General features: G+C 40.5%; 25 protein-coding genes, 2 long non-coding RNA genes, 3 other non-coding genes and 1 pseudogene across 68 annotated transcripts; 14 read left to right on the top strand and 17 right to left on the bottom strand.

Annotated features, from left to right (window-relative positions):
* The first annotated feature begins 6,428 nt into the window (after positions 1–6,428).
* LOC147330177 (uncharacterized) lies at positions 6,429–7,088 on the top strand. Its single transcript, XR_015129230.1, has 3 exons — positions 6,429–6,601; positions 6,675–6,881; positions 6,961–7,088. It is a non-coding gene; the product is annotated as an uncharacterized LOC147330177 (long non-coding RNA).
* Positions 7,089–14,382: 7,294 nt separating this feature from the next.
* On the bottom strand, positions 14,383–16,614 carry LOC147330176 (uncharacterized). Its single transcript, XM_086291938.1, has 2 exons — positions 15,280–16,614; positions 14,383–15,111 (listed from the first exon to the last, which is right to left on the bottom strand). The coding sequence occupies exons 1-2, from the start codon at positions 16,612–16,614 to the stop codon at positions 14,383–14,385; spliced, it is 2,064 nt and encodes a 687-aa protein (XP_086148064.1).
* Positions 16,615–26,598: 9,984 nt separating this feature from the next.
* LOC147330173 (retinol dehydrogenase 12) lies at positions 26,599–49,462 on the top strand. The gene is made up of 6 exons (XM_086291774.1): positions 26,599–26,823; positions 32,601–32,840; positions 46,922–47,011; positions 47,183–47,371; positions 48,069–48,178; positions 49,099–49,462. Exons 1-6 carry the CDS (start codon positions 26,667–26,669, stop codon positions 49,276–49,278), a joined length of 966 nt encoding a protein of 321 aa, XP_086147900.1. The 5' UTR covers positions 26,599–26,666; the 3' UTR covers positions 49,279–49,462.
* Positions 32,853–37,107, top strand: LOC147330175 (uncharacterized; annotated as a pseudogene). Its single transcript, XR_015129071.1, has 5 exons — positions 32,853–35,056; positions 35,391–35,482; positions 35,861–36,055; positions 36,144–36,220; positions 36,477–37,107. The product of XR_015129071.1 is annotated as an uncharacterized LOC147330175 (transcript).
* LOC147330174 (uncharacterized) lies at positions 36,428–39,069 on the bottom strand. Its single transcript, XM_086291773.1, has one exon. It carries the CDS (start codon positions 39,028–39,030, stop codon positions 38,059–38,061), a length of 972 nt encoding a protein of 323 aa, XP_086147899.1. The 5' UTR covers positions 39,031–39,069; the 3' UTR covers positions 36,428–38,058.
* Positions 49,463–49,467: 5 nt separating the features above from the next.
* mlnl (motilin-like) lies at positions 49,468–56,805 on the bottom strand. 3 transcript variants are annotated; one of them, XM_086291775.1, is made up of 6 exons: positions 56,658–56,805; positions 52,813–52,990; positions 52,267–52,398; positions 50,297–50,398; positions 49,971–50,076; positions 49,697–49,833 (listed from the first exon to the last, which is right to left on the bottom strand). In XM_086291775.1, exons 3-6 carry the CDS (start codon positions 52,378–52,380, stop codon positions 49,826–49,828), a joined length of 330 nt encoding a protein of 109 aa, XP_086147901.1. In that variant the 5' UTR covers positions 52,381–52,398; positions 52,813–52,990; positions 56,658–56,805; the 3' UTR covers positions 49,697–49,825. The 3 variants fall into 3 exon arrangements, with proteins under 3 accessions (XP_086147903.1, XP_086147901.1, XP_086147902.1); XM_086291776.1 differs by having other exon boundaries at positions 52,267–52,392; XM_086291777.1 differs by lacking the exon at positions 56,658–56,805 and having other exon boundaries at positions 49,468–49,833; positions 52,813–52,823.
* On the top strand, positions 55,884–61,820 carry nop56 (NOP56 ribonucleoprotein homolog). The gene is made up of 12 exons (XM_086291771.1): positions 55,884–56,037; positions 56,707–56,796; positions 56,881–56,995; positions 57,331–57,495; positions 57,701–57,899; positions 58,588–58,775; positions 59,133–59,284; positions 59,481–59,581; positions 60,140–60,288; positions 60,498–60,619; positions 60,906–61,025; positions 61,274–61,820. Exons 1-12 carry the CDS (start codon positions 56,035–56,037, stop codon positions 61,586–61,588), a joined length of 1,719 nt encoding a protein of 572 aa, XP_086147897.1. The 5' UTR covers positions 55,884–56,034; the 3' UTR covers positions 61,589–61,820.
* Positions 58,096–58,231, top strand: LOC147330171 (small nucleolar RNA SNORA51). The gene has a single exon (XR_015129317.1). It is a non-coding gene; the product is annotated as a small nucleolar RNA SNORA51 (small nucleolar RNA).
* On the top strand, positions 58,924–59,042 carry LOC147330170 (small nucleolar RNA SNORA26). Its single transcript, XR_015129318.1, has one exon. It is a non-coding gene; the product is annotated as a small nucleolar RNA SNORA26 (small nucleolar RNA).
* Positions 60,739–60,806, top strand: LOC147330169 (small nucleolar RNA SNORD57). The gene has a single exon (XR_015129316.1). It is a non-coding gene; the product is annotated as a small nucleolar RNA SNORD57 (small nucleolar RNA).
* Positions 61,821–62,604: 784 nt separating the features above from the next.
* ubap2a (ubiquitin associated protein 2a) lies at positions 62,605–75,042 on the bottom strand. 2 transcript variants are annotated; one of them, XM_086291769.1, is made up of 27 exons: positions 74,901–75,042; positions 72,960–73,097; positions 72,576–72,653; positions 72,300–72,410; positions 70,029–70,191; positions 69,861–69,941; positions 69,714–69,777; positions 69,264–69,361; positions 69,036–69,094; positions 68,870–68,940; positions 68,558–68,717; positions 68,173–68,443; positions 67,746–68,050; positions 67,314–67,540; positions 66,824–67,109; positions 66,395–66,434; positions 66,097–66,271; positions 65,775–65,826; positions 65,169–65,487; positions 64,955–65,046; positions 64,789–64,839; positions 64,582–64,675; positions 64,087–64,503; positions 63,880–63,984; positions 63,739–63,806; positions 63,460–63,651; positions 62,605–63,357 (listed from the first exon to the last, which is right to left on the bottom strand). In XM_086291769.1, the coding sequence occupies exons 2-27, from the start codon at positions 73,053–73,055 to the stop codon at positions 63,262–63,264; spliced, it is 3,771 nt and encodes a 1,256-aa protein (XP_086147895.1). In that variant the 5' UTR covers positions 73,056–73,097; positions 74,901–75,042; the 3' UTR covers positions 62,605–63,261. The 2 variants fall into 2 exon arrangements, with proteins under 2 accessions (XP_086147895.1, XP_086147896.1); XM_086291770.1 differs by lacking the exon at positions 74,901–75,042 and adding an exon at positions 74,363–74,786.
* Positions 75,043–80,018: 4,976 nt separating this feature from the next.
* Positions 80,019–92,291, bottom strand: dcaf12 (DDB1 and CUL4 associated factor 12). The gene is made up of 9 exons (XM_086291768.1): positions 91,885–92,291; positions 89,914–90,204; positions 89,381–89,659; positions 86,852–86,912; positions 85,157–85,350; positions 84,544–84,609; positions 84,212–84,374; positions 81,121–81,299; positions 80,019–81,002 (listed from the first exon to the last, which is right to left on the bottom strand). The coding sequence occupies exons 1-9, from the start codon at positions 91,942–91,944 to the stop codon at positions 80,844–80,846; spliced, it is 1,452 nt and encodes a 483-aa protein (XP_086147894.1). The 5' UTR covers positions 91,945–92,291; the 3' UTR covers positions 80,019–80,843.
* A 1,429-nt stretch (positions 92,292–93,720) lies between these two features.
* On the bottom strand, positions 93,721–100,322 carry ubap1 (ubiquitin associated protein 1). Of its 2 annotated transcripts, none has more exons than XM_086291766.1 (7): positions 100,153–100,322; positions 98,359–98,405; positions 98,118–98,242; positions 97,086–97,928; positions 96,371–96,529; positions 95,746–95,847; positions 93,721–95,614 (listed from the first exon to the last, which is right to left on the bottom strand). In XM_086291766.1, the coding sequence occupies exons 2-7, from the start codon at positions 98,396–98,398 to the stop codon at positions 95,474–95,476; spliced, it is 1,410 nt and encodes a 469-aa protein (XP_086147892.1). In that variant the 5' UTR covers positions 98,399–98,405; positions 100,153–100,322; the 3' UTR covers positions 93,721–95,473. The 2 variants fall into 2 exon arrangements, with proteins under 2 accessions (XP_086147892.1, XP_086147893.1); XM_086291767.1 differs by lacking the exon at positions 100,153–100,322 and adding an exon at positions 99,853–99,977.
* A 2,385-nt stretch (positions 100,323–102,707) lies between these two features.
* Positions 102,708–112,339, top strand: ube2r2 (ubiquitin-conjugating enzyme E2R 2). 2 transcript variants are annotated; one of them, XM_086291765.1, is made up of 6 exons: positions 102,708–103,307; positions 103,699–103,888; positions 107,120–107,206; positions 107,342–107,439; positions 108,230–108,364; positions 108,474–112,339. In XM_086291765.1, exons 2-6 carry the CDS (start codon positions 103,712–103,714, stop codon positions 108,757–108,759), a joined length of 783 nt encoding a protein of 260 aa, XP_086147891.1. In that variant the 5' UTR covers positions 102,708–103,307; positions 103,699–103,711; the 3' UTR covers positions 108,760–112,339. The 2 variants fall into 2 exon arrangements, with proteins under 2 accessions (XP_086147891.1, XP_086147890.1); XM_086291764.1 differs by having other exon boundaries at positions 103,696–103,888.
* Positions 112,340–115,155: 2,816 nt separating this feature from the next.
* Positions 115,156–117,917, bottom strand: nudt2 (nudix (nucleoside diphosphate linked moiety X)-type motif 2). Its single transcript, XM_086294179.1, has 3 exons — positions 117,835–117,917; positions 115,942–116,084; positions 115,156–115,848 (listed from the first exon to the last, which is right to left on the bottom strand). Exons 2-3 carry the CDS (start codon positions 116,066–116,068, stop codon positions 115,526–115,528), a joined length of 450 nt encoding a protein of 149 aa, XP_086150305.1. The 5' UTR covers positions 116,069–116,084; positions 117,835–117,917; the 3' UTR covers positions 115,156–115,525.
* A 601-nt stretch (positions 117,918–118,518) lies between these two features.
* On the top strand, positions 118,519–121,029 carry rfesd (Rieske (Fe-S) domain containing). Of its 2 annotated transcripts, none has more exons than XM_086291762.1 (4): positions 118,519–118,658; positions 119,494–119,664; positions 119,867–119,901; positions 120,442–121,029. In XM_086291762.1, the coding sequence occupies exons 2-4, from the start codon at positions 119,508–119,510 to the stop codon at positions 120,727–120,729; spliced, it is 480 nt and encodes a 159-aa protein (XP_086147888.1). In that variant the 5' UTR covers positions 118,519–118,658; positions 119,494–119,507; the 3' UTR covers positions 120,730–121,029. The 2 variants fall into 2 exon arrangements, with proteins under 2 accessions (XP_086147888.1, XP_086147887.1); XM_086291761.1 differs by having other exon boundaries at positions 118,523–118,658; positions 119,491–119,664.
* A 1,842-nt stretch (positions 121,030–122,871) lies between these two features.
* On the top strand, positions 122,872–151,183 carry rhobtb3 (Rho related BTB domain containing 3). The gene is made up of 13 exons (XM_086291759.1): positions 122,872–123,467; positions 123,854–124,085; positions 124,916–125,108; positions 127,290–127,447; positions 127,728–127,836; positions 130,766–130,961; positions 131,101–131,297; positions 141,475–141,584; positions 142,871–142,976; positions 143,652–143,825; positions 148,302–148,468; positions 148,623–148,719; positions 150,900–151,183. Coding segments are annotated over exons 1-13 (1,860 nt in total). The 5' UTR covers positions 122,872–123,465; the 3' UTR covers positions 151,019–151,183.
* On the bottom strand, positions 150,665–156,719 carry glrx (glutaredoxin (thioltransferase)). Its single transcript, XM_086291763.1, has 3 exons — positions 156,380–156,719; positions 154,957–155,089; positions 150,665–151,041 (listed from the first exon to the last, which is right to left on the bottom strand). The coding sequence occupies exons 1-2, from the start codon at positions 156,584–156,586 to the stop codon at positions 154,976–154,978; spliced, it is 321 nt and encodes a 106-aa protein (XP_086147889.1). The 5' UTR covers positions 156,587–156,719; the 3' UTR covers positions 150,665–151,041; positions 154,957–154,975.
* A 3,998-nt stretch (positions 156,720–160,717) lies between these two features.
* Positions 160,718–175,903, bottom strand: ell2 (elongation factor for RNA polymerase II 2). Its single transcript, XM_086291755.1, has 12 exons — positions 175,632–175,903; positions 172,638–172,685; positions 172,015–172,139; positions 171,737–171,900; positions 168,067–168,326; positions 167,680–167,804; positions 166,918–166,996; positions 166,156–166,819; positions 165,606–165,678; positions 164,918–165,089; positions 164,317–164,361; positions 160,718–163,215 (listed from the first exon to the last, which is right to left on the bottom strand). Exons 1-12 carry the CDS (start codon positions 175,761–175,763, stop codon positions 163,099–163,101), a joined length of 2,004 nt encoding a protein of 667 aa, XP_086147881.1. The 5' UTR covers positions 175,764–175,903; the 3' UTR covers positions 160,718–163,098.
* LOC147330157 (uncharacterized) lies at positions 175,369–188,874 on the top strand. Its single transcript, XR_015129070.1, has 4 exons — positions 175,369–175,880; positions 178,599–178,714; positions 187,787–187,947; positions 188,060–188,874. It is a non-coding gene; the product is annotated as an uncharacterized LOC147330157 (long non-coding RNA).
* On the bottom strand, positions 179,531–182,124 carry LOC147330158 (globoside alpha-1,3-N-acetylgalactosaminyltransferase 1-like). 3 transcript variants are annotated; one of them, XM_086291758.1, is made up of 4 exons: positions 181,743–182,124; positions 181,403–181,468; positions 180,204–181,118; positions 179,531–179,992 (listed from the first exon to the last, which is right to left on the bottom strand). In XM_086291758.1, exons 1-4 carry the CDS (start codon positions 181,774–181,776, stop codon positions 179,985–179,987), a joined length of 1,023 nt encoding a protein of 340 aa, XP_086147884.1. In that variant the 5' UTR covers positions 181,777–182,124; the 3' UTR covers positions 179,531–179,984. The 3 variants fall into 3 exon arrangements, with proteins under 3 accessions (XP_086147884.1, XP_086147882.1, XP_086147883.1); XM_086291756.1 differs by having other exon boundaries at positions 179,531–181,118; positions 181,743–182,122; XM_086291757.1 differs by having other exon boundaries at positions 179,531–181,118; positions 181,403–181,465; positions 181,743–182,122.
* Positions 182,982–196,687, bottom strand: pcsk1 (proprotein convertase subtilisin/kexin type 1). Its single transcript, XM_086291754.1, has 14 exons — positions 196,263–196,687; positions 195,178–195,282; positions 194,969–195,091; positions 191,978–192,124; positions 190,818–190,894; positions 189,944–190,032; positions 188,880–189,052; positions 188,241–188,453; positions 188,049–188,149; positions 187,726–187,959; positions 186,405–186,562; positions 186,186–186,319; positions 185,872–186,033; positions 182,982–185,090 (listed from the first exon to the last, which is right to left on the bottom strand). The coding sequence occupies exons 1-14, from the start codon at positions 196,443–196,445 to the stop codon at positions 184,680–184,682; spliced, it is 2,310 nt and encodes a 769-aa protein (XP_086147880.1). The 5' UTR covers positions 196,446–196,687; the 3' UTR covers positions 182,982–184,679.
* Positions 196,688–203,328: 6,641 nt separating this feature from the next.
* Positions 203,329–234,418, top strand: cast (calpastatin). 24 transcript variants are annotated; one of them, XM_086291750.1, is made up of 37 exons: positions 203,329–203,662; positions 205,100–205,189; positions 220,064–220,132; positions 222,481–222,594; positions 222,958–223,038; positions 223,436–223,546; positions 224,134–224,280; positions 224,642–224,686; positions 224,770–224,871; positions 225,045–225,125; positions 225,763–225,801; positions 226,457–226,540; positions 226,719–226,790; positions 226,887–227,006; positions 227,195–227,317; positions 227,391–227,495; positions 227,614–227,730; positions 227,949–228,059; positions 228,138–228,206; positions 228,356–228,472; positions 228,590–228,694; positions 228,791–228,907; positions 229,033–229,143; positions 229,305–229,418; positions 229,597–229,671; positions 229,797–229,901; positions 230,114–230,230; positions 230,362–230,472; positions 230,559–230,666; positions 230,765–230,869; positions 230,969–231,061; positions 231,495–231,539; positions 231,634–231,771; positions 232,124–232,210; positions 232,481–232,510; positions 232,780–232,880; positions 232,985–234,418. In XM_086291750.1, the coding sequence occupies exons 1-36, from the start codon at positions 203,603–203,605 to the stop codon at positions 232,870–232,872; spliced, it is 3,411 nt and encodes a 1,136-aa protein (XP_086147876.1). In that variant the 5' UTR covers positions 203,329–203,602; the 3' UTR covers positions 232,873–232,880; positions 232,985–234,418. The 24 variants fall into 24 exon arrangements, with proteins under 24 accessions (XP_086147876.1, XP_086147855.1, XP_086147869.1 ...); XM_086291727.1 differs by lacking the exon at positions 203,329–203,662 and adding an exon at positions 204,100–204,442; XM_086291729.1 differs by lacking the exon at positions 205,100–205,189 and having other exon boundaries at positions 203,331–203,662.
* cd8a (CD8a molecule) lies at positions 232,962–237,602 on the bottom strand. Its single transcript, XM_086291752.1, has 6 exons — positions 236,704–237,602; positions 236,270–236,587; positions 236,063–236,176; positions 235,851–235,961; positions 235,650–235,689; positions 232,962–235,222 (listed from the first exon to the last, which is right to left on the bottom strand). The coding sequence occupies exons 1-6, from the start codon at positions 236,750–236,752 to the stop codon at positions 235,171–235,173; spliced, it is 684 nt and encodes a 227-aa protein (XP_086147878.1). The 5' UTR covers positions 236,753–237,602; the 3' UTR covers positions 232,962–235,170.
* Positions 237,603–242,251: 4,649 nt separating this feature from the next.
* cd8b (cd8 beta) lies at positions 242,252–247,207 on the bottom strand. The gene is made up of 7 exons (XM_086294178.1): positions 246,653–247,207; positions 245,266–245,622; positions 243,541–243,624; positions 243,291–243,380; positions 243,070–243,103; positions 242,860–242,906; positions 242,252–242,779 (listed from the first exon to the last, which is right to left on the bottom strand). The coding sequence occupies exons 1-6, from the start codon at positions 246,705–246,707 to the stop codon at positions 242,888–242,890; spliced, it is 639 nt and encodes a 212-aa protein (XP_086150304.1). The 5' UTR covers positions 246,708–247,207; the 3' UTR covers positions 242,252–242,779; positions 242,860–242,887.
* A 2,242-nt stretch (positions 247,208–249,449) lies between these two features.
* On the bottom strand, positions 249,450–255,604 carry zmat1 (zinc finger matrin-type 1). The gene is made up of 7 exons (XM_086291724.1): positions 255,461–255,604; positions 253,008–253,114; positions 252,827–252,898; positions 252,464–252,599; positions 252,068–252,355; positions 251,403–251,493; positions 249,450–251,029 (listed from the first exon to the last, which is right to left on the bottom strand). Exons 1-7 carry the CDS (start codon positions 255,597–255,599, stop codon positions 250,063–250,065), a joined length of 1,800 nt encoding a protein of 599 aa, XP_086147850.1. The 5' UTR covers positions 255,600–255,604; the 3' UTR covers positions 249,450–250,062.
* Positions 255,605–255,615: 11 nt separating this feature from the next.
* Positions 255,616–257,497, bottom strand: gnrh2 (gonadotropin-releasing hormone 2). Of its 2 annotated transcripts, XM_086291726.1 has the most exons (4): positions 257,368–257,497; positions 256,642–256,787; positions 256,453–256,536; positions 255,616–256,191 (listed from the first exon to the last, which is right to left on the bottom strand). In XM_086291726.1, exons 2-4 carry the CDS (start codon positions 256,774–256,776, stop codon positions 256,153–256,155), a joined length of 258 nt encoding a protein of 85 aa, XP_086147852.1. In that variant the 5' UTR covers positions 256,777–256,787; positions 257,368–257,497; the 3' UTR covers positions 255,616–256,152. The 2 variants fall into 2 exon arrangements, with proteins under 2 accessions (XP_086147852.1, XP_086147851.1); XM_086291725.1 differs by lacking the exon at positions 257,368–257,497 and having other exon boundaries at positions 256,642–256,836.
* Positions 257,498–259,002: 1,505 nt separating this feature from the next.
* On the bottom strand, positions 259,003–290,031 carry ptpra (protein tyrosine phosphatase receptor type A). Of its 2 annotated transcripts, none has more exons than XM_086291721.1 (22): positions 289,594–290,031; positions 276,744–276,789; positions 276,416–276,497; positions 275,930–276,331; positions 269,695–269,794; positions 269,429–269,502; positions 268,802–268,938; positions 267,901–267,991; positions 267,698–267,774; positions 267,558–267,594; positions 267,356–267,453; positions 266,908–267,027; positions 266,559–266,725; positions 266,328–266,463; positions 266,010–266,159; positions 265,770–265,863; positions 265,531–265,607; positions 265,219–265,353; positions 264,037–264,162; positions 263,775–263,926; positions 263,270–263,405; positions 259,003–262,696 (listed from the first exon to the last, which is right to left on the bottom strand). In XM_086291721.1, the coding sequence occupies exons 2-22, from the start codon at positions 276,762–276,764 to the stop codon at positions 262,622–262,624; spliced, it is 2,487 nt and encodes an 828-aa protein (XP_086147847.1). In that variant the 5' UTR covers positions 276,765–276,789; positions 289,594–290,031; the 3' UTR covers positions 259,003–262,621. The 2 variants fall into 2 exon arrangements, with proteins under 2 accessions (XP_086147847.1, XP_086147848.1); XM_086291722.1 differs by having other exon boundaries at positions 276,416–276,492.
* Positions 290,032–293,285: 3,254 nt separating this feature from the next.
* Positions 293,286–303,154, bottom strand: idh3b (isocitrate dehydrogenase (NAD(+)) 3 non-catalytic subunit beta). Of its 2 annotated transcripts, none has more exons than XM_086291720.1 (11): positions 303,024–303,154; positions 300,192–300,365; positions 299,687–299,807; positions 299,478–299,538; positions 299,263–299,395; positions 298,743–298,876; positions 298,514–298,616; positions 298,112–298,258; positions 296,837–296,931; positions 296,596–296,656; positions 293,286–293,834 (listed from the first exon to the last, which is right to left on the bottom strand). In XM_086291720.1, exons 1-11 carry the CDS (start codon positions 303,063–303,065, stop codon positions 293,757–293,759), a joined length of 1,149 nt encoding a protein of 382 aa, XP_086147846.1. In that variant the 5' UTR covers positions 303,066–303,154; the 3' UTR covers positions 293,286–293,756. The 2 variants fall into 2 exon arrangements, with proteins under 2 accessions (XP_086147846.1, XP_086147845.1); XM_086291719.1 differs by lacking the exon at positions 293,286–293,834 and adding an exon at positions 294,247–295,715.
* Positions 303,155–305,709: 2,555 nt separating this feature from the next.
* wdr1 (WD repeat domain 1) lies at positions 305,710–316,921 on the top strand. Its single transcript, XM_086291718.1, has 15 exons — positions 305,710–305,852; positions 307,355–307,476; positions 307,991–308,081; positions 310,541–310,688; positions 311,041–311,221; positions 312,227–312,304; positions 312,391–312,471; positions 312,893–313,126; positions 313,758–313,847; positions 314,402–314,556; positions 314,809–314,896; positions 315,022–315,132; positions 315,265–315,438; positions 315,558–315,702; positions 316,034–316,921. Exons 1-15 carry the CDS (start codon positions 305,837–305,839, stop codon positions 316,138–316,140), a joined length of 1,821 nt encoding a protein of 606 aa, XP_086147844.1. The 5' UTR covers positions 305,710–305,836; the 3' UTR covers positions 316,141–316,921.
* Positions 316,922–318,883: 1,962 nt separating this feature from the next.
* Positions 318,884–427,296, top strand: slc2a9l2 (solute carrier family 2 member 9, like 2). 4 transcript variants are annotated; one of them, XM_086291715.1, is made up of 13 exons: positions 318,884–319,024; positions 327,200–327,279; positions 331,133–331,234; positions 340,753–340,913; positions 343,446–343,570; positions 353,733–353,878; positions 366,037–366,169; positions 376,493–376,680; positions 378,796–378,906; positions 392,381–392,482; positions 392,818–392,893; positions 410,938–411,065; positions 426,887–427,296. In XM_086291715.1, exons 2-13 carry the CDS (start codon positions 327,217–327,219, stop codon positions 427,127–427,129), a joined length of 1,578 nt encoding a protein of 525 aa, XP_086147841.1. In that variant the 5' UTR covers positions 318,884–319,024; positions 327,200–327,216; the 3' UTR covers positions 427,130–427,296. The 4 variants fall into 4 exon arrangements, with proteins under 4 accessions (XP_086147841.1, XP_086147842.1, XP_086147843.1 ...); XM_086291716.1 differs by lacking the exon at positions 318,884–319,024 and adding an exon at positions 323,814–323,832; XM_086291717.1 differs by lacking the exon at positions 318,884–319,024 and adding an exon at positions 325,418–325,520 and having other exon boundaries at positions 331,136–331,234.
* The last annotated feature ends 47,102 nt before the right edge of the window (positions 427,297–474,398 follow it).

The following is a 474,398-nucleotide window of genomic DNA, read 5'->3' as shown; positions in this document are numbered from 1 at the left end:
TCTTTTGAATATTTATTATTACACATTAATAAAACAAAAGCATTTTCTTATCAGATTCCTCGATTAATCAATGGAATAATTGCTAGAATACTCGATTACTAAAATAATTAATGGCTACAGCCTTCAAAATAAGACAAAGTTCATCCTTATAATGGCTCTGGATTGGTACACTTTATTGTAGAATATCTTAGTTAGCTAATGTTTAAATATTTAATAGCTCTTGGGGTTTTTTCACAGTGGCACTGAGAGGCCAAACAGACTGCAACTTAAGAAAACATCAGCATATATTTTGAGGTAAGTTGATTTATAGTGTTATATCATATTTTATAAGGATTTTATGTGTTTGTATCATCTCTGTTCACTCCTGTCAGACTCATTTAGCAAAAATCATCCTGTTTAAGGTTCAGTTTTCCTCTGTTCTATATGAATTAAGACAGTTATGATATGGCATGATTATACTCACAAATTAAAGGAATATTTAATATACCAGTCTACTTATTTTATCAGAAACATGCAATTTACAGCTTTGTTAATCGGATGGTTGCCGGTTCGAGCCCCGGCTCCGACAGTCTCGGTCGGTGTGCTCTTGGACAAAACACTTCACCCATTGCCAAACTGGTGGTGGTCAGAGGGCCCGGTGGCGCCAGTGTCCGGCAGCCTCGCCTCTGTCAGTGCACCTCAGGGCTGTGGCTACAATGTAGCTTGCCATCACCAGTGTGTGAATGTGTGTGTGAATGGGTGGATGACTGAATGTAGTATAAAGTGCTTTGGGGTCCTTAGGGACTAAGTAAAGCGCTATACAAATACAGGCCATTTACCATTTACTTGGCATGTGTGTTAAACTAAAGCATCACACAGTATCAAGGGAAGTAGGGAGTAAATTTAAAAGAAAAGGCTGTTTTTGCTATTATCTATTGTTTGCTGTTGTTCCTAGGGTAATTTACTCTTGGCATCCTGAGGGAGTTTATGCAGTTGGTAGTCTATGGCTGTTAAATATTTCAGTAGGATGAGGGTTAAATTGTAACTTTAGTTACTTTGTGTTCTGTTGTATTGTGTGTGCTTTTGCGCTGTTTTTCTATTTGCTTATGTTTTCTTAGGTTGCAGTCTGTTTGGCCTCTCAGGGCCACAGTATTTTTCCTCCAAGCTTGACTCTCGACTCATGCCTGCGAAGTTTGGGAGAGATTGGACATTGTGTTTTCGAGTGACAGCAGATTACTGCTTTTTGGCGAGTGATTGAAACTCCACATGCTAACTCCCTAAACGTAAAATGCTTCACAATTTAACATCACAAAGGTGTTTAGATTCCATGCTTCCACTGGAGATCGTGTCGCTCTGATGAAATCCCTTGGAGGAGTTCGTCAAAGTATGAGGCCTGAAAAGAGGGGAAAATGTCGCCAAAATTACACATTAATTTTAAAATGCCTGACTTCCTGTTGGATTTGGGATATTGCTCCAAGAGACTTTTTTGTACATCTTGGTACCCTACATAAGCTTACCAGGTTTCAGACTCATAGATGAAACCTGCAGGGGCTGATGTTTTTAAATTTTGCAGGGGGCGCTGTGGAGCCATTTTGCAATATTCCATGAAAATGACTAGAAAACCCTCATCACATTGGAGGTGTGGGCCAAATGTCAAGAGTTTTTAAACTTTCCAAGCCCCTCAACAGCCACTTCATCTTTCATGGTGAACCGCCTTGCCACCAGGGTGTGCTGTTCAGTTTAAACTCACAATTTTTGTCACTGAAGCATCATGAGGGACTGTTAATATTCCCCGCTTTTGAGGTGGACCTGATGAACCTGTGAAAATCAGTATATCAAAGTGAAAGACATGACATCTCCTGTTCCCACTAGGTGGTGCTCTGCGTATTCCTGACAATGGGCATATCAATCTGTTCAGGATGGCTACGTAATCATGTCTGTAAAATTTGGTAATGATCAGACTGGATTTCTTTAAGTTATGGCGTTTTCGTTCTTCACGGCGAGACATCAATGTTCGCCATCCTGCTGGGGTCATGCCAGTTCGCAAAAACTCACAGTTTTCCATGTATTGCCAAGACCAACTCCTTAATGCTTTCCTGGACAAATTTGAGGCTACATGGTTCACCGACATCTATACTGTACCTCAAAGTGTAAAACATGACATTTCCTGTTCCCACTAGGTGGCGCTATTGCCGTTGTCAAATATGGCAAGTGAAATATGTTCAGGGGCAGAGTCTTATCATATGTCGGAAGTTTGGTCCAGATGGGACACTTTATATGGAAATGAGAGCAAATAAGATTTTCATGGCAAATTATCAAAATTTACCGTGGCGCCACGACCACACCCTTGTCCGAAAACTCAAAAGCTCTACAATTTAATATGGCCCAGGTGTGTAGTTGACACTGACCAAATATGAAGCGTATACGATCAAATCCCAAGGAGGAGTTCGCAAAAGTACAAGGCCTGGAAATGGCAAAATCAGATACAAAATGTCACCTTCAATCCAAAATGGCGGACTTCCTGTTGGGTGTGCATCAATGGTCCCAATGACTTTTTTGTCCGTCTCAGCATGATACACGTGTGGGCCCAATTTCATTCATGTAGCTCAAACTATGTGTTCCTAGGGTTGCATTTAACAACACATAGGTGGCGCTCCAGAGCCATTTTCCAATGCTCATATATAAAACCTTTAAAATACGAAATTTTTCACCAGACCTGACATGTGTGCAAAATTTCATGAGTTTTTGAGCATGTTAAAGCCCTCAAAAAGGCACTTGTTTTACCTGAATAATAAGAAGAAGAAACGGAGCAGATACAATAGGGCCTTCGCACTCTCGGTGCTCAGGCCCTAATAAAACCCATAGGTTAGACAAAAAGAGGCAAAAAAGCACCCCTGGACAAACCCCACCAGACATACTGGACTGCCGGAGGATTCTTTATTCCTCCCACCGTCCAAAGACATGCAGCTTGTGGGGATAGGTTAATTGATTAATCCAAATTGCCCATAGGTGTGAATACGCGAGTGAATGTGAGCACGAATGGTTGTCTGTCTCTGTGTGTTAGCCCTGCGACAGACTGGCGACCTGTCAAGGGTGTACCCTGCCTCTCGCCCTATGACAGCTGGGATAGGCTCCAGCATCCACCGCGACCCTGAAAAGGATAAGCGGAAGCGAATGGATGGATGGATGGATGGATGTTTGGATAGTTTCATCAGTTATCCAGCACTAAACTAAGAATTTTTACAAATGTTGATCCTATGAAAATAGTGTTTACCTCTGAAGCTCCCTCACGCTAAAAATAAAAATAAAATATTATTCACTTCTTAACATGAACTATTAATTTTGATTCAAATGAAACTGAAACATATCTAATCAAAGGTTTATTTATTCAAATCATTAATTGTTAGGGAAAATGTACTTGCTATTAACAATCAAGTAACCTTCATTACACCAGATTCCATTAAATGTTGCACTTTTGTAACAAAATTACATAACATTGAATTAGCTAAAATCAGCAGTTTGGGCAGTGAAACATTTGATCTGCCATGGTAATCAAACTGCATATCCCACTTCCTCCAAACCAGGAATGTCAAACACAAGGCCTTGGGGCCAGGATCAGCTGGGAAAAGACCCCAGTGTAAAGGAATGCACTGATTTTGGAGTTTTAACTGTATTTTCATAGGTTTTTGAGTGTTTGCTACTAATAAAGAGAAAATAGTTTTTGCACTATCTTCTACATACTGAGTCATTCTGCTCATGGTAGTCTAAGGAGCTTGGTTTCACAAAACGTAAAGAAGTCCAGTCACTTTCCTTCCAAGCTCCTTAGAGTAAATGTGTATTTGCACTGACAGAAATTGGCTGCTGATTGGGAAAACTGTGTTTGTTACTCTTAGCAATCCAACAAACATCACAAAAAGAACTTAACATCCAAAAGATTGGTTAAGACTTGTATCTTCACAAAGAAGTTCTGCTTCATTTTGTGTGAGTATTTCCACAAACTTTGAAGTTTAGGGTCCCTTTTTTCATCACGTGCTCTACAAGTAACACCTGGCTTATTGGATTACCTGGAGCCTGGAATTCATTTTGTCTTCTAAGAATTTAAATTGGTGATCAAGAAACATGACAACTAAGAGGCTAACAGAAGATATTGAAGAAGTTAAGAAGTCTCTTAACTTCATGTCAGAGGAATTGAGTAAGGTGGTGAAACAGCAAGCAGGACTGCTGGACTTAATTGAAGAAGTAAGACAACTGAAGATTGTGATTAAGGAAAAAGACAAGAAGATTGAAGAGCTGGAAAAAAAGAGTTGAAGATTTGGAGCAGTATACAAGAATGGAAGATGTGATTATTTCTGGACTGAAGACAAATCACTACACCTATGCACGGAGTACAGCAGGTGACAAGGAGGGGGAAGATGCACCAAGAGCTGAAAAGGATTTGCTTGAGCAGCAAGTTATTCAGTTTTTCAAAGACAAAGACATTCTTTTGGATAGCAAAAACATAGCTGCATGTCATACTATTCCACAAAAACATACCAAGATGCCAACTATCATACTACGATTTGTGAACAGGAAATATAAAGTTGAACTGTTAAAGATGGGAAAGAAGTTAAAGGGAACCAGCGTATATGTGAATGAGCATCTCACCAAGAGAAATGCTGAAATTGCACGACAGGCAAGACTATTGAAGAAGTAAAGGCACATCCAAGATACCTGGACTAGGAACTGTAAGGTATTCATAAGACTTAATGGGACACCAGAACAAGCTAAAGTAATTGTTGTCAGAGACATTGCAGATCTTGAGAGATTTAAACAAAAGAAATAGAGTTCAGTGTAGAAAAGAATTGTGTTGCTGACTGTGATATGAACAATATCTGATAAGTGTGAGAAAAATAACTATGCATGTGAATGTGAACAAAATAAAAGGCAAAAAAATGGAATATTTTGGATCTCATGATTATAAATTTTATGAGTTGGACAATAGTATTGATCCAGATATCCACCTCTATCAGAATGTTGATATGACATGTGAATATTATAATGGGGAAGAGTTGGATCCCAAGATAAAAGGTTTTTCATTAATCCACTTTAACAGTCGGAGTCTTTACAGTAATTTTTCTAAAATCAAAGCGTTTCTTGATCAATTCCAAAATAAGTTTGCAGTGGTAGCAATTTCAGAAACATGGTTGAATGATGACAAAGAATTGCAAGATGGACTAGAGGGATATGAAATGTTTTGGCAAAATAGGAAGAATAGAAGAGGAGGGGGTGTTGCTATGTTTGTTTTTTCATATCTTAAATGTAAAGTTGTTAACAATATGACTGCTGTGATTGATAGATAACTTGATGGAATGTTTAACCATTGAAATTCAGGTTGAAAGATCGAAAAACATATTAGTTAGCTGCATTTATCGTACATCTGCATCCTGTATAGATCAGTTTACTAAAGAAATTTCTGTAATATTAAAAAAACACAAGGAGAAGGTGACTTTTTTTTGTGGTGATTTTAACATTGATCTATTGAAGGCAAACGACCATAATAAGACGTTTAGTTTTGGATTCCATCCGTTGATTCTAAAGCCGAGCAGATTAATGATGGATAGCGCCACTTTGATCGACAATATTTTTGTCAATAAGATAGACGGCAAGCTACATAGTGGACTGTTAGTCACAGATGTAAGTGATCACTTGCCTGTCTTTTCAGTGTTTGAAATGAACAATCAACTTCATTTTCAAGAGGAAAAGCAAATTTATTTCAGTGGTAGAATAAAAACACCAGAACAAATTGCGGCTTTTAAAACAGACTTAGAAAATTATGACTGGCAAAAAGTTTATATCGAAGACACTAATGATGCATACAATGCGTTTTTGGATATATTTTTGTCAATCTATGACAGCCATTGTCCAATTAAAAAGTTTTCTGAAAATTATAAAAAGAAAAAAACCATGGTTTACACAAGGTCTGGAAAGAGCCTGTAAAAAGAAAAATAGGATATACAAGATTTTTTTGACACATAGAACAAAGGAAAATGAAGACAAATATAAGAAATATCGAAATAAATTAACATCTATTATACGATATGAAAAGAAAAGATATTATGAACAGCTGCTTCAAAAACATAAAAGTAATATTAAGGCTACCTGGAGTGTATTAAATAGGATAATAAAAAATCAACATAATATATGTTCTCCAACACGTATTGTAAAAAGAGGTAATGTAGTGATTGATAATACTGAGAGCATAGTTAATGAATTTAATGATTACTTTGTTAATGTAGGTCCCAACTTGGCAAAAGAGATTTCTGTACCAGGAGGAAATGATGAAGTAGATTCTACTTCTTGTAAATGTAGCTGAATGTTTCTTGGTGGAGTCTGTGAGAGTGACATTGTAGAAGTGGTGAGTAAATTCAAGAGTAAAAAATCCATGGATTGTGACGACCTTGACTGTCATGGTCTACGGTGGGTGGCTGGAGTTTCCATTAGGCTCCTGAACTGACCTGGGATCCGCCCCTGGGCAGGGCCAACTCCAGCTCCTGCACACCTGGAGCCTATTGCAGGCTATCAAGCCAGAGGGATTTAAACCACACATCGATGTTCACTCACTGCCAGTTCGTCATCAACCCATGTTGGTAACAGGTCTTGTGTCTCAAGTTCTCGCTGTGATTCATCTTACTAACTAAGACTCTTTTGTGCTACAGTCGCTGTACCCACCCTGGCTCACTCCACCTCCGGACTCGGAATATCTAGTGATCATTTTGGAAATCCCTCTGTGCCTCACCTGCCTGCCCTCCTGCCATCACACTCCATCTGGAGCCCCGGATCTCAGGTCAGCCTTTCCACGCCACTCAGCCTCCCCTGGATCTTCATCATCCCCCTCTCAAACACTCCAGGTCCCTAACTGCAAAGTAAGAATTGCTGCTCTTATACTGGCCACTTCTGAGCTGCCTTCACTACCTGCCTAACTTCTATATCCTCTCCCCTCAGTGTGACTGTTCCCCACTCAGCTCCGTTCCACTTCTCAGGCCTCGTTCCCTCGCCCTAGCCACGTTCCCCTGGGCACGCCACACCAAGGCTCCACGTCTCGTCATTTTCTGTCTTTGCCACGTTTCCCTTTGTTTTGTTCCCCTTGCACTTAACCGTAATAAACTATTAAATCATCTACCGTCTCCGCTCTGGGTTCCTGCACCTGGGTCCTATTCAGTACCGGCCATCCGTCGCCGTGACAGTACGAACTGGCCAACAAATGGACTCAGCAGACCCAGTACGTGCAGCAGTCTCCAAGCAGGGAGCCATTTTAGGGGCTCATTAGCAAGCGTTGCAGGTTCTCGACACCCGGTGTCAAGCCATAGGCGAGACCCAGGCTAGGATCTTAGCTTCCCTGCAGGAGATTCAGTCGGCTCTTTCCCCTCCTCCAGGCCCATCCTCCGCGTCCCCTGCGCCCGTGGCAGAACCTCCCCAGTCCTCCCCAGCTCCGACCCCTTCGGGCTCCGTGTTTCGCGATGCTGCATTCCCAGAACCCGAACCGTACTCTGGGGAGCGGGGCCGCTGTACGGCCTTTCTACTGAAATGTTCTCTCGCGTTCACGCATTCACCCCGTTCATTTACTAGCGAATCAGCTCGGGTAGCATATCTGGTGGCTAAACTACAGGGCAAGGCGCTGTTATGGGCCGAGGCGTACCTGTCGGCTCACCCGCTCCCAACCTGCTCGTTTGATGATTTTCTGTGCGAGTTTAAAAAGACCTTTACTCACCCAGTATCGGAGGGTAGTTCTGATGAAAGGTTGCTCGGGCTGCAACAGGGGAGCCGGAGTGTCGCGGAGTTCATTATCGACTTCCGTACTGCAGCCGCCGAGGCCAATTGGCCCGATCATGCCCTTCGTGGAGTGTTCCGTCGCGCCTTAAACGACGAGCTCAAAGACCAGCTCGCTTCCCGCGATGAGCCCAAATCCTTTGAAGACTTGGTCTCCCTTTCCCTTCGGATAGATAATCGCCTGAGGGAAAGGGAGGCAGAAAAGAACCAGAAACATCGTAAACCTGCGCCTCGTACGTTTTCACTTCCTCCACCGTCACGTCCGGTGTCAACATCCGCTCCCGTTTCCGTGGAAACGGACGCCGCTCCAGAGCCTATGTTAATCGGCCGCTCTCGTCTCACACCAGAGGAGCGAGAACGACGGCTTCGGTCGGGCGCGTGTTTTTACTGTGGCTCAGTGGAGCATAGGTTAGCGCAGTGTTCGGTTCGGCCAAAAGGCTACGCCCGCCGGTAATTTCGGGGATACAGGTGGGCGGATCCTCTTTCAGTTCCAAACCCCGGTTAATTCTACCAGTCACCCTGTGTCTAAATAAGGTTTCTCACCCCCTCCATGCTCTCGTTGATTCCGGAGCAGAGCAAAATTTAATAGATCTAGCTCTCGCTAGACGCCTTCATTTGCCACTCAAGACTCTCGATCCTCCCATCCCTGTTACCGCATTAAACGATCAAATATTCTCTCAGATAACCCATCAGGCTGGCCCCGTAACCCTCGTCACCTCTGGAAACCACCATGAAGCCATTACCTTATTCACCTTCTCTTCTCCTGATTCACCACTCATCCTAGGCTACCCCTGGCTACAGAAACATAACCCTCATATAGACTGGTCTGGAAGTAAAATCGCTAGTTGGAGCCCCTTTTGTCTAGCCCACTGCCTCAAGTCTGCCCTACCGCCGGGGGCCCCTGACACTAACACCTCGGGCGTTGATCCGGTTGACCTCACACTCGTCCCACCTGAGTACCATGACCTCCAGGAAGTTTTCAGTAAAGACAGAGCGTCGTCCTTACCACCCCACAGGCCTTATGACTGCGCTATCGACCTTCTACCTGGTGCTCCGCTTCCCTCTAGCCGGCTATTCAACATCTCCAGACCAGAAAGAGAGTCCATGGAAAAGTACATCCACGAGTCATTAGCTGCAGGTATCATCCGCCCATCCTCCTCTCCAGTGGCCGCCGGCTTCTTTTTTGTGGAAAAGAAGGATAAATCACTCCGTCCATGCATAGACTACAGAGGGTTAAACGACATCACCATTAAAAACAAATATCCTTTACCCCTTATCAGCTCAGCCTTCGAACCCCTCCATGAAGTCACCGTATTCACCAAACTGGATCTCCGCAATGCCTACCACCTTGTCCGCATCAGGGAAGGGGACGAATGGAAAACGGCTTTTAATACGCCCCTAGGTCATTTTGAGTATTTGGTCATGCCGTTTGGGTTAACCAATGCCCCCGCTGTCTTTCAGAACCTGGTCAACGACGTGCTCCGTGATTTCCTGAACCAGTTTGTCTTTGTTTATCTTGATGACATACTCATTTTCTCCAAGACCCCCCAGGAACACCATGTCCACGTCCGAGCAGTCCTCCAACGCCTCCTGGAAAACCGACTTTACGTCAAAGCCGAGAAATGTGAGTTTCATGCACAATCTGTCACTTTTCTTGGCTATATACTCGCAGGAGGGCAGGTGAAGACTGATCCAGCCAAGATCCGCACGATCCTAGAGTGGCCCACGCCCACGTCACGCAAGCACTTACAACGTTTCCTCGGCTTTGCCAATTTCTACCGGAGGTTTATTCGCAACTACAGCCAGGTAGCCACTCCTCTCACTACACTCACATCCACCAAAAGACAGTTCATCTGGACACCTGAAGCTGAGGTAGCATTCAGTAGGCTCAAGCGCCTATTTACTTCAGCTCCAGTATTGTGTCACCCAGATCACTCCAAGCCATTTGTTCTAGAGGTAGACGCGTCCGACGTCAGCGTCGGAGCGGTCCTTTCACAGCATTCAGGTTCCAAGGCCAAGTTACACCCATGTGCCTTTTTTTCACGTCGACTCTCGTCAGCTGAACGCAACTATGATGTAGGAGACAGAGAGTTGCTGGCTATTAAGTTAGCCCTGGAAGAGTGGCGTCACCTATTGGAAGGAGCTGAACACCCATTCACCATCTTCACAGATCATAAAAACCTTACTTACCTCAAAACAGCTAAGCGTCTAAACGCCCGCCAGGCCCGTTGGTCTCTGTTCTTTGATCGCTTCAAGTTTGCCATCTCTTTCCGTCCAGGTTCCAAGAACGCCAAGGCTGATGCCCTGTCTCGTCTTTACGACCCAGACACTGAACCCACCGAACCAGCTCCTGTGCTTCCTGCCTCCTGCCGCGTAGCGTTTTTATCCTGGGACATAGAGGAATCCATCCAGCGTGCTTTACTGGATGAACCAGACCCTGGCACAGGTCCTCCGGGCCGCCGCTTCGTTCCCACAGCAACCCGTTCGGCTGTAATTAAGTGGGCTCATACCTCCCGGTTTTCCTGCCATCCTGGAATCGGCCGCACCATCGCACTACTACGTCGTCACTTCTGGTGGGCAACTCTGGAACATGATGTGCGGGACTACGTCTCTGCCTGTGACGTGTGCGCCAGGAACAAGACCCGAAATCAGCGACCATCCGGTCTTCTGCAACCTCTAGCCGTACCTTCTCGTCCTTGGTCCCACATTTCCCTGGACTTTGTCACTGGACTGCCTAGGTCAGCAGGTAAAACAGTGATACTCTCCGTGATCGACAGGTTTTCAAAAGCAGCTCACTTCGTTGCCCTGGAGAAACTACCCACTGCCACGGAAACTGCAAGACTGATGGTTGACCACGTCTTCAAACTCCACGGGATTCCTGCCGAGGTCACTTCTGACAGGGGACCTCAGTTTACATCCCAGGTTTGGAAATCTTTCTGCTCTGCCCTGGGTGCTCGAGCCAACCTCAGTTCTGGTTACCACCCTCAAACCAACGGGCAGACTGAGAGGCTCAACCAAGAGCTGGAGTCCATGCTCCGCTGCATGGTTTCCCATAACCCGGCTACCTGGTCAGCACATCTCCCATGGGTGGAGTATGCGCACAATTCTCATGTTTCCGCATCCACTGGTCTCTCTCCATTTGAAGCGTCCCTGGGCTATCAGCCTCCCCTCTTCCCTGAGGAAGAGGCTGATTTGGCTGTGCCTTCCGTCCAGCACCATCTCCAGCGCTGCCGCCGCGTCTGGACTCGGACCCAGGAGGCACTGAAGAAAGCTGCTGCCCGCCACTGCCGCTATGCAGATCGTCTACGGTCGCCAGCTCCTCGGTACGCTCCAGGGCAGAAGGTGTGGCTGTCGGCTAAGGATGTTCCCCTTAAAGTTTCCTCCCGCAAGCTGGCTCCTCGGTTTATTGGGCCGTATGTCATCCACTCCGTCGTCTCGCCCTCTGCTGTGAAGCTCGAGCTTCCTCCCAGTCTGCGGATTCACCCGGTTTTTCATGTTTCCCAAGTCAGGCCTGTGCTGTCCAGCGTGCTGTGCCCGCCTTCCGACCCCCCTCCGCCCGCCCGGCTCATCGATGGTCATCCGGCCTATACGGTTCGGCGGATCGTTGACGTCCGTCGCCGTGGTCGGGGTCGCCAGTTTTTGGTGGACTGGGAGGGGTATGGGCCTGAGGAACGTGCCTGGGTTCCTCGCTCGTTTATCCTTGATCCTGCTCTTGTCTCTGATTTTTTCAGGTCACGTCGCGGGCTGGGGACCGGTCGGCCGCCGGGTGGCGTCCCTTGAGGGGGGGGTACTGTCATGGTCTACGGTGGGTGGCTGGAGTTTCCATTAGGCTCCTGAACTGACCTGGGATCCGCCCCTGGGCAGGGCCAACTCCAGCTCCTGCACACCTGGAGCCTATTGCAGGCTATCAAGCCAGAGGGATTTAAACCACACATCGATGTTCACTCACTGCCAGTTCGTCATCAACCCATGTTGGTAACAGGTCTTGTGTCTCAAGTTCTCGCTGTGATTCATCTTACTAACTAAGACTCTTTTGTGCTACAGTCGCTGTACCCACCCTGGCTCACTCCACCTCCGGACTCGGAATATCTAGTGATCATTTTGGAAATCCCTCTGTGCCTCACCTGCCTGCCCTCCTGCCATCACACTCCATCTGGAGCCCCGGATCTCAGGTCAGCCTTTCCACACCACTCAGCCTCCCCTGGATCTTCATCATCCCCCTCTCAAACACTCCAGGTCCCTAACTGCAAAGTAAGAATTGCTGCTCTTATACTGGCCACTTCTGAGCTGCCTTCACTACCTGCCTAACTTCTATATCCTCTCCCCTCAGTGTGACTGTTCCCCACTCAGCTCCGTTCCACTTCTCAGGCCTCGTTCCCTCGCCCTAGCCACGTTCCCCTGGGCACGCCACACCAAGGCTCCACGTCTCGTCATTTTCTGTCTTTGCCACGTTTCCCTTTGTTTTGTTCCCCTTGCACTTAACCGTAATAAACTATTAAATCATCTACCGTCTCCGCTCTGGGTTCCTGCACCTGGGTCCTATTCAGTACCGGCCATCCGTCGCCGTGACATTGACATGTCGTTCTTCATAGTGTCCTTCAACCGTTAACATATATTTGTAACAAATCATTTCAAACTGGAATTTTTCCAGATAAAATGAAAATTGCCAAAGTGATCCCACTATATAAAACTGGTGATAAACAGATTGTGTCAAACTATAGACCGGTATCTTTACTGCCTCAGTTTTCAAAGATTCTTGAAAAACTATTTGCAAACAAACTAGATTCCTTTATTGATAAATATGATTTATTGAATGATCATCAGTATGGGTTCAGAAGAAATCGCTCAACATCTCTAGCTGTGATGGAATTTATTGAAAATATTGCAATGGCTGTGGATGAAAAATAGTTTGGAATAGGTGTGTTTATTGATTTACGTAAAGCCTTTGATACGATAGATAATTCTTTACTTTTACAGAAGTTTGAAAGGTATGGTTTAAGAGGTGTTGTAGAATTTTGGTTAAATAGTTACTTGAATAATAGGTTCCAATATGTGAGTATTAATAACATGAAATCTAAACTTAGAAAAGTAACTTGTGGAGTTCCGCAAGGATCTGTTTTGGGACCTAAGTTATTTTTACTTTATATAAATGATATTTGTACAGCCAGTGATACTTTAAAATATGTGATGTTTGCTGATGATACAAACTTATTTTGCTCTGGAAAAGACATAAAGAAATTACTGAAAACAGTGGAAACAGAACTCATGAAGTTTTCAATGATAGTTTATTAAATACAAACCAGATGGTTTGTATTTAATAAACTATCATTGAATGAAAGTAAAACAAAATTTATGTTATTTGGAGGTAATAAAAGTAATATTAAAGTAAAATTGAATTTAAATAAGGTTGAAATTGAAAGGGTATATGAGACAAAATTTTTAGGAGTAATTATTGATGATAAACTTTGTTTGAAGCCCCACATAGAACATGTGAAAAGGAAATTATCCAAGTCTATTTCTATTCTTTATAAAACAAGAGATTTTTTTGAATGAGATATAGGATAGGATTGGATATAGGGAGTCCACCAACCAGTTTTTTGTAGGATCATCTATGTTAAAATTCATGGACATATTCTAAAACTTTAGAAATGATATATCGTGTGATGAAAAAGAATGTTCCAATTTGTATTTTAAGTATGTTTCAACTAAGAGATGGAAAATATGATTTGAGGGGGTCTTATAAGTTTGAAATGTCACGGGCTGCGATGGCAGACCGTGGAGTGGCAATGAAAGTAGGGCCCAAAACGCGAGACTCTTAGCGAAGGACAGTGGATTTATTTACAGGAGGTGAAAAACACACAACTATATACAAAATCCCAGCACTGTGGTCCCGTGGTGATTCTCCCTGAATCCCACACAGTGCAGATGTCCGTAAAAGAGAAAGGTGGCGACTCCAAAAAAACTCCAATTCCCACACCGTGACTTAGAAACACACTCCGCTCCAGATTCGAGTTCTGACTCAAGGATCCAGCGTCGGCCTCAGCTCAGCTGCAGTCTTAAATGCCGTTCCCTTGACGAGCGTAATCTGCTGCAGCTGGCAGAGGACGACAAGCGGCAGGTGTGGCTGTCTCTGGAGCAGAAACACTTCCAGGTTCGCAGTCTCCTCAGCGAACCCACACCTCCGGAAGCTCACACGGAGACACATGGAGAAACGGAGAGCAAACCAAAACAACACACGGAAAACATAAACATATACTGAAAATACATGAGCCCTGGGTCCCTAGACCCAGGCCATGACAGTACCCCCCCTCTAAGGGTCGGCTCCCGACGACCCAAAACAAAACAAAAACCACAACCCAACCACCCCAGGGCGGGCGGCGGGGGGGATAACAGGACGGAGGGCCGGAACCAACCCCCAAATGACCAAATAGTTCATCTCAAAAGTCCCAGAGGCTCAACCGCGACTCCAGCGGAGGCACAAAACAGTTCAATAACCCCCCAAAACCGTGGCGTGAGAAAACCAGTTCAGGCGGCCAGTAACTATAACACAAGAGTTCAGGTGGCCTACCTCGGGTCCCGTGATAGCAACGGAATACTTCAGGCGCCCTGCAGTGTCGCAACAGCTCCGGCGGGCGGCCACGGGTCCGGTGGCAGCAATGTGACAGCTCCGGCGGCCGACCGCGGGTCCGGCGGCCGACCGCGGGTCCGGTGGCGGCGGCGTTGCAACAGCTCCGGCGGACGGCCACAGGTCCGGTGGCGGCGGCGTTGCAACAGCTCCGGCGGGTGGTGGAGTAGAACGGCCCATAATCCCCGACGTGCTGGACGTGGACGGCATGGAGGGCGTGGATGCGGATCCTGCACACTGACCCCCTGCTCAGGCTGAGCGGGTCCCTCCGGCACGCCGATCTCCGGCTGTGGCTGAGCGGGTCCCTCCGGCACGCCGAGCCGCTCTCTTGATGGTGGGCGCTCCTCCCGCACGCCGGGCTCCCGCTCGCTGAGCTCTTGCTCGGGCCGCGCGAGCTCCTCCTGCGGCTCCCGCTCGCTGAGCTCTTGCTCGGGCCGCGCGAGCTCCTCCTGCGGCTCCCGCTCGCTGAGCTCTTGCTCGGGCCGCGCGAGCTCCTCCTGCGGCTCCCGCTCGCTGAGCTCCTGCTCGGGCCGCGCGAGCTCCTCCTGCGGCTCCCGCTCGCTGAGCTCCTGCTCGGGCAGCGCGAGCTCCTCCTGCGGCTCCCGCTCGCTGAGCTCCTGCTCGGGCAGCGCGAGCTCCTCCTGCGGCTCCCGCTTGCTGAGCTCCTGCTCCGGCAACGCGAGCTCCTCCTGCGGCTCCCGCTCGCTGAGCACCCGCTCCGGCAGCGCGAGCTCCTCCCGCTCGCCGTGCTCCTCTGCAGGCTCCTCTGCAGGCTCCTCTGCAGGCTCCTCTGCAGGCTCCTCTGCAGGCTCCTCTGCAGGCTCCTCTGCAGGCGGCGCGGGCTCCTCCCGCTCGCCGAGCTCCTCTGCAGGCTCCTCTGCAGGCGGCGCGGGCTCCTCCCGCTCGCCGAGCTCCTCTGCAGGCAACGCCGGTCCCTCCGGCTCGTTGAGGTTCTCCAGCAGCGGTGCGGGCTCCTCAGTGGGTGGCTCGCTGAGCTGCTCCGGCTCACAGAGCTCCACAGCTGGCGACGCGGGCTCTCCCCGCTCGCTGAGCCCCTGCTCGGGCTTGCTGAGCTCCTCCGGGTCGCTGAGCCGCTCCTCCGGCTGCGACGCGGGTATAGATGGTTGTTGATCCGGAGGTGAAAATGGCGATGCGGAAGCTGCAGGTGGTGAAGATGACGGTCGAGCGGGTGATGTGGATGGTGAAGCCGAGAGTTCTGCGGTCGCTGCAGTCTGATGGGACGCTGGTGGAGAAGTAGCTGCAAAGGGCGGAGGTGATAATGGTGTGGCAGCTACTCGTGGTAGACTGGACAGCGATGTAGAAACAACAGGCGGGTGACATAATGGCAGGGTAGTTCCAGCAGGCATATTAGCCTCCAACTGAGGATGAAGACGAGAGGCTGACTGGACTGAAGACTGAATTACTAGCTGGGTGACTGGCTGTGTTACAGCTACAAGCTGGGCAGCTGGCTGTGCTACGGCTACAGGCTGGGCAGCTGGCTGTGCTACGGCTACAGGCTGGGCAGCTGGCTGTGCTACGAGGTTAGCTTTCACACAGTCCAGTGAATAAACAGATGAGGTGAGTGAAGATGAATTGTCCATATGACTCACCACAGCCGGCTGTTGGAAAGTTTTAGAGTCTGGCTGCGGTGAGGCACGCCGGCGGCGCAAGCGTCGCTTCTTTAACGATGCCGGGGCCAGCGTATCAGGCTGAGGTTCCACCAGCCGGCCGGACAGGAGAGCAGCTGTGTGATTTTGAGCTGCCGGTCCTTGGTCCGCTGACTCAGCAGGTGCCGCAGAGGCGAGTGGAGATGTGGTGAGGTGCAGAGGGCGTGTGAAACGTTTCCCCCGCAATGGAGGGTCCAACGAGAGAGCTGCAAGCGACGGCGGGGAGGCTATCTGCCTATGAAAAAAGAAATAGGCAGCAAGGGCTCCCAGGGAGGTTGCCACATCCTCCTCGCCCGGACAGCCCACACCAAACAGCTCAAAACAGGAACTTTCCCTCAGCGTGGTTATAATCGAAATTAGTCTCTTAATGTCCAAAAAGCTCACAGATAAGGTGATTGATGATAGGAAGTAATCAAAAAATACGACCTGTAAGTGTCTCTGATGAGTATCTGCCCTCTGGAGCATGCTCCGACAGTAACTCCAGAGCTGGGCAAGCAACTCCTCCTGTGAGACGGTCCCTGTGTCCGCTGGGCCCATGATGGCTGGATCCTTCTGTCACGGGCTGCGATGGCAGACCGTGGAGTGGCAATGAAAGTAGGGCCCAAAACGCGAGACTCTTAGCGAAGGACAGTGGATTTATTTACAGGAGGTGAAAAACACACAACTATATACAAAATTCCAGCACTGTGGTCCCGTGGTGATTCTCCCTGAATCCCACACAGTGCAGATGTCAGGTAAAAAAGAAAGGTGGCGACTCCAAAAAAACTCCAATTCCCACACCGTGACTTAGAAACACACTCCGCTCCAGATTCGAGTTCTAACTCAAGGATCCAGCGTCAGCCTCAGCTCAGCTGCAGTCTTAAATGCCGTTCCCTTGACGAGCGTAATCTGCTGCAGCTGGCAGAGGACGACGAGCGGCAGGTGTGGCTGTCTCTGGAGCAGAAACACTTCCAGGTTCGCAGTCTCCTCAGCGAACCCACACCTCCGGAAGCTCACACGGAGACACATGGAGAAACGGAGAGCAAACCAAAACAACACACGGAAAACATAAACATATACTGAAAATACATGAGCCCTGGGTCCCTAGACCCAGGCCATGACATGAAATGCCTAAAGTGAGAACCAATGTTAAGTATAGATGTGTGTCAGTTTTGGGAGTGAAATTATGGAATGGACTTAATGATGAACTGAAGATGTGTTTTTCTTTGTCATTCTTCAGGAAGATTTTAAAAATTTGTATTATAATTTTTATGGTGTCAGACTGAGCGGAGGTCTTTCCTGAGCTCCCGCCGCCACTGAGCATATCCTGCTTTATTATCGATACGTTCTGTACAACCTTGAGGGATAAAAACTTTAAACAAGAGTCTGTTAAAATGCCTCCTACAAGAGCTGCAAAATCTGCATCCAACAAATCTCCTGAAGAATCAGAAGCGAAAGAGGGTATGTCGACAAGCACAGCTACCACTCCAAGTACACCGGACACCGACGCGCTCGCTGCGGAAATATCAAAGACAGTCGTGGACAAAATATCTACTATGATGGAGAATAAATTCGACGAGCTCTCATTATCACTAAAAAGTATATCGGCACAACTGGAATTAAATTCTCAACGGATCTCTGACACGGAGAATCGCATTTCAACTGCAGAAGACTCGCTGTCAGGTATGGAAACTAGACTGGCTGATATGGAGACTAAAGTGAATACTCTTATGGAAAAATGTCTAGACTTGGAGGGCCGGAGCCGAAGAGACAACATTGTAATTCTGAATTTAAAGGAAGGCACTGAAGGTCGTGAACCGGTGAAATTCCTCGAAGGCTGGCTACCGACTTTGTTGAGTATTCAAACTAAACAGGGGAAAATCAAAATCGACAGAGCCCATCGGTCCATTGGATTATCAAGACCTAATCACCCTCGTGCAATGATTATTAAGGTGCATAATCCGGTAGACAAGATTAGGATCCTCACTGCAGCTAAAGATAATGGCCCCCTGACTTATGATGGACAGATCATTCATATTCGACAAGATTTGGCAACCGGAGTAAAAGAGATGCGACGTGCGTTTAACGGAGTGTGCCAAAAACGTATCCAGAAAAATATGCGCTTTTATATGCGTTATCCTGCTACACTTAACTTTTCTCACGGAGGAAACAATTACTTCTTCCGTAAATCTGAAGATGCTCTTGCTTTTTTGAACAATTTGAGTTAAATTGAACACCGACAGCAATTGATTGAATATGATTAGCTCTATTACGGCACTTAAATATTATACATACTCTTAATTTAAGGATACCCAGTCCATGTTAAGGTATATTGGAACTGGAAGTTGTACACTTATTAAGGAATGATTTAACTGTCCCGTCCCTTCTTATTTGTTTTTTCTTACAAACTTTATAAAGTAAAACATGTTTAACTCAGAAATATAAATGAGGTTCTCTCGGTGGCATGCGGGAGTTTGGACAGGAAGTTTTGTTTCTTTTCTTTTTTTTCCCTTTTTGCCTCTCTGTCAGTGACTTTTGCTCGGTTTCACGAGACCAAGTTTTCTTTTTTGATGGATCGTAGGATCGTTTTTTGGGGGGGAGGGAAGGGGGATTTTAGGGGTTGTTTTTTTTCCCTTTTTTTATCATTAATATGCGTGGTTATTGTTTCTGTTGTTTGTTTATTTATTTTTTCATGTTTGTGTCTATATAATGTATCTAAAATTACCCGCATTCCCTTCTATGGAAACATCTGTTTGCTTAATTGCAGTAGCGCACTCCGAGAAATGGTTTCCCACACATCATGTTATAATAGAGGGGGGAAAGAAACTATAACAAAAGAGATTGAGCTGATATGACTGACCTTAAAATAATTTCTTTAAATGTTAAAGGGCTGAATAATGTTGTTAAAAGACAAAAACTTCTTTCATTCTTGAAAAAGGAAAAAACACAAATTGCCTTACTTTCAGAAACTCATTTAAATGATTTGGAACACTCAAAACTAAAATGAAATTGGGTTGGCCAAGTTTTTTACTCATCATATAACACAAAAGGCAGAGGAGTAGTCATCCTTATCCATAGCAAGTTGCCTCTAACCATAGAAAAAGTCATAAAAGATAAGGAAGGATGCTACATTCTTATATCTGGTTTCCTATTTAGAGAATCTGTTTCTATAGGATGTGTTTATGGTCCAAATTCAGAAGATGTCTCTTTTTTTCCCCCCCAATCTCTTAACCCATGTTTCAGCCATAGCTTCCCCATATTTGGTGTTGGGAGGTGATTTTAATTGTGTTCCTGATCTTAGGGTTGATAAATCTCCACCAGGGAGTGAATTGTCGCCAAGAAGCATTAGACTGAAAGAGTTCTGTTCTGATCTAGAAATTTTTGATTCCTGGCGAGTAGCTCACCCCACAGATAGGGACTTCACCTTTTTTTCTTGCCCCCACCAGAGTTTCTCAAGAATAGATTTGTTCCCGTCATCCAGGACGGTATTGGATAGGATGGAAGAGTGCTCAATAAGGTCTTGTCCATTATCTGATCATTCAGTAGTAAGTATAAATGTTCACCCACCTTATTTTGAGCCAAATTCCCGCCGATGGAGGATGAATCCTCATTTATTGAGTAACCCCTTATTTATTGAGTATATCACTAAAGAGTTGAATGTTTTTATGACCACTAATAAAACGGAAGATGTAAGCCCATCTTTATTGTGGGAAACTGCTAAAGCCTATCTTAGGGGTAGTATTATCTCATACACTATAGCGCAGAAAAAGGCGTCAATGAAAGAACAACTCGATTTAGAGCACATAATACAAAAACTAGAAGTGCAGTTTAAAATCTCCAGGTCCAAAACTATACTTAAGAAGTTAGAAGCAGCCCGCTCAGCTTTAAATCAATTACTGACTAAAAGAGCAAAGGCAGCAATTTTCTTTGCTAAGCATAAATTATATGAATCTGGGAATAAACCTGGCTGTCTCTTAGCAAAAATAGCCAAAGGCAGGACAGATACAAACGTTATACAATCACTGTTTGATAATAAACATGTTAAGCATTATAAAACAACGGATATTAATCAAATTATGAAGCAGTTTTATATACACTTATACTCATCAGAGTGTAGTAATACAGATGGGAAGATGCGGGAATTTCTAGAGAAGGTGCCTGTTGTATCGTTATCAGAAAGTCACAGGAAAGAGTTAAATAACCCTGTGACACAGGAGGAAGTGCGACTTGCTATTAACTCCCTTAAAGGAGGAAAAGTACCAGGGCCTGATGGTTTCTGCCCAGAGTTTTATAAAAAACTAAGTCACCTTCTTGCAGGACCATTGACTGATATGTTTTAAGACTCTTTTAAGAATGAACAGTTGCCCCCAACACTCAGACAGGCTAATATTTTGTTAATTCTAAAGAAAAATAAATGTCCAGATAGGTGTGAATCATACAGACCGATCAGTCTCATTAATGTCGATGCTAAATTACTCTCCAAGCTATTAGTAAGGAGGCTTGAGGGCATTCTCCCACTGCTCATAAACCTTGATCAAACAGGCTTTATCCAAAATCGTTTCTCATCTACAAATATTAGACGACTATTAAATACTAGAAAAATTTGCATTTCCTGCGAAAATGCTGTGTGGATGCCTTAACGCTGAAGATGTCGGCTGAAAAAAGCTGAAAAAGTTGAAAAAACAAAAAACATTGCCCTGAGCAGGATTTGAACCTGGCCCTTCTGGTCTAACGGCAGCGACTCACCTCACTGCACCAAACTCATTCTCACAAAGATGAGGTGGAGAGACTGACAATTCTGGTGAAATTAGCAGAAGCTGCTTAGAGTTGTGCTAATAAGAGGTGAAAAGGCTAAAAATTTTGCAGAAAAGAGGTTAATCAGAAGAATTTCTGCTGAAAAGAGTTTTTTCTGAAAACAGCAGAAAAAACTGAAAATTTTGCTGAAAAGAGTTCAATCAGCAGAATTTCTGCTCAAAAGAGTTTTTTCTGAAAACAGCTGAGATTTGTGCTGATAAGAGGTGAAAAGGCTGAAAACTTTGCAGAAAAGAGATGAATCAGCAGAATTTCTGCTGAAAAGAGTTCAATTAGCAGAATTTCTGCTCAAAAGAGTTCAATCAGCAGAATTTCTGCTGAAAAGCTTAAAATTCTAAGGAAAACAGCAGAAGAGGCTCAGATTTGTGGTGATAAGAGGTGAAAATGCTGAACCAATCAGAGGTACTGGTTCTGTCTGCTTCATCAGGCTGTGTACTTGTATGTATTTCTGCCATGGACTGTTAACAAGAATCTGAGGTCCATATTAGAAAAGCTTGTAAAATCATAAAACTTTGCAGAATTGAAATAAATTATCAATATGAATTACAGGTCTGTCAGGGTGTATCAATTTGTAGTGAAAAAAACATGTGGGAACACGAGAAGCTGGAGAAATACCAAGGGCTCAGAGAAGAGCTCGAGAGGATGTGGAGGGTGAAGGTAACGGTGGTCCCCATGGTAATCGGAGCACTAGGTGCGGTGACTCCCAAGCTAGGCGAGTGGCTCCAGCAGATCCCGGGAACAACATCGGAGATCTCTGTCCAGAAGAGCGCAGTCCTGGGAACAGCTAAGATACTACGCAGGACCCTCAAGCTCCCAGGCCTCTGGTAGAGGACCCGAGCTTGAAGGATAAACCGCCCACAGGGGCGTGCTGGGTGGTTTTTTTTTATATCTCATAGTAATCTGACAATACTATAATATTGGCCATATTATATTTACATTGCCACAGTGAGTTGACTTTAGTCTCATAAACAACATTAACTAATTGTTATTTACTAACTAATCTTAAATGACTGTTCAGCACAGAAATGAAGCCCAACAATCATGTTTTACAGTCCCGTGGTCTCAGCCTCAGATACTCAACTAATCAAAGTGATGTCATGACAAAAATGAATGACCAACAGAACATTTTTCTCCTTCATTTCTGTCAAACAAAGCTGTGTGTAACGTGTCTCGCGGTTAGTATCATGGTTGCTAGGCAACCTGAACAGCGCGACTATGCGTATACCGTCCCATTTCACAAGCCTCTCACTTCCGCACTTACTACCCTCAAAAGAAGTAACATTGAATCACTTGCAGCGCAAATTATGTGACAAACTATTGCTGGTAGCTAGGAAATGTATTCTCATTAATTGGGTTAAAGATAAACCTCCCTCTGTGACGTTGTGGTACAGAGAATTATTTAAAGTTATTCCTCATGAAAGAACTGCTGCTAATTTAGGAGGAAATGAGGGTCTCTTTCTCAATGTTTGGTCCCCTTTGCTTTCTTATTTGCCAAATGATTTGTCCCAACTGTTGAGGGGGGGTGGTTGCGATTAAGATGCTCTCAGTTAAATAGGAAGTAAGTGTAAAGGACAATTCATTCTTGGAGTTTATCTTTTTCTCTTTCCATATCTGTGGGTAATTGAGTGAAAATATGTTTGTGTGTGTGTGTGTGTGTGTGTGTGTGTGTGTGTGTGTGTGTGTGTGTGTGTGTGTGTGTGTGTGTGTGTGTGTGTGTGTGTGTGTGTGTGTGTGGATGTGGGTTTTTTGGGGGTTTTTTCTTTTCTGTTTGGTTGTTATGTTTTATGCTATTCTTGATAATGAATAAAAATTGTATATCTAAAAAAAAATTAGTATTATACAAGGTTATAGAAATTTGGTTTGTTAAAAAAAATTTGTGTTGCTTTAATTTCTTGATTTATCATTGATTTCTTTTCAAACTGTTATACAACTTATTTATCAATGCTATTTATTTTCTTGGTTAAAGATTTGATTATTTCTATGGGGGTAAGGGATAGGAGAAGTATAAGCCACTGTGTGTTATACTATAACACACAGTGTCAGGCTACATTTCACTGTGTGTTATACTTGTATAACCAGTGTTGGGAAGGTTACTTTTAAAATGTATTCCATTACAGAATACAGAATACATGCCCCAAAATGTATTCTGTAACGTATTCCGTTACGTTACTCAATGACAGTAACGTATTCTGAATACTTTGGATTACTTAATATATTATCATTCTTTTTACAACAACGTGAATGTACTATTGCTGTGTGATTTATTACTATTACTCAAGGTCCGCGACTCCGAACTGTAGTAAAGGGACCTCTGACTAATACGGCGGGGTCCCTGTCGGCTCGTAGCCGAAAAATAGCTTTACTTTGTTGTGTGGGTCAACTTTTCTTGCGAGAGACAGAGAGAGGCGTTGAAAGGCTGCTCCAACAGAACTTATTGTTTTCGGAGGAAAACACGAACACAGTGTACAGCCTCGATAGTAGGCAAATCCTTTACTTCTGTGGTGTATTCGGACATTTTCAAAGAATACGGATCACGTCCGATATATTTTTTAACTATCTGTTTATATCTCTCCCGAGAAACGGGGTCTAAAGTTGCACAATAGCTGCTCTCCTGACTCTCCACAGTGTCCTCCATGTTTACTTCCGCCCTCCACTCAAAAATCGCGCTGCCTCCGCACGTCATCAGAACCACGTGACCGCAACCTAACTATTGTGGCCTGTGGAATGTTGGTCCACTCCACTTCAATGGCTGTGCGAGGTTGTTGGATAATCGTGGGAACTGGTACACGCTGTCGTATACGCCGGTCAAGCACATCCCGAACATGCTCAATGGGTGACATGTCCGGTGAGTATGCTGGCCATGCAAGAACTGGGACATTCTCAGCTGCCATCTGCCCTGAACAATGTGAACCATGATTCATCCGTGAAGCGCACACCTCTCCAACGTGCCAGACGCCATCGAATGTGAGCATTTGCCCACACAAGTCTGTTACGGCGACGAGCTGGAGTCAGGTCAAGACCCCGATGAGGACGACGGGCATGCAGTTGAGCGTCCCTGAGACGGTTTCTGACAGTTTGTGCAGAAATTGTTTGGTTGTGCAAACCAATTGTTCCAGCAGCTGTCTGGGTGGCTGGTCTCAGACGATCTTGGAGGTGAACCTGCTGGATGTGGAGGTCCTGGGCTGGTGTGGTTACACGAGGTCTGCGGTTGTGAGGCCGGTTGGATGTGCTGCCATATTCTCTGAAACGCCTGTGGAGACGGCTTATGGTTGAGAAATGAACATTCAATGCACGGGCGACAGATCTGGTTGACATTCCTGCTGTCAGCATGCCAATTTCACGCTCCCTCATTGCTTGTGGCATCTGTGGCATTTTGCTGTGAGACAAAACTGCACATTCCAGGGTGGCCTTTTGTTGTGGGCAGTCTGAGGTACACCTGTGCACTACTCATGATGTCAGATCAGCATCCTGATGTGGCACACCTGTGAGGTGGGATGGATTATCTCAATATAGCAGATGTGCCCACTACCACACATTTGGACTGATTTGTGACCACTGTTTGGGAGGGATGGTTATATTGTGTATCTGGAATGAATTTTAGGTCTCTACGTCCATCCCATGGGGAATGGGAGCAAAAACAAAAGTGTTGCGTTTATATTTTTGTTCAGTGTATAAGATAACATATGACAAGAGAATAATCTCACACTACCTAATGCCAAACAGGGACGTGCAGAGGGGGGGGGCTAGAGGGGCTTGAGCACCCGCCCCTTTCCTGATGAGTGCCCAAAGTGCCCTTTTGTTGAGGCAACTTTTAAATTTTTTTTATTTATTTATTATTATTTTTATGTGTGTGTGCGTGCGGAGTCCTGTCTGTGCCCCTCAACAATAATATTTAACTATTAATCATAGTTTTGCTAAATAAAAGGATCTGGCTTGCATCAGTCACATGATCACATTTAACCAATGATCGCCCTCGACGGCAGAACGCGCTGGTTACGAGCCGGGAACGAGCTCACAAAGAGCACGCGCATTTTTTGCGGTCCGGAGCTGTAGGAGAAACACAAGTTAACTCAGAGACACAGACTGATGCGACAAACCCAGTAAGTAGGTGTACAGCGCACACTGTAGTGTGTAGCACACAGGAGTATTAGCTTATTACGTACACGTTGGTAAGCTGTCTTGTTGCAACTGCTGGCTACCTGTGTAAGGCTGTCATGGGTCTGTAGCTCTGTCACCGTTTTAGGGAACATATTTAGTTTTAAAGTAAGTTTCTGGGCATTTCCTGCCTTTCTGGAGGGATTATATTTCACTAAAAAACGATCTAATATGCATGTCCACATAATAATAATTATAATATATTAAAAAACACACGCTGTATTTTAAAGAACATACATTAAGAAGCAGATTATATTAGATTTATATTTTAAATAAGACAAAAGATTGTATCTCTACAGTTTAAAAATGTAATAAGCTTTGCCCTGCACAGAGTGGATAGTGAAACAAATGGAATCATCATAAATACATTATTTCATATTTATTACTTCCCCCTCCTCATTGCTTTATTATTGTAGCTCTAGTAATAAATAATAATGTAAGGATGCCCATAGTATATACAGTATTCTGAAGAAGGTCTAAAATGTCACTGTGCGTGCATGTGTGTGTTTTATGTATATAGATTTTTTTAAATTATTACTCATGATATAACATTGTGCAGACATGGCTGGTAAGGACATGAGGAGGAAACAGTAGGAGCTGTATGAGGCTACTAAAGGCAGGGCTATAACATTTTTCTGTCATCATTTTATTATAGATTAAGTGCAAGAGTTGTTAGGTGTGGATAATTAGATTATAGTTTATTGCAATAGCAAGTTGTGCCTTGTTCTCAGATAGACAGCAAGTGGAGAGTGATATATGAAATGATGGGAAGGAAGGAAGAAGAGAAGCAAAGAGTGATTCACAGGCAGAGCCGAGTTTATGTCACAGTTTTTCGTTGCCTTATGGTTCCAAGCGCTGTCACCAATCTTTGCATTTTGTTATTATCTCATGACACTTGTTTAATCAGCTACCATCTCTCCTGTGGACTTTTTAATGTCTACAGTCTCAGATCAACACAGCCCTGCCCTTCCCATATTAGATTCTTGATGAATGTGTGTTGTTGTTATTCAGCATGGTTCAATGTGCCCCTTTTAAACTTTGAGCACCCGCCCCTTTAAACCTCTCTGCACGTCCCTGATGCCAAATGTGTATGATTTAAAGTGGGTCATGTATTTGTTCTCACTGATGTGAGCTCATGGAACATATGGAAGAGCTATGGATAGGACCATGTGTTCAGCTTGAATGTGTTCCATTAAAACTGCATCTGGTAGAGCAATTACATCCATATGCTTGAACTTTTGCTTACTTGTCTCTTATTCTGCAAACTGGTGAGATCCCCACTCCATGTCGATCAGGGCTCCAAAAAATCAAGCTTAATTTGAATAAATGAACACTTCCATTGTTCACCAGCCCAGATGGTTTGAATATGGATAAAGAGGTTGTCTGTTTAAATGTAATTTCCGAGCTAGCTCTGCAGACTAAACCTGACGGCTTTTTCTCCTCTTACAAATCTCCAAAGTTTATAGAGAGACGATAACAAAAGCTATACAGTGCAAGGAAGAAAAAACAAAACAACTCCTCTTCCGATATAAGATTAAACCACGTGCTTGGATAGTTGAATCATAACACGCCTACTTAAAGCGGTGAGAGGAGGGAAAGCAGTCTATTTCTTTCCCGCGGACGTTAGACTCATCGGCAGGATTATGGCTTGGCTGGGTTTCTTCTATCACCCATTCTGGGCTGTTTCGACGGCGCTACTGGCTGCTGTTGTGCGCCTGCAGATGCGAAACCGCTGGAATCCACAAGCCTGCGCCGTGCGGCTGACAGGGAAGACTGCCATAGTGACGGGAGCCAATACTGGTTGGTTGAATATTAAGAGCCACTAACACAGAGCTGCAGGCGAATTTTGCTGTTAAAATTCTGAATTCTTGAGGTCTTTTTGTTGTTTGTTTGTTTGTTTGGGGGGCTTGGGGGTTATTTTATTCTTATTTTTTTATTTATTTTGTGTGTGTGTGTGTGTGTGTGGGGGGGGGGGGGGGGGGGGGCTTCACGTTCCATGGCTATGAAGGGTTATCCACCAATTGTGATCCCAGGGTGTGTCATCACTAAATTGAGGGTCTCATTTGCAGGAATTACAGGAAATAACAAGGTAGCAGCAAGAACATGAAGAGAGGCTGTATTTGTTGCACTTCAAAAAAAAAGTATTACACTGAAAAGCGGCCGACATGCTTTGATGCTTTGATAAGATCGTGTAAAAATCTGTCAAAGATTCTGCATGACCGCAACGTAAATCGAGGCAAAACTCTGTGGTAAAATGGAGTGGTTCTAACTCCAGCTTTCATTCCTCTCAGCTCTCAGACACTTACATGTGTGCATTCAGTATCCCTGCTGTTTAAAGTTATTAGGAGGTTTTTGTGGTCTTAGAATATAGTTCCCATTGCTGTTCATCATGACCAGTACCATGATCTATGCATCTATCTATATGCATCTATTTTAAAGTCATTCTAAACCTAAAATGCTAAATCTCATTCTTCGGGAGTTGCAGTGCTGCACTAATATAGATAAGGTGACCTTGAAGCATGTTAATTGTTTACTTGGAAGTTAAAAAAAAAATCAAAAAATTCCTTTTATTACTCCAGATCAAAGGGTGTTCAACAAAGTGTCATCAAAAATTTCACCTACATTAAACATTTATTCAAGGACTAACAATCTAACCTATGAGTTCTTGCGCCTTTATTAAATCTAAAGGTAACAGAGTTGTTTAGAGAATAGGAGAAGCACTAAAACCAGTATAGTAAAAATGTAGGAGGTAGAGGCAACAATGATTAGGAAGGAGACATTCAATGTTAGCTACACACCTTTTATGTGCCGTCAAAATGTTTGATGCTTTGGATTTTCATGCCCAGCACATCACCTAATATTTGAGATGATGATGAGATGAGATCTTTTGCCCACAACCGAGATGACAGACCTTGCCGACCGTACATACAATACAAACATCACATTGGGGAGACAGGTCAGGCCAGGTAGTGAGGAAAAAAAAATTGGAATGTGCATTGAAATGTACCGAAGGGGTAGCCGCATTATGATGGTAATTGAGAATTTCAAACTGTTTTTAACACTCCGACACTGGTCTCTCAATCTCCCGTTAATAGCTGCGAGCTTCTCCGTGATGTTATTAGCCGTCGATTCTGTGGTCTTGTCACTCTTTTTTGCTCACATAGCAGATTCTGAGACCTCACGACCGCAGCCAACTGATCCGAGGTGTAATCCAGCTTCCGCCCAGAGATGTTGTTCTGAGTTGATTCTTTCCTGATGTAATCCAACATACATACGCTCAAAGGTGTTATTCTGAGCATTCACTGCAGTCGTAAGCGCCTCCAAGCTCTTAACCATGCTGCCTTCAGTGAGCCCTTTCTGAGAAGTCGCACCTGTCGTTCCAATCCCAGCGGGCAGCCTTGTGGGGATTTGAACAGCCGGTTCCGCTCTCTTAATTCTCCGATAAGCCAGGGCCAAGCCAGCTCCGATCAGCAAGAACCCTGTTATCATGGTTCCAAATAGGTAGATATCTTCAGTGTCCTCGATCGACAGTCCCGCCAGGCACACGATCCTCTGCCACCCGTCCATCGTGTATCCGGCAGGGAAAGTCCATCCAGGGCACTCGGGTTCTCCCGAGCCCAGACTTCTCGTTAAAGGGTGTCAATAGCATTCAGAGACCAGTTGATCAAATCCATAATTCTCTTTTAGGTTTTAGACACAGACTGTGAGAGAGTGTTCCAGGGAAAGTAATACAAAAAAAGACACGAGACTAGACAAGGACATAAGAACTAGCAGGGAAGATAAGGGAGAGGAGAAAAAGTGCGTCCGCCTCCTCCGAGAGCCAAAGATTTGAGTAAGCACCCTGAACATTCATGGTGAGCATGGTTGCTTACTCTTTGGTTCTGCAATTGTTTGTACAAATGTCAAAAAGACCCTTTCAGTTTCTTTGGTTTTTCTTTCTGTTTTGTTTTGTTTTTTGTTGGGGTTTTTTTGTCATTATATCACAGTTGTTTTTCCTGTCATTCTAGGGCTTGATGTATAGCCTTGTGGCAAGAGTAGGACCCTAACACAGAATTTGGAAACACGAGGGAATAAAAACACAATGCCCTGGGTCATTGCCCCAGGGCATTGTGTTTTGAGTTCAAAATCCTGGATCAGTAACCCAGAGGCCATGACACGTCCAAATGTTTTATGACTTTGTCAGTCTGGAGTGATCACATCACTGTTTCCTGTGTTTTTAAAAAAAAATACAAATATCATGGGGTCCCTGAGGACCTCAGTCAAAAGTATCCATATCCCTACGCAGTCTTAAGATGGATTTCTTCACTTAATGTTTGGCATGGATGTTAAACTAAAGCATCACACAGTATCAAGGGGAGTACAGTCATTTTAAAAGAAAACACTATTATATATTATTTGCTATTGTTCTTAAGGTAATTTATTCTGATGTCCCAAGGAAGTTTATGCAGTTGGTAGTCTATGCCTGTTAAATATTTCAGTAGGATGAGGGTTAAATTGTAACTTTATCCACTTTGTTACTAGGAGCCATATAATCTGTTACCATTTCTTTGGTTAAATGGATGCAAAAAAATGCCAAATTCAGCACAGTCTGTCAGGCATAAATGTGTATGTGTGCAACAACAAGATTATTCCACAAAGAGCTAAAAAATTCTGGGAAATGTCTGATTATCAACAGCCTCATTTTTTACCATTACCCAAATATGTTTTGGGTTTTTTTTAGAATACAGTCAAAGAAACACAATAGAACACTTTCAAAGTAGAAAGAGAGTAGAAACACAGAAAAGACTGCAACCATTTCAGTCTAACACACTGGATTATCTCTGTGTATATAAATATACAAATATGTGTATACTTAAACACCCATCTTCCAGCTTCTGAGGAATTAAAACACATTTTCCAGTTATGCGGGAATAAGAGCGTGGGAATAAGTGAAAGCACTGAAAACAGTAATACTCGCTTTGTGAACTGGGAGATGTGTTATAAATAACCTGCTTATTGAGTCTGTCCAACAGTTTTACTCTGAATTTGCACTTACAAAGTGACCCAAAGACAACGCCACTGTTAAAGGTGCTTTCGTAGCTCTTTGGAATGCTCGAATGCTACTGTGACCACAATAAAAGACTGAGGTAGAATATTTAGTTCAGTGCAGTGAAGGTACTAACACCGGACTGTCAGATAAACAATCAGACACAGTGGGAAAGACTCACTGTATTATTTGTGGTTTTTGTAATTTTGGTCATTATAGGAGTCTCTAAATCAAAGTTACTGATGACAATTATTACCTGATGTAGCGTTGCTTATGACTTATTTAATAAAAAAACTTAGCAACATATTTCTGACTAAAGTGTGTTTAATTAAATTTAAACAAACTGATTCCACACAACGTAACTATGGAGCTAGCAAAGAAGTCTCTCCCGTGTGTGTGTGTGTGTGTGTGTGTGTGTGTGTGTGTGTGTGTGTGTGTGTGTGTGTGTGTGTGTGTGTGTGTGTCTGCTACGCTGATACACTCTCTATGATGGATAATTGAAAGCAAATGACAATTAGTGGAAATGTGGAAGTGTTTGTGGTTTAGATTTGTCTTTCTGAAGTTTTCCTTGCTGCTAATTTAAATGACTTCAAAGGAAGATATCTCACTGAGTGTGTACCTTTTTAAAAATCCTCTCAGCACACGTGTTCAGCATATGTGGTGTCGAAATTGAGGCCCGTTTGTAAATTATCCCAGATGATAACATGTGCATGAAGATGACAAAAAAATGTTGCTTAATAAAACAAGTTTGCCCATAAGCTGCAGTGGATCATCCAGCAAAAGAAGAGATAATTCAGCTCCACAGTTCCTGACCGGAACATCAAAGTCATCCACCAACCAGACGTTCGTGGAAAGTGGGAGTTGTGGGAAACCGTAAGAATTGGGACTTGATTAAAACGTGATTTAGAGTGTGTAAAGCGAAGACCCAAAATGCAGAATGCAAAGACCAAATCTAAAACAAAACGCAAGCCACATATCTCAGTTGAAGATCGTCTGAACAAAAACCCAGAATAGAAACTAAAATGTCCCATTTACATAGTAACATTATCCAGGCAATATAGTGAAACACATGTGGCACTGTTTATACGAAGACACATTGAGGGTAGTCATGGGAAACAGGTGGGGAATGTGAAACAGCTTGAATTAATTATGTATAAAAAGACAAAGAGCACAACCAGTTACCAAAATAAAATAGGACGCCATCACTGAAATAGACAGATGTGACACTAAGACATGACATAGAATGACATGGGGGGAAGAAAGCTGGGCGGGGGGGGGGGGGGGGGGGGGAATCACATAAGCAACTACACTAAAACGACGCTAACAAGAATTCAAATGGAAATGAACAGAAGCTACAAACTAAAAAATCCAAATGCATGAAAATCAAATATAACAATAAATGACCCAACAAAGTCCACAAAACTCTGGGTCTATGATCCAGGATCGTGACAGGATTAGCATTAGTGTTAGAAGCCTAGTTTCTTTTATGCTGATTTACACTAATTGGGAATTCTAAACTGTGAAATGTAATTGTCCTGTAATGTTCTCTTAATAAAGAGTAGAATTTGTGTAGTAATGTAGAATTACTACATCAATTTGTGTAGAATTACACAAATTGATAATGGATGCAAATTGCAGGTCTTAAAGACCTCTACTGTGAAACCAATTGCAAGTTTGCATTTGAGAAAGTTTATCGTTAGGGCTTGATCAGGCGACCTTGAACTCTATAACCTCCTCTTCCATGGTTTACCTTTTAGCTATTTCTCTCTGCTCTCTCCTCTTTCCTTTCACCCTCAACGTGATGCAGCAGCTAGCTCTCAGAACCTGGTTAATAATAAAACAAGGTTTTTCCTTCCCACTGTTGCCAACTTCTTGCTCGGAGGTGGTTGTGTTATTGTTGGGGATTCTTTCGACACTCCAGGATCAGTTCAAATTGCCTTGAGATGACTGTTGTTGTGAAATGGCACTATAGAAATAATAAAGTTGAATTTAGTTGCAACAAAAACCTGACATGATGCTCTCAAATAAAACTGTTTCCCTCTAAGGTTTAGGAGAGGAAATATTTTCCTTTCAGTTCTAAATGTTAAAGGGGTTTGGTTGTAATGGAGAACCGTTTAAAGATTGCATCATTTCATGATATCAGTTAACCTTCCCTCAGTGAGTGAGATAAGAACAACTATCTTTTAGTAGTTTGTCCTCACGTTCATCCTCGCTTTTTTTTTTTTTTTTTTAGAAAGATTCGGGTCTTCGCCTATTTGGGTATATGTTTTAAAACCACTAATATGCGATATACATACATATATGTGTGTATAAAACATGTCACAGTTTCTGAGCAATAAAGATCTGCTTCACTCTGCTTAAGCTGCATATCTGCAAGCAAATGCAAGAAAACACAGAACAAATGCCCAGATAATGTGAAAACTGCTTAAACTTAGAATAAAATCATAACGTTTGTTTTAGGTTTTAGACCTTATGTAAATCTGTCTTTTGATTAATCTGTTATTTAAGCATATTTCAACAAGTAATGTTTTGTTTTGTTCCACTCTGCTAGGGATTGGAAAGTTCATTGCCCTGGACTTTGCACGTCGTGGGGCTCGTGTTATCTTGGCTTGTCGGAGCGAGGCAAGGGGCACAGCAGCACTTAACGAAATTAGGGAAAAAACAGGAAACTTGGATGTACATCTGCGTCTGGTGGACCTTTCCAGTATGGACTCTGTCCGAGCATTTGCTGAGAGGATTCTTAAAGAGGAGAAGGCGCTGCACATCCTCGTCAACAATGCTGGAGTATCAGGTGATACAAGCAGAGCCGGTCCGAGGATTTCAACACAACCACCAAATCACGCTCACTGCTCATAACTAAATGAAGATGACCACATACACACAAACTAGAAATAGGCAAATGAATTACATTTCTTATTTTATTTGAAACTGTTTGGGGAAAATATATTCAAATATGGAAAAAAAATCTAAATTCTAAAGATTAATGGCAACATTTTTACAAGATAAAAGCAACACTTTTTGTTAGGGAAAATATTCTAAAACACTTCTTCAGTAAAGACTCAGAGAAGAGAAACACACAGAACTTCTTGCTAGCAAGGGCAGCCTCCAGACTGAGACTCGCACTAAGAAACTGCCCCAATCTTTATTTATACTTCAGTAGGTGTGTGTGTGTGTGTGTGTGTGTGTGTGTGTGTGTGTGTGTGTGTGTGTGTGTGTGTGTGTGTGTGTGTGTGTGTGTGTCCTGCTGATCAAAGGGTCATGAGAGCACAAAAGGTACATCCTTGGTCAGGAAAGGGGGTAGTCTCCCCCACCCTAGATAACATGGTGAGGAAGTCCAGCAGTTCATCTATATGTAAAGAAGCACTTAAACTAAAACAGACATAGCTACATTAATCCTGCCGTAAAACAATAAAACAAGGTATGAGCTCTCATGCTCCCAGACGTGGGGGTGCATTCCTGGGATGCACCCCAAGCCTGCAGCCTGTTAGAGATCACACACAATTAATTATATGCCTCTAAGTATACATGGTTGAATATTTTCTAATACAAATAACTACATGCAGTATTCTACCATATGCAAACTTATATCACTAAAAGATTATACTGACTACTAAATACAATTTTCCATTGACACTGTTGTACATCACAAGGTCAAACCTGGAAGAATTTGAGACAATTTGAGCGTTTCATTTGGACATTTTGTGTTAAAATAGTAATCTAACACACAATGTTGTGAGATGTAGCAAAAAAAGCTAGCTATTATAAATTATCAATGAAAATGCAGTTCTACTAAAGTTGGCGAGCAAACAGCAAGCAAGGCTTGTTCTAATGTAAAACACATCAGCTGGCCAGGGACTATATTCAATTTAATTTGTCGAAAATTAAAAGCCAGCTCTAATATGCATAACAACAAAAACAAAAACACACAAAAACATGTCTGTTTGGGTTTTTTTGTTTAGTGAGTGAATCATTGAACAACAGTTTCATCTAGCATGACAGCAGGGATTGAGGAGATGCACACAGAAATCAGGGGCCTAAACAAATGGATCATTGTCGTGACTGGATACAGAAAGCAACGCTTCGCAATAGCTAAACAATCTAGAACAGGGTGCCAAACATAAGGCCCGGAAGCCAAAATCAGCCTAATAAAGACTCCAACCAGGTCTGCTGGACGTCTTTGGAAAATTTGAAGGATGGCATATATTTTGCACCTAAACTGTATTTTCATCAATTTGACACATTTATACAGATCTCATCCACAGCCATTCATACCACACCAAAGTAATAAAGTAATAGATAAACAATAAACCACAGAAAAGCTCCTGTTTCTTTTTCACAGCTATACAATTTTGTGTGTCCGCAGTAAAATAGATAAATAGATAAATAAAATATGACAAATGTCTGTGAATTAACAAAAACTTTCTGCTTTATAATTACTGGACAGTTTAGACAATGGGCTACCAGAACTTTTTCTGTAATTTTACACATTACTTTACATTACAACTCTACAGATTTCTTTCTTTTACTACAGTAGGATTTCTTTTTTTTATGTAAAGCAAACTGAGACACGCTGTTTAATTAGCACATCTTTATCTTATATTGCCATATTTCAGAGATTAAATGTGCAGTTGAACTACTTTACACTGACATAAAGGGGAGTTTTGATGGTCCCTTACGATTAAAGTGGCACATATGTGTCCCACGATCTAAAATCAATTTGACATCTCCGATCTCGAATTTGTATGGCAGACTTTGCAGGGCAGCAACGCAAATATTTACAAGTACAATGGACTACTTGCACTAACACTTCCGCGTTCTATGTAGTCCTGCTCCAGTGCTTCCGGTGCGGTTAAACCATGGCGACGTTCTACACTCGATGCCTACAAGAGCTCCCAAAATTGAACATCACCGATGTTCATCGGATTTGCAGAGTGACGACTACCCCCGCCAGCAAATTAGATAAAGGATTTAAGTTATATGCTGCATCTTATATACACAACTACGAAGGTAAGAAAACGTAAATTAACCGACAAAGAAACGCTAGCTAACGTCAAATGCAAACACTACGTTACTCCGCTATGTCCTTCATTTGATGTCAGTTCTCTACATTACATGTTTTCTTAAACGGTGTTTTATGTCGTCCTAAACTATAGTTGAGGTTTTCTTAACTAATGTCACTTTTGTAGTTAGACACTGTTATAATGGCGTTAGGTAGTTGGCTAACTATGGAGGTAGTTAACTACCTAATGCTACTCTTGCTAAGTGTAAAATATATATGTTTAAGACATGCTGAAATGAGTAATACAGAAATAATGCTAATGGTACTTGTATCTTTATTCAGTGTCCAATAAAGACAGGTTGTCAGGGGAGGTCGGTGTGAGAGCCCTGTGCTACAGGTCGATGAGGAAGAGTGAGGCACCACACAGACTAAGTGTAGGCAGGAAGCTGTGTAAAGTTGTTAATCCCCGTTCAGTGGGGTTCAGTTCATTTAAGCATTAGTTAAGTTCATTCCTAAAGGCCCATCAACTTGAATGTTTTCCTTGTCTCCCTGCTTTATCACTCCTAATTTGACTAGTCAGATAGTTAAATCAACGTGTGTTTGGGTGATCAGAAACATTTGACAACAAGTTAATACTGCAAATATACACAATCTAAGTTATTACAGTTATCAAGCATGGTTAAGTTGTTTTAATAGGGAGAGAAGGAAACACTAAGCATTCAGGAGGGTACGTAACCATAACACTGAACTATGTTCCTGTTCAGCTCTTCCATGAAGATGTTACATTTTTAATTTTCGTTCTTTCTTCTTAGATTAAGCTTCTGGATTCATCGCCGGTGATACTGACACATAGCCAGTGCTCCTGTGTGGCAGGCGCTGTTATGTGCAATCACACAGTGGCACTGCTCTTCCAAACAGCACACTACTCACAACTCAGAGTGCCGGTTGTCCCCCCTGTGCATAGCTGCACGGAATCTGAACAGCAATGGCACAAGCCACGGACAGTGGTAATTTAAATGAGGTTAAAGTTTTTGAATTAGTCCATGTTTACATATGAACAGCAACACCATCCATAGTAAATGTGTCTTCTGTTAGGGTGTGAGGCCAGGACCCATCAACTCCATGATCTTCACTAAGCCAGTACCAAATAGGATGGCCCAGACTGGAGTACGGTAATTACATTTGTAAAATTTGGTTTCACGTGTTACAAATGTATGTTGCTATTTTTTTCATACATACATGTGTCAGAATAGGTATTAATTTACATACAACATTACACTTTCTGAAGACGGCTAACTCAGTCATGTACATATACATCCCAGTCTCTAACTTATGCACCACTGTTTTACACCTTTTAGTTTTTAGTTTAGTTGTTGTTCAGTATAACAACCTTCTTCCTTACATTATTGTCATTGATGTTTTCTTTAGGAGTGGCTTCTACAGAGGCATGGTGGGTCCGTTACCAGATCCCTGCTTGTTCAGAATAACGGAGGCATATGCAAAATTTAATATTGAGGACAGGCCACTTGTGACCACAATGAACATGAGACCTGACAAGCCCCTTGTGGAAAGTGCCTTTGGGCTGGTGCAGGAGGGCAGTGTTCTGTCATATCAGCAGCCGGTTTTGACAACCCGGTACATCACACTACACCGCGATGCACCACCAACACCGCACTTGCCTCTGGAGGGGTATGACATCTTGCCATCAGATTGTGTGTTTGTGTGCTCAGAAGAAGAGCTTCTGCATCTGAAAAGCTTGTCTGTAACTCTGGAAATGGCTCACAAAATAGAGGAAGCTACACGTGAGCAAAGCTCTTCGTCTGAGTGGCATCAGCTCCGCAGGCCCAGAGTGACTGCCTCTAGGTTTCGGGAGGTGTGTCACGTCAGAGGCCAGAGCTCGGCCGAGTCACTAGCAGAGCGTATATTGAAGGGAACAAGGCAGACAGCAGACATGAGGAGAGGAACTGAGATGGAGCCTGCAATAGCAGCAGAGTATAGTAGGCTAATGAATGTTAACTACTCACCCTGTGGTCTGGTCATTCACCCCATTGCCCCCTGGCTTGCTGCATCTCCTGATGGTGTTGTTTTTGACCCCAATGAATACCCCCAGTTTGGCTTCGTCGAATTCAAATGTCCCAATGTACAAAACTTTATTGACTGCAAATATGTGCAGATGGAATGTGGTACCCCTAAACTAAAAAAGAGCCACGCATATTACTGGCAAGTGCAAGGACAACTGCTCATCAGTGGGATGCAGTGGTGTGACTTTGTTGTGTGGGCACAAGAGGACTACCTAGTGCAAAGAATATACATGGATACAGATGTGCACAATGCAATCAGAGAAAAGGCAGACTATTTCTTTTTTTACATATATATGCCAAGATACCTGTGTTTGAAAAAATGAACAGTGAAAACATAGCAAAAAGAAAAACAGATCCTTCAGGCTGGCTGGAACAAAATAACTGATGTTTTATTTTCAATATATTTCATGAATTCTTTTGTTGTTACATGTTACTTTTATGTGACATCAATAAACAGTTATTTAAGCAATGGCATCAATTAAATTTTTAAAAACACACATTAAAACGTTGAATTTGTACAGAACTTATTTACATGGTAAGTATTTAAAACTCCATGCCTAGCATACTGATATACATTTAGACAATAACTGAACTGTAGAAAATGACAAATGGTATTTTTGATGTTACAAAAGCTCAATGTCACTTATGGTTTTAAAACGATTTAGTGATTTACTTTATAATTTTGATAAACAGTTTTGTTGAATCTGAATAGTAATATAGTATTATAATTAAACAGTATTATTAACATTAAACATTTGCAATGAATTTGAATTATCAATAACTGAAACTCAACTATCGGCACTCAAGTACCAGTTCTGTAATCAAGTATTGTCAGCTGAGAAGGAAGAAATTCAACTGTAGTGGCCTCAGCTGCAGGTCATTTTCCATAAGTTACTGGCACTGGTGTCTTGGGAAAAATCCATCTTGTCTCACTTAACCCATTTTTTAACTAATGCTGTGTTCTGGTAATTTGACAGCATACATGCCACTACAAACAGTTGGTTGATATTATAAACATGTGACATGGTAATGATGCTATCAAAAAGTTTGATCCTCCTAATGACTCGCTCCACATGTACCCTGAGTCTGGCTATGGCCTGCGTCTCCTTAACCTGGTATGCTGGCATCTGCTTCTGCTTAGATAGAAAAGGTGGGCAGTACACTTTGCATTTACAACAATCAGTGATTAGGAAGCCCTTATCTACCATCACTGCCATGTCTTCAGTCAACTTCTCAGCAATGCCTGATTGTTTGAATAGTTCCTTGTCACTAACCGAACCAGCATACAGATTAGAGATGAATGTCACTGGACCATGTGGAGCTATGCCAACCAGGGCTTTCATCGTACAGTGGGATTTGTACGAAGAGTACATTTCACTTTGGAGAAGTGGTGAGGATGGTGTCTGACACCTCAGCTCTGTACAGTCAAGGATCATCTGGGTGTCTGAGAAATCTTTGAATTCCTCAGGGAGGTAAGCTTGCACTTCTTCACGTGTAAGCCAGATGCACTGAGACCCCAGTGCAGTGGCAAGAAAATTTGTCCATGTTGCAATAATGCGGCTCACTGTGGACTGGTGTATGTTAAATCGGTGTGCCAGGTCCCTCTCCTTCAAACCAACTGACAGGAAAACCAGGAAAAGAAAAAACTCGTCAATTGGCTGTAGCAGCTGCCTCTGGAAGGTGAAAACAAAAGGGAAAATGTTACTCCTTAAGCTATGAACTAGTAAAATTATTCTTTTCTTGGCTAAATGTTTTGTAATGGTTAGGCATACCATACTGTACCATGGGGTAAACAATGAGGTGCTGTAGTGCACAGGTGTATGTATGTAAAGGATACTGAGTCTAGCATACATACACCTGTGTATGTATGCTACTGTACATAAAGTAATGTTATTGTACATAAATACAATAACATTACACCTCTAGTTCTAACTACCAACAAACCCATAACCTACTGTTGATGTGCGTGCAGGTGTCAACACTTCTTCGTTCCGATTGGCAGCTGACTTGGCTCTTGAAACCCGGATCATTTTATAGATGCAAGGCTCAATCAAAACCCAGAATGCCATCAAATGATCATAGCTTGGAAATCTATTCACGAGAGAGACATACATCGTGTCAATCATTAATTAACATTACACACTGACATAAAAATAATGTGAACTGTGACAAATATGCTAATGGAATGCTGTATAAAATAGTCTGATTAAGAGTATTTGGTGTTGTATTTTACCTGTAGCATTAGGATATTGTTTAAATACTAAAGCATCTACATAAAACATACAATCAGCAGAGAAAAAGTACATTTCTATTTTGTTTTCATTAAGACTGGAAAAACTTTCGAAATTTAACTGATGGTGACCTTGGTATATTTTAAACAGTTAGCTTGAATAGAACTTAGATGTACCTGGTATAGAATCGGATGTCAGTGTCGGAGCCAGCAAAACGCTGTAACCCAAATTCTCGCTGGACACGTAACTCCTGTATTTCCTTCCTCAGAGTCTCCACGTCTTCGGACAGGTCTTCTGCAGCTGATGCAGATATGTCCAATGCAGATGGCTCAGGGACTGAGCAGTAGTCATGATCTCTTGTAAGACTGTGCTCTTCTTGATCGTCAGGAGGAACTAGTTCAGGGCGTCGCTCCGTTCTCTCCCAAACACTACGCCGCGGTGGTTCAACTTTATAGCCATTCCACTCAAAAAGTGTTGGTACAGCACCTTTAATAAGCCGCCTTCGACCATCGAGGGTTGTTGGCTCTATGAGTTGATCACTGGCAAAGTGTCTGCAGCAGACCCTGGTGTGAGAGGTAATCGTGAAATGATCCCGGCGTATATTTACTAGTGATGGGACGTTCTGTATCGAGGCTTCGGAGCGTGTGTCGAGTAATGGAGGGGGCGTTTCCGCGAAGCGCGTATCGAGGCTTGCTTCATTTATGGGAGGAGCTGAAAATGATGACGTCCGAAGCCTCGCTGCCCGGCTGTACCACGTGACTGGTTCATGAAGCGGTTCGAACTTTGCCGCAAATAATCATTTTCCATACTGCCAGCATAAATATACACAGTATACTGCCATCACTACACTATAGGTGTTTTACACACTCCTTTTGTTGTTGACATTTACAGGCTGTGTGCAAAATGCCACACTCTTCAAATTCATGCCAGCTATTATTTTTACGTCCAGTAGGTGTCCTGCTAGAGCAAATGAAGCTTCATGAAGCTTCGCGTTGGGGTGAACCAATTGGATGAAAAGCTTCAGTGCTTCATGGGGCTTCATCTGCCCATCACTAATATTTACCAGCCATTGTCTTCTCAAGTCGGAATGGGTCGGAAAGGCATGAAAACTTAGTATGCCGTTAAATTTGGCTGAAGCTGAACAAAGTGGGACACAGCAATGCTCGGAGTATTTCTTCTCCTGTTTTTGAAAATGTTCTGTTTTAAATACTTTCCTTTTTATACTCATTCTGAAGCGACATTAGCATAGCTACCGATAGATAAGCAAACGTACCGGAAACGCACAAGCGGTACTATTTGGAAACGGAAATACGTCACATGCCCTAGTGCAAGTAGTCTATTCTGAAAAAGTTGGAATGCTGCGTAAAATGTAAATAAAACAGAGTGCAATGATTTGCAAATCTCATAAACCAATATTTTATTTTAGAAGATAGAACACGTAAACATTTAAAGTATGGGGGGGGGGGGGGTGTTACCATCCACTCTTCTTTTAACAACAGTCTGTAGGGGTCACGTGACGTCAATGGCGGAGTAGCTGTGTTTCTCGCCCGCTCCCGCAGCTTGGCATTTGTTTAGGCCTTTATATGTCTTGTTTGGTTAAAGTCTCTGTTTATTTCGACTTTTAAACGTCGTACGATGCCAAGCACCCAGAAGAAGCTCAACCTTGGGTCGAAACCGGGCAAATCCGGAGAAAATCACCCTCTGCTCAGCGATCATGCTGTAGCGGTTATGGCGGAGGCCCAGTCGCCCCCACTTCTCGACCGAATGGACGTCGACAAATTGGTGGAGAGGATATCGGCGGAGGTGCTGAGGGCGGTGGAGGCCTCCTTTGAGAAGAAGATTGATCCAGTTCTGAAAAGACTGGAAACATGCGCAGCTAACATCTCTGCATTGGATGTTAAAATGAAGGAGGCAGAGGCACGTATATCAACGCAGGAAGATGTTACAGCGGGATATGGCGCCAAGATTTCTGAAGTGGAGCTTAAGCTGGAGGCCGCTTTGGATAAGATTGATGACTTGGAGAACAGGAGCCGACGGTGTAACATACGTGTTATTGGGCTACCCGAAGGCAGTGAAGGTACCAACCCTGTGTCTTTTTTCAAAACGTGGTTACCGGAGTTGGTGGCTGTGAGTTTCAAGGGCGGCGCTGTTAAAATCGATCGCTGCCACCGGGTGCTTGCACGCCTCCCTTCCAGTGCCCAGCGGCCCCGCGCGGTCATCATAAAGCTCCACAACTTCCAGGATAAAGCACGGATCATGCAAGCGGCTAGGAGGAAGCAGTCCTTATTTCATAATGGCATTCCTATTATGATATTCGAGGACTTCTCCGCCGCTGTTCTGAAGAAACGCCAGGGATTCTACCACGTCAAACAACGCCTTAGGGAGATGGGTGTCCCCTTCGCTATGATGTACCCGGCTGTCCTTAGGATCAAGATCGATGGCCAGGAGAAATCTTTTAGATCTCCAGAAGCAGTCTCAGCTTACCTGGATAACGTACCTCAAGGGGCGGGGCCGCGCTCATCCTCGGTGGCTCCAGTGGACTGTTGATCTGTGCTCCTGTCCCATACCTGAGGCATTCGCCAATCCCTCGTCTCCTCCTCCTCCTTTTTTTTTTTTTTTTTTTTTTTTTTTCTTTTCCTTCCCTGTTTATTATTATTGTTATTTTTTCTGTTTGGTTCCTTTTTTTTTTCCTTTTCGGGTCTGTGCGGAGATAATAACCCCATACACATAGACTATTTTATTTAGCCATTTATAATCCGAATTCTTGTTTTAGCTGCGGGCGGGCAACTGTTTCACGTTACTGATTAAGAAAAGACTCGTACTCTGGTCCAGCATCTTTCTATGTCCAAGTTGGAAAGTTTGCTTGCGCCCCCTGCTGGGCGTTGAAGACCTTTGTCTGACCTCCATACTCACTGGTTTCTTGACGGTTCTGTTTCTTATAAATAGTTTTCTGTTAATTGTTAGCAGAGCAGGACGTTTGTTTTTCTATGTGTATTTTACTTGCCACTGGTGTTGTAGAGCAGTGTTTGGGAGCCCTACATATCAGCTATGCTTTGGTCACCTGAGCGTGGTTCCATGCTTATTTAAAATGTTGTATGATAAGTGATAATTCAATGTTGAATGTTTGTTCCTGGAATGTAGGAGGTATACATAACCCTGTTAAACGGAAAAAAAATATTGAGCTTTCTTAAGAGGGAGAATGTACATGTTGCCTTGTTGCAAGAAACTCACCTGTCTCCTCAGGAGCATCTAAAACTGAAACGTGATTGGGTCGGTCAAGTTTTTAGTTCCTCCTTTACGAGTAAGAGCCGCGGTGTAGCCGTTTTAATACATAAACACCTACCGCTGACAGTTGACCAAACAATTTGTGATAAGTCTGGTAGATATGTTTCCTTAAAAGGCACCCTAGGTGGTCAGGCGGTGTCATTTCTGAATATTTACTTTCCGCCAGTACAGTCTAACGACTTTATTGCTCATACTTTCTCTTCCTTTTCTGATTGGGTTTGTGATAATTCTGTGATAGCCGGTGATTTTAACTGTTATTTTTCTACAACTAAGGACAGATCCCCTCCTAAACAAATTCAAATGTCTACAAGGGCCAAAGCACTTTTAGATACTTGTAACGAACTTGATCTGGTTGATACCTGGCGGACTCTTCATCCTAACGATAAAGAATTTACTTTTTTTTCCGGTGTTCATAGAACAAGTAGTAGGATCGATCTCGTTTTCACCCCCAAGCGATCACTGGGAAACATTTTGAGATGTACAATAGGCGATATTATTATATCAGATCATGCGCCGGTTTTTGTTCAGCTAAGTGATCTAAATCCTGTCCCTCGGTCTCATACCTGGAGATTTAACAATTTTTTGATTCACGACCCAAAATTCGAAATATTTTTAAATGATCAGCTTGAACATTTTTTAAAGGTCAATGCAACCCCTGAAGTTTCTCCAGGCCTGCTTTGGGACACCCTGAAGGCTTACACCCGTGGACTGATTATATCATATTCAGCAGGCCTGAAGCGGAAAAATCAGATGGAACAACGGAAATTAGAACTGGAATTGCACGAACTGCAAGCTAAACATAATGAATCACCTTCAGAGCAATTAAGGAATGAAATTCAGGTGGTTAAAACAGCTTTGGAGGCACTATTGACAAGAAAGGCTGAGAAATCTCTTTTCTTCATGAGGCAGAGGTTATATGAGTTTGCTAATAAACCTAACCGCTATCTGGCCAATCTTCTTCATAATAAGGGTGCTGGTTGTAATATCCCATGTGTTAGAGACTCATCTGGTTTACCTAAATATGACAATTTAATTATTAATGATACTTTTAAAACTTTTTATAAGCAGTTATATACCTCCCAGTTTAAACCAACATTGGAACAAGGTATGCATCACTTCTTCTTAGGACTAAATTTACCTAAAGTTACTGAAATCCAAAGGGATGATTTATGTAAACCTATAACGCAAAGTGAAATTTTGAAAGTTATTCAGATGCTTCCAAATAACAAAGCCCCGGGTCCAGACGGGTTCACGGGGGAATTCTTTAAGAAATTTAGTAAGATTCTGACTTCCCCACTGTATAAGATGCTTCTGTCCTCTTTTGAGGCAGGCACTCTCCCCCCCTCCTTAATGGAGGCTAATATTTCGCTAATTCTGAAGAAGGGGAAACCTCCAGAAGAATGCGCCTCCTATAGGCCTATATCTGTTTTAAATCTTGATTTGAAGATACTTGCTAAGGTCCTGGCTGTACGTCTTGAGCCAGTACTACCTTCGATCGTTGAGAATGATCAAACTGGTTTTATACGAGGGCGGTATTCCACACATAGCGTGAGGCGCCTACTTAACATTATTCAGCACTCATCTTTGTTTAACCCTGAGGCTCTAGTCATCTCACTTGACGCTGAAAAGGCCTTTGACCGTCTGGAATGGCCGTTTCTTCTTTTCACACTTCAAGAATTTGGTTTAGGTGACAACTTCGTTAAATGGATCCAGATCCTTTATACTTCCCCTCTTTCGGCAGTGATTACCAATGGTTATAGGTCAGACAATTTCAGTATTGAACGTGGCAGTCGACAGGGCTGTCCGCTGAGCCCTTTGTTATTCGCCCTGGCTATGGAACCCCTTGCCACAGCCATTAGGAAGGATGCTGCTATTGAAGGACTCTGTTTGAACAATTCTCAACATAAGATTTCACTTTATGCAGATGACGTCTTAATTTTTCTAAATTCTCCTGCTCACTCAATTCCTAGATTAGTTGCGTTAATTTCCCAATACGGCTCCTTCTCAGGCTACAAGATCAATTTTTCTAAAAGTGAGGCTATGCCCCTCTCTGTTCTAAATGAGGTTGATCCAAACATTTCTCAGCCTTTTCGTTGGTCTCCCTCCGGTTTCACTTATTTAGGGGTAAAGATTTCACCGAATCTAAAAGAAATGTATAGTCTGAACTACACCCCTTTAATTCAGACCATCAATCGCGATTTGGGTAGGTGGTGCAGCCTCCCTCTGTCTCTCTTAGGTCGTATTCATCTGGTCAAGATGAATATCCTCCCTCGCCTCTTGTATTTATTCCAGATGTTACCGCTTGCTCTGTCCAAAAAGGTTTTGTCAAAATTAAATGGTTCAATTATTTCTTTTATATGGCGTAAGAAAAGACCTAGGCTGAGATACAGTTTTCTGTGTTTGCCTGTTCAGAAAGGCGGTCTTGCCGCTCCCTCCTTCCCACAATACCTCTTGGCTGCACAGTTTAAATTTCTTACAGAATGGTTTATGGACGATCCGGATTCCATTTACCTCAGCGCTGAGTCCGCTTCTTTAAAGGGCATTCCGTTGCGGAACCTGCTATATATTTCCTCAGGTAAAGCCACAGTTCTAACACAAGATAATATGGTGCTAAAGAATATGCTCGTTATTTGGCGCAAAGTCAGGCGCCTGGAAGGATATTATAATTGTTTCTCCCTTCTTACTCCTATTCATGAAAACCCTGACTTCTTACCTGGTCTTCAGGCTGGTTTTGCGGACTGGTCTCAAAAAGGGATTAATACAGTGGGTGATCTTGTTCATGAGAACTCTCTTCTTACTTTTAATCAACTGAAAAGCAAGTTTGGTCTGACCAATAAGGATTTTTTGAAGTACTTTCAGGTAAAGCACTATATTACTTCTAAATTGAAGGATTTGAATGGAGGGTTTGGTCTTTCTCCTATAGAATCACTCATGGTAAAAACTACCCAACTAAAATGTATCACTAAAAAGATTTATAACATTCTCTCTGATCTTAGAATGGATAACTCTAACAAAATCAAGGGCCAATGGGAATCAGACGTAGGCGCTATAGATGCTGAAGCTTGGGATGAGTTGTGTTGTCGTCCTTTTAAAGCCTTGGCATCTAATTCTATTTGGGAAAGGCAGTTTAAACTTATAAATAGGCTTTATATTACACCCGAGAAGAGACACATAATGTATCCAGCTTTGCCTAATCTCTGTAACAAATGTCAGTCTGCTGTTGGTTCCTTTTTTCATTGTCTGTGGAGCTGCCCTGTTATTCTACAGTTTTGGAGATCACTTATAGACAAGCTATGTACTATATTTAATTGCCGACTGCATCTGGGTCCAAGGACTTGCCTGTTAGGACTGAACGATGAGCTACCTGCCGGCTTTCGCAGCAAAGATCTCCTTCACATACTGCTGCACTACGCTCGAAAGTGCATTATGGTACTGTGGATTTCTGATAAGGCCCCATCTGTCAACCAGTGGCTACAGTCTGTGATATGTATCATGCCAATGGAAGCCTTCTCTACAGCACTTAAGGACAAACCTTTCCTTTTCTATCGCATATGGGACCCTTTTTTGGCCCACCTGAACACTCCTTCTGCTCAGAGGTTGAAATCGGGCTTACGGGATTTAGCCTGGCAACAAAGGGACGATTGTTAACCTTTTTCATTGTTTATTAATATTGCTGTTGGCTTTCTCTTTCTGCCTCCCACGTCCTGCTATACATGTAGATGCATCTTTGTCCTGTGTATGTATATGCTGGTGACTGCTGTTTTCCTGCTCTGCAATTAAAAGTTCAAAAAAAAAAAAAAAAACAGTCTGTAAATGTCTGGGGACATCGAATGCATCAAACTGCGGAGCTGCTAGACTTTTTGGCAAGGATTGTTGTCCCATTCTTGTCTGATAAAGTATTCTAGCTGCTAATTTCATGATATGCCAAATATTTTCAACACTTCCCATCTTTACTTCTGAGAACCTCTGCCTCTTTAAGATGCTATTTTTATTCCCGTTCATGTTATCATGTTCCTTCATCTGTTTCTTTTTAGCACCACTATGTTCTATGTTCCATTGCCAAACAAAGCGGAGGTTTGTAAATCATTGCATTATGTAAGCAGTGTTCCAACTTTCTGAAGTTGTCTTGTACTAAAACACCACACAGAGTACCAGAGAGTGGTACACGGTGTGCTAGCCTTGTGTTAAACATCAACCTTAGAAAACCTAGTCTGATTTATGACATCAACTTTTAGATCAACTTTTAATTCTAGGGATTTAACTTTTTATCAATCAGGTTTACCAAGGAACATAACCAAAGATGGATTTGAGGAATCTTTTGCTACTAACCACCTGGGACCTTTTCTTCTCACCAACCTGCTGCTGGGTAAGACTGTGGGGTCTATTTAACACAGGGGATGTACTGTGTTGAGAAAACGAAATGCATAATACACTACTGCCTGCAATTGTCAGGTCATCCTAAATATCTGCCATTTTTTTGGTGTCTCCCCTTCTCATCGTATCCTTGCTGCCACAACGTGTTTCATATTCTTTCCAGACCTGATGAAGAGTTCGTCTCCATCCCGTATCGTCAGCGTCAGCTCAGTCAACCACAAGAGGGGTAAAGTGGACTTTTCTCATTTTCACGGCAAGAACCTGAGCTATTGCATGGATCAAGTCTACAACAACACTAAGCTGCACAATATCATCTGTACCAACGAGCTAGCACGCAGACTAAAAGGCACAGGTAGGCTACAGGAAAGCAAATATTATGAATGTACAGGAGGGATCTCTGCCATTGGAAGAGCACTGAAAGAAAATAAATGACAAAATAAGAAGCAGTAACAAAAGATGGATGATGATCACATTCAGATTTAAAAATACACATAAGCCATGGCTTTATGTGATTTAAATAATAATGCACTCTGATGATGATCAGTCTTTAAAAGTTATTCTCATAGGACCCTTGTTTGTTGGGCTTCCTGCTCCTCTCTGTATTTGTATTGTTTGCCCCATACATTATACAGTAGTTTGTCTGTTTTTCTAAGAAATCTGAAAGATGAAACTGGCCTTGAATATTCATAAAATATGCTGGTAAAATACTGAGAGATTCTAGATTCTAGAAAGTATTAAACTTTCATTTTCAGTTTTTGCATCATGCTGAAAGTCAATCTCTAGCAATCATTAGAGGCTGAACGGTGGCTTGTTGGATGATGTTATTTCATTACAGAATGTTACATCCTGTGAGGCTGTGGGAGTGTGTGGACAAACTGTGAACTTCAGTTTGTACCATCAAAAACAGGCCAGCTCCATCTGCTTCACCCACTCCAGCCTCTAATACTTAGGATAAAATTAATTTCTCAACATCCTATCAAACCCTCAGTGCTTACCTTTTCAGTGACCGTCTCAGTGTTGTTTTTTGTTGTACTTTTATCATTACATAGATGTAACTGCAAACTCCGTCCACCCCGGTATTGTGATGACAGAAGTAATGAGACACTATTCGTTTTGGGTCCGTTGGATTTTCAACCTTATTGGGTTTTTCTTTTTCAAGGTAAGTTGAAACAGGCAACCAAACTAAAATAAGATACCAAATCCAGACTGTTTCAATGATGGCACAAACCAAACTGCTAAAACTAGAATAACAAGTTCAAGCGCTAAAACATTTCACATATCTGTGGTTAAGTATAAAATGAAGCTTTCCTGCTGTAGGAATCTTAGGAATCCTTTGTTCTTATTCTTTGCTTTTTCCCCCTTGTGGTTGTATCCTCATCTCTTTCATTTTTAGCCTTGTCTCTCAGATGTATACATCTGTTCTCGCATTTATATTGACATTTTAAACATGGGATAATCTGCTGCAAAGTGGGAAAAGAAAACTACAGTTTGGTCCACAACTTTTTGAACAGTGACACCAATTTTGTAACTTTACCTCTCTCAATCGCCAAAATAGATTTCATATTAAACAACTGAAGTGATTGAAGTGCAGACTTTTACATTTTCCTATCATTGTCAAAGTCTACAATCAAGAGACACCTGGAATGGAAATACAGAACGTTTACAGCACAATACAAACCACTGGTAGCTTTTAGCAAGGCCAAATGCGGCTTTGCCAGAAAACTTCTAAAGAGCCTACCCAGTGCAGTATTTGGTGCATTTGGTAATGTCCAAGGATTTTCACCCCCTTGAATTAATACTTCAGTCGGACATTGACTTAGCATTCACCGTGGTGGTGTGTAGAGGCAGAATTATTATATACTTGCACCCCCTAACATTACCTTACAATATATTGTAAGGGAAAGTTATTCATCTGTGACTTGTATCTGTGGTGTCATCCAGTGCTCAACAACTGGCTCTAACTAGGCACAAAACAGGGCTGGGATTACATGTTTTCCAGCTGCATATTTGTAGCTCTAAGGATGTTTGTTGATCTTAATTTTCATGTTTCCTCTCCACCTTTCCTAATCTCCCTTTCAGTCACCAGAAGCAGGGGCAGTGAGCACAATCTATTGTGCTGTAGCAGAGGAGCTGGAGGGTGTAACCGGAAAGTATGTTGATAGCGACTGTTCCCTGACTCTGCCTATCCCTTTAGCTCGGGATGCTGCCCTCGCGGTCAAGGACTTTGAATTCTGCGAAAGACTGACATCAAAGCTCTGAAACCACTAGCTGGGAGGGTTTGATAACAAGAGGGGTCAAATTCCAAAGTCATTCACACTGCACCTACTGCCTATGCAATTCTGCCACCACAATGTCTGATTTTTACTATTTTGCCTTAAGTAATTTGCATGCACATTTTCTTTAAATAACTGTATTTTTATTAATAAAGTTTACCCAACAGTGACCACTCAGTGCAATTCTTTCTTTTTAAAGGAACATTTAGTGAAATCTTACAAGTTGTGTCTGTGTCCCTTGGGATCATTGCTAAATAGCTTGAATGATTTTTCAGAATATGCATTACGTCTGTATAACCATCATGCTATAAAGGGTTATGAATTTCCTTGAGGTCTGAGAGAAATCAGTTTCTCCTGGGAAAGAGGCTGACACCCTGTGGCCAACAAGCCAAAATGCTTTCACAGAAATTACAGCGCAAACTAGAATGAGTGACACAATCACTTCCCTTTATTGATTAATTCAGTAAGACACAATCATTCTGTGCTTTTCGAAGAATTTATACAGCGTTCATTCCCTCATGCTATCAGCCTTGTTACTTTGCTGCAGAGACAGACAGTGAGAGAACATTATGATTAACAAAGATTTGCATGCATGTATTAAGGTTCTTTAGATAAGATCATATTGTGGCTTTTTCAAAAATGTGACTTATCACCAATTATCTTGCACCAATCAAATACCTTTCTGACGCCCCTGGGTTATTTCATGGATGATCTCTTCGAGCACTGGAGTCACGTGATCCAGCTGTTTTGGTGAAAGACGGACAGAAATCTCCACGGTCTTCTCCTGGGCAGAATATGCACACATAAGTGTTAATGTCTGAAACAGGTCTCGCTTATAAATGAGACACTGAGTCTCAATTGGACTACCCGTATAAATAAAGGTTAAATAAAACATAAAAATAATGCCTTATGTTGAATTTAAAAAGTGTTTTAACTGTGACTGGATTGAAAATATTACACTAGTTGTGAAGGCAATTTGTTTGTCTGTGTGCGCAAGCACTCACAGGATTTCCACCACGTTCTGTCTGAGGAACCTGTTGGACGGTGACTTCTTCAAACTGGCCATCCTCTGATCGAGGCTCCATGTCCTTTCTCCCTTCTCGCTCCTGCAGCACGGACACATGCACGCATAGATGAACAAAATGAGACAAGCTGCTTTTTTTAATTTCTTAAGAAGCTTTGTCTTCTGTCTTTAAGTCACAGTTTAAAATAACCTTTATTCATCTTGTGAAACAAATCGCAGTTCATTTCAATCTAAATTTTGTTTTATATCTTTCCTGAGGGTCAAGAACTACAAAACTGAAAAATTCTAGAAAAGAGTGAAAAATGACAGTCAAAATGCAGTAAAGTGATGCCATAAACTATACATAAGCTCAGTGAGTGAGCAAATTCTCCACTTGGACTGTTTCTCTACCGTGTGAGATTCCACAAGGTGCAATTCTGGATCCATGATTATTTTCCTTTTCCATCCTTCCTTTAGCATGCATCGATCTTTGATTCAATTTTTTTCTGGAATTTGTATCATTTCTATGCTAATGATATTCAGATGTCCACTGTAGCTGACTGTTCATCACAGATTAGTCAGTGGCTTCGGTAATTGCCTTGTTTTAAACTAACAAGACTGAGGCCATGATTATGGCTCTTCTTGAAATACATTCAAGAATCAGTCAAGTGATTGCTTCCTTTCGCTCATCTGCGTAGACCAGTGTTCGTTATCATGGTGTAACATTTGACTCCTCAGACTTTGAGTCACACATAAAATCTATCTCACATTCCTGTTACTTTCACTTAAGGAGCATTTCTAAATCGCAAAGTATGGTCCACACCTTTGAACTAGAGAAAATTGTTCATGCATTTGTGTCACCACACCTAGATTATTGTAACACCTTATTTACCGGGTTAGATAAATCATCGCTTTCACATCTGCAAGCGAATTTGCATTACCCGAATTTTATTCTCTTTATGTTGGCTTCCAGTTGAGTCGAGAATTTGTTTTAAAATTCCCACACTTACATGCAACTTCTTGTTAAACACCCTTCTGCTTGCTGTTTTCACTCACAAGCTCTACCAGTTGGTCCCCATACTAGACTAAAGACTAGGAAGAGACACAGCCTTTCAGCCTGTGGCACTAAAGCTCTTGAAGAGTTTACCACTCCAGCTCTGTTTATCCAACTCTGTGGAGTCCTTTAAAAACAGGTAAAACCTTTTCTGTTTAGTGAGGCCTTTTGTTGACATTCTTTAGTTATTTATGCTTTTATCTATTTTTATTCTGTTTTAATATGCTTCTCCATTGATTTTAATTTTAACTTTTAAATGTTGTTCATCCTTTGTGACTCTTGTCACTAAAAAGCATTACATAAATATGTCTGTGAAGGTTCTCAGTCATCCAGGTCATCGTAGTCAAAGGAGCTTGCAAAGAAAAGCGTCTGGACTTCTTTAAGTTACTTGAAGACGTTTCACCTCTCATCCGAGAAGCTTCTTCAGTTCTAAGGTCAAATGGTGGAGAGTCCCAGATATAAACCTAGTGGGAGTGACCCCCCACAGAGGGATAAAAGGACCCCCTGATGATCCTCTAATCGCCTGGCGTCTTCAAGTAACTTAAAGAAGTCCAGACGCTTTTCTTTGCAAGCTCATTACATAAATAGACTGTACTTACTGTGTTATTTGCTAGGGAAAAAAACAACAACAAAAACTTAATAGGCCAATTCTTTATTTGCTACATTAAAAAGTCTGTAGGCAATATTCCACAATATTTTCAGTTATTTCACAGAGCCTTTTGGTTTTTCAGGAACAGTAGTAATCAGTTTACCAGTATGTAAAAGGAACTAATCCTAACCTTCAGAAAAGTTTGGGATCATACACCAATGAGCTAAACAGCTGATTCATGACTGAAAATCATGACTGATTTTGTGGTCTGGATTGACCAATTCTTTCAGCTCTAATTTAGCCCTAGCTGTGCACACATGCTGCTTACCTTCATCAGCATCAACTCTTTTGGGCTAAAGAACGTGATGTGTCCCTCCGTCCTCTGAACCAGCAGCGCCATCAGGCACACCAGCACCACACAACCAGCAACTGCTCCACGCATGCTCAATTTTCTCTGTCCCTTAGAAACATACACATTGGTATATACAGAGCAGAAAGTTCACACACAATACAGTCTGAAGGTGGCCAAGGGGCTCTATTTTGCTGTGGTCGACATCTGACATGACATGCAGCACGTAACCAAGAGCGGACAAAGAAACACAAGGAATCTCATGCTTATGTAATACAGAATTTGGGAAATACATTAGAGATAGGGAGGGAGAAGACTGGGGGGGGGGGGGGGGTAGAACAACAAACTCCTCCAGGAGCAAGATAGATAAGAGATAGATAAGAGGTTGGAGTCATATTTACAACCAGCAAGACAGGTCTGTGCACAAATGTGAGTAGATGAAAACAGAACATCAAAGAGAAAGACAAACGAGAAAGACCTAGAGGCAGAGAGAGACAGGAGCACAAGAAGCCAGGAGTTACTCACGTGCTGTGTCAGCGTTGGTTAGTTGCTTGAGGAAGTGTGCTTTAAAATGAGCAGAGCTCCAGTGGTCTGAGTGTCAGCTTGTCGCTGTCAGCCTTTATATCAAGCCCTGTCCTGATCCCTAAGCTTTTCACTGTCCTCCCTCACATCCGCTCCTCAACAAGCTCCTTCAAGCATAGTCCTGGAAACACAAATATTGCTCAGGAACGGTTGGCTCATTTTTTTTTTATTAGGTTAGTATGCTCACCTAATCTTCACTGGTATGTATAAATTATAAGATGAATGTATACTGTGCAGAGTTTTTAAAATATCTAAGTAGTCATTTAATCATTTATTTTTACTCATTTCAGGAAGTAGAATTAACTCATGTATGTATATAACACATCCTACAAAAGACAAACTGCAAACTGAGAAGTAAATCTCAATTTTTATGTGACTTTCGTTTGAGGCACTGAGTTAAATATAGAAACAATTTCGACAGTCTATTCAAAGAAGTCAGTCATATATCCTTGGCTCCAAGTAATTATCTAACACATTCTGACATTTATGACCTGCTACTAATTTGTGTTTGTGCACATACAGAACCACATGCATCTGTGCCTTGGAAACCTCATGACTTATTTCCTGCACGATGGCGAAATGTTACTGCAATTTATTTTTATTTTGTTGTCAGAATACTCAGCAAGAGGGTTTATTACAGGCATTGCTATTGTTCTATGTGGTTTATTACATTTTAAATGCATAGATGAAGCTCTGTATGCCTTCTCTAGCACTTTATATAACACCAGCACTATGACACACACTATGACTCTTACATTTTTCTAACACCTAGAGTATGTATTTTAAAGTAACATTTAGAGATTTAGAGTCTTTGGGATAAATTATGGAAATTGTATAACCTTTATATTATAATACTAGTAAAGAATATGTATAAACAGTTTAAAATAAACCATGCTGTATATTTTCAAATCTACATTTTAAACTTTGGCGTACAGAATCAAAAACCACAGCAAATGTTTCAAGACATCACTCACTGGGTACTGAATTTGGGATTTTCCCTTTAAAGGGGGAAAATCTCACTTCCAATGCCATGTTTTTACTCTTGGACTCTTGATTGATTGATTGATTTATTGATTCCAACCATAACTAATGATTCTCAGCAGAGCTGAGCAGAAGCAGCTTAAGACTCACTCTCCCAGAATTGAGGTGGGGGGACACTGTGGGGGGACCAGCAAATTCAGGGGGTGCATTGCATTAACTTTTTAGGAATTACAGTCATTGATATCTAAAGTCCCCCATTTTCAAAGGATCAAAGGTAACTGGACAGGTCCCTAACAAGCAATTTTCTGCTCCCTTGTTTCATGACAAATAAAGCAGCTGGAAACATTTGGCGTTAATTCAAGTGCTTTTGACAGTTAATCTCAATGAGAGGTCCAAAGAAATGTTGATGCAACTGAAGGAGTTAAAAAACATTCACAAAAACACTTGACTTGGTTAGATTTGGTAACCATGTCATTGTAACAAGTCTACAATCAAGAGAGCTGTTCATGGATAAAAATAAGGTGCAAACCACTAGGTACACTCAAGAACAATGCCATTAAACATATAAAGAACCTGCAAAGTTGAGTAAGTGTTGTAAATGTTGACTAATTATACCACAATGACAAGAAGAGAAAAATATGGAGAGAAATACCTAATGATTATTAAAGACGTAATTCTGAAGTGCACAGGGTGGTATTCTGTTCATATTCAGCCAAATACTGCAAAACTGATTAGTCAACACTTCACAGTGCAAATATATAATGACCCAAGGGATAATGCAAAAGCAACTGGTGAGCCATGGCAATGAAATGGGATATTCTTCAATTGCCTATTTATCTGATCCCAACCTAATATAGCATTTTTAAGTAATTAAACACAAATCTGAATCCAGAAAGACCCACACACAAGCAGCAACCAAAGTGGCAAAAGTGCCAGCATAACAGAGCATCTCAAGGAAGAAAAAAGAATTTGGTGATATTTATGGTTTACAGACTTCAGGATAGGATTTTCCTTCAATTAAAAATAAATAAATCTTATTTAAAATGATGCTACTTTGTACAGTTAGTTTTTAACCCGGGGGGACACTGTATAAAAAATTGCTGTAACTCCTAAACAGCTAATGTAATGCTTTTGTTAAGCGCCTTTAATTAAAACTGAACTGGACTTCAAAATCGCATATTAATTGTAAGATTTGGAATCAATTGTGGTAGTCTGCCGATGTGGTAGTCTGTATTTTTTAAACTACAGTCCCTGGCTATAGATTACTACGGAAGCATAGAGCTGCCACCCAGGCAAAAGAAAAATACAAGTGTATCACGTTATAACGTGAAAGGTTTATTGTTCTAACAAGATACTTTTCCTGTTTGTACAATATACTATCATGTTTGTACAATATACTTTTCACGTTTGAACAACATAATATCACGTTATTACAATATACATAATTATCACGTTCGTACAATATAGGATCACGTTCGTACAATATAGGATCACGTTCGTACAATATAGGATCACGTTCGTACAATATAAATATTATATTGTACGAACGTGATAATTATGTATATTGTAATAACGTGATATTATGTTGTTCAAACGTGAAAAGTATATTGTACAAACAGGAAAAGTATCTTGTTAGAACAATAAACCTTTCACCTTATAACGTGATACACTTGTATTTTTCTTTTGCCTGGGTGGCAGCTCTACGCTTCCGTAGATTACGGAAGCGTAGAGCTGCCACCCAGGCACGACCCAGGTACAATATACTATCATGTTTGTACAATATACTTTTCACGTTTGAACAACATAATATCACGTTATTACAATATACATAATTATCACGTTCGTACAATGTATATTGTACAAACAGGAAAAGTATCTTGTTAGAACAATAAACTTTTCACGTTATAACGTACGTGATACACTTGTATTTTTCTTTGGCCTGGGTGGCAGCTCTACGCTTCCGTAATAGAACCTTATATTTTAATATTTTTTTTCTTCAGCATAGGAAATTGGGGAAAGGAAGCAAATTGAAGCTTTCTCGGTCGGGTCTCGCGATGTCAAAGCTGCTACCGCGGGATTTGGGGCGGCGCTGCAGTTTGCTGAAACGCTTGGACGCAGTCTTTTTGCTGAGGTGAAGCAGCATAGCAGACACGAACTGCGTGCTGCCGCGGAGATTTTCCAATCATGGTAAGCTGAGCGGGGTTGGATATTTTGGCATGACTGCAAATTGTTCATTAAACTATGCACTTTAAGTTTCTTTGTAGTTAGTTGGGTTTTAAGAGTACAAATGTCTAGTTAGATTTAGTTCATTTCTGTCGAGCTAAAGGCCCTCCGACATTTGGGGAGCAGTTCCGCTAGTGCTGACATTAGCTGGAAAAATATCTTACTTTAAAGACTTAAAGTGACTAATGATGTGTCCAGCTGTGTTAGTCGCAGTCGTACCAGAAGCACTGTTATATTGACAGTGCTGTAGCAGGTATTGTACTTTTCTAGGGGCCGTGTTAGCACAAGCTAGCTCTTAGCAAGCACGTTATTCGCGGGCCTAGGTCGACACGTGGGTTCATCGAGACTGCAACGTGGTTACGTGTGAAAGTTACGACAAAGCAATGGTAACTAAACCTGAAGTAGAAAAACACTTTTGAAAAAGCTACTGCACATTTATGCCTAAAATTGCAATCTTAGCTTAGGAATTAGTCGAAAGTGAAGTTAGCTTGTGTCTCGCTGGTCAGCACGTGGGGACTAATAAACACTTGATCTGAACGTAGTTTTAGAAACACCTTCCTGTTTTTGCTGGCTGCAAGTGTTACCTGTTGACATCTGTCGTCTAACTCGATTGTGCACGATCACCTTCCCCAGGTGTTGCTGCACGTGTTGTTCGAGCACGCGGCGGGCTATGCGCTATTCGCCGTCAAAGAAGTGGAGGAGATCGGCATGCTGCTGCCCCAGGTGCGTCCCCTTCCCTAACTCCTGTGTACTATCTGTTTTGTGTGCTCTTTCAGCAGAGCACTGATAATTGTGCTTTTGTGTCAGGTGGAGGCGAGCGTGCTGAGCCTCGGAAAGTTTAATAGCATGGTGAGCTTAGCCGCCTTCTTCCCCTTTAAGTCGGCCCAGGCTGCCCTGGAGAACATGAACGCCATCTCTGAAGGTATGTATGATTATCATTTTTCTCTTTAAAAATCTTGTGTGGAAAAGTTCTCAGCTGTAATGATGTTTTTATAATCTGTCAATCCACTGAGTTATTGTGCTGACAGTTTCATATCAACCCTGAACACCTGAGGAAAGACATGGACAGATTTTGATTTGTTCTTTTATCTGTAATAATTGTTAATGAGACTACTTTAATTATATATCCAATTTGTTCTGAGATGGCAAATTATCGGGCTTTAATATAATAATATCACAATAGTCCATGTTGCAGTTTATAGATGGCTTTCCATCTCAACCACATGTCTACAGATATAACTCTTCCATCCCTTGCAGGTGTAGTTCATGCTGACCTGAAGCTGTTCCTAGAGACCAATCTGCCCCAGTCTGGGAAGAAAAAATCAGTGTTGGGGGTTTCTGATGGCAAGATTGGAGCAGCGTTACAAGAAGAACTTAGCAGTTCAATCCAAACTGGAGGGGTGGTGGCTGAGATCACGCGAGGTGAGAATTTTTACCTGAGAGTTATTTCGAAATATGCAAAACGATACTGTTTATAAAATAATGTGGACTGTTGTGATGTGAGCTTGTGATCCTGAAACTCGTGAAGGTTCATACTGAAAATCTGAACAGCCGTTGGACCTGCACTTTTCTGTTGGTGTTCTTCTTAACACTCAGCAAACCTTCTCAATCTGTCCTGTCCCGTCAGGTTTGCGTCTGCACTTCCACTCTCTGGTGAAAGGTCTGACTGCCCTGGCTGCCTCCAAGGCACAGTTGGGTCTTGGCCACAGCTACTCCAGAGCTAAAGTCAAGTTTAATGTCAACAGGGTAGATAACATGATCATCCAGTCCATTGCTCTGTTGGATCAGCTGGACAAAGACATCAACACCTTCTCCATGCGTGTTCGGTAGGAAATTTTCATCACACAGTAAAAGGACTGGTTAACTGGTTTTTGCATAAAATTAAACAGTTTAGGGAACATGTTAAACTTTCATGCTGTTAATCTTTCACTCTTTTTAATGTCAACCTCTAGTTTTGTGGCTTTTCTGTTGACAGATTTGCATCAGGCTTTTTGTAGTTCGGGGTATCGCACATTTTGGGGCGTCCTCCTAATGCTTACCACAGACAGCACACCTCAGAGTGCTGACTGTATAGAAACAGGAGGTACATCAGTTACTCCCAACACTTCTGTTCTGCCAGCTGTTATCTGGTGAGGCAACACTGTTGGGTGGAACATTGTGTATATTTACTAGCTCAGCATCTTGTAGCTGTTTGGGGTGTTGTGGCGCATGCATTCATTTTGGTGTGAAATATCCTGGTGCAAACTGTCAGAGTGCAAGATCATCTAGAACATTTAGGCATCAGTTATTGTCAGTTTTAGCATTCAAGTCTTAAAAGCTCCAGGCTTTTCCTACCGATACAGGACTCTGTGAATAGAATTGGATATCTAAAGAGAAGGAGAAGCTGTAATTTTGAAAGGGATATTTTTCCAGCAGTCTTGAACTTTGTGCCATCTTAATGGGTAGTTCAGCATTTAAATGTTTAGTCCAAAAATCCTGCACTCAAAGTTTTAACACCCTCTTGTTTATCTACAGTGAATGGTATGGCTACCACTTTCCGGAGCTCATCAAAATTGTGTCCGACAACTCGATGTACTGCCGCCTGGCTCAGCTCATTGGAAACAGGAAGGAGTTGTCAGAGGAGAACCTAGAAAGTTTAGAGGAGGTGGTGATGGACAGTGCCAAGGCTCAGGCCATCCTGGATGCATCACGCTCCTCTATGGGTGAGTACACCACACATTCAGAGTATGTGCTGCATAATTTCACAAATACACATCCCGCTTGGGTCAAAGTTAATTTCATCCATATCCAAAGTTAATTTATGCCAGCTTGACTCTGGCTCATCCACATACTCCACATTGTGCCCCTTTTTTGCCCACTCTGGACTACAAGTGTCCTTGGTGTCTAACACAGGGGGGTAGAGTAGTTCTCTCATAAACCTGTAGTGAAGGCATGCATCCTCACTGCGGATCCTGTCGGGAGAAACAATCTCACGTTTCATGCCATGTACTGGTTTAAATGTCACAAATGCAGCACCTGCTAAAAATATAATGCTGATCATCCTCTGGTTTGGTCTTCAGGTATGGATATATCTCCCATTGACCTGATTAACATCGAGAGGTTTTCGAGTCGTGTCGTGTCTCTGGCTGCCTACCGGCTGGAGCTGCAGGAGTATCTGCGGTCTAAGATGAGCCAAGTGGCTCCAAACCTGGCAGCCTTGATTGGAGAAGTGGTGAGTCGAAGTTTTATTTTTAACCCCGACACACGGACCAATGATGTTATACCAAAATCTGTCAATCCACTGAGCCAGTGTGATGAAAAATGTATTCGGTGCTGATGGTCCTCATACTGTGTTGTGCATCCAGTGTCAAAATTGTGATTTATTTTTTTTTGCTTAAGGGGGCCATAACAGATTGTCTTATCTCCAGGTTGGAGCACGTCTGATCTCCCACGCCGGCAGTCTGACCAACCTCGCCAAGTATCCAGCATCCACGGTTCAGATCTTGGGAGCAGAGAAGGCCCTGTTCAGGTACTGGGGCACCCCCTCCCTGCTGGGGAAAAAAGTGGCTGCAGTGATGGCAGGGCTGGGCTGGAGCAGAGCTGGGTGACTGGAGAAGACCCAGTCTCCTCTGGAGTGATCCTGCTCGCCCAAATGCACACCCACAGTCTGAGCACCCACTCACAGCACAGAGGTAGAAATTTGGCTAACAGTACAGAATGTTTGAAGTTACCATCAACAGTGTCTAAAACTAAATTCTAGCGATAGCGTCCACGTAGCTGCAAAGTTAAGTCGTATGAAACGTGTTCTTTTAAGTGCCTTCCAATGCGCATATTTTAATGTTGTCCACAAGAGGGAGCTGTTAAGTTGCTGGCATATTAGTTCTATATGTTAATGTGTGTACTGCCATTTGGATGTGGCTGAACCTCATGTCACTGGTAGTTGTCCTTCCTGATAAACTGCATGTTAAACCTGCGTATTTCAAGTCCGGTTAACTGCTGTGTATAGACTTTGACCAATAGACTGTGAAAAGGTAACATTTCACACCTGCCGTTCATCCTGATTATGAAAGCAGCTGTATTTTCACAGAGCCCTGAAAACGCGTGGAAACACCCCCAAGTACGGCCTCATTTTCCACTCGACTTTCATCGGCCGTGCCGCTGCCAAAAACAAAGGCCGCATCTCCAGATATTTGGCAAACAAGTGCACGATCGCCTCACGTATCGACTGCTTCTCAGGTGAGTGACCCACCACACGCCTGCATCGGCTTACATACATGTGGCATCATTGCAGTGATGCTCATATTTTTCGTCAACAGTATTCAGCCTTAGGGTTGGTGTTGAGAAGCTTTCTCCTGAGCAGAGCCACATGTCTTTTAGGGACGCTGATTAGTCAAGTATAATCCGCTGCTTGTTGATTAAGCTGAAGTTTTCTCGCTCTCTTACAGAGTTGCCCACAAGCGTGTTTGGTGACAAGCTGCGTGAACAGGTAGAAGAGCGGTTGTCTTTCTATGAGACCGGCGATGTACCACGGAAAAATGTGGATGTCATGAAAGAGGCTCTCAAAGAGGTTAGCTTGAGATTTTTATTATTGATTTTTAAATGTCTTGTCAAAGGCCTAACAAATGGAGAATCAAGTTCCTGTAAGACATTTCAAAAGTATCTTTGATTCTTTCAATCTCTGTATGCTGTAAGTGATGAGACATCTTTCCCTGACGTCTCAGTGAGGGTAAAAGCTGATTTAATGAGCCTGATGCAGCCCCTGGACCTCTGGGGAAAATCTCATTGTTTTACCCTGATTTAACTGAATTTGTCGTGGGGTTTTTTTTTTTTTTTTTTTTCCTCTCTCATCTTAGGCTACTGATGTTGCAGCTGAGATCAAACGCAAACTAGAGAAGAAGGAAAAGAAACGTAAGAAGCGTGAAAAGAAGTTACAAGAACTTGGAGAAAATGGAGACGCTAACGGTGACGCAGAGGTAAGTGTTGTTTTTCTGTGGCCTTGGCATGTTATGATTTGAGATGGGACCCAAACATGGTCTCTTCTCAGTGTACGGCATGCCATATAAGAAGACTCCGAACCATTGGCTGGTCCTAATCAATGGGCTTGATCACTGAAGAGAGTCGTACATTAAAGCTGTATCACAGCCATTGGGCTTTCAGGCTTCCAAGCATTGAAAAGAGTGTTTCTGATATTTAAATTTATTTATTTATTTATTGTCTGAAGGTGGAGAATGGAGAAGAGGACAACACTCTTAAGAAGAAGAAAAAGAAGAAACAAGCAGCTGAGGAGATGGAGGCACAGGCAGAGGAGGCCCCCTCTGGAGAAAATGGAGAAGAGACTTCAGCCAAGAAGAAAAAGAAACGAAAAGCAGAGTCGGAGGAAGCTCCAGATGCCGAGGATGGAGCTGAGGAAACTGAGACTCCTGCAAAGAAAAAGAAGCGAAAAACTGATGCTATGGACACACAGCCAGAGGAAACCCCAGAAACACCCGTGACTGAAAAGAAAAAGAAAAAGAAGAAAAAAGATGCTGCAGAGTAAAGAATGGATGTGTGGACAATAAAATTCTTATTTTTGTGTACAGTTTTTGCTTTAATTCAGATAACCCCTACATAAGGGCGTTAACTGTATGTCTAGTATATCAGTAGCTTTGTTGTACTGTCTCTTATTTTTGTATGAATGCAGGTTATTTTGCTAATGAATGCTCATAACTGTGCCTTGGAGTCGGTAGAATTTACCTGCACTTCTGAAAATAAATTGCCTCTCAAGATTTTTTGTTTTTGTTAAAAACATTTTTTTTGGGGGGGGGGGAGCAGCATCACTGTTAACAGGTAATATTTCCTGAAAACCATCATTGGGAAGCTTTCCAAAAAAAAGTCATGTACTACTGTAACATACCCCGTCCAGTCGGTTCACCTGGCACACATGACCTTGATTATATAAGTTGGCATTTAAAAGTCACTGTACTGAATGTCCTCATCGGTATGGAGAGGAGGCAGGCACATTTCAATACACCACTGCTCATCGAGGCTAGTCCACATATTTTCGTGTGGACTGTTGACATAACTAAAATAGTCATGCCTGCACAGACTTTCTGAAAGGCTAGTTTTTGGCAATTATGTGCAGAGGCTAACTGAAGCTTAATCATAACTTAATGCAAGAAGAAAATCTGATGTACTCTTGTCTATAGATCTTCAGCATATTAAATTTTTAGGTCTGAAACAACTGCAGTGTGTATTTATACAGGGTGCACTTTTGTAAGCGCAGGTCTGGACAGTGGCAAAACCGTTGTGGACTTTCAAAGTTGCTGAAAGTCAAAACAGAGTGTGGCCACTGTGTTGTAAGATCAGTAATCTATTTAACAAGGAACAAAAATGCTTAGTTTCTGCTGAACTGCTTCAAACGGTGCCGATACCCATACTTCCTGTTAAATGTTAGCCCTGAGCAACATTGTTTGATTACACATCAACAGTCCTTTGTTGTCATACTTTCCAAGTATCAGTCTGAATTCATAACCTCCAAGTGTAGTAAGCAAATACTGATGCCAGATCGATAGAAACTGTTCATTAATTTTAATTTGGACAACAAGGATTAAACCAATGTTAAAATGACATCAAATCCAAGGCCTGGCTGGTCAAGCCAACCAACTAGTAAGAGTCAGGGAATGAGAGACAAATGGAAGGAAACGGGGTAAAAGAAAAGTAGCTATCAACTCAAGTCACCCTCAATATAAGGATTCACAGATGCGGGAGACCAAAGTTACAAAAAAAATATTTCTTCTAAAATTAAAAAAAGGCTTTTGCCATGAAAATGATGGGTATAATCTATGTACATCATTCTCAGTTCATGTATGCATACAAAAAAAAATCCACATCACAAGATGCTTGTGTTCAAGTATATTCACCATCTTCATCTCCATGATTTAGCATTCTCATCTTTCCATTATTTTGAAATAAAATGTCCTTCAAAATAAAAAAAATGCAGAAAACCACATTTTATGTCCTACCAATACATATATACTGTATAAATACATACATAAATATATTTTACATACAACAGCCATAAATTTGAAAAGGGGATATACAGAGCAAAGGGGAGGGGGGTGGTGGTAGTGTGTGTGTTTTAGCTTGTGTTGTAAATCGTTTGTCCCTCTATGATCTTGTCAGTCAGATATACTGGTGTGGTGCACGCACACATCACAGGTGTAGTCGTTCTCAGTTGGCCCAGTAAGGGGAGCTGCCGTAGCCCGACTTGTTGACTTGGCTCTTCTGCTGCAGGCTACTGGACTGGCCGCGCTGGCTCGGACCACCCTGAACATCAAACATAAATAAACAGGTAAACATCCCAAAACAGATAAACATGTATGAAGTGACAAAGATGAAACCCAGGAGACTGCTGGGAAGTATCTGTACCTGTCCATCCTGAGCAAGATGGTGGTGCAGCAGCTGTGAGTGTGGTTGCTGGTGAGGCAAGATGTGGAGGAATGGGGCAGGTGCATAGCCTCCAGGAGCTGCTCCAGGGTTCAGAGGCCCTGGACCCCCCAGCGCTGATGGCAGAGTGAAGGGAGGAGGGGTTCCTGCATGGAAACCCTGCTTATCAAAAGACTGCAGATAGAGAAGAGATGATTTATTAGTAAAGGCACAAACAGCACAGCAACACAACAGGGTGGGTGTGCAGCTGACATTTGTCACCTGGGTCTTATTGTAAACACTTCCACTGATGTCTGGCACACCGGAGTTACTGGATGTCACTGAGACCCCTGGTAGAAAAACAGTACAATTAAAACTTGGACTTTAAAAATTCAAATTAGCAACAGTGTCTTTTCTTTGTACCTTTCCCGGGGCCAGTAGCAGCAGATTTGGCTTGTGCCTGTGAAGAGGAGTTGTACCCTTTACTGTATTCCACTCCCGCCGGCCCTGCTGTCAGCTCTTCGTACCCTGGAAAAGAAAACATCTTGTCTCATCTTGTCAAACAAATCACAGTAACAACCCTGCTCGACTTGCCAGTGCTGACAGGCATTGGCATCGGTTTTTAGGAACCTGAGCTGAAGGTGTGCTGGCCATAGCCGCTGGGCTGCTGCTGTGTCTGCTGCTGGAAGGGGCTAGCCGAAGGGTTTCCCAGGCCGAGGCCCATGCTGTGCTGCTTGGCCGAAGCTGGTCCTGGCCCTCCAGGAGGAACAAACATGGTGGGGCCATATTGGAAGGTAGCAGCACTAGGTACGGCACCGGGCACTCCAGGGTAGTAAGGCAGGCCTGTGTAGCTGTAGCCTGGCGGCAGAAAGGCCTGCTGACTGCTGTGGTGCTGTGGCTGGCCCTGGGGCTGAGGCTGGGCCTGAGGAGGCTGAGGCTGCGCCTGGTTCTGTCCTTGGCTCTGAGCCTGGGGAGGCTGCGGCGCCGCAAGGCTTGTGGGGGGAGCTGGGGAGGTGGAGTCATTCCTGCCAAACTTTGTGACTTCACCTAGCAAAAACAGGAGAGAAGTCAAGTGAGAATAAACACCGGATTTTAGGATTTCAGCCAAGAGTTAAGGTGCTTTACCTGAGTAAGGGTTGTTGGCAAGGCTCCCGTCTCTGCCGGAAAGAGTTGCTGCGGGGCCAGGGAATGTTATTCCATAGTAATCCTGCAAAGAGGGCTAAAGGAAGAGAAGAGGATCAGGAGAGGATCCACGACAACCTAAAAATCTGAACAAGCACTAAAGAGATGACAAACAAAGAGTTGTCCCACAAGCGTAACAATTCATCTCACCATTGGCAGTCTCGACTGGAGCATATGCAGGTCCTCATAGCCATAGATCTGCTGTGAGGCACAAAAAACAAGAAGGCTCAGTCACACATCCTACAGAATACTGCATGTGTAAATACAAAAGCCCAAGCACACAAAAGTGACTCTGGATCTTAGAAGGTCTACTTACTGGGTAAGCAGGCAGCAGCCCCCCCGGGCCCATAATGTACTGGTTGGGCAGTAGAGGAGGCACACCCTGGGACAGGTTAGGAGGAGCTTTACCTGTCAATACAATAACACACATTTACTTTAATGTACATCTAAGGGCTCCAATTAGAGCCACTTAAAAAGGTGGTATCATGGAGCCAGTGGTATAGGTGAAAACAATGCCCTTAATGCATTACCAGTGGAGGAGGAGAGCAGGGGTGTAGTCCTTGGAGCAGAGAGGTTGGATGTGGCAGTAGCTCCATTGGAGCCAAGTCCCAGTACTGTACTGCTGGTGGCGGTAGCAGCTGAGTGAAGTCCGCTCGTACCAGCAATACCGCCAACTGTGCTGCTCATGTTGTTGCCCATGCTGGGCATGTTGGACAGGTGGCTGATGCTGCTGCTACTGTTGCTGCTGTTGTGGGCTGAGTGGAGTGCTGAGGCTGTGGGTTGGGATGACGTGTAAGAGCCAGATGAGGGAGCCAGAGAGCTCACATTGCTGCTGTCAACACTGGTGTACTGTAGACAAAGAAACAAAAGAAGTGGCTTGAATTGAAGTAGTTCTATTCGATTTATTCTGCAGATTTCATTTCTTAAGGCATGCTGCCTATACTGGTTATTAAACTGGAGACACCCAGATGGCAGGGGGTCCTTTACCTAGGATTCCCTCCCCAAATAATCAAGACATTTATGCTTTTAAGCCTACTTTGGCTTTATTTTTATTAGGACTTTGGCACATCAGCCTGTTATAATTCCATGTTATTAAGCTGCAGAGGAAATCACACAGAGAACAAACAGGTACTTACAGTGTGAGAGCTGGAGCCCAGAGCTGAAACTGAGGAATGACTGCTGACATGACTGCAGAGGGAAGGCACAGTGGAATGTGTGATCATTAGCAAGTGTACAAGGAGGCACTACAAGTCAAGAGGTTGGTTTTTTGTTCGTTTGTTTTGTTGTTGTTTTTTTAAAGATGACACACTGAGAAAAAAAAAAATCTTTCAACCATTTGGAAGAAACAGCAGGCAGATGGTAACGGGTACCCAAACAGTATGTATTCTCTTTCGGAGTAGGGAACACAAATGTCTAAATTAAAGCTATACTAAGTTACTGTGTGTGTAAGTGTGTCACCTGTTGAGTGAGTTGAGTTGGCTGACTGAGGGCAGGTCCGCTGCCAGGCCGGAGAGCGTGGTGGAGCTGTGTGGAGGCATGGTAGACGGTAAATGGGAGGAAGGAGCTGAGGCGCCGTTGGTGCTGATGTTCATAGACGGTGACTCTGGTTTTGGTGTAGAAGAAGCTGATGAAGCTGAGATTGGGAGTACATAATCGTGTAAATAACCTGAATGAGCTTAGCCAAATGAAGAATGTTGACATTTGTAAAGAGCAACAAATATGCATTCAACTGACCAATTAATCAAAAGTAACTCACTGTCCAGAGCAGCAGAAGTCCTCACACCATTCAAACCGTTCTGGTGGTAAGAAAATATAGAGCAGCTGTGTTTTCATTCACTGATAACAGATAAGAACGTTTACAGCATCTACAAACACACTGTATCAACAAAACTTGAATTCAATTCAGAGTTGACATTATTTGGCAAGACAGTGGAAATCAACCCTAAACAAATTTATCATGTTTGACAGGAAGTTAGTATGAGACTGAGCAAATGACTCATGACCTGTAATTTCTGAGTGACACTGTTTTTACAACAGGAAGTAATACTGTCTGGTTGCGTTGATGACCAATGACCTCAAAGATAGAAAATGGTCAAAGATTAATTTATCCCCCCTCTCCATTCAAAGATTACCACCTTTGAGGACAGATTTTGTGAACTACTGCTCATTAGTCCCTTTTACTCACCATCACTGGCCCCGTGGCCTCTTTGTTCTGAGAAAATGCCAGTCTTGTGTGAGGGGGCATGGTCCCATCATAGCTCCCCCCCACCGTGGAGAAGGGAGATGAGGAAGGTACAGAGGCGGAGGTGGTTGAGGTTGTTGAAGAGGAGGAAGGAGTGTTGGTTGAGCTTGCGGTCCCTAACGATGAGGAGGTGAGACTCGGCAAAGCCACTGTGGAGGAGTGATAAACTGGCTCTGATGAGGAGAGGGGCAAAGACAGGGCCACCGAGAGAGGGCTGCCCAGTGACTCACTGCAAGGCACCAAAATGAAAAGTACAGATAGGTTGACAGTTTAAAACTTTATGTACCATTTTCCATTCTGAGTCATCTATGATTAAATCCATCTTTTACACAGTATCTGACATACACAGTGTTCTGGGGATACATCTTGTTAAATGCGTCGCTCTTGCATTGTTTTAGAAAGATTTAATAAGTGATCAGAGGCGACACAGTACCTGAGCGGTTTAGAGTACAGGCTCGTCTGGCTCTGTGCCCCCGGTCCTGTTGCAGGTGGTGCTGAGGCAGGGGCCGACGCGGACTCCCTCGAAGCTGCACTCACGCAATTATCCACGACTCCAAATTCTGGCAACGCCGATTCCGAGCCAAAGTCTAGCGCTCCAAACTGGAGGTTCAGTCCAGGAACATCTGCTGAGCCTGGCATCTCTACTGCAGTGGATGGGATCTTTCAGAAAGAAAGTGAAACAAGTTTTAGCACCTGGATATAAAGTGTGTAAAACTGATGACTTTGGTTTGACTCAAAATTAAAATTCTAATAATAACAGCACACTTAAGGATAAAAGAATAAAAATAAAACCCCATGCGGGCCATAAGGTTCGTGAGTAACTAAGTATTTATCTGAGAGCTTAAGGCCATTGCTATCTGTTTACCTTTGACGTGGGAGGTATCCTTCGTTTCTGGCCTTTGAGCTGTACCCGTTGCTGCTGTGTCGTGCTGTTGCCCTGAGGGTCCAGCCCTGCATTCGGGGCAAGAAGTTTAGCACCAGCAGGAGCCATCACCGGGCCTGCCTGTGCTGGAGTGCTGGTGTGTTGGGGAGCAGGCGAGGCTGAAGCAGATGGTGCTTGCTGTTGCGATTGTGGACTCGTCTGACGCGCCAAAGGCAAGGAGGGGCCCGTGTGCCTCTGAACCAGCTGACTCAGCACAAGAGAAGGCTCTGGCTGCAGACCAAACTCACCTGCGGATTCACAACAACCAGAAGGAGCCGGGAACAGATTTGAAATAAGTGAATATAAATGCTTATGTAATAAACAAAAAAGAAAAAAAAAGTGAGCACCACTTTTCCATTTGTACACCTACGGCTGTACTGTGAGGACAGTGAGGTGGTGTTGGATTCTGAAGTCTTCATGTCCCAGCTAGAGGAGGAGGGTGGAGGTACAGGTGCTCCCAGGCCTGGCAGTCGACCAATAGAAGTGTTGCTTCCTTGGCTACTGACAGGAGGGGTTGCCTGGGATGAGGAAAGCTGACCCAAGCCAGGACCCTTCAGCTGTTCCAGTATCTGAGCTCCAGGGCTGGCCTGAGTCCTTTTAGCCTGGCCCAAGTCCCCAAAACCAGCTCCCAGCACTGATGACTGGCACAGAAGAGGAGAAAACAGAGTCATCAATCTTTGTTTCTGGATCTCTGTACAACACATGGCAGATCAAAGACCATGTGACATGAGAAGGAGTGTAGAGTGTATTTTTACCAGAGCAGCATGTGCGTAGCTTGTGCTACTGGTGGCACTGCGGCTGTGGGGCTGCTGCTGGTGATGATGGGAGTTGGTAAAGACCAGACTCTGAGAGGAAGAAGAAGGTGGTTCTCTTGCTCCAACCACAGGCTTCTGCAGCAGAGAAGCGAGGTCCAGACTAACAGACAGAGTCCATTCAGCCAATTAGAAAATATATTACAGCAAAAAAAGAAGAAGAAGAAGAAGAAGCAAAAATTTAATATAACATCTCTTAACAGGAAATTCTTGACCCCCCCGCCCAAGAAAAGTGTAAAATATAAAGTTACGCACCTTTGCCCAGGGGTGATGTGGTTCTCAGCAGCAGGTGCACATGAGGAGGTGAACACTTTGGTCTCTGAGAGCTGCAGAAGGACACAAAGACAGACACACAATTGTTACACCATCAAAACATACCTGCTACTACCAGTCTGTAATGTGTGACACTGTGTCAACTCACACTAACATCCTCACTCCAATCCTCAGCTGCCCAGTCTTCCAAAGTATTCCTCCAGGCAACTAGAGGACAACCAGTAATAAGTGAGAAGTGCAGACAGAATAAGCAGGTGTACAAGAAGCAGTATGCAAACTCTGATAGGGATAACGGTCCTGTCTGCTCTGTGGGCACACACCTGGATATATAAGCCATGAGCTGTTTGTATGTGAATGTGTGTTCTCCTGAGCTCACCTGTTCCATCTGTGCTGTTGTTGGTCGTTGTGTCCCAAACCTCTGTTTGTGTGGTCCCTGTCCGAGCCTCTGAGGTATAGTCAGCAGGATTGAAAGTCCTGGAGAAGATTTAAGGAGACAAATACTGAGACAGACACACAAACACACACACACACACACACAAAAAGTGGTTTTCTAGTAATAGAAGTAATAGAAAATACTGCCAGATGAGAATGTGCATAGTTACAGGGTTTTAAAAAACCTTAACAACAGGCTTTTTTCCCCCTCCTGGCTGCTTGGCCTTCAGATTTCTGTCAGAATGCATTTATCCTGTTAGTTTCTAAATGAAACATCTTCATTCTCATTGAAAACGTATTAATTTTCACCTAAAACTCTTAGAAGAATGAAACTGTGTGTGTGTGTGTGTGTGTGTGTGTGTGTGTGTGTGTGCGCGCACGTGTTCGAGCATACCCCATCCCCTGGGCTGAAAACCTGCTTCCTGTTGGTGCTCTCCCTCGACCTCGAACTCCAGATCCTGTGTGATAGTCACACAAAGGTTAACAACTTACCCTCAAGTGTTCGCTATATTGACAGTGCTGTGTTGGTGCATCTGCTCACCTCTTCCACCTTTGACCCTCCGACCTCGATCCGAGCCTTTGTCCACTGGTGTCACCTCAACACCGTTCTCCTCTGGACGTGCTATGTATGTAGAAACAAAAAAGAAAAGTGACTAACATGAACAGTAGGACAAACAATACTGAAAATTGAAAAACTGAAGTTCCTTACCCTGTCGGCTCCGACTGGCCCCCTTGCCTTTGCGGTTGCCAGTGGCACGACCCTTGCTAGCCTCCCTTTCGCCCTTCTTCTCCCGGTTCTCCTTGTTCTCCTTGCTTTCTGATGGGCCTTCTTTCACCAAGGGCTTCTTCTTTCCCACTGTTTCCCATGAGGTCTGAACACAGAAAAGGATTTTTTTAATTAAACAATGACACCTTAAATAAACAGTACTGGATTAATAACATAATAATAATAATACATTTTATTTCAAAACACCCAAGCAAATAAGAGCAAATAAGACAAGCATAAAAACAGGAAATGAACACAATAACAAAACAAAGTTTAAGAGCATGGAGAAGTTATACAGAGTAGGCTATCTTGAACAGGTGAGTTTTGAGGGTGGACTTAAAACGGGGGAAAGAAGTGATGTTTCTGAGGTCAGGGGGTAAGGAATTCCAAAGTTGAGAGGCAGAGCAACTAAAAGCCCTGCCCCCCATGGTAGTAATAAGACAAAAGGAAGGAACAGGAAGAAGAAGAGAAGAGGAGGATCTGAGGCACCGGGATGGGATGGAGACCTGTACCATATCAAAGAGATATGGTGGGGTAAAACAAGATACCAGCACTGAAGCATTCAAAAGCAGCTTTAATTTAAAAGGAAAAAGGAAAAAAACAAAACAAAAGATACTGAATAACATTTTATCTGTGATTGCAGCTGCAGACAGCAGCAATTATTATTGTGAATAAAATGAAGGGTATTTTACATCCTTTTCCAATGAGCTACTGATGGCAGACTGCCCAATTTAAAAGGTAACTCCTAGGTAGTGTTTTCAATTGAGGTTTTAGGTATTTTAACCAGCTCTTTAATCAGCTGCTTACAGCCCTCCTTCACCACCACTTAACTGAATTAGTAATCGCAATCCCCTCTTGTTCTTCCCGTCAAATGGAGTGCAGTTAGCGAGTGCTCCGGCTATGCCTGGTTAAACTGTTTGTTTAGTTTTGAGTCACACATGCCTTCTTAGGTTGATTCTACTCAATGGTATGTTTTTGCTTCAAGTGGTGAAACAAGTTTGTTGTTCCCACCTTTAGCAGGAACAGTTTTTTTCTTGAGTATTTTGCCAGAGCATTGTGCTTTGTTGGAAGTTACCAAAGTAGTTCCCTTTCTTACTAAAAGCCTCTCACTGTCAGACATGTTTGAGCTTGTCTGCTTGTCCATGCTGGGAAACCTAAGTCACGGCGTCCTCATATCACTGGTACCGTGATATGGCACTTTTGTCGTATTATAGCAGATGATATGATATGCCACAGGCCTAATGGTAACCCAACATGAACTTGTGTATTTTGCTCCAAGACATGCCATGCCAGATATTAGAGGGCACTGAAAAACATGAAAAAGAAAGCTGCGATGTTGACGATTTTTGACCACCCCTATGCAGTGACGTGTAAATAAATACAATAAATACCAGAACAATTTTCCTTATTGTGAAACTACTCCTACAGCATAAGAAAAATGTTTCAGAAGCATCTCTTTCTTTATGACATAGTGAACAGTACAGGTTTCAGATTACGTAACAATGATAGCATTACAGTAGAGACTTCCAGGTAAGATGGAAAACCAGCTATTTGCTATTTTTGGGCTTCCATGAAAGCAAAAACAATACTGATAGTCGAGCCTGACAGTCTTTCCTCAACATCTGAGCCAGCTGGTATTTTTCAAATCTGCTGAGACGTTCAGACACAACACCCAAGTGCTTGCCAGGCATTTAGTGGCCTGTTTGACCTTGCGCTCGGAACAGAAGACCAAGAAAAATTTTGTACAACAGTTCATGATTTTAAAAAAAAAAAGTCACACAAGTATTCACAGGGACACAGCGCAGCTTAGAGACTGATGTTAGTGGATATGTGCATATCTGACAGAGCTCAGATGACACTACTTAAATTCTATTTTAACCAATAAGGTTCTCTTCAAATCCAGAGCAATGGCTCACACTCCACTTTAAGAGTACATGAAAATTTGAAAGTGACAGTACTGAACATTTCACTATACAGCCTGAGTATACACAATGATAGCAGCTAGCAAACCCTGATGATGCCATTAAATGACACCAAAATGTTCATGTTTCATTTGTTTTAAAGTTTCAGCAACTTTTTCTCAATAAAAGAAAAAAAATATACATCTCAAAAACCATCAAACAGAGGCTGTTATGAACAGTCAAAAGCAGATTAAAGGCTCTATATGTGTACTTTGCATTTATTCAGTTTATTTCACCTAAAGTTGTCATTTACCATGTCTGTGTTGCTCTCCAGGAGGAAGTTGATGGCTCTGCTGACATCCTCATTGCAATCATGGAGCGCAACCATGCACTCATCCTGGTTTTTCCCCGTCACTTCCATCAGCTTGGTTAAAAAAGAAAACATTAGAAAACAAGATTAGTAATGTCAAATGATAAAAACAAATTGCACAATGTAGATTAACGGAAGAACATGAAAACATAGCCTGATTCTCCCTAAGAGTCTGACATAAGCCCCACACAGTCTGACAACTACTTAAGGGTCACTAACCTGGTTAACTTTGCCCTCAAAGTCAGCATCATTCTTGTCATAGATCATCTGAGCAAGCCGGATCTGCTCAGCAGTAGCCTGTAACACAGAAACAATTGGACAGCTTTTACCAAGAGAAAAATGAGGAATAAAGTATGTGAAATATAAAGAGAATGAATTCAAATGTTTGTTTTGTTTTGAATTGTCTGAAATCACTTTATATTGTCACAATATAAAGTGCATGATTGTGAAGCTGCAATCAAAACAAAAGAAAATACTTTTCAGTACTGATCATCAGATAAATTGCTTGTCATGGTTGTGTTGGGGTTTGGTTTTTTTTGCTTTTTTTCCTCTTAAAATGTCAGCATTTCAAAGAACTGTGGTTTTAGGTATGCAGTGGCTCACCTGTATTTGTTTCTGTGGTTGTGATGTGTGAGCGGAAGCTGGCAGCGCTTTTTCCCGAGGGCTCCGGGCCTTGTCGCCGCCCAGCGAGCTCATCATATACAGTATATACAAAACTCTGTATGTACAAAATAGAAAAATCTGCAGAAGGAAAACACAACATGTGTTGATGAGTGAACGGAAAGGAAAATAACACTGCAGTTACTGTGTTGCTAGAATAGAGCGTCAGTGTTTGTTTTTATTTTTCTTGAATAAGTCCGAATGCCAAAAGTATGTGCTGTGGGTATACCTAAGCCTTATTGGACAAATATGAATACTCCCCTTATGGAGGCTGTAAGCCCCACAGTTGGCCTGGTGACGCAACAGCTTTGCTGAAAATCTGGGTCAAGGAGGGAAAGCAACCCAGTGTCCTCTTACAAACAGCACAGAACTCTGTGTGTGCGAGGCAGAACAAACACTACACACCCTGACCCCACACCCCTTGCTTTTCTAGACAGTTTAAAGCAAATTTGTTGTACACACTCCAAGCACCAAACTTCTGCAGTGAAATACTGAATTCTTCTCTATACTTCTATAGTCCTGTGCAATATAGATCTTGTTTTACATTGGCACCAGCTAACATGTTTTTAAAAGCACATAGTAAACAGTATCAGAATCACTTCCACAAGGAGGGCTTTATTTACCCATAAGCATACGGCCAATGTGACTTCTCAGTACTCTGTACTGCAACGTTTACCAGTGAATTTTCACTAGTGTCCATCATAAGGACGACTACAGATGTTCCCACTCTCCCACTTTGTTTTATGTCAGAGAACAATAGCAAGTGCCTGAATGACGTTTGCAAATACAAAGCTGCCATTGGCTACTGGACTGAACAAAGCTTAACGCACAAGGACGACCAAGCTTCAAAAGGAATTTTAGCTTTTAAAAAAGCAAGAAAAAATAAATATATTTCTGACTTTGGGAATATATGAAGTATATATAATAAAAATATTTAATAAAAAAACTATATGATAAAAATATTACTACATCGCAATTACGGTTATCGACAGTCATGGCCACAAACGATAACAAAACAATAATCCACTAACAGTATTTCGCAATTCCTACTATATTTATGTTGGTAACCAGAAATATCAAATCAGAGACAAGTTCCACGAAGCCCCGTGTTTATACACATTAACTTATATCTGTTTACAAATGTCTAAATTATATTTATCTACAGGTTATTATTCCAGTAACGAAGGAAGCGGAGGGTTGTTTTGAACCAATGCTAACATTAGCCCGCTGCTGTTACTTATATTTCGAGTTTAACAATGAGACACTTTGGTAACGGCTAACATCCCATATCGCTCTTTGAAAAATAAATCAGATTCACGTAGCATCGTTTTAGATTGAATACTGACCGACTTTGTGCCTTTGGTGTTATGGTCCCCTTTGTCCTCGCTAGCAAGAACTGAAGTTAGCTACCAGCTTGCTAACGCTGAGACCGTAGCGTCGATAGTGAGCAAACGATGGAGTGGGATCGCGGATAGCTAACGATGCTATCTAAATCTGGTCCAAGTTGATAGCCAACGGCGGTCTAACTGGCTTCTTTAAGCTTTATAGGCATTTAAAGGTCCACACCGCCATGTTATGACAGTTGCCTTTAAACCAGACGTGCCGCAAACATGTAAACTAGACGCTAACCAAGCTAACAACAAAGGTACACGAAATCTAAAGCAAAGGCCTCGTAGCGAAGCACAATCCCATCCCGACATTGCTCGCCGGGAAACAAGACAACAGAAAAATTGCGAAAAAAACATCCTTCACAACCTCGAGAAAACGAAACAGAAAAGCCAGCGACCCGGTGCGTCACCAAAAAAAGACAACAAGCACGTAATTAAAATACCCGAAAACACACAAACCTGAGTTGAAAATCGCAAGAAAATATGTTTTTATTACCTGCTAACACGCTTCACTCGGCCAGCAGCAGACAGGATGATCACGTGACGCGTGGTGCCGCGGTGGATGCTCATCTCTCGTCTCCAGGTCACAACTAAACTTCTCAGGTTTTACCATCAGCGATGTCCAGCAAAAACGCAGATTTACTGGATTTTTAATCGTGGTGTGCTTTTTGAAGACGCACACAGTTACGTATATCAGATAATGCTATGATAATGTACATAAGTGCAATGATATTTGCCAATCGCCTACACGTTTGACATATTTGTTTATAAGGCATTAATCTCGCCAGAGTGTCAAGTTTACATTATTAAGCTATAACTGAGCGAAAGTGATCAAATGTAAGGCTGGATTTAAGGGCATAAAGCGTCTGCACTTTCACATTGCTTACATCTCTTGCCTGTGTTTCTTTGATTTTGATTTCTCTCCCTCACTTATTATCTGGAGAATTTTCAATTTGCCATTTTTCACAGAGTTAACGTCATCTCTCATCTTTCAGCTAATGTGGAGGCAGAATTCATCCATATGCGCATTTACGCACTGTGCCATGTACGCAAACTGTTCCTCTTTGCAATGCTGTCTTTTAAAGTTAGATTCAGACATCAATCTAGACATACTGTAGATCTTTTTGAGCTCCATTAATTACAGCATTTTGACAGACATTTCACTGCTGAATATTAGAAGAAGAAAGCAAACTACACGAGTGTGGTGTTTTGTACTGAGCTGTATGACTTCACTTATGTTCAATATGGAACGATTTTTGACTGAAAATCTTAAACAGTGCAAATCTTACAAATACACATGAACTGTAAAAATAACTATTACTGGCACAGCAGGTATTTTGGTGGTTGGCCTTATTGTATGTGTAATTGTAAGAGTTTCCCTTTAACGGCACAGAAATTTGAGAGGAAAATATTTAAATGACTCACACAACCCTTATTTACTGGTTTGCTGCACACTGCCTAACACTCAATTTAACGCTGAAAGAAGCAGATGTTACTTTGTTTGTGATATTCGTCAAAGCTTGAGAGTTCATTTCTTTATAATGAGAGGGGGAAATGTTATCAGAGTGCGTAATTGTGACAGGTTGATAGCTGTGAACACAGTGCTAAACCTTTGCTCTGTCCTGTAACACTTCACCTAATCCAAATGCTGAGTGTTTACAGCTGTCTCCCTTTCTGCCCTTCATTAATAATACCCGTAGGTTACTTTAGCCTGTTTACTTTAGTTCTCGCCTACTTTAATTCAGAATTCAAACGTGTATGCATGTCTCAGGAGTGCGCACAAAGAGCAATTTACATGTACTTTGTTGTTGTTGTCTGCTTTTTTTTTTTTTACTTCTCTCTGTCACACCCATAAATACCATGAATCCATCAAAATATAGCAAATATGGCAAAGTTTGACTGTGTTAGTGTGTTGGATTAATGCATCACTCTTAAAATATGCAAAATTGACTTCATAAGTTCCATCAGCCTCACACAGCCTGTAGAAAAACAAGAGCATTGTGTATTTACGCACAGTAACAGGGGGCTCAGGATCTGAGGGTAAATAATCCCCCCCATATGAACATGTCCATTCTTCATTGGTGACTCTCTCAAGTTCCTCCTGATTTGACAGTCTTCTGGCATGGACCTTGGTCTTCAGTTCATCACACATATTCCTTCTTTCTTGACGAGATTCCTAGTTCCAGACTGACTAAAGCATCTCCACACCATAATACTCCCACCATTGTGTTTCACTGTGGGGACGGTGTTCTTTGGGTTGCTTGCCCTTCTTTCTCTAAACATCAGCAGCATTTCTTTGGCCAAAGGACACACTTTATACTATGCATAATCTTTCTCTAGATTGACCTTAGCATACTTGAGTCTGGTTTGAAGGTGTCTCACCTGCAGAAGTGGAGTTTTTCTTGGTCTGCAACCTCGTAGTCCAGTCCTTTGCAGGGTTCTAGTGACGGTTTTCCTTAAAGCTACAATGCCTGACTTGGCTAAGTGACTCTGGAGTAAAGGTAAGAAAGATGCTAAAACTTGAAGTAAAACTTAATGTACAGTGAATAACTGGAATAAATGTCAAATATATATAGGAGCCTTTATTTCACAATCATAGCCAACAAATGAACAACCATTAGTGGCTCCTTTTAACTTTGTTTTTAATTTAGCTTTACTGTCTTGATGGAATTAACCATAGATGCACAATCATGATAACAATGGCAAACCATTGCCATACCTACCAGGACCATAGAGCGTTTGCTGCTGCTTCTTCAGTGGTGAAAAATAACTGTTTTGGCTTGGCTGGAGTCTGCTGGAGTATAAAACTGTGAAAATGAAAACTGTTGAATGCTGGAAAAACTGAAAAGCCAGCGCTCATGTATGAGGATTCTATAAAGCTTTGCCAATACTTCCAGGGTTAAGAGTCAAGTTACAGGAATAAGAACAAGCCAGCCATACTTGAGGCTTCTTTTGAATATTATAGTGAAATCTGCACAACAATCCAGTCTGGAATGGAAAACATCCATTTGCATCATCCTTCATCATCTCTGCCTGCTTTACTACATGTTTTTACTTAACCACCAACTGCAACCTAGATAATGTCCTTTAACACTATCACAAGCAAACAAGTCTCTAACAGCTGACAAGAGTGCCACCTGGTGTGGTTCTTTGATGCAGTCCCCCATCGTTTTCTAGGTGTGACATTATTTCAATCACAGAGGCTCTTCTGCATACACTTTCCTGTTCTTGTACTTTCTTCATTTGCCATTTATCATGCCACAGAAATAGGATGAGTAAACACTAATGCATGTATTTCATAATAAAATCAAGGTAAATGATTAAAGTGAGTCTTTTCTTGAATTTTTATTTTCTAATAAAGGTGATTTATTCTTGAATGAAACCACTAGCACCCTTATCTATCTGTATCATCTTAACACAGGGAGTCACGTTCAGTAAAGCTCAGTTTAACTTGTTCGGCTTTTCTTGCTTATTGCTATCAACATGATCAGCATGACTGGTTGACATAGCTTTAAGCAAATACATCATATGACTGAACTTTCTTATACACTTAACACATTATGCAGAGAGGCAGAGATATGTAGAAATATGATTAACTGTGTTTAGTGATCTCCCCACCCTTTGTTCACAAGGACGTAGAAACATGTTGGGGGTTATAGAGGAAATTAAAAGAACAACATAAAAGTGTAATGGAAGGGTAGAAGGGCAAAAGAGGGTGAAGAAAGGAATAAAAAGTAGAGGGGAAAAACAACAATCCCCTATGAATAAGCAATAGGCAAGAGTGGGAAGGGAAAACTTTTTTCAAAGAAAACAAAGGGAGACAGGATGAAGAAGAGAGGGGAAAGGGTTAATAAAGGATGGAGGAGGATGGGAGGAAGGAGAAGAAGAGAAAGGGTAAATGGAGAGAGAGGGTGGAGGGAGAGGAGGCTACTCTTGTCCAGACTGAGCTGAAGAAGCAGCAAAGTGCTGCTTATCATTTTCAAGCACAGTTCTTGTGGATCTTTTGTCTGTGCTTCAACATTTTTTATCTTAACGCTCTTTCTTCTTTTTTTAATATTGCTCTTACTTTCGTTGCTTTGTGCATGTCTTCATATCTCTGATGTACTTTTTTACAGATGGCTTATAACTCCTGCTTCCTCCTCTCCATGTGTACACTGAGCATCTTTAAGTGTTTATGCCCATCCTCGCTTCTCCTCCTGCATTTCAGTGTTTCTCTCTTGTACTTTGTTATGCAGTCCTTGGATCCTTCAGGTGTTCTTTCTGTTTCTTGATTTCAATGTTGTTGTTTTGTTTTTGTCCTTCTTTGTAAAATACTTGCAAATCTGTATTTTTCTTCCTAAAATCTTGGATATTTGCATCTCTTTGCATTTCTTCCTGTTGTTCCTATGTCTGTAGGTGCAGTGCTTCATTAATCATTACTTGCATATCCTCTATAACTGCTTGGTCCTGTTGGTTCTTCTCCCCAAAACTCACGAAGAGTTCATTGAGAATTCAGGTTTTAAATTTCAGTTTCTATCACAAGTTATCCTTTTTGCATTTTGTGCTGGCACAAACAAGTTACTAAATATTGTCACTAAATCTCATGAGTTCTGATCGTTTTTATCTTTAACTTTTTTTGCTGCAGTAAGTGACCTTTCTGCACCCTTTACGTCAAGAGGAAATCCTCTAGGTACTTATGTCAAGTACAACCCCCCCAAAACACAAAAGCACATTACATCAATATACATCCTATTTTTTTTTATTATTTATTCATTTTAAAGATTTAATAGCTTGTTTTCCCAAAATGTTTATGTTACAATATCCTCAAATTCAGCCATTTGTAAAAACATTCATGAGGTGTGTGTATATATTTAAAATAAAAAAAAAGGGGGGGGGGCATCACCAAGTAGACACATCAATCCACACTTTCTCAGACACGTACATAAAAATGTATGCAATTGTCCTTATGTATTTTACACATACATATACACGTTTATATATAAAATACACTTCAAAAGTGTTGGTTATTTGTTCAATTGGTCGTAATTAGGATTTTTTTTTTTGTCAATCATTATCATGAAAACTGGAGAAAAGTTCCATGAACAGGAAACCTATGATTGCCTGTGGCAGTCTTTCACAGAAAGACTTGAAGGCAAAAACTAAACTCAAGCCTACCCTGCCTCTACCAAACAAAAGAAGAAGAAGAGCAGATTCACCCGCTCCTCAGTACAAAAAAAAAAAAGAGGAAATAAAAGTTTTACAACTGACAAGTGTATGTGCCTGCAGCATTTAACTCCTCATAGCTGGACGGCTGAGAAGACCAAACTGAGCTACTACACAGCTTCTTCTCAGTTCCTTGAGGAGCCCGAGAATCACGAGGTTTGAGTTCACTCATTAAAGGCTCCTCTGTCTATTAATCATCATACTGGATGATATTTAACTCGCTACCAAAACCTATAATCTTAGAGTAAACTCTCTAGTAACACAAGAGTGATTACATGTTAGGATTTGTACAATTTTGATCAAAGGGAGTGGAAACATTGGAGGTGGGGGGGGGGGGGGGGGGGGGGGGGATTAAAAAAAAAAAAAACAAGGAAAAATAAATACAAAGCAAATCAGAATATCAGCAGGGATGTGCTGGTCTAATCACACAGTCCAAAAAAATTTAATATGCCCTTCCCCCCCCTCCTAACAGAACAACACTGCATTCAGCAAGCTTGAACATATCTCCTTTACATCATCTCAGTGAGGATAAGATGAACACACAATCCCACTTTGATTGGATCCTTCTTTTATACTTCTGACTGGAGAAGTTCTTTGTGATTGTTGTGGGCTTTTCCAACATCAAACAGTTCTCTAGGTTCAGTCCATTTATATTAATAGTCTCTCCAACCCTTCACCCTCTCTCAACCTTATTGCTGTCTGTTTAAAGACATGGTCATTTTTCACAGAGAAAGTGGTAAAATGCCATCTGTATGTACAAAAGCAAACCAGCAAAAAACCACAGCCTAATCCCTGCAGGTTGAATGTAAATCCTTTAGACAATGAGAACTTTATTCTTAATGTTTTCCAGAACTCTTCTGACGTCCTCAGTGGCAGACCTTGCAGCAATTGAAAATTAGTAATAGTCTGTACATTTTTATATATATATATATTTATATTAAAAAAACCCCAAAAGAATAACAAATAAGAAACAAAAAAAAAAAGTAGCTGAAGTGCAAAGGAATTGTTTAAGGAGAAAGAACGGTGGAATGGTGGACAAATATACACAACAATAATACTGAAAGCCGTGATAAAATGAAGAAAATATCATGCTCCTGAGTCCAAGTGTGAGCAAAACAGGGTGACAAAAGGTACACCGAAAACAGAGAAGGTTGGAAGTTGAAGAGGGATGGAGGGACTGGATGAGTAAAGGTCTGGACGAAGATGTAGTGACAAAGTGATGGGGGAGAAGAAGAGGCTAGCTCCACAATCCTGCGTAGTTGCCGTGCAGGCCAGAACAGAGCGGTCCACCTGCTACAAACAGCTTGGTGCCAGAGTCGTCATAGCAGTGGGTGTACACTGCATTGGGGAAGGAATGAATGTCTGAGAAGTAACTCCTCCACGTCTCATCGTGATTCTGAAAGGAATATTAGAGGGTAAGTGGGCAAAGACATTGCACATGTACACCAACTACAGTTTGACTGACCACAGTTCACTGCTTGATTTGGAAAAAACAAAAAAACAAAACTGCATACCAGCCAGCCTTTTCCCGTAGTGAGCTTGAGGATGCCATCTCCAGGGCACTTCCGATACCCTCCGTTTGGATTAAAAGGGTTCTCCAGGAATCTCTGAGCCCGGATGTCATAGAAAAGAAGAGAACCTTGGCCAGTACCCACAGTCACGATGTGCTCATAGAAACTCACTGAACGGATGCCTGCACAGACAGAAAGACATGCCAATGTAAAGCTACACAGTCAACATCTACCCTCCCACCGTTTGAGCTTTCCAACTGTCGGAATCCTCTGGAACTCTGCTTTCATTTCTAACCAGACAGAGTATGTTACAACTTTTATATCACGGTGAAAAATACAATTGTTATGGATATGTTTGACACATTGGAAGGCAATCATCATTTAAACTTCATACTAAGCAAGTATGAAGGTGACTTATATTGTGCCATCAGTTGAAAACTAACTTAAAGGAGAAACCAGTAACACACCCCAGTGGTAGTGGTACCAGGTCAATCTCACACACACAGTCCAAAGATGTGCATGGTAGGTTAACTACATTGGCTGCAAGTAAAAATGCAAAGTAAAAAGTTTTTTTCCCCCCTCGCTGTCAAAGACTAGTGTTAGTTGCATTGACCAACAAGTCTGAGTGTGGAACATCCTCTGCCCTTTTGGCCACCTCTTTCAATTGCAAGGTTTGCAAATACCTTGCGTCTATTTTATAAACCCAGACAGGTTGCCAGCATACTACAATCAATCTGAGTCAGTCTGCATCACTGAACGCAACTCATCTGTGACACGTCTCTTTGTAAAAGGGGATTCACCTCAACTGGTTTCTAACTGGTGGTATTCGGGATACCTTTATATATAAAGGCAAGGCTGCTGAGCACTGTCATGTTGTGATTAAAGCGCATTATTACAGTAAATGTCATTACTTGTGGAGGAAATTATCAATTTCGGTTTCAAATCTGAAGTTCTGGCTGCCCTCTGAGTGCAAGCAGATACAGTAGCTTGCAAAAGTATTCGGCCCCCTTGAACTTTCCCACATTTTGTCACATTACAGCCACAAACATGAATCAATTTTATTGGAAGTCCACGTGAAAGACCAATACAAAGTGGTGCACACGTGAGAAGTGGAACGAAAATCATACATGATTCCAAACATTTTTTACAAATAAATAACTGCAAAGTGGGGTGTGCGTAATTATTCAGCCCCCTGAGTCAATACTTTGTAGAACCACCTTTTGCTGCAATTACAGCTGCCAGTCTTTTAGGGTATGTCTCTACCAGCTTTGCACATCTACAGACTGAAATCTTTGCCCATTCTTCTGTGCAAAACAGCTCCAGCTCAGTCAGATTAGATGGACAGCGTTTGTGAACAGCAGTTTTCAGATCTTGCCACAGATTCTCGATTGGATTTAGATCTGGACTTTGACTGGGCCGTTCTAACACATGGATGTGTTTTGTTTTAAACTACTCCCTTGTTGCCCTGGCTTTATGTTTAGGGTCGTTGTCCTGCTGGAAGGTGAACCTCCGCCCCAGTCTCAATCTTCCAAGACTGCCCTGTATTTGGCTCCATCCATCTTCCCATCAACTCTGACCAGCTTCCCTGTCCCTGCTGAAGAGAAGCGCCCCCAGAGCATGATGCTGCCACCACCATATATGACAGTGGGGATGGTGTGTTCAGACTGATGTGCAGTGTTAGTTTTCGGCCACACATAGCGTTTTGCATTTTGGCCAAAAAGTTCCATTTTGGTTTCATCTGACCAGAGCACCTTCTTCCACATGTTTGCTGTGTCCCCCACATGGCTTGTGGCAAACTGCAAACAGGACTTCTTATGGTTTCCTGTTAACAATGGCTTTCTTCTTGCCACTCTTCCATAAAGGCCAACTTTGTGCAGTGCACAACTAATAGTTGTCCTATGGACAGATTCCTCCACCTGAGCTGTAGATCTCTGCAGCTCGTCCAGAGTCACCATGGGCCTCTTGGCTGCATTTCTGATCAGCGCTCTCCTTGTTCGGCCTGTGAGTTTAGGTGGACGGCCTTTTCTTGGTAGGTTTACAGTTGTGCCATACTCCTTCCATTTCTGAATGATCGCTTGAACAGTGCTCCGTGGGATGTTCAAGGCTTGGGAAATCTTTTTGTAGCCTAAGCCTGCTTTAAATTTCTCAATAACTTTCTCCCTGACATGTCTGGTGTGTTCTTTGGACTTCATGCTGTCGTTGCTCCCAATATTCTCTTAGACAACCTCTGAGGCCGTCACAGAGCAGCTGTATTTGTACTGACATTAGATTACACACAGGTGCACTCTGTTTAGTCATTAGCACTCATCAGGCAATGTCTATGGGCAACTGACTGCACTTAGACCAAAGGGGGCTGAATAATTACGCACACCCCACTTTGCAGTTATTTATTTGTAAAAAATGTTCGGAATCATGTCTGATTTTCGTTCCACTTCTCACGTGTGCACCACTTTGTGTTGGTCTTTCACGTGGACTTCCAATAAAATTGATTCATGTTTGTGGCTGTAATGTGACAAAATGTGGGAAAGTTCAAGGGGGCCGAATACTTTTGCAAGCCACTGTAGAGTGAATTTCTGTGTATGCAGACAGCAACAGATGCTGATGGACGATTTCTGCCTATTGAAACACAACCTGATCATCACACACTTCCACTTAGTTCCATTTTATTTCCATCCTGATGCACCACAGTCACTTTCAAGACAGCAACAGACTTTATGCCGTTGCAGATGAGTTTGTTCCACATGGTCTCCAACCTCTTTTCCCCCCAAGTGTTACTGTAGCATAAGTGCACAGAATGAAGTGTTGTAGAAATATGTATGTGTGAAAAATAGTTTGTCAAGTACTTTGAGTAAACAGGCTGATAAAATGCTAAATCAAGCTCACGCCACTGTAAATTTATTGCCACCAATATGGAAAATATGTTAAATCACAACTTTACCACTCTCAGTGCCAGAATGACATTTTCTAACCTGACTGAAAGCACACTTAGTTCTACAACATGCAACATATAAATAACTTCAGTCAGCGTTTTAGATAGCTCAACTAATCTTTGATTGTATTACTGGCTCGCTTCAAAAGCCAACAGGTGACTTACCACTTCCTCTCTCTCTTGAACTAACTGACTTGATGCTGTGTGTAGGTTGCCGTGGATCCAGAAAAGAAACATGGGCTTGAGAGCCTACAGCATACACTGACCAGTCCTGTCCATATGCCAGGCACACATTTTCTTTGCAATGAGGCAGCTTGGTGGACAGTATCTAGAGAAACCAACACAGACTGTTAACACTGAAGAAACTGAATTACAAAATCCTAGCATTATGAGAGAACTATTTATCATTTTGATCGCATATTAAAAATAACTAGCACTTTATTGGAAAAAGAATTACCAATACATAAAACTATAATTTGTCAATCTATGTACTGTACCTTGGACAAGTTATGCTCAGCTTTCCAGAGGTGGAAATAGCCATCCAAGGAAACAGCACCCAGTTCCTGGAAAAAAAAAGAAAAAAAAAAGAAAAAGAGGAAATGCAAAAGGAAAAGGCAGGTCATAATTGGCTTAGGTCTAGAAAAACTGACACACTCCTGTGTGTCAGTTTTTCTAGACCTAAGGCTTCAGAATTCTAAGAGCTGTCGGTCTTCGTTTCATAAATGACTACCCTGACTTAGCGATGGGTAAATTTGTTCACCGTTTTAGATGCCATTAGATACTGTTTTGAGATGCAATTTGACAAACCTCAGATTCAAGTTTATTTATTAACCTAAATAACCTTAAAGTCCACAAAGAAAAGAAATTGTTTGGTGATGTGAGGCTGAGAGAACAAGATAAATCTATACTACATGTAAAAATTTAGAGCAAAGGCGTTTCATTAAAAATATTTTTAACTTTTAAGGAAAGATAATTGTTAGGTTAGCTAAAATTATAGCCATTATAAACAATATATAAAAGTTTGGTGCATCCAATCTTTTGTCGTCCTAAAGAGCAAATTCAGCAAAAGGAGACTTTGTTGCACACAACAGTCGTGTAGGTGAGTCTTACTTTATGGTTGTTATTGAAGGCCAGAGCACGGACTTTACAGTTGTATGGGTTGGTGTACTCCTTGGGGATGTCCTTGAGGGCACGGTGGGAGATGTGGGCATAGGAGGGCACTGTCTCCTCATTTTGACTCCTCTCAGCCTGGCTCATTACTTCTTCTGTAACCTCCCACAGTCCCATGGAGCCATCTCTGGACCCTACAGATTAAGACAAACAGAGCTCATGCCTATAGACTATGTGCACCTTACCATATGCTACTTCCGGTGGGGAAACTCCTGTAGGGCGCTTCGTTTCCGGTGTGATATTCGCGTCTTGTTTACGGTCAGATTTTCCAAGAAAAGTCAACCAAATGGATGAATCAAGCGGCGATTTACATTTCTCAAGATGTCTTGGGCATTTACCGAATATATCTGTAGATGATGCTCATCGACTTATCGATATTTTACCCTTGCGCCTCAGAGCAAAAGAGAGAAGGGATTGAAATTTCTCAGTACTTGTATATAGAGTTCCCTCGTTTATCGCGGGTGTTACATTCCAAAAATAACCAGCGATAGGTGAAATAGCCAGCTTTATTTTTTACAATTATTTTAGATGTTTTAAGGCTGTAAAACCCATCACTACACACACTTTATACACTTTTCTCAGACAGGCATGAACAGTTTCACACTTTTCTCTCTTGTTTAAACTCTCAAAGTTCAAACCTTCGTAAAAAAAAAAAAAAAAAAAGTCCATTATAGAATGAAACCAAAGATCAAAACCTGTTTTCAGTCCCAAACATTTTTTTGAGAAATAAACAAACAGTTTATTTGTTTTTCTATAAATAATAATGACAGATTTTAGAACAAATGAATTTAACTTTAAGCGTCATTGCTTAATTTAAGCTTAATGCACTTTATAATCCAGTGCGCGGTATGGTAAAAAAAATAAAATAATAAAATACAGTGCAAAATTGCACTAAAAGAATCTGCGAAACAGCGAGGCTGCAAAAGGTGAACCGCGTTATAGCGAGGGACCACTGTAATTGTGAAGATAAGTCACAACATACCCTTGGTAAATACTAACATATAGAGACCCTTACCTGCAATCATTTATGTATTTTTTATATCCTCTGGCTTTTTTTCACGGTTTGTTGACATGCTGTGTAGGTGTGTACTGATATCGACATAACGGGGAAACATCTGGCTTTGACTATTGTTCGCCTGTACTTTGAATGCTGGACATTTCCTGTTTAAATCATAAGAACTGTCACTATACTGTGCTTCTGAGTGTGGACGATGTGTCTTCTGCATGCAGTAATGCAGTTCTGCTTGTGTTGAGTGATGTAAACAAACAATCGATCTACGCTCTTCAAACATCAAAATTGATCATTTGATTTTTTAAATGACATAGCAATGGTGAGCGTTCCCACCCACTGCTCTTTGTAACTTAACGTAATCTTTCCATTTTTGTATTTTAGACATGACTTTTGAGTCCACCTTCGCAGTAGCAATTGACTGCAAAATAAAGCTACTGGAAATGTACAACCCTACATCCGGTCTTAAAACAGGAAGTTAGCATTTTCTCATGCATTGCCTATACTACTGACCTACACACACACACACACACACACACACACACACACGCACAAGCCTAGTATGCCCCTACAGAGTAAACTGATTAATACCCATGTTCCCTCCAATGTGAATCGTGCTAACTCACCAGAAACTGCCATGTTGTCACTGATCCATGCTATTGAGAATATCCAGTCATTGTGACCATCCTGAAAAAACAAAACAAAAACAAACCGCTACAATGTCAAAGATATACAAGCTTGTACGTTTGAGGCTGGATTTCCAAATAAACACTGCTACAGTATTAGCAAAACATTATTTCAGCATTTCATTCTTCTGTGCCTGAAGGAAAGAGAACCTTAGGGAACCTGCAAGGTCAGAAGTGAAAAGCTCACAGTTAGCATGTCACAATATTCAGGCACAGGCTGTTAGCATTCAAATACACACTTAAAATTACTTACTAATCAGTGTATAGTGAACAATTTAGTGAGTTCAACATTTTTACAGTGCCTTCTAAAAGTAATGTGAGTATACTACGCTCACTTGGCCACCACTACACCTGTTTAACTGCTTGTTAAGACAAATATCTAATCAACCTCTAATCAAGTCATGCAGACATGGTCAAGACGATCTGCTAACGATCAAACAGAGTATGAAATGAAAGGCGATTTCAGTGACTTTGAACACGGCATGGTTGTTGGCTGCCTAGGCTGAGTAAAAAAAAAAAGAAAAAAAAAAGTAAATGGCCTGTATTTATATAGCGCTTTACTAGTTCCTAAGGACCCCAAAGCGCTTTACATATCTAGTCATCCACCCATTCACACACTGGTGATGGTAAGCTACATTGTAGCCACAGCCACCCTGGGGCGCACTGACAGAGGCGAGGCTGCCGGACACTGGCGCCACCAGGCCCTCTGACCACCACCAGTAGGCAACAGGTGAAGTGTCTTGCCCAAGGACACGACCGAGACTGTCCAAGCCGGGGCTCGAACCGGCAACCTTCCGATTACAAGGCGAACTCCCAACTCTTGAGCCACGATCGCCCAAGTAGTTCAGAAACTGTTGATCTACTGGGATTTTCCCACAAAACCAGCTCTGGGGTTGACTGAGAATGATCTAAAAACAATAACAAAAGAAAAATCGCCACACTGCTTCAACCTGATTAGACAAAAGAAAATTGAAGAAGAAGAAACAAACAAATAAAACATTGCCTTGTCTCAAAAAATGAGAATTTTCTAGTAAAGAACAAACATGAACCATCCAGCCTTGTATGAATGCTTTCGGGTGCTGGTGATCGTATTATTGTGGTGTTGAATATTTTTTTGCCACTCTTTGGGCCCCTTAGTACCAATTAAGCATTGTTTAAATGCAACATCCTATAAGAGTATTGTTGCTGACCTTTTATGACCACAGTGTGCCCATCAGCTGATGGCTGCTTCCAGCAGAATAATGTGCCATGCCCCAAAGCTCAAATCATCTCACACTGGTTTCTTAAACATAACAATGAGTTCACTGTACTAAAACGGATTGAGATCTGGTGACTGTGGAGCCACAGTCATCAGATCTCAATCCAATAGAGCACCTTCGGGATGTGGTGGATCAGCAGATTCACATCATGTCAATATGCACAGCAAGGATCTGTAAGGAATATTTCTAGCACATAGTTGAACTCGTGCCTCAAAGAAATAAAGCAGTTCTGAAAGCAAAAACGGGACCCAAAAAGTAGCACATTACTAGTTGTCAGTATCCTGGCACTGCATACCATCAGTCACTGTGCCAAAGGAAACATGACAAACTGACAACAGCAATTGTGCAGCAGACATGATAATTGTGCTGCAAATAACAACGAAGAGACAATGATCAGTGTAGTGACAAGATATATTTTTCATTTTGTTAAATAGCTCACTATACATTCCTCTACATACAACTGCCTGTATATGAAGTATTTAATCAGTAAATTGTTTTGGTCTTACATAAGTTGTAACATGTTATGTTGGCTTCATGTTTTAAAAAGATATGATGATCAGACAGACTTGTCATTTCATTAGACTATATTCATTCATTCAGACATTGTAACACTTAACTCTATATAGTTTTAATGGGCAAAAACAAAAATGTCCATTAAAGTTCTAACCATTTTCCTCACCATTTCTTTAGAATCTACATCTGTAGCTTAATGACTGCTATGACATGCCTGCCAATCAACACAGAAAACCATCTGTCAACACAATCCCAGACCTACTTGATTTATTGACATCTCAAAAGACACTACGTGATCGCACCTCTGCAATCTTGGAAACGAGTACAAATGAGCAGAGTGGTATTACAAAACGTTGGATTTAAAAGGGAAGCTTAATGCAATTATGTGTTTCCAATTAACCTTTTATTTTACAGTGACTTCACTCCATTTGTGTGGAGAGGGTACCATGCAGAGTGGAGCAGACATGGAAAAGGAAAACAGCATTACTGTCATTACAATGACTACTCATTATACTACTGAATAAGTGGAATTAAAGCATCTCAGCAATTTTGAATGCCTAAAATCGCTAGAACTGTTTAATGAATGTTGTCTGGTATATGGAAAGTTTGATATCATTTCTAAAGCAGGAAAAGTGGATTAATCACTATTATCAATAACCAAATGTCAGGAAACAACCAAACAGTTCAAACTACTTACATCGCCAACACAAACAGGGTCTAGTGTAGGGAGTTGATAGATGGCCAGGCTGTTAGGATTGTCTCCTCCTGTGGCAAGCAGTGTCCTCGAGGGGTTGAGTTCAATAGCGTGGATCCCACAGCCTTGCTGGTCCAACCGGGTATGGGAGATTTCTGTTAAGTGATAATTGCGACCAGGCACCACTGGACCCACCTCCCCAGAGCCTCCATCACGACACTCCCTGTCTTTCAGCATGGGAATGCGTGTGATCTGTCCTGTCAGTACATCAACTACAAAAAGCTGAAAGTACATGAAGAAAATACAGCTAGTTGGCCAAAAATGTGTGAGGACAATTGAAAAAATTCTGACTAAGCTCACTCAAGAATGTTTACTTGATTTAGAGCTGATTTAAGATCGATCTTTATCTCTTTATAATGAAATTAAATGAGGTCATGTAAACCTACTGATTAAGTGGGATTTCTGGCAAACATTATTATAACATATGGAAAAGCCTAACTAGCTAATATAGATCACAAATAAAAAGGGCATCTTACCGTGTTGCATTTTGTCCCACACACCACCTGCCGATGATTGAGCCACTGTGAGGCAAACACTTTGTTGAGCCGCCCGAGAGAAAACTCCCTCTCCTTAAGAATGCCGGGGAGCCTGCCGGCTGCAAAGCCACGCAGGCTCCTCTGGAGCCTCAACTCATGCTGTTGTTGAGGTCTGAACTCCCGCCCCCGCAGAGCACATACCACAGAGCGTCGACTGCACCACCACTGCTGGGCATGACGTGAAGAACAAGAAACACGGCTTCGCTTGTGTGGCGCCTGACACCAACCCAGCTGTGAAAAGAGAGGGAAATAAAATTAAAAACAAAATGTCTTAGTTATTATGTTGAATGTGCAATTTTGGAGATTGAATCATAAAAACAAAGGGATTACTATTACCAACACAAAACAAATGAGATTTGAATGTATGTGAATTTCAGACTTCTTCGTGCCTATTTCAATGTCTCAGCTTATTCATGCTGAGCCATACCCATCTATCTCCCACATGACTGTGGACACAGCTTGTACACAGAGACTTGAGAGAATTATCAGAGCATTTACATTTGAACATCGAGTAGTTGAGCTGGCTGTCTAAAACGGTTGCAAAGTCAAAGGGTTTTTGTGGGGTCTAATGACAAACTGTAATATCACTGATGATAAACACTTTTCTAAAAGGGTTTTGATCATGTCATGTTTGTGTGATGTTTGTCCATTAATACATTCATTTAACTTTTGCAACAATTAGTGGCTTTCTTGGCCAATGAATACTAAACTCTGGCCATATGATTAAAGCACTATCCACATTTTACAGTTTACAACCTCAGCGCTTAAAATGTTAAATAAACAGAAACAGAATCAGACTCATACTGTGTGCGATTGCTTTGGGGCATTTCAGATCCTGAATATGGGCTAATATGTAAACATATAGAGGCACAGGGTCCCCAGGACATCATTCTCACTGCTATTAAGTACACACTAGTGGCAAATCAGACTACTTAAAAAAAATAAATCATCTCATTTTCCATCCAATACAATTACAAATGTTGATTAATAATTCTCTCACACTAAGCAAACCAATTATAAGCCGGATCACAGGTCTTGAACAATGGAAGAAAAACACTCAGTATTTATGACTTTGTATGTCAAAGGAAGCCATTGTGCCATGTTGTTTTTGTCGTTCTTTCTTGTACTGTTTGAACATTTTGCCGGTTTTGTTCAATGCTGGAAAACTATTCTGACAATCTGACTCAAATCTACCGATGACGGTGGCTCCATGGGCCTGAGAGGTGCACTAGAAGCAGGTCGTGATTACTGTGACCAGTCTCACACGTTCTGGTTCAGGTCAAACACGTTTTTTTCTGATGTGCTGGACTCAGTACTGGCTATTTTGGCATGCCTACTCGATACGGTATTTCATTTGTCGACAAACGTCCAATTCGGGGCGTGGACGCAACCAATCTACGGTTAGTCCGTACATACGGGAAATGGCTAGTCAGCTTAACAGTTAACGTTTCAGCTAGCGTTAGCTGTATAGCTATCTATGCCTGATAACACTACTGAGCTATTTATAAGATCAAATCTGCTTTTATTTTTGATCGGAAGGTGACGAGAGACGGCAATATTAGAGAAAAGGACTGCCAGCAGTATCCAGCCAAATCTGATAAAGAGAATAATAGCACAAATAACGTGGCTAACATTAGCTGTCAGATTGACAACGGACTGCCGTTGGCTAACGATATGTTAATATAAGCGGGTACTTTCAAATCGAAATATATTATGTTATTTTAAACAATACAGAATTGTTACTGTTTGTTGCATGCTTTTCCCATATAGCGAAGCTGTTAAATGTTATAATGCAAGTAAAAATCTGTCATAACATCTTATATCAGCTAAATCTGGCTAACTCACTGCTAATTAGCATCCCAACATAACAGTTTAGCTAGCTAATATGGACCCGCACCGGTTTCCGCCTACCTGTTGTTGGTCCTTGGGCTCTCCTGCCTTCCTTTTCCTGCTAACTGTTTTCTTCGCCATAATCTGACACACACAGTTCCCTCACCCACATGGAGGGTAAAAGTGACGCTGGACACTGGATCATATAATGGCGATGTCTATTTTGTTCCTTGGCCCTCAAAGGCAGCGTCCAGCGAAGAGGAAAGGCGATCACATACGGGTGAGGTTCGTTAAATCGCAAACTAAAATTATCCCCGAACGTCCTCAGATAGCGTACTTACTCGCCTCTCAAAAATCTCTACACTCAGTCCGTGTAAACTATTCACTGCCGAGCTAGTAGCTTGCTCTTTTTCCTTGTCAGGTCGCGTCAGCGGCAACGGCGAAGGCAGCGCGCAGCCGCACTGAAATTAAACATCAACAAAAACAAGGTCGTACGAGAACGTCAAACGTGCTCGTTCACGTTAAACTGCGTGGTACCATTGACCCGATCGTGTGACGTCAGAGCTGTCGTTTGACACACTAGATTACTACTGTATTTTCGTTGTTGTTTTTAATATGGGTATTTTAACATTGATTTAAATTTATATTCAATATATGTTCAATAATATAGAGCTGATATCTATAACTGTTTAATTTGGTTGAAATAGCTATTAATAGTTTGTTGAAACATATTCTGTTTGCTCACAGATGGTATTTCTAAACATTTTACACATTCTTATGACAGAGACAGTGGTGTAGGGTGGCTTGTTCTCCAGTTGGAGTTGGCCATCTACCCTTCAAATGCCAATGCATCCCTGGGAAAGAAATCAACCCCCGAGTTGCTCCTGTTGGTGGACAAACACCCTATATGTGTGTGAGTGTGTGAATGTAAAGCCCTTTGTAGAGCCCCAAAAGGAGCTGTACAATGTTAAAAGGCACTGTATAGAAGCAGACAATTCACCATTACAGGCGGCTTACTGGATTTTTCCGAAGTTGACTTATTGTTGGCATGAGCACCCAAGTATGGAATCACAAAGCTGATAAGCACTTTAACTCATTGAACTCTAGTCTTGTCCGTTTTTATACCTTGATAAATGCAGGCAGGATACGTTTGGCCTCTCTGCTGTTGTATACTCTGCTGACTAGGCGTCAGAGTTGGATGTTTCCAGTTGCTAGTGACAATACCAATTCTCTGTATTTACTCTGTCTCTTCCTCTAAACAGAGAGAAAATAAATATAGACATGTTTCCTAACCTGAGAAAAAGAAAGAAAAAAAGCCATCTCACCACTCAAAGGATGTGCACATTTAATCATTTCCAAATGATAATGAGGAAACTGAACATTTTCTGAATCACATTGTAGGACTTTGGGAAAGACACTTACCCACCATTTATTATAATATTAAAATATTTCAATGTTCATTAGATGGAGACTGATCATCGATGGAGATTTAAATATATAAATGCTTAAATATGATCGCCTAAATGAGAAACCAGTTGCGCTTCATCCTTGCACAACTCCGATGTTAGAATGAAAGCAAAGGTCAATTGGAAGTTCAGATTAGATTTTTTTCTATAATCTCTCCAGGGTGTGGGGCTGTCAAAGAAGAGGCAAGTGGACACCAGCTTTACCTATAATTAACAAAGCTACGCGAAAGTCAAGTACGGACACTATAATACCACTTGTGTGTTTGTATGTCTTCTTTAGCTTGGTAAATAGAAAGGAAGGCAATTAAAAGTTAAAAATAAAAAACTGAAACTTACTTGTTGACATTTCAGTTTCAAAAGGCTGGATGATGACGCAACGCCTTGCTGAAACCAATAATGCAAAGTTTTAACCACCCCAACACTTTGGGAATTTACTGCAAACGTGTTCATCTTTGTTTGAATGGTACCGTGTATTTTTCAGACATTTGTCACTAATATCTTAGTAAAATAATTTCCCTATTGGCAAAATAAACCAAAAAAACAAACCAAACAGACTGATGGTTAGAAGTGGTCTCCTCTCATTTGAGCTAGTCCGAGTAAAGTTTCAGTTCTCTGAGTCACCCTTTGCTTACATTAAGCCCTTAATTGTTACCATGCCTTTCACAATCCCATCAAACCAGACACACTTTTTTAATACCGAACTCAGCAGGTCCAAGTGTATAAAAGATAAAAGAGGAATTCTTTTAAACAATTTCAACCCAATTGACATCATGGAAAATGTTTTCGACTTTTTCATTTAAATGTTCCGTTTAAGACTATGGAGATGTTGACCAAACTAAAATCTGAATGAACACATATCTTACTCGTAGGGAAAAACAGTGAACCAAGAAAAAGTATTGTTTGCGTTTGTGGTATGAAATCCAAAAAGCAAACAAACAAACAAAAAAAACAGTGTGTGAATGACAGAAATCTCTAAAATCAAAGCTTTTCCGGTAAAATTTCCAGCAAGGCCAGCAGACCATTTCTCCTCTCCCAAAATCACTTGAGGCTCAAAGTGCCAAGTCAAAAGTCAAACAATATGAAATGACTCTATTGCACTGTGACGTGGCTGCAAAAGCAACCCTCACATTTCTCTGTCTTTCTTTAAACCCCCCCACTGTTTTCCAGTGAAAGTTAAAACCATCACTTTTGCAAGTTAACATATCTTACATTATTATATCAACCTCTTTATTTTTAAATCAAAGTGTCAGTGTTCTATTTTAAATAAGTTGATAATTATGAAAGGTGTGTGCCCGTGCGGTATGTGACACATCAGTGCCAATACATCATGGGATATTTCTCAATTTCTTACACCTCTCCTACTCCTTCAAGCAGGCTTTCCAGTGCAGGTCAAAGAGCACAATGGGGCAGTAGTACTCTTGTGTTCATACTTATGATGACAAATGATCTATTAATGCAATTCCTAAAACAGAAAGCAAAGAAACTGAATTTGAAACCAACATGAAAAGTGCCCAAAATGAACTGTAAAAACCAACAAGAATGAGTGAAAGCATAAAGTAGAACAGAAACAGGTGCGGGCACACCAGCACAGAGGTCACTCCTTGCGAGTCAGTTCTCTGTCTGTGCTTTTTCCCCTCTTTTGTTTTTATTTGTTAATGTAAAACTGTTCTGTTTGAAGAAAGCGTCCACAAGCCCACCTATCCCCTCCACTGTCTACTAGGTCTGCTGTGAGCAGTGGAAGATGGCAGGTTTTTTTTTTTTTAGAGATTCTAAAGTTCAAACTGGTCATTCGTGGATGCACCCAGAGTTTGTAACCAGCTCCTCCTTATTCGGCTTTGCGTTTAGTTTTGTTTTTTGCCTGCAGTAAGATAAACACTTCCAAGTGGAAGCAAATCAGAATGGCATCAACTGCCACAGCTCAGTTATTCCTCCTATTCACGAATATCCTAGCAGTACCAAATCCTGGAACACCCTCAAGAAGCATGGTTACAGTTTAACCTCCTCCACTCTAGGCACAGTCATTAAGAAGTGCTGACACACAATGCGGTTTAGCACAGAGAAATACAACAGTCTCCCAGCAGTCCCTTCCACAGCCAAGGCAAGGACAGGGCATGGTATGATAGGGCGGGTGGAAGGAAAGGGGCTGTTGGGTGGTAGTGGGAGGCATGCCCTGGGTAGAGCTTTGGTTAGCCAACTGGCTAGGTTCAGCTAGCCGTGGCACGAGCCATCAGGTCCTCCAAAGCCTTGTCCTGATCGTTGTTGTGGACTAGCAGCACCTCTTTGATGGTATCCCGCTCAAATCCCATTTCACCAAATCTTGACATCAGCTCAAGAAACTGCAATGCCTAGGAAGAGTGAAAAATATGTTGAAATTACATTGTTGTTGTTCTTATTGTATTCTTAAACCTTTTTAGCCTCTCAGGTCCACTGACAGTTTTTCCTCATCTTTTTGAGATGTATATTTGGTCGTACAAACCTTTTCTTCTGAGCACTGGTACATCTCTAAACATTCCTCCACTGCACTTTCATCAAAGCCACGTTCACACAGACGACCGTGGACAAATAGATAGTCCAGTACCTTGGACAGACAATAAGTAAATGTTTATTATGTGTGAAGTAAAACAAAAACTAATTCAAATACGCACATAAAAGACAAGTTTAATAGCAATGTGGTACTAATAGGTTTTGTAAGTTTTTACAGTGAACCGAAATAACATCATATTAAAGTTCTTACTCTGTAATTCCTGCTCTGTGAGCCTATCATCTCACATTACTGAGTCACAATTCTACCTCATTACTCAAACTTCACCAGGTCAATGTAGATCACTTATACCAGTTATACCACATTTACTCATAATTTTCATAATCATCTAACCATGGACAAACATTGTATCATTGGTTTTAAGTATTTCATACTAGCTCTACACAACCTGATCTATTGCCTTAACTTTTCACAAAAAGAGTGAGTGGAGTGCAAAACATTTATTTTAATACATGTGCACACTGACAAAAACATATAGACAAAACGAAGTGCTAAGCACCAGGCAGCAAATAGGTTATGAATCCAAATTTGTGCACGTTGGAGTAGGAGGGAGTCACACCTGCTCCACATTCTGCCCTTGTCTTTGCATGGCCCGCAGGACGCCTTCATAAGAGTAGCCCATGCCCACAAGCGTCTCCACACACTGACGCTCGCTGGGAGTCATGCTGAGGAGGGCTCCACCACACGGTAGACCAGCAGATCCTGACCCTAGAATGGCCTAATGGCGGTGGGGGCAAAAGCATGAATATCAATACAGCTCAAAGAACTGTTTTTAACCATCCCTTGATATGCACTTTTAATATTTTTATGTATCAAACATGTCGAGTCTTCATGAAGGGGAATGTATGTTTTCTACTTGCACAGTCAGCCCGCACGCAGTGTATGGTTTTGGGACCAAAGACAAAGCAAAGTTTGGGCATTTTTTAAATTTTTAATTCTGCAGGTTTTTTTTTAATATGGCACAGAAGCATTGAAATTTTGTAACATGATAAGTTAACATCTAAAGTGCATGGTAGACTATTTAATACACCTAAAGCGAAAAGAATTTCCCATAGAGCCATATTATTATTTTATTTTATTTTTTTAAAAACGAAAAAATAGACTTCACCTTGCATAAAAATAAATAGGAGACTTGCATAGTTTCACTGTTGCAGAGTAGAGCTCTGCAGCGTGCTCACAACACTTGTGTACGCTCTTGCCTGGTTAACCAAGTTTCATTATTATAGTGGAAGTTGCAGCTGAAGTGTTCAATGTATACACTGAATTATACTCACAGGCTTTGGTGTACCACTCTTGGTGTGGCTGGCTAGCTCAGGAGCAACAATAACCTGGGCCTTGGGCATGGTTGGTGGGCTGCCATTGGGCAGGTTCTGTCGGGGAGCAGGAACGGTGGTGGGGAGAGGAGTGTATCTCAGTGGTTCTGGGTCACCAGAATCAGAGAGCTTGGGGAAAGTCAGAGAGCGAATGTTACAAGGGCGATCGTCTGTGTCAAATGCTGCTCTTCCAGGATGCCCAACTCTGTCCATGTCTAGCAAGGCAACCAACCCGTTGGGTTTGTGGGCAAAGCCTGGTTTGGATGAGAGGCTGGTGTTGATGCTGGGTGGGGATGGGCTGTTTCCACGTGATGTTGGCCCTAGCTGAGAAATCTCTGGTGGGGAAACAGAAGGAGGATGCTGTGGCTGAGGTTGAGCTTGAGGTTGAGGCTGACTCTGGAGGATGTTTCTCAGTTCCTCCTTATCGTCTAAAGTTTTGAGTTCCAGCTTGTCAAAGGGATCTTCTTCCCGCTCAAAATCAGCTAAATTGAGGCTGTGTAGCTGAGGAGTGCTGGGTTGGGTGTTCCGGTGGTCAAAGCTTCGAGCAGGCAGCGGAGTGAGGATGGCATTATGGCTCAGCCCTGCAAGAACAGGGTTCAGCGCTGGTGGTGGAAGGTCCTGGTCCTCTGCAGCAGACTGGAGTTTCTTCCCTCCACCACCATCTACCTCCTGGGCCTTGGCCAAACGCTTCCTGCTCTCTGCCTCCTGCTTGGCTGCAGCCTCTTCTGCTCTGGCTTCTGCCGCTCTGGCCTCAGCCAGTTCTGCCCCCCAGCGCACACTACGTTTCTCGAGAGAAAAGTCATACTGTGGAAAAGAAGAATGATAGGTGTTAAGGGGTGAACAGGACACAAAGTAAAAGAGAAAATATTTACTGTATTAAATTGAGAATAACAGTAACACAAATGATTTCCTCGCATCTCATCTTCAACTACCAAAAATGATGTGCAGAGCTGCATTTATGCCACAGCTAACATCTGTGGGAAAAAAACCCACCTTTGTGTCCGCCAATGCAGAGCCGAAGTCTGGCAAAGAGAAACCAACAGGCAGACCCACTTTGGCTGGACAACGGAATTTATCATTTATCTTGAAGGGAACATCATCAAGATAGCTGATGGGTCCTGTGCACATTAAAAAACAAGGAGAAAGTAAGTATACTTTACAGAAAGCACACTGCAGATAAAGGCACCAACAGAGCTAACAGTAAGACAACAAAGTACTAAAAATAAGTCCTTGCCATTGTTGTATGCATCTGAGCCAGACTTCCTTGCAGCCATTTAGAGTCTGAAAACAGAAATAAGCATGCTGGTTAGTGGTCAGTGAGAGTACCGTGATTTTTTTTTTTAATTTAGTGATAAAAGAGAGCAAAGGGTTATAAGCTATAGGCTACCATATTTTAAAATGTTGTGCCACTATGAAACCAGCACAAAGTAGACTTCCACAGCCTTTCTTCCACCAGTTTGCCAACATATGTAATATTTTGTCTAATATGGGATATTTGCACTAAAGTATGTTGTTTTGAGAAATGCCAATTTGACATGTCTAATTAAAGCACAAGAGAAATAACATGCCTTCATACTGTAGTGCAATTCCTTTTAGATTGGAAATAGCTTTATTTGCCTTTGTGCATTATGTTGCCCAGTATCTTCAAGTTATATAATCCTGTTATTTGGTAATGCTGTGCAACAAAGCCTGACATTATGGACACAGACGTTACTGTTTTCAAATCTGCGAAACAGAGAACTTTGATCTGTGAGCTGGTGTGCAGACCAGCTTCCAGCAGAAAATATTTTGAAGCCGATTTAATTAACTTTGAAGTGCTCTGTGTTTTTAAAAGAAAGAGCATTTCAGATTTCCTCAGGCTAAAGTGGACACAAACACTGTATCACCTGGTTTACTGACACACTAGGATAATTTACCTGGCACTTCCTGAATAAATGAAAATGAACACCCAAGTCTACAGATGTTTACATGTTTTAGTTCCGTGTCACTTCCAAACAACTGAGACAAATCAATCATGATCACAAGACATCTCGTGATTGGGGTGCATCTATTTTATCAGATGTCTTAAGTACGAAGACGTTAGCTTAGTAGCGCCACAATAATTGGTAGGGTGTAGTAGTTGGTGATAACGTTATATAACAAAACACCGAGTCAATTGGTCCTCTATCTACTTTCACAAATGATCTTATAACGATTTCCTTCTGGCTCTGGTATAATGTTTCTGCTTCAAACCACGATTAGAGTTAAAACATATTAGATATTATAAATCACACGATTATAGTCATTTATAATATCGCAGACAGCGGTGGCTGACTCATGAAGGTAAATAAGTTTGAGTAACTTAACTGCGAAGCTAAAACGAGAACGAAAGCACCGCGATAATAGTCGAAAACACATTTTCAGACAGCGATGAGTTAAACCAGACTATTGCAATAGTCCCATCTTACACGTATGTGTCATAAAATATTCCCCCAAGTACGATATATTCGTAAGCTAGTGGCACTAAAGTTATGATAGCCTTAGCTTCAAGCTAAGCCAGTCTACACTCTTAGGGTACTTCCAGCTCAGCGCACTAACAGTTTCACAGTGACGGTGATAGTTAAACAAGCCAGCGTCGGATATAGCAGTAGTTTACTCGACATTTTAGGACTCTAAAAGCCAAATTATTTAACTCGCTGACAGTCACCACTAGATAGTGGCTAACTATCTTGGTGGAATGTCATTAAACCTTTTTTCGGCGGCTCCCTTATTTACACGGGGTCGCCACGACGAAAGATCCGCATATTTTGATTTGGCAGACACTAGATGCCCTTTCTGACGCATCCCAAAAGGGATGCATGTCTCCACCTCGACTCGAACCATATAACCGTCGGACGTTAGGCGAATATGTAAACCACTATTCATGCTAATAAGCTTAGCTTCGCCAGTGGCCTGTTTGTTATGTGGCCGGACAGGACAGGCTGCTGCCTGTGCTGCCACCGCCCCTGACATTAAACCGAGCTCATAGAAAAGAACATGTCGCTCTCACCAGTATCTGCTCCGTCTTGTTCTTTCGAAATCCAAACGACGCTTTATATCGCTGCCACTCCAATTTAAGCTAATCTCCGATTCGGTTTTATTTATACTGAAACCTCTTTCCTGCTTCAGCGTAGGTCGCCATCTTGATTTGTCAACCTCCCCTCCACTGGTTCCTGTCTGACGTCACTCGGATGCACGGCACAACGGCAGGCACGCGAACACAAAATCTGTTGATTTAAACTACACAAAATGAGTATTTTAATAAACAGTCACAGCCAGGTTATAGAATAACAATGTTGAGTGGTTGCTATATTATCGCAATGCTTATTTGACGTATGGCTATGGAAAGATTAAATATCAATTTAAGTCAGGGCTGGACTGGGACAAAAAATCGGCTAGAGACCGGCCCACCAGGTATTATAGGAAAAGCCATAAAGCCTTTGAATGAAACAAAAGCTGTCGTGACAGTGATGTACACTGTCTTGTGTATGTAGAGGTGGCCCCATGATCGGAAGGTCGGGGGTTCGATTCCCCTGAACAGCTACCCTGAGGTACCCCTGAGCAAGGTACCATCCCTACACACTGCTCCCTGGGCGCCCAATGGCTGCCCACTGCTTCACTGAATGGGTTAAATGCAGAGAGGAATTTCTCCACAGGGATCAATAAAGTACATTTTCTTTCTATTAAAAGCTAGACATTTTAAATGAGAATAAGAAAGAAAAGTATTTCTTTGTGCCCCCTTTCCCTGTTACTGCCCTACCTGGCCCCCTGGCAAAACTTTGCTAGACCCGCTCCTGCACAGTTACCAGCTGTAAGCTATGTAGAAAAGGATCCTGGTGTTATTTGTCTCTCAGAAACAGTTCATAACTTCCCTTCAACTCATTCATGTCACCTAAAAGGTAAACCTGTTTCTCCATCACCTGTTCAGCAATGAAGATTCAGTAAGGACATCTCCTGGTTTCATCTTCATGTTTCCCTCTCACCACATATCCAAACCAATATCAGGACCAGCAGCTTTACAGCTGTGGCACCACCAAGCATCAGCTGACACTAGAAATTAATATTAAATAAATTCTAACAACAGCTGATCAAGCTTAAACGTGCTGCTGTTGTTTAGCGCGACATCCGCTGGTTTCTTCTTATTGGCACAAAGTGGGAGATAAACAAACAAGAGAGACGGGACTTGTGACAGAAAAGCCGATCAGCTGATCATTTATCAGTTTCATGATTGAAGTAGCAACAGGAGAGGGAGGGGAGAGAATGAGCGAAGAAGAGGCAGCTGTGCAGCGTAATGACAGAATAACTCCAGCTTTGTGTCTTTTTCCATTCTAGCTGAAGTACAGGACAAACTGCGTTCCTTTTTAGCTCAATAAGAAACGTCTAATATTTTCTCTCAATATGGGACATTCTGTTTATTACAGGACGGTTGGTAACTCTACTAACTAACCTTATGAATAAAATAAAGTTCACTATCAGTAACATCATAGCACCCACCCAGCGTTTTATTATTTTTCCTACCGATGAAGACCTCCACCATGGTCATTCCTACTATGCCAATGAAAATCAAGTAATAGATAAGCTTTTAAAAGATATTAGATGTTTTTTCCAATATCATCTAATATAGAAATATCCTTTTTTTTTAAATAATATAATTTTACTTTTGTTATTATTATTATTATTATTATTATTATTATTATTATTATTAGTAGTAGTAGTAGTAGTAGTAGTAGTAGTAGTAGTAGTAGTAGTAGTAGTAGTAGTAGTAGTAGTATTTGCAGTGGGTCCATGATAAAAAAGAAAAAAGAATTAAAACACAGTCTGAACAATGAGCTACCAGAACTTATTCTGTAATTTTACACATTTATGTCTTACAATTTAAGTCCAAAGTGTCGTGCTGACTGGTTTTGTTTGCTACAGCAGCACTATTTTTATCATGTACAAAATTGAGATATACTGTTCAAACTGCACTTCTTTTCTTATATTGATATATTCCAGATATTAAATGTACAATTAAACCTGTTTGCACTGATTGAAAGGGGGATTTCACTGCTCCTTCTCACTTGAGATCAAAGTAAGAGTCATATGGCCCACAATGTACAGTAAGTGACATCTGTGTTGTAGATGCTCTGAGAATTGCCAGTGAAGGAAATTGATTGAAAAAAAAAAACACTAATTGTGATCTCGTCAATATATACACCCCAACTAACCAAATACTTTATATGACATTCTTATAAGTAATAATATATGGGGATATAGTTAAGGACAGGAAGTAGACGTAGGTTTAATGAAAATTACAATAATGTCAATAATGTCTGAGATCTAATATTAATGCCCGTATGTATGTATGTGTGAGGACTTCACGCTGCAGATATTTAGTATTAAGAAAGAGAGCGAGGGAGCTTAGACAAATAATGTAACCAACTTACATAAAAAATAATAACATATTATTAAAATATGTTTTACAAATATGTATTTTTGGAATCTAAAACATAAAAATGTCACGCGAACGAACATGTAAAATAACATCGAGTGCGCGCACGTCACGTTCAGATACGCGCTTTACGTTCTGCAGACACGCGCAATGATAGCCGGAAGCATAGATGGGAGGAAAATAAAAATCGATTAAATCCACTGTAATTCGCGAGTATAAACCTCTCACTTACTGTCCTTTTAGCGACCGCGGGCTCGAAATTTTCAGTCTTTTACACTGTAACTGTGCCGGAGAGACGACAAAGAGCAGAAAATCTGCTCTATTTGAACGAAGTTGCTCGGTAGGGGTTTAGCTGACGTGTGGAGAAGTTGAGACTGCCAGTGAGCAGATAAACAAACATAAACAAGCAGAGATCAGCTGGGCGCCTGTCCGAACCGAACCAGCAGCACGGAGAGATGGCAGGGAGAGCCAGAGTCCTGTTTTAAAGCCAAGAATGATCCGCAGGAGACCGTGACTTACACTGATATTTGCTCCATGTCAACTGTCAACACTGGCACACAAAGAATTTCGGAAACACAACACGAGGAGCAGCCATAGGCTTTAGCAGGGGGAAAAAGCCACTGCTATTGTCACTGTCTCTTTGTCAAGGCACAGCCAGGTTAGCATGGACAGCCAATGAGTTTATCCTGCAGGGCTCAGCTATAAGGAAGCGAACACAGTGCAAGGAGACAGAGGTAAACACTTTCTGTTAACTTTGCTTTTTTCCCCCACTATAATGGGCCTGCGAGCCAAACCACTGACATAATCAGGCTTTGCAGGCCACAAATCCTGAATGTTTATGAGCTGTTTTTGTGTGTGCCTGGTTTTTTTGTTGTTGTTTTTTTACATGTAGGGTTTAATTTCACAGCGTTTTGCTTTTCCTATCGTTTTTGTTAGAAAGACTCCTGTTAATGAAAGCAAAGCTAAGACACTGCAGCTGTTTTCTGAGTCAAACTGGTCATGATATTAAAAATGCATGAAAAGTGAGTAGAGTCCTGACAGTGTCATTAAACTCGTAATATTTCTGTCCACTCCACAATTCCTGCTTCCTCTCACTGATCTGTGCGGCTAACTGTTGTCAAGAAGTGTGGAAAAGAACATGGCCCACCAGTCAACCCCTAGTTCCCAGAAGGCCCTCATGATGGAGCTGAAGTCTCTGCAGGAGCAGCCAGTGGAAGGCTTCCGCATCACTCTGGTGGAGGAGTCTGACCTCTACAACTGGGAAGTGGCCATCTTTGGTCCCCCGAATACCCTGTATGAGGGAGGCTACTTCAAGGTGGGACAATCACTTCCAGTACACATATTATGTGAAGTCATGCTTACTTAAAGAGTTCATATGAAGCTATTCATTAGCGAACAAACACATACAATAAATATGTTTAGGGACCAAATATATTATCGGCTAGAATTTCTTTGTAATATAATATATGTCAGGGCATGCTACAATTCTTAACACAGCTTTGTAGTTTAGCCTCCTACTAAAATCTGTACAAACTCAAACTTTCAAACTAGATCTTTTTCACTTCTTGAAGCTGTAATTGAAACGTGGTTTGCCTCTAATGGGCGAGGAATTTTTAGGCTTTATATTATATTTTATTCATTTTCAGTCGTTCTGTCCTGTCCTTCTCCTCGGCCAGCCCTCACCCAGCCCTCACCCACCTCACTGTAAGATGGTTGTGCTTGCTATTTTTAGCTACGAGACTGATATAAATGGCACCTGAGTACAGAGAGAGAAGGGACATGATTAGATTCATTATATTTTTTTCTTTGAATATGTTGCATATTCGGTGAAACATTTAGAAAATGTAGCATAAAGAGCACCTGCTTTCAGCTTGGTGCTACGCAGATGATGCTGTAGCCTAGTGGGAATGGAAGGATAAGACAGAGCAGGTATTGCTGTAGTATACTCTTTTAACTGGCATGTCTTTAGCCACAAAAATTTGAGGAACATCAGCACTAACAAATGTCAGGATTAGATGCCACAAGTAAGAGTGAACTCTGGGCTGGTTTTCCAGTCTATGTGATAGCTAGCAAACAGGAAATGTGGACTTCCCTTTTTTTTAAGGGACATGTATACTACTCGTTTGTTGAATACTTTGGCAGCCAGTGCCTAATGACATTAATAAATTACTTGTTTAGTCTTGTAAATGCCCGACTGGTGGGTGGTGCAGCTGACCTTCATTTAATGAAAAACTGGTGAAAGTGAATTGTAGTACAATTCAGGTGTTTCAGTGTAACTTTGTTTTTACTGCCTGGTTCCTGCAGCCTACACCATACACAATCATGCTTTTGTACAGGGATGAGATATTTTGGGATATCTTCAGTGTCCCCTGTAATTATACTGAGAGTAAAGTGAAAGGTGTTTGGATTTAAAGTCAAGCAACAGCTTTCAATCATTCCCCAGAATTCTCTGTGTTGTGTTGATTGCCCTCACTTTAAGGTATACAAAAGTAATTTTAGGATAGACTATGTGATGCAGACAGAAAAATAAATAAAACCCAGAAATCCAGACGAGCTCAAAGTGATAAAAAGAGAAAGATGGCCATGAAGGCAACTACATGTTAGACTTTACTGTTACTTTGACACCAATCTGTTAACTTGTGTTTGCACATTTAAAAAGAAATGTTGCTTCAGCGACTGATACTAAGCAGTGGAACTCATGCCAGTGTGTCATGACGTCTACGTGTTTAATGTCACACAGTTGCAGTAATTTAGTAACTAGCTGTGGAGTAATGATAGTCCTATCAGACGGGCAAGCAGTTCAGTGAGAGTTAGGGCGGAGCTACACACACCCAAGCCTGCCATCCTTTTTCTCTGATAATACTTTGGAAAGAAAGAGCCAGAAGCACCTGATGTTGTGTCACAGTGAAATTAATTAGGAACCGATGACAATATAGGGTGATTCACAGTCTAATTGTTGGTACGGCTGGATGTGTAACTATTTCTCTGATGTGATATGGTTTAAAATATGACGGTAAAGGAAGCAACTTTGTGGCTGACTGAAACCCCGTGTCCAAAAAGAAGTTAGGATGCTCTTTAAAATGTAAATAAAAACAGGAACTTAAAGGGTTTCAGCTGCTAAACTTTGTATATTTTTTTCATAATGCCCCAAATGCCAGTTTAACACCCTTCTAAAAGTTAGGCTGTGGCGTTACAACAACATAACTTTGGCGTTTGACCTGCTTAAATAAGCAAGACCTTTCATATGTATTGCTCCATAGAATATCAATATTTTACATGTTTTCACAAGAGTCCGGTAGCACCTGAGTACAATAGTACTGCTTTCATAGGAATTAATAGCAGTCAGGTGCTACTGATGAAATGCTTTTTATTAACTGATCATCGGAAAGTGTGGCCATCTCTATAAAAGCAAGATTTCTTTGCAGTTTGCAGATCAGCCCAGCAAATTCACCCCAGGTCAGACTGTGTAATGCTCAAACATGAAACCCAAGAACTACATCTCAGATTCTACAGACTTCGGTTAACATGTTAAATGTTAATGTTCATGACAGCACAATTAGAATAATACTGAACAAGTATGTCTTTTTTTGGAAGGGTCGTCAGGCGAAAGCCTCTTCTTTCTAAAAAGAAATTGGAAGTTTGGAAAGCTGCATCATAGGTCAATGTCCTCTGAATATTTTATTTATTAACCTTTATTTAACCAGGAAGATCCCATTGAGATTAAAAAGCTCTTTTTCAAGGGAGACCTGGCCAAGATAGGCAGCAGCAGATGTCTCACAGTTACAGAAATTACTCAAACACAGGCAGTAACAACACACATGCAACAATAAGTGAAAGAATACAAATAAAATAAAAAATAAAATTCAAATAAAAATAAAAAAGTCAGTTAATAGATGAGACCAAGTTGACACGTGTGGCCATAATGAACAGCACCATGTCTGCAGAAAGGCAGACATGTGATACCAACTATAAAGAACGGTGGTGGAGTAGTGGTGATTTGAGCTGGCTTTACAGCCACAGAACCTGAGCAGCTGGGCACCTTGCAGACATGGAGTTGGCTGTGAGCTTCTCTGTATACAAACGTGTTCTAGAGTTAAATGTGAGGCCTTCTGCCTGACAATGGGACAGTGATCCCAAGCACAGCAACAAATCTGTACCACAATGGATGAAAAAGAAAAGGATCGAGGTGTTGCAATGCCGTCGCAAATGAACTTAGGCAACGATGCAAAGAGTGGGCCATAATTTTTTAAATATATTTTTTTATTTACTTTATATGTGTGTATGAATTGTCCCCATAGCAACTTAAATCTACTGTCAACATCTACTTAATGTAGCTTTTTGATTCCTTTGTCCTACTTTTTGGTGAACATTGATAATTATAATTTATTATTGCACAAATAAAAATACACACATGTGCAGTTTAATTGGATAGTGGGGTTTTTTCACATTCCAGATGCTTTCTCCTTGAAGTTAAGACCCCAGTAATCTTAAATGGCTGAAGCTTAGTTACAAGTAACTGAAGTCAGACTTCTGTTTGTTCTTTCAGGCTCACATCAAGTTCCCAGTTGACTACCCATACTCCCCACCAACCTTTCGCTTCCTCACCAAGATGTGGCACCCCAACATCTATGAGGTTTGTCCTGAAGGATCTTAATGCTTTCGTGTTTGCAGTTTGGCATTTATTTCCTTTTTAAAATGGATTTGTTTAAAGACGCTGCCGCGTTTGTGTTTTCTTGACAAATGTTCCTTTATGTCTTTTGGTCTTCAGAATGGAGATGTGTGCATCTCGATCTTACACCCCCCTGTTGACGATCCTCAGAGTGGGGAGCTGCCCTCTGAAAGGTGGAACCCCACCCAGAATGTCAGGTAATTTCTCAGCAAACCTTCTGGTCCAAGTTCACCTTCACTAATTTTACACCTTTAGGCCTGTTGATAAGTCTTGGGGGTGTCTTGCATGTACAAGCATGAAAAGAATTGTTTAGAGCATACTGTAACACCGGTGGGAGCTGTGTGAAGCCTGACATACTACCTCAAGTGATGTCAGTTTACAGTTGTTTTAATACTGCATGTTTGAACATGAAGAATTCAGCGGCGGGGACGAGTTAGACAGGCATGAACCCACTAGACCCCTCAGTTTCTGATTTCTGCCAAAAACTAGCAGATCGAGTCTAAAAATGCTGCTGCTAGGAACAGCTAGCTGTGGTTCAGTTTCCTTTTGGCTAAATTAGACATTTTTTGTGGCACAAAAATTGGATCTAGGTCTTATTTAATTTTCATAAATGAAATTAAGAATTGGATATAATTATCTTCTACCATTTCTTTGTTCTGTATTCTATCTGTAGCGGTAGACACCACTGTAGGGTAGGTTTCTGAATTTCTTCTAAATTTAGCATATCAGCAAGAAACACAGAGTTGCATTAAAGTGCCGAGTCTGTGTTTGAAAACTTGAGCAGATTGGGTGTAGAATGTAATTGAGCCACGAGGGGAAAGAGGTGAGGTAACACCTCTCTCCGAGCTGGGATACAGCTTCTGAGGTTTCAAAAAGCTCGTGTAGAGGTTTTCTTTCATATGACGACGACATCTGATATTACAGTGTCCTCATTTCGACTCTCTGTGTGTGTGTGTGTGGCATGTGTGCGTACGTGCTGATAATCAGGACCATCCTGCTTAGTGTGATCTCTCTGCTCAACGAGCCAAACACCTTCTCCCCAGCCAATGTGGATGCCTCAGTTATGTTTCGCAAATGGAGGGACAGCAAAGGCAAGGACAAGGAGTATGCAGAGATTATCAGGTACAAATGAACACACTCTTACCAGTGTGTGTAGTTACTTTGAAGAAATGTATTTTATGCAACATGGAGAAAAAAAATAATAATACACCTCCTCCACGTTTGCTCACAGGAAGCAAGTGATGTCAACAGCAGCAGAGGCGGAGCGCGACGGCGTCAAAGTGCCCACCACGCTGGCCGAGTACTGCATCCAAACCCGGGTTCCTTCTCAGGACCGCAGTTCAGACCTTCTCTATGACGACCTCTACGACGACGACATGGAAGAGGAGGACGAGGAGGAGGACGAGAGCGAGATGGAGTCTGTAGGTGAAGCCGGGGGAATCGGCGCCGTGGAGGACTGCGGGACGTCCACCAGATGTTACGACAACCAGGACGACTCTGGCAACGAAGACTCGTGATGATCTGGATGATAACTTCTTCCTGCCAACTCCACCACCCTTCTTCTTTTTTCTGTGTGTGTATGTGTGTGTATGTGTGCACATGTATATTTGCACATACAATGGGGTCAAAAGTCTACTGCCAAAAAAAAAAAAAATCTTTCATCATTTATTAAACTAATACAAGCGTTGGGTCAAATGCAATTCCTTTGATGCTGTTACGTAACTTTTCAGCAAAACGTTGTAGGTAGTGTTCTCGCTGAAAGCAGAATTTGACGTTTCCACCGTTTGCCTTAATTACAGCTCGCACTCTGTGTGGCAACGAACGTTTTATTACTCCAGCACTGTTTGAGAGTGTCCTGAAGGTGTTTATTGATTTGAAAACATGTTTCACATTTTTAAAATGTGCCATGGAAGAGTTTGAGGGTCTGGCCTTTTCCTCATTACCATAAACCACAAAGATGGCGTGCTTCTGCAGACTTGAACATTAGAGTGTTTCTTTATTGTTAGCATGTGTTCAATCGCATCCAAGTCACAAAGTAGATTATGCCTCGCTGTATTACAATCTCATTTAGACAGTTGCTCATATTACCTTACTTTAAGTTATTTGGTTGTGGTTAAGTTTAGCCTTCAGCCATTAAATTTCAGTGTTGTCTTGCTAAACCAGTCATTTTGTTTTAGAAAGAGTAGGTTGTTGAAGTCACACCTTGGTTTTAGGAAAATCAGTTTAGCCAACAGCAGCAATGACATAATAAATATTACGGTGTAGTAGGTGTACACATATATTTGAATCCTACTAGATACACGGTAAAACAAAATCTTCCAGTATATCAATATTTCCTGCTGCACATCTCCTAAAGCTAAAAGAACTCTTTGATTTTGAATAAGTAAGTAAGCAAATTGTCTTAGCTTTGATAAATGATGAAAACAAATAGTCCTTGTGGTGGTCTCTTGAACTCCGCTGTCACTGGCCAGCCCCATGACGGATTGTTTGGTTTTGGGTTGGAAGAAAAGTTGGATCTATCCACTGTGTCTGTCCTTGTTGCTGTTTTTATGTGTTTATTTGACCGACACATTCTTCACTTGTATTTTCTCAGAAGGCTCACACAGGCTGGTTAATGGACACTTACCCCTTTGGCTCATTAACCAGTCGATGAGTTGGCCGGCTCGTCACGTCACAGTCGTTCATTCTGCCCCCCCCCCCCAGCAGAATATCTCTGTCCCAAACGCTAGCCTGTTCGACTTTGATGCAATCAACCTGAACGTGCAAACGCAGGCTCTGGCGTTCCACCTTCTTGGATACACCTTCAGTAGTACCCTCATTTTCCGGCAAAGCAGCGTTATTTCATTAAGGGTGTGGGGGGGGGGAGTGTTCTCGTATCGCCTCCCGCACCTCTCTCTGCCTCGTAAACCTCAGGGCCTCAGACTTTCACTGAGAGAGAAAAAGCAAAGAGAATCTTAAGACACACCTGCTCCTCACCTCCGCCTCCTTTTTTTTATATCTCACTTGGTCTCATTAGAGGGCTAAGATTGCTCTGAAAGTTTCCGATCCCTCTTCAAGCATTTACACATCACTGAATGTTACTGTTAGTGCAGACTGGCGTCCGTTAAGTCATTCTGTTTTCGGTAGGGTAAAGAAAGTCAAAATGCATCTCTTTCTCCCCAATGCAATGCTCGCATTACGTTGCGATAGATGTGAAAATCTTCTCTTTTTTTGTGCCCTGTGACTCCCAATTGATGCTTCAATGCAACTTAGTGAAAACTGGATGTTGTTACTGTGCTACACCACATCCAGAGTCTTGTTTATCGACAGGGACAAAGATCAACATGCAGCTTAGATACACATTTGCATTTGAATGAATACGACACTGATTGCCTGTTATCCCCGTGTGTGTATATTTACATTTACTATTCATATTGACTATGATGTCAGGGTTTTCCTTTGTTTCAGTAGTCCAGTTGATGAACCATTCAGTTTGTAGGCACTTTGTTCAAGTGCTGTTTCTGGAGGCGTGAATCATCTGAGGATTTGACTGATTTAAGAAAAAAGAAAAAAAAACACACATTTTGAGTATTAAGCTTTTGAACACACTGAACAGCATCATTGTGCCGCATCGAGTAAACCATGCATTTTGAGCTATGTTTTAAGAACCTGTTGCTCATTGAACACAGTGGAGCACTGGGGTTGTGACTCCAATGGATGGATTTTATGCCAAGGAAAACAAGTCCAGCCCCACATTCATTCATTTTAAAGACTATGGACGAATGGATGCATGTAATGGATTTAATGCAGAGTGAGTAGACTCTTAGAGACATACCTTTTTGGATTTTAATGTGAAGCCAAAGGAGTGAAGTATTGTCTCCTGGCCTTGTGCTTTGGAGGTTTGCAAAGACTGGATTCTGTTGAGAACGGCGACAAACAAAATTCACTCCTAAAAGACTGAATGGATTTGATACCAAGCCACGAGAGGAGGTGGAAATATGATTGAGATTCTGGACTTCTTCTTGTTGTGATCACCATTTTTGCCCATCACCACGTAGAAAGAAGTAAGCTCAGTAGTAAACAATGGAAAGTACAAATCTCACGTGTGTCTGCTAAAGAGAGAGCTGAACATTTTGGGAAATGCATGCTTTCTGATGCTGAAGATTGATATGAGAACGTCTAAATTTTGGATTGTAATCAAAGGTTATTAATTATTACTTTTGTTTATTTAACAAAATGTCTTTAAGAAATGTAAAAATGAACTGTTATATCAATCTTCTAGTCTCAGTCTCAGCACAAAAAACAAATAATTGCATTTCCTAAAATGTCACGAATGCTTTAAAGCCAGGTTTTTGCCTTTCACCCAAAATTTAGAAATCTGAATTCACATTAGAGAAATAAATAGATCTAGTGTAGCCCTTTTGGTAGCAATTTGATGATGAATTTAATCAGCTTCAGTATTAGAACTCTCCACTTCTTAAATAAAACATATGCCTTCTTTTTATCCTGAGGGGAGGTGGAGAAATGCTAAGAAGGCCGCGGACTATTAATGCTAAAGATGAAGAAACAAAAAAAAAGAGAAAAGATTAAATAAAATGAGTCGCAATCCATAATTTTAACATGTTATTCCACACACAGTTGCATAGAAAACTGAATGAAATCATTTACTTTGTTTATTCTCTGTGTGTGAGTGTGAATCACAAGCGTGTATTTTCTAAAGTGTGGGTGGACACAGTGAGGTCATCCTGAGACATTCGCATGGTCCCACACTCTGCTGATTGAGCTGTCCACAATGGTACCACAGTCTGTCCACACCTAATGATGTTTATGCTGTCCTTGTCGGTTTCATCTTATTTCATTTTTTCCCATCATTTTGTTTGTGAGGATGCAAATGTCACTCAGTTTATATTGTTAAAAAAAAGAAAGAAAAGAACATGACGTTGTTGGGTTATTTGCAATATGGCTCAGATATCTGTTGCTGCTAAGCCCACATGTCATGAAAAATGGACAACACAGCAAGTTTGATTTTTGACTAAAATTAGGAGTGATATGCAAATGGATAGTAATGGTGGTTCAGTTTGAAAATCATAAGAAATAAAACAGTATGTCATCAAAGCCTATTGAAAGGATTTTCACCTTATTTGAGCCACTGACCCTTGATTACTCTCAAACTAAGTAAATGATACTAGTCAATTTTTGAGTGTTGAGCTCTACAGGATTTTTGCCTTTGTGCTTGACATCAATGTATAATAATCAGATTGGTAAAAATGGATTTCATTCTCATTAGTTACATGTAGTTCCAACATACATTTACAATAAGGTTTGTGGTGTACCCACAGTCACAAGGGTATAGTTTTTAGCAAGATGTGTTACTGTAGGATTTCTCTTTCCCTTCTTCGTTTACAATAATAGATATCTCAAGGGATTTTCATAGTAACGTAAAGATCCTCCACTTTTAGAGAGAGAAAACCCAAACACAATTCTCTATGAGCAGCACTTGGCAAAAGTGGGGAAGAAAAACTCCCCTTTCACAGGATGAGATCTCCAGCAGAACCAGGCGCAGTGAGGGGCAGACATCTGCTTTGACTGTTTGTGTATGAGGTGAAATGGGGGGGGGGGGGGGGGGAATAGTGAGAGACCAAAGTCAAAAACAAGGACTAAACAAACTGAGAAAGTGGATAAAAGTTAACTAAAAAGAGGGAGTAGGGGAGAGGTCCCCTTCTCATGATGAGAACTCTCCCATTAGTCTGAGGCTAAAGCAGCATTACTAAGGGATAGTTCGGATCATTTGACCCAGTCCTCTACAAACGTTATTGAAAAGGGAAGTTTTAAGCCTCATCTTAAAAGTACAGAGGGTGTCTCTACTCTGTGTCTCCTGAATCCAAACTGGGAGCTGGTTCCACAGGAGAGGAGCCTGAGAGTTGAAGACTTGGCCTCCTATTCTAGTTTTAGAAACTCTACGAATCACAAGTATGCCTGCAGTCGAGCCTGCTCATTCCAGACTTTGTACCCAAGGATATGGATTAAAAAATCTTCAAGGATTTTAAACTCGATATCTTTCTTATATCACCCGTTCAGTCCCTGGGTTTTCCCAATTTATATGTGTAAAGAAGTAAGTCTAGAGACAAAGCTGGTGAGGGCCATCACTATGGCTAAGGTGACAAAGATACTAAAACAACTGCTGGATGACTGTGCCACTGGGTGGCTGGAATTCACCCTGACTTCCTCAAGGTTCATGATGTTTTGCGGCTTTGTTGGTTAAATCTCTTCTGCATAGTCTTTATGGAAGTCTGGAGCAGTGACTCTGGATTAGCAGACTGGGGCGGTGATACGGGGATTCCTGTAACTATTCTTGTAACTGTGTGTGGTACATTTACATGGGAATCACACTTTTCAGCTCACCTGGAAAGGTCTTGCCAGTGTACTGAGGCGGTGGGTCCCTCTGTTAGAGTGTACTTGGAGAGGGCATATAACTGCGTCCTTTGGAGTGTCCGGGTGCTTAGGGAGAATGGTGCACCTGGCTCATTGTCATATTCAGTCCCTGTACAACCATCACAAAAGCATGGCTCATATTGCCAGTAGTAACACTCTTCCCAAGAGCATCTGCACCTGGAGCTGTTGAAGGAATTGAATTATCTTGGCTCTCCTTCACGAGTGAGGAGTGGAGTGGAAGATAAATACGGTTTTGCGGTGTTGGTAGTGATGAGGGTCTTATACTGGAAAGTGAAGCTGTCAATTTACCAGTCTATCTATCTACAGCCATGAGCTCCTGCTAGTGACCAAAAGAATAAGATCACAGAAACAAGCAGTAGATGTGAGTTTCATCTGAAGTGTGTTTGGGCTCAGCCGTAGAGATCGAGTGAGGAGTCATTTGGAAGTAGAGCTGCTACTTTTCTTTATCAAAAACAGCTCACTGAGGTGATTCGGTGTTCTGACGAGGATGTCTCCAGGGCACCTTGTAGTGAGGTGTTTTTGTCATAGAACACCAGGAAGATACCTCGGGGAAGATCCAGGACACGCTGGAAAGACTACATGCCTCGGGTGAGTTGGTGGTTTTGCCACTGAAGAGATCCAAGGCGTGGCTGCAGAGGGGGGTTCTGGATTACTGTGCGAGATGATATTAGGAAGCACCATAGCATAAAAAGAAGCTAAAAAAGTAGCATACTTCACTGTTAATGTTTACTCGTGAGGGTAATTTCAAATCCATTAGTCGGCTTTTAATATTTGTTGGAAGAGCTTGTAATCTCTTGACAGACATAAAAAAATTATTACTGACTTACCTTTTTGTAAATATTATATTTTCTAGTATATTAAGGTAGATGTATCGGTGTTTCAGTGACCTCCACTTACATGATCACTGCCGTTGCCCGTTTGTGTCTTCATAATGACAGATGACAGGTAATTAAAACCATAAGCGCTCCCATTCTGCTTCTTGAGTTGAAGGCACACATTTTTTTTCCTCAAAAACTCTCATTTTATCCTTTCAAGCAAAGGCATAGTCCTCTATCGTGAAATCCAGAGCAGACTGTCTAACTGTACTTATATAAAAGAGCAGCAGTACCCAAGAAAAGGATGATGTTTATTCTCACCATTTGCTTCTGAGCAAATAAATGTATTTAGATCCAAAGATGTTGTTTTTTTAACTGTTATATTTAATGTAGAACTTTTCCTCGTGACAATGATGATGTTAGTTATCTGTTGCAGCTTTTGATATCAAATGTGCAGCTTTAGGAAAAAAAAATGTTTGTCCCCACCATGTGGCAGCATCTGCTGTTTACAGTTTATTTTTATCATTAGTGTTTCACTTGACTGTTCTATTATTAGCCCAGTATCCCCTTGCATCTTTGTAATGCATGTTTAAAAAAGAGAAAAAACAAAACAATCCATTCAGAAATTATGTAAAGCTGAGTAAGTATCAAAGGTAGGAGAAAACCTTCGTGTTGGTCTAAATTTAATTCAAACTGGAGACAGACCGAAAAAAAATGACCAAAAAAAACCAGCTGTAATGCACAAACCTGCAATACAGCTTATTTACAATCATAAACGCATCATTTGTGCATTTAATCCTAGCATTCAACTGTTGATTTTATTTTCTCTCTGATTTTTTGTGACTTAAGGGAGTCTTTCTCTTACATAAGGTTCTGGAAAGTATTTAAAGAAAGACAAGGCAGGGAAAGTCAGACTCATTCAGTTAAAGGAATTAGGAGCAGTGCTTTCAAAACAGATGCTCTTCCAGAAAATGGTACGATCCCACATACCAGCAGGAAGTTACTTCCCATTTATGATCTTCTCCTCTGTGACACATCATTGTTTGTCCTGACATGCCTCTAGGTGTCTGTGTGCTGCTCTCAGTGTGTCCTGCAGGTCTTTGTACCGGGCCAGAGTGCAGGCTTCCTCTAGCTGGGCCCAGCGGTAATCCTGGTGCTCATCAGACAAAGTCACAGCAGTCCCTGGGTCCTTCAGCTCAGCCAACCAGTACAGCACCTCTTTGGGTTTGCCACGCACCTCATAGTGCAACTCCTGAACAAAGCCTTTTATCACTTTCAGGTGCTCTGCCCCAAGCCCCGCCTCCTCCTTGGTCTCTCTCAGTGCTGTGGTGAGGTCATCCTCACCTGGGTCCACATGACCTTATGGTGAATTTATTAGGGGGGGAAAAAGACTCATTAACGTGTAATTTTCTGTAATGAAGAAAAAATCAATCTAGTGTTTCTTAAACACACCTTTCGGTGGCGTCCAGTGGTGTTCCCCATAAGATGTCTGCAGAAGGAGATACTCGATGTTGCCTGGAGGAGGGATGCGGCCGACTAGACGGCGAAATATGATAAAGCCACAAGCTCGGAGTACCATCTTCCTGTTAAAGCAACTTATACACAAACACAATTCCTCTGTTATTGTGTGTTTGCTTTCCAGAAAACTAAGGACTTTATTGGATGATGACAACATTTTATAACCGCAGATATAGAACAAATTTAAAGTGTCAAACCACAAACTCATGCATCCTGCACTCAACTAAAATATAACATTTCTTTCAACAGTGCCTTAATAAAAGTCCAGTGCTAGTCATTTTTTGTTGTTTATGCATCATGTTTTGCATTTGTTACATAAATGTGTATTTTACAGATAAGGTGCACATGCCCACAAATATTAACATAGACAAATGTACATATACTCACAGGCCACTTTGTTAAGTACACTTGCTCAACTGTATTAATCCAAATATTTAATCAGCCAATCACGTGGCCACAACTTTAAGGTCAAGACGACTTAGTGAAGTTCAAAGTACGTGTCAGAATAGGTGATTTAAGTGGCTTTTCATGGCTGTTGGTTCCAGTTGGGATGGTTTAAGTATTTCAGAAACTGCTGATCTACTGAGATTTTGCCACAAGGCCATCTCTACGGTTCACAGAGAATGGCCTGAAACACAGAAAATACGCTGTGAGTGGCAGTTCACTGCTTGACTATACTATGCTGATGCCAGAGTTCAGAGGAATGGCCAGACTGCTTTGAGCTGACAGGAGGGACTCAAATAACTGTTCATTACAACCAATGTATGCAGAGGAGCATTTCTTAATCCACAGCATGTCAAACCTTGAAGCAGGAACAAGAAACTGAAACAACAATTTACACGGTCTCACCAAACTTGAACAATAGAAGATGGTCGTAAAAATGTTGCCAGGTCTGATGAGTGTCGATTTCTACTGCAACATTTGAATGGTAGGGTCAGAATTTTATGTAAATAAGATGAAAGCATGGATCCAACCATACATCAGGCTGGTGGTGATGGTGTAATGGTGTGGGAATTATTATCTTGCCACACTTTGGCCTCTTGGTACCAATTTTAACTTCACAGCCTGCATGTCATTCCTTTTAAGACCACTGTGTACCCATCTCTTGATGGCTGCTTCCAGGAGGATATTGTGCCATATCACAAACTTCAAATGATCTCAAACTGGTTTCTTGAGCACGACAAGTTTTAAGCCAGGCTATTCCCTGTATTTGAATGGCCAAAAAAGCTCCTTTGGGATATGCTGGAACAGGAGATTAACATTATATTGACATGCTGTCATATCAATATGTACCATAACCCATAGAAGAATTAAGGCAGTCCTGAAAACCAAAGGGGGTTCAATCCAGTACTAGCAAATTGTGTATATCGCTTTTTGTTAGTTAGTTACTGCAAAGATTAATGATGGGTACATTTATTATTGTACATGTGGTACTAAGTCCTGTGAAAATAGTTATAAACACTCTAAACCAGCTCAGTGCAGGTTTTGAAATGTAGCTTTGCGGGAAGACTAATTCTTTTATATATTTATTTTAAAATCAAGCGACAGTTAAAGACTAATTCTATACCAGATTCTATGGATTTATTTTGTAAAACACAGTCGCGACGATTAAATATTTACTGACGGAAAGAAATGTGTTAGTATTTACAGCACACGGTTAGCTAGCTTTCAAATCGGATGTGAAGCCTAATATGAGCTTCAACCGCCGCTTTTATGGTGGATGTTTCTGCTCCACCGGACGCACTGCTGATCTTCACCTCATGCTCACACACTGCACGAGGCCATTATAAGTCAATTATTTTCAAGAAATCAGCGCAAACTACTTACAGTGAATGATTTGACAAGGAAGAGAGAGCGGAGCGCCGAGAAAATACTCCGGGCACTCTGCAAAGAATGACACAGATAGTTCCGGTTTGTAGAACAAAAATTATCAAATCAAGTCTAAACCAATCAATAAATATAAAAAGTATTCTATTATTGGCTTATATAACGTATGTTAATATAGCATTACATCACTAAATTATTCCTGTTAGCATATATTCTGTTGTCTCTATAATATAATGTCACTATGCAAACCGGTTATTAAGTCTATAATAATGTATTGTGCATAATGCATATATGTAAAATATATCATTATATGTTTCTTTCACATGAAAAAAAAAATCTCTGACCAATAACGTCAGCTGTAGAATCAAAACACTAGTATAAAAGCCAGTTTTGATTAAAAAAAAAAATTTATCTCCTAATTTTATAAAGCTACTTTCCACCACCGGTACAGCTCGTTTTACTTATGATAATTCATCTTGAATTATGTTAATTTTGAGGTGAATCCCAAAGCAGTTAAATGCATTGGACTAAAATAAAAAAAATTAAATGTACTTATATGTGATTTAAATAACTAGTTTTTTTTTTTAAGAAAATGATAGAAATCTCTCCCAGTGAAGGCTTAAACCAACGCATTTCTTTACAATCTTTGTAGCTGATGTGCCTGAGAGAAACTGATAAGTAATGTATCCAGTGTAGGACCAACCAACAGACAGCTTGTGTCTGAAGATAAAAGACACGAGCCCCCACTTTTCCCACACAACCCTGGGCTGTCAGCTGTACACTTGTTCAGCTTGACAGAGGCGATACAGCGGCTGACTTTCAAGGTAAGGCGATGCAAAAGTAAAATGAGTTATTTTTGAAGCAAAACCACCAGAGAGAGGGGCGCAGAGGTACTGAAAGTCCTTAAAGGATCACTTGAAGACTTTTCTTCTTCCTGATATTTCATTATATTTCCTGCTTGCTCATTTCAGCTGGCTGTGCTTTGGCCACATGCTTCAGGGCATGTGACTTTCGCTGCTACTACTACTGTGCTTACTCATCCTGTGTGTAGGGCTCATTATTCCACTCCACTATACATGAACATGAATCATCCTCACATTCAGATATTTTTGGTATATGCTGCCTACAAGGAGATCAGACGTGGAGATGATGTAGCACTCTGATCTTTGGATAACCCATTCTTGTGTTGAATGATGACAGCTGAATCTCTGTCAGTTTTTTTGTTTTTGTATTTCCCATTCAGTTTGTGCCAATTCATGTAGGTCATTTAGCGAAATCACTGTTCTCTTGTGTTTAGCACAGCAGCTTTATTTTCTATACTACGATGGATACCAAATAATCATGAGACAGATAATAGGGCTTAAAGCTCAGGGCCTTGGTGTGTTTGGAGCAGAGCTGATCAGTGCCAAGAAATGTTCTTACATGAGTGTTCTTGAGTTCTTCTGGACTTAATTTAAGCTGACAACTGTGAGGTGAGGTGCCAACACAATAATCCCAGTGACGAATCCAAAGCCCACACCTTTTTTACGTGTGTGGATTCAGTTAAGTTTTTACCCTAAAATACACCATAGTCACTTTGGGCCACATATGAGAATGATGGAGGGACAAATACACACAACCTTGAGAACTGATGATATGACCTTCTTGACCTCAAAGCAGCATTTGGCAGCCACATGGAGGAGAACGAGCAGTCAGCAAGAGGCCTCCATTTCGTGGGCAAGAAGGATGAACTTATTGAAGCAAAGCGGTCTTTCAGATCAATAGAAGATCGGGATATACTGATTATCTACCACCAGGGAGTCTTCTATGCTATGGATTCTTACTGTTACCGTAAGTGCAATTTTTCTAGTGAAAAACTCATAGTGGTCACTGCAGAGAGAGGAAATACACTGGGACCTTTAACACTGGGCTTCATTATTTAATAAATTATTGAACATTTTAGCACATGTCATCTGGAAAGTGTGTCCTTTTTAGCAAACTGTTAGTATGTTTGTTTATTTTGTGATACACTGATACACCGTCATTTCGGCAGATGCTGGAGGAATGCTGAACAACGGCGACATTGAGGTGAGTTTCAGGTTTAAATTACGAGGGTTAGATCAAGACAACATTCCAAAATATCAGAGCAAATATCTTCTACAATCACTCAAGCAGTAATTTAACTAAACACATGAATACTTAACACAGTTTTCATATCTGAATTTACTGCCATTCACTACAAAAGCCTTGAACAAATAGTGCCTCATCTCAACCTTCTCAACTGATCTTCTCTAACTTTGGCTGTTTTTAAGAAATGTTATTAATCACTACTGCTTTTAAGTAATCTGGTATCTGTATTATTATAGTTATTATTTCTTTTTTCCCTCCCCCTTTAAACCACCTTGAATGACTATAGCATTTAAGGGTGATATATAAATAAACTTTCTTTGCTTTGTCTTAAGTTATTATCTCATTCCTGATTTAACATATTCTTGTATCTGCACAATAATGACTAAAGGCAAATGCTGGGCTAAGGCTGTGAGGATATTGTATTATTATTTTATAGTGCAAAGAAACCTAAAATGACATACACACAAGGTCATTTATCTGCCTTTTGTCTACAAGCAGGAAATTAACGGCAAGCTGTGCATAATTTGTCCGAAGCATAAGTACAAGCTCACTCTAGCCAAAGGGGAGTGCTTATACAAAGGCAACAACCCCAAGGAAAAGCCACCTGTGCCCAGATGGTACTCCAAGGGTGTGAAGCAGAGAACGCACACAGTCACAGAGAACAATGGGGATATCTACGTCAAGCTCTCCAATAACCCAAATTGGATCGAATCAGATTACTACCAAGGAGAAAAAGGCAAGATAGAACGAGCCAAAGCTGAGGCGTCTGAGAAGGAAACATCTTGACAGTAATGGATGAAGATTGCACCCAAGTGTTTTCTTTTTGTCTGCTTTGATCTCCTCTAAATAATTGCATGATGACTGTATGGCAAGGTTGTTAGTGATGACATGCACTCTGTGGTCAATTTATTAGCACTCAGTTGGATAGATAGCTCTAAAGTGGCTCTTGTTTTTGGTCATTTTTGACTGTATTTACACGTTTGTTTGGGTGATGGTTTATTTCAAACACTGGTAAAGCATTGCCATTTAACACTGATGTCTGTTTGTCAATAGCATCATCTCCATCTCTAAATAAACATTTCTAAGGATGAATTTGGATTTCTGTGTCATCCATCTCATATAGGACAGTGACATCCAATACTCTTTGTGTAGTATGCATACAGGGAAGGAATCAGTAGCACTGATGAGATCCTAGAGTGGAGTGGTTTTGCAGTATCCAAGTCTCTGTATTGCTTCAAATGGCTTTAGAACGCAAGTATATGATCTCAGAGGCTGCATAGATTTACGTATTTGGGATTATTGTCACATATTTTTTCCCCCAGTAACTGCAAAAAACGAAAACCTGTTTGCTGAGAAATTAGATAATCCAAAAAGTCTTGGAGGGTTGCAGATACAGCACGCATTTGTCTGGCTCTGCGGCCTCTGAGGGGGCCCTGCATATTTTGTATAAAATGTATGGTTTTTGTTGGGGATACTTTTATTTGTATCCAGTATTGCATAGGTGTCAAACTCTGGCCCGCGGGCCAAATTTGGCCCGCAGCCTAATTACATTTGGCCCGCGAAGCCATACCAAATTACTATTAGAGCTGGCTTACTGGTATTATACAGCTAATATATATATTGTTTAGTATTAAGCTTTGCTTGTTCCATATTCAGTTTTTCAGCAAACCTTGTTTGAGTCCATAAGAAAAGATTCATTCTTATATCTAGAGGAAGATTTTTTTTCAATAAATATTAATGTTAGCCCGCGACTTTGTTCCAGTTTTGAATTTTGGCCCACTGTGTATTTGAGTTTGACACCCCTGCTGTAGCTCAACTGCAGGCATTAGCTGGATAAGCAAAAGAAGATGGATGGACGGATGGATTAACAATTTCACAAAGCAGGGAAAATACATACAGTTAGTGTTATTATTATCTATTTCATCACATGTCAGTAGAATTAATGTGACTTAATGCATGGCTTTCCTATACTTCACATGCAGTGCAAAAGAATGAGGCTGTAGCATTTCTTAACCATTTGATATGACGGGTCAAGGCAGCCTGTCACATTCAGATTATTTCTCTGTTTCTGTACCAGAATTGTACAATAGTGACATTGGTTGAGAGCACAAATGCTGTGGGGTATAGAGCCCCTCTGTGCATGAATGATGCTGTTCTCTAGCTGGCTTATAGCAAACTCAGTACTGTGTGACTCTTCAGATACAGTCAAGAAAGACCCATGGTTTACATGGAATAAGGGGGCAGTTTAATTACATAATCAAGTTGGGAGTCTTGACAGAAGGCAGTGGCCATTGTCTGCAGGTGGTCATTTGCAATAGGTCAAGCGGTGGGCTGTTCGTCAAGATAAAGAGCAGACTGTGGGGAAAGTGCTTAGCAGGGCCAGTGCATCTGCCAGAAGGAGAGCATGTAAGCAACACAGATTTTCAGTGTAGAAGGGCATTCAAACTCAAGCCCTGGTTTTATGTTATGCATTATTCATAATGGCTGCGAATGACCCATGAGGCTCTGATTAAGCCTTTAAGGGTCAGGCTATTCTTCCCCTCAATTCTCAGTGGATGCCCTGGAGCTTTTCCAAGAGGGCCAGCCAGATCTTATTATTACCTTTTACCTACCTCTCCCACAACAACAAAACACCTCCCGAAAAAAGGCTGGTTTAAGCATTTTAAATGTCGTCGCAGTGTCAGCAAATAGCCGGTCGCGTGCTCACTTTGGTGGTCATTATTGTTATCCCTGTCATTAACACTGAGCCCCGTGCTTCCAGCTCGAGGTAATTAACTTTTGTGTGAACGCCTGTGGAGGAGTGCGGTGACAGTGTGGGGCAGCGGAATGGTGGCAGGCGCACACACGAGCCGTGCAGAGGGGCAAAGCTGCGGTGAGGCAACAAGGTGTAAGTCCGAGTAAACAAAAACGGGTGAGGGTGTTCGTTTGTGCGCGTGTGTTGCCGCGTGTATGTCCGCGCGTGCGTGCTGCTGAGTCAGACGCGGCCGCTCACGGTTCAGTCAGCCCTCCTCTCTCTCTCTCTCTCCCTCTCTCTCTCTTCCTTCCCAGTTGTTATTTTGCTAGCGACACTTTGTTTCATCCACCGACGTCATCTATACAGTCTGGACACCGAGGCGCGAAGCTACCCTCCCTCTCCGTAGTTAATTGTTTCCTACCGACTGACAACTTGTTCGCCTGTTAGCGCACTGGCTGTCTGTCCATGGGCGCTGCTGTTTACACACTCTGCTGCTCCTCCTCCGCCGGCTGGGCTGTCCGGTGCGCCTCTGCGGTCGGTTCGGGACGGTGTCGAACTCCGCTTTTATGAATGAATAACGAGACGGGGAAATGCCCGTGACTGCGAAACTCCCCCTACAGCCGGGCTCCCGGGGGGCCAGCCACCGATGAGAGGGATTACCGACGGAGCCGAGCCGCGGCTCATTGCGGAAAAAGCGAGCCTTGACTGCAGACTGGCGTGGAAAGGCACCGTGAGAGGGAAACGGGCTCCATAGCATAAAGCAGCGGAACGAAACCGCGGTGACCACAATGTAAGTTCCTCTGGAGCTGCAACTCATTAAGGCTTATGAAGAGATGGGGCTCCTGGTTGCATGCCTTATTGATTTTTTTCAGTATATCACTGCTTGGAAAACACACAAAGATAGCGGGAATAATTTGTCCGTCTGAATTATTCTAACATAATACCCACTCAGGTGTGATAATGAAGGCCTGGGCGAGCTTCTCTTCAGTGATTTTCAGTGACATAGCCGTGATGCACTGTCTCCGTGAGAGACATGAATAATAAGGTCCAGTGCAAAGAGAGGAGCCTCCGCTCCCTCGGTGCTCTTTGATCATCACCATCATCTACCTGTGTGGACTGAAGGCACCTGTGTGATGCCTTCAGTCCACTTTCAACCACGAGTTGTCTGGCTTGCAGGTCCATCCACATCGTGGCGCTGGGCAGCGAGTGCCCCGGAGGAGTCGGTCCAGGAGATGAGATGTTGGGGCAGGGGCAGCTGCAGGGGGGGTTGCTGTGGAGCTACTTGGGTCAGGGAGCCATGGTGGGACCGTGCGACCTAGAGAGCAGTATGCACAACCCGGCTTTCATGGAGTACACCTCACGTGTCTTTGGAGATGTCACGGTAGTGGTTCGGGATTGTCCCAGCTGGGTAAGAGACAGGTGGTGTGTTTGAGTGAGCAGACTGAGAGAAGCAGAGACACCTGCATGAGTCAGCTGTTACATTATGACTTTGGCTTGTGCATGTATTTGTGCACTGTAAGTCTGATCTTCAAGTGCTATTATGGCTCTTTTCCTCTACATTTACATCCTCTTGATAGTTTATTTGTTTAAAATAACAATCTGCAAATTTTATGCCAAATCAAAGGCATTTCCAGAGTACTGTGAGAAAATGTGAGTTACTTAATGTATATGCTGTTTACTTTTCAGTCTGCTTCTGTTTCTCAGAAGATACAGCCTTCTACAACATTTCAACTTCCAGCAGCCCTTGCCTTGCAGCGCTGATTGCAGGCTTTATAAAAACGTCTCTATTCTTAGGACGCTATTTTAACATGCATTGCAGAAAAAACCTGATGAAAGAACTTTTGTTCTTAATAGCATATGCACTGTTAGGGTTTTGTATGCATCCTATTATAGGCCTGTCTAACCCCGTCAGGGGTGTTGCTGGTGGAAGTCTGTTTGTCTAATTCTGCGTCTCTGCCTTTTATTTTTAATTCAAAATGCTCAAAGCTTTCTGAAGTGTTTTTCCTTCCTAATGGGTTGAATTAAGTTGGTTTAGAGTAGCTAGCCTCATAAAGATCTCTAGGGGGTAAAGTTAAAAAACCCAGTTACACTGATGAATTTGTACTTACATGAGAGGAAGCGTTAGGTTTATATGAGGTGTGGTGAAGACAGGGGTGTAGATACATCTCTGTGTATGTCTTTGCTTGGGTCTCAGCCCTCCATCTATTTACAAATGTCATCCTTTCCTTGCCTTTCTAGGACTTGCTGGACAGCGACTGGGCCAGTGTTCGGAAAGTTCTTGAGCAGGCGGACATTTTAGTTATTAAATATTCAGTCACTGACAAGCTGGCCTTCCAGCAGGTCAGGAATGGCTATGCTCCGAGACTCCGCCCACTCCTGAGGCACTGGGGCGTGCCCGTCATCCTCGTTGCTGTGGGAGCGCGGCTGAATGGTGAGGATGCCTTTTGTTCTGTGTTTTTGTTGGAGCAGGACCTAGTTTAGTTTAGCCAACATGGCTTGCCAACCCTCCAACTGTTTATCGTTGCTGCATATGAGCTGTCACTGTACTGGATATCCTGGCAATTTCAGGTCAGCTGACTGTTACCTAAGCTGTTGGTTTTGGTTTCGGGACAGCATTATGCTCTTCTTGCTGAGATCACTCAGTGAGTCTTGTATCCTCTAGCATGTCCACACAGCAATCAGGAGGATGCTCATGATTAACTCTCCTCTTGGCTGCCTTCAGGCTGTCAGCTCACATGCTTCCCCACAGGAAACACTCCAAAGAAGTACAGTGTACAGTACAACTTTGGGGCTTTTCTGTTCCAAAAAAAAGAAGCCTTGCTTGTAGACAAGAGTTCATTGTCGTGGTGCAAAAAAAAAAAGTGCACCAGAACAGAAGTATGTGCCTTCAGCAGGATAGAGCACACATTTACAGCCTTACTGGAGGCTGCTTAACAAAATAAGCATTAACATAACACACATGTGTTGGCATCTCAGTGAGTGACCCACACCCTGTTAAAATTAAATCCTGTAAACAAGCCCATCAAATGTACCAGGTTATATTTTTAGCACGTGTGCTCAACATACTTTGAAATCCTGTCAGAGCACTGCAGCAGCGTGATCACAGTGAAAGTCAAGTCTGAAGAGAGAGAAAAACGAGAGGGGAGTGGATCACTGTAGACCAGAGCTTTTGTTTGTGTTTGTGTTTTTTTTCTTTTTCTTTTCTTTTTAGCAGCTGCTGTGAGTAGTTTCATGCAAGCCCCCCCCCCCCCCCCCCCCCCCCCCCCCCCGCCATTGTGACTGCAGAGAATGACGGCTGAGGTCTGAGCGCTTCCTGTCTTTAGACCACCTAAGGCACATCTGTGGCAGGGGGAGCGCTGCCGCACGTGCATTAATGCAGCCATTAAACCAGCGAAGAACGGAGGAGCGCAGACAGATTTATCCAAGGGCACGCACGCACACCATTGCTCGCACAAACATACCACTGATATGCCAAGTCACAGCCGCTCCGATGCTCACGCGCGCACTTACACACACTCCTTTTCCTGCTGTCACCCTTGCACTCACTCACACGCTCTCAGCCTGCCATCGTCTCTGTGTCACGCCTGTGGGTTATTAGCAATATGATTTATCCAGTGCCTCGGGACTTGGCTGTATGTCCTGCAGATTCTGCCTTTCTCTCTCCTCCTTTGTGCAGCCCTTGCTCTAGTCTTTTTTTTTCCTCCTTCAAGATAATCCCTCTAATTTTCTGTCTGATTCTGTTTCTGTGGTCTCCCTGTGCACACATGCCACAGTACAGCCAGTCCTAGTCCACGTGCCACTGCAGATTTTACACATCTATATGATCTTGCTGTACAATTACTGACCCCCCCCCCCCCCCCCCCCCCCCCCCCCCCCTCATTAACTTGCTGAAGAAATTGCAGCTTGGGGTGTGCAGCAGAAATATTTTTAAAATCCAAACGTACGCATGCATGCTTTCCCTTTTAAAAACCCTCGCTAGCTCTCTACATAGTCACCCAGAGAAAGAATTGAGGAATTGGGAAAAAGGGCGAGGCCACACCATAAAAGCCACATGTGGTTGTAGCATCTGGTTCATATGTTCTGATTTGTGAAACATGCTTTCCATTCTAGTTTAGTTTGCAAAATGTATTTTTTGCTCCAGCAGCACTGACTAACAACACAACACTTTTGCATTCTGTAAGGGCATTGTTTTTTGTTTATTATTGTTTATTTTTCTACAACTTTTTATTGTAATTATTGAGGAACATTGCTCATCTGAACAGGCTAAGTGTTTGCCATGGGAATTTCAGTCACCTGAAGGGAGGGTGTGTTTGTGACTATTTTAAATCTAATTATTTCTTAGAATCTGTTCAATTTTGCTGAGTGCCCTTCAGTGCGCTGCTACTCCTTTGTCACAGGCATGTTATTCTTTTCCACTTCCTCTGTGCTTGAGTGGTTCAGTAGAACTCACTGAGTCACACATGGATCTAGTACTGCCTTAGTAGGTTCATGCTTCTCAAAAAGGATAATGTAACATCAATAGCACATGTATTCCTTCAGATATACACACATAAACTAGTTATTAGTAAAGTGTGCATTACCTCATCCTACACTTGAATTCTACTGTTTTCAGATGAAGGCCCCCCCTGTACGTGTCCACTGTGTGCCTCTGACTGGAGCAGCTGCGTACCTCACAGTGAAGGTTTGCAGTTGTCCCGGGACTTGGGGGCCACCTATCTGGAGTTGCCCTCCCTCAACCATGTCTTCGTGGGTCGCTACTTTGGCAGCGTGGTAAGTGATGATGCAACACTGGAGTCAGAGTTGATGCTGTGGTGTGTTTTTGACTCAGCGTCCCCAAAGAAGAGAAAGACAAAAACACATCTCACGATGTTCTTTTCCTTCAAAGTAGAGTAACTCTGCGTTTCCAGATTGTAGATACAGTGTTTAGTAGGGGAGACAGTGACAGGTTGGACGTCTCGGGAAGTTATTTCTAAAGCAACAAGATGATGATGTAACTTCACTATCTTTGTACAGATTTTGAAATAACATGTATGTTGTTTGTGTTGTTTAGCTGGAGTACTTCATGATTCAGTGTCTGAAACACAAAGCCAAAGAGAGGCCAGAGAAGAGGCGAGGAAATAAAGTGAATGAACTTCGCCCCCCTCACTTAGAACAGCCAGGTCAGAGGAATACTATGCCAAGCAATGAGTTATCCTGGCTTTGTTTCAAGTGTCATGCATGCCTGCCATTTTTAATTCATTTAAGCAGATTTGTAGCCTGTGTGTGTTTTTAAAAAATATATTTCTTAATTATATATATTTTTGTCAATTGCCGTGTTTATGGTGTTTAGAAACATTCAGTGAACTGGATGGATTGTTACCTTTTGAGCTTACATAGCCATAAAAAGAGCTGAGCACAAAGGTTTTATCTGGATCAATACGCTCTGTTCCAAACTGGAAAGACAAAGAGCTAGGTAGACTACTTTTATTCACTGACATTTGAATCAATTTTAGCCTGAGCAAACAGAAGCAGTAACAGCTGAGTTCCCTGCGTTTGGTGGAGGCAGCTCAATGATTGTTCTTATGAGACTGTGGGATTACTCCTTAACCTCATCTTTTAGTGAAGCCCTCTCATGTTGTCAGTTCAGCGCTTGGTCCTGTATGTTATGTGTTTTTAATTTTTCATGCCTATTATTGAAGTTAATTATTCACAATATGTTTCCCCCAACAACAAAAAATTATCTTTATAACCAAATAAATGTGTTGATTATAATGATTTTTGTCAAGGCAATGGTGATGAGCTTCTAAAATCTAGAGCAGCGGTCCTCAACCTTTTTTGCGCCACGGACCGGTTTATGCCTGACATTATTTTCACAGACCGGCCTTTAAGGTGTCGCGGATAAATACAACAAAATAAAACTAGTACCGGTACCGAAAAAAAGAAGATTTATTCATAACACACGTGAAAAGACCCAGGAAAACCGAGTTAACGATAAAAACGATAACAAAATAACGCTGAAAACCGATAAACCCCCTGAAAACCATACATTTCACACCTGAGCCTCAACTCTCGCGGCCCGGAACCAAACAACTCCGAGGCCCGGGGGTTGGGGACCGCTGATCTAGAGAAGAGCGATCATGGATGTTTAAAAAAACAAAGAAAGACCAGACAGTTTCTCCCAGTTCTCTCTTTAAGTCGCTCACACTACAAAATGACTCAAATGGTCCATTATAAATCAAAAAGTTGCCAGTTAATTGCTGACTAATTACTTAAGATGTTATTTAGTCTTAGTCTGCTTATCTGAAATTCAGAATTTTAGATGAAATTGCAATTAAGCTGCAAAAAGCCACTCATGTTAAAAGTTCTCTCTCTCTCTCTCTCGCTTTTTTTTTTTTTTTGAGGCCCTTGCAGATTTATTGCAGACTTAATCAAACTGCGTCTTATCCAGTCACATTCTGCAAAAGACCACAAATTATGAGGAGATAAATGATCAAAAGAGGCTAAACCTCACAGAAAGGCTGACACACAGCAAACAGCTTAGACACAGCGAGTTTGATTACTGTAGAAACGCTGAAAAAGAAACGGGCTGAGCTGGAGTGCTCGGTGGCTGCATGTCTGCTGCTCTCCCTTTCTCTTAATGCTCTGCTTTTTTGGACGCTCTTTGTCCTAATTGGATACAAGAGAGTCTGATTAAAGCTGCAACTGGCTGCTGGATGTTGCCACAAACTGAAAGCTTTCTGTGCGCTGAATTTGAAACCAGGAAATTAAAAGTAACAACTCCAAGACCTCGAGTAGACGAAGTAGTCTGGTGTTGTATTCAGGGAGGGGGTTAGAATACAGAGCTGCACTCCTTGGTTCACTTTTCTTCTCCTCTCTGCTATGGCCATTCCTGCATGCAAAGTCATGCTTTTAAAAAAACCGAAACACCTGAACATATTTAACACAAACTACGCTGTTAAACCTGTGTTAAATATCGATCCGAGCAGGTTTCCGCTTTGCCTGTTTAAATCTGACTGACATTTTTAAGTGCTGCCAAAAAAATGGCAGCAAGTGCCTGCAGGATTTATTGGTGTCGTTCGACACTGCTTAGCTCCCTTTACGGTGTAGCTTACATTAACAATGACATACGGGGATTAAGAAGCGGCACAGTTGTCATGGCTAAAACAGAGCACTCATAAAAAAGGAGATGAGCTCCACAGAGGTGCAGTAAGTATTAAGCATCAATAGGAATATAATAGGCCAATGATTAGTGAAGCTGAAGCTCCCTCGCCCTGCCTTCTTTGTTCCCCTGCTCAGTGCTTTTTTACTTTTTACTAATTTGACTTCATGAATGCATGAATCACTGAGCGTGCACAGCTTTGCCTCCCATTTTTCCAAGAGACGCTTTGTTGTGTTTTTCTTCGTTGCAATTTTCTGTGTATTCACGTTTGTCATGCAGTTCACTGCAAATCGTTGTCTTTTTTTGTTGGTTTTTCCTTTTTGTGTCTTCTTCATTTATTAGATTAGTTCCAAATCTTTTTAATCCCAAAGTTTTGGGGTGTGCTGTTCATTTTAGTGTTTTATCACCAAAACAATTTAAAAGTAAAGTTGACAAATAAAGGTCAACTTCAGGTCCTTTTTCAGTCTCTGACCAGACCAGACCAGACTAGACCAGAATTTCACTGCAGCAGCCTTGAGCTACTTTCATCTTCTAAGGACTGTTATTAATGCAAAGACAAACGTACCTGGAAGCCGTTCTTTAAACATGAGCAACGAGAAAGGACAAAAATGACCTGTCTCTTTTTCTTGGCTTTAAAATCTCACTGTGCTGTTGCTGACAAGATCACTCCCTCGACCTGCATTGTACACCCCAATTTTTCTCTGAGTTGTCAAAACTCATTGCCAACAGCCTCCCAAGAAAACACAAGTACAAGTAAACAAGGCAGACTGAAGGAAAATTGAGTACACCAAATATCAATACTAAAACACTCCTGAGAGGCTTTGAACATAACAAGCCCATTCAATATTCTGTGTTATTCTTTGATATGGAGGCAAACTGAATTTCAGCAGTAATTGCTCATCATCTCTGTCCATCCTCACTCGTTTCTTTTGTTGCTCTCTTCTGTTCAGCTCGTCTTCCCCCTATTAGAGTGGAGGAGTCCAGCTTCTCCCAGGACATGCAGTGGTTGTTGGAGCGTGGCGTGCAGTTCGCCGATGTGGCTTTCTATGCCGGGGATTCTGGGAAAGAGCTGGGTTGGGCGCATGCCGCTGTGCTGTGTGCTGTCAGCCCGTACTTCAGACAGCTACTCCTTGGGCCCAAGACCAGGTAGGAGAGATATTAACCTCTTCACAGCATGGGGTTTAATATCCTATTTCACCACCTGAGTCTGTAGCCAGCGAGAGCCCAACTATTTCGGCAAACTTCTCTGTAATTGAAACATTTTCTTCTATCTCTGGTTGGACAGGGAACGTCCACAGTCGCGGTGTGTTTGCAGAGAGCGTGACGGAGGTCCCCACTCGCTGCTTTCCACCTGGGATGGGAGTATTATTGATGACATGCCGAGATCAGATGGACACCTGACGGGACGCCTCACTCGTCTGGTGGTGAAGGACCCCCTGCTGTGCATGTGCTTGTGGGAGACTCTCATGTTCATTTATAGAGGTAAAAACCTCCATCCAAAGAAAGATTTGTTGCTGTTATCCTAAATCTGCTGTTATGTATCTTTATAGAAAATGCCATCATGTCCATTTATCCAATTTAACAGCCACTTGTAAGCTCTCGAGGTACTGAATGTGGAAATCCACCTGATTCCTAGTGTGACTGAATGAAATCGAACAATTTGACAAATTAGCTGATGGATGTTTTCTAAGGTCAAAGAAAATGAAACGCTATATCACAAACCTCTCTTTTTCCAAAAGAAAGAGAAGTGGTGTGATATCCTGTACTGTATGTGTTGTACCAGCTGACAGAAAACTCACAGGCCTCACAGACGTAGCTGCAGACTGAAGATTAAAGGTTCTGTAATCTGAAAAATCCCTTCTTTGCTAGGAAACTGTTCTGGGTACGCTTTGGATACATTGCTCATTGCTCGTATTAGTAATATATAGACAAAAGCAAAATGCATGAAGGTAAATGGTTGACAGGAAGAGGGTTTTGTTTTTTTGTTTTGTTTTGTTTTCCTTACCTTTAATTTATAGTCTGATTATCTTAGAAAGGCTTCATTACCCCACACAACCCTGAATTAGTGAAGAAGATGGATGGATGTGTGATTGGGCATTAAACTAGTGTTGCTGTAAATGTACAGGCACCTATATTAGTTAGAAAAGCTATTTATAAGCAGTAACACTGATAACAAGTCTAGTAAAGCAATTATTATTAGGACTGACATAGCTATCATGATGTCACTCATTCGTTTCTGGAGTGTGCATTTATGCTGGAGTATTGGCAGCTGCCATGCTGTTTTTTTGGTGCCAGAAATGACCGTATTTGGATGAGAGGTTGGAGAATTAAGTTATAATCTAACACTAGTCAGCTTGGTTGGCAAGCTGCATCCTTAAAGTGTACAGATGCTCAAATACAGACATGTACTATTTAGTGCTAAGCAACAGACTAAGAAAATATTACAGTTTCACACGGCATTATGAACACAGGCCAAAGATGAAAATGTTGTTAGCATTACTAAGGGGGCAAATTTTTCTGGCTGACTGGCCAGGGGCGGGCAGCTGAAGGGAGTTTTGTTCTCGCAGATTTGCTGGATGAGGATTTGTGGCAGATTTGTATAGTTTATGCATCAGAGACTGTTCAATAAACTATGGATATAATTTTGAGAGATGTTTGCAGACAGTAAATTTAAAATAACAAACGTTGGAGCCTGGTTTGATTGCACCATTGCTTGGCAGGATTCTTAGTCTTCATCTCTTGGTTGGCTTTTCCTGTGCTTGTGAAAGATAGAGGCTCACCATAATCTGATGGATTTTAACCATCATGACGTTTTATTGTGGTGTAAAGTAGGTAGCTGATCTATAGTGTCATTCCTCCAGCCATGCTGCTAGTGTGGCTGAATAAAATGAGAGTTTTTTGGTAATTAAGAACAGTTATACTAGACTGCAATCTAAATACTGTGGTGTAGTTTGTGTTGCTAAATAATTTCTGTGTTAAAAGCTGGACCAGCTTAAATGGAAACAACAGATAAACCACAGACGAGCCTCTCATCTCAGCCGATTAGCGGCCTGTGATTTCGCCAGCATCGAGTTGCCCAAACGGACACCCTGGCAGCAGGATGACATGCACAGAAAGTGCCAAACAGAAATTGGAAATCAGAAAAGACAAAAAAGTGTCTCCAAGCATTGGAGTCCAAACAAAGTACTTTATCCAGATAAAACTCAGTCATTTCACTTCCATGGCGCTACATGATTTCTGGAAAGTGCACATTGAAATGATTATTTTTACTGAATACTACAGGCTTATTAATATTTGATCCATTGTATACATCCATCCATCCATTCGCTTCCGCTTATCCTTTTTCAGGGTCGCGGGGGGCGCTGGAGCCTATCCCAGCTGTCATAGGGCGAGAGGCGGGGTACACCCTGGACAGGTCGCCAGTCTGTCGCAGGGCAAACATACAGGGACAGACAACCATTCACACTCACATTCATTCGCACATTCACACCTAGTGACAATTTGGATTATCCAATTAACCTATCCCCACAAGCTGCATGTCCTTGGACGGTGGGAGAAAGCCGGAGTACCCGGAGGGAACCCACGCAAACACGGGGAGAACATGCAAACTCCACACAGAAAGACCCCGGCCTGATGTTGGAATTGAACTCAGGACCTTCTTGCTGTGCGGCAACAGTGCTAACCACCGTGCCCCATTGTATACATTTATGACATATTTAAACAATGCAGTCCTGTAGTGATATTTTTTTATGTTGCCAAAGCCAGTGCTGCATCCTTGATGTTTCCTGTTTTGCTAATTTAGACACATTAGGTACATTACAACTGGAGCAAAAATAGCTGGACTGACATTCACAGGAAGGGAAATCTATTCCCTAATAGCAGTTACTCTTTTTCTAATAATTTAGATGTGATGATTAATGGTCCTGTGGCAGCAGAAGGCAGTTTTCCTGCTGCTGGGCCTTGTCCAATGTTCCATTACGCCGAGGAACAGAAGTCAGTCAAGTTGAAAGTACTTAATAGCAAGCAACTGTAGTATTTTAATCTAGGACCAGATCAATCATTTTGTAGTAGTGTGATCTTGAACTCCTTTCTGGAGCTACGCTTGCACTTCCCTTGGCTCCCTCAGGACATGTGTGTGTCTTTTGTCTCTCTCGTAGCGTATTTCTATTAAACATTATGGAATGACAGCAGGAGGGGTTGGCACACTGGTACACCATTGTAATTGTGAATGTGATTAGCTGATAGAGTCAGACTCTGCCACCTGTTCCTGGGGGCTTATATTTACATCAAGAAATGATAAAGTGCACCTGTCTTGTATAATTTCCAATGCCATCTATTAGGTTGCTCTCACGGACTAAGCATGCAAGCACAAAACATCCGAGGCACTGTAAACACTGAGGCAGTTGCATCCAGTGTGTTCTCGAGTCGGGTGTGAAGCCAGTAAAACAGGCATGCAATATTTTCTTCAACTTTAGCAATGTAATAAAAAAATCTTCTCGCTCCCACAGCTTAGAGTCTGTGGTGCTGTGCCTGCTGCATGTCAGCTCGCAGTGCCTGCTAGCTGGCACTTCAACACAGGCTGCACGGTGTGCACAAATCCTTATGGCAAAAAAAGCTGTGCAAACATCTGATTCCTGGCTGCCTGTTAACGTGCATGTGAGTCGCGTTGATGCTCTGACACACAAACAAATCAACAGCAGAAGTAGACACACAAACACGTAAGCTGAGAGTGTATGCGGCTGGTGGAGGGTAAGCAGAGGAGGGAAGAAGATTATAGAGTTAGACTGATTCTCTCTGAGTGACTGTCTGAATAAGAATAAGAAAACCAGCAGTTGAAATAAGGGGAGGGCAGTGTGTGTGTGTTCATGTGTACATAGTCCTTGTGTGTTTGTGTGGATATTTTTTGAGTAAGAGAGGAGGAAGATGGGATAGTGTGGAGTGGAAAAACTGGGACCAAGGGGAAAATGAGAGGGGAGAAGAAAGTAAGACCCTGCTCATCTGTAGATAATGTGATGGTAAAAAGCTGAGCACTACCGTTAGTTTGTGTGTGTGTGTGTGTGTGTGTGTGTGTGTGTGTGTGTGGGGGGGGGTGCTTGGAGAGAATAGCAGGAGGAATGTGTGCGTGTGCTGAGTGGACTAGGAATACCCTGTTTTCATAAAAGACTGCAGGGAGACGGTGTTAAGTCTCGTGTAAAAATTGACTAATGTTAACCTTCAAAATGGTGGGTCTCACTGTATGTTTAAAGCAGCTGACCTCATATACCGAGTGTGTGCTAGTGTATTTTCTTGAATTGGCTAATCAGATGTGAATGAGCGTCTTCTTTGCCCACAGAAACATTCAGAGCTCAGCGAGCCAATATTTGTTCATTTGCAGTAAATCCACAACAAGCTGTACTTTGCCTTTCCAGAGATGGGATAGATATTTTTTTTTTGACTGTGATTCAACAACTGGCAGTTGTCGCTTATTTTATTTGGCTTTCCAGAGCTAATTTGCATAACAATATATCATGTATCAGTAAACACACACACCCATGGTGTTATTCCAAACTTGGGGTTTTTGTCACATGAGTGTGAATGGACAGTCACAGAGGCCATGACTTTGCTTGTGTGATGTTAACACTGTGAGACTCTGTCTCCTTGTGTATTGTGCTGCTGTACTATTGAATTTGTCACTTGGTTGGTGTGGTGTGTATGTGCATGTTTAACACGTTTAGTACATGTCTGTGACACAGATGTGTGTGAGTGTGTGTGTGTGTGTGTGTGTGTGTGTGAGGACATTCAGGACCAGTTGTTTTTTAGGGCATCTTATCTCAAATTATCTTAGAAGTTTGATTTGCTGACCTTGCTGCTGTGTTATTCGAATTTAGTTGAAGTTAAACTTAAGAGCCAGGAATGAAACTTCTTGGAAATGTCTTTGTGATTGTTTTTTTTTAATTGTTTACACATGATTTCTTCTCCAACTTGTTTGCCTGTCCACTTTTTGTCTATTTGAATACATAGTCTTGGTGTCCAGTTGCGTCACGTAAAAGCACGACAGCGCTTGAGCTAATCTCTCGGCCTGTGTTTGAGGTGTCTGCACCACACAGTTTCATTATCCGGCCCCGCTTGTTGAGGTAATCCCTCTATCAGGCCAAATACCATCATTATGAACTAATGATGAGCTAAATCCTGACCAGACCAGCTCCCTTCTTTCCTCGACAGCCTGTTTATGTCCCAGTGAGACAGAGTGTGCCACCCCAATCAAGCTACAGGAATGTTTTGCGTTTATAAAGCATCTACAATTTAAGATTGTAGTACACTGCAATGAAATCCAGCTGTTTTCTCCAGATGTCTCAGCTGAGGAAGCAGCATGAAGAATTTTATTTGTTTTTCTGCAGTTTTGTGCATTTTTATGTTTAGGTTTATCACGTTCATCAGTGCTGATAATTACTGGGTCGTTATATTTTACATCCTGTTTTATAGAAACCTCTGTGCATTAAACCCTGACAATCTGTTCTCGCCCTTGTTTACTGTTGAGCGATCATTTTCAGCTGCATTAGTGGTGTGGCTATGAATATTTTGGCGCATTTATGTGTTTGTTTGGTTGGTTGGTTGACCTCTTAGGTCCAGGGTGAAATATCTGCAACTGCTGAATGGATTGTCATGATTTCTTTTGCAGACATTCAAATTTTCCACATGGTGACTCAGTGTGACTTTGGCAATCTCTTGTGTTTCTTGTTACTCCCACAACAGATTTTCACAACAGCTACTGAACATTTCTGTCAATGCTTCTTTTCCTTTTAATTGAAAGTTAGGCATCACCCAGTCAAAATGTCCAGTGTGTGTTTATCATAAAAAAAAATGAGATTCTCATCAGATACAGCTGCACTTTGTGCTTAGTCCTGTTTAGTATGCACACATGGAAACCGAAGATACAGTGGCTTGCAAAAGTATTCGGCCCCCTTGAACTTTCCCACATTTTGTCACATTACAGCCACAAACATGAATCAATTTTATTGGAAGTCCACGTGAAAGACCAACACAAAGTGGTGCACACGTGAGAAGTGGAACGAAAATCATACATGATTCCAAACATTTTTTTACAAATAAATAACTGCAAAGTGGGGTGTGCGCAATTATTCAGCCCCCTTTGGTCTAAGTGCAGTCAGTTGCCCATAGACATTGCCTGATGAGTGCTAATGACTAAACAGAGTGCACCTGTGTGTAATCTAATGTCAGTACAAATACAGCTGCTCTGTGACGGCCTCAGAGGTTGTCTAAGAGAATATTGGGAGCAACGACAGCATGAAGTCCAAAGAACACACCAGACAGGTCAGGGATAAAGTTATTGAGAAATTTAAAGCAGGCTTAGGCTACAAAAAGATTTCCCAAGCCTTGAACATCCCACGGAGCACTGTTCAAGCGATCATTCAGAAATGGAAGGAGTATGGCACAACTGTAAACCTACCAAGACAAGGCCGTCCACCTAAACTCACAGACCGAACAAGGAGAGCGCTGATCAGAAATGCAGCCAAGAGGCCCATGGTGACTCTGGACGAGCTGCAGAGATCTACAGCTCAGGTGGAGGAATCTGTCCATAGGACAACTATTAGTTGTGCACTGCACAAAGTTGGCCTTTATGGAAGAGTGGCAAGAAGAAAGCCATTGTTAACAGGAAACCATAAGAAGTCCTGTTTGCAGTTTGCCACAAGCCATGTGGGGGACACAGCAAACATGTGGAAGAAGGTGCTCTGGTCAGATGAGACCAAAATGGAACTTTTTGTCCAAAATGCAAAACGCTATGTGTGGCGGAAAACTAACACTGCACATCAGTCTGAACACACCATCCCCACTGTCATATATGGTGGTGGCAGCATCATGCTCTGGGGGCGCTTCTCTTCAGCAGGGACAGGGAAGCTGGTCAGAGTTGATGGGAAGATGGATGGAGCCAAATACAGGGCAGTCTTGGAAGATTGAGACTGGGGCGGAGGTTCACCTTCCAGCAGGACAACGACCCTAAACATAAAGCCAGGGCAACAAGGGAGTAGTTTAAAACAAAACACATCCATGTGTTAGAATGGTCCAGTCAAAGTCCAGATCTAAATCCAATCGAGAATCTGTGGCAAGATCTAAAAACTGCTGTTCACAAACGCTGTCCATCTAATCTGACTGAGCTGGAGCTGTTTTGCACAGAAGAATGGGCAAAGATTTCAGTCTGTAGATGTGCAAAGCTGGTAGAGACAGACCCTAAAAGACTGGCAGCTGTAATTGCAGCAAAAGGTGGTTCTACAAAGTATTGACTCAGGGGGCTGAATAATTACGCACACCCCACTTTGCAGTTATTTATTTGTAAAAAATGTTTGGAATCATGTATGATTTTCGTTCCACTTCTCACGTGTTCACCACTTTGTATTGGTCTTTCACTTGAATCAATTTTATTGGAATTCCATGTTTGTGGCTGTAATGTGACAAAATGTGGGGAAGTTCAAGGGGGCCGAATACTTTTGCAAGCCACTGTAGTAAATGATACCTTCTAAACATCAGCATGCAAGACTTTGTAAGCACGTTAGCATGCTCATGTTGGCATTTACCTGAAAGGAACATTGTGCAGTACAGCATGTGAAGAACAGGTTCACAAATTAAACTAGTATCTTATATATCCATCCATTTTTGTATCAAATTATCCAGTTCAGAATCATGGGGGCTTGAGCCTATGCCAAATGACTTTTGGCGAGAGGTAGGGTATAGCCTCGACAGACACGGACAACCACACAGTCTCACAATCATACCTAGAAAGGCCTGAGCTCACCAGCAGGTTTTTATCAGAAAACCTCTTGTGATTAGGCGACAGTTCTACCTACTGCACCGCTGTGCTCCTCTTTTACTTCTGTCACTTGTGATTTAACTGTAATATTAGAATAGAATAAAATAGCCACTTATTGTCATTGTACATGTACAACAGAATTATAAGTGCTCCACACCAAATGTGCAGGAATAAAATATAAATAATGAGACTACAGAAATAAATAACAAATGGGAGAAATGTATAAAATCAAGAAGAATATATACAAAACAATAGAAAGACGCACATTGGAGAGCAAAGTGCTTTAAAGCAGTGCAAAAGGACTTGGTCTGAGTATAGAGTCTGTATATGAGTGGCCAGCGTGATGAGGGTTACACAGACAATGGCTCACACTGGTGAGGTGGGTGGGCAGGGGTGGGGGAATAGTGTTTGTTTACAGCGGAAGGAGCTGTTTGTGAGTCCGGAGGTGTGGGACCCGATTGACCTGAGGCACCGACCAGAGGGCAGCGGGTCAAACAGGTTGTGGGTGCATGGGGTCACCTGTGATGGGCTTGGTTTTCCTGAGACTGGAGGATCTGGCGATGGCCTCTAGAGGTGGTAGAAAGCAGCAGAGGATTTTTGGGGGAGGTGTTAATTACCCTCTGTGCAGCCTTCCTCTTCTCAGTTGTGGCCCCTACGTAACAAACGCCCAAGCAGTAGGAGAGGATGCTCTCCACTGAGGAGCGGGAGAAGGCCAGCAGGAACGTCTGGTCCAGGTTTTTCTTCCTCAGGACACGGAGGAAGTGCAGCCACTGTTGGGTCTTCTTTACTGGGGCGTTTGTGTTTTGGATCCAGGTGAGATCAGCAGACATGTGGGTGCCCAGAAACCTGAAGGCAGAAACAGATTCCACCTCTTCTCCGTTTATAATGACAGGGGAGTGGACCTGTCTGTGCCTCCTGAAGTCCATTATGAGTTCTTTTGTTTTAAGGACATTCAGCTTCAGGTTATTTTCTACCACTGTATGTGTCACCGTGCCATATGCTGTCTCATCTCCATCAGAGATGAGACAGCAGCATACTTGACTACGACGTTTGTCGGGTGGGTTGATGTACAGGGCGTACAGTAGGGAGAGGAGAGGTGGGGATTGGTGAGGCCTGATTGAGGCTGGTTGGTGAGGAAATCTTTGATCCAGGTGGCAGGGGGAATCTGAAGGTCCAGTTTGGGAGTGAGGATGTCTGGGATTATGGTGTCGAATGGTTCACGAAGAGCATCCTCACTTAGCTTTTCCTGTTCTTCAAATGGCTAAACGCTCTGTGGAGTGTGATGGTGATGGCATCCTCTGTGGACCGATTTGCCCTGTAAACAAACTGGTGGAGGTCAAGGGAGGGGGGAGACAGTCTCTGATGTGCTGAGACACTATCCGTTTAAAACACAGATAGTGTCTCAGACGTGAGGGCTATAGGTCTGTAGTCATTGAGGCTGTCTATACCAGCCACATTTGAAAATGCTTTGATTTTTTTTTTTAAGCATGTCTAGTACCTTTTCTGATTTGTATGGACTATGCCAATATTTCTATACAGGAAGACAGAGTGATATGAACAGAGGGTACAACTTTCAATTGTGTGCTTTTACATTTATGTCTCACCAGACTTATATAGCATGTGCAGAGAAGACTTTTAGTGGTCCTCAAGACTGATATGCTGCAGCATTGTGTTGAGGTCTGATTAACAGACTGGAGTGGTGGCTCACCTTTTTAACAAAAGGAACTGGAGAGTATGCTCCAAATTTTGGGATCACACTCCTGGGCCTCTCAGGAAGTCTGTGCTGGAGTAATGGAGAGGAAATCCACTGATAAGTTGAACCTCAGATCCAGGAGAAACAATGAGGTTTTGCTCATTGGTCACTGTATCAGCTCTTCACCCTCTCAATGATAATTGAAGGTCTGTGGGAGTTTGCCCAGCCAGTGTACATGGACTTGTATTATTGGATTGGATTGTTTCTCAGGGTAGTCTGTGGGGAGTATGCTGGTAGCATGGGCTATTGAACCTGTTGTTAAAGGCTATTTGGTCCATGAGTGGCTGGGTGTATTTTTATTTGTTCAATAAGGTCGATTGCTATACAATACAGTTCTGAACACTGTAGGTTCTTTACTTGCTGCAAAGAACCTACAAAATGTTAAATGTGGATGCTTCAACAAATGTGTAGCCTGTGAAAACAGAAGATGGCAGATCACTAATTTAATATGTGACTAAATGTAAAGTAAAATGTAAAAGATGGTCCCATTCACTCCTTCAGTACCAGACTTATGTCTTGAATAAAGGTCAGAAAAGTGTTAACTTTTTGATATGAAATGTCATCACTTCATAATTTTCTCCTATTAATCATTTGTGTAAAACTTTGCCATATTAATTGACCTTCATTAATTGTTGAATTATGGCCTAAAATGTGTTTTGTGAGATCACAGTGACCTTTAAATACCCAAATCAAATTTTTTACCCAGAAGTCCAAGTGAGTTGAGGGCATTTTGGACTTGTGTGGACTCTAGGCCCAGCTCTTCCTGCCACCAGGTACACTGACGTAAATGAAAGTAAAATATGAATTACTAACCAGGTAGTTTGAAGGCAGATTTACGATTTGTTCTACAAATGCCTTTTTTATTCACTGTTTCTGAGTTTGCTGGGTGGAATCTGGACTGGGCTCCCCACCCATAATGACAACAGATTACATAAACAGAAAAATTTTAGAACAAGCCAACTTTGACAAAAACAGGCCTCAAGTGTTTGGTGTAAGGTATGTGGGTGGTCAGAGCACAGTGCCAGCTAGAAAAGTGTTTGCCTGTGTGTTTCTGTAAACTATTGTGGATCCATAGAATTGGGTTGTTTGTGGATGTTTTGTAGGAGCGTGGGAGTGGGACCACCTCCAGGAGGCCCTGGATGAGAAGCTGAAGAATTCTCTCGCTGTGGCTCAGCTTATAGACCGAATACGATCCCTCATCGGCAGAGAAAGGGTGAGGACAAATTTCGCAATAATAAAAATCTTGTTTAAGGCTCGACTGTGTGTATGACACCGATACTGGTCTGTCCTTAATAAACAGGTTAAATAACTTTAATGTGTTAAATCTGCTCTTTGAATGTATAACATGTGTTTTGCATTTGCAGACTAAGAGTGCCTTAATTAGTGCGACTTGTTTGGAAACAGCACAGTAATAATGTTGCTATAATTAGAATATTTACATAATTACTGCCTGTAATCACCTCTCGGATACTGTGGGAATTAGCAGAAAGTAAACAAGAGATACCCTCCAAGGAGCAAAAAGCACAACACAAGAACACATGCACACTAAAATTATTTTAGAAACTGCAGCGTCACGCCTGTAATGTGTAATTGCAGCTGCTCAGAGAGCATGACATGGCTCTATGTTACAAAACAGCAGGCTTTAATATTTAGAGTGGGATAAAGAGATGTGACATGGCTGTGTCTGACAAGCCTTTGGCACCACGCATAGTCTACCAACCCATCTGGATAGGACTAGTTCTACCTGAGGCGGTGCTGGGATGAGCTGACACACCGAGACGGCTGGGCCACTTTAACGCAATGAGATAGCCTAATGTCTTGTCATGATTTGATCGCATCATCTCCAGCACCTCCGGGGAATCTGACTCTGTGAGACCTGTATAAATTAATTTCCCATAAGTTTTCCATGAGCTTTGATTGATTTATGAAATTTTAAGCCTCTTGATTTTGTTTCTGCCTCCAACTTGAACTGTGTGTGTTGATCTTGCTCTCTGTCTCACTCTCTCACTGTGAAATTATGGAGTTCTTTGCGCTTCAGTTGACTGAGAAAGGTCACATAGTGGAAATGGGATGCTTTGAAGGCACTCTACTGTGGACTGAAATCCATGTGTGCACATACACTTTGCAAAAAGCACAAACACACACACACACACGCATTGACAGATTTTCTTATTCCACCAGTTTCACCCGCTGTGCAGTACAGAATACATGAACGTGTTGATAACAGACAGTTTGGACTGCCGTCTGCTTCTCACTGTGTTCTGTGTTAGCCAGTTCCACTCATGACATTCTTGGCATTGCAGTTCGAGCATGTTTGGGTACTGCTAAGCAAGACTGGCAGAGACGGCATTAGTATTCCACAGGGGATGTGGGATAGATGCACAGAATGGCAATTGTGCTGGTAACGAGTACCTGATATGCAGCAGAGGAATTTCAACTCTCACTGGCCGATTCTTCTGTCTTCTTCTCCACTGTTTGTGCGTTTGTGTGTGTGTGCAGGGCACCAGGGACACACCGAGTGCGAGGGCAGCTCAGCTTGGTCCCCAGACTCTCGTCAACCTCTTCAATTCTCCTCTATACTCTGATGTCATCTTCATGGTGCAAGGTAAGTTCACGTTGATCCTATTAGACACACCCACATTTACAAATGCATGTAACACAGCAGAACAAGGTCATATTTTATTGCCGTGATTGAATTAGGATCTCCGTCCCTGGCCCGATCATCCATTTGGAGACAAAATAAGATCAAATAGCCCCAGCAATGGGCTCTCTTTCATTCTGGTCGTGTTTCAGCTCAGCAGAATCTCTTTTGCATTCAGCATTTCTCTATGAAATCGAGAAATTTAGAAATAATGCTAAAAAGCCTCTCCTAATCAATATTTATCTCATAAAAATTGCAGCCAGCTTTTCTTGTCCTTGTGCCCTTGAGCTGTGCGCTAAACTTCATGGAGGTCATGGAGAAAATCTGTCTTGTTAATGGTACTCGATGATGAGACTTGTGTCATTGAGAGGTTGTACAATAATTTCCTGTTCATTTAAATGGGCAGTTGTGACCGATCACTCATTAAAAGCCGAAATTACATTTATACTCTACACTTCTGCTATATTAGCAGGAATGTCTGACTGAAGTCAGCTTGTGTTCATGGCGGCTATTGAAGTTTCTCATGCCGATGCATCAAGATGAAACATGTTACTCACAAACACTTCACACTCTGTGGCTGCCGAAAGGCTTCATAGAAACTTCAACTTTACATGTTAATTTTCCACACGTGTGATTTAGGGAGTGTGCTGCCAGCCCACCGGGCAGTGTTGGTGGCCCGCTGTGATGTCATGGCCGCCATGTTCAGCGGGAAGTATGCAGAGGCTCGTAGCCGAGTGGTGCCCATCCACGGCGTCTCCTCAGACACTTTCCTGTCTTTCCTCGAGTACCTCTACACCGACTCCTGCTGTCCTGGTGAGTTTCCTTCACTTAGTCAGCAGCAGGCATAGCTGCACTGGTATGACCACTGTCTCGTTGTACACAGTAGGATGAATGATTAAGGTGGCTAAATATGGGAAACTAGCCCTAGATATTGCTTCCATTTAACGGGGGATGATAGATCTGAACAGAGATTTGCTTGATTTTTGAAAGAGATGAAAGTCCCGAGTCTGATCAGTGTAATGATAACAGCCCAGCAACAACTGGAAATGGAAATAATCAGCGTTACCAGTCATAAAACACTCGAGAGAGGTATGTCAGCTTCTCTTCTGGGCTCCGCTTGCTCAACACAAACCAAAACTAAAGTGCAGATGACAAGTCCCATCAACCATCTGTGTGACTGCCACATCCTGCCAGTGTTGTTCTCAGGAGGTGCTCTGAAACCAGCGCTGAGCTTAAAATTAAATTAGATTTACTGATGACAAAATCAACTCTTGGCATCACTGCTCTTAATGGTGCCAAATCACGGCCCCAGACGTCTTGTTTTTGTTTTCCTGTCGCTATGTGACACGCTGTGTGTTATGTCTTCAAAGTAATTAGTGCTGGTAATTCTCTCTGGTGACGGTGGTGAGCTTTAGGAAGGAATAGAAATAAAACACACTGGAGGCACTTCTACAACATTAATTGCTGCATTAAGCAGTATTTTTAGAACTTACTCCCTATCATTATAAAAACTTTATCTTAAATATTGGACTTTTTGCTGCTTCTTCTTCTTCTTTTGTTTGAACAGATTGTATATAAACCTTTTGGAATAAGATATGAATAAACACTCATACATTTTTATTCAAATTCTAAAATGCCTTCGTCACCATATTTATGTGATATTCAGGCTGGCTCTGCTCCATGTTTGCAACTCTCAGCTTCTGGGTCAGTTAAAACATTTTGTAACTTGTGTTTTATTCTTCTTATTTATGAGTTTTTCTGCCCCCTAATGTTAAAAGATCAGTCGGTGCAGCTGTGAATAAGTGTGTTTGCTGGGGTCTCTAAAGCAGCTTGTATCTAATCTGGACCTTATGAATACAAATTGAGAAAGAATAATGTGCTACGTTCATTGATTAGAAGTATAAAAATGATCACTTTAATGTATAGTTGCAGAGTGATTTACTGCAACACTGACTGTCACCCTCCTTTGTAGCATTATATAACAAAGCTGCTGAATAGACAATGCAAAACTTCAGAATAATCAGCTTTGAATAACAAGCTCTCTGCAGCTCACAATCCCATTATTCTGTGGCGTGAGATCTTTTGGTTAAAAAAAATAAATTAAATGATGAAAAAAATTCAACAAGCAGTCCTTATGATCCAGCTTAGATCAGGGTATGATAAGCAAGCTTTCTCCAGAGATACAGCTCCAGGTTGAGTCATGGGAACAGGAAATTAAAGACATGAAACTGCTTCAGAGGCTGCAGCCGCTGTAGTGTTATGTAAGAGCTCGGCACTCAAGGTCAAATCAAGGTAATTCCACCAGTAGCAACAACAACAACAAAAAAAGAAAGAAAGAAGAAGGGTGTGAAATCAAAAGTAAAGAACCATCAGAGTATTTCCCTGTGTTAAACAATGTATACTGTACATATGAGGGATGCTGTGTTAATGTTCATTTGGGTGATTGTGCAGTGACATAGAACAAACCCTCTTGTTTTGCTGCTGCTCAGCTGCGTCCTGTCAGGGACGCACGCGGAGGATCAGCGCTCACGAGTGAGTGAAGGATGCTGAAGGTGGTGTTTGACATAAACGGCGGGAATCTGTTTGCATCAGGGGTAATTTAATTTGACATTTTGACATTACAGAAAAAGATCGACACCGCTTGTTTCGTGCTTGCTGCATGCAAGCATGTAATTTGACAGCACAAAAAGAGCGATGAGTAATTATTTATTTGAGCATTAAGTGATTTGACTAAGGAGCTTTATTTAAATTCACAGCCGGCTGAGATTTGATGTTAATATCTGATGATGAAATGTGTACACTGTGGTGCAGTCTGTGTTGCACCAATACAAAAATGGCAAGCTGGAGCGAGTATATAATGGGTGTTAAGGATGTTAAACAAGTTCTGAATTAATACACATTTGTTTGTATTCTTGGGTTGTGATTAAAGAGCTTCATTTAATTATTTGTCGATATTTTGCCTTTAAAATTTCCCATTATGATTATTTATTACTCTCTTTGTTGTAGCCCCCTCCGGTTTTTGCAGTCATCTCTTTATACATGCAGCAGTCACAAAGCAACTTTCTCATTATTTTGAGGTTCTACATGTGCACCTATGGCCGACCCTTAAAATAATTTGACTCTTTAATCCAGCTAGTCGCCAACCTTGTGTACAGCTCGGCAGGTAGGACAGCCGCATACTTCTCAGAAATGTGGCTTACGTGCTAAGAGCTCAACAAAAAAGGGAGGGGAACAGGTTTCAGATTGTCCGATCCATCGACTGTATGTGTCTAAGCTTTTTTAATCACTTTGCCACCACCCCCAAGCCCAGACGCGCTGCAGTGGCCGCCTCAAGCTCATCCTAAAAGACACATTTTTGGTTAAATAAATGTGATGATAAACAGGAAAAAAAAATCACTTTGCCAGTGCTTGGCTAACATTTGCACATTGCAAAACAATGAGAACAAACTCATGTCAGAGGAGTTTTCACATGCAATCCTTTGTCTACTCTGTTTCTACACTGTGTTCATAATTAAAGGTAAAAAAAACTGTTGGAATGACAGTTGATTTAAAAAAAAATCAGATCTATATGTGCAACAAGTATTTGCATGGATGTGAATGAAATCCATCTGTAGAACTAAAACAAAAGTGTGGTCTTTAAAATGAAATCAGTCTTATGAAAGATCCTAAAATGCTTTGAGAGAAATGACAGAAACAGCAGAGCTGAGTGATCATTTTTGAGCTGTGTGCAGTTTTACTGTTTTGGGAGCAGCTGAGCATTCAACCGTATCACTCCTGTCTGTGCTGTGCAAATGCAAACCAAACCATGTCAAATAATGTTGAGTTTAAATTCTGCTGGAAGTGGTTTGGACTGATAGCACTTATGTGTTAGAAATCTGCTCTTCAGATTCTAATTGTGTGTAAAATAGACCCAAATCGGTTTTATTGTGACAGTGTTTGATTGATTTAAGCTCATTGTGGTGCTTTACCTGAATGATTTTTGGAACAGGAAGGATAAGAAAACATTTCAGCTTCAGGGAGAATATGTCCAGCTATTGCATACATCTAGAACAAAGTCGGATTTACATTGGTTTAATATACGTATAATGCTTTCACAGTATTTAATGTATACAATAACTAGTAGTGGTGGGAATCACCAGACACCCCACAATACTATATTTTGACAATATATCAGTGTGATACCTAACATTTTATGATTTATTGATTAGTGCAGTAAAACATATTGCGACTTCTCAGCCGTTTCCAGCTACAAAATCTGTCCTCAAAGTTAAAAGTTATCTCACTTCAGTTTTTTTCTGCAAAATGAGATTGCCAAGCAAACAAACACTGCCACTAAAACCTGCCATAAATGTTGCTATGAGACTGAGTCAGTCTGCAATCAATCTGGTATCAGCCTGTGATTGATACATGCAATCTGTTTCTAATAATACAGCAGTTAACTGTAAAAATGTCACATATTTCTTGCTGTCTATACAGACAGATATTCACATTAAACTATTAAATTTGCACTCGTCAGACTTCCTGTTCTATAAGAAGATAACCAGAATACAACCAGCTCGCAGCCTGCTAAGACAAGAGTTGGGTTGTGCTCAATGATGACAACTTATTCAGACTGATGGCAACATGTTGGTAATCGGTCTCTGTTTATAAATTACACAGAAAATATTTGCAAGCTTTCCACAGTCTCTCTGAGAGTGACTCCAGTCACTCCAAGTCAGACTGTGACTGTTTGCAGAAAGGTTGTTTCCTGTCAAGAAATCACCTTGTGATCAAAAGTAGTTGTGAGTGTGCAACAACCTCAGGCTCTCGACAACAATTTAGTAACTGCAAGTTACAGCTGGTATGTGAATTCAATACAATCAATTTTGTCGATGCTAGGACGTCGCTGTCCTAATTTTAAGTGACTGAGCCATTACCTTGCTCTTAATTAGGAGGTAGCTTTGTCAAGCTAAGTGTGTCCCTTGTTGGATGGTTTTTCAGTTAAACCAGTCTGATCTAAGTTTTCTCAGGATGGTGGTGCATAAGATGAGCCCTTTTGTTCATACTATTCAGAGTATTTTAATTTATATAATAATATATCAATATTTGGTGCCCATGTATTGATATTTCTCACCCTGAGGCAAATGGGATAAGCTCCAGCCCCCTGCAACCCTGAATTGGATAAGCGGAAGAAAATGGATATCAATATTTTATTGCCATGCAAAATATTGCAATGCTATGCTGTATTGATTTTTTTTCTTTGCCCTAGTAAGCAGCATATCAGACAGTACTGTGTGTTTGTGTGTCCAGCCAGTGTGCTTCAGGCCATGGCTGTGCTGGTTTGTGCCGAGATGTACCAAGTGAAACGACTGCAGCATCTGTGTGAGGTCTGCGTATGTGCTTACCTTCAGAGCATGCCCAGTAGAGAGCTGGCATCAACAGGCATCAGTGTAGTTCGACTACTCCGCAGGGCAAAGGTGAGTGAATATCAAAGTATCCAGTGCAATATTTTCTTGTTGAAACATAGTCTGTTAATCAGCAGCTGCCTTAGGCTCCATCTCTAGCAGATGCTCATACAATTTCATTTAGGAGAAGACCTGCATTTCATATAGTGTCTCTATTGATTTCCAGTGCCACAATGCAGAGCAGCTCTATATCTGGCTCCTCCACTTCATCGCCAACAACTACCTAATCTTCAGTCATAAACCTGACTTCCTGGAGCTCTCAGGTCAGTGTGCAATTTTAAAGGGATAACTGTTCTAAACACTATTACAGGTATCACCTGCGAATAAGGGAGCAGCCTTTACAGTGTTGAAACTACCCTGTGATTAAGTGCTTTGAAATAAAGTGAAGGTGTCCCCCCCCCCCAAACACCAGTCCATCCAGCCAAAATCACAGACTGTATAGAAAAAATGGAAATTACCTCAATCAAGATTTCCAATTTTATTCCCCAAATTGAGCATTTCTTGCTGTACCAGTCTTGTTTTGAAACCAGATGTAAGGGATCTGAGAGAAACTAAGAATTAGTCACTCATACAACAGTGACACAAAATAGCCATGTGCTAAAGCATACCTTGCTTTACTGTCCATTTGACCCTAATTTACAAAATTAATATTTTGTATTCAATAACAAACTAGTGATTGAGATCATCAGCTCATCAGGAAAGTGTTTACTGAGGTCATAAAACAAGTAAACAGGAGGTTTGTTTTACCAGACTTCTAAACAATCTGAATTTTTTTTCAGCAGAGAAGTCATCCCCCTGCTGGACAGAAAGAAAGCAGATTTAATGCACTTCAGCACCAGCTTCACTTCCCAGAGACAGGGCGGGACAGTCCCACCCAGAGACAGTCCCGCCCTGTCTCTGGGATTTCTCCTTTTTCCTTGTCGATATAATTATACAGACTACAGGCCAGCTTGACCAGCCACTGCACAATAACCCATTCACTTATTTGCATTGACCAATAAAATCTCTTAACACACCTGGCCCATCCCTTATCTTCTCTGTGTGACGTAAGGGATGGGCCAGGGACAGAGTTTAATGTGGAAGAAGTGGTAAAGATGGACAAACAAAAGTGAAAAGGTGGAGCTTAAAAGAGAAAAAAGAAACTACAAATAGATGCAGCAAAACATGTCAAATTAACCAACATGTTAGCATCTGCACTGTCGACATTAGTGCCAGAAACAACTAGTATGAAGCCCCCTGTTCTTTTATTTAAAAAAAATATATAATAACAAGCCCTTACAGTCATAGGAAACTGTTGCTCGCTTTAGTGGGGAAGAAATGCAGGAGGGACAACAACTGTAAATCTGTGGCTCAACAACAAAGTATAATTAACATGGTAAGAACATAGATGAGGGGAAATAATTATAAATAGAGAGATTCAAGCGAAATTAATGGCTACTTTGACCACGTGCTACTTCTAATACCTAAAGTGTAGCTTTTAATCGTCACATGCTGCCCTGCAGTGCAATTAATGTGTCCTAACTCAACAACAATCTACTGATTAAAAAGAGAAACTGCTTTACTATAAATAATCACACTGAAATATATACATATACACATCATTTGCATACATGTAATGTATATAGACCTATCCTTTTTAAACAATGGTTTTCCTTTATACATATAAACAAAAAGAGAAGAAAAGGATTACAGATGATCTGTACATTTGGGATAATTAGCCTGTACACTTAACGTTGTGAAATATAACAGAAAAGAAAAAAAGTGAAAGACAGAAAAAGAAATAACACAAGTATTTCCTCAGATAACATAGTCCCTGCAAAATAATCCCATTTGTTGTTATTTTTTGAGTCAGGGCTCCGTCTAAAACTACATGAGGTATAATCAAAGTGCTCATCAGTTATGTGTAAATTGAAATTGAACCACACTGAACATCCACTTGTTTTTAGATAATAAAATTAAAATCATTAACTTACTTTTTTTTTTTTATTGGAGAATCAAGCATGGTCCTGGAAACCTGTGGAAACCTCCCATACAGCATCATAAAGCACCGTGTTTGTAAATTAGATTGTGACCTGTCAGACCTTTAAATAGTGACTCCTCATACTAGGTTCAGTACTATAACTTTACCCTTATATTATATTTAATACTTAATGTTTGTGCATATTACTGACCACATCAAAGTAGATAAAGACAACATCAACAGCAAAATTGTGTAGCAATCCCACTTTTTTATTGTCATCATAGGTCATACAAATATCAGCCTCCTTAAAGGCCATTGGACGGATATTACAGTAACAGTATAACAAAAGCCCAACAAGTTCATATTCCATATGTGTCTGAGTATTGGTCAAGTATGATAAATCTTCCTCTAACATTTTAAGAACAAAAACATCCAGTAGAGTACAAATTAGTCTAACATGTGATTGCGTTTATATGTGTCCAGATGAGGAGCGCGAGCAGGTGGAGAGGCTACGATGGCCGTCCAGAGGCTACCTGCAAGAGCTCAGCGAGTACCAGCAGCGACGCCGCAAACTCCGCAAGTCCCGCTGCCTTGTCATGTGACCAAACCTGGACGCCAAAACCATCTGTGGGGAAGAGCAAAGGAAGACAATGACAAAAGAAAAGAAAGGATTCCAGTGCACATCGACGTGTGGGAAAACTGACAGAAGACATGTTTTTTTCTTTTTATCCTGCTGCATGAAGGGCTGATCGAGAGACAACGATGCAGAGGAAGAAAAGGAAAGACTTGTTAAACTGCTGCGACGCGCCTCTCCTCCCTCAGTGGACTGACTGGCGCATCCTAATATGACTATTCCTTCGAGGGCAATAATAAAAAAACTGATCCATAAAACCCAATAAGACTTTAATATGACTGGCCACTGGCCGAATCTCTGTGAAAGATCGCATTTCTAATGGCGTGCAAAGCTGTGGATTTCAATATTGACCAGTGACACAAAATGGCTTCAGTATAATTACTGATATATCAAATGACCACACATCTGTCAGGAAAACAACCAGGATCATGTGCAAACTATTTCAAACTACATTAACGGGTAATGTGACTTCAGGTTGATTAAACAGGAAGATCTCCTCAACACTCAATAGCTTCTGTGTGTCTTCTGTAGGATTGACGCAGGACCTCTCTGTCATAGATGAAACCCTTGATCACTCATGATGCATCCCATCTGATCTAAAGATTGTGAACTTGTGAAAACAGTTTCTCAAAGTGCCCGTATATAGCTCATTTACAGGCTCGCAGTTTTATTTTGAGGCTCCTCAAGAATAGGTTTACATACTTTATTGTTCCACAACATGAAAGCATGCAGCACATTTCTGAAACGCTCCCCTTTTTCTGTTCATGGCTCCTGTCTCTTTAATGCCCCTGGGGGGAAGTTTCTGATTGGCCCAATGAAAAGCCCTCTAAGATTTTGTTAAGATCTAACAAAAAGTCATGGGAAATATTACTTTGTTTTATTTTTTGCAGCAACGTTCATTTTATTCTGTTCAACTCGTTACTTTTCAGTTTGTGTGAATAATGTTAAACAGTGAGCTAGCTATCACCAGTAAGTCATGTGACAGAAGTACGGGTCTCCCGTTCAGTCACATGACCAAGAGATGGCCTATCCGAGTTACCTTTTCACTCATTCACTCAGTCCTTGTGTGTCATTAAACTCTGGTTCATTCACTGTCGGTGTCCAAGTCAGCTTCCAGCAGATTTGCTCAATAACTCCACTTTTCACTGGCCACAGCAATTTAGTAAACACACCTGGGAAGGGAGGGAAGCTAACCTTTGCGTACAACATCTCTATAACAAAAGCTCAGTGTTTATTTAATTTATTTTCCATTCAATCCAGAGCCTTTAAAAGTCTCTGGGGTTATTGTTACTGTTTTCATGTCACCTTTTGCGCTAAATTACATCCTAAAATTTCCTGACAATACAGATGAAAGATTCCTCCCAGTGCCCTAATCTTAAACAATCCAGATCTGCACCAAACATCATTCTTTCTTTGGCTCTGCTTCACCTCTCCCCAGGTTTAAGAAACTGGGTGAGGTTGTATTTTGAGTGAGTCAGTTAAACAGCACTGAAATAATAAATTATTGACTCTAGGGTAAACAAATGATCCCGATGCAAGTCATCCACAATTCCTGCTGTTAGCAGCGTCATATGTATTTTCATGTGTAAGAAAATGAGCAGGACAGGTTTAATTACAACACTTTAGTCGATCCTTTCACATCGATGACACAGCCTCATAAACTGTCTTGCAGCCAGACTGATTTTTATAACCACACAGTAGAGTACATAGGTGTCAAATGAAGCAGTTACACTATCATGGAGAAAAGGCTTCAAATGTAAGCCTCAAATCAAACAGCATCTAGCCTGTAATTAATATCTGTAAACCAAATCAGCAACAGTAATAACATTTTTCTTTCAAAACTCCTTTTTAAAATCTACTGAGGCGGACTTTTACACGCTTTCCTTTGCGGGTTAATGAGAAAACATGCTTTTCTGTTTGCAATAATAAATAACGACCTGTCGCTGTCACAAAAAACGAGGAAAAAAAAAAAAAAAAAGAGCACCGTATTATGAACATAAGTTAGTACAGTAAAAATCTCAAAGCCTCTGGGTGAATACGAAATATTTCTTTTATCTTTTTTTTTAATTTAAAATGTTTTTTAATCATAAAGAGATTATGATTTATTGGTGCTCAATTATTTTTGTAAACTATACCGTATGTGGACATGATTTTTGTTTTTTTTAACATTTGGAGTCGAGACGAACAGGGTGGCACTACTTTCCAGTCTAATGTTTCACGGCTGTTTACTCGATTTAAAAAAAAGGGGAAATGGAACATAACGGCTCAATTTGTTAAATAAACCTTCACCTACGCGAGGGTGAAAGCGATCAGTAGTGACAGCTAGCAGATGGGGTTTTTTTTTAATCTGTGGATCACAATCAATCAGGAAGCGGCGTGTAATGCTTTCATATTCTATTTCTGCAGTATTAACAGAAATTCTGTGTATATAGTACAAGCAAGCTCCCACTGTCAACCAGCTGCTGCACAAATTCCACTAAATTCTGTGTGTAAATATCCTCGAATACATCTTGATCTGCTAATAAACAGGAATGCAGCGATTTATTGATTGATAGTCGCCTTGTAGATATACATCGGCCTATTGCCAAAATAGATGACATTCACCAATAACATTGGCGAATGTCTTCGTTCGCAAGAGTTTGCCGTTATCATCTCTGGGATCCACTTTCATAAATATGTATGACTGAATTTGTGCTCACTGCGAGATAGTATGATGAAAGGCTGAAAGACGCTGAAACAGTTCACTTATTTATTTATTTTTGTCCTATCACAATAATAAATCAAACTAACTAGGATCAGAAATCAGCCAAATTGTTATTTTAAACATTGGCAAAAACCCAGAACGTTACAATCCTGGTGGTGCATCCCTACTAATACGAATCAGCAAACAGCAGGTGAAACTGTGGACTGTGAAACAAAGTGTATCCCAGTGCTGCATCCACACCTAGTGTGGAGACACATGGCTCCTCTGAGCCTGTGCTGTACAGACTGTAGAATACATGGCGTCTGACTTTAAATAAAGACATGTTTTAACATACCGCTGACTCCATCGCTGTCTTCACTGGCAAGTTACTGCTTATATGTTTGTTTGTTTTTTGTCTTTCCCTGGAATTATGCATTCTACACTAATAATTTCTTAATAATCATACTGTAATGATCATAGCGTATGTTTCCTCCTGAATAAGTGGAACGATCTTAATGAAATGTTGCATAAATATTAGAGTGATGTGATTGCAAACAGCTGTATGGTGTATACAAATATTTTATACAAATCCCACAATCGTATATATTTGTACATTTTGAGAGTTCAACTGAGTGCTAAACGAAGACGTGCGCAGGTTTGCTAGTACCTATTAATACCAATTTCCAAACCTAGTGACGAGCTAAACCCTGATGGGCCACAGGTATATACAAAATAAATAAATAAATAAATAAATAAATAAAATCACCCAGCTGTACTGTCTGCCTTTATATTTGTGAAAGAATAGATTACTCTAAAGAGCTCTCTGAATTCAAGTGTGGTAACAGGAGGCCACTGCTGTAACAAGTCAGTTTGTGAAATTTCTTGAATCCTAAATATTCCCGCAGAGCGCCAAACACCAAATGTTATTAATATCAGCACAGAAACTGTGTGCTGGGAGCTTCCTGGCATCAGTTTCCAGCAGATCCAGTAACAGCTTTTATAAAATACGTAAAACAAACTATATAACTTATAAAATTATTTTTTTAATAATACGAAATGTGATTTGTAAACATCACCACTTTTTTTGTTGTTAAATAATATTTTCCTTGAGTATTCCTAACTTACACTTTCTAAGCGGTTGTTATTATTTCGAGCATTAGTAACAGGGTGTGTGCTGTAGTTTAAGGTGAAGGGAAGCTACATTCTCAGAGTCCATGCCATACCTGGAGATCTTCAGGTGAATCACTGCAGGGCCCCAATGGATTTCAACTTGCCCTCCAGTTTGCCACTCCTCTGGAGGGCCGCCACATCACTGCCACCACCGATGCACTCCTCACCGATGAACACACGTGGGACCTGAACCAATACAAGAAAAAAAGGAAGAAATTCCTTTTCAGCTTCATGCACAGGGTCAGTGATCTGTGAAACATGTGCATGAATATCGGAATATCTGTGGTACTGTTGGTCTGCCACGGCTTCTGCATCAAAGGCAGCATGCATGAGCAGCAAAATCTGATAACGCATTTTATCTCGTCACAATCAAAATCAGCACAGGGAGCTTCTCTCATGTTACAAACGCTTGATTTTCTCAGTTTAAGTGAGAGATGGGGGTGAAGTCGGGTGACTATGAAGCTTGTGACAGTCAGAACTTCCCCAAAGGGACCCAACCCCAGACTTCTTTCTCCTGTTTGTCTCATTACATACTCCCTCGTGTTACTGCCACCAATCATATGCTAGAACACTTCTCGAGTAGTTACTTCTACCACAGTACATTTGCTTTTTGCATAAACAAACACAGAGATAATAAAAAGCAGAACAGATCCAAATAATAAAGGTATATCAAATCAAATCAAATCAAAATAATACTTTAAGGACAAAAAACTGTAGTAGCTGGCGTGTGTTGGATTTGAAGAATGTCATAATCAGGAGGTGAAGTTCCTTCTTGAAATTGTGATTCATGTAATAATGGTGATTTCCAGATTATCAAATGGGCATTCTTACTTAGGGTCTGATCTACTGGGATTTTCCTGAACAACCATCTGTAGGGTTTATAAAAAATGGTTTGAAAAAGAGAAAATGTTCAGTGACTAGTAGGAAGGTAACAGTAACTTGTTAGAAGTATGCATCTCTTAACGCACAACATGTTGAACCTTGAAAGCAGGCAGGCTGCAGCAGCAGAAGAGCACACTTGGTCACTCCTGACAGGAAAATGAGGCTACAAGCCTGACAGCCCAAAACAGATGTTTGGAAAAACGTTGCCTGGTCTGAAGAGTCTCTAAATGACCACAATGTACCATCATCTGTTGGCTGCTTCCAGCAGAAAAAATGTGCCATGTCATGTCAGCTACTGTGTAATGTCATCATTTCAAAATGAACCAAAATCGCTGAGGAACATTTCCTGCACTCACTGGACATTTTATCTACCTTAATCCTATATGGAAAATCTGTATCTGCTTTATTTTCCATTTAATACCGGATGCTTTAAGGCCACGATGCTTACATTTCATTTCCCACAAATACGTAGAAGTGTTCTTTAAATTTTGTGTCAGTGCCCTGAAGATACAACGATATTAACACTGAATTTATGTGTGTGTGTATTAAAGTAAAGCTCTCGCCCTGCTTGAGACGGAGAGGCTGTAAGCTTACCGTACGGGCTCCAGTAAGTTCCAGGAAGTAGTCCTGCATACTGTCCATTTCGCTGTGGTTGCTTATATCAACGCACTCATAATGTCCCGGCTTGAACTTGTATTTCTCCAAAACCTCTTGAGCCATGGTACAGTAAGGACAGGTGGGTTTCAGAAACACCACCACTTTGTCGCCTTTAATTTTCGCCTGGACAAACTGCTGCGCCATTTTAAGTTTCTTGGTAAAGTGACGAGGAGGTGAGGAGTTCCCTACTTCTTTCCTTTTTTTTTTTCTTTCCAGATTAATTTTTTCGATGCAGAAGAAGAAACGTGATCTCTTTGTTTTCAACAGTCATTGGTTAAGTCAATCATTCCAAGTCACGCCCTCCTTCTTAAAGAGACAGCGCACAGATTGGGCACGAACCGGACAGCCACAAGAGTAAAACCACTGAGTAGGGAAGTGGTTGTTGGTCATCTGACACAAATCTAAACACTACTGCAGACCAGTAGACAACGTAAGATGCACGTTGCTTGTGTGTCTGAAAAAGTAGAGCCAGTTCAGAAGTATCTTAAACCTGCATTATGTTTAACGGGCAGCAGGGGGCGACTCCGCTGGAGTTTGTAGGCTCAAGTGGTAGTTTCAGACTGTACTGAATGCAGGTGTGCCCATTTATCCTGTAAGCATCCAGTGTCCTCCCTGAGGTTTCATAATCGGACGCCACAAACCAATAGATGACATCGCTGCTGCTATTGACATAGGAACAGCGATTTTCATCTCTGGCTCTCTTCCACAGTGCGTCTTCCTCCTCTCACTGCCAACCAGCTGCAACAGGAGACTGTCCCTCCCTGATCCTGGTTGTGCCTGAGGTTTCTTCTTGTTAAAAGGGAGTTTTTCCTTTCCGCTGTTGCCAAGTGCTTACTCACAGGGAGCATTTGATTGTTACTGTAGGGTCTTTACCATACAGTATAAAACACCTTGAGACGAATGTTGTTGTGATTCGACACTATATAAATAAAACTGAATTGAATGTTTTATACTATCTATGTGCAGACTGCATTAGAGCATGGGCACCCACAGACAGCTGCAGCAATTCACAGAAGCACCAAGTTCAAGTTGTAGGAATTTTTTTAGGGCTCTTCCCCCAAATCTCACTTACCAAATGAGTGTTTCAAATACAGCTGACAGCATAAAAACTTATAGTCAGTGATGTAAACTAACTTGTTATGTACATCATTTCTACAGTTAGATTAAAAATTCATGTTATTTCAAATACTTAAAATAAAATTTAAAAAAATCATGTTGCAATAACCAGTTTGTTATCACCAGCGTTGGTGATTACAGAGGGGTTACATCCAAGTCTATTCTTTTCTGGCTTCTCTGTGGATTATGTCTTCTCAGCCTGTGGCAATGCCTCGTCAGCAAGGCCACTGGGATAAATTTGAGACATCATAAAGGGTAGGAACATGTGAATGCTGAATTGTCATAGTGAGAGCAGTATAATAAGAAATAAGAACCAAAGTGATATTTTGGAATTCAGAACGGCATCTGTCACTGATTTAATTGAGTCTCACCGGTTTTCTTCCCCAAGCCACAGGGACAAGCTACATGGAGGCCGGAGGCATATTATATGCAGCTGTTTCCTTGTCTGGTGCAGGGAAAGCTTCCAGGCATATGAGAGACTCCGGGGACCACATGAATCTTTGTTAAACAAGGGATGTTATATCCGAACAGGTAGCCTGATTTTCTTTTTTTTTTGCATTTAGATGAGGGTGGAACATATATAAGTGTTTGCATTTTTGTTTCCAAGAACTGAAACTGAAGGTGTGAAGAATACAAGTTCTCACGCCACACATCTTAAAACATACTCAAACATCAGATCAAGCTGCCTCTCACAGTGAGTCACAGGATGCATGCTACAGATTAAAAAGAATAAATGATGCCCCTTACTCCGTGTTTGTGGGTCAGACTCAACCATCATTTTGATCTCAACTACTCTGTTATAAAGTTTCATGATTATATCTTGCACATTTTTATTGGGTTTATTGTGTGTGTGCCCATAAGTACCCATAACTGTTTTACAGTTGTGGGTATTTTTGCATACACCAGTCCATCTAAGCTCTGTTATTACCAGCTGCATCACCGAGGCTGGTATTGTTTACACCCTGTGAGCTTGTCTGTCTCTTTGTGTGTATGATCGTGGCAAAATGTGCTGCTAGACACACTTACTTTAACCACAAAAGCAGTTTTGAGGACTTCAGCAGGTGTTTGTGTGTCTGTCTTCTGTGCATGAAGCTGTTGCAACACTGTATAAAATGTTAATGAGGTGAAGCTAAAAAATGAAAGAATTGGAAGATGAGCGCTTGCTATATATCACTTTTCTGCTATACTGGAGTACTCAAAGTGCTTTACACAACATACCCAGGCAATTTCTTTCTACACCTTTGTAACATTTAAACTGGTAAGCAACTTGGTAAGCAAGTATCTTGCTCAAAGAGACATACAGTCTGGAGCAGCAAGGGATCAAACCATCAACCTTCCAGTTAGTGGATGACCTGCTCTACCTCCTGAGGGTCATCACCCCCAGGTGTTGGCATTTATCTGCCCTGTCATCAAGTGAACAGAAATGCACCATCTGAATGTTAGTCACACAAAATAGATTAGACGAAACTTTATTAATCCCTCGGGTGGGTTCCTCTGGGAAATTCAGTATTTATATATTTTTTTAGATTAGAATATCACAAAAAAAATATGATCCCTTTCTGGGCCCACTCAGTAACCAGGACACTAGTATCAGATAACTCATGTTCTACCTTGTGTTCATTGCTTGCAGACATTAGTAGTAGGCATCTGCTCACAGGGCTGGACTGGGACAAAAAATCGGCCCGGGCATTTTGACTAGAGACCGGCCCACCAAAAATGTGACGTCATTCAGGGGTAAAACCGCAAAGGATTCTGGGAACTTGTGGCAAGAGGTACTAGCGCATGCAGGCTTTCCATTGAGCTCAGTTACACAGCGATAAAAAGAAACACAAAAAATGGCAAGAAGCTGTTGTATTATTAACTGCAATAGCCGGTGTTGTGCCAAAAAGTCTGCCAAAAACTGATTGCTGGTATTTAAATTGCTATGAGTAACTTGTTGGGCTATAATATGTGAAACATATGTCAAATGCATCCCTCATGGATGACATGAAGTCATCTCTCCATCTCTCTCTGCTGCTCTCCTGTCTCCTGTCACAGACTTCTCCACTTTAGATGATAAATCAGCCTGGTGCAACATGTAAGGATTGGCACAATTTGTTAAGATTTTGAGGAGTTTGAGAAACTAACCTAAAGCATAAAATAAAATTTACTATCAGTAACTTCATAGCACCCGCCCAGCAGTATATAAACTCCATCATGCTAGCTAGTACGCAGTACCAGTTATTCTAAGCGCCTGTAAAAAGTCAGCACAACGAAAACAAACTACAACTAAACTTGGTTTATATCTGACACAGACAGCAGGTCATAACTTCTTGCCTGAAGTTCAGTTCCTCTGCCACTATGACCGGCGGCCGCCTCGGTCTCTCCTCCTCTTGCCTCCCCTTTCCCTTATCCACCTGCTGGCCTCCACCACTTGCTGATGTTGCTAAATCTGTGGAAGCTATGCCATAGCTACCGCCAAACAATTCAGTTATTTTTACACATTTGGCAGCGTCTGCCTGAAGGGCTCGTTTCTTTTTGGTCCTAATTTTTTCTGCACCTTCTTTCCTTTTTTTGTTCTCCATTTTCTTTAGTTCGTCTATAAGATTGCTAAACAAGGGGGAGGGTGCATCCGACCTCCTCGGCTGTAATTGGTCCAGCCCAGAGTCGATCATGACCAACTGGCCAATCCAACACCTTTCATTATTTATACCCTTCCAAAAAAAAAAAAAAAAAAAATCGATCGGCCCATAAAAACAAAAAATCGCCCGGTGGGCCGCTGGCCAGTCCAGCTATGTCTGCTCATATAACCGTTATTTCGTTTCTGAAAACCAATCTTATTAAAATACGTGTGACAGGTCACAGGATATTTTAATGTTAGTTGTACCTCTCATTGAAATTGAATTTTGAAACACTGGATTACTGCCAGCTAGCTTGGATCTCATTCCTATGAAGCCACTCTCTGATGCCATTAGAAAAAGTTATATTTAAGTACCTTTTAATTACTAACCCACTCTTAAGTCTTTGTACTATACCTCTTTCTACTTTTAATTGTCTTTTGCATACAAGCCTTTGTAAAAAAAAAAAACAAAAAACAATCCCAACACGATTTAATAATAACTATATTTTGTGATTAAAAGGGGGAAAAAAATTTTTTTTTAAAAAAGGAAGCGAAACATCTTTCAGGTAAAACTGTGTTGATTTTTATTGAAATGTCTTGTACATTTTCAGATGGGCAGAATCAGATTTCTTTCAGAATGGACTTGTGGCTTCTTGTTTAAACATTGCTGGGAAATCTAAAACTTCCTCGGTATTCCTTACTAAACCCCTCCACACTGATTCATATACTGTTTGTTCATTATATTCTGAATTAGCTCTTACAGGGAAGTTATGTGAAGTAGCCCTTTGTAGCTCTTAATTCTGGGAAATTATCACAACCAGGAAAAACAGTACAAATACCAGCCCTTTCCCCCACAGCGGGATGGACATTTTTCGGTTGTTGTGACACCTTGTAGATACAAGTGCTAATTATCTGTCCAAAATAAAAAGTTAAGGAGAGTTTGCTATAAACCCAAATTGATTCTGACAACCAACCCAAAGAGCCAGTCTACTGCAGAGACTGACTATCTGACAGAATGCCACAATCACATAATGAAAAACAGGACAGAACAATATTCATTTTTGTGGGAAATGAAAATAAACAGTGCCCCCCCAAAACAAAGTACAGACTCTTGTCTGCGAAATATTTCACACGTCAACAGCACAATGACAAAGTTCCTCTTTTACATCCCTACATTTAAGGAAGTTTTATTTCAGTGAAAGAGAGACATCGCATAATCAATGACTTCTCAACATTAGCCCCAATCAGAAATTTGACTCCATGGAAGCATGACCAAAGAAACAAAAGGCAATTACATTTTTTGGCAAACATTCTAAAACAACTTAGTAAATAAAATTTCCCTCATTGAAATAATTTCATAGAAGCCATTCATCCAAATCTGTATCCATGTTGAAAAAGAAATGCTCCAACTCACACCTTTCATTGCTGTGTGGAGCTCCAACTGAGAATCAAACGCACTGACATCATAATACAGAGAAGTCCTCTGGTGGATGATAACATTTTGCTTCCTTTCAAACCTTTAAAAACAAAAAAACAAAACCTGTTTGCCGCTGGATAAAGCTCGAGAGGTTGGGAGGAAGGGGGGGGGGGGTTATTCCTTTGCAGGGTCTAGAGAAGAACCAAATAAGGATCTTCCTTCTTTCTTCAGGTAGGATCAGGTACTCTTACTCCAGCCAGGTCGATCCTGAGTGTTCCTGGCCGGTTTTAAACATTATAGCAGCTTTTTTTTTGTTTGTTTTCTATATTTCTTCATTTCTTCTCCACATTTCTATTTTTCCTTTCATTCAACATAATACACATCCATACAACTACACTCACAATTTGTAACACTCCTTCCAGACTTTACATCCCTTCCTCTCTCGATCACTGACATCTGCACACCACCCACCCACCCGCTCTCTCACACACTCACACACACACACACACACACACACACACACACACACACCTGTTTCTAGGCAGTTGTAGTTCCTTTGTACAGCCAGTGGACTCCAAGCCCCAGCTCGACATTTCCGAATGTAAACACCTTAAGGCATACATAATGCACTGTGAACATTAAATATTGTTTGGTGTGGGAAATACTGCCCCCTACTGACAGGGTGGGGGGAGGGGTTGGCTTACGCCAACGTTCAACACCATTTCATCATTGCAATTAAATTCACAACCCATGCACACAAACTGTTGCTTCTTAATCAGCTCAAGTGATTTCTTCTTCCTGTCTCATTTCCTTCCTCTTCAGCTTCAAATTCAGCTTCGGCAGCAATTTATTGAAGTGTGGTTATCCACTGCCGTTTGAAGTGATGAGAGGAAATGAGGCAAGACAGGCATCTTTGTCAGATGAGATGACAGATGGATCTGCGTTCAAAATGGCTTCACAAAGTCAAAACACATAAGGCCTGTGGTATTTTTTTTTTTTGCATTGTTTAAAAAAACAAAATTAAACAATATATCATTTGCAGACTCTTACTTTGCACTACGAGTCACAAAATAAATAGATCTCCCTCTTTTTTGTTTTACTTAAATACATGTTAATATTATATCTGATGCTCAAAAATACTTTTGTCTGAAGAGAAAGTCCTTCAAAAGTTAGAGACAAACCCGCTCACACATGCAGACAGCCCCTTCCACTGGTCCAGTGGTGTCAAATCCACAGGAGAAGAAGAAGAAAAAAAAAATACTGCAAAAGCAAAGGATTGATGGGTAAAGTCGAAAAGCAGGATTGCAGGCACCAATGAAGCCTGTGGAATCAAAGGTCAAAAAGAAAAGGAGGAATGAAGCAAGAAAACAGGAGAAGGAAAAATGGTAAGGAAAGTAGGGGAAGGAGCTGTTGCGAAGGCAGCAACTGAAGGGGTCTCAATAGCTAAGAGACAGCTGGACAGATGCTCTTGGTTTGACCCTCCATTCTCAATACTGATGAGTGAAGCTGTTCTCTACTGTGCCCTCAGGACCAGGCCTGGGCTCTGCGCTGGTCAAAATCAGCTATGAGCCGCTTGATGTGGGCCAGCTTGTTGTGCAGGTACTCGCAGCGCAGTTTCTCTTTGTGGTAGTTGGGGCTGTGCTATTTTTTTTTTTTTTTTTTTTTTTAAAGGGGGGAAAAAAAGAAAATGTCAGTTCAGCTGCACTCGGTTTGATTTTTTAAAGTGCAGAACAAATTACACATTTTGTTCATCCTTAAAATAAAAGAAGTCAACCTGCTAATGCTCTGTTATTTTCTGACCAATCGTGGCATGCACTCTTCCTTACAGAGCACTTCAGATTATGAGACTTTTAGGGCATCTTTCAAGAAACACTAAAAAGGTTAAAAGTTGTGATGAAAATGTTTAACTTTACTGTGGACATTTGTCTGTTTTGTTTCACTGACCACAATTCCAGTTTATCCGGATTTTACTCTGCATACTTCAGGCACTTTTGTTAAGAATTGGCAGAGAGTTCGCTTCAGAAAGCTCTCCTTTGACACCTTGTTCATGAACAAACACAGCAAAAAGGAAACAGTGCACTACCGTTGCCTGCACTAGCTAAACATGCCTGACATTCCTATACAAATCCATGAGGAGGTGCTTTGTCTTCCTGCTCAGAAGTTAAGTTATCTCAGCATGCCGTCATGACTTCAGCACTTTCTCACAGCTGCCATTCCTTACCGGTATTTGTGACCATTCATATTTAGCCTGCTTTAATACATTTTATAGCCATATTGAGTTGATTGGTATGCAAAAGAGGAGTCAAAGAAATAATCAGGCTCTAAACTCTAATAAGTTCACAGTTCCGAATGGTCTTAGGACAGAAAGAGCTTCTGCACATGTCCAATTATGTAATAATTTTTATGCACATGGAATATAAAGCAACAATACTGCACTAATATTTGAAGGATTTAATATTTAACGTTAATGCACCTTTTCACATCAGTTAAAACACCGTGTCATTTACACAGGTGTGCACATACCACCCTGCCACCAGTACATATATGCGTAGTGTGTCTAATTCAGATCTTAAGAATGAGCGTGATTATGGAGTGTGACAACATTTTGGCCAAACTTAATGCAACAAACATTCAAAAAAGTAAAGACTTGGTTATAGAATTCACATTGTTTTTAGGTTATATCAGGGGAAAAGGCAGAAATGCACACAAAGACTTAAAATGATGACAGCCTGTGTAACTTACTTGTTTGATCTTTTTGTACTCTTTCACTATTTCTTCTTGCACCTTCTGTAAAGATGATTAAAGTCATTAGTTGTTCCCAATGGACGTCATGTATAAACATTACAAACACGTGTTCTTTCACTTTTTGTAGATAAATGAAATACTGACCCACCTACATTTACTTTAAGGAAATAAAAAACAAAAGCTCTGATAGCTGGGGACAAAAAGCAGGACCCTGAACCAAAGCACAGAATGAAACTATTAGCACTCTAAACAAATGTCTGTCGCCTGCTGGTTGCAGGTGTCTCTGGATTGAGGAGCAGCTGTGAAACTTTGACAACACTATTACTTTTTGTTGATTATGAATAAGCTGTCCATCATTACTGCCTCCTGTTTGTTTGACAGCAGTATACAAAGAGCCAGTTGTGAATGGTTAAAGGCCAAAGACTTCATTATATTCTGTCACAGCCAACAGGACCACAAATGTATAATAATGTAGAAAATGATTAAAACACACATTAAGAGAGAGAACAGCCTGTGTCACATTTCTATGATTGTGGTCTTTCTGCAGTCATCACCAGCATCATCGAAAATGTATCCAAGCAAAAAGTTTCAATATGACCTGATGCTCTTTGGTGCCAGGGGCCAACTTCCGACACTGGGCGTCCAACTGGGTAAAGCGGCGGGTGATGTTCTCCACGCGTCCATGCAAGAGCCGGTACTCGTCATACTCTGCATTGAAATCGTCCTTGTAGCTTTGCCGCTGGTCGAGGGACACCAATGCTGTGTACTTCCTGTAAACAAAGGAAAATTAGATCCATTTTAAAGTGGTGACAAAGTAAGTTTTAATTTGAAATTTCAATCCAGAAAGAGCTGTTACAGACAACACCAATACCAGCACTGGACTATGAACATGCTCTTTCCAAACTTTATTTATTCTGAATGCACCTTTGAAAAGGTCATGCCATTTATAGACATATGGGAAGTTCAACATCTGTTGCACTTCTCCATTTCAAATGTGCTACGGATAAGATATTCCCTGAACTCATTACCACTGATGTGGAAAGTACAAAACAGTCCTTGTACAGCAATGAACAAAGAATACTAGCATGCACACTGAAACACATCTGTGTTTACAGCAGCATTTCACGTGTCCTAATTCTTGTCTACTCTAATTCACTTGTGTTTGTTCAAAACATCCTCTTTTGCAATTGTTTCACAATTTGTGGTGAGAAAAGAGGAAATTAAAAAAAAAAAAAAAAAAAAGACTGTTGATAATGGACCCTTTTAGAATTATAACAGTTACTTACAGGATATAGTCAGGTGTATCTATTTTGGATGAAAATTCAGTGGATTGGACTGGCCTCTCTTTGTCTGAAGAGTCTGAGGAGAGACAGCAATATGCAAGAATCTAAGTGCAGAATTTATAATGAACATTAAACATAAGCACCGCTGCTATGATGGAAAACTGTCTAACAACAGGATTTTATTTTTAACCATCTTGTTCTGATGTAAAGAATATGAACAGGTCTCTTTTAGTTGATCCCTGATGTTTCAACAGTAATGTAAATGTTTGTTGCATGATGACATTAACCCACAGCACAGGATTTTTCATTCAATATAATCAGGACCGAAAGGTACTGATGGACAGACATGCACTGCTTTTATAGGAAAAGACAAACCCATTTTTCTCATGAAATCAGTGGTGCAGCTGCTGAAAAAGCAAAGGCTGCTGCAAAGAAATGGAGGCCTGTAATGTAAAGGTTGTTGTCCTGTTTTCTGAGTTAAAGTGACAACATAAATTTTCCAGAACTGCAGGTATCTGATTCAGCGGTCCATACAAGAGATTCAGAAACGCACCTTGATCTTTGTGAGAACTTTTGCTGATAACTCTCCTGGTCTCTTCATCAGGGCTCTGCCTCTTCTTGGCTCTATGACTTTCTACAGCCTGCTCCACAACACCATGAGAACTACTGCCATCTCTTTCCTTTCGCTTCCCTTTCTCCCTTTCTCGATCCTTGTCTTTGTGCTTCTTAGACTTCTTTTTAACCTTCTTACTGGTGATGCTGGACAAGGGAGGGCTAGAAATGACAGTGGAGGTAACTGTGAGTGAGGTGCAAGGCGGAGGGCTGGGGGATGGTCTGGGACCGGGGTTAGGATGCTGATAGCGATCCTGCAGGGATCTATTGGACGAAAAGGACTTGGGTGAAGGATCTCTGCAGGAGGAACTCTGGTCCACGGGCAGGTCCTGGGTGCCACAGCCCTCTGGGGTGCTTGGTGAGTTGGTGTTAGAAGCTGGGCTAGGCTGCTGGTGAGAGGGGGCAGGTGGGTGGGATGAGATGGGGAGATGAGTGGGAGGGCCTGAGGTGACATTGGAGGGTAGGGATGAGCGTTTAGAGCTGAGGCTGCCCTCGTCCTCAAGGCGATCCGAGGAGGATGCGGCTGGCCCTCGATTACTGAGGTGGGAGATGCGGGCTTTCTTCGGTGCCAAAGGATCAATGAAATCAAAGTCTGGCTGACGCTTCTGCCAAAACCCCCCCCCAATGAAACCAACCACAGAATTTAGTCTGAAAAATCATATAACACCATGGGTTGAGCTTTAGAGAATTTTTGTTCAGGTACCTGAGGCGATGTGGGAGCGCTGTCTTTGGGAGAACCACTGGATGAGGTTGCAGTTATCTCATTAGGAAGACCTAATTTGCTATTGAAGAAAAGACAGAGTGTTATCAGTGGGGAACAGTCTAAGTGGCAAGAAAGGGCAACTTAGAGGGTAGCCTTCAACCATCATTACACTAAGACCTGCTAAAAATGTGGATTGGTCATATTCATGAGGCTTAATTTACATTTTTCCAATGCCACAACACAAGAAGGAGAAGAAATGGCTCTAAAACACAAATCTGTAGTGTAGCTAATGTCAAAATAAACCGTACCACAAGCTAGTCTAAACAGTGTCGATGTTTTCATAGAAGCTATAGCATGTACTGCAGGCTGTAGCCACACACCAAGATAACAGAACAGTGTGTTTTCTTCACTCTCTCACGAGTTTCAGCGTTTCATTCGTTCTTTTGGAAACTGTGCTCATGTATGTAAAACCACTTCTGCTTAAAGTGTAAACAGTGTTAGCCCAATTACACACCATAAAGAACAAATGCTTTATCACTACAGGCAAGCAGGAGACCATTTAGGAGCATAATTGAGGCTATATTTTGGCACTTGCCATGTGACCAAATGACTGATGCTTCTATTCAAGCATGAGGATCTCTGCTCTGTATTTCACATCCTACCGTTCTGTACATTTCCTTTCAATATATCGACTGCTTTTAATTTAATCAAAGGCAACTCAAAATTAATCAGAATAAAAAGCTGAACTGGCTGCTTGTGTACCGAGTCAGGATCCGGTCAATCTGAGACTTCTCATCTTCTGAGTAACCAGGCCAGTCTCGCTGGACGTCACGGTATATGTAGTCCTTCAGAGAATATGCATTGTCTTTGGGATTCAGGTTTGCCACCTAATTTGCATAGAAACACACAGAGTTTCAAAGTTAAGTTGTGGCAGCAGGAATACTGGTATAGATACTTCGTACATCCTGTGCTGGCTAAACATCTGTGTATGTAAATACTGTTCAACGACTAACAGTCTCATTTCTCATGAATGAAGCATTAATAAAGTGAGCAGGATTTCATCAGGCAGATCTGCAAGCAACAATCTTGTTAGCCTTCATAAACAGACAAATCTGTTCAAACTCATGCAACTCTCCTGTTGGGAAATACCTGCTGCAGGGCGGTCCCCAATGAGTTGCGATCCTTCTGGTTGATACCGTCACGCTGCAAACGTGCTAGCACTTCCAGCTTCTTGTAGGGCCTGAGTGCCAGCAGATGAATGATGCGGTCTCTGAACGGCCGCTGCGATACAGGGTTATTGGAAAGGCACTTACGAATAGTGTTGGCTGGGTTGATGGGTGTGGAGCGTTTACGCTCTGGGACCACTTCTGGGGTGGATAGTGCAGGCTTACGGATATGTACTTGCTTTCCTGCAAAACAGAAGGAAAATGGAAAGTTACGACTTCTCTTCTCGGCAGACTGGCTCATCACAGATGATTCTTTTACACTGACAGATAAGAACTTCTGATTAACATCTCTTATTAAAAGTGGGTGTCAATTGCATCTACATTACACATACATTAGGACTGATCCAATGATTATAATAGTGAGAGCTTAAAGAAATGGATCAGGGTTTCCACCAGTGTATTACAATCCTGGCAATGTGCTTAGGCTAAATGGATCTATGCCAGACCTATGGACTGGGGATGGGGATATATATATATATATATATATATATATATACACATTTTTTTTTTTTAAAGGTATATTAAAGGACCAGGAATAACTTATACCATAATACTCTTTTACCTGTGTTCACTAATGGATTACAGTAGGCTAAATCCTCCACTACTGTATGTGAATGACATTAACCAGGATTTGGTCACCTACACATGGGTTGAACCTAGGGCTGCTCAATTAATCGAATTTTAATCACGATTACGATCTGGGCTTTCAACGATCATTAAAAATGACTGAGCCGATTATTAGCCCCTCCCTCATTTATCCGCGACACCTTAAAGGCCGGTCCGTGAAAATATTGTCGGGCATAAACCAGTCCGTGGCGCAAAAAAGGGTGGAGACCGCTGATTAAGAGGACCCGAGGGAAGCTCGGAAAGCTAAGCAGAAGTTATTTGGAGAGTGACTGCCGTTGGTTGAAAAGAGTTTAAAAAAAAAAAAAAAAAAACTTCAGTGGTGTTGCACACTATTTTATATTATTTTTTTAAAGTCATTGTTAACCCTTTAAAGCCGGTCAGAGCAGCACGCTCCGTTTTGCGTAACTATTTTTAAATCCCTGTAGAACCTGAACCGTGTAAGCTAGCGCAATAATTTGTTTTGCATATGAAACCGGAGGAGTTGTACTTACATCTGATGCCATCAGCTTGTCCTCGGTCACGGTTTCGTTCCACATATAGCTTTGCAAAAATTGCATAAAAAGCGCTTGCATGAACAAAAACATAATATTCCAGAAACACACTTTGCCGTTCCTATCAGCTGTTCGTAACACTTCCCACAGTGAAATGATGCACCTGCTGTTTTCTTTGCAAATTTGCATCATAGGATTGTTTTTTGTTTTTCCTGCAGTATATAAAAATTGCTGTATCTCCAAAATAAAACTATGAAGACACTCAAAATAAATTTCCTGTGGTGGGAAACTATTTTTTGCAACTTTATTGTATTTAAAGTTTTGAGGGATAAACCTCTTAAACTTCTCCAAGTAGAAATATATGTAAACAAAACAAAAGCGATTTTCAATTTTTTTTGTAGTTTATTGCACTTTTTTGAATTTTATGTAATTACTATGCACTTAATGCATACATATTATTAAAATATGGGCTATAACAGTTGTATTGATGTATAGCAACTTGAAATGCTCCCACAAATGGCACTACAGCATGTAAAAAAAATAATATAAGCTCTGGTGGACTTGGTTCTATAGTAGGTCTTAAAGGGTTAAATAAATATCGTCAAATAATCGTGATCTCAATTTCAGTGAAAATAATCGTGATTATCATTTTTGCCATAATTGAGCAGCCCTAGTTGAACCTTTCTGAGAGGAAATCATGTGAGAGTGTCAATGGCATGTAGGAAGACCAAAGAAGCTGAGCTGCTCAAGTCAAACCTTATTTCAAACTGACATTAGGAACTGTAACCACAGAATATAAGAGACACAATGAGTGCTTTTGTTATGTCAGTGACATTCACGATTTCAGTTTTTGAAACCAGTGACAATATGGTCTGATGTTAATGCCATTTCCAGTGAAAGTGTATGTGGCAAGAAAACTGACCATACCAAACTACATAACTACACTAAGCAGCTTAGAGAACCCATTTTAAAGTGTTGACGTTAAAGCCAGAGAAACCTTATTACTGAGCAATGTGCTTAATCATGGTGTCAACACTTCCCTGTATACCTCTTCATGGTCATTATGAAATTCTAAAGCTCTTTAAAAGATTAAGGTTAGGGAAAGGAAGAGAAAGGAAAAACTCCTCCCCTCCCTCCTCGTCAAAGAAAAGGAAAAAGACTCGCAAACAGTGACAGAGATCAGTGACAGATTCTAGCAGGCGTAATGCTTTTGCATCACATTTTTCTTCTTCAGAAAGAGATATTCTGTACAGACCATCTGTACATTTATTAAGAGTTACTGCTTTTAAATGCGACTGCAGAAGGCAGACAAAGATTAGGGAAAGTTAGAGGCTGCTATCTGAAACAAAAAGCCTGCGAAAACAAGAATCTAAAGGCCCCTGGCACATCTGTAAATATGATACTTACTTCAAACCAGGTGCTACAAACGACTGACCCACCCCCTTTTCTGTACATCATCTCGATTCCCAGTTTCTATGTGACAGTACATGCAAATATATCCCCAGGGCTCAGAAAAATAAAAGGCTTTTAGACTACATCTACAGTAAATAGTGTACATTTTTAAATGCTTACTTGTATGTGTGAAAATAATGACATTTAAACCACAAACTGGGATTTGTAGCGATTTCTATAGTGAAATGGGACAGATATACTTTGCCCTCCTTTTCTTTTTTGGCAAGCAACAAAATTTCATCACAATTCAGATCAGGATAGAGATCAGAAAACTTAAAATAAATACAGAACAGGGCAACAGCTCTTTACCGTGGGTTATAGTGAAATTTAAAATACTTGATTACTGTAGAAGATGAAGACAACAAAGTTGTCTTCTTAAATTTGCTGGCACCCAGGCGCGGCCTGTGAATGCAGTCTGGTTACATTGCTGAGTATCAACTCTCTGTGATCAGTCAAACTATCTTTTAACGTTGCATAAGCCAAAGTATTTGAATTTTACGCATTCTTTTTTTGTTGTCAGACATCTGAAAAGCAGGGAATACCTAATGTAGGCCTAGATTAGCTGCATGTACCAGCAGTCATTCTAAACATGCAGCAAGTTTAAGAGCAACAGCTATCTGTATATAAAACACTGTAACAACTATACATCCCTCATGTGTAAGGAAAACATGAAGACATAATTTGTTGAAAAGATAAATGTTAAACACAATAAAACAAAAGTAAAGCGTGTACTATGTGGCAAGCTATGCATTACTAAAACAGCATTAGCTTTATCTGCCACCATTTGTCATTATCAGACAGACTCCTAATCTGGAAAAAACTGAGACGGCAAAATAGCTTAGTCAGTCGCAATAATGGCTTTGAATAGAGTTAGTCTGTCAGCTTTCATCTATTCAGGCTCTCAAAAGAGGCAGAGTTTGAAAAGAGAGAAGAGGGGTTGTAAAGCCATGGTGACATGTGGGATCCACACCGCCCTTTGACTGCAGCAGTGGGAAATAAGCGAGATTGTAGGAAGGGTCTTACCTCTGTACTGACCACCAGGCTTGATGACTTTGGTCCCACGTTCTCGTGTGTCCTCCACAGCCTGGGTCATGCGCTCCCGGGTCACCTGGTAGGAGTCATTGGTGGCACACACTGTGACCTTGTCGTGTACTGTCGCCAACAATGCCAGGTGTGAGGCCCCTGAGCTAGAGACAAAGAGGGAGTGTGGAGGAGAAATGTAATGCAAGAGAGGGATTACCTTCCAGCAACGTGTGGTAAGAAAGTAACAGTTGATTCAGCTGACCAGCTATTAACACTACCTCGACGCATACTGATGGATGCACTCGAAGCTTCCCTGAGGGTTGTCCTTGCCCACATTAGACAGATAGAATTCAAAATTGTGGAAGGCGTCTGAAGAAGAGTCACTCTTGGGAATCTTAATGCGCTGTCAAATAATTCACATACATATTAAGTATAACACAAACAGTATAACAGTGTATTCAGCAGTAGAGCTATAGAGGATGATGTGAACAATTTAAGAGTTACGAGGAAACAGGACAACCCAAGTTCTTATCATCTAATGGGAGGTGAGCCATGCCATTATGGAGTACATACATCATACAAAAATATATATGAACCAATTATTAACTTGATATTTTATCGAGAGGAACATCAGAGGAAAACACACATTAAAAAAGAAAAAAAGAAATGATCTTGCTTTATAAACAATTCCGTTTGAATCATTAAAATCATTAAATTGGCCATTTTGTATTGAATTTATATTTTATTACAAGTGCTAAAATGAGTTAATGCCAGAAATTGTTAAGTGGTTTTACTGATTTTAGGATCAATGAATACAACTGGCAAGCTTATTTTTATCAGTTAATGCAAGACTCACAACCTAAAATACAACCAGGTTTTTTGTTTTCCTTGTTGGACTTACCCCTTGTAGTCCCTTGAACTGTATCGTTGGCCGCAGAGAAGGAACATTCTGCAAATAATGGGAAACACACATATACTTTAACCCCTGAAACAAAAAATATATACAGACATAAATAAGCATTAAAAAACAAAAAACAAAACAGAAAATAAAGGCCTAGAATCTACACTACACTTTACTCCCAGTCCTCCTATAACATATGCTTCCATCATAATGCAGACAAATACTGAATGCTTAACCACTTGCTCTGCATGTTTGTTTAAAGGCTACATTTAAAAACATGCTGCTAGGACTATAGCTGACAGCCAGCTGATATCTGACGAGCACGTGCCTTCTTTGTCTGTGGGAGAGCAAGTAACTAGGTCATAATCAGTATTCATGATGCAAAAGAGAAAAAATGAAGAGGCAGCACAGCAAAGATAATCCCTGTCAATCACGCAACTGGGAACTTGTTAACAGCGCTGTGTCTGATGCAGTGCTGCTGCTGATCTTCAGATTATTTCACCAATTAACCAACTGGTTGTTTGGTCAGTAAATTATCAGACAAATAGTGTGAAGCCTCACATTTCCAAAGCTCAAAGCACATCGGTCTGGCCAGAGCTATTTAAACAGTCACCCAATTATTGCAGTTTTCCTTGTATGGACAGCTTGCATGTTTTTTTCTGAAGCCATGGGTGATTTGCAGCATATAATGCTCAGCGAGCCACTTAAAGACAATCTTTACCTGAGGGCCGAGAGAGAGAGAGAGAGAGAGCGAGAGAGAGCGAGAGAGAGAGGCTATATAAATCAAAATGACCTGTGTCTTTAAGTGGTAGGTGAAATGATTTGTTTTGACACTAAAAACAAACCAGATATTTTTAAATAGTAGATTTCTAAATCTCTTTTATTTACATTTGTGCCAGTGGCTACTTGAAATAAGAGTGACAGCCACAAATATGTGGTGGCTGCTCTTCAGCGGTATACAATAAGCTGGGAGAAGCACATGACTCCCAGTTTCTTCACCCAGCTTAAGTACACAGAAGAACCAGTCAGCTAGACTTGTGAACTAGTCTGAGTGGGAGGTATGCGCATTTTAACAGATTCTCCACGTTGCTGAGTCTTCCTAAAGCGACTCAAGAAGTAGGTGACTGGATAAAATGGGCACTTTTTTTTTTTTAAACATTGAAATAAATATGTCATGGTTGTAAAAGCTGTGCTACTCCAAGCCATACTCCCTCCCCCTCCCCACTCGCACCGTTCTGATCACATTTCACATCACCACAGAAAGACAAAGATAGCCGGCTTCCAGAGTTCGATGACTGGGTTAGCTACAGCACACATTACCGAGAGGGAGAGAGAAACAAAAAGCAGGCAGTTTTTGGCTGCTCAGTCAGCAAGAGATTGCAGGCTGCTGTTCAGTGCAGAGAACAGACCAACATTACCACATCCAATAAGGTTGTAGCACGGGCTGTCACAAAAGAATTCCCTCAACTAAGTGATAACGCAGCCTGCCAGCTGTCACAAAACCGTGTGAATAATCATTTTGGATTTTGCTTTATATCCACATTTTATAAACACATATATTTGCAAGAGGAATTCTCACGGGGCTGACAATAAGCCAAAGCTTATCATACAAGAATGTATACAATGTGTGGCTGGCAGACGGACAGGTAAGTGTATATGCAATAAAATGATAAAGTCTCAGAAACCTCAGCACACTATAGCCTACTAGCAAGCTATAATGTATCATCCCTGAGTGGAGACCTAGACCTGGCCAGTGTGTTACGTAACAGCGTTGTTGTTGGCAGAGAAAAGTCAGGTAACCTGGCTTTAGGCCTCCTTATTCAAGACTGCAGAGGTTCAGATTAGTCCACCTGCATTCACCTCAACAAGATTACACCATTCGTACGGTTCAAGATTAACAAGTTATATTTAATCGGCACAGGCATGCAGTGATCCAGAGCAAACAGTAGTTTTAAAAGCACTACTTTGTGTTACAGCACACTGGCTTGAATTAGTTCAGAAAGAGTATGGAAATACATTACATTAATGCAAAAAAAAAAAAAAAAGAAAAAAAAAGAAAAGGACAAAAATAAGCTGTTCTTCTTGCTTTCCTTTCATTTTTTTAAGGTCTTGTATTAGACATATTTATAAATGCTGGCTCATTCTTCTCAGTGAAGCTTGATGCCAACTAGAAAAAGATATATATTGAATGAATTAAGAAAGAGAGAAAGAAAGAAACTCAATAAATAAATATTTGTCCTATGAAAACCTTGGAGATGCTTGCTCAGTTGTATCTCTAGCTAGTGTTGGACTGCAACAGATTATAACAAAGTTAAACAGTTAAAAAAGGGCGAGCCTGACTAGGAGCTCCATATCCCTGCCAGGTTTTTGTTAGGTTTTGCCAGCTGGCTAAATCTAAACATATGGCAAGCTAACCAGTCATCGACATGCTTCAAACGGCACGAACCTGTGATCAAAGTTAGATTATCACTCATTTATTGCTATGTTTCCACTCCTGCTCTTAATATATAACGTCGTCGAAAAAAAAAGTTCAGGTTACTTGACTGCGATTTAATATTTTAATGTTAAAACGCTATGCTCATGAAGCTTGTCTAGTGTATTAGTCGATATGAGCCTACCACTTTCCTAATTTGGTAAGCAACATTAGTTTGGCAAGAAAAAAAATGGACTAGGTTGGTCAGCACAACATAATAACGTAGAGCTAGCGTTAGCTAATCAGCGTCCAGCTCAACCAACAGGTTTTTACGTTAAATCATATTTGTCAGTTCGTAAAACCTGGCTAGAATATAAGACCAAGGTCTCATTTATCTTCTGCCGTTGATTACTTTCACGACACCCAACTAATGTGATCAAAAAACCCAGCTGAAACTCGCTCTGTCAACAGCTTAGCTAACTTTGTAGCTTTTAGCTATGCGTGGCAGTTGGGACTTCCTAGCTGATCCGAGCAGTGTCAGTTTGAGTCCTTATTCTTGAAATACACGGCGTTTTACTCACCGTACAGTTTTGGTAGGTCTCTATCGCCCTCAGTGCTGTCTCGGTTAACTTTACATGTAATACAGTGACTCTTTCTGCGCTTTGTTGGCCACAATTTAATCCGTATCTCCCATCCACGGAGAGCGCCGCCATCTTTACCAGCCCTCCACCATCGTCCCTCTGAAGGCTGGAGCATTTAGCAGTCCAAGCTCACTGTTCGCACTCTGACTGGGAGGGATTACGCTTACTGCCCTCAGGACTCACACCTCTGTATGTCTTCACTTGTCAGCTTGCTATTTTTTCCTTCTTCAACTTTTACCACAGCGACTTTTAAGTACGTCGTAAAGATATATATGGTTTTTTTTAAGACTTTTGGGCATTAATAATATATTAAGCATTTCTTCTATAACTTAGATATGATTAGCAGCCTAATTCACAGCTGTATCTTGCTATGTGTTTAATAAAACGAGACTGCAGGAATTGCTTATTACTATAAGAGGAAAAATTACTAGTTAGTAGTCCCCCTTCTGTGTAAGCCAATAACCTCTTTCAGCTGCGCATTCTTCCTCTGCCTGCTGTGTTTTGCTGACACGGTGAAACTGATTCTAACCTGCCGAAACTGTGAAAGGTAGCTGCTGGAGCAACATACAGTCTACAACAAGTACCTTTCCTTTCAAATAAGTTTTTTTACCACTGTTATCCTGAATTTCAGTTACTTTTGGACCTCTCTGAACTATAAACACCCATACTGGCCTATAGCTTGATAGTATTTTATATGGTGCCTTTAATGATATGGCATATAAGATAACATCAGCACAAGTTTTCACCCCCCTGTAAGCTGGACGACTATCTCCCAGTGTCAGTCCCCTGGAATGGTGATTATTGGCTTAGCCCCAGGCAGGGTGGGGAAAGGCTTGTGTGAATCAAGCAGATTATCATGGCTCTTTACCCCACCCTTCCCCTTGAGTAGTTACACACACTTGCATGCATGCCCACACACAAACACACACACGCACAAACATATTGAGAACTTATACATCAGCGCACTGACAAAGTAACTCTTTTCATTTCTCTAGAAAACATATGCACATATAAAGTTTATATAAAAAACATGATTTCAACAGTGTGCTCATTAATACCACTGACTGTAAGCTACCTTTATCTGCTTGACAATAGTGAAACACAACCCTGGCTGGGAGGAAAGCTGTACTTCATAAGCATTACATAACCTGTTCTGTGGCTTCTCTTGGATCAAATACATGCAAATATGAAGTGTGAGGTCGTTTCAACTCAAGTCGTGCTCTACTTTATCTGATGGGTTGCCTGGTGTGCAAACAATTAAACAAAGATAGGACTCCTTGATTTTAAAGCTTCTGTGTTTACAGAGGTGTCAAGTGTCGCCTGGTAGAAGCTTAGGAATACCTAAAAATTACACACCCATTGTTTTCAGGTTAAACATTAAACACGTGATGCTTAAGTTTGTTACCTGGAGCACAAAAACAGTTTAAACTGAGCTGAGTGTTGATATTAATGAATGCATGATTTGACCAGTCAGGCTTCAGTTTTGATGCCAAACAGAGGTTTTAGTGAGTGGAGTCTGAAGAGTGATGAAGATGCACTTATTCTACTTAGATCAAAGGGTTTACATTTAGAGGTATGATTCCTCAGCCTTTGAATACTCCTTCTTACATGTTCTTTTACTATATCAATAATGAAGAAAACTCCATCCAGTATGTTAACACACATTAAACTCCACAGAGTTTTCATATACATTAATGTGAACGAGAAGTATCAGCTTCTGTCATGCTGTTGTGTCTGTGGTTATATTTTAAGAAGTAGTGCAATATTGTTAGTGCTTGGAACTATTTATCACACTTTCTATAAACACTGCCAATAGTGTGGACAATGTGTTTTCTTTCAAAAGCTGCGTATAAAAGTATCAACAGCTTTTGTTGCAGAGAAGCTAATTGATCACATAAACTGCAAGCTTGTTCATTCTCCAGCTGCTGGTTAGTGTGATGCTCTTCGACATCATGTATAACTTGCCTCGGCCTGTTGGAATATCATTTCAACAAAATGAAGTATTTCTCCACCTGGAGACCGAAGCTGTTAAAGCTCTAATTTTTATATGTGAAAGATTTTGTTGCACCATCATCACCGGTGTTCTCCGACACTTTAACCTACTTCTTCAGTGAACTGTAGTTGAGACTAATAGGCAGGCAGAGGTACAGTGCCTCATAGCAACATCCTGGACTGGATTTTATCCAGATGCTTCAAGATTTCTCCTTTAGCACAGACACGTGTAGGCGGGGTGAGCTGTAGGCTTCAAACGGCCTCTTGGTTTCACATGTCTGTTTATGTGGATACAATGTGGATACCAAATCACACATGTCAATTATTTAGCTGTATTATTTATTTATTTAGTCTTTAAATAAATAAATAATATTTATTTATTTATTTAATAAGGGCAGACGTGGCTACAACTGTAGCTTGCCTCCACCAGTGTGTGAATGTGAGAATGAATGAATAATGGAATTGTACAGCACTTTGAGGTTCTTGAAAAGCGCTCTGTAAATGCAGTCCATTATTATTATTATTTATGCACACTTCCCAGGCTATCCCTGCAATAAAAATGTGCAGGAATGGTATACAGCAAGAGTAACCTCATACTTCACCATTAAGCCACTCACCAAAGTCATTTTAGAGATAACTGATCAAAGCCTGTTTTACATTGAAATAAGGGAAGCCAAAGAAATTCAAGCCACTGATGACTCTTTAACATTTCAACAGGTAATTTTGCATTTGTGTACAGCCCACTCAAGGAAGTATATGAGTTTGAACCCTATTCTATATAATAAGAATTGAAGGAATCACCCTTGTCCTATTCATCCAGCACAACAGATTTATCTGTCAGCAAAGTAAGATTTGATATTCAGATTAATATCTTCTCACATCACTGATTTCTGTGTTGTCTCTTTTTTGCTTTAGGTTATGCTGCTCCTGGAAATATGCTCTCTTTGACCACCACTAAACCTGCTTTAACCTGCTTTGCATAGTGGAATGAAAAAGGGGCACTGATCATGGATCAGACTGACAGAATAAAGGTAAACTAAGCAACATACCCTTTATACTGTTGGTAACAAAGGTTTTCAAAGCAGGTGTTCAAAGCAAGGGAGTGGTTTCACAGGCTGATCTATAGTTCTGGTGACTGCTGATCTAATTAAAGAAATACAGATTCATAAAATCCATGTCTTTCCCCCTTTTTATAGCCAAAGAAGAAATAGGTTTCCATTGTAACAGCCACAGTGATAGTGGCTTCAAAAAAGATAAAAAAAAATACTCAAGATGTTTTTTTTTTCTCAGTACATTAATTTGACTACTTAGATGTAAGGCACAGTCAGTCTGTCTTAGTGAAACTAGCCCCAGATGTTGAGGAACTCTGCACACGGAAATCACTTTGTGTTCTGTGCATTTGTCGATATGTGAAAGCAGGGTGTTATGAGACAGAAAGTCCACTGAGTAATTCTGTTCCAATTTGAATACCAGTAATGAGTCAAAAAACATGCAGGTAGCAAGCCGTGATGGCTTGTATTGCAGGATTATTTGAAATCCACCTTCAACTTCACTCCACGTGGCGGTCTGGCCCCGAGGACAGATTCTGTTGGCAGTGAGAAGAAAACATCTGCTGCTGTTTAAGCCTCCCATTAAAACACAGCACACATGGAAAAGAAAGCAAAGTGAGAATGTGGGTGTATGTTTGTGCGCGTGTGTGTGTGTGTGTGTGTGTGTGTGTGTGTGTGTGTGTGTGTGTGTGTGTGTGTGTGTGTGTGTGTGTGTGTGTGTGTGTGTGTGTGTGTGTGTGTGAATGAGAGAGAGCGAGAAAGGCCAAGGCACAGACAACACAAAACAACCACCATCAGGTCGTTTGAGTTTGCTTTTTACTCCAAGTCATAAACCAGCTTATAGTGGAAACTATTCAGTACATCCTGAAACATTTTCAAAAACATTTACTCTCACAAAGCTCAAATTTAGACACGTGCAATCTGGGCAGACAGCATCCTGTTGTGTCCATTTTCAGCCACCTGGTCTTTAAAAACCTTGAAACAGCAGCTCTTCTCGTTAATGATTGGCCACTGTGGGGAAAAGAGTGCACTTACTCTGTTGACTCTTATCGCTGCTGACCACAAAGCCAATGGAGCAGTATCTCTGAGGCTGACATTAATGGAGTAGACAGGACTTTCCTTTTAAAGAGACAGGTCAATTTCTTTTTGTCTGCTCTGGCAGAGATAGGAGGTGCAGGGGATCGTTCCCCCAAATGGATCTTTAATTCAGTGCAGATTGCGCGGTTTGCTCTGGTGTGATTGCAGGCTGCATTTATTGGCCTATAGAACAAACAGTTAAATGGAAATTGTGACGTTAACTGCAGTATGTGCCCCTCCGTTATCTTTTCTTTCCATCATCTGTCCTGTCATAACAGCACAGTCAGATATAACAATAGAAACAGTCCTCTGTGTAGATTTATGGGTCTTTTTTTTCATTTAAAAAAAAATCAACATTTGTGTTCTTCTCTCTGCTTATCATTATAAGACTCACATTGCCTTCCCAAGGACAGCAGCCTATGTACAGGCACTTGAGCAGACAGGTCAGAATCCCACCAGCTGTACTCTGGGGACAGCACGCAGGTCGGCCTGTGGTCAATCAGGTATCGGTTCAGGTAGCTCTCCTCTAGGCCCCTGGCTGTTATCCCATCAGCGTGGTCCTGAAGAATGAGCAAAGAACAAGCGAGAGCAAGTTTGTACATCTCAGATACCGCCCCGCCATAAAACTCAGAGGTGTAGTAAAAGTCTCCTTCATCCTCCTCCACGTAAGCTGATGAGCCTTCATCATCCTCATAAGGGAAAGCATTTCTTGGCATCCCATAGAGTTCTGGGTGCAGTGTAGCCACCAGGTCTCCAAGGATTTCCGCTCTAACAGGAGCAACAAACTCCTGGTCAACATCAGCACAGAAGATGTAATCAGTCTCACTGTCAATTGATTTTCGGATGGCATCACCAAGAAGGGTCATTCGACGATGAGCCAGCCTTTCCCACCCGGGCAGCTCGGCAATAGGAACCACCTTCATCTCTCGTTCAGGCCCCAGCTTGACGGGGGGATCCAGAGAGCGGGGATTATCTGTGAGGATGTAGTATGTGACTACTTGACCAGGAAGAAAGTAGGTTTCAGCCGAGTACAGGAAACGCCTGATGAACTGGGCATAAGTCCCCACCACAAAGGCCAGCAGACCTATGCGCATTTCCCGTTGTGCAAATTTAGCCCTGCACGATGCCGAGTGGCGGCTGTCACCCCACACCAAGGGAGCACCCCATGGCGTCTCTGCAGGAGTCTGCGATTCTGCTCCCTTGAGCACCTCCATGTCTGTCACTTTTCTCCCCCTGTCCATTTCCAAGGGATGAAATATAGGGTGAGCTGGGTGCACTCTGGCAGCAGCTCTGCTGCCATGAAGGTAGTCTGAGGAGGAAACACCAGACGCTTATTTGTGCAGTGCAAACTGATCTTATATACTTCTACTTTGTAACTTGTACTATGCGCAAAATATTTAGAGGAGATGATTCATAGCAATCTGTCCCAAGTGAAGCCAAAAGCAAAAAAATAAACATTTTTCTGTGGAAATTAATTAAAAGCGTGTGTTTTACTGAGCACATGACTCAGCTGAGGTTTTTTACTGTGTACTCTTCTAGGTGTATGCAGTGACACAAAGGGGTAGAGCAGAACACATTATTCTGTACACTTACATATGATAAGAGACAGGAGAAAACAGCACAGGACTAGTTGTATTCTGCTCACTCTGATTGGTCCTGCTTGAAAGGCAAACACACAGATGCAAAGAAAGACTGACATTACATGGGACTGCACGAGATAAAACTAACATTTTTCTGTATCGCATGATAGGTTTAAAAAACTGCAAGTTTTTTATGTCTGTTCTTCTTTCTGCTTGATTCAATGTGAGTCTCTTCATCTTAAAAGTAATCCAGTTTTAGCGTACATAAATACAGCACAAATCAATCAGGCGTAAACAACCAGATTTGACATCAGTCGAAGAGGTGGAGCAGTGGTCATAGATATTGCACTAACCTGATGACGCCTTGCAGAAAGGGAACAGTGCCATACTGTGACCTGCTGGTGGTAAAACACGCAGAGCCTTTCCCGAAGGCACTATTTTTTTGCTCCTCTGTTTGTGTTTCTCTGTTGCTCACTCTGTCTCTTCCTGGAAATCTACTGTTTAACTCACTGTTTTTCCACCAGGATTTTTTTTCGGGGTCAGTTTTCCCACATCTTCCCTATGGTTTGTATTTTTCTCTCGCTGCGTTTATAATATTTTCCTCTCCTTTTTCTTCACATACCTTTCTTCATCTCCCCCCTCTCACATTCTTCTTCAGGCTTTTTGCAGTATTCACTTCTGGAGAAAAACCAAAGTAGCCAGATGTGAAGGGAAAAGAGGGAAATGGGAGGAGATGAGGGGAGGAGAGTAAGACATAACAGGGCAAGAAAACCATTAAAAGGTAGTGTTACACCCACACTTCTTTCCTTCTTCCCCTCTGTTTAGACAGTACAGGATACTCAAAATAGAAGGACAACTTCCTCAAATTCATTTTTAAATCTCAAGATTTGCACAGATAAGTCATACAGCAGGCATCAGGCATTTTTTCCTTATCCTTTCTCCTTCTGCTCCACAAGGTGGCACTATTCAATATCAAATCCAGTGACAGAAGCTGCTCTAACTGCTTGTTGCATTGTTGCAACAAGTATCATACAATAAGACAAAACATTGTCACTCTCACATGAAAAAAAAAGCAATTAAAGAGGGTTATTATAAAGTAACTGAAGCAAATATTTGAATGTTTATGGGTTTAATGCATGTTTATGAGGTTTAAAACACATCTGGACAGTGTACATATGCAGCTCAGTGGCCCCATTTCAGTGCAAATTAACAAAATAGAACTTATTAGGACAATTAGTACTTCTATTTAATTTAAAAGAAATTGTAGATTTTAGACAGACAGTGCATGAAAATCTCATTTCCTTCAGATTTTCTATTCTCAGCAAGTTGTAATTTCAGTGCGAGGTGTCAATGCAGGGCTTTGGTCCCTACACTGAGATATGTAGGGACCAAAGCCCCACATGATGGATGTGCAGCCAACAAGTCTGCAGCAACTGTGTGATGCTCTCATGTCAATATGGACTAAAAATCTGTGAGGAATCTTTGCAGCACCTTGTTGAATTACAGCAGTGCAGAAAGAAAAAGGGAGATCCAACTCAGTATTAGCAAGGTGGCCCTAACCTATTGCCAGAGACTCAAACACACACAAGAAGTCACTTTGCAGTTTATTAAGATAAATAATAATAATTTTTTGTACACCCATACAGATATCACAACATAACATTGGTTTGTGTAAACAACTCTGGCCTGAAGTCTCAGCCAGAAACTAAAACATAAAGGAAACAGCATGGACTACACTAAAGAATGGCTAAATTACAGGGTGCATGTAAAGCGTTTTTCCAAACATTGTTGTTTTCCTGTCACTGTGCTGGCAGAGCAGTGGGGGCGGGCAGCTCCAAGCTGGAGGGTAGGGACTCTGCATAAGAACTTCATAGCTATTTATGTCATAAACACTTACACTAGCATCTCTAAACCAACCTACATCACATAGAGATGAGTATGCACATGTGTTACAGCATATTTTAAGGCGTTCAACATGAATGTGCTTAAGAGTTGTACTGCAGAGCCCCTACTCTACACAGCTTTTGGTCAGTCAATAGATTGATTAAAATCAAACAACACCAGAGAAGTGGTTTATTTGCAAATAATAATGCAAAAAAAAAAAAAAAAAAAATTGTGTCCAGGATTCACAGAACTGTTTATAGATGGCATATTACAAATTCTGATTAAAGAGCTTTTTGCACAGGAGCTTCTTTGTAAGAGCAGGATTTTTGGCAGTGCTCATTTGCAGTGATTATAACTACACTGACTTTACTGAACTGTGTCACGAGAAAATAAATAGTTTGAGACTCTATATATTGTTTCATAACCTATAAGGTATCCATAGAAAAATATTTAATTTAATGCAGCATTATACTCATACAAAATTAAACAAATTGCACAAGAAGATTAATCTGTAATTCGCTCCAACTGAAAAGATTTCCAGTGCTCTTTCAGTCATTTGTTGCTATCATAATCTTTTCTAGTTTTAATGTTTCGTCTGTATTATCGTGTCATCTGTATCATTTTACACTAAATAATCTGTCACACTAAATATATTTCTCTAAATACTTTGAAAAGTCCTCTGTTGAGGTTCGCTGACACCCTGAGAATAAATCTTTAGTCAACACTTTTAAACCTTTTCAAATGACTAATCGAATTCAAATTTAATTTCACTCTTAAATTCATGTTGATTTGAATTAGGATCAATTTGTCCCCTACAGCAAATAAATTTGTAGTGAGAAACATATTGACATAAACTTTGGACAATGCCAAAAAAAAGTCTGTAGAAATGGGATTTTTGAATCAGAATGTCAAGAGTTTTGATGTAATTACAAATCCATATTACAATCCATGTCTCTGAATAATATATAGATAATATATAGCTACTATTACAAAACTTAGATTCTAAAGGTGGCATGCTTCAGCAGGCAGTAAAGAGATGAGAGAAAAGGCCACCGTCAACCCCATCACCACCACCAACTCCACTTTTCGTCTGGTGTAAATGATTTTTTTTACTTTCACTACATGGAGATAAAGCAGATGCTTTGAATCACATTTGGACATTATGCACTGAATGAAGGAATTTAAATATCTGTTTACAAAAGGTGATTGGCAAGTGAAGGTTAATAGGTCAGATATGCAGCATTTTGGGGGGAACAACAGAACAGGAAGAGTTCTCTCTTTTTCTGTATCTTTTTTCCTCCTCCTCTCCCAGTGCCTGGTCTCAGCCTTCTTCGTTTCACCTTGTTCCACAGCTCCCAAACCAACAGTCTCTTCCACTTAGATCTCCTCACTGCTCTGTTAGACTTTCACTTGCGGGCATCGTCGAGCATCTCAAACAGGGCCTGGAGCAGACGGTCATCTCTGTGCCTGTACGGCTTGGTGCTGTAGAAGCCGTCACTGTAGTCACTGTAGACACTGTCCTCAGGGCTCCGGTACTTGTTGATCATGTCCAGAGCCTGGTACAGCTTCTGAGGCGGGAGTCTCGTAGCAGGGGGAGAGAAGCTCTGGCCCAGCTGCTGCTGCTTCCTCCAGGCCTTGGCAATGGGCTCAGACTGCTGCAGCGCTGGGGTCTGCCGGTTGAAGGCCGTCTGCAGGAGACGCAGCAGAGCAAGGGAGGGGGAGAAGGGTGAATTTGAGGGTTTTTTGATCTCCTTCTCTGAGTTATTAGGAGAGGCTTGGGCATTCTCAGTCTTCTGAGGTTGGGCCTGTGTTGGTTCCTGTAACAGCAGACACAAAGAGAGAAAGGAGGCTAGCCATTAGTTTGGCACACTCACAGTGATACCAGAATAATCCAATGAGGAGGTCTAAAGTTTGGTTTTGATTCTTGTGGGTCGTAAAATATGTTTAAAAATCGTTTCTATGGACAAGATCCCTGTATCACTGCTTTGCAGATGTAGACAGGCTAGCTGAAATAAAACAACATCTGTTATCAGATCTAAACAAGGTTCCTGTCATCTCCTTATCGTTTAACCCTCTGAGGTCTAAGTTATCAAATGTGCTAACCCTAATCTAATGCTGCCCCGCGCTGCTGGGAGAGCAGCACCAACAATTGCTCTCAAACTTAGTCTAATGCTCAATTCCCACACATCTTTTGAGATTATCTGAAATGTAACACTGACTGGGATTCAGAACATTTCTTGTTTTTGCATGGATTCTTTTACATAGTTAACAGGATCATTACTACATCATCAAACATCTGAAAAGCTTCTGTGTTTGTTACACTAAGATTTGTCGACCAAATAGACAACATAAGCACGGTTATCGTGTTGGCTTTGAACCGATTCTGTGGTGTAGGATTTATATGCATCAAGCTGCCAATCACTATTAGAATTAAAAACTGGTACATAGTTTAAACTTCGCGCTTTCGACTCAAGTTGATCTTAAATGGATGCTTTGATCTGTTCCTTTGTGCACTTATTACTGTCTGTCAATCGTCTAGCATCCAAACCTTCGTAGGGATTCACCTGCAGTTTTAATTTATGTTGGACTTGCACTCACCTCCATCATGTCATCCATATGTTCTACACCACGGCGGTCGTTCTGCACGGCATTGTAAGGAATGTACACTCGAGGTTTCTTCATGTGCTCCGGTTTTTCTGATGTTCCATGAAGGATCAGCTTCCAGTTCAAAATCCGACCCTTGTTCTCCATGCGGCCGGACTGGGTAAGGTTTGAAAAATATATATAATATATAAAAAAGACTTAATTTTACTTATAGTAGAGAGTGGAATTTGTATTGGGAATACATGTAGAAAGAAGATTTTCATCACAACATATATAAGTATATATATATATATACATTCTTAACTCACAGTATCTGTGATTTTTAGGGTCCATGTACCAGCAGGGTCCTCCCCCCATGTGTGGACGGACATGAAGTCCCAGTTTCTGAAGCCGTTAGAGGATGTGTCCCTCTCTCTCTCTGCCAGCAGCACTGTACTGGTCCCTGAGGGAAAAGCCAAAAGGGATTATTTGAGAGCTTTGTCATTTCGCTCGCGTGTGTTATTTGTGTTTGTGTGCGTGTCTCTAACCAGCTGGAGAGGTGAGTGTGATGTGTAGGTCCCCCCTCCTGGTATATTCAATGCTCGCCTCCACCTGCACATGCTCCAGTGAGCGGACCGCGTTCTCTTGGCCTGCACAGGCTTTAGTTGGAATCTCTATAGTGATCTCCCCCGTTGCTTTTAGCTCCCTGCGGGATGCATTAAAATAGCAGTGAAACAGCAGGCAGCAAACAGCTCCTCATGACGACAAAAATTGATCATACGTGACATTTTCTCATTTTTGCAGGTAACTCAGCTAAAACAAGCAAAACGACAACAACAACAACAACAACAACAAAATCCTGCACTACTTTAGTTGCACAGCTTGCATATCAGTTTATAGTTAGTTCAGACACATATATATATGCACATATAAAATGCATATGAGGCATTTGAAACCTCTGCTCGTTTATTTGCATAAAAAAAATAAAAAATCTAATCCCCATCTCTCCCAGACATGAATGAAAGGATTTCCGTGTTCAAGCTGGCATAAAGCTGGAGGGGGGGTTGTAGCCCACTAAGCATTGACGGAAATGTAAAGCCAAATCCCCGGGATTAAACATGGATGTTGGACGGTAATGGGGAAACTGGGTGCTATTGAGTCCTATAATCCAAAGCAAATTGCAGAACAGACACTTTCAGGAAGACACAGCTCAGCTGACCTCGGCTGCCTGTCAGTCTTTCCAATATGCTCTTAAAAGTTTCAATGACGGATCAATTTTCTTCGATTTCTTGTTAATATAAAGATGACATCTAGTGAGATAGAGGGAAAGGAAGGTGTTTTTTTTTTTTTACTTTCTCCATGGCTGGTAGCTTATGTATTTGAATACTTAATGCCAATGCTCAACAAACAGGTAAACGTAAAGGTAAAGGCTGGCATAAAATTTAAATGACTGTGGCTTTCGTGCGTTTTCATTGCAAAGAAATCTCCTGCGCTCAGGCTTAAGACTTAATATTCTCATGACTCGAATCAACAAGTAACAGATGTGTCTTTAATAACACAGATGGGTTTGTCTGTTTGCTCTGCTGGAATCAACATGTCAGGACAAAAGGGAACAAGCTTTCTCTCTGTATATCTAAAATTAGATACTGAAAATGATTGTTGGATTGTGTGGTGGACTTAATCACGATCATGTCCGGGATATATTAGTTACAATGTGCATGTGTCATACAGCTAGTATCATCATGCATCATTTGATCAAAAAATCTTGTCCTTTTGTTGCCATTAATAATTAAAAAAAATAAATTACAACATGAAATAAAACTAACACCATGCAGACAAATGGAGCAGCAGCTGTAAAATTTTACACACCTTGGCTGAAAAGAATCATCTCTGACTATACATTGCTTCTTCTCTGGCACATGCTTCCAAGTGGCCGGGTCAGCTAGGTCCACCAAGGCTTTGGCGTTGAGAAGGCCAAACCCAAAGCGGCTGTTGACCATCAGCCCTGCTCCGTTCCTCTTCCAGCCGGGGTTATTGGCCAAAGGATCAAACTCTGATGTCCAGACCACGATGTGCTGCAGGTCTCTCCAGGTAAGGTCAGGACTGAGTAGTGAGATCAGTCAGCATTTAATAATACTTAAACTGTCAATGGCATGAATATATTTTAAATGAGTTCAAATTTTAGATCATACTTTTGTTCCAGTGCCAGGGCAAATATTCCAGCAGCCAGCGGGGCAGAAGCTGAAGTTCCAGTGTGAGTCTGAGTGCACTCATTATGGAGATCGGCACTGGTCTGAAAACCAAGCAGGCAACAAATGACGTTAAAACGAAAATCATGCCACAATCTAACCTTACATGTGACACAAACAGACATGGTTACATACGATCCTCTGGTCAGTGTAGTCTCCACTGCTGTACGCCGTAGCCAGAGTGGAGGAGCACTTCTCAGCGTACCACGGGGACAGGCCCTGCTGGGAGGCACTGCTGATTGAGATAGTGTAGATGCTGTCTGTGTAGCCGTCACAGTCACAGTTATCACCCTGGCGGCCGCCGTTCCCCGATGCCCAAACAAAGATAGAGCCTTTTCCACCACGGCCCTACAGAAGGCATGAAAGACAAAAGCAAGCACAGCTTGGGTTTGTGCTATCAGATATTGCCCTGTAGCTTATACTCCTAATAAGACACTGTACAAACACTGTAATGCTGTCATATAGGATTACACACTAATATATAAATGTTGGCATTTAATGAATTATTTAGAGGTGTAGGGTGTAATAAATTTCATGTGAAAAGTTTTTGTCTTATTTTGACAAAAGCAGTCTGAGAGTAAATCAGTGCTGTCCGCTGCCAATCTTTGCTAATAAACTGGAAGTCATGGCACTTTGTCATTAGCAGTTTTATTCTCAGGAACGAATTATGTTGTCCATATTGATTTTTTCCAATCACACTTCCTTTCTGCTGCACATAGCAGCTCCTATTAGGAATGCCAAATGTGTTTCAAAGCTCCCAGTTGGATCATATACCTTCTGAATGCCATATTCAAAAGCTTTCTGCGCCAGACGACCAGGGCCCTCCACTGTCTTGCCGTCATCATTTGGTCCCCAGCTGGCACTGTAAATGTCCACGTGTTCCGGATTGAACCCAATAGAGCTCGCCTCGATGGCATCGGTCACAATCCCGTCCAGCATACGAATCCCTGAGCAGAGTGAGACGGGAAGGTCAGAGCGGTGTCCAGACTCTTGGGCTTACTGTCAGTTACTGACTATTCATTATGGTTTAATTAAAACAAAGAAAGAAAAGTCAAAGACTTTAATTAATTTGCTATGAATAAAACTCTTCTCTTTAGATTTTAAAGATGATGTTGCTGCTGCCCATTCATATTTTTTGAGCCATAATATGCAGATCATTGTTTCAGTGGATTGGAGCTGAGTAATTTTGTAGATTGACATTATGTAACCATCTGGTATCAAAATCAGGCCTCCATCAGGAAGTCTTTCCTCCACACATGCTTAAAATAAAACCAAAACAACAAAAATCCCAGGATAGCAGCCAGAGTACTGAAAAAAACCCCGGCCATTTCTGCTCTTTTGCATCCTGACTAAGAACATTAAGAAGAACATTAAAAGAGGACGGGATTGCTTCACAGTGGTACATGTGTTCCAACTTTGTTGAGATTCTTAACGTGGTATATTTTTAACATTTGGGTTAATATCTGTTTTACACACAAAGACAAAGATGCTGTAAGAGGTGGCTTATAATAAATATATGAATAATTAAACTTGGGTCAAAATGTTTTTGTCATTGGACAAAAATCCTCAATCATCTCTCAGCAGAGTGTCAACATCAGGAAATCTAAAGAAAAAAAAAGCCCAAATGGGATTTTAAAAGGGAAGAGTGATGTTTTAATCCTGAATAGAGAACAAATATCATCATTTACTCTTGGCACTCATGAGCCTTGTCCCCTCTCTTAGAGGAGAGATCTACAACAGTCTAGCTATAAATCTATAAATCTATAAATTTCCCCTCCCTCCTTCCCCTAAATATCTGTCTACTGTGGATCTAAAAAAAGGGAAACTAAACCTCTTACCTCCAACTTTAGAGTTGTAGGCCACTCCAACCCCACATTTATTGTTGTCTGCCCGCATTGCAATCTCCCCAGCACACCTAGTGCCATGCCTGAGAAGAAAAACACAATTAATTAATTAACAACACTCATTACCCACTACCTTGTTTAGTTACATAACTTATCTCATTGAATTTCATATTTAGAGCAGAGGCTAAAACAGAGGTGTTTTTGTTTGACTGGCTCCAATTCATCCAGGAGGCTTTGAACTGGAGTGGAGTATTCTGATAACAAAGGAGCTCGGGGTTGCTGGCAGAGGATAAAGTGTGTGGATGTGCATGCGTGTGCGGCAGCTGGCAGAGGGAGGATTGTTAACCTAAACAGGAGTAAAGTGAGTCCAACGTGAGCGCTGTTTTTCAATTTTCTTGCCGTTATCTGAAGCTACTGCAGAAACACTCTGTTTATGGAAAGGATTTACACTGCTAAACTACGTATGACGACCCCTGCCCCTTGTTTTCAGTCTTTTCTCATGTGTTTCAAGTCTTTGCTACACCTGGACCTTGTGTTTCCAGACTATAAATCTGGCACTCTCTCAACTCCCGCTTGTGCGCTGCACTTGTTTTTCTTTCATTTTTGGTTATTTACTAAATTTACAACACTTGCAATATCTTTTCATACATGCACACCCTACCCCACTGATCCTGTTGATTTACACACCTCATTAGCTTGTATTTCAGTTGTTGTAACTGATAATGTTTAAATTGGCAAACGGTGTGTCCATCTTTTTGTCCCGGCTCTACAAGCCAGGTTGTGACAGGAGGAAGAGTTAGTCCTATTTTGTTAAAAAAACAAAGGAAAGACAGATGAAGCAGTGAGAATACCAGTGCCATTAACTTACTTGTTTTCATTAGTGGAGTCATATCTGGGGAAAGGGTCGGGATCATTGTCATTGAAATCATAGCTGGCTGCTGGATCCTGGAAAAAGTGACAAGGGAACACAACAGTCAGGGGGCGTTTCTGAAAAGATGGGATGAGGTCGGTTCACGCCAGTGACGACACACGCTTCAAACACAGATTCGCCATGGCCTACCTCCTGTCATGGTAACACATATGATTGCGTTCAGAGAAAAGAGGTGTTGTGGTCAAACAGTGAAACCACACATACTGAATTATTGCTCTTGGCAGGAGGTTGCGGCATGAATTTACAAACTGCCCTTTTTATTTATAGCAAGATATATCTGCTCTCCATTTTTCTCATTCCTGTCATTCTCCTGCATTACAAGCGCAGTCAATCATAGAAATGATCCTCTAGCTGAAAGGGAAGTCAAACAGAGCTGTTTTAGCTTCTTTTCAGTTTCTGGTTCTCAGCAGCAGCTTTAACATCAACTTAATGGCCGTGACTGTCATCTTTAAATGGACTGCCATTAAGTAAATGAAAATGCATGCCACTCATATCCCCTGATCGCTGAGGATGAGTGTCTCACTTGATTGGCCCTAGTTGATTAACCAGTGTTAACTTGATTACAGTGGGAGTCTTTTCCATCAGGCCTGTGGATGACCCCTGTCACACATCATTTCTCTTCTTCTCTTGCTCAATCCCTGTCTCTTCCGCCTTCATTCTCTTGCTTTCTGCTCGCTTCTGACAGCAACGGCACTGTTTGAAACCAAACCACAGATGGAGCCTTTAGAGTTTTTCTCAACAAGAGAAACTATGCCAAACTGAAACGTCTCTTTGAGCTTCTTTTCAGTCGCCCTCAGTCTCATCGGCTCATAATTACGAGACAGTCAAAACATTCACGGAGGAACAACAAATGTTTTCAAATTTTGCATCCTTGTTCGCTAGGAGTGCAGTCATTCGCAGTGAAATCATCATTACAGTTAAACGCCCATTTCGGGTCTAGAAATGAAAGCTCATAAAGCTCCTCTGAGGTAGGCATTATCATATAGATGATTTAATACTGCCTTTATGAGTCGTCTTGCAAGGTGTCACCAGCAGCATTGCTATGGAAACGACAGACCCAGACTACGGAGGCTGTCTCCATGGAAACGGTGTCTTACGTAGTTGGAGTAGATGTCTGTGTGGTTCCACTCCAGCCCGTCATCGAGAACGGTGATGACCACTCCTTTCCCCGTGATGCCTTTCTGCCACACGGGGATCACGTGCAGGTCGAGTTTCGGCAGCGAGGAGGACGTCCGCGTGTCTTGCTGGAAGAGAGGCACGACATCACAAAATGACACACGAGTAATTTCAAGTTAGATTACGTGGGAAATATCTACGACCACTTCATTTAGTCAGGCTGTTAAAGCATTATCATGCAACGGTCAGTCAAAGTTCTCCAGTCTCCTGGTTCTTCCACTGACCTTTACCGAAATTCATTACCGAATTGGAGGCATTTCCTTTGTCACTTCACTTTCACTGCTGGGCCACTTGAAAACAGATTGCTATGGGAAGGTCATATAATTCAGGCTTTTGTGTTTTCAAAAACATCAAATCGGCTGATTAGCCTAACCCTCAAAGTGCCTAACAATATCTGGAGATGAAGTGTGTGTCAGCCCACAGTTTTTCTGGTTTTCCTGCCTCGACACACATTCAATCCCCCTGTCGGCATATTTAGAAATCCATCTCTGCGGCTGTATAACATTACACAGTGTGGAGTGCATCAAGCCTGTTTTAAATGGAAAATCAGCAGGGGGTGGATGGAGAGGGAGCAGGGCTGAAGCCTGTTTGCTTTGGGAAGAGCATGATTCAGAGCTGGAGACAGTTAAACCTAAAAAAAGAACTCTGCTCTTTTGCTCTTTGTGCATTATGCACAGACACTGCAGAACGCTTCCCCAAGATGTGACTCATCCCTGTGATATATTCCCTTTTCCCCCCCCTCCCTCCCCGACTTCCACCTCAGTTCCCTGTTTTCACCCCATCCTCTCAGTTGCAGCTGACAATGAATAGAACTCAAATCTCAGAGAAAATACACAACAACTGTCACACTTTTACATAACATTTGTTCACCAGCAGTTTGTCAGAACGGCTTGTACGCCCAAGACAGCACATAGTTACACATCGCCTGTCTCAGTGTGACCAAATGACTCACTTGTTGATGCTGACAGCAGCTGAGGGGGTCTTTCAGTAACCTGCAATGCATTGATTTTAATGGTAAACACAGCAGCAGCTTTCTCAAGTCTCTCCACGCTCACTGCACATATAACAAATGAGTGGCGACTTAAAACCACAGAACAAAGATCCCTCGATGCACAATTAAGGTGGACTGACACATGTACAGCCATGGATACACACTCACACACACACACACACCCGCGCAAACAGGGGGGATTTCAGGCTACAAGTATGAGTCACTCTCTGATTAAATTCAGGCAGTCACCCACTCACGATAGATAACGACACTCATCCCAGCTCTCCTCCCCTGCCATTATGCTGGCCTCTGCCCCCGTCACACAGCTCCACCTCAAATCCAGCATCAGTGATCATCGAGTCTTGTAACCTGTCGCACCTCTTTGCTTTACTCACACACTGCAACCTTCTATTACCATTCAGCACTCTTTTTTTCTTTGCTTATTATCTACTTATTATGTGTGTGTGTGTGTGTGTGTGTCTGTGTGTGCATACACTAGAGCTAAAAAAACCCAAACATATTATACTATAGTGGCTGAGACCATCGCTTTGTCTACCTCTGCTTTTGTCCGTGCTGAGTGGAGGAAGTGAATAAATCATGATGCTTGAGGAGGAATATCTTGTGGGCCGTGCAGCAGCACAGACACAGGCTGATGTGGAAATACACTAAGCGGCACTTTAAGGCCAATTCCATTAGTGTCATCATCCCTCATCGGCAAAAATGATTCATCTCAATTTGTTTTCTTATTCTGCACAAGCGTGTGACTCATGTTCAGTTAGTGCAGGTGCAAAAAAGTCGGGGCTAAGCGTAATGCACATCCCTTGCTCTCTATTTCTTTCACCTTAAACTCACACACCAGCACATATGCCGCACACAGTTATGTAGCCATTTTGACGTAGGTAAGGCAGGTGTTGCAGATCGCTTTAAAGAAGCGTTAGGGTCAGTTAATTATTATGATCAGCGACATTTGTGTTCACCTACTTTGCTGATAAAAGGACCGCTCTGAAAAAAAAAAGGGTTATTATTTTTCCTTTTGGGTAAGAGAAAAAGCAGTGACTCAATTGATCAGCTAAAATTAATTCAATTAATCAGAATTTGAATGATTTTTGTAAAAAAAAGCCAGACATCTCTTTTTAAAAAAGAGGCAAGAAAAAAGCTGTGTTTTGCCCTGAAAAGCTTACAAAAACCCAAGCAGCTGCAATAGTAGGCACTTTGCATTCAACCATGCTAAAAGTCCTGAACTTATGGATCAAACTCTATGAAGATGTTGGGGTCAGTTTGTGCTCAGGGTTTAAATGAATATGGTAGTAATGGATCTGGAAAGGGATATGATGCTGTGACATGCTACTGTTGTATGCTACTACTTGGCCTCACAGGGCTAAAACATCCAATTGAGGGTAAATTGAGACCTAATGTTCTACTCTACACCATCCCGCTGGATTATAGTCTCTCCATCCCTCTCATCTCCACGAGGGACTGGATAACCAATTAAGCAAATGGCTCTTTTGGCAAGAACTGCTTGATACCATGCTATTGTTTCACTGTTGTCATGTTTTTCCTCTACTCTTTGGGCAGAGGTTATGGGAACAAATGGAAGCGTTTGCTGTTCATTTTGTAGACCGGAGAGTGCAAATTTTGCATATATATTTATGCATTAATCCCCCTCTCGAAGCACAAGGGCTCTGTGGGGACAGAGCAGAAACTGTAGGGAGCTGTCCAGCACTCACAGGGCTTTGGGATATATGTCTCATGGGTAGACAGACTGGGTGCATGCAAACAGAAGGCCAAACCAAGCCCAAAGTACACAACACAATGTGAGTTGAAGTGTGGTTGCCGACTTAGATCTGGCGTTTAAAGAGTTCTAGTGAGTACAAAATGTTTTAATGTTTTATACTTTGAGACTTAATTCAGTGTAACTCACCAGGTACCACTGCTGGTTCCACATGGGATCATCAAAAAGCTTGTCCACCGGGCAGTCCCTGCACTCCCTGAGGGATGCTCGTTTGCTGCGCCGTTTCTCATACTGCTGTTCAGCCCACAACACCTACACATACACAGATAGATGAAGGCATTGGATTTTGTTTTTTTCAGTCTTTAAAGGTTAGACTAGGAGAGAGACAATCCACTCACCCTATCATCCTCGGACAGCTGCCTGGTGATGTGGCTGGCGCTGCGTTTCATTCTGCGAGGATGGCTGCGGTGCTTGAACAAAAAATGGTCTTCCAGGGCCCCGATCTGCCGAGGAGAAGACAAGATGTGCGATAGGAGTGATATTTTATTCATTTATTTCATTTTACAGCATGTGACCAACTGCATCATTAGAAATCAGCCTATTTACACTTTTTGTTTCTAATATTTACAGCTGGAAGCAAATAAAATGCAGTGCCTACAGAAAAGGGGCCTACAGCTATGAAAGCTCACATTTGGATACATTACATTGATCTTTAAGGTTGTTAAAGCTTTTATTGATTACTGTTCGTAGTCTGTTCCACAGCTGAACCAATCACATGTCATTTCCAATGAGGATGAATGCAATTATTTCAAACTTCTTTGGAAACGTGTAGACTAACATACTGAATTCACGTAGGAGAAACTGCACAAATGAACACTGCTTATAACATTTACACACGGAAGATCAGTTAATCATTGACCGCTGCTTTTCAAAGTCAGGGGATCACTAAGAATTAATGAATTGAGTTTCTAATTGAGACTCAGTGTAATATGTTTGCATAGGTCTGCATTAGTCAGTCTCCAGTAACAGGAAAAGCAGTGATGCACACAGCAGGGATATTAAAACCCTGACTCCCAGGTATGGGTTACCAGAAGGATGTAAACAGTGAGTCATAGCTTGATTAAATAATTTTCCTCTAATGAAAAATGCAGTGTGTGCTTTAGGGCTATCGTTAAACCAATAAGCTTCAACTTTAATGGCTTTACCAAGAAAAACCAGAGTAACTGGCAGAGCTATATCCTGCTGGTCTGTTGTTTGAGCACAGCCCACAGCCTGTACTGTCGGCACCACGTTTAATTACCTTTTCACTCACTGCTTTCAGATTTCTAACTGTTAAATGAGCTGTTTGTTACATGAAAACGAGCCTGCAACAATTCTGTACTGGTTCCAGTTTGCCTTCATTTCTTGCCAAATACGGAAACTGCCAATACACAGTTAATTTTAGACTCGTTCACGCATATTGCCGCTGGGCGTTGGTGCCTACCTGTCGGACCAGTTCGTAGTCCAGCTCTCTGGCGATCGCCTCCGCAGCGGACAGCCCGCCCGGGATCTCCACTGCCCACTCGTTCAGGTACTGTCTGTCCCCGTAAGAAGACTGTCGGGGAAGCGCGGAGCAGAGAACGGCAAAAACACAGCACATCACCACCGGACGACATCTCACTTCCATGTCAGAGGTAATTCAACCAGAGAGGAAAAATATTTACAAAGATGCTTTGATTCCCTCCAAGACAGGATAAGCAGCCAGAATTCTCAGATATGAACGCCGTGCAGTGATAATAAATAAATCTTCTTCTTCTTTTTTAGTTTATTCTTGAAGAAACCGCTGGCTGAGATGGAGGGAGAGTGAAACTGCGCGTTATTGGTCCGCCAAGGAGAGGAAATACTGGTGATGGGGAGGGATGGCTTGTGCGCTGCATGGGTGTGCGTGTGGTCGGGATGGGGAGGGGGAGGAGGGAGGTGATCACACGTCAAATTACTGGTGCTCTGACGTCAATTTGGCGTCTACCTTTGGTGGGATGTGAGCGCAAGTCTCCGAGGATGTAACTCAAACTGTGGTGGGGGTGGGGGGCTCGGACTAAAAATATCTCTCAGTGCCCCCCCACCCCAACCAGAGGAAGAGAAGGAGGAGGAGAAAGAGGAGACACCGGGAAGAAAACAACAATAACAGAAGTCTTATGTGATCCCCTTTAAGGTGGCTTATCCTTATGAGCCAAATGTCCTCGCAGTCTCTCGTACACGCATTTGTTTGTGCTATTATTCGTGTGCTTTTGGATGCACCTCGTAGCGTGGATGAGGGAAATCTGTCCCAGTTCACGAAACATCCCACTCTGCCAACACACACATACACGCAAGCGGTTTCAGCACCGCGGACAGCTCCTCGTCCACACCACTGATTCACGTCAGAGAACGAGGAGATAAAACTAAAGCAAACACGGAGCTGCCCGTAAGGGGGAAATGGTTCTTCCACTAACTGAGGACAAAATCCCAACATTATATTTATGGAACCAGACAATTTATTATTTATTAGCTCAGCATTATGTTATTTCAGCTTACACGATAAGAGCGTAATGACTGATACAGCTTTAGTGCAGCAGGTGGAGGTGGACATGGCTGTCAAACAACAGTAATAATGTTTCATATTTCGTAAGTCCATTGACAGCAGAGTGAAATCATAATCTAAAAGGAAGCTATACTTTAAATATAAGAGACTGCTCTCACAATAGTACAATATTCTGATTTAAAGCTGCTGAGACAATAACGTGGTTTAATTCTTTCTTCTTGTATATAATTATAATTATTTTTACATAAATATTATATAAAACTGCTTCTAAAGAAATCTGATAGTTACTGAAGATCTGAGAGTCACAGAAACAGCAGTGCTGCTCAGAGACAGGTGACATTAGTAGCATCTTTCTGGTATAAGCACACACAGGATGTAAATGTTTATTATTCTCATATTTGTGTTTTTTTCACCCTGTATCTAAACCAGATGATACAAAGGTTTTGACAGTGCTGCCATTAAGTGAGAATATTTAAAGGTTATTGTGCGTTGATTCTAGTCTGGTTATGTTTTTAGTGTCTATTTGCAGTTTTGATTAGTTGTGATTTAAATAGTCTTTTTCTGAATATTTGTTTTATATGTGTATATTTGGCCACATGAGGGGCTGCCACGATTAGTCGACTAGTCAAATCGTCAACGACTGATTTAATAGTCGACACGTTGTTTGAAGCTTTGTAAGATCACAAAAGACGCAGGAATAAGTAGTAGGATTTAAGAGTGTAATAACCGACTGAAACAGAAGATGGCAGCACTGCATGTACAAGGATGCCAGCTGCCGTTAAACCCCGAAGAAGAAGAAGAAGAAGTAGCTCTGTCCCAGAATTCATAGCGCAGCCCAGCTCAGTTGTCAACAATGGCGGCAGCTAGTTAGTTTTAATATTACTCTTATTATTCTTTCTGGGTCACAAAATAAACGTTTAACATATTTTCAGGCGAGAATGTAGCTGTGTAAACCTCAAATATCTGCTCAGTTTATCAGGACACCACATATTTTCAAAAGCGCTCCGACGTTTTCGGAGACGTCTGTTACCCACTAGCTCGATAGCTAGCCGGGGGCAAGGCTCACTAGAGCCCGTGAGAACACCGGACTCCCGGCAAATCGTTTTTCGCTTCTCAGGTCAAACATGATGTATGAGTCACTTAGATAACTTAAAATGTTATTGTTTGGCTTTTTTCAGTATTTTATTTGTTCCTGAGTAAATCGGTTTGGCTGAGATTAAAGTTATAGTTTTTACACAGCTGAGTAAACATCAAGCAGACAGCTGATTATCAGAAGTGTGAGATGCTGGAGAACATACTCTGGTGTCCTGTTATATTTTAGATAGCAAGGAGCAGACGGCTGAATTTATTAAACTTCACCTAAACAATCTGCAAACTTCATTAAAATTTAATAAACTAGCATGTCTTTATTTTTAGTTAGCACATACCTTAAACACTTAAAGCTGTAAGCTAATGATAGAGCAGATGCTGCTGGTGCAATAAGCTGTACGTTTTACGTCCAGTGGATGATGATCTGATTAGTCGACTAAATAATCGGTGACTAGTCGACTATCAAAATAATCGTTTGTGGCAGCCCTAGTTGTGAGCTACAGAGTTCATTGTATTTGTTAGTCTGGTAAATATAAAATCAAACGCAAATATGGCAAAAATACATCCATATACACTGGACAGTGTTGAGTCCCTAAAATTATCTACAGATTTTGTCAAAGATAATGCAACAATACATTTTTTTTTAAAAGAGGCAAACCATGCAACATTTGGTATTATAGAAAGAATTGTTGTTATGTGGAACGGCGTTAATAATTGCGTGAAGCATCATCAGAGTTGCTAGATTTATAATTAATATAAATCCTGTGAACCTCAGATTCTGTCGTCACGGTGTGACACATGCAGAGGTACATTAAAACAAATCCAAACCAGCATATGGGTTGTAAATGTTGTCTTGCACAATCTAGAAAGAAAATAGTTTTTCCATGTAAAAATACAATGCTGCCCCCACTGACTGCAGGTAGCTATTTGTAACAGTTATATAGCCACAGATGCTGTTGAGTTTGTTTACTAATGGAAAATCTGTTTTAGTGTGCTCTGATTGCATTTAGGTGCAATGACCCAGAGGCAAAAGTACCATGATTATGGACATAATAGAAATTGTTTAGCTGCAGTGCATGGCACACAAACTGTATAAATAAAGAACCACAAAAGAACCATGAAAATAAAAACACTACTATAGTAATGGACTTATTCATTCCAGTGTACACTGTTTTTTCCCTTCTTTTTTCTTTTTTTATAGAGTGAGCTTGTTAGTCATTGTGCTCTAAACTTGTCAGAGCTGATAATGACTGATATGTCTGGTCATCTGGCAGTGTGCAAACAGGTCTGCACCAGATCTGCAGTATAATCCATCTTTACCTAGCAACCACTGTTTGCTCTGACCACAGAGGCACACTCAGGCGGACACACACTTGAAGAGCTGCAGGAATATGAGCAAGCTGGGCAGTTTATTTCAGGGGATTATGGTTTCATTACAGATCACTGAATCTTTGACTTGGTTGTCATCGATTCTCTGCATCCTCTGCCTTTATCTCTGGGATGTGTGCGTGTTTCAGTGAGTGGTGTGAGCTTACTCCTCCTCCTTTCCTTATTCCGCTGAGCGGACACTCACACCAGTTTACCAAAAAGATATGCACAATGAGTTCATCGAAATGAGGTCAAAGGTCCCGCCGTGTTTCGTCAGCTAATTATTTTTCCAGCTCTACAGACAGGCAGTGACGGAAAGCAGGAGCTTTTAGCTGGAGGTTGACGCAGAGGTGGCTGTAGAGCCACCTCAACACACAAATGTTCAGCCCCGAATCAATTAGGCGTGGCAAATAGATGTGACGACTTGAGCTGCACTTCCTGTCCCTCTCATGGTTCAGTGGCAGCAACAATATTCTAGGTTGTTTAGTGATTTATGAGCATGTTACTTTTTAAGAGCCACAGATCAAATTTCAAGCACATAAAAAAATGAACAATAATGAAATAGTTTAATGATGAATTATATTCATAGTCCATTCAGCTGAAGTCTGTTATGCAGCAAACACAAAGCAAATACTTGTGACATGAGGAGATGCCTTACAAGTTATACAAGTTAGTAACCAATGGAATCTGCAGGCTGTGACACATGGTTGCCATGCCAACCCACATTACAAGCGTGTGACACATCTTCACCCACACGTCTCAATAAGTTGTCTAGAAGGACTACAGTTCATTTGAAATAAGTTCACAAGTGTCTCCTTTATTACATTGCATGTGTCATGTGTTGGTCAGATTATTGCTTAGCTGAAGTAATAGTGCGACATTTTTACACAGACATGCTGTGCAGACAAAAGCTAATAAGACCTGTAATACTGCCCTGTAAATGTACTACTGAACATCCCAAAATGTAATGTAATCTGTAATGATGATTTTCAGATAAAGCTCTTGGCCGAAACAAAAGTTTACCTATGTTAGTTTGGTTTCTAGGAGATACTGCGGTGTTGTGTTGCTATTAGGAGAAAACACTACAAGTGCAATTTAACTAGTCATCACTGAGAAATGTCCCCAGCCACATTTTGCAATCTGAACCTTGCTTTGTGCAGGCAATGTTGCACTATTTTGACGCAATGTTTGGCGTAATCTTTTAGCTATTGTAAATGAATATAAGAAAACCTAAACTGTTAACCAAAGCAAAGGTTAAGATTTTGATTAAATCATTCACGTCCCCAAAGTTCAATCAACGCTGCACAAATGCCATGTGCTATCAGAGGGTGCTGTGAAATTCTCTTTCTGGTGTCAGACAGATTGAGATTGATAGAGTGAGGAAACAGTTGATTGATGTGGGGGTGTTATCGGGACGTGCAGGTGTCAAACGGACTTTGTCTCTAAAGGCCATCAGAGTGTTGTTCGGACATGTTAGTCAGTCACGTCACTTCAGGGATGTCAGCACTGAAAAACAGAGATGCGGGAAGCATAGATTTACAGGAAGTAGATAAAATGTGGAAAAGGCTTGGTGCTGACGGGTAGATTAGACAGGAAGTGCAACTCATTGGGGTGCAATCGTCTTTGTAGACTTCTTTGGTGTCTTATCTAGTGGTCTCTTTTAATTTACAGAAGAAGATGTCAGTCAAATCGTCTGTTCTGATAGTTTCTCATTTTTTAAAGTAAACAATTTCATAAACACAAAAGCAGTCCTGAAAAAAATTACCCTGTAATGATCCATACATTTAAAACGAAATGTTTTGAATTGATGTGTCACAGACATGAACATATTAGGTATGGAGAACAATCTCGCATTAATCTGCAAAAAATTCAACATCTAGCACATCAGAAAATGTGTTATTAGGAGTCGCTGGAGAAAGCAAATAGATAAAAGAGACTACAGAATATCCAATTCAGGCTCATTTAATCTAATCTGCATGTCCGCTGCATACAAAATTTTGTTTATGCCAGTATGTATCTATGTATGTATTGTTGACAGTTTTAACGTTATCATTACTGCCTATTATGGAAAAACAACTCTCAAAGAAGGATATATATTTATATTATACATTAGAGAAGTGCATTCAACAGATCATCTTTAAACGGTCTTCATCTTGTGTGATATTTCATTTGCAGTGTGATCAGTAACCTTCTTAATGCTACGACCAACTTAGTGCTTAAAGGGTGGAAAAAAGCTGACATAGCTAAACCCTAGTGAGTTGGTGCTTGTGTAAACAAAATATTTTTCCATGCTGTCACGTCATTGAAGGAGCCCCATCACCTGATATTTACTGAACATGACTGAGTGTTGGTTTGCACATTTGCCCTACATGTGAAGCACCCCAGTTTGTGCCAAAAAGTGTTTGCCTTTATTTAAACTGTTGTAAATGACTTATTGACCTATGAGCAGTCACACACATCCTTTATGAATAATATCAAGTCATTGTGAGCCAGAAAGAATATTCATGTCAAGTTAAAAGATGCAGCAGTTTTTTGCAACATGATTTTGTCCTTTATTTATACAGATAAGAAGTGCCACTGACACTTCTTTTCAAGGTTTGGCCAACAGGGAAGCAGAAATTCCCAAAAATATATTATCACAGTTCTATAAAGAATTTTAATGGCCAAAAAACACTGAATTTATTATAATGTAGATTTTGAAAAAGAGTCTTAAAGATACTTTCTACATCTCTTTATTTTATATATAATCCCTTCATAAAACATGATGACTACATGCTATCTAGAAGAAAATATGGAGGTTTTTTTTTCTAAAGAGAACTTTTTGGCACAAAACCGTAAAAGGGACACAAATCTCACGGAGGATTGCCTCGTGAAGGCCATGCGGTGTCTGCCGATTCAAATTCAAACGAGATTCTTTCAGAGCAATCAAAATAAGCCTTTGTTCTTTTCCCCCCTGAAAATGTTGTCTGTTAAATGTTTTATGTTCACTCGGGTGAAGGCCAAAACCAAAACCTCTTGTCAAACATTCGCATTATTCATTATACTGAAAGCGTTGCAGCGTTTTCAAAATAAGAGCATTACTTATAATATGATTAAATGCAATTATAAGTAAATAAATTTTAACACTGGACATTTTTTCTGTCACGTAGAAACTAGATCAGAATGGACAACCAGTAACATCGCCATAGAAAAGGCTAATTTCGTCACTGAACACTGTATTCAAACCTGCTGTTGCTGCTGTTGTTTCGTGTTGACCCAGACTGTACTCGGTTTAGCCAGCAGAGGGCAGCATTGTGTCAAGAAAAACATCTTGCTGGGAAGGGAAAAATAACCAGGGGTGAGTCAACTCTTCCTGGAGCTGTGGGGCGTTTCCTCTCACACACCCAAACTGAAGCGAATGTGTTGGATACTTGTTTAAAATGCAAAAGAACACATTTGTGAATGCCAACCGATCCCAGTTATTTCCGCTGAACACTGAGTTTTCCCATTCACGTGATCAAATTAGAGTTTTGTGTGTACTTTGGTAACTTTTGGCTTAGTTTCTGAACCAGTCTGCACTATAAATCCTAAAAATCAGCAGACCAACGAGACCTTACATGCTTACGCGATTAAATAAACTCCACGTTGAGAAATTTTCTGGTTTTGCCAACTACTTTAATCATCAAGGACGAAAGCTCTTTCAGCGGGAGGGGCAGCCTAATTAAAACCAAAGGCTGTGTGTCAGTCTGTAGAGTTTGATTTCCCAAACAGAACTGAGGGCACTAACGAAACTTTGAGTAGAAGTTCATCCATTTAGATTTTTGAAGATGCCACATAAGAAGAGAAGCCATGGCCATCACAAAGCTACAAAGGAAGCAAAGGACGAGGTAGGATTTTTCCGTTTTTTAGAGACATGCGGAATTCAGTTAATGTGTTTAAAGATGTAAACATCTCCGATATATCACAGCTGATTATTCTTAGACAAAGCTGCAGAAGTGTTGATACTGATTTAACCTGATAAACTGCATCCCATTGCCATATATGTGCTCAAGCGAGAAACTGTTCTGCACATGTTAGAGCTTGGCTGTGTCATCGTTTGCAGAGGAATTGCTCAGGGCTCGTTGATTTATTTATAATGTCAGTAATTGGTTTTACTCGGCGTCGCGAATGATTTGCCGGTGCCAAATGCCTATAAGGCTTTCATGTCATCTTTTGTAACTATGGGCTATTGCGTAAAGCCCCCCTTGGTAGCGCGCACCACTGAGCCAGAAACAAGCACAATAGAGATCTACGAAGTTCCTTCTTTGGAAATACAACCGTGTGTGTGTGTGGTGATGTGAGTCAGTGGGGTGGTTTAATGCCAGGCCTACAGGTTAATGCTGGATTGTTTTTGTTTATGCGAACCAGAAAATTTCACTGGAAAAAAAAATTAGAGAGTGAAATTCTTTTGTAATCTCTCTGAGTCAGAAATTGCATCCCGGACAGAAGTGTGTGGCGATAATTTGGTGTCTGCTGGGAGTGGCGCTCTGTTCGGCAAGGTATGAGAAAAGATATCTGTCAGTGAAGACAGGAGAGAGCGGCATTGTAGCAGAGTGGAAGTTTTATTTCGGACAGTGGTTTTCACCTCCTGCTCTCTCATGGCGTATGCGGCATACTGGAGCAGTACTGTGAGTACATCGCCCTCTTTTTTCCCCTTCACCTTCTTCTCCCTCTTTCTTTTATTTGAGCCCCTGGCATTAGCACTTTCAAAGTAAATCTTGGCACCCTTTTAGACGCCAGGTGTGCTTTTATTGCAGAAAACCCGAACAGCTAGTCTGAAAGTGTAGGAGCGGTTCTGGATGCTCTGTGGGCTGTACAAGATATTGTTAGAACCGAAATAAAGTGCTGAAAAGACTTCGCCCACTTTTTGTCAAACACTATTCATACATGAGGGCGTGTGGCTGTTTAAACGGCCTTCAGCCCTCACGTTTCACATCTGGATTATCTCCAGTTATTGTGTCTCGGTACTGTTGCATATCAATAATGAACATTTTAGCATGTTAACTAATGCAATTAATGAGCTGGTGTTACCTTGCTTACATACCTTAATGCTACAAACTATGAAAATCTATTTGAGCAGAACTTTTTCACAGTTAAGAATATTACAAAAATGTTACAAAAAAAAGAAAAAGAGGAAAAGCTAGAAAATAAGGCACCAACACAGTAACACAATAGACTGAAATCACTGCTTCCTGTCCAGAAGTTGTGTTTAATTTAATGCCAACAACTGACTCACCCTAAAAGCCCTAACAAACTGTTGTGTGTGTGTGTGTGTGTGTTTGTAGCATGGAAAAGCAGATCCTTGCACAGCTGAAGTCAAAAAGAGTAGACAGACTTCAGCCTTCTATCCCACTGCAGGGTCCTACTATGGCAAGGTACTGACTTCATTTTCTCCTGAATGACACAATGCCTTCAGCAATGTTCTGCAGCTCAAGGTTAAAACAGGGCGGGGATGCAGTCAGCTACTTTGCTCCATGTAAACCTCACAGGATACATTAAAAGATAGGGGCTGCTGTGTGATTTTTGTCTCTCAACACTGCCCAGTAACTGAGAGTGGATACAAGTAGAAGTGTAGCTGTAAAAAAGAATCACCGCTGAACCCACTGGCCTGTTAATGTAGATGCAAACAAGTAGGTGACAATATTTACAGTTTGAATTTTCAGCTGCAGTTGCTATCAGAGCCTCAAAATTAGACTGTGATCTTTCCAGACATTTTGAATATTTCACATCTATCTTATCTTTGTTTTTCTTTGTGGGTCAAGCGTTGGAGTTGCAGGATGGATGGGAACAAAACTCAACTCTTTGTGTTTGTCTCCCTCTGCTGAGGGCAGTGCTGCTTTTGGCTGCAGATGTTTAAGGACTGCATGTCTTTTTTGTTACCCAAAAATCAGGAGACACAATGAGCGTGCACGCTTATTTAACCTGCTACATAAATAAAAAAAAATGTACATGTTTGTGATTGTTAAGAGTAATTTACTGTGACTGACAACTTTAGGAATCACACGTGAAGCCATTTATCAAGGATCACTTTTACCTGTAATAACTTTTAAGTATCTTTAGCTGCAGCACAATATAAATTCTGTTATTCTTGTTTTCTAAAAAAAAAAAGAAAAACAAAATACAGGCTTCTGTCGACATCTGATCATGGTCCATACATTTGATGCAGCTCGACAGGAGGAGCTTATAGGTGACTGAAGTGCAGCGTGGATCTAAATATAAAGATGAATGCCACTTTGGTCACAGGGAGTCCAGTTACCCACTTTATGCTCTCTTACACCAGCACGTTGGTGACAACATCTGCTATTTTGTTTTCTGACACAGTTAAATATGTTGAGCATACTGCTATCTGCTGATTCTCTGATAACCTCAGTCTAGGTGAAAAAGAGTTTTTAAAAAAAAAGACTACCACATGCCACACAACCGCTGCAGGTTCACACCAGTTTTTGTGAGGTTATGGGAACGGATAGTTTGCTTCACATGGCCGATGAGCTAGTTTTGCAGGTTTGATCAGTTGACACTTTGAAAGAGATATGTCAGTCTCAGAGGGAGTGTGTAATGAGTTATGGACAGCCTGTGTGTCTCTGTGCATGCACCATCATTGCACAATATGATCCTGGAGACACCTCATATCTCCCTGAGTACTTTCCCAATAATATATTAGGTACAATAATATAAATATTCACAGGTACAGATGGTCTCTAGCTCATAGTGTTTGTTGATTTAATCTGTTTTTAATAGTGTCAGATGGTATGCATTTACAATGTTATGTCCTTTTTAAAAAAACAAAGAGGTGATGGGGTTTCTCAGGCGAGAGTGTTATCATCAGTATCGCATTGCATTGTTGAAAACAAGCGGATTATCCTCAAAGTGTGCTTTGTGCATAAAGGGCCGATTCACCACTTGTAGCTTTTTGCAGATCAAATAGGAGTGTCAGTTTCTGTCTGTTTGATTTAAAGTGATTAGTGGTAGGGTGCGTGATTGTCATATTTTTCCAAGGTGTGCCGTTAAAACGCTCAAAAAGTGAAAGGCTTGCCTGTCAAACTGATTCCATCACAGTGATTCACTCAGGGACTGTACTGTTTGCACACCCCACCCAAGAACTACCCAGAGAGACAGATAAACTCACACTTTACAGGTGAGGTACAGCCCCATAGGTATGGATGGGATTGCACTTTCATTGGTTTTCATCACCTTTGCAACTTAATTGCCTTCCGATGTTTCTCAGTTTACTTTTCATGTTTTCCACAGTTCTTCTGGGATAATTCTTATTAATAAAGTTGAAAAAAGGGACCACACTGGTGAAGTTTCAGAAGCCCAACACCCGTGTTTCATGCTTCAGTCATGTGTTCACAGAGACACTCCCTACATTCCTCTTTAACACACCTTGTTTGTTGCTCAGGCCGTGGTGCAGAGAGACATGATGAAATCTCTTCTGTTGTCATTAGACAGGTTTTCTTTGGCTCAACTAGATGTTGAGATTAGCCTGCATCTAATCAGTATCTCTTCCTGCTATTATCCTTCGCAGATTTTATTACTGCAATGCAGAAAAGAATTGAAGATTTCAGCTTCGGCCTCTTCTGTCATGGAAAATAGCTGACACAGGCAGAATATAAAAGTTGGTCTCTTGTTTTATATATGCAGTGTGGATAGACGTATGCGCCCATGTGTGCTCAAGGCTCGTGCACTATCATATATCTAAATGTGTTCTTGCTAATGTGTAACTTGAACATTGTCCCAAATAAAACCGGTTCTGTTTTAGGTATGCTGAGTAAATTTTTTAACACCACTGCGTGCATATCTTCTTGCATGTGTGCCCCCGTGTGCGTTAAAGGATCTATTTCCCCAAGCAGAAGCTTACATGTTGCCCCCCTTTTAAGTGGGTGTCAGCCCATGGTCAGCTCACTTCCTAGTATAGCCCGGAGAGTTACGCCCCTCCCGGTTGTGACTTCCACATCAGATCCTCTTCTCCCTGACTACGCCCAGTTTAGTCCTTCTGCCCTCCCCTTTTCTCTGTCTGGGTCCATTCCCCGTTTGATGCAGGGAAACATGCTGCAAGCCGACAGACAAGGCAGAGGCTGACACACGCGCGCACACACACACTCACACAAACGACACGTTCAGCCAACATGGGTCAGATACTGAGCTGGATCCGAGGCCCACGGGACACCCCGGCTCTGCAGGATGTGGCAGTGGAGGAGCAGGTGTGTAGTAAAAGTGTGTCTGTGTGCTTGTGTAATGGTTTGTGCTGAGTAACAAAAGTATCCACGTGTGTTTTGTTTTGTTTGTGACCCCCATCTCTATAGATATAAAAGCATGTCTGCTGTTACTGTTTTGTTAGCTGTCCTAGTCTTTTGTGTACTGTATGTTTAACAAAGGACTTATAAGGGAAACTCACACAAGGAGGAAAACTGTCTTGGAGCCAGTCCAAATCCAGCCACACGCTCTCTCTGCTGGAATGTCTGAGGCTCCCGGTCAGCCTCTGTGAGTTCAGTGTTCTTACTGTAGTGGGATATTAAACCAAGGCTGCAGGAAGGCCTCCAGTATTTGCTATGAGGTGCTTAAACCATCAAACTACATGGGAAACTGATAGACTCCTATAAGTGATAATGGTTGTTTTGAAGGATATACCAGTTTTTTCTTTGTGAAGGCTCCCACCCCAAATAGCATTCTCCTGTGATAATCCAAAGCTGCAGATGGAGCTGTCTGAAAGGGTGTGTTTAGCTGGAATGAGCTTAAGTGCTCTGTTTTTTATTTGGACAAGTTAAAGTTGAATGCAATGTAGGTCATATGCTGCAGGCTTTTGTTAAATTTTCACTCGTCTGGCAGAGAATGTGATTGCATGCTGATGTGTGACAGTTCAGCATTGGCTGTCCTCATGTCAGTGCTCTGTTATCAGGGCTGTGTTCGTTTGCTCTGAGTCATTTTATGTGTTAAAGGTCAAAGAATAAATGTGTCCCAGGAGGCTGACTGCACACAGATAGCCTTTGGACTTCTGGTCAGACCATTTTTGTTGTGTTGCATTTTCCCAGCTCTGGGCTGCAGAGATCACCCTCCCTTGGGGTCTGGCAGCATTATCATAAAACTTAACAGGAAATGGCCACTGGGAAAATATATCTTGCCTGCACATGCATAACCATTACAACAAAGTCAAAGACAAAAAGGCATAAACAGGCAGGAGGGGATACTGTGCAAGTTAGTCATGACATACCTGTTTTTACATGGTGTGGTACATTAGAGGGCTTTACAACTATAGCGTGAACTTATATCTTTAAATTAAACTAAACAGAAACTGATGGCTTCACAGATCTTAAAAGCCAGTTTCAGTCCATTGTTTAGTCACTCGGCTCACTGCTGTACTGTTCTGGTTCACGCTCACAGAGCTTTGTCTTGTTGTCCTTGGCTGCAACGTGTAGCCGAACATGCTATAAATACCTGCTTCATACCTGCTCTCAGTAGATGGACAAAGATAAAGAGACAATAGTGTTGGAAATGAAAAACAGAGCTAAAAAGAGATTTCTGGACTGGCATTTTTCAAGCTTGTATCTGCTTTGTCAAAGAAAAAGTTTGATCTACAAACAACTGTTATCATACACATTCTTTATTTTTAAATAAGGAATGTCGATGATGAATTACCTATTTTTAAAAAAAGAACTGGGAACTCTTTTTCTGAGACATATTATTAGTTGGAAAATCTAACCCTGCTGGTAGGAACGCTGTGTAATGAATCATGCATGTGGCTACTAGTGCTTGATAAACAAAACTAAGACCCAATGAAAAGTGTCACTTCATAGAACCGCTATAAGGCACCTTTAAATACAATATCATGCTGTTTCCTGTTGCCTGAAGTTACCTGTGTTACTGTTGTATTATTCATATTAGCTTGGCTTAAGCAGTATTTGTTATTCTAGGTTTTTGACTTTTATCCTCTTGAGACGTCTCAGCCTCCGTATGTATTTTTCATCTTTGAGTTCGATGTAGTCATGTGAAATGATCCCCTCGGTTTTACGGTTGGGCATTTGAACAGTGAGTTACACTGTACGGTTCAGTTATGAAGGACTATAGCACTGTGTGCAACCAGAATACAAAGTATTGAGCAATCACTGAGACAGTGAGACACAACTGACTCATGTTATTAAATCACAGTCTGATGTCAAGCGTGCACCTATCTGCCCCCACTGTCAGAAAATGCTGACACTCAAATTTCCATCTTTCATGTTTTAATATTCAGCAAATCACAAACAGTTCAACTAAGGTGGTTACTAATGACATCATGACACACAGTGCCCGATTGCTTCAGTTCATACGTCATAACCACCTCTGACTGCCTTCTGAAGCCACACCTCAAAAAGATCATTTCAGACCACGGTACTAAAGCCCAGTTTGCACTGGAGTGGAGGAACACACTGTGTATGAGACCATATATATACACAGAAACTTTGTTGACACATATCCTGCTCAGCTAAATCAGCCTTCCATTTCCTGTTGAGTTTGTTGTTGTTTATCCCGTTGGTAGGTACGGTGCTACTTTCCATCACTCCTCAAAACTCGTGCCTTCAGATTTGACACTGTGCTCTCAGTTTGGCTTGACACCTCATCTAAATGTTGCTCGCTGAATTTTGTTATGTCCGTTTTGGTATACCCGTCCTCCTGTCTGTTTACTGCAATGCTCGAGCAACAGCCTGTACTTGGAGCCAGATGACATTTGTCCGGATAAGTAATGTGAAGGCAGCAGACTCACGATTGCTGGAAACTGTAATGTGATGCAATGATTGAGATTCTCAGTATCGCTCCTCATAAACACGCAGGAGAGGTAAAAATGTTAGCAGGCATGCTATGATTATTGGTAATTGCTGACAAGTCCCAACTAAATCGTGTTATTGTAGTTCTTGTTCTTATTCTGTCATGTGGCTGACAGAGTCAAGCTGTTTCCTCTGGATAGGCTCTAGCCCTCCATGACCCTGAAGTGGATGGCTGGATAGATTGATGACATAATGTGGAAATGCAGCTAAGCAAGAGACATTTATAGCTTAGTCGTTTTTGTGGTGATGATATTTCTATTTGTATCTGGCTAATCTGTCTGAAAATCTAGTTATAGTATAGTATAGCATCATTGCATGGCTAACACACAAGTTTAAATTCATGGTAGAACCTGATAAGCTAATGCAGAAGTAATTTTAGCTGAAGCAAACAAACCTGTGCTGAAGATGATACAAGTCTGAAACTGAAGCTCAGCTCGCTAAAATAGCCTCAATCTGGACACTTGATTTAGCACACTTCCTGTACCTAATAATCGGTGGTTTGTTGGCAGTCACAACAAGCTAACATATTATTTTTTTAAAATATTATTACAAATATTTCTCTACTTTTCCTAGAAATAAAGCAACTTTGAGCAGATGTAATGTTTTCCCTGAAGCTTTTTTGCTTCACTTTTTTTAAACTGTCCCTATTGATGTCTCTGTAACTGAAATGTTTCACAGTAAGTGTGGCTCGCTTTACAACTGGAAGTCCGGTGAATGCTGCTCTAGTCTGCATGTTGAAGTATCTTTGGACAAGACACTAAATCCCAAGTTATGTGTGCGAGTGTGTGTGTGTAAATGTTAGACAAGGTGCTGTGGTATGAAGCTTGTAGTAAAATGATTTGTGTGCTCCGAGTAGAAGTGTGCTATTTAAGCAGTAACCACTGGTTGCTAGCATTGACCACTTGTCATGCTTCTGGCTGGGAGCAAAGTGTGTTTCTCAGATTTACCTCGGTCAAACTTGCAGGCTGTTGCTCCTGAAAACACTGCTGCCAAAACAATGAGCTAAAAGGGGATGCAAAACTGTTGTGTTTGGTTAGGTTAATCTCAACAAAAGCAAATGCATCCTTTTGATTTGACTTCACTGTGTTTATTTAAAAAATATACGATTAGGGTTTGTCAAGTTCCTCAGGCCACTCCTCTGCATTTTTTTCTGGCTGTTTGTGCACAGTCAGCACAACACTCACTGTTTTCCATTTGCACTTTTAAGTGCTTCCTTGTATCTGGTTCAAACTGAGCACACAGATTGTGTATGGCTGCTCCTGCTCCTAATCAGACCTGATTCACACGCTCTTTCATAACAGCTAGAACTTTCTGGCAAAACACGTTTCTACAAGTCTAATCTCTCTGCAGAGTTCCAATTGATTTGACTGCAAACTTTTGCCAATGTAAATATCCCACATTAGTCTTTGCTTAAAGTCTTAGTTTGCATGCAGCCTCCCACCAAGTTTGCCTGTAAACTTCTATGAACAGAGTCCACCTTTTATACTAGAAACCTCCAGCTTCTAGGTTTACCATTTCTATTGGTTGATCTCCATGAAAGGGTGTGTCTAATGTTGTCAATAAAGACAGCTGTTACCAGGGGTTGCAAACTAAGGCATTTGGATTCAACACGAGCATGTTATCTTTCAGAAAAGGGGGCAGGCTCTGGTGTGTTTTTGGAGTCAGTCAGGCGAAAGCTGTTAAGTGATTTATTTTGAAGGGTCCCAGGACAGACACAAGAATTTCTGCCAGGGCAGGAGACATCAGGAGTCTGTCTGCTTGTTCTTATAAAGACATTTTAAAAGAAACATGGTTGAAGCCAAGCCGATAAAAACCAGACTATAGCTCTCGAAGAATACAGCGATATGTCATCATCATGCATACGCTCTGCTGTTTATCTTCATTCGAGCTGATTATCCTGGTGCTTGATTGTCAGCTGGCTTCGGCTGATATTTAACCAAGTCTGTTGAAGCTTGTGTCAAAGCAGCTTCCACATAGAATATTTCCTATAATCCTTTTCTAGCACATCTATAATAACATTAAATTTCATGCCAAGTCTAAATGCAAAGTATTTAGAGCTGTTTGAGTTCCCATTTTAACCGCAGCGTTAAAGTACTGGGACTGAACAAACACGACACGCATACAGGCCGACATTGTGTCCAAACAACAGTCTGCAAGTTAACAGGCATGCACAACGGTTTCAGATGACACACATGAACACAATGCTCCTTTTTAAATTTCATCTATGTGCTTTTGGTGTTTTGTGACACGAGGGGGCGCTGCTCCCCAGAGCACTCGCCTCTTAACGCGTTTGACATGTTTTTCGGTGTGGAGTGCTTGAAGAAGTTAACATAATAAGGATAAAGTTTAGAAGTTATTGACCTTTCAGCCAATCAACGCTGCCACTGCTGAAAGGTCCTGTTTAAAGAAAGGGGAAGCGTTAAATGCCCCTCTCTCTTGTCCCCCCCCCCCCCAAATTCCTTTGTAACCTCTGGCTGGTATTTCCTGTCTGTTCCGTTGTTCGGGGCCTTTTTTGACGACCTGTGATGGAAACAAACATGTCTGAACATCACTGCTCTTGCCCTTTAAACTTTGTCGTTCTCCCCCATTTTAATGTTCCTCTCTGTCTGCCTTAGGGTGTGGTTTGAGCTGCATGTGATGGATCCTCCTCCCTCCCTCCCTCTCCTCTTTTCTGCCTTTGTTGTAGCTTTGCATTCTAGATTCCAAAGTTGTGAGTCTACCCGACACACCCAGACTCCTGCCAAAGCACTGCTGCAGAAAATCTACTTTCCTTCGTCACCCCTCAACTCTTTCTCTCTTCTTCACCTCTTCCGGCTTGATGCAGGCTATCGCGTGCTGAGCTGCATCATGCGTCTTCACCTAGCCCAGCCCGACCCAAAGCTTGTTCAGTTTTCCTGGCACCCATCGAGCAGTGGGTGGGGCTTCATGTGTTCAACTGCCCAATCCGACCGAGCCTGCTCTGCCATGTTGGATGAAGGGGTGGAGCCTGATGCAGCGGCGTCTTGTTGTGCTGATTCAAAGAGGGCGGAGTAGCAAGTTTTTCACTGCTGGGTGTGTGTATGTGTTTACATGTGTGCGTGTGCATGACATAAAGTTCGAACTAAAGTGTTCCTAAAGCAGGGGTCTTAGGTTAAGCAGCCTGAAGAGAGCCTCTTGGTAGTATTCACAGCAACATTTAAAGAGGATACACACTCACAGTCTGACCTATGGTATGTATCTGGATGGTATTTCCCTTTATGCTTGCTCTTTTGTAAATGCTTGCGTGGAGAAGCTTCCTGTTTGATACCTGTCACATCACTTTGGTGGCTGGTGTGTAGCAGAACGTTTGTTCAGATCAGCATTTGACAGTTTATCGCTCATGTGATCCTTCATGTTGTGGTAAGATCAGCGTGCTTCCCTTTAAGCCTCAAATTATGGAACTAAAGGACTAAAGATTTTTGTGTTAGTCTCTCTCAAATGGGCCTTGAGAGCAGTTGTTGCTAGTGTAACAAAAACTTTGTTCCAAGTAAACGTGAACGACCAGCAATCAAATGTTTCATTACTATTTATGTATGTGGCATTCAAGGTTGACACCTGGCTCTTTATGGCTTTATATCATCTTTTTATGCTCTCCATACTGGGTTTTCTCACTGTAAACGTGTGATACAATAATCCTGATGGGAAAATGCAGTACAAACACTGAAGCACAAGGGTTGGTTTGTTTGTCTTGTATGATTAGGATTTTGTTTGGCTGCAGTTGTAATTTTGCCATGGTTGTCCTGTTTCTTGTCCTCGCCTGATGTGACAGTTAAATGCGTCACCACCTCATCAGAACAGGTTGCCTTTTAAAGTACGTTTAGTCAACGCCATTACTCCTGATTTCACCCAGCTCTCTTGAAATCTGCCCTCCAGCAATAATGCTCCTCCTGCTGCAGCTCTGTGCTAAAACTGAAACGCTTAACTTTCACACTATTGCTCCACTTTCTTTCCTTGTTATGCAGCTGACTGCAGCTTTCGTCATTTCCACCACTGGTCAGACGTGAGCCACTTATCACTATTGACCTTTTTTCCACAAGTTGCCAGTGCTATTTTAAAACAGAAAGCTGAGGAGTCGTTTCCAGCCATTTTCACATATGCGTGTCTGTGGTGTGTTGGGTGGGGCCAGCATTAGTCATCAGTTTTCATAAGAGGGCAAAGCTACTGCTTCAGTCCCTGTTGTTTGGTAGGGCCTGGATATATGTACTGCATTGTTCCTTGACCAGTGACAAATGCACAATATGGGGTGCAGTCTTGGCGTTTCATGCCTGCGTGTGTTTTTCTATCATTCATATCTGACAGCAGACAAAGACTTGAGCAATAAACCTCAAGCTGACAGGCAGTTTCCTGTCGTGCTAAATTGAAAGACTACCAAAACCTGTTGGTTTCAGATGGCAGTGCGCCGCCCTTGCCACACTGTCACTGCTGGCCCAAGTCATGTGACAGAAATGGTGTGGATCTAAAGTGCTGCATCTATTTTGGACACACTCACTTAAACTATGCCCAGCACTGCGTCTAGCTCTCTCAGAATGACCATGATGTTACTGGTGTCCCGTTATCAACTACGTCAGGCAGTGTCCTCGCTGCTTACCCAGTGGCTCTATCTATGGACATGCACGGCATGTCAGTGTTTGCATACGTCATGTGTCTTACATGGAATAAAAGATTCAACAACATATGTTCACATATCACGATCTTTATATGCGCTGTTGTGTTTCAGACTACAACTGCACCGAATCCCAGTCTACTGTATGTACTGTATGTGTCTGACAAAATCAATATGTCCTTTGCAAAGCAGATCCATGCTAACTATTGAGTCTTTTCCACGCTTCGACTAAATTTGGAACCCTGCATCATTTTTATGACACGCCCCCCCCCCCTCTTCTTTTACTGTCTTGTGCATTTCTGTGCTGCATAACAGAAACACAGAGTGCTGTTTAAGAAGACAACATCACAAGCTGCAGAAGTTAGTTCACTGTCACGGGTTCAACCAAAGAAGGTCTCATAAAGTTTGTATTATCTGCACAGTTTTCATATATGATGCGTGCAAAGGTTATTTCTGCTCTATTGGCTTTTTTATCAAACTTGTATACCTGTTGTGTGTATAAAGAATGAGCCAAAACTTAAGGCTGGACAGAATGGCAAGTGACATCTTGCATACTGTCAGTTCTACTATTGAGTGCATCTTCTGATAAAGGCACTATTGATCATTTGGACCTTTTAAGTTTTGCTGTGCAGTATGCTCCACGTATACAGCTTATAACTCACCTCCATCAACTTCACTTTACTTTCACACAGTCCAATATGTACTCAGATCAATACAATAAATACTTTATCAAGACGGCAGAGATTTCCTAAGAGTGGATGTTAGGCCTCTTCCGGTTGTTTGGTAAAATTAGTAAATACCTCCCAAAAAATTATTCTGAAACTATAACCCAGAAAAAATGTGGCCAGCATCTGCAATCGTGTTTGGGCCACATTTGACACTGCCTGACCTCATGGCACCATAAGGCAGCTTCAAATGAGCCACAGGTCGACCAAATACCGAGCACATCTGGAAGACTCAGCACCTGCTATAAACCACGTCAAGCACGGCTCATGACATTTATGCAACACCTGGTCTGTAGAAAACAACTGTGTCTACTATGTTTGATCCAAATGTGTCTGCTCTGTGGGAAGACTTGTTGCTACTTCCTTTTTTTCTGTGGTGCGTTGTGGTTTGTGTTAACCAAGAAAGTGGTCCTTTCCCCCCACTCGTTGTCGAATAAGAGTGAACACAATTGGGTTTTCTTTGTCAAGAGGTTCTGAAACAATATTGATTCTATCATGTCAATATGCATCAAAATTTAAAAGGGAAAAACTCCAGCTCTTTGAGTCAATGGCGTGAAAAATTAGGGCAGTTTTAAAGTCGAAAGTGGGTTTAACCCAGTACCTAATGCGTGTACGTGTACTTGCAGTGTGCGTCTGCTGCTGCCGTAGTCATGAGGAATGTAGGAATGCAGAAGTCTGGAGTCACTACAGACTTCCTGAGAGTTTGGGTTGGTCTCAGGTGAACACAGAGGTTACACACAAACATTTGTTTTTAATTTACCTAAATCAGTGAGTAGGACTAATCCACAAAATGTTTCATGCTTCAGGTTTTATTTTATTTGAGTTAAAGTTGATGATTATTTTTTTTTTTAACCTTTCTGATTCCTAACCGTAGTGCAGGTTTCTGCCCTCGTCATCTTTGTTCACTTTTATTTTACAATAGAAATCCTTTCTTTCTTTCTTTTGTAGCATCTTCCAGTGTTGGCTTCCTTTTAAGAGGATATTTCTTTTATCTCTTTAATAAATGTTTTCAAGATCGTCTGATATTGACACTGTAAACATACTGATGAGCTCAACTATTTACTACTTAATGTTTCAGTGTATTGCTTCTTTTAATCGATTGGAAATGAACTAAGAGCTCTGTCTGTTTGCCTACTGTACAATTATAAAAGCGGGTCGTGCTTCCTGGCCTTTGTCAAGTGGCATCTGTCGGTGTTGTCGGAGTTCTGCAGTGGTGATGAGTCACCTATTTGCGTGTGGTTTTGAAGAATAGTTTCAACAGAGAATCCCTCATGAGGTAAATGCAAAAGCGCATGAACATGATTCTAATTTATACAGTGATATGGAAATATGTCATTTGTTCTGATCCGTACAGTGTTACTCTTTGTTGTAACTCACAAATCTGTTATAGGGTTTGCCATAATGTACGCTTCTGCAAAAGAAAGTTTTGATGAAGTAATGATGTCATTCATGTGGTCAGTATGATTACTCTGATGACACATCAAAATACCTTTTGTAGATAAGAAGGGGGAAGTCAATACTGTGATTGCCTAAACATCTTTAATCAAATGGAATTAGAGGTGCTTTTCACTGTTTCTTTAAATTATTCCTGTGTTGAATCAAACACTGCAGGCACATTAAAAAAACTAAATAAAAGCTAGCGCCACTAGAATGGCTTGAGTGTGTCTATTAGTTCTAGAAGTTTTCAGCAATCTCTTGTGCTCTATAGATGTTTGCAAATTCTGCTTCCAGAACAGATCACTGCCATGAGAATACAAGGCTTCAAATATCCAATGCTACTTTTATCATTTTGTCATGAAAATCCAAGCTTGTGGAGTTGTTGTCTCACATGCAGCAAAATGCGCCTGACACATCATGCAGTACAGCTCATCTGTTTCTTGGTTATTTAAGTAACTTGGCAACGTTCAGTATTTACAGTGGTAACGGGATCAACACAACTTCCCCTTGGCTGCTTGTGACCTCACTTCCTCCTCTGTGCCACTTCCTTTTTATTCTCGATCTAAATAATATGAAGTTGACTCTTAAAGCTGTCGGTTCATATCTGAAAAGTGTGAAAGGCAGAAGGCATGTGACTTGTGTGTGCTAATCCCGACCTGGATTATGACTTTGTGAGCCCGTGTGACTATTTGAGCGCGTGAGGAAATCATTGATTATGCCAAGTTGCAATCATTACTAACTCAGAGTTCACCTAATGCAGATGATTCACATGTCCTCTGTCTCTGTATGTTATTTACCTTGACTGTCATTCACAAGCATACATATGTGCTTTACCTCCATCCTACCTGTGTAGCTGTAAAAGAGGACGCATAGCTGGTTAACTCGCTCAGAAGCTTACGTGTGATTAGAAGTAGCATAATAACTGGAAGATATAGTTGGGGGGTTTCCCCACAGAATTGTATCTGTTAATCTGTTATGGATACTTCTGTACACTTCTCTTATTCTTTTATTATGATCATTATTATTATTATCATGAACAAATGGAAAAAAAAACCAGTAATGCTCGCCGACAGGCTGGGCTGGGTCTGAGTCTACAATGATACAACTGCATACAATATATGGAGCTGAATGTGAAACGGACAGCAGTATTAAACAGGGTGGAGGTTCACTGCTCTGTATTCACACCTTCAAAAGAGCTGGGCTGGGCTCTGCAGCAAACTGTGCTCCACCTGGAGATCAGTATATGCTTCTAAAATACTGGACTACGTGCGCAACATGTATAATTGTTAACAAAAGAAAGTTTATTTTTGTACACGGTTGCATATTTTAGACTAAAAGCACAATCTTCACAATATTGTGAAGCTTATTACAGGTAGAATCAAGGCGTCTGGATGAGCCTCACATTTAATGACTGCACAAACAGGAAAAACAGTCCAGGGGAGCAGTGCTACTGTCTCCGCTCTACGTTACGAGGTTGTGCTGATATATTACCTGTAGCTTTCTGGAGCCTGTGCGAGTAGACGCAAAGAGTGCGATTTAGATGACCCCGAGAGTTGGCTTTACAGAGTCCATCTCCAAATGTGACTGGGCTGATCGGGTCAGATTCCAATCCCAGTGCATTCTGCTTGCAGTAACACCTTTTCATTGACGTGCGATCCTTATCCAGATAAAGGTCACATGTTTTACAGGGGGAAACTGAGTAGTAGTGTAAGGCTTTACTTCTTGTACATTTTTGTAGTTTAAAAAAACAAAACAAAATGAAACATTATTTGCTTCTGAAGGCCTGTATATTTCTCTCAAATGTATTAAGAACAATGATCTTTATGACATTCTACCTTGCAGAAGGATTTCCAGTACTGTAAAAAAACAGGCTAATAACTGATCAATATTTCAGATGACAGTTTTAAATGATAAACTACTGCCGTGCACCCACAGATAAACCATGGGTCCTGCAACTATCATTCCAGGAAAGTTTGCTTTGATTAGTACACATGATAAAAAGTAATAATATCCCATGCGTTGTAACACGGCTTCTATAGATTGTTTTATTACAGCTCAGCTATGGGGAATTTAAGACAAAGATCAAAGCATCAGTGATACAGTATGACTAATTGTTTCTATGTGAAGAAGTGCAGTGCAGAACAAATATGACTTCCATCCAGTATGCATGTGTGTGAATACTGGCTGCATGTCTTCAGCCACGGGAGGCAAAGGCCGATCTCTCCTGGTTCCTTAAGCAGAAAAATGTGAGCTATGTTAGCGTTCAGCTTGCACTGGATGCCACTGGCTGGAGATGTGAATCCTGCATTCTTCTTGTCAGTTTCTAAGGTGACCACAGACGACAGTCTCGTTGACGCACTGCTGTCAAACAGTCCCCACCGCACAGTCAGGAATGTAGGACTTGAATCAAACACTTCTGACTGCTGTGTGATGGGTGTGTTTGTGAGCAGTTTACAGTCCTGCATTTCTCCCCATGTTTGTTTTCAACTTGAAAAGGAGACTGTATTGACCTGAACCTGTAACGATTACGATTTCAGCTTTATCCAGAAATAAGTCTTCTGGAACGTTTTGTTTTCCAAAAATATTGCTGTTGTGAAATCAACATGTTGCTGGGTGGTTTCTTGTGTTCCCTGCACATATTTGACTTCTGTCTCTTTCTCTCTGCAGTCGCAGTCCAGCCAGACAACACCCAAACCGGCAGCTCAGGTCTCTACTGGAAAGCCTGCACAGTTTGAGGTATTAGACATTCCCCTGTAATGCTGTTTAACTTCTTCTTCTCCTCCCTCAGTCTGTCAAAAGAAACTCATTTGTTGACTGCCAGTTTGACCCCTGACCCCCCAGCATTTTCTGTTGTTCTAGCATTGTTACTTTCTTTCCTGTTCCAGCACAGGTCTTTGATTAATAGCAAAAAGAACATTTTCCTTTTCCTTCCTTCAAACTCAAGGCAGGTAACACCCTGTTTAACCCATTAATGCTGCTCGCAAACCAAGGTTGTCAAACTGCTGCTTGAATGCTGACTGGAATATTCTCCAGGGAAGACTAATGGAAATGTTAAAAGACTTCATCAGTATTTCAATCAGGAACTCATAAATTAAGTGGAATGTAACTATATTAGCATGTATATGAACTCTATTGGTAGAAAAAATGTTGCAAACATCAGCATTTTGTTGGTAAACGGTTTCCAGGTTTGCATGATTGCACAGCACATATATTTAATGACTTAAAAAAAAGAAGAATTGGGATGAGGTGGGTGCTTTGGAGAGACCATTTGAGAAGCTTAATGTTAACTTGTCTTATTCATTCCAAACAACAATTGTGTCAATCTTCTAGCTGTTGACTTGAGATTAAGTTGAATTTTTTATTATTACTTCATGCAATGTACGAGTACCACCGGCACCATAACAGCTCTGGAGTGTGTTGCTTCAGGACCATGCTCAACAGCAGATATAGTATTTTAGGAAAGCAGTTACTCCTCCAAGCATACTCTTGTGGCCAAATAGTTCATCTTTGTCTCATAGAGTCTCATTTATCCCATAAAACCTTTCTCCAGAAGGCATTTAGCTTGTCCATGACAACTACATAAATTTCACATCACCGTGGACAATAACACTGGTGTCACAGCAGTTTCCAGCTGAAGGCAGGCTTGAGCCTGTTGGTTCACAGGTTGTTCCTTAACATCCTGCTCCATTCCCTTTCATCTGGAGGTGACAGTTTGGGTCTTCTTCCACAACATGACAAAGTAGTGACATATCCGATCAAACTAAATGACCACAATATTGATGCTTATGATGAGTGTACGTAAACTTCTGACCATAACTGTATTTTATATAAAGTGTACTTCATTAAACACTTTTAATGACTATTTTTTTTTCAAAGTAATAGTACACTCCATTGCCTGTCATTTATCTCTTTTACTTGTATACAAATAATGTTTGAACAGAGCCATAGTGCCAGCCTGAATTGTTTTCACACATCTTTCAGCAGCGGGGCTTAGACGGTGTATAGTTTGGTGCCCGGCTTGTAGAGATAAGGTTTAGTCGGATATTTAGAAGTGAGAGAATTACATGGTTTTATTTTAGACCTATTCACACACTGAGCTTATATTACTCAGTCATTAACCTTCACTGTAAGTATCTCATTGCCCTGCTTCCTTCTTTTTGCTTTGCCACAGTAAAGTACAACTGCCTGTGTTTCAGTGTCCATGTGCAATGGGAAAGATAATCTACTGTGCTATAAAAAAAATATGTCCCTGCAGAATGTATGGTAATTACTATTAGCCAGTTTCTTGTCACATAAAAACACAACTATAATGTTTACCTATTAACCTTACAAATATGGAATCTTACTTGTGTGTTGCTTTTTCTGCAAGTTTAACGACTTTCAGAAAAAGCAGGTTATAATGGAAGCAAAAAAGGCTGAAAGATTTACTACATCTCAATTTGGATACTTTTGTTACCACAATTCCCTGTAGTACACGTAATGGCATAGCAGTGTTGCAAGTTGTGCAATTACCTGAAATGACAATCACATTTGACTGGGATTGTCATGCTAGCCATGGCATCTTGTGAACATTTTTAACTTATTAAGTCCCTGATTGCACATAATAATACATTCTTCTACAGTGAGCATGACAGTTTAACACACATAAATGCCAAACAATACAACAGCACGTGAAACGATAATGCTGCTAGCCAGCTTGCTAGCAGTCGCATCAGTATTTCTGCTGAGGATTTGTCCTTTTGGCTTAAATCAGTTGGTGATGCCTTCCTTTAAGCAATAGAAGGTATAAAACATGGAACCACAGTCACATTACCAGCTGATGTGCGGAGCTACGTTATGAAACGGAGTATTGTTGCAATCACCAACATATCTAATTGCTCACCACCCTCAAGCGTAACCAAGAAGATGTCATTTTAAGATATCAGGCTAAGATATATTACAGTAGGTTTCACAGTCTCTGTGGCTGTCTTGACGATAAGTTAACTAGCTTTCATGTGCAAAGCCAAGCACACAGGCAATTCTAGCATCCATAGAGCTGTAAAAAATTGCAGTTGATCAACTTCTCCTCACCTGGTGCATTGCAGACGCCAACATCGGGATCTGGAATGGCTACAAAGCCTGGGGCGGTTACCACGACAACAGGAGGAAGCTCTAATGTTGCAACAGCAGGGAAAGCGGCACCTAAAGCCAAACCAGAGGTAGATAAACTCTGGCGGGTATGAATAAAAGTGGTGGAGGCTTTCAGCGCTTTGGCGTGACATAACATGAATCTCTGCTTCTTTCTTTTGGCCTCAGCACCTCATGTGTGCTCATCACTAGTCATCTCTTTACGCGCTTCATCTTTGGTCATCACCGTTACGCAACATCTTACCTGTCTGTCTGTGACGTCTTTCTGGCACGGCCGTTCACTCATCTTGCATCAGAAGCTGGACTGTCACCGTGCCACCATAAAAGATCTGATATGACCTGCATGGGATGAATGCTCCTCACAAACTGTGACACTAACTTAAAGAATAACTGTCTCTTTTCACTTTCTTTAAACACATGCTTCTCGATTGTAGACTAACACTACGCTGGCCGGTGCTACTGTTATTGACATGTCGTTTGCAGAGGCGAGTGGCGCTACTAGAGAGGTGTTAAAGGTAATGCCATCATGGCCAAAACTCTAGCTAGTGCTTTTTCTTTGCTTTAATCCAACAATCTTTTAAATGATAATGTTTTTTGTATTATTTTATTAGAAATTTTGTGAACTGTGTGTGAGGTATTTGAATATTTCATGAATGCAAATAAATCCCCAAAGTTCAAGGTGATTAAGGCATGAAAAAGCTCCAGCATCTGAACCCTTACTGATCACTGGTCATCAGTCTCAGCCCTCATATTATTTTGAGATCTTTTGGGTAACTTTAACTGAGCTGACCAGTGATCAGTGTAAATGTTCTTCTGCTTCGTTTTCACTAACACTTTAAAAATTTACACTGTGTCAGTACATCTACTGGCTTCCTTGTGTTTTTGAGTAATCATTTGGCGACATGTTTGTAGACTGCACCTGTCTCCCAAGCCAAAGTCGCACCTACAATTCCTCCCACTGCTGGCACTGCAGCAGCCACTTCTGTGCCCGCTCCTAAAGAGTCACCTAAGGACACGGCTAAGGTATAAGCCTGACTACTAATGCCACTCTGAGTCTTCACTGCCTCCATGACTCTTGGGGTGTATCTTTCAAGGCCTACTTGCCTTTCGCTCTTCTTTTTTCTTCCTTGTAGTCTTATCAGGTTTTTTGGGGTTGTGCTTACTTGAGACTGTCCAGATACCTTATTAGCTTTAGGGGTTTCTTGGAATGCCTTGGAATTCCTTTTCGGATTTTTATTTTTTATTTTTTTGAAGAACAAGGACTTTCATTCTTTACACTGCAGCTCTTTGCTCAGCATGCCTCTGCTCGTTGTTGCATTTCGTCATAGTCGACGCCCGTCCATTTGCAACATCGCATGCATCATCACTCCGAGTCAGTGAGGAAAAAACAAATGAAGAGGAGAGGCATACAGTTTACTCATGTCCCTTCTGACCCCAGTTTCATTGCACAACACTTCTAGATGAAAGAAGTTGGTGGAGGCTTTCTTTTCCTCAAGTGACTTCCTGTCTTTCATTTGTTTCTTTGGGTGTTTTGCATGTATGTAGCAGATCTGCACTTTTACTTGACATGAACTTGGCCTGTAATAGAATCAAATCTTGTTGCATTTTAGAGTGCCACTGCTGCCACAGCAGTCAAAGCTGATGTTCCTAAAGTTGATCCTGCTAAAACATCAAAGCCAGCTGCAGCAGGCACAGCTGCGGCTGGAAATGTGTCTGTGCAAGGCAAAAAGGAAGAAGCTAAATCAGCGCAAACAAAGGTAGATGTTCCTGAAGCCAAACATGGCAGAGGCTGTGTGTCAACTCTGCCCTCCGTATACTCTGCACAGTGATGATTTTGCATTCAATTCAATTCATCCTCTCGGTCTCTGTGTTTAATGAATGGATGAGGATGTTGTGATGAGGTGTTGTCATGGCTAGCAGGAATTTTTCACACCAATCAAACATTTTTTTTCTGGAAATTCTAAAGAAGAAAAGTCATTTCATTAAAGCAATTAACTAAGAAAGAGTTGGAATTTCTTTTTTTTATGGCTGATAATTTCATGATGCCTTACTCCTAATAGCACAATGGATATATTGTGTTGTTAAGGTCTGTGGCCTGATTCTGGATCTGTGTTGCAGGTTCAGGCGGAGGTTACATCCACAGCAGCTAAAGGAGCCCAACAGGTAAAGACTTAATGTAGCAGTGCTAGTTTCCTTTAAAAAGCATGTCGCTTGCGCTTGTGTGCTGAGCTGTGTTGCATGCGCAGGCACCTCCAGTGGATGCAATCGACGAGCTGGCCAACATACTACCATCAACTGATCCGTTCGCTCGCCCAGAGCCTGTGTTCACGGGGCCAGAGGTCAAAGAGGTATAGCATAGCCACAGTGTGCAAGCATACATGTTGGAGTTTGTGTGTGTGTGTGTGTGTGTGTGTGTGTGTGTGTGTGTGTGTGTGTGTGTGTGTGTGTGTGTGTGCTTTAGAAAGTGAGCAGCAAGCTGCATGGGCCTTTAGTGTGTAACCGTGTAATGCATGTGTCACAGCATGACATCACCTCTGAGAAAGGTCAGAAGTGTGGAGAAAGGGACGACACACTGCCTCCAAACTACAGATTCAAAAATACGGTCAGTGTGCACCACTTTCCACTGCTTTCTAAACTTTCTACCCAACCTCACCTTGTTTTTTGCTTTTGCGTGCTTCGCTGACAAATTCGTAGGGACTACTTTATGTTGGTAGGAAACTGTCACTTTTAGCTTATGTTCTTTAGACAAAGTTGCTTTACAGGCATGACTTTGACACCAAATTAAAGCTTTAGGACTGATAACTTGTTAGTATGAAGCAAGAGTGGCTGACTCCTGCATCTGGAAGGATATTTGATCCAGATTAGTCTGAGGTTTTCATGTGAAAATCAAGAGGATATGTCTTAGCCTTTTCCTATTCCTGAGACTATGACAGGAAATGTCCAATTTGACCTTGCAATATAAAATCTTGCCAAAATCTCAAATCCAGATTACATCCAAAATGTAATTGCTTTAAAGAAAAACCAAGCTCCATTTCTTTTTTTGGTAACATTTTCATGCAAATCCATCAGCAATGTATTAAAAAATGATCCTGTTAAACAAAAAGAAGCAAACAAACCAAACCAATCAACAATTACTACTGGCATGTTTATTACTTAGAATTAGAAGGCCTTTTCAGATCTTAAATGATTTCACCATTTTATTTTTCTTACCAAGTGTAAAACTACTTTATACTTTCTAGGGTGGAGCTCCTGCAGATGCTAAACCTGTGGATGTCCCTGTAAGTAAAGCTTTTCAAACTCCTGCTATCAGTTCTTTGTAGTCCAGATAACTCACACATGCAGGAAGTGCTGTTTCCACTACCCGTTCCTGGGTGGAGAATGTGTTGGGTGTTGTCCTAAGAAACCACCTTCTCCGTTTGAGCTTGTTGGCTCCTGTCCGACCAAACCCAAACACTCACAAATATATGTGCCCTGTCACATGCACACTTACATTGCGCACAGTGATACACCAGTTAAACCGAGGAATGTGTTCATAGTTACTCACAGTCACTAACACACCCACATTTGCATCATAGCCGACTCCCACTTTGGCCTCCTGGCATCGAAGAAGCTTTTTTGGTTCAGTGTCTCACCAAGTCTTTCTGTTCTTTCTTCCTGTGTGAGTTTAATGGTTTCAATTTTGTGTTGGTCATATTTTTGTGGAGTCAACACGATTTGTGTCACCTGCATCTCTTTAGAGAGAGTATTTGAGTTTTTGGCGTCTGTGGAATGTAAAGGGTGTGTCTGTACTTTTCCTTCACTGTTGGTACAAGTCTGGTTTGCATTATTTTGCCTTTTGATTTGGTCACTCATGCCCTCTAGTGGAACTTTGGAGCAATTCTTTCTGACTGAGTTATTTTAGGTTGGTGTAACGCACAGTATTTTTCATTTCAGAAACCACTGAGCACAGACGCGGCCCTTGATTCCCTTTCAGCTGATTTTAAATCAACTGGTCAGCCTGGACCCAAGAAACAAGAGGTCAGTCTTTAAGCACGAAGCACTTAGCTGCTACTTCCATTTGATGTATGTGCTGCACACTCCTAGTATGGCACCTGTGCTGTAGACTGCATTGGCTCCAATAATATCATTTTTGTCTTAAAGGTCTAAAAAGTCTCATTGTGTTTTTTTTTTTCATCTTCATCCATAAAATAAATAGCAAAAGGCACATGTTGAGACTATAAGTGCCTCTTCTGCTGGCCCTGCGAACTTTGCACCTCCTCCTGTGAAGGTAAATTTACATTTTTAAGTCCCTGATGTGTCATTACAGCAGAGTCTGGCTGCAGAGGCTGATGCCTTTTCGTCCTTGCTGTCCCTTTTGTTGCAGAAAGCTGAAACTCCTGCAGCAGTTCCTCCTATGGCGGCTCCTCCAGCTGATAAAAAAGCTAAGATGGAGAAAGTCTCAGATGACTTCTCACTGGAGGCTGGACTCTCTTCTTCCAGCACGGTACTTTTACTGTAATGGTTACTTACAGATCTTAGCTCTGTCTTAAAATGTTTTAATAAGTAAATTTCTTATGGCTGTTAAAGTTAAAGCCAAAATTTTACTACACTGAAAATAAACCTGATTAAAGTTGCATTGTTATTCTGCATGGATCAGTGAAAACTAAAACATTTGTCTGTTTGCTCTTGTAGAAAGCGGTATCTCCTGCGGTTGCTCCTGCTGATAAGAAAGCCAAGATGGATAAAACCACTCCCGATGTCTCTGTCAAGGCTGGATTGGATACCAAAGCAGGCACCAAGCCCAAGACCAGTGAGGTGAGATGCAGGAGATGAGGTTAAACAACACGGGTGTCATTAGCTTGTCATAAACGCCATGTTCTCTCTTCAGGGTGACTCCATGTCTCTGGATGCTCTCGGTGCTCTGTGTGACACACTACCAAAAGATGCACCAAAACCTGAACCCCCCAAACTCAGACCTCAGGACATTGTATCGGTAAGAGGCACAAACAGCTGCACTGTCTTAAGCAGCAACTCTGCAGTCACTTTAGTTCAGTTACACATAAGATTCATTGCTAGACAATGTCTCACTTTGTCCCCCTTACTTTCTACAGGAGGGAAAAGTGAAGAACGAGAAGGGTGTACGTGTAGGAGAGAGGGAGGACACGCTTCCTCCAGATTACAGGTTCAAAGAGGAAGACCTCAAAAAACTGCCTCCTCCAAAACCCGAGGTGAGCCCAGAGTGAATTCATTTAACGATGAGCTCCATTGATGATAGATTTTTGAGGCCAGTGTTGATACTGATATTTAAAAAGTTACAGATTTTATAGGTTTGTTTTCTTTGTATGCACATAACATCACATTTTGTGAGGGTAATATCAGGAATCTTGAAGAATGTCAAATATCTTCTCTTTCTTTACGTCATATCTGCCCGACCCGACCCTTGCAGCCCAAGATGGACGCTGATGATGCTCTGGACATTTTGTCTGGGGACTTCAGTACTGCTTCAACAGCTCCTGCTGTCCAGGCTCCTCTCTGCTCCTCAGCTGCTCCTCTGCAGGTAAGCTCTGTCTCGATCAGTGACACCACTGTATAAAATCTAATATCCAGTTTTAATGGTGCTTTGTGATTGCTGCAGAAATCTCCCGCTCCTCCCACTGATAAGAAAGCCAAGGTGGAGGCTGGACTCTCAGCAACTACTGCTAAGGTACAGCAGAACTTCTTCCAATCATTTTTTTTAAAGAGATCTGTAAAATAACAGTGTACATCATGGCATAAGTTATATACTGAGTGAAATAGCAAGATTTATTTTGAGTTGGGCTTTTTCTTTACTGCCATCTGTGTTGTGTGGTGTAGAAAGTGGAATCAGCTGCAGCTCCTCCTGCGGCTGGGCCCGGTGCTCCTTCTGCTGAGAAGAAAGCACAAGAACACAAACCTGCTGCTGGGAAGGACGCCAAACCAGAGACCGACAAGGTTTGACATAAGTCATTTTTCTTCTTTTTTGCCCTTCTTCCTGTTCTTGTTTCACTTCATATTCTTTAGACAGACATTTTATTTTTAATAGTTTGATAAATCCTGTTCTGTCTTCAGGGTGGCTCCATGTCTCTGGATGCTCTCAGTGCTCTGGGCGACACATTACCAGCAGATGCACCAAAACCTGAATCCCCCAAACTCAAACCTAAAGATATCGTCTCTGTAAGAGTGAAGCTACACCCTAGCATTAAATTCACAGCTTTTGATAACTTTTTTTTTTTTCCACCAGGTGATTTTGTTCTCTTTCTCTATGTACAGGAGGGCAAAGTGAAGGCGGAGAAGGGTGTACGTGTTGGAGAGCGAGACGACACTCTTCCACCAGCTTACAGGTTTAAAGATAAAGACCCCAAAAAACTGCCACCTCCAAAACCCGAGGTGAGACTGAAGGAAATTTACTTTATGGGTTAAACTTCAGCACATTAAGCTTATGAAACTCGTAGATCTACAACTGTTGAACATTTAGTAACTTGATTTAAGCTTTACTTTGTCTCCTCCCGCAGCCCAAGATGGACGCTGCTGATGCTCTGGACATTTTGTCTGGAGACTTCAGTTCTTCATCAGCTCCTGCTGTCCAGGCTCCTGTCGTCTGCTCCTCAGCTCCTCCTACACAGGTACACTGTGAATCAGTTATTTGTTCCTGCACATAAACAGCGCACGTATCTCTAAAAATGAAAAGCCTCCATCTTTTTTTTGGAGTCCCTACAAAATTCCACAAAATATAAAACTGCATCGTTTCAGTGCTTTGTTTCAAACTCTCATCTCTGCTTTTCAGGCAAAAGTAGAGGATTTGTCAGCTCTTGATGTACTCTCTGGAGAGTTTGTGGCTTCATCTAAGGCTTCTGGAGTTCATGCACCAGTCCCTCCTCCATCAAAGAAGCCACCAGAGGTAAACTTGTTAGTGTGAATGTGGGTTTTTGCATAAACTATTTTTTTTCCTTCCATAGAGGATTTCCCTGCCAAGCAAATAAATAAATATTATTTTGTTTTTATTTTTGCCACCATGGCTGTCATTGTGCCCTTTTACATTCATGTCACTCCTTTTTTCCATCTCTGCGTTTCTGCAGAAAACGGTCTGTCCCGTGGAACAACCTAAAAAAGTCGATGTAAGCGCACAACAGACAAAGCCCAAAATTGAGAAGGTAACTGTGAGGAATCAAAAGTCTTCTGATTTCTTTTGGCTTTAGTTCTTCATTTATCATTCAGAGCTGTATAACATGCCTTGTCTAAAACTGGCCTATGAAGTTCCTCTTCTCTCACCCCTCAGGGTGACTCCATCTCTCTGGATGCTCTCAGTGCTCTCAGCGAAACACTGCCAACAGAAGCACCAAAGCCAGAGTCTCCAAAACTCAGACCTGAGGATATTGTCTCGGTATGTGGTGCCCAAAAACATATAGTGTTGTTTTGTTATGAGTGACATATTTTATTCCAGTAATGGTATACCAGTACAACTGAATTATCCGTGCACATATTTGGGTTTTTTTTAAACACTTGTCCTGTTTAGAACCCTTTAAAAAAAATCTGTATTTAGGAGAAACAGAGTGTCTGGACCAGCCAGTCATTCACCCTTTTCCCCTTTTTCAGGAGGGCAAAGTCAAAAAGGAGAAGGGTGTGCGTGTAGGAGAGAGGGAGGATACACTTCCTCCAGATTACAGATTTAAAGAGGAAGATCTCAAAAAACTGCCTGCCCCCAAACCTGAGGTGAGCCCAGGGCAAATCTATTTCTAAGCAACAAAAGTTAGATATTTATTAATGGATAAAAAGCCATAAAGAATATGTACATTTAGTAATTGAAATAACGGCTTATTTTCTCTCTTTATCTTCTCCTGTAGCCCAAGATAAATACTGATGATGCTGTGGATATTTTGTCTGGAGACTTCAGCTCTTCGGCCGCTCCTGCTGTCCAGGCTCCTGTCGTCTGCTCGTCAGCTCCTCCTACACAGGTACCAATCACGAAAAGCAATAGTATTAATTTCAAGTTGAGTATTATCGATTTTAAGCATAGGATTGTATTCTGTCTCCCCCTCAGGCCTCTGCAGACGCTGCTCTTAAGTCCTTGGCCGGAGACTTGGTTGCCTCCAGCGCTGCACCGGCAGTGAAGTCAGAACCTCGTATTCCTACACAAACAAAGCCACAGGTAAAGGCTCAAGTGTTTCTCATCTACTTATACTCTTTATACAACTATCTGCAGCTACATCAAAATCATATTTTTTTCTGGGGTTTTTGCACATTCAGCTGGAAGCTGGAGCAGACAATGCCCTTGATGCTCTGTCAGACACCTTGGGGGATATCAAACCTGTTCCTCAGCCCGCCCCAGGTCCCGTTAAAGATCCCGTCAAGGTAGCCAGCATGGTTTAAAAAAATAATAGAAATAATTTAAAATAATAATAAAAAATCTGCATGCCACTTCAGCTGTTTTGATTTGCCTTGTTGTTGCAGGAGAAAACGATTGCTGAGGAGAAGCTTATTAAAATGGGAGAGAGAGATGACACACTACCACCAGAGTATCGACCCACTGAGGAAGACCGTAAGGTAACCTGACAGCCTTTGAAATGAGATCCTAAAAGTGAAGTACATTTACTTAGCAGTCCATCAATTTCTCTACCAATCCATGCATTTACTCAGTACAACTTTCCTACTTTAAAGATGTGAACATATAGAGTGTTCTTCCTCTTGATAGTCTGCTGCAAGCTGGGTTGGGTAATGAGAATTACATTAAATATTGTGAAGTAATAACAATACAAAACATGATCAGGGACACTATTCATTCATTTAACTGTATTTTTCAGTCGGTGTGTAATATTGTGAAAACAGAAGTCTTTTACATTATATAATCTTGTTATTAGTCCACTAGTCCATCCATACACTACTGAAGACTGCAACATGTGACAGGGACATTTATAAAGTGTAGTATAGCATTTGTTGCTTTATTGAGAGTCTAAACTTCATGAATTTCATTTTAAAGAAAATGGAAGAAGCAAAGAAAAAAGCTGCCAACATCCCCAAAGAGGTCAGTTCCTCACACAATATTTCTAAAATAAAATAAACATTAATGATATATGTGAAAGATGACAATAAAGCATTCCCTTTTTAACACTCTGTAGAAGAGTATGGATGACACAACAGCCTTAGAAATGCTGTCCAGTGACTTCTCTGATGCACCCAAGCCTGATGCACCGGTCACCTCGTGTGCTGCCACAACAAAGTTGGAACCTCCTGCGCTGGACTCAGCTCCTCTGAAGGTAGTGGAGAAATAAAACCTACCATTTCTACTCCTTCTAGCTAAATTCCATCAAGGTGTGAGACATGTGCCTGTCTCACCTTAACTGAGCGTTGTGAGGTTTGACTCATAGTTGGTGACGACCATAATCCTAATCTTTGCTCATCCTGAAAAAGGAACAATGAGCTCATACCAGGGAGAGCCACCTAATAGGCTGTGATTGCGACTATCACTGATGATTACTTACAGTGTTAAAAATGGTCCTTACTTAGTTGTTTTATACCATCTTTGTACCTGAAACCACTTCTAGAAAATGCTTTCTTATGATCTTCTTGAGTTTATTAACTGTTTTTTATTTATTCTTGCTCTTCTAGCCGATGGCTGGTCCTGTTCTGGAGTCCCTGTCTGATACCCTGCTTCCAGATCCAGTAAAAGGCAAATCTAAAACAGACAAACCAAAGGTAAAAATCTATATGACCATTTAGAAGTGTTTAAATATTACACTTTACTATAAGAAACAGGACCAAATGTACATCGATTTCTTGGAAGCTTCTAAGAAAAACGCTTCTGACTAAACTGCACTTCAGAAGAATGATTGCAGAACATTTATTTCTCATTGGTACATGGCGCCCCCTATAGGTTTCCTTTCTAGCTGTTACTGTGTCTGTGCTCACTACGTCATGGAGCAGTGTGAGTTGTAGAGCCTAATCAAGGTGTCGACTTTGTTACAGGGAAAGAGCAAGTCAAAGTCAAAATCTAAAGTAAGCAAATCGTCTGCTGCATGAAGACCTAATTTAGGCTGAATAAGCAACGTATCTGACACACTGGATCTGTGCACTTATAACTGAGCCAAAGTCTCACAGCAGAAGCAGTTATTGAATTCTAATTTCTGCAGGGGCCTCCACATAGTGGCATGTGACAAGCTGCTCACGCTCCTCACGCTGCTTTGCCTGATGTTGATTTCAGCCTGTAATACTGCAAAGGCATGAATTCTTTATCATTTTTAATACTTATTTGTTAAAAACATCAGAAACAACAAGCAGAGGAACCATCTGCCCCTGGCCAGCTATCAGCTCAGAGAAGCTCAGACGTTGTGCCAACTTCTACAAAGAAGAAGAGCTAGGTCACATGGTAAGATCTGTCATATTTAAGTGATTTAAAAAAAAAAAAACCCTGAATATTAGAAGGATAGATATCAAGTCTTTAAACTGACTGCTGAATATCACTTGTTACAGGTTGTCGCTTTAAATCTGTCCTCCAGGCCACGTGGATGCATCGGTGAGGGAGCTGCTCTCTGGATAACGATTCTATTTTTGTAAATTGTTAAGAATGTATATTGGAGTCAAGAAAAAAACCTACACATACCCATAACATTTACGCAATGCACACACATAGAAGCACAAACGGACATGCACGCACACTTAAACACCTATCTGCTTTACAGTTCAAAGATAAGAAGTTTTGTTTTGGGCTTTTTGGGTTTTTTTAGAGAATATAAAAGAGACTTTTAAAAACTGGATGGAAATGAAAGACGTGAAACTGTGGGAAAACGTTTTTGGGTGCCAAGAATCACGCATGTACATCACAGTTGACAGGTGGGGTTTTTTTGTTTCGTCTTTTTCTTTTTCCTACAGCAAAACACTTCTATTACAACACCGGTGACCTAAACCTGCTGGTGTTGTGACATTAGTTGGAGCAGTGGAGACTGTCAACTTGTGTGAGTGCAGTATGGAGTAGGTGTATAGCACCGGGAAGTTTTGTGCAATCCAGATGTACACACACACAAAAAGTTTTTCTATCATGATTGGACACCATTACATAAGACACTAGTGTACAGCTTAGTTCGCTTATATTTTAAACAATACATAGTTTACATTATTGAATATGTGGATTTCCCAGGAGGTGTTCTAATTAATTCTGTATTGGAGAGCTTTTTGCAAATGTCTCTCTTTAAACAGAGCAATATCTGTCAAGTAGGTCTTTTTCTGTGTTTTTGGGTTTGCAGAAAGGAAAAAAAAGACGTTCAAAAGTGCACTTATTGAAGCAGGATGTTTACAAGCTTTGTAAACTGCCGTTGTTTGTGAGCTGTAAAAGAGTTTTGCTCTACGTAACACAACACTGTAATTTGCAAAGGGCTACTGCTTTCAATTGTAAAGTTAGTCACTATAATTCCACCCTTTTTTTTGTAGAGTTAAGCCAAGATATGAGATGTATAAGGGGAAATGCTAACTAAATTGAAAAAAATAAATACATAAATAAATCATGCAGTATCATTTTATTATTATTGTACCTTAAAAGAGAAACAAAAGATAACATTAACTGACTTAATATGCTGGAGAAAATAACTAAATATTGTAGGAAAGGTGAACAAACAATGTGTTTGTAAAGGTGCAAGGGGAAATGTGTATGTATTAAAGTGCGTGGGAGTGTAATCTCCTATGAAAGAATTTTTTTATCCGCTCTTGACTTGTGGTTTTGCGCTCTGCTTACAGTTGTAGCACCCCACTTCCTTTAGACTCAAGGGGGGGGGGCTTAAAAAACAAATGTCTTTTGCTCAAATCTACTTTGGTGCCAAGACCCTGAATGACTGATGGGAATCCAAATGAGTGGGTTTGATGTGTGGAAAAATAAAATCTAATAAAGTCAAATACAGTTCATTGAAGAAGGAATGCTTGTACGAGTGGTTTTATTTATTTTTTTTATTTTGTACAGCGTTTTATGTTGAAAATAGAAACGAGAATTTTTTTTTTTTTTTTTTTTTTTGAGGATGTGCAACGGTTAAAAGCAAAAACAAAAGAATGTGCCATATTTGTTCTTTTCAGTATTACTCTACAGTCTTAAAAACATGTGAATGAATAAAATCAAATGCTTTTCGAGTAAGTGTAATTTTAAACAAGCCAAAAAAAAAATCTGCTTTAAATTGTTTTGATGACTAAATGCGAGTGCAGCAATTCAAATAGTGTGTGCAGAATGCAAAACAAAAGCACACTGTTATTGCTTTTAAAACTTCCCAAAAAATTAAATAAAAAATATTTAAATTCAAAAGAATTATATACAATTATTGCTCACAGTTCAGAAACAAAATGAATTCTTCTCAGGATTATCTTCAGCCGTACCCGTAACCATAAGAATTGATGTGGATTTGCAAAATAAACTCTTTAAACCACACAATTATCATTAAAAGGGTTCAATCTACCTGTGACAAAACAGTGTTGTTAGCCATCAAGCCACATGAAAATTATAACTCAATGTTGGCAATAAAAGGCTTTCCATTTATGCGCTGAATACACAACCACTTTAAAACCATCTCATATTTTCACAAACAAAGAAAATGTTTCAGGCTGACTTTAGCAAATAGGATGAGAAGATGCAGCAATAGCGTTAAAGAAAAAAAGAAGTGTCTGAAATTTCACCATTTAGATTAAACATATCTGCCGGGCATCACTTCTTTTGCAGGAGGTGCCGTTCGAGGTCTAAATTTTAAAAGACAAAAAGAGATGTAAATTTAGATGATTAATACAAATAATAATTAGTAACCTTTTTCTTTTTTAATGTAAAAAGGGACTGTTTTCTTCAAATAGACTGCAAGTGTAATTGGAAATAGGGAGAAACATTCAACAACAATCATAATATACTATGGGTATAGGTATTTAATTTTGTTATTCAAATATTAATATTACATAAGTTTTTTTCAAAAATAAAATATTAATGAAAATAAGAAAGAAAATTGCTGAACAATATTAACAAAATAAAGTCTAAAATGTCATTTTTGCTGTCTGGGTGTGGTTCCTGATGTTGGACTAATAACTAAGTATTCCTCATTTATTCATGGACTGTATTCCTAGACTAAAATGGAACAATAATGTTAAATTTAAAAAAATAAATAAAGGAATAACTTACCTTCTTTTGTGATGGTGTGGGCATCTCCGTGTCCTTATCCCTACATGCAATTGAAATGATTTAAACTTGAGGTGAAAATATAGATTTTACAATAGTTTTCAGCTTTCCAAGTGCAGAAAATGACAGAATTTTATATATTATTCAGTTCCAAATTTTATGCACGTGAAGATCATGTAGATTTCATATTGAAGATGCACTTACGATTGCAGTACAATATGGTGACGATGAGGAGCAGAAGAAAAAGGCCACAGCCACCAGAAAGAGCTCCCAGCATTATTGGACTACAATTAAAAGCAGAACTGGACTCCCCTTCTGAAAATGAACCATCCTTGTTTACCAACTTTTTCTACTCACAGAATTTTAAACATGAATATGATAAATGTTATAACACATCACTGATTTTGAACACTTGCCTTCTGCTGTCTTGCCTTCTGCTGTCTTGCCTTCACAATCACAGGTTACAATTTTGGGCACACTCGGTTTGGTGGTGCATGTTGGTGGTGCTTCAGTTTTATCTTCAGTTTTATCTAAAAAAGAAAGAAGAAGTTAAAGTTATGTGTAAACCTACTAAAACAATAAACAAAACAATAAATTAAACCAAACAAAGAAACATAACTTACCTGCAGATATTTGTGTTGTGTCTCCAAACACCAGTGTATTACCTTGGATAAGTGACGCACAGCCATATAGGCCAGCGTCGTTTTTTTTGAAGGACTTCAGTGATAGACGATTATTTGCGTAAGTGTAGAGCTCATTAAAGTTTTTTGCTAAGGCCTTTTCTATGCCAGTTTTGCTGAAAGACCCAATGAATTCCATGTGATTGCTTAGAACTCGAAACCAGACAATCATGCTGGCCCCTGTTGGATCAGGTGTACAGCTGATATCAATCCTACCCCCTTCCTTTGCTCTTTCCTCTTTGAAAGTCCCTGAAGTGAATTCTAAAAGATTTTATAAAATGAGAGAAGAAAAAAAAACATTCTGTGTCTGCGAACAATACACAATAAACAAAAAAACAAACAAATCAGATAATACTTAATAATTAAGTTCAACTTACTCTGACATGACACCACAATCACCAGAATCAGAAGCCATTTTTGGTCCATTTTAATCTTGCAGACGAGAATAGGAGCTAAACACGTCCTTTTCGTGTTTATTGAAGTCTGCTGGGAGATAATTCAGCGTGATATGAAACCCCGCCCCAGCTGTAACCTTCTTTTCTGCTCTGTCAAATGGGACCATTGCAGCAGAGTCTTGCAGAGACCTCCTGCAACACGATCGTGGTCTGCACAATGTTTGTAACCCACCCAATCTGCACTTCACTCCTCTACCTCTGGTTTGAAGCATTGAACACCACTACTTCATCCACAAACTATTGGCACACAAATGCAGCAGGGCGCAGTATGTAGGCTGAAAATGGATGAGATAGGAAGTGAAAACGATGCACAACAAACATAGTTCACGCAACTCTACACCAAATTCTGCACAAATTAAATGGTGCATTATACCAAACTTTTCTTTGTTGAAGTTTCATCATGAACTCCTAACAGTCACTTTGTCATTGCTATGTAATTTGAATTTGACCTGCCTTTGGTGAATGATTGCTGAAATTTAAACATTCAAAGATTGCAAACATTGCTATATTTTAATCTCTCAGATTAAACTAGTTTAGAGAAATATAACAGTTTAGTTAAGAGTAAAACAGAAAGCATCAGGGTCTCTCAGAGGCCTTTTCTAAGACTTCACATTATCTTACATCTTACACCCCAGTTTTTAACATCACCATGTTCTGAAATACGGGCAAAAAGCCTTGAAACTGTAACAAGCACAAGATATAACACAAATATAACGTCAATAAATTAATTTAAAAAAATAAAATAAAATATACTATTATTATATAAACTAATATTCACTTTAGTGATTTCCCATCTTCTCAAGTTCTGGATAAAGATTGTTGTCCTCTTCGATTTATAATCACTGTGAATGTTATATTTAAGATTTAAGATTTATATACTTTATACTCGACTAATTTATGACAATTTCCAATATTTTCATTGTTCCAAATTATTTAAAAGTACTGTATTGCACAGGCAAACACCCCTAAAATCCAATGTTAGGCATGCGATTGCGCAGTGTTACAACGCTTCCACAAGACCGATATTTACACCATTAGATGGCAGCAAAATGACTTAGCGCCATGTTGCTGTCAGTGCACTGAATCCTTGAACAAAATCACAAAACATACTTCTGAGCGTCCCAAAAAGCTGATTCTGTTCATCTGGACGTAGCGTTTTAAGTGGGAGAAACGTTTCGTCAACAGTACCTTTGCACAATTACTGAAACTAGTCCCCTGAATGAACAATGGGCTGTGAGGTCAGGATCTGATCAACTCACAGCCCAGTCCAGATGAACAGAATCAACTTTTTGGGATTTATTTACCTGAATGATTAAGTATCCATCAAGACATACTTCTGAGCAAAGACACAAACTTATGTAAAATAATTTGAAGTATTAGTCAAACCTGAATAATTCATTTTATTACAGGTGTACACCTGCTGAAACAAGTAATGGAAAATATGTTCAGTGACATTGGTCTGAATGGTAAATGGACTGGTTCGTAGTGCTTTTCTACTCTTCTTGAGCACTCAGAGCGCTTTATTTAACTTGCCTCTTTCATCCATTCACACATATTCATACAAGTACTTCTTCTATTGGATGGAGGGTACAGCGCATGATTTTAATCTTGTGAAAAATGAACAAAGTAACATTTTAAAAAAAAATGTTTTTATTGTTTTGTTATGCTGTGCATGAGCAACAGCATGAAGTCATTCTTAAAGATAATGGCTATCAGGTCTTTTTTTTCGGTCTTGGGGAACTTGGGGGACTGAAAATTTAAAGGAAACCGCTTGTGAGCTAACAAAAGATACTACAATTTTCATTATGGGAAAAGACAGGAATTTGAATTCATTAAATTTCTAGAATATTCATTTCAAAGAGTGTTCCTACCTGCTTCAGTTTAAATCTTATCAGTTTTATTCACAGTTTATAAAGCTATATTGAGCTAACAACTCTAGCAAAAGGAAAGAAGAACGTAGCAACCATAAAGCGTTACAGCTTGTATCATTTCAAGTGAAATGTTGTCTAAGAGCTGTACGGAAGTGAAACCCCCTTCAGATAAACTGAGTAGAGCAACAGCTGCTATGGCGCAACTCGAAGCCCTTTTTCCGGTTCAGTGCTGGAAAATAAATGCAGCAATTTGGTAATGGGCACTGAGTGCTGACATTTTGCGCTTTTGTGGGTGATCTGTTCCATGGGTGGGAGGAGACAGAAAGAATGAAAAAGAGGGGGGAGTGAGAGTAATAAGAGGACACAGTTTTGTTTGGTTTGTTAATCTCATTTAGCGTCTTTCTTTCTTTCTTTCTTTCTTTCTTTCTTTCTTTCTTTCTTTCTTTCTTTCTTTCTTTCTTTCTTTCTTTCTTTCTTTCTTTCTTTCTTTCTTTCTGTCTGTCTGTCTGTCTTTTTTGTCTTTCTTTCAACTGTTACAATAATTCCTCGAAATTCAGATTGTCATTGACCCTATTTTTGCTTTCAATAAGTCACTTTTATATTTATTACAAATTAAATCAAGTTTCAGTCTTGCATTGTTTTCAGCAAATAGGGGATTCTGTTGATGCATTGTATCAAAGGGAAGACCTAGTCAAAAAGCACACAATTAGCCCACTTCACCTTTCCATCTCTCTGTTTCAGGGTTGAGTCACTCACAAACACACCTGCATGGGCTTCCCTATCTTAGTCACACAGGGGATCTCCAACCTGAAACCTGAGCGTGTGTGTGTGTGATTATGTGGTGGGTGACCAGGGGAAGCCAGTGAAAAAAAAAAGGTACTCAGCACAATAATGCTGAATATCCTTGTGTTCTGAAAATGCCACCTTCATTACCAGTAAACACATTTGAATAGTATTTTTTTGTTCACTTTGGCTCAGTTATCATTGCTCTGCTGCTCAACTGGCTGGTCTGGTTTCAAGCATTATAGAAAAAGGAGTAAAGTGGAAACCAAGAGCATCAAGAGGATTGGAGTAAGTAGAAATGGAGCGCTCTAAAAGACTTCAAAGTTAAAGTGATTTGGTCAGAATTTTTTTCATAATTTGTGGATAATGCTTCCTGTTACGACTTTCATTTTGCTTTACTTTGTTGGCTTTTGCTAAGTAAACTGTCTAAATATTGCAAAGTAAGAAGTTACATCTCCTTGATACTGATATCTCAAAAAGGTCTACGCTGTGTGCTTTTTACAAGCAGCACAAATTTGTCCTGAATGGGCTAAATTTACACTCAGGCCATTTTACATATAAAATGTTTCTCTATCTGAAGACGTGATATATTTACATATACTGTTTGGGATTTTTTGGGAAGGAAGCTGAAATAGTTTATACAAATGTGACAAATTGGAAATAATACGTGTACGTGTCTTCTTACTAAAGAGCTTGGAATAATTTTGTTTGTTGCACTTTTCAATAGAGTTTTGAAAATAGTGCACAACACTTTCTGTACACATGAAAGGATAAAGCTCAATTTTTCTGTGTATTGACTCTTATTACATGCATGAAACTGTACTTAATATTGATATCTCAAGATGGTCTGTATTAGAAAACTGCAGTTTCAATTTTAGTTTATCCTAATTGTGTCACAATGTGCATATTACCTATATTTAATTAAATAATATATAAATATGTGGCTTTTATGTATTTTGTATCTGTAGCAAGACGTAACATGAGATAATAGTTATGGATTTCACCACAAACAGTTGAGTGTATAGCACTGCCACATCATTAGATTAAAAATTGCATGCTGTTATAGTTTATGGCTGTTACAATATTTAAGAAGAAAAGTACTGGATTAAATTCCCTTTTTTGGGATGTAAGCACTTGTTTTCCATGATTTATGCTGCCCCCCCCCCCCCCCACCAAAAAAAAAAATTTAATCCAAAAAATTAATCGTGTGTATTTTCAGATAACCGGAAGAAGATGGATGGATGAATGGACGTTTACAAGACTTCACAAAGACATTGTTATTTTGCAGGTCAAACATTATACAAACATTATCATTTGCAAACAAGTTTGTTTTGTTTTTTTAAAAAGTAAATGTAAAAAATGTATGTCTGATTTGACTCTACTATTACAGGAAACAAATGAAGGAGACATCAGAAAACTGAAAAATAACAGAAAAATAATGTTTACAGTTCATCATATCTGTGAGCATTTAGTTTCAACTGTGTCTCAATGTTTAAAATAAATCTATCTAGAAACAGAAAGCTGAAGAAATCCATTCTTTTTAGCATACATCACATAACTTAATGAATTTACTTACATATGATAATAACGTGTAAGGGTTCTATAAGTTTTTAATACATGTTAAAATTAAAAGCAAATACAAACAACAAACTCTACAAAGATTACAATATTAAGTTTTCTACCCAATGAGTTGGCGCACCTTTATGATTTGTGTTGCTGTGTCTTAAGATTATCTCATACTTACATTTTTGCTTTTCTTAAGGTGGCAGTGTACTGTGACCTTGGTCTACTTGGCTTTGACTGTGAAGCAGTAATACTTTTGCATAGTGCTGATACAGGATGTGTTTTTAAAAGTCTTCTCAACCAGTGTTACCTCAGTTTACAAGAATTCAAACGCATTCCTTAATTTTCTTGTATAATAGTTCTTGTATTTCCATTTATTAAATGTGTAACATCCTCAGCCAGTGTAAATCCATTTGGTCAATGAAATGTCTTCCAAAAACTCTTAAGAAGGTTTTCATGCATTTATTTATTTATTTTACTGCATTAATTTAGAAACTTTTTACTTTGTCTTTCGCTTACTGCTCCTCTTTCTCCGTCAGTGCTTGTGGTTCAGTCTGTGGTACTTTTTGTGGTCTTTTTGTTTCAGGGACTAGACGAATAGCTCAAAGCTAAGCGAAGCGATAGCATCTCAGTGAACATAGTTCGGTATATCCTCGTGCTCCAGCACACAGGAAAGAGCTGCGTACATTCCCTGCGACCCAATCAACCGCGAACTTAGTTGTGTCTTTGCACTTCTCAATCACCCAGGTGTAACTGGGTTGGTTTGCGTATGTGTGTGTGTGTATCTGTATGCATGCACACAAGGGTGAATAAGGAAGCAAGAGACTTACACTTACTATGAAATGACTTTGTAGCCTGTAATTTAACATTATACAGCAAAGCTTGTTGCCACATACATGGCAGTTCAAGAGAAACTGAATATGATGCAAGTTTACACATCAAAAGTAAAAGAAGACACCAAACCCTGTCACTCACCTACTCAACTTCCGCTAAGCACAATATTGACAATGGAAGTACAACGCCCACTTTCAAACCTCTATGCCCTCTCCACAGACAGGCACAGACATCTAAGACGAACAACGCAACAAAGCCAGAACGTCTTATCTGTTCCTATCACTGGAAAACATGCACAGTGCTTGACCTGTAGCTTCAGGACAGGAAGCATTTCTGCTATTGCAAAATACCTCCTGAGTATCATTGCTTTCTAGGCAATGCTGCATTTTGGATAATTAGATCACTCATAACCACCATAAATGACTGAAATGATACAGTTTTATTGTTTAAACACAAGCATGCTCACAGAAATACCGACATGACAGTGCTTTTTGTTCTGTGTCTAAACTGCTGCAATAACGTGAAAAACACAAAGAAGTACAGAAGAAAGCAAAGAACGCAGAAAACTGCACAATTACTGTATGTCTATTTGTGTACTTTGTGATGTTTGCATCAAAATAAATGATTACAGTTCACAGCACATTAATACCTGATGAATTGAAAACCACATTGATAAATTACGCTAAATGCAGCTCACTGATTAGAGGCAGAAAGAAAGATTATAGATACAAAACACAACATGGGTCTTTAAACTTTATGTTACATTATGCATTATTACATGCGTTATGTTACATGGCTGCTGCTGCTGTTGAAAAAGCAAATTTTTCTTCTTGCTGAGAGTTCATTGAAGCGTAAATAAACTCGAGATGTTGTTAGAAGACCTGATATTAGGGGTGAATCATGCCTTTCGTGGCCAGAGAGAACACTCAAACAAAGCACTTCAGTCACTGCAATCAAAGAAGCAATATTTGTTAATTTACATTAGTTTCAATAACCATAGACAACATTTAACATATGTAATACTTACCTTAAAAATACACGAGACACAGGTTTTTTTAGAACGTCTGCCTTTTCCTTAATAGAGAAAACAGAAGACGGAGATTAAAGCATCACCCGTGCATATGGTGGCAGAATCAGAGTTTAAAAATACTGTAAAGAATTTTGATTTTTCTTGTGCATATGGATGAAAAATAAAATGAAAGACAAAAACAGTTGTTTTTACTAATGTTGTATTTACTTTGCAAAGTGGTGGTGACACTTTCTTGGCAGTCCTGTAAGTGAGAATGTTGTTGAAGAAAAAAGGAAACATTTTAGAAATAAAACATTACTATATCACAAAATTTGATTTTCTCAACCTTTATTAGCACAATTTAATCCATTTCTGGTCGTGTCTTTCTGGAACCTTTGTCCGGCTGTTTTGTTGACTTCACGGTATTTAATGTATTAAACGCTACTCACGGCTGAAGTAACGCAGCGTGCAGAGAACAGCCAGAGCCAAGCCTCCAAGAAGTCCGACAAGAGGCCAAAGAATCATAGAGCCACAGCCTCCTGGAACAAAGGAATAATGGAGTACATGTTTCTTCCCCCCAATGGAGTCATGATATAATCAATCATTAATCAATTTTCATTTTGCAAGAAAATGTTCAATTATGCACTGCTGCAAACAATTTAAAGTCCTTTTTATTCTTTTTATTCTATAATAACTTACCCTTGGAGTCGCCTGTATTGCAACGACAGGTTGGTTTGGATGGTGGTTTGGGTTTTGGCTTAGGAGGTGGTGTTGGTGGGGTCTCTGTCAAATAAAGACCAAAGAAAGGTAAATGGACTGGTTCTTGTAGAACGCTTTTCTGCTCTAGTTCTGCTGTAATTCAGCGTTTTATACAACATATCTCTGTCACATAGAGGCACTTTTTTCTTTAAGTGTTTTTCTAACCAAAATTTACACTCTGACGAACACAACTCAAGGTTCAAGTATCCTTCTTAACATGTAGATGGGTTAAGCCAGGGATCGAATCACCAGCCTTCCGATTAGGAGATGACTTGCCTGATCGCCTGAGCCAAAGCCACCCAGAAGCACCATTAAGAAAAGTAAAAAGCAACTTTTTTCTAAAAAAAAAAAAAAAAAGTTGTTGTTGCAGCAATTCTCTACCAAGTTTCTAATTGGCAAAGAGAAGAAACAATTGACATGATTATTAACAGAATCGCCCTCCATCTGTACATCTGTTGAGCCAGCGAACAGTTTTTCAGCATTTTATTTTCTTATTTGTAGTTAGAATTTACCCATTTGGCCTATTGAATGTGTACCAATATCTTCTGTTTGCCCGTGCTGTGAGAAAGTTTTACTGCTTAAGCCTCGTTCAGAAAGATAAGTAAGGCAGCATCAGCTAGGCAAAGAGAAGCAGAAAGCCAGGATACAAAAGAACTTCTCAACGTTTACTTGTGTCAAAGACACCAGTTTGGTTTCCAAAATGCAAATATGCATTGATTTGCAAATGATTTAAACCTTATGTCATACCAAATGTGGAAACAGAATTTTTTATGATTTGAAAAATATACACTCATTTTGATTGTGATGCCATAAACACCTTTAAAAAAGATTTTCTTTCTCTGGTGCAGCTTTAAGCGATAAACAGTGTTCACTCACTGTCAGAAGTGTTTCTGGAGTCCGTGCAGTGATTTCCATGAAACATCCATTTTTAACACAATAACTCCAGAGTGCATGAACATCACGGGCATTCCATACCCCTTTCACGTCTGTACAAAGATTTCCGTGCATTCCCTGAATCTTTTGATATTAAGTTCTCTAGATGATAAAATTGACAAATTTGAATTTTCCTCAGATACTTAGAAATTCTACCTTGACTACATATGTAGTCACACACGCTTTCAGAGAGTCGTGAAAGCTCCATCTTTTACTCCTTATGGACATTGGAATGCTTTTTCATACCCAATTTTATTTAAAAAAAACAAAAACAAAACATGATTACTTGTGGCATGCTCCCCCAGGTATCTTTAAACATTCTATAGCTGCTTCTCCTGGAAAAACGATCATATATATTTAAAAAAACAACAACAAAAAATCTAAATGAAGGTCTGTCAGAAAGTGATATTCTTTCTTTGTAAATGAGTAGCAAATCACTGCATACTGTTTTAGTTCACATTTTTGCAGTGCACCTTCACCGTTTTAAAAATGGTGTTGAATTCGACTGATACACCAAGGTAAGTGCGCCACACTTTTAAAGCTGTCCAGTGAGTCCGCAGAATATTAGACATTTTTTGTATTAAAGTAGGAGTCCTAATATGTTGGATTTACACACCAAAGCCTTAAATCATCCATCAGCTTGACCTGCCTCTTCAAAATCAGATGGATATTTTGAAAATTTCACATTTAGCCTGATATTTAACTGTGACAGGAAGCACTTAGAATACAAACCTCCTGGCAGTAGAAGAGTCCCAGGCTTCCATACTTCATTAAGATTTTTTTCCTTCAAGACACAAGAATAAATCCCTCTGTCTTCTTTCGTCACATTGATGATACGGAGCGCAAAAGACTTACTGCCCCTCTTACTGAGTTTAAAACGTGTTTTGTCCACGTTATCTCCATAGAGAGTACGGTCAGCATTGTTGCATCTGCCTAGAAAGTGGACTTTGCTACTCATGTCACTGTGGAACCAGAAGACTAAGTCACAAGCCATGCTGCCACAATCACAATCAATGGTCTCACTGCTTGGGATCTTAGGGTAACGAACGCTGACTTCTTCTTCCAGCAGCTTCTGTTTTAAATCTTGACCTAGGAAAAAGAGCGACATTTAAGATTTCAGCAACACATTTGTAGCACATTCAAAAACTCCTCCGAAATTATTTTTGAGTTACTATATAACAAGCTGCCTCGCCCATTCGTTGCAAAGGTTTATGGCCAATCCTCCCGTAAAGATGTGCAGTTAATTAAGGAAAAGGAATACTAATACGTGTAATAATAAATGCAAGTTGTCACGCTTCCTACATAGCGAAAGCCAGTATAAATCCAACTGGCAATATAAAATATGAAAATATGAAGAAATCTCCTGTATATATTTCAAACTCTTAACAGTGACATTTTGGATTTGCTGTATGGTGGATTTAGCATTTAGGTGATATTTTACAAGAGGCCTATGTGGTAAAACATCTTTTCGCATTTTACAATCATTTTCTACTTTCTATGTTTTCAAGTCAAATGCACAGGCCTGTGTTATGAAATAGTGTTATGAAATATATAAACATACACAGCAAGTCAAACACTGTGTTTGTATGAAAGGTTAAGACTTACTGGCTCTTGCTTCATGCTGTTCTTGCAAAAATAAATGAAATACAAGTGCTGTGTTACATTCAAGACTAATTTAGTTTACATGTGTCACAATACGACACAAATCTGATTTATTTCAATCTCCCCAGTAGAGTGATGCAAATATAAAAAAGACGATGATGATGAAAAACTACAGGGGAATGCTGCAATGTTACCCTTAAAGTATAGAAGCAAAACTCAAAGGCTGATAATTAACGTAATAACATAGCCGTATCAATAATCTATACTTTCATATGTATCATGTCTAAGTGTTAAACCAACAAACCAAAGCTCACTTCTTTGACTCTTAAAGCCACATTTCATTCTTTATCACATGCTATGGCAATGACTGTATTTAATAAATGTACATTTTAAGATAAAAATCAGACGATTATCAGTTGAACTTGAAAACAACAACATCCCTCGGTAAGCTACCTGACTTTGCAACAGCAAGAACGTTTGTGTCTTATGAGATTAAAGACAAAGCTGATGGTCTTACCAGATGTCCAAAGTGGTCCTGTCAACAATAGCCATGCCAGTGACAGAAAGAACATTTTGTCAGGCCGTCGCTGTGTATCCGTATCTGTGTGTAACTTGTGTGCTAGCTGAGGGAGGTTGCTAATACTTTCTCGTCTTGATATCTATCTGTCATAGATGATGGGAGGAACTATGCTGACAGGGCCCTGAGGCTTGAATGCAACACCCTAAAATGATACAGAGGGCCTATCAGATACGGTATAACAGCATTACACCAGTCACTGGGACTTTAACGTACACGCTCTAAAACCCCAAATGCCTAATACAGATAAGGATCAGCACAAGTGCTGCATCAAAATAAACCTATTGATGCCATTCTTTATTCTGTTCAACTAACAGAGCCCAACGATGACAGCTGTTACTATTATGTTAAGTCTGTTATTTTAAAAAAAGAAAAAAGAAAACGTATTCATCCCCAACATTCATAGAGGCGTAAAGTGAATGTTTCACAGCTGAAAATGTGGTGTTGTCTCACATTATGTCCCACATAAACAAAAGCAATTAAAAAATGTTGCATATTTCCAGAGCAGCAGTTTGCAGTGCTGTGGTCTCTGCCCAGGTGCATGACCTAGAGTTCAGCAGAGCCACACATACAGAGCTTCATGCACAGAACAAAAAGGGAATATAAACATATGGCACCTAAACTCTGTAACGAAATAATTGCATACGAGGATTAACAATACAAAATACATTTAAATATTCAATGGAGTGTGTAAGGCAACTTCAGTATTCCACCTGCCATAAAGTTCTTAAAGACTCGCATGAAACAAACATTAAAGTCAAAACCAGTGAAGTTTGTGCCTGTGCAAGTAATTTTGCATTACCTTTTTCTTCTTTGAAAAGTGCACATATAGTTTTATATTATAATCAGTTCTTAAGTAAATATATCTCATATTATCTGACTTGTTTGATATTCACATTTTTACTATCCAACCCCTTACATACAAGCATTTAACAGTTACAGACCCCTGGCTGTGTAAAAACAGCAGACTATGTTCATTATGTCCCACTGCACCAGCATCATTGTTAAGGGGACTCATTATTAAGTTTAATCAGGCAGTTACAGGCACATTGCTTGAAACAGAAAAATAAGCCAGTTAGAGCTGCAACCATCAGTTATTTTCATGATTGCTTAAAAAAACAACAACCACTGATTGATTTTATATTTAAAATTACAGAAAATCATTACAGATATAGTATTTAAACTTTATATATGTACACATACATCACACACAGGACACCTATGCATTTCCAAATGTGGAGCCATTGTATGTTTGGCTTTTCACAATGAATTTTTATTTTTTGCATTTTGTGACAAGATACATCAACATCTACTCAATAAACTCAAATCTATGCCTCACGTTGAAGACTATGAGTTTCACTGACATTCAGAGATAAAAACCTGATTTGAAGCACTTTTCCCTACATCAAGACAGTATCTCTGCAATGTTTGATGTGTAATTTTTAAAGTTGCCATTCTGACAAAGAGAGGACTTTTGAAATCTCTTTTTCACAGACGTCCTTTTCACACTTGCTCGATAACAGTGATGATCCTTTAAATCATGTGGTGTTTGTGGATCTTTTGTGCGTTCGTAAAGGGTAAGGGTACAGAACGGTCTGGTGGGGATCTTAAAGTGAGAGGATGTGGGAACCCTAAAGTTCTACGGGGGTTGTACACTCAGGCGAGGAACAAGATTCTTTGAAAACAGATCTCAGGGGTCTTCAGATGTGCGCTCTTCACACATCGCTGAGCTATAAAGCCTTTGTTGGTCTCTCCACTTCAATGCTTTACGTCAAATGCTGCCAAGCTCTGGTTTTACTTGCCTGCTCTGCTATTTCTTTCTTAATTTTTTTACTTTAGTATTCTTTGAGAAGTCATCCATAAAAAATACAGAGATGTAGCAGTGTCATTCTCATTACCAGAGCTTTAAAGATAATTAATGTCAAGACCATAGTTCAGAAGATTATTTACAGCATCTGCAGGACTTCTGCACTAAACCATTTCAACTTTTGTGTCACTTCTATGATCCACATTTTTTCTTTGCGCCAGCAATCCAATCAACATCTAACTTAATAACGACTGACATTCAAAACACAATGGGAAGTTATTTCACGCATGTTGATTTAAAAGTTTTTCTTTATAAACTTTTCAGATAAATTCACACTCACTCCTCGTTTGACCACTACCAACTACTTTCATATCTAGGCTCATACATATAGCTCTCAATGAACATTTAACAATACAGCCCACAAGCAAACGAAAAGATAAAAACACAAAATTGTTTTTCTTGAGTAGATGTGATGTACCAAGAGCATCAGAGGAACAGTGGCTCGGCCAATCAAAGTATTTTGATAACTCATTTCAGATACCTTAAGATTTACTTAAAAGAACATTTGTGTAGATGCATGTAAATAAAAATGACAGTAGGGATTAGGAGTGTAAGTGGCCCACTTTATAGCTCATAGTTTAACAGTAGGTGATACTGTTTCCCTTTGGAGTTTCCTTTAACTACTAACTTTGTTCAGTTTGCACATTGCTCTTCAACCTGAATTCTGAGGTTATGTAAAGAGTTGTCCTCATTTGAACGTCTGCACCTGTATGACCGCAAATGTGTTTTCTGGTTGTATAAATACAATCATAAAACATACACATGTACACAGTGCACTGCAGACTAATGAAGTGTTAAATCTGCTGTGGTGCAACACATGTGCCAGGCAGTATTTGTTGTATTTTTATCATTTCATAATACGTCTTACACTGAACTTCTGTACAGCACGTTGTCAGTGGCTTTATTTCAACTTTTGTGCCTGAGAGTGAGAACACACAGAGAGCTTCTGAAGTAATGAAATGAATAAGCTTCTGACATCTATGAGCTTTTATTTTCAGTACTGATGAAATGGATGAAGCTCAACAGTGCCAACCAGAGACTGCTAAAGGGATGACAATCTATCAAGTCCATGCCAGATGCACGCATCCATAATCAAATTTACCTTAGTGATGAGTTAAGAGTACTTCATAAACAAACAGTGCTAAACATTACAGCCATCAACTCACTGTACACACAAACCAAACTTATTATAAAGTGTCATAGTATAAAATTAATGCTGAATCTCCTCCAGATACAAACGAAATACATTCATTTCTTATACACATACAAATTGACTCTACATGGCTAGCCAGCTAGCAAACTTGTATAAGAAAACACTTTTCGGTTATTAGAGCAGATATAGAAAAGGCCTTTGCTACCTGCTGACAGGATTTTTTTAAAATCATTTTAATATAGCTTATTATTATTTTCAATGTCATGCTTATAATAAATGTTTGCCAAAAGTAGTCCAGAATACTGTTCACTTCAGCTGCTCCTGCAGAGTTTAACACCCCAGAATCGAGTCGTCCCACAGCTTTTCCTCCTCTGTCCTAGTGTCTGCTTTCTCTTTTGCCTTCTTCTTCTCTTTTCTGTATTTAGGTTTAATGGACTCATCCTCTTCACCCTCCCTTTGCTTAACATTAATTTCAGTCTGAATATGCAGTTCAGTCTCTTTGCTATTCTTCATCATGACTTCTGGCTTTAATTTGTCCATAACTTGATCTCCTCTTTCCACTTTAAAGTTTTCCTTAAGGGATTTTCTTTCTTTTCGTCTCCACTTGCCATGAATTTTTGACTTTTTCCTGCTCCTCTCCTCCTCCGACTCAACAGATTGCTCTCTTCTTCTCTCCTCTGAGTCATCATCTCTTTCCCTCCTCTGGCGTTTCCTCCTCCTCTCCTCATCCCTTCCTCTCCTCACTCTCTCCCTATGGGATGTTTTAATCTGCCTCTTTTCTCTGTGCCTATATTCACTATGATCACTGTCACTTTCACTACTGCTGGAGGAGGAATACGAGGAGGAGGAGTAAGATAATGAGGTAGTACAGGAGGAAGAGCTTGACCTTCTCTGCCTTCTTCTCATGGGCCAACTAGTGAGCGGTGGAGGACCTGAGTTACGAAGAACTGGAGGAGGATAGTTGTAGTTTGAGGCACGTGACGGCAAGGGTGGGCCCTGAAACGATGAACACCCCATTTGAAGTGGAGAGTAATGACCAGAGTGGGACTGATGAGGAGAAATGGAGGTAGGAAGGAGGTTCGACACAGGTTTATTTAGTTCCACCATATTCTTCCTATTTATTACTTCCCGTTCTTCAGCTTCATCTTCCTTTTGCATGGTATCCTGAGGGAGGACCTGATTAGTCTTAGGAGTGATTCCACGAGCCTTCTGAACCTGAATGTAATCAGCCAGTTCATCTGCAAATGTGCTGTACAGTTTTTGCTGGGATTGGCATAGATCGATGACCTTCTTCTCCCTGAGCAAGAACACATAAACTTGAATTAGGCTGCTATTCAATCAGATAAATGGTGATGAAAAACCTACAAAATATAGCCTTAGTAAACCACAGAGGCATTCTGAGGTTCCTGCTTGAAAATGACATGCCCAAAATGAATTCATTATCTCTCTACAATTACAAACTCCCTGTAAACCAACTTGGTATCTAAATTAAGCTAACACTTGATTTGTGTCAGGTTGTTACAGGTTGCGATTCCTTTGTATATTTATAACAGTGTTATTTTCATATTATTTAGTGTCATCACAAATAATTACTTCTTGCCAAAGGTAAGCTGAAGTGCAATGTAGTAAATATTACACTTTAAAAGTTGACATTGTCTTCTTAAACTTACTTTATCTGGTGTTTGTTTCCCTGCATGTGGTCCTGGTACATCTCCACAGAGTTAAATTGCATACTACACATCTGACACATCAAGGAACTGCCTGGAGAAAAAGATTAGAAAGAAGAGAGATTTTTTTAAAAAATCCAACAACTTTCAACGGGCCAATAAAGATTTAGTAAAGTCATTTTTCTACTGTTTTACAAATTCTGGTTTTCTCCAAATCATTCATGCCATCTCCACAAAGAGATGCTGTAGCGCCTAAAGCTGAAAATAAAAAACAGGAAACTGCTTTATTAAACTTTCTGACATTCTGGCTCACCTGATTCAATCCCCTCGAGTCAGACTTATCAGATTAAAGTCAGATTATTGTTATAATAATAAATAATAACAAAACCACAGAATTATAGCTAATCAGACTATCTGTAATAATGCTACAAAGCCAACTTCTATTTGATTATCTCCTATTCACCCACCTGTGCTGGGATAAATCTTCACTGCTGATGTAGATGTTTCAACTAGATTTTTCACTTTTCCCTTCAGAACTTCCTGTTTCTTTTTCCCTTTCTTGTTAATGTTTCTGTCCTGGTTTCAGGCTGCTGTGGTGATTTTTATTAAATTCCTGAAGGATTTAACGCTCTTTGTATTATCCTGTTTGCTCAAAGGCAAAAAGTTACCTTGCTCTACATTGTGTCCTAGCTGTTTGAGCAGCTCCTGTCTGGCCTGATTCCTCTGGTGTTTGCGTCCACTGTAGTGCTGCAAGGCTACATGGGGATTCGTGAAGGAGGCAGTACACAGGGCACAGTACTTGTTGGGATCCTTCAAATCAACCTCTGTGCTACATGTAGCACTGGTGACTGCTGGATCCAAATCATGCTCCACAACACCCTCTGAGGATGGTTTTTGCTGAGACTTATCAGGATCCTGTTGGAGACCTGATGAAGCACGCACTTCTGTAGACTTCTCTATAAAATGACAGTGAAATCATGATGTCAACATATCTTCCTTACTGTGTGTAAATATCAAAATCTACATCAAGAAAATGCTTTTTGCATCACAGAGCTCAAACTTGCCTGATAGGTGAAGACTTTGTTTACGAAGATTTTTTGTATGGACTTTGCCTTCATAGTGTGATCTTGCCACCACAGGTGAGCTAAATACCATGTTGCAAAGCTCACAGAAATGATCTTTATCATTACTCATCGTCTGCTGCAAAAAACAAACAAAAACTATAAACTACTTATTTTATGAATACAAGATTGCTTTCATATACCCCTCATATTCTTTTGAGAGGGATATTATTAAAGCACTAATACTGTAGCTCTGATATTCTTCACTATTGGATGCTTACATTAGTTTGTCCTCACTCAGTTCTCATGATTACAGACAAGAGACTCCATCTGACAGAAAAAGAAAACTTAAACTTGGCCACTAACCTGGGCGCCTGTTGACTTTTCTGCTTTTTTGGTCTGCAGGTACAGCTTGAGTTTCTGAGCGTGTTTCTTTCCCTGCAGTTGGACAACATGTGAGACATTATTAGAAAATATTTTACTTATGGCAGGTCTAATTAAAGTTGTACTACGGTGCTATGATTTGTGCCTGGAGGATAAAACACACCTCATAGTGAGACAGCCGCTGTGACTTAAACAGCAGCACAGCCTCACACACATGGCAGTAACTGTCTGTAAGGAGACACTTCAGTAGCGCCTCTTCAGCTTTGTTTCCTGTGCGGCAGAATACATGAAAACTTATTTAAACATGAAGCACAAACGAAACACTATTAAATTATTAAATTCACATAAGAATTTAAAAAATAGATGACAAATTACCCTTTTGTTGCAATACCTGTTTAGTGATTTACTTTTAAAAAGTACAGTTTAGTGATGACACTCACGCATGTGGATTTGTCCAATACAACTTCCATTTTCTCAGTACACAGAAAAAAAAGGCTGAATCTTTAACTTTCACACAACCTTTATTGGATCATATATTAACCTATCTAATGGTTCTTTTTCAAAACAAACTAATTTGTTTTGTAATTTGTTAATTTATACAATATGCTTTGCCTTAGTGTGGCAAATCTCATTCAACATTTACAATGATTTTAATATGACCTGCTAATTCTACAAAGGTCTACACAACTGGGGAGTTGTGAATATAACCACTTAAATACATATTTCTATTAAAACGTTCCCCTTATGGAAAAGTTTATTTATCATTTATGAGGGAAAAGTAAGATACACTTTTATTTTTTTTAATCTTCTAAAACTATTTCCGCTCAACACACACTTCCTAAAGTAGCATGCAACACACATGTTGACACATACTGCATATTATATTGCTAGCCCATAACAAATTGGTACTTGATTTCTTCCATTCTGCAGATTCTGGTTGAGATGCAATAGCTGATTCACTAGTGGTGCATTCAGTGCCAATTAACTAAAAGTAGACGTAAAAAAAAGAAAAAAAATATGTGACAACTTAAATACCCACACATAAAACAAAAAAGTTAAACTAATTCCTAAATAAATAAAAAATAGATGACAAATTACCCTTTTGTTGCAATACCTGTTTAGTGATTTACTTTTAAAAAGTACAGTTTAGTGATGACACTCACGCATGTGGATTAAATATTAAGTTTTACAAGCAAAGAAATAACTTGTCTGCTCGGATATTTTGATAAAGTGTGGCCCAGAAACAACATTAAACCACACTGAATGAGCATGATGTTTCTGTGTTATTTCAACAACCTAACTGTTCAGCCAGTCTTGTATTGCTCATATTTTCAAAACTTTGAAGGACATTTTGCAACACAGAAATATGAAATTTATTAAAGTGAAATCAACGAGTACAGTGCTGATACCAGTAAATAACAATGTTTAGGCAAGATTATTGATGTTGTAGGCTGTACTGAACTAATCATAGGACATGATGACTGGTGGAGACTGAATTTCTGTTAGAAGAACTAAAATTGTTAACTACTTTACTTCAGTAGTTTTTTTAAATTAAAAAAATAACTTATTTAAAATATCTGCGTTTGTCTCAAATGTAAACACATGCACTTGCAGAGGTGCTTATCATGAAAAAATGTTCTAATTGAAATTACGGGACAGTCTGATATACTTATAAATACTGAAAATTACTATGAAAAAGAAAATAAGGCAATCAAAGGTGATGAGGGTTTACTTTTAAAGTGCTGAGTATCAACACTGGCATCCTACATGAAGTGCTGTGAAGCACATATAAAGGACCTCAGGACAATTAAACACTAAAAGGTGTTTAAATGCAAGAAATAAAAGACTGAAACAAGTACTCTATATGTACTCACTCTGATGCTCCTGAAGAATTTATGTGCACTGATATATTTCAAATATTGTACTTACCAAATGACTTTCCATTTCCATTTATTATCCTTTCACCTTGAGAACACTGTTTTAGTTTACTAATGAGTTTAACCGGCACAAAAAAGGTGGATGCCAACTTTAAGTTTTAGCCTCAATGATGCTTCAGGTGCTAAGGTTTGCAGTCCTTAATATTGGTTTTTTTTTTTTTTTTTTTAAATGGCGACATTTCAGACTAAGTTTACAATTAGACTAGCTTTCCCATGTAGGATGAAATAAATTATGTCATCCACTTAACAGTTTATGGCTTCTGCTGCTAAAACCGGTTAGTCGACGAATCGGTTAGCATTAACTACCGGTATATGGAATCATTTAAAGGGACTGTTTCGTGTGGGGGTCGAACTTGCTGGTACTAGCTCTGAGACAAACAACATAAGGAAAAGTACCCTAACTGTTCATGGTTTAATCATCAAGCTGGGCCAAGGGTAAGAGGGAGATTTTCGGGGCGATAGTTTCTACTATCCTCCTCGTAGAGACCGCTATAAAATTCTGAAAGCCCCTCACGTTAAAGCAGATTAACGTTAGGCAGCCGACGTTAGCAAATTTAGCTAAGCAGCTAACGAGCTCACTAGAATAATGAGCTGGCTAGCCACATAGCAGAAAAGCTAACAAAGGCGCAGCAGGTAGGGTGCCATACGGCTGAATTTTCACATTCTGAAGACAACTCACCTTCAACCTGGGTACTATCTATTTTATTGTTTATTACTTTGTCAGCACCTGTGACAGAAGTCGCGTTAGGGATACTGGCAATGTTATTTTGAGAGTCTGACTCCGCAGTTAGCGAAGTACAGCCACTTGTGTCGTCCATCTTTTTTTCCCTACCTGAACGTGCATGCGCAGTAGTATTGTAGTCCTGGTACAGGAAAGCTAGTTTTAATAACTTACATCCTCCGTATTTTTTCGTCTTGTGTATTTTAAAGACTTGTTTTCATGAAAATCCTTTAACGAATAATCAGAAACGGCAATGGGAAAATCTCTCTGTTATGCTCAAATGATTTACTTCTTCTATCGAAATATCTAAAATCACGACTCTGCGCATGCACAGCAGGACCCGGATCCTTAGTATGTAAATGGAACTGATTCATATTTATGTATTTGCTACTTTTTTATCATCTAAGAAGTCAGTGTTTTCTCTCTATGCCTTATATTCATATCATTAGCTGCACCAAAAATGAAGAAAAAAAAACAAGTTAATATCAAAATAGATATTTTATTCTGGGACATCATTTTCACATCGAAAAAAACAAGACAAATTTACTGACAAACATTACAAACAGCAAGGCCAGATGATCACAAAATCACGTCAAGGCAGAAATACAAAGGAAGTGGGTTACTATAGAAAAGCCGTCTCTGGAAAGATGTCACTTTCTCTTCTGAAGCTCTCTGGCTAAGGCATCCAGCTGTGGAAAGAATTTAGTATGGCATTAGACTAATACACAGAAATCAATACAGGCTACACACAGATATGCACACTATGGCTGGATAAGCACAACTTCACTAATATGTGTATGTCAGTCAAGAATTTTCAGTCAATGTCAGTCAGATTTCAGAGTAGACAAAATCTCATGATCATATGATCATAAGAAATATACTGATGGCAAGACATTGTGATTCAAGTACCATTAAACATGCTACTGTTCATCTCTGCTTTTCTCACTTACAAGAATGTTTCTCAGGATACTCCTCCTCTGGGGTCTCAGGTAGCTGCATTCCCCTGCTTCACACAGCTTAATCTCCTCTGAAATCTAAGAAGCAAAACAGATTGAGGTTAAGGGATAAAGGGTATCTTCATTCTCAACAGAAACTACTCAGTGATTGGTTAAATTATTCACACAAACACTTATCCCAACCTCTGATGTGCCAAAGGAGTCCAGCTCCCTTTTTCCTCCAGGATACCAACCATGGGACCAGTGCTGGGCAAAGGACAGCTGAGCCCCCACACAGAGAAGCAGCCCCAAGAGCAAAGCCAGTCGAGACACACACATGATATTCCCACCTAGAAGAATGGACATAGAGTTAGTTTGAAAAATATTTGAAGAACACATTCTTTATTGAGAATTTCCTGCAATAAAAGCTAAAAAGAAAAGTGTTGTTAGCTGCAATAAAGTTAATTTTAAGATCTGAGCTAAAACATTTCAGTGCAAACTTGCTATATTATTATGGATGCTGGCTATCATTTCAGGCGAACATCCAAATTTTTCACTGCATTTGGAAAACTTTTACATAACATCACTTTAAGCCAGGGGTGTCAAACGTAAGACCCGCAGACCAGAATCAGCCCTGCAAAGACTCCAATCGCGGCCCACTGGATGGCTCTGGAAAACGTGAAGGAACACATACATTTTTGAACTTTTTACTGCATTTTCACAAATTTTACAGCTTTTCCCACTCATAAAGAAAAATGAGTTTGACATCCTTGCTTTCGGCGCTTCTATCATTTACTCAATTTTGAGTACAATATTCTAGTTGTCCTTTGTCATTCTGAAAGTAAATATTGAAAGTATCAGATCTTGAATCGAATAATAGTTTTAGATAAACTACTAAAACTGGGCAGAAATGTAGTCATTTGTCCTTACCTTAGTCTTAGATTTCACAGCTTTATCAGTCCAAGTTTCCCTCAGTGTACCTGCAGGGGTTCACTTCAAAATGTTCTTTTCCTTTGGTGGATTTAGTGCTAAAATCAGCTTGCGGTACAACCGAGGTGTTTTACTGAAGAGATTCTCTGCTCCCTCTTTCTTCCCCTCAATATATAGACCAATCCCCCAGCACACATCATTGTCTTCCTTATTCTTCCCCGCCCATTTTTGACCCCTTTGACTCCCTCTTCTTCTAAGGGGTCAAATGAATCATCCATGGGGACGAGACGTACATGCGGTCCGACCAATTCCAATTATCATCTGTAAACAGCACTGACACCCATCTATACCACCAATATCCTCTTCTACACTATGTCAATTTAAATAAGACATTCAAGTCATTATTAGTGAGATCCATCATCATTCTGTCACAGTCAGTGCTCATTGAGGATAAACCTTATACACGGTCAGCTTGCTTTCATTACTGGCTCTCAACAGGGAGGGCCTTTTAAGTAAGAATGCTTAGCCATACAATGTCTGAAGCTTCAATTTCCTACTTTTTACACCAGTATTGACCACAATGAACCACCACACGTTTTCTCTCTGACCTTGCTGACACCTCAGGGGGATCTGATAGGAAGAGGAACAAATACACTGGATTCCTGACCAATCCACAGGTGACATTATTGTCAATTAGAGGAGAAAAGGTATTTATGTTTCAGTTCACACCCAGGAAGTGACTGCATATGTTGCTACAGATGTAACATAACTCATTAGACATAATCAGTCAGTGGTAGATGCTACAACAGGCCAAGCTGACCATTAATAAAATCAGTACATTTTGATGTAAAAATTTAACCTTAATGGCCAATTCGTTTTCCCATTGCCTTATTCATCAAATACTATAATTAACTTAGAGGGCTAAGTTTGGTCATTATTAATGTATTTTTTTCACCCTACGAAGCAGAAATGAAACCATTTTCACTAAAGGTATTTCCTTTACATATTTGTGTGTATTATTGTAGGGTTCTTGCAATATGAGGCAACTGATATGAGGTGGCTGATGTGATTATATATATATAAATAAAATTGAATCTCATGTTGGCGCGTAAGTGAAACTAGCCCCGTTTAAAAATGGATATCTGCAGATTAGGCTCGACAGTGAAAGGTTTGTTGCTAAACATCCAGTTCTTTCAGTAGGTGTTGCAGACTTTGTGTTAACATTTTGACTTAAAGCTGCCTCTTAAATCACAGCATTTTTCAGCTCTTGATATAAAATTAGGAATTTCTTGTCAGTGTCAATAAAAATAAATACTGTACCCATCACACCGAGTAATATTAGGGTTAAGGGTTAACTCAGTACTAACACTACCAAAAATAGTCGCTTTCCATTCTTTATACCTTTCAATACTTCAACACCAGTGAATGAATGGTGCAAAGGGTTCGATATTGACTGGAAATCTTTCAAGAGCAGGAGTGCCTGATCCTTAAGGTAACCACAACCCATAGTCAATTATTTGGCACCACAGCACCAGCATTAGTTATTGAGAGGTGAGCTGTACATGTGTGTCAGATCATCGTGACTTTAAAGAAGCAGAGAAAATGTGGACGCACAAATTGTACTTAGAGATGGGATGTATGCTGACAAGAGGTTAAAATCTCAAGCACTTTATTAGGTTTGAACAGTATCTTGCTTAGAAAGGCCATTTGGCATTATATAATTATATATAATTTTATCATATATAATTATATATACATATATTCAAATGTTGAATAACAAAAAAAACACAAGAAACAAACTTAGGCAAAATAAAAAATAGGATTTGCTTAAGACAATCATACCAAATTAAAAAATGGCCGAAACACATCTGTAATACATTTGAAAATGGTCCCGATACAGTTCAATATACATCTTTAAAAAAAAATTACAGGAGGGAATAGAAAATAAAATAAGCAAGGCAGCAGACAGGAATGAATTATAAATAACCTTACATTATGTACAAAAGCGGAGAGGGTGTTGACCACTGGGAGGAATGGTTCAAGAGGGAAAGTGAAGGATAAAAAGGAAGCAACAAGTGAGCGGAGATGAATAGGAGACAAAGAGAAGGTGATGAGAAGAGAAAAGTTGGGCAACAGTTTTCTGCTGTCTCCCTTTCTAGAAATGGAGACCGTGGATTGAGTTTCATAAGGGCATTCAAAACGCTCCAGTGGGGGAAAACTCCTGGAATAAAGGGATAAAACAAGGGTAACTGGTTTCCCTTGGTGGTAAAGGATGCAAATCCTATTTCTGTGTTTTAGTTCTACATTCGGGGTACCAACACTTGATTACTAGTCATGGATCCCACGTTCAGCTGATATGGAATGAAATTAAAATACTATGCATTTGAAAAAAAATAAAATAAAGGTGTCAATGTTAGTTTGATGTACACAAGCACGAAATCCACAAATATACAACTACAGGGAATGTGAAAGAATAACTGACCCACACTTGGTTCTGGCTCCCTCAATTTGTCACACAAAAAGGATTTGTCATTGGTCAACAGGTGAAACATGAGGAAATGCATGCGAGTTAAGAAAACTCCAGGGATGATTCATTTGTTTTGAAAACCTACCCGTGAGGCACTTCATCAGTTCACTTATAATAACAAAATTAACAAAATATTGGGTCTCACAGTTTGGCACAGTGTCATGTTTTGTGGTCAAATTGCAGTGAGACATGATCACATGATTGAAACGTGCACAACAAACCCCTGTAATTTAAGAACAGACAGTAACGCTAAGCATCCCCTCTTCTATAACCTGATGAAACACCCAGTGAGTGTCAATGTAAATAAATGAAAAACATAATGGAACCTAACCAATCGTGTTAGCACTTGTGATGCTTTGGAACAAAAAGACCTGAAATGAAGAACATGACCCACTCACAGCCAACAGTGATTTGAGTGACTGGTCAGCTTAGCTGTCCGCTACTTTTAAGTAATCAGCCTAGGGCTTTGAGACCTGAAAACCCTTCAACAGATCAAACACAGTATAGTCACCATATTGTAAAAATCAAGGCCATATCTTTTTGACCTTAGCTCTCATTTGGTTCTGTACTTTTTAAGGGCTTTACATTTGGTGCAAAGAGTGCATAAGTGTTCAAACAATCAACATTGATGCGATCAACCCTTCTCAAAATTTATTATTTTTAAAAACGATATAGCCACTATCAGTTTGACACACTTGATTGTGCTCCTTCTTTTAATAAAATAAATTAAATAAAGGAGTGCTAATGTAATGTAGATTATACACAAGTATGGGTCTGTTTACAGTTAAAAGCTACAATAAGAAACACTGAACTAGCTGGAAAATTCTAAAAGAAGGAGAAAAAAAAAGATTACATTTTTTATTACAGTCTTTTAAAATCCAGCTGTGGGATCATATCTGAATACCCTGACTTTGGTGGAAGCCAGTACCACTTGAAGGTGACACAGCTGCAGAGATCAACTCAAGTTGAATATGTTCAATTTGTAAATTTAAACATCCTGGCATCAGTCATTTCCTGAGCGGACTGACCTAAAACCCTGCGGTTAACAGACATCATTTATCTTTTATTACAATCAAAAAAGGGCATGGCCTCAATGTTGACCTTGGATTAAATAAAAACACTGTAGTTCAAGTCTGAGCGCCATCCTACGACATTCATTTAAAAAAAGCATTGCATGGCACATTTCCTCTTTTAAAGTAACAACAAATCCATTTTTGAGAGAAATTGTTAGCAACAGCATTCGAGTAAAAGAAAACATTCCTCAGTTATCAATATTCATGATGGGAATTAAAAAGGCATCGCTCTGAAGGAGTGACAGCGCAGTCTCGTGACCCGACGCCAAATATTTAAAAAAGAAAAGGAGGAAAAAAAGACAGTAAATCCCAGCAGGCTCAAAGGAAAACTATAAACCCAGACAGAAAGGAAATACAGTCTACAAAATTTAAAAAAAAAATACTGAAGTGCTTATGTAAACAAAACAAATGCTGGGTATTGTTGATTTGTATGATGCAATAATGAGTTACTGTTTATGATTTGGCTCGCCAACATCATCAACATTACTGCTGATACCGTAACAGACCCTAGAACGTCATATAAGCCTTAATAAAACTACATGTCTTGAGTGTACGGGGCATATAAAATCTCAATGTTTTAATTAGTGATCCTTGGATAGCTCAAAAGTTTTGCTGTTCTGAACGTCTAAAGATGAAAGTCTCCAGACTCCAGAGCTACATACCCGACTAAGTGAAGGACTTTGGCACTTTGCAGACACGAGAAAGCGATGTGGAACCACGCCACAGCGCTCTCTGCCAGCTTGTGCTCCAGTTCAAACACACACAGACGCTCAAAGAATAATTAGCGGCTCCTGGTATTTAGGGTGTACGTTTACACGTATTAAAACCTGAGACTATGAGCTACATCAGAGATTCCGATCTCCAGTAATGAGCTACCTCTGAACCCCTGAAACCTAACAGAGAGAAACTGTAACTGGCTTGGAAAGCTGTTTTTTTTTTTTTTTTGCCAAATCGAGGCAACCGACCCAATGTAGAGAAAAACTGCTTGTGTGAATGTCTAAGGAGTGAAAAACAGTTCAGGGTCTGTGGGTGAATGTAGAAACTTCTGCTACCACACAAAGTTGCTACAGTGTGGCTCGGGCAAAGTTTAAAATGTTTTAGGTCTCTGTCCCCAAGGTGTTTACAAAAAATAAAAACAAATGGTTGTTGTACATTAGCCACCAAAGCATTAGATTTATAGTCATATATATTTATATATTTATACCAATAAAATACATTACAGGTGCCACCCTAAAATGCAGCCAAACTCAAAACTGTGTCTAAAACCATAATAATAAAATGCAACACAGTTAGGTATATATATACATATTGGGGAGGGGGGGTGAAGATGGAAAGCAAAATAGGGGTGAAGGGCTGTATTAACATCATTACAAAATATTCAAGAAGGCATCTCAGTTTTTTTCTCTGTCCAGCTGCACTGCCCTGTTCTGTCCTTTGGGAGGAGACCTCTTTTCCCTTTTCCTCCGGGCAGTTCAATCCCATCCACAGATCAAGCTGTGATGAGTTTTTTGTTGTTGTTTTTTCAAAGATCCATCAGATGGGGATACGCAGCTCTCTGCATGGCAACATACTGAATGTGTGTGCTCTGGAGCGTGTATATGCTTTTATGAAGTGCATGTGGATATCTATTCATCCATTCATCAATGGCAGGTCCCTACTTGAAGTTGGCATAGTCAGAAAAAGCATCAATGTATTCTTGAACCACTTTGTAGCAGAACTCGTACTGCTCCTGCAAAGGGGAGAGAGAAAAAAAACAGCTACATCAGCTGGAGCTATCAATCTGTGACAGTTCAGTCACTGAAGTCATCGAGCCCACAATCTGAGAGGCACTGCGTACTCTCAGGCTAGCAGCTTGTCAATCAACCTGCTTAACTCCCTTTTTGACTCTTGAAAATACTGACTTAGTTTTTACAGATGTCACAGAGCAAGAGAGCCAAGGGTCCCTTTTCTCATAGACCTCTACAGGACAACGGAGGCACTGGTCAATAGAAAGAATGTGGGTTTAATACTCTTCCACATTAGCTTCAGTTTTCAGACCCAGAAGCTACATACGCCCCTTTTCTACTAGGAACTGCAGTATTACCCACTCAGCTTGACTCGACTCAGTTTTTAGGGTTTTCCATTAAGCGTCTACAGCCAGCTGAGTCTGAACATTTGAAACACCTAAACAAGATCAATAAGAGCATCTTTCAAGGAAGTCAGTGTGATGAAAGCAAACTCTCCTCGTCAAAGACAAACTTGCTGCATAATGGGGCATTATAATAAATGAAAAGTTCAAGTTCAAGTGTAATTAAGTCCTTACCAGTGTCTGCACCATGTGGGGTCTCTGCAGTCTGAGGCTCTTCACTGTCTGGAAGACATCCAGGATCCCTTCTGCTTTCACCCGCTCCAGAACTGTACTCAATGCACAGAAAGTCCCCGTCCGGCCAGCACCAGCACTGTAAACACAAACACAGCCAAAAATGCAAACCTCAGTATGCACGCTGGAGTCCGAGCCTGCAGAAATAACACATGCAAATAACATTTGTTTTGAGCGTACTTGCTAGAAACAAAAAAAGGGTAGGAACTGATCTGGGAGCAGTTAAAATATCATAAGGAAGAAGAGAACAATTAGTCTGAGCTGTTTTTTCCTGTGGTTTGTTTAGAGGAACAGTTTCCCAGCACCTACAATTGCAGGGCAGTTTAGAAGTGTACAACAGAAAAAAATGTAATTATATTAATGTTACGCATTTATCTCCGTAAATTTTGTTAGACTGGCACATACAAATTCAAAGGTTAGGGGTTTGTGTGTGTCTGTATTTTCTTACCTGCAGTGCACAGTGATTGGGTGGTTGCCAGATTGCTGCTGTTGTCTCTGCACTGCAGCAATTAAGTTGATCATGCCTTTACCATCAGTGGGGATGCCCACCTCTGGCCAGCCATGGAAATGGAATTGACGCACTACTCGAGTCTTGTTCTCCTGGAAAGATGGATGATAAAACAGATAATAAACAGATAATGTGTTTGTTCCATGTTAGAACTGCTCGGTTGTTTTATAGTATTTCATCATTTCATTGAGCCCTTTATTACCCTGGTGTTGGTGACCAAGAGGTCACGCACTGTGTAACTCTCGTTCTCTTCCTCTCTTTTAAGCTCAATTGTGATGTCTCCATGGGTCACTGCTGAATCACTGGGCCAATACTGAGCACATTTCTCCTATAGGACACAGGACATGGAAAAAAGTCAAATAAAGGTTGATGACATGTTAGAAGTCATAAAATACCAAGCAGATTTAAAATGTCAGACACATCTGAAATATATGCTAATTTTTATATTGTATATGTAGTACTTTAGTACTGCATCCATCTACTTGGAACACAGAGAGAACCTTTATTACACATTAATTACAAAAACTAAGGAAAAAAAATGAAACTGAACTGGTAACGCTGGAATCTTTATTTCTAATTCTGGCCTTTAAAAAGGGATTTACCGTTACTGTTGAGCTTTCCAAAAAAAAAAAGAAAAAAAAAAAGTTGCTTTTACTTGCTGGGAATAATTTATAGTGCAGTTAATAGAGATTCATGATAAAAACATGTCCACTGGCAAAATAACAGTTCTGCACATGTAGTGCAATTTGTACAATGCAAGCCAGATGCACACATGCAGAAACACACCGTTTCACTTCACAATTCACCCCAGAATGCTCCGGTTTAAGATGTTTCTAATATCAAAGTAGTACAGTTATAGGTATCACTGAATTGAACAGTACATGTAAGATTTTATTTCCCAACAAATCGAGCATTTAATGGAGATAAAACAGTTGACTGAAGTTGCCAGCCTGTCATATGTAATGTAATTAAAAGTGACCAGTGATAAGAGGGTCATTTCCTCACTTCCTATTCGCCACTGAACTGTCAAAATCCAGTTGATTCACAGTAGAAGAAATGATCTTTGAAAACGGAGACACCAGTGAGAGCGTGCACTCAAACTCTCGCACTCTCAGTTGCTGCTTTTTTAGCTTGCTGTGTAGTTTTGTGTTGTTTGTGCATAAGGCTTTATACTGTGAGAGAGACAGTCAACAGCAGTATGTGTGTGACATAATATTTGCTAGTGTCTCACAAGAGAAATGTGACGCCACAAGTAATACATTATACAAGACTGGTAGCATCCAGTTGGAATCAGTCCCGATATCAATATTCTATCTTTACCAGTTACTGATTCGGTATCTAATACCAGATCAATAACTGCACACACACAGACACACACAGAGACCTGGCCTCTCTCCTCCAGCTCAGTGAGCATGACTATGGAGCAGCTTCTCCACTCCCAGATCATCCTCCAGAAGTCCTCTATAGTGTGTTGCAGGGGCCCCTGGCTCGCCATATAAGCATCCTTCTGACGATAGCCCTGTTACCACAAGGAGGAAAGAGACAGGAGTGATGTCCACGGAGAAAAAGTTTAATGATGCAAAAAAAGAGAGAGAACAAGAGCGGAGGGAAAAAGGTAGATGTAAAAAAAAACGATCGATTGCACGCATTAATGAAATGAAATGCTCCACTCTAATCCGGACACTGTTACACTCACATCAATGAAGGAAGCATTGACATAGTCGGTGTTCTCCTCTCCTCGTTTGACTGGAATGATCACTCTGTTGAACTCGTCTGTTAGAATAAAGGAGAAGCATTTCTCTTGATTAATGGAAAAAGCTTTAAGCGTTTGCACAGGAGCATATGCATTAATAAATACGCTGTTTTTATGCATTACTAATTCATATAGGCGCCAAATAAAAACCCACACCGCACAACTAAAATAGCTCGACTCACATGGAATGATCTGCAGAACTCTGTTCTTCTTCATGTTGACAGGAAGGTTGCCCGTTCTCATCTTGTCATTTTGAATCTTGATGGATGTCAGTTTCTAGAAATTACAAGATAACAAGCAAAAGTTTAAATTACTTTGAACTTCACAATATTACTAGTAGGAACCTCAATTGATACAAAATAATGCAAAAAGGAGGGGAGTAACAGAGAATAATTTGTCTACGGAAGAACACATAAGCAGACCTTAAATTCAGCCTCCAGACCACTGCAGCCAGCTCCAGGTGAGGGCGCATAGAGTTTGGCCAAGTGGGATTCCAGTGAGGTCACCTCTAACTCTGTGTCTCCGTACAGATAGTGCTCTAACAGCGCTTGGAAGATAAAAACGTACTGCATCTGTGGGAGAGAGTGATGATTGTGCAGAGCAAGACGGAATAAAAGGAAATCGTGAATAAATGACTCCGATACAGAGTTTTGATAATTCAGTAGTTAGTGTCTAGGTTTTTGCTTCTGCATTATAATCATGAATCTACCGTTGGTGCTTTGTGTTGATACTCCACTTACATCTGTCTGAACCATTTGACAGCGTTGGGCTCTTATCCTGGTGACAAAGCCAAACACGTCCACCTTCTTTTCCGCGATCATCATGTCCAACATGGCATCGATCACAATAAAGGTACCAGTCCTCCCCACACCCGCACTGACAGAAGGAAACATGATCTTGTGAATTGCAAGTAGTGTGCAGAGAAATACATAACAAAAACACAGTGGGCGGCGTGAAGCACACCTACTTACCTGCAGTGAACAACAATGGGCCCAGCATACTGGGGGTTGCAGGCCTTGACCTTCTTTAGGAACTTGAGCATTCCAATAGGGGTGAAGGGCACCCCGAAGTCTGGCCAGCTGGTGAAATGGAACTGGGTGATGAGGCGCTGAGGCTTCTTCCCAGAAACATCTCCTACCTGAGACACAAACAACACACACCATAAAGTAAACCAGAATATATAAAAAAAAAAACACACAACAAATTTCACAGTATGTACAGAACAGACTTTACACTGATAAACCAGGCATGGAAACTTATTCTGATAATAAACTTCAAAACAATGAGTAAAGCTCAACAGTTAAAGGACAAGCATGGTACCTGTTGGATGCAGAACTTGCGGATGGTGTAATCCACTAGAACCATTGTGTCTTCTACAGACACCCGAATGTTCCCATATGTCCAGCAGCCCTGGTCCGGCCAGTACTGAGCACACTTACACTAAAAAATACAGAGTGATTCGAGACAAAGCACATGCGTAAAGAAGTGCATGTAATGAAACACTCAGGTATTACAGTATTGCTGTAGGATTAACAGAACAAGTACAGTAGAGAAAACAAAGACAGGTTAAGTCATGCTGTGAAGGTCTTTGCATAAGGACTCATACAAGGGGGGCTTTAAAGGAGCACTCAATTTACCATCTTAACTATATTATGAATGTGGATACAAATGCAATCGTTCATATGTTAAAAAGCTGTTATAACATCACATAAATCAAATTAGCTCAAAAGAAGCATCATCATCATCATCATGTGTCCAGCTCTCTCACCTCTTTTCTCTCCTTCAGATTGGTCACCATGACTATTGTGACTGTGTTCTGCTCCCAGATCATACGCCAGAAGTCATTTACAGTTTCCTCCTTTGGCCCTGAGAGATTGAGACAGATGAAGCAATCAAGAAGCACAATCAGGTTTATTATTAGCGAACGACGGCACAGTTGGTTTCTGCCTGACTGCAACTGCCAGCCTCACCTTGAGCTGCAATAAACTTGTTCTTCTCTTGGTAACCCTGCAGAAGTAAAAGGCCGCGAGGACACATTAGCATGACACTGAATAAAATGTGATCGGTAAAAAGCAGAACTGTGGAAAAGAAGCTCAATGTATATACAAACATTTATAAATGAGGCATTAATAAAGTCAGAGTCTGGGACTCCCTCCAGAGATGAGAGATGCACCCTGGAGTGATCATCTGGGAGAGAAAGAATGACGCATGTTAATTCCACCTCAGTTTAATTGTGACTTTTTTCTTTTTGAAACTACGAGATCTGTTTTTTGTGTCAGTCAGTATCAGTCTGAGAGACGAGGTTTCACTTACATGGCAGGATATTCACATATCTGTTCTTTTCTTTATTCTCTTCCTTAGAGGCAGCGTCACACGTTGCCTGAATGGGGCAGACTGGCAGTGCCTAAAACAGGAGAAGAACACAGACATATTTATAGACAGCAGAGATTTGCATCAGTGTGACCATAAAGATAATTTCCTGCTCTTTTTGCCAACTGAACCTAATGCACATCACAAACTCATTTAGTGTGACTGCACAGTATGGTCTGTGCATTGATCAGGATTCATCCTTATTTATTCACCACAGTTTAGCTGCCTACTTTATTTTAAAACACTTTTAAAAACCTATTTGTTGTCACTTAATTTCAGGTCTAGTTGAACAAAGTATCCTGGCTTTTATAATGCAAACAGTCTTATTTGCTTCTTTTATTTGGTTATAGTGTATGCTTATTTTTGATTTAGTGACTGTTATGTATAGTCTATACCTAATATAAACTGTACAGCATGTTGGTCAGCTGAGCTTGTTTAAAATGTGCTTTAGAAATAAACTCTCATTTTGTGCAAACAGGGTTAACTATTTAAGCCAGTGGCTCCTTAACCTTTTCTCTTCAACATTTCTTCTTCATGAAATGGAATCATCAGCCTTACATTTGTACTGCTACCACGTGGAGTGACTAACACGGCTCCTTACCCTTTAATCCATTACTTTTCCTACATTAAATGTAATTATGTAACAACTGAGTCTCATGTGGCTCTAAATTTACTGGAGACTGTGCCTCCAGAATTAGCCAAGTCTAAATATGACTTTTGAACTGTTACTTGTCCTTTAATACAAATATCTATACTTTTTCATTTAAATTTTTTCATTCTGATTTACTAATTAAACCAACAGAGTTGCATGCTATCAAAGAGTGCTTGCTTGAGTGTGCCATACATTAAACTCCTCTCTGAAGAGCTTGTTGTCATCAGCCATGCGACGGTTCATTTCTTCCTCCAGCTTGTCCACGGGAAGCGGCGGGTACTTCCTGTTTGTACTGGGTGAGCGGGCCAATAGCGGCACACTCTGGAGTTCTGTAGCAATGAGCAGGAAGGGAGGAGGCAGGAGCGAGGAGAAGGGGAAGGAACGGGAGGGGTGAGACAGGTAGAGATAAACACATGGGTAAGAGCATGAGACTAGAGATGACTTACATCATGCAACACTGACTTCATCATTCACTGTCTTTTCTTGAAACGCACAGCAGAGGGCGATGTGAGTCAGCGCTGCAACATATAGGACTAACTGCAGCTCTGCTGATTAGGTAATCACAGTGAACAAAAGCTTCCTCCAGCAGTGAGCCAGGGAAATGTTATCAGTTGGGGAAGTAAGATCAATCTAAGCTTATCGGGGAAAAAACACTGACTAACAAGTCTGGTCAACCTGGCTGTGCATGTTTGCCCAAATGACCCAAATCAAATAAGCTCAGTATTTCACCGAGATTGTTGCCGTATCTGTCAACAAATACAAAGCACACACAAACACACAGTCACCCAGAGCTGACAAGGGATGCGCGATTGCTTTTACCTGTGTCGTCTGACCTGCCATTGGTCAGTCTGAAGGAGTTCGAATGGCTCCCTGCTTGTTTGTACTTCTTAAACCTGTCGATCAACAAAGATCAAAGTGCATTTTAACACAGATACACACTCTTACTTGATCTCGCTCTCTCACAAAAACACACTACTTTTGTCTCACAGCAGAATGGCAGTCAGTCATTGCCATGGTAACAGCAGCACCTCAGGCCCTCACCACAGGTCTCCGTGTCTGACAAACATCAACCGTAGTTTACCAACCTGAGCATGTAGAGGATTATGATGATGAAAATGATGACCAGCAGGGAGGACAGGGCCACCATCACGGCTATGATCGGCATGTCCCCAGCATCTTCGTCACCTACACGAGGCACAAAGGGAAAGGGCAGAATAACCGATAAATGCACAGAATTTTAGGGGGAGGGAGTCAACACCTGATCTGATTCAGTGCTTTGGTTAGATGCCAAATTCCAAAACCATTACTAAATTATTCTCGTGTTCTGGTGGGCCATAAAAGCATGTGCTGAACTTGCTAAATGTGAATGCTGATTAGCTTAACGTCCACATTTAACAGCAGACATGTTGTGTTCTTGGTGCACAAAATGTGTAGAAGAGTAATGTTACCAACACACCAAATATCAAAGAATAGGTTGAGGCACTAAAGTTCTCTTTCGACATTCAAAAACTTAAAGCTGATTCACAACTTAACAGCTGGCAAATCAAACAACTGCCTTTACTGCCAGAGTAAAAAAAAAAAAAAAAAAAAAAGGAAAGCACAATCACGAGCAAATCCAAAATTTGTTGTATGTAAAGAATAAACACAATAGCACGTTGTTACATGTAATACTACAGTGAAGTTCTCAGTGGTTCAGGGGGAAATTAGGCTAACTCATAAGAGAGCAGAATAGCTAATGCCCCCTTGTTTATAGAGGGTGACAATCTTTATATCTACAAAAACAAGCAAGGACATTTTCACAGGACTCTATGCTGTCCAGCAGTGAGCAGCCAGGAGCTGCTAATTAAAAGCGCTTTATTAACTGATCATCAGCAAGTGTGACCAACTATATATAAGCAGAACATCTGACAGTTTGTTGGTCTGAAGCCACAATCTTCTCAGAAATAGATGTCTAATAAGCAGAGACCTTGCAAAAAAACCCAAGAGCTACATCTCAGACTCTACTCGAGCCTCAATTAGCATGTTAAATGTTAAAGTTCATGACAACGCAAACAGAAAAAGAGTGAACCAGTACAGTTTGTTTGGAAAGGCTGCCAGGAGAAAGCCTCTTCTCTTTAAAAAGAACACGGCAGCACAGCTTAGCTTTGTAAAGTTGAATCTGAACAAACCACAAGACTCCTGGAACAATTTCCTTTGGAGAGATGACACTAAAGCCGAGATATTTGGTCATAGTGCAATGTTTGGACAAACAGGTTAATCAGCATTAACACCTAACAGCATAACTGTCAAGCACAGCAGTGGAGGGGTGAGGATTTGGACTTGTTTTGCAGCCACAGGACTATGAGCACCTTGCAGTCACTAAGTGAACCATGAACTCCTGTATAAGTATTCTGGAGTCAAATGTGAGGCCCTCTAACTGACAGCTAAAGCGGGTCCTCCTCTGTTGTCTGCCAACAGTGAGCTCGGACTCTTTCAACATCATCCTGCACTTTTCCCTTCCAGAATGGCCGTCCATGTTAATATTTCATTGCATGGCTTTAAGAAGGAAAAAGCCACAAATGGAGAGAGCAACAGGCTGTCCCTTAAGAATAAGCAGAAATCACAGTTTAACTGTGAAGGTCAAAAACTGGTTACACCCAAGATGACAGCACACACAGGATGATGGTATAAAACACTGAAACTTTAAAGAGGTTTGCTGTGAATTCAATCTGAATTATTAAGAGCAAATTTTAAGCACTTTTTACATATCAAGTCTCTACAAGCCTCTATCCTGCTGTGATGTTCGTGACTAGCAGGAAAGGATTGCAGTCACATTGCCAAGTTACCTGTTCTTCGTGATGTTACTGGGCTGTTACTTGACATTTTGTATACGTCACCACCATGTGCAAAAGTTACTATTTGAAGACCCTGTGGTCTTCTGGTGACCTTTCACTGCCACAGTTGGAACAAAAGACATGAGATTTGCCCTAACAACAAGGGTCGTTTGGTGTGCAAATAATGGCTGCCGTTTGTGTGTCGATGACTCGGCAGTAAGACACGTTAGGGCCAAACAAAAGGAGAGGATTTTCTAGAAACCTGCACTGTGGTGATCACAATGGAAAGACAACGTCAGCTCTTCTGCGGGCTAAATTCAAGAAAGTTCTCAACATTGCAGACAAACTATGCTGCAAAGAATGCATCATTTGACTTCTAGCTCTGTACACACTTTCTGGGAGAAGTATTTTGGAACGACGCCCAGTTGTGTTGCTTATTCCTCGCACAATTCCCAGGACTTTTCAGTGTTCCCCTTCGGACAATGTCTACATTGAACAGAACAAGAGCACAACAGGCTGTGAGTATCATGTGGAACTGACACAGCCTTGACGGATCTAATGCCATTTACAACTGCTTGCAACTTTCCACACAAAGCTCACAGACGGCCAGAGATAGACAATAGAGCAATTACATAACACCTGTGAACCCATGATGATTATGTCAGACATGCCCTATAGTGCTGTGTAGCCACATTTACATTGACCAGGACTTAAGGTAGATAGCTTGATGTGTATTGGAACCCCTATTGGAACATCTACAAACACATCAGGTATGTGTTGTTGTACCAAAAAAATCAATTAAATTAAAAAATGGTCAGCGGATGCTTTCATTATTCCATTTTTATTTCAGAGACTGGTAGGAGTGAAATTAAAAGAAGCAGACATTTTGTTATTCATTTATGAATCTAACAATTTTATGCTAAAGTAGAGATTTTCAAGTAAATTGGAAAGCACTCCCATTACCCTTCTAGCACCCTTCTACCCTTCTAGCAGGCAGTTTTGCAAAATTAGGAGGTAATAAAAGACTTTTTTAAATACACAGAGCACCTTCTAATTCTAACTGTAAGTGATAGCTAGATGGAAAAATAAACTCAATGAACAAGAAGCCAACAGGACACAACGATCATGTTGCTACTGACAGTTTAATGCATCCAAGCCTGGTTTTAGATTAAACATCTTGTAACTGTGTGGCGCCATCGGGGTCTGTGGGCTACTCTTGGTTATGCTATTGTTGGTCAATTTTGTTGCCGTGCCGAAGACCGAAGTTATAACATACAAAAAGCTTCTTTTGTAGTGAAGTAAGCGCTTTTCTCCGGGCTTCTGATGTTTGCTTTATGTAGATGATTCTTTTTATTGCATGTTTCTCCTTGTGGTGAACTTTACTTCTCTTTGATGCAATCTTTGCCAGCGTTCAGCATTCGACTCGTGTGTAATGTCATCACATGTTTTATGGATGACTGAATGTTGCAAGTTACATATCTATAATTTTAGACTCTTCATAGGTAAATACCAAATACGTGCAATAGACTTAATTCATAGTCTAATACTACACTTCATATTCTGGAAAAAATAAATACAATCCAACCTGCTATTATTACACCATTATAATGATCTTCCAAATCAACCAGTGACGTTCGACAGTGACTGTTATACTTCTCTGTAATTTCGTAATATGAATAATTAATGTGAAAGAAAAGGTTGGTGGTCTCGTGTTTCACTTGCAGGGGTATTAGCAGGATTTTCAGCGCACAGACACGAAGCTAACACCAGAAATCTCCCAGGTTTCAGTCTGAAGCTGAACAAACATGCTGTTTATTTAACACAATAAAGGTTCTAATAAATCTCTAAGATTCTGAAGAAGAAAACTTTGTTATTATGTAAAAGTTTTTGGCAGTGAATGCGTGGATGAGTGGTCAAATGCAGGTATGTCACGTCAGGATATTTCCAGCACTGCGACAATGGAGTCTAAAAGCAGAAAAATGTTCAACCATCTAAAATATTAAAGATTGACTCTTGACCAGAAAGCGCACTTGCTTGCTGTTTTCAGCTTCTGCTTTTTTGCACAAATAGAGCACAGCTAAAGGAAAAAAACACCTTGACACTGTGTTTATAAGTAATCCATGATCTTCATTTATTCATGGAGCTGTTCTAATCTAGTGTCGCTGTCTGGTCATATCCAAATTCCCTTATCCTCTTTTGTCTTCTTTTACTCTGCTTCAGGCAGGATCTGTTCACACATAAGAATAAAAATGTGTCGTAGACAATCTGATGCCAGGCAGAAGGCTCTAACTACAGGCATGAAAGCACCAAGAGGCAATTTATTCAGAAGGGACACACTCGCATGGACCTCCATAACACCATCATGGAGCAGAAGAGCTCTCTGATCTTACCCAAACAGTTTGAATAAGGTTTTAAAGTATAACGCAGATTACACAGTCGTCACATGATGATCAGCTGATATGGTTTCTGCTTAGTAACAGATAAAGCCAAACTGATCGAGAGAATAAAATCTAATCAGAAGTGACATATTTACTAAGGTATGAACTTTTAGAATTTAATAATTTCCTACACTTCTCTTAAGACTGAACATCTGCAGTGAAGGTGAAATTATTAACTTCTTAAACACAGCTTTACTCCACAGACAGCTGTGGTTGGGAGGCTCTCATCACTGGTCAGACGAGTTCTAATTTTTCTTCTTTCAGGGCTGAGAAAATTTTAAAATATTTTTTATAATATATATGTTACATACTATGTTTTATAGCTACACTTTCAGAGATAAGAGATTCAGATGTAGATGGAGTCTTGATGCAATCTAACTGGATTATTTTATTTATATACAGTGTTTGGATAATATGAGAAATGACTCAAGAGCAGTTTCATTTGTAATTTAAGAGGTTTGACAAAAATATTGGATTCATTGTTTAGGAATTACAATCATTTTCACAAGGACTGATTTTAATACTTAATGTGTTTTCTGTATTATTGTAGGGTCAATATAAGGTGCCTTGAGGTGACTGTTGTTGGGATTTGGTGATAAATAAATAAAATTAAATAAATATGAATTGAAAATCTTTTGCCATAACTTATTACAATTACTGAAATAAGTCAGTAACTGTCTGTCTGGAACCCACAGGACGTCACAACATTCAGTGTTCCCTCCCTTTAACTACTCTGCTGGGCCTTTACAGCAGCCACCTCCAGTTGCTGCTTGTTTGTGGGTCTTTCTGCATTCAGTTTTGTCTTCAGTAACTGAAAAGCTTGCTCTGCTGGCTTGAGATCAGCTAACTGATTTGGCCATTGAAGAATATCCCTTTTCTTTGCCTTGAGAAACCCTTGGGTTACTTTCACAGAATGCTTTGGCTCATTATCCATTTGCACTCTGAAGCAAATGGATAATGAGTACAAATGGTACAAATTAAACTTGGTTTCATGTGTCCAGAGATTTTTCCAGCACTGTGCAGGCTCTTTTAGATGTCTAATCTAGCCTTGTTGTTCTTGAGTGTAATCAGGTGTTTGCACCTTGTTGTAAACCCTCTGTTTTTCCATTCAAGTCCTCTCTTGATTGTAGAAATGATCAACAGAGGTCTCCTTCACTTGCACTGACATCTCTCTGGACCACATTCAGTTCTTGTATAAAAAGATCTGTAATTCCTAAACAGCAGTTTTGAATTGTATTTACCGTATATAGTGCCCAACAAGCACCCCAAGGTGCTTTATACTATAAGGTATAGCTCCTACAATAATAGCGAGAAACCCTAACAGACCCCTATGAGCAAGATCTTGACAACAGTGGGAAGGAAAAACTCCCTTATAGCTGGAGGAACCAGCCTCAGGGAGGGGCAGCCAACTGCTGTGACCAGTTGGGGTGAGGTGGGGGAGCAGGAAAGGCACACTGTGGAAGACAGCCACTACAATCCAATTTTGATTGTTTGATTTAAAATCCTGTGGCAATGAAAAAACAACAACCCCAAAACAAAACAAACAAACAAACATGCCAACTGTGTCACTGATGGACCTAACTATAATTTATCTATTATAACACGAGAGGTTTTTTTTGTCATTTTCACCATTTTTCTCTGTTGGCTACGACAATGTATCAATCACGTGTGATCTGGGACCACCGGGCACCATCAAAAAATTTTTCTGAACTTAAAATTCATATTTATAAAAGCTCTTATATAAACCTTGATTTTAAATCCCACTAGTCTGGAATTTTGACTGACCAGCTTATTTGTTTAAGGCTTGTAAAATTGAAATCTGAAATGTTGTGTTTCTTGCCCCATCTGAGTACCTTTTAGGGAGGCCTCCTTGTACTCAGATGTCAGCACTAACCTTGACTACATTGTGCGTGTGAGTAGAGATGGGAACGATGGCAAAAACTACCATAAATTTACCTGAAAAAATAATAATCTGAAATCTTCCTTTCATCATCCTCAAACTATTTCACTATAATCTAAAAGGTTTATATGCAAGAAGAGAAAAAATCAATGATGTGTGCATCACTCACTATTAGGGGTGGATGTTGTTGTGGTTGTCGGAGTCGTTGCAGTCTCTGGAGATGTGGCTGAGGTCTCATCATCTCCTTCCGATATGCTAGGAGTAAGTGGAAGGTTGATGCTTGGTGGTGCCTGAGGGGTAGGAGGTGAAGCTAGCTGTACTGTGGGTGTTGAACTATTGAGTTCTGTGTCCTGATTACTATCTAGGCTTGTGTCTGTGGTAGCTGCTGCTTCTGCTGCTTTTGTTGTTGTCGTTGTCGTTGTCATCGTGGTTTTTGTTGTGATTGCTGCTGATGTAATGACAGCTTGGGCAAGCTTTGTGGGTGGGTGTGTAGGGTTTGATACTGGCACTCCATCCTTGAGGGAGGGTGCTGTAGATGGCTTTGTGGGTATGGTAGTAATATCTGGAGGACCTGTTGAAGAAAACAGTACGTAATTTTAACCTGTAAAAATGAGAACATAAAGGCATTTGAATTAAATGTGGAAATGGCTCATACCTGTGACAGGGGCAAGATCCTCGGCTGAGCCCCCCAGGGCTACACCAAGTAGCAGGAGCAGGGCGCACACACCCATTCTGCCCTACGTAAGTACACACACACACACACACACACACACACACACACACACACACACACGAGACAAAATCCTATTAGTGGAAAAAACAAAACTGAAAATGATTGATTTTTTTTTCAAAAGATAAAGGTTTGGTTGTTCTATAATCCATTATGTATTTTATAATCTTCCATCCTAATCCAACATGCTATTTGTTTGCAAAGAAAAAAAAACAAATAAAAACTTTGATGACGTGGGCTTGTGTGTGTTTACCTGAAGAAGCGTAGTTGGCATCAATCACTCATCCGCACAGCCTGGTCTGAAGAAAAAAAAAAAAAAAAAAAGAACAGTTTAGAACGACAAGCAGATCCTTCCCCTCAATCATTTCCCTTCTTTTAAACTAAAAAACTGCAACATGTTTTGGTAATACTGCTTCCCCTATCATCCACCACGACATCCTGCCTCTGCTCTGCAAAGGCTGTTAAACAACCGTACGTAAACTAGTTATTTGTTTAAATTGCTATTTTTTTGTAATTCACAAACATGCTAGTTTTTTCACCTGTGCTCACTGTTTTTCATGCTTGAAGCCCCTTTCTCTGTATATACGAAGCAGCACTGAGCAGTGGAGAACTCAGCAAAGTGAAGGTAATGTTACAAACTTATTACCAAACTAAAAGTGCATTAAAATCGAATCTATGATGACAAAATGACAGGGGAGAATGACTCTTTCACATTCTCTTTGCTGCTGCTGTAAAGCTGATGGGATGAAGTGATAAAGCAGCAGTGCAGTGCTTACCACTGCCCCGTCACACAGGAAGGTTCTGGGTTTGCTCGTCAGCTGAGGCCTTTTTGTGTTAAGTTGGTGTGTTCTCTCTATGTGCCCGTGTGGGTTTTCACCGGGCATGTCTGCTTCCTTCTAGAGTCCAAAGACATGCCTGTTAGGTTAACTGGTGATTCCAAATTGGTTGTAGGTGTGGATTTGAGCATGAATGGTTGTCTGTCTCCTTGGTGATCTGTCCAGGGAGTAACCCACCTCTTGCTTGATGTCACCTGGGACAAGCTCGAAAACCCCGGGGGCATGAGCTGAAGTTAAGAAATATTTTCATTGTTATCAGAAGCTAAATCTCAGCTGTCTAAATGAATGATTCAAAGAGAGCTGCAGTTAAAATGTTTTTACAGAACACTTTCTGCAGCTCGACACGGGGATAGTTTACTCCACTGAGGACAAACACGGTTACCTGTAATATCTGAAAAACTGTATTATTAGTATGTTTATTTCAATGATACCATGTTCAGATCTGTGTACAGTTGTGTTTAAAAGAAAGCTTTCACAGCACTCTGTCTTGTCAAAAACTCAGTGCACCCTTACTGCTTCCATAGGAATAAAGAGAGTAAGTAATTCCTAATCAGATGAAGTTGATTATCTGAGGATCAATAAGCATGACCACCTTCAAAAAAGCTGATTTTGGCAGTTTAAATGACTGGCGCATTTAGAGTTGTTTTAACACAACGCTACAGTCTTCCCAAGAGTGGACGTCCCAGCAAATTCACCCCAAGGCCAGACTGAGCAGTGCAAAATTACAGGCAGAGAAACTGCAAAAAACCCAGCGCTACATCTCTGAAGCTACGGGCGGAGGTAACATTGCACATAAAAGTTTGCGTACTTGTACGAACATATGATCTTGTTTGGAAGGGTCGCCAGAAGAAAGTCGGTTCTTGCTAAAAAGAACATTGTAGGCTTGCAAAGTTGCAAGATGTCTGGAGCAATGTCCTTTGGACAGATGAGAGCAAAAGCTGAGATGTTTGGCTATCATGCACTGTGCCACATTTGGTAAAAATCACATAACAAGTGTCAAACCGGTGGTGGAGGGGTGATCATTTGGACTTCTTTTACCTGTAAGGTTAAGCCAGAACTCCTCTGTACTTTGACAAAGTATTCTAGAGTCAAATTTGAAGTTACCCGACTCAAAATTGGGCCGTGCAACAGGACTATGATCCCAAACACAGCAGCAAATCTCTGACAGAATAACAGAAAAAGAAAAAAAATCAGTGTTGCAATGGCTCAGTCAAAGCCTACACGTTAAAAGAGTTGCGCATAAACAAAAGCTCACAAACCTCAATGAACTGAAGCAACACTGTAAAGACGAATGGACCAAAACTCCCCCGCAACAATGTGAGAAACCGATAACATCACACAGAAAATGATTACATCAAGCTGTTACTGCTGGTTCTACAAGTTATTGAATCATAGGGTGGAGTGGACTCTGTGCAGTCAGTTGAGCATTCAAAAACTAAGCAGGATTGATGCTGAATTGGTGTCACACTTTAATTCTTGCTACAAATGTTCTCAAACTGAATACTGAGTGAACGGTGAATAAAAGGCCAGAATGCAGACAGATGTGAAGAAGGCAGAGGCCGAGTGGTTGGTTGGGTCGACTGTCATTCTTCTGCGTTATCGCAGAGACTGACTGAGCTGTGATAATCTCTGAATCTAATCCCACGGTCTTGACCTTTGAATAATCCAGCCCATCTGCCTGTGCTTACAGAGATACTTGTACCAGCCAACAGAGCCAAACACTGCAGCGCTACCACACAAACCACCGCTTTAAATCACAGATTATTGCATCACAGGGCAGAGAATAAATTGGGCTCTAAAAGCTATAATTGAGCCAGTTGCCAATATTCTGCTGTTTTGAACTAAGCTCATTCATTGCAGTACTTACATTCTGGTTTGAGCACACCACTCTGGCTACAGTTAAAAATGGGACATGATAAGCAAGTAATGCGGTCAATGTGGATGCTATTAATCTACAAATCCACTTGTTGCTCTCCCTTTCTCACTTTCAACCAACTACTTAGCCAACAAATGCCTGCTTTCAGGAAAAAAAACGATCCAAAGAAAAGCTATATCACATGTTAAATTATGTCACTCATAACTCAAAGAGCATATCCTGTCTGGTCAAGTAGTCAGAAAAACAAAACTCCCTGTTAATACATCTTTGACCTAAGCCCATAAACACTACCTTACCCTGTTCTCCTCCAGTACTCAAAAAAGAGCCTTCAAATATAGCAGACAGGATGATTGATACCAGTCTGTGTGAAGCAGCGTTCTACCAGATCAATTTGATGAGATGCACTAAGATTAGTAATGTACTCGTGACTCATTGCTTTCTGTATGCTATCCACCGAGGCTGCATGACGTGTCACTGTGCTGGTGTAAGTGATATATGCCAGTCCTGCTGCTAACCTCACTTCACAGATGCTGCAGGTGCCTGAGAGGTTTTTATCTAGAGGCAGTGTAGCTGCAGGACTACAATAGCCTAAGGTGACATTTTAATGTATTTTAGCCTCTTGAGCAGTTGTTCCAGTGTGTAGGTGTAAATGCATGCAATTCCTTCTCAGAAGACTCATGTGTTGGTAGAAGACATCATTAATTTAACACGCACTGGGAAAGAGCTTCTATTTGTGCCACTTTTAGATTCTATGCAGGCAGAGCCATTTATTAAAAAGATACGCTAGGTGATGGACAGGGTTGGTGTCCTTACTCAAAAACAGTAATGCATTACAAATTACTTGTTACTTTTTTTTAAAAAGTAATGCAGTATGTTAATGAATCATTTGTTACAATACTCATTATGTTATTTTTGTATTAAGGCCTTTATACACATGCAAATATTTCACAATGTGTTCAGTTGGTAAGGGCCTAGATAATTACTAGTTAAGAATATAAGGCTTAGACTACAATCCTCCCTATTAACACAAACCCCTATGCTAAAGAGGAGATAAATATAATTATTTTCGTGTTTAAGTTGGACCACAATGCTGAAAACACAAAGCAGTTGAAAACCAGAGCAAAAAGACTACTCGTAATTCTACTGTAGATATATGTACAGGTAGGAATAGGAATAATACTACAAGACTGAGTGATCTTCACTGCCTTTGTTACCTGTTGAAGGCCAGACTGGCTGCTGGGCTGGGGTTGGCATGCACTCAGCTTTAGCATCACTCTGGACTGTTTGCTAGATTTGTGTCACCATGCCGTCAGTGCAGATGCTTGCAAAGAGCTGCTGTTGTGTCAACACTATAATGCTGTTGTTTCTGTCCTGGATGCAGTTTGCACTTTAGCGTCTCGTTCTTCTCCTTTCATACGCTAAAAATAAGAGTAACGTCCACAACGTCACTTTCAGTGTGCTTTTAGTGTTCAATTAATTAGCTGTGTACTTGAATTAATAAAGAGGACACTGCAGCTTAAATTAGTCAGTCATGTGGTGCCTTGACAAGACACTAATGTCTCAAAATGTCTGATAAACATCGTCTTACTGTAACACCATTACTGACAACGTATGACAAGCTCCTGCTTAAAACAAAACGCAGCAGCTCACCACTCCTATTTGATTTGATATTTCACAAACACATTTGACTGACAAAGCATTTTTTAATTCTCAGTCTGCCTTCTTTAGAGCCAGCCTGCTGCTCAGCAGTAAATATCTTTCCAACAGTTTCATCATACTATTCCCTGCAGAGGCAACATGTACATACACATACACATCTATTAGAGAATGAATAGCGCAAAAGGTAGTCATGCAGTTCCTGCTCGCCTTACTTTGGGCTTGTGTTGTGCAGCCATGTGAGTATTTTTCAGACAAGGCAGAGCACTTAGAGCTAGCCCTTTACAGTGGCCACTGTTTGGAAGAGCTGTCCTACAGCAAAGTGAAAGCCGCCACAGCTTCCTTAAGACTATGACACGCAACATAAAATCAATAGATTGACTGGTGGGAATAAAAATACAACGCAGAAATGTGTCAGCACACCCTCTTCCTTTTTAACTCCATTAAATAATGGGATGTTTTTTTTTACTCTTTTAAAAGATATACTTTTGATTTAGCTTTAGAAATAAAAGAACTATGAGAACCAACTGCACTGGCTGGAATGATCCTTAGATAAAAAGGACTTTGTTTTAAAAAAGTATCAATAAACTGACTTTTTCCACTCGGACTACATTTTTTAATTATTCTCTGACTAGTCGAATATTGCATGTTTTCTTATCAACATTAGGCATTTCCAATTATGTGTCATATGAGACAAAATGAGTCTGGGGCAGAAAAACTTTGGCCTCCACAGAATGCTGAGCACCCATGTGTGCCGGCACACGCCCAGATTAAATTTAGATTGACTCGATATGAAAACTTTCAGGTCTGAGAACTTCAATCAGAGCACTATTTCATAGAACAAACGAACAGTTTGGCACCAACGCTCCTTACGCAACGTTAGCTGCTAGAACATTAGCCTTGGAGAGAGAGAGATGTAATGTTGATGAAATGGACAAATTTGTAGTTAGGAAACTGAAATCCACTAGTTCCAGTTCCACCAGTGCTCATCAGTTAACACTGACAGATAACACAAAAGAAGAGAATGACTTGTATAAAACTAGCTGAGAAATTAAATTTCTCTACATAGCTTTAAACTCCATGAAAAAAAGTGTCCTCTGAGATCTGTGCTACAGCTATAAATATGAGTACCCTGCTTCTATTATCAACACATGATCAAGGTTTGTAAGATGGTAGCTTTTGTGTAAGATGGCTTTTCAAGTTGCTGCTGCTAGCATTGTTCCTTCTATGTCTGCTAGAATAGCTTTGTTGGCTACATTATTCTGTCTTCAGTGTCAAGGATTGGCGATTTGAATGAAACCAGATGCACAGTTCAATTTGATCCAGTTGCTAAACCTGTATGCTAAGGATATACCAGAGTTGCAGTCATGGCTAATTTGTAAGGATAGCAAGTGAGTCTCTCATGATATCCTAAACGTGTTTACTGAAATTATGTCCCGTGATGTTTTGAGAATGCTAATTAAATAAAGTCTCCAGAGTATTTCTCTGTGATTATGGAACAGAAAGCTGACATTGCAGTCAAAGAGCAGGTGTCACATTTTGTGAGTAAAAAATTGGGGGTAGAAGAAACCAAAAACCAATACCCTTTTAGTTGTTTAAGATAACCTTATAGATTCTTAATGGCAGCCAGCAAATGTAGGGGACAGTGCTATGACGGTACATAAAATATCTTGTATTTAAAACTGATGAGCATGTTCTTTGGGGTTGTAATCAGGTGACTTATTTGGCCACTTAATATCTCATTCCTTTGTTTTGGGTCACTATCTATTTGCTAGTGCTGTGCAATCAGTCTGGCTTAATCTAAGCAGAGAGCATAACCCTGTACACTTCTGAATTCATTCTGCTTCTTCTATCAGCAGTCACATCATCAACGCACAGTAGTACCACAGTAGCGGTAGTGCCAGCCATACATGCTTAAATGGAAGAAAATGGATGGATGGAAGAACTGTGCCAGCTGTTTAAGATATTTATCTACAAAGTCTAATCTGGCCTTCCTGTTCTTGAGTCTTTTTTCTTTTGCACCTAGTTAGAAACACTTTGTATTTACATTCATGAAGGCACCTCTTAGCTTGGTCAAGACTTGGTCAGATGTTGTGAAATTATTTTTTTTAACAATGGAAATAATTCAGTCATCATGCACTTTAGTCATCTTATATGGCCTTTCAGACCTTTTGGTGCTGCTGAGCTGGCAAATGCATTCATTCAATTAAGAATGCATCACATTGTTATTTGGCCACTCCTAAAGTTTCTTGCTGTCTGTCTCTCCAGCTTTATTATGTGTATTCGGCTTGATGAAGGTTTCCTTCACTTCCACTGGAATCTCTTTAAGTCTCATATTTACAAGTACAGTGAAGATCTATCTATCTATCTATCTAAACATACATATATGAATGATAATATACTGAACTCTGAGAAACTGTGCAAGCAAGTCAAAGCCTTATAATGACACATACAATTCTGTCTACAGTCAAGCGCAGGCAGACCTAATAAGAGAGCAATCGTACAGTTGTGAAAGAGCTGGGCTGTTGCCATGCAATTTCATTCACACAGTGAAAGGAGCATTTATAGGTAAAATATAAAGGAAGTCCAATATTACATCTCCATGACAACCACAGGCCAAAATCAATGCAAGGTAGTCATTTGATATGGCAAGTTCTTGCTCATGGTTGAGGACTTCAGTGATGGTTTTGTATTTACATGTGACCTTAGGGTCATATAGGTTATTACTATATTTTTCAACTGCAGGAATATAAATGTATGAATAGAAAAAGAAGAATCCCTAGCAGTTGCTGATCACACCTTTTATCTAAAGTAGATGTGACTGAAACCACAGTCGAGACTGCTCGTTTTATCAATGTGTTAACGGGACAAGACTGTTGTGATTCAGATGCCAGGGAGCGAGTTGCAGATTTTTTCTGTGTGTGGAAAAGACTGTGTTAGTGACATCAAGTACAGTAGCATCAGCTCTAGTGTGACCACATTTTTTTACTTTTTAGTTCTCTTTGTTTTTGCCACTGAGAGCAGGGGGACTGGTGCTATGCTGAAAGTGATATCAAAATAACTACTCACATTCCAATCCCATCTAATTAATGGAAGGCATTGGAGGACTAAAAGACACTCATCTTTTATATTATTTTTAAAAATAATTGTATTTAGGATTCAATATATTTTAAAAGGTAAGCGCTTGACCCCTGTACCACACAGAGCCTAGACCTCAACGACAGGACACCAGCAGCAGAGTCAAGGGAATTCACCATTCATGGCTTTCTCACAAGGCTTCCAGCTTCACAAGTTTCTGCACTGCTTGTCTGTCTGTTTCCATTCATAGCATATTAATACTGTTTCTATGTCCTCAGAGGGAGGGGGTCTGGGGTAACTGAACTACTGTGAATGCTTCTCTTCACGGGAGACTGAAGTAGGTCTAAGTCAAGGCCGCTAGGACTCATGCTCTAAAACAGACCACAGATTATATGTCCCCAGTGCCACATACAACAGCCACAATCCTCTGGACTTCCCTTTTTGAGGGATACTACTCCCTGCTGGTGTGGTTTGTGTTCCTGTTGGCTTCATTCACAAGCTGGTGAGTTGATGAAAAGATGAAGAGAAGCATGGGGTTACTATTCTGGCTAATCATAAGGGCAAGAGAGACTGCTGTGTCTGTTATTAAGCCTGTAATGATCATTTGGTTCCATTAGGCTGGAAGGATCAAGAAAACTAACTTGTTTCAATGAGTGAAAGTGGTGAGTCAGTGAAGCTCTGCTCTGTGTCTAATTCGTTGTGGGGTTTCTCACAGAGCATGCCAGGGGCCTCTCAAGCTTTCCCACATTGGACACAGAGAGGATGTGGAGGCGCAAAGCATGGTCTCCCCACAAAAGCCACTGTGACCTTGAAGAGTGGTGCAGGGCCAAATGGACAGCTCAAGGGCCACAATGAAACTCGATTCACTTCTGCCCTTTGAAACTTAAACACCAAAACCGATTTGTAGATCCAGCATGCATCTGAAGCAGGCATGAAATCAGATTTTTTTTTTTTTGGGCACTGCACTACGTACCGGTATATAAAAACCATCAAGCCCCAAAAGTTGGCACTGAATGAGAACTTCACACTGTTAGTCTTGCTTACCTAACCGTTTTAAAAGATAATAAATCTCTGTATTTAAAACCTATTTTTAAACAGCTTTAGACTATATTTTATTGCTCCTGTGCAGCTGTTGGGAGGCAGAAAACATTTATCTTTGTAGTTGTTGGTGCCAACACTCATATCATATATAAAGCAGTGAAGGATGTAAGCTGATTTTATAACTAATTAACAGGAGTAATAAAAAAGAAAAGTACAGTTACTTGGGGCTGTAACAGTCATACCGACCTATGAATCATTCAAGCATATAAAAGGCACGTAACTCAAGGGACGACCAGTGTTGTGCTACACATTACCAAGAACTCATACACTTACTGATACGCTTATTAACAGCTGGTCCGCCCCCCCCCAAAAAAATCAGTCTGTTAGGCATTAAATTGTTTTGTACCAACAACATAAGTGCCAAAGTTTTATTGAAGAATTAAAGGTGGTCACACCAAACAGCGGTCCCCAACCTTTTTTGCAACACGGACCGGTTTATGCCCGACAATATTTTCACGGACTGGCCTTTAAGGTGTCACGGATAAATACAACAAAATAAAACTAGTACCGGTACCGAAAAAAAAATTTATTCATAACACACGTGAAAAGACCCAGGAAAACCGAGTTAATGATAAAAATGGTAACAAAATAAAGCTGAAAACTGATAAAAACCCTGAAAACCATACATTTCACACCTGAGCCTCAACTCTCGCGGCCCGGTACCAAACGACTCACGGACCAGTACCGGTCCGAGGCCTGGGGGTTGGGGACCGCTCACTTTTCAAGTTTGTTAGAGCTGTTTTATGTCCTATGTATTAAGAAATGAGAGGCAGCTGTAGTCCCGTATTTGTATAGGCAGATTTTACAGTAGATGTTCTTCCTGATGAAAAACACCCATCCCACTAGTTTATATCTCCTCCCAGTCTCAAAGCAGGAATCTGATGTGTAATATGTTAACCACTACACCACAGGACCACACTTTTCATTCTTAAATAATGAACATCATACAATACAGTAGAGCCTGTTCTCCTAAGTGACCACTTAGTTATATACAACTCACACATCTGTGTGTGTGTGTGTGTGTGTGTGTGTGTGTGTGTGTGTGTGTGTGTAGGGGTTGCTGTGAGGACATCCTGCTGCGTTCCGTCATTATACAAGCTTGGTCTGATGTCTGAGGTCGCCAAATTTGAGCTGAAGGTTTGATTCTTACATGTTTTCTTTATAATACAACATAGGGGGTATAGAATTTAATAACACCCCATAAAATTGACCTTAACCAGGTGTCAAGTTAAAGGCCCCTCTATCCACATTTGCTGCTGAGCCGATACCATCTGTTGATGATAGTAAAATGTAGACACACGTATACAAAGGAGTAAATACAGAAAACAGCCCCCATCAATGAGTAGGCTATTACTGCATTAGAAATTACTCATTTACTTTTACTGATGTTTTACTCTGTGGTCAAGTTGCGGATAATTTCAATACATTTTATGTCCTATTGATTTATTCCCTTTAAGCTCTTTAATTTAATTTTGTCACATGACAACAAAACCATAAAGCAGTTATTGGAACATCCAGAAAAAAATCTTAAGGAAAGGAAATATTTAAGGAAAAAAAAGCTCTAATTTGCAATATATAAGTAAATAAACATCTCCATGATCGGTTAAGTACTGCTTATACAAAAAAATACACATATACAGGTTTACATGCACAGGGTGGCATTGCTCAATTTCCCAGCAACACTTGCCAACTATCCCTTGGTTATTTTGGATCTCTATCAATGGAAACCCAAAATGACAGCTCTGATATCTGAAGTAGTCATCCTACTGCAGCCGTCCCCTCCTTTTCCTCTGAAAGATAACAAAACCATCTAAGATAATAACATAATCACCGGGGACTTGACTTCAAAGCAACATCATGACTTGGCTTCTCTTTAAAATCCATTTTGTCCAGCTTCACCTTTAGGTGGTGCACTGAAAAACTACTCACTTGCTTACAGGCTCTCTGAGCACTCCCCCCCTTCTTCCAGAGCAGGACAAAACAAGTCTTGTTGGCAGGCCGATGGCAAATATTAATACATATAGCTTCAGTGTGAATCATAGGCACTCATTTGAAATAAAGTGAAAACCTAACACAACATAAATGTGCAACATGGCTCCAAATTCTTGCTTTTTATGAACAGAAATCACACACAAAAAAGTTTTAAACCCAATTACTGGCTATAATAACACATATGCCATATGAGGAAAAAAAGGTATTCATGTAGCTGTAGTTACAGTACTGCAGTACAGCCAAGAGTAATCCTTTATGTTGATTTCTAACATCCCCCAAAAGGGAGAAACAACACTGCTTTAACACACTATGGTGGAAAAGGAAGGTGGCAACCAGATCCTCCTGACTGACGTGGACCCACGTGAGCTTACAAAAATCAAAAGAACCTCTTTGCACATCCAAAGTACTTTTCCATGTACAAAAACACCCACTGTTAATCGTTGCTATGAGCGTGAGCGACCAGAAACACCAGTCAGCCGGAATCAAGAAGATTTTAAAGAAACATTTGACTAAATAACTTGAAGATATTACATAATTACTATTTCCATTCAGCAGAGAGGCAGGGCAAAGCTGAAGGATGTTCGATGGCGTCCTTTCTAGCCAGGCACAATATTTAGTCAGTCATTAGTAATCACACAGGTTCATTTCCTGTATTGTGGAATAAATGTCATTAAGATCCAATTGACATATCGCATGTAGCTCCAATCAGGCCCCTGTAATGCATCATAATCCTCTAAATGGAGCAGTGTTTATCCCGCGAGAGGCTGAATTACAGTGCTCTTCCTCAGCAAAACATACAGGGCCCACAGGTGGAAACAAAAATATACCTCCAGCCCCACCCAAAAAGCAAACTCATAATATTGTGTCAGAGCCCTGAAATTGTGAAATTTCACAACACACGGGCCATTATTTTAAACACCCACTCATTGACACTCGACGCAAAGTTCCCACAAAGTGATTTCAAGCTATACTTATTTTATTTTTAGTAACTAGGCCAATCGTGAAAAATGTGGTGCGAGGATGATCACTCCACTTCCTCTGCTAAAACTCTGACAGCATCCCAACAAGACAGAAATAACTCGTTTTTTTCTCTCTCCTTAGAATAGGTGCAAAGATATATACAGGCATAGTGAGCACGATTCTAACAGCCCTGCCTTTTTCTGCCGCATTGCCAAAGCAAACTTTTTCCCTCTTTTCACAATACGGCTTTCAAGGTGCTGGTGATGTTTGACAGGCAGATATGATGTTACAGTTTTTTGGTTTGGTTTGTTTTTTAATGGGGTACAGGGTGAAAGGTGAATATGTTCAGGCCTGACAGACAGAGGTCAGGATAAGCCGGAGAGAAGATTCACAGGAGTTGGGAGGTTTTGTGCACTGAGATCGTCCTAACATGACATGACGGCTTCAAGTGAAGCTGAATGCCTGCTGTGGGGAGGCACACATGGTGAAGCATGGTGTATAGATATGTGCCACAGTTCAGTGAACTGAACCAAGCATTATAAGCGGAGCTTCAGGCTGACATTCTGTAGCAGAGGCTTTTCCCAGAAATGACAAGGAAGTCTCTGCCATGTCCGATCAGCCTGACGATGTTCCTCTCCCTCTCTCTGCTCTGACTTTGAGGCTTTCACACTCTTTCGCTGATGCTCAGCTCGGCTGCAGCAGTTATGCCACCGATGTTTAATGTCAATTCCCACTACTGGCAATGACAAGCGAACCCTTACAACAAGATCCGTGTTCTGATGAGCTGGGAATCACGAATCACTGCTCAAGTCTGAGTAGAGGATTGAAATAATAATAATTTTAAAAAGCCATCAACACCCACACGACTAAAATTGTATGCTTGGATACACCCAAAGCTTAGAAAGAGAGAGGACTATTATTAATAATTAAAAAAAGAAAAAAGTTTGGGAAAGCACACATGTGAGACCCCCATCTTGAAGAGGTGAGGAAACACAAAGCAGCCGCTGTGATGTGACAGAGCATACACGTTAACGTCAGGGCGACCTAATTCCTGTTGTGGGTCGCATGAAGCCCCCCTTGCTCCTCCACCCAGCCAGCTCCACTCCCTCCCTCCCTGAACGTGTAATAACAAAGCGTTGATCAATAAAGTGTACTTTCCAGTGAGGCAACCCTGGAACCCCCTCTCCCCGCCACTCCACCCCCTCTTTGTTCCAGCGTAAGCGCAACAGCATCTGTGTTGGCACAACAAAACCAACTTCTTAAATGTTGTCGCACTCTCTCTTAAAGCTTCCCCCCTCCCCTCCTTTCTTCGGAGTCCCCTCTCGCCAAAATTTCCCTCCCTGCCTCCGAGCTACTTCTGAAATGTTCAGGCGTTACAGGGAGGCTCACAACTCATTAAACGCCGCGCTGCTCCGTGGACGAGCCCCCCCCCCCCCAATCGATAACGGCATCATGTAACGTAAAAAGCGGGAGGAAGGGGGGGACGGGGACGGAAAGTGCTCGTTTGAGGGTGACACAATGTTACAACACGGGGAAACATGCTCGTAGAGCGACATTGTAACAAGTGGGATTCTGCTTTGCGCAACAAAAACAAGAAAACTCACCACAACTCCTGTAGAGCCCAAAGGAAACCGGAGGGGGAGGCGAGAGAAGAAGAAGGGGGGAAAAAATGAAAGCCAAGTGGGAATTTATCCTGTCTTCCACGTTTTCAACCCCGGCCCCTTTCTCCACACCCCAGGAACCAAGAGTGTGAGTGGGGTGGAGGTGGGGGGGACCAGGGTGATAGCAGAGGAGGGAAGCACGATCTGGGACGCACTGCCAACACTTCACAGTCAGTTTATCCGCTAAAGCCAGGGTAAAGAAAGCGCCCCCTCCAAAAAAATTAGAATTTCGCCCTTCTGTAGCGTCTCTTCGGAGGGTATTTTCTTCGCCTTCTTGGATGTTAAATCCCAGGGTTTATCCGCTGTATCCGGGCGCGTCGGCCGACTATTCTAGTCCGCCATGTTGTGTGTCTGTCTGCATAGGAAGAATGGGAAGCGGGGAACGAATTCCCAGGCCTGGCCCCGTCTCTTCTCCGCTGTGTTTCTCTGTAGCCCGCAGCGACACCTGCTGGCCCAGATCCACTTTACACCTTCCACACTGCAGCGGCCCCCATCAGTGCTACTTAACACAGCATTGAGGGCCAGAGACCTGTTCTGATTGATGATAGACCACTTCATTTTTCCAATCTACATACATTTCAAAGGGAATTATCAGATTATTCTTTAAAGAGGCAAACCAGACGGAGTGAGTCCCCTTGTCCTCAAGGCCTGTGCCCCCCAGCTGTGTGGAGTCTTTCATAAACTGTTTATGCTGAGTCTGAGTCTGCAGAGGGTCCCGGTGATGTGGAAGACATCATGCCTCGTCCCTGTACCAAAGACGCCTCGTCCCAGTGGCCCCCAGGATTACAGGCCCGTGGCACTGACCTTCCACATCATGAAGACCCTGGAAAGGCTCATCCTGGACCAGCTGCGACCCATAGTAAGACCACATCTGGATCCCCTTCAGTTCGCTTATCAGCCTCGTCTCGGAACAGAGGACGCCATCATCTACCTGCTCAATCGTGTCTACACCCATCTGGACCAGCCGGCGAGCACTGTGAGGGTCATGTTTTTTGACTTTTCCAGTGCTTTCAACACCATCAGGCCGACCCTCCTGGGTGATAAGTTAGCAGCGATGCAGGTGGATGCTTCTCTGGTGTCCTGGATTGTTGATTACCTGACAGGAAGACCACAATATGTACGTCTCCCACAGTGTGTGTCTGACAAGGTGATTAGCAACACAGGGGCACCACAGGGGACTGTCCTCTCCCCCTTCCTCTTCACCCTCTACACCACAGACTTCAGCCACTGCACAGAGACCTGCCATCTTCAGAAGTTTTCTGATGACTCTGCGGTGGTTGGATGCATCAGCAGGGATGATGAGACAGAGTACCGGGCTGTGGTCGACTCCTTTGTCACGTGGTATGAGCAGAATCATCTGCAGCTCAACGTGGCAAAGACCAAGGAACTGATCGTGGACTTCAGGAAGACCAGGAAACACTTGACCCCTGTTTCAATCCAGGGGGTCAGTGTTGACATTGTGGAGGACTATAAATACCTTGGAGTACACATTGACAATAAACTGGACTGGGCTAAAAACACCACAGCACTTTACAGGAAGGGCCAGAGTCGTCTCTATTTTTTGAGGCGACTGAGGTCCTTCAACATCTGCCAGAAAATGCTGAGGATTTTCTATGAGTCTGTGGTGGCCAGTGCGATCCTCTATGCTGTTGCATGCTGGGGGAGCAGGCTGAGGGTCGCAGATGCCAACAGACTTAATAAACTAATCCGTAAGGCCAGCAATGTTGTGGGGATGGAGCTGGACTCCCTCAAGGTGGTGTCGGAGAGGCGGATGCTGTCCAAGATAAAGACAATGTTGGATAACACCTCCCACCCACTCCATGACATGTTGGTCAGTCACAGGAGCTCGTTCAGTGAGAGACTGAGATTACCGAAAAGCACCACTGAACGACACAGGAAATCATTCCTGCCTGTGGCCATCTCCCTGTACAACGCATCCACTTAACACACTGTTTGCTGCTACAACTACACATGTTTCTTTTCCAAATATTTATTTATAAGTGACTTATGACTTATGTATGTATGTATGTATATATATGTATATATTGTACTATTCTTAGTTAGCGTATTGTCTGTCTTGTCTTAATGTTGGTTTAAAATGGAGCACTGTAACAAAAAATAATTTCCCCCAGGGATCAATAAAGTATTCTGATTCTGATTCTGATTCTGAATATAGAGGCAACTCTCCAGGGGCAATATTACAGAAATGTGACGTCAGTTTGATGGTTGGGCCCACATGTTTAATAGAGGAAAAGGTAATTTGTTGAAAGCTATGTAATTTATTTTTAACAAATAATTAAAGACTATTTTATTCAGTAATATATCCAGCGATAGTCTTTTGCCTATAAGCAAAATTATTATTATTTTTATCCTTTCATTATTAGTCAAGTTATTTTGCTGAGGTTATTACATTTTTACCCTTTCTAATGACGTTTTCAGTATTACATCTTGGTTTAGTAGGGATAAGTAGGTAGAGAACTGATTTTCTAACTAAAATAATATACATTTTAAATTATATTTTTATTTTACTGGTAACAATTTTTTAAATATAATTTACTGAGCCACTTTGAAACTAATAAATAACTAGTAGTAACATATAAAGGGTAAATAGTTCATTTTCTGTCTACAACAGTCGGAATGATCATCAGATTCAGAAAGTTTAATAAAAAATATTTTTCATTGTTTTTTGCTGTTGTTGTGTTTCTTTGAGCATGTGTTAATAAAATAATCAATAGGAAACTGTGGGCTAGAGGAAAAAACAAAATTACTGGCCCTTATATCTTTAACACATGCCAGGAGTTTAACCAGACGATTTGTATCAACATCGGGTATCATCTGTATATGCAGCGTTTTCTAATATTAATTCCAAAGTGAAGAATGTATAACGAGAACAGTCTGGGCCCTAGCACAGAACCCTGTGGAACTCCGTGATTAACTTTTGTGTGTAAGAACCATCATTTATATATATAAATAACTACAATTAAAACTTCCTGGAAACACAATTGTGTATTCTAGTCCATCCAGCCATCCTCTTCCGCTTATCCTTATCAGGGTCGCAGGGATGTCTGGAGCCTATCCTGGCTACCATAAGGTAAGAGGCAGGGTACACGTGATCAGTGTTATGAAATGTTGCACTCATCTAGCAGCACAAGGCCAGGCAGAGATGTTGTCTGAGGGTGTGAGAAGATCATAAGGAAGCATCATTATAGTGCTGCTTCTATGCTTTAAATTTATTACTAAAATTCATCCATAAACTATTCCTCTGAAAATAGTCACATAACTGACCTGTAATAACTCTTTTGCGACCTTCTGCAGTAAAGAGAAAGCTGGAAAATTTCCTACAATTTATTAATAATTTATATAGATGAAGGCAAAAAATATATTTAATATTGAACTGTTAGTTAATGGTATTGGGGACTTGGAGCATACACTGTCCCATGATACACCCAACACAGCCAGAAAAACTCAGTTTTACCAACATTTAAATTCTCCAAAAACCACCATGAATATGTTTGGACACAGGAAGGGAGTTAGGATCCTCATGCGAGGTGACATGTGCCATCAGCCATAATAAACTTTTAATAACACCGTATTAGTCTCCATAATGCTCATTCAAGGATTCTGCACGCAAGATGTCATATTCCATTTCTTATTTATTATTCATATAGCATAAATGAAGAAGCATTAAGTTAAAACTTTATTAATATTGAAATATACATACGTTGTGTTTTGACTTCCGGTTAATGTCCACACATAAAATCATTAAGTAGAAATTAGAGTATCATGCAAGGCAGTAGAATGTCAGGAAGTGGTGTGAAATAGTGTAACAGCATTATAAGTTTTGCACCATAATAAAAAGAAAAAATATCACCAATCCACTTTTTTTTTTAATTGGATGCAACGTTAAGTGTTTAAATATCAACTGTAAAACAGCAAAAATAAAACATTGTGGACAATGTATTTCATTTGCATTTTGCTCTGATAAGAAGGGCACTGCGTGTAGAATGTAGGGGGATAGGGCCGTACTGTGCGTACAAGCGTGTAAGACAGGAAGATAATTAAAAATGTGTGCGATTCAGCAGCTGACAGATCTGCAAACATAATGCTCAGACCGACAGGTTAGCAATGACAGCACGGGTGAACTCGTTGCTTGTTGCATAGCCCCCCAGATCTGCAGTGCGCACCTGTTGCAAACATAAGGACAGCACGTTATTATATGCACAGCTGCAGAAACACATGTCCACATTCTGTATCACGGTCAGCATGTTAGAGAGCCTTTGAAAGCAGTACTCACAGAATGAACACAGTGTGAATGATGATATGAAAAGGAAAAAAAAGCATCAGTTGAACTTTCCTCTCTTTTTCTGGCCCCACATTATTTCAAGTACCAGTCCAGGTTTGGATTTAAAACACATCAAATGACCATATACAGTATTTCAGTGTATTTTAATGATCCAGGAAAGATCACGTTGTTGTTGTTCAGTATGAGTGAAACTCTTGGTTTGTTGAAATACTTAAATTTAAATGCTGGCTAAAGGCACATGATATTGCTTTTACTGGGGAACTTGGGTCAAAGGTCAACACACAAACACTGTATACTGAAAAAGTATTTTTTTTATTTTTGGTGAGCAAGCTTCCATTTCAAATTGATACAAAATGGTACCAAAAGCGAGATGGACAGGATGATTGAACCTTAGTGTAGCAGTTATAACTGTGCTGACTTTATGGTGGGGAAAAAAAAGAAGACTAAACCAGGAAATGCCATACAGCAATCAGCAAAAACATCAAAACCAATTAAAATGTAAATTACATTGATCAATGTGCTGTGAGAGCATTTGTTGGGAGGTTTTATTTGTTGCTTCCCACCAACATTTTTACAGAAGAGGCACACCCTTCCAAGGTGACAACACTCCCTGACAGCAGCAGCCTCTCCCTGACTACACTGCATCACACCAAAACAAATCAAAGGAACCTTTGTGAGCATCCAAGTCAGACACCACAGGACAAGTCCCATGTCCACAGCCTGATGGTCAGCGCTTGGAGCAGCACCACAGTAAGGATCCAAATAATATTAATGTTTTTAATGTTATGGCTGATTTCTGTATAATCATGTAACAAATTCTTCTGCTATGTGCTTAAATAACTCTTTTTAATAAACTACATGCTACAACAATGGTGACTTTGATTGTGAATGGCTAATGCAAGCTAATGCTGCCATTTAATTTTTTTTGATGCACAAAGATACTGATCTTTCATATCAGTTTCCCCAACAGCTGCCAATTATGTTTTTAATTACGCCAGGTTACAGTGAACAGGAAATCCCAGCACCAATAGTTGAATTTATAGTGCTGCAATAATGAAATTACAGTTTTATTTAAATGTGCAGTAATTTGTAGCAGCGTTGTACTGTTACTGAGTTACAGTTAGTTTTTAGACCAATTCTGAAAAAAGGCGATACAAACTTTTTAAAAGACCGGTGGCTTTACAGCAAGTTTTCAATGAAATGCGAGACCGATGGGACAGGAAGAAACATTTAGATAATAAAAGTGAAAAGAAAAAAAAAAAAAGATGCGTTTCCCACAATGTGCGAAGAAATCGTCTTTATGAACTCATCAGTTCAAAACTCCAAAAACAAAAAGATGCAAATGGACAAAAGATTGTGAGGGCAGAGGAGACTGCATGAATACAGGAAACAGGAGGTCTAGCTGTGTGATGCAAAACATCATGAGGTATACTTTTTAATCCCAAATCAACAGATGTCAAAGCTTAACGGAAGAGGATCTACAAGCAAGCCAGCAGAACTAATGTCATTATGATGCAACTTATGTCAGAAATGTATAGTACAGCTCTCAGTGAGCTGGCATTTGGGGTGGGTGGGTGGGGAGGGTGTCTTAACATGCATCCAGACCATGTTAAGAACAACGTCCAGATTTAGGGAAAAAGGAGTCAGTCAGCGAGGTCTATGATGAAATATCTTAGTAAATGGGTCGGTGACGCAGGTTTTCCACAACAGCATGCACAAAATCGGTAGTGGTACAGTATCCGCCAAGGTCTCGTGTCCGTACCTGGAATTTGCACAAACACACAAATGTATACACACACAAACAGATGGCAATGGGGTACAAGGAGGTGGAGGAAATTAAAGCAGATGGGAGAAAATGAGCATTCAGACAGTGTAATAATAAAAATAATAATACTTTAATGATAAACTACCCTGCAAGCTGGTGTTTATTATCATCATCTAGGGGACAAAGTCTGACCACCTTCATGTGCATGTTTGTGTCAGTGCATGTTAGTTTCAGTACAGAGCAGATGCAGCTTTTTAGTCCAAAATAGTTTAAAAAGGAATTTACGACATAATTTTGTTAACAAACCCATACAATCCTGAACATGTAAAAGAGGGACAAAATTAAGCAAGGAAGGCACTGAAAGAGAGGAGCTAAGAGTGACTTAAAAGTAGGAATTCAAAGGCTCTTTAACACACTATGGTATAGTATACAAACAGTTAGGATGAGTTATTTGTAGGCCAAGAACTACTGAGATTTAAGATGATGTTGTTGGCCTTAGACTGCAAGGCAGAGCTCTAAGGCAAGCTCATCTAAGGCAAGTGTAATGTAATCAATGATTTACATTACGTTTCTATCACCATTTTCTTTAGAGGTTCTCTTTGAGACTTTGTGTACACAAAGACAGCAGTTATTGACCCACAATACCAAGATCACAGATTTAGAATATACAAGTCTGACTTTATTTGCCCACATATTGCAGAGCTATCAGCTGTTATTTTACTCTGTTAGAGGTACTGAAAAAGTGGAAGTAAAACATACAGAAAAAGCAGCTCTTTTGGTGTTAATAATGTTAATGCTTCTGGATTTATATACCATAGTGGTGGTCTTATCATTCAAAGCCTGCATGCAGCACAGACTGGGCAGAGCTAACACTTACCTTGCCCTGTTTTATGACCCTCTTGACAGCATCTGACACCATTTGAGAATGGTATTCCAGACTGCAACACAATATAATCACAATGAACAGGTGACCAGACACATGCCTGCATTCAGACAAACAGAGCTGCCTGAGGTTGTTTAAGATCTTGATGATTATATTGGGTTAGGACAGACAATTTGAGGCTATTGTGTAAAATTTGATATACTCATTATGAAAAAACATGTAGAAGGTGACTCACTTGAGGTGCCTGAGCATGTTAGCAGCACTGAGCAGCATGGCTGTGGGGTTTGCAATGTTCCTTCCAACAGCTTGTGCAAATGGGTGGCGTGCACCCTGAAAAAGAAAAAAATGATACGAGAAATGAAAAACTGCAGTATAAGGATCTGGGCAGAGAAACCAACAGTCCATTAACCCTCTGGGGTCCAGGGTATAATTGGCCGTTTTTGACTACTTTTGATTTTACCTCTATATTTCACCTTTAAAATGTGTTTTTCTTGCCTTGTTTGGTATCATTATTTTCAGCACAACCTCAAATATCTGAAATTTGAGTTATTTTTTTCATTTTGGTATACTATATTAGCACAGTGGATCTAAATTCAGACAAAAAAATTCAAAATCCGAGTAGAAAAGTTATATTTTTTACTGTAAAACCCACAAACATGTTTAATGAATCATTTTCTTAACTTGAAATGCAAATAGAAATTGTACATTTCTAAAAATTATGCACAAGTTTTGCAAACAACAAAGTTATATGGTACTATTTACCTAAAAATGCAGCCAAGGCCTCAGACGTTTTTTATATAACCATTTAAGTCTATTTACAGAACGATCAGGTGTTCTGCATCAAATAAGAAGACACACAAATTATTTGTGCCAGTCCAAAAAAATGTAGTTTGTGTTCAGTATAAGACAGAGGAGAACACCAAAGGCCTAAACCCTGCAGGTCTGACAGCAGGAGGTGCATCAGTCCAGTTTTCCATGTGGGAACAGCGTTTACACTGGAATCTGCCTTTGACGGCTTTTTTAGAGCAAATATAAAATTCAGCAGTCTAACTGACACATAATAAAAAACAATAACTACACAGCACACTAACTACAGCCTCCAAACACGCTAAACGTCACTAATGTCTCACATATGAAAACTCGCTCTCTCTGTCTTTACGCTCGCCCACTTTCCGTCTCCGGTGTCACTCCTAAAAACTTCCCCTTCTCCCTAAACAACCAAATGTCACATGTTGCCTTTTCATTTTTTTGATTGGCTGACATGGTAAACTCTAACACCAATAGGGAAGGGGTGTTTTTTCTTTTTTCACTCGCAAAGTGTTTGCTACAGTTGTCTGTAGAAAACGCAGTTTTTACCGTTCGTCATGCTGTAAACACCACTGTTTTGTTCAGAGAAAAACAATAATAATACAGTAATACAAAAAGGGAAAGTATAGGCTTTTAAGTAAAATCAGGACAAGGAAAAAAACAAAACAAAAAGACAAACAAGCGAGAGGTTTTGGAAACTCACAGTCTCAAAAACAGCATATTCTGCACTGTAGCTTTCCCCAGGAACAACTCCTGCTCCTCCAACCAACCCTGCTGCTAGATTGTCAATAATGTTACCGTACAGGTTAGGCATCACCAGCACGTCAAACTGGTAAGGGTTTTGCACCAGCTGCAGAAGAATAATACAATGACAAATTTAAGCCTGAATCAGCGGTGCTCAGCTATGGTCATTTACTGCAGTGAAATCAAAGTGCACGTCTTCAGTTATTCTATTTTTTTTTAATGGAGCACTTCTAGCAAACGCTAAGTTATAAATATACAATTAGGAATAAAAGACAGCATTCACTTATTTAATCTGAATGGTAATGGATAATAAGAACAATAATAATAAGGCAAAGGGAAGGAACTGCAAGTCTGTTTATACCTGCATACAACAGTTATCAATGATGATGTTCTCATATTTGATTTTGGGGTACAGCTGTGCCACCTCTGCACAGCTCTGCAGAAACAGGCCATCACCGAGTTTCCTGAAATAAGATACGAGGACAGGAGTTACTGTAATGCTAATTTTTAGCCTTAATGGAGGTACATGGTTTCAAAATAAGACAATAACAAAGACAAAGCTGCCTTTAAAAGAAAAAAAATTTACCCACATGATGTTAGCTTTGTGAACAGCAGTGACCTTGTTTCGCCCTTTCTTGGTAGCATAGTCAAAGGCAAACTTGGCGATGCGGCGTGACTTCTTTCTGGTGATGATCTTCAGACATTCAATCACACCTGTTACACTCTGGAAAACACAAGAGGATGACAACATATGGTTAAATATATTTTGCCGAAGAATCATGCAAGAAAATGAACACATACATTATGTTCTATAAACAACAATCTCCCACATAACCTGACTGTAGACAGTCTTTGAGGTCTAAGTGTAAATAATCATGCTGTAAACTAGGTTTCATATTAAAATGAATAAATAGGAGAGTTAAAGAACCTCAATATAAGTAAAGGACAAATCAAAATCTGGCTTAATCTGTATTTCTGTGACTTAACTATATTCTGATGCCCAGTTTAAGGCTTCTTTCAAAACCCTTAAACAAACCTTCCAGTGTGTTTGCAGGTGGGTGTAAAACTGCTGTTTACGCTCTGATTGCAGTGAGTAAGAGTACTGTTTACCTCATGCTCTAGGGAGCTGTACTCCCCCTCAGTCTGCTCACGGATGATGACTAGGTCCAGGTTGTTGTGACGAGTGCTGTAGCCTGGCAGGCTGTTTACATGAACTACATTAGCAAACAGGTCCAGCTTGCGCCTGGGGAGTGGACGGATGTAGAGTTATTTTTAAACGTGACATATGCAAATAATAACACACAATTTTTTATTTGATCATTTACCTTAATCTCATCTCATATGAAGCCAGCTCGCCTTTGAATTCCATGGGTGTGTGAATCTTTCCTAAATAAGGTAACGTGCCCCAACATGTTAAAGCCTAAATACACTGCAGTTCAGACTACTTCAGTGCAGCCATTTAAATCAGCTTTTTGTTATTGGATTCAATTTTTTTGTGAGAGAAAAATCAAAGAATTAAAGGAAATAAGACTACCTTTAATGGCAACTCTGTTGCTCTTCATAGAGGTCAACACTTGTTCCAGTTTTTCCTCGCTGGCCATGTTCTGCACTTCACTCATGTGGAATTCCTCAAATTCTACTGGGACATCACCTGCCTTCAGAAAAATGGGGAGAAAAAAAAAATCATTCTTAAAAAAAAATCACAAATCAACATAAAGAATGACAATCTTACTCAGTTTTAATGCACTATTTTACTTTAACATTAAGCACCATATTTAAAATGATTTCTTAGAAAAAGTAAAGCAAGGAGATTATTTGTAAAACACAACGAGATGAAAAAGGAGCTTCTTAACATTTAATATAAGAAAAATGTAAAAAAATCAGACCAGACAGAGAAAAAAAAAATCTGTACATGTATTTTTTGTCAAAAGTTCCCTATTATTTTCTATCATCAGTAAACCTGATATACTGAAGACAACATGTTTGGTATAAGGATAAAAAGCAGTTATGAGTCCATCGTCAATCTTATGTAAATGTACCTTAAAAACTTCCTTTACAGCAGTCATTAGTTCAGGTCCTACTCCATCCCCTGGCACCATTGTGACTTTAAAGGTAGCATCAGCACGGGCCGGTGGTGTTTCTGGACTACAGAGACCAGCAGATACACTCAGTGGACGAGAGGCCAACTGTGGACACCTGGAACCGACCAGGCCCTGAAGGAGGGAAACAAAGGTACACTTACTAGGTACAGTATTACAAAGAACACTGCAGTATACTATAAACCCATATATCTACTCTCTAATAGTATTACTTATCAACACATTGAAAACCCTAATATCGAGAGCTCAACTGCAGAATTTTTTTCCCTTTCAGACACATACAACAGATTCATGTTAATTAAATCTATTTATGTTTGTTTATATACTCATTTAAGCTCAACTCTGCCCAAGTTAGTTTGGATCAACGGGTTGTTCCAACTGGGAAGCTGCAGAGTGTCTTCTTGTGGGCAACATATACAATGTCAACAATTATAACATTATTGAATGGTGTTTCTCCAGCCTATTTACAGTTTTAATTGTTTTAATCAGTTGTTATACATGATGATACCAACAGACTGGTAGATAATATAAGTCCACTGAGTATATCAATGAGTCTCAACTATTATGGGCTTGTAGACAGATATACTACATATATATATATAATTTGCACATATACCAAACAGTGCACCTACATTATACATTTTGTGGTAACTTTTTAGGACCTAAGAGAAGTTAATAGAGCAGCTAGCCTACTTGAAACAAGACTATTATTGGTCATTGATCATTGGTCAGAGGTCTGTTAGTGTCCAATTGGTCAAAAAGAACTTTTTTGATAACAAGCAACACCAGAATCACTTGTCTACATCTGTTACATTCAATGTTTGCTTGTTACAGCTTCTGACCTCCCCCCCCCCCCAGTGTGTATATACAAAAATCTGTTCAAGATTTTGAAACATAAAGACATTTAGAAATTATCGGAATAAAACAATGTTGGGGGAATGCACCTGTGTTCAGACATTTGTTAGAAAAAACACCAAGTGAGAACAACTTTGTGTAGCAGGAATGTCTTTTCCTATTTCACTCATTTCATCATGTCATGACGTGAGCCCAACTTTATGAGAAGCATGTTTTAGTCAGAAAGAGAGAATGAGGGTACAACACTGTATATAATATTATAAATTACATTTCACCTAATATTATAGTAATTTCATGCATATTGCTATTCAGGATGATGCCTAGATGCATTTTATAAGGGAAGATGTCAGTAGGGGATTTTGTGTAAATACACACAGACAAATAAATGAGAAAAAAAAATCTGCGTAAATAAAGAAACAACAAATGCAGATGTTTCCACACAGGTGCACTATATAACACAACTCCAATCAGGTTTGGAGGCATATATGAATATTTTAAGCAGGCCCAGGTGATTCTGTATTAATAGAAAATGGCAATAAGAAAAGGTGTTGGTGACTTTGAAAGATGAAGTCTTTGTAGATCATTGTTTGAGCAAAGATGGCAGGCGCATCGGTCTCAAACAAGCCAGGTTATGCCATCCTTATTTTCTGCCATCCATATACTGTTAATGGGAATTTATGCTTCAATCAGCAAATCAGAAGCAGCAGCAGCAGCAGCAACTTTCATGCAACAATGGGTAGCTCAACGGATTTTTAGGTCAGATGCCCTTCCTGACGGAATCTTTGGCTTGTTAGGTGAATTGTGTTAACTAGTACACTACAACATCAGAAGATGTTACTGTCTGCTGACCACCAAGACAAAAAGAATGGGGAGGAGCTTTCTTCTTGGAGTCATAGTTGATCCACAGATTACATCTGTCCAAATAATCAAGTCAGTATATGTATAAATAATCCCTGTGACACAAGCTTCGCACTGTGCTAAAGACATTTTTTTTACTGGCTCTGTACTGGCTAGTACTAATGTTTCAATGGGAAGAGTTACATCTGCATTTAGATCTATGAGAAATTTATTACTTAGTGGTATGAAAAATTGTCGTTGAGAATAATGGTCAGTCAACAGCTGAAAACCCTAAGGGAGGTTTTGGATCGACGGGTAAAACAGCACTCTGCGCGACCACAATGGGGAAAAAGTGGTTTTCCATCCAGGAAGAGTTCCTGAGACTTTAGGAATCAGTAGCAATGCATGGTAAAACTGTCCTGGTGTTGCCCCAGCATCTATTAATAAGAGACTTTATGTTGTCGTCCTCTTCATTTATTTTGTCACCGGTTTGTATATTTCAAGGTGATCCTGAATGATTATCACCCTCACCCGCATCTTACCTGTAGGCAACAAGTTAAAAGGCCAACTCTGCAATCTTACAAGTTAAAGTAAGACACTGAATATATTTGCACTCTTACTGACACCTAGAAATCTGACTGAAAACTAAACCTTGTCTGAGTTGCTCGCTTCAAGTCTCTAAGCTTGTGATTAGCCCCACGAGTAGCAGTAGCTAACGGTTCACTAAGGACAGGGAGGTTACTGACATGGTTAACTGACACAGGCTGGGAGGCTAAGCTAATTTAGCTGACCTTCTCAATTAACGAGGATGTCTTATTAAGGCGCGTATCTACTGACAAATAAAACAAACCGAGAACTATGTCCAGCAAAATAATTCCAGATACGGAAACACACTTCAGAATCGTTCTATCAGTAATGCAGACGTCCACGAAGCTCACGATGGTTAGCATTCACGTAAGAAACACATGACAACACTCAGTGCGTAAACGTCTCTTTGCTGCGTTTATATGAAATATGACTAAAGCAGCCATTTTTTTTCTATTTACACAAAAAGCCCGTCAACATAATTTGTGCTCTCACCTTGAACAACGTTACTAAACTTCCCCTCAAGACGACCGCCATCGTCACAGGCACGAAGCAACTGGGCTACTTCTTCTGTGGTGGAGGGGTAATAATGGGACAATGGCGCCACCTGCAGGGGAGAACGTAAAACTACCGCTTACTCCACGGGGAGACCAATTTCCATAAACCAGATGGTACTCAAACCTGGTTCTCACCTTACATGTCACAGTGCTATCACATTGCCAGTCTGAAATAAATACATAAATAAATAAATGAAATTAGCAGAAAACAGAAAACAAAACAGAGCGTTAGAAAAAACATTTCAAACAGAATTTGAACTTGAACGACCCCCTCAATTAAGGTGATCCTGACAGAGCTGTCATTGAGTTGAGTTGGAGCTTGGGGCCCTCAACATGACCCTCTCATTATTAAAAAGAAACATCACCAGAATGCAATAAAGGATTTGTGTGTTGATTAAAATGTCCTGGGAGAGGACACATCATATGCTCAGACCAAAATTACACAGATGAGTTCTCCAAAAGTTGATTCTGTTCATCTGGAGGTAGCGTTTTGTGGGAGAAATGTTTCGTCACTCATCCAAGTGACTTCTTCAGTCTCAGCTGACTGCAAGTTTCCCCAACCTTATAAACAGTACATTTGCATAATGACTGAAACCAACAATGGCTGGGAGGTCAGTTCCTTAATCATAATTCTGCAAATTCTCATGACCATTGATCAACAACCACTGACCAAAACCCACTGATCAATGGCCATGAGTACCATTCACAGAGAGTTGGGGAATGGCTGCAATCACAGCATTGTAAGATGGCGAAAGATGTACCCTTAGGCCCCCTCCTTGATTCAGAGATGGTCTTTCCCTTTTCACGTAAATGGCCTCCTTGACTCCGCGCTCAAACCAGCGTTCCTCCCTGTCCAGGATTTGTACATCCTTATCATTGAAAGAGTGTCCACTGGCCTGTAGGTGTAAACATAAACAGGGTGCACCTTTAAGACCGATTGTCTGCATGATCAACTCTGTCACCTATAACATCTCCAAGTTTCTGGCTTCGATCTTCAACCCGTTGGTAGGCAGCTCTGAACACCACATCCAGAACACCCTGGATTTTGTTGAGAAGGTGAGAGATGTCATCTAAAAGCTGACGTGTACCGTAAACCTACACATACGGATCAGTATCTAAGGTTTGACTCTCATCATCCACTGGAGCACAAACTGGGTGTCATCAGGACGCTACAACACAGAGCGAACACCATCCCCACAGACACAGCGGCCAGGGAGGCAGAAGAACAGCACATCAAGAAGGCCCTGAGTAAATGTGGTTATCCCAGCTGGACTTTTGTCAAAGCTGGAAAGGCACCTAAAGAAAGCTCCAGCCGATCCAGGAGAGAAGGACAACCGCTGCCCAAGCGAAAACCTGTAGTGATCCCTTATGTATCAGGAGTATCGGAACAGTTGAGACGCATTTTTTCTAAACACCGAGTCTCTGTGGCTTTTAAACCCCAAAACAAGCTGCGCCAAAAATTGGTCCACCCCAAGGATGTGTGTCCCCCGACACAGAGTAACATAGTGTACGCTGTTAAGTGCCAGGAGGATTGCCAGAATTTATACATCGGGGAAACCAAACAACCTCTGGCGAAGCGGACGGCACAACACAGAAGAGCTACCTCGCCAGGACTCTGCAGTCTATTTACACCTACAGGCCAGTGGACACTCTTTCAATGATAAGGATGTACAAATCCTGGACAGGGAGGAACGCTGGTTTGAGCGCGGAGTCAAGGAGGCCATTTACGTGAAAAGGGAAAGACCATCTCTGAATCGAGGAGGGGGCCTAAGGGTACATCTTTCGCCATCTTACAATGCTGTGATTGCAGCCATTCCCCAACTCTCTGTGAATGGTACTCGTGGCCATTGATCAGTGGGTTTTGATCAGTGGGTTTTGGTCAGTGGTTGTTGATCAATGGTCATGAGAATTTGCACAATTATGATTATGGAACTGACCTCCCAGCCTGCAGAGGTCCACACTCTCAAATGGACCCATCATAAATAGGTCAGGGGATTCCCAGTCCTATTCCAAGCAAGTGAGTGCCTACACTCATGCAAATAATAAGCACAGGCTTATAACATCACCACTATGGAATTACAGATAAGGGACAGGTTACAAGTGACTGTAGATAGATTTTCTTCATTTACCTTTCCGGGCAATTCATTTGGTTACTCATGCTATCACAAATCCACGGCGCCCAAAGGAGTGCGTCTCAGACAGCGAGCTTTACTACCCTGAGTCAGGCCTCTCAGGCAATCAAATGATTGCGCAAAACTCACCTCCTTATTTTAGTTTTAACTCTATTTCTAGATGACACATTCATCTAGAAATAGATTCCTGGATTATATATATTTACTAACAGGGTAACATTCTTTGAGGAATTAGAAATGTTGTTTCTATATGTTTATCTTTTTAAAAATTAAAAAAGACTCTGTGACCTGGCTGTAGCACATGATATGCCTCAAAATGAGGCAAACCTGGCCATTTTGATTAGTGAAGCTTTGGAATGGCTTTAGTTTGGCCCTGGAACCTGAGAGACCATATTTAGGTAAAAGTTATCCCCAAAACTCGAGCGCACGGTTACTGGCTGACAGCCTCAGCGTGGTATCTGAGTTTACTATATATGGGCAAAGCCAGGCAGAGCGAGAGCTGCACCCGCTTCCGTGTTTGTGTATCAGGGAGGGTAGTGCAAAGCCACGGGCGCTTTTCTGTCTTCACTGTTTCATTCATCTGGAAGAGAAAAGCCAAGCCAGAGGCAGCGGAGAAAAAATGCCGTATGAACTGAGTAAGTCTGTCTCATTTCTGTGTCAGCAGCAGGGCGGGAAAAACAGGAACAAGGCTCTTACTTCGCGTGACACTAGTCGGCAGATCTGCTAGTCATCCAGGTAGCAGCTAGCTAGCCTCGCCCATAGCTGCGTAATTTTGACACTTCACCCCACACAAGAAAGACCAAAAAAAGCTTCGCTCATGCAACGATTCTGGCAGGTGTAGTACACACCTGTGTTTGGATAGCTCGGAGTGTTGTGCAGATGTTTTGGCACTCAGTGCAGCCGCTTCATGCCACAGGCAGTGGCTTTTTAGTTAGCTAGGTTGCTAGCCTCAGTCAGGAAATAGTTGTGCTCCCATTGCTTTGTTATGACATGTCCACACAGAGGCTGTCTGCCAGTGAAGCACCGAGGAAGTACTGAAGTACACATTTGTCGCTGGTCGAATGTCCTAACATATTTAACGCTACATTTTTTTTTTCTCATTGAATCAGTCGGAAATATAAATGGCGAAAACATGGCAGTGATTTATTTATTTATTTTTGGTCTTTCAAGGCACATTCAAGTTACAACCGTGTAGTTACTGCATAAGGCAGGATTGACTCGTGATGTATTCAAAAACCATTATGAGCAAGCAAAAGTGTGCTAGTGCATTTTGACCTGAGTGTATATCTCGTTTAGTTTATTACAATGGTATGTAAAAATTATGGCAAGCAAAGTGTTGGTAAATTTATAATATAACTATAATAAAACATTTTAAATACTAATATTTGAAATTGCTGTATAATTTGTGCAATTATATAAAAATCGGTACACTTATTATAATAATAATAATAATAATAATAATAATAATAATAATAATAATAATAATAATAATAATAAAAAAAAAAAAAAAACAAGACTCATCAACATAAACCTTACTAAATGGATACTCTGTACTTAAAAAATGTGTAACTAAACAAAAGCAAATACTTCAATTACAAGCAGTTACTTGTATTTTTTTTTCTTTAGTAATTTACAAAGTAGAAAATTCACCCATGTAATGATCAGCAACAAATCCAGACTTGTCTTTTACTGGTTTTCTAACATAGTTGGCGTCAAAAATGATGGCCCAAATTTTGAGGAAGTGCACCGAAGAACTTAATCTAGTTATGTTTTATTTTTGTTACTCCTTAAAGGTTGAAGTGTAAAACGCTTTGCGTTCAGGGAATTTAATAAGGAGGGTGAAACTGCTTGGTAGAACAATAGGAATAGACTTGGCCGTGTGCTCAAAGTGTCTGTGATAATCAGTAAGGTACCTGAAACCAGCTCCACTTTAAGTCCTATGGATGACTAATGAATGACTAGTTGATATAGAACACTTCTGTTAATAATAAAATCTGCTATCTGAAATGGCAGATTTTATTCCCAGCAGATAAAGGATATGCAGTGAAACACTTTTTCTATTTGTGTTTAACCCTGTCTGCAGTGCATTAATTGATGTTTTCCACATCTTTGATTTTATTATTTTCACTTTTTTCAGAACGTGTGTTTGCCAGTCTCCCACAGATGGAGAGGGGAGTTGCAAAAGTGATCGGTGGTGATCCCAAAGGCAACAACTTCCTCTACACCAATGGGAAATGTGTCATCATCAGGAACATTGAAGTAATTTAAAAAAAAAAAAGTCTTAAAGTTGTATCAACATGATGCTGATTATTTTATTCATTTGTATTTACAAATCTACTGGCTATGACAGAATCTACTGAATGAGAGTAATGACCACATAAAATGTACAGCATCAAAAGCTAGCAGCCACATCAAAGACAGCATTTCACTCTACTAGTGGGTGGTTTTGTTTGTTGCCCTCCTGCTACACCCAGTATTTTTGGGCGTGTTCAGTATTGTGCCCTTGATATTCTCTGAAATCTGAGTTGCATGCTGGCACAATTACTGTTAGCATAATGCTGTCAGTTAGCACCTAATCTAGAAGTAGCTCAGGAAAGGATTTCAGCTTGTGGTTTACCAGTGTTTACCAAAATTTATTTTTTCTTTGCCAACACTAATTGTTGATTAGATGTTTGGGTTTAAGTGACCAATTGGAAAAATGCTCATCATTTATTTGCAATTTCTGAGCTAATCTTTCCATTTTTGTGTTGTTTTTTTTTTCGTTTTTTTTAAGAACCCAGCTATTGCAGACATTTACACTGAGCATGCCCATCAAGTTACTGTTGCGAAGTATGCACCCAGTGGATTCTACATTGCATCTGGAGGTAAAAGAGAAAAATACATTTGAACATTTGCAAGAAAGAGTTTGTAAACCTACTGGAATTTACTGATTTTTATCTAAAACATAATTAGGGATGAACACCATTAGAGTAAACAAAAAACACAAACTGCTGTGCTTCTGACACTCAGTAACCACTCGCAGTGCATGCAGAAAAAAACTGGACTCCTTCTGCCGACTCGGGGCTTGGACCATTTTTGCAAACAAGCTCAATTTTTGTCTTTTTGGCATCAAAATGTTATCCCAGTAGTGTTACTGAACATCTACAGTGGGGCAAAAAAGTATTTAGTCAGCCACCGATTGTGCAAGTTCCCCCACTTAAAATGATGACAGAGGTCAGTAATTTGCACCAGAGGTACACTTCAACTGTGAGAGACAGAATGTGAAAAAAAAAATCCATGAATCCACATGGTAGGATTTGTAAAGAATTTATTCGTAAATCAGGGTGGAAAATAAGTATTTGGTCAATAACAAAAATACAACTCAATACTTTGTAACATAACCTTTGTTGGCAATAACAGAGGTCAAACGTTTACTATAGGTCTTTACCAGGTTTGCACACACAGTAGCTGGTATTTTGGCCCATTCCTCCATGCAGATCTTCTCGAGAGCAGTGATGTTTTGGGGCTGTCGCCGAGCAACACGGACTTTCAACTCCCGCCACAGATTTTCTATGGGGTTGAGGTCTGGAGACTGGCTAGGCCACTCCAGGACTTTCAAATGCTTCTTACGGAGCCACTCCTTTGTTGCCCGGGCGGTGTGTTTTGGATCATTGTCATGTTGGAAGACCCAGCCTCGTTTCATCTTCAAAGTTCTCACTGATGGAAGGAGGTTTTGGCTCAAAATCTCACGATACATGGCCCCATTCATTCTGTCCTTAACACGGATCAGTCGTCCTGTCCCCTTGGCAGAAAAACAGCCCCATAGCATGATGTTTCCACCCCCATGCTTCACAGTAGGTATGGTGTTCTTGGGATGCAACTCAGTATTCTTCATCCTCCAAACACAACGAGTTGAGTTTATACCAAAAAGTTCTACTTTGGTTTCATCTGACCACATGACGTTCTCCCAATCCTCTGCTGTATCATCCATGTGCTCTCTGGCAAACTTCAGACGGGCCTGGACATGCACTGGCTTCAGCAGCGGAACACGTCTGGCACTGCGGGATTTGATTCCCTGCCGTTGTAGTGTGTTACTGATGGTGACCTTTGTCACTTTGGTCCCAGCTCTCTGCAGGTCATTCACCAGGTCCCCCCGTGTGGTTCTGGGATCTTTGCTCACCGTTCTCATGATCATTTTGACCCCACGGGATGAGATCTTGCGTGGAGCCCCAGATCGAGGGAGATTATCAGTGGTCTTGTATGTCTTCCATTTTCTGATGATTGCTCCCACAGTTGATTTTTTCACACCAAGCTGCTTGCCTATTGTAGATTCACTCTTCCCAGTCTGGTGCAGGTCTACAATACTTTTCCTGGTGTCCTTCGAAAGCTCTTTGGTCTTGGCCATGGCGGAGTTTGGAGTCTGACTGTTTGAGGCTGTGGACAGGTGTCTTTTATACAGATGATGAGTTCAAACAGGTGCCATTCATACAGGTAACGAGTGGGGGACAGAAAAGCTTCTTACAGAAGACGTTACAGGTCTGTGAGAGCCAGAGATTTTCCTTGTTTGAGGTGACCAAATACTTATTTTCCACCCTGATTTACGAATAAATTCTTTACAAATCCTACCATGTGAATTCATGGATTCTTTTTTCACATTCTGTCTCTCACAGTTGAAGTGTACCTCTGGTGCAAATTACTGACCTCTGTCATCATTTTAAGTGGGGGAACTTGCACAATTGGTGGCTGACTAAATACTTTTTTGCCCCACTGTAAGCTTTGTGTGGTTTGTTGTTTCTTGTAATGGTGTTCTGCCCTTGCCCTTGGGTTCTTTTACACTTTATTGAATGAATATTGTAGTCTTTCTAGAATCTTCACTCCCAACAGTCTAGCAACAATCCTGATATCCTGTCAAACTGCAGATTGTGCATATCTCCTCTAATTTCATGCACTTTTGTAATGCTCCTTGCTAAGTTCCTATGAAAATTGCTGTTACGGCACAATGCATGTGAACCAGTTTTTCCTAGGAAGAGTAGATTGTGATTTGTGGACATTTAGGGACAAGGCTTTAACTGAAATATCTGAGTCCAAGTAGGTTTTGATGATGTTAATTGACTTTTATTTACTTTTTCCAGCTTGCATTGTGAGTTATTACTTAAGAAGTTGTGCTAAATTAAAACATGTTTTTAAATGGATTTGTCAGATTTTGTGTAGAATTTGGACCATAATGAAGGTCAAGTCACATTTTATCAGTAGCCACTGCAAAAATCCTGGTAAAACTGTGTATTCTCATAGTTGCCACAATAATGTGACTGCTATGTAATCATGTTGCTTTTATATCCGTTAGATGCATCAGGAAAGATCCGTATCTGGGACACCACCCAGAAGGAACACATGCTCAAGTATGAGTACACCCCGATTTCAGGGAAGGTGAAGGACATTGCATGGACCGAGGACAGCAAGAGGCTTGCTGTTGTTGGGGACGGACGAGAGAAGTGAGTGTCAGGATTTTTTTATTTTTTTTATTTATTTTTTTTCTTTTGGCGCTACACTGGCTACAAATTGATTCGTAGTTTAAAATCAACCATGGTAACTGTCTCATGAGAAACTTCTCTTACAGCGTTCACACTGATTTATTCCCACGTGGCACAAACTCACTGTTTGCTTTAGATATCAAGGTGATATGTTTGTGCACTTGCAGGACCAATGTTATTTATTTATTGTTTTTATTATAAAAAGAACTGTTTGCATCACTATTGTGCAGGAAATCGAAACCTTCTAGCATGTATCTTTCTTCCTCTAATTCAAACCTGGATCAACTGTATCGGTGTTCACTTGTCATTGTAGGTTTGGGGCAGTGTTCCTGTGGGACTCTGGCTCATCAGTGGGAGAGGTTTCTGGCCACTCAAAATTAATTAACAGTGTAGACATAAGGCAGAAGCGCCCTTACCGCCTTGCCACTGCCAGTGACGACACCTGTGCCTCCTTCTTTGAGGGACCTCCCTTCAAGTTCAAGTTCACATTACGGGTGAGTTGCATTTGTTGGCAATTTGAGGAGCTTTAGTAAAGAGGTGTTTGTTCCAGAGTGATTAGAGCTAAGCTGGATTGTTTGTTTTTTCTTTTTTTTTCTTGGCTGTTGTTTTGCTGGACAAGTCTTAGAGAAAAGATGATCTGCTGACATGTGCTGGATTAAAGTGGTCAGAACAGCCAATGGCTAAATGTTGTCTTTGACATGCACTGGTAACAAAGCATTGCAGCTTTCCAACTTTCTCTGGCTTTAATATCTGTTGGCCATCTCAAATCTGCCACACTCTGTTGGGTTTTGACAATGTGGCCTTGTTTGCCTGTTTCCATATTACATAATCCACATCCCCATAAATTCTTCGAGAGTGTGAGCTGCTTCCTACAACCAGGCACAAAGTGTACTGCAGACTAATTTATTTGAAGTTAATATAAAATCCAGTTGGTCAAGGTACATAAAACGGTGGATATATTTGTTAAATTTTAAAGTAAATTACACCTTGTATTCCCTTTAAGAATTGCATTATTGGCTTATTAGTGGGGTGTTATTAAATTAAAACAAACAAGAATTGTAATCACAGCTATTGATCCCATGTCTTTGCTCTCCACATGAACCTTGTGCTATTTGTGTCATAGGTAAATTTAAATTCTCAAATTTGCCTATAACACATGCTTAAAGGAAAATCAAGGAAACATTTGTTTTCTTTAAGCCTGCATACTGGTCGGTCATGATGGTCTCAATTGAGGAAGGACTGAGTTTCTGTCGGTCATGAAGATGACTAAGCAGTCTTTTTTTTTTTTTTAAATTTATTTATTTTTTGCTTCTTCCTTCCTCACTTGTTTGAGACTATGTTAAATCTACACTATGACTATTGAAAATACTGGATCTACTTTCAATGTTTGGTTTCCATTTATGCACAAGACCAAATATTATGTGTCAAAATCAAACACTCATTTGATCCATAAAGCTAACTTCTATGTTGATTTCTTTTTAATTTTTTTCCACCCAAAGGACCACAGCCAGTTCGTCAACTGCATTCGTTTCTCTCCAGATGGAAGTCGGTTTGTTACAGCGGGTGCTGATGGTCAGGTAAGTGTCCGTTATCATGTGAAACTTAAAATTAAAATGACTTTAAGCAAAATGTGTACCTAATTGTTTTTATTAAATATCCACAGATTTTAATCTATGATGGAACAACTGGTGAACGTGTTGGCTCCCTTGGTGGAGAGAAGGCTCACAAAGGAGGAATCTATGCTGTAAGTCTTTTTTAGGTTAAAAACCAAACTCCAGTGAATAATATGGATAGGTACATTAACAGTCTGCCTTGTTTAAAGGATCAATCCTAGTGTTTTACCTCTTTGCTACAGTGTTAACTTACAGTCACTTTGTTAAATGAATGGCTTTTGTTGTTCCGGAGAGCCAACTATAATCAGATTTGGCAGTCTGCCTAGAGGAATTATGTGCCAATAGGAATTATGCATGCTATAAACCCTTCTGTCCTCGAGTTACTAATCTTTTCTCATTTTTCTTTGATTTCTTTTCCACGTAGTGTTGGTGTGTTTTCTTCTATTGTTTAATGCCCATTCATAGGTTGCACAAACGGTGCTTACAAAATTTCTGTCTTTGCTCACATGCATTCTGACATACTACGTTTCTGGGGGTTTTTTTCGCCCACAGGTCAGCTGGAGCCCTGACAGCTCTCAACTGATCTCTGCCTCAGGGGACAAGACCGTGAAGCTCTGGGATGTCGGTGCAACCACGGCTGTCACCACCTTCAACCTGGGCTCCGACGTGACAGACCAGCAGCTGGGGTGCCTGTGGCAGAAAGACCACCTCCTCAGCATCTCCTTGTCAGGATACATCAACTACTTGGACAAGAACAACCCCAACCGGCCCATACGCACAATCAAGGTCAGCCCCAAGAATTAAAGGATGCTATTTCTGGATAGAATCACTGATTTGATAATGATAATAATGGCAGTTTTGTTAGTTTTTTAACTGTGTTTGAGCTTCTGAAATACAATGGAAATTAAAGTGTCATAGTAGAAACATTTTCTACAGTGTTTGAAAACCAAACTTGGCATCTGTTAAATGTAAATCGCCATCAATATTTGCATAGCGATGGTTCAAACTGCATGCCTAAGAGTGCAAATGCACACTGCAGATCCTGCTTTACTGAGTTGCTTGTTTTCATACAAATTTTTTTTGTTTTCAAATGGGAAGATTAGTTTTTAGTGATGAAAGAGCAGTGTGCTCAACATTTACACGTGGAGGGTGTCTGTGTGAGGAGGCTAGAAGTGTCTTGTGACACATCTTCCTGATGTATCCATCATACACTTGTGGTGTTCAGTAGGTAAGACAGGAAAATAAGTCATTACATAAACTTCTCACAGAAGCATCTAAATATGCACTGTGGCTATTACAAAGATGAATGTTTTCAGTTCTCTGTGCTGTCTTTCATTTGTGTGGGGATGCAATACTGTAGTGTTAATGTCTTGTGTACCTTTCCATATATTCAAATGTGTGCTTATTCTTTCTACAGGGTCATACCAAGTCCATCCAGTGTGTTACTGTTCACAAAAATGAAGGGCGGCCGTACATCTACTCGGGGAGTCACGACGGACACATAAATATCCTTTCAACACTTACTGATTGTCGCTAATGACTGTAAAGGTTACTCAGTGGGACATGCGTAGGCGTCCTGTCCTGCATGTAAGCTCAATCTTGCCCAATTGTTTTCAATATAAAAGAGGTTTGATGTTTTTCTGTTTAACACAAGGTCATTACACACTTGTAGTGATAATGTAACATGCCCTTTTTTCATTCATCAAATTTAATTAATTTCTATCAATGTAGATTTGATTCACATTGTGCAGGAGCTGAGTTTTAATCAAAATTTAAAAATCAAAATGTTAAAAATTTGAGCTTTTTAAATTGAACAATTACATTTTTACAACCTGAAGCAGCAGAACTTTCTAATAGTTTGCTTAAAAAAAGCCATAAATAAAAAAAATATGGCCCATCTACCACTATTGAATAACTCTTTAGAGAGCTTTGTTATTTGAATAGTGACGCAAGTTACAAAACAACTTTTCAGTTTTGTTTTTTGCAGGCATTTCTCAGACTTTCATATTTGCATAGAATAACTGCAGACATAGATAACGTTCCTTAACGTATCCCTCACATTACTGGGATGCAGAAACTGGAGAGAACGACTGCTTCTCAGGAAAAGGTCACAGCAACCAGGTTAGCAAGATCGTGACTGATGAAGCTAATGAGTTGGTGACTTGTAGCATGGATGATACACTGCGCTACACCAGCATCAGCAAGAAGGAGTACAGGTGAGGGGCCATGATGTGGCTTTATGAATAAGCCATTTTATTAATCATTTTACATTTGGTCTATTAAACAGAAGTTTGTCCTTGATAAGGTGAAGGACAGGGTTGAAGGCTAAAAGTACCTTTTTTTTTTTCTTTTTTTTTTTTTTTTTTTTTTTTTTAAATGCATGCTTACAGTTCAATTGTTCATAGTAGGAAGAGGGTTGTTGTTCTTCTTCCTCTCCTCACATAAATAACCTCTTTGTTGGTTTCTAGTGCCTCTGATGTGGTGAAGATGGATTTCCAGCCTAAAAGTGTGTCCGTAGGGGCAGGTGGGCTGTCATTGGCTGTGTGCATTGGGCAGGTAATGTCTTTGCTTCAGTCATTACTGCTTGCATAAATCAGATCCAGTCATTCTTGCACTTGCAAGGTTGGTGATTTTTTTGTTTGGGGAATAATGACTGCATTGTTATTCATGGCTCTTTGTAGATTGTCCTTGTGAAGGATAAGAAGAAAGTCTTCACATTGGACAATCTTGGCTATGAAGCAGAGGTTGGAGCTTTGCATCCTGGCGGCACCACTGCTGCAGTGGGCGGAGCAGTAAGTGGACACAGATAATCTCACCACATGTTTACATTCGTTCAATGTTTGTTGGTTCCATGTAATAAAAACACACTATAGCTATCACAGAAAAGCTTGGTTGGACTCTGGATTCATTTTCTTTCTTCTTAGGATGGAAAAGTTCATCTGTACTCAGTTCAGGGCAACACTCTGAAAGATGAGGGGAAAGCTCTTGAGGTCAAAGGGCCCATTACAGACATGGCCTATTCGAATGATGGCGCCTATCTGGCTGCCATTGATGACAAGAAGGTTATCACGGTCTTTAACGTGGCAGACGGCTATTCGGTAAATATTTGCCTTTCTTAATGATCCTGTCTTCTGTTTGCTGCCTGTTACGTGGGTGTTTTTTAAATACTAATTACTGTTTTATGGTTGCCTTTTTTTTTTTTTTTTCTCCCCATCAGGTTAAAAATGAGTTTTATGGACACCATGCCAAACCTGTGACTTTGGCCTGGTCACCTGATAACGAGCACTTTGCGACTGGTGGGATGGACATGCTGGTCTACGTCTGGACAGTTAGCGATCCAGACCAGCGGCTCAAAATCCCAGGTCTGTCTCGCAAGCAATCCACACTCAACACATCTAAGCGTGTTTTTAAAAAAGCTTTTTAATATTAAATGTTTACTGAGCAATCATTGAAAAGAGGGTAAAAATAAATTAAATGGTCCTAAACTGTTACAAAGTTTATAAACTCAGTTTGTTGAATCTGCTTCTTAAAATTTAGGAGCAAAACCAGGCTTGATTTCTTAAAGAGTTGTAACTCACATCTCAGTCAGTATGGGATGTTAAACAAACTAAACTTTTATTAAACCCAGGTTCTTTTAGTTGAAGATGGCTTTTTTTTTTTTTTTTTTAAATTGCTGTGATGTCTTTGTTGCAGACGCTCACCGATTGCACCACGTTAGCGGCCTGGCTTGGATAGATGCTCACACTCTGGTCACCACCTCCCACGACGCCAGTGTCAAGCAGTGGACTATTACATACTGAGCTTCAAGCAGACAAACATCCACATCTCCAGGGACAAGGACTACTGTTGAATTTAATTCTTTTTTTCCCTTTTCTTTTTTCTCTTCTGTATTTTCCTTGTCTAAAAAGTGTTCAATGCTGTCTATAAACACCAAACTTGTAAATGATTTTGAGCAGTAAAAAAGGTACCACATGTGATCTGTTTAATGCAAATAACCTCAGCTTACAGAGAGGAGATGTGTAACAATGTGTGCTTTTACAGCACTTTAAGCATGATGGACCCAAAAAAATATTAATGAGCTCATCATTCCATGGGTATAAACTGTGGTTGGGGTCAATGCTTTCTGGCTTAAAGGAAGAACCATAATCTTTTTTTTTTTTTTTTTCTCCTTCTCTTAAATTGAACAAAAGTATGTTGGAAACAAAACCCGTTGGTTACATTCCTGAAATTAGCTGTAACTGGTTCCAACTGCAACTGCCTGTCAGTCTTTATTTTCAAAGTTTTAAGGTGGGTGAGTCTTTGCCTTTTGGCTTTGTCCTAGGTTTCATACTTTGTGGTTCACATTTCTTCTTGTTGGACTGGGGAGCAATAATAGGAACTGAGAGAAGTATGTGTACAATCAAGATGCTGCCTGTTTAGTTGAAGGTCCTGTGTTGTTGCTGTGCGTTTGGGCTCTCATTGCTTGTCTCATAATTTTTTTTTTTTTTTATTTTTTTTTTTCTATGTCTTTATGCATCCACTTACAAAGTGGAACAGACTCATGATTATTATTGTTAATAATAATAAAACTTTTTATGCATGTTTCTTGTCACGCAGTAATCCTTTTAAACACCCGGAGTTGTAGACTGAACTGAGAATTTTCAGCACAGCTTCATGGCGAACATGAATAGATTGAACTGTAGAGGTTTACTAAGAGGGGCCTCCTGAGTGACCGGAGCCGATGAACTTCTTTAAAGGGTGTTTATGATTCAAATAATTTCCAGTCTCTTTTTTTTTTTTTTTTTTTTTCATAAATATAACAAAGCAGAGGTGATTGAAATGTTTCCTAACGTATTTTCTCTCTGGTCTGTAGTACCATTTGCACATCCCTATCATTTTACATAATTTATTCAGCTGTTTGATTAAAAAGTCCTCTTTAGTATAATAGAAGCTGATGGTACTTGCCTAGAGGTCCTCATGGCATCAATAAAAGCACATTATTATTATAGCAATAGTTAGAACAGATTTTTGTTTAATGTGCAATGGATTATTTAATTAAAAAAAATAAAGTAAAAAAAGATAATGCCAGGCAAATTCTAGCTCCCTGAAAACTGTTTATTGAGCCATAGCACAAACAACTGAAAGGATGTGCTTTTACTTTGTAATAGTCAAAGCTTGTAAAATCAAGTTAAACTGATGGATATCTTCCAATTTACACACAGCATAACTTCAGGGAGCTGGCACTTGAGAAAGCATTGTGCCAAAATCAAAGGAAAAAGTTTAGACTTGAGAAAAATAATTGATGCTTACAAAGCAGGAAAGCGAAGCATAAACACGGTTATGACAACTGAAGTGAGAAGTATCTTCAAGAAATTGAAAGAGAGCCACACAGTACAGAACAAGCCTGGAAGAAGTAACTGTAAGATATCAAAGACTCTGCGAAGAAAACTAGTGAAAGATGTGTCTAAAGATCCCAGAATAACTGCCAAGACACCAGTGATTGACTTAGACAGGTCAGTATTTGCAGTCTTAAGACAATCACTAGAACTCTGCACAGGAATGGACTGTGACGTTGCAGGCTAAGAAAAATTGCACTTTTGCAGAAGAACTGTGGGGATGCTTCAGTGTGTCTGAAACTGGGAATCTTGTCAAGATGGAAGGAATCATGAAAGCAGAAGCATATGTGAAATATTTGAAAGAAAACCCTCAAGTAGTCAGCAGCAAAACTGAGTGAGTGTATGCTTTGTCTTCCATCAAAACCTTAAACATATATCGCTTCTGGTAAAGAACTAAAGACCAAAGTAAACTGACATAAATCTGTGTGGTGAACTGAGGAGCAAGGTCCACGTAAGAAGATCATCAAATCTGCAGAAGCTTGAGAGATTTGACAAAGAAGAATGAACTGGGGTTACTCTAGAGGTGTGTTTGAGACATGAAAACAACACCTGACAACAGCAAAAAGGATACACAAATGAAGATTAACATCATTTGGGCTAATAATTTTGACCATTGTATTTTTAGTGGAATCATTTTGTTTCTGTGCACAAAGTTAAACAATGTAACCATCAAAAATAAAACTAGGATGTTTGGCACTTGGGAAATACTTTGAAAACATGTATAGGTGGGCTAATAATTCTATCCCCATCTGTAAAGTAGGCCCGTGTCTCTCTAGCACATAGGGGTCACAAAAAAGATCTGTCTATTTTCCAAGTTCACAGCGTACTCGCACGGCAAGGTGTCCTTTAGAAAAAGCAGTTGAAGAAAGAAACAGCTTGACTCAAACAGGTTTTGTGTTGGAGTGAGAAGGAGCTCAGCTGGACTTCTTGAAGCAACCTGCTAGAGAAAGGCAAATAAAAAGGCAAGTGAAATACTATACTATGAGATTAAAAACAAGGACAGTCAGGGAAATGTGTTGATTAAAAATGATGTAAAGTGCTGTTGATGTAAAGAGATGTTCAAAGGTCAGTGCTTGTTAAATTGTTATTTTCTTCCAGCAGTAACATTATGTAATGCTATCAGGCCAATGATTGACTGAGTTCCTGTCTGAGCTGTGTTCTTTCTCTTTTCATGTCCAGCTTCAGCAAATTAAGTTACCCAGCAGGCTCTCATGTGATAATGATTACTTTTTAATTATGTGCCTATGGCTACTCTCTGAATCTGCAGGGAAACCCCGGCACTGGACAGAAAGATTCTTAAGAGGGTCTGGTGAGTTTACTCTCTCTTACGCTTGTTTATGTATTTTTTCTTTTTACAAAATGAATGCTGCTGTTATCAGGGGAACGTTTGGGAACTTTCCTGTTTTTTCCCACTTGTGGAAAAATACTTTGTTGACAGTGACATTGTAGTAGTAGCAACAATTTTCTGTCGTAACTATGTGAAGTCAGTGGAGTAGAAAGCACCAGAGAGAATGATCTCAGAGATAAAACAAGGCTAGGACATGAACTTTGTGTTGTTGGCACAATCAACAATCTATCTATCTATACTGTATATGAATAAAAGATCCAGTCCATTTATCTGCTGTTTTTTATTGTAATATGTCCATATCTGTCATTTTTATTGTACATTATTGCAGTATATATATATATATATATATATATATATATATATATATTAGGGGTGCAACGATACACAAAATTCACGGTTCGGTTCGATACTTTGGTGTCACGGTTCGATATTTTTTCGATACAAAAAAAATGTTCATGCCTTTTTAATTTGTCATTTATTAAAATTATAAATATATATTTTAACTCAAAAGTACAGTTTTTAAATTTAACCCTAACCCTTGTGCGTGTTTTTTATTTTGACAGCGAATGCGCACCTGCGGACCACTTATGTGCAGCCCTGGTTATTTAGCTCATCATATCGCAGCCACAGAAATTATTTTGTCCATGAAACCATAAAGCTGCACTTTCTTTTTGCCTTATAGTCTGATTTGTCATAACTTTTCCGTTTTGTGGTAAGCTTTTCTTTGGCTGTCACTTCTTCACCCTGACCTGTCTTATTTGGCTCAGCAGAACTGAAATGCTTTTACACATGCACTCACATAAGCTCAGCAATTCTCTGCGCGATCAACCTCTCACATGTTTAAGCTGCGGGAGATTTCACTTGTCATGTTTGCATAGTAAGCTAACAATTAATAAGACGATGTCAGAGGAATTGGTGCACAAATTATCATCACTCACAGATCAGTGCTGTCGCTCTCTATACTAGGGCTGCCACAAACGATTATTTTGATAGTCGACTAGTCACCGATTATTTATGCGATTAGTCGACTAATCAGATCATCATCATCATCCAAAATAAACAAAAAGTCCTTCAAAAATAAAATGCAGCAACCATCACTGGACGTAAAACTACAGCTTATTGCACCAGCAGCATCTGCTCTTATATAACTATCATTAGCTTACAGCTTTAAGCTTTTAAGGTGCTAACTAAAAATAAAGACAAGATGATAGTTTATTCAATTTTAATGAAATTTGCAGATTGTTTCGGTAAAGTTTAATAAACTCCTTGCTATCTAAAATCTAACAGGACACCGGAGTATATTCTCCAGCATCTCACACTTCTGATAATCAGCTGTCTGCTTGAGTTTATTCAGCTGTGTAAAAACTATAACTTTAATCTCAGCCAAACCGATTTACTCAGGAACAAATAAAATACAAAAAAAAAAAAAAAAAGCCAAACAACAACATTTTTAATTTATCTAAGTGACTCATATATATTTAACCTGAGTCACGAAAGACGGCGGTGGGTTTGAAAACAATTTGCCGGGAGTCCGGTGTTCTCACGGCGCTAGTGACCTAGCCCTCGGCTAGCTATCGAGCTAGTGGGTAACAGACATCTCTGAAAACGTCGGAGCGCTTTTGAAAATATGTGGTGTCCTGATAAACTGAGCCGATATTTGAGGTTTACACAGCTACATTCTCGCCTGAAAATATGTTAAACGTTTATTTTGTGACCCAGAAAGAATAATAAGAGTAATATTAAAACTAACTAGCTACCGCCATTGTTGGAAACTAAGCTGGGCCGCGCTATGAATTCTGGGACACAGCTGCTTCTTCTTCTTCGGGGTTTAACGGCAGCTGGCATCCTTGTACATGCTGTGCTGCCATCTTCTGTTTCAGTCCGTTATTACACTCTTAAATCCTGCTATTATTCCTGCGTCTTTTGCGATCTTACAAAGCTTCAAACTACACGTCGACTATTAAATCAGTCGTAATCGTGACTAGTCGACAAATCGTGGCAGCCCTACTCTATACACAGTTCGCACGATTGCAAAGTGAAAGCAAAAAAACAAGCGCAAATTCAAACGCGATTTCAATATGTCACATATTGACAGTGGCTCACCGATGCCAATGACATAATTACCCAGCTACATTTCCGAAAGAATGCAAAAGCATTGACATATATTTTTCCTTCCTACAAAAGCCCGACAGGCAGGGCAGAGATAGATTCTGGTAGCCCGACTGAAAAAATCGCTAGCCCCGGGACGTTGGGCTAGCGATATTGCGAGCCCTGTATCTGATTGAGGAATCACTCATCTTTGGAAAAGAGAGTTTATTACAGAGAAATGTCTCTTTCCAAAATAAAAGCTATACTATCCGCTTCTTCTGGGCTATATTCTCAGCAGCATATTAAACAGCTGTCTAAATGACTCGGCTAGCATGCTTGCTTTTTTTTGTCTGCTTCCACTTGTCTTTGCACTAGGATGATGTCGGCGTAAATGTGCAGTCATATTCGTTGTGTTCCCACTAGTGCTTTCAGGTTAATCTCGTTGAAATGACCTTAACGCCACAACACAGCAAATCTCCGTTAACGAGCTACTGCCGATCGCCCCGTGCATGGGGCTAGACGGCCAACACGTTAACGAGCTAACTGCGCTAACACACTAGTTCCCACCCATGTAATTGAGCATTGCATGGCACATCCAACATACTGTTTTACTTTAGTCCATGACTCGCTTACCTTCAGGGTCATATGTCACATGAAAACCAAAATAATTCCAAACGCCAGATCTGAATGAGAGTGGGGGAGGTCCATGTTGTAAGGGGAGCTTAACTTCTGTCTTGCTAGCTTGCCGTGCGCTCTTCCTTCTGACGATGCTGTCTGTGTTGAGCGCTCAGTGAATCTGCGTTCGACTACTCCGCCTAGGCTGCACTGTCGACCCTAGGCGGAGCAGTCGAACGCAGATTCACTGAGCGCTCAACACAGACAGCATCGTCAGAAGGAAAGTTGATCAAATAAATTACAAATTTTGTATTGTTCGATACATATGCGTACCGAACCGAAAGCACTGTATCGAACGGTTCAATATCGATACGAATATCGTTGCACCCCTAAAAAAAACACCCAGCACGCCCCTGCGGGCGGTTTATCCTTCAAGCTCGGGTCCTCTACCAGAGGCCTGGGAGCTTGAGGGTCCTGCGCAGTATCTTAGCTGTTCCCAGGACTGCGCTCTTCTGGACAGAGATCTCCGATGTTGTTCCCGGGATCTGCTGGAGCCACTCGCCTAGCTTGGGAGTCACTGCACCTAGTGCTCCGATTACCACGGGGACCACCGTTACCTTCACCCTCCACATCCTCTCGAGCTCTTCTCTGAGCCCTTGGTATTTCTCCAGCTTCTCGTGTTCCTTCTTCCTGATATTGCTGTCATTCGGAACCACTACATCGATCACTACGGCCGTCTTCTTCTGTTTGTCTACCACCACTATGTCCGGTTGGTTAGCCACCACCATTTTGTCCGTCTGTACCTGGAAGTCCCACAGGATCTTAGCTCGGTCATTCTCCACCACCCTTGGGGGCATCTCCCATTTTGACCTCGGGACTTCCAGGTTATACTCGGCACAGATGTTCCTGTACACTATGCCGGCCACTTGGTTATGGCGTTCCATGTATGCCTTGCCTGCTAGCATCTTGCACCCTGCTGTTATGTGCTGGATTGTCTATGTGGTCAGTCAAAGTATATATATATATATATATATATATATATATATATATATATATATATATATATATATATATATATATACTTTGACTGACCACATTTTAACCCCAGTGTGTAACATGCAATATATAAAATACACAAGGCATCCTAGGTTCAATATTTTTGTTGTAAAAATAAAAATTCAAGTATGAATTCAGAGGTTTGACGCGCACGGTCTATGGATTTTTCCCCTCCTGAAAGGTCCACACACACCCCAGGCAATCTAATACTTGTGTTACCTAGACTCCTGAGCTGAGAAAAGCGCTCCCAAAGGGGGTGTTCAGCTTACAAGCCCGAGTTTCATTACTCAGCAGTATCTTTTTCCCCCACGGCAGCTATTGACCCAAATGTTTCTTTAGGACAGTTTTCAAAGCAAAAAAAAAATAAAAAAAGAAGAAAGAGTTGTTGCTTAATCCTTCAGCCATGTGCTGCTGCTGTAGAGCCTGTACTTTGCAGTTTTGGTAAAATAAAAATCCAAAAAAAATCACGTGTTTGCATTATAAATAGTAGTCACAAGCTGTTTAAAAATGTAATTACTGTGAGGTTGAGGGCGAATAAAGAAGCCATTGAAAAAACCAGTGAAAAAGAAGCCAGTGAAAAAGAAGCCATTGAAAAAGCTGCATGAGGAGGTTTTTTTTGGGGGGGATTAAACACCAAGTTGTTGTGCTCTATAAAACTGCAGCATGTCATGGTTCTTTCTGCCTGCAAAATCAGTTTTTTCTTTTTGGCATTGGAATATTGTTGTTCCTGTTTTTGATAGCACATTAGCCTCCGACATGTCTCTGTGGAATACTTTCATCTGAATGTTCACTTTGGATTATTGTGTCCGTGAATGGTTTGCTCCTCATTCTCACACGAGTTCTAGGAATGTGGCCGAACAATGTGGTGTGTGGTTAAACCGGATGACCACACTTCATTGTTCTTATATTTCGAGAGTCAAGCTCTTATCAGCATGGTATTTGCACATTTGTGAGTTCAGGCCTTGCATTTCCAGCGCCTGGATGGGATGTACTATATACCAAATTTCATGGTGAGTTCCAGGATCTTTATGTTGTCTGACTGCAGTGTTTCCATGCATGAAATGAAGGAGGTTTATGTTCCTTGTCCCCAAACATAATAGATGGTACTTAAATGGTTTCACTGAGTTGCAGCGTGTTCCGGGTTTGAATCTCCTGGTTCTCATTTGTTTGGACTTTGTTTGACTTCAGCTTCTCCCGGTGTGCGTTTCCTGTAGTTGCTCCACAGTCCAAAGACATGTAAGCGTCACTAGCTGTAGGTATGGATGCGGACCCTGGGACCTAGGGCTATGGAAGGAAGAGGAGAAGTCTCTTTGTTTTTATAGAATCATTACCTTTATGTCAAAAAACAAAATTATTTCTCCTAATTGTGACCTCATATTCTTATAGTTATGACCTAGTGTATCAGAACTTTTTGTTTCATCAGGAGAGCTCGTAACAGCGATTTCGTGTCTTGTAATTATGACTTTCTGCTGCATAATATTGAAATCCTTATTTGACTTGAATGTACTATGTGACAAATAAGAGACACAATATAGTCATGCTTTTACAATGCCTTTTTAGTATTATCACTTTATAATCTTTATAAGTAGATTCTGAGTATGAATATACTAGGGGGTTAGGGTTAATACAATGAGTATTAAAAAAAGAGTTTGCAAGAAGTCAGATGTAGCTCTGGGTCCTTAGAAGAGATCAAATAAACCAGATTAAACTCAAGCGGTAATGCCAACTAGGATAACAATGTAACATAACTAACCAACTACTTAATAGACCCAAATCTAAAGTACCCAAAACTGACCTAGAAAAGCAAGAGACACAGGGGAGCTAGCAAATTATCTAATAAACGAGAAAACCCCCAATTGGTTCACTAGTGATTTGAATGCTGAATAAAAATATAAAATAGCCAGTGCACCTGCTATCCCACAGCGTACAGGAGTTGGGCGCATTTTACCGACTGTGTCCGATTCGAATGCAGAGAAGTGAACTTAGTGATCGAAGACCTGAATTTCACTGCTTTGAACTTTGAACTTCTAAGTGTCAAACATGTGGATGCAGTTGGAAGTCAGACTTTAAACACCTGTAATCACATCTATGAGTGATGCCACCAGTTCCTGGAGTACACCTGTGCTTCACTGGAGCAAAATGAAAAATGAAGCTGCTTGTGCCACGATACAGTTTTGCAGTGTTTTACGCGGTTGTCGAATTTACTGTAGAATATAATGTTGGCGGTATGTTTGTGCATTTGTTGTGTATTTCACAGCCCTTGTTCTTCCCCATAAATTCTTTATTTAAAATCGATTCATACTGTGGAGCAGCTTGCTGGTTAATACACCTTTTAAGGAAGAAAAAGGTGTTTCATCTAAACCCCCACCCCCTTTTTTGAGGAAGAGTTATTTCTGTAAGTTAATCAAGCGTAATAAATTGTTATCACCATCCTCATGAAACTGTTCATGTTCTTATTAAGACAGGACAGTAGAGAGATCAGTCATTGCCGTCTGTGTGTCTCAGTTATGCAGTAATACCAGCTTATACACATGCAGCGTATTTGTTCTTTTATCTGCAGTGTGGCTGATCTCAGATATGGAGAGGGAGGGAAGAACTCAAGGTTAATCATTTCTCAGTTCTGTTATCACAGTTCTGTCTGGGAAATGTTTGGGGAGTATTCTCTTTGTATGCACTGGATACGTTGCCTGAATGCTGGGTAAGTATATGCCCACAGTCATACTTTTTGTTAAAAACTTTGTACCATTTCTGACTTACATGTATCCACGGTGGGCTTTGATATTTTGACTATATTCACAACACCATGGCTTGTGTTGTTTTACCAAACTTTGTTTAACAGAGCTGAACAAGTCCAGTAAAGTTGTCCTTGTCGAGTCATCTTTGCTAGATTGCTACATTGCTGTGTGTTATTGTGCAAAGAAAGTGGCTTACACATGTCCCCTTTTTAGTCACTTTTCTGTTATATATAAGACAGCATAACTTTATTTATTGACAACAGTTGTTTTTTTTATCTGGGTATAGGATGTACCACATACAAAAATCGTGGAGCAAGGTGCATATCTTCGAAAGCCACTTTTCAACACTACATGGGGTCTGGGTTTTATAAGCCGGAGAAAGATTTTGCTTTGATGAGGTGGTGTTTCACCTACAGCACTGCACTAATTGAGAGTTATGGTGTAGAATCTCAGACTAACACCCTAACAGTCACACTGCTAAGGGTCACTATGTGGATATGTTTTTGCTTGTTATCTGCTGGGTGGCTTCCAACACTGCAGAACATCATTAAAAAGCAAACAGTTTGAAGTCCTTGTATAAACTGCTTCAACCAACTAAAAACGTCTTCTGAAACAAGGCGGACTCGTTTGATGCTTGAACGAGCACATTTCCCATTGCAGATATAGTCACCTCATGAATTTTGTCTTATGCCTGATGAAACTTTCAAGCGTTAGCCTTCACAGCCATTTATTGTTGAAGAAATACACCGTAAAACATAAATCATCCACTCAGGCTGGCAATAAAATTAATCACATTTATTACTTTATAGCTTCTAATTTGACCTCCTGATCAAACAGCTGATTTAATTAAAAAGTTGCAGTGATCCTTTGTGTAAAATTAGGAAGGTAAAACAAGAACAATCTGATTTGTCACACGTCTTCTTAAGAATTCAATCCACAGCTGTGGGTTTTGATACTGCTCCCTGTGACTCAGAGTCCTGCTGGCTTTCATTTGCATCCAGTCAGAGACTAATTTACTTTTCAGAAACTGTCTGAATGCAAAATGTAATTAACCTTGAAGTCAGAGAGGACTGCTATACAATATCAACTTCTATCAGTACTGCATGAATTACTTCTTTCTGGTTTTGTCTTTGGTTTGTTCAGAATCCCCAAAAAGCTTCATAAAAAGTACAGTTCTCCTTCTTCCCCTTTCACCACCGTGTAACCTGTGGTGGATAAAACTTCCTGTAATTTTTTATTTAACCCTACCAGTTTTCCACTGCCCAGCGATTGCCTGCTGCTGTTCTAGTAACCACTAGGTGGCAGACTGAGTCTTTGATCAGTCAGCTGGTCTAGCAGTAGAAAACGACATTAAAGTGTACTTTAAATCAAGACCAGTATTCCCCCTGTTGTTGAGCAACTGGGTAAAATCCCCTCAAAACTTCAAGCTGGGGGTAACATTTCACACTTTTGCAAGCCAGGAAGCCAGTTTGCTTTCTGGCTTGCAAAGATGTTCTGCATGTCCGTACAAAGAGGTCATTTCCTTTTCAGCACGTTTCACTTAGTTTTCGGTTCCTCCTCATCCTCGTTGTGAAATGTGTCCCATCTCCTTTCCATATACACAACGTATCTCACGTGATATAACATGGCCTTCTCATTTAAGGTCGCTGAAACGTGAACATGGACGAACAAAAGGATGATCAGATTGACCAAGATGACAGCACTAACAACTCTGAAAAGGAGGTTAGTCAGATTAAGGCACTGATTCTTACGTACTTCTTTGTGTTGTTCTGGCATGAAAAATGTTATAATATAGACAATCATGTCTTTGCTTTATGGAGGAACAGCCCTGCCCTAATAGTACTATATAGACCTCTGGTTTCCCTGTTATTTGGCTACTATGTCATACATTAACCCGTTATGTTATCCGTGGACATTACACAGCTGTGAAGATACTGCACCTCAGTAAATATGTAAATATGTACTGAAACACACACATTTCAAGCTTTTCCCCTAAAACCTGCTGCTGAAACTTGGAACCCCACTTTTTGATCTAAAATGACATCAGCTTTAGTGGTAACCTTCTTCAGATAAAAACTAAAATTATGTTGCAATATAATCTGTCAGTGGATCTGCATATTTCATTACTTATTTTTTGGCCAGTCCACTTCTGCAGAAACAGTGTTATGTCTAAAATACATAGATTTGTGTGAGCTTTGAGGGAGTTTGCATATTCTCATTGTGCGTATGTGGGTTCTCCCTGGGTACTCTGGCTTCCTCCCACAGTCCACATTGGATTAGATTCATTGGCAGTTCTAAATTGTCTGTAGGTGTTGATGTGAGTGTGAATGGTTCTTGTCTTTGTGTTAGCTCTACAATGGACCGGCAGTCTTTCTAGGGTGTTCCCCGCTTTTCACCCTATGACAGCTGAGAGCCTTAATCGGATAAACAGAAGACACTGGATGGATGGAAATGTGCTTTAGGATAAACAGAATTTAATTGGTCCTTTTCTTTTATGTTTTGCTGGGTGTTAATTTTTCTTATTTTCTGACAAGTACTCAAATCGCACAAATTTGTGTGTTTGCTTGTTACTGAGGACAGTGGATGTCAAATGCTGTATAGGTCTCAAAGCCACTTGGGGAAACTTTGTCATTTGTGTATTGTTGTATTTATGAAAAGAAAAAAAAATTAGTCTTGTTGGAATTTGCGCCCAACTCTTCACATATGCTACAAAGTGATTGTCACACTGAGCCCCTGATTGAGAACATAGTTTAGTACCTGGAAGTAACTCATCAGCTCCATTGTTAGTACAACTCCCTCACGCACATATGTCTGTTTCAAAGTTTGCAAGATTAAACTTTAAGGGGCTCTAGAGAATCCATTACCAAACAAAGGAAATGCATGGAAAGACACGTGAAAACAACTCTCAGCGTCACTGGGACATATTTTTTAAGGGACTGTGGGAAAGATGCTACTATCAGTGAGTTTTTAACCTTTAAAAATATGAGATATCAATTTCCCCTATATGACACTACTCCCTGGGTTTTAAGGCGATTGCTTGAGATTTTACTCTTTATTAAAAATATATAAGGATGACTTATACATGCGTATTCAAGGCTCGCAGTAGCCTTATGTATGCTGTTTCAGCTTCATCTCCTTTAACTGTGATGTAGTTTCCTTTACTTTGACTTCATTTTCTCAGATAGCATTGTGGATCAAATGTAATTTCAAATGATATCCAGAATATCCTTCCCCTCTCCTCTCCCCACACCCCACCCCTTTAGCTTATCATTATGAGCTGGAATCACAACTTTTCCTTCCTTTCCTCCTCCTAAAGCTTTATCTACAGTCTACTACTCATTTTCTTCAGCTTTAATCACTGGCTCCTCATAGCTCTGCTGCATCTTATCCTCATGGACTTGATAACAATACTGTGCATTCAGTTTTTTGGCTCGTCTTTGCAGTCTATTGGTCCAAGGTATAGGTTGGTACTTCATAGAAAAGCTTATCATCCTTCACTTAATGCTGTATGATGTTTTAAAATATGTTTGTTGCTATAAAACAAATTAATTACACTTACAAAATGTGCACTTAAACCACACACTGGATCTTGGTGAATAAAATATTCAAGTTGAACACAGTGATTGGCACACATTGTGTTACTTCGTTTCGTCAGTGGAAATGAAAAATCGTCAAACCTTTGACGACTGCATTTGAAAACACACCAAAAATCAGAGTTAAAAATTGAAAACACATGCTGATACAACTTGTGTCATAATATGTGGCTCACTAGTGCATATGTTGTCTGTATACACTCCCAACAACAGCCTGATAAGATGACAGCTGGTGTCCTTGGGGTTCTCCTCCTGTTAGACCTGGAAAAGGCTGTTAGTGAACTCTGTGAAGCTATTTGGTGTCTTTGGATGCACTGACTCAGATTGTTCCAGAGATCCCCAATTTGATTCAGGTTTTGGGAAAGTGAGAGCCAGTCAGTGGTATCAGTGCGTTAATCAACCAGTAACCTGTACACTCTGGCCACAGTTGGCTGGAAATTGTCTTGAATTAGGAGAACCCAGGACTCATTGTACCAGCGTAAGGCCGGACGGTGAATCTGAGGTTTTCATCCCCATGCATAACAGCTGTCAGGGTACTGGTACTAACACATGGAGATCTGTGTGATCCTCCAAGGTTATGCTTACTTTGATCACTCAAGTTAAATGATATTGCAGGTAGCATAATGATTGGTACGCCATCTCCAGACTCTTTCCCATCTGTCACATCTGCTCAATGTGAGCCCGTTGTCATCTGTGAATAGAACAGGGTGCTAATGGCAGACCTGCCAGTTCTGGGGTTTCTCTGGCAAATGCCAATCAAGCTGAATGACACTAGTTTGAACACAGGCCTCATTACAGGAAGTCAGGCCCTCATGTCATGCTCAAGGACTCTGATTATCATAATTTGGTCAGAAACATGCAGAAGTAGCCCACTGGAGGTCTTTTTGTGGTATTCTGGCAGTGCTTCTTCTGTTCCTCCTACACAGAGGAGCAGATCCTGGTGCTGTGCTGATGATGGTTCCACGACCCGTCTCCTGGGATCTCCTTTACATTTTTGAGACTGTTCTGTGAGACACGGCAAACATCTTGCAGTGGCATGTATAAATGTGTCATCCTTGAGGAGCTGGACTTCTTGTGCAACCCAGGCTGCCGGAACGGTTTCAAGACACTAACAAAAAGCAAAGAGAAGAAAGAGATAAATCACCTAATAAGGATAAAGAAAGAGCCATAGATGATTGTTACCAAGTATAAAGTCGTTCCCTTTTTGGAGGTTGTGTTGTTGTTGTCTCTTCAGTGCCTCTGCTGTTGCCACTAGACTTCTCCAGTGGTTTATAGCAACATGTAATAGCAAACACCTAGATTACCCCAGTATAGTCCCCCGAGGATGATTCCTAACATTCCTGATCATTATTTAACCCTTTCTCTCCCGTAAACCTATACCCAATAGAAACTCATGGTCTTCTATAACTCGTTTACTTAATATTTTGCACAACCTTCTGATGGAGAGCGTAGCACCTTGCCAAGAGGATACTCATAAAGCAAGTATGCAATACAATCTGCTAATCAAGTTTCTTCTTCTAATGGAAAATGGTTTCAATTTAATGATGTTATCTCCTTTCATCATGTGCTACACTGAGGGCAAACCTTTATGATTTTAACCCCTTTATTGCATTTATTGAATTTCTATCCTTCTCTTTTGTATTGAAGTTTTTAATGAGCTTCTTTCAGGTCATCACAGTTTTAGCCTTGATATGGTTTATTTCCTATTCCCATCCTCCTTTGTCATTTTCAGTAATAATATATCACGTTGTCATAAGAAATATATTTCACACAGTGTTGACTTTGCGCTAAAATGAAACAATTGACAAAATAAAAACAAAGCATGGATTTAAGAAGCTGTTTTCTTAGCATTGATGCCCAGAGTAACACAACTCACCCAGGGTTGAATTCCCTTGACTGAATCTGCCCTTGGCATTGATCAACACCAATGTGGAAAGGACTGCATGACTAGCATAATGTGTTCATGTGTGCTCTCTCGTTAGCAGTCACTTACAGCCTGCCTGTTGTGTGCCGCCTTCTTTGGCTCCCTGGGCTCATCTTTCCTTTATGGCTACAACCTCTCTGTGGTCAACGCTCCTGCTCTGGTGAGTCAAACACTTGTTCTCAGCCTTTTTGCAGGGAACCACAAGTGATTTTGTATGGTTTCTTTGTGCGGTAATTAAACTTTTAGTACTCATCCATAAATATTGAATGGCAGTGCTAAAACCAGCTTCTAATAAAGGTACAATTGACAGAACTGTAGCTCTGCAGATACAGAGACCCCCCCCCCCCCCCCCCCCCCCATTAAGAAGAAATTGTTCAAAATGAACACAGTATATCGGACTCATAGACACTGTTGTAGTCAGGCTTATCCCCAGTACAGTGACCATTTACAGGTATTATACCGATACATAATACCTTTAGGTATACTTTTTATATATAGGTATTATTTCCATGTGATTGCAGGACAGTCCCAGGGGAGTGTCCTGCCAGATTAATGGTTTCACAGTTTGTTTGGGCAGCTGAGAGCAGGGGAGCCTAAACCTCCAGACCAAATACATATACTTATATTAAATATACTGTACATTACATTTTGGACAGGACTGAAAATCAGTGGCAATAGGTCTGATGAAAAAGTTGATCCATCATGCAGTATCATCTGGAAAGCATGTGACTGGCAGCAGCTTCATTTTTCAGTATGACATCGATCCCAAACACACTGCCAATGCACTAAAAGCATACTTGGATAGAAAAATACACAGTGCAATACAATGAGTCACGAGTCTTCTTCGAGCTTGAACCTCAACAGCATTGAAGCAGTAAAGGTGGTCATACCAAATACTGACTTTCTAGCTTTTGTATGAAATGTATGGACTCTGTTTTTGCATTATATAATGTGTTTCTATGTATTTTTCAGTACTACAACTATTTCAAATTTTCCAGCAAAAAATATAAAGAAATGAGGGGTTGCTTTTACAAAGTAATGTGTATCCGAAAAATACAACATGTGCAGCCAATGTTCTTGTAAGTTTACATTACATCTTCTTTGACTGGTGAAACAGAAACTGCATTTTTGAGTTCTGTACAAGTTCAATTATGTGGTGCCACTCGAATGGGAAACGTGTTTCAGAGGTCATGCTTTCCAATCAGGCTGTTTGTTTGTTCAGAGGTAATTAGATGTCTCACAGGTTATATAATTAGTGTTCAAGCGCCACGACCTTCAGCTCTGCAGTTACACCTACACTAACAACTAATACTGCAGAAAACACAAAAAACATGATTTTATTTTTCATCGTAGTACAATTCCCAAGCTCAGATTAAGGAGCTGTAGTTTAGAAAGCTGATAAAAAGTGAATTCAGTCTACTTTATATTTTAAATTAAGCATAATATTATGTTTTACAGTGTACTTTCTGACAGTTCAGTGTAATTTCACATTTTGATACTGCTCTTAACAGTGTCCATATTTTAAAATAAATTTGAAAATAGATGATTGACCTTATATGGGAAGATTTTAACAGAACAGATTCATATGATGTATTTCTCAGTGTGCCTTCAGTAGATTATGAGTCCTCCAAACAAGCTTGAAAACAATATATAGGGGGTGGTAGTTGTACGCTTACCAAGAGCCTGCATATTTTGTCACAGTACCTCTCAAAAATAAGAGGCGCAAAAATGATAGCACAGTTTATGAACAATGCATTCTTTGTCTAAACAATGACAATAAGTTTCCCACTGTTTTTTATTTCAGAATGTAAAGTTTTGAAATGTTGTTTTCTTGTCAAGGACATCATGTTATTATGTTCTCTAGGACCTACTATCCAAGTGGATTATTCTTTAAATGCTGTACATGTATGATCTTCTACAAATCCTCCAAATTTCTTAGTGGCAGGCTATAACTGAAATTGCTTTGCTTTCATTAAAAAACATTATGGGCACCCTGGGTTTAGGCTGTGTGAGACTTTGTAACAGGCTGGTTTTATTTGCATCTTAAGGGCTTCATTCCTAATGTTTCTAATTGTTCACTTCTCTATACTTGGTAGAACTCAACAAAACACAGCCTACATACTATTAAGGCTTTCCTTTTTAACAATTTGTTCAGAAATGTGATGATTTTATTTTATATTTTAAATTTATTTCACCGTTATTTGTACAAATGAACCTCACTGAGACACGGGTTCTCATTTTCAAGCGACCTACTGATTACTGCATGGAATTAGTAGGGTGTAAAATGCACTTAACAAAAAATAAATAAAAGAAAATTGAGAAGTAATTAAAAAAAAACAAGCAAACAAAAATTAACCTTCCAGATCTTCTTTGCACACAGTTCCACTCTGCACAACCCCAAAATCTGTTGCCTGGATATTTTGTTTTCTGCTTGGCTTAGCAAACTTAAAAGTCCCACCTACTGTTTAATCTGTATTTTGCAGCTAATTCTCCAGTTTACGTCGTTGTTGAGCCATTGCTTTTTTGTTTACTCCCCTTTATAGAATCTGCCCACCAGAAGCACCAGCTGATCATTTATGCAGCGCTGGCTCTCCTCCACCTCAGTAGGGCTCACCACTTCTCCTGCTGTCTTTACAAAAGCCGAACAGAATAAACCAACAAAAACGTTGAGTTGAATTAGGATAACACAACAGAAGGAATGTTACAGACAGAGTTCTCACTACATTTCAAAAAAGACCGAGTCGATCTCTTTAATAGTTCACTAAAGCCACAATCGTTTCTACACGCGGCACAAAAACCTATAAATGAACATTCAGCTTTCTCCACGCACAGCAGGGCCACCCCCAGCAGCGAGCTATCTTCAAATGTGGGCAAAGGAATATTATATGAAGTGTTAAAAATTCATTTCCATTGAACTCTAATAGGTTGAGCTATTGAGGTATCAGACATTAGATATGCAAGTAGACCACAAACCTCATCTTAGAGGAGAAGCATCAAAGTAGGGGCAAAAAACTATTTGCTACTCTTCATTCCACTTCCAGACAATGTCAAGATGATGGGAATTTACTCATTAATAATGTATAACTACCGTCATTTTCTGTAGACATCAAATTTACCCTGCTAAAGAAATCTTCACAAAGACATTTTCTTGGAGTTAACTGGGTGCACCAGTAACATCTTTGAATTAATGTGCATGATAGTGGCATGGCATTAATCTCCCCTCGACACAACACCTGTTATAAAAATGAAGGAGTCTTAATCATTATTTATGCAAACATTTCTTACGACAGCTTGACATTAACTGAGACAACATAACAACAGATCGACTCATGAACGGCTTCACTCTGATAGAAAACCAGTGAGTGTAAAATATTATATAGCCATGTCAAACAGATGTTGCCATGGTACAAAATCTAAAAATATTGATTGTGTTTTGTGGCTGTGATGCTGGTGAGAAATAACTGTTGAACACATGAATAACTGAACTCAGTGGATGTTTGCAGGGAGTGATGTAATGATGATGTGAAGTAATATCTTTGGTAATTATTAGGGGTGCAACGATACACAAAATTCACGGTTCGGTTCGGTTCGATACTTTGGTGTCACGGTTCGATATTTTTTCGATACAAAAAAAATGTTCATGCCTTTTTAATTTGTCATTTATTAAAATTATAAATATATATTTTAACTCAAAAGTACAGTTTTTAAATTTAACCCTAACCCTTGTGCGTGTTTTTTATTTTGACAGCGAATGCGCACCTGCGGACCACTTATGTGCAGCCCCGGTTATTTAGCTCATCATATTGCAGCCACAGAAATTATTTTGTCCATGAAACCATAAAGCTGCACTTTCTTTTTGCCTTATAGTCTGATTTGTCATAACTTCTCCGTTTTGTGGTAAGCTTTTCTTTGGCTGTCACTTCTTCAAATCAAATCACTTTTATTGTCACATCACATGTGCAGGCACACTGGCACAGCACATGCGAGTGAAATTCTTGTGTGCGAGACCCACAAGCAACAGAGATGTGCAAACACAACAACACAAACGAGCAAAATACAAGAATGGCCAACCTGAAACTAATAAATATATGTACAATATATAATAGTGTATGCATTTCTGGATGTGTATACTAAATATTTTCCTACGTGTGTGTGTGTGTGTGTGTGTGTGTGTGTGTGTATACACATTTTTACAAATTAAATAGTAAAAAAAAAAAATAATAATAATAATAAAATATATAAAATATACAGAGTTGAATATGTGCAAAACAAGTGGCATTTATATACAGTGTGGAGTGCATAATGTTGAAGTTCCAGTAGTGGAGGTGAGGTGTCTATGACGTGTTCAGCAGTCTGATGGCCTGATGGAAAAAGCTGTCTCTCAGTCTGCTGGTACGGGACCGGATGCTGCAGAACCTCCTTCCTGATGGAAGCAGTCTGAACAGTTTATGGCTGGGGTGACTGGAGTCCTTGATGATCCTCCCCGCTTTCCTCAGGCAGCACTTCCTGTAGATGTCTTGGAGGGAGGGAAGCTCACCTCCAATTATCCGTTCAGAGCACCGCACTACTCGCTGGAGAGCTTTGCAGTTGTAGGCGGTGCTGTTGCCATACCAGGTGGTGATGCATCCAGTGAGGATGCTCTCAATGGCACAGTGATAGAAGGTCCTGAGGATGCGGGGGCTCATGCCGAATCTTTTCAGTCTCCTGAGAAAGAAGAGGCGCTGCTGCGCCTTCTTCACTGTTTTGTTTGTGTGTACTGACCACGTAAGATCCTCAGCCAGATGTACACCAAGGAACCGGAAGCTGCTCACTCTCTCCACAGCAGCGCCGTTGATGGTGATGGGGGTGTGTACTTCTCTGCACCTCCGGAAGTCCACTATCAACTCCTTTGTCTTTGCGACGTTGAGGGTGAGATGGTTGTCTTGACACCAGTGGGTCAGGGCGCTGACCTCCTCCCTGTAAGCCGTCTCATCACCGTTGGTGATAAGACCCACCACTGTAGTGTCGTCCGCAAACTTCACAATGATGTTGGAGCTGTTAGTGGCTGTGCAGTCGTAGGTGTAGAGTGAGTACAGGAGAGGGCTCAGTACACACCCCTGTGGAGCACCAGTGTTCAGTGTGATGGGGGATGAGGTGATGCTGCCCAGTCTGACCACCTGGCGTCTGTCAGACAGGAAGCTAAGGATCCAGCTGCAGAGGGAGCTGCTCAGTCCTAGATCCTGCAGTTTCCTGTCCAGCTTCGAGGGAACGATGGTATTGAATGCTGAGCTGTAATCTACAAACAGCATCCTCACATACGTGTCTCTCTTCTCCAGGTGTGACAGGGCAGTGTGTAGTGTCAGGGCTATGGCATCATCAGTGGACCTGTTGTGGCGGTATGCAAACTGTAGAGGGTCCAGTGAGTCGGGTAGTGCAGAGCAGATGAAGTCCCTGACCAGCTTCTCGAAGCATTTGCTTACGATGGGGGTCAGGGCTACAGGTCGCCAGTCGTTCAATGAGGAGATGGTGGAGGATTTGGGTACAGGGACGATGGTGGCCATTTTGAAGCAGGCTGGGACTACAGACAGAGAGAGGGAAAGGTTGAAGATGTGCGTGAACACTCCAGCCAGCTGAGCCGCGCATGACCTGAGGACGCGGCTGGGAATCCCGTCCGGACCAGTAGCTTTGCGTGCGTTCACCTTCCTGAAGCACCTCCGCACATCCTCCTCAGACACAGTGTGCGCACTGACGTCATCCGCGGTGCGCACACTGTCCAGTCTCATGGTGTTCGCTGTGTCGAATCTAGCGTAGAATACGTTTAGATCCTCACACAGAGAGGCCGTGGTCTGCGGTGTGCTGGTTTTCCCTCTAAAGTCTGTGATCGTGTTTAGTCCCTGCCACATACTCCGAGGGTTGTCAAACTGTTGCTCCACCCTGTCCCTGTACTCACGTTTGGCTGCTTTGATCGTCTTCCGGAGTTGGTAATGTGCGTGTTTGTAGTCCGATGTGTTCGCGGAGGCAAAGGCGGTGTTCCGTGCCGCCAGTGCCGCGCGAACATCTCCGTTAATCCAGGGTTTTTGATTTGGGAAGGATTTGACTGTTCTGGATGGGACGACATCTTCCACGCATTTCCTGATAAATCCACAGACTGAGTCTGTGTATTCATCAATGTCTCTGGCGGCCATGTGAAACATTTCCCAGTCCGCGTGATCAAAACAGTCCCGCAGCGCAGACTCCGATTGGTCCGTCCAACAGTGCACCGCCCTCCGGGTTGGAGCTTCCTGTTTCAGCTTCTGCCTGTAGGCGGGCAGGAGCAGGATGGAGCAGTGATCTGATTGGCCGAATGGGGCGCGGGGGAGGGCTTTGTACGCATCCCGGAAAGAGGTGTAACAGTGGTCGAGTAGCCGGTTTCCACGTGTGTTGAAAAGGATGTGTTGATGGAGTTTTGGTGAGACTTTCTTCAGGTTTCCCTTATTAAAGTCTCCGGCTGTGATAAACGCTGCCTCTGGGTGTGCGGTTTCCTCGCTGCTGATCGCGCTGTACAGTTCCCTGAGTGCACGGTCAGTGTCGGCTTGTGGGGGAATGTAAACAGCCGTAATAATCACTGCTGTAAATTCCCTCGGTAGCCAGAATGGCCGGCACTTAATCATCAGGTACTCCAGGTCCGGTGAGCAGAAGGATTTGACCGGGTGCACGTTCGCATAATCACACCAGCTGTTGTTGATCATGAAACACACACCACCGCCTCTGCTTTTCCCAGTAAGATCCTGTGACCTGTCCGCGCGGTGCACAGAGAACCCCGGCAGTTGTATTGCGGAGTCCGGTACTTTGTCCAATAGCCAGGTTTCTGTGAGGCAGATCACGCAGCAGTCCCGCATCTCTCGCTGGAATGAGATCCGTGCCCGAAGCTCGCACAGCTTGTTCTCCAGAGACTGCATATTAGCCAGTAATAAACTGGGTAACGGTGGTCTGTAAGTGCGCCGTCTCAGTCGAACCAGAACGCCAGATCTTCTCCCTCTGCGTCGGCGTTTGCGGCCTCCAGGGCCAGAGAACAAAGGCGTCTCAGGTGAGATGAATGGGGGGTCTGCAAACGGAGCGTCCGTGTTGCAAAACTTGAACTCCGGAAAGTTATAAGAAAGACCGTCTTTTATGTCCAGTAAGGTTTGTCGGTCGTACACAAGTAGACAAGTGCTGCTCGTGAAAAAATAAAGGAAAAGTAAAATTAAACACAGAAGAAAGCCGTTGCTTGGGGGAGCTCGCAACGAGGCTGCCATACTCGGCGCCATCTTGAAACAACACCCTGACCTTCACCCTGACCTGTCTTATTTGGCTCAGCAGAACTAAAATATAAATCCTGCTGCTTTTACACACGGACTCACATAAGCTCAGCGATTCTCTGCGCGATCAACCTCTCACATGTTTAAGCTTGCTGCGGGAGATTTCACTTGTCATGTTTGCATAGTAAGCTAACGATTAATAAGACGATGTCAGAGGAATTGGTGCACAAAATATCATCACTCACAGATCAGTGCTGTCGTCTCTATACACAGTTCGCACGATTGCAAAGTGAAAGCAAAAAAACAAGAGCAAATTCAAACGCGATTTCAATATGTCACATATTGACAGTGGCTCACCAATGCCAATGACATAATTACCCAGCTACATTTCTGAAAGAATGCAAAAGCATTGACATATATTTTTCCTTCCTACGATAGCCCGACGGGCAGGGAAGAGATAGATTTTGGTAGCCCGACTGAAAAAATCGCTAGCCCCAGGACGTCGGGCTAGCGATATTGCGAGCCCTGTATCTGATTGAGGAATCACTCATCTTTGGAAAAGAGAGTTTATTACAGAGAAATGTCTCTTTCCAAAATAAAAGCTATACTATCCGCTTCTTCTGGGCTATATTCTCAGCAGCATAAGGAGAATCATGTGCTAACAGCTGTCTAAATGACTCGGCTAAAGTTAGTAGCATGCTTGTTGTTTTTGTCTTTGCACTAGGATGATGTCGGCGTAAATGTGCAGTCATATTCGTTGTGTTCCCACTAGTGCTTTCAGGTTAATCTCGTTGAAATGACCTTAACGCCACAACACGGCAAATCTCCGTTAACGAGCTACCGCCGATCGCCCCGTGCATGGGGCTAGACGGCCAACACGTTAACGAGCTAACTGCGCTAACACACTAGTTCCCACCCATGTAATTGAGCATTGCGTGGCACATCCAACATACTGTTTTACTTTAGTCCATGACTCGCTTACCTTCAGGGTCATACGTCACATGAAAACCAAAATAATTCCAAACGCCAGATCTGAATGAGGGGGGGGGGGTCCATGTTGCAAGGAGAGCTTAACTTCTGTCTTGCTAGCTTGCCCTGCGCTCTTCCTTCTGACTATGCTGTCTGTGTTGAGCGCTCAGTGGATCTGCGCTCGACAGTGCAGCCTAGGCGGAGTAGTCGAACGCAGATTCACTGAGCGCTCAACACAGACAGCATCGTCAGAAGGAAAGTTGATAAAATAAATTACAAATGTTGTATTGTTCATACATATGCGTACCGAACCGAAAGCACTGTATCGAACGGTTCAATATCGATACGAATATCGTTGCACCCCTAGTAATTATTTATCTATAGCACGTGACTTGGCTGATCTTCAGTAAAAGTAGCGATAAGGGTGATGAAAGCCCTGTAGAAACTGGTGTAACCTGTAACCCCCCCCCCCCCCCCCCCCCTTTTTCCTAGCGATAGAATTGTTTTCAGCAAATTTGAAGTGACATCAAAGGGAGGGCTTCAGCTTTGGTTTAACAGGAATTCAGTCGCAGTTGTTAAATGAAAGATCAAAAAGCTATAAGGCCCTTTGCTTTCTATGCAACCGACGTCTTCACGCTCAATGAAGACACTTTAGAATTCTCATGGGTTGATACAAGTGCCGTAATAATTTAATGCGACGCATTCACTGACTCATTGTAGCCTGTGCTTCAACTTCTTAATGAAGTCACTCAGTTTGTTGCTATTATGCTATTTGCTATTTTTTAAAGTAAAGTTATACAAAACGTCAGACACTGTCTGTAAAAAGAATGCTATCGTGATGCTCCAGTCAAACTATCCAAATTTTTAATGTGATGATTGATTAGGTGTTTTACACGTCATTTATTCATTTTATTGGATACAAGGAGTCAATCAATCACGTATATGAACACATGAACAAATTTTAGATCGCATTAGGGCAGGTAGGTCAGAGAGAGATAAGAGTGTTTCACGTGTGACAAACCTGAATACAGATGCAAAGAATAAACAATTCTTTTATGAAATCTGGAGCTATTCAATAAACATCCAGGGCCGCCCAGGGCTAATGACATGCCTGCATTAAGCCTGCTGAAATTAATTTATTTGCATATTGTGGAGACCAGATATAAAATCTTACCAATATTATTACTGGTATTAAAGCAAAATGTTTTCAGATCATATTGTTTAACAATCATTTCCTGGTAGTCCTTTTCTCCAGGCAAAGTTTAGGTCATAAAGTCAGATTGGAAATGTAAAAACACACTCATGATACATATGATATTCAGTAAACATGTGTTGGGGGTTTCTAGGTTTACATTTAAACTTTTTAAATATCAATGTTTTTTGTTTGTTTTCACCATTTATCCATATGAATAACACATTTAAAACATCTCTTTGTGTTCCTTTTGTATTGCAGTACATTAAAGCTTTCTACAATAAGACATGGATTGAGAGATATGGGGAGCCTATTTCAGTGGAGACGGTGACCCTCCTCTGGTCCGTCACAGTGTCCATATTTTCTATTGGAGGCCTTTTTGGAGCCCTGTCTGCCACGTTAATCATCAAAGTACTGGGCAGGTGAGAACACTGTTATGTGCTTACAATATCACTGGTAAGAAGTTTGCTTTTATATCCTTCACTCATCAGGGAATGGCGAACAGCAGTCATTTTGGTGCAAACGATTATGTTATGAGTGAATATGAACAACACTGTAGATCCTTTGGCTTCCTTTGTTGTGGGGAGCGGTCTCTCTGGATCGAGCTTGTTCTGGTGAATCCCACAAATGCTTGGTCGGATTGAAATCGAGGGACCGCAGGATAACACTGTGCTGCACAAACACAAGAAAGGGGAATTTTTGAAGTGTGGTGTGCTGCTGTTAGCAAGGGAAGAAAGAAACCACTAACCACTTGATCTGCAACAGTGCTTAGGCAGGTGGTAAATGACCTTGTTTGTGCACGAACTGTTGGCTTCTCAGTATGATGTTAATTTAACAAAATGATCCAACAAAATCATTGTGGTTTTAACACTGTGGCTCACCTCTCCAGCTGTGACTAAATAACAGTGATGTTAAATACAAACACAGACCCTTAAAGTGTACAAGTGTTATTTTTGTTCCTCGTGTCTCCCTTTTGGTACAAGGCCCCGTTAGACAACCAGTTCCTTTAAGTACAATAATGAATAATTTTAAATCTACTCTGTAGCAATCTCACTGTTGTCTTTAGCCTCCATTTACAATGATCAAGTACCAGTAAGTTTTTGTAATGGATTTAAGACATAAAAGACTGTCAGTGCACTGACTCCAAGGACATAAAAGGTATTGGTCTTTACTGACTTGCACTGGTTTGACAGCCTATATACTGCATGATGAGATCCAATCTCACAGCCAGCGTGATGCATTTAGCTTTAACTTTTGATCACCTATGTGTTGGACTGCAGAGCCACATGTCCTACTATCCTCAAGGGACACGTTCAGGCACTAACAAAATCACCTCAGGGCTATGAAATGATACGTCTTCTAAAGAATCTGTTATCCACTAATGACAAGAGTGTCACAGAGAGACTTATGAAGCTTTTACTCAGAGTCATTTCAGACAATTAAGATACCCTTGAGGTTCACCTTGGATTTCTCAGGTTGCGATCCTCACTGTGTTAATTAGGTTGAAGCGTATAATTCATTTTCCCTCCACATTCCCTGCGAGACGTGTGGGTCAGCTGGAAGTTTTACACAGAGTTTCGGAAAGGTTGAAATTCAGATGTCAGGGACAAGAGTTGAATATATATGTTAACTTAATGAGGACTCATGGAGCAATTGAAATGAAACACACTTCAAAGTATGCCAGGGAAGCCGAGGTAGGTTTAGTTTTAAAAAAAAAATCAGTAGAGGTGTGTGGACATTTCACCACAGACATGAAAAGAGATTAATAAACATTTGTGGTCAACTGCACTGCTACATAAATGAGTGTATTTAAATTTTAGATTTAAATGTAGATTTAGACACAGCAAGAGAGAAAAGCCTTCATCTCAGAAACAAAACACGGCTGATTATCATGCTGCTGGTGTTGTGTGACTGATGTTGAAATACAAATGCTATAACTTACGAAATGTGCTGCTCTGAGAGCCTCAGTGGCGTTGTTAAGCATCTCACTTCAAAGATAGCAAAAATCAATAGGAAGAAAACATTTTTCTTTGACCCCTGACATTAAAAAAAGTACAGTTCAGACAAGACCTGAATGCGCACACACGGCAGACAGGCATGCTGAAGAAAAAAAGAAACTTGGTCAACAAAGGCTGGTAAAGTAAAAGTACGCAGATGAGCTGGAGATCACACGCAAATGGCCCGATGCTGGAGAACAAGGGAACCAGAGATGTTGGGTGGCCTGGTGGCAAGGCAGATAAACAGTGCTGCCCAGGTGCTGCAGATGGGGGATTAAAAAGAGACTACTCCAGGAGGCAGGACCTGCTGTGAAAGTGGAGCTCCATCAGGGCCATGCTAGAGGCTAATGGTTAAGATACAGCAGGGAACAGGTAGGAAGACCAAAGAAGAGATGAGGTCAAGACAAAGGCTGGAAACCAGAACAGTTGGACAACAGAAGAGGTTCAGCAGGCAGGACAGACAGATGCTCTTTGAAACGGGGGTCAGTTGTGACAGCTGATGCGACCTGGTGTAATCGTGTCCTGCATGGCTAGAGGCCGCACTAAATTCTGTTATATAATAAGTGATTGAGAACTGATTGTTACTTGTCAAGAAGAGGAACAGTTCCCACTGACTTGGTGCTTCTGGGAGCTTGGGTTAATTTTTATAGAATACTAGCAACTAGGGATAATGAAATAGTTTCAGATTCAGCGTAGTGTAAGAAACCTCCATTACAGAACTGATTTTTCTGTTGTGATGGCCTCAAATGTGTTCCTTTGAAACTATAAAAAGTTATTCAGCTATTCCATGATGTTAGCTTTTTAAAACTCGGCTATCTCTGATAGTTCTTGCTCTGCTAGTTTTTTGTTAGGTGAAGTTCTTTTCATCCCAGGTGAAGCACTATAGAAATTGAATTTAATGAGTTACATTTAGTTAATTTTTACATTTTTTTCATGTATTTTTCTTACTGACTTTAGAAAGGGGACCTTGCTGCTGAATAACAGCTTTGCTGTAATAGCTGCTGTGCTTCTGTCTCTGGGTGAAATGTCAAGATCTTTTGAGATGCTCATCATTGGACGACTCATTATGGGGGTGGATTCTGGTAAGAAATATGCTTTTATAATTTCCCACTCATCAGAGAGTGTAGAACATTCAATATAGAGCATAATGCTGTAGTGTAAGGGAGTACAAAGAAAATATTAATTCAAAGGACCAGGGCGCCTGACTGCAGCCTCATAGACAATGAGCTATCAGAATAAGATTCGACTATGGAGCCTGAGGGTGTGAATAAAACACAGGAAACAAAAGTAGAGCTCAAATATATATATATTATGTTTGTTATGAGAAGTGTATAGACGGATGTACAAAAGAAATAGAAACATATGCATATATATCACAAACAAAAATAATGTTGACAATACAAAACAGCTTAGTAGGTTCCAAAAGGAGGTGGGATGAGGTGTAGTCCAGTATGTGATTTAGTTTAGTTCCATGGACCTGTGATAGGTCACGTGTCAACAATTTGTGATTCAGTCCATAGGTTCACAATTCCTACCGCAACGTAGCGGTGGTCGGGTGGCTCGCCATCTCGCGCTGATCAGGGCTGATCGCGGGAGAACAAAAAAAAACCTGACCGTTGAGTCGAGTGTGAGGTAGTGTAAAGATGAATGAATCGGCCGGGTTATTGCACGCTGTCAACTGGCCTGCAGTGCAAAATTTGTCGTGATCTGACAAGTACGCCAACCACAGGGACAACAGCAGCCAGAGGAGCAGAGACATGCAGCTGATTGACCCGGAACTTATACAGGATTCATTCCCGCCACAATAAAGGGACTGGCGGAAGTGGGGTCAGAAGTTACCGTGGTTACACTCTCCCCCCCTAATCTCATGGACGTCCTCGTACATGGACTAGGCTGGCAGCGAATGACTGGTTGGCTGAGGTGTGAAGGCATCGTCTCCTCTTCTTCATCGTCTTGAAGAGCGAAGGAGAAGACAGAACTTAACCCATGCAGGAAGGTCTGAACGCTCTTTAACAGAGGCTTACCAGGCTTGATGTATTGCAGCCGATCAGGAGGATTCCTGGTGCGGGTTGAATGCCTCAAGGGTGGTTCTGCCTCAGGACTGAGAGGCTCTGATTCAGTAGGTGAGTGTTGTGACAAGTTACTTCTGGATGCTTCCGAATCAGAAGACAGACTTTCTTCATCGTGAGAAGTTTCGACAAGATCAACTGGCTCAAAGCCAGCTTCCACGGTTCCGCTAGCAATAACTTGTTCCTCTTCAGCAGGTACAGGTTCCTCCGAGAGGATAGCATTCTCTTCCTCTGTAGCCAATACTACAGGGACATCGGGCTGGTTGATAAGTGGCACAGGTTGCGGAGTATTGGGTAAGTCGATGGTTGTTGTGAAGGTGACAGGTTCAGCAGAGAAGGGAACAGGTAGGTATGAGATTAGTTCCTCTTCGTCATTGTTATCAGCATCATCAGCACGTACAGGAGACACGGGTAAGACAGGCATTTTCCTCTTCTGCTTAGTAAGCATTTCCTTTTCAGGTGGTAAATACCCACAGGGCAGTAGGAGGTCTCGATGTAAAGTTCTCAGGGGCTTGTCTTGGCCTTCGGGTCGAACTGTATACACAGGAAGAGTGCCGGCTTTCTTCACTACAATGTACACAGATGACTCCCATTTATCTGCAAGCTTGTGTTTGCCTCTTAGCCGCACGTTCCTCACAAGAACTCTGTCTCCAACATTCAGCTGTGATGCAGTGACATTTTTATCAAATCTGTTTTTGTTACGTTTCATCACCTTTTCTGAGTTTTCGATGGCCAGCTTGTAACTTTCTTCTAGGTGGGACTTTAGTTTGTCCACATATTGTGTGTGGGATGTTGATCCTTCTTTGGCAAGGGGTAGTCCAAAGGCCAAGTCCACCGGTAAGCGAGGTTGGCGGCCAAACATAAGCTCATATGGTGAAAAACCTGTAACATCGTTTCTTGTGCAATTGTATGCATGCACCAGGGGTTTTACAAAATCTTTCCAATGGGATTTCTGTTGAGCTGTGAGTGTTCCTAGCATATCCAGTAATGTTCGGTTAAACCGTTCAACAGGATTGCCTCTTGGATGGTATGGAGTGGTTCTTATTTTGTGGATCCCAGCCATTTCACAAAGCTCTCGGATGATTCTTGATTCAAAGTCAGGGCCTTGGTCACTGTGCAAACGTTCTGGGATACCATAATGCACAAGAAAGTTGTCCCATAAACATTTGGCAACAGTCCTGGCTTTCTGGTTTGGTGTTGGCACAGCAATGGCATATTTTGTGAAATGGTCAGTTATGACAAGTATGTCTTTGACTCCACGATCTGGTTCCACAGAGAGAAAATCCATGCACACCAGTTCCATGGGATGAGAGGTTTTGATATTGACCAGAGGTGCGGCTCGTTCAGATGGGGATTTGCGTCTCACGCATCTTTCGCACTGTCTTATTTTATTGACCACATCACTTGTCATCTTAGGCCAAAAAAACCGGGAACGGACCAAGTCCAGCGTTCTGTCAATTCCCATGTGACCCATTTGATCATGTAGGTGGTTAAGTACAACTGGTCGATATTCCTCAGGTAGCACTAGCTGGTATGCGAAGTCACTTCCCACTTGTCTCTTCCTGACGAGAAGGGTGTTATGGAGCTCCAGTTTATTTACTTCTCGCAGTAATAGAGGTAGATCGGGAAGTTCTTCCCTCAGGAATGGCGGTGGTGACTCGCCTCGTTCAACCTGAGCTATGACATGCCGGATGACAGGGTCAAGGCATTGTTTGGCTGCAAGGTCAGCTGTTGAGATTTGGGGGAGTACCATGGAGGTGAACTGGATGTCGTCCGTGAAACTGTCAGGCAGACTGTCGACATTGACAGACATGGATAACACCAGAGCAAGATCAGGATCTGTGCTTGAACTGTACATCAGATGACGGTCACAAACTGCTTTGATGGTATGCTGGTCAATAGAGACATAATCTGGTTCATTGAGATGTTGCCATGCAAATCTCCAGATTCGCTCACGTTCTTTCTGTGACAGAGGATCATCAGACAGTTCACCATGAGGTCGGCGAGACAAACCATCAGCATCCGAGTTCTGCTTTCCTGCTCTGTAGATTAATTTGAAGGTGAAAGTGGACAAAGCTGAAAGCCATCTGTAACCGGTAGCGTCAAGTTTTGCTGATGATAAGAGGTATGTTAATGGGTTGCTGTCTGTCACAACTGTAAACTGAGCACCATAAAGGTAGTCGTGGAATTTTTCAGTCACCGCCCACTTCAAAGCAAGAAACTCCAATTTGTGGGCGGGATACTTTGACTCACTCCGGGAAAGACCTCTGCTGGCATATGCTACAGCTCTGTTTTTTCCATCCTGCTCTTGATACAGCACCGCACCAAGACCTGTGGCACTGGCATCAGTGTGGAGTGTGTATGGTTTCTGGGGATCAGCAAATGCCAGAACTGGGGCAGAAGTGAGTTTGTCAATAATGGACTCAAAAGCTTGTTGACACATTTGCGTCCATCGTCCTCCAAATGGCTCTTTGGGGTTGAGGTAATTCTCTGGCTTTACAGTTCGTCTCAGTTTCCTCTGGGAAGGTGGATAACCAGCAGTGAGTTCATGTAACGGCTTGACAATGGCCGAATATCCCTGGACAAAACGTCTGTAGTACCCAGCAAAACCAAGGAAAGATCTTAATTCCTTCAAGTTTTTTGGCACTGGCCAAGAAGTGAGTGTGGAAATCTTGTCCAGATCAGTTTCAACACCAGCCTGGGACACTACATGGCCCAGATACTTCACCGATGTCTGGAAGAACATGCATTTCTCAAGTGAAAGCTTCAAGCCAAAATCTTTGAGTCTGGTGAGAACTTTCATCAGGCGAGCTTCATGTTCCTCAAGAGTTGGTGCAAAGACAATGAGATCGTCAATGAAAACCAAGACTTCTTTTAGATTTAATTCTCCCATGCATTTTTCCATCAGCCGTTGGAAAGTGCTTGGTGCGTTGGTAATCCCTTGTGGCATCCGATTAAATTCCCAAAATCCTACTGGGCAGACAAAGGCAGTCTTTGCCTTATCCTTCTCCTCCATTTCGATTTGGTAGTAACCCGACTTGAGGTCTAGCACCGTGAACCACTTTGATCCTGCAAGTGCGGAGAAGGTGTCTTCCAGTTTAGGCAGAGCATAAGCATCTTTGATTGTTTGCAGATTGAGTTTGCGGTAGTCAATACAAAGACGTATACTGCCGTTCTTTTTGCGTGGAACCACAATTGGAGAGGCAAATGGTGAGTCAGATTCTCTGATAACGCCAGAGTCAAGAAGTTCTTGCAGGTGCTTCCTGACAGCATCAAGATCTTGAGGGTGAATTGGTCGTGATCTTTGCTTGAAAGGAGTTGGATCGGACAATTTGATTTGGTGTTTAACTTTGTTGGTCCTGCCGAAATCCAGATCGTGTTTGGCAAATACTTCAGGAATAGTGTTGAGTTTTTGAACAATGCGTTCTTTCCAGTCTGGAGTTAAGGGGGAATCTCCAAAGTTGTATGGTGGTTGAGATGGAGGTAACGACTCTATAGACTGGTCTGAATACTGGGTGGGTTGCTCTTTGGAAATGACCTCTTGGAAGGCGCTGATTTCTGCAATAATAGCTCGAGCTGGAATGTGGATTTCATGGTCGGACTCATTACTCACTACAACAGGCAGAGAATATGGCCGACGTTTAGGTAAGTCCACAAGGCAGGTTTTTACTAGGAGTCCACCAGGCAGAGAACTGGAGGTGGGGTGTTCCAGAATAACTGCTTTCTCACCTTGGAATAGCCTTGTGACCAGGCATCCCTCAAGGACAGTGGTTTGGCCGGCAGTAATCGTATGCGGTTGGTCTGACTTTAAGATTACAGGAGCATACTGGTCATTTGAATTCTGGATGTGGCGACACTGGAGGATTTTATAAACTGCAATGTAACCGGAACCAGATGGCAGGAATGACTGCTCAGAGAGGGTATCACAGTGTTTGCTGTACGCAACGTCAAGAGTGTTGGTACCAACAAGTATCATTGGGGGTGATTGCTGGACGTCAGGCACGACAAGCGCAAGTGTATCAACATTAATGGATGAACCAAGAAAATTAGCTGGGAACGTCATGTTAATCTCAATGTATCCCAGGTAAGGTACGGCTTGTCCATTTGCTCCTTCTACTTCCTTTTTTTTTTTTTTTTTTTTTTTTTTTTTTTTTTACGTGATGGCAGAGCTTCAGTTCATCCTTTGTCATTTTTTTTTTTTTTTTTTTTAATAAATAGGACAGGGGGAATGAATGAGAGAGAGAGGGGGAGAGAAAGAAAGAAAACCCAAGGGGAGAAGAGACGGTGAGAAGGGGGGGGAAGAGAGACAAAAAAAAAAAACTCCTGGGTCACCTGTATGGAGAAAAAACAAACAAACAAACAAACAAACAAACAAACAGAGGAGACAGCAAACAACAAAGAGCAACATAATAATAGAGAAAACAAAGCACCATCACAATAAACTAGCTAGTCATAGATATCAGTATTTACTAAGTAATAAACGATATTGCGCAGCACGCAAGATAGACAGCGCACAGTGTGCTTTGAGGCAGCAGCCAAGAAAGCTTTAGTCCGCGTCTGTGAATACCCATGTGTGCATACCTGTGTGGATCAGCATGCTTGCATTCCAAAGGTTTCTCCATGTAATGATCTGCTAGGGAGTGTGGGGGGGCCACAGCCCCGTCCTCCAGGGTGTGAAGCGGGTATGGAGGAGATCAAAACTCCAGACATCCAGAGGCCCCCAGAACACAAGAGACCATGGAAGACCAACAGAGGGGCAGCCGCGCCACTGTTCCAGTAAGAGCTGAGGAGAGTCCCAGATGAGGGCTCACTCAGCAGCCGCGGAGCAGAAGCCAGGGGGGGTTGCAGTGACGCGCCCGTGAGCTCCGCCGGCCCCCAGCTGCGCCTGAGTGACCGAGCCCTAGGCCGAGAGGCCGGGGGCACCCCACCTCCAAAGGGGCCCGAGCGAGCCCCAGGCCCCAGGCCCCGACAAGCGGCCGCCAAGGAGTGAGCCGGTGTGTACCCGGACGCCCACCCCCAGACACAAAGAACCACCAACACACCGACACCTGAGGGAGTCCGCCACCGGCAGGGGAAGTGGTGGTGGGTGGAGATAGGCCTCCAAACCTTGGAGGCCTATCATCCAGTGGCCAGATCATCCAGTGGTTTGATTGGATGGTCTGAAAGGTAAGTATTATAGAAGGAAAAAGGAATCGTAGTAACCTGAGAGCCAGAATCAAGAAGACAGTTGAAATGGTTGCCTTTGATTTGAATTTGGCCTGTGCTTTTGGTCCCCACAAGCCCTTTTGGCAACAATGGAAATTTGTTGTGGTTTCTGGGACTGTTCGTGCACGCAGCTCCTGTGTGTCCCACCACAGAAACTCCTTCTAGTTTAAAGATGAAGTATTTCTAGCGTCCCACTCTTGCTGTTTTTTTCTTAATTGGCTCTTTTTCTGTTCAACAAGACTGGAGTTTGCTCTGTTGTTGCAGGTGGAAGAAACATGTACAAACAGTACCATGGCTTGGGTCTGGTATTTGACTGAGGTGAAGAATGACTGGATTTGGTTTGTCGTGGCTTAAACTTTAACTCGGTTGGACTTTTTTTGGACAAAAGTTGGGACATTTGCTGTTGGAGGGTTTGGAGTTGTTTTTTCATTTCTTTTAGCTCTTCATTGGCTGTAGAGTGCCCACAAGAACAAGTACTTTGGGATTGGATGTTAGCTTTTTGTTTTGATGAACCGATGTATTTCTTCATAAGTAACTCCTTAGCAATTTGTCTGTCTTCTTCTGTCCGTAACGACAACAACAAGTCAGAGAAAGGTGGTGGGTTGTCCTTTTTCTGTTCTAATTGTAGTTTGGTTAGTATAGTGTTATCCCAACACCCACGACAAAACTGCTTCAGCAGATGCTTATTCATGTCAGCAGCTGCAAGTCCTCCTTGCTTTACAACAGTGCTGAGAGTTAGCTGCAATCTTTGGAGGTAAGCGGATGGTCGTTCACCTGGATTTTGAAGAATGTTTAAGTATTGAGCATACAATTCTTCACCATCTTGAACTGTTCCAAAAGCGGAGTCAAGTACACTTAGTATGACTGAAGGCAATGTGTTGGGACTTAGACCTTTAACCAAATCAGCAGCAGGTGACAACAGGCTCTCTATAATACGCCTGGCGACGTATAGAGCTGACAAACTGGGGTCGGCAAGCAGTAGATCAATTTGGGAACGCCATGATTCAAAATCTGCTTCACTACTTGGCTTAGGAATCCTTCCTGAAAAAGCACGGAGACGTAGTGAAGTTGTGGTGCTTATGTCTGGGTTTCGGACCACATGCTCAACAACAACCCTTTGTATTTGTGGTGGGTTGAGATCAGGGGCTGTGAGTGATACTCTTGGAGTTGGTCCAGTCTGGCTTTGACGAGGTCGTGCCCCCTGCTGGTCAGTGGAAACCTGTCTGGCAGGAGGTGAAGACAATTGCTGCCGCTCCAGTTCCCTTTCTTCTTCCTCTACACCAATGTCCTCATCTACTCCATTTTCCTCATCATATTCAATTTTTCCATCATCACCTGCTCCTGCTTCATGCAAATGTTGACCAATCTGCCTCATTACTGTCTTCAAGACATCTTCAAACCGGTGCCCGCTGCGATCAGCAATATGCTTGAGCTCTTTGAGGTAATTGGGAGGGGGACTGCTGCTGTCCTCCGTGGCGGCGTACTCACAGGCCAAAGCTGTGACGCGGAAAACAAGGTCGGCAACACTTTTAGAACAGTGGGTGTATGGCAGAAACGGCTCTAGAGTTGTAAAAGCAGTGGTATCTACAAACTCAGCGATCAGGTTTTTGAAGAAAGTACTTGCGGGATCATTTACGTAAAAATGACGGCTAAGATTCCCATAAGTACGCAAGTAGTCAAGAATTTCATTATCAGATTTTGTGTTAGACACACCGGAGATCATCACTGACTGTGATATATTTATGCCAGAAAGTGCAACTGAATCCATTTTTGATTTTATGTTCAGCAAAAGCGAAGTAAATAAGTAAAGAAAATTGTACGTAAGACCCCAAAATATTCACACACAAAGGCTCCTGGCTGGTTCGCCACTTGTAACGCGGTTAAAGGACCAGGGCGCCTGACTGCAGCCTCATAGACAATGAGCTATCAGAATAAGATTCGACTATGGAGCCTGAGGGTGTGAATAAAACACAGGAAACAAAAGTAGAGCTCAAATATATATATATTATGTTTGTTATGAGAAGTGTATAGACGGATGTACAAAAGAAATAGAAACATATGCATATATATCACAAACAAAAATAATGTTGACAATACAAAACAGCTTAGTAGGTTCCAAAAGGAGGTGGGATGAGGTGTAGTCCAGTATGTGATTTAGTTTAGTTCCATGGACCTGTGATAGGTCATGTGTCAACAATTTGTGATTCAGTCCATAGGTTCACAATTCCTACCGCAACGTAGCGGTGGTCGGGTGGCTCGCCATCTCGCGCTGATCAGGGCTGATCGCGGGAGAACAAAAAAAAACCTGACCGTTGAGTCGAGTGTGAGGTAGTGTAAAGATGAATGAATCGGCCGGGTTATTGCACGCTGTCAACTGGCCTGCAGTGCAAAATTTGTTGTGATCTGACAAGTACGCCAACCACAGGGACAACAGCAGCCAGAGGAGCAGGGACATGCAGCTGATTGACCCGGAACTTATACAGGATTCATTCCCGCCACAATAAAGGGACTGGCGGAAGTGGGGTCAGAAGTTACCGTGGTTACATAATCATGTAAATTATGATGATATTTTTAAGTTTAATCTGGTTGACCTTATCAGAAAATGTTAATTACATACATCACCTCTTGTAGTGACGCTGGCTTTTTACTTACTTCTACGACTATGGGAATTCATTATCATCAGGTTATTCTAAAAGGTCCATGAAAAACCTCCAGTTAGTCCAAAATGCTGCAGTGAGAGTACTGGACATGGGCGAGGACAAAATACTGTATTTCTTCCATATTAACATCTCGGATAAACAGGACCCATCCATCCATCCATCCATCCATCCATCCATCCATTCTCTTCCGCTTATCCTTTTCAGGGTCGCGGGGGGGGGGGGCTGGAGCCCATCCCAGCCGTCATAGGGCGAAAGGCGGGGTACACCCTGGACAGGTCGCCAGTCTGTCACAGGGCTAAACAGGACCCATCATACCTTATAGACTTGATAGTACCATATTATCCTAATAGAGCACTTTGCTCTCAGACTGGAGGCTTACTTCTGGTTCCTGGGCTGCAGGTCACTGCTGTAGTCCTTTCAGTCCCTGGGGTCACATCAGCTAAGATGTGCTTCTTGGTGTCAATCGTGCGAATCACTTGCATCAGGTTTGAATTGGTGTGAGATGTTCCCCCATCCTGAATCACATGAGTCATTAAGATGACTTGACTCAATGTGTGAGTGTGGGTAGAGTCGTCTGGAAAGGTATCTCAAGACTATGTTGCAGATAAATAGTGTCACAGGCCACGACCTCCACTCAGTGATGGTCATTCAAAGAGCACATCCAAGGTGATAGCACTATTAGAGGTCAAATACCTGGGACTTCCCATCTGGTGTTAGAACTGAAGAAGCCATTGTGTGTTTTAAATTCAATGATCACTGATTTCACATGTGCTAAAAAAGTGCTACCTCATAAAATGCAACTCAGTTTTGGTTTTAACAGTAGCTTGGTTATACCACAAGAAATAGTAGCTACCTTTAAAAAAAATACACACATTTACAGAAGCGTGGGGTAACTTGTTTACAAATTGTAGTGTGTGGAAATTGATTTGTTTTTAAGTATTAACTTGTTCTTCAGTGTAGACCGTTTCTAATGCACAGACCATCAATACTAGTACCCATGACTGTGCCCCACAGTTCAAGACAGCCAACTGTGAAATGTGACTTGATGTTCAGTGTGTGTTAGTGCAGTGGAGCTGTTGGTGTGTCTGCACATTTATGTGGTAAAACAAAACAGACTTCGATACTGATAAAAACACCCCCAATGCTTTTAAAGACAGCTGATGCTTACAGATCCTAGATACGGCCAAGATACGTGAATGCATATTCCTCTACTATGTCAATACATACTGATGACAGGGGTGTCTACATAGACACGAATATATTGTTTTTAATAGGTTTTAATATATTGTTTGCTTGTTTCTTTCTGACAGGTATTGCTCTCAGTGCTCTCCCCATGTACCTGGGAGAAATTTCCCCAAAACACTTCAGAGGTATGATTGGCCAGTTCAACTCCATTCTAATCTGCTTAGGAGTGTTCACTGGGCAAGTGCTGGGGATGCCTGAGCTGCTGGGTCAGGTTAGTGGTTTAGGAGGCTATGAACGATTACATTTTGAAAGTGTGCTGTACAGGGAGTGCAGAATTATTAGGCAAATGAGTATTTTGTCCACATCATCCTCTTCATGCATGTTGTCTTACTCCAAGCTGTATAGGCTCGAAAGCCTACTACCAATTAAGCATATTAGGTGATGTGCATCTCTGTAATGAGAAGGGGTGTGGTCTAATGACATCAACACCCTATATCAGGTGTGCATAATTATTAGGCAACGTCCTTTCCTTTGGCAAAATGGGTCAAAAGAAGGACTTGACAGGCTCAGAAAAGTCAAAAATAGTGAGATATCTTGCAGAGGGATGCAGCAGTCTCAAAATTGCAAAGCTTCTGAAGCGTGATCATCGAACAATCAAGCGTTTCATTCAAAATAGTCAACAGGGTCGCAAGAAGTGTTTGGAAAAACCAAGGCGCAAAATAACTGCCCATGAACTGAGAAAAGTCAAGCGTGCAGCTGCCAAGATGCCACTTGCCACCAGTTTGGCCATATTTCAGAGCTGCAACATCACTGGAGTGCCCAAAAGCACAAGGTGTGCAATACTCAGAGACATGGCCAAGGTAAGAAAGGCTGAAAGACGACCACCACTGAACAAGACACACAAGCTGAAACGTCAAGACTGGGCCAAGAAATATCTCAAGACTGGTTTTTCTAAGGTTTTATGGACTGATGAAATGAGAGTGAGTCTTGATGGGCCAGATGGATGGGCCCGTGGCTGGATTGGTAAAGGGCAGAGAGCTCCAGTCCGACTCAGACGCCAGCAAGGTGGAGGTGGAGTACTGGTTTGGGCTGGTATCATCAAAGATGAGCTTGTGGGGCCTTTTCGGGTTGAGGATGGAGTCGAGCTCAACTCCCAGTCCTACTGCCAGTTTCTGGAAGACACCTTCTTCAAGCAGTGGTACAGGAAGAAGTCTGCATCCTTCAAGAAAAACATGATTTTCATGCAGGACAATGCTCCATCACACGCGTCCAAGTACTCCACAGCGTGGCTGGCAAGAAAGGGTATAAAAGAAGAAAAACTAATGACATGGCCTCCTTGTTCACCTGATCTGAACCCCATTGAGAACCTGTGGTCCATCATCAAATGTGAGATTTACAAGGAGGGAAAACAGTACACCTCTCTGAACAGTGTCTGGGAGGCTGTGGTTGCTGCTGCACGCAATGTTGATGGTGAACAGATCAAAACACTGACAGAATCCATGGATGGCAGGCTTTTGAGTGTCCTTGCAAAGAAAGGTGGCTATATTGGTCGCTGATTTGTTTTTGTTTTGTTTTTGAATGTCAGAAATGTATATTTGTGAATGTGGAGATGTTATATTGGTTTCACTGGTAAAAATAAATAATTGTAATGGGTATATATTTGTTTTTTGTTAAGTTGCCTAATAATTATGCACAGTAATAGTCACCTGCACACACAGATATCCCCCTAAAATAGCTAAAACTAAAAACAAACTAAAAACTACTTCCAAAAACATTCAGCTTTGATATTAATGAGTTTTTTGGGTTCATTGAGAACATGGTTGTTGTTCAATAATAAAATTATTCCTCAAAAATACAACTTGCCTAATAATTCTGCACTCCCTGTATATGTCGTGTTGTTTTCTGTAAGAATGGTTTTGAGGCTGGAGAAATTTTAAATCAAGACAAGAAATTTGAGTTTAGTAAATGAAAAGTGGGCTAAACATAACCACCACATCACTCCAAGTTTTTAGTATATTGTCTGTGGAGAAGGTCTGTTGACTGTGGATGTCTGGTAGTGGTGGTGGGGAATTTCTTTATTATTTTTTCCCTTGACTGTAATAAAGTTTGCTCTCGAGTCACTGTCATAAACAAACTGCACTTAAAGGCATTTCAGCAAGCCCAAAGCCAGTGTGAGTGAGTGAGTGAGGAATCTGAATCAATAAATTATGCTAAAAGTCATATAAATTGGCACTTTAAGTAAAATGTGAACCTGTCATGACTTTGGTGATGCATTTAGATAAAGTACTATTCACCTATTGTGAGAGTCACTTGTCACTGGTTGAACTGGTTCCAGTCTTGGTTTACATTTTGTGTTTTGTTCTTAGCTGAATTTTTAGATTTTGACTTATTTATTATTCTAGTCTAATGTGAGACTTAGTTCTCACATTATTGATAAGATAAGATTTTATTGCTTATTTTTAATGTGGTAACCAGTTACATGTTCTGTTTTGTCTTGTTTTGTCTTCTTTCCGGTGTATTGTTATATTTAATAGTAGTATTAGTAGTTTCCTCAGCTTGTGTCTTATTGTACCTTATTTCTGCATTCATGCCTCTGTCCCTCCGTGTTGCCTAGTCTCTGACATCTTAAGTTCTTGTGTTGGTGTTTGTTAGTTTCCTTTGGTTGTTTCCGGTTTTGCTTTGAAGCGTAGTTTTCTTTCATGTCTGCTGTCAGGTTTGCTTCCTTCCTGTCCTCTGATTCCCTGATTGTTTTCACCTGTTGTTAATTGCTTTCACTTGTGTCTCCCCGCTCATCTGCTCGTTGTCCCCAGTGACTTCTGAGTATTTATAATCTTGTCTGCTTTTTTGTCCTTTTTGTCAATGTGTGTGTGTGTGTGTGTGTGTGTGTGTGCAGCCAGCCCAATTTATTCTCTCTGGATTTTCATGTACCTCATGTTGTGGTTTTTGTTATTTTTTGTATCTTTTGCATCAGCTGTACTAAAGGCTCGCTGTCAGCTCATTCTTTTGTTTCTTGGATCCTGTTTGTTTCCTCTCCCCTGCCTGACAGGTTCCACTATATGTCTGACTTACAACATAAACCTATCAATATTAACTAGAAAAAACACTTTGAAAAAATACAGTACTTAATGAGTAGTAAAAAAATTTATTTTATCACTGATAGCTCACAAATTGTTCATATTTTGTTCATATTTGGCATGTTTAGTTCACACACTGAGAGGAACCAGCACATCAGTTTAAACTTTGGTAAAGACAGTGAAAAAGTCAAATCTTTTCCATCCGGACTGGACAATGCCAAGATCAAATGCACCCAGACAACCTGGCTGCTGGGGAGTTTCTAGTATTTCAATGTTGAAAGCAAAAACGAAATTCTCTATAACTGCATGTAGCAAGGAGACTATCCCAACTAACAAAGGATGAGAGACACATTACACCCTGGACAGGTTGCCAGTGTGTTGCAGGGCTAACACAGAGCAACAACTATTCAGACTCACATTCACACCTATGAGCAATTTAGAACCTGGAGTGAACCCCTCCTAGGACCTGGTGTCCACATATGTGGACATCACATTTTGGGTTGTCTAGACCGAAATTTCTTTGTGCCTCTCACGTCTGTGTGTGACCTTGGTGACTAGGTGGCATTAAGGTGAGAATTAACCACCAGCGTTTAAATGTCAATGTAACACTGGTGGTGCAATACTAGTAGTGAGCATGTAAGACCTGTTAGTGCTACTTCTTGCCTTCTTTGGATGTAGTACGGGCAGAATAGTTACCTTTAACCACAGTATGAGGACAGAAGGGAAATATCGGCCAGATCAGACAGGTTCTACAGGGTGGGCCATTTATATGGCTACACCGTAATAACATGGGAATGGTTGGTGATATTAAAGTCCTGTTTGTGGCACATTAGTATATGTGAGGGGGCAAACTCCTCAAGATGGGTGGTGACCATGGTGGCCATTTGGAAGTCGTCCATCTTGAATACAACTTTTGTTTTTTCAATGGGAAGAGGGCCATGTGACACATCAAACTTATTGGTAATGTCACAAGAAAAACAATGGTGTGCTTGGTTTCAACATAACCTATATGAAATCATTCTTTTTTAAACAAAACTCAAAACAGAGCCAATTAATCTTTCAGTCATTTCAAACCCCCCCCCCCCCAATCCCACATGCATACTATCCTTTAGGGCTAAGCCCCGGGTGTATCAAATGTCTGCCTCCGCCTCTGCTCTGGAATACAGTATCACTCTTATTATTCTCGCCGGAGAAAGGACTTTCACTATCCAGCTAGCTTCTTCGCCGCACGGGTAAACGGATCTTTGACCGTCTGTGTCTCTGGCGTATCTGACTGGCACACGAAGGCACACACAGGTGTCTAAGCAGCGCACACAGACAGGGGAGGGGCAGACCGGCCAATGATTGGTCGCTCAGTGGATCTAACAAACACACTCTAAAGGACTAAGTCCTGCCCCCACACCATTTAAATATTACATATACATATGTACATATTAATTAAACTTATGTTTACATGCTTTTTATCAGTATTTATTATAATTAACTTTGTTTTTATCAATTTTTATTCCCATTGTGAGAGTATGAATATTTATACTTTTAATCCCGTTTTTAACACCGGGTTACATCAAGGTCGTTCTATTAGTCAGTCGTACTGATGACGCCTCAGTGGCAGACTTATTCGCTCTACAGCTTCAGCATAGCAGAAAATTTCATTTTGACTTGATATTCAAGCATGAAGTCATACTGAAGGAAAAAGTTCCAACTCTGCTCACACTATTACTCCTCCCTTTCTAAGGCTGGCTGAAAGCGCTTTGGCCATGAGCAATGGCTTCCTCTGCCACTTGAGCAACAAACTCCCGTTTTTACCTGTCAGGGGTTAGACACTTTTTCAAACACAAGTAAGTGAAATAAGACACTGCAGACCGACTCAGAGTTTAAGAACGTGTACACGGGTGAATGCCTCTGAGAAGACAGACACACCGAGTACAGGCTGCTTGCTTTATTTATAAGGCAAAAAATGGGTAACAGTACTTCCTCTTTTACCAGAAAAGAGGAGAGTTCAGACATAAAGTTCAGACATAAAGTTCAGACATAGAGTCAGCTTATCTGATCTTTCACACACTAAAATAAGAATACAGAAATATATCATGCTTATCTGATCTTTCACGCTTAAAGTAAGGATACAGAAATATATCATGTCTTGTCAAAACATCTTAAACACTTAAGCAAGGAATGCATTGTGTTCTCTTTTAACAATAAGCTTGGTTATGTGAAAATATATGAACACTCGGTTATAAGGCATACTTGGTTATATTGCATTTGAATAAAAAGCATATTTGTTTTTACTTGATTACACTCAATGATTTGTATTTAATAAAAATCCTCTGACATTACCCTTCACGCTATCTGATTGGTTCTATCGGTTCCTTATTTCAATAGGCTATTTAGTAGGAGTTCTCAGACACACCTTGTTTACCCTTGAGGAAATATTATTCATTTTATCCTTTCTCACCTCACTGCTCACTGTGCACAACTTTAGCCATGTTGACTTGGTCTGCTGCTGGAATGTTTTTATAACAGATTATTTATGTGCTAGATTTTCAGTTTATCTGTTGGGGCTGGAAACAGACATTAGCCTAAGGCACAGATGCTTTGAAAGCCAAAATCAGTTGTGTAATATGAACAGAAAGCCAATAATCTAAGTGCTCTACTCCTGGCAACATTTATTGACATTAGATCACTGCTTGCTTTGGCATCATATTAAAACAGGAATAATAATGGAATATGTTTTCCCAGAATTGCTTTTCCAAATTTAAAGTATGACATTACACTTTTTGGCACCAGGCTGCTCAGATAGTTTTGGATTATGACTTTAAAATATATAAATTAAAAAAAGATGTATATTTATTCCAGAATGATCATGTGAGAATGTGCGGTTTTCTGTTTCTCTGTGTTACCCATGTGATGGACTGGCAACCTGTCTAGGGTGCACCCTTTTGTTCAGAAACCTATATGCATAATGCACATCTCCAGCAGCGCATGAGCTCTTTCCAACAACGAGAATACAAGCCAGTGGATTTTGGCTCCAGCTTCCTTTTACGTAATTTCTGTGGACCAATGCCCATCCTGAATAAAGGCACGAGTGTTGTAGTGATGAATTTGGTTTTTTGTTACTTTCTTCTGCCTTTTGCATGGCTGTCCTGCAAATATGTGATGCATTCCTGCTCTGGTTAAAAAAAGAAAAGAAAAAAAAGATAAACATAATTAAAATAATGTATTCAACTTCCTAAACCAAATTCATTCCCCTATAAACTGCTTTGCATTTTAACCTTTGTTTCAAAAAGATAAACCAAAATAAAATCAATGATATCTTTACGCAAACCTGCTCACTCTTTATTTGATGAAGTGCTCTCCTATTTTCTTCCATTGCTACCTTGCACTTTACCATTAAATATTGGTGTTATTTTATAGCTTTAGGCAAACAAAAGGATTTCTTTTTTATTTGTAAAGCATTGATTTGTCGCATGTCAATATGACCTGCTGACCACATCTCTAAATTGAGTTTTGTGTTGACATACAGCCCCACTTATCACGTTTCTTTGCTTTTCATTTCACAAGTAAATCACAGACATATGTGACAGGATCTTAACCAGTCATCCACTGTGCATGTGCAAGATAGTGAAGCTATCAGCCTGCCTTGACTACAGCTAGAGTCATATGAAAGGGACATGATATAATATCACTTGGTCCTTGACAGGTTCTAAAATAATTTAAATAAATCTTCAGATGAGCAACAACATGTGTCACACTTTCTTTCTTTCTCTTATTTAGCATAACTGGACCAAAATTCAGAAGAAGTGTGTGTGAAAAACGACAGCCCGTTATTCAGTAGCCTGCACAACTACCTTTAGCAGTAGTACATTGAAGTAAACATTTTCTGTATGACTATCCGTCTCTTATGTTGTTGTGGGGGAATTTTGGCCCACTCTTCTTTACATTGTTGCCTCTATGCATTGAGGTTTGCAGGCATGCATTTATTCCAGGCTCTTTTAAGGTCCCACCAAAGCATTTCACTTAGGTTGAGGGCTGGACTTTGTCTGGGCCATTGCAGCACCTTGATTCTTTTCCAGGCATTCTGTGTAGATTTGCTGCTGTGCTTGGGACAGACTCACATTTGACTCTAGAAAGCAAACCCAAATCATCACTCCTCTAATACCATGCTTGAGAGGTAATGAGGTGTTTGTGGTGCATCGTGGCCAAACATCTCCACTTTGGTCATATTAGTCCAAAGGACATTGTTCCAAAGTCTTGAGGTGTTTTTTGATGTAACTTTACAAAGCTTAGCTGTGCTGCTATGTTATTTTTTAAAGTGAACAGACTTTCCCCTGTAAACCTTTCCAAACAAGTCATGCTTGCTCAGTCTTTTTCTTTATTGTACTGTGATGAACTTTAACATTTAACATTCTAACTGAAGCCTGTGATGTAGTGCGAGATGTAGCTCTTGGATTTTTTGCAATTTCTCTGAGCATTGCACAGTCTGACCTTGGGCTCAATTTACCGGGATGTCTGCTCTTAGAAACAGCTCAACTTGGTGAATCTTTGTCGCTGTAGAATGAATGATTGACTTCAAATTGTTTAGAAATGACATTATAAATCTACCCATATTGATGAGCAGCATTGCTTCTCCAAGATCCCTGATGATGTCTGTATTAATGCACACCTGAGTGCTTCAGACCAGTAAGTTACCAAAACATCTGCTTTTATAGAGATGTTCACACTTGCTAATGATCAATTATTCAATTCAATTTGATTTTTAACACCTGGATACTTTCTATTGTAAGCTGTGTATACTTAATTTTCCACATGACATTCTTTATCACATAGATACTTAGACTGTAGATTGGTTGTTATATATGGGGAATACATACATTCATTTATTAACAGGATAAAAAAAAAACAATTAAAACAAATATGTTCTGTAAGTTTTTTCTGTTAATGAGTCTAGATTTGTTGGAAAGCCCAAGGTCTCTCAAGCTGATTGCTTTTATACGTGTGTACCATGTTAATATTTTTGAACCCACATTGTCACAGGGTATGAATCATCTGTCTGTCTGTCAAATAATAGAAAAGAATATAATATGCGGTAAGAGTTTAAGGCTTGTGTGAATCCAGCACTTTCACATTTTCCCTAGTAGAAGGAGTCTTCTTTAATATTTTAAGAACAGCACACACCAGGTCTGTTCCTCTGACAGACCATCGGGAAAACAGGCTTACAGAGAAGGTGACTTTCATCAGAAACAGCTTTTCATCTGATCCTGGCAGATGTCCATCTATAAAGTATTCCAATGGCTGAGATCCTGGTGCCATGACATTTTTACCAAGTAGGCTCTCATTTTGTGAGAATTAAATATGAAAGAGGTGTTGTGATCTTCCTCTTATCATGCAGATACAAAACGGCTCCAGATAAATGTTTGTGCTCCACGGGGAAACTATTTGGACAAGAAACACTTTAGAAAGTAGAAATTTAAAAAGATGTCACACCAGGAAACGTTTTTTTTAATTAAAATTTTTACTCAGTGTTTCTTTTTTTCATTCAAACAACTTTATAAGTTTTAGAAAAATATGGTTTGGATCAAAGTGCAACCATTTACACAAACATAAACAGACGTTAGAAAGTTCTTTTGTGCGTCACCAGAATGATGACTCATGATCCATCTAAAGGCTTTGGAAAACACAACACTTCTATAAAGATCCCAAAGTGACAACTTTTCGTTTTGCAACGCACAGTCTATCCTTCATGTGTTAATTATGAACAACAGAGTGCCACACTGACAGTGAATGACTGTCTTAATCTCACTGCCTGTTGTGGGAAATAAAGATTTGCAATTAAATGATTAGAAAAAATCGCTACAGAACAAGTTCACCTCCTGGCTGGGGAATGCACTGGTCAGCAAAAGTAATTAAGGCTAACCACACAGAGATAATGTTAGTGTTTATAACTGTCTATATCAAAGATGTGGTACACCTGACTTTATCATTATCTCTGTCTCAGATAATGTTCATATCAAAACCCCTCTGGCAGTTGTAGTAGTCCTCTGTGCATTTCATGAAGCCACGCTGCTGTTGTAAATCTTCTCCATTTCATTCCTGTCAGCTCCCAACAACAAAGGCTCATGCTTTGCATTTGTTCAATCCCAGAATCTACAACCGTCAACATCTCACATGTAATAATTAAAAGGGAAAGCTACACGGCCTTTGTAATAAGGCAGTAAAATATTTGTCTGCTTTGTTTATGACAATTATTAGACACTGAAAGGCGTGCATTTAGTTCATACTGTTGACTGCACAGATAAACCTTTGCGTGCATATGGGTGTGTGAGAGTGAAACAGAACATTTAATGCGTGCTTCACAAGTTACACACTAATGGAACAGGGCCTCAGTGTGAACCCACAAATGATCATTCTTCAGCTGTGTCACAATTGCCAAGTCAACTATGGTTTCCTGTGCGTATACCTAATAAGCATTGTGCCACTTGATTGTTAGGCATTTCTCTGCAGATGATTGATTGGGACATGTCGCTTGCTGCCAGTCTTGTAAATTCTGATCAAGAACTGGCTCATAATTTCGACAAAACAGAAAAGAGATCATGTTAGCGAGAGATAGGCGAAGAAGAGCGGGGGATTATGGATGTTTTAAGAAATAACAAGACAGACTAAACAAGTAGGCAGATGGGGTCATCACAGGATTAAATTAAGTTTGTTTTTCTTCTTTTCTTTCTTGAATCACACTTGACAAGCTTGTTAGAATAGAAATAATCACTTTGTGAGTGCAGTCAGCTTCTATTACATCTTACCAGAAGATTACGCAGAGGTAACATGAGATGTTTATAGTACAGATCACAGAAATCAATGCCTGCAGCACAGATTCTTTGTCTCTGAGAGCACTCTATAGAGCTTTAATCTAGCCAGCCACTGTCACCTCCTGCTGGGATAAGATGATCCACTGTTCAGCATCAGAGAGACAGAGACAAAAAACTATACATCTTATATATCTTTTTTTATGTTCCAAGAAATATCTGTGAAGGGCTTCGCTGAGAAACACAACTACGGTTTCCCCAAGATAACAAAGTGATTCACTCTCCCAGCCTGGATTCATTTTAGATTTAAAGCTGCACAACCAAACATTTTTGTATATCCAGCATATTTCATCACTGCATATACCATATAAAAACTCATAAATAATCAGTGTTTCACCCACAAATTTCATTTTATTTCCAGCACTCTCAAAACTTAAAAGAAGAAAAGTCAGTTATGAATAACAAAAACACAAGCCGATCTCGTCTGACATATCAATAATGTGTCAGTGTTTACAGCTTGTTCAGTTGGTGAAGATGACCAAGAATAAACATAAAACAAACCTTTTACAAACTCTTACGTGAACTTAATCCCTGGAAACTGGAAAGTATTTTGGGGATTTAGTTCACATAAATTCAGAGCATTTTCTGTCCAAATGACACCTCCTTCTCTGTGCATACGAATACATACTGTCCTCCCATTTGCTAAAGTGACATCAGGAAGCACAGCCCTGCACAGAGATGAGACTGTGCATCCTCTCATCTTTGCAGTAAAGATGACTTCTTTCGTCTTTTACACATGCTGGTACTTACATAACTTTTAATCGGTCCATTGTGGTGAGGCTACACGGTTACTTCGGATTGTTGTGATGGATTCAAGGATCACTTGATTTTGTTTTCAAGGGTACTTTTAATGAAAGTATGTTTTAAAGCGCAAGCAGCTGAAAAGACCTTGTTATTTTATCTTCCATGTTGTGTTATCTGGTTGGATGAAATTTTCAATTTTAATAAAAACCCTGTATTTAACACACATACACACACATATACATTATACATATAGATATGTAAAATGTCAATCATATATATTTCACCTCTGTAATGTTCTGGATATTTATAATTGAGCTTAAACTGTAACCACATAATTTTCTTTTGGGATTATTAAGGTGTTCTGATTCTGATACGCACTTGCTGGCACAACTCACAGCTAATGAATTAGTAACATTACTGGATGTAAAAAGAGCCTCATGGAGAAGATAAGCCATTTACAAGTAAAGCCAGGGAGTTCACTTCTCTTTGAAAAATTGCATGTGCAACTGGATAAACTATTTGAGATTAACAATGCCCAATATAAAGTTGCAAAGAATTTGGAGATCTCATCATCTGCAGTACATAAACTAATTAAAAGATTCAGAGGATCTGGAGGAGATCTCTGATCACATGGGACAAGGACAAAAACCTGTTTTGAATGATCTTTGAGGCTGTAGATTATTTAAAAATATACAATTGTTTAGTGGAAATCTCTTTTTGGCATTAGGCACACACTTTATAGCTAAACTACTCTGCCAAAAATAACCCAAAATCTACATAAATATAGTGCCTAACTTGAACCCAAGTTTATGGGTTTATTTATACAGAGATAGAGAGAGAAGGAAAAATCTTGTCTGCAGTCTTAGAAATCAGGTTTTGATGTTGTTTAGTGCACCACTTAGTTTGAACCACTCAGTCTTGTTTTTCTTTTTCTTGTTTTTCTTTCTTTCTTTCTTTCTTTTTTAAAAGAAGAAGTCTTTCTCATTTCAACAATATAATACTAAAATACACTCTGCATGCATTTTAGCGGTATGAATCTGTAGCAAGGTGTTAAGCTGGTCTGCCCAAAGTGCCCACACAAGTGACCTACTGAATATATTGAGTATATTATGACACAAAAACTCCTATAAAGGAGGTGCGAAACCTTTTATTTGCCTTCATAACTGCAGCAATTTCCCCCCTGAGTTCACACATGCTTACAGCCTGTTGTTAAGAGGTGATGCAACACCATGGTAACAGGTGCCTGTCAAGTTTCTTCTTTCTTTTTTTTTCTCTTTTTTTGTTGCAGTCCATTCCATCAAATTAAATTAAATTATCCAGTGTTGTAACTTTTCTTTTTCCTAAATTAGGTTTTAGAAACTTTACCATATTCATTACCATTGCTTGACATTTGAAATGCTCTTCACATTTAATGAGAGCAGCAGACGGCCTTCAGCCCATATAAAGATTCCCCTTCTGCTTTAAGTAAATATATGCAAGAAAGAATGCATCGCTTTACTAAACCCTCACATTCTTGACTAAACCTACTCAGTATTTGCTAGCACAGTAGCCAATGATGTTATAGTCACATAACATAAATAGTAACCTCATCATCTTGCAGAAATTCTTTTAAAAAAATCCAAATGCATCCACCCATTCAGTGGAACGTGTTGTAACAGCTGTGATATACATCTGTTTTATCGCTGTTTAATATGGTGTAGCCGTTCCATGTCTGAACCTTTGATGCAGTTCTTTTGTTGATGTTTTGACTGCAGGAGTCCACCTGGATTTACCTGTTTTCCTTCCTTGCATTGCCCGCAATGCTGCAGCTGTGTGTGCTGCCCTTCCTCCCTGAGAGTCCTCGCTACCTGCTGATGGAGAGGAGGGATGAGGCTGGAGCGGAAAAAGGTATTCCATAAACAACACTTAAGAACATCTGCAAAATGCAGTCCGGCTGACACAAGAGGCTTTGGTGTCTCATTGTGGTTATTATGTTTGAAAACTCTGCTGTTGCTCTTTACAACAACTACTACACATTACCACTCTTTTAGAGTTAGAAAAAATGTCTTAAGAAGTAAGACTGTCACTGTCACTCAGGTGACTGGAGTATATCTGCAGGGACCAGACATAGTTTTTTAGTGAAACAGAAGTTCATGATTGCTTTCCCACTGGTGAGATTTGTGGCTTTTAGAGTGTTTTATGCTGTTTTCAGCTATTTCAGTGTACAGAAGACTAGCTACACAATTTTCACAAGTGAAAGTTTTGCTTTATATAAATACTTCAGCTTTTAATACTGGCCAAGGTTTTAAGAGGACCAAATCAGAGAGTGAATTCTTGAATTCTTCACTTTTAAATGTAAAAATATATTCTTAAATACAGCTTTCAAATAGTAAATTAAAGACTGAGAGATGGCTTCACATCTTTATTTATGATTGTAAAGCAGTTTCAAAAAAGAAGTGCATTGGTAATGTGAGTTAAATAAACTGTGACTCTCAGTGGTTTTAATTCTACACATAATTGTTTTTTATTTATTTTTTTCACAGCAGACATTTTGACATGCTACATTTGGAATTTATTGCAGCCATTATTAATATAACTGTTTTTTTCTTATATAATAAGTGATAAAGCTGGGAGTGTGAAAAGTCTTTTAGTTACCTTTTTTAACTGACCAGTTAAAAAACCATAAAATCTAAAATCTGTTGTAATATTCAGTCATATGTTACTATACCAATTCCAAAAAGGTTGGGATGCTGTATAAAATGGAAATAGAAACAGAATGAAATGCAAATTTCATAAACCAATATTTTATTTTTAATTTCTTTTTCATGTTTTAATAGTGAGAGCTTGTATTTCAAAAAAAATATTAGCAGACACGGGAGAAAGGAAAAGAAGTGTAATAAAAACAAGCTTTGTATTAGGCTGAATACCAAAAATAAGGCAAGGTGAAACAAGGGAGGAACTACACTAACCTAAACTGGGAAAAAATCCTAGGATCAACTATAAAAACAATGACATGAGACAATGGCATGAAACTGAACAGGAATGTGCAAAACGTAAACGAGAAATAATCAAAACATGAGCATAAACCTGAACAGTATTAAGAAAAGCTGTGAGTTGCTGTGACTTGACGCAACGTAAACAGATGAAGACAGAGGACTTAAATACACAGAAGGGTAATGATGGAAGTGGAAACAACTGGGGAAACACAGCTGACACGAATGAACATGACGCCACAGGGGAAGTAAAACTAAACACACTGAAAATGGAAACACCAGTCTCTTCAAAGTAAAACAGGAAACATAATTGAATGTAGAGATGAGAACACAAGCTTGACAATAGAACATGGAAACACGCACACACGACAGACTGGGGAGACACAGAACACAAGGAGAGACGTGGGAACAGATAAGGGAGATGAAAGCAAGGGTATAACTAAGCGTTAAACATAGAGGACAAGACAGATGTACACAGAAGACAGGAAACGACTCATAAACATGGAGACATGGATGAAACATAAGAAAAAAGAAAAGCTAGAAAAAAACTCAACTAAACCCTAACTGAATAATAACACAAGAAGTTAACATTATTGCAGTCTAACATAAGAAAATCAAGAATACAAAATAAACTCAAAATGTTAGATCAAAAATTCAGCCCCTGACAATAATATTCCTTAAAATCATGGATACTTTGAATATTTAGTCATCTACAGTACATATCATCAAAAGATTCCAGGACTTGAGAGACGTACACAAAGGACAAGACTGAAGAGCTGTGAATTTCACGGCCTCAGGCAGCACTGCATTAAGAACAGGCATGATTCTGTAATGGGCTCAGAAATACTTCCAGGAACCAATGTCTGTAACCACAGTTCACCATGTCATCTACAATAGCAGGGTAAAGCTCTATCAGGAAGAACAAAGCCACATTATGAACATGATCCTGTCATGTGATGAGGAACAAGCACCCAAACACAGACTCAGAGGGCAGGAAAGGTGTCAAATAAAGTGCTTCTTTCCAAAAGGAAAATGGAGACTGGGACTACATATACACACAAAGACACTGAGGTTTAATCAAGGGAAGAGGAAACAGGAGCGGAACAAGGAAACTGAAACTAATTAAGCCCAGTGATTCAAAGGAAGTAAAACAAAATACAAACCACAGGCAACTGGGAATTACAAAATAAAATAGGTAAGTAAGTAACTCCACTGGAAAACACAAATAGACAGGGACTTAACAAGAAAACACTAAGGAACCTAGAGTGATACATACACTAAAATCATGGCACAGTACACTGAACCGAAAACAGAATAACAACTCTCACAGCAATCAAAATGAAAGAATAACAGAAACAACAAAACTCAACCCTCAATAGTAATAAAAACTGAAGGGCAAGAGGATAGGATAACAATGAGAGGCAAACTAAAAAAAAATCTTAACAACCAGAAAACTCAAAATAACCAAACTCCCACACCATGGGCCAAAGCTCATTTAAATTGGATTGAGGCAAAGTGTAAAACTGTTCTGTGTTTAAACACATCAAAATTTTAAATTGGTTTTGGAAAACATAAACACCACACCTCTGGACTACCGAGGAGAAAAATTGTCCAAGAGTTCAAAAGCCTGCATCTCTGATGGTATATGGGTGCACTCGTGCCTGTGCATAGATAGCATGTATATCTAGATACTGCATATTTCTGCAAGACAATGTAAAACTACAAACAGCATGGCTTTGCACTGAACTAACCTGCAGTCCAGACATTTCACCAGTCGAAAACATTTGTTGCCACAAAATGGAAAATCTGACAAAGAAGGCCCAAGACTACTGAGCATCTAGAATCCCATATTACACAAGAATGGGAGAGCATTCCTCTCCTGAAAGTCCATCCTCTTTTAATTGAGTAATTCAGTTCCTTAGTTACTCAATTAAAATTCTGGTTTTCTATTTTACAAATCTTTTTCTTTGATACCTCACAAATCATTGATTGGAGGTATAAATGTCTTGTACAATCTTTTGTTTTTTTTAATATTCTGTTTCAAATGCACTGATTCAGTGCCTTTAAACCACAGTAAGCTGCAGCTGCCAGAGAGGCAGAGAGATACTTAAAATCACAGCACATCTTCATCTTTCTGACCTCAAACAAAGGAAAGAAATGAGGAGATGGTCTTTCGCATATTTATTTGGCTCTTATGACACAATAGGGGAAATAAAAAGTTGCTCTTGAATGTTATGTCCCAGTTAAGAGTTTTATCCATTAAAACTGTTTTGAAACTGCGTAGACCCTTAACCTTTAATTTGCAGCTACATTTTCACAGAAATGTTTCATTTGAAACAAATGCAAATGAAAATTATTCATTACTTTTTAATCATGTCTTTTTAGTATTCTGTTTTTGAAAATGTTTTCAAATCACCTATTTTTTACTTTTTTGGTATTCCGATTGCACAGCTGCGAAAGGCAGTAAATATCAGAAAAAAAGGCAAAAATCAGCTGCTTTTTATGAAGCATGAGAAATACATACATTATTTATTGCAGCAATCTTTGCACAGTTGTGTTACATTTCCCCTTAGACCTTACTCAAACAATAATTTATTCTCACTGACCACAACCTTTTCCAACAATTTGTTTTGTTGTACCTTACCTATACATTGGCCATAGTAAAAGGTTACAGGTGCAAAATTATAAAAAGTTTTCATAACTATTACAAATATTTCAAGCTTCAAAAAAAGAATATGATATAAATGCTGTGACATGAAAAGGCACAGCATGGATTAAAGGCATACGTAGCTCAAACTACATGTGTTAATGAAGTATAAAGAAAAATGTAATTTCAAACAAAACTTTAATGAATTTGGTCTCTGGGGTGGTTTGAGCTGTTTCATGCCCGCGTCCATACATTATAGATTGGTAATCTCTGAAGGTTTGGTGGCTTACAGTTTATTCTTTGTAAAATTGAACATGATCTTTGATTCTTTTGAACATGTTGTGCATGAAGGTCTCAGAGGACAAAGCAGTATTTATGATGATGGTGTCACATGAGAAAATTAATGATCAAAAATACAATTAAATGGAATAAACAGATTTATTATGCAGCAATAGACATGTTACCAAATAGTAGTGATAATAATAATTGGTTGGTCTTATGGGCTTCTTTGAAAACACATTCTAGTTCTGCGATGTCTTTTTTCTGCACACTTTAAGTGAAAATTCAAGGAGAGTACTCTTACCTCTCATGATGGAACACTGTTTGTTTAGCTCTGGTTTTGCCATCTGTCTTTTGTTGCTGCTTCCTTTGTGTAATAAATTCCTACCTTGAGTACTTCCAGCAAGTTAGAACCAAAGAAATGTGTTTTTGTTGCTTTTATCTTACAAAAAAGACAAAAAGATAGTTGAACAAGTCCAGAAACCAACTGCAGAAAAGCATGATGTTATAAATTTAAAGTTTCTAAATCTTTTATTTATATAATTCTGTCTTACTTTTTATTACAATTGGATTAAAACAGTGTGCCTCCAGTGGTGTAGTGGTTAACACATTTGCTTGGCAAGGAAAGGGTTGCTGGTTTTAATCCCAGCTGGAGACTCAAATCCTCTTTAGGGCTTTTTCAGGAAGAGCAGCTAGTGCATAACAACTAGTGCAAGCCCTACCGGCTGTCATCACCCCTTGTGGCAAGGGTGAAGCCGGAAGCAGCTTTTTCATACTGTAACGATGGTTAAGTGTTATTGTACAGTGACATGTTGGTGATCTCTGCACACTGTTGTTGTTCCTTTAAGATTCATGTTTGGTTGTGGTACAGGAAGGGGAGGGGGGACCTGGTTGTTTTTGTGTGTGTGTGCCAGGCTGGAGAGAGGAGCTGTACGAGGGCGCTCTCCCCGGAGTTAGCAACCCGCTTGCTTATGTGCCGAATAAACGGACAAACTGAGACCCAACCGTCTGGTTCTTGTGAATGTTACAATACTAACATTAAATAACTGACGAAGCAATGAAGGGTTGGGTAAAGACTTCCTGCTTTCTTATTGTCTCTACAAGTGCCCTTCATGGGCATATGACTTTAATTTAACACACAATGCTTTCCCCAACGAATGATCTCCTTAGTTACTGAGTGATATTACTAAAACTTACAATATCTGACTTTTTAGGGAAACTGATGGGCCTCGTAGACGAGTGTTGTTGTTTTATTTAGTAAAGTAAAATGCAACCAGTGCAATGCTTGCAGAACTTCTACTCACAGATAATTTACAATTTAAAGGTATCACAGAGAGGTGAGCTATGCATTGCTTCTTTTAAGCATTTTTGTAGGTCGCCTCATGGTCGAACAGTGGTTAGTACAGTTGCCTCACAGTAAGGTCAGTTGGTCAGTTCCACCATCCAGCCAGGGTCTGTCGAGTATGCATGTTCTCTCCAGGTACTCTGGGTTCCTCCCAAAGTCCAAAGATGATGATTCTAAATGGTTCCCTGTCTCTATGTGTTAGCCGTGTGACAGATTGGTGACCTGTCCAGGGTGTACCTTGCCACTTGCCCTAAGACAGCTGGGAGAGGCTCCAGCTCCCCTGTGACCCTGATTTGGATAAGTGGAAGAGAATGGATGTTGACAACAGGCAGAGACACAGAATACAGCAGCATCAACCTTTAAATTCTGGCAGCTGTATCCTAACACACACAACATTTTACTTCACCTTGAGACTAACTTTAAATATTCTGTTTCACACTTGTCTCCATGACGATTTTATTGCCAGTGTAAAACTGCAGAACCGACAAGCCCATCATGGTTCTTTAAAGCTCCTTTGTTGCACCACATCCCTCCACCTTGTGGCACTGTGAGTCTTTGGTCACAACAGTGACACAGAGTGGAGCCCTGCAGTTCTCAGTAACACAGGATGGCTGCATGGGGACAGTGACACTGTTGAACAACTCACCTTACTCCAACAGATATCGATATCAAGTCACACCTACTCGGATAGCAGCGAGTGGTGTTTAATGCTCTATCTATATTAGAATTACATGAAGTTAGATTGATAACACTGATCATTTCAGCTTGTTGGTTCTTTTCTCTCCCTTTCTAAACTTTGTTTCAGAGATCACACCATTGTAGTTAATGGATTTTAGATTTTGGGCTTCCATGTAAACTGCTGGGAATATCTTTTTATATTTAGCTGTCAACTGGGCTGTCGATAGGTGAGTTAAGTATATTATGCTATGTTTTAGTATCATAATTTCTCACTGGAGTTTCATATATCTGTATTCTGCACAGAATGTCCTCTCTCTTTTTTCCCTCTCACCCTTTTCTCTTTATTATATCAGTATCAAAATCCTAACTGGCCTTCTTTTGCTTGATTATTTGGTTTAGCAGAGATACACGTATTTTTACTTTAAATGCTTCCCCTTTCCTGCCTCAGAAATCATGGCCCAGCCTTTACTGTGACACTGGCCGACTCCATCTTGTGTGGTCTGCACCGCGTGTCATTTCATTTCCACATCCTAATGACCTGCTTTTAGTCCTTGACTGTAGAGATTTGCTCCCGTGGACTGTGTCCTAAACTCGTGCCTAGTTGACCTGCCCTCAACTCCAGGGATTAACCTTCACAAGAGAAGGGCTCAAAGTGAGAAAAGAGTCTTTCCATCCACTTATTCTTTGCCATCTATTGCATCCAAGAAGGCACGAGTTCAAACAACCTTCAAATGGCCGAGCTAAAAATAACAGAAAACGGTTAGCAGTCGTCTTGCCTTGAATAAAAAAGGTGTGGTGATTTCTGCTTCATTCTGACACAAAGAAAAGACATTAAACTTACTTAAATGTAAATAATCTGTCTTGTATTGGGTCGATATTATATAACAAATGCATAAACTTGTTAGGCAGTACGTAGGACATCGACATCTAGTCACAGATGATATGTGTTTCTAAAATCTATTTGTGGCAATTAAAAAGAAAATCTCACCTATTTCACATTCAGCAGAGGTCAAAATAATGTGATAGATACTTAAATCACTAAAGCCAACAAACAAAGAGGTCTGAGAGTCATCTGCATTGCAGCAGAGTGTATTATTATGCTGATGAATTATGTATCCCAGAAAAAGCATTGAAACAGGGAAAATGTGGCCTGTAGATATAACAAATCTTTAGATTTTAAACGAGCAAAATATGTTTTCCATATTGAATGCATTTTCTTCATGCTGTTATCCAAGTCAGTTTTTCAAATATTATATTTTGTATTACATTTTTTTCACAATATATACACTCAACAAAAATATAAACGCAACACCTTTGTTACTGCTCCCATTCCCCATGGGATGGACGTAGAGACCTAAAATTCATTCCAGATACACAATATAACCATCCCTCCCAAACAGTGGTCACAAATCAGTCCAAATGTGTGGTAGTGGGCACATCTGCTATATTGAGATAATCCATCCCACCTCACAGGTGTGCCACATCAGGATGCTGATCTGACATCATGAGTAGTGCACAGGTGTACCTCAGACTGCCCACAACAAAAGGCCACCCTGGAATGTGCAGTTTTGTCTCACAGCAAAATGCCACAGATGCCACAAGCAATGAGGGAGCGTGCAATTGGCATGCTAACAGCAGGAATGTCAACCAGATCTGTCGCCCGTGCATTGAATGTTCATTTCTCAACCATAAGCCGTCTCCACAGGCGTTTCAGAGAATATGGCAGCACATCCAACCGGCCTCACAACCGCAGACCTCGTGTAACCACACCAGCCCAGGACCTCCACATCCAGCAGGTTCACCTCCAAGATCGTCTGAGACCAGCCACCCAGACAGCTGCTGGAACAATTGGTTTGCACAACCAAACAATTTCTGCACAAACTGTCAGAAACCGTCTCAGGGACGCTCAACTGCATGCCCGTCGTCCTCATCGGGGTCTTGACCTGACTCCAGCTCGTCGCCGTAACAGACTTGTGTGGGCAAATGCTCACATTCGATGGCGTCTGGCACGTTGGAGAGGTGTGCGCTTCACGGATGAATCATGGTTCACATTGTTCAGGGCAGATGGCAGCTGAGAATGTCCCAGTTCTTGCATGGCCAGCATACTCACCGGACATGTCACCCATTGAGCATGTTCGGGATGTGCTTGACCGGCGTATACGACAGCGTGTACCAGTTCCCACGAATATCCAACAACCTCGCACAGCCATTGAAGTGGAGTGGACCAACATTCCACAGGCCACAATTGACAATCTGATAGACTCCATGCGACGATGTGTTGCACTGCATGAGGCAAATGGTGGTCACACCAGATACTGACCGGTTCTGGGTCCCCAGACCCCCAATAGCGCAAAAAACTGCACATTCCAGGGTGGCCTTTTGTTGTGGGCAGTCTGAGGTACACCTGTGCACTACTCATGATGTCAGATCAGCATCCTGATGTGGCACACCTGTGAGGTGGGATGGATTATCTCAATATGGCAGATGTGCCCACTACCACACATTTGGACTGATTTGTGACCACTGTTTGGGAGGGATGGTTATATTGTGTATCTGGAATGAATTTTAGGTCTCTACGTCCATCCCATGGGGAATGGGAGCAGTAACAAAGGTGTTGCGTTTATATTTTTGTTGAGTGTAAATAAAACAGGGACCAATCATTAAAAAAACTGAAAAATGACACACGGGACTCTGTCCTGTAATGTAACAGCTCCATAGGTTTGTGTTGTTGTGGCCAGTTTTAATTATTTTAGCTTCCAAATCTAATTACTGCCACACCCATGAGACCCGTCCACCATTGTTATGTCACAGGAGCTAAAAGGAATGGCAGGAAATGGCTGTATAATTTAATGGCAAAGAAAGGCAAATGAGTTTATGTAAACCTGCTTGTACCTTCAGCAAAAAGAGAACGACATATCTATTAACATAGTTAATTAACCTGTGATTTTCAATTGATTCAAGCCATAGAAATGTGACGCAACTATCATTCTCTATGGGAAGAATTGAAGTTGTCACATGAGTCAACAATAATTATTGTTGACTTTTAGAATTTTGTGGTGAAAAAATTCTAATTCTACTGTATTGGTGACATTTAGGTTTATTAGGTATTATTACAAGTATGTGGAGATTCTAAATGCCACATATCTGGATACATGCTCAATCATCCAGGTACGTAAATCCCAAAAGGTTGATTCTGTTCATTTGGATGTAGCGTTTTGAATGGGAGACACGTTTCATCTTTTGTCACCTTGTAAACAGTACATTTGCATAATAACTGAAACCAGCCCACTGGATGAACACTGGGCTGTGAGGTCAGTTCTCTGTACTGTTTATAAGGTTGGGGAAACCTGCAGTCAGCTGAGACTGAAGAAGTCAATTGGATGAGTGACGAAACGTTTCTCCCATTCAAAACACTATGTCCAGATGAACAGAATCAACCTTTTCGGGTAAATGCCTCATAGTTTGCATCCAAATAATGTTACATTTGACCTTTGACCTTACGTTTGCATTTCGCATGTTATATCTTTGAAGAAAGCATTGTCGAGTGAAAGAGAATGAGCTGTCTAGATACAGAAATACCGTAGTATAATATCATATAATATAATAAATATCATATAATAGGCTAAAGTTATTCATCTCCTGTTATCTATGAATCGCCTCTGTCAGTGCACCCCTGGTGGCTGTGGCTACAATGTAGCTTGCCATCACCAGTGTATGAATGTGTGTGTGAATGAGTGCATGACTGGATATGTAAAGTGCTTTGGGGTCCTTAGGGACTAGTAAAAAGCGCTATATAAATACAGGCCATTTACCATTTACCAATCAATACCTATTACACATTACCTACTCCTACATAATGTTTACAAAATACAATGTGATTCCCTTTAAAGGTAAATACTACCCAGAGAAGGAGCTGCCTTGGTGGAGGTGTGCGCTCTCAATGCTGTTTGTTGTTGTTAAGCCGTGTGACAGCTCACACTTCTACCTGCTCACATTATGTTGGTAAAAAGAGCCAAAAGGCTGGACATAATGTCAGGGTTGAAATGCAGCCTGTTAATAACAAAAGTGTGGGGCTCAGTTTACTTCACTTTTAAGTACCGTTGATAAACCAATAGAAATTTTGCATTTTCAAAGTTTCACTGCTCCATTTACAGCAATATGTTCTCATTTGCCCGTGGAACAAATCGTTAGGTCCTTTGATCTCAGCGTGATGGTTGTTATTGAGGGTTATGGCACTGTCGATATTTTTAACGCTGCTGCGCTTGTATGTGTGAATGTTTGTGCGTAAGCCTTTCAGAGGTTTTTGGGAAAGAAGGATGTTTCCCAGGAGCTGGAAGAGGTCCACATGGAGGCTCGAGCTCAGGACAAACTACACACCGTCTCTGTGTTACAGCTGCTGAAGAGCCCAGCTGTTCGCTGGCAGCTCATAACTGTCATCATCACCATGGCCTGCTATCAGCTCTGTGGCCTCAATGCAGTAAGTTTTTGATTTAACTTACCTTTCTCAGGTTTTGAGTGGAATCAGCTCCCTTTATGCTATTTCACAGTGCATTTGACTGTATTTATAGATCATTTATTATTCATTTAAATAGATTCAGATGCACCAAATCAATAATGCAAGCTCTGTGTAAATATTTCATTATAAGGACCCCACCCCAACACCATTCTGAAAGCAAACATTCAATATATCTTTAAAGATGATCTGGCACTCTTAGAGTTACACCTAGACCTTGTTAATAAGTTTGGAGCCTTGGTCCTTCCCCAGGCAGGAAGGTGATAAGTGTTACCTCTTCTACTGGAGATACTTCAACAGGAGAACTTGTCATTCTGCTCTATTCTGGCACTCTGGAGTACATTCCCAGTCGATTATGCTGTTTTCTGATTTTTATGATTTCGGCTTGGGCTAGAGAATATTGCAGTAAACACTGATGACGAATTAAAGACAAAAAAAAGGAACAGAAAATGCACGAGTAAAGTGTTCGACCACCAATTGCCGCATGAGAAAAAGGCTTCGTGATTTCTATTTGAGGGATGGAACTGCTTTCTTTAAGTGACATACTGCCTCACGAGGGCTTTTGATCACATTGGAGAAAGTTCTGTTTAACACATCAGTCCAAAAATGGGTCAGTGTCATCTTGGAAGAGATGACCCACCCATCACGGTAGAATAAAAGACAATCAATCACAACTTTGTACTGATTTGCCCTACATTCCTAGCGTGCAAGGCGACAACGCGACCAAAGTGTACCAGTAAAATTTTGTTACCTTACCTTGTTATTTAACCATTATGTGTGTCTGGTTTGGTAACAACTCCACCACTTAACCCACTGAGGTCTGTGCCTGTGCTTTCACAAGTGTGATCCTTGTATGTTTCATCACTTTTGAAGTCAAGTATTTTTTTTATTTTTTAAATCAAGTTTTAAATCTGTCCTTTGCTTAATTACATAGTTCTTGAACTGCATTTTGTTATAAAAGTTTAAAGAGAAGGTTCAAGTGTAAATACAGAAAAAAACAAGAGCGCTTGTGCACCGTTAACCTAATTAAAGTGACTCTAGGTTTATGTACAGCGCTGTGCAGGAGACCCAGTGGCTGTGGAGAATCGCTGTGAGTCACTATATTTTGTGCACTTTGTTCAGACTAAGATGCTTAGCCATCCTTCACCTGCTGTGCTGCACTGCACTCGAGTGTCAATGATTGGTATGCCTCTGAGCTGGCTTTATAAATGCCAAGAATAGTCCTTCACCTGGAGGAAAGTTGCTGCTAATTACAGCAGACTGAGAAAAACTTACTTTAAAATTGACTTCAGACTCCCAACTCTTGAGTCACGATCGCTCAAGAGTTGGGAGTCTGAAGTCAGTTGCGTTACTATTTTTCAACAGACGGTTGAAGCTGTGTTCAGCTTCCTGCAGCTTATATCGGGGTGATCGTGGCTCAAGAGTTGGGAGTTTGCCTTGTAATCAGAAGGTTACCGGTTCAAGCCCCGGCTTGGACAGTCTCGGTCGTTGTGTCCTTGGGCAAGACACTTCACCCGTTGCCTACTGGTGGTGGTTAGAGGGCCCGGTGGCGCCAATGTCCGGCAGCCTCGCCTCTGTCAGTGCGCCCCAGGGTGGCTGTGGCTACAATGTAGCTTGCCATCACCAGTGTGTGAATGTGTGGATGACTGGATGTGTAAAGCGCTTTGGGGTCCTTAGGGACTAGTAAAGCGCTATACAAATACAGGCCATTTACCATTCACACACACATTCACACACAAATGCAAAAACACTGGCAGTTTTTAAAACTCTAGATTGTATTTTCTCACTTTGCTTCCGTTTGTTCGCACTTATTCAGCCTTCTGTAAAACACGTTCAAAGGTTTTAATGTCTTTCTTTGTGTTTTTAACAATATTAGTGCAGGTGTTAAGCTTGTTGCATTTTAATGTCAATTCATCTCATTCTAAATGTGATGAGAATGTAGGCCAACTTTAGTGACATTGTTAAAATTTGTGTGTCAGCTCTGAAGCGAACAGGATTGCTGAGTTTTGTGTAAAGATATATATAAATGAGTATGTTGTTGTGAAAACCAAGACCAATGGTACTTTTTAATTTTTTTAGATCTGGTATTATACCAATGGGATTCTTCGTGAAGCAGGCTTTACTGAGAGCATACTTCCCTACATCACACTGAGCACAGGTGCCATAGAGACTCTGGCTGCCATCATCTCAGTAAGTATGGCTATTTGATTTATTACTGTAAGTCAGCAACAGCTTTCAGGTTTACTGTCAAGTACTAGGAGTTCAAAAATGAAAAACAAGCACAGACAGGCAAAAAAAAGCTGAGTGGTCAATATAACAACCAAAAAGAAGAAGAAATAACTCACATGGAAGAGAACAACAAAAGGTGCTGCAGAGAACAAAGAGAAAGTCCTGTTAACCCTCTCAAGGCAGGCGTTGCCGATTTGCAACAGTTCAAAACTAACAACCTGCTTACCCCACATACATATTTTATGAGTGTTTTTTACTCAGAAGTACCACTGCAGGACTTGGTTGTGCATTAGCAACAAAAAGTTTAATTTGAGCCTGAGAGGGTTAAAAATGATAGAGAATCCAAAAAGAAACCAAAACTCTGGCAGCAATGACCTGGGACCTGAAGTTAGTCAACATACAAACTGAGGGAGGGGACGAGACTCTGCGCACACACACAGGACTAATGAGGTGCAGGTGGAACCAATTAGGAAGAGCAGACAATTATAAAAGCACACGAAGGCAGATAAGATATTCTTGCAAACTGGAAAACCAAGAGTAATGAAAATTCAAACCCTTATCTAAGCCAGACACCATGACCCAGAAGGCCCCTCTGCTAATGAACAGTCACAAGGCACATTTTCTGTTTGATTGTATGCTTTGGTATGTTTGACAATTCTAGGTTTACACGGGTATGTGCTATGTGAGAGAGGTTTGCTTTTATTTTGTTAGCATTGGATGATGCTTTTTGTTGTAATTTACATTCCTGCACATGCATACACACTCTGACCGGCCACTTTTTTAGGTGCAGGGTTCAGTGTATTGTGCATTCAGAGATCCTGTACTGCATAGCTGGGCTGTGACAGGTGGTTGTTTGACTTACAGTTGCTTTGCTGTCAGGTCACCACAGGCCGGCCATGCTCCTCTGACCTCTGGCATCAATAAGACATTTTTAACCAGAGAACTGAGGTGCACTGGATATTTTTCTCTTGGAAATTCTCAGTAGGTCTGCAGCTTCTGTCTGGCACAAACAACCATACCACATTCCAAGTTACTTAAATCACCTTTCTTCTCCATTCTGATGCTGAGTTTGAATTTCAGCAAGTCGATGTCTTGATGCCATTGATACCATTGATACCATTTACATGGCTAAATGCAATGAGCTGCTGCCATGTGACTGGCTGATTAGGTATTATTGAGCAGTAAAACAGGTGTATGTTATAAAGTGTGTGTGTGTATTTGTGTAAAGTCAGTTCTATACAAGTGTATTGAACAACTACTAAATATTGTCATATTTATTGATTAAATATGACTCGTGATCTCCGTGAATGAAATCTGGGTAGTGTGAAGGGCAAAGACAAATATGCAGTAGTTGACAATCCTTTAACCCAATCAACCCAATCCTTTATTGTTACTATGTTAGCATATTCTAACATATTAGCAGCTCAGCTGTACTTGGATTGCTCTCAGCCATGTCATTTCACTTGACATGCTTTTTAGTATTACTTCCTCTGGCAGTAAATCACTTTCTAAATGATGGAGCAGGGAGCACTTTGTTTGGGAAACGGCTTAATGAAGTAGTTAGTTTGTTGGAGCATCTCTCCTGGCAGCTTGTGGGCGGAGTTGTTAGTATTTGACATCATGTGATGATTTACTTGCAATAGTAACTTTGCATAATCACAGTTATGATCACATAAAGTCAAGTCAAGTCAAGTCAAGTTTATTTATAGAGCACATTTAAAAACAACCAAGGCTGACCAAAGTGCTGTACAGTAAATACAGATAAAAATACAATAGAACACAATTTCGTAAAACACCTCGCTGATCAAATAAAAAATAAATAAACAAATAAATTAAACCTTTCTAAAAGCCAATGAAAAGAGGTGAGTTTTAAGAGCAGTTTTAAAAGTTTCTAGGCTTTTGGAGAATCTGACGTGAGGAGGTAAACTGTTCCACAGTCTGGGTGCAGCCACAACAAACGCCCTCTCTCCCTTTGTCTTTAATTTATACCTGGGAACATCTAAAAGCATCAGATCGGCTGACCTCAAAGATCTCCTGGGGCGATAAGAATCAGAATCAGAATCAGATCAGAATCAGAAACTTTATTGTCATTGTCATGAGAACAACGAAATTAAGAATGGTCCCCGATCATTGCATCATCCCTAGCAATATCAAAATATAAATAAAACAATAAAATTCAATAAATAAAATAGATAGAATACTTAAAATACTAATAAGATATAACAGTAAAACATTCACATACATTCCCACACACATGCTTCAGACCGTGCATAGATTAACACAAGAGTGGCGTGATGGACATTTTTTTGTAGTATTCAGATGTGTTATTGCAGTTGGATAACAGCTGTGTTTGAGTCTATTAGTCCTTGCTCTGATTGCCCTGTACCGTCTGCCTGAGGGCAACAGTTCAAACAGGGAGTGGCCAGGATGTGAGGTGTCTTTTATGATGTTTTGGGCCTTTTTAAAACAGTGGGCGTTGTGTAGAACTTCCAATGTGGGGAGAGGGCAGCCAGTGATCTTTTGGGCGGTGTTAATGATCCCTTGGAGTGCTTTCCTCTGAGCCCCTGTGCAGCTAGTGTACCAGATGCATATGCAGTAAGTTAGAACACTCTCAATGGTGGCTCTGTAGAAGGACACCAGCAGTCTCTGTGTGATGTTATTCCTCCTGAGAATTCTCAGGAAGTACAGTCTCTGTTGGGCCTTTTTCAGCAGCTCGGAGGTGTTCACACTCCAGGAAAGGTTCTCCTCTATATTGACTCCCAGTTGGGATCTTTAGGAAGCCCAAACACAATGACTTCAGTTTTGCTTTCATTAAGGTGTAAGAAGTTAAGAGTCATCCAAGTCTTAATGTCAGACAAGCAGGAGAGTAGCGGCTGCAAAGAAACATTGCAGTTCAACCTCAGAGGGCGGTAGATCTGAATATCATCGGCAAAGATGTGGAAGGACACATTATGTTTACGGAGCACATCGCCCAGAGGGAGCAAGTACAGAATAAACAACAGGGGGCCTAGTATGGACCCCTGAGGTACGCCACAGGTTAAAGGAGCTCTGGGAGATGACAGTTCACCAAGGTGAACAGAAAAACTCCTATTATTCAAATAGGACTGGAAAAACTTTAAGACAGTGCCCTTTAAACCGACACAATGTTGAAGGCGGGCTAGCAGTATGTTGTGATCTACAGTGTCGAAGGCTGCTGTCAGGTCCAAGGTTACTAAGACAGCAGCACAACCAGAGTCAACAGTTAAAAGCAAATCATTAAAAACTCTCAGTAGGGCGGTTTCTGTGCTATGCCGAGCTTTAAAACCAGACTGGAACTTCTCATAGAGATTGTTGTTGTCAAGAAATAGCTGGAGCTGCGTGAGGGCGGCTCGTTCCAGTACTTTGGACAGAAAAGGGAGGTTGGAAATGGGCCTATAGTTAGAGAGTAGGGATGGATCTAGATTAGGCTTTTTAAGGAGAGGTTGAACAACAGCGTGCTTGAAAGACATAAAACCCACTAATAAGACCATCTTACAGATATTCCACTGGAGACATGTTTCAGTCAGCAGCAAATGTTAGCGTAAAGCAGCATCAGTATACAGACATTATATTTTCAGGTTGTATGTCTGTCCCACACTGGAGGATTTACTAATTAGATTTTGGAGGTCAACAGTCAAAGCCACAGACACTTGTCAAAAACTCTAAACTTCAAAAAACTATTACGGTAAAACGTCTCAGAAATGTCAAGTAGGATACAATTATATTTTATGTAAGAATATTATTCACAACTTTGAGATACATATTTTCCAGAGAAGACAAAGCAGTGTTTGATGTATTGGACTTACGTTTGCCTCCTTGGTTCCCACGATAACTAGAATAGAATAGAATAGAATAGAATAGAATAGAATAGCCTTTATTGTCATTGTACAGAGTACAACGAAATTGGAGTGCCACTCCCTTGGTGCAAGTTTCAATAATAAATATAAATGTAAAATATAAAAAGTACAAAAAAAACAATCGTAAGTACTCAAACAATAGTATGTACAATATATACAGGATAGCAGCATTAATATAATGACAGTGACGGTATGGAATAGGTTCAATTGTTTTTGTGCTTATTTACTACGGTGATAGCTCTGGGAAAGAAGCTATCCCTGAATCTGTTTGTCCTGGTTTTATGTGACCTGTACCGTCGGCCTGACGGTAATAGTTCAAACAGTTGGTTGCTGGGGTGAGAGTGGTCCTTGATGATATTGCCAGCTCTGCTGAGGTACCGAGAGTTTGCAGTGACCTCCAGGCTGGGCAGAGAGCAGCCAGTGATCTTCTGGGCTAACTAACATAACTACTTGGATGAAAATCCTCTACAGTCAGTAACTGCCTGAAGTAAAAGGCTCTACCAGGTCTTTGATGCATCTCCCTTCAGTTTCTGCTTATTTGTGGCTCGCTCTTCTTTCTCATTTGTCTTCAGTAGCTGAAAATGATGCTCTATTGGGATGAGATCACGTGACTGACTTGGCCATTAGCAATATCCCATTTCTTTGCTTTGAGAATGTCTTGGGTTGCTTTTGCAGTATGCTTTGGCTCATTTGCACTGAGAAGCATTATTGATCAGTTATGGAGCTTTTGATATTTGTTTTGCTGTTTTTAGAAATAATGAGGTCATCATGCACTTCATTTGTCATCTTTGGTCTCTCAGACCTTTTTTATGGTGCTGAGCTGGCCAGTGCATTCGTTCTTTTTAAGAACATACAGATTGTTGAATTAGCCACTCCTAAAGTTTTTGCTCTCTGATGGTTTATTTATTTTTTCAGCCAAATGATGGCCTCCCTCGCTTGCACTTTGCATCTTTTTGGACCTCATATTTAATGCGTTGAATCAACTTCTGATATGTCTGCTTCCATTGTCATGAAATCGGAAGGGAAAAGGTTTCACCTGGCCATGAAACTGCTTGTGCATCAGCCATCCTATTCATTTTAACCTTCTGAAAATGGTGACTTTGTATAAAAGCCAATATAACATTCAATGTAAAATTTTTCTAACCTTTGAATGAAAGCTGAAGGTCTGCACTTCAATCAGATCTTGTTTGTTTGATTTAAAATCCACTGTGATGGTGTGCAGAGGCAAAATTACAAAATGTGTCACTGTCCAACAGTTTAGGGACCAATCAGTAAAACTATTTTGCTGCAGTAGCAGTGATTCATGATGATGAAGGTACGCTATCGATCGAGATAACGTAACCATGTGTTACCCAATTCACACACAAAGCACAATGACAGGGTAAAAATATTTGATTTTTTATGACTGATACTAGAGCTGTATTACTGTCTCCTGAACAGTAGGAGCTGATCTACAGAGCAATACTCTCAGCTTCCCAGTGCAGGGTCCTGTTCTCACCTATGATCAGTCAGTCTTCTGGCCAGTAACCAAAGGTTATAAAGTTGGCCCAAAAAGAGTTTTCTTTTTGGGATCCGTGGACTCACTGACAGAGTAAGGAGCTTATACATAAAGCTGGAGCTCACAACTGAACAGCTGCTACTTCACACTGAGTGGGAATGCTAATGTGGTATAGACACCGGACTAGGACACTACCTGAGTTTCCAAGGGAGGTATTCTTGGCATGCTGAACTGGGTGGAGACCACAAAGCAGATCAAGTTTACATTATAGTGATTGTCTATCTCTTCTGGCACGGGAACACTCTGGGATCCCCAGGAATAGCTACAGGAACTGTCCAAGGATTGGTCTAATTGCTGTTATCCTCTTGTTATTGAGATGCATTTGAAATGCCAAAAGAAATGAACAAAATGATCAATCAAATTTTAGTTGAAGGAGCTCTTTGCCCAAAAAGGGCATTACATTTTTAGTTTAAACCAAATACTAATTGCAAAAATGCACTGGGGAATGCAGTATGTCATCTCTCACCCACTCCATGACATGTTGGTCAGTCACAGGAGCTCGTTCAGTGAGAGACTGAGATTACCGAAAAGCACCACTGAACGACACAGGAAATCATTCCTGCCTGTGGCCATCTCCCTGTACAACGCATCCACTTAACACACTGTTTGCTGCTACAACTACACATGTTTCTTTTCCAAATATTTATTTATAAGTGACTTATGTATGTATGTATGTATATATATGTATATATTGTACTATTCTTAGTTAGCGTATTGTCTGTCTTGTCTTAATGTTGGTTTAAAATGGAGCACTGTAACAAAAAATAATTTCCCCCAGGGATCAATAAAGTATTCTGATTCTGATTCTGATTCTGATTCCATATTTAATGTTGTGAGATTGTTAATGCCCTGCGTGGGCTGCTATCTATTTCTGTGATTCCTGTAAGCATGAGCACAGATGATCTTTGATCTGCGGCAGTGAGGAGACCCCGCTGAGTGACTTAGCTGCCAGGTGACTGACTTCAAACACCAGCATGTACTCTTCAGATACCAGTTTTACCCCCAGCTCTGCAGTATCTCTTCATCAGGCACTGCTAACTCACCTCCAGCTGCCTTTACTGAACACCACCCTTCTTATGTGGCTGACAATAATGATCATCTGGCTGTTTTGCTAGCATGCACAACGTAGTTGGAAATGATCCAAATGAAGCCAGCGTAATCTTCAGATTTATGACTGTGTATTAATCCAATAAATAACTTGTCATGAGTTGTGACTTTTTGGTAACGAATGACAGAATCCACAACTATCGTAGCTGACACGTCACTCATGCTGAAGCTCAACTTTTTGCACCACAGGCGATATGTTATGTTATAGTCATAAACTGTACAAACTTTGCTCTTTAGAACTATTCCAGTTGGTACAGTGGTACAGTTATTAGTATCTAGAGGGTTCTGGGTTTGAACCCAACTAACTGGCTGAGACCTTTCTGTCTGGAGTTTGCATGTTCTCCCTGTGCCTCTGTGGGTTCTGTCTGGACACACATTCATTTGTGTCTCTAAATTGGCTGTAAATTTGTGTTAGCTCTGCCATAGACTAGTGACCTGTTCAGGGTGTTCTCTGCCTCTGGCCCTGTGACAGATGGTTTAGGCTCCTGCCCACCTGTGTGCAATTGCAATGGAATTGGATAAGTGGTTATGAAAATGGATGGATGGACAATACTTCAAACACTATCAGGCAAATGTAAATATACAAGCCTTTATTTGTACTCTGTAATAAATATAAGTAGCTGATGGTGCAAACTCAAGAGCTTTACAGACATGTTTTAATCGTTCGTTGGTGTTAAACATTGGTTGGATGTTCACAATAATTTGACATGTATTAAGAAAGATGAATTTCAATTTTGACTTTGTGAGTTTAAGATATTTATGATTTTTGAATTAAAGTCTACACCTTACCTTTTCTTCAATTTAGGTAGAAAACATTTTAAAGTTAGAATTTAATCCCTGTATTTAACACTATATGCTTCGTAATATGAGAAATGAATGCACCTCGTGATGTAGCTCTGACTTTCATCCATTAACAAAGCTTTTCCTTTTACATAAAGCTGCCCACACACAATTAATTTCTTATACAAAGAGTTTTACATATGAAAAAGGCATGTGTTGCATGCCTCCAAATCCTGGTCCTTGCTTGTAAACACTAACAGATTAGTTGCAGTTTGCTGTTAATGAGTTTTGGGAAGCCCAGGCATCAAATGCACCCAGGAGAAATGTTCCTCATATTGCTTTATAGAAAAAAAAAATCAGATTTATTCAATGGTTTGTTAAATGTCACAATACTGCATTCTGAATTGCTTTTACCCATGCAGTACAATTCACTTTACACAGAAAAGGATACGGAGGTTTAAAATGAAAATGAGCTATTTATCATGAATGGCATTCCATTTTTTATATGCTGTGCTTGTATTGCATCTTTTGCAATCACCAGCTAAAGTTTGGGATGTTAAAAAATTACAATAATGCACTGTGACCACAAAACAAAACATTTTAAACTGAATTAATGACTAAGAGAAACGAACATATAACAAGCTAACTATTATGATTTAAATCAAATGACCTATGCAGAGTTTAACGCTGTTTGATTAGCAGTTCCCCTTTGACAATGTCACTAGCTAATGCAATCCTTCTGTCCTCAGCTCATTAAGGCACTAGAATGCTTGTATTTGAGTATTTTTCTTCTCGAGCTATATATTAAAAAGCTCTTTTTATACTCGATTTTTCCACCGACAGGGCACATGGCAAGATGGAAAGAATCTACTGAAAGATTACAGTGAAATAGTTTAGAGACAAATAGTTCCTGAGAAATGTCAATGCAGCTTAGGTAGCTTAGGAAAAAAAGCATGCAAACAGACAAAACACAAACAAATTGAGAAAAGGTGCTCATCGAACCGAAAACACACGAGCTGGACACAAAAAGAAACCCATGACATAAATGAGGGGGCAACTTCAAGCAGTACAGATTGCAACAGATCTTATTTCCAGATGACAGAAAATGTAACGAACCTAGATGGGACTTGCTTGTCGTGCATATCAGAACAAATTGTTTTTGGGCAGAAAGAAAAGTTTCCTTGCAGATCTGGAAAAAAGGCTTTGTAACATGTCACTAATATTACAAAAGGATCTATTTTAACCCAAACCATGTTTTTAGCTCCCTTAAGATGCCTTTTGTTCTTACATGAGATATAAACACCTGGAATAAAATGAATGAAACACTCTGGAATGAAAGCCGTGCATGTTACTCATCCATCCAGCCAAATGTCTTTCCTACATGGACTTCATTACTCTTTATGCTACTTCTGCTGGCATCCTGAAGCCTTTATACTGGAAAGCCCAATTTCCAATTTAACAATTAAGCATCTATGTGTTCCAGTCCCTACAGTCAGTTCTGTACTATTCATCAGCTACTGATGGACTCTTCTCTTTTCCTCCTCAATCTAGATCTAAATGTATCATTAAGCATTTTTACGATAACATGCTAAGCTTTATTGAAATAAATTTGTTATTCACAAACAAATCTACTGTAACTCCTTTAAGAAACCTGCCATGTTTACTAGTGACCTACTGGGCAATCGCCCTTTCATTGTGGCAGACTTGTCACTATAAGGCTGGTTAACATACAAGAGCCGAGGACTGCATGCCAACCCACATTATTTCATGCACATCTGGGCATGTCGTCACACATGTAACCCTTTGGCAAAACAAGCAAGTTATCTTGAAATAGCAAAATGGGTCTTCTGGTAGTGATGAAGCATTTGAATCTACAATAAAAGATCCAAACAGTAAAATGTGGATTTACTTTTAGCTGAGATTGTTTTTTAATGATCAATGATTTTCAGTGTTTATACAGACAGAATGGCCGGTGGGCCCTTAAGCTGTGGCCAGTTGTCTTGAATGGCTCATCTGCTTTTTGATGTGATGAAGAGTGGCATGACGTTTTAATCCTGCCAACCGTGACAGCTGAAGTTTCCATTCTGACCTCTGTCAAGCCTGCCAAGAAAGAGTATATTAGGTTGTGAGTATTATTCTGTTAGAGCTGTCATTTAATCCTGTTTAATCAGTACTTAAGTGTGTTATTTATAGGCACAAATACTCCTGACACAGAAACACATAATCATATTTGGTTTTGCTGCAAGTCATATGAAAATAAATACATATATTTATGACTCTCTATATAAATGTATCTTATTTTTAAGCTAGGAGCTGTATGATTAAGTCATTCTCAGAGTTACTGAGACATTATCATTAGCTAGAAGATCTTTTTATAAGTTTGTGAAGTTTGCTTATTAAAACTGAGCGTGACATGATATTAAGCCACATTAAAGCAGCAAAATAAAACGTAACTGTTCAAACTGCTTTATAGGAATGACACAATGAAAAAATGATGTCTGCCAGATCACGTCTGTGACAGTCATGATAAAAAGTGCACTGTCTTTCAATTCTTAGGTTTTACATGCAAAAATCATCTGGTCCAGATCGTAAGATAACTCACAAGATGTGACATATTATAGTATGACATTATTTACTTAATGAAGATTACACAAAAACACCTCATTTGATAGCTTGTAGAATCTAACCTCAGCAGCAGGACTTTACAGAAAGTTTTCACATATGCAGCCCTATAAAAAACGCAATGGTAGTTTTGATTTTTGTGAAGGAGACGCTCTCATGACTAATTGAGCGATGTCACTGACTAGCCAATCTTTGGCATGTAGTCTGTTGATGTCACATTTTTGAATCACCTCGTATCGCTTGGAACCCTGGTGGAGTAGGTACTAATAGAAAAGCGGCTTAAGTACACCCTTTCTTCTTCCATGGGAATTAAGAAGGTAAGTAGCAGCTCTGTGCTGCTAATTAAATGCACTTGGTTAACTGATCATCAGTCAGCAAGTGTGAGCACTTTTGCAAAAGCTTTGACAGTTTGCTGCTTTGGAACATTTAGGTATATGTCAGTACAAGTACATGCAATGAAGAATGAATGAAGAAGCAATTGTTGCCGCCCATCAGTGTGGGAAGTGTCATAAGGCTGTTTCCATCAAGTGGAAAAGATTCAAGAACATTGCCAATTTTTCCAAGAGTGGATTCCCCAGCAAATTCACCCCCTGAAGCCACAGAAACCGAAACTATGTCTCTAGCTTTATAGGCCTCAGTTAGCATGTTGAATGTTTAAGTTCATGACAGTGCAATTAGAAAAAGACTGTTTGCAATGAGAAATCTGGTTGCTATGTAATTTTTTCTCTAAAAAGGACATACCAGCATGGCTTAAGTTTGCAAAATTGCATCTGTTTAGCCCTAATGCAGAGCTCCACGTTAAGCCAAAAAGAAATGCAGCATATCAGCACAAACACCTGACGCCAACTGTTAAGCATGGTGGTGGAAGGGTGTTTTGCAACCACACGACCTGGGCACATTGTTAAGTTGTTGAGGTGAACGTGAGCTCCTCTGTCTACCAAAAGTATTTGAGGCCATCTGTCCAACAGCTTAGGAGACCTTAAGAGGGCTATGCATAAACAAATACCCACAAACATCAATGAATTTAAGCAACACTGTAAAGAGGAGTCAGCCAGAATTCACCCAAAACCATGTGACACTGATAAATTCATGCAGACAGTAATTACTTCAAATTATTGCTGCCAGAGGTTCTACAAGCTACTGAGTCATCGGGTGCACTTAATTTTTCACACATTGTTTCTAGATTGTGGCTTAAATATTCTTAAATAAATAATGACATTGTGAAATCTGTTGTGTTGTTGATCTGACGTTGTATTTACCTAAGTTTATGACCTGGAAGGGACTAGATGATTTTTAAATTGTCCTGATATGTAAACCCTTAAAATGATCAGGGGGTGTACTTTCTTTTTACCATCTTTGTACAGCACACAAAAGCTACAATAGACAAATGTGTGTTGTCACTTTGTGTCATATAAATACAAAATAAGGCTTATAAATATTCAGCTTCTCGCACCTTCAGAGGTCTTAATGAACTGGAGTTTTGCTGCTGTGTGCAAATCCGTGTGCCTCTGCAGTGTGGGTAGAGCCTAGAAGATTAATAGTTGGTGCCTACAGGGACTAGTAGGGTATGGACACTGTATTTACACACATGTACACATACATCCTAAGTGAACTGCAGTGCTTTTGGAGTCATTTACAAATGAAGACTGATATATTCTGCAACATGCTAATAGGAAACTGCTTAAAAAAGCAAAATTAAAGCCAATGTATTCTTGGAACATAAAAAAAAAAATCTGTTTTCTTCTTAAGAAAGCTCAGCACCTCCCCTACACCATACATAAACACCCGCTATCTTTGCCTCTCAGTCTCAACTCAGAAGCCCCTTGGTATGGGAACAAATATTGTACAAATAACAGTGACCTTTTTGCACAACGTCATGAAGTCCCACTGGTTTTAAGAGGTAAGAGCAGTGCCATTTAATTCACACAGACTATGATGGAAGAAGGCCTGCAGCTGTGGCCTGCACTTGAATAGGGTCATGGGTCATGCTGCATCCATAATCTAGACGGACCCGGTCAAAGACCTACTGTGACAGAATCACTGATGAGCCACATGCAGTGTTATGGATGATGAAATCTGTATGTATATGTTACTGTATATATAGGCAGCACCTCAGACCATCCCATTTGTGATGGTAATTCTTGGATATAAGCCTTTGCTTCACTGAAGCAAATCACAGGGTGAACTGTGAAGTAAATCAGCATATCAGCAAGGTTTGAGGGATAGGACAACTTTGCAAAATGATGCCATCTAAATCAGTGATATGGTTACCCATGAGACCAGTAGGAGCCAATCAGATCTCATTTATCGGGAAAGTCAAATGTTCTTAAGGTCAGACAATGCAGAATCACTTTAAAGACTCTGGGAAGTCCTGTGATTGTAATGACTTCTGGTCTTTCAGGACACATTTGATTTGGACCTTTATAAAGTGAGTCAACCTATGCAAAGCTACAGTACCTTAAAAGATGCCCAGATGTTGTGCTGACCAACTGGCAAATTCCCTTACAGATATGTCGGCCAACTTTTTAAGCCAGGACCATAACCCTCACTCTGATAAACTGATGATCAGTGACCTTTAATGGCTTTACTAGACTTTACACTAGAACCATTAGCATTAACTATTTGTTTTTAATCTATCTCCTGCACTGATCAAGTAAAAATAAAATTCCAGAGGTCAGTACGCTACAAAAACTGGCTGTAATGAGCTCTGCCAACATAAAGAATGTGTCTCTAAATAATGAAAAGGTTTCAGCAGAGATATATCTCACTCTATATATAGCGTACACATATAATGTTCATATTTCATTTCATTTTGTTTGATTATTGATATCATGCTTGGCACAGTTGTTGTCGGGTTAGTTCTTTGTTGCACTGCAGCGTGTGACAATGAGAAGCTACACTTTAGCTATTAGCAGTGACTCATTGTCATTTTACCTGAATCCTTGAATCTCTCTCTTCCTAATTATGTTCCTCCATTAATTTTCTTACCACATTAATTTCACCCTTCTCATCACTTCGCCTATTCTCCACAGCTGGTGCTAGCAGCTGCAGCCTCCTGTCACTTGTGAGGCCTGGTTATTAGTTGTTTCTGGTACTACTGTTCACGGTGCAGCTGCTGCGATAGCTAACATGTTGGTTAATTTGACACATTATGCTTTTACTTCCTTTTTATAGTTTTCTCTCAGCTTTCCAGCTCCATCTTCTCACCACTTCTTCCACACTAAAGCTTTTCTAGACAGTGAAGGTAGGGGAGGGGCCGGTCATGTTAAGAGATGTGATTGGGCGGATGGGCTGCTTTCAGTGGTTGTATGGGCGGAGTGCAGTTAATTTTTTTTACAAATCATACAAGGAATGACAAATTCTAATAGTCATAAACTTTATCATGGTGGACCATTGGCATGTGGATCCCAGATCTATAAATTGGATAAAATTAACTCTGCAGCCAAAAATGATATACAAAACCCTGTTGTTTATTATGCTGTCTTTTCTCCAGGGCTTGGTGATAGAACGAATTGGCAGGAAGCCCCTTCTCATATTTGGTTTCTTTTCCATGGCCGTGTTCTTCAGCCTACTCACAGTTTTTCTTAATTTCCAGGTAAGCCACACTTCCTGTCCTTTATACTAGACATACAATATCTGAAGAGGCAACATAAAAATATATTCTGAGAAAACATGGATTTTAACACAGTTGCAAATCTCAAACTTCTAAAATTCATCAAAATTCTATAAATGTACATATATTTATATTAAAAAAAAGCACTTTTATTATGAAACATTTTTTGCATCATTCAGTATCATTAAAATCTTGAACTGTAATTACTTATTAGCAAAACTTTTACAATGCAAAATATTTAAATACCACACAGTACAGCAGCTGTAATATATAACAAAATACTGATTATGTCACTTGCTCTCTCTGATTCCTTTCAGGATAGAGTGTCATGGATGCCCTACCTCAGTTACGTCTGCATACTCGCTGTGATTGCCTCCTTTTGCTCTGGACCAGGTAAAACTACTCACATATTCTGTTTCGATCAAAGTAAACACCCTGCAAGCAGATTAGCTCAATAATCTGTGTCTGTAATTCAGTGAAGTACTGTACCTGTTGTATAATCAATGTGACTTTCCCCAACTCCGGCCTGGAATGATTGGCATCGCAAAGTAAGCTCCTGTCATATATTAGCATACTAAAAAAGGAGCCATACAGTATACAGTGTATGTCATTGTCCTGCAAATGTGGCAGTGTCCACGGCAGGTCTTGTGCAAGTTTGACTTTAAGTTTCAAGGTGAAGCTATTCCTGTCATCACACATGCTCATCCTTGTGCAGTAATATCTCCAGGGAGCATTCACCCAGTCAAGTGTCTCAGTGTCTTTAGAATGAGACTGAAATTGCAGAGTAGGAGAAAATATCAAAAACCTGACACGCACACAACAGTAAGTGAAGCACATTTTATTGTTTTATTTTTTTTCATACCAAAGTTCTTTAATAAAGAGGAAGAAAATGAGACAACCTTATGCTGAGACACAGACATAATGCACATAACAACACCATTTGAGTCAATCAATTCTTTTTAAGGTGCATTTTTGAGGTAATCACTGAGGAAAGGAAGATCGTTTGACTGCACAGTGATGATTTATAGCCTATTGAAACAAATGAAGCTTCTCACTACTGATGCCTGGTGAATGGCTTGAGAGTGGGGGTGGGGGTGGGGTTTCACCAGAGGGATGACCCCAGTAGTGATGTGAGCCTTCCAGTGGATAAATGAGCAGCCACACCTCCTCTTAAGTCACTTCACCATGGAAACCATGGCCCAGATATTTCAAAAACAAAGATTATATTTCTCCATAAGAGCAGAGGGAGATTTTCCTGTTTGATAATGACAAAAGGCAGAGCTGTAGCTTTTATTTTTGTTTATTGTTTATTTTCTCTTTTTAGCTTCCCCTTTCATTGAATTATAATTTTATTTCTTCAAATATATGATTTTTTTCTTAATCTTGGAATCTTTGAATCTTGAAAGCCTTCTTTCTTGTCTCTCTGTCTCTTGAAGCTGCTTTCTTGGTATTGTTTTTTATATCTGAATGTTTCTTTCTTTCATTTTCCTCTTTTTCCAATTTGCAGTTTGATAAGGCCAGCATTCAAAATGCTTTGTCAAATGTCATTTTCATTTTCTAATGCTAATGCTAATGCTTTGCGTTGTACTTGTAAGAGAACAAAAACTAAACCTTTTTTAAAAAATGAATCTTTTATTCAAATCTTTCTTTTTCTGATCCTGATTGTCCCGGATGAGCTTATTACTTTCCAAATTTGGTTGTGTTTTACTTCACTTCATTTCTTAGTTTTCTGTATTTTAGCACTATGAACTAGTATTTGAAATATAATCAGTGCAGCTGTCACAGTTGCAACAAATTCACAGATTTTTTTCTTTAACCAAAATAATGTCTTGGCTCATAGGAAATCATCAGATACAGATTTGAGTTAGTCCTTGTTTGCATTGGTGTATCTTGTGCCTTTGTAGCATCTTGTATGAAGCTCACCTGGACTGTAGTTTAGTCGTTATCGCTCTCTCACCCTGTCCTTTTTGCCATTCTGCTAAACAGAGCAATAAAAGAGATAAATAATCTCTCTGTGCTTCTTCATATGACTGTCGCAGACAGTTATCCAGCTTTCACAGTGTCAACGTAACATTCAAAACATGCAGGAATGACACACTTTGGGCGCTTGTACAGTACTTGTTAGGGTTTAGTGGTGCGATGGGATATTTTAGAGGAAGCTGAATGAGCCTCAGACAGCGCAGTTACTCAGTGTGAGATCAGGGGAGTGACTTTATTGGATTCCCTGTTTGCACTGTCCTAGAAAGTGCTGTCACAAGGACTAATAGCCAATTTGGCATAGGCTTCAGTTTCTTCACTGTGTCTCAGGGTTCACCTTTAGAAGAACAAAATTTGGCAGACATATTTGATGGCTTTTAAGTTCACTTCCATCACTCATGGAGATTTTTATAGACGACATTAGAATAGATTAAAACTGTGATCGGTGGAAGGTTAATTTACTGCTAGCAGTTGCCCTCTGCAGCAGTCTTGTTACATGGGAGAATGCAACAGAATAGACTTAACTGGGTTTTGTAGCAGTACACTCAAACAACACTGTGACACCCTTTGGTTATTACAGTCCACCACATAAATAATTATATTTTTTGTTAATTGAATATTGGTATGTTTTATCGTTTAAAATAGTGATGTATCTAAAACAATAGCTCAGCGCTGGTTTAGTTAATGCTCTGTAAAAATATCATGTTTTCATAGTGTGGTTGCTTATGGAACTAAAACATATTCCCTCAACTGGATATTAGTGCTGTCAAATAGAAAACGATGGACTGGAAGATGGAAAAAGGGCAAAGTGTAAAACTGCAGTCAAGTGAAAATGTTAATTACATTTATAAGTTATAATGTAAGTAACATTTTTAATTATAACCAGTTGTTTATTAATGCTAAACTCTCATGAAATCTGGCCAAGCATGTATCCATATGGCACCACTGCAGTAAATTACTGGCGCCAATAAAATAGATGTAACAGGAGGTCGTCAATTAAAGAAAGGAAAGGACGAAGCTTTGATTAGCTCGCATCAAATTATTACCACCGCTCTGTGTGACAGCGTTCTACATTTTACAGCATTTAAAATGTTTCTTTAGGGTAACTTATAAAAATTAATTAGCTGTAATTACTGTACATGGCAGCAAAATTAAGACATACAGAGATAATAAAATGATATGTTATGTGTCAGTATATAATACATAATTATCTTGTCCTTACCAAAGGTAAAATTATTCAGTGACAAACTCACACGACCAGCAACACGAGACACTGTTTCATTATGTGTCGAATAAAAACTAAGCCACAATGCAGAATGTGTGAAAATAGTACACCACATGATTGTCACTGTAGAACCACCTTTAGCAGCAATAAGCCGAAGTAATCATTTTCTGTATGAACTCATCAGTCTCTCATTGGTCAACTGTTCTTTACAGTGTTGTTTCAGTTCATTCAGGTTCTGTCCTGTTCCATGACTCAAAAGTCTTGCTGTTTTTATGTTGCCTTGATACATAAAACCTTGGGTCTGAAAGAAGGCCTACTTTCTTTTTTATTGTGATTGTGTTGCTCTATGAATTTGGCATTTTGTCCTCAAACTTTATAACAATCCTTGAACAATACAGGTGATAATTAAATATTTGATTCTGGCTTCTTTTTATCAAGAATAACTGTAACATATTTTCGGGAGAGGACAGGACAACAACAAAATGTGCAGATTCAGTCTGAACTGAAACTTAGTTACAGATTTTACAAAGTCCTCCAACACCTGCTCATTACAGCAAACACATATGTCCACACACCTTGTTTGGTACAAACTACTGAATGTGCTGTTTTTGACATATTACTTCTAATAGTGACAGACAGCTGTCGAAGCTTCAGGAAGAAAAAAAAATATGCACATTTTTCACACGTAGACAGATGTTCAGATGATTGACAGGTGAAACTGCTGTCTGTTGAGCAAATCCATTCTTGTGGTGTACACTGAAGCTGTTGTGGAGCATCCTTGATGCAGATATGTCTAGTCAAGATTTACTGGGTCTTTTCATAGCTGCAGGCTGTATATTGAATCACTGTATACGTTTATGAAGCTAATGATTTGTGCAGCTGTCACCATAGGGACAGCGATTATACATTGAAGTGCAAGGGTACTGAAATAGAAGCATTCGAGTACTGCAGTATAGCTCCACACCACTCCTTTTTTTAATTTCTTCTAGCAGGCTGACACTCTCACCTCAACTGGAAATTGCTGATTCTCTCTTTTTGTCGCCCGTGTTGAGTGTTGAGCCCATGTCAGAAACCACTCCTGAGCTGTTTCTAAACCCATTTAACTGTGCCTCCTATTTTTGTAAACAAATAATACTGCATAGTCTATAACAAACTTACGCCGCATCCCATCACTCCTTCCATCCCTACACTCTGCATGGAGAACAAGTTGAGAGCTGTCATTTCGAAGCAGAAGCAAGTCAATAAATAGTATCTTCCTAAAATATATCTTTATTTTATAGAGTCCTGGGATTGCAATTCCTTTTATCTTGCCAAAAAGTAAATAGCTTTAATGCTGTTGTCACTGTTTCCTGTGGGACAGCAGAGATAAATGCAACCCCAAAGTGTAGTGAAGTGTTTGTTAGTTTGGAATATTGTCTTTTCCCCCACGGCACTGGTGTTTCTTTCAGTGGTTGTGACATATTCTTCATTATTTTTCATTTATGTGGGTACTTATGTTATACGTCATGAATCTAAAGGGATATGATTTGAGTGGTAGTGCCGAATTGTAAATCCACATAATAAATATCCTGTGAATCTTGGGTTCAAATCCAAATCCAAATCCAGTTTATTTATATAGCACGTTTAAAAACAAAACGTTTGCCCAAAGTGTTGTACAGAAACACAGGTTGGATCCAACTCATTAATGATCTTTGTGGGTCTAAGCCAGGGGTGGGCAACTCCAGGCCTCAAGGGCCGGTGTCCTGCAGGTTTTAGATGTGTCCTTGAACCAACACAGCTAATTTAAATGGCTAAATGACCTCCTCAACATGTCCTTAAGTTCTCCAGAGGCTGGTAATGAACTAATCATGTGATTCAGGTGTGTTGACCCAGGGTCATATCTAAATCCTGTGGGACACCGGCCCTCGAGGCCTGGACTTGCCCACCCCTGGTCTAGGCCAATACTTTATTTTCACAAAACCTTCTAAAATTAATTATTACTTTTACGTAATTAATTTTAAATGAGCTCTACTGGATTTGTAGTACTAAACAGTATAACAGATATCTCATTCCAACCCGATGTCACGACAAAGCCTGAAACAGACCACTGTGTCCATTTCAGGCTTTGCCTGTCCAAAATGTGAAATGGACACGCAAGCAGAAGTTGTAGGAACAGCAGAGGGTAATATTTTATTTTGAGCCAACATGAAAATAATCACAGGAAAGCATTTAAACAGACATAACACATTTACATGTATGTACATATAAACATATATACATATAAACCGCCTAGCTTAATTGATTCTGACAATTTACAGACCCTGGGATGTACTTCATAAGTTTTTTGCTCACTACCAACTTTATGGCTTTAAATATATTATCTGCCCCTATTTGTAATGCAATTTCTGCATGGGTGTCCATTTCACATTTTGGAGAGGCAAAGCAAAATGTGAAATAGACCTGCTGGTCCACTGTGTCCATTTCACGTTTTGTCGTGGGTTGCTCAATCGAGGGAGGAATATCCTCAGCTTGCATCCTGCTGAATATTCACTGCAGCGACGCCTGCTTCATGGGCCTGCAGCTCTTTGTGATAGCACTGACTCAGTTGCATGTGAAGTGTTGCTCCACAGCACGAATCACTTGGCTTTAATTTAAATCTAAACTGTAGAGTTGTCGTATCTCATATGATTTTTTTTGTGCATTTTTTTTTCTTTAAGGAGATAATTTGCTCAGCTGTAGCAAAAATCAGTCAGCTAGTGGAGCCTCTGTGCATTTTGATTCGTCAGTGCAGCACCTTGAAGGCAACATCCAAAGTTTGGATGCATTGGCCAAAATAGCTGTCTTCCTGCTTACTGTGAAATAAATTTGCCACTTTTTGGAGTCAGCCCTAACGTCTGACAGAAATTATTGAAAGTTTAGTACCAAATTATTTTAATGTGACAGAAACTCATCCATTTTCTTAACTGCTTATCCAAATCAAGATTGCGGGGTAGGGCTGGAAGCGATTCCAGCTGTCATTTGATAAGATGTGGGGTGAATATTGGACAGGTCCCCAGTCTATCGCAAGGCTGAAACAGACAGATGTACTCACATTCACACCTACAGTACAACCAATTTAGGCTCACCTATTAATGTAATAAGCATGTCTGTGGAGTATCTGGAGAGAATCCATACAGGCACATGGTGAACGTGGAATTTGAATCTGTTGGATTCAAACTGAGCCCCCCTGCAAACCCAGCCTGCAGACAGAGGTTTCTCCTGCTCTGTAAACAGTTTCAAATCTAATTTGGAAGAAGTTCTTGAAATCAATATTTTAAGCACGTGCTCATTTCACAGCTGAACAATTAAATCAGTTTATGCTGGTGAGTCACTTCTCATGTAAAGCGGGGATTATTCTGCCGCCGAGGATAAAAATAAGCATTTCACAGTCAAGCTGTCACTGTTTGCACCTAGATGTGTGCATTGTTATTTTGGTCGGTTTGTTGTGTAACTTTGCAGCTTTTCTTTCATATTGCACTATTGACATACCACTGAGAGACGAGCATGTACAAGAAACAAACCCATATTGTCAAACTAAGCACTTTGTGTATGGTACAAACTCATCTCTCATCCTCTTTATTTCTCCCTGTCTCAGTTCCCTGATGACTTCTCTTTAGTGAACAGCCTGGAGATGAAGTTTGTGATCTAACAAATAAAAGTTCTTCTAATCCTCAACAATAGAGCACAAGGGCAAGGGATCAATGCAGGCTGAACTCACAGAAAGTGTTGCCACTATAAACTTGTCACTTTGAGGAAATGGCAGAATTGATCTCTAGAGGAGAAGACGCTAACAAAGCGCTTTAAAAAAAAAAAGGACTGTGGTGGGCAGAGTCAGTTAAACAGAATTAAAAATAAGCATGTGGCTATTCTTTGAGCTTAGTTATCTTCAGAAGAAGAACTCATTTTTTTCCCTCAGAACTTTTTTTTTTTTTTAGCTTTTTCACAGGGAAGCATTGTAATTGAACACTGGAATTACTAAAATGTTCAGTAAGGAGAAAGTTTTAAAAAGCTCCTCCCAGTCATGGCTGTGAGCTGCTGCAAACAAACATTTTACAACTTTGACAAGTTTTTCTTTCTAGTAATGTGTTACTTTCATGCAGTCAACTTTTTGCTGGTTGGATACATGTAACTGCGATCTTGTCCTGCTCCTGACCAGTGACCATCCGCTTACTATTTTAATGTATTTTAATGACGCTAATCAGAAGTAATAATGATATAATCATTTTACCTCTCATCCATAAAAGGTTGATGACCTATAGCTGTCCCCCTGCCAGGCCAGCATGCGACAAGTTTGTGAATACAATAGCTTGAGCAGAAGGCAGTAACAATTTTGCAAATGAATACTATAAATGCATCTACTAAAAGTCTCGGAAGAGTGAGAATCCCAGTGACCTTGACCTCAAAGTCAGAGGGCAACTTTTTAAAAAATCTTCTAGGATTTTCTAATTTAAACCAAATGTACATCTACTAGAAGGCTGAGTGGTAGCACTGGCCCGTGAGAGTTTGAGAACATTCATTATAGGTAGGTGGCTGAAGAAAACTTTTAATTAGATTGTAGCATATTGTGCTCACTTTACACAAACATAATCCAGTGGAGAGTCCTTGAATCCTTTTGTTCCCCAAATCAGCTGACCACATTGATGGCACACAGTGATTTCTTTCAACATTAACATATTAATATTGATCACGTTGCTCCTTTGACATTTTATCTGTTGGTCAGAATGGAAGTATTCAATCACTGCAGGAGCAAGTAAACAAACCCACGTGTTCTAGGAGAGTTTTCTTTGTGGGATAAAATGCAAATGACATTCTTTTGTGCACTACAGTGCAAATCTGCCTGGAGGCGATTATGGAAAAGCATTGAAGCAGTCGCTATAGATAAACATTGTTCAGCGATAAAAGGAAAATAATTGGTGTTCCCTGTCATATTACACTAGACCCCTTATTGTCCAAGTGTAAATTGTGTATTTACATAAAAATGGCTCTGTGCACATTTTTCACTGGCAGACAACTTAAGTGAAATGTTTGTGCAAAATTACTGAACACATATAAGGGTTGTACGACCAAGAGTGACACCTTATTCTATTAGTGAAGTGAAATATATACTGCTTTCAGCTGCTTTAATGTGAACAGGAGCTAAGAATCAGAGTTCCTCTTAGCCAAAAACCAAACCTAGGGCATACCTGCATCTTTCAAAGCCAGCACAACTGCCCCTGCTGGCTCTGCCAGATTCGATACACCAATCAGAACCACGGTGATCTCTTTTGTTTTCTTTTTCAAAAACAAAGAGTATCTAATTTGACAGAAGCAGCAACCCAGTGCAAGATGTGGCTCCACAGCCACAGCCCAGCAGCACTCTTCTTCAGAGCAGGGCTTGTGTGAGTATGGCTAGTAATAGAGTAGTACTGCTACTTTGAGAGTGAAGGACACTCAATTTGGCTACAACATTAAGGATTCTCTATGTGTAGTTCCCTTCGCAATCGTGGTGGTGTGTGGGTGGTGAAATACTGTTATTATTTATATCACTGGAGCTTTGGTGGAGTGTAAATTAAATCACAGTCGTAAAGATTTTCAATTGCATTGGAATTCAGCTAAAAGCTATTTGAATAAATAATCGGCAGTTGTGGTCTGAGCCTGACTTGTATTGTTATTTTAGTACAATTGAATAATTTTCTGGGAGTTGCAAAACAAAAGTAGGATAACTCCATCATACACGACACATTTAGGTCAAATCAGTTCCATTCACATAAATCAGATTTAAAACAAAAGAGTTTCTTTTTGGAAAGTTATGGATTTTTGCAGTCAATCGTCCATTTGTCGATATAAGTGAGGGAAAGACAAAAAGATGGTTGCAAAGTGCTACAGACAGGCCACGACAGAGGAGACTGAAATCCACTGAACAAGATGAATCACCTTTCACCTGAGAATCTGGACATAAACATGTTGGGCCACCCGGCTTGCTGTTGTGAGAGGTGGCAAGCAATGAGAGACACCAGGGGTAAGATGGGAATGCTTCCTGACAAGAGTGGCATGCGCTTTCTCTTTAGGAGCCACGAGCAAAAACACACAGAAACCGAAGTGATAAGAGCAGCGTCTCTGTGGAGTGAACTCACACCAAGGGGAAACTTAATGATTGCGTGGCAGACGGAGAAAAAAATGATTAGAAGAGCAAAAGAAATGAAGGAAGAAGTAAAGTCTTATGGATTTATGAGTCTGTGAGGGAAATGGTCTCTGCATGTGAAATTATATGCGTGTGGGTGCATCTGTCATTTTTGTGTTTATCATCTCTTGTCATTTATTGTGTCTTCTCAGTACACAGAGGCAGAGTTTCTACTTTTTTTTAATATCCCAGTCTTGCTGTACAGTATGTCGTTTGACTAATTTGTCATTTAGCCTCATGAATTAACACTTAAATCAACCCTCACAGTTGCATTTAGCATAAAAATATAAATTATGATCATAAGTTGCTGTAGTTTGCAGTAGAGCCCTGATTGTTGTAATTTCTTTCTTAGCTTCAGAAATATTTCTTTGCATCCCAAGGCTGATGTCTCCTGTAAGGATCGTTTGCACTTTGTAATATTCCACCCATGGATACAGTGCCCGGTTTCTGAAAAGCAGGAAACAATGTTTTGTTCACATAGATGTGGTATTGATCTTCTGCCAGGAGCTCGTCCTCGGCTGTCTTTTGGGTCCTGAATGTGAAGAAGAGAACACTTGAAATGCCTTTGCTTCTGGATTCATAACTGTCTCTGCATTACCAGCCGGAAGAGGTTTTCCTATTGTTGGAAACATGAATGGTGTCATGGATCAGGAATCCTTTGAGATGGCACATGAATTCCTTTGTCAATGCGAGCTCTGTGTGGACTCAGCATTGTGTGTCCTGCAAACAGTCTCCTGTAATAATAATATAATAATTGCAATCCTGACTTTTCCCCTTCACTCCAAAGTTAACGCTGACATGTTGGTAAGCCTCTCGTTTCTGCCCAAAGATTAAGCATCAACTCACCAGTTAGCATTTTTCTAGTCAGGGCCACCGGTTTGTACCATGACTCTGCTTGCTCCTGGGCAAAAATGGCCTCGCCTCTCTCCTCTGGACTCATCTACAATATATTCAAGCTGAGAGAGCAATTGACCTGGAAATTTCTCAGCTGTTTTTTTTTCCTGCTGTGGGCAGAATATGAGCTTAACTCCCCGCAGTTCACTCTCACAGACATCTTTCTCTTTTAGTGTCAGAAAAGCCTTAGAGTAAACACAGTGAACTGGGTAATACAACAGCTGTGGAGTTAGTCAAATGCTGATGCTCAGCCAGTTTTTTTTCTTTTCGCCAGAATACACCGAGTTAAAAATATCTTTTGATCTTCATTGAATAGCAGAAGCAGCCTCCACATTTTTGAAGAGTTATTTTAGTGACATTTTACTTGCTACTCTTTTGTGTTAGATAAAAGAAAGATGTCACAGATGCCCAGAGCACACTTACTGACTCCAAACCAGGCTCTTAATGGTGTCATGACCCACGCCTGGATGGAAATTACTTTAAGAAACTAATCCAAAGTAATTATCTCATATTTATGATGACTTTTTATTGTGCATAATGCAGTACAGTCAGCCAGCTAGTAATTATTTTTAAACTGCCCAAAATTAATGAATGAGCCAAGATGGATAGTGAACGTAAGAGATGATTAAAAGATGTTTTCTGGATGACACACAAAATACATGCTAGTCACTCTGTGCTGTATGTTAGCAAGCACTGCAGTGTTTTGAGTCAAAAGCTGTTGCCTGCATCCCAACATGAGTATGATAATTCTATGCTACTGATGATTAGCACGTAAATGTGCAATATATTTACCATATTAAACTCTTTTAATGTCCTACTTTCCATTAAAATAGGACATTTCCATCTTTTTTAAGTCAAAGATTATTTTCTATCTAGCTACAGAGTATTAAGTAATGTTTACTACCACCTGTGTTTAAATGTCAAAATGGCTGCTTGGAAAAAGCCCACCCTGAAACTACAGCAAATGCAACAAATTTTGTCTCAATTCATCAACCAGAGGGTGAAAGAATATGAGGTGATTGTAACGACCAGTAACTCGAGCTTTTGCAGTCATGTTCCCAGTAACTGCTGTCAACCTCCAGCAGCCAGTTACATCTAGCATCCAGTGGTTGCCAGATGATTGTGGATGTTTCTAAGCCCAGTTGACTGGGGGCTTATTGTCCAAAACAGTGGACACATTAGTGTTGCATTGTTTGTGGTCACATACCTGCAAATAGCTTGACAAAACTGCAATGATGTGTTGAGGTCCATGACAGGCTTACTTTATAAGTCTCATCTGATTATGTGAAGCTGAGCCGGTAATAGATATGTGCATTTCTGTGGCGTGCAAAGAAAAGCAGAAACATCCTAGTAATTTTGTGAGCTTTGACAGTTTTTTCTCAGTCATGTAACATTTTAGACGACGTCTACATTTCTTGTCATATCAGCGAGAAAAATAATCTTTCCCTTTAGTTGCTTTTTTAAAAAAAAAATGTTATCCCTGCAGATGGTCTCCATAAATGCTCTGCTATAACCTTTAACAAACTCACAAGGATTAAAATGTTTTAGCCAAGATTTTATAAAGTCACAATTAGTAAATGAATACCAGACTTCATTTTACTTTAGTCCTCAGAACAACTCAGAACTGCTCAGCAGTACATCAGTTTAAGTAGTGGTGCTGCTTTTCAAACTCCACAGTGATGTGCTTAAATATTAAGTGGAAATGTTAAAAACTGGTACTTTAACAGTCTAACTCTAAATGCATCTACTGGCATTAATGATGATTTTCTGAGCATGATTATCTTTTACTTCTAAATCCATTAAATACTTGGACGTTTCTGAATATACCGCAAAATATGACACCCTTGCTGTGCCCTTGCTGGGCACCATTCTGCTACTGTGACAGTATTATCCCATTATGTAATTAGTGTGTGAACTGTTGTTAGATAATATTAGAAACATAGATACAACAAACGGAGAGCAATCGAGTAAGCCACATGAGTTATGACAAGGTCACACAGGATTTTTCTTAGCTCAGAATTTGCCATTAGGGGTGACTACGCACATAACCAAGATTGTTCCAGGAACAGCAGTGTCTCTGGGACCTGTGCATAATTTAAAACCAACTATAACCATCTCATAAACAATAATGCTGATTATGCTTTTGTAAATGAAACAAAACTATATGTATGAAAAATGAAAACTCCAGCATTGGCATAAAACACTGATTGATAAATATTTAAGTTGATTTAAAACAAAAAGATCTGTCACAACTAATTGTGGGTGAGAGAGAAAGAAACCCACTTGCCTCTAGTGAGGCCTTCTTGTATTTGTTTTACTCTGCAGCTCTGTCTGCCTGAGGCACAACAGATCAAGGGTCTGGCACTAGTAGCGCGTAACCAGTCCACTGACATCGCAGCAGGTCAAGCTGAAACAGAAGTAGGGCTGAACGATATATCGCATTTGCGATAATATCGCGACATGATCAAGTGCAATTTTCTAACCGCAAAGGCTGCGATTATACTCTGGACATGTCCAAATTCATGGGCTGCATCCTCCTGAGGCCGCATTTGTAGACCGATTACGTCACAGCGACGCGCCGAAGGCTGTCCAAATTACTACCATATCCCAGAATTCATAGCGCGGCCCAGCCAAACTCCAGTTTCCAGCAATGGCGGCCGCTACTAAGTTTTAAAATTACTCATACTAATCTTTCTGGGTCACAAAATAAACTTTTAACATATTTTCAGGCGAGAAAGTAGTTGTGTAAACATCAAATATCTGCTCGGTTTATCAAGATATCCCATATTTGCAAAAGTGCTTCGACGTTTTCAGAGGCGTCTGCTACCCACCAGCTCGACAGCTAGCCGGGAGCTCGAGGGTTACTGATGCGGCCGAGAACGGCACAACTCCCGGCACATCATTTTCAGATCACCGCGGAGTTTCGCTGCTCGGGTTAAACGTAATATATAAGTCACTTAGACAACCTAAAAATGTTATTGTTGGGCTTTTTTCAGTGTTTTGTTTGTTCGTGAGTAAATCGGTTTGGCTGAGATTAAAGTTATTAGATTAGATAAAATAAAACTTTATTAATCCCCCGGGTGGGTTCCTCCTTGGTTTTCACACAGCTGACTAAACGTCAAACAGAAAACTTATTAAACAGAAGTATGAGACAGTCGAGAATTTACACCAGTGTCTGGTTATATTTTAGATAGCAAGAAGCAGACGGCCGAGTTTATTAAACTCCACCGAGACAGCGGTGACGCTAATCAGAAGGCTAGACCGTCCAATTTCACGCCTTTAAACTTTAAAGGCGTGTTTGTGTGTGTGTTTATACAATTGCTATTATGTTTGCACTTTATGTGTAATGTTACTGACTGCAGAGATCAGTAAGATGTGTGTATTTTTTATTTATTAGTTTTATTTATTTAATATTATTTTTTAATTGAATGACTGTCTAGTAGTTCACAGATGTCGAAAAACTGAGTGTGGTAAAGCCACTGATTTTTTTTATGTATATTTCTGCAATCTGCACATTGTACTGACTTTCATTTTAATGTTTACACCAGGGTTCCTTGTCAGCACTTTATGCTCAGATGTTTGTAAGCTAAAAATAAACTATTGTGTATGTTCAAATATACTGTTGTGATTGAAGAAGTTAAATAAAAATGTCAGTCATCAATTCATGCATCACCTCATGTCATCATAACAGAGGTCTGTCTTCCAGGAAAGAACAGTTTAAAATTAATGTAATATAGTATTGGCCATACTATATGATGTATTGCTTGTCTTTGTTTAATAATACAGAAGACAAAGACCTTAAAAAATAATCGCATATCGCATCGCAATCGCAATATTGGGGCAAAAAATCGCAATTAGATTATTTTCCATAATCGTTCAGCCCTAAACAGAAGGACAGTGCAACAGTTCCTGTCACAAATCCAACCCATTTTTTGGTCTGATCTGCTCTGTGATGTTATATCATTCAGGCCTGATTTAATTCATGTTTTTTAATTAAACCTTTTGTTTTCTGTCACAAATGATCTCTTAATTATTAAATAGCTTTAATTGCATTCTGTCATACTAGCAGATAAATGCTAATTATTTAATAATACACTTAAACACGCCATCCATTAGTAAGCAAGTGAATAGCAAAGCTACAGCATTGGTTCTGAGATTTGTATTTGGATGTATATCTTTTGAAATTTCTTCTTCCATTTGTATGGTTTTGATGTACGCTACAATAAACACTGGAACAATGCACATGTCATATTTTTGCATGAACACGAACGTGTCAGAATGCTGTAATGTATGCATGCATTGCCCACCAGCTGCGAGTCCCTCAGTGTGAACGTGTTGTAATCCACACAATTGTATGTTTTAATGCAGAAAACATTTGCCAGTATAATTTTGATAAATGCAATTCCCTCTAGCAGGAATCTCCCCCCGTACATTTTCTTTTTTCAATTTTATCATGTATATACGCGGTTGGATATTAATCGTTAACATAAATAGGCCATACAGTAAAAATGTGTCCGCACAGGTCATAAAGACGGATGTTTCCAGAGAAAAGGGCTTTGACATTTAGGTAAAACTAGCACATAGATGGTAGCATGCCGTCTCCTCCACAAACTTATGCTGCTGGCCGTATAACATGAATAGCCCAATTAAATGGCTGTCCTTGGCAAATCCTCAACCACTTAATTAACTGAAGTTAAATTGTAAGGCATTGCCAACATTTTTAAGCTTAAATTGCTCTAAATATCACTTTGCTTTTCATCCATTTTTTTAATAGTTGTAAACACACCGAACCCTAGCCTCTTATACAACTTATACATATATACACATTCTCTCTGCATTGTGTGTCTGCACATTTGTTCTGTCCCGTGTGGTGCTGTCCTGCTACTGTGATTAGTTTTGTGTTACATTTATATCAGAGTTGCAATCCTGGGGAGGAATCATGCACAAAATGCCTAATATGTCTGAAATTTATCAGTAAATGTGATTCGTGTTTGCAAACTTTAAAACTAAGGCTTCGAATGTGAATGCAAATTAGTTATGTGACTTAGTGAATTCATATTCATGCACAGCTGCTCACTGTCTTCTTTCTGCTACTGTAACATTAGGCTCTGATACACAAAGCCAAAGCTGGGGGGGGGGGGGTTCATTGCTGCAGAAAACCAGGTGAGACAGAAAGACAGAACTGTGACTGGTATGCATCTCAGACTGTCATACCCCTAATTAATCGACATTAAAACTGCTTGGTGTCAAGTTTAGACTTTGGGAAGAGGAAGAGATCATTTCTCAATCAGAGTAAGGCTTTATAAATAACTGGTTTTCTGTGTTAGCATTATAAAGAAAACTATCACAGTAAGTGAATTTTTCAAATAACGCACCTGATGTGAAGCTGATTATCTTCTCTACTACCTGCTGCTGCTGTTTGTTTTGTTTTGTTCAAGAATCTGAGGCTGTAATGTGCTCACACAGAGCCAGTCCTTTATCCCTGTGGTAGGTAGGTAGGTCAGCTCTGTTCTTGCATGAACACATGCAATCACTTTTAATCAGCTGGTCACATTTGTTAAAAAGCATCTTTTTCCATCAATGGGATAGTTTATTACTACAAGCAATTAAATGTAAGAGGATGCTAAGGGCTAATGGAAGCCATTCCTCCCTTTATTCACCACACGCCGAAAATGCTCATGTGGCTTGTAGCTCATTAACTGTCGCCTCAGAAGCAATTATGTGACAACAAAAAACCTGCTGTGAGGATTAAATGCAAAAGCCACTGGTCTGAAAGATTTTTATCTTAGCCGATGTTTTTGTTGGATATTTCAACCACATTTACAATGCACAAGGCAATAGCAGTGATATCTTAAATCATACCAGACAAGTAACAATGCAGATATAAACTCATCCATGTGTGCATGTCTTTGTTTAGAATCAGTGTGGGAGAAACTGTGAGATGTGTGAGGTTATAGGGAGCCACGTTCGAAGCTGCCTGCGAACACCAATCGACAGCATGCTTTGGTTTACACAGAACACCATCTATACCCTCACATCAGTATTCTGCAGGCTGGAGCTGATTCCAAATTAGGCATAACTTATAATAATAGTGTCTACATTGTGAAAATAAACAATGACCCTGCGTGTGATTCTCTTCCATCACTTGACCATGCACAGCAATGTTGAAAGGCATTTTGTTTTCAGTCATTTACATTCAAGCAAAACATGCTGCATGCGCCCTTAATCATGCTTTTTTTCAATCTACTGCACATGCTATACGCCCACTGCAACAAATTGTTGGTACTCTTGGCTTCTCTGCCAACATAATCTACCCAAGACTCAGCGCTCCAAGAGATGGTTGCCTTTTACTGTTTCTTTGGTTTGTATAAGAATGCCCGAAGGTTTTCTCTTTTAGCCATTTTCAACTGTGGCACTGTGTTTACATCCATAATTGAGGGGCCAAAAGAATTTAGCAAATCCATCTTCATGTGTTTTGTGTGCTTAAGAAAATATTCTAACTGCATGCTGTGTTGTTGTGTCATTTATTGATAAGACAACAGGGAAGCAACTTTTATTTCACTTCAACAAAAGTTTGGTCTGGACCTTAATACCAGGATTTATGCCTATATGCATGTATTGTTGGAATAGAAACTGTAGAGGATTCCCATTAAATAATTTCAGAACTTGTGGTGTTTGTGTTAATGATTCCAATAATCAATGCTGGAGAAAACTAAACTGCGTATTAACAATACCACATTATTGAATCACAGTCAGGATTTATTTTCTGTGATGAAGGAAACAAGATTAACTTAAGAGCTGTGATACCAACGTCCTTAGGAGATGATATGATATTACTCCAGAGTGAGCTGATGCACTTTCTTGATGTGAGCTCCACAGAGAAGTTTTCAGGACTGATCATAAAAAACTTCAATTTTACCAGAATTGAAATGGGAGGAAATTTGAGGACATCCATATTTTTTTACAGACAATGAAGCATCCCCTGATGTAGGGGAGGCTGTTCAGGTTGTTAGGCTTGACAAAAAAAGTACAGCTGTGTATCATCAGCATATAAATGGTAAGAAATGGCTTTGAAGCTCAACCAGGGTAACATTAGTAAAGAGAACAGAAATGGGCCAATGACTGAGCCTTGACTGACTCCACATAAGACAGGTGCGGATAAGGACTGAAGTATCTGTCAGATAATTGTGATGAAAACTATTTGAGAGCTGTGGCAGTGATGCCAACCTAATTCTGTAATCTGTTAGTAAGAATGACATGATCAGTGGTGTCAAAGACAGCAGATGAGTCTAGTAGGACCAAAGTGGAATAGTCACCTTTATCTTTAGTGTTGTATTTTTTAGTAATTTTAGGTTATGGTCATGTTTTAGTGGTGCTGTTTGATCAGTAACCAGATTGGAATTAATCAAAGATGTTTCCCTCAGCCAGCTGAAGGAAGTGATGAGCAACAATTTTCTCAAAGATGTTTGAAATAAATGGCTGTTTGGAAATGGGTCTGTAATTCTTTAAAGCAGTGGAGTCTGAGGAGGGAAGAAACTGGTTGTTTTAAAGTAATCTGGATCACAGCGAGATGAAAGGGATTTGTTTGTGATAGAGAGGTGCCAGGGATTTATGACAGGTAAAACCTCTTTAACCCTTTAAAGCCAAATGTATCATATTTTTAAATGACCTTTTGTGAGTTTTTGAGACTTCCACATCATCGGCGTGTCGTGGAACTCATAAATAAAACTCAGACAACAGAAATTTTTCACAAACCTTAGACGATATAGCAAAGATAGAAAACTGAGTATGATGAATGAGTCAGTTGATAGGGTTGAACCTTGGATTGTGCTTATTATTGTTACTCAAGACAACAAGACATATTTTTTATGAGTTGGTGTAAGAATAATGGCTTTCATTAGGCGACAGTTAACAGATATGTCAAGCGTAAAAGCCAGATCCTGTGTGGGGCTGGTAACACATTGCCCTAAATGAATAATTTAGCAATGTTAAGAAATTCTGTTGCAGTACAGTTAGAGGGATTATTAATATCTAACTTAAAGTCACCTGGCACATTTTTTTTGTCAATTGTAACAAATATAGAGCAGATTGGAGAATTTTTAAAAAAAATAATAAAATTAATCAATCAATAAATCATTAAGCATCTGTCTTTTTCTCTGTCAGGTGGCATCCCCTTTATCCTGACCGGGGAACTGTTTGAACAGTCTTATCGACCTGCTGCCTTCATGATCGCTGGCACAGTAAACTGGCTATCTAACTTTGCCGTGGGCCTCCTTTTTCCATTTATTCAAGTAAGTGGCATTATTTATGTATACTCTCAGGCTACCACAATATCTGTTTTTAATTACACGGTTATCATGACAAAAATAACACACAGTATACTTATAAAACGTATAAAATGTAATCTTTTCTGCCAAATGGGGTTAGAGAAAACTGGCAAGTGAGGAAAGCTAGCTTCTGTAAAGTGTGAACGTCTCACTCATATCCACAATCATCTGTCAATCAAGTTTCTTAACTGCTTATCCAGTTCTCAGCTGTTACTGGACCGCGTACACCCTCGACAGGTCACCTCTGTGGAGCAATCGTATCCACACACTGGGGTACTGGCCACTGGATGTAAAAGATGAGTGTAGACACCATGACACCAGTCGTTGGTTAGTTTAGATCCATATCAAATATGGACTGAGTATTTTAACTACCATCTCATAGGGTAATGACTTGTTAGTCACAAGGAAGGCCCACACTAAATGCATTTTATCATTCTTTTTAGCATTAATGTGGACCAATTTTTTTATACATAGTTTACCAGTGGCTTAATTTTTTAATATCAAAGCTATGTCCATCTTTTAAATACAGGGAGTGCAGAATTATTAGGCAAGTTGTATTTTTGAGGAATAATTTTATTATTGAACAACAACCATGTTCTCAATGAACCCAAAAAACTCATTAATATCAAAGCTGAATGTTTTTGGAAGTAGTTTTTAGTTTGTTTTTAGTTTTAGCTATTTTAGGGGGATATCTGTGTGTGCAGGTGACTATTACTGTGCATAATTATTAGGCAACTTAACAAAAAACAAATATATACCCATTTCAATTATTTCTTTTCAGAAGCTTTGCAATTTTGAGACTGCTGCATCCCTCTGCAAGATATCTCACTATTTCTGACTTTTCTGAGCCTGTCAAGTCCTTCTTTTGACCCATTTTGCCAAAGGAAAGGAAGTTGCCTAATAATTATGCACACCTGATATAGGGTGTTGATGTCATTAGACCACACCCCTTCTCATTACAGAGATGCACATCACCTAATATGCTTAATTGGTAGTAGGCTTTCAAGCCTATACAGCTTGGAGTAAGACAACATGCATGAAGAGGATGATGTGGACAAAATACTCATTTGCCTAATAATTCTGCACTCCCTGTATGTGGATATGTGTATCATTCCCATGATATCATCATTATTAAATATCAATGTTGTAACACTCCTTAATGTTCACACTGCATTTTAGTTATGGTATGATTTTGCAGCTTACTCACTCAGGTTTACAACATCAGGAGCATATATTGAATTTACAATAAAAAAATATATTACAAAAGAAGCCAAAGCTGTAGTGTTATTAACCAAACAATGCATGATTTTTAACCTAATGAAGAAAATGTTCTTGAAAATCATGCTTGTACGCCTGAATGTATTTAAAAATGATGATAGGAAGATGAACTCGCTTCGACTGGCGCTCCGACGCACACCACTTAACTTTTATAAGGTAGTTTTCTTCAAGGCACTTGGATTGAGCACAGAAGACTTTAAACTTAATCCTGACCTTTATGTAAAGCGCAGATATGAAAACTGATCCTGCTTCATTTACTACAAGCCTCGCCTGGCACAGCCCTGAGGAAAAGCAGTTAAGCCATGCAGGGCATACTCTACAGGAATTATGAATTGGGGTTTTATTTCCCTGGTTAGTGTGATAATATTGTGAGCTTTAACTCCGTACCAGCAAAATATTGGCAGTAAAAGTTACTGTTAAGGGGCACTTAACCCACTTTACAGATTAGATATTTTCATGAGAATCACTACTTTTGAAAACTGTTTTATAATGTCCCGTCTAGCTTGTAAGCTATTTTCCAAAATTAAGAACTTACCATCAGTGATATCAAAGAGGTTTTAGTTTAGAATTGAATTTTTAAACAAAAATCCTGCAAACTAGAGGTGGTAGTACTGAAAGTTTTTGTACAGATCTGACACTAAGTAAATACAAGGCTGATATTGCCAATACCAATACTGATCATTTTAAGGCAGTGTATGTGAGGAAGAGTAGCGTATCATGGTTTATGAGATGAATCATTATTAATTTGTTAATTCTGAATACATTTTATTAAGCACTAAATCACTGTGATTTTTAATTTTTGGAATAATTACCAGCAAAACAGTCAAAGGAGCTTGCAAAGAAAAGCGTCTGGACTTCTTTAAGTTGCTTGAAGACGTTTCACCTCTCATCCGAGAAGCTTCTTCAGTTCTAAGGTCAAATGGTGGAGAGTGTGGACATAGATGTCTATGTGGACATCTATGTCCACTGTGAGCGACCATCTTTGAACAGAGGCGGGGTTTACGACACCAACTCTCTGCCATCTATAATCCAGTTTTGAGATCCCTTCCCAGACGCCTTAACGCCCACTCACATCCTGGGCCATCTGACCTCAGGAATTCGCATGATAAGGTGGGGCCAGGTTTCACAATGAACTCACCCGAAACTCTGGCTGATTGTGACCCACACCCAGTTTCACACCTTGGCTCAGGTGATTAGAGGATCATCAGGGGGTCCTTTTGTCCCTCTGTGGGGGGTTACTCCCACTAGGTTTATATCTGGGACTCTCCACCATTTGACCTTAGAACTGAAGAAGCTTCTCGGATGAGAGGTGAAACGTCTTCAAGCAACTTAAAGAAGTCCAGACGCTTTTCTTTGCAAGCTCCTTTGACTACGATGACCTGGATGACTGAGAACCTTCACAGACATACCAGCAAAACACACCTTTTATAGCCTTTCGTGTATTTTGAAACTGGGTCTTTCTGCTTCTGTTGTTTTAAATGTGCTACAGACTTTAAATAAATCAAAAATTAACACGATTCATTAGGGAACAAAGTGAACTTGGAGGGTAGAAACAAGTTATCGATCCTGTCATGCTATTATCAATCCAATACCAATACCGGCAGTTGGTATCAATACTATCGATACTTGGATTGATCTATAGTTTAAAAGAAAAGGGCATTTTCATTTCAGGAGTTGGGGATCTTTAATTAAAGATTCAGTTGTATTTTGGAACATGTTGGTATATGTTTGCAGTGTATTTGGAGCTTAACAGCAGTAAAGATTAAAAGTTTGTACAGCCTTCATGAGCTGTGCAGTAATGCTAAAATTTAATCTTACGTGTTTCAGAGATGTTGTGATGTCTGATGTTGTTCATCCATTTAGTCAAAATGTCTTCGAATGTCCAGCAACACTGCGCCTTAACGCATCCTGCATTGATATGTATCCTGCTGTACCGCTGATGCGCCGGTTTCACTGTTTGGACATTTCTTAACAAGGTGTAACAGTGTGAGACGTGACAGCAATGCTGAATGCATAGACACAGAAACAGATTTACATTCAACGCTGCATAAGAGCTCGTGTAGTTTGGTGCCAACAGAAAAGGATTTTTATTTGAACAAGGTGGCGGTTCAGGTGTATTTTCTCCTAACCAGCACACAGCCGATACTCGTTACTTTAGCCTTTTAAAAAGAGCTGCTACAAATAGACAAGGATAGACAGAGCACCCAAAAGTACTGTGCAGAGGTTAATATAGAGAGCAGGCTGAGAGTTTTGCTTTAAATGCACATGATTTCTCAAAAAACTGCAAAAAAAAGATCCTTGAATGTTGTTTGTTAGAAATGAAATTTGGGGTGACATAATAAAAAATATACAGGAGTTGAGGACAGAAGAGCCTATCAGTGTGTAAAACTGGAATGTTTTCTCAAAAGACACCAGGTCCTCTTTCATCTCCTGAAACCCAACCGGTTGCTCCAGGCAACTGTTCGTCGCTGCCTCCTCTCATCGTAACTCTTTTTGTTGCATCCCTGTGTTTTTGTTTGTTTGTTTTTCTATTTTTTTTTTCATTGTTTTACTGCAGCATGTTTTACTGCAACTGTTTGGAGAAAAAAATTTGGTCTTTTTGTGCCACAATTTAGGTTGCATTAAAAATTAATAATTTGAGCTACCACAACAACCACATCTTTTCACTCAGACGCACAGAAACATCGCATTCATACACACATCAGATTTATGCCAGATAAATTAAACTGCATGTTTTTAGTGATGGATGACATTTCTACCACCCAAGTCGATGTGTGAGCTTTTTATTTGTATTTTTTGCTTTTTTAAGATCGAGGCTGATGTGGTTGGATCCTTTAATGTTAATGGTGTTTACAGCTATAACAGACATAGACACTGGGCTGCAAAATGTGGACATCTGACTTCCTCTGGAGTTTTAACTATTGTGCCTATGCAGTGCTGGTGGTATTTCTTTCAGCAGCTCTCATACTCTGAGCCATTTTATGTGTATGTGTGTGTCTCTTACAAACATTTGGTTGCCTTTGTCTTTAGCCATCAGCCAGCTCACTATACTGCAGATCCTATGGGACTAAAATTGACCTTTAGGTATTGTAAATGTGTTGGGCCTTTGGATTTGCCCTCATTTCCTGAGAACCAACTGCCTTATCTGAAGCAATTTCTAGTTTATCCGTTGCAGCCTTATAGTCTTATCACTTAGTGGATTTCAGCTCATTGAAATTAGTTCTTTAACTTTTTATAAAGATAAAACCAGCCTGTATTACTTTAAAGTCAACCTGACTATCCTGATAGACAATCCAGAGAGATTAGATACTTCAGGAAATCTGCTCCCAGTGTGAGAAGTCAAATGTCTTGAATTGACTTCCCTTTTAACAAGGCCTGTGATGTAGCATATGCCTGGGTTGGATAGAATCTGTGGCCCATGGGGATAGTTACTCTTGTGCAGCTACATTCATAGCAGTTATCTCCTGTAAAGCAGCGAGTGAGTCACTGACAAGAAATAAGGCTAGACTTGGTAATATGAGGCCATGATCACAAAGAGGAAAGCAAGCACGCTGGACAGAGAAATCAATTTATATTCCTCATGAGAAGAAAATGGAGATCAGCGAAGCACCATCAGATCTATTAATGTCCAAAGATTGAATAAACTCATCATTATGAACATTAAAAGAGTCTTAGCTTGCAAACACAACCCAGACAGCCCTGGGACAAGCTGGTGGACTCAGATGGTTAGCACTTTTCTGATTCTGGACGGATGTCTTCAACAACTGCACATTCTTGCAGTGTATGCTTTCTCAAAGACAAGATCAGCACTGGGCATTCAGAGAATCACTGAAGCAGTGCAGCAGAAAGCAGGGATGTGGGAACGGGATCGTTTTTGATTGCTCTCCAAGAAGAACAACGCACCAGAACAAAAGAAAAACTGATATGAAATAATTTGGCTGTTATTACAGCTATTTCAAATATGTTACACTTCAAACAGCAGACGTCAAGGATGGGCACTTTGAATGGTTTCCATCATGGTGGGGGAAGACTGGCAGCATTTTGATGCGTCTGTTTAGAGGGCTAACCATTCTGAACGAGGGTGTTAAATTCCTCCATGCGACTGGACTACATGTATAACCTCCTGTGCAGCTTGAGTGGCTGCAGTTTTCCCCAACAGGAGCTGGACCAGTGCCAACACAATTATAAACTGTACTGCCACTCTGGGTGTAGTAGGGGGAAATCAGGCTGATAACACAGACAATTCACTGCAGGTGTTCCAGCGGCAGTTTTCTGCCACACAGAATGGCCTGCACATGTAGTATCTCTGCCAAGCCCCCCCCCCCCAAAAAAAAAAGCCTGAGGATTTTAGAGGCCTTTTTACTGGATAGGAGGTTTATGGCTCCTGGAGTTCAAGACATATGGAGCTCCGTACTATTGTACACACTGTGTGCATGCTTATTTTTCCCATTATTGGGAAAATGAAATTTATAGAATAAGCTATGAAGCAATAGAGTCACTGGGAATATTTTTTTACTCACATATGTGCAGTGATGAACATGAAACAAAACAAACAGAAAAATCAAAAACCTGTTTTTAAGCTTAAAATATGAATCTGGATTAAACACTTTCACTGTGGAACCATAACATGCTCATTTTTTCATTTTCTTTTTTAATATTTATACTTTTTTACTAATTTAATACTTTTTATTACTACTTTTTTATTATTCTCTTTTTTCCTGCTGCATTTTAACTGCATTTTTAAATACCTGTACAGGGGACGGCCCAAGGTTATTAATTCTTTATTTCTAGACCTTTAGTACTCTTCCAGTTACAAAAAAAAACCCCATTATTATCTTGGAGGGTGTTCTGTCCCATATCAGACTTTCTTTTAACAACGCCGGCACATATATGTTCATTAAATGCTGTTGCACGAGGTGTTTTTAGCGAGCTGCTGCTGTGACAAAAGCAAAACTCTCATCTGGGACACAGAGGTGGGAGTCCCCCTACAGGAACATTATCTGAAGACACAGACTTTGATTTTCAGTTGCGTTCTGTAAAGGCAGTGGTGACACAGTTACTTACAGTGAAGCTCACATGTAATTTTAACACTATAACACTGAATTCAGAGGTGCAGAAGGAAAGCTGGGAAAGGCTGGAACTGTAAAGAAGAACAAAAGAGTTTATAGTTTCAGCGAGTAAAGTTGTTGGGACTGTTGACCCCGCCTGTCTGAAAAAGCATGTTAAAATCTGATGCTCTGGCGCAGCTGGCTTGCAGACACTGGAGGAAACCCTGGAGTTTTACTGGGGAAATCACAGCCTGTGTGTGTATTATAAATGAACCATCGCTGTTTCTTTCTTCTCATCCCTCTGTCTTTGATATTTTGTAGCAGCCATTAATATCTTGACAGGCAACCTTAATGAGTACATTCTGTATAATAACTGTCCAACTTGGCTGGCTGCGGTGTCCTTTGAAGGTACATTAAAGGTCATTCATTGATTTATTTTCTCTTGATACTGCATGAAAACAATTCTTTTATATTCTTTCATTTTGTTTTGTTTTAAGGTGGACCAACTTCTTTGTAAAGACAAGCAGTATTCCTTTAAGACGGTGGGTGGGGGATCTAGCGTTTTAGAGTGAAAAAAGGGACTTTTACTGAAGTGTGAGGGTTTTTTTAAATCAAACATTGCAAAAATGGGAATCCTGATGAAAAGGCGATGAATGCGGGTTATCTACCTTTAAAAATGAACCACTCGGTGAATCATTGCTATATGCGCTGAATCTGACAATTTGTGGCTGCCTCAACCTATCGTATACATCTGCTTATGATCTGAATGCAGGCTAGCATAAAAGATACTGAACTGAAAAGAGGATAAATCAGTCTGACATAGTTCTATCGAAGCAATGTGGTTCCTCATTCCACAGACTGAATACTTGTTTGCCAGCCTCATGCGTCACACAGTATATGTCTCCTCCTGTTTTCCCTCTGCTGTTAGTGCTCATCTTCCAAGGATTTTATAACTAAAGGATTAAAATTAAGCTCATTTGCTATTCCTTTGGCCTCTTTCACATTTTAAACAATTATAACTATATCAGTCTCTTTGTGTCCTTCACTGCTGCTATTTTTCATTTCAATCTCATGTTAGCGCACAAAAAATGAAGTCGTTTAGTGGTTAAAACATTCTTCTCATTTCAGCCAGTGAAGCTTTCGAGTCATCCACAGTTCATTGCTTTAATTTTGTCCAAGTGTCTCAGTATTAATTGTGTCTCAGTACTCTGTACTGCACCAGTGAAGACAAGTTTGTTTACAGCATTGCAAGCAAAGGTGTTCTTCAGTTTGACATTTCCATTTCTGGTTAGAATTCATAACAACCTGCTGTTTTCCAAGTGCACGATCCCTTTAAAAATTTATATCGAGCTGTTTTATTCTTTGAGTACTTAAGTAGTTTTTGCTGTATCACTCCCAATGATCTGTTAAGTGAGTTGTATCTGGTAATTCCTACTGACAGAATATGATTTTAATTAAAGCATCTATTGCTGATCTCTCTGGATCTGTCTGTACAGCTTGCGTCAGTCTTCTATTTTTCAAACTTTACACAACATACAGCAGTCTGTTGTTCATGACAGATGATTTTTTTCCTATATCAGCATTTACCTATTTCAAGGTACAATGTCTATAATAAAAACAGCATTTTTCACAAATGGAGTGCACTCCATGATTCAATAGCATGTAAAATCATCTTCGGCAGGAAAACTAGAAGTATTCATTTCTTGAAAACGGTTGGTCATCTTTAGAATACTTTGGTATACACAGGATTTCATGTCTGACTCGATGATTGCAAGGTGCCCTGCTCCTGTGGCTGTAAAACAAGCCCAAATCATCACCTCTCTACCAGTGTACTTAAACATGGTGCTGTTCATTATGGCCCAACATCTCCCCTCTGGTCTCATCTCTCTGAAGGACATTGTTCCATTTGTTCAGATGCACCTTTCCAAAGCTAAGCCCTGCTGCCATGTTCTTTTTAGAGAGAGACTTTCTCTTTGCAATCCTTCCAAACAAGCCATCCTTGTTGAACCTCTGTCTAATTATTCTCTGATAAACTTTAACATTTAACATGCTCAATGAGGTCTGTAGAGTCTGAGATGTAGCTCTTGGGTTTTTTTGCTTGTTTGTTTCTCTGAGCACTCTAAGCTTGGGGTGACTTTTCTGTCCATACACGGGAAACTCATTGCTCTGTTTTAAAATAAACCTGTATGCTCCGGGCAAGCAAACTACACAAACCTTTGTGTTTATATAGGTGCAATAGGTGCATCAAATGCTGGCTGCTCCTTATGCTCTTTATTCCTATTGAAGCATTAACGGCATACTTAGTTTTTTATAGGACTGCATAGAGTCCTGTGAAAGCTTTCTTTATCACATAACCTAACATATACCACATTAGATTGGGTGCTTGGCATTCCTGACACTCACAGCAGTGATTATCGCACTTAAGAAGACTTCTTTATTGGCAACCTGTTTGCTTTATAGATTCAGTGAGTTTTTGTATCTATTCAGCAAGTTGTCTCTGGTGACAAATCTACTGAGCTTTGGGCAAACATTCACCAGTGCTGCTTCACAACTGCGAGGCTTGCTCTGCAGCTGCAGACACACCTCATTCTCTCCACCTGAGTTAAAAACCAACAGAGCTCTTAAATGGGCTTAGAAGTGTGACGTGTTGCTCTTTTGGTTTCTTACTCAGATGGAGGTTTTGCGTTGCGTTTGTCTTGAAGTTATTAAGTTATCTTAATCAAAAAGAGAGAGGCAAAATCATCTTCTCAGGCATTTCGAAACAGCTTTCAGTGTGGCTGCCACTTTTAGATTGCACTCTGGCAACTTGAATTGTGTGCTTTCTAATTAGAGCATTATTAAAATTGTTAAACTATTACTGTGGACAGTGATAGCAATTTCTAGCTACTCCACAGTAGGAAAACTTTGTTGCTAAAGACACCATACCATCATTATCTGGCTCGTTAGGAAAACGGCATTATCTATATAACACATCGTTACAGAGATATTTTTAAAAATGACATTTCAACTGAAAGTGTGACCTTTATATTTCTTACATGGCATATTTGAGTTTTTAACTTTGCTTTTCTTACATTACCTAATATAAAGTGCTAGTGTCTGATTATATCTGCCCTGTGTGCAGAGGACATGGTTCTGCCTTTTTTTTTAGACAGAACTTTGCCCTTGGTTATAATGACCCACTTGTCCCTCATTAGATCCTAATGGCATTTGACATTTCAATCTTTGTGAGATAAAAAAATAAAATCTAAATATGTACGCTGATGTTCCTGCACCCTTAAACAAACTTGTTCATTGTATTCTTGCTTGTCTTCGCTGATTTCTAATGAATTAGTTAAATAGATTCATCTGTGAATGAATACATTGTACCGTAAAGCCAGAGTTTTCAGTTAATAAATCATTCATAATTACATAAATTATTTTATTTCCAGTTAACCTGGAGGATTTTTTTTAATAGAAAGGGCTATTTTCTATCTGATGCGGCTGATTTAAAAAAGTGAATTAATGCAGAAAAACATTGAATTTAATACTTTAAAGCTCTGAGCAGCAGGGTAGTTAATACGGATGCATCTACACAGGTGCATGACTCTGCAAAGTAAATACATTTTGAATAATTGTGTTTGAGTGCCTGGACTACAAATACGATTAACTATTCAGTGCATGTGAATTTATAGCTAAAGCTGGGTGTGATGATGTTTTAATTACACAGAGTTACATAAAGAAGCCTGTGACGTGTCATTTCATGATTCCTTTGCCCGTCTTATCTTAAACATTCCTTCTGGGATTTCACGTGCATCTTTGTTCTTGTGTTTTTTCTCAAGCACTCCTTTGCTCCTTGAAATATCGGGCATCCAATGATCATCATAAGAGTGCAGGAACTCAGGAATGAATCTGACCTCCAGTTGATCCAGTTGGGTGCGTGATATTTAGCCTTTAGCACTCATCAGGAGTTTTGTGAACAGGAATCAGTTGTACAGTGTATTCACAGACTGATGAAGATGAGCACAGATGATATTATCAGTGGATTTTTCAGGGATAAGATTTTGATAAGTTCTGAAAACAGGAGCAGGGCTTTGAAAATTAATGAATACACTGGAAATGCAAATGAATTCGGTTTACGGTACACGGGTGTGTGTGACTTCACAGGGGGATTTCTCTTTTTCTTTTGTCTCTTTGATTTTTATTCATCCATAAATGTAGATCTTGGTTACAGTTTCTACATTCTAGCAGCCCTATGTGACGTATGCGACAGAAAATGCTACAGCACCATGAATTATATTCTATGGTTTTGACATGGACGAGATAAATGATAAGTGGCTTGACAAAACGACTTGTCAATCAGAAGTGGTTTTAGCCTAGAGAGCAGATGTTGAGCATATGTGTTTGCCATGAAAACAGTGACTCAGAACCTGATTGTAATTACAACTAAACAGAGTTTCACCTTTTTAGCAGAAACAATATGTTCTTCCCTCCGCCTCTGCAACTTTCCCACAAAGCGAGGTTCTCTGACCGTAGCTTTAAGGGCACATTCATTGTGAGAAAGAAAAAGTTCGACAAAAGTCATCGTAGAAGTTTGAGATCAGAGTGAAAGTTTGCTTGAGGCACGGTGGACATTTTAGTGACGCCGTTTTGACCTTCCGTCAAATGTTTTCTGCCTGTTCGCTCAGTAGCCCCCCCAGATAAATCTAATTTTGTCCTTTCAGTCAGCTGTACCGGAGTGTCATGTGTTGGAGGCAAAGAGTGAACGAAGAACTAAAATAGCTGAAAAGGGCGTAACAAACACTTAGATGGTGTTTTCTTAGAGGTGGAAGTTGTTCTTGTATGATCTGTCTTTTCCTTTTCATTTAGTCTTGCTGAATTTAAGAAAAAAAAAAATTAAAGCCCAAACATCTCAAAACTCCATTGGGCGATGCGTTCCTGCACTTCCACTCTCACACCGACTGTGTGATGCATGAGCTCCCACAGGAATAACAGATGTGTTCTCAAAGTGTAATTAATTTTGGAGATGTTAAAATGTTTGCAAAGTCACTATTTCATAGCTATACAGTCAGGCCCATAAGCACTAGGAAAATGACACAATGTTTGTGGTTTTACCTCGGTACACCACCACAGAAGAGTTTAAATCTAACGATCAAGATCTGGCTATGGCGCTAGGAGAGAAGCGGTTACCAGAGTGTTACGCCAAAGTATAACTCTGGAAAACTCGTCAGAGCTCCATTCTCCAGATACTTCTCTCTGAAACACAAAGTTTGGTGGGGGAACTCATCTGTAAAGATATTTCAGTCTCGAATGAAGTGTGACTAAAAAACAAAAATGCCATCCACATCTTCACATTGGCAGTGTGACAAAAAACTACATTTGTTTTCCTTTGTGTCATGTTACCGATCACAATATAACTAGGTAAGCAACACCCACTGCTAAGAATAGGAAGCTTGCATTGTGGAAGTTATTTACAGAAATGTGCTGAACCCTGCCGGTTTCAGCATGTCAGGTACCCTGTATATGTAATGAAACACCTATACTCTCCTGTGCTAGAGCTACACCAGACTATGAATCCTTAAATGAAGAGTTGTCAGTAGATGTACAGGAGCCTGAACACCTCACCATTGTGTCTGCACTGTCACTTCATTCTTGTAAAAAATAAGGATTGGAGAAATAAAGGATGATATATTGCACTTCTACCTGTCATGTACCACTGACCAGTAGGAAGACAGGACAAAGAGGTATGATGTCATGATAAACAGGTGGTTTTTTTGGGTTTTTTTTGGTATTTTGATGGCTGAACAATGAGATTGCTGGTAATTTATGTCAGGAAATGGAAGGTCAAGTAGATATAGAGCTGAATAGGTAATTAAACAGATAATAAAGGTATACAATAAGAGTGTGTCACAGGAGAAAGTCCTAGAGCAGAGCAAGAGATAAGGCTGACCTGGCAGGGAAGATTTGGACACGTGTGAGAAACAGAAAGCAACAGAAGGTTATTTTTAGCCAGCCAATTCCACAAATATTGCAGAGTTACTCGTTGCTTTTGTTGGTTGGGTTTTGCTAGCCCCACGAACTCCCAGGCACATGCCTGGCATCCAGATCCCAGCAGTGACTGACTGGTTTCTGACATGCACCTGAAACCAGCTCTGACCCCTTTCCAGACAACACACCGTTTAACTGTCACAACCCATCTTTCCATGGCAGGCCACTGCTGAGGTGTCAGTTAGTGCTCTGCAGAGCTAGGTTTTCAAATGGGGTTATAAAAATATAGCAGTTAAAATCTTGTAATATGAAATATTATCAATTATTAGCACTTTTTAATTCCGTACATGGATATCTAAAAGGACAGCAGCACCTGAACACAGATATGCAAAATGCTCCCAGGCCTATGGTGCAGGAAAGGAACACATTAAGTAGCAATTATACCAATTAACACTCCCGAAAACTCCACCAAGGCTATTTCCTGATCAATGAAAACTATACAGTAGTGCAGTTAAGATAAGTGAGATATCTTAACTCGATGTGTACCGCCATCTTGGATTTGTCTATATTCAAGACAAATTGGAGGTTCATCGCAGAGCTAACACCGACAACCACACACTATCATCATTTTGAATCATCAGTTCTCCAAATCAATTCACCTTTAGCTAATTTGGAAAACCATACAGGCACAGGAATAATACGCAAACTCCACACGAAAAGGCTCCAGCCATCCTGTATGTGTTCATTTGAGATACTGTTGACAGCCTCATTTGAAGTTTTAACAGAGATTTTTTGTTTAACTGGCTCTTTTCTTTCTTTCTTTTTTTAATATAAATTTAACAGATCTAATGCGTGCTTTCACCTCATAAAGCCTGAACCATGAAATAATTGCCAGAAAAGTCTAACTGGAGGATTTATGGAACCTTTTGAAAAATTAAGAGGAAAGAAATTAAATATCAATTTGCATATTAGTTTTAATTTGTATCCTTTTTGCTACAACGAGCATTTATGTGTATTTATTGCTCACAGTAGCACCACGTGTCTAATTGTGTACATCAGGTTTTTCTGAAAAAACAAATAAACATGATGTAAAGGTCTCACAAACTCATGCACCAAGCAGGATGCACTACAGGGTTACAGGACCTTCTTTCTGCTGCAATTGGAGTCTAAAGCATTCCCTAAGAATTGCAAGAGCAAGAGCTTCTCTGTCATGGAAACTGATGCCATGAAGCTCCCAGCGCACACTTTGTGTGCTGATGCTAATAACGGTGGAGGTTTGGAACTCTGCAGTTATTGACTCAGGCAAGCTTTTCACAAACTATGCACGCTGCTCTATAACTCTAGTCAGCCAGTACAAACAAACAGTATAACGTCAATTTCTGCCACAGTGAATTTTATGAAAAGAAGAAACTTTCACTTGCCATTTTTTTAACCCTTACCAAAGCTGGTGAAGTCATCGTATGGAGAAATGCTAAGATAGCAGGAGCTCTAGTTCCAATGCGATGCTTCACACCAATATAAATGTATATATAAGTATAAAATGGGGCAATAACAACAAGCTCTATTTGTGCATGAGATCTGTAAAACCTAATGACCCATCACATTCAATCACATCCATTCATACGCTATGAGTTTTGAATGACTTTGTGTTTGTCTTATTAATGCAGCTGTGATCCATAAACATGATGCTTAATGGGTATTGTTGTTTTTTTGTCTTGTATGCTCATATTGTAACAACAATGATATAGCCAAGGATTAGCCACAACACTCAACTGTAGAGTCGGGCATCAGGACTTTGGCAGCAGATCCATTGGGTCCTATGGGTTGTCACAGAAGCTTGATCATATTGGAATCTGGAGAGTCTGAAGACAACGTCAAAAGATCCACATCAATGCCAGGACTCCTGGTTTCCCAACAGAACACTGCATTGTAACAAGATGATCAATGTTATTCTCTCCCAGGGGTTTTAATGTTGTGGCTGATCAGTGTAATCCATAAATCAGTCCAGTGTGGACATTTCAAATCTTGTATACATTTCCATCTCCTCGTTGTGCCTCCCACAGGCAACACAATCTATGAAAGCCCACAGCCATGCAAATATCCCCCTTTTAACACCGGCAAACCCCTACCCCCAGCAATGACTCATTGTTGCACCAGAAACCAGTGACTGACAGTATATGTCCAAGCATGGACACTCATTTGACCAGATTAGATTTACAGTACGTCTGCAGTGCATTTTAGAGCATTCACCTCGCCTTTTCTGTTTGCACATTATTCAGCCAACATTCATTTAAGCATGAAAAAAGTGTGTCTGTTTGTGTGTGTGTGTGTACAGCAATTGGGTCTTTGTGTTCATGCCTTACTGTCTGCGTGTGCATCACACTGAACCCAGCTGAGCCACCACAGCAGATCAAAGGCTTATCCCAGTGTCAAAATCAGGACTGTCTCATCCTTGTCAATCCACGGGCTTGCAAAAATTCAATTAATGACAAATGGAGTGAACGCATAAATATCCTGTTTGTAAGATGACTCATCTACCCTGACAACTGAGAGAGAAAGGCAGTTCTTTCTGAAGAACTTGCTAACTTTGCAGATGAGTGTTACGTCACAGAGGCAGCATGGAAACTGGGTCAGGCCCTTTGCACGATGCTCTGAGGTTTTTTTTATTTTTTATGGCGCTATTATGAAATACTCTCAACAGAGGAAAACAGTGTCAGAGACTAACAGCAGTGGTGATATAACCAACTGAAATCAAAGTGGTAAGTAGTTCTTTACTGAGGTCGTGGTTGTTTGGACACTGCATTTCTAATACCTGGTACATAGTTCTGCATTTGCAGTCTGCCTCCTCATAAGCGAGGGATTATAGTTGGTAACATACTGGTCAGGGTCAGCCAAGTTTCTCTGCCCTACACCCAACCTTTCTCTCTCAGACTCTTTCTCTGTCTTTCTCTCTTACTCACATACGCACACGCACAAAACCCTCTCTCCACATCTAAATCTCCCTCTGGGTAATCAGTCAGTGTGTATTTTTAAATCTGTCACTAATCTCTATTATTGGCATAACCCACAGGACAAGGTTACCTTTCATACTTTTGGTACTTGAACACACGACTACATGCAAGTATATACAAGAAGAGTAATGTTCAGTTTATATGCTTGTAGGATTCTTTTGAGCGGAAAATCATGGGAATGTTATGCTGTCCTCATCAATGACACACATTTGACAAAACAGATGACAAAACAGATGCCACAGATGATGTCTCTGCAGAGATGGACTGAAAAATGTCACGATCCAGCTGTGTGGAGGTGGACACGCCAGTAATCATTTAATTGTTTAAAATTCTGCTGTAAAATTTTTGTTTTTTAATAAACTTTACTAGATGTCATCTGATTGAAGAATGATGAACTGAGGGTAAGGATGTTGAAAACAGCACAGTGTATGCACAAATCTGATATGTCTCATGTTTCTTGTCTGTATGTTTTCTGTTTGCACAGGAGACGCTGCAGTCCTTTTCCTTCCTTGTGTTTGTGGCAGTCTGCATTCTGGGATCCATATACCTCTATGTCGTCCTCCCGGAAACCAAAAATAAAACCTTTATGGACATCAGCCAGAGCTTTGCCAAGATTAATAAAATGCCCATCCCCTCGCCTGGTCAGGAAATGGAGCTGGTTCTGTCTATTAACTCTGACACGAATGGAAAAGCCCAAGATGCCACTAAGATGCAAACGTCCTTGTAAATGAAGGAATGAAGCACAGTCATAATCGAGAAGCCATGTTAAATGTGTGAAAATATGTCTTGTTTTTACATATTTACTGAGCATAAAAAATGAAGTAAAGTCAATGCTTTTTTTCAATGTTTTTTTCATATGACTGCAATTTTTTTTAGATAAAGCAATGAAGCAAGTATTTGTCTGTGTCTCTCAATAAGATGAAACAAATCGTTCCTATTCTGTTCTGAGGCTCTTCAGCAGTCACAAAAATGACTGTGGTTTGGGGCTTACATTAGATGTTGATTCCACTGATTGCTTTTACAGTTCTGTCTAATATTAGAGTGCATACAGAGTTTTGTTTCGGTCTGCTAGTCACTGTTTTTTTCACTTTAAGTCTCTACCAATGTCTCTGAAAAAATGTATTTTGCTTTGCCAAAACGTCCACAAAAAACTTAATGGGCTAGGTGTTTCTTGGCTTTTTGATACTGATCTGGTTGTGCACAGTGTTGTCTTCATGTTGACATTGGACCAAAACAGTACAGCTGGGGGCGAGAAAACCAAAACATGCTTTATGGGTTTATCACTGCAAGAAACACATCTCAGATGATTGTGTCCTGACACTAAACAGAGGTGTGCCAGAACCACCAGAAATATGATCATTCTTCTTTAGTAACACCAGTTATAGCAACATCCCATCTCTCTTCATCTCAGTCTTCCCTAAGAGCCTAATAAATGAGAGGTGGGACAGACGTGCATCTGAGGAGAGACATAAATTTCAGGATTATAGCTGTAATCCTGATGTCTTGGTTAACGTCTTAATATACACAACCTGGGAGAGAGAACGCAGAGAGCGCAGTAAAGCTGACAGGGAAAGCTATTTGGATCCTTTCCAAATCTGAAACGAGCCAAGGCTACCTCCCACCAGATGGCTGGAGCCAGCGGAGGAAGTGATCTGAACAGAGGCAGACAAGCGTGGCATTGGATAGCAGTCACAGTTTGTTCCACAGTAGGGCGTACTCGATATTTGAAAGTCCGCTGCCTGGGGGGCTGACACTCTACCCCCTCATATAGACACAGACACAAAGTGTGTTTCTGTGTGTATGTGTCATGCTATGATGGGATGTCCACGTTTTCAAATAGCATTGTAGAAAGGTGGTGGAGAACCTACATGCGTCTTCATGTCCTTTTAATTTTTGCAAATATCCAGTGAGTTAGTGTCTCAGATTACATTTACCTAACATACAAGAAGACGGAGAATGTTGTCCCTTACAGCTCTGTTCCAGCTTGCTACTATTGGAGAATATATTGTCAGAAGCATTACTTACTGTGCAATTTACAGAATGCTTTGCTGGGTGAGTGCTGAGAGAGTAATTATGATACCACACTGCTGCAAAGCCGTATATGTTTAATGAGAGAACACTGCAGAGTAATGTATGCTTGATAAATCGCTGGTTAACCAACCCGTCAGGAAGCGGTGTCAAATTAACTTCAGATTATGCAAAATAAGAAGTGGGTGCAACAGGAGGCATGTGTGAATCCCACTCGCATGTCCTATGAAGAGAGAATGACTGAAAATCAAATTTCAAACAATTCCTTCAACCATTTGAAAACAGAACCCATCGAGGATTTTCCTTCCATTTAATTGATGCACTCTGGTATTCAACAACTCCTTGTGTGTAAATATTTAACATTTTATCTTAAATCCAGGTTGTAATGCTCATTTGATTTTACAAAAACCAGCCTCTTTTCATCTGATGAAACAGCTTCTGCCTGGTCTGGCCTGGATCTCTGCAGCAGCACAGCAAATCATACACTGAATGACAGCTGACAGCAATTTGCAATGTGGGTGATATGATTCCACTTGAAAATAACCATCCATGCATTTTCTTAAGTGCTTTTCCAATTCACTTGTTATGGCGATCGCCTTGCAATCGTAAGGTTGCCGGTTTGAGCCCCGGCTTGGATAGTCTCAGTCGTTGTGTCCTTGGGCAAGACACTTCACCCTATGCCTACTGGTGATGGTCAGAGGGCCCGGTGGCAGGGACGTGCAGAGGGGGGGGGCTAGAGGGGCTTGAGCACCCGCCCCTTTCCTGATGAGTGCCCAAAGTGCCCTTTTGTTGAGGCAACTTTTCAATTTTTTTTATTTTTTTTATTTTTTTTTTATGTGTGTGTGCGTGCGGAGTCCTGTCTGTTCCCCTCAACAATAATATTTAACTATTAATCATAGTTTTGCTAAATAAAAGGATCTGGCTTGCATCAGTCACATGATCACATTTAACCAATGATCGCCCTCGACGGCAGAACGCGCTGGTTACGAGCCGGGAACGAGCTCACAAAGAGCACGCGCATTATTTGCGGTCCGGAGCTGTAGGAGAAACACAAGTTAACTCAGAGACACAGACTGATGCGACAAACCCAGTAAGTAGGTGTACAGCGCACACTGTAGTGTGTAGCACACAGGAGTATTAGCTTATTACGTACACGTTGGTAAGCTGTCTTGTTGCAACTGACGAACTGAAACAAACGAGCGTGCTGTGTGTGCAACAGCGCGACAAACATTACCTGTCCTTTTATTAACTGCACAAGTACTGCTGGTCACAGCTGCTGGCTACCTGTGTAAGGCTGTCATGGGTCTGTAGCTCTGTCACCGTTTTAGGGAACATATTTAGTTTTAAAGTAAGTTTCTGGGCATTTCCTGCCTTTCTGGAGGGATTATATTTCACTAAAAAACGATCTAATATGCATGTCCACATAATAATAATTATAATTATAATATATTAAAAAACACACGCTGTATTTTAAAGAACATACATTAAGAAGCAGATTATATTAGATTTATATTTTAAATAAGACAAAAGATTGTATCTCTACAGTTTAAAAATGTAATAAGCTTTGCCCTGCACAGAGTGGATAGTGAAACAAATGGAATCATCATAAATACATTATTTCATATTTATTACTTCCCCCTCCTCATTGCTTTATTATTGTAGCTCTAGTAATAAATAATAATGTAAGGATGCCCATAGTATATACAGTATTCTGAAGAAGGTCTAAAATGTCACTGTGTGTGCATGTGTGTGTTTTATTTAGCTGGATTTAAAAAAAATATTACTCATGATATAACATTGTCCAGACATGGCTGGTAAGGACATGAGGAGGAAACAGTAGGAGCTGTATGAGGCTACTAAAGGCAGGGCTATAACATTTTTCTGTCATCATTTTATTATAGATTAAGTGCAAGAGTTGTTAGGTGTGGATAATTAGATTATAGTTTATTGCAATAGCAAGTTGTGCCTTGTTCTCAGATAGACAGCAAGTGGAGAGTGATATATGAAATGATGGGAAGGAAGGAAGAAGAGAAGCAAAGAGTGATTCACAGGCAGAGCCGAGTTTATGTCACAGTTTTTCGTTGCCTTATGGTTCCAAGCGCTGTCACCAATCTTTGCATTTTGTTATTATCTCATGACACTTGTTTAATCAGCTACCATCTCTCCTGTGGACTTTTTAATGTCTACAGTCTCAGATCAACACAGCTCTGCCCTTCCCATATTAGATTCTTGATGAATGTGTGTTGTTGTTATTCAGCATGGTTCAATGTGCCCCTTTTTAACTTTGAGCACCCGCCCCTTTAAACCTCTCTGCACGTCCCTGCCCGGTGGTGCCAGTGTCCGGCAGCCTCGCCTCTGTCAGTGTGCCCCAGGGCAGCTGCGGCTACAACGTAGCTTTCCATCACCAGTGTGTCAATATGGGTGGATGACTGGACGGGAGGGAGTGGTATCGCGCTTTCCTAGTCCCTAAGCGCTTTACAAATACAGGCCATTTACCATTTCACTGTTGGTGGAAAACGTAACTGCCACTCCCATCCATCCTATCTCTTCCACTTTTCCTTGTCAGGGTTGCTCAGGGGTGGGTGGGCTCAGGGTTAGAATGACCAATTAACCTAACCGCACTAACTGGATGTCTCTGGATTGTGGGAGGAAGCCGCAGTACCCGGTGAGAACCCACGAAACACGGGGAGAACAAAGTGAAGTAGGTGAAAAGATGTCAAAAGCAACACATCATGCCACAATCTAAAGTAATTTCCGTCTGTCAGTCTAAAAAGGGTTGAAAATAAATTTTTAAGGCTCCAGTGAACCACAGTGAGAGCCTTTATTCACATAGAGAAAAAAACGTGCAACAGTAGCGAACAATCCCAGGAGTGGACAGCCTACCACAATTACTCCAAGAGTACATCGGCAACTCATCTAGAAGGCCACAAAAGAACCCAGAGCAACATCTAAAAACCTGAAGGTTTCAATTGCCTCAGCTAAGGTCAGACTTCAACAATAAGACAGAGACTGGACAAAAGTGAACCCATGGGATGTTCCAAGGAGAAAGCCACTATAATAATAATAATAATAATGGATTGCATTTATATAGCGCTTTTCAGGGCCCTCAAAGCGCTTTACAATTCCACTATTCATTCACTCTCACATTCATACACTGGTGGAGGCAAGCTACAGTTGTAGCCACAGCTGCCCTGGGGCAGACTGACAGAAGCAAGGCTGCCATATCGCGCCATCGGCCCCTCTGGCCAACACCAGTAGGCGGTAGGTGAAGTGTCTTGCCCAAGGACACAACGACCGAGACACTACTGACAAAAAAGAAACACAAAGGCTTGTCTCACATTTGCCATAAATGTTTGGAAAAATAGTCTGCGGACTGACAACAGAGAAGTTGAACTTTTTGAAGGTTTGCGTCTTGTTACATCTGGTGTAAAACTATAACAGCATTTTTTAAAAAGACTATCATACCAACAGTCAAAAATGGTGGAGGTAGAGTGCTTTGGTGTTTCAGGACCTGGACGACTTGCTGTAATAGATGGAACTGTGAATTCAGTTTTGAGTTATGCAGCAGGACAATTTTCTGAAACACACCAGGAAGTCCACCTCTGAACGGCTCAAAAAGAACATAATTAAGATTTATGGAGTGGCCTAATCACTTAACTCTAACAAGTTAACAGCTGTTGATATGGTTTGGCATGCTGTTCGTGCTCAAAAAGCCTTCAATTTGGCTGAATTATAATTCTGCAAATGACAGTGGGCCAGAATTCTTCCACAATGATGTGAAAGACTCACGGGCAGTTTTTCCAAACACTTGATTGGTGTTTGGAAACCATGTTATTTTTCATCCTTGCTGCCAAGGGTGGCCAAACCAGTCATTAGGTGTAGGAGGAAAATCCTTTTTCACATGGGCCCAGATAGGTCTGAATAGCTATTTTCCCTTAGTAGTAAACTAAATAATAATTTGTCTAAAATTAAAAAGTGTTTGATCATTTAAAACATGTAGTTTTAGTTTTTAGCACTGTGAAAAAAAGACAGTTTCATCTTTAAAGCACTTTGTTTGGTAGATATAGACTTGGTCTGGCTAACTCTGAGTGCTGATGTATCGCTGTATCTCTTGATTGCAGGTGTGAAATACTTTTTAAAGTTTAAAGTTCATTTCATGTTGAAGTCAAGATTGTCTCCCTTCTCTACAATGAGAAAACTTTCAATGAAAGAAATGAAAATATGAATTTCTGTGGTTTTCTATTTTACCCAATGAAAGCAGTTCTGCAGTCTTCAATGTTTCTGTGCCTCTTATCCAGGTACATTGGAGCCCTTTTTTCTGACACTGCCTGGACTTTGTAGTTTAAAATAAGTATATTCCTTTTTACACAGTTCTGTTATGGTTAAATATGAGGACAAAAATGTTCTCCAAGTCTGGGTTTCTGACAGTGTGTTGAAGTATATCTACATGAACAGTGACAGAAGGTTTCCTGCCCTGCAGATGTGCACTGTATTCTCTCTACATAGTCTGCCTCAGCACTTGAATTATGACAACCAACCAGATGTCTTTGCTTTGTTCATATTGCTGAATCCTGCTTGTATTTCAGTATATTCATCACAAAAATCATTCATGTTTCATGTTTTCTACCACAATAGTCTCAAAGCAAATGCATTTTAATGACTTAATGATGATATGATATAATTTAACATAACCTGATTATTTATCTCTCCGTATAATTCTAACATTGTTCAACTCTATAATCATTTCACTCTAAGCAGACATTTATTGCACGCTACATCTCTGCCATGCTCACCCTCGGCGTTTGTTGCCTCAGCAGTGAAGGATTAACCCACTTTGGAGTCTGCCTGCCCACTGCATTAAACACTCGCTGCTGGATTTGTCTTCTCCATCTGGTCACAGCTAATGGAAAACAAAAGAGACAAACAATCATCGGTTTATCCACCAAATTAACTGTGTCAAACCTGTAATTTACTTTGATGTGAAAACCATAATTATGGAATTTGTCAGACTTTATCTTTTGTCTACACAGCTGCACTATGACTAAGCATCTTTATATTGCACACTATATCCCAAATCCTTTTGGAAAAACATCTAGTATTTTCTTTAAATGATATGCAACTATCAAAGCTACATTGTATGGACTAAAGTATTTGGTCACACTTCTTAATCTTTCAATGTAGGTGCTTTCAGTGCCATTACTGCAGACCTTCCATGATTGAGGAGTTCCAGACCTCAATCATTAACATCAGCACCAAACGGTGTGCTGGGAGCGTCATGGCATCAGTTTCCATGGCCAAACAGCTCCTGGGGGTGTAATATTTACGTGGCCCCGTACTTTTGTCCATATAGTGTATTTCGATTTTCACACAAACAAAAACATAGCCAGGATTCTCCTGTCACTTGATAATAACAAGGATGCTGCCTCCCCATCCTCACAACCAACACCAACAGTATTAGACCCTTGGCACTGCGATGAAAACTTCACTGGCGTTTAATAATACAGGCACGTCTTGTTTTGCAAAGGAACATTGACCTGTTGCATCCCAGCCTCCCACACCTGCGTCTTGGGGCATTTTTTGGCTTGTTTTTGTGGTACTTATCCTCCGACCCTCTTTTGTTGACTGGAGAGTTGATTGGTTGAACCATGCCACCCAACAGGAAGGTTTGGGGGCACTCTTGATACTGTGAACCATTCAATCTTGTTGTGTTGGCTATAGCTTTAAGACCTTTGTTGACATTTGCACTTAATAAAACACAATTTGGCTATAGGGTCCTTCCACTGGCAGCCCTTTTATAAGGCCACTGTGGCCCTGAAGCACCTGCTTTCTCTTCAGTCTCAGTGGTGATAGTTTACCACAAGTAAGCTTTATTACTTCAGACACCCTCAAGCAAGTATGTGAGTGTGTGTGTTTTTAGTAAGCATTGGGTACTTAGGTTTAGCGGATTCTTTTCTCTGGTTTATTACAGCACACATTTCATTTGTACTGTATAATTTTAATCAAAAACAAAGAAAGAAAAACACACTAATCACTGTAAATAAGGCATCTTGGACTGCCTCTAAATATCAGCTAAACATCCTCAATTTGAATAAAATTTGTAGAGCTGAAACATTCTTTATTCACACAGTAACATGAGCTTGTTCTCATTCCCAGGTAAAGCTGTTTAATCGTAGCTGTAAGTGTCCTTTGTTGGCATAAGCTAACGTGCCAGGTTATTGTGTTAGGAAGACACGTTTGTCACGCTGAATTTTAGGGTTACTGTTTTGTGAACGGGCGCATTTACACAAACCACAGTAGTTTTTTTTTCACCTAGTCCTTTTTAGTGACTTAACCTAACCAAATAGTTTTAAAAGTCTAAATGTAATCAGTGAAGGGAATAAGTCAGAGAAAAACAGAACGATCAGCATGAAAAAAAAGAAAGCTTGTGTACAACAGGGAGGCGCAGGTGGCCTTTGTTAGAACAACATTGCATGACACCCTGGGATGATGCTTTATGCTTAACCAATGAGAGAACACTCAATGGGTGAGTGATTCTCCTGTTACTGGCCGAGATGGTCACTTTAAGTGTGTGTGTGTCTGTGTGCGAGCTGGCTCAAAGCTCACAAAATAGGGAGACCACACATAATGGAGTTTGAAAGAACCTAATTTTATTGAATTCAATCAAAGTCTAGCAAAATGTGGAGTGTGTGAATGCAGATACGTGGTCTTTAAAAGAAAGTAAGTTCAACCATAAAAACTACACAATTTAAAATAATTAACCAAGTGCTGACAGGTGTAGTTCCTCTCAGGTCTCTAACTGACTACTTTTCAAAAGTCGCTGCAGGTTGAATTTTTATGTTTATGTAGATACATAAGCATGGAAATAAGATAAACATCTCTAGATAAAGTCATTTTTATCAATAAAATAAAATAAAAATATTTTTATACCATCACCCACCAAACAGAGCTGGACTCAATATGTACACACTCGCTTTCTATGGCTGTGTATATGTGCTTACATACACACTATGCTTCATCTGTAATGTTGCCATCATATGTACAGTGGGGCAAAAAAGTATTTAGTCAGCCACCGATTGTGCAAGTTCCCCCACTTAAAATAATGACAGAGGTCAGTAATTTGGACCAGAGGTACACTTCAACTGTGAGAGACAGAATGTGAAAAAAAAATCCATGAATTCACATGGTAGGATTTGTAAAGAATTTATTCGTAAATCAGGGTGGAAAATAAGTATTTGGTCACCTCAAACATGGAAAATCTCTGGCTCTCACAGACCTGTAACGTCTTCTGTAAGAAGCTTTTCTGTCCCCCACTCGTTACCTGTATGAATGGCACCTGTTTGAACTCATCATCTGTATAAAAGACACCTGTCCACAGCCTCAAACAGTCAGACTCCAAACTCCGCCATGGCCAAGACCAAAGAGCTTTCGAAGGACACCAGGAAAAGTATTGTAGACCTGCACCAGACTGGGAAGAGTGAATCTACAATAGGCAAGCAGCTTGGTGTGAAAAAATCAACTGTGGGAGCAATCATCAGAAAATGGAAGACATACAAGACCACTGATAATCTCCCTCGATCTGGGGCTCCACGCAAGATCTCATCCCGTGGGGTCAAAATGATCATGAGAACGGTGAGCAAAGATCCCAGAACCACACGGGGGGACCTGGTGAATGACCTGCAGAGAGCTGGGACCAAAGTAACAAAGGTCACCATCAGTAACACACTACAACGGCAGGGAATCAAATCCCGCAGTGCCAGACGTGTTCCGCTGCTGAAGCCAGTGCATGTCCAGGCCCGTCTGAAGTTTGCCAGAGAGCACATGGATGATACAGCAGAGGATTGGGAGAACGTCATGTGGTCAGATGAAACCAAAGTAGAACTTTTTGGTATAAACTCAACTCGTCGTGTTTGGAGGAAGAAGAATACTGAGTTGCATCCCAAGAACACCATACCTACTGTGAAGCATGGGGGTGGAAACATCATGCTATGGGGCTGTTTTTCTGCCAAGGGGACAGGACGACTGATCCGTGTTAAGGACAGAATGAATGGGGCCATGTATCGTGAGATTTTGAGCCAAAATCTCCTTCCATCAGTGAGAACTTTGAAGATGAAACGAGGCTGGGTCTTCCAACATGACAATGATTCAAAACACACCGCCCGGGCAACAAAGGAGTGGCTCCGTAAGAAGCATTTGAAAGTCCTGGAGTGGCCTAGCCAGTCTCCAGACCTCAACCCCATAGAAAATCTGTGGCGGGAGTTGAAAGTCCGTGTTGCTCGGCGACAGCCCCAAAACATCACTGCTCTCGAGAAGATCTGCATGGAGGAATGGGCCAAAATACCAGCTACTGTGTGTGCAAACCTGGTAAAGACCTATAGTAAACGTTTGACCTCTGTTATTGCCAACAAAGGTTATGTTACAAAGTATTGAGTTGTATTTTTGTTATTGACCAAATACTTATTTTCCACCCTGATTTACGAATAAATTCTTTACAAATCCTACCATGTGGATTCATGGATTTTTTTTTCACATTCTGTCTCTCACAGTTGAAGTGTACCTCTGGTGCAAATTACTGACCTCTGTCATCATTTTAGGTGGGGGAACTTGCACAATCGGTGGCTGACTAAATACTTTTTTGCCCCACTGTAGTTCACCAAGTCTGCTGGCTTAATTAAATAAAAGCTAACTTTATGCAACATTACAAACATGTCTTTCACTGCAAGCCAATCATCCCCCAAGTGTTGGTCTTCTCACCTGTTTTGGATGAAAACCTTAACAATTTGAATTATGGTGTCATTAAAACAACAACATGGAAAACATGAACATGACAAAGACCTTGAAATGAGTTAAGTTGCAACAGGGTTGGAATATGTTTGGTATTCGAGAGCAGACAGCTCTACTGATTTCATTTCACAGTCATTTGTTTTGGGTTATGCATTTAAACATTGATTCGAAAACAATTAGATGTGTGCTGGCCTATTATTCGAACAAATCATTAGGCTAGCCTAACATTACATGGGGAGAAAAAAGGAAAAAGCAACAAGTCTTTGGATTCTATCAGTGAAAGGCCAAATCTGATTAGACTGGCTTCGACAATGAGCTGATTTGCTTTTGAGATGGTTTCATTATTTCAGAGAATTGATGGCTTTTTTCAACCTCTGTGCCCTTTTATCGCTGGACACTGCATGGTGTGATGCAAGTCAAAGTGATCCAGTGAAAATAAATTACTCAATTACTTAAAGTCGTAAACCTTGCTCAAATGCAGCACATTTGAGTCCCAGACTGTTAACACATTGGAGCCTTGTCTGTAAATAGCTTGACATAAAAGTCCAAAAATGATTGTCGTAAAAGCAAACTTTCATCGTGTTTCCATTTCAAAGTTGTGACAGATGGGCCAAATGTTGTCACCTACTCTTAAAATCTGCTTGAAAAAAAAGTGCCAAACTCCATTACAACTGGAATTGACAAGATGGTAAGAGACATAGATGTTATAATTAAAGCAAAAGAAGCAATGAGTTAACATACTGTAAATATATTGTCTGGCTTGATGAACAATGGCAATCTGCTTGTCAGGCTCGGATCTTTATAAATGGAATCACTCCCCAAAGTGGAACACCATCGCGGATAATGTTTTCCTGCTGTCAACATCTCCTGGAATGGAGAGAAAGCTCCACCTGTACTCGCAGAAAGAAAGCTCAGGGCCAGAGGCTTGCGTTCCCTGCCATCACATCGACCTAACATAAATGACATATTCATCAGTTACCATGGCAACAGACCACCATTCTGGGCAAGGTGGGATGGGGGAGTGACCTTATACAGTATAGCAATGGCAGCGCAGTCAGGCAGCAATGCGGCACCTCTTATCACCCTGTAGTTTAAGGAGGGGAGCATCATGCTAATGTTCTTAGCGCTGCTGCTACATCGACTTCAAACCTCCAGACCGACACTCCTGTCCGGTCCATAGCCTAGCGCTGATTATACATAGATAAAACTCTCATGCTTCACAAAACTTCTGACTAACATGCTTTGTAATGAAACACAATTTAAGAAGCATGATATTGAGCCCAGCACCTCTGGGAATTATGTTTATATATGTAAGATCACAAGAGGAACCAGAGTTTCACAGCTAATAAAAGGTAGTGGCTTAAAGGGAAAGAGAAGTCTTGTGATAGTAACAGGATGCATCAAGCTTCCCTAAATACTGTATCCAACGACTACAAGACAGTTTCTGCCAATCAACCGACATAAAGTGCATGTGTCAGTGTTATGCCCTCCTCTCCCCACTGTATAAAAGGTCTAGGCTTCTGGGGGCTTCCCATGAAGCTGTGAGCCTTTCTTCTGCTGCACTCATCTCCCTTCACTTCATGTGTTTATACACCACTCTGCATTTAATCAGAAGTTATTATTAATCTCTGGCTCTCTTCCACTGCGTGTCTTTTGTCCTGTCTTCCTCCCCTTAACCTTAACCAGCTGTGGCAGATGGCTGCCCATCCCTGAGCACTGGTTCTGTTGGAAGAGTCTTCCTGTTAAAAGGGAGGTTTTCCTTCCGAATGTTGCTAAATGCTTGCTTATTGGAGGTCATCAGATTGTTGAGGTTTTCTCTGCATTATTGTAGGGTCTTTATCTTGCAGTATAAAGCACCTTGAGGCACCTTTTGTGATTTGAACTGAACTGAACTGAACTGTGTATGTGGCACAACTTAGTATGCCAAGACATACTCAAGTCACAGTGATACAATTTCTCTCTCAAAAAAAACCCCCTCTCAATAGCACGATTTACAGGGGAAAAGTATTCAGCAGAGTTGGCCGGCATCTCAGAAAACACCTGATTGTACAAAGGCAGAAAGCTGATTCGATCAAACAGTCAGTTTTTTGCAATACATTGGACAGGCCATCTGTTCTGCCTTGTATTCCAAAATGCAAACTGAAAAGAATATTTCTCTAGCATCCAGATCTTAGCATTTACTTTCAGCTCAAGGTCAAATTGATAAAGACTTTAGAGGACCGAGCCTGACACAGAGGCTGGTAACCAGCTTTTGTTGATTTAAACTGACCCTGTAATTTGTTGATCAAATAGAGGTGTCAGTTTTTCACTGTCGGCTTGTGCACAAGTTTGTATTTCATTCCAGGTGGAGGTTTTTCTATCAACTTGTGAGCAACCTGGGACATAATTTTCTACACTGGCTGCCATAAATATGAGAAAAGTAAGTGTAAGTTCAGATAACAATAATGAAAGCTTGATGTTAATTGCTTCCTGAACCCAAAGTAAGCAGGACAGTAAGTACTGTAGTGGATAACAAACTATGGCTCTCCCCCTTCAAGTAAAGATCGTTCATCATGTGTTTAACATGAGTTTTACGAGTGTAAAAACAAGCTTTTGAGCAGTGCATTTTATTTGTATTTATTTGATCCTTCACTTATAATCACAAACTACTTCTGTAATTAAAAATGATTTTCAACTGCTTGCTCTACAAACACCACAGAATAATTTATCATCAAGTTGTGCTAACTCCTGATGTCGTCTTATGTCCCAATGTCGGTGTTATGATAGGGTCGCGAGGCTCATTTCTTCTGATCATAGGGAAACTTCATGTTTACCAATGCCCAGTGGGACTCATCCATCAACTTCATATCTTTGATCTGATTTCATTTATTATTTTCCTTTTTCGTGCCATCTGCCAGTTCCAATAATGAATTCTGATTTCCTTTTCTCTATCATCTCAATCAGTCAGCAACTGTCCCAAAGCAGCAGAACTGACAGGACCAAAGTGCTTGAGCTAATTAAAAAAGACAGGCTCTATGGCTGTGGCTGAACTTTTTTAATGGTTGAGCAACATGTCAAGAGGAGCTGTGTGTCTGTTTGAGCAAGTGTATTTCTGTATACTGCTGAAGAAGGAAGCAGCTGATAAGTTATGGGTTGTTTCAAATGTGAATTGACTCAGTGACTCTTCCTGACCTTAAGATAAGATAACTCTTTATTGTCATTGCACAGTCATACATAGTACAATAGTACAATGAAATTGGAAAACTGTCCTACGTCGGCACTACATGTAACACAACACGATACGATACGACACATCACAACGCAACACAACACAGTATATTAACTTAGTATAAAAAAGAAGAATAACTGTATTTGTATTGCACACTGTTATTATTGCACATTAATTATTATTGCACCTTGTTATAAATATAAATATTATTATTATTACTGTTTTTACCGTTGTTAACCCCCCCAAAAAAGTCCATGTAGGTAGCCAGTCAGGTCAGCTATTTGCATTGATCAGGGTATTGCCCTGTTGTAAAAGCTGTCCTTGAGTCTATTTGTTCGGGACCTCAGCAGCCTGAATCTCCTGCCAGACGGCAGCAGCTTAAACACCCGGTGTCCTGGGTGTGTGCAGTCCCGTAGGATGCTGCGTGCCCCCTTGAGACAGCGAGTGCTGTACAGGTCCTTCAGGGAGGGAAGAGGATGTCCAATGATTTTTTGGGCCATATTGATGACCCTCTGGAGTGCCTTTCTCTGTGCTGTGGTGCAGCTGGAGAACCACACACCGATTAATGGCAGTTCTCAAAAGACATGAGCAATGAGAGGACCAAAGAGGACTCTAAACCTTGTTGTCACTCAGAACTCACCTTGGCAGATCATCTGATGTCTTCTTCAGAGTTACAGATCAGATCAGCTCAGTTCAGTTTTATTCATGTAGCGCTAAATCACATTAACACCTGCAGATGAACTATTATAGAGGAAAACACCAAAGTTCCATCTAACAAGCATTTGGTGAGAACTGAGGAAAAAAGATTCCAGCAGATACCTGCTGAAAGAAAGAGTGTGAGAGGACAGGAGAGAGAGAGGACAAAGCGTGGGTGAAAGAAATATCAAAATTGATTAAATGCAATAGTTGTATATGGGGAGTAAAAAGGAGGAGAGTAGAGGGGATGGGGAAAGTTTTAAGCTTTAAGACATTTGGTGTTCATGTCTTATCCAAATGTATATTAGCTTGTAGCATTAATTGCACTTACAGAAATTTGATCTCACGCGCTCACACACACACACACACACACACACACACACACACACACACACACACACACACACACACACACACACACACACACACACACACACACACACACACACACCAAGAAAAGTACAGACATTCAGCTAAGATGCTCAAAATTAGTTGGGCAATTAACTGACAAGTGAGCGTTTTTGTAGTGTCTCATTATGCTGACACAAGTACCATCCTTAGACTGAAAAGACAAAATAAACCTATCAGAGAGATAGCAGAAACTTTAGGAGGGAATCAACAATATGGTTTATTCTTAAAAAGAAGGAATACAATGAGCAGCTCAGCAGCACAAAAAAGGCTTGAAAGACCACAGAAGACAAAGTGGGTTATCTCAGAATTCATTATTTGGTCAAGTACAATAACTTTGCAACAAACAATAAACAATAAACATGTCAAGAACACCATCGAGGAGGTAGGTGCATCAAAGTCATTATTAAGAGACACTTCAATGACCATAAATTGTCAAATGGTGGTGTGAAGCAAGCTGGATTGAGGACCCATAAAGCAGACTCTCAGAGACAGGATGAACTCAACATGCAGCTTTATAGCTGGAGTGCAAAGTACATGAAAGCAAACTGGAAGAAACTAGGAACTACACGGACAGGCAGAGAACACAGCCAGGGAATGAGAGAGATTGCGACGCATTACAGACGGCGACAGGGACATAAATACACACAAGGGCAAACAAACCAGAGGAGGGAACACAGATGAACATGGAACACGCACAGGACAAGAGACTGACAAACTAAAACAGGATGAATGAGAAACACACACACTGGGACGCATACAGACGAAACACAGACAACAGAGGGACAGAGAGCGAGGGACAAAAAGAGGCCGAAAGGCAGATCAAGGGATGAGAGAGAGTGAGAGACAGAGCAAGGGGCGGGAGGGTGAGAGGCACGAGACACACACAGAGACGTGACTGGAGGAACAGGTAACGAGACAAACATAAAGACGAAAATGACGTAACTGGGGGAAGCTGAGGGAAGGACAGAGACAAGACAAACACATGACCGGGACTAAATAACAACCAAGAAAACCTAAACTAGAATTTTTTGGATACATGAAACCAAGATGAATTTGAAGAGAAAACTACAAAGATGGAGGAGGTGACAAAAGTCTCATGTCCTGAAGCATACCACATTATCTGTCAGACATGGTGGAGGCAGTATTATGGTATGGTTTCACTGGCAGCCAGATCAGTAGTGTTTATTAAGGATGTGTCTGCTGAGTAGCAGGATGGATTCTGGCGTGTACAGGGCTTTACTCTCTGCTCAGATTCAGCCAAATGCTGCAGACAGTACTTCCCAGTGCAAATGGATAATGACCAAAGGCATGCTGCAAAATACAACCTAATAAGAGTTTCTCAAAGCAAAGAAATCAGATATTTTCTTTAATAACCAAGTCACACCTGATCCTAGAAAGGCAGAAAGACGCACAAATAAGCTGCAACTGACTGACGGTGGCTGCAGTGAATTTTCATCAAACATTTAAAACAATTCTTTAATCATAAAGGCTGTTCATTACTAAGTTTAAATATTATTACTATCCCATTACTTCTGAACATCTGAAAACTGAATAAACATGGCTGTAATTTCTAAAGAGAAATAATGCTATACAATTTGTGAACTCATTGAAGGTCAAATTCTGCACTTCACATCACAATTGTTTGATTTAAAATAACAGAAACTGTGTCATTATCCAAAGTCTCATAGACCTAACTGTATATATTGGGTTTAGATTATTTCAGTTCAGGTTTAAACATTGCTCTAGCACTGCTCAAATCACCAAAATTTTAATACATTTTAATGGTTTGCGGCATTAAGAAACTAGAATATTATAAAGATAAGCACACTGCAGCAGCTCTGATTTTAAGGGTTAAAACAGATTTATTGTATTTGTTAGTTTACTGTTTGTTAGTTATGTGTTCATGCTGAAAATATAGTTCGACTGTGTTTCATTACTCGACCTTTAAAAAAAACTTAGCCATTGAGGAAAAAGTCTCAAATGAATGAAATATAATATTCAAAACCAGAAAGTACATGTTGCAGAGATTCATTTGAATTAAGTGCAGTCTGAGCCCAGTGCAGCAGGTCAGACAGCACATAGGAAATTCAATATCTGAAGCCTGTGAAAAGGATTTCAGGAAATGTGTGTCATCACTGTTCTTTCAGTGAGAGTGCAGTATCGCTTGAAACAACTGGATTGTAGCTGCAGGAAAAGCTTGTTCATGTGGTCAGAAGCTGGAGAGTAAGTGGAGAGGATTATACATACAAAGCTCAGTGCACTGAAATAAACCATCACAATTTGTAGTCCCAGAATTACATGTGCCAAGATACCAACTGATTCACAAGCTTTTGTTTTCCTGTAAAAGTTTTTGATTTATGACTCGTTTTCAGTCCTCATAAGCCTTCCTCCCTATTTGTTGTAATGTAAATTACCATTGTTGCCATTAATGTCTTAAGTGTGAAAATAACTACCTTTCAAGTATATGAATATTGTTATGACAATCCCATTTAACTCAACAGGTCCATCCATCCATCCATTTGCTTCCGCTTATCCTTTTCAGGGTCGCGGGGGGCGCTGGAGCCTATCCCAGCTGTCATAGGGCGAGAGGCGGGGTACACCCTGGACAGGTCGCCAGTCTGTCGCAGGGCCAACACACAGGGACAGACAACCATTCACACTCACATTCACTCGCACATTCACACCTAGTGGCAATTTGGATTTATCAATTAACCTATCCCCACAAGCTGCATGTCTTTGGACGGTGGGAGGAAGCCGGAGTACCCGGAGGGAACCCACGCAAACACGGGGAGAACATGCAAACTCCACACAGAAAGACCCCGGCCTGATGTTGGAATTGAACTCAGGACCTTCTTGCTGTGCGGCAACAGTGCTAACCACCGTGCCACCGTGCTTATTTTCTTAATGTCTAGTAAAAGCTCTGAGACTCCAGAGGGTCGATCCACTAGATCAGAAAGTGGCAAAAACTATTAACCTAATTTTACAGGGTGCTTTAAAATGGAAATTGATCTGGTCACATTGTGGGGTGGGATTTATTTAAGGTTTCCTAGTGCCACTTTGAATTGATTTGGGAATTTATTTATTTATTTTAAAAAGCAGGTATAGCCATTGAGTATGAAATGGAGACAACTGCCCTGTAAACTATTGCAAAATCTCTTGACCCGAAGCCATCAAGAAACACTCCAGGACACTGCACATTTTCTTCTAGAAGTCCAAACCCATTTTAAAACACTGAATGGGTTTATCACCGTTAATATAGGGAAGCTTCTCAATGTCTCAGTAGTCTAATAGCTTGAGATTGCTTTTGTGCTTGACCTCACAGTCAGCTTCATTTCCACTGAAGCCACTCTTTATCTAGAGGAGGTAAAGTAGTCTGCAGTAGTTTAGTCTATATCTGCCTTCAGTTTTACAAAATTATTTAGGAGCAAGATGAACAAAGATGCTTTGGTCTAGCTGATTAATTTTTCCCATGTTACTGCGTAAGTACAATAAACAGGACAAATCTGCATACCGAGAAAAGTCATTAGACCCAGCGGTCTCATGGGCTATTAGTGGGTGCAGGGTGTAGGAGAGCAAAAATCTTCTACAACAACAAATTAATCTAAGCAAGAGTACTGTGTGCTCTACTCAGCCTTTTAGAGGCAGATTTGCAGGCTGTGACACACAGATACGAAATTTATCTACAGATCTCATCAGATGATTATGTGTTGCAGTGTGATTGTGTTCATTTTTTTCTACATTCTCACTCAAAGATTGAAAATAAGATTTTCCATCACCTTTCACAAACCTTAAATAACTCAATGCAATGCTTTATCCAAATAAAATCAGTTTTCAGCTGCCAAACATTATCAGTACAGCTTAGTAAAATCCTGGAGATAAACATCTTGCCACAAAAAAAGGGAACGAAAAAAAAAGAAGCTGGGATAATGAAATCTGCCTTAACTTTAAGTTAGCATGTAAACAGTTTCTACAGTTTAAAAAGGAAATTATTAGACCACCACCCATCATAAGGTTTTACGCCACAGCTGCATTAAACTGATACTGGTCATTACCAATATTATTCTTTATGTTTATGTAATGGTTCCTCCACCTTTAATCTTTAATCAAAATGATATATTTATTGCTAAAATATAACTATTGTTGTTATCTGTTTAAATGAAGCACATTATTAATATTATTTGATTAAGAGACCAAGCTGCAGTCATTTACATGCATTGCTGCATTCCTCATTAATGTGAATGTAGTTATTTAGAATAGAATAGAATAGAATAGAATAGAATAGAATAATCCTTTAATTGTCCCACAAGGGGAAATTTGGTTGTAACAGCAGCCAATAAAGCCTAATAAAGCAGAATATCATTTTTAGTTTTAAATTCATTTTTGACTAAAATATTTTCATTGTCTTGTTTTTAATGACAGGTGGTGAGCTAATAAAGAATATATAAAGAATTATTTGCTAAAATGTAACATTTTTAAATAATCCCCATACACAAATTTACCTGTTTTAACGCCAGTCTGATTCAGACAAATGGATGTTCATCGGTCTCCTGGCTGTTAATAAAGAACAACACTATTCACCTCTTGAAAAGGTTTCAAATGGCAGCATGTCAGTGCACCATTTGTACAGCTGATGAGTGCAGTAACCTTAATGGGTGATGTAGAACTGGGCCACATCTTTCCTCACAGGTTCATAAATACAGCACCTGCTGCTGAGTCACATTCCCCCTCCATAATCTGAAAATGCCTAATCTCATCATGATCCACACAGTTTACGCTCTTCTGTTCAAACAGATGTTTATCTTAAGACTGTAGATGGATGTTGTTATTTTAAAGTATATTTAAGGAACGGTGATAATAAATTGTCAAAAACATGCTTATCTGAAAAGTCTATAATTGTATCAGTTGAGGATTATTTGCCTACTGGAGCATCATCCCACTGAGAGCTTTCACAGTGATTACATGGGATTAGCCTTTGTCTACACACTAAATCCCTGCAACATGTGAACTGCCCAAAATGATAATGATTTTGTTTAGTATTTGGTTAAAATGTGCACTCAACAGAAGCATGGTCAGTTACTGGTTTTCACAACAGTTAATTTTGTAAATGCTACGGCACTGATGCAAAACATTGGCTCAGAAAATGAATTTTGTTGTAGCAACTAATGAATTCAGTCTGCCAAGATAAATAGTCTGATACCTCTAAAAGATCCAGAACAGTCACTGAACTCTTAATTGAACATCACCCTGTTGATTTTTCATATAGTCATGCTCAGTATTTCTGTAATAAAAATACAGCTTATGCAGTATACTTGCAGTAAACTCTGCATTTGAAATCTAAAAAATGAGGCGAATGTGTTTCTTCTCATAAAAACAATGCCATGTTATTGTTTTTTTTAAAAAACATTAAATTTTATTGGTGAAGGCTTAACCCAATCAACTTACATCTGTTACATACCAATTTAAATATAAATTCCCTTTTACACTTTCATGTCAATTTTTTATGATTTGCTTTTTATTTTAGTTTTCAAATGCCAGCATCTTTCATTTTATCATTATTATTATTTAATAAAAAGCAAATTATTAGAATTATTTAAAGAAATCACAGCTTGGGTTAAAATGCACCCTTTCACATTTACATAACTGCATTTGCTACCTTACCGCAAATTTTAAAAGCACTTCTTTGCACAACCACTAGAGCATGTCTACCTGATCCATATTGCTCTCTGCTTGTCAGAAATCACAATGGATGATGACAGCCCACTGAACCGACTTGAAGGTAGAGGAAGTCCCCAACAGGAAATATTTATAGAACTGATAACAACTGATAGTGGCTGGTTTAGGGAAACCAGATGGTATAAATCTGTTGTTTTACCTTTAAACAAATATAGACCTCGGCTGCACAACAACAACTAAAATGTAGATTCTTTAAAAACAAAGCATGAGTTGGGCTTGTATGTTTCACTGGCATACATGTCAGAGTCAAATTTCATACATTATATTAAAAAAAAGCTGGAATAATGGACCTATTTGCAGATTATAATCACATTATTTCAGCACATTCTTCATTTTGATGCTTTATATGTCCATGGTTTCCTTGAAAAAGCCTTTTCTATAATAATAAAGTCTGGTTTATGAGATAATTTTCTGGACTGACGGTTTAACACATATCATATCAACAATAAGTGACTCGTGATAGGAAAGGAGGGGAGTAAACATGAACTAACCTGCTGCATTTTTCTTTATTACTCAAAAAAGAATTGCAGCAGAGCTTTTCTGTCTTACATGGTATGGCAGTGTGGCAGGAACATTTAGCAGAAATCACAACAGACATTTCTATTTTTCCCCGATCAAGGCAACAGCTTTTTTAGAACTGCATTTGCCACCAACAAACACACTTGCAGAAACTCTTATAGCTTGGGAAATGTTTTTTGCTTGTTTTTTCTATGAGCAATTCCACCCCAACAGTCTATTTTTCATCCAACAGGTTTTTGTCCAGAATTCAGGCATACATTTTGACAGTGCAATATTATATGCATATGCATAGTTCATTTTTCAACCCTCAGCCCATAATGCTCAGAAAACAGATGCAGAAAACAAACAAAATAAAACAGATACAGTTTCTCTGAATAGTCTAGACAGCATGTGGCCATGAGAGCATTGCAGCTTACCAGCATTTTATAGCATTTCATTCAATAGTTAGCATTTTATTTAAGGTATTATGCCTAAAAATGTTATATATAATACACTTCGCCACAAATGAGCCTTTATTTTAAATCCATCCCTTTACAACCTTATTTATTCTATCCTCTAGACTACACTTAACATCCTATCAGATCGATGATGTCTGTGCATTCTCCTCCGACCGCTCACTGAATATTTTCTCTTTCTCTGACCATCCTCTGTAAACCCTAGTGATGGTTATGTGGGAAAATACCAACAGTTTCTAACATACTCAGACCAGCCCATCTGGCACCAACAAACATGCTACATTCAGAGTTACTTAAATCACCTTTCCTTCCTATTCAAATGCTAGGTTTGAACTTCAGCAGGTTGTCTTCACCATACTCGCATGCCTAAATCTAGCCCCATGTTCAATGTCATTTCAGAAGCATAACCAAGTTTGCCATTTTTTGCTCTTGTCTGATTGTGGGTAATGAGTGCAGATGTTCTCCTTTACCTACAGTAATTTATCCTCAGCAATCAGAAAATCTCTCTTCCAAACTGTATAACAGATATAGTCACATGAATGGACAGTTATGTATAGACCTATCTTTTTGATAATTATATTAAAAGGTAATCCAGTCACTATTGTTTTAAATGGTGTGATAAGACATGCACATAAATAGATTTTAAAGCTATAAAGTAATTTATGTAGTATTTTTTTTGTTTAAGATCCTCTTATATTTTATATTTATATTTTCAAACGACCAAAGCCAGCTCAGTAGTTATGAGATTTGGCTTGACAGCTAGCTTTGTGTAAAATCTAGCTTATCTGAAGTAGACCTCTGCTGTATTAAATTGCATTTTGTTAAAATGAAGACTTTTTAAAAAAAAATATTTAAGACAGATAAAAGATAAGGAAGGTGTTTAGCATGGTGGCCTGGGGGGCACAGTACAAAAAACCCCAGTTGCGTATAATGGTACGCTATCCTTGTTTCAAATGTTAACATCAGTAACACTATAAATTTTTAATTGTCAATTGTCAGTATGTTGCAGCTCAGCTCTAGACAGACCTATCTCATTTTAACCTTTGGACATATCCAATTACAAAGCGGCTGTCTTACAAAACCGCCTAGAGTATTGATTGAGTGTGCTGTAGTTGTCCTTACAGACAATTTCTTCTTGATGGTCAATTTAACAAAATGATGAGGTCTTTCAGGGCTTTCTCACCAGCTGCTGAAGGATTAAAGGAAACCATTTTCATTTCACATACATTTTTATCAAGTAGATATCAACACTGTAAATGAAAAGTGAAGGCCCCTTCTTTCACTTTAAACCACATTTAGGGTGCTTACTGATATAGGGCAGAGCAACTACTAGCTATAGGAGATGCATTCCCCATTAACATTATCCACTACCTAACTTTGTGGATATCCCAGGGATCAGGATAGAGCATAGTGCCCTGGAAAATAATTTTATGCACTGTACTGCGGGATAAATGGAACATTTGAAGATTTCTTTGAACTAATTCTGCCCCACTGGTCTCTGCACAGTTATAATGAGAATGTCTCTTCTCTCAACCCCAGGGGAAATGCTGACACAAGCTGCTCTCAAGCCTCCTTGGGATCGTTTTATCTTTAGGATGAGTGGTCTTTTAAATCACCCATTGAGGAAAAAATCAAGAGGTATATTCTCCAAACTTTACCAATACCAATAAAGTGGAGGAGTGCCGGAGTAATGACTGGGGAGCAAGGTGCCAACCCATCGAAGTGGGATGTCGAGGATTTGTGGGTCAGTCCCTTTGCAGGGCATACAAAATGGTAAATGGCCTGTATTTATATAGCGCTTTACTAGTCCCTAAGGACCCCAAAGCGCTTTACATATCCAGTCATCCACCCATTCACTAAATCAAATGCTAGGCATCGTAGGGGCTAACCAGGGAAGAGCTATCAAGGTGGTCAACAACGCAGCAGAAGCAGCGTCGAGGTGGCTGTGGATCAAAAGAGGAGAGGCATGGCATGTAGGGTAGCGTTACCTGGACACAAGCTGGGGCTTGATCAACCCTGGCTGGGTCGCCTGGGAGAGGGGGTCTGATTGTTGAAAGACCCCAAACCCCCAATGACCCCAGGTTACATCACTGACGATGTGTCCAGGGGCACCAGGGGGTGTAATCATCAACTCAACTGTCAGTATATAAACAGCTTTGTGATGTTCTGTGAAAAGCTTATATACACATATACCTTTTTTTGAGAAACTCACTTTAATAATGTAGATTTTGTTTTGAAAAACAAACTGTAGAAACAATTTTCTTATCTAGAGTACAGGGAGGGAAAACAAACAAAAATCGTGTTTTGTCTTTGCTGGAGCTGTCAGGATGCACAGTGTTCGTGTTTAGGTACAGAAGAGGAATGTTTTGCAGGAAGGAAGCTCTGTAGCTGTGATGAATAATGGTAGAAAACTGTACTTCTGCCTCTCTTCTGATGAAGCCATAGTAGCAAGAACACAAACCCTTGCAGTGGAGGGCAGAGAAAAGGCAAACCCAGGCTAAGAATAGCTTGGTCGATGAGACACACACACACACACACACACGCACGCAGGCACGCACGCACGCACGCACACACACACACACACACACACACACGCACGCACGCACGCACGCACACACACACACACACACACACACACACACGCACGCACGCACGCACGCACACACACACACACACACACACACGCACGCACGCACGCACACACACACACACACACACACACACACACGCACGCACGCACGCACGCACGCACACACACACACACACGCACGCACACACACACACACACACGAAACAACTTTACAGAATCAACTTGTCACATACTGACATTTCAATAGGGGGTGATCATTTGAAATAAGTGAACTTTATTTATTGCAATACTGAGCTTGAGTAATAAATTAAGACTCCAGAGAAGCAGCAAAGTAGAGCAGAGCCCAATGAAAGTAGGAACACGAATAGGAAACAGATGTTTATACGTGGGCTTAAAAGAAAAAGAATCAGGTTTTTCACTGCTTTAAGCTTTCCTCACCAGTTTGCAGTCTTATCTTTCCGCTGCAACTATCTCATTAAATGCTCGAGGAGCATCCCAGTAGTACATAAGTAACCAGTGATTCCCCAATGATGGGCTGAGTAACAAATTAACACAGCTATTGATCTTCTCTTTGAAGGCAGAAATGTCCTCTCATTATTAAATAACTGGACACATGGAGAGAGCACCCTCTGTTTAGGCCAGTTGGGCTGTTTCGCAGTTTTATTGATGTGATGTAGAACTACTTTAAAATTCAATGGGTTCTTCCTTTGTACAAGCTGGAAATAAAATTCCAAAGTTTCACTTGGTAGCTTTTGTGTAAACATGTCGACAAGCAGACAGACAAAACCCTGCAGTCGACTTGCTGTAGAAAAAAAAAAACAGAGCCTTGCTGAACCTGAATGTAAAGTGTGAAATTGCGCCAGGTCAGCAAAATTCATATTTAGCAAAGGATGACTGACAGCTAGTTGGAGCTCTGGAGGTGACAATGTAAAAGTGAATGAAAGAAGAAGGCAATTAACCTCTTTCTTTAGATGGGAATGCTGAATTGAAGCAATATACAACCCATAAAGGAGCAGCTCTGAGCTGATAAGGTTCAGAGAGAATAGAATAACAGCAAGCAATAAATCAGATTTCTCTTTCTTTTTTCTTTCATTGTCTTTCTTTAATTCTATCAGTCATCACTATCATATAATCCCCATATTAGATGAACGTCAGCCTCTGGGTTATAACTTCACTTTTGTCACATATCCTTTTTATTTTGCCTAAAGCTTTGCCCCCTTTTCATAGGCCATGCTTAAAATGGATTCACACTAAAGGAATGACTGAATAACTGAACTTTATCTTGGATTGAACAGTAATTAATGTCCTTCAGCAAAACGAGATTTTTTCTGTTACTTACTTTCTTCCAACTCAGAGAATAAATAGGGCACCTATAAATAAGCAGGCAAAGCTGGTATTTAAGAACGGTTGATCACAACCTGTCTTGAATACAACACCAACTTTCTTCTGAGTTCTTCTAAATTCTGAGTGAAGCACACTTTTGCTGAAGTCAGTCCTCTTGAACAGGCCCAAGGCAGAGAGTAAGACCTGAAATTGAAGCTGTTTGAAGTTTTGCATTTAAAAGTTGTGCACCTTGACCTCCATTAATTCTGTTGAGGACTGCGAAAAATGTTACAGTCGTGTAGAATTTGAAGTGATGGGAAAAGATTGGTGTCCAGTGCTTGAAGGCTTTTAGCCAGCAGACAAGAAAGATATCTGTTGGTGTGGGGCATTGGAAACATAACAGCTGCAGGCAGTTTCAAGGCTACTCTTAAGTCCTTTGAATGAAGTTTAAGTCAAACCTCGAGGTCTTTTGGACCAAGTGGGAGCCAAGTCTCCATTCAATCTCAGAATCATAATCAGAGTCAGTCCCTAGTGTTTAAATCCAAGCACTAAATAGAAAAGATGCGTTAAATACTCATTTTTCACATTCCATCAATGTCTAAATAAAAATTATGAATCCACGATGACCCAATGTCTTCTGTTTTAATGAGATGGGATTACACCAAGTTTTGAGGTGAAGAAGATCTCACAAACTTTTCAGTTCAATTCAAACAAACTCTTATGCTGATATGAAAACCTTCCAGTACTATCCTTGTGGTGTTTGGTAAGGTGTGTTTTGCAAAATGACAAAGGAGAATAATCTTAAAATGAAACATTTTGTTCATGGTTAGGTTTAATTATGTTGGCAGCATAATGCAGAAACAACAGCATTATGCTGCTAAGCTAGCCAAGAACCTAGATTGACATTAGCTGATTGAATGCCAACCAATTGTTATTTCCAGCATCATATGCTTCATTTTAACTAGCCTAGCGTTCTTGATTTTTAACCATTAGATGGCAGGTCCTAGGCCAATCTACAAGCAGTTGAGAATTACTAGCATGAAGCGTGAGACCTGGTTACCAACAGAGGATCGTTGACAAACTGGCGAAGAAGCAGTGTCAGCGAGGAGCTTAAATCTTCAGCCTAATTGCCTCAATCAGCTCCAGGGAGGGGGGCTGTTGGCCCTGCCATTGGGCAGATACCAGGGAAGCTCAGACATCCAGTGGAATTTTACAGCCGCACGCCCGGACTATGACAGCAAGAATGTAACAACATTGTTACTGGGTTGAGAATGTTGTTAACTGGGTAAACTGGGTTAAGAAGAATGACAGCAGGGAACACTCCTAAAACTTCTATGAATATTTTGTTTCCAATCCAAGAGACATGCAGCCTTATCTATATTACATAAGTGTCTATATCAAAAGGTAGAGTGGGTCTTCTACTTATTGGAAGGTTGGTGGTTTGATTCCCTGCTTCCCCCAGCCTGTGTATGAACTGCAAAGCATAGAAAAGTGTAGAAAAAAGCATTTGTATGAATGGGTGAATTAAATTAAGAAAGCTCTGTTAGTGCTCAAGTTGAGTCAGTAGCGATGGTAGCAAGTAGTAGCAGTAGTATGTTTAGTAGCACTGAAAATGCTTTGAGCAACATTCGAGCTACTTTTGTAGTTTTTTTGTTTCCTCCTTTAATTTGTCCCTCATTACCCATCACAACTCTCCAGTTGGGTTTGTAGTCTGATGCAGTTAGCCTAAAGATAGAGCAGATTTCAGATTTCTAAATGTCTTGTTTTCCAAATACATACAAGGAAAAGAGAGCCAGCTGATTAAAAAAAGAAGACCCATTAAATATCAAAAAGCACACCCAGAGGGTTTATCTTTTAGTCCATTAATGCAATCTTGGATGCAGGTTGGATGTGAATTCTTAAGAGAGGAATCATCTTTCACACCCACAGCAGGAGCATTTAGAGAATGATCCCTGTGGATCATTTTGTAGTGAAATATGGGCATTATTGTTTTGCCTTAGAGAGCAGTGACTTTTTCTTGTGAGAACAAACAAGAAACCAAAATTACAAAGTTACATTCAAACACGTGGGGTGACGGCTTACAGTGAATTGAAAGAGGACACAAAGTAGCCTCCAGGATCTCAAGAAGCTGTCACATTGTTGCAGTATACTCAGATAAAAACATTCAGAGAACATAACTCCCTAACTCCCTGGCCTCTAAAGGTTTGTAGTGTGGAAGACACACACACACACACACACACACACACACACACACACACACACACACACACACACACACACACACACACACACACACACACAAAACAACTTTTAAGTGCAACCAATCACCAAGAGGTTTTGTAATGTGGAAAATTTTACCAGAGGCATCAGATGCAGCCCGTTTGATCTTGTGAGCTGTGTTCCTGTGCTGCTTTGTTTGTTTTTGTAGTTGTGTGTGTGTGTGTGTGTCCATGAGTTTGTGAATCTCTGGAGGATGATAAGCAAGGGATTTAGGCCATGGATTTCTAGGTTATACCTAAAAGCCACCTGTCTGTCTAAAACACAGTGTTCATGTGACTGGAGAGGAAATCTCTTTCTCTCTCTCTTTCCGTCTGTGTCATCCTAAAAAAAAACAAAATAACCTACTTTTCTCGCAATAAAAAGCCAGAGCCCACTGCTGACTGTTGCCATCTGTCCATTTAATTTTCCTGAGTAAATCTTTAAGTTATTCAGAGATGCAGGTTTAACATTCACCAAGGTCTTTTAGCGAAAAATGCTGACACACTTCAAACATTAAAATCCCACAGAGCCAAATTAGCCCATGAAAAGCCTGTGTGGCAGTATGTTATTTAGACTCATTCACAACAAACTTTCAGAGTTTAAGTGACAGTCTAACTTCCATCTTTTTATTTTTTAGCATAATGATAACTGCAGGGTAGAATATTTCAGCCTGCTTTTAAAGAAAAACAGTTTTAAAGAAGCAATGCTAAACTCAGCGCTTGCTGTTGTCACAAAATGCCTCATTATCCCATAACTTCTTCAGCAGTCAAAATATTACACCCGAAAAGGAGACGTTTCAACTGTGGCCCTGCAGTTTATGGTTTATTGTGCACATGTACAGGGTGAATTTAAAGAATCAAGAAACCAGCTGTATGATTGAAAGTGGTCTCACATTTTTTTGTTTTAACATTTTTACATAAACAGAGCGAGCACAGTGTGTGACAGTCTGCTATGCTTCGAACAGGTGAACTGCTGTCTGTGTCTGTCAGTGAAAAGAAGCCTTTTATTTCAGGTCATTAATATTATTTGGCTATGGTAATGCTTTTGTGCTTTTGTGTATGTTTGTAGGTAGACCATGCAACTTAATCCCTCGCACTTACCAGGCCAGTTGTCCCTGCTCTGCTGCTTTCCAGAATGTGCAGCCTCCTCATCTGCAGAAGTCCAAAGAGAGCGCCTTTACTCATAGCCAGATACACTCTCTGTCTGAAGTCTGTTTACCAATCCTTATGATATTTTGCACCTCTTAACGTCACATATGATCATTTTAATACTTTTCATTTATTGACTTGTAGTGGTTAGCCAAATCCTAACCACTAGAATACCAGGGAGCTATGGGAGACGTCACCCAACTATATTTAGTGGAATATCTGGAATTTATAGTATGTAATGAGCAGTGTTGGTCAAGTTACTTGAAAAAAGTAATCAGTAACTAATTTCTGATTACTTCCCCCAAAAAGTAACCCCGTTACTTTACTGATTACTTATTTTCAAAAGTAATCAATTACTTAGTTACTTAGTTACTTAGTTACTTTTTAAAAACACGATTTACAGCCTGAAGAGGTGATAAAGCGATAGATCTTTCAGCCCAATTCTACTTTTTCTGCATAATCCATCATACAAAATGTAATCAAATGGAAAAGTATCTTTTTTTTTAACTTGTTTCATCAGTTTTAATCTTTTAACTTTATGCATCAAGCAAAAATTTAATTATATGCAACATTCTCTGACTTGAATAAATTAGTTTAACATTTAAACCTATTTTCTGCACATCCCAGCACATAAAATAAAATATTTTTTGTGTTTACACTCAGTCTTTCAAATAGATGCAAGTAAAACACAGCAGAAAATAAGTAAAGTCAAAGACTCAGCGGTCCTGTTGCTCTATTTTCACCTGTAAAGCAGGACTGGGGTAGGTGGAGGTTTACCCTGGTGCAGGTGTGCTGCGGTCAGTTGAAGAATCCGCGAATTTCTCTGTGAATTTCCCATTACGTCGTTGCGCACTCGGTGCTTGTTTAGGGGTTTTTTTCGCTGTAAAAAGAAGTTTTCTTCCCACGCACAACGGACACTAATGTTTTTGTCACTTTTTATGGAATCAAACTCAAAGTAAGGTCAGTACTTCCACGCTTTAAACGCTGCACGCTCATACTCTCTCCCACAATCGATATATGATCCATTGTTGATCTGCACACAGCTGTTGCCACTAACGGCGCACTCGCTTACATCACTGTCGTGAGACATTCTCGCAAAAAATCACGGTTTTAGTAACGCAGTAACGCAGCGTTCCTACGGGAATGTAACAGTAATCTAATTACCGTTTTTGCAATAGTAATCCCTTAATTTACTCGTTACTTGAAAAAAGTAATCAGATTACAAGTAACGCGTTACTGCCCATCTCTGGTAATGAGTGTGGTGCAGGTTCAACTCACTGGAAACTATATCAGTTACACCCTGCTAGTAGTGGGCGAAACCGCTAAAATATGGTTAGACTGTGGTCTTAAAGGGACGGACATAGTCAGCACCAGTACTGACTTAGATTGTTGTGTTTAAGCCAATAAAAATGCCTCCTACACCACTCCACCATTAGCAGCCACCTGAACTGTTGATAAAAGGTAGGATGCATCCACGGTTTTATGATGTTTACACAATCAAAACCAGGCAATGCTTTTCTGACCTTCTGTTGAATACATGCTGGTTTTACATATTACACATACTATTATAAACATCTATTATAAACACCTGCATGCATTTGCATTGCTATGCAGATGATAACCAGCTATGTTTATCTATGTAGCATAGTTCTCATGAATTCAGACAGAATTTAGGTTATTTGGCTCTAAAAACAAGCAAACTCAGCACCACGTGTCTTAACAGATACTGACTTTGGATGGCATTACCTTGGCCTTGAGCAACACTTTGAGAAATCTTAGGGTCATCTTTGATTAGGATATGCAAATATTAAACAAATATGTAGGCCTTCTTTCTTTTATCTGTGCATTATTGTTAAAATTAGAAACCTCCATTCAGAGAAATGCTGAAAAACGAATGTGTGCGTTCATTACTTTTAGTCTGGACTGCTGGAGTTCATTACTATCAGATTGTTCTAAAAGTTCCCTGAAAATTCTTCAGTCAGTCCAAAATGCTGCAGTGGCGAGGCGAGACAAACTCTGTCTCTCTAGTTTTAGGTTTAAAACTTTTCTTTTTGATAAAGCTTATAAAGCATTCTCCAGTTATACTGCTAGAGGGTCAGTCTGCTGTAGGACCGGCCACTTTATCTCCACTCACTTTTCTTTTCACTCACCAGGTGTTTATATCACCACTGCAGCATGCCATTAAATCTATGTCTCCTCACCTTCCTTAGTCTCTGTTTTGTTCTGTCACCCTGTTAGGGTTTCCAACCGTCCCTTAAAAAACGGAATCGTCCCGTATTTAGAAACAAAAGTACACGTCCCGTATTGAGCTAATAAGGGACGCACTTTGTCCCGTAATACAGTGAGAATCAAAAGTAGTCTATAAATGTTAATGGAATTAACGCTTTGTTTGAAAACATAATTCCCAGCCCCTCTCCTGCTTTGTGACCAATGAGCTGACAGCACACTTATGACAATTCGAGTATGACAATTCAGATTACCGCTCATCTCATTGGTCGAGGAAAGGTCGCTTACGGAGAAAATACCGGAAGACAACGGATGACCACAACAAGAAGCATGGCCAACAGGGAAACAAACGCCGTCACTGCGGTGCAAGTCTCGGACGACAGTACACCTAAAGCTGGACAGACACTGTGCGATTTTTTCAGTCGCGTTATTCAGCTCCTGCTCAAACTGCACGATTGACTCGCAGGGGTTAGAAGTTGGTAGGTCACGATGCAGGTCTCACACTATATCGCCCGATGCTCTGATGCGACCTGAGTGCTCACACTGTGCCTCCATAAAATTAAGGTTATAACAGAAAATCTGTCGCTCGCTCTCTCTGTCTCTCACTCACACAGACACACCACCACCATCAACTTTGCTAAATTGCTAATGAAAAACATGATCAGGCAGCTGTGATTGAGCAGCAATGTAAATCCAACTATTTTCACGGTTGTTGTGGTCGTGATAATTTTGTGAGGCCACATCGAAAAGGCTCGGATGAGCTTTTCAAAGTTCTACAAGTTGTGCCTCCATCGCTTGTGTCCAGATCACACGCTGCACAGCCGTGCTGCTCCGTCTTTTTCACGGCGTTTACGTGTTTGCGCGCGAGCAGTGTGAGCGGCTCACGAGCGATTGATGATCGGGAGCTGGTCGTGAGGTGTTAATCACTTCTCGTTACCCCACGTATACTACACGATGAAGGCCAAAATCGGTCCGATCACTCAAAAATCGGCTCAAAATGGGCCTAAAACCGCACAGTGTGAGCCCAGCGTTAGAGCAGCAATGTTTGTTCCCCTCAGAGAAAGGGAAGAATGGGAAAAGGAAAACACCTGGCTGGAAAAAGTTAATATGGGCATGTGCAGTGAATATCAGCGCTATGTGGCCAGAAGTGTGATAATATAATTTATTTTGTGTAATAAACGACTGCAAGGATAGATGATTACAACAAATAGATGACTAATACATAAAAGTAATACACAGATGAATAATGATGATGAGTTAAGATGCGTAATCATGGGAACAAGCGGGTTTTCAAACGGGAGCAGCTGATTAGCATTAGAAAAGCTGAAATAATACCTCAGCTGAAGCCAATTGTACTAAATGCACTAAATGTGCACTGTTACAAGAATATTTTTCTTTCTATTGTTTTCTATTATTTTAAGTTAAGCAGGACAGAGTTCTTTTAAAGAAAGATTTACTTATATTCTCAAAAGTTAAGCATGACAGGCTTCTGTTTAAGAAAGAGACCTGTTTTATGTGTTAATGTTGTCATTTTGAGCTAAAAATAAATGGCTAAATGATCATTTGTTTCACATGCGTTCATATCACAAAGAATACACATCTACTTAAATCAAATTCAAGTCAAAGGGTTAAAAAAAATAATTTCACACACAAAAAAAGAGCTACCACACTGGGAAGGGTGAAGACAACTGGGTCGCCCGGCCCTGGCCACGAGGTGTCCCTTATTTATTTTTCAGGGAGTTGGCAACCCTACACCCTGTGCACTCTTTTTTCCCCTTTCCCCTCATCGCTCAACCAGCCCTCTCTGACAAGTCCAATTTTTTTCCCACTTTTTCACATTTTATTCTACAAGTTCTCACATTTTGTAACATATATAACTATATACTCTCAACCTTATGGGCAGACCTCTCTGTGACTAATGAACAGATTCTCTCTGCTCTCTGTCACTGGGGCAGTTGAGATTGGGGTGTTGCTGCTTATCATTTGCACATTTCTTTGGTTAATTACTCTTTAACTTATTACAGTCTGTTTATGATGAGATGCTAAAATTTTATGTGACATTATTTATGTGTTTAGGTTGGCATAACGCACCACAACAAATGAAATAGACATTGTTTAAAGCCCCTTCTGTTGCTTTCAAAATGTTTATGTTCATGTACATACATATTCATGCACTCACATGTAATAATCTAGTCTAGTCACAATAACACAGTAAAGCCTTAGGGACAATTCTTCATGATGCAAAATAATTATCGATATAATTTATAGCTGAAAAGGATTTTAAAAATTGTGTGTGTTTGTGTGGGGTTTTCCCTTCACCAAGACCTCTATAGTTAAGGGAAAAGTCTAGACACCGGGATTTGCATTGCAAATTTCCACCACAGGATCCACTGGCACACCTGTCAAGGACACCCACCATCAGCTTAAACTGATTAAAATTGTATTCTCTCTTCACTCATTTGTTCTGCCAGTGGTGGGCATCTCACAGCACTGTGCTTTTTACACTTTGCGCAGTGTAAAAGCCAGATGTCAGTTTAACTCAAATGTAGTGAAAAAAAATCTAATTTGTTGACATAATTTCTGGAAGGCCCAGTCCACCCGATTTCACCACTTGCAGATATAATGAAATTTTTAGTGCACAGGCGTAAAATGGGTTCTTCCAGCCATACAGATCTGAATATTCTCCACGGTGGAGTTTTAATAATCTATTACAGACTGAGAAGTGTTTCAAAATTTCAAGGTGAACAGGTGGCCACTTCACATTCACATTTATAGACTAAGGTTTGAAATAGTTTAAAGAAAGGTATATTTGTAGCTCACCCTCAGCACCACATGGAGAATGAAACAGGAAGCAAAGTCAAAAAGAAATGTCTGAGCTGCCAGAAAAGCTGTAACGAAAATTCACTGAAGTGCCCAAAGTCAATTACTGCAGTGAGACATTCAAAACAACTGTCTAACGGTGCAACAGTTAATCAAATGTCAAATTAACATCTGGAAAACAGAAATTTTGCACCATGAAATGACTGATTAGCTCTGGGAAAGCATTTCTACATACCATGCACTGCAGTCAGTGTGTTTATGCACAGAGGGAGGTATAATTAATAAATAAAATGGTAAATGGTCTGTATTTGTACACCACTTTTCTAGTCCCTAAGGACCCCAAAGCACTTTACACAACCAGTCATCCACCCATTCACACACACATTGGTGATGGCAAGCTACATTGTAGCCACAGCCAACCTGGGGCGCACTGACAGATGCGAGGCTGGCGCCACCAGGCCCTCTGACCACCACCAGTAGGCAACGGGTGAAGTGTCTTGCCCAAGGACACAACGACCGAGACTGTCCAAGCCGGGGCTCGAATCGGCAACCTTCCAATTACAGGCGAACTCCCAACTCTTGAGCCACGATCGCCCGTAATAGGAGCTATATTGGTATTATGGTTTCCAAAATAGCAACAGTTATGCACCACTAATGTGCACCTTTATAGCAGTATGGAGACCAGCTCTCATAAGATCAAAGCTGAACTTATTATGAAACACAAACACAAATGAGCTTACTATTAAAGAGGTTAGATGATACTATTCCTTACAATGAAAATACAAATGCAAATCTTTACAAAAGTACCTTGACATTTTTAAGCTAAACCACATTGCTACTGACCTAACTGAAGAGATGAATAGCCAAAATAGAAAGCAATCAGCTAGTTAGTGTTTATAGATCAAATGAAAAAAAGAGAACTAGCTAGGCTGGCTCCAGTAATGAAATTAGAAACATAAAAATGTTAATCCAAAAATCCCATTGATCTGATCATTATCTGATCCAGATGAACAGAATAAATTTTGGGGATATTTCCTTACCTGGATTATTGAGCATGAATTAAGACTTAGATGTTGCTTTTTACCTATATATGTAAAAAGCAACATCTAAGTCTGTACGCTAAGCGGAAGGAAGGGGGCCGGGGACTGGTGAGTGTCAGCACCACAGTCCAGGATGAGACAAGGAACATCCAAGAATACATTGGGAAGATGGCCCCAACTGACAGCGTGCTCAGTGAATACCTCAGGCAGCAGAAACCCAAGAAAGAGGAGGGAGACGAGGAACCATCATGGAAGGACAGGCCCCTGCACGGTATGTACCACCGGCAGATAGAGGAGGTGGCTGATATCCAGAAATCCTACCAGTGGCTGGACAAAGCTGGACTGAAAGACAGCACAGAGGCACTAATCATGGCAGCACAAGAACAAGCTCTGAGCACAAGATCCATAGAGGCTGGGGTCTATCACACCAGGCAAGACCCCAGGTGCAGGCTGTGTAAAGATGCCCCAGAGACAATCCAGCACATAACAGCAGGGTGCAAGATGCTAGCAGGCAAGGCATACATGGAACGCCATAACCAAGTGGCCGGCATAGTGTACAGGAACATCTGTGCCGAGTATAACCTGGAAGTCCCGAGGTCAAAATGGGAGATGCCCCCAAGGGTGGTGGAGAATGACCGAGCTAAGATCCTGTGGGACTTCCAGATACAGACGGACAAAATGGTGGTGGCTAACCAACCGGACATAGTGGTGGTAGACAAACAGAAGAAGACGGCCGTAGTGATTGATGTAGCGGTTCCGAATGACAGCAATATCAGGAAGAAGGAACACGAGAAGCTGGAGAAATACCAAGGGCTCAGAGAAGAGCTCGAGAGGATGTGGAGGGTGAAGGTAACGGTGGTCCCCGTGGTAATCGGAGCACTAGGTGCGGTGACTCCCAAGCTAGGCGAGTGGCTCCAGCAGATCCCGGGAACAACATCGGAGATCTCTGTCCAGAAGAGCGCAGTCCTGGGAACAGCTAAGATGCTGCGCAGGACCCTCACGCTCCCAGGCCTCTGGTAGAGGACCCGAGCTTGAAGGATGAACCGCCCGCAGGGGCGTGCTGGGTGTGTTTTATATATATATATATATATATATATATATATATATATACTGTTGCAGTTTATCCTAGGACAATTTGATGTCACTTGTTTCATGTTGTAAGTCATGGCTGCAATCAGAAAAAGCAAAAACAACATAATCAACATACAAAAAAAACCAAACATTTAAACGTCACATTTATTATTTTCTAATTAATTAAAATGTGAGAGAACAGTTTTTAAAAATAACATGAATAACATTAACCCCCAGAGGTTAAAGGATGTGCTGAGAAAAAATTTTTTAAAGACAAACTTATTATTTTCAGACAATATTTTAAGCTGACTTTGACCCACACTGCAGTTGTTCACACACTGAAAACATAGTCGTTCTTATGCAAACATCCTGTTTATCAGTTTAATTGCAAGGACTTCTCGTGGTGAGGGCAGCTCAGGATAGGCCTGCACTCACAAACAAACAAGAAGAAAAAAATCTACAAAATGCAGAGCAGGTTTTGTACATTGACAGTCCTTCAAAGCAAAAAAACTGTAATACACAATTACGCTGCACAGGCTCACATTTGAAATCAAACATAGTTACATGATTCAAGGATTTTCATGTAAATACATGAATAATATTTGTTATAAAAAAATAAGCAACCATTTGTTGTCCAAACACATTTCCAAGACCTTGGAAAATGTGGAGAACTATTTAATGAAAACACTTGAAAAAAGATAACAGAAATAAAACAGGGTAGATACTAACACTGAAATAAAAATGGACAATAAAAAGGCAGACTGAACATCAGCTTGTTTGTTCACAAGCCTCTCAGTTTGTTTTAGAGCAGCTGATGTGTGAATGATGTTGTGTGTCCCGGGTCACATTTGGAGGGTTGTATTATCCACCCCACTGTGGCAATGTTTGGAGATATTTGACTGTGACATCGTCTGACTGTCCCAGCTCTTCACTGACCCTGTAGACACTTAAACTTTGTAAATATAAAGCACTTGAATAAAGAGCTACATAAAGAGGTAGAAGCTGTGTCATCCAGATTCCACACATGCATGCTTGCACGTATCTCACGTATCTCACGTCTCATGTTTCTAGGTTTTCTTTCTGAAATCAGACAGCTTCTGCCCAGAGTAGCAGAGCATTGATCGTTGTATCAATATACGTGAAAGGCCTCTGTCATGATGTCAATTTGGCCTCTATTTTTAAACTTTGACAACTGATCCAGCCATTAAGCCAAAGGCCGTCATCCTTATCTCTTTTTATTGTCTTGTGCAGCACAACCTCATTGTTCACTTATCACTCCTGGGCAGCTATGTGAGTCAGGGTTACTTAAACGAGCTGTTTGGCTGCCTTGAGCGCCATCCGATCTTTACAGTGGACTTGGGGAAAATATTATGCTTCTGCAAGAGTAATTTGAGTCTAGCAACCCCATAGCCTGTTACCAGTAATCCTGTAAGACTGTAGGATGCAGAGATGAAATGACAACCGCAGCCAGAGTACCCAGGATCCTCCTGCTCTCCTTTAACCTGTGGCCTACTTTCAATGAGAAAAGAATGCTCCCTCTGTGGTTCAATTCAATTCAATTCAATTTTATTTATATAGCGCCAAATCACAACAAAAGTCGCCTCAAGGCGCTTCATAGATACAGAGAAAAACCCAACAATCATATGACCCCCTATGAGCAAGCACTTTGGCAACAGTGGGAAGGAAAAACTCCCTTTTAACAGGAAGAAACCTCTGGCAGAACCAGGCTCAGGGAGGGGCGGGGCCATCTGCTGCGACCGGTTGGGGTGAGAGAAGGAAGACAGGATAAAGACATGCTGTGGAAGAGAGCCAGAGGTTAATAACAGATATGATTCAATGCAGAGAGGTCTATTAACACATAGTGAGTGAGAAAGGTGACTGGAAAGGAAAAACGTAATGCATCATGGGAATCCTCGGCAGCCTAAGTCTATTGCAGCTTAACTAAGGGAGGATTCAGGGTCACCTGGTCCAGCCCTAACTATATGCTTTAGCAAAAAGGAAAGTTTTAAGCCTAATCTTGTTTACACAAGTCAGAGGACGCTCAACACGTTAGAGGGAAATCAAAGTCAGGTAACAGTATGTTCAGAGTGGTTCAAATATTGGGAATACAAATATGAATTTATGTGATTTTTCTGAATACACTTATTTTGTTTGGTCCATTACATCACAATTATCCTCTATAACACGAATGCCAGAAGAATTATTATGCGGAGAGCTTCTTGTTTCTCTGTTTTTAATTAGTGTTTAATCAAATATGCACATATTTTAAGCAAACTCCATGCTGCTGATAAGAGCAATGCTCCTTGTTGTCCTTAGCGCTGAATCATCACATTGAGCCTGTTCTCAAAGATGGGTGTTCATCAAAATACCCAAAAACAGCAGCAAACAATAGACAAGAGAAGGTACATGGAGGAAAAACTGCATCAGCAATAAAAGAAGTCCAATAAAATGATAACAGAGCTGGATTCTGGGGTAAAATTCCTGGAAGTCTCAATTTCTGGCCAAAGTTACAACATGCAGTGCTTGTAAAATGTTATTTTAACTAATCATTATACCCTACTCTTATGAAATACTCTATAAATGCTCTTTTTAAAAAAGGAACTATCTTTTTTTTATATAACTGAAGCATGGACCAGGGCAATAAGGTGGTTTTAATAATTTATCCTGTGGTGTGCTCGGACGGCAGACTGAGGGTGGTTGACACTGACAGGCTCAATAAACTGATCAGCAAGACCAGCAACACTGTGGGCGTGAAGCTTAACTTTCTGACTCTTTCTCTTAACTTTCTAACAGTGTTTTATAATTGCAGCCAACACTGGACAATATTTCCCACCCTTTCCATCTCCTGCTGGACAGCTACAGGAGCTCACTCAGTGACAGATTCGACCACGATGCACCACAGAACTTCAGGAAATCCTTCTTGCCTGTGGCCACCACTTAACACCTGGTCTATTTCTTGTTATAATTTCTTGTAATATTTTGTTTACATCGTATGCAGTGTTGTTCAGTTTTTAATATCTAATCTAACAGTGTACTCTGAGCGTATTTGTTTTATTTATTGATATATAGAGTTCAAATTTTTCATCTTTCATATTTATATTTGAGTACTTAGAGGACTGTGATTCTGATTTAGCATCTGTTATCACTGAAGCTCTGCAGAACATGAGTCACTTTTGTGCAGTGGGTTAGTTTTCATCTAATTACAGGTTACTGGAAACAGGATCTGTTAAGTGTTTACACGTATAGTACATGCACTAACACTGCACATACACTACAGCTCACACACTCACCCAAGTGCAACCAGCATGAAAAGAGGGACATGTTACGTCACTGGACAGTCATAGTGTTTCTTGGGGATTTGGTGTACCAGGTCACACATTCAATAATAGCTGGGCAATGAAGTAGGCAAAGAAACAGACACAATTGACCAACAAGTCCAGTTCAATTTGTTGTGTTTCTTTTTGGTCATTCAAGTGTTATGATTAAATATATTCAGGTTGTTTATTAGTTTGCCTGTGGTTCATATTTTCACCTTTGTATCTTTCCACTTAGTTTCTTTTTTGTGATTTTCTTTTCAGTCCTGCTTTAGTCTCCTTTTGTAATTTGTAGTCATAGTTAAGTCCCTGAGTTTGTTTTTGTTCTCTGTCAAGTCCATGTTTCTGTTCCCGAGTTAAGTTACAGTCTGTTTTATTTTGTCCACTGTCATCTGTCCTCACAGATGTCTGTTGTTTGCTCTCATCGCCTTTTTGTATTTATTCCCTCAGTTTGACTCTGTTCATCCCTCATCATTCTGTGTCTTTCTGCTTTTGTTTCTTCTTCCTGGCCAGCCTTTTTTCCGTATTTTGTTCCCATTAAAGCTTCTTTTTTTGTTATGCATTTGGGTCCAAATCCTGCCTGCCACACATGACTCTTACATTTAACTTTATAATGAAGCATTTAACAAGGGATCAGATGGAAATTAGCCAATTCTGTTTCATATTTTTGTTCATCGGTGACCACTATGCCTGGAGCTGAATAAATTAAATGGACCACAAGAAAATAAATACTAAAAATAATTATACTAATACCAAAAATGTTAAAGATTTAACATATTTATATGTCAAATATGTTAGTTTTTATATTTTAGTTATTTTTCAGATATTTAGTATTACTGTATCATGTAATGTATTTATTATTTTTATTGTCAGAAAGCTGATAGGAAGACTGACCCTATCATCTTATCTGTCCATTCATTTGTAATGAAAGCAATTGACCAAATAGTTTAGTGCTACATAGCACGAAGACATGAGACACCATGAAGTCATTGCATATGGTGGATGTTTGTTCACAAAATGTGACATACAATGTCTTACACCCTGCAGCAACTTAACTTTTTCAACTGAGCTCTCACTCTATGTGCTCTGCAGCAACACGAAGAGCCTCCTGGCTTCAGCTAAATGTTAACAGAGAAGAAAATACACGCTGTTTAACCACATTTGTGAACCTGTCGTACATGCTGACTAAGGCAGCAGTCAGTCATGATCTAATGAAGCTCATGAGAAGATAACAAAGAATCGAAGCTTTTCCACACTTCCACTTTCTCACACTGTCAAGCTGATTGTGACATCACAGATCTAGTCCAATTATTTTTCACCCAGCTTTCTTCAGGCCAATCAGCATTCACTGTGTATCTGTCATCCTCGCTTGCAGACATCTTCGTGCTACCGAGCTCCTTCACATCACCACCTCTCCCTCCTCACTCGGTCTCCATTCAAGCCACCATCTTCATCTACACCACCATCGTCTAGGCTCCCTATCACCGATGGGACTCTGTTCTGCTGTGATAGGACATCAAAGTTTAACCGCCAAATACCTTAAACACGGATAAAACACGTTCAATTCCTTCCTATTATCTCTCTCTTTTTATACAGTTTTATACAGAAAATACTTCTTTGCACTGCTTTTGATTATACTATTGTGATAAAGCTGTGGTGTGTCTAGGTTCAGGTTCATGCCAGATGGCCGTCCCTCCCTGAGCCTGGTTCTGCTGGTTTCATCTTGTTAAAGGGAGTTTTTCCTTCCCGTTGTCACCATCTGGGAGACTGATTGAGGGAGTTTTCTTTGTATTATCGTAGGGTCTTAGTATAATGAAATGTTCTTCACAATTTTAAACTGAAGAACATTATTCTGACATTATTTCACATTTTATATACATCTTTTGCATGCAAAAGATTGGTGAATCTCTGCTCATCTTTATGTCTGAGAAACTCACTTTTTTTGTCCCTCTTACTATTCCAGCCTTTTGTTAAAAATAACCTAAAAAAAAAAAGTTGTGTTACTGCATTTAAAATCACAATGAGCTAATATTTGTCTTATTTTCTTAGTTCTAACATTTGTTTTCCTTACTTTATTGGAATTAAGTCAGTTTTTAAAATCATTGCATTTTGTTTTTTATTTACATTTAAAAGACTGTCTCAACTTTAAAAGTGGGTTTCTATGTGTTATTATTATAGTTTTAGCATTGTATTCTAGCTGACTGAGCTGACTGGTTGAATGAAGTTCTTGAAGATCTTTGTTCTCTGGTCAGCAGTCGTGGGTTCAACCACATTAATGGTCATATTACATGTTGCCCTAGTATATTTAAGAAAGACACAGAAGCTCTCCCTGGGGCCCACTTAGGACATCAGTGTCAACACATAATGTGCCCTTGTACACAAAAAAACATAAGATGAAGCAGTCATTCAGCAACAATCCCTGGCAAACCCAGGATTGCACTGAAAATAGTACTTTGTTTCACTACGTAATTCAATCCCACCAGTACTCGGTGGTTGATGATGTATCCAGTTTAAGTAATTGGTTCAATTGATAAGAAGACAATAAGGATGACTTGCTAATAAAATGTCAGTTTATGTTTGTATTTAGTTCCTGAGAAAAACTAAATACTGGGAAACTCTATGTTACAGTTTCTAGATTATTTGTCCACATAGCATTTGAAATCCTAAAGGGAGGAAAGTGTATTAACTTTCCTAGCCCTACAAAGGTTTACACAGCTGAGGTTTCTAGTTTCACACTCCTCTTTACTGAGCCACAGGCCATTTAAGGACTCAAAAAGTAAGGCAACACAAAAAGACCCTTAAATTTAGACCTTGTGTTTCAGTGGACAAATGAATTATCACCATATAGGCAGCTATTTTAGTTATTCTTCAGCCTGCATTTCCAGCTACATATACAGCAGGTTTGTAGTAAGAAAAAAGTCTGTTGAGTCTTTGTCATGTATTTAATACTCACTTAAATGGTGTGTTTAGTTTTGGAAAAGAAAAGAAAAGAAAAGAGAAAAGAAAAGAAGAAGAATGGGCATGTCTGCTAACTTTATTACTGCTAACATTAATAGCACCCACAGCCAGATCCCACACAACACGTCGTGCTTGTTACATTCAGTATTTAATGCTTTTTGTGTGCTGCTTGTACAACAAGCATGCAGCTGTCACAGTAAAAGGGATTTCTCCAAATTATCTATTTGATCAAACTAGTGAAGTAAATCCTCTGTATTAATGTCATGACTGAAAACTTTAAGCAACTGAGTTGCAGCAAAGTGATAAGGGAATGAATTTCTTTCTTTTTATATCTTTCTAAACAGCAATTTAAATGTATTTGTAATGTTTATTTAAAATGTGGGGGACAAAGACTTCCCTCCCAGTTCCAAGCTGTCATGAGACATCTGTCTCTGGAAATCATAAGTCCATATAAATGCCAAACCTGCACTCTCTTCCATTTATTATATTTCCATTTGTTTATTTGTTCAATAGCAAGTGCATTAAAAATATTAACTTAAGCTCCTGACTGGGTTTAGTTTGATAAATAGTTGAGTGTTGTGTTCTTTAAAGACTAATAGCATCCTCTTTTTTTGTTTCTATTCACTAGAAATTTATTTTTTGTATTTTTTATATTTATTATTTAATTATTGTATAGCAGTAGTTTACACAGAATAATTTGACAGCTCCATGGGAACTGCACCATGGTGGAGTAATATCAAGCTCTATTTGTCAAGGAAATGTTTTGCACTGCTGATCATACGATCTTTATAGTGTCAGAAATGAGAAGCACTGAACTTATTTATTATTTATTGAAACCATGAAATGCTTCTTGCAGTCAGGTCGTAGATTTTCCTGCTTTTTTTTTTTTCACTCTTCGGTTGATTAAGAATAATTCTTCTCTCCAGCCACCCCGAAACTAAGGTTGTTATGGATAAAATAACACATCCATCAATGACTAAGAGATACATAACAGTAGATATTAGGCAGCTGCCTTTGAAGTCATTATAGATGAAGAATGAATTCATGGATCTAGTGCTAAAAGAACTTTTAAGATTGCTCCTGCTTGGAGAGGAAGATATGCCAGCATCACTCCCATATGCAAGTGTTAAATTTCAGGTTATGGTTTGCACCCATTTTGCCTCATATAAAGACTGTGCATCAAATTAAGTCAGATATAATGTATTTATCCCAAAACTTGGAAAAATTATTGTTTCACAGCAGTCAAAACTGGAAGAAAACAGGTTAAATACATTCAAACAGCTCAATATATTAAATACATAATAATCCAACAAGGTCAAAATTACTGGAAATGTTTTGCTAGCTGTTCATTAAGAAGGTGGGGCGGGTGAGGCAGGGTGTAGAGGGTGAGGCTGGGTTGTTTACATATTTGCTAAGTTATTTATTTATCTATTTACTTATTAATTTCTTTAGCCCCACACACAGGTGCATAATTATCTGCTACCGTGCTACCAGAAAAGGCTTGCAACCTGATTCCTTAGTATTAGAGGTCATCAAAGCCCGAGCCAGCATCCACTAACCTGCCACCGATTCCTCAGTCATCACAGGTCAACACTCAGAGAGGCAGCACCACCTCTGCTCTCTGTCACCTTCACCCAGCCACTTCAATGATGACACAGTGTGAGAAGTAGGCCTCTGCTTAGATTGCGAGTGGATTCTCCAGAAATTATTCCTTATCAGACATTTAATTTGCTCCCTAGCTACAGAACCAATTGAATTATTTATACTCAGCACTACGTATAAAAGAATTTTTTTTACCTGCTATCTTTGGCATTCTCTTTGAAGTGTTGTAAAAAATTATGTTGACGTAATTGCTTGTGGTTTATTACTTTCTTCATCTAGATGCATGTTTCTTCAGAGGTAAGTAGAATAATGCTATTATTCTGTACTAATATAAAAATAGGAATGCCGTGGTTCCAAGATCAACAGATGTCACCATAGAAAGCAAACAAGTGAACCAAAACAAAAACAAAATAAAACAAACAAACAAAACTATAAAATGTTCTGAGTGTGTTCAACAAAATACAAAGACTTTTTTGTGTTACCATGCAGGCATGATCAACACACAAGACTCATGTGTGATGATTATATTCTGCATTTCATGACGTTTCACATTATAAAACTACTTGACCCGGGGTGGTTTGTTCGCCTGGTCGATAATATCACATTTTCACCTCACTGTTCAAGACTAATGATATATTCAGTTATTACCAAATCCAATGTAATTCCACCAGTAAATGTTTTGTTGTTTGTCAGTGGATCCGATTTTGATAGTAATTACCTGATCACTGTGGGGACCAGAGGAAACAGGATACAGTACAGTACGTACCTGACGCATCAATGGCGTCATGAGTTGTGGTCTTGTGGGGACTGAATAGCAATTAGTAACAAGCAGGAAACTATTTCAGATTGCAAATGCATGGATTCGGTCAGCATAAGCTGCAGACTAAGAAGCTGAGATCACTAATCTAAACAATTAGTGTCTAATGGGAATTGAATTGAAGGTTGTTGACATACTCGCTCTCTCTCTCTCTCTCTCTCTCTCCCTCTCTCTCTCTCTCTCTCTCTCTCTCTCTCCCTGCATGTAGAGGCAATCACAGTATCCTGTTTCTGTAGAGAGCATTAATCCAAAAAAACAATTGTTTGCTTCATGAATATGGAAATATTGCAGGAAACTGCTGAAATCAAACTAAGGTGCATGTTTATTCACTGCAATCTGCTGAAACAAATGGCCTGTATTTATATAGCGCTTTACTAGTCCCTAGGGACCCCAAAGCGCTTTACATATCCAGTCATCCACCCATTCACACACTGGTGATAGCAAGCTAGATTGTAGCCACAGCCACCCTGGGGCGCACTGACACAAAGGCCTAGACAGTGGAGCCAGCTTTCATTTTAAACTCATGTGTTTACATTTTGTATACAGTAGTGTGGAAAGCTTCTGAGCCTTCATTTCTTTAAACTTTGAAAGGAAAATTGGAAAATTTATTGAAATATGTGCAAACATATATGAAACTGTAGTTTATAAAGTTTGTATAGTTCTAATGAACTTGAAAGTCAGTATTTTGCATGAGCACGTTTATCCTTCAGCACACTTTGCATGTTGCAGCTTTGCAGCTGGTATTGCATGTTGGATTTATATCTGACCATACTTTTCTTACCTTTCCATCAGTATTGCCACACTACACCATTGCATGCAAAATGTTTTGACTCTGAAAGTATCACAGTAATGTGCCGCAGCAACCGTTTAATCAGAATAAGTAAACTTCAATCACGGATCAGGTTAATTGTTCATGAATTTTTTATTTTTGGAGTTTTAGTCAATTCCCTCTCAGACAAAAAGGTGCCCTTTGCTGGAGCTTAACTGAGTAATAAGCAGGATAGTGAAGTGATGTGGGAGGAAAATATTGACATTGTTGAATAATTTTGGCGAGGCAAGCCTTATTAGAGGCACCGGTGGGATTAGCCACTTTCATACAGGACTCCCTGAGCCCCAAGGATTACATGTAACTTTGGTCAAAGTTGTCATGGAGCTGTCAAAGCAAACCCTACAGCTAGGAAGTAGATAAAGTAGTGGAGTGAGTGGATGTTTACCTAATCTGAACTAGTACATTGCATAGTAATGTAGAGAGGAGCAAAGAGATGGTGTTTAGAGCATAAGAGGAAGTAATCTGTCATTTTAAATCACGTGTATTATAGGTATTGTCAGAAGGGTTTCAAACGGTATTATATGTAATTACTCTGTTATTACAGGTTGTAATGTCAACACAGTTGAGGACAAACTTCATATCTTGCTGCCTATAGCTATAAGTATGTGTTGACCTGTGCTGTTAGCTGTTAGCGCACTGCTTATATAAAAGCTAACTGCAAGGGTATAATGTTAAGCATTACGAGGATTTCATGAGTACAAACAGACTTAAGTACAGTATCTCTTTGTTCATCTAAAATGTCACATTGGTTTCAGTTTTTTAGAGCACTTAGAGAGCTTGTCCTTTGCAGTTTAAAGTGGGGTCTTCACTCATGCCCATCCATAACAATGTGAAGAATATTCTTCTGTTTGCAAATGATACTTTAAAAAAAAAAAATTGTCAACCAGATTTAAAGACAATGACAGATAAGTTTAAAAAAACAGTTTATGGTATTAATCTATCCTCTACAATTAATTACTCTAAATGTGTGATTTGTTATTGCGACTACGGGGCTCAAATCAAAGGGATTATAGTTCACACTGTGAGATTATTTACCAGAAACAAACTACTACTTGAAAAATACCAACGCATATATGTGTTGAGCTTTATATATGTTATATATATATATATATATAAAGCTCTAACAACAGTGACTGTTATTTCAAATAACAGTATGCACATACCTCATTAAGACATAAATCTTCAAAACCTTATAATTTTATTTAGTAGCCATATTTATGAACACACACATTGCTGTTGCTGTTATTTTTAACATAATTTATGAAAAGAAAAAGAAAACAAAAATAATTCCCTGTCTGAATTTATGCTTGACTCATACTTCAGGACAAGCAAATTACAGCATATTTGTTTGCAACACCGGTAATGATAAATATACAATTAATTGTATAACAGCTGTTATAAAGGCACTGTGTACATTAGCAAGTAAACTAGGAGTAACATGACTGAATGAAGCTAAATGAGCTTTGTTAACTAGAGTACATGTTAGAGCCAAAAGACAAATAACTGCACTAAATCATATAATCACACCAGAAACTGTCATACTGCTCACAGAGATAATTTCTTAAATGCACTCTCAGCAGAGCCTAACTCAGTTTGGTCCAATTAAAGCAGCTGGAACAAAGTTTCACTCTTCTGCTTCTGCCCATCATCACAGGAGGAGATCAGACCAGAAAGAGACTATGACTCATACAGGTCTGCTATGGAATAATAGATTTTATGATAATCAGTGCTTTAAGTCTCCAAGTGCTGTTCCATTTGTCATTGTCTCGTTGCGAGATTGCACCATCACCTTTGTGTGCAGTTAACCTGCAGGGATGACCTGTGTTACGGGAAGTGCTGAGTCCTTTCCCTTGAGAAGATGAGGGCATCATCCAAGGTCTTGTATTTCTTTAAAGTGTTTTAGGGTATACACTCACCAGCCACTTTGTTAGGTATGCCTGTTCATTTGCCCGTTAACAGAAATATCTAATTAACCAATACATTGGTTTGGCAGCAAACCATTGTATTTATCCATGGAGATATGGCCAAGACGTCTCCAAATTACAAAGGTGATCTAGGTAAATGTGATATGCTTGTTGGTATCAGATAGCCAGACAGGTGCTGGATATATGGCTGTATATCATGCTGTCATGTCAATATGGACCAAAGTCTCTGATCCACGTTTCTAC

This window comes from Aulonocara sp. 'chitande type north' Nkhata Bay, linkage group LG5 (genome assembly GCF_057382095.1).
Source record: "Aulonocara sp. 'chitande type north' Nkhata Bay isolate Kocher_YH1m ecotype deep benthic linkage group LG5, A_spYH_male_GT1.1, whole genome shotgun sequence".
Lineage (NCBI taxonomy): Eukaryota > Metazoa > Chordata > Actinopteri > Cichliformes > Cichlidae > Aulonocara > Aulonocara sp. 'chitande type north' Nkhata Bay.
The sequence above is the reverse complement of the archived record's forward strand: the minus strand, read 5'-3'. Positions and strand labels throughout refer to the sequence as shown.

What these genes read in the sequence shown, in the direction of transcription:
- nudt2 (XM_086294179.1), bottom strand. Translation starts at nt 116,068, where the DNA reads ATGGTACTCCGAGCTTGTGGCTTTATCATATTTCGCCGTCTAGTCGGC. An exon ending in CCACTGGACGCCACCGAAAG is followed by an intron (nt 115,849 to 115,941) that starts GTGTGTTTAAGA and finishes ATTCACCATAAG; the next exon opens with GTCATGTGGACCCAGGTGAG.
- ubap2a (XM_086291769.1), bottom strand. Translation starts at nt 73,055, where the DNA reads ATGATGAGCTCGCTGGGCGGCGACAAGGCCCGGAGCCCTCGGGAAAAA. An exon ending in CAACAGCACAGATGGAACAG is followed by an intron (nt 69,095 to 69,263) that starts GTGAGCTCAGGA and finishes GTTGTCCTCTAG; the next exon opens with TTGCCTGGAGGAATACTTTG. An exon ending in GGCTGCTGCCTGCTTACCCA is followed by an intron (nt 64,840 to 64,954) that starts GTAAGTAGACCT and finishes TGTGCCTCACAG; the next exon opens with CAGATCTATGGCTATGAGGA.
- dcaf12 (XM_086291768.1), bottom strand. Translation starts at nt 91,944, where the DNA reads ATGGCGAAGAAAACAGTTAGCAGGAAAAGGAAGGCAGGAGAGCCCAAG. An exon ending in GTGGGACAAAATGCAACACG is followed by an intron (nt 89,660 to 89,913) that starts GTAAGATGCCCT and finishes ATGTACTTTCAG; the next exon opens with CTTTTTGTAGTTGATGTACT. An exon ending in CTGAGCATAACTTGTCCAAG is followed by an intron (nt 84,375 to 84,543) that starts GTACAGTACATA and finishes TGGTTTCTCTAG; the next exon opens with ATACTGTCCACCAAGCTGCC.
- idh3b (XM_086291719.1), bottom strand. Translation starts at nt 303,065, where the DNA reads ATGGCGGTCGTCTTGAGGGGAAGTTTAGTAACGTTGTTCAAG. An exon ending in GTTCACAAAGCTAACATCAT is followed by an intron (nt 298,617 to 298,742) that starts GTGGGTAAATTT and finishes ATCTTATTTCAG; the next exon opens with GAAACTCGGTGATGGCCTGT. An exon ending in TTGATAACTGTTGTATGCAG is followed by an intron (nt 298,259 to 298,513) that starts GTATAAACAGAC and finishes ATTCTTCTGCAG; the next exon opens with CTGGTGCAAAACCCTTACCA.
- slc2a9l2 (XM_086291715.1), top strand. Translation starts at nt 327,217, where the DNA reads ATGGACGAACAAAAGGATGATCAGATTGACCAAGATGACAGCACTAAC. An exon ending in CTCCTTTTGCTCTGGACCAG is followed by an intron (nt 392,894 to 410,937) that starts GTAAAACTACTC and finishes TTTCTCTGTCAG; the next exon opens with GTGGCATCCCCTTTATCCTG. An exon ending in TCCTTTTTCCATTTATTCAA is followed by an intron (nt 411,066 to 426,886) that starts GTAAGTGGCATT and finishes CTGTTTGCACAG; the next exon opens with GAGACGCTGCAGTCCTTTTC.
- glrx (XM_086291763.1), bottom strand. Translation starts at nt 156,586, where the DNA reads ATGGCGCAGCAGTTTGTCCAGGCGAAAATTAAAGGCGACAAAGTGGTG. An exon ending in AACTTACTGGAGCCCGTACG is followed by an intron (nt 155,090 to 156,379) that starts GTAAGCTTACAG and finishes GTATTGGTTCAG; the next exon opens with GTCCCACGTGTGTTCATCGG.
- cd8b (XM_086294178.1), bottom strand. Translation starts at nt 246,707, where the DNA reads ATGTTCTTTCTGTCACTGGCATGGCTATTGTTGACAGGACCACTTTGG. An exon ending in GACTCTTCTACTGCCAGGAG is followed by an intron (nt 243,625 to 245,265) that starts GTTTGTATTCTA and finishes TTTATTTGACAG; the next exon opens with AGACCCCACCAACACCACCT. An exon ending in CAATACAGGCGACTCCAAGG is followed by an intron (nt 243,381 to 243,540) that starts GTAAGTTATTAT and finishes CCTTTGTTCCAG; the next exon opens with GAGGCTGTGGCTCTATGATT.
- rhobtb3 (XM_086291759.1), top strand. An exon ending in TGTGGGAGCGCGGCTGAATG is followed by an intron (nt 125,109 to 127,289) that starts GTGAGGATGCCT and finishes TACTGTTTTCAG; the next exon opens with ATGAAGGCCCCCCCTGTACG. An exon ending in CCCTCACTTAGAACAGCCAG is followed by an intron (nt 127,837 to 130,765) that starts GTCAGAGGAATA and finishes TCTTCTGTTCAG; the next exon opens with CTCGTCTTCCCCCTATTAGA.
- ptpra (XM_086291721.1), bottom strand. Translation starts at nt 276,764, where the DNA reads ATGCCAACTACGCTTCTTCAG. An exon ending in TCAATGCTTCCTTCATTGAT is followed by an intron (nt 265,354 to 265,530) that starts GTGAGTGTAACA and finishes TTGTGGTAACAG; the next exon opens with GGCTATCGTCAGAAGGATGC. An exon ending in AGCTGGAGGAGAGAGGCCAG is followed by an intron (nt 264,163 to 265,218) that starts GTCTCTGTGTGT and finishes TGTGTCCTATAG; the next exon opens with GAGAAATGTGCTCAGTATTG.
- gnrh2 (XM_086291725.1), bottom strand. Translation starts at nt 256,836, where the DNA reads ATGTGTTCTTCAAATATTTTTCAAACTAACTCTATGTCCATTCTTCTA. An exon ending in ACTCCTTTGGCACATCAGAG is followed by an intron (nt 256,537 to 256,641) that starts GTTGGGATAAGT and finishes TTTGCTTCTTAG; the next exon opens with ATTTCAGAGGAGATTAAGCT. An exon ending in GTATCCTGAGAAACATTCTT is followed by an intron (nt 256,192 to 256,452) that starts GTAAGTGAGAAA and finishes TTCTTTCCACAG; the next exon opens with CTGGATGCCTTAGCCAGAGA.
- pcsk1 (XM_086291754.1), bottom strand. Translation starts at nt 196,445, where the DNA reads ATGGAAGTGAGATGTCGTCCGGTGGTGATGTGCTGTGTTTTTGCCGTT. An exon ending in AGCTGTCCGAGGATGATAGG is followed by an intron (nt 195,092 to 195,177) that starts GTGAGTGGATTG and finishes GTGTATGTGTAG; the next exon opens with GTGTTGTGGGCTGAACAGCA. An exon ending in CACACTCACCTCTCCAGCTG is followed by an intron (nt 186,320 to 186,404) that starts GTTAGAGACACG and finishes CTTTTCCCTCAG; the next exon opens with GGACCAGTACAGTGCTGCTG.
- cd8a (XM_086291752.1), bottom strand. Translation starts at nt 236,752, where the DNA reads ATGGACCAAAAATGGCTTCTGATTCTGGTGATTGTGGTGTCATGTCAG. An exon ending in GATTGTGGTGTCATGTCAGA is followed by an intron (nt 236,588 to 236,703) that starts GTAAGTTGAACT and finishes AAAATCTTTTAG; the next exon opens with AATTCACTTCAGGGACTTTC. An exon ending in CCACACCATCACAAAAGAAG is followed by an intron (nt 235,223 to 235,649) that starts GTAAGTTATTCC and finishes TTTAAAATTTAG; the next exon opens with ACCTCGAACGGCACCTCCTG.
- LOC147330173 (XM_086291774.1), top strand. Translation starts at nt 26,667, where the DNA reads ATGGCTTGGCTGGGTTTCTTCTATCACCCATTCTGGGCTGTTTCGACG. An exon ending in AGTGACGGGAGCCAATACTG is followed by an intron (nt 26,824 to 32,600) that starts GTTGGTTGAATA and finishes CCACTCTGCTAG; the next exon opens with GGATTGGAAAGTTCATTGCC. An exon ending in TCTCACCAACCTGCTGCTGG is followed by an intron (nt 47,012 to 47,182) that starts GTAAGACTGTGG and finishes TATTCTTTCCAG; the next exon opens with ACCTGATGAAGAGTTCGTCT.
- cast (XM_086291750.1), top strand. Translation starts at nt 203,603, where the DNA reads ATGCCACATAAGAAGAGAAGCCATGGCCATCACAAAGCTACAAAGGAA. An exon ending in CACCTAAAGCCAAACCAGAG is followed by an intron (nt 222,595 to 222,957) that starts GTAGATAAACTC and finishes TCTCGATTGTAG; the next exon opens with ACTAACACTACGCTGGCCGG. An exon ending in AGTCAAAGTCAAAATCTAAA is followed by an intron (nt 232,511 to 232,779) that starts GTAAGCAAATCG and finishes TAAAAACATCAG; the next exon opens with AAACAACAAGCAGAGGAACC.
- zmat1 (XM_086291724.1), bottom strand. Translation starts at nt 255,599, where the DNA reads ATGGACGACACAAGTGGCTGTACTTCGCTAACTGCGGAGTCAGACTCT. An exon ending in AAAAGTCAACAGGCGCCCAG is followed by an intron (nt 252,600 to 252,826) that starts GTTAGTGGCCAA and finishes TGTTTTTTGCAG; the next exon opens with CAGACGATGAGTAATGATAA. An exon ending in AGGACACAATGTAGAGCAAG is followed by an intron (nt 251,494 to 252,067) that starts GTAACTTTTTGC and finishes CTTTTTCTCCAG; the next exon opens with GCAGTTCCTTGATGTGTCAG.
- ell2 (XM_086291755.1), bottom strand. Translation starts at nt 175,763, where the DNA reads ATGGCGGCGCTCTCCGTGGATGGGAGATACGGATTAAATTGTGGCCAA. An exon ending in TGGGGACCGCCCTGCAGCAG is followed by an intron (nt 167,805 to 168,066) that starts GTATTTCCCAAC and finishes TATGCAAATTAG; the next exon opens with GTGGCAAACCTGAATCCCAA. An exon ending in GCGCTCCCACATCGCCTCAG is followed by an intron (nt 166,820 to 166,917) that starts GTACCTGAACAA and finishes GGGTTTTGGCAG; the next exon opens with AAGCGTCAGCCAGACTTTGA.
- mlnl (XM_086291775.1), bottom strand. Translation starts at nt 52,380, where the DNA reads ATGCGTGGAGCAGTTGCTGGTTGTGTGGTGCTGGTGTGCCTGATGGCG. An exon ending in AAGAGTTGATGCTGATGAAG is followed by an intron (nt 50,399 to 52,266) that starts GTAAGCAGCATG and finishes TCCGTGCTGCAG; the next exon opens with GAGCGAGAAGGGAGAAAGGA. An exon ending in CAGAACGTGGTGGAAATCCT is followed by an intron (nt 50,077 to 50,296) that starts GTGAGTGCTTGC and finishes TATTCTGCCCAG; the next exon opens with GAGAAGACCGTGGAGATTTC.
- wdr1 (XM_086291718.1), top strand. An exon ending in AGTTCAAGTTCACATTACGG is followed by an intron (nt 311,222 to 312,226) that starts GTGAGTTGCATT and finishes TTCCACCCAAAG; the next exon opens with GACCACAGCCAGTTCGTCAA. An exon ending in TGGCTGTGTGCATTGGGCAG is followed by an intron (nt 314,897 to 315,021) that starts GTAATGTCTTTG and finishes GGCTCTTTGTAG; the next exon opens with ATTGTCCTTGTGAAGGATAA.
- ubap1 (XM_086291766.1), bottom strand. Translation starts at nt 98,398, where the DNA reads ATGGCTGCAAGGAAGTCTGGCTCAGATGCATACAACAATG. An exon ending in CTCAGATGCATACAACAATG is followed by an intron (nt 98,243 to 98,358) that starts GCAAGGACTTAT and finishes TAATGTGCACAG; the next exon opens with GACCCATCAGCTATCTTGAT. An exon ending in ACCAGTGCTCAGAAGAAAAG is followed by an intron (nt 95,615 to 95,745) that starts GTTTGTACGACC and finishes CACTCTTCCTAG; the next exon opens with GCATTGCAGTTTCTTGAGCT.
- nop56 (XM_086291771.1), top strand. An exon ending in ACCTTCTCCATGCGTGTTCG is followed by an intron (nt 57,900 to 58,587) that starts GTAGGAAATTTT and finishes GTTTATCTACAG; the next exon opens with TGAATGGTATGGCTACCACT. An exon ending in ACGTATCGACTGCTTCTCAG is followed by an intron (nt 60,289 to 60,497) that starts GTGAGTGACCCA and finishes GCTCTCTTACAG; the next exon opens with AGTTGCCCACAAGCGTGTTT.
- LOC147330176 (XM_086291938.1), bottom strand. Translation starts at nt 16,614, where the DNA reads ATGGGCCCAGCGGACACAGGGACCGTCTCACAGGAGGAGTTGCTTGCC. An exon ending in CGCCGCCTGCAGAGGAGCCT is followed by an intron (nt 15,112 to 15,279) that starts GCAGAGGAGCTC and finishes GTGCTCAGCGAG; the next exon opens with CGGGAGCCGCAGGAGGAGCT.
- rfesd (XM_086291762.1), top strand. Translation starts at nt 119,508, where the DNA reads ATGGAGGAGAACGAGCAGTCAGCAAGAGGCCTCCATTTCGTGGGCAAG. An exon ending in TATGGATTCTTACTGTTACC is followed by an intron (nt 119,665 to 119,866) that starts GTAAGTGCAATT and finishes TCATTTCGGCAG; the next exon opens with ATGCTGGAGGAATGCTGAAC. An exon ending in TGAACAACGGCGACATTGAG is followed by an intron (nt 119,902 to 120,441) that starts GTGAGTTTCAGG and finishes GTCTACAAGCAG; the next exon opens with GAAATTAACGGCAAGCTGTG.
- LOC147330174 (XM_086291773.1), bottom strand. Translation starts at nt 39,030, where the DNA reads ATGTACAATAACATTACTTTATGTACAGTAGCATACATACACAGGTGT.
- LOC147330158 (XM_086291756.1), bottom strand. Translation starts at nt 181,776, where the DNA reads ATGGCACTGTTCCCTTTCTGCAAGGCGTCATCAG. An exon ending in TTTCTGCAAGGCGTCATCAG is followed by an intron (nt 181,469 to 181,742) that starts GTTAGTGCAATA and finishes TTGCCTTTCAAG; the next exon opens with CAGGACCAATCAGAGTGAGC. An exon ending in TCTCCTGTCTCTTATCATAT is followed by an intron (nt 181,119 to 181,402) that starts GTAAGTGTACAG and finishes TTTCCTCCTCAG; the next exon opens with ACTACCTTCATGGCAGCAGA.
- ube2r2 (XM_086291765.1), top strand. Translation starts at nt 103,712, where the DNA reads ATGGCCCACCAGTCAACCCCTAGTTCCCAGAAGGCCCTCATGATGGAG. An exon ending in ATGAGGGAGGCTACTTCAAG is followed by an intron (nt 103,889 to 107,119) that starts GTGGGACAATCA and finishes TTGTTCTTTCAG; the next exon opens with GCTCACATCAAGTTCCCAGT. An exon ending in AACCCCACCCAGAATGTCAG is followed by an intron (nt 107,440 to 108,229) that starts GTAATTTCTCAG and finishes GCTGATAATCAG; the next exon opens with GACCATCCTGCTTAGTGTGA.